Below are 535,000 nucleotides of genomic sequence, written 5' to 3'. Positions count from 1 at the left end.
ATTTGATTTGATTTGATTTGGTTATAGCTCACACCGAGAGAGAGGGTAACATAAATCCACATACCCTGTATGGAAGAAGATGGAGTGTGGTGAAAGTAAGGGTTTCAGTTAATAACCATTCCCTTTCCATTTGATGGAATTGATTCACCCAGGGGAATGGCCTGTATGGTAAAGCTGTTCATGAAGGCAGGGAAACCAGACAATGACAGTTGCATTGATCTGCATTATCTGTACCCATGTGCCTATTACATCCAGATTTCCCCTTTTCACAGTTACAGGAGGACATTATTATCGAATGACTCGCTACATCACACACGGATGTCCCATCGGGGAAGTAAGAACATGCCATAGGACAGAGAATGTCACAACCGACAAGACAATGAGGGATCTGACTGGCAGATGAAAAGGCTTAGAGTGTGGAGGTATGAAGCTGTGGCCTAACCGGCCTACCATTAGTTGTGCACTAGTGCAGCTAAGCATGCTCTTTACCCTTACCCAGAGCCAGGTAGAAGAGAGAGAAGGAGTGCTCCGTCAGGATCTTTTGACAATAGAGTTTATATTGATAGCATCAGAGTTCCAAGGGGGTTACCTGATGAGTTCTGGATTGGAATCAAGCATCTTATCGTGATAACGGCTGCAACTAGGTTGATGGGATGTCAGGATAGAATAGCCTTGGATATGTTACTGGCTGAAAAGGGTGGGGGTGTATGAGGTTTCATCCCAGAATGACACAACTCCAGACGGATCAGTGACCAAGGCCCTGGCAGAGAACTCTGGTGTAGATAATGCTCTAACAAATTGGTTTGATAGTGTGTTTGGGAAATGAATAAACGTCATGATCACTGTGTTTTGGGCAACCTTCACCTGTGTGACTGTGTTAGTTTTGTGCAGATGATGTGAGAAAGGTTCTCATTCCTAGGACTGGAGAAATCCATGACTGGAATAGATGGTGAGATACGGACCGATTCCGAGCTCTGACCAGTGGGATGAAGAATACAGACTTCTAGGCCTAGGAGAAGGCTCTGTGTCTTCTAATAATGAGGAGGCAATGTTGAATGAGACGGTTTTCAATGTTTAGTTAATGAACACATAAGAACTAAATTCATATAACACCCGACTTTCTCTATTTCCTATTTCTATCATGTTAAAAATGAGCCCCAATCATTATCGACAGTCAGTAGGCCTAATAACCACACATTCAACTGCCAATTTACTGTTAGTTCCTTTCAGTTGGTATAGCATACATTATCATTCCATTTAATTACATTGTTTCATTTACCTTTGTTTGCTTCTTCTGTAAACACAGTCACTGCCGTATGGTTGTTGCTGAGGATCATTAGTAACAGTAGATAATATATTTATTTTTTAAAACATGCAAAGCGCAGACCAAACCCTAAATGTTTGAACCCGACACATCCCACAGTTCCATTGTTAGTGCAGGCAATAGACTAGGGTATTGCCTACTATTGTACAATATTCTCCCTATAATAATTATATGTACACTTATCTTGCAACATTACCATGGGTTGAAGAACTGAATGTGGCAATTTTCAGAATGAATCAAACACCGTTTTCTTTCTTTTTGTGCGTAAAGACTCTGAAAGCTATTTTTTTATGATTCATAAATACTTTCCTAAAATTACATAAACTACATGGTTAGAGTATTTTTAAATCTACCAATTGGTGCTAAATGGAGACAAATATGCATATATTTAGATGGCTTTCTTTCATTGATCCCCCAATATTATGAACCCATTTTCTCAATATATTAATTAAAAGGTACACTGTATTTAAAGGGATGGCTTGAGATACATTTACTGAAAACCCTATTGGATGAAAACTCCATTAGAAAATCTGTTGGCCAGCAAGTGGGAGGGTATTCAGCGGTTGAATTAAATGTATTCAGAGTGCACAAGGTAGCCATACCTACAGAGCGTGTTACATGGCTGAATAAGGTAAGTCTGAGTACTGAGAAGTACGTAGAAAAGGCATGCTAGAAAAGGTGAGGTAAATCTGAATCCGCCTTTAACTGCAATGTACCCTGGGGCAACAAAAATAAAATACATGTTTTTCTAATAAAAACTAGAAATATGTTCAAAACCTATCAAATATGATTATTTTGGAGATTCCTACACAATAGCATATTTTTATTGTGAAGTTATCTATTTAAACATGCAAAATAATTCAATGCAAATCTTTTCTCACACCATTCACTCATGTCACTCTACTTCCTGAAAGAAGGACCCTTCCCTAATTGATACATCATACCAACTTCTGCACCTCATTAGATTGTTTATGGACATGTCATCACATGTTGTCATAGTGGTATATGACAATATATATAGGCGGGTGTGAGGGGCAAAAATATTTTCTGTTGCTGCCTGAGGGCAATGATGTGCAATAGAGGGCTAACATGCATACTTCATTTTTTTCTGAATTTGTGCATGGCTCTGCATGGTCAATCCGGGCATCTGCATTGGCAGTACAACATTTACTGTGATGGGGCCTCAGCAGATGTCAGCGCATTCATACTTCTTGCGTTTTGCGGAGCAGAGCTGTTGTGAAGGAAGTTCTTCTTCTTTGGGATTGAGTTGCCAGATCGCATCCAACTTTAAAGTGCATACACAGCCACCTAATGTACTGAAGTGTGAGGCCAGTCTCGGACTACCTACATTAAATTATCTTCATTATTCCTGTTCCTCAAAAAAATATTTAAAAAAATTGCACCACCAGCTAACCCTACACTTACACTACCGTTTGGGGTCACTTAGAAATGTCCTTGTTTTTGAAAGAAAAGCTGATGCTCCAGATACTCAACTAGTCTAAAGAATGACCGTTTTTTTGCCTCTTTTAACAGCACGACAGTTTTCAGCTGTGCTAACATAATTGTAAAAGGGTTTTCTAATGATCAATTAGCCTTTTAAAATGATAAACTTGAATTAGCTAACACAACGTGCCATTGGAACATATTTAAATATTCCATAAAAAATCTTCCGTTTCCAGCTATAATAGTCGCTGTATTTCTTTTTTTCTTTTATTTAATTTTACCCCCTGTTTCTCCCCAATTCCGTGGTATCCAAGTGTTAGTAGCTACTATCTTGTCTCATCGCTACAACTCCCCTACGGGCTCGGGAGAGACAAAGGTTGAAAGTCATGCGTCCTCCGATACACAACCCAACCAAGCTGCACTGCTTCTTAACACAGCGCGTATCCAACCCGGAAGCCAGCCACACCAATGTGTCGGAGGAAACACCGTGCACCTGGCAACCTTGGTTAGCGTGCACTGCACCCGGCACGCCACAGGAGTCGCTGGTGCGCGATGAGACAAGGATATCCCTACCGGCCAAACCCTCCCTAACCCGGACAACGCTATGCCAATTGTGCGTCGCCCCACGGACCTCCCGGTCGTGGCCGGTTACGACAGAACCTGGCGAACCCAGAGACTCTGGTGGCACAGCTGGCGCTGCAGTACAGCGCCCTTAACCACTGCGCCCTTAACCACTGCGCCACCCCGGAGGCAACACTGTATTTCTGATCAATTTGATGTTATTTTAATGGACCATTTTTTTTGCTTTTCTTTCAAAAACAAGGACATTTTTAAGTGACCCCAAACTTTTGAACTGTAGTGTATATACCACTATTTTATAAATCTCTCTTTGACCTATTCCTGTGTGCTGGCACAAATCTACTTCTCACTGGGAACCACTCAGGATCCCTCACCTTTGACCCATCCTCTGCTACTTTCTTCACTGCCTCAGCATACAACACCTTTTGCACTACCCTGGCCACTTCAACCTGCCTCTCTCTCACCGGACACTTACGATCCCCAGCAACATAAGCAACCAGACAGTTGACACACACAACTTTACCCACCAAAACTACACAATTCTCTGTCCCATGCCCTCCTGCACACTTCCCACATCTTGGAATCTCCCTCCTACATACTACTGCACATTACCATAAACATTGCACCTGAAATGGCACAGTGGATTCTGAACAAAAGTTCTAACTGTCACACCCTGACCATAGTTTGCTTTGTATGTTTCTATGTTTTGTTTGGTCAGGGTGTGATCTGAGTGGGCATTCTATGTTGTTTGTCTAGTTTGTCTGTTTCTGTGTTTGGCCTGATATGGTTCTCAATCAGAGGCAGGTGTTAGTCATTGTCTCTGATTGGGAACCATATTTAGGTAGCCTGTTTGGTGTTGGGTTTGTGGGTGATTGTCTCCTGTGTCCGTGTTTGTAACACACAGGACTGGTTTCGGGATTTCACATTTATTGTTTTGTAGTTTGTTCATGTATAGTTTTTCTTATTAAAAAACCATGAACTTCAACCACACTGCGTATTGGTCCGCCTCTCCTTCAACGGAAGAACCCCGTAACACTAACAGGATAACTGATACATCCTAACCTGACTTTGTCTGGTAGAGACTGACTCAAAACTCAAAAGTACTGACAGTCTGTTTCACCACACTCCAAGCCGGGTCTGCAACGCACCAAAGGGTGGGTGTCACAAACACCAGGAATTTTCAACATCAATTACTCCTCCACACTTAACGCTACCCCAGAAATCACTCATTTCAATGGTGCCCTGTTCCTAAGAGCAAAGCAAGAAATAGATCTTGACCCAAGTTGTGTGACACGGAGCACCTGCTCCCTGGGGTTGGAAAGAACACAAACAAATGTCACAAGTCCACTACAAGTTACCGTCACTGATTCAGATTCTTCTTTATCATGTCTGACGCCATTTCTCCAAAAGCCCACTTCGGTCCCTTAGCCCAATTTACAAGTCTGGCTATTTCTGACCTCCCATGCTTCCTTCTATGAAGGAAGTTGTCAAGGAAGTGAGTTTGTGTTTATACAGGACCTCCCGCCCCCACCTACCATCAACCAATCATGTCAATGCGGAGCTATACGTGGCAATATGGAGCCCTCCACATTGTAAAAAATGTGGGAGGTGCACAGGGAAGCGGTAAGGAGCTTTATTTTGCCTCTGCAAGCGGACGGAAGCTCCGAAATTGCGTCACACTCTCCATATGGAGCCTCCAGACCGCATTGCCAGAGTAAGCATACATTGGTTTAAGACGGAGGCTTGCACTGCTGGTGCTGGCACATGCACAGATCAAATACACTGCTGGATCTCCAATTAAAGATATGCTCCAGAACTTTGGCAACTACTAAATGTTTTTTAAACATCCCTCTTTGGGCTGGATGTGTCAATTATGTGTAGTTCATGCATAATCTATGAGCAGAGAGAGATAGCAATGATGTGGTGGACCATTTTTGGCCAGGGAGAGCTACTTTCAGAACTACTGGCTAAGTATACAAAATGACCATAGAATCTCTTTAAGCAGTCCTAATAATTGAAAAGATTGTTCAGAAACCAGGTGCTTTAAGTGGTGTATGCTTACAAGGCTGCCAAGAATAGAGAGAGATCATGAGCCGATGGGATCCTGCATTTTTAGCATGTTTTTACAAAAATATTTTTCCACAAGGACATATACAGGATACTACCCTCCACAACATAACCTTCACTCCAAATCAAAACTACAAACCTACAACCTGATTTGGACAAAAATCCCTGGAAGGAATCCTATTACCAAATATTTCTATTTCCAAGTAATATACAGGTAATACTCTGGCAAACCAATGACCAGCAAAATTATCAGAACAGAAACCTGTGTGTAATGTTTAGTCTGAAGCTACTTCTAAAGCCAATAAGAAAAATAAATTACACTGATATAAAGTAAAATATAAGGACTGAATGCTAATTTCAGGCTACCAAGCTTGCTAGGGCAACACAAATCCGGCTGTAACTTCAATTAGCACTGAGGTGTGAAGTGACAGGTGTCAAAGCCCTTGAGCCCAACAATTGCAAGGGGGTTTCACAGCCTCCTTCACCCAAATGCAGAGGCCATTGAAGCCCCCTCCCTCTGTGCAGAGGTCATTACAATACAGTACCCCTTGGATTAATCTATGTTTTGAACTGATATGCACTTCCATTGTAAATTACCTCAATAAGAAACAATATTGTTGCTTGGATCAAATCAGAAGATATCCTACTCGCAATCTACAAAATACAACAGCCACAGGACAACTTTGTTTGGATGTCGTAAAGGACCATTCGCCAAAACTGAAAAGAATAGCTAGCTAACAACCTCCTTTTGCACATGGAAAAAAAATGGTGGACAAAGACTTGCTAACTACGTTAGCTAGCTAGCTGGGATTTTCTACAAGGAATCTGCCTCCTGAAAAAAGCTTCTCCCAAGCGGGTGTGACACCTACTCCAGTTGCCTGCAGCACTGCTGCTTGGATTCCACCTGGCAATCTGTTGACTGTCTGCCCTGGCCTGTCTCTCCCTGTCTGGTACAAGTTCCCCTTCTCTTCTGAGCTTTCACTTGACTCCAGCACACACACACTTAAACACACACCGCAGACCTTGGACTGATCGGAATGTTAGGTAGGCTAATTAACTTGTGAAGCTAATTATGTGAGCTTACTCAGAAACACTTTAATTAACTAGTATAGGCCCACTATTTCTTTACTTGGTCTCATACATTTATAGCCTACTTGACTCATAGAGAGTTACTCACTCAAGTTATCTTGTTGGGGCGAGTGACTCTTTGAACTTACAATTTTTATTTATTTATAAATGTTTTATTTCACCTTTATTTAACCAGGTAGGCTAGTTGAGAACAAGTTCTCATTCACAACTGTGACCTGGTCAAGATAAAGCAAAGCAGTTCGACACATACAACAACACAGAGTTACACATGGAATAAACAAATATACAATCAATAATACAGTAGAAAAATGTATATACAGTGCCTTGCGAAAGTATTCGGCCCCTTTGAACTTTGCGACCTTTTGCCACATTTCAGGCTTCAAACATAAAGATATAAAACTGTATTTTTTTGTGAAGAATCAACAACAAGTGGGACACAATCATGAAGTGGAACGACATTTATTGGATATTTCAAACTTTTTTAACAAATCACAAACTGAAAAATTGGGTGTGCAAAATTATTCAGCCCCCTTAAGTTAATACTTTGTAGCGCCACCTTTTGCTGCGATTACAGCTGTAAGTCGCTTGGGGTATGTCTCTATCAGTTTTGCACATCGAGAGACTGAAATGTTTTCCCATTCCTCCTTGCAAAACAGCTCGAGCTCAGTGAGGTTGGATGGAGAGCATTTGTGAACAGCAGTTTTCAGTTCTTTCCACAGATTCTCGATTGGATTCAGGTCTGGACTTTGACTTGGCCATTCTAATACCTGGATATGTTTATTTTTGAACCATTCCATTGTAGATTTTGCTTTATGTTTTGGATCATTGTCTTGTTGGAAGACAAATCTCCGTCCCAGTCTCAGGTCTTTTGCAGACTCCATCAGGTTTTCTTCCAGAATGGTCCTGTATTTGGCTCCATCCATCTTCCCATCAATGTTAACCATCTTCCCTGTCCCTGCTGAAGAAAAGCAGGCCCAAACCATGATGCTGCCACCACCATGTTTGACAGTGGGGATGGTGTGTTCAGGGTGATAGGCTGTGTTGCTTTTACGCCAAACATAACGTTTTGCATTGTTGCCAAAAAGTTCAATTTTGGTTTCATCTGACCAGAGCACCTTCTTCCACATGTTTGGTGTGTCTCCCAGGTGGCTTGTGGCAAACTTTAAACAACACTTTTTATGGATATCTTTAAGAAATGGCTTTCTTCTTGCCACTCTTCCATAATGGCCAGATTTGTGCAATATACGACTGATTGTTGTCCTATGGACAGAGTCTCCCACCTCAGCTGTAGATCTCTGCAGTTCATCCAGAGTGATCATGGGCCTCTTGGCTGCATCTCTGATCAGTCTTCTCCTTGTATGAGCTGAAAGTTTAGAGGGACGGCCAGGTCTTGGTAGATTTGCAGTGGTCTGATACTCCTTCCATTTCAAAATTATCGCTTGCACAGTGCTCCTTGGGATGTTTAAAGCTTGGGAAATCTTTTTGTATCCAAATCCGGCTTTAAACTTCTTCACAACAGTATCTCGGACCTGCCTGGTGTGTTCCTTGTTCTTCATGATGCTCTCTGCGCTTTTAACGGACCTCTGAGACTATCACATTGCAGGTGCATTTATACAGAGACTTGATTACACACAGGTGGATTGTATTTATCATCATTAGTCATTTAGGTCAACATTGGATCATTCAGAGATCCTCACTGAACTTCTGGAGAGAGTTTGCTGCACTGAAAGTAAAGGGGCTGAATAATTTTGCACGCCCAATTTTTCAGTTTTTGATTTGTTAAAAAAGTTTGAAATATCCAATAAATGTCGTTCCACTTCATGATTGTGTCCCACTTGTTGTTGATTCTTCACAAAAAAATACAGTTTTATATCTTTATGTTTGAAGCCTGAAATGTGGCAAAAGGTCGCAAAGTTCAAGGGGGCCGAATACTTTCGCAAGGCACTGTATACATTGGGTGCAAATGAGGTAAGATAAGGGAGGTAGGGCAATAACAATGGCAATATTTTTTGTAAATTTTCTTCTGCTTTATGCTGTTTGCCTCATGACGCCTTTGTTGATGATGAACTTGCTTGTTTTCCCAACTGCGGGGCAGACTATGTTTGTTCCCACATCCTGGACTCTGACTCTCTATCGGTTACACAGACTCTTGGTCTCCCATCCTAGTCTAACCACCTCTCTCTGGCTTTGTATTCATGCAACCTGATGAAGTTGCTGTATAATATGATCTTGTTGCCATCTGATGCGCATTCAAATTTCATAAAAAATCAACACTGCAGAGCTCTCCCTGTCCTCTGCCATGCCCTGATTGTATTACTGCTGATGATATCTGGAAATGTGCATGTACAAAGAGTGTTTTGAACAGTGATGTTAACCTTTCTGGTTATAACCTTTTCGGCAAGACAGATAATCCTAAGGTGGTGGAGTGGCAATCTTTACCAAGGAACACCTTCAGTGCTCCGTTGTCTCCACCAAGTCTCTCCCCAAACAAATTGATTTGCTGGTTTTAAGCATTAAACTTTCAAATAGCTCTTTGTTGACTGTTGCAGGGTGTTATCGTCCTCCATCAGCACCAGCCTGTACCCTACCTAAACTCTCTCCTGGCCCCTTACACTAAGTCTGAATTTGTCCTGCTAGGTTACCTAAACTGGTACATGCTTAAACCACCTGACCGAGTCCTAAAGTAATGGGACTCCCTAAATCTTTCTCAGATTATTACCAATCCCATTTGGTATTACTCCAAACACCCACAAAAGGCTACTCTCGTTGATGTTCACAAACAATCCTGATAGGTATCAGTCTGGTGTTTTCTGTAATGACCTTAGTGATCACTGTTTTACAGCCTGTGTTCATAATTGCTGCTCAGTGAAATTACCTGTGCTGATTTGTCATAGACGCTTGCTAAAAAACTTTAATGAGCAAGCCTTCCTCCATGACCTGTTCTCTGTAAATTGGAATTGAATCTGCTTGATTCCCTTTGTCGAAGATGCTTAGACCTTCTTTTTAATATTTTCAGTGGTATTGTTCAATGCCACCCATATAGAAAATGAGAATTAAAAACAGGTTCAGCCCCTGGTTCGACCGTGATCTGGCAGAGTTACTCCACCTCAAGTATTCCATTAGGCGAAAGGCTCAGCACACGCATACTCAGGCTGACTGGGTCTCGTTCAGGCAAATGAGAAATAAGTGCACTCAGGCTATCCGGGAGGCCAAAGTTAGTTACTCTAAGGAGCAGTTCTCTCTCTGTGGGCCTAACACCAAGAAGTTCTGGAAAACGGTTAAAGACCTAGAGAATAAACCCTCCTCCTCACAACTGCCCATGTCCCTTAACGTTGATGATGTTGTTGTTACTGACAAGGAGCACATGGCTGATCTGTTTAATCACCACTTCATTAAGTCAGAATTACTATTTGATTCAGCCATGTCTCATTGCCCGTCCAACATTTCCTCATTTCCCACCCCTTCTAATGCGACTAGCCACGATGCTCCTCCCTCTTTTTCCCCTGCCCACTACAAAGTTTCTCCCTGCAGGCAGTCACTGAGACTTGACCCCCAAAAAACATCTAGGTCAGATGGTTTAGAGCCCTTCTTCTTTATGTTTGCTACCCCTATAATCGCCAAGCCTATCACTGACCTTTTTAACCTGTCTCTCCTCTCTGGGGAGGTTCCCATTGCTTGAAAGGCAGCCATGGTTCATCCTTTATTTAAAGGGGGAGACAAAGCTGATCTTAACTTTTATAGGACTATTTCTATTTTGCCCTGTTTATCAAAAGTGTTGGAAAAACGTTCAATATAAACTGACTGGCTTTGTTGAGGTCTATAGTATTCTCTCTGGTATGAAATCTGGTTTCTGCTCAGGTTAGAGATGTGTCACTGCAACCTTAAAGGTCTTAAATGATGTCATCTTTGCTCTTGATTCTAAGCAATGTTGTGCTGATATTTTTATTGACTTGGCCAAAGCTTTTGATACGGTAGACCATTCCAATCTTGTGGCCCAGCTAAGGAGTATTGGTGTCTCTGAGGGGTCTTTGGGCTGGTTTGCTAACTACCTCTCTCAAAGAGTGCAGTCTATAAAGTCAGAACATCTGTTGTCTCAGCCACTGCCTGTCACCAAGGGAATACCCAAGGCTCGATCCTAGACCTATCTGAGATACCTACTGCAGCCCTCATCCACATACAACACCCGTTCTGCCAGTCACATTCTGTTAAAGGTCCACAAAGCACACACATCCCTGGGGCACTCCTCTTTTCAGTTCGCTGCAGCTAGCGACTCAAACGAGCTGCAAAAAACACTCGAACTGGACAGTTTTATCTCCATCTCTTCAGTCAAAGACTCAATCATGGACACTCTTACTGACCGTTGTGGCTGCTTCGTGTGATGTATTGTTGTCTCTTCATTCTTGCCCTTGTGCTGTTGTCTGTGCCCAATAATGTTTGTTCCATGTTTTGTGCTGCAACCATGTTGTTGTCATGTCGTGTTGCTACTATGCTGTGTTGTCATGTGTTGCTGCCATGCTATGTTGTTGTCTTAGGTCTCTCTTTATGTAGTGTTGTGGTGTCTCTCTTGTCATGAGGTGTGTTTCATCCTATATTTTTATTTTTAATCCCAGCACATCGTCCCTGCAGGAGGCCTTTTGTCTTTTGGTAGGACATCATTGTAAATAAGAATTTGATTCGTCAAATTAAATAAATAAATAAAATGAAATGATTATGACTTCATGCCGACTGAGATAAGCACAGTAAGGTTTTTACATGACTAATGCCATAATCAGTTTAATATCAAATTATTAGTATGCATGTACTGTTGCCCCAATGAGTCAACTGTTGCACCATTGCCATCTAGAGGATACACCATGTAATGAAAGGCTTACTGTCCATACACACCCCTTCTCAGAACAGTCAGGATCTAGAAGACTTTGGTATACAAAGACAGGAGATTCCATGCGCTCACTAGTAGTTGGGACTATCCTGACAGTGTGCACTACATCAGAGCATTTAGTTACCAGGAGCAAGTAAAAAATAATGTCATATAAGGGACTTTTTCATTGCAGTTCAACTTTGTGGGAATGGCAGTGGAGATGAGTGGAGTAGAACTGTGAAAAGATGCCATGCTTTCTGATTCCTTGGAGTTCAGCAGGAAAAATAATCCTTGGCAGCAAGTGTCCTCTATGGGTGCGTGTGCATGTGTTCAGGCCTCTGGGTCCTTTACAGTACTATGCTCTGTGGGTTGAATACCTTTGTTAGATAACACACACACCATGGTAGTTAGAACACTTGATCAGGTTCACATGTCAATTATTAACTAGAGTTCCTCTCATGCCACACTGAAAAATACTTTCCCAGTCAGTATTTTCCTGGACTTATATACAGTATATAATAACTCAATTTCAAATGGTTATTCCCTATTCTCTATTCTCCATCTGGTTCCAGAAAACAAAGTATTACCAGTCAGTGAGTTCTAAACTGTTTCATCTCAGACTAAAAACAGATCCAAACTCAAGTTTACTGTAGCCATCTATGGCTCTGAAGTCCTCCTTTACATTAGTGGATGTACTGCCATCTGCTGGTAAAACAGTAAAGCATTGGAGGGTTTCAGCAGTGTGTCAGCAACAGCTCTAGATCAGTGGTTTCCTATCTTTTAGGGTGCTTGGACCCAACTAAATCTTCTGGTCTTTATCGTGACTCAAGTACCTTACCAAATTCATGTTTCCATGCATAACTCAGTATTGCACTGTGACCCAGGAGGACCCACTAATAGGGGTGGGCAATTCCAGTCCTCAAGGGCCTGATTGGTGTCACAGTTTAGCCCCAGCCCCAGCTAACACACCTGACTCCAATAATCACCTAATCAGTTTAGAATGCAATTTGATTAATCAGCTGTGTTTGCTAGGGATGGAGAAAAGTGTGACACCAATCAGGCCCTCAAGGACTGGAGTTGTCCACCTCTGCAGGGACCCAACCCATCATTTAGGCACCAGTGCCCAGAGGAATAATAGCCCACAGACTATACACTACAACAGTACTTTGGCCTGTGGGTGGGCGGTGTGTTCAATCTTACCTAGCCTCTATCAAAACACTTAACTAACTGTCTGTTATTTTCCAAGGCCTCGGTACTCCATCTGATAACACAATCATTACAGGAGGTAATTCAGAGGAAAGGACTGGGCCTGTTTGTATACTGGTCAAATGGATCCTTCCTTGAGGTCATCAATGGTCTGTAGGAGATTATATAAGTGATCAAGTGAAAGCAAAGTTACTATTCAGTTACCGGAAAGAAGGATGCCTTCCCCAAGTATTGAAGCAGACAAACAAAAAGGTGGGATGGGTCCGTAATCATATGTTGCATAAAGCTTACTTCAATTGTATTTATTTTTAGTGTTTTCACTGCATCACAGATAGTGTACACAGACATTTCAGCTTTGCAGCCTTTTTCAGTGTGTTGGTACAAATCTTTTTAATTCAAAACAGCATTTGTAGTGAACACAGGTGAGCACCAGGTGCTTCTAATCAGGGTTGTCACTCATCTGCCAAGCAGGGACGTGTCTTCTCTGGTCTACCTGTATACAAGTTAGTCACAAATAAATACTGAATTATAGGTTATGGGAGCAGGCATGAAGGGGCAATTGAGAGTATCAGGAGTGAACCATTCATGAATCAATTGCCTTACGTGTCTGCTCACTTGGATACATTACATCAATTCATGAGATTGCTTGATTTCCTTTGTGGTAAGCTCATGGATTCTCTTTGGAGTCATTTAACTAAGTATTGAAGCAGACCTGTATTGAACCAAGTTCAAAATGGCTTTCCAACTTCACCACCAAAAACACACACCCCACAGTGGTCATTACAAACGTGTGTTTATTGGGGTAGTAAGGCACTGTACAATGATACGGACATTAAAGCCCTGCTCCACAGAATAATTAATGAATGGATGCTTAGTCGAGATGTAAGTATTAGTGATTTTATTTTATTTTATTTGGATCTCTTTTTGTCCCCATTTGGACTAATCTTCCAAGAGTCCTTAAACATTAAAATACAATTTATAATACAAACACACTTTCCCATATAACACACTATTACAAATTGTCGATTGATGACCAACCAAGACTACTGCGCATGACTGCAACAGAAGAGCCATATCTCCCCCTTAAAACAATCCTTGCTTCTTTATTCTGTGCATTCTGCAGTCTCCTAACTTCACTTGATGATGCATTTCCCCAGACCACCGAACAGTAGTTCACCTGACTCTCAATTAATGCTTGTGTTATTTGCTGAATAATTTTTCCTGGTAAATATTTAGCTATCCTTCTGATTATGCATACTGTTTATTTTTTTTTATTTTTTTACATAGATTAGTTATTTGAGACGACCATGATAAGCAGTTGTCTAGCTGCACTCCCAATAGTTTGGTTTCTGCCACTTCTTCAATTTGTACTCCTCCCATACTTAATTGTATCCCATGCCTTTTGGCCTTTTCCTAGTTGAGCAGACCAACATAACTTTAGGTTTTCTTGGTGTTTAAAACAAGTTTGTTTTGGCAAACCCACTTCCCGATATTCCCCAAATCTCCTTGTAAAGCCTGCTGTACCTGTTGAACCGATTGTCTTGCTGCATAAATTGTAGTATCATCTGCAAATATAGTAAATTGAGTTTCAACCAAGGCATAGGGAAGGTCGTTGGTATATATTAAATAAAGAAGTGGTCCAAGGCAGCTGCCCTGTGGTATTCCACAGTTTAACACAAGAAAATGAACCATTGATATAGGTGGACTGTTTCCTGTCAGTTAGATATGACTGTACCCAATTCAATGCTACCTCCTTAAAACCATAATAGTGAGATAATTTGATTAGTGCAGTTCAGCGGCTTCGGCACCAGAAAGAGCGGGAATAACCATACACTTCTGACCAGGCTGAGCGCGACAGAAGGAGAAATATGAAGTAAAAACCCAAGATGGCACCTGTAAAGTTCACTTTAAAAAAATGTGTCATACCTTTTCAAGTTGACCAATATCGAAATGAGATCGAGTGTTTATCTTCCAGTCAACATGTGTACCTTCCAGTCAACAGGTGTGGCCAACGTCTCGAGAGCAGTGAGCTGCAGAGAGTCGATGACACGAAGCAGTTCGTCAAAGTTCCTACCAGTGGTGGCCGGGTACATGATGGACAGCTTCATCTTATCTGGACCAACCACAAACACCTGGGGGAGGGACCAAAGGGGAAGGGTCACAAACACCAATTGGACCTTAATTTTTTTCAGCAAAAATATGTTGCCCTTTACGTCTCATGGGTGTGTGTGTGTGACCTCACTTACACAGAGTACGGTGAGGGGCATGCCATCCTTGTCAATCTCATCAGGGTCCAGCATGCCCAGCTGAACAGAGCTCCCTCATCATCAGCGATGATGGGGAAGGGCAGGGGAGAGCACCCACTCTCACTGTTAAACGGCATCACATCCTACAGACAGAGAGAATTTAGAATTAAGGGGTCAGCAATGAGGGGGAAGGGCAGGGGACTGTATCACCTTTAGTGGCACCGATTTTGATAATTTAAATCTTTACAGACTACACCACTGCTAGTAGGGTAAAAGTGTCCTTTCTTTGCTCAGTAACTCACTCATGTAATCATGGTGTGAACAACAAACATAAACTGACTGTATCTGTAGTATAATCTAGAGAACTAGTCTGAAATGTAAACTATAGAACCTGACACTCTGCTCTTTCAGACACATCAACATTAGGGTGACTGGGTTAGAGCAGGTTGTTATTTTCAAGTGTTAAAATGGTGGAGAAAGTTCCTGTGTTCACAGCAGCAGTATAAATAGCAGTAGAATGGCTGGACTTCAGATGAAATTAATACTGTTCCTCATTGTGGGAAGGAAGGCTGCCATTAGTCACACGGTTACAGAAATGTATGTGTTGGTAGAGTGGGTTGGGGCAAGGTTTTCACAGGACAGATTTTCACTACGTAGTTAGTTAACTTTTCTTCCCAAAAACTTGTTGTTGCGAACTTTGGAAGATGGGGGCAGTGTTGCTGTAACCTAGCAACCTATCCATATGGCCCATCACCAATACCTCAGTGTAAGATTTGATAACTTGGCAGGCCAGAGGAACTCTTTCCCTGTTGGATCTGAGAGAGGCTTTGGCGGGAGGAGGTCAAATGTTTAGGACCTTGCAGATAGAAATGTAATGAATAGAGCTAACTTTTCTACATGACAGACACACATGTTCTACACAATATATTTTTGTAAAGAAATGGCCATCTGTGAATGCAGTTGAGCCAGAGTAACAGCTGTGCAGACTAAACCAGTCTTGGGGGATTACACATGTAATTTTGATTTAGACATGGCTGACAGTGTTACAATATGGTAGTAAATCTGTGAGAGAGTGGCTGCCCATATTGTAGTTAGGCAATGTGCTCTACATTTTAACCACTTAGGCAATGGATGCAGAGAGACAGGTTGAGGCAAACCTTGCTCCAGGCAAGATGGTCAGCCACGCTGTCTATGGACAGAGCGATCTTCTTGAAGTTGCGTTTCTTAAACTCAAAGTTGATCTTGGCAGCACAGGCCAGTTCTGTGGTACACACTGGAGTAAAGTCCTGGGTGTGGGAGAACAGGACTCCCCATCTGGAGGAGAGAAGCTATCAGTAGGTCTCAAGACAGAGTAGAGGAAATACCAGTCCAAATGCTCTGCAGCCAGAGAGCAACAAGTGGGTAGGGGTGGGAACAGACTCAGGCCTAAAACATTACACAGTGTTCGTGTTTCACTTTAGCCATTAACACGTCGAACTACGTAAAGGCAGGTGGATGGAAAGACTGAAAATTATGTGACCAGTCTTTGGAATATATGGTTGATCAAAGATGCAACAGTGTGTGGAGTGTGTAAGTGTCAAGAAAATAACAGGAAAACTTGTGGTACTGGTAACAGATGCTTCATAGAACCACACCTTTTTAGTATCATATTACATCAAAACAATAGACCGGGTCATGGGCTATTAAAGCAAGCTCTCTAAACATTGCTCTCCTCCCATCCCTTCACCACTCATTGTGTCAGACTGGGACAGTATGGAGGTTGGAAAAATTGTTCAAAGTAGTGTAACGGGTGTAATTTGGTAGGACAGGTCAAGACAGTAATTGTGACCACCGTCTGATGTTTTTACTGAAGTACCACAATTTACACATCATTCTGTATTCAGTGTTGGAGAGTAGTGAACTACATGTAGTTTAACTAGTAATTGAATTACATTTTGAGGTAACTCCCTCTGTTTGAGCCAAGTGTTTGAGTAACTAAACTAGCCAGCTGCATTTGCTAGCTAAGTAAGTGAAACTTTAAAAAACAAACAGAATATCTAGCTTCTCCTTCATTTTTTAAGAAATGAATTCGTTAAAAACGGTTGTCTTTCTCTCTTTGAGTCAACTACTCTGCACATGTTATGCACTGCAGTGCTAGATAGCTGTAGCTTATGCTTTCAGTAGTAGATTAATTCTCTGATCCTTTGATTTCATGTTCATGGTGTAAGATCTCTGATAGGTTGGAGGACGTCCTGTGTAAGTCTATGGAAGGGGGTGAGAACCAAGAGCCTCCTAGGTTTTGTATTGAAGTCAATGTACCAAGAGGATGGAAGCTAGCTGACCTCCGGCTACATCATGCTGCAGAGTGTTGTTGAGGCTACTGCAGACCTTCATTGCAAAACAGTGTCTTTTAATAAATTATTTGGTGAATATATTTAGTCTAGCTTTCAATGTTTAACCATTTTTTATTTTAAGAAATTCATTGAGGATGGTCCTCCCCTTCATCTGAGGAGCCTCCACTGGCCTGTATCTATCCTCAGTATAACATCAAAGATCCTGGAAAGAGTTGACATGAGCAAAAGTCTAATGTGTGATTTTCAGTCGGGTTTGTCTACTTTACGTGACTGACTTCATCAGGAAAGAGATTAATAAGGGACATATCTGTGGAATGGTACTGCTTGACCTGCAGAAGGTTAACCACTGTCTCCCAATCTCCAAACTGGAAAGGGAAAGGGGGATAGCAAGTGGTACAGGTTAATGGTTCACTGTCTAAGGCAACACCAATGAGTTGTGGCATTCCACAGGGGAGCGTGGTTGGGTCTCTTCTGTTTTTACTGTATAAAAAATGTGTGCTCTTGCCATCTTTTCCTTTATGCAGATGACTCTACTCTTCTGGTGTCTCACAAAAGTAAAACTATGTTGGAGAGCATACTTAGCACAGAGCTTACTAACATTAGCAAATGGCTTTGAGCTAATACGCCATCTCTGCACTTAGGTAAACCGGAGGCAATTATTTTTGGGTTCAGACCTAAATTGTGTAGGTTAGGAGGTGAGGTGCAGACTACTAAAACCTCTGTTAGCTACCTTGTATGTATCCTCTATGGAAACTTGGGAGGTGTGAGCATGGCCACTAAAGTGCTAGGGAAGGTTAATAACAGGACTAAGTTTTGGGCTAGAAAGTCCAAGCTGCATGACAAGAACTCCATGAGAGCGCCAGCCACTGCCCCAATTCAATGCCATTTTGACTACTCTAGTACTTCCTGGTTTGGGGCCTTATCTAAGTTTGGGGCCTTATCTAAGCTTCTGAAGGGGAAGCTCGAGCTAGCCCAGAATAAGCTGATCAGGGTAGTATTGAAGGTGAGTCTACGTACTCACATAGACAGGAGCAGCTTTCAGGAACTTAACTGGCTGCCTGTTGAGGGTGTCTTAGATCAGACTGGGTTAGGATTACAGGAGTATTTATGGTTCTGCACCGAGATATCTAAGTGATTACTTTCCCCATGCTAAAGATGCACACAATCACAGCACCTGATCAGGTGTTGCTAATGTGTGCTTATACAGGTTCAGGAGTAATGCTGGGAAGGTACTTTCTTGTATCCTGGAGCCTCAGAGTGGAATGAGTTGCCTCTGCCCACAAAAACGACATCCTCTCTGCGAAGCTTTAAAAAATAAAGTAAAAAAACTGTCCATATGAATGTACCCTACGATGTAACTGCAATGATAGATAGTTGTTCTTTGTTTTTATGTTTTATTATCTCGCTGTCATACTGTGTTCAACAGTGTTCAATCTTGACTAGCCATCTTGTTTCAAGAGGACCACATTGGAAATAAGTCCCAGACTTTGTCATATCGCTTTTTCAAGTTGTGTGTGCTTATTTTTTAGTTTTTTTAAATGGTTGGATTAATAAACTATACAAAAGAAAAATACTTTGGATGGTCACCTGGCTTGGAGACAAAAGCGAATTGAAGCACTGAGTCACACACTCCTGAACAATGGCAACCTTGTCTAGTCAGTCACACACTTCTAAACAATGGCAACCTTGTCTGGTCAGTCACACACTCTCAGTGCAGGCTGGTTTAACACACTGGTGCTATTGTGTTCCTCTAAACGATTGACTGACATTTTAATAGGGATTGAGGGACAACATCTTTTGCGTGACCTCTAGCCTCCACAGTTTTAGGATCTGATATGGGATCAGCGTTCTCCACTTTCCATATGACCCCGAACCACGGATTTACATGTTAAAAACTGAAATGGGTCCTGGGCCGGTGCTTAGCGTCTATGATTAGGCTACCATCATGATATGACACTTGCTTCCGTGTATTACCAATTTCACGCTGATGTTGTGGCAATGAGCATGCAGCCAAGTATATTTGTTAATTGTCTGTATGTCGAATGTTATACAAACACACCATCAGTGAACTGTTATACAAACACACCATCAGGCTACTGATTATGCAATTGATGACAGTCTGCTGCAGATACAAAATAACAGTTCAAATCAAATCAAATTTATTTTAAAATGTATTTATTTTATTTCAGCCTCCAGTATTTATGCTGCAGTAGTTTGTGTCGGGGGCTAGGGTCAGTTTGTTATATCTGGAGTACTTCTCCTGTCTTATCCGGTGTCCTGTGTGAATTTAAGTATGCTCTCTCTAATTCTCTCTTTCTCTTGGAGGACCTGAGCCCTAGGACCATGCCTCAGGACTACCTGACATGATGACTCCTTGCTGTCCCCAGTCCACCTGGCCGTGCTGCTGCTCCAGTTTCAACTGTTCTGCCTGCGGCTATGGAACCCTGACCTGTTCACCGGACGTGCTACCTGTCCCAGACCTGCTGTTTTCAACTCTCTAGAGACAGCAGGAGTGGTAGAGATACTCTTAATGATCGGCTATGAAAAGCCAACTGACATTTACTCCTGAGGTGCTGACTTGCTGCACCCTCGACAACTACTGTGATTATTATTATTTGACCATGCTGGTCATTTATGAACATTTGAACATCTTGGCCATATTCTGTTATAATCTCCACCCGGCACAGCCAGAAGAGGACTGGCCACCCCTCATTGCCTGGTTCCTCTCTAGGTTTCTTCCTAGGTTTTGGCCTTTCTAGGGAGTTTTTCTTAGCCATCGTGCTTCTACACCTGCATTGCTTGCTGTTTGGGGTTTTAGGCTGGGTTTCTGTACAGCACTTTGAGATATCAACTGATGTACGATGGGCTTTATAAATACATTTGATTTGACAAAATAACAGTTGAGGTACAGGTAGGCTACCGCAGATCATCACACCGACTTGTTTAGCCTACAACAGGTAGCACTATCTAGTTTCCTAGGAAGTCATGGAATTTGATCTTCCCGATGGTTGTCTCGGCTTCGAAGTTGGGGAATTAGTCTCCTAGCAGTATCCCAGGCATGGTCCTCTCTCAGCGGCGAGGAGATGTGATATAGATGTTATATGGTTTCCACTAGTTATAACAGCCACAAAGTCAAAATTGGCTGTATCGTAAAAACGTTAAAGGTCTTCATTTAAGGTTATGGCTAAGCTAATGTTAAAATAACATTTTAATAATATAAATTGCAGAAATAGTTGGGATAGGCTAGGTAACCTAATGTAGCAGACATAAATTAGGCTCTGGCTCATATCTGTGCCATTTATAGCATCAGTGACTGCATGGGCAGCGCCAGTGAGGTAATCTTTATTTTTAAGTAGTCCATTTTCTTCTTCACGATTGGTTGATCCCTCCTGATGACCCAGTTGGACATGACTCCAACCAGGTCACTAGAAAGGATCAGCTAATGAAGTTGGTAGTCCCACTCAGTTGACTACATAAAAATGGCGAAAGCCCTAAATGGCAATGCCGATGCAAATAGGCCTTTTGGCTCTATGTCTAGGCCAGGGTTTCCCAAACTCGGTCCTGGGGCTGCTCCTGGGAGCACGTTTTGTTTTTTGCCTGCGCACTACACAACTGATTCAAATAATGAAAGCTTGATTATGAGTTGGTTATTTGAATCAGCTGCGTAGTGCTAGGGCAAAAACCAAAATGTGCACCCAGGGGGATCCAGGACCGAGTTTGGGAAACCCTGGTCTATACACATTGCCCTGAATGAATGGACAACAGAAGAGAGATTTACATGTATGTAAAATCCCCCACCAATCAAAGCAGCGATCTCACTGAGGCAGAGGTGATTAGTGTAAAGTTTAAAATGCTTCCTTTTCATATATAAAGACATTTTGATTAAGATTACTAGCTAGCCCTAACAGAAAAAAGTATTGCCGTCAATGCACTCTAAGCCCTTTGGCATAGCCGTGGGAGGTAGGGGGGTTGCAGTACATCCTGAGAAATCATTTTTTGTATCTAATTATAGATAAGTTGACTAACAAATATTCTACCAAAATATTGGTAGAAAATACAGCAGAAACATATCTAAATTAAGTATTAAAAAAATGTATCCCGCACCACCTGTGCAGGATAATGTGTTGTCTCAGCATTTTCTATTGGCCTATTTGCAGGTTAGGGTTGGGTGCAGGACTCAGTTTCACTTCATCACATAGTCAGGTGGTTGCGGATGTGTTATTAACAAATGCGTATGAACAAATGTCTGACCCGCACATCACTAGTAAACACGCACACACACTCTTCAGATGCTGGTGCCAGATTCTTTCACACACACACTTACAACGCTGGTGCCAGATTCTCTCAAACACACATTTACAACGCTGGTGCCAGATTCTCTCACACACACACTTACAACGCTGGTGCCAGATTCTCTCAAACACACACTTACAACGCTGGTGCCAGATTATCTCACACACACACTTACAACGCTGGTGCCAGATTCTTTCACACACACACTTACAACGCTGGTGCCAGATTTTCTCACACACACACTTACAACGCTGGTGCCAGATTATCTCACACACACACTTACAATGCTGGTGCCAGATTCTTTCACACACACACTTACAACGCTGGTGCCAGATTATCTTACACACACACTTACAATGCTGGTGCCAGATTATCTCACACACACACTTACAATGCTGGTGCCAGATTATCTCACACACACACTTACAACGCTGGTGCCAGATTATCTCACACACACACTTACAATGCTGATGCTAGAAATACACATCCAGGGGGGATGAGGCAGAGTGTGCCATCTCTTGTCGTCTCAAGTCTTCCAACGCTATGAACAGTCAGACACTAGAAGAGATAGAGAATGTCCCCTGTTGGTGTGTAGTGGTGGTGTGGTCCTGGGGTGAAAGAGTGTCTGAATGTCTGCCTGTCTCACAGACAGAAAAATAAACAGACAGAGAGTTACAGAGAGCGAGGGGTCCTCTGTGCAGTTTAAGTATTCACAAGGTTCAGCCTGAGCTAGAATCTACAGTACAGTAGCAGTGTGTCGGTACCACTCAGTCGGCAGAAGTCTGTTGCTGTGTGACATAAGCAGACGGGAGAGGCGGTCCCTGTTGTGTGACTGTGTGATGTAGCCAGAAGGGCTGGAGGAGCCAATGACAGCTGCTCCTTTACAGCCCAGATAAGGAGGAAAAGACTGCAGCTCTATCTGTCTTTGTTTATTTCTCTTTCCTCACACATCTTCTCTCTTTCTCTCTCTGGCAAAAGGCCAAAGCTGTTACTGAGCGCGTGTGTGTTTGTGTGGAGGTTCGGCTCAAACAGGCGTAGAGTTTGTTGTCTCATATACTGTGATAACATTATACGTTTGTGTGGGTGCAATGTGTATTGCTCCTAATACTATATGCTGGATGTTAGTGTATTTGTTAGTGTGTGCATACATTTGTTACATTTGTTTGTTTGACTGGTCTGTTTGCCAACCATGTAATTGCTCTCATCTCTTTCCCCCTCTCTCTCATATCTCCCACCCCATTCTGCGTCTTCTCCCCTCAGCTCTCATTCTTGACCTGATCCTGGTTGGCATCGTGAAAGCGGTCGTCCATCGGCGCCGCCCATCCCACAACCGCATGGACATATTCGCCACCTTCTCCGTGGACCGCTACTCTTTCCCCCCGGGGCACGCCACCCGCGCAGCCATGTGTGCCCATTTCCTGCTGGTCCACTTGGTGCTGGCCACCCCCCTGCGGGTGCTTGTGTTCCTGTGGTCTGGTCTGGTGGGGCTGAGCCGGGTGCTGATGGGAAGACACAACATGACCGAGGTGTTGTTTGGCTTCCTGATGGGCTACTGCCAGTACAACCTGGTGGAGATGCTCTGAGTATCATCGCTGGGCATCCAGGGGTGAGAGGAGAGGAGGGGATGGGAGGGTGTGGTAGGTGGGAGACAGACGCCCTGTCCCAATATGTATGAAACATTGACCGATCCTGTCCCATACTGACATGGTGGTGTCATCATTGCCTGTTCAAGACAAACAACTACAACAAAGCCTACCACGCACCAACCATCCACCCATATGTAACTGCAATCAGAAGTACCTAGGAGCAGGGTGCTCTTCCATACTGCGATAAAAGAGAGAGGGAGTGAGAGAAAGTGTGTGTCTGTGTGCGTGTCTCAGAGAGATGTGTTCTCAAAGGAGAGAATGAATGCTATAGGTTAAAACTTATGAATTGATTATGGTGTCTGTGGGGCGCTCTGAAAAGAGCAATGTAATTTATGGAGGACACATCATGTATTGACTTATTTTAAACTTGTATGGTATAGAGCCTCACAGTGGAGTTGTCATAACAGCCATAGAACCTTACGGTCAAACAGGGACCAATCGTTTTTCCACCATTCATTTTTCCAATACGGAATTTTTAGAATCAAATCAAATCAAATCAAATTTATTTATATAGCCCTTCGTAACATCAGCTGATATCTCAAAGTGCTGTACAGAAACCCAGCCTAAAACACCAAACAGCAAGCAATGCAGGTGTAGAAGCACGGTGGCTAGGAAAAACTCCCTAGAAAGGCCAGAACCTAGGAAGAAACCTAGAGAGGAACCAGGCTATGTGGGGTGGCCAGTCCTCTTCTGGCTGTGCCGGGTGGAGATTATAACAGAACATGGCCAAGATGTTCAAATGTTCATAAATGACCAGCATGGTCGAATAATAATAAGGCAGAACAGTTTAAACTGGAGCAGCAGCACGGCCAGGTGGACTGGCGACAGCAAGGAGTCATCATGTCAGGTAGTCCTGGGGCATGGTCCTAGGGCTCAGGTCCTCCGAGAGAGAGAAAGAAAGAGAGAAGGAGAGAATTAGAGAACGCACACTTAGATTCACACAGGACACCGAATAGGACAGGAGAAGTACTCCAGATATAACAATCTGACCCCAGCCCCCCAACACATAAACTACTGCAGCATAAATACTGGAGGCCGAGACAGGAGGGGTCAGGAGACACTGTGGCCCCATCCGAGGACACCCCCGGACAGGGCCAAACAGGAAGGATATAACCCCACACACTTTGCCAAAGCACAGCCCCCACACCACTAGAGGGATATCTTCAACCACCAACTTACCATCCTGAGACAAGGCTGAGTATAGCCCACAAAGATCTCCGCCATGGCACAACCCAAGGGGGGGCGCCAACCCAGACAGGATGACCACATCAGTGAAACACTTCAAATAAGGGCTGTGTTTAAATCTCTCTAATTATTAACGTTTAAATTTTGGGGGCTAAATACAAGGTGACTTTTATCAATATATTCGGTACTATTTGAAAATTTGACAATGCTAATTAGCATCAAACTAGAACATCATGCAAGACTACAAATCCCTGTAAGCTCCAGCAAGTCATCTCTAGCTGACACCTTTGCTAACAGGTATCAAATCAAATCAAATTTATTTGTCACATACACATGGTTAGCAGATGTTAATGCGAGTGTAGTGAAATGCTTGTGCTTCTAGTTCCAACAATGCAGTAATAACCAACGAGTAATCTAACTAACAATTCAAAAACTACTACATTATACACATAAGTGTAAAGGGATAAAGAATATGTACATAAAGATATATGAATGAGTGATGGTACAGAGCGGCATAGGCAAGATGCAGTAGATGGTATCGAGTACAGTATATACATATGAGATGAGTATGTAAACAAAGTGGCATAGTTTAAAGTGGCTAGTGATACATGTATTACATAAAGATGCAGTAGATGATATAGAGTACAGTATATACGTATACATAAGTAGCATAAGTAGCATTGTGGCTAGTGATATATTTTACATCAATTCCCATCAATTCCCATTATTAAAGTGGCTGGAGTTGAGTCAGTGTGTTGCCAGCAGCCACTCAATGTTAGTGGTGGCTGTTTAACAGTCTGATGGCCTTGAGATAGAAGCTGTTTTTCAGTCTCTCGGTCCCAGCTTTGATGCACCTGTACTGACCTCGCCTTCTGGATGATAGCGGGGTGAACAAGCAGTGGCTCGGGTGGTTGTTGTCCTTGATGATATTTATGGCCTTCCTGGCCTTTATGGCCTTCCAATTTAAAACTTGCACAAGACCATTCACAGAATTGTCCATTTTAAAGAAATGTAGCCAATTTATTCATTACTATATTTAGCTAACATTAGATAGTTAGTTAATCTAGAGACTCTTACCTTTGCCTCGACTCGGCATTCTCGTCCACATCATCATGGCATTTGTAGTTCTTTAAGATAGTCACATTAGCAGCTAATTATTAACGTTTACATTTTGGGGCGTAAATACAGGCAAACATATTGATAAAAGTCACCTTGTCCTAGAGCGATTTACACGGTTATCAAAATGTCATGCCAAGGTAAGCCTACATGAAACACAGTGAAGTGTTTCTAAAATGAATGGTGGAAAAACGTTTGGAACAATTAACTTGGTTTTACGCGTATTATGACTCATACTGTGCTACTCTATGTAAAGTTCACAAAATGAAATGGTTTGTCTTTTTTATTTCTCACTGAAATATAGTCACCCTGGATGTGTCAGATCTTGAGGAATAATACCAGTTGTTTACAGATGGGTGAGTGCTAAAAAATAATTAACATTGATGATGTTTTAACCAGAGACAGGAGGCATGGTTTTCATTCCAAATTAGATTACCCAACAACTTTACAGCTACGCTGACATCAAACATGTAGTTCATTCATTTTATAACCTTTTAATGTGTTAAACGTGATCTCTCCTTATCTATGGCTCTGAGACCTGATCCTGAAGATGGTTCTCATCTTGTGTAGAGTTGATTCCTTATAGTAACTGTCTAAATAGTTTTGCAACAGGTTTGCAGTGGTTGCAGGGAAAACCGGAGAGGCCAGGGCAGGTTTTATTGTTCAGTCCCAGAGATGGTAGAAGTAGAATAGCTTTTTGTCTTTCTGATAGAAAGGGAAGGCACCTAGTCAGCTGTACAACTAAATGCCTTCAACTGAAATGTGTCTTCCGCATTTGAGATCACAAGACGGTGAATGTCCAAGACTGGTTGCTCATTCCTGCTGTACTGTTTTGTTACAGGTGTAACTGACACACACACACACACACACACACACACACACACACACACACACACACACACACACACACACACACACACACACACACACACACACACACACACACACACACACACATTGTAATGTCTGTGTGTAGGTGTAGACAAAGCACCCGTCTGAGGTGTATCATTTAATGTTTGTCCAGGTTAAACCCCTGTGTGACGCCTGCTGTAGTAGCGGTGTAACCTAATGTAGCAGGCGGGTCATTCCATGTCATTTCAGTGAGCCATGACACCCACCATCTCCGATTGTTCTGAAAATGTTTCTGTAGTTAGAAACTGATAAGATTTGCCTTATTGCAACATTATTTGGTTGAAATATAATTTGATCTCTGAGAAATTAAGATAATTGATTGCACCCAAATTGGCAATTTTTAAATTATAGGATTCTATAAATATACTACATAACATCTGATTTGGACCCCAAAAAATTCAAACATTGAGTTAGACATGAGGATTCCAAAGAAATGGTGAAAAGCCACCCACAGACCATCACACCCCACGCCACTCTCAACCCAACAAGTATACAGTACCAGTTTTATATGTTTGACAAGTGGTATGAAGCTGCGGCTCGGAGTATTGTTTCTTCATCCTATGTAATACATTCTCAGTGAATTTGGTGATGTTTTTTTCCCCCTGTTCAGAGAGATTAGTCTTTGAAGTTGTAATACATTCTGATATTACCAGGTTCTGACCACTAAATGGTGCTGTTCCTGCTCTTGGGTATAAAATACAAATCCCCCTTCAATGTTAAAGAGATACATCTGGTTGTTGGCATCTCCGCTAAGGGTGGTAATGGTGTAACCATGGTGCGTGCCTTAGCCACTAGTTAGCTGTGGGCCGGATCTAGTGGCCAAGTGCTTTCCACCGTGTCCTTAACTGCCCTACTGTTAAACTGCTCTCTGCTCTGACTACTCATGGCCTCCCCTCTATTTGAATGTACATTCTCTGGTGCATGTGAGGCAGGAGTGAGAGACTCAGTCAGAGAGTTCTCAGGTGTCCTGGGTGTTTACAGACAGTGGTCATTTGTGGTGGTCAGCTGAGTGGATTCTGCTGTAACTGAGAGAAACCTGGAAGAGGTGTGTGTGAGTGAGGAGGCCACCCACTCAAACACATTCACATTCTCTCTCTCTCTCTCTCTCTCTCTCTCTCTCTCTCTCTCTCTCTCTCTCTCTCTCTCTCTCTCTCTCTCTCTCTCTCTCTCTCTCTCTCTCTCTCTCTCTCTCTCTCTCTCTCTCTCTCTCTCTCTCTCTCTCTCTCTCTCTCTCTCTCTCTCTCTCTCTCTCTCTCTCTCTCGGCCCCCCGTGTCTACTTCTGCTCGGAGAGAAGAGTCAGACTCCCTTAGCGCTCCATTCCTCAGCTGCTCTTCGCCATGTATCTTGTATTCCCTCCAGCTGAATCACTACTTTCCCTTGACTCCCCCTCACTTATCTACTGTTATGTTGCATCCATGCTCAAGTATGACTCCAAACTAAACATTAAGTATTTTGGTGAGAAATAGTTTGATGGTGAAGATTTGGTATATGTTACAATGCAGTGAGTGCAGCTACACATGATGAGTTGATCTTGATTAGTCTTCATGTACTGTCCCCTGAGAGATGGTGTACATCAGTAGGGTCTTTGACTCTGACTGTTATAAACAACAGTTTCTCTCTCATAAATATATTCATACATGCATACATACAAGCTGTATTTCTTTAGCAATAATGCAGTAGTAGAGATTAGACCTAACCAGTGATTGGTCAAATTGTACCGATTCAAAAACCAATGACATGGCATCCTCAGAAACTGCCTTCTGTTATCTTCTGATGAGAAACAACCAACCAAAGCAGTCATGGTTCTCTTAACATTGCAATAAGGAAGAACGCATCTCATTCTGTTGTGTGTTGTCTATCTACTCACTAACGTATGTCTGAGAATATTATGCCCAATCAAATATTATTTGTCACATGCTTCGTAATCAACAGGTGTAGACTAACAGTGAAATGCTTCCTTATGGACCCTAACCAACAATGCAAAAAAATATATAATAACACAAGGAATAAATACACAATGAGTAACGATAACTTGGCAGTATATACTGGGCACCTGTACCGAGTTGATGTGCAGGGTACGAGGTAATTGAGGTAGATACAGTGCCTTCAGAAAGTATTCACACCCCTTGATTTTTTCCCCCACATTTTGTTACAAAGTTGGATTAAAATGGGTTTAATTGTATTTTTTTGTCAACAATCTACACAAAATACTCTGTCAAAGTGGAAGAAAAGTTCTAACATTTGTAAAAAAAAAAAAGAGTCATTAATTCAACACTAATATATTTTAATTTAGATATATATAGAGTCAATACATGTTAGAACCACCTTTCTGGGTAAGTCTCTTAAGGGCTTTCCACACCTAGATTGAGCAACATTTTATTATTTTGAAAAATTCTTTAAGCTCTGTCAAATTGGTTGTTGATCATTGCTAGACAACCATTTTCAGGTCTTGCTATATATTTTCAAGCAGGTTTAAATCAAAACTGTAACTTGGCCACTCTGGAACATTTCACCGCCTTCTTGGTAAACTATTCCAGTGTAGATTTGGCATTGTTTTAGGTTACTGTCCTGCTGAACGGTGAATTTATCTCCCAGTGTGTGTGGTGGAAAGCAGAATAAACCAGGTTTTCCTCTAGGATTTTGCCTGTGCTTAGCTCCAGAAACTACAATATTGTTGATCCATCCTCAGTTTTCTCCTATCACAGCCATTAAACTCTGTTTTAGTCACCACTGGCCTCATGGCCATGTGTTATTTCATAGTTTTGATGTCTTCACCATTATTCTACAATGTAGAAAATAGTACATATACAGGAAAATCCTGGAAAGAGTAAGTGTGTCCAATCTTTTGGAGTGGTTGGCTGAAACACAACCGGCTGTGATTGGGAGTCCTGTAGGGCAGTGCACAATTGGCCCAGCTTCGACCGGTTTTGGCCGGTGTAGGCCGTCATCGTAAAAAAGACTTTGTTCTTAACTGGCTTGCCTGGTTAAATAAAGGTTCAATTAAATAAATAAAAATACTGTAGTTAGGGATAAAGTGTCTAGGTGACAGGCTAGCTAAACAGTAGCAGCAGCGTATGTGATCAGTCAAAAGAGTTAGTCCGGGTAGCTATTTAACAAACTGTTCAGCAGTCTTATGGCTTGTGAGTAGGAGCTCCTTTTGGTTCCAGACTGCATTGATACTGCTTGCAGAGAGAACTGTCTATGACTTGTGTGACTGGAGTTTTTGACAACTTTTAGTCCCAAACTACTTTTGGCCAGAACCCTATAGGCCCCGGACTTGGAGCTAGTAGTCTGTTTGGAACTGTGCGTTACCAGTTTGTCCATCTCAGCCTCTGTACAGTCAAACAAAGTTTGCCGACACAAACATTGTTATTTTGGGTTGACTGTATACTGTAGCAAATTTGACTTTATTCTATGGATTTTGGAGGCGTACTCCAGAATGATTTCACTAATTCTGTATATATATTTTTTAAATAAATGTGTCAAATTGTGACATTGACTCACCATGTGGTTTATATTTAGATATCTGGGACAAAATTACATCCGTTTTATCTTTTGTGGCTAATAGAAGTAGCTGAAAACTAGAAATGACAAAGTGGAATTTTAAATGGAGCTTGATGCTATTCTGCAGAATTGTGTGTTTTAAATCTGATCTAGAATCAAATCAAATCAAATCAAATTTATTTATATAGCCCTTCGTACATCAGCTGATATCTCAAAGTGCTGTACAGAAACCCAGCCTAAAACCCCAAACAGCAAGCAATGCAGGTGGAGAAGCACGGTGGCTAGGAAAAACTCCCTAGAAAGGCCAATACCTAGGAAGAAACCTAGAGAGGAACCAGGCTATGTGGGGTGGCCAGTCCTCTTCTGGCTGTGCCGGGTGGAGATTATAACAGAACATGGTCAAGATGTTCAATGTTCATAAATGACCAGCATGGTCGAATAATAATAAGGCAGAACAGTTGAAACTAGAGCAGCAGCACAGTCAGGTGGAAGTTGAAACTGGAGCAGCAGCATGGCCAGGTAGACTGGGGACAGCAAGGAGTCATCATGTCAGGTAGTCCTGGGGCATGGTCCTAGGGCTCAGGTCAGTTGAAACTGGAACAGCAGCATGGCCAGGTGGACTGGGGACAGCAAGGAGTCATCATGTCAGGTAGTCCTGGGGCATGGTCCTAGGGCTCAGGTCCTCCGAGAGAGAGAAAGAAAGAGAGAAGGAGAATATGTAGTATGGTAGAAATCTGCGTCATGAAATGTACCAGATGTGGTGCAATGCCAGATATTTGTTTTGTCTGTAATATCTAACCTCCACCAATATAACCCAGGTCATTGCACTCCTGTCAATGTTAAACATGTTCCCTTTGATCCAGGTCTTATTTTGTGATGATTAAAAAAACGTCACTATGTTTGCTCGGCAATAAAGGCTGTGATGAGCTCTTCCCTTTTGACACACACACACACACAACCCTCACCTGCCGACACTCAACACAAAGGTAAGTCGCATTAGAGTAGACATTACAGCTTCACCATATGTAATTGTCTAGAATCTATGTAGAAATGCCATGTGCTCTGTACACTATTATGCAGAATGTATACTGCAATTACAGTGGAATAAAGAATTCTGTAGATGTTCTGTTATATTTAAGCCTAATGTCTTTATGCTGGAAAACCCTTTTGTCTCAATTGAAGTGTTAGAGGTAGGATTATCTTCACGAGGATTAGATTTCATGTTTGAATTAAACAATGAATGTCTGTTGAAATCAAAACGTGGGTAAAAAAAGAGCCTTCAATTCTGTGGTGCATTAAAGAGCGACTGCCCCTAAGAAGCAACTCATCCTTTTCCAAACAGCCTATGTAACATCATTTCATCGCCCCCAAATTGTGTTCAAAGGATCATGTGTCCTATAGCTACAGATTGACCATGCCTCCACAGCCAAAGTTCTATGGTTTGCATACCCTGCCAAAGGACCCTAGTATGGAGTTCGTCGGTCCTCAAGTCTGGGGCGGCAGGTAGCCTAGTGGTTAGAGCATTGGACCAGTAAACAAAAGGTTACTAGATCAAATCCTTGAGCTGACAAGGTAAAAATATGTTGTTCTGACCCTGAACAAGGCAGTTTACCCACTGTTCCTTGACTGTCTTTGTAAATAAGAATTTGTTCTTAACTGACTTGCCTAGTGAAATGAACAGTCCCTATGAAACCGATGCCTCACAAGTCCCCAACTGGCAGCTTCATTAAATAGTACCCGCAAAACACCGGTCTCAACACCAACAGTGAAGAGGTGACTTGGATGCTGGCCTAGGCGGAGTTCCTCTGTCCAGTGTGTGTTCTTTTGCCCATCTTAATATTTTATTTTTATTGGCCAGACTGAGATCGGTCTTTTTCTTTGCAACTCTGCCTTGAAGGCCAGCATTCCAGAGTCACCTGTTCACTGTTGACGTTGAGACTGGTGTTTTTTGCGAGTACTACTTAATGAAGCTGCCAGTTGAGGACTTGTGAGGCGTCGGTTTCTCAAACTAGACACTGTAATGTACTTGTCCTCTTTCTCAGTTGTGTACCGGGGCCTCCCACTCTTTCTATTCTGGTTACAGACAGGTTGCGCTGTTCTGTCAAGGGAGTAGTACACAGCGTTGTATGAGATCTTCAGTTTCTTGGCAATTTCTCACATGGAACAGCCTTCATATCTTAGAAAAATAATAGACTGACAAGTTTCAGAAGAAAGTGTTTGTTTCTGGCCATTTTGAGCCTGTAATCGAACCCACATGCTGATGCTCCACATACTCAACTCATCTAAAGAAGGACAGTTTTTTGCTTCTTTAATCAAAACAACAGTTTTCAGCTGTGCTAACAATTGTAAAAAGGTTTTCTAATGATCAATTAGCCTTTAAAATTATCAACTTGGATTAGCTAACACAACTTTCCATTGGAACACATGATGGTTGCTGATAATGGGCCTCTGTACGCCTATGTAGATATTCCATAAAAAATCTGCCGTTTCCAGCTATAATAGTCATTTACAACATTAACAATGTCTATGCTGTATTTATGATACATTTTATGCTATTTTAATGGAGAAATGTTTTGCTTTTCTTTCAAAAACACAGACATTTCTAAGTGACCCCAAACGTTTGAACGGTAGTGCGTATGAATATTTAAGATTCTTCAATATTCCACCTTCAGCCACCTTGGCATAACTCTCTCTAAAGAGAGACCGAAGGCCCCTCCACTCACCTCGAATTTCTCAGAATCATACTGGACAAAGTCTCCTTTCAGGCCTCCCGGCCTCTCTACAAACACATTTCCCTCCCGCTATCCAATTACTTATAATCTCCACACTGCACTAAAAGTCAGCCTGATCTCTGCCATCAGGATCACCCCTTAAGGCAGTTCCTTCCTATCCCACCTTCTCTCCCTGGCCAACTCCGTGCCTTTCCTGCTTCACGCCGTGGTCTTAGATCCCTCGTGCCTCTCGGAGCTCACCTTCTCCTCAGTCATTGGAACGGTATCACCTTTTTCTATGATGACTGTCTCTTCTCCTAAAGACTTACAGCTTTTCACTGCACTGCCTCTTCCATTGGGTACGGAGGTTTCTACAGAGGTCATTTGTTTGCTGCCGTAGCTGCTTTTCTCTGAGGAAATGAAGGGTCCAGAAGGGCCATCAGAAGGGCCGTTCTGACTCCCTCCCTGCATGAGTTTTCTAAGACAGTCAGGTTAGACGTCTGTCAATTCCTTCTCAGAGCTGGACAGGTACCCAGCCAATGTTATCTGTCCCGTCTCCAATTTCAGAGATTACGGCACTTGGCCACAAATGCAGAACCCCTACCAACCCCAGTCCCTCCTTATTCCATGATGACCTTAAAAAATACAGAAATGCCTTATTTGCTTTAGTATTCAGACCCTTTGCTATGAGACTCAAAATTGAGCTCAGGAGCATCCTTTTCCATTGATCATCCTTGAGATGTTTCTACAACTTCATTGGAGTCCACCTGTGGTAAATTCAATTGATTAGATATGATTTGGAAAGGCACACACCTGTCTATATAAGGTCCAATAGCTGACAATGCATGTCAGAGCAAAAACCAAGCCATGAGGTCAAAGGAATTGTCTGTAGAGCTCCGAGACAGGATTGTGTCGGGGGCACAGATCTTGGGAAGGGTACCAAAAAATGTCTGCAGCATTGTAGGTCCCCAGGAAAACAGTGGCTTCCATCATTCTTAAATGGAAGAAGTTTGAAACCACCAAGACTCTTCCTAGAGCTGGCCGCCTGGCCTAATTAAGCAATCGGGGGAGAAGGGCCTTGGTCAGGGAGGTGACCAAGAACTCGATGGTCACTCTGACAGAGCTCCAGAGTTCCTCTGTGGAGATGGGAGAAACTTCCGGAAGGACAACCATCTCTGCAGCACTTCACTAATCAGGCCTTTATGGTAGAGTGGCCAGACGGAAGCCACTTCTCAGTAAAATACACATGACAGCTCTCTTGCAGTTTGCAAAAGGCACCTAAAGGAATCTCAGACCATGAGAAACAAGATTCTCTGGTCTGATGAAACTAAGATTCAACTCTTTGGCCTAGTGTCCCATCTGGAGGAAACATGGCACCATCCCTACGGTGAGGCATGGTGGTGGCAGTATCATGCTGTGGGGATGTTTTTCAGTGGCAGGGCCTGGGGGACTAGTCTGGATAGAGGGAAAGATTAACGGTGCAAAGAGAGATCCTTAATGAAAACCTGCTCCAGAGCGCTCAGGACCTCAGACTGGGGCGAAGGTTCATCTTCCGACAGGAAAACGATCCTAATTACACAGCCAAAACAACGCAGGAGTGGCTTCGGGATAAGTCTCTGAATGTCCTTGAGGGGCCCAGCCAGAGCTTGGACTTGAACCCAATCAAACATCTCTGGAGAGACCCTGAAAATAGCTGTGCAGCGACGCTCCCCATCCAACCTGACACAGCTTAAGAAGATCTACAGAGAAGAATGTGAGAAACTCCCCAATAAAGGTGTGCCAAGCTTGTAGCGTCATACCCAAGAAGTCTCAAGGCTGTAATCGCTGTCAAAGGTGCTTCAACAAGTACTGAGTGAAGGGTCTGAATACTTATGTAAATGTAAATATTGGGCCTCCCGAGTGGCGCAGTGGTCTAAGGCACTGCATCACAGTGCTAGCTGTACCACTAGAGATTCTGGGTTCAAGTCCAGGCTCTGTCGCAGCCGGCCGTGACCGGGATACCCATGGGGCGGTGCACAATTGGCCCAGCATCGTCCGGGTTAGGCGAGGTTTTGGCCAGCAGGGATGTCCTTCTCCCATCGCGCACTAGCAACTCCTGTGGCGGGCCAGGTGCAGTGCACGCTGACACAGTCGCCAGGGGCACGGTGTTTCCTCTGACACATTAGTGCGGCTGGCTTCCAGGTTAAGTGGGCATTGTGTCAAGAAGCAGTGCAGCTTGGTTGGGTTTTGTTTCGGAGGACGCACGGCTCTCGACATTCGCCTCTCCCCAGTCTGTATGGGAGTTGCAGCGATGAGACAAGACTGTAACTACCAATTGGGGAGAATACGGGGGAAAAAAAAGTTAATTCAGTTTTTGTATTTGTATATTTTTTGCAAAAATTTCTGAAAAAACTATTTTTGCTTTGTCATTATGGGGTATTATGTGTAGATAGATGAGGGGGGAAATTATTTAGTCAATTGTAGAATAAGGCTGTAACGTAACAAAGTGGAAAATGTCAAGGGGTCTAAATACTTTCCGAATGCCCTCTATCACCTGCCTTTTTCCTCCAATGACTTGGTCACCATGTTTGCCTTCTTCCCCCATGCCAGCTCATCCCTCTTCATGCGGATATCATCCATCCGGATGTACCTGGCCAGGATCAACATCTTTCTCAAGTTGCTTACTGGGTCTTCATGTTCCTCCTCTCACCTGCATGTCTCCCTTCTCCTCAAGGGCTTCCAACGCACAGAAGTCCCCCCCTCGACACCAGTCCATAACACTCGACATCCTGTCTGCCTGCATCCAGACGCTGCGGTCTGGTTACATCTCCATCACAGTCTCTTCCACACTATAATCAATGTGTCTTTTGGCATTTTTTGGGATTCCTGTAATGTTCAGAGTTTACATCCTCATCTACTATCTACAACCCTTCTCGACATCCTAGTGTGTCAGACGTTCCCATCCTCAATCACTTTGGCAGGACCACACCAGTCTACCAGTTCCGGCTACTATCTACCCTCAGCCTCTGTGAACCACTTACCTACTTCCTGCAGCTCAGACAATCTCAACATGCCTCTCCATCCGACCCACTATTGAACACTGATTCTGCTTCCATCGCCTCTCGTCAATGATTCCATTCCCATCTGAGACAAATACTATCCCTGTCTGGTTATTTTGTTGACCAATTCTCTGGACACACCTGCCGCCTCCATGGCATCCCGACACAGCATCGCAGACCACACCGTACAACTCCTCGGCCACTGGTCCTCTCAAGTCTATCATTCCTACATCCGCTCTGACATAAACATCAGGACAGCCCACAACATGCTAATCTCACAGAACCTGCATTAACTCAGTCTCAGTCCTCCAGTCTCCGCCTCATTTCACAGACACCATCTACTTCACGCACTGTATCCTGCCCAACCTGGAAAAAGAGTATTTGTTCCCCAGCTGAGTCTGGTTCCTCAAGGTTTTTTTCATTCAAGGGAGTTTTTTCCTTTCCACGGTTACTTCTGCTTGCTCTCCTGGGGTCTATGGTTAGTTTTCTCCATGGGCACCTAGTCCGTGTGACTGTTCTACCTCCACTATATCGCCAATCATTCAGCACATGAAGTCCAGAACAGCTCACTTCCTATCCAGGGTCCAACTAACTTGGTGCTCTCTTATTGGGGATACTGCCTAACTACTGTACCACGACCTGACGGTGATGTTTACCTGAGGCTCCAAGCCAAACCCTACAGAGTCAACCCCTCCGGATTTTTGATCTGCAGCCCTTGGCTTCATCCGGTCCATTCTCATTTCCTTGCTGAATCCTCATTCTTGCATCCATTCCACCTCCTCAATAAATATTCTAAACCCATTTCATGTCTAGTCCTGACACTCGTGAAATGGCGTTAAGGATTAAACAAATTCAGGAGAAGGGACCAGACTTGAATATAACACTTAACTAGTTGCCTAGCAACTCAACAAGCACCAGCTGTTAACCATTGCAAATCAGCCTATTTTTTGCAACACTTTACTAGTTTGCCTTGACCGTAACTCCTCAAACAAGCTCCAGCTGCTACTAACTGCTAATCTCCACCCCTGTTTTCACTCTTCTTAATCACCACTACCCCCCTACTTAAACCTGACCAAACAGTAATTCCTCCTCTTTTTTTGTGTCACATGCCATTCCTTTAAAAAATATTCTAAACCCATTTCACGTCTGGTCATGTGAATTGAACTCAACCTGCAGGAAGTTTGTTTGTTGTGATTAGGTGGAGGGAAACGGATGCTGGCAAGGTTCTGACAGATGGGTGTGTCATGGCTGCCAGCATTACATGAGGAGCAAGCCAAAAGACCAGGCCAAATCAGTGGGAGGAGTTCCCCTTTAAGATCACCAGCATGCAGCAGTTTGTTTTCTAATCAGCATGCAGTTTTTTCTCCATGCACCTGGTATTACAATAGGCGTGCAAGTTTGGCCTGTGCTTTTTCTAATGTTTAGCCTAATTTCAAACTGGTCAATGTTTGCAGGGTGTGGCATAGTTATCACTCAAAAGTCTGATTGTTACATTTAAATGTAACTAAACGACCTGGAGAGAAGCCATTGCTGTGACCTTGTCTTCAGCATTCTATTTGTATCATAACACTAAATAACATCTCTCCACTCTCCTGCCTGATATCATCTACACAGAGTGTACACCTTCCTGATATTGAGCTGCGCCCCTTTTTGCCCTCAGAACAGCCTCAATTTGTCGGGGGCATGGACTGCACAATGTGTCGAAGGCATTCCACTGCTGGCCCATGTGAACTCCAATGCTTCCCACAAGTTGGTTAGATGTCCTTTGGGTGGTGGAACATTCTTGATACACACTGGAAACTATTGAGTGTGGAAAAACCCAGCAGCATTGCAGTTCTTGACACACTCAAACCTGTGCACCTGACACCTACTACCATACCCTGTTCAAAGGCACTTAAATCTTTTGTATTGGCCATTCACCCTCTCCTCCACCTTAATCTACACTGATTGACGTGGATTTAATAGGTGGCATCAATAAGGGATCCTAGCTTTCACCTGATCAGGATGTCATGGAAAGATCAGGCATTCCTAATGTTGTGTACACTCAGTGTATGTAAGTTATATTAGGGCAATTAAGGTTTGCACAACAAACTGCTTTTTAAAATGAGTTCTTCTACCTACAACCTCTGCTGTCTATCCTTCTCTCCTATATTCTCCCTCCCTCTCTTTCTCCTCTCCTACTCTTCCTCCCTCTCTCCTTTCCCTTGTCTGGGGGTAGGGGCTTGAAGTGTGTCTCTCCCTGTAGTGCCATACTAACCATCACTCTCCCTCCTCCTTGTAGTTCCAGCATGGTACTAACCTTCTCTCTCTCTCTCTCTGTAGTTCCATCATGGTGCGTACAGTAGCAGTGATTGGGGCGGGTCCCTCAGGTCTGACCAGCATCAAGAGCTGTCTGGACGAGGGTCTGGAGCCCACCTGCTTCGAGAGCAGTGATGACATCGGGGGGCTGTGGAAGTTCAAGGCAAGGCCTGGGACCAGGGACTGATGTACATTACATTTGGCAAACTTAGTTTGCATATTTATTCAGGACGTTATAATGGTCGCCATGTTGGCACCAACAGTCCAAAGGTGGACAAGGTATACAAAAGTATGTAGTCATCAAATTAGTGGATTCAACTATTTCAGCCACACCCATTTGCTGACGGGTGTATAAAATCGAGCACACCGCCATGCAAGCTCCATAGACAAACATTGGCAATAGAATGGTCTTACTGAATCGCTCAGTGACTTTCAACATGGCACCGTCATAGGATGCCACCTTTCCAACAAGTCAGTTCGTCAAAAATGCTGCCTTGCTAGAACTGCCCCGGTCAACTGTAAGTGCCGTTATTGTAAAGTGGAAAGGTCTAGGAGCAACAACAGCTCAGTTTGCGAAGTGGTAGGCCAACCAAGCTCACAGAATGGGACCGCCAAGTGCTGAAGCTCATAGTGCGTACAAATCGTCTGTCCTCGGTTGCAACACTCACTACCCAGTTCCAAACTGCCTCTGGAAGCAATGTTCGTCGGGAGCTTCATGAAATGGGTTTCCATGGCCGAGTAGCCACACACAAGCCTAAGATCACCATGCTCAATGCCAAGTGTCGGCTGGAGTGGGTTAAAGCTCGCCATCATTGGACTCTGGAGCAGTGGAAACGCGTTCTCTGGAGTGATGACCCACGCTTCACCATCTGGCAGTCCGACGGACGAATCTGGGTTTGGTCGATACTAGGAGAATGCTACAGTACCTGCCCCAATGCATAGTGCCAACTGTAAAGTTGGGTGGACAAGGAATAATGTCTTGGGCTGTTTTTTATGGTTCGGGCTAGGCCCCTTAGTTCTTGTGAAGCATATAATGCCATTCTAGAGGATTCTGTGCTTCTAACTTTGTGGCAATAGTTTAGGGAAGGCCCTTTCCTGTTTCAGCATGACAATGCCACCGTGCACAAAGCGAAGTCCATACAGAAATGGTTTGTCAAGATCATTGTAGAAGAACTTGACTGGCCTGAACAGAGCTCTGATCTCAATCCCATCGAACACCTATGGGATGAATTGGAACGTCAACTGCAAGCCAGGCCTAATCGCCCAACATCAGTGCCCGACTTCACTAATGCTCTTGTGGCTGAATGGAAGCAAGTCCCCGCGGCAATGTTCCAACATCTAGTGGAAAGCCTTTCCAGAAGAGTGGAGGGTGTTATAGAATCAAAGGGGAGGAGACCAAATCCATGTTATACAGTGCCTTGCGAAAGTATTCGGCCCCCTTGAACTTTGCGACCTTTTGCCACATTTCAGGCTTCAAACATAAAGATATAAAACTGTATTTTTTTGTGAAGAATCAACAACAAGTGGGACACAATCATGAAGTGGAACGACATTTATTGGATATTTCAAACTTTTTTAACAAATCAAAAACTGAAAAATTGGGCGTGCAAAATTATTCAGCCCCTTTACTTTCAGTGCAGCAAACTCTCTCCAGAAGTTCAGTGAGGATATCTGAATTATCCAATGTTGACCTAAATGACTAATGATGATAAATACAATCCACCTGTGTGTAATCAAGTCTCCGTATAAATGCACCTGCACTGTGATAGTCTCAGAGGTCCGTTAAAAGCGCAGAGAGCATCATGAAGAACAAGGAACACACCAGGCAGGTCCGAGATACTGTTGTGAAGAAGTTTAAAGCAGGATTTGGATACAAAAAGATTTCCCAAGCTTTAAACATCCCAAGGAGCACTGTGCAAGCGATAATATTGAAATGGAAGGAGTATCAGACCACTGCAAATCTACCAAGACCTGGCCGTCCCTCTAAACGTTCAGCTCATACAAGGAGAAGACTGATCAGAGATGCAGCCAAGAGGCCCATGATCACTCTGGATGAACTGCAGAGATCTACAGCTGAGGTGGGAGACTCTGTCCATAGGACAACAATCAGTCGTATATTGCACAAATCTGGCCTTTATGGAAGAGTGGCAAGAAGAAAGACATTTCTTAAAGATATCCATAAAAAGTGTCGTTTAAAGTTTGCCACAAGCCACCTGGGAGACACTCCAAACATGTGGAAGAAGGTGCTCTGATCAGATGAAACCAAAATTGAACTTTTTGGCAACAATGCAAAACGTTATGTTTGGCGTAAAAGCAACACAGCTCATCACCCTGACCACATCATCCCCACTGTCAAACATGGTGGTGGCAGCATCATGGTTTGGGTCTGCTTTTCTTCAGCAGGGACAGGGAAGATGGTTAAAATTGATGGGAAGATGGATGGAGCCAAATACAGGACCATTCTGGAAGAAAACCTGATGGAGTCTGCAAAAGACCTGAGACTGGGACGGAGATTTGTCTTCCAACAAGACAATGATCCAAAACATAAAGCAAAATCTACAATGGAATGGTTAAAAAATAAACATATCCAGGTGTTAGAATGGCCAAGTCAAAGTCCAGACCTGAATCCAATCGAGAATCTGTGGAAAGAACTGAAAACTGCTGTTCACAAATGATCTCCATCCAACCTCACTGAGCTCGAGCTGTTTTGCAAGGAGAAATGGGAAAAAATGTCAGTCTCTCGATGTGCAAAACTGATAGAGACATACCCCAAGCGACTTACAGCTGTAATCGCAGCAAAAGGTGGCGCTACAAAGTATTAACATTAAGGGGGCTGAATAATTTTGCACGCCCAATTTTTCAGTTTTTGATTTGTCAAAAAAGTTTGAAATATCCAATAAATGTCGTTCCACTTCATGATTGTGTCCCACTTGTTGTTGATTCTTCACAAAAAAATGCAGTTTTATATCTTTATGTTTGAAGCCTGAAATGTGGCAAAAGGTCGCAAAGTTCAAGGGGGCCGAATACTTTCGCAAGGCACTGTATATCTGTATGTATCAATCTACAGAATAGTTACCACACTGTTGTGCCTAGCGCAGCTAACATAATGTAATGATTATAAATGGGTGAAACAGTTCCACGTTTGAGTTGACCTAATATGCTCACAGAGTTAGATCTTATTTATTATGTAAGCACAAGGGAGCAGTCAGTTATCAGATGATAATATGGATATTGATGATCATAGCGCTATGGCTTAAACATGTCTGCCTCCTTCCAGGAAGTTTCTGAGCCCAACAGAGCCAGTATCTACCGTTCCCTCACCATCAATATCTCCAAGGAGATGATGTGTTTCAGCGACTTCCCCATCCCAGCTGACTACCCCAACTACATGCACCACTCCCGTATCCTGCAGTACTTCAGGCTCTATGCTGAACACTTCAAACTGCTGCAGCACATCCACTTCCAGGTGACAGCAGTGACTTTACAAACCCAATTAGAGGGAATAACGGGCTGGTTGGTGGGTTCAAGGTTGGTTAATTGTGTGTGTTTCAGACCAGTGTGCGGAGTGTGAGACAGAGGCCAGACTTCAGTCATTCAGGCCAGTGGGAGGTGGTGACAGAGAACAGGGAGGGACAGGAGGAGAGACACATGTTTGACTCTGTCATCGTCTGCTCTGGTCACTACTCCTACCCACACCTTCCACTTAAAGACTTCTCAGGTCAGCAGAATCAATCAACAAATAAAAATCATTTTTTTATCAAAAAGTGCTTTACAATAACCTGGCCCAGACCCCCAGAGTAAGCAGTTAGCACAATGGCAAGAAAAAACTCCTTGAACCATTATCAGAGCTGAGACTATCTTCTGACACACACATACTGTATATACTGTATATACACACACACACACACACACACACACACACACACACACAGTAGAGCATGCCAATCGAGTATTCTGTTGGTTTCAGGTATTGAGTCGTTTGAGGGGAAGTACTTCCACAGTTGGGATTATAAGGGTCCAGAGAACCTTCATGGGAAGAGGGTGGTGGTGATCGGCATCGGCAACTCTGGAGGAGACATCGCTGTGGAGTCCAGCCGGGTGGCCGAGCAGGTAACTAACAACTGATACAGGGTCAGATTCAGAGCAGGTAACCACTAATACAGGGTCCGATTTTCAATTGGCATAGTTTCTGTGTTTATTTGTATGGGATGTTTGTTTCTTATTCTCTGTTTTCTTGGTCTGTGAATGAAGTGTGAGCTGGGGGAAGAATGTTCTCTTATGTTCTCTCTTGATAAATGAAGTATCCCATCCCTCCTATCTCCCGTTCTGCAGGTGTATCTGAGCACGCGTCGCGGTGCGTGGGTTATACGTGTGCTGTCGGACAACGGCTTGCCCGTGGACATGAAGTATAACACACGCTTTGTCCACATCCTGTTCCAACTGCTGCCAGTTAACTGGCTCAGCTGGTTCGGAGAGAAGAAGCTCAACGCCATGTATGACCACACCATGTACGCCCTCAAACCCAAACACAGGTAGGTAGGTGTGTGTGTGTGTGTGTGTGTGTGTGTGTGTGTGTGTGTGTGTGTGTGTGTGTGTGTGTGTGTGTATACACACGATACATGTATACATCCTCTCTTTTCATCCCTTCCGCTCTCAACTAGGTTGTTCAGTACGATTCCAGTGATAAATGATGAGCTTCCCAATAAGATCTTGACTGGTGGAGTCATGGTCAAACCCAATGTCCAACAGATCAGAGGCTCCAGTGTGGTGTTTGAGGATGGGAGTGTGGTGGACAAGGTGGACACACAGCCAGACACAGATACACACACTGAAACATACATGCTCGCATTCACACACCCTATTAATGTTTAACATGGCTAAGTGTGTTTCGTTTTCTAGGTGGATGTGATTGTGTTCGCTACGGGTTACAACTACGACTTTCCCTTCCTGCCTCCCAACGTAATGCATAAGTCTGGCCACCGGTTGGGGCTGTACAAGCATGTGTTTCCCCCCACCCTGGAGCACCCCACCATGGCCGTAGTAGGCTTCATCCATGCCCTGGGTGCCATCATGCCCCAGGCAGAGATGCAGTCCCGCTGGGTCACACGTGTCTTTAAAGGTCAGACTGAGTGATAGCCAGTAGAGAGGTATCAGGATCCATTACTGCACATCATTTGCTTCTACCCCCACCTGCCTCATGTGTAGTTCTGATCAGAGGAGTGGTCTTAGTTCTGTCTCGTGTTTCTCAGGTCATAAGAAGCTACCGTCCAACCAGGCCATGCTGAAGGCTGTGGAGTGCGACACCAAGGACATGGACAAGAAGTGAGATGGCTGTCCATCCCAAAGCCATATAATATCTAAGCTTCATGCATACATGAATACAATGCATTCGGAAATTATTCAGACCCCTTGACTCTTTCCACATTTTGATACGTTACAGCTTTATTCTAAAATGGATTAAATGAAAAAAATAAAAGCTGGGTATTACTAATCAATATCCTGAATAATTAATAACTGATGACTGTTGCTCTGTCCTGTCCACAGCTACATCGTATCCAAGCTGGTGCCGCTGCAGGTGGACTTTGTGTCCTACATGGATGACATCGCTGGAGAGGTGGGGGTCAGACCCAGCCTGGCCTGGCTGTTCTTCACTGACTACCCCCTATTCAAGAGGGTTCTGTGGGGTCCCGTCACTGCCTACCAATACCGTATCACCGGCCCAGGGAAATGGTCCGGGGCACGCCGAGCCATCTTCACCCAGTTTGAACGCATGTTCCAGCCCTTCAAGACCAGACAGGTGACATATTTATTATATATTCATACTGAAGATGCATCTAAGATATTTGTATTTAAGATGAATGTACATTGGTATCAAATAGGTTATTATACTATGATGTGTTCTTCTGCCCATCCTTGTACCAGGTGGAGGAGAAACAGGGATGTTCTGTGGCGGGCCGTCTGCTAAAGCTCAGCCTCACAGCGATGGTGGGAGGAGCAGCAGCCTACTACTTCCACCTCCAACCACCCTCCTCCTTCACCTACCTTCTCTCCAAACTCACACCTCAGAGAGCCTGAACACCATTTTCCTCCACCTCCCTCCTCTCCACCCTCAACCCCCAGAGCCTGAACACCATCTTCCTCCACCTCCTTCCTCTCCACCCTCAACCCCCAGAGAGCCTGAACACCACCCTCTTTTCATCCTAAACCACCTCCCTCCTCTCTTTTCTGAACACCACCCTCCACTCCTCTCCTCATGTGATCTTCATGATTGTCAGAGCCATTCCTCTGCTGTGAAGTATATTATTAAATATTGTAACTGGACTGCTCTTTGTGTATAACTGGGTAGAACAAAAAACTTCTGTTAAATTTAATACCCCATATTAAATTTCATAAATATTGTTTTTCTTTCCAATTCAACCATTCATAGCAAATGTTTAACCGAACCGAATGCACATTTGCATTTGACATTTTCCAGTCAAAACTACTTCAGCTGAGAGAGAGCAAAGTATATCCCCCTGACTGCATGACTGACATACGACTGGTGTTACATAACAATCTGGGTTTTGACTGAGAGTTTAGAGGTTTTCCACACCAGCGAACACAGCAGGCAACACACAGGCTTCTGGGTCCACTCACTGGACCAGGTCAGTACAGTCTATGGGTAACAGATTTAGATGGGTTTGCATTGTTATTCAGGTTTACAATAGATACTAAATAACTTGGTGGGTGATTATATTTATCCTGTTTCACGTGTACACGTACAAGAATGTATTATACCCATGTGTTAAATGGAAATGTGTTTTTGCATATCCCAACTGCCCCTGAGACACCCTTGGTGAATGGGGTCACAGCCAGGGTCAGCCATTATCAATGGCGGCACAGTAGCAATTAAGGGTTAATCAACAGATTTTTCACCTTGTCAGAGGTCAAGGAGTGTCAAATTTAGTCAGCAATTTTTTGCATCGCTAATTTGCTATGTGAGGCTTATTTGATCTATTAGAAGTTTCATAATGGTTAGGTTGTTACGGACGCACTGATATAAGCCTTTACAGGTGGCATTTCGGCAACTTTGAAAAAAAATACAACTTTATATTGGACTTGCCTGATGTTCACACACATCTGCCCTCTCATTGGCTAGAATGGTCCCACACGATATCGCCTCCTGCCTTCCATCAAAGACAGTAGAGCGCTTCCATCTATGAGGACATGTATTTCTATTCTTAGAGCGGTCACTCCACTATCTTGTCAATATAATAGATTGTCTAATAGAGACTCTTTGTTTCCACCCCTGTGGGAGAATCTCAATTGCATACTCCTATCTCCTTGCCTCCTTCTCAAAACCCATTGGAGAAGGTCAGAAGGGAGAGACCTTTCTTTCTCATCCAACTGGTTTTGAGGAGGTGAGGAGGGAGGAAGCAAGGGGTAAACAATTGAGATTCTCCCTGTGTCCAATGGAATAGAGGTAAGCACAACTTCTTCAACATCAAAGTTTACTGTTTGACAAATGTATTTGTGTGGTTCCATGATGTTTTCATGATTTTGAAGAAAGGTAATCAAACCAAAGCAATGTGTGAGCAACTCTCCCTTTAAAGGTGCAGTAGACAGCTTTATGGGCGATCCAACCAAATCCAATAGAAACGGGAGTTATAGATAAGTAATTCTCAGTAACTAGAGTTTTCATCCAATTGGCGACAGATTTTCTTGCGAATATTCTACAATCTACAAAGAAAATATGCACATTTTCCCACCCATGGTGTTTCCACCAAATAGACTTGTTGGGTCTAAAAATCAGAGCGTGATGACAGTGCACAAAAAAAGTACTTTTCCGCTTAAATTTTCATGTACTGATTAAAAGTTGTTTCCATCACATTTTCAACTACCTCACACAAAAACGGTTGCATTGTGCCTCCCGGGTGGCGCAGTGGTTAAGGGCACTGTACTGCAGCAGCAGCTGTGCCATCAGAGACTCTGGGTTCGTGCCCAGGCTCTGTCGTAACCGGCCGCGACCAGGAGGTCCGTGGGGCGACGCACAATTGGCCTAGCGTCGTCCGGTTTAGGGAGGGTTTGGCCAGTAGGGATATCCTTGTCTCATTGCGCACCAGCAACTCCTGTGGCGTGTCGGGCGCAGTGCACGCTAACCAAGGTTGCCAGGTGCACGGTGTTTCCTTCGACACATTGGTGCGGCTGGCTTCTGGGTTGGATGCGCGCTGTGTTATGAAGCAGTGCGGCTTGGTTGGGTTGTGTATCGGAGGACGCATGACTTTCAACCTTCGTCTCTCCCGAGCCCATACGGGAGTTGTGGAGATGAGACAAGATAGTAGCTTCTAACAATTGGATACCATGAAATTGGGGAGAAAAATGGCTAAAAAAAATTACAAACTTGCATTAAATAGCATGTGCCTCTGGTCCTGGCACGTGCGCTCTAGTCAACAGCTCGAATAAACAGTGCGAGTAGGTTGTGCGGGTAGGCTGGTCTGCACAAGATTATTCATATTTTTATTTGTCAAGCATCAATAAGGCCCTCGATATGTATTGGAAATTAGCATCAATATTACTGTGCACTTTCACCACCCTGTGAAGTTTATATTAATTTATTCTATCTGTAGATAACTTCTGGCTTGAATCCCGCTAACGGGATCGATATGACAACGCCAGTGAAGGTGCAGGGCACCAAATTCAAAACAACAGAAATCGCATAATTAAAATTCCTCAAACATAGAAGTATTTTACACCATTTTAAATATAAACTTGTTGTTAATCCCACCGCAGTGTGCGATTTCAAAAAGGCTTTACGACAAAAGCACACCAAACAATTATGTTAGGTCTGCACCTAGTCACAGAAAAACACAGCCATTTTTCCAACCAAAGAGAGGACTCACAAAAAGCAGAAATAGAGAAAATTAATCACTAACCTTTGATGATCTTCATCAGATGACACTCATAGGACTTCATGTTACACAATACATGTATGTTTGGTTCGATAAAGTTCATATTTATATACAAACTATGGATGGAAACGTGGTCAATGAAAGCAAGCCTGAGAGGCCGTAGATTTGTTCAATGTGGGATAATTCTATACTTGCCGTTCTTGTTTAGTTTTTGCTAAAATTAGGCCAATAACATTTAGAATTTAAAGCAGCTATCCACAGGTCGTGGGCTACACTATGCCGCCCCTCTTCTTGTGTCATGTTTTCACTGAGCCGCCTTGGGCTGGCCTTCTGGGTAAACTGTGTCTTTGCGCCAATCCTGCCTACACGAATGACCCCTCTTCCCCAGAGCTGGAGAGGAAGTAAAATTAACTTGAAATGTAACATTACAGCTGCCAGAAACAATCAGAGCAGACGAAGTCAACATGCATCATCTCTGTTCTTGGATCTGAATCAATTCAAGTCAAAAGAGAAAAAGAAGCGAAAAAAAGATTGCTCATGACCAATCCAGGAACCGGATAAACATAGGAATTAATTTTGAAAGGTGGAAGAGAAATGGCCACCATTCTCATGGACTGGTAACCTTAGGTAAGTGTTGGGTTGCATTTTTAGCCTGCTAACCTTAGTGTGTTCAATGTTCAAGTTAGCTATCATCTTCTGTATTCGGGCTGTTTTGTACTCAAGGGAAATGAAATGATAGCATCAAGTAGCTACACTGCATAAACTCCACAAGATGCCAAATGCCTTTATTTCAACTAGCTGACATTAGCTAGCTAAAGCTAGATATACAGATTATTGACATGATAGTGTTTTGTTTAGATGGTAGTGCTAACTTAGTTAGCTAGGTGGTCAACATAATTTTGGGCCAAGGACCACCCCAAAAAATGCATCTAGCTATAACATTTGGCACAGTAACATTACACAAACATGTATTTCTCAGGGAGATACTGGTAGAGACCTTTTCGAGGTAACCCGAGGCTGTACAAGTTGTGGTTGTACAAACGCCAAAACTGAAAGGGAGATAAGAAATGCTGTATGCATTTTCTGTTATGTTTTGTAATTCGACCAAAATAGTTAGCTATGTTTGCCTGTTCAGCACATTGCCTGCCTATATACAGCATTGATTCCTACCGAGTGTGAACTACCCACCAGAATGACAATGAAAACCCACTGTGGTCAGTAAACAATGGCTCATTGTTTCAGTATGATATGTTGGATGAATTAATAAAGACAGACACCAATGTCAAGTTCAATAGCCTTGTTCAAGCATTGTACAAATCCCTACATGCGGAGTCTGGCAGACATTCAGACAACCAATCGAGGCAGAGTAATTCACCACGAACGGTGAACACAGAGAGCCCCATAGCATGTAAATACTGTGGGAATACACACACAAAGAGCACTGCCCTGCCTACAGAAAACCATGCAGAGCTTGTGGAACTAATAATCACTTTGCAAAAGTGTGTTTCAAAAGCAAATGAAGGGTGAGTGAGGGCAATATTCACTGTGTTGATGATGTCACTCAATGTTCAGAACAGTGAAAGTGACATTTACATGCATGAATCCATTGGAGTTGTACACTCAAGAGGGAAGAAATTGTTCATGACACTACGATTACACAACAAGCAACAACAATGTCAACTGGATTCCGGTGCTACATGCAACATAATGAGCTACAAAGACAAAAATCAATCTGGCATCTGACAAAATCAAATCAAATGTATTTATATAGCCCTTCGTACATCAGTTGATATCTCAAAGTGCTGTACAGAAACCCAGCCTAAAACCCCAAACAGCAAGCAATGCAGGTGTAGAAGCACGGTGGCTAGGAAAAACTCCCTAGAAAGGCCAAAACCTAGGAAGAAACCTAGAGAGGAACCAGGCTATGTGGGGTGGCCAGTCCTCTTCTGGCTGTGCCGGGTGGAGATTATAACAGAACATGGCCAAGATGTTCAAATGTTCATAAATGATCAGCATGGTTGAATAATAATAAGGCAGAACAGTTGAAACTGGTGCAGCAGCACGGCCAGGTGGACTGGGGACAGCAAGGAGTCATCATGTCAGGTAGTCCTGGACACACATCTATTGCCCAGCGACACTAGACTAAAGCTGTACTCAGGAGAACTAATGTGCTCTATGGGCATCTTTGAGACCAAATGTGTTATTCGGGGACGCAATCACAAGCTGGAGTTTGAGATTGTGAAAACCAGTCAACATCCTCTCCTCTCAGGCTCTACATGCGAACGCCTGGGACTGATGCAGTTCACCGTACCAAATGACCTGCACATTGTGGAGCATGTCCAGCATGGACCCCTGTCCAAAGAACAACTACTCAGCAGATATGACGATGTATTCAACAGGCCTGTTGAATCAGTGCCTGTGGAGGTACACTTTGAATTGGATGAGACAGTCACTCCAGTCCAGTGTGCTCCTCGCATTGTGCCCATTGCAATGAAAGTGGCTGTGAAGGCCCAGCTGAACAAGTATGAGGCCGATGGCCACATGACATCTGTGACTGAACCAGCAATATGGTCATAGTGACAGAGAAGCTGAGGGTCTGCATCTGAACCAAGCACTGAAACGATCCCACTACATCATGCCAACACTAGAGGATGTCCTCTATAAGCTTTCCAAGGCCAGGATTTTCACCTTGGTTGATGCCCGAGATGCATTCCTTCAATGCAAGCTGGACGATGCAAGCAGCTTCATGACTACCTTCTGGACCCCATGGGGTCGGAAACATTGGCTCAAGCTCCCGTTTGGTATCTGAGTGGCGCCTGAGGTATACCAACGCAAGCAGCACAAGTTACTGGCTGGGCTCAAGGGTATTGAACCCATCGCCGATGATGTCCTGATCGTAGGCTGTAGTAACACAGACGAAGAAGCAGAACGCGACCACGATGTGAAGCTCCTGGCACTGATGGAGCGCTGCCGATCAGTTAAGCTTTGTCTTGGCCTGAAGAAGCTGCAGTTCAAGGAATAAAGACAGACACCAAGTTCAATAGCCTTGATCAAGCATTGTACAAATCCCTACAAGCGGAGTCCGGAGAACAGTCCGGCTAGTCGATTACCTATCAACTAGACTCCGTAACACTCATCTGCACGACATATAGGTGGACTATGGGCCATCAAGTCATATGATGGTTATGTTCAAATTACACTGGTCATAGCACAACCCCAACTCCAATGTAACGTAACAGATACATAGAAAACGGTTGAAGCCCAAATGGCAACCTATTCCCTACATATTGAACTATGTTTGACACCCCCAGCCCCTGAGAAGCAGGGGGTCTCTATACGGTGACTTATGTTCATTTTAAAATACTGTAGAGACATTTCTAAAGTTGTCCTTTTGGAATCAATCCATTCTCTCTTCACACAACAGGATATCAAATAACTCTAATTACATAACTCTGAAAATCCAAAACACCCTAATAAATAAACTATTTTTTAAAGATGAACAACCATTTTTGTTTTTTTTGTCTGGCACATGGTAATCTTAAGGGAAAAAACATGCAGTTCTGCTCATTTCCCAATGTCAACCTATAATGCACAGGATAGCTTAGACCTGTTGGATGGAGGAAAATGTCAGCCATAGACAGTGGTATAAAGTACTTTAGTAAAAATACTCAGACACAAATACTCAACGGCTCAGACACGAGACGCATTAGGCAGGGTTTACTGGCAATCACAGACTACAAAAAGAAAACCACCCACGTCACGGACACCGTCGTCTTGCTTCCAGACAAACAAAACACCTTCTTTGCCCACTTTGAGGATAATAGAGTGCCACCGACACGGCCCGCTACCAAGGACTGCGAACCCTCTTTCTCTGTGGCCGACATGAGTAAGACATTTAAAAGTATTAAACCTTGCAAGGCTGCCGGCCAAGACGGTATCTGGAGCATCAGTATTTGTGGGTTTGATTAGAGACTTGGCCAGAAACAAAGAACTTTCTTCTGAAACTCGTCAGTCTATTTTTGTTCTGAGAAATTAAGGCTATTCCATGCGAGAAATTGCCAAGAAACTGAAGATCTCGTACAATGCTGTGTACTACTCCCGTCACAGAACAGCGCAAACTGGCTCTAACCAGAATAGAAAGAGGAGTGGGAGGCCCTAGTGCACAACTGTTGATTTTTACACAAAAGATTTGTGATTCGTTTTTAAATGTTTAATGTTAAATGCCGCAAGTAGTCCAAGTCATCCAAGGTTCTGTTACTCCGGCAGTGTTGATGCTGAAGAGGGAGAAATAATCACTGGAATGCATTGAAATCACAAATAAAGTATTGATTGTAACTCAATGTAATTGTATATTCATTTCTCAAGTTTCATCAGGAAAAGGTCAAATATTTGTAACAAGTGTAATATCTACCATTCTGTATGAACAAAAGTTTCTTACCAAGCCCTTTGCACTGATGTTCCTGGAGAAACTCTTGCTTGCTTGGTAGTGGGACGAGTCTGAGTTCATTAAACAAATTGTTACTTCAATAGTACACAGTACAATGCAATGTCATATTCCCGTATACACCCCACTGTATCCTGTGCATATACCAAATAAACATTGATACGAGTAAATTAGTGATAACATACGCACTGTTTATGAATTTAACCAATTCACCATCAATTAATTGATGGTTGGTAACATACTGGCCATGGTCTCACCTGAGATAGAGCAAAGAAGTAGGTAATTTACTGGCCATGGTCTCACCTGAGATAGAGCAAAGAAGTTGGTAATTTACTGGCTATGGTCTCACCTGAGATAGAGCAAAGAGGTAGGTAATTTACTGGCCATGGTCTCAGATGAGCGAGAAAAGCGAGGTAATATACTGGCCATGGTCTCACCTGAGAGAGAGTAAAGAGGTAGGTAATTTTCTGGCCATGGTCTCACCTGAGAGAGAGCAAAGAGGTAGGTCATTTTCTGGCCATGGTCTCACCTGAGAGAGAGCAAAGAGGTAGGTAATTTACTGGCCATGGTCTCAGATGAGCGAGAAAAGCGAGGTAATATACTGGCCTTGGACTCACCTGAGAGAGAGCAAAGAGGTAGTAATTTTCTGGCCATGATCTCACCTGAGAGAGAGCAAAGAGGTAGGTAATTTTCTGGCCATGGTCTCACCTGAGAGAGAGCAAAGAGAGAGGTAATTTTCTGGCCATGGTCTCACCTGAGAGAGCAAAGAGGTAGGTAATTTTCTGGCCATGATCTCACCCGAGAGAGCAAAGAGGTAGGTAATTTTCTGGCCATGGTCTCACCTGAGAGAGAGCAAAGAGGTAGGTAATTTTCTGGCCATGATCTCACCTGAGAGAGAGCAAAGAGGTAGGTAATTTTCTGGCCATGGTCTCACCTGAGAGAGCAAAGAGGTAGGTAATTTTCTGGCCATGGTCTCACCTGAGAGAGAGCAAAGAGGTAGGTAATTTACTGGCCATGGTCTCACCTGAGAGAGAGCAAAGAGGTAGGTAATTTTCTGGCCATGATCTCACCTGAGAGAGAGCAAAGAGTTAGGTAATTTTCTGGCCATGGTCTCACCTGAGAGAGCAAAGAGGTAGGTAATTTTCTGGCCATGGTCTCACCTGAGAGAGAGCAAAGAGGTAGGTAATTTACTGGCCATGGTCTCAACTGAGAGAGAGCAAAGAGGTAGGTAATTTTCTGGCCATGATCTCACCTGAGAGAGAGCAAAGAGGTAGGTAATTTTCTGGCCATGGTCTCACCTGAGAGAGCAAAGAGGTAGGTAATTTTCTGGCCATGGTCTCACCTGAGAGAGAGCAAAGAGGTAGGTAATTTACTGGCCATGGTCTCACCTGAGAGAGAGCAAAGAGGTAGGTAATTTACTGGCCATGGTCTCACCTGAGAGAGAGCAAAGAGGTAGGTAATTTTCTGGCCATGATCTCACCTGAGAGAGAGCAAACAGGTAGGTAATTTTCTGGCCATGGTCTCACCTGAGAGAGCAAAGAGGTAGGTAATTTTCTGGCCATGGTCTCACCTGAGAGAGAGCAAAGAGGTAGGTAATATACTGGCCATGGTCTCAGATGAGCGAGAAAAGCGAGGTAATATACGGGCCTTGGACTCACCTGAGAGAGCGAAGGTAGGTAATATTTTCTAAATGTAATTGTATATTAATTTCTCAAGTATACTCAAAATACTTGTAAAGAGCGTAACGTCTGCCACTGTGTATGCACATGTTTCTTACCAAGCCCTTTGCACTGATGTTCCTGGAGATACTCTTGCTTGGTTGGTTGTGAGAAAGGAGGGACGAGTCTGTGGGGGGTTGTTGGCACTGAGTTGACTACAGCTAAATGTAGAGGCAGTACCATCAAATAAGTTAGTGTTGGTCACAACAGTGTCCTTTTACATACAGTGCATTCGGAAAGTTTTCAGACCTTCACTTTTTCCACATTTTGTTACGTTACAACATTATTCTAAAGTGGATTAAATTAAATGTTTTCCCCATTAATCTACACACAATAATCCAAAATGACAAAGTGAAAATAGGTTTTTAGAAAAGTATAAAAAATAAAACACAGAAATGTTTTATGTATTCAGAAATTGAGCTCAGGTGCCTCCTGTTTCCATAGATCATCCTTGAAATGTTTCTACAACTTGATTGGAGTCCACCTGTGGTAAATTCAATTGATTGGACATGATTTGGAAAGGAAAACACCTGTCTATATAAGGTCCCACAGTTGAGAGTGCAAGTCAGAGCAAAAACCAAGCCACGAGGTCGAAGGAGTTGCCCGTAGAGCACAGAGACAAGATTGTATTGAGGCACAGCTCTGGGGAATGGTACCAACATATTTCTACAGCATTGAAGGTCTCCAAGAACACAGTGTTCTCCATCATTCTTAAATGGAAGAAGTTTGGAACCACAAAGACTCCTCCGAGAGCTGGCCGCCCAACCAGACTGAACAATCAGGGGAGAAGGGCCTTGGTCAGGGAGGTGACCAAGAACCCAATGTTCACTGACAGAGCTCCAGAGGTCCTCTGTGGAGATGGGAGAACCTTCCAGAAGGACAACCATCTCTGCAGCACTCCAACAAACAGGCGTTTATGGCCTTTATGGTAGGGTGGCCGGACGGATGCCACTCCTCGGTAAATGCACATGACAGCCCCCTTGGAGTTTGCCTAAACACTCTCTGACCATAAGAAACCAGATTGAACTCTTTGGCCTGAATGCCAAACTTCACATCTGGAGGAAACCTGGCACCATCTCTACAGTGAAGCATGGTGGTGGCAGCATCATGCTGTGGGGATGTTTTTCAGCGGCAGGGACATGGAGACTAGTCAGGATCGAGGGAAAGATTAATGGAGAAAAGTCCAGAGAGATCCTTGATGAAAACCTGCTCCAGAGCGATCAGGACCTCAGACAGGGGCAAAGATTCACCTTCCAACAGGACAACGATCCTAATTACACAGCCAAGACAATGCAGGAGTGGACTTGAACCCAATCAAACATCTCTGGAGAGACCCTGAAAATAGCTGTGCAGCGACACTCCCCATCCAACCTGACAGAGCTTAAGAGGATCTGCAGAGAAGAGTGTGAGAAACTCCCCAATAAAGGTGTGCCAAGCTTGTAGCATCATACCCAAGAAGACTCAAGGCTGTAATCGCTGCCAGAAGGTGCTTCAACAAAGTATTGAGTAAAGGATAAAGGATAAAATAATTTTATCAATTTTATCAATTGTATAATGAGGCTGTAACAGTCAAGGAGTCAGAATACTTTCCAAATTATAGGATGTGGTGGTGTAACATTTCATGCTAATTAAACCATCGAATGAGTCATGATTTTATGGCCCACCAATGTGTCATGTAGATTAGCAATTTTTTACTTGACTGGCCATGCTGGATATTCATTGTCTTTCTGGTAGGTAGTTCAGACTAGGTAGGAATCAATGCTGTATATACGCAGGCAATGTGATGTACAGGCAAATGTAGCCAACTATTTTGTTCGATGAACAACTAAATGATTATTGAATCAATAACCATAACAGAAAATGCATACAGCATTTCTTAGCTCTTACAGCGTTGGTTTGCAAAACAACAAATTGTACAGCCTTAGGTTGCCTCGAAATCAGACTGTGATTCATATTCCATTCACTCAGCTTAATGTAACATTGATTGATGTAGTAGGCTAAACCTTACTCAAATTTGCCCTATACCCATCATGAGGTTGTTAGAACCTAGCCTACAAATTCAAGTTTAGTGTAGGTCTAGAGACAAATTGGAGTAATCAAGTTGACAGACAGTGAAACATGCACACACTTGCCTGTATCTAGCTGATCTAGAGTTTAGTTGAACTAAAACGAGTTTCTATTGGACAAATTCAGTTAGGTCCATCCCCGTTTCTATCCATTTGCTTCCGTTTAAGAAACTTTTTGCAACAGAATTGGTGGAATGAATACACCCCTGATCACCCGCACACACAGTTCACTTTCATAGTCGCCATACAAACAGCATCTACGCGCTCCCCTCCTCTCACATTTTCCCTTCGCTTGTGGACTTCAGTGCACAACACAACAGCTGTCTGTGACCAGGCAAAAACAAACAAACATCATACCATAACCGATACACACAGCCTATATTGTTGTCACCATATTAGCTAACATCATAGTCAACATAGCTACTATAGTAAGACTTTAGTAAACCCACAATCCAATCCATGGTGTAGAGTCATGCAGTACAGTTTACAGCAAGCAGTTTAGCAGTTACATCAGCAGGTCCCGTTGGCAATAAATTAATAAAACCGAAAGCAAAGACTGTTGTATACATTTATGTTAGCCAGCTAGCTAACATAAATGTCCTTCCTCTCTGTTTGAGTCAGGTTGTTGAATAGGCTAAATTAACTGCATTAGCTAGCGTAAGTGAAAGTAAATTTTAAAAAATACTACAAAATGTCTCTATCTGCTGCTTCACCTTAATTTAAGAAATGTGTTAAAAAACGTTCACCTATTGTCTTTCTCTTTCATTGAGTCACCTACTCAACACATTTTATGCACTGCAGTGCTAGTTAGCTGTAGCTTATCCTTTCAGTACTAGATTCATTCTCTGATCCTTTGATTGGATTCACAACAATGTCAGTTCATGCTGCAAGAGCTCTGATAGGTTGGAGGACATCTTCCAGTAGTCGTCATAATTACTGTGTAAGTCTATGGAAGGGGGTGAGAACCATGATCCTCCTAGGTTTTGTGTTGAAGTCAATGTACCCAGAAGAGGATGGAAAATAAATGTCCTCCGACTACACCCTGGTGCTACCCTACAGAGTGCTGTTGAGGCTACTATAGCCCTTCATTGCAAAACAGTGTGTTTTAATCAGTTATTTGGTGACGTGAATTTATTTTGTATAGTTTTGTTTAAAAAGGATACTTTTTTGTATTTCACTATTTTTAAGAAGGTCCAGTTGTGTGTTTGCTAGGTGGATGTGATTGTGTTCACTACAGGCACAACTACGACTTTCAATTCCTGCCTCCCAACTTAATGCATAAGTCTGGCCACCGGGTGGGGCTGTACAAGCATGTGTTCCCACCACCCTGGCCATGGTGGGCTTCATCCATGCCCTGGTAGCCATCATGACCCAGGCAGACATGCAGTCCCGCTTGGTCAGACTGGGAGACTGATGGCCATGGGGGGCCGGGCATCAATTTGTTCTAGCCAAGCTCTGTTGCTCTGTTAATCTGTCCTGTCCACAGCTACATCATATCCAAGCTGGTGCCGCTGCAGGTGGACTTTGTGTCCTACATGGATGACAATACGGGGAGGTGGGGGTCGGGCCCAGCCTGGCCTGGCTGTTCTTCACTGACTACCCCCTGTTCAAGAGGGTACTGTGGGGTCCTGTCACCGCCTACCAGTACAGTATCACCAGCCCAGGGAACGCCGCGCCATCTTCACCCAGTTTGAATGCATGTTCTAGCCCTTCAAGACCACACAGGTGACATGTACTTCAGAAATATTCACACTAACCATGCAGGTAACTGACAAAATAAAAGAAACACTATCATAAAATGTATTAATAGGGTGTTGGGCCACCACAAGCCAGAACAGCTTTAATGCACTGTGACATAGATTCTACAAGTGTTTAGAACTCTATTGAAGGAATGCGACACCATTCTTCCACAAGAAATTCCATCATTTGGTGTTTTGTTGATGGTTTCTGTGTGAAAAGAAACATTTATAAATACGTTGTTATTCCTTGCTGTCAGTATTCTGGTCTAGACTTTATCTTACATGTCCACCCCTTCAAGAGGATTCTGTCAAAACAAGCTGAAGGTAAAATGGTGGATGGTGAGATGAGTTCATTATGTTTATGAGTTTCAGCTTCTTCCCATAGGTAGATGAAATAGAGTTATGTAGGCTAGTAGCAACCCTCAGGGTTATTTAAGTATGTCAGAAAAGGGTTAGCCTATAGCAGTGGTTCTCAAAACCTCTCCTCCGGGATCCCAGCTGTTCCTTGTATTTGATCTATTCCAAAGCTAGCACACCTGATTCAACTTGGCAACTAATCATCAAGCCGTTAAAATAGGTGAGCTAGTTCAGAGTTACAACAACATAGTGAAATGTCTGAGGGTCCCTGAGGAGAGGTTTGAGAACCACTGACCTATAGGACACTCCCATACTCTGCTTTTTGTTCACTTCCTGATTTGTGAAGTTTCTTTACTCTGCTAATATGCTGGTCAGAGTCTATGTGTGCAGGACAGGCCTCTTAGGGAAAAGTTAAAGTCCTCAAGGAATTAGAAAGTTTGACCTGAAAGAATGTCTCACTACAGCTTACAGATCCAGTTATTCCAAGAATGCATCCTGAAATCTAACATGGGGGAGCACCACAAGCACACTGTGGAGCGGCTCAGCCAGCCTCCCTTTCGGTTCTCAGCTGAAGGTATGGACCAGCTGGCTCCATGTGAACTTCTTTCCCGAGGCTGTTTTAACGTTTAGAAACATCAATGATACGGTTTTGGAAACCTTTGTATCTTAACTTTCATACCAGCAAGAAATAATCTTTCTCGTTCATATGAAAAGTTAAGTTGCAAATGTTTCCAGAACTGTCGTGTGAGAGGCATATTTGTGTCGGGACATTTCACTCACAAGGCTGCAGGGGACGTCCAATGACCCAATGTAATGGAATTGGAGTCATGATAAGGGCTATCTGTGGGGTACCAAACTATGACCTGCATCTGACAGAGTTTCAGTTAACAGGGAGCAAAGTCCTTCTCACTAACTCAGACTACATTACAGACTGGGGTTACACAAAAACCTGGGTTCTGGGAGTTTAGAAGTTTTCCACACCAGCTAGCACAGGTAATAAACAGGTAGTATATACAGGCAAGACACAGGTTTCTTGATCCACTCACTGGACCAGGTGAGTACAATCTATGGGTGACAGCCAACTGATTTTAGATTAGTTTGCATTGTTATTCAGGTTTATGAAATTATCTACATTTTCTGAGGTGTGATTCTGTTGGTAGAGTGAGTTGGACAGTTGTTGGTATAAGCTGCCAGTAGAGACAGAGGAATGATAACGGATCTGTGTGGTGATGCAATTGTGTCTCGGTAGGCTCAGTGGAAACTGAACTAGAGTGTCTGTCATCTGCCTTCTATAGTGTTGTCCTATGTCTCCCACCCTCTACAGACAGACGGACGGTATGTCTAAGCGTGTGTGTGATTGGGGCAGGTTCCTCAGGTCTGACCAGCATCAAGAGCTTTCTGACTGAGGGTCTAGAGACCACCTGTTTCAGTGCAGTTGTGACATCAGGGGGCTGTGGAACAGACTATCCACTCCCACAAAAATCAGCCTATGGCTGAATCTAGTTACTTACCCCTGGTCTAGACGATCCTCTCCGCCATTCAGGGCTGTGCGTGTAAATACTGTATACTACAATTTGTATCAACATGCCCACAGACTGAGCATTTCAAGGTCAAAAAGAGGCTCAGGGAAATAAATTTGTTTTAATGAAATAGGCCACAGTGATGTATTGGACATGCAGTGATTTAAAAATACAATTAGAAAGACTGCATGGGGGCTTTAACATGGTAAACATTGTGCCATGATTAGTTTTAAACGCCAAACCAACGTTAAATGTGCAGACTGACTCAACGTACAGTGCATTCTGAAAGTATTCAGACTGCTTGACTTTTTCCACAATGACAGGTTTTTAGACATTTTTGCAAATGTATTAAAAAATAAACTGATATTACAATTTACATAAGTATTCAGACCCTTTACTCAGTACTTTGTTGAAGCATCTTAGGCAGCGATTACAGCCTCGAGTCTTAGGTATGACGCTACAAGCTTGGCACACCTGTATTTGGGGAGTTTCTCCCATTCTTCTCTGCAGATCCTCTCAAGCTTTGTCAGGTTGAATGGGGAGCGTCACTGCACAGCTATTTTCAGGTCTCTCCAGAAATGTTCAAGTCCGGGCTCTGGCTGGGCCACTCAAGGACATTCAGAGACTTCTCTCGAAGCCATCAATTTTAGAATAAGGCTGTAACGCAACAAAATGTGGAAAAAGTAAAGGGGTCTGAATACTTTCCAAATGCATTGTACATTGCTTGTCAAAATGCTTTTGATACTATTGAAGGCTTAGGGGGGAGAATTCTGTGTTAAAGGCAACAATTCAGATGAGTCATCAAGTTTCTGAAAATGTATTTAATGTCCCAAAAGAGGCCTGATGCAATTTGCTAAGATGGCTGAGCCAAATGTCTCAAAGGCCCTATAGGCTCCAAGGAAAATGATTGTTCTGAGTCTCAGGGTTTATATAGTAATTTTGAATGACGTATACATGCAATATTACAGACTTTGGGTAATATGAGACTGATAAGTTTCAAAGGGAATATTCACAGAATGACATTGGATATAATGAGCTGGTGCCTGGAAGAGGCTCCATAAGCAACCACACAAAATTATAATTTTAAAAACAAGTGTGCATTACCTGGCTAGTGTCCAGCAGAGAAAGGCCAGCTAACTTTTATTTATTTATTTTATTTTATTTAACCTTTATTTAACCAGGTAGGCTAGTTGAGAACAGGTTCTCATTTGCAACTGCGACCTGGCCAAGATAAAGCATAGCAGTGTGAGCAGACAACAAAGAGTTACACATGGAGTAAACAATTAACAAGTCAATAACACAGTAGAAAACAAAGGGGGAGTCTATATACAATGTGTGCAAAAGGCATGAGGAGGTAGGCAAATAATTACAATTTTGCAGATTAACACTGGAGTGATGAATGATCAGATGGTCATGTACAGGTGGAGATATTGGTGTGCAAAAGAGCAGAAAAGTAAATAAATAAAACAGTATGGGGATGAGGTAGGTGAAAATGGGTGGGCTATTTACCAATAGACTATGTACAGCTGCAGCGATCGGTTAGCTGCTCAGATAGCTGATGTTTGAAGTTGGTGAGGGAGATAAAAGTCTCCAACTTCAGCGATTTTTGCAATTCGTTCAAGCCATTTTATTATCTCAGTGGAAAAATACAGCTTAAACAGAATGGAAAATTACAGGTTATACTGAACATGTCCTGATATGGCCTTATAAAGATCAATCAAGTGTGTCCTCAGCCAACCCTTCACTATCTATACATTTTGAACTATGACCATTACATTTGCATAAAAGCTCCATAGACTTCAAAGGCAACATTTGGATTTGCCACTGCTCTTGATCCGTTTCAGCCTACTTCAAGACTACAACGCAAAAGCACACACACTTCAGGAAATGTCATTTTCTAGTTTATAATTGTGTTTTGTATTTATAAAAAATGTGTGTTTCTTATTCTGCTCCCTTGATTGTAGTATCTGTGTCTAACATGTTTGTGTAATTGCTGCTGATCTTATCATGCAGGGCCCTCTTGAAAAAGAGACCTTGATCTCAATTGGACTCCCTGCTTAAATTGAATTAAACCATCCTTCATAACTGCCCACATGAAAAAATAGTAAAGTTTACTATAGAATATTTCAAGTACTTACTATAGAATTCTGTTGTAAACTGTAATATACTGTAGAATACTATAGTAAATACTACAGTATTATCCATACAAAAACACTGTAGTAAATACTACAAATGTCCAAAAATACACGTCAATATTTATTTTTATTTTTATGTAGCCTCTATCCTCTAGTTTGTACTCTTGTAGGCTATATCCAGCCTTTTTTCTCCTCTCTTGATTTGAGTCACTCAGTTGATTAATCAGCCACAGTTGACCAATCATAATTGTTCCACAGACACACGGCTAGTGAAATGAACCAATCAGCGCTGGTTTCAGTGACAAGGGCTGGAAGAATTGGGGGGAGGGGTGGAAGAGAGAAAGATCTCTGGGGTTTGTAGCTTGGGCTCATTTCAACCGGTGTCCACTGAAATAGCGAGGTAAGCACAACTTCCACATCATCATCAATGTTTACTGTTTGAAAACGTTTTTTTTTGTGTGTGTGTTGATCGATGACGTATCATAGCCTCGCGAATCCACCAGATCACACAAGCGGACATTTAACGGGAACAGGCTGCATGTTTCATGCTTTTTATGAAAAAAAATCTGACCAGAACAATGGGTGAGCAACTCTCCCTTTTACATTTTCTGGGGAAACAAAAGCACGGTATTTATATTGCAAATCTTCCTGAGACACTGATTACATGAAAGACTGATAAAACATGTTCATGGATCTCTGTGTTCCTTATTCACTGAAGAGGCAGATACTTTGTTTCTAGGGGTTCTTATTGTTCAGTTTGAAGTCAGGTATTTTTGAATACATGTATAATTTTTTATTTATTCCTTTCGGTGTTCTTCTGATCGAATCAAGCACTCTTAAATAGATGTAGGTCTCAAAGTGAATCATTGATTGACAATGGTGTATGGATTAAAACGCCTATTAGTTAAGTTCTAAAGAAACAGTGCCTTCGGAGACATGCAAATTACTATTTTTCAGTGAACATAGCCACTCCTGCAGGGTTAAAATAGGGTTTACATTCTCTCATCACCATCCCCCTATTCTGGGCCTATAGTCAAGGGGGCATAAACTTTTGCTCCTAGTTGGACATTTTGTGACCATCCCCTAGAAACAGTGGCACTAACCAATCAGGGGCACAGGTTTGGCTACGACCCTTAAAATTAACATATTTGCGTAGCTCTTCCTTTTGGCCGATTTTTTTTTGGTGTGTGTTTTTTGTTGTTTGTTTTTATTTTATTTAACTAGGCAAGTCAATTAAGAACAAATTCTTATTTACAATAAAGGCCTAACCCGGACGCTAGGCCAATTGTGTGCCGCCCTATGGGATTCACGGCCTGTTATGATACAGCCCGGGATCGAATCCGGGTCGGTAGGGATGCCTCTAGCACTGCGATGAAGTGCCTTAGACCACTGAGCCACTCAGGATTCTGATACCTCCCAAGTGGGAAACTCAGGAGTTTAGCAAGTCAGAAATGTCAGTTTCCTAGTTCCGACTAGCACGTGGCATTAGTCATAGGTATTTGTAATATACTGTATTATTTTATTTTATGTTTATACCCTTCTGTGGCCTCCTGATTGACTCACTCATATGGGTAGTATAATTTTGTACATTTTATTTAAAACTTTTTACATTGTCATAAAGAGCACATGCGCAACTTCATAACATGTTTTTCCATCTCCAGAGGCTAAATTACAAAAAATGACCTATAATGGGTGACAATTAAAGTAGCATTTTAAAATTAGCCATTCCTTCCCTTGTGACAGGGGGAATGGATGCTTGTTGTGTGCAAAAGGGAGGGGCAACAAAAACATTGTAAAAAAATGTCTAGCCTTTCTATGTATGGGTAACAGGGTAACACTAATATTATCATTTTTAACATGGTTAACCTGTCTTGGGCAGGTGGTATTTTCACCTCCGAATGAAAAGCGTGCCCAAATTAAACTGCCTGCTACTCAGGCCCATAAGCTAGGAGATGCATATAATTAGTAGATTTGGATAGAAAACACTAAAGTTTCCAAAACTGTTAAAATAATGTTTGTGAGTATAACAGAACTGATATGGCAGGTGAAAATCCAGCCAGGAGGTACTATTATTTTGAAAGGCTGTTTTTCCATTGAAAGCCTATCCACCATACAAAGACTTAGAACCCAGTTCATGATCTCTATGGCTTCCTCAACATGTGACCAGTCTTTAGGCATTGTTTCAGGCTTTTACTCTGAAAAATGAGGGAGGTACACCACTTTCAATGAGAGGACAGTGGAAATTTCCATCCATGAACCAAGCACGTGATCGGGAGCGCACATTTCTTGTTTACCCTTTCCATTGACAAAGCTTTTGTACGGTTGAAATATGATTAATTATTTATGACAAAAACACCCTGAGGATCGATTTTAAACATTGTTTGACATGTTTCTACTATCATTTATTGTACTTTTGACTTTTCGTCTTGGTGTTGAGAGCGCGCATTGTGCCTTTGGATTTCTGAACTAAACGCACCAACAAAACGGAGGTATTTGGACATAAAGAACTTTATCGAACAAAACGCACATTTGTGTAATATGAAGTCCTGTGAGTGCCATATGATGAAGATCAAAGTTTAGTGATTAATTTAATCGCTATTTCTGACTTTTGTGAGCCCTAGCCTTGGCTGGAAAATGGCTGTATGGTTTTTTTATGACTAGGTGCTGACCTAACATAATCGTTTGAGCTTTCGCGGTAAAGCCTATTTGAAATCGGACACTGTGGCTGGATTTACAAGAAGTGTATGTTTAAAATGGTGTAAAATACTTGTATGTTTAAGGAATTTTAATTATGGGCTTTCTGTTTTGAATTTGGCGCCCTGCAATTTCACTGGCTGTTGTCGAGGTGCTTGTACCAGAGAGGTTAAGTTAAAGCGTAGATGTATGTGATCCAGCTGTTAAATTGAGTGTAAAATAAAGGCACTCTATTCGTGGAACATCTCTTATCATGCTGTGTTACTGAGAGTTGAGCAGCTTTACAGCGATCGTTCCCATGCTCTATAGGATTTCCAGGAAATATGTGTTTTGGCTCTCTGCCATGTTCCGTTCTCTTTGGCTCACATCAACATTTTTGTTACCCTAGACCCTCCCTGTCCTTCTCTTCCCACTGGGAACAGACGTCAATTCAATGTCTATTCCAAGTTGTTTCAATTTCATTGAAATGACGTGGAAACATTTATTCAACCAGCGTGTGCCCAGTGGGTTTCTCTCTCTCGCACTCTTTATTTCCCATCTCTGTCTTGGCTATGTATGTATGTATGTATGTATGTATGTATGTATGTATGTACAGTGGGGAGAACAAGTATTTGATAACCTGCAAAATCAGCAGTGTTTCCTACTTCAAAGCATGTAGAGGTCTGTAATTTATATCATAGGTACACTTCAACTGTGAGAGTGACTGAATCTAAAACAAAAATCCAGAAAATCACATTGTATGATTTAAGTAATTTGCATGACATAAGTATTTGATACATCAGAAAAGCAGAACTTAATATTTGGTACAGTAATCTGTGTTTACAATTACAGAGATCATACGTTTCCTGTAGTTCTTGACCAGGTTTGCACACACTGCAGCAGGGATTTTGGCCCCCTTCTCCAGATCCTTCAGGTTTCGGGGCTGTCGCTGGGCAGTACGGACTTTCAGCTCCCTCCAAAGATTTTCTATTGGGTTCAGGTCTGGAGACTGGCTAGGCCACTCCAGGACCTTGAGATGCTTCTTACGGAGCCACTCCTTAGTTGCCCTGGCTGTGTGTTTCTGGTCGTTGTCATGCTGGAAGACCCAGCCACAACCCATCTTCAATGCTCTTACTGAGGGAAGGAGGTTGTTGGCCAATATCTCGCGATACATGGCCCCATCCATCCTCCCCTCAATACGGTGCAGTCGTCCTTTCACCTTTGCAGAAAAGCATCCCCAAAGAATGATGTTTCCACCTCCATGCTTCACGGTTGGGATGGTGTTCTTGGGGTTGTACTCATCCTTCTTCCTCCAAACACGGCGAGTGGAGTTTAGACCTAAAAGCTCTATTGTTGTCTCATCAGACCACATGACCTTCTCCCATTCCTCCCCTGGATCATCCAGATGGTCTTTGGCAAACTTCAGATGGGCCTGGACATGCACTGGCTTGAGCAGGGGGACTTTGCATGGAGCCCCAAACCGAGGGTGATTGACCATCATCTTGAACTTCTTCCATTTTCTAATAATTGCGCCAACAGTTGTTGCCTTCTCACCAAGCTGCTTGCCTATTGTCCTGTAGCCCACCCCAGCCTTGTGCAGGTCTACAATTTTATCCCTGATGTCCTTACACAGCTCTCTGGTCTTGGCCATTGTGGAGAGGTTGGAGTCTGTTTGATTGTGTGTGGACCGGTGTCTTTTATACAGGTAACGAGTTCAAACAGGTGCAGTTAATACGGGTAATGAGTGGAGAACAGGAGGACTTCTTAAAGAAAAATCGAACAGGTCTGTGAGAGCTGGAATTCTTACTGGTTGGTAGGTGATCAAATACTTATGTCATGCAATAAAATTAATTACTTTAAAATCATACAATGTGATTTTCTGGATTTTTGTTTTAGATTCCGTCTCTCACAGTTGAAGTGTACCTATGATATAAATTACAGACCTCTACATGCTTTGTAAGTAGGAAACACTGCCGATTTTGCAGGTTATCAAATACTTGTTCTCCCCACTGTATGTAGGTTAAGGGTTATAGGGCCCTTCTGAATCTTTCTTTTAAATAGTTCCTGAGCATGTGTTTACCTCAGCGTTGAATTTTTACATCAAGAGTTTGAGTAATTGTAAACTCAGCAAAAAAAGAAACGTTGTCTCACTGTCAACTGCGTTTATTTTCAACAAACTTAACATGTGTAAATATTTGTATGAACATAACAAGATTCAACAACTGAGACATAATCTGAACAAGTTCCACAGACATGTGACTAACAGAAATGGAATAATGTGTCCCTGAACAAAGAGGGGTCAAAAGTAACCGTCAGTATCTGGTGTGGCCGCCAGCTGCATTAAGTACTGCAGCGCATCTCCTCCTCATGGACTGCACCAGATTTGCCAGTTCTTGCTGTTAGATGTTACCCCACTCTTCCACCAGGCACTTGCAAGTTCCCGGGCATTTCTGGGGGGAATGGCCCTAGCCACAACAGGTCCCAAACGTGCTCAATGGGATTGAGATCCGGGCTCTTCGCAACTTGTCAGTGAAGAGCACTTTTTGCCAGTACTGTCTGGTCCAGCGACGGTGTGTTTGTGCCTATGGGCGACGTTGTTGCCGGTGATGTCTGGTGAGGACCTGCCGTACAACAGGCCTTATTACAAGCCCTCAGTCCAGCCTCTCTCAGCCCATTGTGGACAGTCTGCGCACTGATGGAGGGATTGTGTGTTCCTGGTTGTTGTTGCCATCCTGTACCTGTCCCGCAGGTGTGATGTTCGGCTGTACCAATCCTGTGCATGTGTTGTTAAACATGGTGTGCCACTACGGGGGCGATCAGCTGTCCATTCTGTCTCCCTGTAGCGCTGTCTTCGGCGTCTCACAGTACGGACATTGCAACTTGTTGCCCTGGCCACATCTGCAGTCCTCATGCCTCCTTGCAACATGCCTAACAGGCTGACTACACCGCTTGTGTCGTGTGCGTGAGTGTTGAAAAATAAATGTAGAAATCTATGTCATTCAGTTATTGCGCGCGCCAACGAGCGTCTGCGTTGCCTTGGGCTAAAATAGAAGTCAGTTCTATTTCTGACGCAGTTCATGCCACAATTCCTGCCTCTCCCATCTCCTCATTGGTTTATAGAAGCAGGTACCCACGTGGCATCTCCTCATTGGTTATACCCACGTGGGTGACTGAAGATGAAACAGGTCAGTGGCGGTAATGCACCTCATTTATGAAAGTTGCCAATTGCAATATAAAGTCAAGAGAAGAAAAAGCCTGGAAGGATGAGGGATGACTAGAAATGATTTGGTTGGCTGTTTTATGTGTGGATTAATTGGTGGAGTAGAGGACCTTGTGCATTTCAGGTAAAATAACAACTCCATGTTTATATCCCAGGACAAATTAGCTGGCAAGTGCAAGCTAAATTGCTATCAATGTTTAATGCTTTTCGACCTGTCCTCAAATTAATATAATTGGTTCAGAGTTTTTGATATTTTAACTTGCGTGTCCTGATCGCGTTTGGTGTGGGGGGACAAAATACATTTATGCATGATGGCGCACACGTGCAGCCGGTTTGGGCTCCGTGTAAGGCACGTTCACGCAGATGAGCAGGGACCCTGGGCATCTTTCTTTTGGTGTTTTTCAGAGTCAGTAGAAAGGCCTCTAGTGTCCTAAGTTTTCATAACTGCGACCTTAATTGCCTACTGTCTGTAAGCTGTTAGTGTCTTAACGACCGTTCCACAGGTGCATGTTCATTAATTGTTTATGGTTCATTGAACAAGCATGGTAAACAGTGTTTAAACCCTTTATAATGAAGATCTGTGAAGTTATTTGGATTTTTACGAAGTTTGTTTTTAAAGATGTGAGTGTTTAACTGTACCTACATGGGAATACAGTATTTGTACACAGCAAATTGGCAAGTGTTACCTAGTGATGACTTTTCAGTGTAACATTTCTAGAGTTGATTCAGGAGTTAAATTAAGTGGTGTAAAATAACCCCAGTGTTGGTGTTAATACCCAGAGTTGAGTGTGATTGGGTCATTGTTACTCTGTGTAGAGTAACACACTTAGAAATACTCAAACACACCCATTATCATATTTCTGGAGGTTGATTTTTGAATCATTTGTGCTTGACAGCTACATTGATGGATTCATCTTATGCTTCTCAAACAAACAATAACATGCATGTTTCTAAACTATTCCTATCTGTGAGTAGTTGGATTTATTGCACCCTGTTACTGAGATGGTTGTTCCAGTTTAGATGGTTTAAGTAGTCTCATTTCTAAATCCTCCCTACCTTTGCAGTCATTTCAACTGCAGGTTGTGTGGGGGTTAAACGTTCCAATTGTTGGGTATCCTTACTCTGGAATTCCAATAGCAAAAAAAACATAACTTGCAAGTGAGCATAATGTGACTTGCATGTCTGATGTGGCCTGCAAACCAGAAGTTTTGACCAGTGTGTTTGGGTAAAACTAGACTGTCAAAGTTAGGCATTTTGATATATGTAATGTATTATCATAAAGAGTTTAACTTCTTATGGCTGGGGGCAGTATTGAGTAGCTTGGCTGAATAAGGTGCCCAGAGTAAACTGCCTGCTACTCAGTCCCAGCTGCTAATATATGCATATTTGGATAGAAAACACTCTGAAGTTTCTAAAACGGTTTGAATGATGTCTGTGTATAACAGAACTCATGTGGCCGGCAAAAATCTGAGAAAAAATCCAACCAGGAAGTGGGAAATCCGAGGTTTGTAGTTTTTCAACTCTTTGCCTATCGAAGATACAGTGGGATATTGGTCGTGTTGCACTTCCTAAGGCTTCCACTAGATGTCAGTCTTTAGAACCTAGTTTGATGCTTCTACTGTAAAGTGGGGTGAATGAGAGGGGAATGAGTCAGGTCTGGCAGAATGCTTTGAGTTCGGGACGCTCGTTCACGTGAGCGGTAGCTCGCGTTCCATTGCATTTCTACAGTCAAAGGAATTCTCCGGTTGGAACATTATTGAAGATTTATGTTAACATCCTAAAGATTGATTCTATACATCATTTGACATGTTTCTAAGGACTGTAATGGAACGTTTTGATATTTTGTCTGCTCCTAGTGAACGCGCTTCGTGACTTAAGATTTGTTTACAAAATGCACTAACATAAGTAGCTATTTGGACATAAATGATGAACATTATCGAACAAAACAAACATTTATTGTGGAACTGGGATTCCTGGGAGTGCATTCTGATGAAGATCATCAAAGGTAACTGAATATTTACAATGCTATTTCTGACTAATGTTGACTGCACAATATGGCAGATATCTTTTTGGCTTGTTTGGTCTCTGAGCACCGTACTCAGATTATAGCATGGTTTGCTTTTCTGTAAATCTTTTTTTAAATCTGACACAGCAGTTGCATTAAGGAGAAGTGTATCTAAAGTTCCATGCATAACACTTCATCAACATTTATAATGAGTATTTCTGTAAATTGGTGTGGCTCTCTGCAAAATCACCAGATGCTTTTGGAACTACTGAACATCACGTGCCAAAATATGAACTTTATCGAACAAAACATACATGTATTGTGTAACATGAAGTCCTATGGGTGTCATCTGATGATCATCAAAGGTTAGTGATTATCTCTATTTCAGATTTTTGTGACTCCTCTCTTTGACTGGAAAAATTGCCGTTTTTTCTGTGACTTGGCTCTGACCTAACATAATCATTTGGTGCTTTCGCCGTAAAGCCTATTTGAAATTGGACACTGTGGTGGGATTAACAAGAAGTGCATCTTAAATGGTGTGAAATACTTCTATGTTTTTGAGGAATTTTAATTATGGGATTTCTGGTTTTGAATTTGGCGCCCTGCACTTTCACTGGCTGTTGTCATATCGATCCCGTTAGCGGGATCTCGGCCCTAAGAAGTTTTAATGACAATTCATTTAGGTTCTCACTTGGTGAAGGCCATTGAATGCAACAACCATGTCTCTGTCACCAACAAACACAGTAACTGTACAATTCACTCAAAGTTAAGTAAGTACCCTTGGCTTGTGCGAGCCCGGAACAGCTCATATGAGCAGGAGCCGATCTCCTGTTTCTGTAGCGTGATGTACACATACACCCCCTTGGCACAGGGCCTTATCCCCCCCCCAATCTATCTATAGCTAAGTGCCAAGCAGAGGGTCCCATTTTTACTGTCTTTGGTATGACTCAGTCAAGGATGGTACTCTGAACCTTCCAATCTCAGGGCGGACACTAACCACAAGGCCACCGAGATCACTCGAAAGGTACACTGGTAAACATGCAAATAAGGCTTTGCACCCTTCATAGAGAGTTCAAGGAAGAACCTTTTTAGAGGATTAAAGCAAAGATTCTGATAACTAACCCTGATAAATGGGTTCTTCATAGAAAATAGCCCTTTAAAGTATTCAGTAATATGTACTGAATTGCCCCTTACCATCCCCTGCTCTCCCACTGCCTCATGCCCTCAAGGAGTGGAGACCAGGCCAGGAGCTGTAAAAACGTTTAACTAGACCAAAGTTCACATCCACATAACTGCTGCTTCTCTCTGTAGATAGCATTTAGTTTGAGGTGTACATCCATTGATTAAAGGAAAGTATTCAGACACCTTGACTTTTTCCCCATTTTGTTATTTTACAGCCTTGTTCAAAAATGGATTTAATAGTTTTTTTCCCCCCCTCATCAATCTACACACAATACTCAATAATGACAATGCAAAAACAGGTTTTTAGAAATGTTTGCAAATTTCTATATCACATTTAAATAACTATTCAGACCCTTTACTCAGTACTTTGTTAAAGCACTTTTGACAGCGATTACAGCCGAGTATTCTTGGGTATGACGCTACAAGCTTGGCACCCCTGTATTTGGGGAGTTTCTACCATTTCTTCTCTGCAGATCCTCTCAAGCTCTGTCAGGTTGGATCGGGTTCAAGTCCGCGCTCTGGCTGGGCCATTCAGAGACTTGTCCCGAAGCCACTCCTGCGTTGTCTTGGCTGTGTGCTTAGTGTCGTTGTCCTGTTGGAAGGAGAACCTTTCCCAGTCTGAGATCCTGAGTGCTCTGGAGCAGGTTTTCATCAAGGATCTCTCTCTGTACTTTGTTCTGGTCATCTTTGCCTCGATCCTGACTATTTTCCCATCCCTGCTGCTGAAAAACATCCCGACAGCATGATGATGCTGCCACCACCATGCCTCACTGTAGGGATGGTGCCATCCTCCAGATGTGACGCTTGATATTCAGGCTAAAGAGTTCAATCATGGTTTCATCAGACCAGAGAATATTGTTTCTCATGGTCTGAGATTCCTCTAGGGGCCTTTTGTAAACTCCAAGCAGGCTGTCATGTGCCTTTTACTGAGGAGTGACTTCCGTCTGGCCACTCTATCATAAAGGCCTGATTGGTGGAGTGCTGCATAGATGGGAGAACCTTCCAGAAGGACAACCATCTCCACTGCAGAACTCTGGAGCTCTATCAGATTGACCATCGTGTTCTTGGTCACCTCCCTGATCGGGGCCCTTCTCCCCCGATTGCTCAGTTTGGCCGGGCGGACAGCTCTAGGAAGAGTCTTGGTGGTTCTAAATTCTTCCAATTAAGAATGATGAAGGCCACTGTGGAAACAGGATGCACCTGAGCTCAATTTCGAGTCTCCTAGCAACGGGTCTAAAATGTATAGAAATGTGATATTTCAGCGAAATGTATAAAAACCTGTTTTTGCTTTGTCATTATGGGGTATAATGTGCAGATTGAGGGGAAAAAAAACAATTCAATCCATTTTAGAATAAGGCTAATGTAACAATGTAGAAAAAAGAGAAGGGGTCTGAATACTTTCTGAATGCGCTGTAAATAGCTGTGAGTTGCTAAGCCAATCATTGATTGACAATGGTGTTTGGATTTTAAATCTAATCTGTGAAGTTCTAAGGAAATAGTGCTTTCAGAGAAATGCAAAACATGGTTAAAATAACACCAACACGGTTCAAATAAAACAAATGGGGAAAAAAGCCTTGAATTCCCCCATTTCACACCTCAGTCCACTTCCCATCCCCCCCACCAGAAGTCACTCCACTGCCCCACCAGGGCCTATGGTCAAGGGGTCATAAACTATGTCTCTTAGCTGGACATTATTCGTGACCAACCTCCAGAAACGGTGCCATTCCCACTCACCAATCAGGCACTGATCTGGTCTGGCAATGACCCTCTCCTGCATGTGCAGGGTTCCTAGTGTCCAGGAGTGTAGTGCTGCCGGAGCGTTGGCTAGTGGTGCTCCCTCACTTTTTCGGAGCTGGTTAAACTATTTTTTGAAAATTTATTTGGATAAATTCTAAATTATATTTAATTGCCAATAAAATCCCATGATGAATGGCAAACCAAATAAATATGTATAGCAGCCTAAAGGTAGGTAAGTGGCAGTGTCTTTTCTCTGACAGTGGCGAGACTTATGAAGAACTGTTGGCTATGTGTGTGTGTGTACTGCGGAGGCCCGTCAGGCTTGACAAGTTTGGCCAATAAGATTGTGGGGGAAAAATCTGCAGCTCAGTGGAGTGTGACGGGGTTTAAACAGATTAACTTTCTCACGCCAACGGTATCTATGATCCAAATTCACTGCGTCTGCATTGATGTTCATAAAACTCCACGGACCCCCTCTCGCGCAGTGGAACCCAGAATGATATGTGACACCATTCTGCCAAAGACCCCAAAACCAGAGTGGCCACTGAAAAGCCCAAGGAGCCTGACCGCCTCTGGAAGTTGTTGTAGCCCTGCTTAGGATATTTGCAGCAAAGTTAGTCACCAACGCTCTGGATAACATCAAAACAACAACCAGCTCTGCTAGGACAAGTAATGGTCAGAGTGGGGTGTTCTCTCATGTGTCTGGAAGTAGTTCGCAAGCTAGCCAATGTTGGCCAGTAAGCTTGGGTGTGGAAACAGAGCGAGAGGGGGGACTCAGAAGCACCAAGGAACAATGCGCTGAACCACAAACTGAACTGTATCCCTGATTGACGGACCTCCACGTCTACAGACAGAAATAATATGTTTGATATACTGAGATTTCTATGTAGACTTTGTTTATTACTGCCGTTGTGAGGCCAGAACATTTGGATCAACCCTACTCATCGGCCAGAGTGTCCGGAGTGCGCGTTGAACTTTCCGAAAGCCACACGTTTTGAATTACGATCTGACAGCACAGTTGCAGTCACCAACGCTCTAGATAACATAACAGCCTAACCAGCTTTGCTAGGGCGAGTAATGTTCTGTCATTTGTGTCTGGAAGTAGCTAGCAAGTTAGCTTGGGTGCTTGACTTCTGTTCGTACAGAACGCTCGGCTCAACCCTTAGAGGTGGGCGGTGATAAAGCTTAAGAGGGTGTGAACGATGCTGAATGATTGTAGAAGGCTCTTCAATAGTAGTACCAAAACATTCAAAGGCCTTTTTTTTTTTTTTTTAAGTTTACAAGTTTATCAACTTTCAAACCAAAATGACTTTCCCATTGTTCCTCAAACTGTAGTGTATGATATAGCATTTTGGAGCTCTGAATCTACTTTTATCCAATTTTTAAAAGACAGGTCCAAATGTTTCTACATAAGACCGGTTTGGAGCCGGTTGGTCACATATGCTTTGATTGAAACAAAATACAAGAAAGACTAATAGATTTTAATGCCATCTGCTCTAAATCGCTCACGAAAGAGTAATTCAAGAATAGCTAAATGCATATTCCCATCCATGAAACTGAGATCAAATGAATGGCATGCAGATGCAGTTTGGACGTGAAGAGTCATCATTCATGATAATGAATTTTGAAATGAAGTATGCCTAACTTGGTGTTTGAGGCTATTCAATAAGCTACATCTGTCGGTACAAACTTTGAGGAAATTATGACGTGATTTACACCACTGTCAGTCTTTCTCCAGGTGAGTGTGATATTGTAAATTAGTTGTAGTTATTCCAATGGTACAAACATCGCTCTCTGTCTCTCTTTCTCTCTGTCTGTAGTTCCATCATAATGGTGCGTACAGTAGCAGTGATCGGGGCAGGTCCCTCAGGTCTGACCAGCATCAAGAGCTGTCTGGATGAGGGTCTGGAGCCCACCTGCTTCGAGAGCAGTGAAGACATCGGAGGGCTGTGGAGGTTTAAGGTGAGTGGACTGGGTGAGGAACCTGATGCCTGATCAACACTAATCTACTCTGTGTGTGTGCATACGTACGTGTGTGTGTTGAGTGTGTACCTATATGGAGTTTTGGGATTGCCCACTACTGCTGGAGATTTCAATATCCAATATAAATGATATAAGTGTATGCATCATAGATTACCCAGGCTTTGTTCCAATATCTAATGCATTGGACACATTTATAAGGGGTCTATTCACCTTATGATGCCCCGCTCACTTGACCCAGTTCCTGGGTTTCCACTAGTTATCACACCCACAAAGAAAACATGAATGAAAACAAATGTGCTTTCTGGTCATAATTTAAGGTTACGTTTAGGCTAAAGGTTACGGTTAGGCTAAAGGTTAGCAGTGTGGTTAGTGTTACGGGGGTTAGGTTTAAAATACAACTTTAAGGAGAGATTGTAGAAATAGGCAGTGTTTATGACTTTGTCGTTGTGGTAACTAGTGATGACATGTTCCTGATCTAACATGGATTGTTTTTCTACTTCCAGCCCATTCACAAACAAGCAAAACTTCATTAAATATGAATTAAATTGGTCAAAACTTGCACAGAATTTTAAAGATGTGTTTATTCTTTGTTTGGGAAAATGATGGAAAAAATGTTCGTTTGTTTTAACGTAATATAAGCACTCGGAAGCTGTTAGTTAGCATTCTCATAGAGAATGATTGACGGTGATAGCTAGTTAGCATATTAGACTGTATCAAATGGTCGTTATACTTAAGAGGCTGTATCCTAATCAAAGATCAATGTTTGAATGGCAATGTTAGACACAGAATATCAATGAAGACTGAAACCGTGTTCAAAATGTTTTCTGTATAGATAACATTACGATATTTGCTATATTTTGTCACAAAGCTAGCTAGCTAACACCGCCAGTCATTCTCTGAGAATACTAATGCTAAATAATGTCAGCTTCCGAGTGCTTATACTATGTGAAAACAAAAGTTTATATTTAAAAAAAATTATAATTCCTTGACATATTAATGTTAATTCTTAATAGTTTTGACAAAGGTAATTCATATTTAACAAAGTTTTGTTTGTTTGTTAATGGGCCGTAAGGAGGATAACAGTCGTAACAATTTGGATGCGCCCTTCAAATCAAACTTTGTCACATGCGCAGAATACAAGTGTTGACCTTACCGTGAACTGCTTACTTACAAGCCCTTAACCAACAGTGCAGTTCAAGCCGAGTTAAGAAAATATTTACAAAATAAACTTGCCAGGTGTTATAAGTTGTGTGTCTATTGGAGCATATCCTTAGTCGGTGTCCTTGTCCTTTAGGAGCATCCAGACCCAGGCAGGGCCAACATCTACCAGTCAGTCATCATCAACAGCTCCAAGGAAATGATGTCATACAGCGACTTCCCTCCTCCAGCTCACCTGCCCAACAACATGCACCACTCCCAGCTGCTGATCTACCTACGACTTTACGCTGAGACCTTTGACCTCTTCAAGCACATCGTCTTCCAGGTCAGGGGGCATGAAGGAAGGAAGTTGATGTTTATTCAGTCATATGTTATGATCCCTTTCAATGGTAAATAATGATTCATTTTGCGGTGTGTGCGTGCATGTCTGCCTGTCTACCTGTGTGTGTCAGACCACTGTGGTGAGTGTGCGACAGAGGCCAGACTTCCCAGTGTCGGGCCAGTGGGAGGTGGAGACAGAGCGGACAGAAGGTCAGAGGGAGTCTCAGGTTTTTGATGCTGTGATGGTCTGCACCGGTCACTTTACACAACCACACCTGCCTCTCAAAGACTTCCCAGGTAACTGTCAACTCTGTCGCTATCATAGTCCCCGGTGACATTGTGTATTGTCCATTTTATATGCTACTATCACTGGAGATATAGACTCACATCCTTCTTACATACATCATCATGTGTATATCCCAGTCATAGCCCACACAACTTATAATTTGAATAATATGCTCGATTATCATCATTAATCAATTACCATGATAGTGTATCATTTATTTATTATTTGTTTTTCTTATCCACCCAGGTATAGAGGAGTTTGAGGGCAGGTACTTACATAGTTGGGAATATCGCAGTGCTGAGGGGCTGCAGGGGAAGAGGGTGGTGGTGGTCGGGATCGGGAATTCTGGAGGTGACATCGCTGTGGATGCCAGCAGAGTAGCGGAGCAGGTGAGTGGGAAATCATCTGATTCTTCTGGAAGTATTTCTCTGCAAAACTCCTAGCTATCATGAACAGGAAGAGACTAAGCAATCTCTAGCACCATTCGTTCTCGCTGTCGGTTTCCCACAGTTCCACCATCATTTGCAAATAAATTCATTAAAAATCCTACAATGTGATTTTCTGGATATTTTTTCTCATTTTGTCTGTCATAGTTGAAGTGTACCTATGATGAGTGGGAGAACTTGCACAATTGGTGGCTGACTAAATACTTTTTTGCCCCACTGTAGCTGATGCTTAAAGATAGTGAGGGAGATATGGGTCTCCAGCTTCAGTGATTTTTGCAATTTGTTCCAGTCATTGGCAGCAGAGAACTGGAAGGAAAGGCGGCCTAAGGAGGAATTGGTTTTGGGGGTGACCAGTGAAATATACCTGCTGAAGCGAGTGCTACGGGTGGGTGCTGCTATGGTGACCAGTGAGCTGAGATAAGGCGGGGCTTTACTTAGCAAAGAATTATAGATTACCTGGAGCCAGTGGGTTTGGCGAGGAATATGAACCGAGGGCCAGCCAACGAGAGCATACAGGTTGCAGTGGTGGGTAGTATATGGGGCGTTGGTGAGGAAACGGATGGCACTGTGATAGACTGCATCCAATTTGCTGAGTAGAGTGTTGGTGGCTATTTTGTAAATGACATCACCGAAGTCAAGGATCGGTAGGATAGTCAGCTTTACGAGGGTATGTTTGGATGCTTTGTTGCGCAACAGGAAGACTATTCTAGATTTAATATTGGATTGGAGATGCTTGAGTCTGGAAGGAGAGTTTAGTCCAACCAGACACCTAGGTATTTGTAGTTGTCCACATATTCTAAGTCCGAACCGTCCAGAGTAGTGATGCTAGGTGGGCGGGCAGGTAGCGATCAGTTGAAGAGCATGCATTTAGTTTTACTTGCATTTAAGAGCAGTTGGAGACCACGGAAGGAGAGTTGTAGGGTTAGTTAACATTGTCCAAATAAGGGCCAGAAGTATACAGAATGGTGTTGTCTGCGTAGACAGAGAGAGCCTCTGACACAGAGAAGAACAGTCTTGGTTGAGTGAACCGTCTGGTTAGGGTCAAGAACATTGCGAGGCATTGGAAAACCTCTGGTCTTTGTGATTGAATCTGTGGTTGAAATTCACTGCTTGACTGAGGGACCTTACAATTATTTGTATGTGTGGGGTACAAAGATGAGTTAGTCATTCAAAAATCATGTTAAACACTATTGCACACACAATGAGTTCATGCAACTTATGTGACTTGTTAAGCAACTCCTGAACTTATTTAAGCTTGCCATAACAAAGGGATTGAATACTTATTGACTCAAGAGACATTTCAGCTTTTTATTTAATTAGAATTTCCACTTTGACATTATGGGGTATTGTGTGTAGGCCAATGACAACCCCTCAATTTAATACATTTTAAATTCAGGCTGTAACACAACAAAATGTGGAAAAAGTCAGGGGGTGTGAATACTTTCTGAAGGCACTGCACAGAAATTCATCAGTGGCAATTAACACAACTGGGATGTTAGTCCATCTACTGAGGTTGTATTGACTTGATTGTTCTGTTGAAGTTTCTAGAAATGGTTTTATCTATGGAAGGAAATATATTTATTCCTAAATATTAAAATGGAAAACTATTGTGATTCCATAAGTAGAGATGGAGTCCTCCATCGGGGTCTTGAGCGGCAGTAGGGCAGATTTGGTTAGATTTATTTTATAACTTGAGATGGTGCTGAATCTGTCTGATCTTCAAAGCGTTTGGGAGGTATTGAGATACTTTATCTAAACAATGTAAGATATCGTCGGTGTATAATGAAACTAGGCCACCTCTGACAAAGATCATTAACCCTTCCTCTCCTGGTCTACAGGTGTACCTCAGCACACGGAAGGGGGCATGGGTGGTCAGCAGGGTGGGGGCAGGGGGCTTGCCAGGTGACCTGGTGGGCACTTCACGATTGGACAAGCTGCTGCAGAAGCTCTTCCCCTCCTGGATTACCTGGATGATGGAGAAGAATCTGAACCAGAGCTTTGACCACAGACTGTACGGCCTACAGCCAAAACACGGGTATGCTCTATACATATCAGACTGACTGGCTAGCTGGCTAGCTGGCTGGCTGGCTGACCGATCCATCTATTTCAGGTTCTTTGCCCAGATCCCGGTGGTGAATGATGACCTGCCTGGTCGAATCATCTCTGGTCGTGTTCTGATCAAACCTAACATCAGGGAGATCAGAGGCTCCAGTGTGGCGTTTGAGGACGGCAGTGTTGTGGACAAGGTATACACACACACACGTAACGGATGTGAAACAGCTAGCTTAGTTAGCGGTGGTGCTCGCTAAATAGCGTTTCAATCGGTGACGTCACTTGCTCTGAGACCTTGAAGTAGTAGTTCCCCTTGCTCTGCAAGAGCCGTGGCTTTTGTGGAGCGATGGGTAACGATGCTTCGTGGGTGACTGTTGTTGATGTGTGCAGAGGGTCCCTGGTTCGCGCCCGGGTATGGGCGAGGGGATGGTCTAAAGTTATACTGTTACACACACACACTCACCTCCTCCCTTCTCACCTCGCCTCTACCCTACCTTACCTCACCTTCCTAGGTGGATGTTGTGGTGTTTGCCACCGGCTACAACTATGACTTTCCCTTCCTGCCTTCGGGTCTGCTGGCTAATAGCAGTCACCGCCTGTCTCTGTACCGTAATGTGTTCCCCCCTGGGCTTGCCCGGCCCAGTCTGGCTGTAGTGGGCTTCGTCTGTAACCTGGGAGCCATCAACCCTCTGGCTGAGATGCAGGCCCGCTGGGCCACCCGGGTCTTTAAAGGTAAAAACTAACTCATTAACTCCCCTTTTCCTGAATTGTCCAGCTCTGTGTCTGAAGTTGTTTGGTAGACTAGTGTATTTGAATGCGAGTGATTGAAGCTTTGAGGTTGTTGTCATTATTAATGTGTGAATACATCATTTCTTGCTCCAGGGTTACTAACTCTGCCCTCTGAAGAAGCCATGCTGCAGGACATAAAGAGAGACACCAGCACCTTGCAAAACAGGTGGGACAACAACCATGTGTTATTACACTCCCATCATTATTTTGCTAATAGGTAACAAACTATTCACCTGTGTACGTCTCCCTCTCCCTCCAGGTTTGCCTGTTTGGAGCGTCACCCTCTCCAGGTGGACCATATCCCCTACCTGGACTCCATGGCAGAAGAGTTAGGGGTTCGACCCAACCTCCTAGGGCTGCTGCTGAGGGAGCCTGGTGTGGGGCTTCGTGTGCTGCTGGGGCCCTGCACTCCGTACCAGTACCGTCTGAGAGGGCCAGGGCAGTGGGACGGGGCCCGCCAGGCTATCCTCACCCAGTGGGAGCGAGTAGCCCAGCCATTCAGGACCAGGATGGCTGCACAACCAGAGAGCAAAACCAGAGCCTCCTGTAGTCTGAGACTGACATTGACCCTGTCTGGTGCTGTTCTCCTACTAACCCTCTATACTAGACACAGTCTCTCATCACTCCTCTCACATCCCACAGGCCTCCTCTATAAGCTGTACAGTCCATCTGAGACCATGTGGGGGTGGAAATGAACACTATGGGTCTATTGCAACCACTGTTGGCCACCATTTTATCTCCAGGTGATCTCTTGTTAAACCATCAATACACGTTAACATCACCCATACAGCTGATCTCAATTGCTTCCAAATTTGCCGCTCCCAAAAAGCAGAGCTACGTGTGAGGTTGGTGTTAAGTTCTCCCAACATGTTCACACTCTGCAGGGTATTATCTTTGGTAGAAATAAAACCTGGTAATCGGCTGACTACGGGGTGATTTAACTATTTGATAATCATTCAGTACAACTACAATAGTAATTTCTTGTTTAAGACCGCAATTATACTGTGACAATATAGGTTATATGAAGGGGAAACTCATGTTGGTGCACTCATTACTTATTAATTTACAAATGATGTAATTCATGAATTATTACTTGTGTAATTTAAGTACGGCTAAAATATCCCTAAACTGTCCACATCTAAAATGTGTAACAAAATCAAGCCAATCATGATTGAGTTAATATAATCTCTATTCAATTATAGTCTAATCAAGGTTTTTCAGATGACACAAATTTATATTCTAGTTATATTGGTATGTTTATATGTTTATATGAATATATAATACTTTATTCTTTAGGGCTGTAAGAGTTATTCAGTTAACTCAAATTACGTTTTTGTCATTTTAGTGATTACATTTATTTTTATCGTGGTTAATCGAATTGTCTAAAAGCGCACAAAATACACTGAAAACAATCTATACAGCTAAAAACAACAATGCGATGTCAAAAGAAGATGAAATTGAGGTTAAAGAAAGTGTGCTTTATCAATCTACCCGATTTTGCTAACCGTTACTTTTGAATAAAACATCTTAAATCACAGCTTAATTTGAGCAATTTCTGAGTTTTCCATTAATCGTGATTAATCACAGGAAATCTTGCGATTAACTCAATGACATGTTTTTATAGTTTGGCAGCCCTAATATTCTTACAATATGCATTTTACATTATTTACCAGCCTTCTGATTTGGAATGTTCCTTATAGTTTGATACTTCATTGGGGACGGGAGTAGATAGCCAAGATGCAGCTGTTTGGTATCAGACTTGTTTGACACGGTAACAACATGAGATCAACTGATCTGGGTTTATTCTTGTGGGTTTTTGGTTGAAAGCAAGTTTGTCTTAACACTTAGGTGCATGTAATTTCCCATTTAGTAGCATCAAGTGCTAACATACAACTGTGTGTTAAGTTCTGCCTGTTGGTTGCAATGGGCCCATAAGAGCAGGGGGTAGGCTAAGTGTGTGAAAGACAACTACTGTAGACTAAGACCATTGTGCTGTCTTATTAGAGAGAAATTACAAGAGAATGCAATAAAGCAAGGCTATCAAACCCTGTTTCTGGAGAGCTGCCCTCGTATGTTTTCGCACCAACCCCAGTTGTAACTAACCCGATGCTGCGTTCATGACCAAGTGGGAAGGCGGTAATATTTACCACAAACAACTGGGAAGAATCCAGTTGAATGGCCCTCACACTGGTAATTAGTAGTGGGAAACTTGTCTCATTACTGTGCTCTGAGTTTCCCACTTGCACCTCTAACATCACTGTCAACAAAAAGACTACAAGCCTGGCAGCATCTTCAGTAGTTGTTGTTCATGGTAAGAACTAAATACAAATTGTTGATACACAATTCTTTCTGTTATTTATTTTGATTTAGAAAGTGAAAGCAGCTCTGGATATACTTTTTATGGGCAGAAACTGACTGTTTTGCTCAATCACAAGCCTTCTAAAGATGTCCATATTTGTATTTCCCAGTTCAAAACGTAAATGTACCCACTTCATATTTACGACTTCACAACGGGTAATTACCACCTTCCCACTTGGTTATGAAAGCAGCATGGTTCAGTTTATCAACCAGCTAATTAAATCTGGTGTGCTACATTAAAAGTTGGAGTGAAAACCTACAGGATGGTAGCTCTCCATGAACAGGGATATGCCCTGCAATAGAGCTTGCCTTGGACCCTGCAAGTAAAGTAGGCCTGGCAGGAGTTGAAAATAAGTATTTGTCAATGAATGGAGATGATTTTATATGAATATTTTATAATCTATTAAATAGTTTGATTAATACAGTTATTGAAACGCATTGATTGGGGCAGTTTGTTGAATTAATTACCAAGACACATTACCCACCAGCTTTTATCAATTGGCCTACATTAAAATGTGTGTTACTACCGTATGTTACTGTAACTATAGACTTCCAGTCTTTGGCTAACGCTGGTTGGCATTGGCTTGTGAAACTACCTTTAACTTCCTTCACACTGCAGGCAGAGCTATAAAACATGGTATTTATAAGTTCATCTGACTCTTGAGTAGGTAGAAAAACAGCTTAAAGTGTGACTACCTTTTTAAAAAGCAACAAATCCCTTCAAAGCTTCTATGTGGCATCGATATGAGTCAAACATTTATTCTAGTGGCAAAATTGACTATAAAGTGTAAATAGGATAATTTTTCTAAGTCAATCATCTAAAATGGAGTTTGGAACATCTGTGTGTGTCAAATGAAGGTTGGGTTTTGATTTGACAATGTCCATTTGCCCACTAACATGGGGTGAACAGCTGCGGTGATTACTCTCTATGGAATAGCATAGACAGTGAGGAAAGACCTACCCAGCAGTTCCGACCAACAACACGTCACACATTTTTTACTTGAGAAATTCTGCACCAAACACCTTAAATGTAAAAGTATGCAACTAAAACATCCTCTACAAAAACATAAATTAATTACAGATTTCTTGAATCATCTTAGATTCATTCTGGGGATTTTGAGGAAGTGAAATAGGCTTCCATGTCTGTAGTGTCTCATGGGGGACAATCATTATTAACCAATGCGGAATCGGCCAGGAAACAACTCCAAGACTGAAATCTTGTTTTCCTAATGAGCAACAGAAAAACGCACATGCCAATCTGCGTGTTCAATGGCTCTTTCATTCCCAAAATCCCCGATTACAGTATCCCTTTCAATAAAGACAAGGCAAGTTCAAATAAAGTCAGACAGGCCGCCTCAGTCAGTTCACCCTATACGTGCCATGCAAGTGGTGTCTGGAGAAGTGGGTATACTGTAATTTTGCTTAACATTTCCCAAACAGCCTGCCCGGCAAAGAAAAGGAGCCCCGTGTGGAAAAATTATACGAGAAACAGTAACATGTACTCTGAATGACCTAAAATGATAAATATCATATTGGTTTTTCACAGTCAGGCCAACCCAAACTGTACTGTGCATGTAGGCTAATAGTAAGTAGGCCTATTGAACTAGATAAGAGTCATAAATTCACAGGTTTCTTTTTTTTCTTCAGGTTTTTGCTCTCAAAGTCACACACTAATAGAACATTCAATTAGTAGAACTATGCTTAAACCACATCAGGAGACCACTTTTAAGGTCTGGGATAAATATATATATATTTATGTAGTTACCCTTTAATTCAAGTGCACAGGCAGCTAGCACTGTTCTTTGGTTACCTCTATTTCTGTGAATCACATACACATGGTTAGCAGATGTTATTGCGAGGGTAGCGAAATGCTTGTACATTTTGTAAGAAATTTTACATTAAAAAACAATATACTGCAAAGTTTCCTAAGGACTAGAAGCGAGGCAGCTAAACAAACTTATATTTAGGGTTCTGATGGGGTAGGACAGTTGGCTTTATAAATGATATAATTCAAGAATCAATGGTTACATTGATACCTACATGTACATATTACCTTGAATAACCTGTGCCCCTGCACATTGACTCTGAACCGGTATCCCCTGTATATAGCCTAGTTACTGTTATTTTATTGTTGCTCTTTAATTATTTGTTATTTTTCTATTATTTCTGTATTTTTTACATCAGTTTATTTTAGTAAACACTTTCTTAATTATTTTTCTTATCTGCATTGTTTAAGGGCTTGTAAGTACACGTTTCACTGTAAGGTCTACTACACCTGTTGTATTCAGCGCATGTGACAAGACAAATAGAATTGTATTCGATTTGATATATATAATTAATTTATAAATCCAAAATTGATGTAGCAACTGCCGATTGTGCCTTTACCATGTTACATTTCAACTTCAATGTGGTAGGGACCTTTACACAAGTAAAGTTACACTCCGCCAATTAATTATATAAACGCCATTAGACTCTGCCTTCAACATTAGATATTGTAATGAAACAGCAGGGAGCAGGTCTTGAACCCTCGACCTTCGAGCCCGAGGTCCGGCGCCGCAAAAGCATGCTCGCGCGGCAGAATCGATTTCCGCGTTTATAACCCCAGGGTCGTTACATTACTCCCTCCTTTCAAAGAGTGCTCCTCGCGCTAGCTTGCGGCTCTACGTCTTACAGGAACGCGCTCACCGGCCAAGCACACGCACTGTCGTGGATGCAAGGTCCGATCACTTCTGACACCAATGTAATGAAACAGCAGGGAGCAGATCTCGAACCCTCGACCTTCGAGCCCGAGGTCCGGCGCGCTATCGACTGTGCGGCAGAATCGATTTCCGCGCTTATAAACCCAGGGTCGTCACACTATTGACGATTTGTGTTGCAACAAGCAAGTTTCCTGAACTTCTATTTGCAGATTTTTTTCGGGATAATACGAGGTAAGACCACGGTTTTATTCGAAGTCATACTTTAATAATAGAACAATGTACATATAACAGTGTCTTATTATGCGTTAAAACGTTAACGATAACTTTGCAAGGAGGTTCTAGCTATTCCAAAGATTTTTTATTATATTAACAAGATAGTCGAGTGACCGCTCTAACAATGGAAATACATGTCCTCAACTGTGAAAGGCAGGCAGGAGGCGAGATCAGGTGGGACCAGCGCTATGAATGCAAGAGTTGACCATCCATGATGTAAAAATGATAGTTTTACCATATTTTGAGGCTTTTACATGTTCTTTGTTTACAGAAATTGGAGTAATAGAAGCTTATATTTAGGGTTTTGATGTGGTAGGACAGTGAGGCATAAGTTATATTCTTCAAGAATCAATGGTTATATTGATACCTACATGTACATATTACCTCGACTAACTTGTGCCCCCGCACATTGACTGTGAACCGGTATCCCCTGTATATAGCCTCGCTACTGTTATTTTATTGTTGCTCTTTAATTATTTGTTATTTTTAGATTATTTCTTTATTTTTTTACATCAGATTATTTTAGTACACACTAACACTTATTTTTCTTAACTGCATTGTTGGTTAAGGGCTCGTAAGTACATGTTTCACTGTAAGGTCTACTACACCTGTTGTACTCAGCGCATGTGACAAATACAATTGTATTCGATTTGATACATTTAATTAATATAATAGTTCCAAAAATGGATGTAGCAACTGCTGACTGTCCCTTTAACCATGTTTCAACTTCAATGTGGTTTGGGACTTCCCAAGAATCCCGGAGAGCAAGGACCTTAACACAAGCAGACACCCCGCCAATGATTATATAAACGCCATTAGACTCTGCCCTCAACATTATACATTTGACGATTTGTGTTTCAACAAGCAAGTTACCTGATCTTTTATTTGCAGATTTTTTTCGGGATAATACGAGGTAAGACCACGGTTTTATTCGAAGTCATACTTTAATAATAGAACAATGTAAATATAACAGTGTCTTATTATGCGTTATAACTTTAACAATAACTTCACAAACAGGTTCTTGGAAAATAAACAGCAAAAACTAGCTATTCCAAAGATTATTTATTATATTGACAAGATAGTCGAGTGACCCCTCTAACAATGGAAATACATGTCCTCAACTATGGAAGGCGGGCAGGAGGCGAGATCAGGTGGGATATTCTAGCCAATGAGAGCGGGCGAATAAGCGTGTGAAGAACAGGCACAAACGACTAAAGCGAAAAACTGGTGGAGATCGTTTTGCATGGCCAGGTGCCTCGGGTAAGCGGAGTTTCGGGTTTTAGACCATTCCATTGGTCCTTAAGTGAATTTCCACCCAACCGATACACCGGGCCTTGCAACACGAACTCCACTCACCAGAAGCGGGCGGGCAAGCAGAGCAAGGCGGGTGGAAAGGACGAGACAGGCAGAGCAGTGGACTGTATGCTAGCAGGATAGTCCATATCTCAAAAAAGTAGATTGTGCTGATTTATTGAACCATAGTTTTAAAAGTCTGGATAGTGCTCAAACGATGACGTCATATCTTAATTGCACTATCTTTATGCATATTTGCCATTCAGCAGGCGAAGGTCCGCCCCCATTATTTTTCAACGTGTGCACACGGAGGAATGTGCAGGGGATTGTGGGAAGTGAACGGCGAGAACCTTGCTAGCGGAGCGATTTTCTTTTGATAATGCAAATTTCAAGTGAAGTGAAGCATGTCAAGAGTAGGCGCATCCTCTGGTCAAAAACTCTAGTGTAATAATTGAGAGGTGTCAACCTAGACAACCCGCCCGCCCAGCTTGCTTTGGTTGGGCCATTATAATTCAAAACAATGCCTTCTAAAATAAGTCACACGTTTTGCATGCTCGCCTTTGGAGTGGGATTTCTGACTTTCTCATCCAATGGGATTTGAGAAGGAAGCGAGGATGAGACATACATTTGACGCTCTTCTCTGAGCATCTGCGCCTGCAATGCTGTCATTTTATTTATTTCACCTTTATTTAACCAGGTAGGCTAGGTGAGAACAAGACTGCGACCTGGCCAAGATAAAGCCAAGCAGTGCGACACAAACAACAACAACAACAGAGTTACACATGGAATAAACAAACATACAGTCAATAATACAATAGAAAAAAAGTTTATTGTCCTGATCTTGCCACAGTACTGTGAACCTCTGCACATTGAAGCATGTGATTGGTCTAGTTATGTAAGGGATCAAGGGGATTGGGTGCATGTTTTAAAGACACGCCCCTCAAGATTAGAGCTGAGCAGAATGGAGTGAGAGAATGTTCTCTGCTGAGTTTAGAAAATGAAAAAGTGTAGCGCTGTTTTATTTATGCTTAGTGGCGACCCATCATTCAGGACAGGTGTTTTGAGCCCCACCTGTTTAGGCAACTCCAAAATGCAGCTGTTTCAGCCTAGCTCAGTGCTTTCTGTGGAGGAGGGGCAGCCAGCAGAAAATACAGAGTGTAGGCTTTGGTAATCTTCTCTATTTGAGCCGTGATTGGCTCAGTGTTCTGTCACCATAGCTTTGATTGGACTGATACATCATACTTTCAATCTTTCAATCTTAGCTAAAATATATATATGTATATTAAAAAAGCTAGACAAGCAGTCATCATCATGAATCACGTCGACAATCTACTGGCAAATCCTTCTCATATAAAGAGAAATTATAGATAAAACCAAGTAGGAAATTGCGAATTCAACAATGAGTGGTTTTGAATGAATCAGTGGCAAACTGCAAACGTTGCAAAGCAATCCCTGTTTTGCTTCCCCTGCCTGCGATTCGGTGGAGAGGGTGTGTGGTCCAAGTCTGGGTTCAAGGATTTAAAACACCTATCTGAAAGGGTCTCTTTTCCAAGCTTATAAGGATAAACATTAACATGCAACACCATGAGACAGAAAAGGTTGAATACATTGGCCTTGCTGTCATTCCAGCATGACTTCTGCCGTGTTCAAAATAACTGGAAACTTGGAACTGGGAAATCTCAGACTTCAGTGAGTTCAAGACAACTGGGAACTCTGGGGGGAAAAAACTAGCTCCGACTAGGAAAATAAGTTTTGAAAAGGTTGAATACTCAGAATTCCAAGTCGGGAACTTGGGCCTCTTTCTAGAGCCCCAACCTGAAGATCACTGATGTCATTCAACCTTGTTTTTTTTTGAGTTCCCAGTTGTCTTGAAAGCATCATACATCCAGAGAAGGCCAGACTTGACGAAGTTTGATGGCAAAATTTGCTCACAAGAAAGACCTCCACTCCATTTTCCTGTTCAAGTGAGCACAGCACAACAAGTCCAAAAATTTATTGTATGCTGCTGCATAAATTATGTAATATGCCAGGGAGATATGTATACTATAGCTAAGAAAGTAATAATAAGTATGTTGTGTAGTAAGCTGTTAATAGCCCATGTGCCTCACCCTAATCATTTGATCCATTTCCCCTCAGAACTTAGCCTTCTGCTTTGACTTGGTGGTGCACATGTAGCCTATAGCCTGAATTAGAGAAATGTCATTATCCAATATTGTAAGAGCTTTCTCTGTCTGCCTATATGCCCCCTTTATTTATCCTTTGGTTCTGACTTGGTGTACAGGGAGAATACTGTAAGAAGATCCCATGTTCTCAATTCTGTCGCTGTACATTTCAAAAGTGCTGAACAAATAGTTATATTGACCACGTCCATCTGATCTCATTCATTTTTGTCTTATTCAAAATTAGGGATAGCCTCTTATCCGCTCATCGTTCCCTTATGCCATAGTTTGTACATCTCACTTGTTATAGGCATATTGTTATATAGGTCTATTTCATTAGTGTCTTCCTGATTTTAGGCAAAGTTGGAAGGATTTCATAGTTTTGCTTACTTTGTGTATTATAATTAGCTTGTGCATTTCTTTATGAGGAGGAGATACTATATAATGTTGTTGGGTCTGTAGCCATGTTTGCCAGTGACAGTCTCTTCAAATTCAAATATTTGTTTTCAACAAAAAGTTCAGTAATAGACCCATATAATTCCAGTTGATATTGCGAGGGTTGTTTTGTTTGCGCAATGCGCTGTCTGTGCGTCGGTATATTGTATATAAAAGTGGATCCTCATGATTGTATTTTCCTTCCTAAAATACTTCAAATGGTAGGCTAACCAAGTCTCTCTCTCTCTATGTCTGTGTGTGTGGTGACTTAAAGAGGAGTCAAGGCCTCATGTTGCTGAATTTATCTGAACTAACAACTGTCTCAATTTCTGTCTGTGTCCATTTTGAAAGTGATGAATGAATAGGCCTACCTCGTCGCAGCTCGTGTTAATGATATAAGAATAAACATGAATTTACTGAACATACATGTAATAATGTTTGTGTATGGTTCAAAAGTCAAAACTCATTATGCTGTTTATTATTGAAGGAGAATGCGGTTCTTATCAACTTTGCGGTTCTTATCGACTTACTCAAATCCACAAGGAGTCCAGAGTAACCACATTTGTTTAAGCAAGTCAGCCATATCAGCAATGGCTTTTAAAAAGGCAGTAAATGAGGCTGAATGAACTATTTCGCTAACATACAAGACTCAGCTGATATCCAGGTGTAGCGGTGGTAAGGATTCACTCCATGGTGCTGAAAGGAAAGCTCTGCTGTTAGGACAGCTTTATGCAGCCCCTAATAGTTTGTGGCACCTTTTGTCACCGTTATAGTGCAATTAATGTATTCTATAGTGTTGTCTTGTGTAGTAGCTTTGCTGGCAACAAAAAAAAAAAAAGTTTGTTTGCCCCACCAAGATTAATATGCTAAACAAAAATATATACTGAACAAAAATATAAACAACATGCAACGATTTCAATGATTTTACTGCGTTAGAGTTCATATAAGGAAATCAGTCAATTGAAATAAATTCATTAGACCCTAAACTATGGATTTCACATGACTGGGCAGGGGTACAGCCATGGGTGGGCCTGGGAGGCATAGGCCCACCCACTTGGCAGCCAGGCCCATCCACTGGGGAACAAGACTTAGCCGATCAGAATTAGTTAAAAGGGCTTTATTACAGACAGAAATACTCTTCTGTTTCATCAGCTGTCCGGGTAACTGGTATCAGATGATTCCGCAGGTGAAGAAGACGGATGTGGATGTCCTGGGCTGGTGTGGTTACATGTGGTCTGTGGTTGTGAGGCTGGTTGGACGTACTACCAAATTCTTAAAAATGACGGAGGCAGCTTATGGTATAGAAATGAACATAACATTTTCCGGCAACAGCTCTAGTGGACATTCCTGCAGTCAGCATGCCAATTGCACGCTTCCTCAGAACTTGAGACATCTGTGGCATTGTGTCCTGTGACAAAACTGCATATTTAGTGGCCTTTTATTGTCCCCAGCACAAGGTGCACCTGCATAATGATCATGCTGTTTAATCAACTTCTTGATATGCCACACCTGTCAGGTGGATGGATTATCTTGGCAAAGGAGAAATGCTCACTAACAGGGATGTAAACAAATGTATGCACAGATTTAGAGAAAAATAAGCTTTTTGTGCATATGGAAAATTTCTGGGATTTTTAATTTCAGCTCATGAAATATGTGATCAACACTTTACATGTTGCGTTTATATTTTTGTTCAGTGTAAAATGTTGTCAACAATTTGGTTGCTGTTACTTCAGTCCCTTTTGCAGAATGCAGCCTTTTGACAGCATGTACTAAAGTTGATATAATCCACTTGCATTAGTCCCCTCATTTGGTGATTGGCATTTAGGCTGTGACAACGAAAAGGCAGCAGACAGACCTACATACAGCACGTTTTAGCAGGGAAATTTGGTAGAGTGACCTGATTGTAACTATGAACATTTTTGTCGAACTGATTGTGAACTGAAAAGTGTAAGTTTGATTCTAGAGGAGGGACAATTAATAGAAAAATAATTAAGGGCAGATTTGTAATTTTGTCTTCAAGAAATTTGATTATCTATTTACTTTATTTAGTCTGAGCAGTAGAACAATTCTCATTCTTAATTGGCTAAAATATAGGGAAATTACTGTTCTTGTCAGCAAGAACACTTATTTTATTATTCCATTTCTTCCCAATATTGCCAGTGTAATCACATATTTGAAATCTAATATGCCTACTTGTGTCTTTGAAAATTAATTATATGAAGCCATGAATTATTGCAGCCATTCATGGCCAGTTTTGAATATGTCATACAAATAAGCTTTGGATATTAAATGGTCCGGGAATCAAATATAATCGTTTACATTTCGTTAACACTCCTGGCACATGTCACATACAACATTCCACCCGAGAACAGGGATAAGTCCCTGCTTCCAACCTTCCCACTGTTTCTAGCATTTGCCTGTCTCCCTATCTCATTTGTCTGAATAAACTGTCAAACCACCTAAAAAAATATATTTAAAAAAATATTAGCATTCTTTAAATTTCATCCCCCCCCAAATCTCAAAGTAACAAAGTCATTGAATTGGGTGTTAATTTAATGCTCAAAAAACCCTGAGTACACCTGGCCTCTGTTTTAATAATAATAATACTTTTTTAAATTTCCACCATGTTCATACGCCTAGGCCATGTTAAAATACGTAGAATTGCAGGAAATTAGCTTTAAAACAGTCACATTTTCCATTTAGGGGTTGTACCAGCGGGCAATGAAATTCACATTGCAAATCTCAATCCAAGCTTTCTTCAAAAAGTTGGCAGCCATGCATCTGTTAGTGGATTTATCAAAGGCCTTTTGGGAAATAGGATGCAACCAGCAAAGTTACATCTATATGCAGATGATACAGTTATACACTGCTCAAAAAAATAAAGGGAACACTAAAATAACACATCCTAGATCTGAATGAATGAAATATTCTCATTAAATACTTTTTTCTTTACATAATTGAATGTGCTGACAACAAAATCACACAAATTATCAATGGAAATCAAATTTATCAACCCATGGATGTCTGGATTTAGAGTTACACTCAAAATTAAAGTGGAAAACCACACTACAGGCTGATCCAACTTTGATGTAATGTCCTTAAAACAAGTAAAAATGAGGCTCAGTAGTGTGTGTGGCCTCCACCTGCCTGTATGACCTCCCTACAACGCCTGGGCATGCTCCTGATGAGGTGGCGGATGGTCTCCTGAGGGATCTCCTCCCAGACCTGGACTAAAGCATCCGCCAACTCCTGGACAGTCTGTTGGTGGATGGAGCGAGACATGATGTTCCAGATGTGCTCAATTGGATTCAGGTCTGGGGAACGGGCGGGCCAGTCCATAGCATCAATGCCTTCCTCTTGCAGGAACTGCTGACACACTCCAGCCACATGAGGTCTAGCATTGTCTTGCATTAGGAGGAACCCAGGGCCAACCGCACCAGCATATGGTCTCACAAGGGGTCTGAGGACCTCATCTCGGTACACATGTGCATTTGTGGCCTGCTGGAGGTCATTTTGCAGGGCTCTGTCAGTGCCCCTCCCGCTCCTTCTTGCACAAAGGCGGAGGTAGCGGTCCTGCTGCTGGGCTGTTGCCCTCCTACAGCCTCCTCCACGTCTCCTGATGTACTGGCCTGTCTCCTGGTAGCACCTCCATGCTCTGGACACTACACTGACAGACACGGCAAACCTTATTGCCACAGCTCGCATTGATGTCCCATCCTGGATGAGCTGCACTACCTGAGCCACTTGTGTGGGTTGTAGACTCCGTCTCATGCTACCACTAGATTGAAAGCACCGCCAGCATTCAAAAGTGACCAAAACATCAGCCAGGAAGCATAGGAACTGAGAAGTGGTCTGTAGTCACCACCTGCAGAACCACTCCTTTATTGGGGGTGTCTTGCTAATTGCCTATAATTTCCACCTGTTGTCTATTCCATTTGCACAACAGCATGTGACATTTATTGTCAATCAGTGTTGCTTCCTAAGTGGACAGTTTGATTTCACAGAAGTGTGATTGACTTGGAGTTACATTGTGTTGTTTAAGTGGTCCCTTTATTTTTTTGAGCAGTGTATATTCATGTGCTCCTTCTCTGGTTCAGGCTGTTGAAGAGCTCCAGACTGCTTTTCAGTCACAGCCGGCCTACCTTTATGGTCTCAAACTGGTCTTGAATCTACAAAAAACTAAATTCCTGACCAGAGCTAGAACTCTGCCAGAGAATGTTAGCAGTGTCACATCTGGTGGCTTATCCATTGAAAAAAAGTGTCATCCTACAAATACCTAGGTATTTGGTTGGATGACAAGTTGTCCTTTAACGTTCATGTCGATAATCTTGTTACAAAGCTTAAATTGAAATTGGATTTGTATTTTTGTAACAAGGCTTGCTTCCTGCTTATGGCTAGAAAGAAGCTTGTTCAGGCCACTTTTCTCTCTGTAATTGATTATGGTGACTTGTTGTATATGCATGCAACCTCCTCCGTCTTACAGAGACTGGACTCTGTTTATCATGCATCCTTTCACTTTGTTACAAATGCCAAGTCACTCACCCACCATTGCACATTGTGCCAAATGGTAGTTTGGACCTCACTTTATATGTGCAGAAAAGATACAAATGTATGTGTTCATCTACAAAGCCCATTTGGGTAAACTCCCTCTTTACCTCTGTAGTCTGGTCTCCTTCACCACCAGCAGTTACCATACCCTGTCTGCTAGCTGGTTGCTACTTAAAGTCCCCAGGACATTCACAGTATTAGGCAAGACTGCCTTCTCTTCTTGTGCCCCAGACACATGGAATAATCTACAATCCATGCTTCATCTAGATATGTTAGTGCCACTGATTGAATTTAAAATATTGATGGGAGACTGTTACAGAGGAGTGTAAATGCTTTTTTAAAGGCTGGATCATGTTATTGTATTGTTATGTTTTAATTATGTAATGTATTGATTGTTGCTGCCTTCTTGGCCAGGTCTCCCTTGAAAGAGACTCTGGGTCTCAGTGGGCTTTTCCTGGTTAAATAAAGGTTACGTTTCAAATTGGCATTTGGATTGGAACCGGTACTATGGTCAGATCACATGAAAATAGCCATGCACACACCAGTGGTGGGTTAGTATAAAATATAATTTCCCCCCCAAAAATGTGCATCATAGCTCAGTATTTGTATTATATATAGTCTTTTTTGCTCATCTTTATCAAGGGTGCCAATAATTTGGTCTGTCAAATTGCACCCTGTAATTCACTGTTGCCAATGGAGTACGAAGTTACGACTTCAAATGTGCTCTACCACTTGATACTTTTATAAAAGTATCCATTCTTTAGTGCTTACTGTGTACCTGTGCTTGTCCTGATTGATATAGTGTTGTCAGTTGACATTGGAATCCCTCATTTTTGAATCTGCTGTGCAATGACAGGCTGCTCCTTCTTTGTTAACAAACAAAAAATATATACTTTTATAAAAAATGACATTTCAGCACCCTAAGAAAAGCTCAGAGTTACATAGGCATTCAATGATTGACATTTTTACAAGAAGGGCAATTCTACGATAACCGAATGATGCTGATGCCATGTTCACATCGTGATATAATTCTTTACCTCATCTTCAAGGAGTCTTGCCCCGCTACTGAACGGACAAGTGTAGTGTTTGTAACACAGAGCCAGTCTCTTGTCAGAGATTGCATTTATTTTGAGAGATTGCATTTATTTTGGGAGATTGCAAATTTTAATTCGAGACAGGATTGTGTTATGTGTTAATAACATTTAGACTACGTTACCCAGCAGGCTAGGCGGATGGTTAAAGAACGCCTTGCATGGCTAAACATGGAGTTTTCTAGCTGAAGTATATGTTCATTAAAAGTAGTTAAACCTACACCCCAGTTTGTCATTATATAAGGAACAAAAATAACATGGTGTCAGATTGGTAGTCACCATGATGAGACAGAGAAAAGAAAGGAGTAACTCTGCAAATTTCCGCGACGAAAATGAAACATTCTACCACAAGTCAAGTGACGTGAGTAGTCGAAGATGCTAGTGTGCAAGAGTGAGGACAATGAGCCGCAGCAGCGAGAGCGAGGTTGCATTGGAATCTTGACGAGCATGTTGATGAGCAACATACTGAAGTAAGAGAAATTGACACTGTTCCTATTCTCTGTCATGGATAGGCTTAGTCCTCCTACCCCTACCCCTATGCAGTTAACAGGCAATTTAGCTGACAATTGGAAACGTTTCAAGCAGAGATCCAATATCTACCTAGCAGCCAGTGGTGCAGGGTAGATGATGACAAATTGAAAGCGTCCATTTTTCTGCATGTTATTGGAGAGGATGCATTGGACATTTACAATAGCTTTCAGCAAGACGAGGCAAACTTGACATTAACTGTGCTAATGGCTAAATTTGAGGAGTACTTTGTACCAAGCCAGAACGTCACGTTTGAGAGAAGTTTTTCCTCTCATGATCAGAAACGGAGTCAGTTTTGACCAGTATTTGGCTGAGCTGAACACACTGAGCAAAACATGTGAAGACTCACTAGTGAAAGACAGGATAGTCTGTGGCATACTTGATAATGGACTCAAGGAGAGATTGCTGCGTGAGCAAGATATAACTTTTGATAAAGCAGTGAATGTGTCGAGCAGCTGAAACCACCAGAGCACAAGCTAAAGAGCTGTAGAGGGATGAGACGTCTGTACATGCAATAAAAAGAGAGGAGCAATACACAACGCCTTACAAAACAAAAACAAGCAAAAGAGAGAAATCGAAACACTACATGTGGAAAATGTGGATTTACACACAAGCCAAAAAAATGCCCTGCATATGGCAAATCATGTAACAACTATTAACCTCTTGAAGCTAGGGGGCAGTTTTTTATGTTTGGAAAAATAAACGTTCCCAAAGTAAACAGCCTATTTCTCAGGACCAGATGCAAAATATTGTCTGTGAGTATAACAGGACTGATATTGCAGGCGAAACCCTGAGGAAAATCCAATCAGGAAGTGCCTCTTATTTTGAAACCCTTCTCTTCCTATGCATGCCTATCCTCCATTTAAAGGGATATCAACCAGATTCCTTTTTCTCTGGCTTCCCTAAGGTGTCAGTCTTTAGACATAGTTTCAGGCTTTTATTTTGAAAAATTTGTGTGAAAGATCACATTGCGTAAGTGGATAGGTGGGGGCTCAGAGTGAGTTTTTGCTCTACAGAGCTGTTATTGAAAAACCTACACACTCGGTTGATATATTATCAAATATATATATTTAAACTACCTGAGGAATGATTATAAAAAACGTTTGACATGTTTCCGTGGACATTATGAAGACTATTTGGAATTTCCGTCTGCGTTGACCGCTCTTTCCTGTGGATTTCTGAACATAACGCGACAAACAAACGGAGGTATTTTGGATATAAAAATCATTTTTACGGAACAAAAGGAACATTTGTTGTGTAACTGGGAGTCTCGTGAGTGAAAACATCCAAAGATCAAAGGTAAACAGTTCATTTGATTGCTTTTCTGATTTGTGACCAAGCTTCCTGATGCTAAGTGTACATAATGCTATGCTATCGATAAACTTACACAAACGCTTGGATTGCTTTTGCTGTAAAGCATAATTTCAAAATCTGAGACGACATGTGGATTAACAAAAGGCTAAGCTGTGTTTTGCAATATTGCACTTGTGATTTCATGAATATTAATATTTTTTAGTAATATTATTTGACTGTTGCGCTATGCTATTCAGCGGTTGCTGACGAAAATGATCCCGCAACGGATGGGTAGCGTCAAGAAGTTAAGGGTTGCGTCAATCGAATCTGGTATCAGGATAAATATGACACAGTCACAGATTGTATACTATGTACTTTTTATTAGCTAAGCAATAAGTGGTAAATGCAATTTTCGTATATATGGGTTCGCTGTAACACCACGCAGGGTAGAACAGAGAACTGACTTGTTCCTGACAAAGTTATTATAATATACTCTGACAGAAGTAGTTCCTGCTTCCGAGCCGGCCTGTCACAGAGTAGAGACTGGGCATGGTTTAAACTCACCCAGCCTATCGTTGATTGTTGGCGCACGAACTGGTCCCAGCCCCCTAGGTGCTTCAGCGGACAGGCGTTGTTATGTAGAATATCTGTGTGCTCATACTCTCGATACAGTTATCACACACCTGGCTCCTGTTATCTAACAAAATACCATTTGTTCTCTACACTACGTTCTGTGTGTCTACGTTCTGTATGTGTCCCCCGCAACTCATTGCACAGTCCCTGTTTTTATGTTATTCTGTATTTTTCAATCACGTGAAAGGCCCATGGCCCTGAAACTAAACAATGTCTCAAGTCAGCTATGTTGCATAACACATACACCCACACAAGCCAACAGCAGATAATATTCAATCACATATGATATGGTAACAGGCTATAGTGCATAACACAGAACCTCACATAACTGTGGGAAAAATAATATTTTCTCAAAATGCTGCAAAGCTGAGGCTACAACGAATAAAGGTTCACACAGTCAAGGAGATGGAATAATTCTTTGTTGATTCTGTGGAAATATGCAATGCAGTAAATGCTGAATGGATTGTGCCATTGAAGGTGAATGAAACTATAATACCATTCAAGCTTGATACTGGAGCACAGTTAAACCTGTTATCGCTGGATGACTACAAAACACTGAAGGTGAAGAACAAAATACACCCAGTGAAAATGAAGGTTACTGGTTATACTGGGGAGAACGTACCAGTCAAAGATAGCTGCATAGTAACTTTACAGCACAAAGGAAAACAGTTCAGAGCACAGCTGCTGATTGTGGAAAAGAGTGTACAACCTATTCTAGGAATCAATGCATGTGAAAATCTCAATTTCTTGAAAAGAGTGTATGTAGTGACATCACAGACTGAAAATTACCAAGAATCAATACTGGCTGAGTATGAGGATGTGTTTGAGGGTCTTGGATGTTTACCAGGAGAACACAAAATATGTACTGGTGACAAAATTACTCCAGTTGTGCGTGCATGCATGCATGCAGCAAAGTTCCATTTGCACTGAAGAAAAAGCTCAGAGTAATTCTGACGCATGGAAAAGATGGACGTCATCACAAAAATGGATGAACTGGGTAAGCTCACTGTTTATTGTGGTGAAAAAGAACGGCGATCTCAGGATATGTCTAGACCCGAGAGATCTCAACAAAGCAATCAAGAGAGAGCATTTTAAGTTGCCAACCAGAGAAGGGATAATGTCGCAGTTTGCTGGAGCAAAGTGGTTCAGTAAGCTTGATGCCTCATCAGGATTCTGGCAAATGAAGCTAGATGATGCAAGCTCAAGGCTATGCACATTCAACACAGGGCAGGTACAGATTCCTTTGTCTACCATATGAGATTCTCTCAGTGCCAGAGGTCTACCACAAGACAATCCACATGATCTTCGAGCACATTCCAGGAATGGAGACTATGATGGATGACATCATCGTCTGGGGGTCCACAAAAGAAGAACACGACGCGAGAGTGAGACAAGTGCTGGACCTGACACGGAAAGTCAACCTAAAACTAAACAAGGACAAATGCGAGTTTGGTGTAAAAACACTTACCTTCGTGGGAGACGTACTTTCAGAGGACGGAGTCAAACCAGACCCGAGGAAAACATCAGCCATCAACAACATGGAGTGCCCGAAGAACAAGGACAATGTGAGACGCTTCATGGGCATGATCACCTACCTTGCAAAGTTCATACCTCAACTGTCAGCTCAGTCCGCTCCACTCAGATGTCTTCTGGAACAGAAAAGGGAATGGGAATGGTCCCATGAACAGGAAAACTGTTTCAAAAACCACAGAAAAATCACAGAAGAGCCAGTGCTCAGGTTCTATGATCCAGAGAAAAGCACAAGGATTTCTGCCGACGCGTCACAGTTTGGCCTGGGAGCAGTTCTTCTGCAACAGCATGACGACACATGGCAACACATGGCAACCTGTCGCATATGCGTCCAGAGCCTTGACAGGCGCAGAGACGAGGTATGCACAAATAGAGAAAGAACTACTGGCAAGCACATACGCTTGCGAAAGGTTTCACCAATACGTCTACGGACGAGACTTCGAAGTAGAAACCGACCACAAACCATTGGTGTCAATCATGTCTAAGCCACTGAATGACTGTCAAATGAGAATCAGGAGAATGTTGATCAGACTGCAAAAGTATGATGTGAAGATGATCTATTCCCCGGGAAAGTTTGTTCGCGGCTGACACTCTTTCTCGAGCAGTCGACAAGGAGAGCTTCGACACACAGAAAAATACTGAGATTCAGGCCTACGTCGACATGATTGTAGCATCACTTCCCCTGTCTTCTGAGAGAATGGAGCAGATCAAAAGAGAGACCGCAGCTGACCAAACAAACAATGACAGAGTAGAAAGAAACAACACTGATAGGATGGCCCGCACAGAAAAACAACTGTCCAAGGGGAATACCGGATTACTGGATGTGCAGAGCAGAGCTCACCGTTGTGGATGACAGTGTTCAAAGGCAACAAGATTGTCATTCCCATGACACTACGCAAAGAAATGCGACAGAAAATACACGAGGGCCACTTGGGTGAGAAAAAATGCAAACAACGAGCACAAGAAGTAATGTACTGGCCAAGAATGAACCAGGAAATCAGCCAGACCACTGCTTCATGTGAACTGTGTTTGACCTACAGGCCAAAGCAGCAAGCAGAGCCGCTAATGCCTCATCCAGTACCCAACAGACCCTACTACAAAATTTTCAAAGGTCTGATGAAAAAGGCACACGATGGAAAGGAGGATTTCCCAAAAAAAAAATCTGATCTACTGCAGCGCACCGCTGCAGAACGGACTTTCACCTGCACAAATGTTGATGGGACGTCGTGTCAGAACCAACCTACCCATCCATGAGGACTTGCTAACACCCAGAGGTGCTCACAAAGTCAAACTCGCAAAGAAAAAACAGAAAGACAAACAAACAGCAACACAAAAGTGCAAGACACTTACCTGAACTGAAACCTGGAGATCATGTACGACTCCGAGACGTCACTACAGGAACCTGGATGCAGCAAGGGTGTGTGCAGAGAGAAGTTTCACCGCGATCCTATGAGATCCAAACGGAGCATGGATCACAACTGAGACGAAGTGGATCTAAGGATCGAAGGCGTGGATTTAAGGAGTGGATCTAAGGCTTCAGCCATTCAGTCAAGGGACTGAGGATTATCAAGAGGATACTGCTGAAGCGTCAAATGCCTTTGGAAATGGACAATTCAGTCAGAACACCCTGACTGACAATGAACGCTGTCAAACTGTTTCAGGAAGCACTTCAGCAGAACGACCAAAAAGGACTGTCAGAGCCCCTGAAAGGCTTATTGAGAACTGCTAAAAAAATACAAAAAAGGGGCACCTGGACTGAATGTTTTGTTAACTTGAAAAGAAATAGAGCCACAATACAGTATTGTTGGACAGACTATATTTAAAAAATATTATATTTTTCAAGAAAAACCATTTGGGGAAAGAAAGGTGTTATTGAAAATTGCATGTTATGCAGGTTGAGTAAACAAATTTGATGTGACATGTGTAGTTACATAGAAAAGTAGTTTTCTTTTAAAGGAAAGAAGATATGTTGTTATGTGTTAACATTTAGACTACATTTACCCAACAGACTAAACAGATGGGTTATAGAACGCCTTGCTTGGCTAAACATGGAGTTTTCTAGCTGAAGTATATGTTCATTAAAAGTAGTTAAACCTACGCCCCAGTTTGTCATTATATAAGGAACAAACATAACAAGGATAAATATATTGTTTAGTTACTTTTTCCTCAAGTTGTTTCTCTAACTTTATTGCAAGCAAAGATTATGGATATACTGACAAGATACTTGTCTCTCCGACATTAATAAAAGGGAGTCGTCGTCGTCCACAAAGCGGCAGGGCGGGCTGTCTAGCTCCCCCTATCCTTTCTTTGGATTGGAGAATAAGTCTCATTATGTTGACATCAACCGTCTGTATTCAATGAAGAGAGATTCTATGCTACAAGCCTCATACCATGGACATGCATAGCCATCTTGAGACAACTATAAAGTGTTTTTTCTCAGTTTCCAGGATGTCACATGGCCTACTTATATCAGTACACTTGTAACAACCTAAGCATTATGAATCTTCTATTCGATCAAATAAACCTCACGTAGCAAATAAGCCATTCATTGTTTTGTTGACCAAGTTCGACATCCTCTTATTGATCTCTACACAAAAGCTCCTTGCTTGGTGGGCTAAACAATGAACAAACGCACTGCAGATTAACTATAGTTAGCAAGCTAAATCTAGGCTAGGTTGAAGATACCATTGTAGCTAGCGACCTCATCCTAACAGTTATTATTAAAAACAGACATCATTACCATCACAATAAAATTACACGGGCAACAGTCTCATAATATAATTGGCTTAACAGCCAATGTGTATTATTTAACATTACTATTAAAATAGTACTCGCATATAGGAATTGTTTACAAATGGTTAGCTATCCCATAAAGCCATCACCGAAAAACACGTTTTCATCTTCTCTGTTTTGGTAACTTCCTGTTCTTCGATGGACTCTGGCTGGACTGAAGACAAGGCAAAGTTTGAAAAATGTCAAGGTATGCGGTGTCCGTCTCGCAACGGAGCCTTGAACCACAAGGGGGAGTTGCGTTTTCACTCCGTTGTGGACGTCACCATTGAAATGCATGACTTTTGGCAGAACGTAACCAAGTGCTTAAAGGTAATGAGGCTTGAGAATGTATGTTAATCAAAAAACACTTTGAAATGTACCGTGCATTTAGAAAGAATTCAGACCCCTCCCTTTTCCCACATTTTGTAACAGACTTATTTTTAACTGGATTAAATAATTTTTTCCCCTCAATCTGCACATAATACCCCATAATGACAAAGCGAAAACAGGTTTTTAGAATTTTTAGCAAATGTATTAAAAATAAAAAAAACATACCTTATTTATATAAGTATTCAGACCCTTTGCTATGAAACTGATCATCCTTGATGAGATGTTTCTACAAATTGATTGGAGGCCACCTGTAGTAATTTCAATTGATTGGACATGATTTGAAAGGGCACACATCTGTCTATATAAAAGGTCCCACAGTTGACAATACATGTCAGAGCAAAAACCAAGCCATGAAGTCGAAGGAATTGTCCGTAGAGCTCAGAGACAGGATTCTGTCAAGGCACAGATCTGGGGAAGGATACCAAAAGATTTCTGCAGCATTGAAGGTCCCCAAGAACACAGTGGCCCCCATCATTCTTAAATGGAAGAAGTTTTGAACCACCAAGACTCTTCCTAGGGCTGGCCACCCGGCCAAACTGAGAAATCGGGGGAGAAGGGCCTTGGTCAGGGAGGTGACCAAGAACATGATGGTCACTCTGACAGAGCTCCAGAGTTCCTCTATGGAGATGGGAGAACCTCTGCAGCACTCCACCAATCAGGCCTTTATGGTAGCGTGGCCAGATGGAAGCCAGTCCTCAGTAAAAGACACATGACAGCCTGCTTGGAGTTTGCCAAAAGACACCTAAAGGACTTTCAGACCATGAGAAACAAGATTCTCTGGTCTGATGAAACCAAGATTGAACTCTTTGGCCTGAATGCCAAGCGTCACATCAGGAGGAAACAAGGCACCTTTCATCACCTGGCCAATACCATCCCTACAGTGAAGCAAGTTAGTGGCAACATCATACTTTTGGGGATTTTTTTTTTGTGTCAGGGACTGGGAGACAGACCTGAAACTAGCTGTGCAGCGACGCTCCCCATCCAACCTGACCGTGCTTCTACAAAGTACTGAGTAAAAGGTCTGAATACTTATGTATGAAATGACGTGGAAACAATATTGATTCAAGCAGTGTGTGCCCAGTTGGAAACCATACAACTTTATGCACAAGGACTACTTTGATCAATTTTCACAGAACATTTTACTTTAAGAACAGTGCAGATACAACATTTGGTAAAAGAATGACAGCAAACTGTAATTTTGTTACCAAGCTTGGCATCTGCACTGTTCTTCAAGTAAATGTGTACATAGTTACAAGTAGTCCTTGTGCATAGAGTTGTATGGTTTGTTTAACTTTTAAATCATTGGTTTTGTTTGTTGAAGTGAAAAGTCTCAGCATCATTCTGATTCCGTGGAATTGCCCAGTGTCGACTGATAGCGACTCCATGTAGTTGGTGGTAGACTCCGCCTACACAAATCGCAGCTCAACTCAGTATAGATGTATATATGGACCAGAGGAGGCTGGTGGAATGAGCTATAGGCGGATGGGCTCATTTTAATGGCTGGAATGTCAAAATGTGGTTTCCATATGTTTGATACCGTTCCATTGATTCCATTCTAGCCATTACAATGAGCCCGTCCTCCTATAGCTCCTGCCAGCAGCCTCTTTTGATATGGACGGAGTTGAGATCCTCAGCAATGGCTACAGTAGCCTGGGCTGCATGACGGGTAAACAAGCAGCTCTCCAGCGGCCACACCCACCCCACTGATTGGAGAGTTTGGATAGATTTAGATCTTGTCTGTATATAGTATCTACTTCCATTTATCTCCTCTCTACTTCTGTCCTTCCTGTGGAGACGGACAGCATGTATTTTTTTGTAGGCTACTAACCCTAATGTTTTGCGTTATACTGTGTCTTTCCCTGCCTCTGCAGACAGACGGTATGTCACGGCGCGTGTGTGTGATTGGAGGGGGAAGTTCAGGTCTGACCAGCATCAAGAGCTGTCTGGACGAGGGTCTGGAGCCCACCTGCTTCGAGAGCAGTGATGACATTGGGGGGCTGTGGAGGTTCAAGGTAAGACTGACTGCTGCATCTCAGTGTTAATTTCGTCAACATTGACTGACGAAAAATATTTGTAATCCTATTTTCCCTGACGAAAACTAATGATGACAATGAGACTGGATGCCATGAATAAAACGATGGCTGTATAACACATTAGTTTTCATTTTAGTTAACGGAAAAAAATTGTGACGATGAGAATTAAGTGTGACTAATGGACATTCAATATGACATCTGTTTTGTCCAGCCTTTGTAGAATATTTAATGTAATCCTCTCATTGGCAGAATGAATGTCTTTCAGTTGTGTGGTCTGTAAGTTGATCTGCCCTGACTCACACACAGCTCCTGGGCGGTCACTTCAGTCACTCGGCAATCTTTTGAACTGATGCGCAGTGAGGACAAGACACTTAAATTGTAACTAACCTAAACTAGAAACAATAATGTTTACTCTCTCTTACTTTCATGTAGGCTATCTTAGCTTTAATCACATCAGAAGCTCTATTTTCCCATATGCGCTGTTATTCGTCTGTTGCCGCTATCACGGTCCGCAAATGCGAGTGCAGTTGTTTTTTCATGCTATTTGCTGAATATTAGGATTATAGTCAGTGCTCTCAATTAACATTTTTAATTGGTAGCATTGCTGCTACTAACTTCAAAAAGAAAGGAGCACCAGACAAAATGTACTGCAAATGACTGTCCTATCATTCCTAATTGTTATCAGTTGTTACCTTGATGTTGTAGAACACATCACTAGAGTGGGAAAGACATTACAATATAAAAACACTTTAAATCATTTTATTCAAAAGTACATCTGCAAATATATTTGCATAGGTGACTAGTTTTGGACAAAGTAATATACAAAAACAAACATTGACAAACATTGACATTGATTCAAAAGTGCAACAGCAAAGAAATGTATATAGATGATTAAAAATCTTTATTGTATTTAAAAGTGCAACTGCAAACTGAACTGTTATCCATAACTGCGTTCAGCTAACAGAATAATAATAATACAAAACTATGTAGCTAATAATATTTATGTTGTTACAAAGCAACATGCTGACTATGAGCTGATACTTGGATAATGAAATAAATGTTTAGTCGCCTCTCACAATAACAAATCAATTTCTTTGATCGAGAATCTAGCTATTAAATCAACTTGCTTTTAGGGTTAAGGCTTAGGGTAGATACATCCCAAGGATCCCGGGTAATACTAACCCTCTTCCCGGATAGTGTTCTCGATGGTGCCAATAATATTTGAGCAGGACACCTCGTTTCCATATGTCGGGAAGATTTGTAATCCATTATTTTCTGGGAGAGTAACATGGGTCTGAATTTGGTAAAGGCCATCTCCTCTTTGGCAATGCAGTAAGCAGTGTTAAATTCAATCTCTAACTCAGTTAGTGATGTTGCGCTCTCCCCTGCCCCGATGCACTTGTCCCTGAACTTGATGTGCTTTTGACTTAAGTTATATTTTAGCAATGACTCGTGTTTTTGGTTGCTGGACTCCGTAGCAAAATAAGTCTTCCCTGCTACTATTAAAAGGTATTTTAGTCATAAAGGCTAACACTAAAACAATATCTAAAATAGCTGCCAAAATGAACACTGCTCTAGATACAGTGGCCTCATCTTCTCTCCATCTCCATAGGCTAAAGTGGTTTCATCTCCTTGTCTGAATCGCTCATAAAAAGTGTGGGAAAATCATTTTCTGACCTTTTACACCTATTCTTCTCTCCATCCTTAGGAGAACCCGGAGGCTGACAGGGCCAGTATCTACCACTCTGTCATCATCAACACCTCCAAGGAGATGATGTGTTTCTCTGACTTTCCCATCCCAGCCCACTTCCCCAACTACATGCACAACTCCCTCATCATGGACTACTTCCGCATGTACGCCGAACACTTCCAACTCACCAAGCACATACGCTTCCAGGTAGGAGCTCAGTTCCTGGTCACAGTAATCATTTATACAGTTTCAAGGTTGTACTCAGGGAGGTGAGGCATTTAGAACATTGCATATGTTACACAACACTGATACGTGTGTGTGTGTGTGAGATAGATCAGAGTCCTCCAGGTGAAGCCAAGACCCGACTTCTCTCGTTCGGGCCAGTGGGATGTGGAGACAGAGAACAAGAAGGGAGAGAAGGAGAAACATATCTTTGATGCTGTGATGATCTGCATAGGACACCACTGTCACCCCAACCTGCCTCTACACGATTTCCCAGGTAGCCTACAACACAGTGACCTCAGATACTGGGCCAATCTCAAATGACACCCACCCAAAGGTATGTCATTTTAGATGCAGCACCCCTAAGGAATAGGGTTTTATTTTAGACGCAGCACCCCTAAGGAATAGGGTTTTATTTTAGACGCAGCACCCCTAAGGAATAGGGTTTTATTTTAGACGCAGCACCCCTAAGGAATAGGGTTTTATTTTAGACGCAGCACCCCTAAGGAATAGGGTTTTATTTTAGACGCAGCACCCCTAAGGAATAGGGTTTTATTTTAGACGCAGCACCCCTAAGGAATAGGGTTTTATTTTAGACGCAGCACCCCTAAGGAATAGGGTTTTATTTTAGATGCAGCACCCCTAAGGAATAGGGTTTTATTTTAGACGTTGGTACAATACAGAGTGACCTTGAACTGTGTCCTGTAGATACAATACATGACCAAAAGTATTTATGAACATCTCATTCCAAAATCATGGCCATTAATATAGAGTTGGCCCCCCCTTTGCTGCTATTCCAGCCTCCACTCTTCAGGGAAGACTTTCCACTAGATGTTGGAACATTGCTGCAGGGATATGCTTCTATTCAGCCACAACAGCATTAGTGAGGTAGGTCGGGCACTGATGTTGGGCGATTAGGCCTGGCTCGGAGTCGGCGTTCCAATTCATCTCAAAGATGTTTGATGGGGTTGAGGTCAGGGCTCTGTGCAGGCCAGTCAAGTTCTTCCACACCGATCTTGACAAACCATTTCTGTATGGACTTTGCTTTTTGCACAGGGCATTGTCATGCGGAAACAGGAAAGGGCCTTCCCCAAACTGTTGCCACAAAGTTGTAAGCACAGAATTGTCTAGAACGTCATTGTATACTGAAGCATTAAGATGTCCCTTCACTAGAACTAAGGGACCTAACCTGGACCATGAAAAACAGCCCCAGACCATTATTCCTCCTCCACCAAACTTTACAGTTGGCACGATGCATTGGGGCAGGCAGCGTTCTCTTGGCATCTGCCAAACCCGTATTCGTCCGTTGGACTGCCAGATGGTGAAGTGTTATTCATCACTCCAGAGAACGCGTTTCCACTGCTCCAGAGTCCGATGGCGGCGAGCTTTACACAACTCCAGCAGACGCTTGACATTGCGTATCGTGATCTTACGCTTGTGTGCAGCTGCTTGGCCATAGAAAATAATTTCATGAAGTTCCCGACGAACAGTTCTTATGCTGGCACTGCTTCCAGAGGCAGCTTCGAACTCGCTAGTGAGTTTTGCAACTAAGATCAGACGATTTTTACGCGCTTCAGCACTTGGCTGTTCCATTCTGTGAGCTTGTATGGCCTAACACTTCAGCTGAGCCGTTGTTGCTCCTAGACGTTTATTCTTCACAATAACAGCACTTACAGTTGACCGGCGCAGCTCAACCAGGGCAGAAATTTGACTGACTTGTCTCATTTCAGCCACCGTCTTATATCTCTTACTGTGCTCTTACTACCCCTAGTAGTACTGTGCGGGGTAGTCAGTCAGTGACACAAACCTGTTTTCCAGGTATCGACAAATTCAAGGGCCAGTACTTCCACAGTCGGGACTATAAGACGGCAGAAGAGTGGCGGGGGAAGAGGGTGGTGGTGATCGGCATCGGCAACTCTGGAGGAGATATTGCTGTGGAACTCAGCAGGGTCACCAAACAGGTACAGTAGAACAGCGGGGAGTTAGAATCCTAACAGGTACAACGACCAAGCAAAAACAAACAGGGCATTTTGTAACAACTAGTTCATATTCATATCAAACGTCTTCCTAGAAATTATCAAAACCATTTGAACACACTCACAAAATGTAGCCCAATTTGCTGTGTGTAGTGAAGTGGGGCCAATATTGTCATATGCTCAGAGGTACTGAGATAAGATTGCAAACTTGGGCAGAAGTCTGAAACAGTAAAACAAGGCAAGTCCGTCTATCCAAGTACCATTTTATTATGTCAAAACATCCTCAGACCTCTCTGCCTGTCTTCGCCTTGTCCTCTTCCCTAATCTCTCCCATGCTCTTCCCCCCCACCTCTCTCTCCAGGTATTCCTCAGTACCAGGCGTGGGGCATGGATCCTCAACCGTGTGGGTCAACAAGGGGTGCCCATGGACTTTCAATTGAACAGGTAGATTGTCTGGAAATCACCTTTTTGCACCTTACACTTTAAAAACATTACAAATGCAAACGGTCTTCCTCCATCATTACTGATAAGAAATGATTGGACAGATGAAAGGAAGTGCTTGGTCGTAGATGTCACCTGTTTCAGAAACATGCCTGATCAATGGATTCCACTTGAAGGAGGTTGCGTTCCATCAGTAACGTACACTGAGTATACCAAACATTAGGAACACCTTCCTAATATTTTAGTTGCACCCCCCTTGCCCTCAGAACAGCCTCAATTTGTTGGGGCATGGACTCTACAAGGTGTCGAAAGCGTTCCACAGGGATGCTGGCCCATGTTGACTCCAACACTTCCCACAGTTGTCAAGTTGGCTGGATGTCCTTTGTGTGGTGGACTATTCTTGATACACAGGGGAAACTGTTGAGCGTGAAAAACACAGTAGTTTCGCAGTTCTTGACACAAACCAGTGCGTCTGGCACCTACTACCATACCCCATTCAAAGGCACTTACATTTTTTGTCTTACCCATTCACCCTCTGAATGGCACACATTCACAATCCATATCTCAATTGTCTCAAGGCTTAAAAGTCCTTCTTTAACCAGTCTCCTCCCTTTCACCTACACTGATTGAAGTGGATTTAACATGACATCTATAAGGGATCATAGCGTTTCCCTTTACTCACCTGGTCAGTCTACGTCATCGAAAGAGCAGGTGTTCTTCACGTTTTGTATACTCAGTGTAATCTAACATTGCGTTGGTTCTATTTAGAAGGGTGTTAAAGATGGCCCAGTCTGTACTGCCCTTTGGCCTGGTCTGCAGACTGGGAGAGAACAAAATCAACCAGAGATTCAACCACAGCCTCTACTCTCTACAGCCCAAACACAGGTAAGAACACACACACAAAGAAAGAAGAAAGAAAGAGAACGGAATATATTTGAAACCTGTTGTGTATGTCCCAGGCTGTTCAGCCAGCACCCTACAGTGAATGATGAGCTGCCCAACCGGATCCTGTCTGGCACAGTGCAGGTCAAACCCAACATCCGCAGGCTCCAGGGGTCCAGCATTGAGTTTGACGATGGAACCGTGGAGGACAACATAGACTTGGTGGTGCGTAACCAGACAGTCATATATACGCACACCCAAACGCACGCACAGTTTCCACCTTTCACCTGTCCATTACCTCATTTCCAGGTGTTTGCCACTGGCTACAACTTCTCCTTCCCCTTCCTACCGTCCAATATGCTGCCAGTTTCCGGGAACAAGGCCAATCTGTATAAGTACATGTTCCCTCCGGGGTTAGAGCGTCCCACACTGGTCGTTATAGGGCTGGTGCAGCCGCTTGGAGCCATCATGCCCATCTCTGAAATGCAGGCCCGATGGGCCACCAGGGTCTTCAAAGGTACGTCACTGTTATTTGACCAGACATTGGCCCACTTGTTTAACTTCCCGCTTTCTCTCTTTGTCTTGTTCCCACAAGCATACCTCTTTTCAGAAGGCACTTATAGTTCTTTAAAAAACAATCAAAATTACCCAATAGTCCCTTTGGTGCACTTATTTTGTCCAGAGCCATGCTGTATATCAGTTGGATTATCTGTTTCACCCACAGGGCTGAATAAGCTTCCCTCAATGGACTGCATGTTGAAGGACATTAAACACAAGGAGGAGACAATTGCCAAGAGGTACTGAGATTGATTTAGTAGATTTGAGGGGACAGGATAAGTTTAAGCAATATAATGATGGCTCCACCTACCTTTCTAATTGGATTTATGGAAGTTACCACCATATTGCTTGCACCTATTTAATAATGGCACCAGAGGGGATGGTTGCCGTTTTACTGGCTCCTAACCAACTGTGCTATTTCATCCCTTTTTTCTCCCCAATTTCATGGTATCCAATTGGTAGTAGTTACAGTCTTGTCTCCTCGCTGCAACTCCCGTAATGACTCGGGAGAGGCAAAGGTCGAGAGCCACACGTCCTCCGAAACACAACCCAACCAATCCCTAAATCCAATTAGAAACCGCACTGCTTCTTGACTCAATTGCCCATCCAACCCGGAAGCCAGCCGCACCAATGTGTCGGGGGAAACACCGTACACCTGGCGACCGTGTCAGCGCGCACTGTGCCTGGCTCTCCACAGGAGTCGCTAGTGCGCGATGAGACAAGGATATCCCTGCCGGCCAAACCCTCCCTTAACCCGGACGACACTGGGCCAATTGTGCGCCGCCGGCTGCGACAGAGCCTGGACTCGAACCCAGAATCTCTAGTGGCACGGATAGCACTGCGATGCAGTGCCTTAGACCACTGTGCCACTTGGGAGGCCCCAACTGTGCTATTTTGTTTGTTTTTTCGCATTGTTTAACTTATTTTGTACATAATGTTGCTGCTACCGTATCTTATGACCGAAAAGAGCTTCTGGACATCAGAACAGCAATTACTCACCTCGAACTGGACAAAGATTTTTTCTTTAACGAGTCTGACGCAAAGGATATACTGCTTTGTCAAGACAAGGCACAAATCCCAGTCATCAGCGTGAGGAAAAGACAGAGAAAAAAGGAGGAGGATGGCGGGGTGCATAGTAAGAATTTGCTGACGAGTAGGTAAACCACTACTACTCCCTGTATTATTGACCAACGTGCAATCATTGAAAAACAAACCGAACGATCTACGATTAAGACTATTCTACCAATGGGACATTAATAACTGTAATATCTTATGTTTCACTGAGAAGTGTCTGAACGACAACACGGATAATATAGTGCTGGCTGGCTTCTCCGTGCATCGGCAGGACAGAGCAGTTATGTCTGTGTGGGTGTGTGTCTATTTGTCAATAACTGCTGGTGCTCGATGTCTAATATTAAAGAAGTCTTGATGTATTGCTCGCCTGAGGTAGAATACCTCATGATAAGCTGTGGACCACAATATCTACCAAGAGTTCTCATCTATATTATTCATAGCCGTCTGTTTACCACCACAGACCGATGCTGGCACTAAGACAGGACTCAGCGAGCTGTATAAGGCCATAAGAAAACAAGAAAATGGTCATCCACAAGCGGCACTCCTAGTGGCAGCGGACTTTAATGCAGACAAACGTAAAACCATTTTACCTCATTTCTACCGGCATGTCACATGTGCAACCAGAGGGGGAAAAAAAACAACTTTAGACCACCTTTACTCCACACACAGAGATGCATACAATGCTCTCCTTCGCCCTCCATTTGGCAAATCTGACCATAATTCTATCCTCCTGCTTACAAGCAAAAACTAAAGCAGGAAGTACCAGTGACGAGCTCAATACGGAAGTGGTCAGATGCTACGCTACAGGACTGTTTTGCTAGCACAGACTGGAATATATTCAGGGATTCATCCCGCTATACCCTCCAACAAACAGGCAGTGTCAATACAAGACAAAGATTGAATCCTATTACACCGGCTCTAACGCTCGTCGGCTGTGGCAGGGTTTGAAATATCTTACGGAAAAACAAAGGGAAACCCAGCCGCGAGCTGCCCTGTGAAGCGAGCCTACCAGACAAGCTAAATGCCTTTTAGGCTCCGAGGCAAGCAACACTGAAGCATACATGAGAGCACCAGCTGTTCCGGACGATTGTGTGATCACTCTATATTTAAAATTTATTTTGCCTTTAGTTAACTAGGCAAGTCAGTTAAGAACAAATTCTTATTTTCAATGACGGCCTAGGAACAGTGGGTTAACTGCCTTGTTCAGGAGCAGAATAACATATTTTTACATTACCTTGTCAGTTCGGGGATTCAATCTTGCAACCAGAGGGATTACCAGGACGTGTACTCAAAGCATGCACCGGCCAACTGGCAAGTGTCTTCACTGACATTTTCAACCTCTCCCTGACTGAGTCTGTTCAAACAGACCACCATAGTCCCTATGCCCAAGAAAGCGAAGGTAACCTGCCTAAATGATTACCGCCCCGTAGCACTCACATCGGTAGCCATGAAGTGCTTTCAAAGGCTGGTCATGACTCACATCAACACCATCATGCCGGAAACCCTAGACCCACTTGTTCTGTCTGCTACTCTATGGCAAGCAGTACCGGAGCACCAAGTCTAGGACCAAAAAGCTCCTTAACAGCTTATATCCCCAAACCATAAGACAGTTAAAGTGAATCAAAGGGCCACCCTGACCATTTACATTGTTTTTACACTTCTGCTACTCGCTGTCTATCTAAAATTTGATTTGATTAGAAAGCCTGCTCCTTCAGATCTACAAAACACAGAGGGGGGCCTATGGGTTGTTTTTGGGCAGGGCCTAACTCTCCTGTCTCAGGTATGTGACCTCCCAGAGACACACCATCCAGGTGGATTACATTGACTACATGGACCAGATAGCTTACCAGGTGGGAGCGCGTCCCAGCCTCCTAGGGCTGTTGCTACGAGATCCTGGTGTGTGGCTGTGTGTGCTGCTGGGGCCATGCACCCCGTACCAGTACCGTCTGAGAGGGCCGGGACAGTGGGACGGGGCCCGACAGGTAGGGATGGGCCTACAGTGTATTAATACAAAAATATACTGCTGATAATGTTGTGTTTTCTGGTATTGATACAATCACTAAAATAAAGCTGAGCTTGAAATTCAGAACTAACTATTCATGTGTATTAATTTTCCCTATTTAAATGAATTTTCTTCGATACTGGCCTAAGTATTACTTGGGACATTAGAGAAACTGAAACATCTACCTCTCCCTCCAGGCCATCCTGACTACATGGGATCGGATGGCAGGAGCCCTGAAGACCAGGCCCTCGGACATCCCTGAGCCCAAGCAGAGTTCCTTACCCCTGACCCTAACCGTGGGGGCTGCTGCCCTGGCTCTGGGGTACTACTGGAACATACACAACCACCCATCCCTCCTCATCACCCTGGACCCCACCACCTGGCAGGACAAGATCAAACCATACCTGCCAGTGTTGTGGTAACCCACCAGGGATCAAACCCAGGCTGGGTGGCTAACACAGTCATGTTAGCCCACTATGCTAAAGCCTAGCCCTCAGCCATTCCACCTATTTATTCAATTCCAGTACAAGTACACAACCAGCTGTACTAGTGGTGGTATAGAACAAATATGTTTAAGGACTGAGAGTCCCAGAGTACTAGGTATTGTAAGACTGGTTTGGTTGACTAATGCCCATTAGCCCACTGAGCTAAAGCCAAGGAGGTCACCTCCGTTACACCAGGACAGTGACCTGAAACAAACTCATAATCCAGATGAGCTATTAACCAGAAATACAAAAATGCAATAGCAGGCAGCAATCACTAACCTTACTGTCTGTTAATTCATCTGCCAGGTCATCTTTGTGAAAGATGAGAGCTCTACCAACTAATCAGGGATCACCAATAATTCACAGAATGGATGCACAGAATTGGAAATAATACACTAATTTTGCACTATGCATTATCCACAGCCTGTTCTCATAATTGTTGAGATTCAATTTTACTTGATGCCACAGTGCCTTAGACTGATCAGATATATTATAATGTAATTTATTTTGTTCTATAATCTTATTTTCTAAATAGCAAAATGATTTTAGGAGAGTGTAGTGTAATACATTTTTGCCTTCATGTTTGGATTGGCTTTGAGTGTTACAAGTCTGTAATTCACTAATCTAGTCAAATGTATGCACACACTAACCTCTACCTTCTCCCTCCTTACGATGTACTGGTGACCATGATAAATGTCACCACTAAGTGCCTACTCCAGGAACATCTTTGCTATAAACCACTAAAGTGTGGCCCAGAGATGCATGGTGTCTGGATGTTTAAAGAGCCACTGAACACGCCGATTGGCACGTGTTCTTCTGATGCTCATTATAAAATGTTGATTTCTGGATCGATTGGGTGTTTGGTTAATTATGTTTGTCCCCCATGAGACACTGTAGATGCGGAAGCCTGTTTCACTTCCTCAAAATCCCCAGAATAAATAACGAAAGAAATCTGTAATTCATTTTGACATTTTTGATGAGGATGTTGCACAATTTTACATCTAATTAAAGGTGTTTGGTGCAGTAATTCTCAAGTAAAAAAAAATTGCAATGTGTTGTCTTATGTAAGCAAAGTTAGAGCTGCTGGGCAGGTCTGTCTCACTGTCAATGCTATTGGAGAGTGAGCAATCCACACAGCTGTTCACCCCATGTTAGTTGGCAAATGGACATCAAATCAAAACCCAAACTTTATTTACCCGTTGTGAAGCACAGATGGTCCAAACTCTGTTTTAGATGAGATGACTTTATGACAAATTATTTTACACTATATAGTCAATTTTGACACTAGATTAACTGTATCTTGCTAATTTGTTGTCACATAGGCTGTTTTCAAAGGGTTTTGTTGCTTTTTAAAGGCAGTCACACTTTAAAGCTAGAATCCTTAGTTGCTACATCCTATTTTTGACTAATTAAATGTACCCATTATATTCAAGAATAAATTTAGAAATGCCTCGCGCTTACTTCAAATGTCGTACCCAATCCAAACCCAAAATACAAGCAAATTTTACTCATTTTGTAAACAATGCATATTTAAACAAACACTGTGTAGCCTCAACATTTTTAAAACGTTCATTTTGATTTCATGGATGTTCAGTCTATGCATCCTCGGTCTATGATTTGAGAGCGGTTACATTTCTCTGGGCCCATCCCTCAGGTTTTTTCCAAAACTGAAGCAGGGTGCTGACTTTGCTATTGTTTCATTTAAGGATTCTAGGTTTAATATCTTTGTAATGTATGTTTTTTAGCCCAGCAACATTTACTTTGTTGGGCTTAATAACATTTTAATGTAATACTATGGGATGAAAACAAGTTATGAATTTGAAACATTGTAGAATAGATTCAAAAATAAAAAATGAATGACATTTGCCTTAGCCTCTCAGCCCACTATGTAAACAGTTATTGCTTTCGGGGATCCTTGGGACGGCCCTACCTTAAACAGTAACCTTCTCCCCTACCGTAGCCCTACCGTAACCATTTAAAAAGCCAACTTCAATGCACGTCAGAATTGGGACATCCCAAGGATGCCGGATAGCAAGGACCCAAAAGTGGTGGAAAAAGTACCCAATTGTCATACTTGAGTAAAAGTAAAGATACCTTCATAGAAAATGACTCAAGTAAAAGTGAGTCACCTGGTAAAATACTACTTGAGGAAAAGTATTTGGTTTTAAATATACTTAAGTATCAAAAGTAAAAGTATAAATAATTTCAAATTCCTTAAGTAAACCAGACTGCACAATGTTCTTGTTTTGTTTAATAAAAAGTACATTACTTTCTTTTGGAATGTAGTGAAGTAAAAGTAGTCAAGAATATACATAGTAAAGTCAAATACAGATACCCCCAAAAAACAACTTAAGTAGTATTTTTACTGAAGTACGTTATACCACTGGGGCACAATGTAAACCACAAGCCTCATCCCCAGACTGCAAACAATCTTTGGCTGTCTGTCTTAGAGAAACAACCACCCTAACTGTACATAGGGTGTTATCAGCTGTGGGGCTAATGATGCATAGCTGAGCTACAGTAGGGTTCCAAGACAAGCACTCCAAACAATTTGATCCAGCTAGAAGTTGCCCTTAAACACTGATCTAAAATCTGTTTCTTCTCACAACACCATCCTTACCCTTAATTCTTTGTGAGGGGAAATGCTAAACTGAACTGACATCAGTGGTTAAAAGGCCTGAATCTATCTGCTCACCTGTGGCGTCATCAAAAATGATCTATTATATTGACAAGATAGCCGAGTGACCGCTCTAACAAAATAAATGCATGTCCTCAATGATTGAAGTCAGACGAGATCAGGTAGGACAATTCTAGCCAATGAGAGGGCAGATATGCGTGGAAACTCCGAAATTAGGAGGTCAAATCATGACGTCGGTGATCTTCAGGTCAGAAAATCGGAGCTCTATGTATTTTTTATTATTTAACTAGGCAAGTCAGTTAAGAACAAATTCTTATTTACAACGAGTTCCCAGCGGTTTTGAACTTGGCATAATTCGTTTTTCTCAAAGTTGCCGGAATGCCACGTGTATCCACTTATCAGTACATTTGTAACAGGCTCAACATTACGAAACTTCTATTCGTTCAAATAAGCGTCGCGTAATTCGATACTCAGACCACCATACAAAAGAGCGTCTCTCTTAACAGATTTTGTACATAGTAAATTCACTCGATTCGCGTCTTTCTCTGGCTTCATCCTACTCCCAAAACTGTCGCTCTGCAGCCGCCGTCTTCTGTGCGTGATGACGTCAGACACCCGTGGACTGGCGGTCTGCCATCTTTGATTGTGAGACAGGCCGCGGCGCAAGCAGCACTCAACGAGAGCAGCACTGTCTCACACGAGATAACGGGTGGGCAAAGAAAAAGACAGAAACACAAATCGTGACCCTCTTAACGTCCAAACAACGGTGGAGACCCCGGGAAAGAAGAAAGGGCACCGTGTTGGCCCAGAATAGATTTGAGGCCCGTGCAAGTCGAGAGGAAATGGTTGGATGCTAGCTACTGTACCACGCTAGTTACCTAACTAGCTATCGTTAGCAAGCTAGACAGTTTTTGTAATCCGCCGGCCACACACTCGGCTTGGATACTAAAAAACAAGCCGAACCCAGACGACATACTAGAAGAAGAGAGACCGACGGTGACAGGTTGGTCGCCATGTCAAGAATTGTCTAGCTAGTTCGTGGTGAAAAGCAGGTTAGGAGGTGTGATGGTGTACGCTAGCTACGTTGGCCACTTAGCTAGCACTGTACGTCCACTGGGAAAAAGCCGAATGTGATGATGATGATTGCGATTTAAGAATTGAAACTGATCTTTGACTCTTCAACTACTTAACCCACCATGCTGCAGTATCGTGTAAATCTGAACGATTGCAGCCAAATAGTATTCTACTAGTTTAGAATCATGTTTGATATCGTTAATTTGTGTTCGATTGTTTTGGGCTAGAAAAGGCGCCGGGACGATGTGACCCATCATGTCTCAACCTAAATCTGAGCCATCAAACCATCGGCCTGCCCGTTACGGTGAACCAGTTAGGCTACAATTTGACCAGTTAGCTAGCTGCACCGATATTTTAATACAATCTCCAAGCCTTGAACTATTGCTAAAATAAAAAAGCACTGCTAGAGGTTTGAACACGTTACATCGACATTTCTTTGTGTTTTGGGCGTGACAGCGTCGGTGGTCCCCAGTTTAAAAATGTACAACAAAAAAAGATTAACCTATAAACATCCTCTCTAGACAACTCGGAATACATTTACCCAGACAGTTGGCAACCACAGTCCACAGGTCTTTAACATTTCCGGTTGACCGTGATCCTGTCTTCTGGACAAGGCCATTAGTAAATTATATGAACCAAAATCCGTGTTGATTACCTCTGCTACCATTGATTCCGATCACTGACAACGCAGGTATTTATTGTGTTCTCTGGTGTGACTGGTATGCAAATGACCAGGCATTTGACCTGGTCATGAGTGTGGTGAGGAGATGAGTGAGCATGTGCAGCGTGTCAGAGGAGATTGGCTTAGGAAACAGTCCAAAGTGAATCGACCTACCTGTCTTTCCGAATCCCCAGAGTGGGCCAGATGACGCCATTTCATAGGAACGTGAATTTATCCACTTAAATTGATATTGATTTTAAAAAGTCAGCACATGGGAGGAGATAGAGGGATAGTCTCATACTGATCCTGGTACCAAGTTCCAACCAAAAGCCACACCACCCTGCTGTGTGCCCGCAGTGTATAGTTCACCCGCAAGTCAAACTTTGATGTTAAATCCTCAAAAGGGGTCCATAGTCCAGCTTATTCCATATTCAAATCCATCTGTTTTGTATAAAAAACAGCAGGCTTTAGTCCCCAATGACTGGGAAAATATTTAGAAACCATCTAATTCCATCTACCTACAGACTGGACGATATTGATGTTCCCTCCTCCCAAGAGGCTGCAGCTCAATATAACTTATTATGGGATGAATTTCAATAGTCTAAAGTGGCTTCCTCGCTGCGTCTCCTGTCGCTCGTGTCCACTTATCTGAAAACAGGATGATAGAAGCAAAATGGCGGATTAATCCCATTTAGGGATTTCAGATAATTCTAGGTGTGTTGTGGCCCTCTGTTCCATGGCTATCTGTTGACTACTGTTGTATCTCTGTGAGAGGTGACTCAGCTGCTATCCACCTCAGGTGGCACAGTGCACACAATCTTGGGTCTGTATGTAGCTTCCTCCCATGGGGGCCATCTCGGTAGTCTAATGCTGCGTTTAGACGAGACATGCAAAACCCTTCATAACAGTCGGCATAGCGTGACAAGAAAGTAAGAAAATTGGTGAAGGAAAAAGCGAGCCAGGACGACATTATGCGTTGCTATTGTGATTTCGGTAAACAATCAGTGCAAATCAACCTCCAGGGGGAAAAATCGCTATGACGAAAGTGGAAATATTCCATAAGTCCCGTCTACCATGGCGGCTGACTGCATTCACCGCCAGCCTCAACGGCATTTACCTTTGTGCTCTCATTAAAAATGATGACATCCGGTTTGCCGTCTACCTCATACCAACTAACTGCAGCATAAAGCACAGGTGTCAAACTCATTCCTCGGAGGGCCGAGTGTCTGCGGCTTTTCGCACTTCCTTTGTACTTAATAGTTGAATTTAGGTCTCTAATTAATAATGAACTCACCTGCTTGTCTAGGTTTTAATTGAAAGGAAAACCCAAAACCCTGCAGACCCTAGGCCCTCAATGGAAGGATTATGACACCCCTGGTCTAAAGGTTTCCTTTCCTTGTTTTCTTTACCCTCATTTACAGAGATCTGAATGTACTTGAAGGCAAGGAACAAATCAGGATATCTTCTTTCTGCCTAGAGGTCACATCCCATTCCTGAGCCTTCTGCGCCTCTTTTTCATCTCCGCTCTCCCTGGAGGCAAAAGGCCATGGTTGGAGTTCTAAGGGATATATATATGTGTTAAGGACTTGACAGAGTAGGGGAACAATGTATGGCTGGAGACCTGGCAGATAGAGGTGAGGGCTAAACAAGGTATGACTTGGGGGCTGTTCAGGTTTATGGGGGGGGGGGGGGGTTATGACAATCAGAGGAGCAGAATGTCTGTTTAGGCTGCTTTGTCCTTGTGACTCACACTCTGTCCTTGATTGACTCTGTCCCTTTCTGGGGTCTCTCCCTTGTGGCTGTGGCACACGTAGGGGCTGGCCTTCCCTGTGGAGGAAGTGTCTCTGCTTATCTCTCACTCTTGCCTCCCCTCTCCCAGGCGGTCTGCGTTCTTTGCTAGCAGACGTGTGCCAGTTTAGTGTGGCTAGGAGGGTGTCAGCGCAGTGTGCCTGTTTGTGACTTTGCTTTTGCTCATACAATCAGTTTGCCCACTGCCTAGAGCAGGGGTATTCAACTGTTACCCTATGAGGTCCGGAGCCTGCTGTTTTTCTGTTCTACTTGATACTTAATTGCACCCAACTGGTGTCCCAGGTCTAAATCAGTCCCTGGTTAGAGGGGAAAAAAATCAAAAACACAATGGAACTACCGGAGTTTAGGAAATATCTATTACATTTCGGGTTGTTGAACTTTTACTGTAATCGTGAAAGCTTTTGAATTTTGAATGTAAGAGATCTGCAACAACAATTAGTGGGTCCTGCTCTACCATTTGGCCATTCATTTATATCAGAGTATCTTCCATCAGCATTATGTAGGAGTGATGCCACCCACCAGAAGTCATTGAGCATTTGGGAAACAGCACTGTTAGCCTCCGTGCTGTGCTGTTAGCTGCCCTGGCCCCCACCATGCTCAAACATCGCTCCTCCATCAATTATGAATGGCTCCCGGCCGTTAGGCAGCACAGCCGCATGGCTCAACAAAGGCTGCTCTCTTAGGGCCCGTCGGCATGGCAACACGACATGCCCCATTGAGTGGAGAGAAGCCATTGTGATGGAGAGGTGTAGAGTCTCTCCTTGTCAAGTCATTCCGTCACTCTGAAGAGCTGTGGAGTTACCTTCATTCTCTCTCCCCCCCTTTTCTCTCTCCCCCTACCCGCTCATTTCCCCCATAGCTACCTGATGATGACATCTATCTATATAGTTAGCTAGCTAACTATAGCTACTGAAACAGATTGTCATTTTGTTTTTGGGGAAGAACATTGTTTGCATCCATGAGCTAGATAGCTTTTTTTTATGACCAGCACTGTAGGTGCACGAGACAACTTTACCAGCATCATAGCATACGTATTGATGAATCATTGTGACATATGAAATACGAGTTTTACGTAATAATTACGTAAAACATCTATGAGCGCGTTAAATTGTGACTTGCAGTCACATTCAGGTCCTGATTGGTCAACAAACTTATTTGACAAGTCAAATAGTGTTAAATGGTATATTTTTTGACACATAAAGACCCAAACGGCGTTCCATAGAAATCCTGGTTGAGAATGAAACGACTGAACAAATGAACAGCACAGCAAGTAAATGAAAGAAATAGGTTTTGATTATGTTTCTACTGGTAATGGGGACATGTGTAAATGCCAACAAAATAACTATTTTGTGTGTGTAACCTTTATTTAACTAAGCAAGTTAGTAACAACACATTCTTATTTACAATGAGGGCTAAACCCGGACGACACTGGGCCAATTGTGCGTCGCCCTATGGGACTACCAATCACGGCCGGATGTGATGCAGCCTGGATTTGAACCAGGGACTGTAGTGATGCCTCTTGCACTGAGATGCAGTGCCTTAGACCGCTGCGTCCATGTGTGTGTTTAACTATTTAACTGTACTAGAATGCTTAAGGCTGCTGAAATGTTAAATATTGATTGACGGTATCAGTTTTTTTTTTTGTCAAGGAAAATATTGGATATCAGTATCGGCCAAAATGTCATATTGGTGCATCACTCATCTGAATACTTTCCGAATGCACTGTATATTATATACATTTTCTGTTACAATGTTACAATGTGAATGTCATTGTAAAAATTCTGTGTTGCACTTTTTTGAATAAAGTTTGATTTGTATTGCAGGAGGCTGGTTCTGGGGGTGAGACCAGAGGACCAGACTCAATGAGTTTCCAGCGAAATGTCAGAGAAGTCAGGGCAGAGCACCAAGGCAAAGGATGGCAAGACCAAGTATGCAACCCTTAGCCTCTTCAACACGTACAAGGGCAAGTCTCTGGAGACCCAGAAAACTGCAGGTACGTTCGTGCTTCCCAACACGCACACATTTTCTTTTCTTTTCAACATCTCATTGTAAAATGTTTGCCTCTCCTTGTGGCTAGAGGCCAGTTTGGGTTTGTCCATAATGCAGGGATGCGAACTCGTTGCTTTTCAGCAATATTTGCAGTTTTGATCTGAAAATAGACCATTCACGTGAATCGTGTAGATCTGAAGAAGAATTTTTTTAAAATCGTGGGAAATCCAAAACCTGGAGAAACGGAATTTGGGCTACAAAAATAAATAAAAAATCTCCCCTATGTATTCCTGTCCGGGGAGACTGAGATGATTATCATATCATGATAAACCTTAAACGCAGACCAAAGAACCCTACTCCCCACCCCAGGACACAATTTTCTGTCTATGGTGGTTTGGAAGTAAACAGTTTTGAGATTAATCAAATGTGTATTATATACATGACTTATTCTCAAAAAATAGGCCCCAAAAAAATCACACTGACTGGTCACACGTTTCCGCACAATTCATTTTCTGCCTTTTTGGGTCCTCATCATTTTCATCCCTGGAATTAATGTGATTATGTAAACTGCTCCTTGCTTAATGTCAATGTTTCATGCCCTCGTCCAGTGGCTGCCAGACATGGGCTCCAGAGTTTGGGTAAGGTTGCTGTCAGTCGGCGCATGCCCCCCCCTGCCAACCTGCCCAGCCTGAAGGCAGAGAACAAGGGCAACGACCCCAACGTTAACATTGTCCCCAAGGACGGCAGCGGCTGGGCCTCCAGACCTGAGGGAGGAGACGAGAGGTGAGATACCAGGGCTGTCCCTTACTGGGTCTCTACATACACTGTTACTAGGTCATAGTTATTTCTGCCTTTAGGTTGTTTCTCAGCCCTAATAATAAACAACTACTTTCCACGATCCCCCCCTTTGTGTTGTGTGTATCAGGCAGTCCGATACCCCCCCACCCCAGCCTAACCCAGGGCCCCCCCAACCCCCAGAGGTCTTGTCCTCTATAGGGTGCAGCAGATCCTGGGCCAACAGCAAGCCACCGCCACCACAGCTAGATGGAGGAGCCCCTCGTGTGAGCAGCCAGTTCCACCAGGAGTTCCCCAGTTTGCAGGCGGCTGGAGAGTCGGAGAAAGGGGAGGGGCAGGAGGAAGAGCCTTATGGACCTGGACCCAGCCTCCGACCTCAGAGTACGAACACACACTCACATAACCACACACACATTCCCCAGTCTGTCCTTAGAACATGAGCGTTGCACTCTTCTACCCGCTAACTGATGGACTAAATTACCGACCCAAAGATTGTTACCCTACCATAGAAATGACTGGCCTGTGTTGTCTTGTCTCCGCTCCCCTATAGATGTTGGTAGTTGGCGCGAGGGCGGGGGAAAGAATCTGACCACCTCAGCTAGCCCTTCTGAGATGGACAGCTGTGGGCCAGAGGAGGGAGGGGCAGCTCTCAGCACCCCCTCACCCCCTGGGGAGGTGGAGGAGAGAGGCAGGGTGCCCCCTAATGAGAAGAAAGAGGTCAGGGAGAGGCTGCCCCTGTCTGCCAAGCCTGCACCCCTCTCCTCTCAGCCCAAGCTACAACCCCCCTCTGTTCCAGCCCAGCCTAAACTCAATGGTGGCCAGCAGGCCCCTGCCGGTGTGCCTCCCCAGTTCCACCCCCAGTTCAGGGGCATGATGCCACCCTACGTAAGTAATGGACTGATTATTGATTTTTACTTGCTATTAATTTATAATGCCTGGCCACTTGATTCAGTTCCTGGTCGAACATGATTGTTTTCCTCCTTAACGGCCCATTCACAAACAAGGACATTTGTCAAAACTAACATAATGTGCACACAATTTGAATATATGTTAATTATATGTGAAGGAAAATGATAAACAAAGATTTACACTTTTTCTTTCACCTCGTATAAGCGGCCAAAAGCTGACGTTCGTTAGCATTCTCATTAGCTTGGACTGGGTGGGTATTGCTAGTTAGCATATTAGACTATCTGATGGTCGTTATCAATGCAGGCTCTACCCCTTTTCTGTTGAAGATCAGCACTTGAAATGGCAATGTTGTTAGACAAGGAATATCAATGACAAACAGTGCAAAAATGTTTTATGTAGATAACATTTGGATAATTGCAATCTGTTGTGACAAAGACCGAGGTAGATAACCCACCCAGTCAAAGCCTATGAGAATGCTAATGAATATTGGCTTCAGTGCTTATACTACATGAAATGCTTACTTACAAGCCCTTTCCCAACAAAGCAGAGTTAAAAAGTAAGAACTTGTTGCAAAAGGGAAATGGTAACACAACAACGAGACTATATACAAGGAGTACCTAGTCAATGTGCAGGGGTACGGGGTAATTGAGGCAGAATGTACATGTATGTAAGGGTAAAAGTGACTAGGCAATCAGGATAGAAAATAGAGTAGCAGCAGCATATGTAACGATTGTGAAGTGTGTCTCTGAGTGTGTGTGAGCATATGTGGTGTGTGTGTGTCTAAGGCGCTACAGAGGGTAGGGCACATTCACTGGAGTGTGCATAGAGCTGGTGCAAGAGAGTCAGTACATATTTAAAGGGGGTCGATGCAAATAGTCAGGGGAGCCATTTGATTAACTGTTCAGCAGTCTTATGGCTTTGTGGTAGAAGCTGTTCAGACGCCTTGTCGCTTCGGTACCACTTGCCGTGCGGTAGCGGAGAGAACAGTCTATGACACCGCCTGGTATAGATGTCCTGGATGGAAAGGAACTCGGCCCCAGTGATGTACTGGGCCGTACGCACTACCCTCTGTAGCGCCTTAGTCGGATGCCAAGCAGTTGCCATACCAGGCAGTGATGCAGGCAGTCAAGATGCTCTCAATGGTGCAGCAGTGGAACTTGTAAGGATCTGAAGGTCCATGCCAAGTCTTTTCAGCCTCCTAAAAGGGGGAAGAGGCGATGTTGTGCCCTCTTTACGACTGTGTTTGGGTGTTTGGACTATGATGGGTTCTTAATGATGTGACATTTAAACTGCCTTTTTATCGATAAAATTCCACGTCCATTCGCAGAATAATGGTCCTATTACGTATGTATGACCTCCAGGGCCGGGTAATTCATTTATATCTACCGCGGCCCTTCAGACACAGAACGCGGTACAGTAAGTAACATGTCTGTAATTGATACATTTTCAGACAATAAAAATAGAATTCAACAGTAGAATTCTGCTCCGGCATAAAGTTCTGTATTGTTTCCCCGACCACAGCAAACGTTGCTGATTGATGTGCTGCTGTGTTTATGCAGTTTTTTAGGTGTGCTTTCTATCGACTAAAAGTCTTGGTAAGTTACAATTTTTAACTTAAATTTAAATAACTTTTTTAGGAAATAGGGATCTGCGCGCATGCAGTCTAGGATTGACAGTTCTGGTTGCTTAGTGATGGAAGTTAGTCCTGCTTCAGCAGCGGCATTACTTTACAGACAAGAAAAATGTAGTTCATATCTCCAGAGAAAGTTTCGTGTCAGCATTTAAAAAGCCGTAGGGCTTTCCGAGTGGCGCAGTGGTCTAAGGCAATGCATCGCAATCATCTCTACGGACCCGGGTTCGATTCTGTGTTGTAGCTGGCCACGACCGGGAGACACATGAGGCGGTGGGCCTTGTCCCATTGCGCTCTGGCAACTCCTTGTGGTGGTCCGGGCACATGCATGCTGACATGCTCGCCAGTTGTACAGTGTTTCCTCCGACACGTTGGTACGGCTGGCTTCCGGGTTAAGCGAGCAGGGTGTCAAAAAGCAGTGCTTCCTGGCTGGGTCGTGTGTCGGAGGACGACCTTCGCCTCTCCCGAGTCCATACCATGGAACAAGACTGTAGCTACCAATTGATATCATAATATTGGGGAGAAAAATGGGTAAAAAGTTCATACACAAATATCCAGTAAAAATAAACGTAGTAGAACCTACCCTAACGGACAAACAAACATGCTGTAGCCCAGGTGTTTTTACTGTAAATTCATATTATAAGACAAAAACGCCCTCAGCTACGAAGAGTAGCCTACGCCATGCGCACAAGACTGGCCCGAAGATACTATACGACATCGATCCCGTGAATAAGCTAGGATATTCTACATGCAACAGACTGAAGACTGAACACATACTCCCATCACTAGTGAAGAGACCGAGCAGAAAGGCCATCGTCAGAGAGGAGGGGCAGGCAGAACCATACTCGCATGTCTTGGTAGTCTGCATCTCGCAATGTCTTAATTGTCTCGCATGCCTCGCAAATTCACAAGTATTCTTAAGTTCACCTCTTCCTCTGGTTTTATTTAAATTATGTAACTTTCCACAGGGCTTTAAAGCCATATTATCTAGTTAGGCTATAACACAGAAAATAATGTGTTGTGATAACTGCACTGGGGGCGTGCTTGGCCTTCTGTTTCCTGTAGTCCGCGATCAACTCTTTTGTCTTGGTGGTGTTGAGGGAGAGGTTGTCCTGGCACCACACTGCCAGGTCTCTGACCTCCCTATAAGCTGTCTCATCGGTGATTAAGCCTACCACCGTGTAGTTGTCAGCAAACTTAATGGTGGTCTTGGAGTCGTGGGTGAACAGGGAGTACAGGAGGGGATAAAGCACGCACCCCTGAGGTGCCCCCGTGTTGAGGGTCAGCGTGGTGGATGTGTTGTCTATCCTCACCACCTGGGGCCAGCCTGTCAGGAAGTTCAGGATCCAGATGGAGATATTCAGCTTAGTGATGAGCTTGTTGATCGCTGAGCTGTAGTCAATGAACCAACAGGTGTAGGTAGACCTTACAGTGAAATGCTTACTTACAGACTCTAACCAATGGTGCCAAAAACGAGGTGTGTGTGTATGTAAGTAAAGAAATGTAACAACCGTAAAAAGACATTTGATAACAGAGTAGCAAGGCTATATACAGACACATGTTAGTCAGGCTTATTGAGGTAGTATGTACATGTAGGTATCGTTAGTGACTATGCATATATGATGAACAGAGAGTAGCAGAAGTGTAAAAAGAGGGGTAGGCGGGTGGTGGGACACAATGCAGATAGCCCGGTTAGCCAATGTGCGGGAGCACTGGTTGGTCGGGCCAATTTGGGTAGTATGTACATGAATGTATAGTTAAAGTGACTATGCATATAAGATAAAGAGAGAGGGTGGGGCACACAATGCAAATAGTCCGGGTAACCATTTGGTTACCTGTTCAGGAGTCTTATGGCTTGGGGGTAAAAACTGTTGAAAAGCCTTTCTGTCCTAGACTTGGCACTCTGGTACCGCTTGCCATGCGGTAGTAGAGAGAAGAGTCTGTGGCTGGGGTCTTTGACAATTTTTAGGGCCTTTCTCTGACACCGCCTGGTGTCAAAGGAAGTGCCTTGCGGTCGGAGGCCGAGCAATGATGCGGAGGCCAGGCAGTGATGCAACCGGTCAGGATGCTCTCTGTTGCAGCTGTAGAACCTTCTGAGGATCTCAGGACCCATGCCAAATCTTTTTAGTTTCCTGAGGGGGAATAGGCTTTGTTGTGCCCTCTTCACGACTGTCTTGGTGTGTTTGGACCAATCTAGTTTGTTGTTTATGTGGACACCAAGGAATTTGAAGCTCTCAACCTGCTCCACTACAGCCCCGTCGATGAGAATGGGGACATGCTCGGTGCTCCTTTTCCTGTAGTCCACAATCATTTCCTTTGTCTTGGTTACATTGAGGGATAGGTTGTTATTCTGGCACCACCCAGCCAGGTCTCTGACCTCCTCCCTATAGGTTGTCTCGTCGTTGTCGGTGATCAGGCCTACCACTGTTGTCGTCAGCAAACTTAATGATGGTGTTGGAGTCGTGCCTGGCCATGCAGTCGTGGGTGAACAGAGTGTACAGGAGGGAACTGAGCACGCACCCCTGGAGAGCTCCAGTGTTGAGGATCAGCGTGGCAGGTGTTGCTCCCTACCCTCACCACCTGGGGGCGACCTGTCAGGAAGTCCAGGATCCAGTTGCAGCGGGAGGTGTTTAGTCCCAGGTTCCTTAGCTTGGTGATGAGCTTTGAGAGTACTATGGTGCTGAATGCTGAGCTTTAGTCAATGAACAGCATTCTCACATAAGTGTTCCTTTTGTCCAGGTGGGAAAGGGCAATGTGGAGTGCAATAGAGATTGCATCATCTGTGGATCTGTTTGGCTGGTATGCAAATTGGAGTGGGTCTAGGGATTCTGGGATAATGGTGTTGATGTGAGCCATTACCAGCCTTTCAAAGCACTTCATGGCTACGGGTCTGTAGTCATTTCGGCAGGTTGCCTTTGTGTTTTTGGGCACAGGGACTATGGTGGTCTGCTTGAAGCATGTTGGTATTACAGACTCAATCAGGGACATGTTGAAAATGTCAGTGAAGACACCTACCAGTTGGTCAGCACATGCCCGGAGCACACGTCCTGGTAAATCCGTCTGGCCCCGCAGCCTTGTGAATGTTGACGTGTTTAAAGGTCTTACTCACGTCGGCTAAGGAGAGCTTGATCACACAGTCACCCAGATAGCTGGTGCTCTCATGCATGCTTCAGTGTTGCTAGCCTCGAAGCGAACATAGAAGGCGTTTAGTTCGTCTGGTAGGCTTGCGTCACTGGGCAGCTCGCGGCTGGTTATCCCTTTGGAATCCGTGATGGTTTGCAATCCCGCCACATTCAACGAGTATCAGGGCCGGTGTAGTAGGATTCGATCATGGTCCTGTTTGATGGCTCGTTGGAGTCGGGATCTCCTTATAAATGTCTGATTAGTGTCCTGCTCCTTGAAAGAGGCAGCTTTTAAGTCAGTGGGGATGTTGCCTGTAATCCATGGCTTCTGGTTGGGTTATGTACGTACGGTCACTGTGGGGACGACGTTGTCGATGCGCTTATTAATGAAGCCTGCGGCTAAGGTGGTAAACTCCTCCAATGCCATCGGATGAACCCCGGAACATATTCAAGTCCGGTAGCATAGATAAAAAATGTTTAAATGTTTTCTATAATTTTACTCAACATAGTATTAACATATCTTTCTAATTCTGTAATAGTTTTGACATTGAATTTGTATTTAAGGATGTTTTGCTTGTGACTGGGCCGGAAGTAGGAAAACAATAAGGTGAATAAAAAGATCCCCTGATGCGGGATGTTTTCTTGACAATAGTTGCTAGTTTGCTAAACATTTCTTTAACCTTGCAGAGTAGGATTCTCCTAGTAATGGCTGGGTGTTGTGTGTTTCTGTGTCCTGTTCTAGATGTTCAATGCGTATCCCAGGATGCCCTTTACTCCAGTGCCAGGGAACATCAGATACCCTGTTCCACAGGATGGAGCCAGGTGAGTACACCCACATCTACATCCCAACACTCTTCATCATTATTACAACACAACTTCGTAGACCTCGCATCACCCATTCCTCGGTGTACTGACCCTCCTGTGTGTTGGCTCCCCAGGAGGGTCCGTCCCCAGCACGGGCCCCCCCAGGCCTGGATCAAGGACCCAGATAGACCCTCCATCATCAGCGCCACAGAGCTCAAAGAGCTTGACAACCTGGACACAGAGGCTGATGAGGGCTGGGCTGGTAAGACTCATCTGTATTTATACATAAGGATTCTTTACCTTCATTACGTTTTAGTGGCTTTTCACGCAAACACGATGTAACGGTAACCCTCAGCTTTCCCTATCTGTTCTCCAGGAGCTCAGATGGAGGTCGACTACACAGAGAAACTCAACTTCAGTGACGACGAGGAGAACCATGCCGCCAAAGAGAAAGGGGAAAACTGGTGAGTCTCACTGAAGAAGGTGCTTCCTTTTCTGCCTCACTACCTGGGTGTGAGAGACTGTTTTTGAACATTGGTTTTCGGTACACCTCAAGACTGTTAGCCTAGGCATTACCAAGACTCCTAACCATTGCACTCTCTCTCTCACTCACTCAGGGAGTGGATGGGTAAAGTGGAGCGGATGAGGGCACAGCGTCCGTCAGATGGCCAGGAGGGCAGCAAAGGCTCATGGGTAGATGGAAGGGACCCCAGGGTGCTTTCCCTAGGCAGTAAGGGGGTGTACAAGACCGGCCCGCCACAGGACCACCAGGTGAGGCTGAGGGTGGCTGGTTGACTCGGTTTGGGGTGTGTTTGACTGGATGGAGGGGTCCAGGACTAATGAGCCATCGAGCTTTACTATACAAGTTCATTTAGGCTTTGGAGGTTCTAAGGTAAAGTAGTAGTGTTAGATCATCTTTTTCACTCGCTCTCTCTCTCTAGGGTCAGCTAGGTGGGCGCTCGGTGGGCAGCGGAGCCCCTCGCGTAGCCAAAGCCCCCACCATTGCTCCCCCTGCTGGTGAGGAGGAGTGCGAGGCCTGGCGCCAGAAACACAAGAAGCAGGACCTGTCGGAAGCGGTAGAAAGAGCCAGGCGGAGGAGAGAAGAGGAGGAGAGGAGGATGGAAGAACAGAGACTCACCGCTTGCGCAGAGAAACTCAAACGCCTCAACGAGAAACTCCACCCGGCAACAGATGCCAAGCACGGCCCTGACGCCGAGACGACCAATGAAGAGACTGGAGCTGTGTGTGAAGACACACCTCCTTTGTCTGTTCTTCCCCCTGTCTCCAACCCTGCACCATCGCAGCCTGCCCCTTCCTCTCAGCCCCTGAACATATCAGCCCCTCTCCAAGACCGAGAGAGTGTGGAGAGGGAAAGGAATGAGAGAGAGAGTGTGGAGAGGGAAAGGATTGAGAGAGAGAGTGTGGAGAGGGAAAGGATTGAGAGAGAGAGTGTGGAGAAGGAAAGGATTGAGAGAGAGAGTGTGGAGAGGGAAAGGATTGAGAGAGAGCGTGTGGAGAGAGTAGAGCCTAGTGCGAAGGAAGAGAGTCAGTTTGTGCCTCGCCAGCCCAGCCCTCTGGTGGGGGACCCTCGGCTCGGAGAGGGTCCCCTGAGTGAGGTGAGCCCTCTGGTGGAGGAAAGCCAGACTGAGAGACTGACGCCCATGCCTATCAGAGACTACTTCAGCACCGATGAGAGCAGAGGTGAGCCCACTGGCAGAGCCCTGTGTTTCCACCAACATAAATTAACCAGCCACTTTACCTCCCACACTTTCACTCCAAGAATAGCCACTATTTGTTTATTTCAATTGTTTAATTTCAGTGTCTCTCTCTCTCTCTAGTGGAGGAACCTGTGCCGCTCACTCTGCCCCTTATGGACCCCCTCAGTGGAGAGGACGCCCCTGTGGCCCCCCTGGACCTTGAGGGAGAGGTGGGGGCTGCCATGCGCCCCTCTCTCACCTCTGGATACTCGAAACAGTTCCAGAAGTCTCTGCCCCCGCGCTTCCTCAGGCAGCAGGTATTGGACTTGTGTTGCTTAATTTTTTCCAAGAGGAATTTCAGATGTGAAATTAGATATAGAAAACCGTTACCAAATTCCATTCTATCTCTGGAGTCCTGATCTTTTTAATGTTGTCCATGTTATTTTGAAGAGAATCCTTGTATCGAACTCCTACTTTTTTCTCCTTGCAGGAGCAGATGAAGCAGCAGTGGCAGCAGCAGCAACAGCAGCAGGGGGGTGGTGGTGGGGCTGTGTCCCCATCGGGTGGAGGATGTGTAGCTGCCTCCCAGCAGCAGCACCGCTCCCTGTACCAGCCCGTCGGCCCCCCTCACCACCAGCATCAGCAGCACCTGGCTAACATTGGCTTTGACCCCCGCTGGCTCATGATGCAGTCATATATGGACCCCCGCATTATGTCTGGAAGACCACCGCTCGACATGCCAAACATGCACCCTGGACCTGGTACGACAATACTGACACACTGTGTCTCTTTTGACTGTTTAAGTTTGCATGTCTTCTGTGAGATTTGCTGCCCTGTATGTGTTTGGCACAAAAGCCATGAATTGTTAGAGAGAGAGATAGATATCTATCTAACATTTTGACTGTCCCTTCTCCTCGTCTCCAGGGCGGATTCCTCCTAAGCAGATAGTTCGTAGAGAGCCAGGGGACAGCTCCAGTTCTGACTCCTTCGACCACCTGACCAGGACCATACGGGACCACAGTCTCCCTTCTGAACCGCGCATAGTATGGGGATCTGACCCATACCCCCAATCTGAACCCCTTCCCTCTGTCACACCCCCTAAAGGACGGGAGGACGAGGACAGCAGGTGAGTAGACAACAACACTCAGGCTGCATCTTATTACACTAACCTGGCGGCAGGTAGCCTAGTGGTGAGAGCGTTGGGCCAGTAACCGAAAGGTTGCTAGATCGAAACCCAGAGCTGACAAGGTAAAAGTCTGTCGTTCTTCCCCTGAACAAGGCAGTTAACCCACAGTTCCTAGGGTGTCATTGTAGTTAGGAATTTGTTCTTAATTGACTTGCGTAGTTAAATAAAGGTTAAACAAAACTTCTTTTTTTTTTCATTTCTTGTCTCCACGGTAGATAGTAATAAGAGGATGCCACTTTATTTTATTAAAACATCTCTCCTTTTCCCAGACTGGACTCTGGGTTGGAGATGGAAAGGGGTCTCCCAGCCATGTACCCCAGCCAGGATCACAATCCCCTGGAACCCTGTGGCAAATCAGACCTTTTCAGAGACCCCACAAAGCCCCTGTCAGGATTCGGCCCAGGTCCAGAGGAGGCTCCAGAACCCCTGCAGACAGAAATAGGGCCTGGTGGGACTCCCTTTGAGCCAGTGGAGCCTAGCCTGCCCACTGCAGAGGTGGAGTCTCTGGGACAGGCCATGCTACAAAGAACCATCTCACAGGGCTCCAGCCACTCCCTCAAACTGGATGAGCCCAGGTTCGACAGCCTCCACCTGGGAACAAAGACACTTGAGCTCCAGGATCCGGAAGAGAGGCCAGGCGGGGAAGATATAAAGGCCAGTAAAGAGCCTTTCTCGCAGGCTGCTGTGACCGGGGACACCCCTCCAGCTGACGGCCTCCACAAGCTCGAGAAGCCGGCCCCCAGCAAGCAGAAGGCTGAGCTGCGCTGGGGAGGGAGGTCTGGGGCCGGCCGGAGGGATGGACCAGGGGGAGAGAGGCCTGTACGCAGGTCTGGACCCATTAAGAAACCTGTACTCAGAGACATGAAGGAAGAGCGAGAGCAGCGGGAGGAGAGAGAGCGACACCGTGAGAGAGGAGAAAAGGGGGAGAGACCCAAGAAGGAGGAGCGAGGAGGAGTGAAAGCTGCCTCCGCTGCTGCTGCGGTGTCTGAGGGCCCCAGGGACAGACCCCACGGAGAGAAGGAGAGGGACAGACCCCACGGAGAGAAGGAGAGGGACAGACCCCACGGAGAGAAGGAGAGGGACAGACCCCACGGAGGGAAGGAGAGGGACAGACCCCACGGAGAGAAGGAGAGGGACAGACCCCACGGAGAGAAGGAGAGGGACAGACCCCACGGAGAGAAGGAGAGGGACAGACCCCACATGGAGAGGGACAGGGACAGACCCCACATGGAGAGGGACAGACCCCACGGAGAGAAGGAGAGGGACAGACCCCACGGGGAGAGGGACAGGGACAGACCCCACGGGGAGAGGGACAGGGACAGACCCCACGGGGAGAGGGACAGGGACAGGCCCCACGGGGAGAGGGACAGGCCCCACGGGGAGAGGGACAGGCCCCACGGAGAGAGGGACAGGGACAGGCCCCACGGAGAGCGGGACAGGGACAGGCCCCACGGAGAGAGGGACAGGCCCTACGGAGACAGGGACAGACCCCACGGGGAGAGGGACAGAACCCAAGGGGAGAGGGATGGGAAGAGTGAGACCCCTGAGACAGAGGGGCCTGGGAAGGGCCTCCAGAGATCCAGAGATATACATGCCCCGATACCAGCCTCCCAGGACGACAAGACAGACCAACTACCAACCAATGACATAAACCCTGAACCTAAATTACCCTCTACGAAGGAGCCCAACCTGCCCCCACGGACCTACCGCCGTGAGGAGAGGGAAAGAGACCGGGAGAGAGAGATGGAAAGGGACAGAGAGCGAGACTGGCCGGCTGATGGTTTTAGAGGCCGAGGCAGAGGGGAGTACTACTCTCGAGGACGGAGTTTCCGGGGAACTTATATTGGTCGAAGTAGAGGTGGCCGGGGTCGTAGTCGATGGGAGTACCCTTATCAGGAGCCGCGCTCGCGCTCAGACTTTCCTGCCGTCAGTGGCGCTGCTGCCTTCCGCTGCCGTGAAGAGAGCGAGACGCGCAGCGAGAGCTCAGACTTCGAAGTGATGCCCAAACGCAGACGGCGTCGTGGTTCCGATACCGACTCGGAGAGCGAAGGAGGACGGGAGTCAGCTAGCGACACTGGGGCTTCAGACCGTGAGCCCAGTGCCAAACCACCCCGACCGCTCCGCAGGGAAATACCAGGAGAGCCCCGCTCCGGACCACACAAACCTGGCTTCGGACCCCATCACCTGGGGGAGAAAGGAGGGCCCAGGGGAGGAGATGAGGGAAGGCCCAAGCCAGGCTTCCTGCCCAGAGGAGATCCTTCACGGCGTGGGAGAGGGGGACTGTACAGCAGGCGAGGGGGAGCCAGGGAGAGAGGAGGTCCTAGGTCAGCTCCTCTCAGACGCCCAGGAACTAGAGAGTCATCCTCCCAGTGGCCCTCTAAACCCATGGAGACCTTCCGCCCTGAGGACACAGAACCCTCGTCATCACGCTATGACAACTGGGACCACCACTCTGACCGACGGCCTGTTCGAGGGGACAGAGACCGACAGTTCGAGGGGAAGAAGTTTGGGGAGGGGGGACCCCAGAGTAGCAGAGACAGAGAGAGGCCCCGTCGCCCTCGGCCAGCCCGACCCCCCAGACAGGACAAACCCCCCCGCTTCCGGAAGCTGAAGGAGAGAGAGGCTGCAGTCTTAGCTGGAGGAGACACAGGACCTGGACCCACCTCCACTGCCCCAGTCCCAGCCTTAGTGCCTGGCCCTGTCTCCCTGTCCCCTACTCTCTCAAGAGCTCCAGGGGCCCCCTTCACCCTGCCTGTAGATAAGGATCCCAAAGCCGCTGACCTAACCTCTGACCCAGCCCTGCCTGACGCCACCCCTCCCACCACCTCTGCCGTGGGCACCAAGTCACCTGACCTGTCCACGCAGAACTCTTCTGACCAGGCCAACGAGGAGTGGGAGACGGCGTCAGAGAGTAGCGACTTTAACGAGCGTAGAGAACGGGAGGAGAGGAGGGGAGCGCGGGAGGCTGCTAGCGGCACTGCTCAGCCCTCGACACCAGCCCCCCTACCCCCTCAGGGCTCAGCACCCCCCAGCAGGACTCCCACCGAGGGAGGGGTGACACCCAAACGCGAGGCAGCCGGGCCCGCCGGGGGCAGGAGGAGTTTCTCCAGTCAGCGTCCGGTGGAGAGACAGAACCGCTGGGGGAACAGCGGACCCAAACCAGGCCGCGGCTACGCAGGGGGGAAGGGAGAGAGGCGAGGAGGGGGCAAGGCTGGACGCAGAGGGTGAGTCATCCACCAATCTCACACCATGATTTGGTTTGGCCTTTTGTCTTGTTCACTGACTGTTTGCATGTTATATCTTCACTGTTAACATAATGAACAATATCTTATTAAACAACCAAACTCCAGTACTTTTCTGTTTTTGTTTGTGTGTGTGAATAAGAGCTGTAGATGCACTCTCTTCCTGAAGGACAAATGTTTCTCATCTCCTTTCGTATCCTGTTCTAGTTGCTGGCTGTGTGTTTTGGTATGGAGTTGACAGATATATATATATATATATATATTTAGTCTGCTACATCTCTGTGGCCCCTCACTCTGGAGGAGAATACACTGGGTACACATCACTTCCTCTCCCTTTCTGGCTGCATCTCAATAGTCTAAAGCGGTTTCCTTTCCTTGTTTCCTCACCTACACTGATGTGAAAGCAATGTCCTTTATTACACTACTATATTTTGTGTTATCAGAGAGGACTACTATAGATCCTGAAGTTTTTACACTATTGGGATGCCTGTCTTGTTTTTGTTTTTTTATCAATCTGCTGCTTCTCTGTACAGTGGCCTGTCCTCTTGTCTCCATCTCTCTCTCTTTCCCTAACATGTCTCTCTCTTCCCCTCCAGAGCGGCCCCTAACCCAGACTCAGCCCCGGGTGGGGGAGGGGTGCGTACTGGGGGTAAAGACCCTGCTGGACGCAGGAAGGACGAGACCAAACAGAAACCCAAGGAGAAGGAGAACGCTCTGTTGCAGTTTGACCTAAACAACTATGCCAGTGAGACAAATGCGCACACACACACAGATGTACACACCTGCTATCTAGTAGGGATGTAACGATTCACCCATACTCATCGGTCCCCGGTTCAAATTTTTAAGGTGTAAGTGTATCAGTCTGCGGGACCCCTGACTAATCCAAACGAAGCATGCATCAGTAAGAGAACCGATCCAAACGAAGCGTGCATCAGTAAGAGAACCGATCCAAACGAAGCGTGCATCAGTAAGAGAACCGATCCAAACGAAGCGTGCATCAGTAAGAGAACCGATCCAAACGAAGCGTGCATCAGTAAGAGAACCGATCCAAACGAAGCGTGCATCAGTAAGAGAACCGATCCAAACGAAGCGTGCATCAGTAAGAGAACCGATCCAAACGAAGCGTGCATCAGTAAGAGAACCGATCCAAACGAAGCGTGCATCAGTAAGAGAACCGATCCAAACGAAGCGTGCATCAGTAAGAGAACCGATCCAAACGAAGCGTGCATCAGTAAGAGAACCGATCCAAACGAAGCGTGCATCAGTAAGAGAACCGATCCAAACGAAGCGTGCATCAGTAAGAGAACCGATCCAAACGAAGCGTGCATCAGTAAGAGAACCGATCCAAACGAAGCGTGCATCAGTAAGAGAACCGATCCAAACGTTATGAATCGCCGGGTTCACAAGTTTTTTGTTTTTTTTGCCTCGTTCCAAAAATACCTGATCTGTTGACTGAGTTGATGCATCCTCTCCTTCAGCCTATCAAACTTTTATGCAAGTACAGTAACTGAGAATGACATTGATCTACAAGTCAGATAACTGTGTGCACAGTGCGGGAGACTCAGCTGCTCGCGCCAATGAGAGCGTAGTCCTACACTATCTCTGTTCTAATATTTGTAGGCTACACCTTCAGCATGTAACTATTTCCCCGGGCCTTGCTGTAAATGAGAATGTGTTCTCAGTTAACTTACCTGGTAAAATAAGGGTTAAATAAAATAAAGCATTCAGATGTTTGTAAAATGGCTTTTGCAATATTAATTGAGGGACAACCAATGTAATTGTTACCAAATGCGGTGTAGAAAATTGTGTTATACTCGTGGAGCTGTGTAGACGCCCGCTGACTGGGGCTTTTCATTGCCAGACTCACCTTACAAAATATTTTTGCTAATTCTGCTACAGTCAGTCAGTGCCTTTTGGTCATTTTTACATGAACTGGGTAATGGGGTAATTTTAACAATTTTCGAGCCACACTAGTCAGAATGGGAGAAGAGGGCAGCTCTCCTCCATAAAGTTCCAAACCATTTGCTTTTGAGACGGGGTGAAATCCAAAGCTGCATTTATATTAATTGGCTGTGTACATTTCATTGCACATTTTTAAAGATAAGTATTGACATATTACGAGCTCCAAATATTTTAATCTGCTATATGACAAGTTAATCAGTAGGTGATGAAGAAGTGGGGGGACAAGACATGAATAGCCTTAATCTGATAGTGGTAGATGCCCTATGTCTCAGCTCACCCAGTACATCATTCTCACACATACTCTCACACTCTGTCGGCTCAGACAGATCCAGCTCATGAGCTCCATCAGTATCAGATTCATTTAGAATGGAAAATGACTGTGTTCATGCAACAATTGTTAAAGCGATGAATCGACCTAAATCGCATCCATTCAGTCCATAAATCAAATTGCACCGAATCGTTTCAAACTAAACGTATTGTTCCTGTATCGTATCGGAACCCATTTATCTAGATTAGAAGTCGCCCGATTATGATTTTTAACGCCGAAGCCGATTATTGAAGGACCAAAAAATGCCGATACATAATAATCTGACTTTTAAAAATATACACTGCTCAAAAAAATAAAGGGAACACTAAAATAACACATCCTAGATCTGAATGAATGAAATATTTTTTATTAAATACTTTTTTCTTTACATAGTTGAATGTGCTGACAACAAAATCACACAAATTATCAATGGAAATCACATTTATCAACCCATGGAGGTCTGGATTTGGAGTCACACTCAAAATTAAATTGGAAAACCACACTACAGGCTGATCCAACTTTGATGTAATGTCCTTAAAACAAGTCAAAATGAGGCTCAGTAGTGTGTGTGGCCTCCACGTACCTGTATGACCTCCCTACAACGCCTGGGCATGCTCCTGATGAGGTGGCGGATGGTCTCCTGAGGGATCTCCTCCCAGACCTGGACTAAAGCATCCGCCAACTCCTGGACAGTCTGTTGTTAGATGGAGCGAGACATGATGTCCCAGATGTGCTCAATTGGATTCAGGTCTGGGGAACGGGCGGGCCAGTCCATTACATCAATGCCTTCCTCTTGCAGGAACTGCTGACACACTCCAGCCACATGAGTTCTAGCATTGTCTTGCATTAGGAGGAACCCATGGCCAACCGCACCAGCATATGGTCTCACAAGGGGTCTGAGGACCTCATCTCGGTACCTAATGGCAGTCAGGCTACCTCTGGCGAGCACATGGAGGGCTGTGCAGCCCCCCCAAAGAAATGCCACCACACACCATGACTGACCCACCGCCAAACCGGTCATGCTGGAGGATGTTGCAGGCAGCAGATTGTTCTCCACGGCGTCTCCAGACGGTCAAGTCTGTCACATGTGCTCAGTGTGAACCTGCTTTCATCTGTGAAGAGCACAGGGCGCCAGTGGCGAATTTGCCAATCTTGGTGTTCTCTGGCAAATGCCAAACGTCCTGCACGGTGTTGGGCTGTAAGCACAACCCCCACCTGTGGACGTCGGGCCCTCATACCACCCCCATGGAGTCTGTTTCTGACCGTTTGAGCAGACACATGCACATTTGTGGCCTGCTGGAGGTCATTTGGCAGGGCTCTGGCAGTGCACAAAGGCGGAGGTAGCGGTCCTGCTGCTGGGTTGTTGCCCTCCTATGGCCTCCTCCACGTCTCCTGATGTACTGGCCTGTCTCCTGGTAGCGCCTCCATGCTCTGGACACTACGCTGACAGACACAGCAAACCTTCTTGCCACAGCTCGCATTGATGTGCCATCCTGGATGAGCTGCACTACCTGAGCCACTTGTGTGGATTGTAGATTCCGTCTCATGCTACCACTAGAGTGAAAGCACCGCCAGCATTCAAAAGTGACCAAAACATCAGCCAGGAAGCATAGGAACTGAGAAGTGGTCTGTGGTTATCACCTGCAGAACCACTCCTTTATTGGGGGTGTCTTGCTAATTGCCTATAATTTCCACCTGTCTATTCCATTTGCACAACAGCATGTGAAATGTATTGTCAATCAGTGTTGCTTCCTAAGTGGACAGTTTGATTTCACAGAAGTGTGATTGACTTGGAGTTACATTGTACAAGTGTACAAGTGTTCCCTTTATTTTTTTGAGCAGTGTTTGAGTTTGAGTTTATTTTTATTTTTACAGGGACAGTGCACATTAATCAACATTTCAGTAAAAGTGCCGGTTTTAGCCAACCGGCTAATTTTCAACCGCAGTCCCTGGGCAGGTTGTTAAAAACAATTACAATATAGACAATAGCAACATAGAACAAGCAAGACATAGCAACATAGGACAAGCAAGACATAGCATACAGACAGAGCAACATAGGACAAGCAAGACGTAGCATACAGACAGAGCAGCATAAAACAAAAAGCAGCAAGACAAAATTCATAAAAGCAACAAAGTGTTTCCACACCTCACAAGCAACAGACAACATGGAGAGTGGCAACACACTGCTAGGGACCATGTTCACAAATCTGATTGACCTTTAGCCATGTCTTCAAGCATTTTGTGAAAGTGTGATATGTGGTGCAGTTATGTGTGTCTGATGGCAGTGTATTCCAGACATGGGAAGCTCTCACAGAGAATGCAGATTTACTAAAGGTGCTTTTCCTTAGGGGAACTATACAGTCACCTCTCATGGCAGACCTTGTGGATCTGCTGCCATATGTCTGGGTTTTCTGTTTAACAAAAATATTGAGTGGAGTGGGAGCCAGGCCATTGAGGATCTTGAATACAAGACATGCGTCGGTGTATTGCACAAGATTTTCCCAACTCAAGAGCTCATGCTTTCTAAGGATGTGACAATGATGATGGCTATTGGGCTTCCTATCAAGCACTTTGAGAGCCTGTTTGTAGACAGACTGAATAGGTTTTAATGTTGTACAGCAAGCTTGGGCCCAACTAGTCAAGCAGTATGTTAAGTGGGGGAGCATCATAGATTTGAAGTACAGTTTTGCTACCTCTGTAGTCAAACAATTTCGTATAAATCGGAAATTAGCTAGGTTGAATTTGGTTATTTGAATTACCTTTTTCACATGCTTTTTAAAAGAGAGGTTGGAATCAAGTATGATGCCATGGTACTTAAAATCGGATACCACCTGGAGCTTCTCCCCTGACACATAGACATCTGGCTCAGTAGCATCTGTTGCCCTCTTTGTGAAGAACATTTTTTTTCACATTGAGATGCAAACACGAGTCACTGAGCCACTTTGTAACCTGGACCATTACAGTAGTGAGTTCTTGTGCAGCTTGTTGTTTGCTCTTTGCATGCACATATATCACTGTCATCTGCATACTTTTTTTTTTCTTCTATTTTTTATTTTTTTTCCACCTTTATTTAACCAGGTAGGCTAGTTGAGAACAAGTTCTCATTTGCAACTGCGACCTGGCCAAGATAAAGCATAGCAGTGTGAGCAGACAACAAAGAGTTACACATGGAGTAAACAATTAACAAGTCAATAACACAGTAGAAACCAAAGGGGGAGTCTATATACAATGTGTGCAAAAGGCATGAGGAGGTAGGCAAATAATTACAATTTTGCAGATTAACACTGGAGTGATGAATGATCAGATGGTCATGTACAGGTAGAGATATTGGTGTGCAAAAGAGCAGAAAAGTAAATAAATAAAAACAGTATGGGGATGAGGTAGGTGAAAAGGGGTGGGCTATTTACCAATAGACTATGTACAGCTGCAGCGATCGGTTAGCTGCTCAGATAGCTGATGTTTGAAGTTGGTGAGGGAGATAAAAGTCTCCAACTTCAGCGATTTTTGCAATTCGTTCCAGTCACAGGCAGCAGAGTACTGGAACGAAAGGCGGCCAAATGAGGTGTTGGCTTTAGGGATGATCAGTGAGATACACCTGCTGGAGCGCGTGCTACGGATGGGTGTTGCCATCGTGACCAGTGAGCTGAGATAAGGCGGAGCTTTACCTAGCATGGACTTGTAGATGACCTGGAGCCAGTGGGTCTGGCGACGAATATGTAGCGAGGGCCAGCCGACTAGGGCATACAAGTCGCAGTGGTGGGTGGTATAAGGTGCTTTAGTGACAAAACGGATGGCACTGTGATAGACTGCATCCAGTTTGCTGAGTAGAGTGTTGGAAGCCATTTTGTAGATGACATCGCCGAAGTCGAGGATCGGTAGGATAGTCAGTTTTACTAGGGTAAGCTTGGCGGCGTGAGTGAAGGAGGCTTTGTTGCGGAATAGAAAGCCGACTCTTGATTTGATTTTCGATTGGAGATGTTTGATATGAGTCTGGAAGGAGAGTTTGCAGTCTAGCCAGACACCTAGGTACTTATAGACGTCCACATATTCTAGTTCGGAACCATCCAGGGTGGTGATGCTAGTCGGGCATGCAGGTGCAGGCAGTGACCGGTTGAAAAGCATGCATTTGGTTTTACTAGCGTTTAAGAGCAGTTGGAGGCCACGGAAGGAGTGTTGTATGGCATTGAAGCTTGTTTGGAGGTTAGATAGCACAGTGTCCAAAGACGGGCCGAAAGTATATAGAATGGTGTCGTCTGCGTAGAGGTGGATCAGGGAATCGCCCGCAGCAAGAGCAACATCATTGATATACACAGAGAAAAGAGTCGGCCCGAGAATTGAACCCTGTGGCACCCCCATAGAGACTGCCAGAGGACCAGACAGCATGCCCTCCGATTTGACGCACTGAACTCTGTCTGCAAAGTAATTGGTGAACCAGGCAAGGCAGTCATCCGAAAAACCGAGGCTCCTGAGTCTGCCGATAAGAATATGGTGATTGACAGAGTCGAAAGCCTTGGCAAGGTCGATGAAGACGGCTGCACAGTACTGTCTTTTATCGATGGCGGTTATGATATCGTTGAGTACCTTGAGTGTGGCTGAGGTGCACCCATGACCGGCTCGGAAACCAGATTGCACAGCGGAGAAGGTGCGGTGGGATTCGAGATGGTCAGTGACCTGTTTGTTGACTTGGCTTTCAAAGACCTTAGATAGGCAGGGCAGGATGGATATAGGTCTGTAACAGTTTGGGTCCAGGGTGTCTCCCCCTTTGAAGAGGGGGATGACTGCGGCAGCTTTCCATTCCTTGGGGATGTCAGACGATATGAAAGAGAGGTTGAACAGGCTGGTAATAGGGGTTGCGACAATGGTGGCAGATAGTTTCAGAAATAGAGGGTCCAGATTGTCAAGCCCAGCTGATTGGTACGGGTCCAGGTTTTGCAGCTCTTTCAGAGCTATCTGGATTTGGTTAAAGGAGAACCTGGAGAGGCTTGGGCGAGGAGCTGCGGGGGGGGCGGAGCTGTTGGCCGAGGTTGAAGTAGCCAGGCGGAAGGCATGGCCAGCCGTTGAGAAATGCTTATTGAAGTTTTCGATAATCATGGATTTATCAGTGGTGACCGTGTTACCTAGCCTTAGTGCAGTGGGCAGCTGGGAGGAGGTGCTCTTGTTCTCCATGGACTTCACGGTGTCCCAGAACTTTTTGGAGTTGGAGCTACAGGATGCAAACTTCTGCCTGAAGAAGCTGGCCTTAGCTTTCCTGACTGACTGCGTGTATTGGTTCCGGACTTCCCTGAACAGTTGCATATCACGGGGACTATTCGATGCTATTGCAGTCCGCCACAGGATGTTTTTGTGCTGGTCGAGGGCAGTCAGGTCTGGGGTGAACCAAGGGCTGTATCTGTTCTTAGTTCTGCATTTTTTGAACGGAGCATGCTTATCTAAAATGGTGAGGAAGTTACTTTTAAAGAATGACCAGGCATCCTCAACTGACGGGATGAGGTCAATGTCCTTCCAGGATACCCGGGCCAGGTCGATTAGAAAGGCCTGCTCACAGAAGTGTTTTAGGGAGCGTTTGACAGTGATGAGGGGTGGTCGTTTGACTGCGGCTCCGTAGCGGATACAGGCAATGAGGCAGTGATCGCTGAGATCCTGGTTGAAGACAGCGGAGGTGTATTTGGAGGGCCAGTTGGTCAGGATGACGTCTATGAGGGTGCCCTTGTTTACAGAGTTAGGGTTGTACCTGGTGGGTTCCTTGATGATTTGTGTGAGATTGAGGGCATCTAGCTTAGATTGTAGGACTGGTTAAGCATATCCCAGTTTAGGTCCCCTAACAGAACAAACTCTGAAGCTAGATGGGGGGCGATCAATTCACAAATGGTGTCCAGGGCACAGCTGGGAGCTGAGGGGGGTCGTTAGCAGGCGGCAACCGTGAGAGACTTATTTCTGGAGAGAGTAATTTTCAAAATTATTAGTTCGAACTGTTTGGGTATGGACCTGGAAAGTATGAAATTACTTTGCAGGCTATCTCTGCAGTAAACTGCAACTCCTCCCCCTTTGGCAGTTCTATCTTGACGGAAGATGTTATAGTTGGGTATGGAAATCTCTGAATTTTTGGTGGCCTTCCTGAGCCAGGATTCAGACACAGCAAGGACATCAGGGTTAGCAGAGTGTGCTAAAGCAGTGAGTAAAACAAACTTAGGGAGGAGGCTTCTGATGTTGACATGCATGAAACCAAGGCTTTTTCGATCACAGAAGTCAACAAATGAGGGTGCCTGGGGACATGCAGGGCCTGGGTTTACCTCCACATCACCCGCGGAACAGAGAAGGAGTAGTATGAGGGTGCGGCTAAAGGCTATCAAAACTGGTCGCCTAGAGCGTTGGGGACAGAGAATAAGAGGAGCAGGTTTCTGGGCATGGTAGAATATATTCAGGGCATAATGCGCAGACAGGGGTATGGTGGGGTGCGGGTACAGCGGAGGTAAGCCCAGGCACTGGGTGATGATGAGAGAGGTTGTATCTCTGGACATGCTGGTAGTAATGGGTGAGGTCACCGCATGTGTGGGAGGTGGGACAAAGGAGTTATCAGGGGCATGAAGAGTGGAACTAGGGGCTCCATTGTGAACTAAAACAATGATAACTAACCTGAACAACAGTATACAAGGCATATTGACATTTGAGAGAGACATACAGCGAGGCATACAGTAATCACAGGTGTTGAATTGGGAAAGCTAGCTAAAACAGTAGGTGAGACAACAGCTAATCAGCTAGCACAACAACAGCAGGTAAAATGGCGTAGACTAGGCAACGGGGCCAACAGATAAAACAAACAAGCAGAATGGAGTACTGTGATTAATGGACAGTCCAGCGTGCATCAGCTATGTAGCCAAGAGATCAGTGTCCAGGGGGCAGCGGTGGATGGGGCAGGGAAGCTGGACTGGCGAGTGTTATCCAGGTTAAAAAAAACTAACAATGACTAAATAGCTTGTAGCTAGTTAGCTGGTTAGCTTCTGGAGGTTCTTGAGTGTGTTCTAAAAATTAAAAAAATGATAGCGATTCCGTATCACATTGGGTGAGGCAGGTTTCCGGAAGGTATAAACAAATTAAAAGTCAAAAGAGATAGAAAGTAAATATGGGTCCGGTGAGCGTTTGGGACGCGGCGATTCAGGCGGTTAGCAGGCCTGTGCTAACAAGCTAACATTTGAACTTCAGACCCAGTACAGACAGAAGGCAGATCATTAATGTACAGGCTGAACAGGAGGGGCCCCAGTATTGACCCTTGGGGCACGCCCACATCATAGCTACGAGTGGGCGACAGCTCATTGCTCACTCTGACACACTGAGTTCTGCCTTCAAGGTATGATTTCATCCATCTCAAGGCATCAGGGGAAAAGTTGAACTTGGACAATTTTGTGATGAGAATCTCATGGTTAACAGTATCAAAAGCCTTCCTTAGGTCCAGAAACACAGCCCCAACAGCACCCCCTTTGTCCATCTTGGACTTCACATTTTCCAGAAGAAAGCAGTTGGCTGTTTCTGTGGAGTGTTTCGCTCTGAAGCCAGTGTGTATATATAGTAATGACAATTACAACAATACTGAATGAACAATGAACACTTATTTTTAACTTAATATAATACATAAATAAAATCTATTTAGTCTCACATTCTAAATAAACCTACTCTGTGTCTCAAAGACACAGCGGTTGGAACCCACACTCTGAAATTTGGACTCGTCAGACTAAAGGACAGATTTCCACCCATATAATGTCTATTGCTCGTGTTTCTTGGCCCAAGCAAGTCTCTTCTTCTTATTGGTGTTCTTTAGTAGTGGTTTCTTTGCAGCAATTGGACCATGAAGGCCTGATGCACACGGTCTCCTCTGAATAGTTGATGTTGACATATGTCTGTTACTTGAACTCTGAAGCTTTTATTTTATTTGGGAATCAGGTCTTCGTGGTCAATATGCTGCAAAGAAACCACTTCTAAAGGATACCAATAAGAAGGCAAAGGGTGGCTACTTTGAGAATCTCAAATATAAAATATACTTTGATTTGTTTAACACTTTTTGGTTTACTACATGATTCCATATGTGTTATTTAATCATTTTAATGTCTTCACTATTTATTCTACAGTGTAGAAAAGAGTAAAAAGAAAAAACCTTTGAATGAGTAGGTGTCAACTTTTGACCTGTACTGTATATTTTTCAATATGCTATGGGTACTGTAAGGCTTTATTGGCTCAGTACTAGGGCTGGGACGATACTGGTATTGCAATGCTCGTTAGTGTTATGGCAAAGAAACGGAACACGAAGTGAATTTAACTTCTTTAGGAAAACAGACGTAATGTTGGAAACAAACACTGTTGTATTTATTTTCCAAGCTATAGCACACAAATATTGCGTTACTGGTATCGTCACAGCCATACTTAATACTGAATTTGACAGAGCTCTTGTTCTAGAACTTGTACCTAGTCCATGGAACTAATTTCACTTTGTGCTGTCCTGTAGGTGTGGTGATCATAGATGACCATCCAGAGGTGACAACCTTAGAGGACCCCCAGTCTAACACTACAGATGACGGGTTCACTGAGGTGGTCTCACGCAAACAACAGAAACGACTACAGGACGAGGAGAGGAGGAAGAAAGAGGAGCAGACTACACAGGTGAGAGAGGCAGAGTGTGCAATTCACCACTGGGAGGCAGTTATTCCTGTATTGACTAAACACAAGATTTTTATTCACACTGAGGACCATAGGACCCTAACATCTGACATCCCTAACGTGTATCTCGTTGCCTTGTCGGTTTATAGCACTATGGAAAGAAAGGATCAGGGGAAAAGGGGAGAGGAGGAAGCAAGCTGCCACCAAGATTCGCCAAAAAACAGCAGCAGCATCAACAACAAGCATCACAACAACCACAGCAAGCCTCACAGCCGCAGCCTCAACAGCCCTCACCTCCCCCTCAACAACCCCTCCTATCTGCCTCACAGCTCCCCTCCCCCTCCCAGCCTGCTGCCTCTCCCCAGACTCTGGAAGGCTCTGTGGCCACCCTACCCCCCGCCCCTACCCCCACCACTGTGGACTTCACCTCCAAGACTCCCCTTCCCCCTGTGGCGCTGCTCACGCAGACCCACAGCACTCTCGGTACGGAACTCTGGGAGAACAAGGTGGCCGGATCCACCATACTCCCTGACGTCAAGAAACGTGAGTCACACAACATCAGGACATTCATTTTTCACAACGAGATGACGTTTTGTTAGTTAAAACATGTACATCTCCTGAGTGACGCAGCGGTCTCAGGCACTGCATCGCAGCGTCGTCCGGGATAGGGGAGGGTTTGGCCGGCCGGGATTTCCTTGTCCCATCGCACTCTAGCAATGCCTTGTGGCGGCCCAGTGCATGCATGCTGACTTCGGTCGCCAGCTGTACAGTGTTTCCTCCGACTCATTGGTGCGGATGGCTTCTGGGTTAAGCAAGCAGTGTGTCAAGAAGCAGTGCGGCTTGTCAGGGTCATGTTTCGGTGGGCACATGACTTTCAACCTTCGCCTCTCCTGAGTCCATAGGGGAGTTGCAGTGATGGGACAAGACTGTAACTACCAATTGGATATCATGAAATTGGGGAGAAAAGGGGTAAAAAAATATATTTAAAAAATGATACATGCGCTAGGGTTTTCATATGCTTGGTCTCATCTGATGTGTGTGTTTCAGTTGGACCCATCAGCCCTCCTCAGCCTCCTTCAGTCAGTGCCTGGAACAAACCTCTCACCTCCTTCACTGGGACTGTCACTCTTGAGGTACGCACCTCCTCTCTTGCTCTCAATATCTCTCGTTTCACAACCCGTATTGTACAACAGGCTGAGTTGCTATGGATTCGTTCTGTTTTATTGTGGCTCCAAATAAATGGGGAAAGTGCCTTTGTGTTGTAGGGTGTGAAGCCTGGCTCAGAAGGCAGTGTGGATCTAGGGATGGACAGTATCCAGTTTGGAGCCCCGTCCTCAGCTGGCAGTACAGACAGCGATGGTGTTCCAGCCATGCTAGAGCCTGGACCTGACAACAAACTACCTGCTCCTAAAGAACAGAGACAGAAACAGCCCCGTGCTGGACCTATCAAAACACAGAAGGTAGGGTACTAAACACACACACTGACTGACACAAATACTCAGAAAATCCATAGTGACTGATACGTTTGTGCAAAGAATTACATTGACATGATTCTTCATCTTTTCTCAACTTGAACTGTATCTCTTCTCTCTACTTCCAGCTCCCTGACATGGAGCCAGTAGAGCCTAAGGAGTACAAGCCTGGCCCTATTGGTAAAGAACGCTCCCTGCGTAACCGCAAGGCTAAGGACGTCCGTGTGGGGGGGGAAGAATGTCTTGATGGGGGGATAGTACCAGGTGGAGGGACCAACAGAGCAGTAGATTCCAGCCCCCCCAACACAGACGCCTCTGTTCCTGAGCTAGGGGGCGATATCGAGGGGATGATCACCATACCCTCGGCAGAGTACGCCAGCAGCTCCAAGGTGAGAGGGGATGGTTGGTATGGTATACCCAATATGGCCACCAGTCTATCCACCACATTCATGAATGCTCCATTCATTCCAGTTCTATTGACTTAAACTTGTCTGACCCTAACCCTCCCCCTGCCAGGAGTCAGTGACCGACTACACCACCCCCTCTTCCTCTCTGGCGGACAGCGTTCCTACTGGAGGGAGTAAGATGGAGGAGAGCCTGGTGGCCAACGTGGCCCTGCCTCACCCTCTCCCTCGTAGAGAGGCCTTACAGCAGAGCTCCAGCCTCAGTACTGTCTCTCCTGCTTCTGTTGACCTCACACTGAAGGTACACACACACAACACACCCTTCTATGCATACTGTGTCTATCTGCTTCTAATACGTTATCTTATTTCTTTGGTAAGATGGAGTCAGCCCGTAAAGCTTGGGAGAACTCCCCCAGCCTGGTAGAAAAGAGTTCTCCTGTCACCTCCTCTTCTCCTATCACCTCCTCCTCCTACTCCTCCTTCTCCTCTGCCTCCATGCCTCAGATACCAGTAGCCTCCGTCACACCAAGCACTTCTCTGACAGGTACAGTCTTTCTTTGGAAGTCAATAATGTTTTTACACTAATGCTAAATGGATTGACGGTTGGGCAACATCACCCACATAAACAGCAACTGGGTGTAGTGACATCTAGCTTCCTCCATTTCCTGTCACGTCCCCCCAGGTGCTGGGACATACACCACGTCCGCTCTGAGCACTAAGACCACCACGGCCTCTGACCCCCCCAACATCTGCAAGGTGAAACCCCAGCAGCTGCAGACTGGATCCATGGGTGGGACCAGCTTCTCCCAGCTGGGCTGTGTGGCACCCCTGCTTCCCCAGCAGCAACAGACTCCACAGGTCTACGTCTCTCAGTCTGCAGCAGGTGAGTCCTCAAACACATCTGACTTGTGTGCACTTAGCGGTATGACTAGGGCCAGGAGTTTTTCCTTAACTACATGACCTCACCAGGAAATGACTTGGCCCTACTTAGACTTAGTCTACTTCTACTTGGCCCTACTTAGACTTAGTCTATCATATACTACTAAACCTGAATGAAAACAGTTCTGTTAAATGGGCATGGAGGTGTAACGCTTTTGATGAGACAGCTATTTAGTGTTGTGCTCCTCTCTCGTGTCGTATCAGTGACTGCTGAGTGAGCCTCTCATTGGGATGCTAGCTATAGAGCTTACTACAGTGCAGTAGGCCCCATAGGAAGGTCAGGTATCATCTTCAATCAGAGAGTGCTGAGCCCACAGGAACAGCCATCACAGCTCATAAACAACATAATTACCTCATGTCTCATAGAGGACACTTATTTAGAGAAAGGTCAATGTATTCACAAACCTTATGTGATCTGAGATGGAGACAGCTGTAATGTTACTGTGAAGGTGATGCTAGTGATTTAAAATGCCCTCAGGACACACAATAGTCATGCATTTGTCAGAATTGTGGTGAGTTTGTGAATTCAGTAGTTTTCATCTTCTCCTCGCGGCGTGTGTGTGTGTGTGTGTGTGTGTGTGTGTGTAGGCTCTGCAGCCCAGATTCCAGCGTTCTACATGGACACCAGTCACCTGTTCAGCAACCCACACTCCCGCCTGGCACCTCCCCCTCTGACACAGCACCAGCAGCAGGGCTACCAGCCTAGACTCTCACAGGTACACACTACAAGGATCTCTTTAACACGACTTCAAGCTTAAACTGGCTTTTAATGTAGCCTTATTCTCTCCATATGTAGCCTTATTCTCTCCATATGTAGCCTTATTCTCTCCATATGTAGCCTTATTCTCTCCATATGTAGCCTTATTCTCTCCATATGTAGCCTTATTCTCTCCATATGTAGCCTTATTCTCTCCATATGTAGCCTTATTCTCTCCATATGTAGCCTTATAAGGCCTTATTTTCTCCCCTCCAGCAGCAGGCGGCAGTGCAGCAGATTCCTATCCCAATCTATGCTCCCCTACAGGGGCAGCACCAACACACACACACACACTCTCACCAGGCCCAGCTAAGCCTCAGCACCGGACCTCCCGTCTCCCAGCCACAGGACCTCTTCAGCTCCTCACTGCAGCCTTATAGGTAACAAACACACACACAATGATATGTATTTATCAAACAATGCTGTTTGGCTCAAATTTTGTGTCATTCTGACTGGTAAGAGGTGTGTTTGATCACACAATATTTTAACTCTCTTCTCTCATCTCCCTTCCTCTGTCCTTCAGATCACAGCAGGCCTTTATGCAGAGCAGTCTGTCCCAGCCCAGTCCCATGATGTTATCAGGGCCATCTCTCCACAGCTACCCTGGTGTTGGGGGCCATGACCTGGGTAAGCCCCAGTCCAGCTTGGCCTACCAGCAGCCCTCCAACACACACACACAGCACATCCCCATCCTGTTTGAACCACAGCTCAACCAGCCCTCTGGCATGGGAGGATCCCAGCTGATAGATACACACCTACTGCAGGTATGGAATAAGGTACATACAACGTAGTTCCAACTCTCTTAGAATTTATTGAACTGTTGAGAACTCATGATATCTTTGTCAATGCTGAAGCAAGCTTATATGTATGTGGTCATACAAGAGCTTTGTAAGAAGTGGTCATGAATGTTATTGCCCTAACCCTCTCTCGCTCTCCTCTCTCTCGCTCCAGCGTCAGGGGATGAGTCCACATTCTAACCTGTACTCAGGACAGGTGCAACAACACGGACAGAGCAGTTACTATAGTAACACACAGTCTCCAAGCTCTGCCATGCAGCAGGTATACACATCATTTACACACTTTCTGTTCCTGCAAAAGGAACAGATTGTCAAAACAGACAGTCGTGACATTGCAACTAACTCACCCCTCCCAATCTCCTCCTCTTGCTCTCTCGCCCTCCCTCTCCCTCTAGGTGCAAGTCCCTATGCCAGGCTCTCAGCTCGGTCTTCCTAACTATGGTTCCGTGGGCAGCCAGCCCCTCCTGGCTCTGCCCCCCACCCCTCCCCAGGCGCAGCCCCCTAGCCTCAGCCGCCAGCCCCCAGTCTCCCAGCCCTATAGGGGACCCTTCGGACACACACACAGCGTGATGCACCCCCCCTCCAGCAAGGTACTCACCAGGGAATGATACAAAGTTCTGCATGTGTGAGAGACAGACTTGTGTGTATCAAAGCCCTTTCATGGCCTATAGCTACCTGTATTATGTCTTCTGCGTGTGTGTGTAAGCATTGTGTTGGTGAGATGCTAGCAGTACATGACGTAATGTGTGTCTGCTCTGTGTGTTTCTATCCAGATGTGTGAGATGGACCTGAAACTGTTTAGCAGTGGGATGGACATGAAGCCTGGGACAACTCCTCACAGCGCTAGGAGCACTACGCCTACATCTAGTCCTTACAGGTAACACACACTACCCCTACATCTAGTCCTTACAGGTAACACACACTACCCCTACACCTAGTCCTTACAGGTAACACACACTACCCCTACATCTAGTCCTTACAGGTAACACACACTACCCCTACACCTAGTCCTTACAGGTAACACACACTACCCCTACATCTAGTCCTTACAGGTAACACACACTACCCCTACATCTAGTCCTTACAGGTAACACACACTACCCTACATCTAGTCCTTACAGGTAACACACACTACCCCTACATCTAGTCCTTACAGGTAACACACACTACCCCTACATCTAGTCCTTACAGGTAACACACACACACACAATACCCCTACATCTAGTCCTTACAGGTAACACACACTACCCCTACATCTAGTCCTTACAGGTAACACACACTACCCCTACATCTAGTCCTTACAGGTAACACACACACACAATACCCCTACATCTAGTCCTTACAGGTAACACACACACACAATACCCCTACACCTAGTCCTTACAGGTAACACACACACACAATACCCCTACATCTAGTCCTTACAGGTAACACACACACACACAATACCCCTACATCTAGTCCTTACAGGTAACACACACACACACACACTACACCTAGTCCTTACAGGTAACACACACTACCCCTACACCTAGTCCTTACAGGTAACACACACTACCCCTACACCTAGTCCTTACAGGTAACACACACTACACCTAGTCCTTACAGGTAACACACACTACCCCTACACCTAGTCCTTACAGGTAACACACACTACCCTACACCTAGTCCTTACAGGTAACACACACTACCCCTACACCTAGTCCTTACAGGTAACACACACTACCCCTACACCTAGTCCTTACAGGTAACACACACTACCCCTACACCTAGTCCTTACAGGTACACACACTACCCCTACACCTAGTCCTTACAGGTAACACACACACACTACCCCTACCACCTAGTCCTTACAGGTAACACACCACACTACCCCTACACCTAGTCCTTACAGGTAACACACACTACCCCTACACCTAGTCCCTTACAGGTAACACACACACACTACCCCTACACCTAGTCCTTACAGGTAACACACACACACTACCCCTACACCTAGTCCTTACAGGTAACACACACACACAATACCCTACAACCTAGTCCTACAGGTAACACACACACACAATACCCCTACACCTAGTCCTTACAGGTAACACACACACACAATACCCCTACACCTAGTCCTTACAGGTAAACACACACACACAATACCCTACACCTAGTCCTTACAGGTAACACACACACACATACCCCTACACCTAGTCCTTACAGGTAACACACCACACACAATACCCCTACACCTAGTCCTTACAGGTAACACACACCACAATACCCCTACACCTAGTCCTTACAGGTAACACACACACACAATACCCCTACACCGAGTCCTTACAGGTAACACAACACACACACAATACCCCTACAACCTGTCCTTACAGGTAACACACACACACACTACCCTACACCTAGTCCTACAGGAACACACACACACACTACCCCTACACCTAGTCCTTACAGGTAACACACACACACTACCCCTACACCTGTCCTTACAGGTAACACACACACACTACCCCTACAACTAGTCCCTTACTAGGTAACACACACACACTACCCCTACACCTAGTCCTTACAGGTAACACACACACACTACCCCCTACACTAGTCCTTACAGGTAACACACACACACTACCCCTACACCTAGTCCTTACAGGTAACACACACACACTACCCCTACACCTAGTCCTTACAGGTAAACACACACACACAATACCCCTACACCTAGTCCTTACAGGTAACACACACACACAATACCCCTACACCTAGTCCTTACAGGTAACACACACACACACAATACCCCTACACCTAGTCCTTACAGGTAACACACACACACAATACCCCTAGTCCTTACAGGTAACACACACACACAATACCCCTAGTCCTTACAGGTAACCACACACTACCCCTACACCTAGTCCTTACAGGTAACACACACTACCCCCTACACCTAGTCCTTACAGGTAACACACACTACCCCTACAACTAGCCTTACAGGTAACACACACTACCCCCTACACCTAGTCCTTACAGGTAACACACACTACCCCTACACCTAGTCCTTACAGGTAACACACACTACCCCTACACCTAGTCCTTACAGGTAACACACACTACCCCTACACCTAGTCCTTACAGGTAACACACACACACTACCCCTACACCTAGTCCTTACAGGTAACACACACACACTACCCCTAACCAGTCCTTACAGGTAACACACACACACTACCCCTACACCTAGTCCTTACAGGTAACACACACACACAATACCCCTACACCTAGTCCTTACAGGTAACACACCACACAATACCCCTACACCTAGTCTTACAGGAACACACACACACAATACCCCTACACCTAGTCCTTACAGGTAACACACACACACAATACCCCTACACCTAGTCCTTACAGGTAACACACACACACAATACCCCTACACCTAGTCCTTACAGGTAACACACACACAACAAACCCTACACCTAGTCCTTACAGGTAACACACAACAACAATACCCTACACCTAGTCCTTACAGGTAACACACACACACAATACCCCTACACCTAGTCCTTACAGGTAACACACACACACAATACCCCTACACCTAGTCCTTACAGGTAACACACACACACAATACCCCTACCTAGTCCTTACAGGTAACACACCCACACTACAATACCCCTACACCTAGTCCTTACAGGTAACACACACACACAATACCCCTACACCTAGTCCTTACAGGTAACACACACACACAATACCAACCCTACACCTAGTCCTTACAGGTAACACACACACACACAATACCCTACACCTAGTCCTTACAGGTAACACACACACACAATACCCCTACACCTAGTCCTTACAGGTAACACACACACACAATACCCCCTACACCTAGTCCTTACAGGTAACACACACACACACAATACCCCTACACCTAGTCCTTACAGGTAACACACACACACACAATACCCCTAGTCCTTACAGGTAACACACACACACATACCCCTAGTCCTTACAGGTAACACACAACAACCCCTCCTAGCTCCTTACAGGTAAACAACCCACAATTACCCCTAGTCCTTACAGGGTAACACACACACACAATACACCTACCCTAGTCCTTACAGGAACACACACACACAATACCCATACATCTAGTCCTTAACAGGTAACAAACACCCACACAATAATACCCTTACACCTAGTCCTTACAAGGTGACACACCACACACATTACCCCTACAATCTAGTCCTTACAGGTAACACACCACACAACACTAACAACCTAGTCCTTACAGGTAACATCACACTACCCCCTACACCTAGTCTATACAGGTAACCACACTAACCCTACACCTAGTCCTTACAGGTAACACAACAACTAGCCCTACAGCCTAACACCTAGCTCCTGACAGGTAACACAACACTAACCCTACACCTAGTCTTACAGGTAACACACACTAACCCTACACCTAGTCCTTACAGGTAACACACACTAACCCTACACCTAGTCCTTACAGGTAACACACACTACCCCTACACCTAGTCCTTACAGGTAACACACACTACCCCTACACCTAGTCCTTAAAGGTAACACACACTACCCCTACACCTAGTCCTTACAGGTAACCAACCACACACACCAATACCCCTAGTCTTACAGGTGTAACACACACACACAATTACCCCCCTACACCTAGTCCTTACAGGGTAACACACACACACACAATACCCCTACATCTAGTCCTTACAGGTAAACACCACACACACCAATACCCCTACACCTAGTCCTTACAGGTAACACACACACACAATACCCCTACATCTAGTCCTTACAGGTAACACACACACACTACACCTAGTCCTTACAGGTAACACACACTACCCCTACACCTAGTCCTTACAGGTAACACACACTAACCCTACACCTAGTCCTTACAGGTAACACACACTAACCCTACACCTCGTCCTTACAGGTAACACACACTAACCCTACACCTAGTCCTTACAGGTAACACACACACACCAATACCCCTACACCTAGTCCTTACAGGTAACACACACACACAATACCCCTACACCTAGTCCTTACAGGGTAACACACACACACAATACCCCTACACTAGTCCTTACAGGTAACACACACACACAAGACCCCTACACCTAGTCCTTACAGGTAACACACACACACAATACCCCTACACCTAGTCCTTACAGGTAACACACACACACACACAATACCCCTACACCTAGTCCTTACAGGTAACACACACACACAATACCCCTACACCTAGTCCTTACAGGTAACACACACACACAATACCCCTACACCTAGTCCTTACAGGTAACACACACACACAATACCCCTACACCTAGTCCTTACAGTGTAAACACACACACAATACCCCTACTACACTAGTCCTTACAGGTAACACACACACCACAATACCCCTACCACCTAGTCCTTACAGGTAACACACACACACACAATACCCCTACACCTAGTCTTACAGGTAACCACACACACACTACCCCTACACCTAGTCCTTACAGGTAACACAACACACACACTACCCCCTACACCTAGTTCCTTACAGGACCACACACACACTACCCCCTACACCTACTACTTACAGGTAACACACACACACTACCCCTACACCTAGTCCTTACAGGTAACACACACACACTACCCCTACACACCTAGTCCTTACAGGTAACACACACACACTACCCCTACACCTAGTCCTTACAGGTAAACACACACACTACCCCTACACCTAGTCCTTACAGGTAACACACACACACAATACCCCTACACCTAGTCCTTACAGGTAACACACACACACAATACCCCTACACCTAGTCCTTACAGGTAACACACACACACACAATACCCCTACACCTAGTCCTTACAGGTAACACACACACACAATACCCCTAGTCCTTACAGGTAACACACACACACAATACCCCTAGTCCTTACAGGTAACACACACTACCCCTACACCTAGTCCTTACAGGTAACACACACTACCCCTACACCTAGTCCTTACAGGTAACACACACTACCCCTACACCTAGTCCTTACAGGTAACACACACTACCCCTACACCTAGTCCTTACAGGTAACACACACTACCCCTACACCTAGTCCTTACAGGTAACACACACTACCCCTACACCTAGTCCTTACAGGTAACACACACTACCCCTACACCTAGTCCTTACAGGTAACACACACACACTACCCCTACACCTAGTCCTTACAGGTAACACACACACACTACCCCTACACCTAGTCCTTACAGGTAACACACACACACTACCCCTACACCTAGTCCTTACAGGTAACACACACACACTACCCCTACACCTAGTCCTTACAGGTAACACACACTACCCCTACACCTAGTCCTTACAGGTAACACACACACACAATACCCCTACACCTAGTCCTTACAGGGTAACACACACACACAATACCCCTACACCTAGTCCTTACAGGTAAACACACACACACAATACCCCTACACCTAGTCCTTACAGGTAACACACACACAATACCCCTACACCTAGTCCTTACAGGTAACACACACACAATACCCCCCTACACTAGTCCTTACAGGTAACACACACACACAATACCCCTACACCTAGTCCTTACAGGTAACACACACACACAATACCCCTACACCTAGTCCTTACAGGTAACACACACACACAATACCCTACACCTAGTCCTTACAGGTAACACACACACACAATACCCCTACACCTAGTCCTTACAGGTAACACACACACACACACAATACCCCTACACCTAGTCCTTACAGGTAACACACACACACATACCCCTACACCTAGTCCTTACAGGTAACACACACACACAATACCCCTACACCTAGTCCTTACAGGTAACACACACACACAATACCCCTACACCTAGTCCTTACAGGTAACACACACACACAATACCCCTACACCTAGTCCTTACAGGTAACACACACACACACAATACCCCTACACCTAGTCCTTACAGGTAACACACACACACACTACCCCTACACCTAGTCCTTACAGGTAACACACACACACACTACCCCTACACCTAGTCCTTACAGGTAACACACACACACTACCCCTACACCTAGTCCTTACAGGTAACACACACACACTACCCCTACACCTAGTCCTTAAGGTAACACACACACCTAGCTAACCACCTACACCTAGTCCTTACAGGTAACACACACACACTACCCCTACACCTAGTCCTTACAGGTAACACACACACACAATACCCCTACACCTAGTCCTTACAGGTAACACACACACACAATACCCCTACACCTAGTCCTTACAGGTAACACACACACACACACAATACCCCTACACCTAGTCCTTACAGGTAACACACACACACAATACCCCTAGTCCTTACAGGTAACACACACACACAATACCCCTAGTCCTTACAGGTAACACACACTACCCCTACACCTAGTCCTTACAGGTACACCACCTACCCCTACACCTAGTCCTTACAGGTAACACACACTACCCCTACACCTAGTCCTTACAGGTAACACACACTACCCCTACACCTAGTCCTTACAGGTAACACACACTACCCCTAACCTAGTCCTTACAGGGTAACACACACTACCCCTACACCTAGTCCTTACAGGTAACACACACTACCCCTACACCTAGTCCTTACAGGTAAACACACACACACTACCCCTACCTACAACCTAGTCCTTACAGGTAACCACACACACACTACCCCTACACCTAGTCCTTACAGGTAACACACACACACTACCCCTACACCTAGTCCTTACAGGTAACACACACTACCCTACACCTAGTCCTTACAGGTAACACACACACACATTACCCCTACACCTAGTCCTTACAGGTACCACACACACAATAACCCCTACACCTAGTCCTTACAGGTAACACAACACACACAATAACCCCTACACCTAGTCCTTACAGGTAACACACACACACAATACCCCTACACCTAGTCCTTACAGGTAACACACACACACAATACCCCTACACCTAGTCCTTACAGGTAACACACACACACAATACCCCTACACCTAGTCCTTACAGGTAACACACACACACAATACCCCTACACCTAGTCCTTACAGGTAACACACACACACAATACCCCTACACCTAGTCCTTACAGGTAACACACACACACAATACCCCTACACCTAGTCCTTACAGGTAACACACACACACACAATACCCCTACACCTAGTCCTTACAGGTAACACACACACACACAATACCCCTACACCTAGTCCTTACAGGTAACACACACACACAATACCCCTACACCTAGTCCTTACAGGTAACACACACACACAATACCCCTACACCTAGTCCTTACAGGTAACACACACACACAATACCCCTACACCTAGTCCTTACAGGGTAACACACACACACACAATACCCCTACACCTAGTCCTTACAGGTAACACACACACACACAATACCCCTACACTAGTCCTTACAGGTAACACACCACCACACAATACCCCTAGTCCTTACAGGTAACACACACACACAATACCCCTAGTCCTTACAGTAACACACACACACAATACCCCCTAGTCCTTACAGGTAACACACACACACAATACCCCTACACCTAGTCCTTCAGGTAACACACACACACAATACCCTACATCTAGTCCTTACAGGTAACACACACACACAATACCTTACACCTAGTCCTTACAGGTAACACACACACACAATACCCCTACATCTAGTCCTTACAGGTAACACACACACACACACTACACCTAGTCCTTACAGGTAACACACACTACCCCTACACCTAGTCCTTACAGGTAACACACACTAACCCTACACCTAGTCCTTACAGGTAACACACACTAACCCTACACCTAGTCCTTACAGTAACACACACTAACCTACACCTAGTCCTTACAGGTAACACACCACTAACCCTACACCTAGTCCTTACAGGTAACACACACTAACCCTACACCTAGTCCTTACAGGTAACACCACACTTACCCCTACACCTAGTCCTTACAGGTAACACACACTACCCCTACACCTAGTCCTTACAGGTAACACACACTACCCCTACACCTAGTCCTTACAGGTAACACACACTACCCCTACACCTAGTCCTTACAGGTAACACACACTACCCCTACACCTAGTCCTTACAGGTAACACACACACAATACCCCTAGTCCTTACAGGTAACACACACACACAATACCCCTACACCTAGTCCTTACAGGTAACACACACACACAATACCCCTACATCTAGTCCTTACAGGTAACACACACACACAATACCCCTACACCTAGTCCTTACAGGTAACACACACACACAATACCCCTACATCTAGTCCTTACAGGTAACACACACACACTACACCTAGTCCTTACAGGTAACACACACTACCCCTACACCTAGTCCTTACAGGTAACACACACAACCCTACACCTAGTCCTTACAGGTAACACACACTAACCCTACACCTAGTCCTTACAGGTAACACACACTAACCCTACACCTAGTCCTTACAGGTAACACACACTACCCCTACACCTAGTCCTTACAGGTAACACACACTACCCCTACACCCTAGTCCTTACAGGTAACACACACTACCCCTACACCTAGTCCTTACAGGTAACACACACTACCCCTACACCTAGTCCTTACAGGTAACACACACTACCCCTACAACCTAGTCCTTACAGGTAACACACACTACCCTACACCTAGTCCTTACAGGTAACACACACTACCCCTACACCTAGTCCTTACAGGTAACACACACTACCCCTACACCTAGTCCTTACAGGTAACACACACTACCCCTACACCTAGTCCTTACAGGTAACACACACACACAATACCCCTACACCTAGTCCTTACAGGTAACACACACACACAATACCCCTACACCTAGTCCTTACAGGTAACACACACACACAATACCCTACACCTAGTCCTTACAGGTAACACAACACACACAATACCCCTACACCTAGTCCTTACAGGTAACACACACACACAATACCCCTACACCTAGTCCTTACAGGTAACACACACACACAATACCCCTACACCTAGTCCTTACAGGTAACACACACACACAATACCCCTACACCTAGTCCTTACAGGTAACACACACACACAATACCCCTAACACCTAGTCCTTACAGTAACACACACACAACAATACCCCTACACCTAGTCCTTACAGGAACACACACACACAATACCCCTACACCTAGTCCTTACAGGTAACACACACACACAATACCCCTACAACCTAGTCCTTACAGGTAACACACACACACAATACCCCTACACCTAGTCCTTACAGGTAACACACACACACATACCCCTACACCTAGTCCTTACAGGTAACACACACACAATGACCCCTACACTATCCTTACAGTAACACCACACACAATACCCCACACCTAGTCCTTACAGGTAACACACACACACAATACCCCTACACCTAGTCCTTACAGGTAACACACACACACAATACCCCTACCACCTAGTCCTTACAGGTAACACACACACACAATACCCCTACACCTAGTCCTTACAGGTAACACACACACACAATACCCCCTACACCTAGTCCTTACAGGTAACACACACACAATACCCCTAGTCCTTACAGGTAACACACACACAATACCCCTAGTCCTTACAGGTAACACACACACACAATACCCCTACACCCTAGTCCTTACAGGTAAACACACACTACCCCTACACCTAGTCCTTACAGGTAAACACACACACCACTACCCCTACACCTAGTCCTTACAGGTAACACACACACACTACCCCTACAACATAGTCCTTACAGGTAACACACACACACAATACCCCTACACCTAGTCCTTACAGGTAACACACACACAATACCCCTACACCTAGTCCTTACAGGTAACACAACACACACAATACCCCTACACCTAGTCCTACAGGTAACACACACACACACAATACCCCTACACCTAGTCCTTACAGGTAACACACACACACACAATACCCCTACACCTAGTCCTTACAGGTAACACACACACACAATACCCCTAGTCCTTACAGGTAACACACACACACAATACCCCTAGTCCTTACAGGTAACACACACACAATACCCCTAGTCCTTACAGGTAACACACACTACCCCTACACCTAGTCCTTACAGGTAACACACACACAATACCCCTACACCTAGTCCTTACAGGTAACACACACACACACAATACCCCTACACCTAGTCCTTACAGGTAACACACACACACAATACCCCTAGTCCTTACAGGTAACACACACACACAATACCCCTAGTCCTTACAGGTAACACACACACAATACCCCTAGTCCTTACAGGTAACACACACTACCCCTACACCTAGTCCTTACAGGTAAACACACACACAATACCCCTACACCTAGTCCTTACAGGTAACACACACACAATACCCTAGTCCTTACAGGTAACACACACACACAATACCCCTACACCTAGTCCTTACAGGTAACACACACACACACACACAATACCCCTACATCTAGTCCTTACAGGTAACACACACACACAATACCCCTACACCTAGTCCTTACAGGTAACACACACACACAATACCCCTACATCTAGTCCTTACAGGTAACACACACACACACACTACACCTAGTCCTTACAGGTAACACACACTACCCCTACACCTAGTCCTTACAGGTAACACACACTAACCCTACACCTAGTTCCTTACAGGTAACACACACGTAACCCTACACCTAGTCCTTACAGGTAACACACACTACCCCTACACCTAGTCCTTACAGGTAACACACACTACCCCTACACCTAGTCCTTACAGGTAACACACACTACCCCTACACCTAGTCCTTACAGGTAACACACACTACCCCTACACCTAGTCCTTACAGGTAACACACACTACCCCTACACCTAGTCCTTACAGGTAACACACACTACCCCTACACCTAGTCCTTACAGGTAACACACACTACCCCTACACCTAGTCCTTACAGGTAACACACACTACCCCTACACCTAGTCCTTACAGGTAACACACACACAATACCCCTAGTCCTTACAGGTAACACACACACACAATACCCCCTACACCTAGTCCTTACAGGTAACACACACACACACACACACAATACCCCTACATCTAGTCCTTACAGGTAACACACACACACAATACCCCTACACCTAGTCCTTACAGGTAACACACCACACACAATACCCCGTACATCTAGTCCTTACAGGTAACACACACACACACACTACACCTAGTCCTTACAGGTAACACACACTACCCCTACACCTAGTCCTTACAGGTAACACACACTAACCCTACACCTAGTCCTTACAGGTAACACACACTAACCCTACACCTAGTCCTTACAGGTAACACACACTACCCCTACACCTAGTCCTTACAGGTAACACACACTACCCCTACACCTAGTCCTTACAGGTAACACACCACTACCCCTACACCTAGTCCTTACAGGTAACACACCACTACCCCTACACCTAGTCCTTACAGGTAACACACACTACCCCTACACCTAGTCCTTACAGGTAACACACACACAATACCCCTAGTCCTTACAGGTAACACACACACACAATACCCTACACCTAGTCCTTACAGGTAACACACACACACACACACAATACCCCTACATCTAGTCCTTACAGGTAACACACACACACAATACCCCTACATCTAGTCCTTACAGGTAACACACACACACAATACCCCTACACCTAGTCCTTACAGGTAACACACACACACAATACCCCTACATCTAGTCCTTACAGGTAACACACCACACACACACTACACCTAGTCCTTACAGGTAACACACACTACCCCTACACCTAGTCCTTACAGGTAACACACACTAACCCTACACCTAGTCCTTACAGGTAACACACACTAACCCTACACCTAGTCCTTACAGGTAACACACACTACCCCTACACCTAGTCCTTACAGGTAACACACACTACCCCTACACCTAGTCCTTACAGGTAACACACACTACCCCTACACCTCGTCCTTACAGGTAACACACACTACCCCTACACCTAGTCCTTACAGGTAACACACACTACCCCTACACCTAGTCCTTACAGGTAACACACACTACCCCTACACCTAGTCCTTACAGGTAACACACACTACCCCTACACCTAGTCCTTACAGGTAACACACACTACCCCTACACCTAGTCCTTACAGGTAACACACACTACCCCTACACCTAGTCCTTACAGGTAACACACACACACACTACCCCTACACCTAGTCCTTACAGGTAACACACACACACTACCCCTACACCTAGTCCTTACAGGTAACACACACACACACACAATACCCCTACACCTAGTCCTTACAGGTAACACACACACACAATACCCCTACACCTAGTCCTTACAGGTAACACACACACACAATACCCCTACACCTAGTCCTTACAGGTAACACACACACACAATACCCCTAGTCCTTACAGGTAACACACACACAATACCCCTAGTCCTTACAGGTAACACACACACAATACCCTAGTCCTTACAGGTAACACACACACACAATACCCCTAGTCCTTACAGGTAACACACACACACAATACCCCTAGTCCTTACAGGTAACACACACACACAATACCCCTACACCTAGTCCTTACAGGTAACACACACACACACACAATACCCCTACACCTAGTCCTTACAGGTAACACACACACACACACACAATACCCCTACACCTAGTCCTTACAGGTAACACACACACACAATACCCCTAGTCCTTACAGGTAACACACACACACAATACCCCTAGTCCTTACAGGTAACACACACACAATACCCCTAGTCCTTACAGGTAACACACACACAATACCCCTAGTCCTTACAGGTAACACACACACAATACCCCTAGTCCTTACAGGTAACACACACACAATACCCCTAGTCCTTACAGGTAACACACACACAATACCCCTAGTCCTTACAGGTAACACACACACACAATACCCCTACACCTAGTCCTTACAGGTAACACACACCCTACACTACTACAGTAACACACACAACTACACCTAGTCCTTACAGGTAACACACACTAACCCTACACCTAGTCCTTACAGGTAACACACACTACCCCTACACCTAGTCCTTACAGGTAACACACACTACCCCTACACCTAGTCCTTACAGGTAACACACACTACCCCTACACCTAGTCCTTACAGGTAACACACACTACCCCTACACCTAGTCCTTACAGGTAACACACACTACCCCTACACCTAGTCCTTACAGGTAACACACACTACCCTACACCTAGTCCTTACAGGTAACACACACTACCCCTACACCTAGTCCTTACAGGTAACACACACTACCCCTACACCTAGTCCTTACAGGTAACACACACACAATACCCCTAGTCCTTACAGGTAACACACACACACAATACCCCTACACCTAGTCCTTACAGGTAACACACACACACACACACAATACCCCTACATCTAGTCCTTACAGGTAACACACACACACAATACCCCTACATCTAGTCCCTTACAGGTAACACACACACACAATACCCCTACACCTAGTCCTTACAGGTAACACACACACACAATACCCCTACATCTAGTCCTTACAGGTAACCACACACACACACACTACACCTAGTCCTTACAGGTAACACACACTACCCCTACACCTAGTCCTTACAGGTAACACACACTAACCCTACACCTAGTCCTTACAGGTAACACACACTAACCCTACACCTAGTCCTTACAGGTAACACACACTACCCCTACACCTAGTCCTTACAGGTAACACACACTACCCCTACACCTAGTCCTTACAGGTAACACACACTACCCCTACACCTAGTCCTTACAGGTAACACACACTACCCTACACCTAGTCCTTACAGGTAACACACACTACCCCTACACCTAGTCCTTACAGGTAACACACACTACCCCTACACCTAGTCCTTACAGGTAACACACACTACCCCTACACCTAGTCCTTACAGGTAACACACACTACCCCTACACCTAGTCCTTACAGGTAACACACACTACCCTACACCTAGTCCTTACAGGTAACACACACACACACTACCCCTACACCTAGTCCTTACAGGTAACACACACACACTACCCCTACACCTAGTCCTTACAGGTAACACACACACACAATACCCCTACACCTAGTCCTTACAGGTAACACACACACACAATACCCCTACACCTAGTCCTTACAGGTAACACACACACACAATACCCCTACACCTAGTCCTTACAGGTAACACACACACACAATACCCCTAGTCCTAGTCCTTACAGGTAACACACACACACAATACCCCTAGTCCTTACAGGTAACACACACACAATACCCCTAGTCCTTACAGGTAACACACACACAATACCCCTAGTCCTTACAGGTAACACACACACACAATACCCCTAGTCCTTACAGGTAACACACACACACAATACCCCTAGTCCTTACAGGTAACACACACACACAATACCCCTACACCTAGTCCTTACAGGTAACACACACACACACACAATACCCCTACACCTAGTCCTTACAGGTAACACACACACACACACAATACCCCTACACCTAGTCCTTACAGGTAACACACACACACACACACAATACCCCTACACCTAGTCCTTACAGGTAACACACACACACAATACCCCTAGTCCTTACAGGTAACACACACACACAATACCCCTAGTCCTTACAGGTAACACACACACAATACCCCTAGTCCTTACAGGTAACACACACACAATACCCCTAGTCCTTACAGGTAACACACACACAATACCCCTAGTCCTACAGGTAACACACACCACAATACCCCTAGTCCTTACAGGTAACCACACACAATACCCCTACAGGTACACACACACATACCTAGTCCTTACAGGTAACACACACACACAATACCCCTAGTCCCTTACAGGTAACACACACACACAATACCCCTACACCTAGTCCTTACAGGTAACACACACACACATACCCCTACACCTAGTCCTTACAGGTAACACACACACAATACCCCTAGTCCTTACAGGTAACACCACACACACACACCACACACACACAATACCCCTACACCTAGTCCTTACAGGTAACACACACACACACAATACCCTACACCTAGTCCTACAGGTACACACACACACACACACACACAATACCCCTACACCTAGTCCTTACAGGTAACACACACACACACAATACCCCTACACCTAGTCCTTACAGGTAACACACACACACACAATACCCCTACACCTAGTCCTTACAGGTAACACACACACACACAATACCCCCTACACCTAGTCCCTTACAGGTAACACACACACACACACAATACCCCTACACCTAGTCCTTACAGGTAACACACACACAAACACAATACCCCTACACCTAGTCCTTACAGGTAACACACACACAACACAATACCCCTACACCTAGTCCTTACAGGTAACACACACACACACACAATACCCCTACACCTAGTCCTTACAGGTAACACCACACACACCACACACAACACAATACCCCTACACCTAGTCCTTACAGGTAACACACACACACAATACCCCTAGTCCTTACAGGTAACACACACACAATACCCCTAGTCCTTACAGGTAACACACACACACACACCTAGTCCTTACAGGTAACACACACACACACACCTAGTCCTTACAGGTAACACACACACACACACACACAATACCCCTACACCTAGTCCTTACAGGTAACACACACACACAATACCCCTAGTCCTTACAGGTAACACACACACACAATACCCCTAGTCCTTACAGGTAACACACACACACACACACCTAGTCCTTACAGGTAACACACACACACTACCCCTACACCTAGTCCTTACAGGTAAAACACACACACACACAATACCCCTACACCTAGTTCTTACAGGTAACACACACACACACACACAATACCCCTACACCTAGTCCTTACAGGTAAAACACACACACACAATACCCCTACACCTAGTCCTTACAGGTAAAACACACACACACAATACCCCTACACCTAGTCCTTACAGGTAACACACACACACACACAATACCCCTACACCTAGTCCTTACAGGTAACACACACACACACACACAATACCCCTACACCTAGTCCTTACAGGTAACACACACACACACACAATACCCCTACACCTAGTCCTTACAGGTAACACACACACACACAATACCCCTAGTCCTTACAGGTAACACACACACACACACCTAGTCCTTACAGGTAACACACACACCTAGTCCTTACAGGTAACACACACACCTAGTCCTTACAGGTAACACACACACCTAGTCCTTACAGGTAACACACACACACTACCCCTACACCTAGTCCTTACAGGTAACACACACACACACACAATACCCCTACACCTAGTCCTTCCAGGTAAAACACACACACACAATACCCCTACACCTAGTCCTTACAGGTAAAACACACACACACAATACCCCTACACCTAGTCCTTACAGGTAACACACACACACACAATACCCCTACACCTAGTCCTTACAGGTAACACACACACACACACACACACACAATACCCCTACACCTAGTCCTTACAGGTAACACACACACACACACACACACAATACCCCTACACCTAGTCCTTACAGGTAACACACACACACAATACCCCTACACCTAGTCCTTACAGGTAACACACACACACAATACCCCTAGTCCTTACAGGTAACACACACACAATACCCCTAGTCCTTACAGGTAACACACACACACACACCTAGTCCTTACAGGTAACACACACACACACACCTAGTCCTTACAGGTAACACACACACACTACCCCTACACCTAGTCCTTACAGGTAACACACACACACACAATACCCCTACACCTAGTCCTTACAGGTAACACACACACACACAATACCCCTACACCTAGTCCTTACAGGTAAAACACACACACACAATACCCCTACACCTAGTCCTTACAGGTAACACACACACACACACAATACCCCTACACCTAGTCCTTACAGGTAACACACCCACACACAATACCCCTACACCTAGTCCTTACAGGTAACACACCCACACACAATACCCCTACACCTAGTCCTTACAGGTAACACACACACACACAATACCCCTACACCTAGTCCTTACAGGTAACACACACACACACACACACAATACCCCTACACCTAGTCCTTACAGGTAACACATTCTCACACAGAACCTGTCCCACCTTCTACCGGTTTTATGAGTATACCAAGAGCTGATGTATTTGTCTGGTCAGGGCCAGCTCTACATCTCCCAGCAGCCAGTCCAGTAAGATGAACAGCATGCTGTATCAGAAACAGTTCCAGCCCAGCTCTGCTGCCATGAGGATCACACAGCACTTCCCTGGACAGTTCAACCCACAGGTAAAGCACACACACACACTGGGGCGCCACAGTGTCTCTACTTCCTAAGGCGGCTGAAGAAACTGCATGCTGCCCCGGGTCCTCTCCAAATACTACCGCCGCACCATCGAGAGCGTCCTGACCGGTTGCATCACGGGCTGGTACAGGAATTGCTCTGTCCACGACCTCAAGGCCCTCCAGCGGGTGGTGAAGACGGCCCAGTACATCACTGGGACCATGCTCCCATCCATCCAGGACATCTACTTTAAACGCTGGCTGGGGAAGGCCTGCAGCATCAAGGATCCCACACACCTCAGCCACACGATATCAGAGCATGAGATCTTATACCAACCGGCTCAGAGGCAGTTTCCATCTACAAGCCATCATACTGCTGAACACTTGAACTGGACTGACCACCTGCACTGATTCTCCACACCTTACCACACTCACTCATGTACCCACACACATCATTATGACGAACATTTGACACTTGTGATAGAGGCCAGCTTAACACCACCTTTTCCTTGGATTTCTAATATAAAGAGTTAATGATGTTAACAATCCTCTCCCTCCTTTCAGATTCTGTCCCAGCCCAACCTGGTCTCTCCTCTGGTGCGCCCTCCCTCCCACACCCAGCATGCTAACTCATTTTGTGGAGGGATGCAGCGTTCGCCTATGGGCCCACCCCCCATGTCTCCCTCTTTGGGAGGGGGTTTGATGCCTCACCCCCGGCCACCACCGCAGCAGCAGCAGTTCCCCCAGATGCACCCGTCCCACCCCCCTAGAGGGCCTCTTCCCCCCCTCGCACCTAGAGGCCCTACAGGTCCCCGAGGCAACCAGGCAGAGCAGGACCTCAAGGTATAGTACTGCTTGCTGATTAGTTGACTGGTTGACCTAGAATGTGCCTGGTGTTGAAATCCTGATGTCTCCCAAATGAACCCAGCATGTGGTTGAGTGATTCATTTGATTGCTGTCCCCAGGCGAAGCAGCGAGCCGAGGTGCTCCAATCGACTCATAAGTTCTTCTCAGAGCAGCTCAAGGCTCCGTCAGTCTCCAAACCCTCTCGTCTCGACCAGGGGGGTGGCAAACCGCCCCTCGACATCCTGCCCCCCAACCACCAGACGGTGGGAGTCGTGGAGCGCCCTGAGCCCGACAAACCCTCCCTGTCAGCGTGCAAACCCATCCGCACCGGCCCCATCAAGCCCCAGGCCATCAAACAAGAGGAGGGGAAGTAAAGCCTCACACATCTCCACAGATGGATGGATGGGAGAGGGATGATCCAGCTGCTCCACATATTCATGCAATCACTCGCTCACACATCACCCTCTCTGGTGTTAGAGGCGGAGAAAGAGAGGAGAGGTGGGGGTGTATTAGTCCATGGTTACTGAGGGGGCTACTGTGTGTGTGCGCTCCAACCTCATCTCTCTCTCCCCTTCTCCTCTCTTGTCCTCCACTATTGGGGGTCTGTGTGTGATTTTTTTTTTTAAAGCCCCGCCTCTTGTAATTTGGGCGGGGCGGAAGACGGCAAGCTGTACTTGAAATGTCTACTAGGATGGTAAAAAATGATTAAATGGAGAAAAAAGGTTTGCCATTTTTATAGCCCTATGATTTCTGTTCCTTTCTTTTTCACAATAGAATCCCGTTATTAGGAGGACAGGGCTGTTCTTTTTGTTAACAGGAGAATCAAGCAATCTTGTTTTTGTAGTTGGATGAAACAATCTTAGTTAAAGATGTATTTTAGTGAAGCACAGACGTGTTCTATTCCTCTGCCAGTCTTCCATCTATCATTGCTAACACACAGCTGTGTGACTGTATACAAGCTTGTATGATCACCACACACACAGCTGTGTGACTGTATACAAGCTTGTACGATCACCACACACAGCTGTGTGACTGTATACAAGCTTGTACGATCACCACACACACAAACGCTCAACGCTTTCACCAATATTCACTAAAGAGTGAAACTATGAAATGATGGTTTGTCTCGAAAGGAAATGTAAGATGCAGCAGTTTAATTGATTAGTCTGCCTTTTCTCTTGCTTGCATCTCTTTGAGCGGAATGATAAAGGTGGTGTGTGTGTGTTTGCGTGGGGCACATGGGAGGCCACTGCCCGGTTTTCTCCTGTATCTTTAGCCAAAGGTTAAGCGTGCAAAGATGATTTCACAGAGCCTTGAGAATCCCTGTTGCTATGGCAGCAGAGTGGAAGGGGATTTATTATGGGCTGTCTGTAAATGGACAGACAGACCCTGAATTCAGTCTGGGAGCTTTCCTCCTCCCCCTTGAGAGAGGAGGATAGAATACCTCTTCACCACTGTTCACCCACTCACTTGCCTGTAGGGAAACCAACCCTGCTGCTACTAACAGAAAGGGAGAGTGAGTACGAGTTCAAAACTGTAGAAACAAAACAGTTCAGTGTGGCTTTCTGTTAACCCTCACCAAGAGGGAAAGGGAGACGGAAGGGGGAGAAATAAAACAAAATTAGAAATAGCTTTGTGTTTGACTGCAGACTGCAGTTCTGCTGCATTTCAGGGCAGAAGGACAGGTGTTAGTGTTGAGGAGAGATTATTCCTGTCTCATCTCACTTCCACTCACTCAAACCTACACCACTCTCATCGCAGGTTTACCATGGTGACAAGGGTCCTTCAGAAATGTACAGTAGTGTGCTCCACTAGTGGGGAGGGGTATACCCCTAACCAGAACACAGGATGAGGAACCTTGTGTAGGAGGACAGAGTGGGGGGTAATTGGTTTGTTTTTTTCTTTTACTTGTACAGGGGGTACATCGCTGTATTAAAATATGTACGGTCTTACATTCTTGGTTTTAGTTAAGAAACTAATAAAATAATATGCTGTTTAAAAAGTGGCCCTGTGTCTGGGGTAGTTTGAGTCTTTTAACTCATGATTCTGTTTGAAGAACCAACATGTAGTTACAGATGGCACGACTAGATGGGAATTTCAAGACCAATACCGTAGGAGGGAAAACTCAACATTTACTTAAGATCACAGTGGAAATGACACTGCTCGCACGCTTTGCACACACGTCCAGTTAAGGTGGAAATCCAGAGGCCAGGATTTAGGAGGAATGTGGAAGATCAACTTTTGACCATTCAGTCCTACCACAGCCTCATGCTGAAGTGATTCTCCAACAGTTTTAACCTTGGACCCACTTCATTTAGGATTCCCCTGTATTTATGAGACTATGAGAAGTGGGCTGTTAATCATCACAACCACTTTGAAGCTGTCAACTGAAACCAATTTGGAAATATGGAGTCAGTCACAGAATCTCTGGAGTTCATTCCATTATGATTCATGTCATGATTTGTGGACAGATTCTGTTGAAGAACCTGGGGTTACACAAAGGGCTCTGGTCAGAAGTAGTGTACTACATGGGCAATAGGTAACTTGAGAAAGTCTGGTGAAGTGAGGTATGTTTGGCCAACCTCAGAGGGAAGTATTTAGGAGGCTAGGACAGACTCCCCTCTATAGCACATCAAACCCTCTGCCCCTTGGAGGGTTAACAATGGAGAGAACTCATAAAAGCAGGGGTGGGGTTGCTCTCTACCTTCCTCAAATTAAACAACATTCCTCTTTTCCTAATCCAGTGGAAATACCTCTGTCCTGTCTACCGTCCACCCACATCGCATGTATGTGTGGAGAGAGGTACCGTGTTATTGATGTGTTGAGTCTGCTTCTGAAGACTGCGGTATGAGAACATCCTGCTTCTGAAGACTGTGGTATAAGAACATCCTGCTTCTGAAGACTGCGGTATGAGAACATCCTGCTTCTGAAGACTGCGGTATGAGAACATCCTGCTTCTGAAGACTGTGGTATGAGAACATCCTGCTTCTGAAGACTGGTATGGGATCATCCTGCTTCTGAAGACTGCGGTATGAGAACATCCTGCTTCTCCTTGATGAGGAACCAGCCATCAGATACACCATACCAGGAATGACTGACAAAGGGACTTTCACACTACTTCCTATTGCTGTTTAAACATCTATTACAAAGCTGACAAACGTGATGATATAATAAAACGTATAACACTAAGCATGCAGCCCTCAGTCAAAAATGCTCCAGTCAAGTTACACATCTATCCTGCCCAACTGAGAACTGCTGCATGGAGACAATATTCTAGGAATAGTAGAACAATGGCTTATATGGAACTCTGAACATTGAGCCTCAGCCCCACTTGTCACTCTCCTATTTCCACACAATGCAGAGCCAAAGAGTCTTTAAACCACTACTGATTTCACACCTGATAGGGTGGTGTTTAATCACCCTAAGCACCTGCAGGGTCGAAAGGCTGCGTGATAATGTGTGTTTTAATGTGTTCTCCATGAAGACCCTAGTAAAGGTAGAGTCCTGTTGAACACATCCTAATCACTGGCCTTTTATTAGTCGGGACACAGACACATCCAGTCTACGTAAACGTGTGTGTGTGTTTGCGCACGTGCATATCACATCTGTCTGTCATCAGAAATACACGGTATTGACGGTTGTTTAGTGTGTGTTTACAGGTTGTTTAGTTATGTGTGGGTTTTTGCATAGCCTCTCCATAGAGTGGAATATATGACTACTTCTCCCATCGGGGGACAATCTGTTAACAGCCATGTTGTGACTGGAAAAACACAGCACCGGATAAATAAATGATTGCCATGTTAAACTGCTGTTCACTAGAAGACAGAGACCTGTGATGAAAACAGTCAAATGGAAAGTGTTGTTTCCCTCAACACCTTCTGCTTACTGTTAGTGATTATAATTAACACACTTTTTTCAGATTTAGAATCTGGCATGTGTTTTGGTACATGGCAGTGTTAAGTGAGGACATCATTTCCCCTTGGCTACCAGTATCTTACTCGGAGCAACTAGGCTGGGATTGAGAGTCCGTGTGTGCTCTAGCATCGGTCATGACCTCACACACTGGGAGTACAACAGGGCTGGTGTGAGATAGGGGAAATAGGGATATAACCGCTGGGCTAGGGAAAGGGGACTAGGAAGTCTTGAGGTTTTTCTCAGTACCTTATGATAAGCTGTAGACCACAATATAAGAGGGTTTTCATCTATATTCTTATCTGTCTATCATCACAAACCAACGCTGGTACTATGACGGCACTCAACGAGCTGTTTTAAGACCATAAGCAAAAAAATAAAATGCTCATCCAGATGCAGCGCTCCTAGTGGCTGGGGACTTTAATGCAGGAAAACTAATCTGTTTGACCTAATTTCTACCAGCATGTCACATGTGCAATTAGAGAAGGGAAAAAAGGTTTTAGATCACCGTTACTCCACATAGCATATAAAGCTCTCCCTCGCCCTCCATTTGGCAAATCTGACAATAACTCTATCCTCCTGATTCATGCTTAAAGCAAAAACAGGAAGTACCAGTGATGAGCTCAATACGGAAGAGGTCCGATGAAGTGGATGCTAAGCTACAAGCACAGACTGGAATATGTTCCAGGATTCATCCGATGGCATTGAGGAGAATACAACATCAGTCACCGGCTTCATTAATAAGTGCTTTTTCTGCATTTTGTTACGTAACAGCCTTATTCTAAAATGTATTAAATTGTTTCCCCCCCCGATCAATCTACACACAGTGCTTCTTACACAGGCCTAGAGTTCAAGACACAATCTACACACAATACCCCATAAAGACAAAGCAAAAACAGGTTTTTCTAATTGTTTGCAATTTTCCACAAAAAACATCTCAAATATGACATGTATTCATACCCTTTACTCAGTACTTTGTTGAAGCAGCCTCATGTCTTCTTGGGTATGAAGCTACAAGCTTGGCACACCTGTATTTGGGGAGTTTCTCCCATTCTTCTCTGCAGATCCTCTCAAGCTCTGTCAGGTTGGATGGGGAGCATCGCTGCACAGCTATTTTCAGGTCTCCAGAGATGGTTTTTATTGTTGCATTTTCACCCCTGAAGCCAAGGCTTCACATAATGGACAAATCACTTGCCACATTTGTGCTGGGATACAGACACAGAGTTGTCTACTTTATAAGATGCAAGAGAAAGTTTCCCAAAGTAGATACAATAAACTAAACTAACTATGAGCTGACTCAGACTTTCCTCAACAAAGCATTTACTGTTGAGTCCCAATCTAAACTTAATGATTATTTTAGACTGATTAGTTTGACTCTGAATGGTTTAATAAGATAAACAGTTGATCATGAGGGAAACGTGATGGCCCATTAGTGTAAACTGTAACTGTTAAATGTGGACAAATCCAGCTTCAGCTGACGAGTGTGTGTGTGTTTTGACATACCTGTATGTGTGTGAGATAAATTATCTGGTGTTAGTCTGGGCTAAGCTCTGGGGACGGTTGTGTGTGTGTGTATATGTGTGTTCTGTCGGCACATCTGGGAGGCATCACTCACAAGTTTGAGCTCAGTTCCTGTTCTAGGGTAGTTTATAACCTAAACTCCCCTGATGCTGCTGTTGTGTGTGCGTGAGTGTGTGCATGTGTGTATGCATGCGTGTGTTTGTGCGTACTGAATGACCTCCGTCTTCCTCTCAACAAGCACCCTCCCCTCCTTCCTCCTCTCCTCATTCACTTCTATCGTTCGATCCAACTCAGCTCCCTCATCCTCTCTCCAGCCCAAGATCCCCTCTCAGGCGCTAGTCTGTTACTCTCATTAGGACCTCTGGTGCTCCATTCTACAAATTCTCTTGGTCTTTCATTGATTCTCTGCCAGGGTTACACACACCAGAACAGACTATTCTATGGCTGTTACTAGTAGATCTGGACACTAGACAGAGCCCCTTAAAAATGCTGGCTGAGTTGAAGGCTGGGACCTGGGTGGCAAGACCTCATCTGAGGCATGGCATAAAAGTGTAATACGTGTAGGCATGTCTGAGCCATGGTCACCCTCTTATAAATAAATACAAGGCCTGGTCACACCTATGAAGGTTCCCAAGCTTAGCCATTTCTCTCTCTTTCTCAATAAAGAATACTCAAAATTAGAGATAATGTATATTTTCAGTATTTATCAGTCATCCAGCAATTGTATTGACTTTCAAATCAATTAATTTGAATCTTCTAATTGATGCTGCTTCACATCTGGGAGAAACTGGGCACTGGGCAGGCAGTGATTCTAGGGACTACAGCTACAACTGGAAGTTACTTTTCGAAGCAAGTTAGGTGTCACGACTTCTACTGAAGTTGGTCCCTCTCCTTGTTCGGGGCGTTCGGTGGTCGACGTCACCGGTTTTCTAGTCGCCACCGATCCACGTTTCATTTTCCATTCATTGTGCACACCTGTGTCCTGCGCCTGTCTCCGCCTTACCTGCATCACCTAGACTTTTGACATTAGCATTATTTACGCAGCAGGTTAGGATAATTAAGGTGGCAGTGTAGGAGACTTAGGTTAAGGTTAGGCAAAGGGTTAGGGTTAGCTAAAATGTTCTCCTAACCTGCTACAAAAAGTAACTCCTGGTCATAGCTGTACTCCCTGGAAGAAGAGGAATGTAGGAAGTGGACAAACACAGTTTGCCACAATTGACCAGAATTTACTTTTCGTAGCAGGTTAGGAGATCTTGCTCAGCAGGTTATGAGAATTAACAAAGAAGGTTAGGATAATTCGATTGAGGTTAGGAAAAGGATTAGGGTTACATATGAAAGAAATATCTACTTTAGATGTAATTTAACATAAGATGTATCCCAGGAGTGTGAGAGAGCGTTGGAGGTTAGAAATGAAAGTGACGTGTGCGGACGAAATTGAGAAAAAAGTTGGTGAAGCAAACAGCTGTGCTGGAATGCAAACATTATGGCTTTCAGTCTGATGGTATGGAGCTGGAGGATGAGGTTCAAGGACCGGAGTGGTTGGTAGTGGAATGACATAGGAAGAAGAGAGATGATGATATAGAAAGCAGTGGAGCGTCTAGTAAAGAAAGCATAAATAGGGCCACGGTAGGAAGCAAGAGCAGTGATGTGTTGGAGTGGAAAGTGGTGATAGTGTTTGATGAGACCACAGGGCCTTACATATACCCTATCAAATCAAATTTTATTGGCCACATACACGTTTAGCAGATGTTAATGCGAGTGTAGCGAAATGCTTGTGGTTCTAGTTCCGACCATGCAGTAATATCTAACAAGTAATCTAACAATTTCACAACAACTACCTTATACAAGTGTAAAGGAATGAATAAGAATATGTACACATAAATATATGGATGAGCGATGGCCGACCGGGATAGGCAGGATGCAGTAGATGGTATAGAGTACAGAATATACATATGAGATATATAATATAGGGTATGTAAACAATATATAAAGTGGCATTGTTTAAAGTGACTAGTGATACATTTATTACATCCCATTTTTAATTATTAAAGTGGCTAGAGATTTGAGTCAGTATGTTGGCAGCAGCCACTCAATGTTAGTGATGGCTGTTTAACAGTCTGATGGCCTTGAGATAGAAGCTGTTTTTCAGTCTCTCAGACTAAATAATGCTGTAAAGATAGAGGTTGGTGAAGTGAAATTTGCTTGGTTCATTCGAAAGGATAGATTGTTAATATTGTGTGCTAGCCAGGCTCAGCAAGAGAAGATCCTGAAAAACATTAATAGCCATGAGAACACAGTGCAGCATTGGGTGGATGCCAGGCACAGGGAGAGGCTCAGAGATATAGGATCAGTCATGGGGACCATTTCCCTAGAAGTTCGGGATCTATTTGGTTTTGAATTTTATTTCATGGTAGTACAGAATTAATTCATTTGCATATTTCCGATAGGGAACGCCTACTCTGAAGTGCACATGTGCAATAACTCAATTAGCCTTTGCACTCCTTCTAAAGAACGCATTTTTGAAATTTTATTTTACTTTGGAAAAGTGTAAAGTCTGTGTAAAGTGTCCACTCTGTTCGTAACAGGTTATAGTTTTGGGTACAGAAAAGTGTATTGAGAGTAAATGTTCCATCGATGGGAAAATTAACCGAATCTCGGCCAAAATCCATATCGTTTCATAGTCTCCCACGGTCGGTCAATGGGCTTTGATAGTGAGTGGAAATGACAAGCGGATGTTTCACCTTTATACATCCTGTAAAATATGTCTAATTGTTCTATCTGTGGCTCTATTCCGTCTAGTAACTGTCGAAATTGGATTTAAGCCAATTAAATACTCCACTAACAAAAAAGCTGTTAGAATAATAAGTGTATCTATGTCCCTTAAGGTCCTTGTGTAATGTGATATTGTACCCCCTAGCCCGATTGTCCTTTGAATATTATTTGTATATACTTGTGTTCCCACATGTACTTGTTGTTAATATAAAAATAAAAATAAATTAAACAGTCGCAATTGCTCTGCCCCAGCTTCCTGGTCTGTGGTCAGCTGATCAGAGAGAGCAGGGAGGATTGGAAAAGCATCTCTGTAGCAACCATCCTCAGTTGGATTTTTTTGTTGTTGTAACATTTCTTTTAGAACGCGAAATAGTACATTGTGAGCCTGTATTTATTAACGAAGATAAACTAAGTTTGTTTGGTCGTCTGTATGCAAGATTGCGAATCTAGCAGGTAACGTTAGCATTAGTTTGCTAGCTAATGTTTTTTTCTACAGTGTGACTATGAAAGTCGTTACCTGCGGTCTGTGTCAGTATCTGGATAATAATCTTAGCGAACGGTAGGCATAATAACCAAACAGATTTGATTCGATTAATAGCTTCATACAATTAGGTTGTATTTGTTGAATTCAAGTATTAATGATATTGCTAGCCAGCTAACTAACGTTACGCTGTTCCCAGCTGGTTGTCATCCAAGTTAGGTAACTAGCTACAGTTACCATTCACAGAAGACATATGTCTGTCTGGCTTTCTCGATATTTCGGGTTTAGCAAGCTAGGTACCGGGACTGCAAGATGGCATGGCTCACTCTATTCTTGATGACGAATTGCTGAGGATCGCTAACGTTAGCTAGTTGGCTGGTGTTGCACAATCAGTGTTGTTGATGATAAGGATTACATTGAACCAGTATGTATCTGTGCTTAAGAGGTTCTCTAACGCAAGGATACTGGTTCAGGATTACATGGTTATGTCATCAGAGGAGCTGTGTCAGTGTGGAAACTAGATTTTATTTAGTGCTAGCTAGATAATGTAATCCATTCAATACTGTGAGCATCAAATGGTAAACTGCAGTTTAGCTGTGCTACAGGGCCAGGTCCTGCTTCATGTCTTAGTGCCAGTCTCTTCCTCCTGTCCATAGACTAGGCTGTGAACTGTGCTTTCAGCCAAATATAATATCAGTTCCACTTCCCTCAACAACAAAAACAACTTTGATCATGGCTGCCTGAACCAGTTGTTTTAGGCTCTGTCATTTCCTCATTCCCCTTGTAGCTGATGAGCTTCTGCCATTTAGTCTAGATACTTGGCCTAGGCTATACCTTTTCCAGCTGATTCCTGTTTTTTCCAAGCTTGATTTTAAATGCACAATCTGTTTCACTGTCCATAGGGCAATTCCATGCCAGCGTGAGCAGATTATTATTTTTTAAATCTCAGCTTGTTCTGTCAATTCTCACATATAAACTTCATTAGGAGGAAGGATGTTTGAACTGCGTTTTACATTTCTATCACAAACCATTTTTAATAAAATTATGATGAGTGGCCATTTTAGATCTATACATGCCTCCTCCTGTAAGACCCTATAATCTGTGACACGTACATGATACGGACAACATCTTGGTGTCATTATACTCTATATTCGAGAGTACACTATAAGTAGTCTGTCGATATTTCATATTCATTTATTCAACATCAAAAATATCTCAAAACTATTAGATTAGATTTAGTTCATTTTAAGACGTATTGTTTGGAACAATATACTCTTCGGGTAAATAATATGTCCATAGTGGGCTCTCTGCTAATTCTGAAGGTATGATTAACGTAATTGGCACCACCAACACAGTGAATGGGAAAATGGATTCCCATTCAAAAAATGTGAATGGAAAAATGGATTCACCCTTTGCTGATGACTTGCTGAATGTGCAATCCTAAAGGAGGGCTGTGATTGATTAATAACCTTATAATGTCGATTTCTATATTTTAAAATGGGTCGTATCAATAAAAGTACCAGAAGGCTCTGGAAATTTGACGGTTGAAGAGTTTTGAAAAAATTTCAAAATAGGCATAATCAGAAAGGGTGGTTTTGAGATTCATATTTTATATATTTTTTGTATTTCAGAATCTATACAAACTCCATATTTGAGTGAACACTATAGAGCCCTCTAACTCAACTCTGGACCTCGAAGCCAGCCAGTTCCGCTGCCTTTTTTTCCATTCTTCCCCTCTAATCAGGGACTGATTTAGACCTGGGACACCAGCTGTGTGCAATTAATTACAGGAAACCAGCACGCTCTGGACCCTGTAGGGTTAGAGTTGAGTACTTCTGCAATAGAGTTTAATGACACCAAAATGTTGTCTGTATCGTGTACAGTTCACAGTGTATCATCATGTACAGGTCATAGGGTCTTACAGGAGGCATGTATAGGTCTAAAAAGGGCCTAAAATGTTTAATTTCATCATGATTTTCCCCAAAATGGTTTGTGATACAAATGTTAAAAGCATGTTAAACATCCTTCCTCCCAATTAAATTCTGATAAGAGAATTGCTGGAACAATCTGAGTAACCACAAATATTTTCCCTGGTGTGGAATCGCCCCAATACAATCAAGAAACTAAACAAACACCCCACTCTACAACTCGCTCCTCTCATCCCACTCTTCTTCATTGATTTTTGGATGAACAAAACATCTTACCTGAAGTAGATGTTACAGATTGTGCCTTTTTTAAAGTGCTTCTTTCAAAGCTGCCTACTTGTATATCTGCAACCCAGATTTGCTAGCTTGGCCTTTTCTTTCCTCTTCTTTCCTTTTCTGTGCATCTCTCTCTCTTTTCTGTAGTTGCCTGAGATAGAGCTCTGACCCCTGCCACTCTCTCCTCTATTTACCGGAACGTTCCGCTCCTGGCCATGGAACGTCCCTTTACCAACTGCCCTGCCAGAAGGAGACGCTGAGATAAGCAACAGTTTCAGTCTGAGCTGGATTCAATGGTACATAAGGGGCAGGAGAGATGGGCTAGGTGTAGAAGCTGTGAGGAGAGATGGGCTAGGTGTAGAAGCTGTGAGAAGAGATGGGCTAGGTGTAGAAGCTGTGAGGAGAGATGGGCTAGGTGTAGAAGCTGTGAGGAGAGATGGGCTAGGTGTAGAAGCTGTGAGGAGAGATGGGTTAGTTGTAGAAGCTGTGAGGAGAGATGGGTTAGGTGTAGAAGCTGTGAGGAGAGATGGGCTAGGTGTAGAAGCTGTGAGGAGAGATGGGCTAGGTGTAGAAGCTGTGAGGAGAGATGGGCTAGGTGTAGAAGCTGTGAGGAGAGATGGGCTAGGTGTAGAAGCTGTGAGGAGAGATGGGCTAGGTGTAGAAGCTGTGAGGAGAGATGGGCTAGGTGTAGAAGCTGTGAGGAGAGATGGGCTAGGTGTAGAAGCTGTGAGGAGAGATGGGCTAGGTGTAGAAGCTGTGAGGAGAGATGGGCTAGGTGTAGAAGCTGTGAGGAGAGATGGGCTAGGTGTAGAAGCTGTGAGGAGAGATGGGCTAGGTGTAGAAGCTGTGAGGAGAGATGGGCTAGGTGTAGAAGCTGTGAGGAGAGATGGGGTGTGTTTAGACAAATTTGTCTAAAATTATGCCCTGAATTTATTCAATTAAATTCATTAAATCTTTATTCCCCTATGGGCAATTCATGTGCAGCATAAAATAATGAAACAAGCGATGGGTTTGGGGTGCGGAAGTATTTCCTTTCCTTTGACTTCTGTGAGGTGGAGCCTTGCCTAGCTCTCTCTTCTCATCGAAAAGCATTTGGTTTCAGTGAAACCATTTGATGTAGGCTGTATAACTCACAGGCTGTACAGGAGGCCTTTGTGCCCCACCTAAAACCACTGAACAGCAGGGGTTGTGTTGTATGTTACTGGGGCTGAGTTTGATGCACAGCCAATCAACTGGTTGAGGAAGAGGGATGGTTGAGGCTAAATGGAGGAACAGCATGTTTTCTACTCCGGGCCTCCAAGACAGGAATGAGGGAATAGAGATGGAGCAGTGAGCGGACACAGGAGCCCTCCCCTGAGTAAGCTGGGTTCCACAGCATAGCCAGCCAGCAGAGTTAAATCAAACTCTGCTGCCCATTAAAACTGCTCCCATGTTCCACCCCTCAAAAGGGAACAGGCAGGAGAGGAGAAACCTTGAATAACAACCAGGCCGCTCTGCTGAGATGGAACATTTAGTCCAACGCCACCACCCACGCATAAGTAGGCCTAACTCTCACAATTACATCCTGGCAAGCCTGACATAATCCCTACAGTCTTAGGGGTTAGGGGAAATGGTTTAAAAACCATGCTTGTTTAAAAACTCTATCCTAAATGAGTTCTACATGTTTTGAAGATTTAGGTGAAGTGTTTAGTTCCTCTCTGCTCTCACACTCTTCATGGTGAGGCCAAGGCTGCAGTTATCGTTATCAGCCTGCAGCACTCACACACACCTCCCAACATGAGCGCGAGGGTCCCGTCTTCACTGCTCTGTTTGCTAAGTGACATATAGGCTGATACTGTAAGTAGGCTAGTTGTTTCTGTTTGGTCAGTCCAGTCACAGAACACTTCACAACCCCAGGACCTAAACCCTTATTAGAGAGCAATACCTGAGTCTGCAGTGGCTTGGAGAAACTTACAGAGGAACCAGGACCAGTCATAACTTTGAACCAAAGTTTTTTTTAAAGTGTGTAAAAGAGTCAAGCATTCAGACCAGCTTTGTCATACTATATATTTTATGTGATAACCAAGCTGGTATTGAGGCCCACCCCAGTGTGTGCTTTGCTTGTTTGGTAATTGTCGGCAATTGGTATAATGACTGTAGCAGCAGTGGTCATCCGGAGGGCTTGCTGCAGGCTTTCATTTCCAGCCCATCACTTACACGCCTGATTCTACTAATAAAGACTTATCCTTGATTAGTTTAAACAATGTTAGTGCTGGGCTGGAGAAAAAGCTTGCACCCCAGTAGGACCAGGGTTTCTGCTGAACTGTATCATTAATATGTGTGTGAGGTTTGTAACAGGTGTGTTCCTCCTCCTGTCCTACAGAGGGAGCCAGAGCGGGAGGAGCAACCTGAAGACGCCATCATGCCTCCCAAATTCAAACGACACCTCAATGATGAAGAGGTCACGGGATCCATATGCAGCGAGAGGGTGAGATACGGGTGGAGGGAGGGATGGAGCAAGGTTCAAGGGTTTTTATTATTTACATTTACAAAAACATTTCCCAAGTGCAAACTTATTTAAGACTGGGTGGAGAGAGCGGTTGAGAGTGGGACATTGCAGGGAGACAGAGAGGGGAAGGCATCCACGTCCGGCAAGTGGACATCCACGTCCGGCAAGTGGAAATGATCCTAGATATAGGAGACGCAGATGGGTCATGAAAGGAGGGGAACATTGGAAACACAAGGGACAGAGGGGTTAAAGAGAGCAAGAGATGGAGGGATGACACTCCAGAGCCCTTTAGCCAAACGTATGTTCTCCATCATAGTTCCTCTATCCCTTTGCTTCTCTGAGGTTCAGAGAAGACTCCCTCCTCTGTCTCAGGATTGTGTTGTTGTGTTCAGCTGAATTCAAAGAGAAACAGACTTGCTTCTTACATACAGATCTGGCATCTTAATTTAAGTTTTCCTCCTCCACAGGAAAAAGCAAATGGTCGCAAATGGGCTTTGTGTTTAACATAAATGCAACAGAAACCCAAATAAACCCTTTCTCTTCATGCAGGGACAGTTAAGTCATTAGTTCAGATTCAAGTTATAGAATTTGCATTAAAAGGGAGGCTATCCGTTTCCTGTAGGAACGGTCAGCCAGTCAGATTCTGGTGCTACAGGAATCATTTGGGTCACATTAAGATGCCACATCTGTAACACACACACACCCCTCTCCATTCTCCTCCCTCCATCCCCCTTCTCTGATATTAGCTCTCAGTCCTCTCCTGGCTCCTGGGATCAGACATCCAGGAGTTGGACAGAGCTGAGCAGTGACATGCAGTCAGATGGCTGGGATGGAACATGGGTAGAGGAGAGGAAGAAGGGGGGTTTGGACCACTCATCAGATAAAGGCTTGTCCTTATGATCATATGGATCACATTTAGTTTGTACAACGCGATTCAAACCAGAGCATACCGGACCTATTTTCTCTCCATAACCCCGGATTCCTACCGCAAGCTCTGAACCTTCTCACCCTGATCATCGCAGCTAGCTAGCTGCAATCCGAGTGAGTACTCCTGGCTAACGTCTCTGTCCCGTAGCAAGCACCAATTAGCCTGGAGCTAACCCATGCTAGGCCTATCTCCTGGCTAGCTGAAGAGGTCCATCAGCCACTCCTGGGCTACAATACCTGTTTTGCCAACTGGCCTGCACCCCTTTTACTGCCAATACAGGGTACGGAACCCCGCCAATTCTTCACGACTGGACTACCCACGTAATCTGTTCGAGGGGGTTACTCAACTGGCTCCTACGTAGCGACGTCCCCTGAATGCCCATCTGCTAGCCGCGGCCCGCTAGCTGTCTACAGCATATCAGACTGTTAGCTAATAGGTCCATCGGCCAATTTCTCGTGCCACTATTCCTATTTTGCCAATCGGCCTGGGCCCCTTTTACTACACAAAGCTCTGGTTATCCATCACGACTAGACTACCGACGTAATCTGCCCGAGGTTTTTTTTCCAACAGGCCCCTCCGTCACGACATCCCCTGAATGCCCATCTGTCTAGAGTATATTTGACTGTTAGCTGAATAGATCCATTTGCCAATAGGACTAGACCCCCCTGCTACACTGACCTCTACAAATCCATCACGACTGGTCTATCGACGGTAACGCACAAGGAGGCTAAAACAGACTTTCGTCCGTCGCTACGTCCCTCTAAGGCCCGCTGCTAGCTTGCTAGCCCCGGCCTGCTAGCTCTCTGAATCGCCGTGTCCCCAGCCAGCCCAACCATTCACATGACCTTTATGATCACTCTGCTACGCATGCTTCTCCCTAATGTCAATATGCCTTGTCCATTACTGTTCTGGTTAGTGATTATTGTTTTATTTCACTGTAGAGCCTCTAACCCTTCTAAGTATTCCTTAACCAACCATTTAGTTCCATCTCCCACATATGCAATGACATCACCTGGTTTAAAATGTTTCTAGAGACAATATCTCTCATCATCACTCAATGCCTAGGTTTACCTCCAATGTACTCATGCCTGCATCTGCCTCATTGCCTGCATCCGTAATGGGTCTGCTGTCAAACGACCACCCCTCATCACTGTCAAACGCTCCCTAAAACACTTCAGCGAGCAGGCCTTTCTAATCGACCTGGCCAGGGTATCCTGGAATTATATTGACCTCATCCCGTCAGTAGAGGATGCTTGGTTATTCTTTAAAAGTGCCTTTCTCGCCATCTTTTAAAAAAGCATGCTCCATTCAAAAAATGTAGAACCAGGAACAGATTTAGTCCTTGGTTCACTCCAGACCTGACTGTCCTTGACCAGCACAAAAACATCATGTGGCGTACTGCAGTAGCATCAAATAGCCCCCGTGATATGCAATTTTTCAGGGAAGTTAGGAACCAATATACACAGGCAGTTAGGAAGGCTAGCTTTTTCAAACAGAAATTTGCATCCTGTAGTACAAACTCAAAAAAAGTTCTGGGACCCTGTAAAGTCCATGGAGAATATGAGCACCTCCTCCCAGCTGCCCACTGCACTGAGGCTAGGAAACACTCACCACTGATAAATCCACTATAATTGAGAATTTCAATAAGCATTTTTCTACGACTGGCCATGCTTTCCACCTGGCGACCCCTACCCCGGTCAACTGCCTCGGCACCCCCCTTCAGCAACTCGCCCAAGCCTCCCTATTTCTCCTTCACCCAAATCCAGATAGCTGATGTTCTGAAAGAGCTGCAAAATCTGGACCCCAACAAATCACCTGGGCTAGACAATCTGGACCCTCTCTTTATAAAATTATCCACCGCAATTGTTGCTTCCGCTATTACTAGCCTGTTCAACCTCTTTTGTATCGTCTGAGATTCCCAAAGATTGTAAAGCTGCCGCGATCATTCCCCTCTTCAAAGGGGGAGACACTCTAGACCCAAACTGCTACATACAGTGCCTTGCGAAAGTATTCGGCCCCCTTGAACTTTGCGACCTTTTGCCACATTTCAGGCTTCAAACATAAAGATATAAAACTGTATTTTTTTTGTGAAGAATCAACAACAAGTGGGACACAATCATGAAGTGGAACGACATTTTGGATATTTCTAACTTTTTTAACAAATCAAAAACTGAAAAATTGGGCGTGCAAAATTATTCAGCCCCCTTAAGTTAATACTTTGTAGCGCCACCTTTTGCTGCGATTACAGCTGTAAGTCGCTTGGGGTATGTCTCTATCAGTTTTGCACATCGAGAGACTGACATTTTTTCCAATTCCTCCTTGCAAAACAGCTCGAGCTCAGTGAGGTTGGATGGAGAGCATTTGTGAACAGCAGTTTTCAGTTCTTTCCACAGATTCTCGATTGGATTCAGGTCTGGACTTTGACTTGGCCATTCTAACACCTGGATATGTTTATTTTTGAACCATTCCATTGTAGATTTTGCTTTATGTTTTGGATCATTGTCTTGTTGGAAGACAAATCTCCGTCCCAGTCTCAGGTCTTTTGCAGACTCCATCAGGTTTTCTTCCAGAATGGTCCTGTATTTGGCTCCATCCACCTTCCCATCAATTTTAACCATCTTCCCTGTCCCTGCTGAAGAAAAGCAGACCCAAACCATGATGCTGCCACCACCATGTTTGACAGTGGGGATGGTGTGTTCAGGCTTGCCCGTCCAGCATCACTACTCTGGACAGTTCTGAATATGTGGACATCTACAAATACCTAGGTGTCTGGTTAGACTGTAAACTCTCCTTCCAGACTCACATTAAGCAACACCAATCCAGAATTAAGTCTAGAATCTGCTTCCTATTTCACAACAAAGCATCCTTCACTCATGCTGCCAAACATACCCTCGTATAACTGACCATCCTACCGATCCTCGACTTCGGCGATTTCATTTACAAAATAGCCTCCAACACTCTACTCAACAAACTGGATGCAGTCTATCACAGTGCCATCTGTTTTGTCACCAAAGCCCCATATACTACCCACCATTGCGACCTGTACACTCTCATTGGCTGGCCCTCGCTTCATATTCGTCGCCAAACCCACTGGCTCCAGGTCATCTACAAGTCTCTGCTAGGTAAATCCCCGCCTTATCTCAGCTCACTGGTCACCATAGCAGCACCCACCCGTAGCACGCACACCAGCAGGTATACCTCACTAGTCACCCCCAAGGCCAATTCCTCCTTTGGCTGCCTTTCCTTCCAGTTCTCTGCTGCCAATGACTGGAACGAACTGTAAAAATCACTGAAGCCTCATATCTCCCTCACTAGCTTTAACCAGTCTAGGACTAGGGTTCCGCTAGCTGAACCCCGTTCCGCTAGCGGAACACCCTCCGCTACAGCCAGTGAAAGTGCAGGGCGCCAAATTTAAACAAAAATCTAATAATTAAAATTCCTCAAGCATACAAGCATTTTACACCATTTTAAAGATAAAATTGTCGTTAATCCAGCCACAGTGTCTGATTTCAAAAAGGATTTACAGCGAAAGCACCACAAACGATTATGTTAGGTCACCACCAACTCACAGAAAAACACAGCCATTTTTCCAGCCAAAGAGAGGAGTCACAAAAAGCACAAATAGAGATCAAATTAATCACTAACCTTTGATCTTCATCAGATGACACTCATAGGACTTCATGTTATACAATACATGTATGTTTTGTTTGATAAAGTTCATATAAAAAAATCTGAGTTTACATTGGCGCGTTACTTTCAGTAGTTCTAAAAAATGAAGTGATATTGCAGAGAGCCACATCAATTTACAGTAATACTCATAATAAACATTGATAAAGATACGACTATTATACATGGAACTTTAGCTCAACTTTACGGAGAAAGCAAACCATGCAATAATCGTAGTACAGCCTTTAGACAACCAAGCAGATAGGGTGTTTGGTAAACAAATCCAAAAGCGAGGTTCAGGTCGCGCCGAATGTCGGACGAAAAGTTTAAAAAGAGTTCCGTTACAGCCCGTAGAAACATGCCAAACTAACTATGGAATCAATCTTTAGGATGTTTTTAACATAAAACTTCATTATGGTCCAACCGGACAATTCCTTTGTCTGTACAAATGAAGTGGAACATAGCTACCTTTCTCGTGAGCGCGCCAGACCGAGACTGTGACACTCTGCCAGACCACTCACTCATAGAGCCCTTATGAGCCCCTCCTTTAGAGTGGAATACTCAAAACCGGCTCTAAATACTGTTGACATCTAGTGGAAGCCTTGGGAAGTGAAACATACAGTAACTAATATCACCCTGTATCTTCAATGGGGGCTGAGTTGAAAAACTACAAACCTCAGATTTCCCACTTCCTGGTTGGATTTCTTCTCAGGTTTTTGCCTGCCATATGAGTTCTGTTATACTCACTGATATCGTTCAAACAGTTTTAGAAACTTCAGAGTGTTTTCTATCCAAATTTACTAATTATATGCATATTCTAGCTTTTACGGCTGAGTAGCAGGCAGCTTAATTTGGTCACGTTTTTCATCCAAGCTACCCAATACTGCCCCCTACCCCAAAGAAGTTAAGCACCAGCTGTCAGAGCAGCTCACAGATCACTGCACCTGTACCTATCCCATCTGTAATATAACCCATCCAACTACCTTATCCCCATACTGTATTTATTTTGCTCCTTTGCACCCCAGTATCTCTACTTGCACATTCATCTTCTGCACATCTTCTGCACTTCGCCACCCTAATCTTACTTCATTTGCACACACTGTATATAGACTTTTTCTACTATATTATTGACTGTATGTTTGTTTGTTCCATGTGTAACTCTGTGTTGTTGTATGTGTCGAACTGCTTTGCTTTATCTAGGCCAGGTCGCAGTTGTAAATGAGAACTTGTTCTCAACTGGCCTACCTGGTTAAATAAAGGTGAAATAAAATAAATTCATCTTGTTATCTGAGATATATTTATATACAGCCAGATATATACCACATATACAAAAGGATGTCGACACCCCTTCAAATGAGTGGATTCGGCTATTTCAGCCATACCCGTTGCTGACAGGTGTATTAATAAATGGAGCACACAGTCATGCAATCTCCATAGAAACATTGGCAGTAAAATGGCCTTACTAAACAGCTCTGTGACTTTCAATGTGGCTCCGAAATTTCAACAAGTTAGTTCATCAAATATCTGCCCTGCTAGAGCTGCCCCTGTAAACTGTAAGCGCTGTGTTTATGAAGTGGAAACGTCTAGGAGCAACAACGGCTCAGCCGCGAAGTGGTAGGCCACACAAGCTCACAGAATGGGAATGCCAAGTGCTGAATCGCATAGCACGTAAAAATTGTCTGTCCTCGGTTACGACACTCACTAGCGAGTTCCAAACTACTCCTGGAAGCAACATCAGTACAATAACTGTTCGTCGGGAGCTTAATTAAATGGGTTTCCGAGTAGCCGCACACAAGCCTAAGGTCACCATGCGGTTGGAGTGGTGTAAAGCTTGCCGCCTTTGGACTCTGGAGCAGTGGACACGTGATCTCTGGCATGATGAATTACGCTTCACCATTTGGCAGTCCGACAGACGAATCTGGGTTTGGTGGAAGCCATGAGAACGCTACATGCCCCAATGCATAGTGCCTTCTGTAAAGTTTGGTGGAGGGGGGAAAGAGGAGGAACTAAACACTTTACCTAAATCTTTAACACTACAACATTAAAATGACATTCTAGACAATTTTATGCTTCCAATTTTGTGGCAACAGTTTCCTGTTTCAGCATGACATTGCCCCCATGCGCAAAGCGAGGTCCATACAGAAATGGTTTGTCAAGATTGTTGTGGAAGAACATGACTGGCCTGTACAGAGTCCTGACCTCAAACCCATCTAACACTTTTGAGATGAATTGGAATGCCGACTGCGACCCAGGCCTAATCGCCCAACATCAGTGCCCGACTTCATTAATGCTCTTGTGGCTGAATAGAAGCAAGTCCCCGCAGAATTGTTCCAACGTCTAGTGGAAAGGCTGTTATAGCTGCAAAGGGGGGACTAACTCCATATTCAAATAAAAATACTACTCAGCTACTCTTAATAGACTCCATGCTCTAATACACTGTGAAAGGCAAAACAAACAACATTCTCTCTCAAGTAATGTTTATAGCAACAAGACACACAGGAGACCAGCACAACAGAGCAGAAATATATATTTTTTATTAGCTTATGTAAGCAAAACAGAAAATAGATTAGATGTTGCATGGTTTCTCAATGATCATATAATTGATTTGATTTGCCTCCATGTCATTGTATTCCGTATCAGTGGTGGTGTGTCTGACCCCTGACATCTAACCTTTGCCCCCTCACAGAGGAACCTGCTGGAGGAAGACTCTGATGAAGAGGAGGACTTTTTCCTGTGAGTAAAACATTAGTGTGTTTGACTGAATTGACCGCCTATTTCTTATACAGTGCTGTGTATGTGGAGGTACAGATTCTTTGTATGTTTCTTTCAGGAGGGGACCAACTGGACCCAGATTTGGAGCTGGAAGTGACAAAATCAGACAGTAAGTGTGTATGCACATGACGTTTGTGTGTGTTTGGGATGGGGGTCACGAGTCTACACTCTTATATTTGAAATTATGAACGAAAGATGTCATTCTGTTTTTTGTTAATATTCTCTACTTTTCTGAACCATCAACAAATCTGACAAAAAAAGTGTATGAGTTCTTTGATTCATTATTTTATTGAAGAACTCCATATGTTTCTGTGGAACTGCTGAACACAGTTGATTTAGATGGTTCTGAATATATTGCCTCTTAGTAGTACTGCCTCTTATTGGAACCCTCGCTGTTACCAAGTTAGAGGTAATCTTTTGGGCAACAGCTGTTCTAGCGTTTGGTCTGATGTCACCGCCAATGCCCATAGCACATCTGTTCTAGAATCCCAACCCCGCTGCTCTTCCGGTCTGTCTCCGGTCTGTCTGTTCAGTAAAAAATACAAAAGAGTGGTGATTTCCAGACAGACCCTTGGTGCATCACACCACGTATTGCTTGACATAGTCGGTGCCCTTGAGCCGGTGTTTGGTGGAGTCAAAGACCTCCTCATCTGGAGCTCTTGGAGGACAGCTTGACACAGACCTCGCTGTGTTTCTCCAGGCGGCTGGGATGAAAGCACCGGCCGCAGTGCTCCCATGTCTTCAGCTTGGAGCTGGCCGCACTTATCCCAAATCGATGTTTCGTCTCCACCTGAATGAAGTAATTATCCTCATTTGTTTATTACTTTGACAAATGTCAAATACATTGAGTTTCCTCAGTCATTATGAATACAACACTACACACATTTAAAATGGTCAATAAAACATAATTATTTCCATTGTGGTCCTTCTCGTTATCAGAGGGGCAAGCGAATGCACAGCTCAGGCACTCTAAAGGCACTTTACACACAATTAAATTGAATAAATGCATACAAAATACAGTATGTATTTCAAATAGGCCTACATGTGATCACAACAATAAATTAGAAAAATAAATCCATGAAGGAAAATGTGACTTGCTTCATTCAGCTCTCAGTATTTTTGTGGCCGTGGGTAGGATTGCCTGAACATGTGAACATTAGTTTGGTGTCTGTCTCTAGCTTGAACGGTTCAAGAGTTATTACTGTGGGAGGTTCTTTTATGCAAATTTATGAACGTTTATTTAGTTATAGTTGATAAACGTTTTATAGAATTTGAAGTTGGGATAGCCTGAACATGTGAAAGTTAGTTTGGTTTCTCTAACTTGAACAGTTCAATATTTTACTGTTGGTAAGTTGTTTTATGTAAATTTCTAAAGTTATAGTTGATAAACATTTTAAAGAATTTGATGTTCGGATGGCCTGCCCATTTTAAAGTTGGTTTGGTGTCTCTAGCTTGAACAGATCAAGAGTTACTGTTGGTGAGTTATTATTTTTTATGCTAATTTATGCAAATGTATATACTTGATAAAGATTCAAAAGAATTTGAAGTTAGGATAGCCTGAATGTTTTAAAGTTGGTCTTGTTTTTTAATTGGCTAAGGAGCAGGACCATTTTGAATAGCTACCTCTGTATTCCTATGGTTCTCATTCAAACTCATGTTTATTTATTTTAAATGGTTGTAGTTCAAAAGGTGTAAATACTATAAAAACTATTTTGACAGGCAATCTAAGTAGGGTTAGTCTGAACATGTCAGCGCTGGTTTGGAGTTGATAGCTTAAATGGTGAAAGAGGAGATGGGTCTAGAATTTTAGATTTCTTTACCATTCTAGTCTATGGCCCTTTTTTTGCTATTGAAATGCATTGGAATCAATAACAATGAGCTATTAGCTGATATTAGCTAGTTACTTTTCAACACCAACAAACAGTTGTAACTTTCTATTGGTAGCAGATAGGGCTGTGGCGGTCATTCATGAAATGTGTCAGACGGTTATTGTCAAGCAAAATGTTGCCCGTCTCACACGTTTAGCATCTTCAGGCCTCCACACGTACATGCTGCTGCGTGCCTTTGGAACATCTGCATTTTAACAAGTCTAATAAATTCATTTTAATATAAACCATAACAATAAATCCATTAATTTAGGTAGGTAAAGAAACATTGTAATATGAAAAACATTTATTTCAGATTAATTGAATATGAGTTGGCCTGTTACTGTATGTTATCTGGCTATGTGCCATGCCATAGGCTGTAGGCTTGTTCATTTAGCAGACAAGATATGCTTAAGTCCCGTGTCATTACTTTATATGATTTGATAGGAAGAAGAATATAATTGAACTTAGCTGAATAAAATCGAAAGGCCCCATTCTGCAGCGCGTGCGCATATGAAGGCTATGTTGAGCGTAAAAGTGATCATTTGAAACCGGTCCTATAGGCTACGCTAGATTTAGTTATTTAGCAACTTTAGTTGTTAATGATACAAACCTTTTATATGTTTTGATTTCTAAGACATTCTATGTGCTGCATGATTCAACTATAGGCTATTGATGATTTGAGAAAGTCTCAAATAAAAAAGCTTAGGCTCTGTTCCTTGCATCAGGCTGCACACAATGTTCTCTCATCAAGTGACCATATCACCATCAGACTATTCTTAATATTGTCTTCACTGGTATGTTAAATTAGTTTAGATTTAGAATGGCCCATTATCAAATGGGCAGGGGGAAAAATACATGTCAAATGCTTATGCAGTCGAATAGCGAATGGACGCTGCTTTCCCATCTGTTCGTTAGTGGAGGATACTCCGGGTGTTTCACTCCATGCAGCAAACATTGTTTGAGGAGCATGCAACCTATCACTGCACGACAGGTGATATTCCGACAAAACTCTCAATGCCAGGCTCTGTCGTAACCGGCCGCGACCGGGAGGTCCGTGGGGCGACGCACAATTGGCCTAGTGTCGTCCGGGTTAGGGAGGGCTTGGTCGGTAGGGATGTCCTTGTCTCATCGCGCACCAGCGACTCCTGTGGCAGGCCGGGCGCAGTGCACGCTAACCAAGGTTACCAGGTGTACCCTCCGACACATTGGTGCGGCTGGCTTCCGGGTTGGATGCGAGCTGTGTTAAGAAGCAGTACGGCTGGTTGGGTTGTGTATCGGAGGACGCATGACTTTCAACCTTCATCTCTCCCGAGCCCGTACGGGAGTTGTAGCGATGAGACAAGATAGTAGCTACTACAACAATTGGATACCACGAAATTGGGGAGAAAAAGGGGTAAAAAAATTAAATAAAAAAACCTCTCAATGCCATGGGCTCCCCAACCTTGTTCCTGCAGCTGCCAATTGCTTAATTTGGGAAACCAAGTGAAATCTGTCGGGAACGTCGAAAGTAACATGTTTTCACAACGAAACATATTTCATTAAACTTTTGACAGCTACTCTCTCTGCTTGCTTGAGAAAGTAATGGGGGAGATGCAAAAGCACAGTGGTGATATATTCTGCAGCTAAAGGTAGCCAAATGTGTCACCCTATTAATTATTAAATTATTTGTGAAAGTCCTATTACTAGGCCATTCAAAATCAAATATAAATGCACTATTGTAGGCTAACTCTGTAAGCCACCCTGCATAATCAATGAACCAACAGCATCACCTAGGCCTATATGTTCTCTCTCAGACTCATGAATAGAAACTTTAAAGTGTAGCATAAGGTAACCAGTTCATCTAGTATTCATAATAATACAGTCCACACTCAAAGGTGATTACTAGAATTTGAATAATTTTGGAGTATAGGCTAGACCAATTAAACATATTCAATCATTTATTTAAATTTCTATATATATATGTTTTTGTGCTGCATAATATGCATAGGCTATGTGTATAAGGAACTGCACATTCATCATTGTAATATTTTTTCAGTCTTGGGCACATATATAGGTCAATGTGTATGTATAAGCTCTAATATGTGTATGGGTGTCTTGAATGAACCATTACCTTTTGAAAGTGCTGTCTATTTCGTTGTTAGGCTTTGAGTTGGATACTACCAACACATGTCCTGAGTGCATAAAAGGAGATTACGGTGAATGGTCACGTGGAAATTTACTGTGGTCATGACTGCCGGCGTGGCGGTAATACGGTCACCGCAACAACCCTAGTATCAGATCATTCTGATCTGATTCCGGATTTGAATAGCAGAGAAGTAGATCAAGATGTCACACACTTAATGTTTTGTCTAAAGTGCTATGAAAGTGGTGAAAAATGTCAGTTTGTAAAAAGTTAGAGAATGTTGTTTATGCGGCTACTAAAACAGCTGTATCGTTAGATTGGTAGAAGATATTTTTGAACTGATTTCAGATTTGAATAGCAGAGAAATATAGGTATATCTCATATGCTCTAATTTGTGGATAAAGTAGCTGATTTGTGTCATGTTGCATTCACAGTGACTGGAATGTTGGAAGTCATGTTGTCACAATGGAAGCTTTAGAATGTTGAAGAAACCCCATAGAAATGGATGAAGTTTAATAAGTTTTAAAAGTATAGATAGTATCAGAAAGTTGTATACATACACACTATTCCAGACTAGTCTGCAAGTTTTATGGTTTCTATCATAAACGGTGTAAGAGGCATAGCACTGTGAAGAACTAGGTCAGAAAGTGGTACAATATTTAAAGTGGAACTGACAGCATTTTAACTACTTTGTAGATATGAAACAACCAGACATATCAGTAAAAAATATAAAATTCCTAGTTTATGCTTCAAAACCAACTTTATAAGAGATTTTAAAAATAGGTTATATTTTCCTCAAACTTCCATGACCCACACTAAGGCATTGTTGGCAGACTGTATTGATGCAGTTCAATGCATGATTCATATAATTCAACAAAACATTTCTTGGTAGTCCAAAAAATATTACTATCAGGTTGTAAATCACAGCTGGTCTGACACATTGTTTGCTGCCTCAATGACTCAATATTTTAAACAAAAATGGGAGGCTATAACGAAGGCTGGGAATGTCAATACAATCAAACTAGCAAGCGCAATGATCACAAGTCGGTCATAATGTGTTTAATAGGCTACGTGTCAAACACGTGTCAAACACAAGGCCCGCGGTCCGAATAGGACAAACAAGTGAGTATAAATGAGTCATCTACTAGTTACAGCCTGATGTACTCGCATGGGTGAATTCAACTTCAGCTGCACTGCTTTCATGTGTCAGATTTACAGCGGAGGGAAAGTGTACAGACACATGCCACAGTCCTAGCTACTAAAATGGCGCAGTCTGGCTTTGGTTTTTAGAGCTTGACAATGAATAACCATAAAACTAAACCTGCAACAAAACACCATACAGCAATGCTGCATTCAACTGCACCGGTGATCCATGCAGTGCAAATGTTTAAATGTTACAACAACCTATGTTTTTGTTATTTAGAGTTATTAAATACTCTTTGATTTGGGTCACAGCATATTATGCAGATCTGCAAGTATAGCAGCAAAGGCTGGACAAATATGATTTCTCTGTTTTTGTTTTAATATGTTAATGCTATATACAGCATCTTTATATACGTAAGTGGACAGGGACATAGCAGGCAAGTTCCCATTCAGTTGTGGGTTGGGACAAGCATTCATTGGCAGGCAAGCTGTAGAAGAACGAGCAGGCTACTATTCCCCATCTTTTATCAGTGCAGTTTTGACGGCAAACGAACTAAAAAGTTTGATAGTGTTAATCTAATGTTCCCTCGTTAGATTTTTACCTAATCTCGCTCTGGCTAGCATTAGTTGTTGATCTTGTTGATGTGTATAAGCAACTGAGGTTGTTTGATCAATAGGACTGTGACGTTTCTAAATGTAGGAGGACTCCCGAGGTATTTACAGAAGTCCATTCAGGTGTATTTTGTGGCTTTTGGCGAATGTGTTCTAATGCTCTAAAGTCGCGCTGTTGCTATGCCTGTAAACACAGTCCAGTTAAAAGTGAATGATGGCAGGCCTGTAGGTCAGAATCCACCTTCATCAGGAAAATCTCCTGGATGTACTTCTCTACCTTTGCCTTGAACTGTTCCTTTGCTTTCTTCTCCTCCAAAACCTGAGTGTCCATCTTGGCCCCACTCTTCATCAGGTTCAATTCCTGGGTGACACTGATCAGATTGGCCTTCAGATATGCCATCAACTGGTCAGCCTCATAATAAAAGACTTTCAATACCATCTTATGTCAGTAGATCCTGTATAGTTAGGGTCTGAGTCTTGATCTGAATATGTTTCTTCACGACCTGCCTTCTGAACTTTAAAGTAGGACGCGGGTTGCCTTCTGGTGTGACTGGCCGGAATATCTCCTTCTTGGGACCATTGTTAGGCACAGTGACTCTGGATCTAATGGAAGGCAATGGCGTCTTGGTGGCCATTTTGGCTCCATGGACTTCCTTCAGTGGCTTGGCACTATGGAGGAAGATGTCTTCCACTACACATTGGTCTCGATGGGTCGCAGTGGCTCCCGAATGTGAGGAAAACTATCCTTCCCTGTCTGCTGATATGTTGGAGCTGCATGCAGTCCTCGACGAATCCCATTGTAGATAGCACTCTTCTGCACAACTGGGATTCTGGAAGGAGGATGTGGCTTATTGTCTGTCACAATCTTTCCCACTGCCTTCAAACTGGCAATTTGTTGCAGAGCACACTTTCTTCTGTCAACTCCAGTACTGGGATTCTGTAGGAAGGATGCGAGGTGTGATGAACCTTCTGGTTGAGCTCAGGAAGCTTCTCGGTGGCCCTGGGTTGAGGTGGTGGGGCAGGATGAAGGGAGTTGGTACTGGCAGCACCAAGGTTCCCTATTGAAGCATTATCTTCTTGTATCGGCTGCAGTATTCTCCTCAGCATCAATGATATGGACAGTCATCTTTCACACCTCGTTCTGCAACCTCAACTTTTCGTCTAGTAACACGTTCTATATTTTATGGTGGGCTGCTGTAATAACTATGTCTCAGGTGGAATCTGAGATTGTCTTCTTGATACTGGTGTTCTATGTTCAGTATTCAGTCACCAGAATGTTCAAAGGGAATGTTTGGAATGTATTGATCAGTTGTGACATGGCTGGCTCACTTAGAATTACAATGACATTCTGTGCTTATGTAGTTGTGATGTCATAATGTACCAATACTTCTGAAAATGGTGAATAATATGACTTACCTGTGTTGAACTGCTTGCCCTCATATCTAAACATGGCACCTTTCATTGAGGGGGAAAAGTATTACTGTACTCACTGAAATCATATAACAGATTGTATATCAAATTATTTTGTAATCTGACAATGGAGTGTGTCTCTGTGTGCAGGTGATCGTATGTGTGCTCCCCACACACACCCCAGTACTGGCAGAGTTCAGACAGGGAGCCCAGCCCACAGACTGTGTTGGAATTAATTAACAGAGTCTAACATTGTTTACCAGTGTTCTGATTATTATGTAACACTACCTTTTTAGTGTTGTTTACATCATTGGGTAGTAAGGCTGCTAGTCTTTGAAGACGTGTAGTGTGTTTTTCCATATTCGCGACAGCAGCACAGAGCAATAGAGAACAACAACGCAGGTCATTGTTAAGACGGATTGGCACCAGACTCTCCTGTTCCCCTCTCTGGTCACACTGTGATGCTGTTATAAATAATTAGGCCTAATTAGATCATAACTCAGGTTCCTGGAAATGTTTGTTTGTTTGGTGGGGAGCTAACCCCTGCCCTGCGCCCTGCACCCCTCACCCCTGCCCCAGGTCAGATTGTAACTTGTGTTTGTGTGTTCTGGTGGTGTTGTAATGGTTATATTCTCCATAGGGACACAGCAGCACATTGAACTCCAGTTATGTGAGGATCTTACATAATCATCAGCCCAGTTTTAACTTTTCCAAAAGTTAAATTCTTCTGCAACACATACTCTTTCTTTCCCTCTCCCTCATTCTGTGTGTGTGTGTGTGTGTGTGTGTGTGTGTGTGTGTGTGTGTGTGTGTGTGTGTGTGTGTGTGTGTGTGTGTGTGTGTGTGTGTGTGTGTGTGTGTGTGCGTGTACGCACGCCATGGCAGGATCAGCTGGGCACAGGTGAGGGTAGTGGTCAGTCTAAGTGTGGTCCAGGACTGTGGGAGAGAGGACATCTACTCTAATTTTATTGGTCAGATGAAGCCGAAATGCTTGTGGTCCTAGCTCCAACAGTGCAGTAATATCTACCAGTATACACAACTAAAAGTAAAATAATGGAAATAAGAATTATTTAACTATTATGATGAGCATTGTCTGAGTGGTATTGATTAGAATAGAGTAAAACCGGTTCAGCCCCTGGTACAACCGTGATCTGGCAGAGTTGCTCCACCTCAAGAACACCATTTGGTTAAAGGTTCAGCACACGCATACTCAGGCTGACTGGCTCTCGTTCAGGCAAATGAGAAATAAGTGCACTCGGTATCTGGAAGGCCAAAGTAAGTTACTTTAAGTAGCAGTTCTCTCTCTGGGTCTAACCCCAAGAAGTTCTGGAGAATAAACCCTTCTCCTCACAGCTGCCCATGTCCCTTACTGTTTGTGATGTGGTTGTTACTGGCTGAGCTCTTTAATCACCACAAAACATTGTCAGGATTCCTATTTGACTCCACCATGCCTTCTTGCCTGTCCAACACTTCCTAATCCCTCAGCCCTTCTAATGCAACTATCCCTGATGCTCCTCCCTCTCTTTCCCCTGCCCCGCTACACGGTTTCTCCCTGCAGGCAGTCACTCAGTCTAAGGTGCTATAAGAACTCCTTAACCTTGACCCCCCCCCAAAAAAAATATTTGGGTCAGATGGTTTACATCCTTTCTTCTATAAGGTTGCAGCCTCTATCATCCCCGAGCCTATCTCTCACCTTTTATAACCTGTCTCTGGGGAGGTTCCCAGTTCTTGGAAGGCAGCCACGGTGCATCCTATATTTAAAGGGGGAGATCAAGCTGATCCTAACTGTTATAGGCCAATTTCTATCTTGCCCTGTTTATCTTAGTGGAAAAACGTGTCAATAATCAACTGACTGGCTTCAAATCAAATCAAATTTTATTTGTCACATACACATGGTTAGCAGATGTTAATGCGAGTGTAGCGAAATGCTTGTGCTTCTAGTTCCGACAATGCAGTAATAACGAACAAGTAATCTAACTAACAATTCCAAAAAAACTACTGTCTTATACACAGTGTAAGGGGATAAGGAATATGTACATAAGGATATATGAATGAGTGATGGTACAGAGCAGCATAGGCAAGATACAGTAGATGATTACGAGTACAGTATAACATATGAGATGAGTATGTAAACAAAGTGGCATAGTTAAAGTGGCTAGTGATACATGTATTACATAAGGATGCAGTCGATGATATAGAGTACAGTATATACGTATGCATATGAGATGAATAATGTAGGGTAAGTAACATTATATAAGGTAGCATTGTTTAAAGTGGCTAGTGATATATTTACATCATTTCCCATCAATTCCCATTATTAAAGTGGCTGGAGTTGAGTCAGTGTCATTGACAGTGTGTTGGCAGCAGCCACTCAATGTTAGTGGTGGCTGTTTAACAGTCTGATGGCCTTGAGATAGAAGCTGTTTTTCAGTCTCTCGGTCCCAGCTTTGATGCACCTGTACTGAACTCGCCTTCTGGATGACAGCGGGATGAACAGGCAGTGGCTCGGGTGGTTGATGTCCTTGATGATCTTTATGGCCTTCCTGTAGCATCGGGTGGTGTAGGTGTCCTGGAGGGCAGGTAGTTTGCCCCCGGTGATGCGTTGTGCAGACCTCACTACCCTCTGGAGAGCCTTACGGTTGAGGGCGGTGCAGTTGCCATACCAGGCGGTGATACAGCCCGCCAGGATGCTCTCGATTGTGCATCTGTAGAAGTTTGTGAGTGCTTTTGGTGACAAGCCGAATTTCTTCAGCCTCCTGAGGTTGAAGAGGCGCTGCTGCGCCTTCTTCACGATGCTGTCTGTGTGAGTGGACCAATTCAGTTTGTCTGTGATGTGTATGCCAAGGAACTTAACTTGCTACCCTCTCCACTACTGTTCCATCGATGTGGATAGGGGGGTGTTCCCTCTGCTGTTTCCTGAAGTCCACAATCATCTCCTTAGTTTTGTTGACGTTGAGTGTGAGGTTATTTCCCTGACACCACACTCCGAGGGCCCTCACCTCCTCCCTGTAGGCCGTCTCGTCGTTGTTGGTAATCAAGCCTACCACTGTTGTGTCGTCCGCAAACTTGATGATTGAGTTGGAGGCGTGCGTGGCCACGCAGTCGTGGGTAAACAGGGAGTACAGGAGAGGGCTCAGAACGCACCCTTGTGGGGCCCCAGTGTTGAGGATCAGCGGGGAGGAGATGTCAGGAAGTCCAGTACCCAGTTGCACAGGGCGGGGTCGAGACCCAGGGTCTCGAGCTTGATGACGAGCTTGGAGGGTACTATGGTGTTGAATGCCGAGCTGTAGTCGATGAACAGCATTCTCACATAGGTATTCCTCTTGTTCAGATGGGTTAGGGCAGTGTGCAGTGTGGTTGAGATTGCATCGTCTGTGGACCTATTTGGGCGGTAAGCAAATTGGAGTGGGTCTAGGGTGTCAGGTAGTGTGGAGGTGATATGGTCCTTGACTAGTCTCTCAAAGCACTTCATGATGACGGATGTGAGTGCTACGGGGCGGTAGTCGTTTAGCTCAGTTACCTTAGCTTTCTTGGGAACAGGAACAATGGTGGCCCTCTTGAAGCATGTGGGAACAGCAGACTGGTATAGGGATTGATTGAATATGTCCGTAAACACACCGGCCAGCTGGTCTGCGCATGCTCTGAGGGCGCGGCTGGGGATGCCGTCTGGGCCTGCAGCCTTGCGAGGGTTAACACGTTTAAATGTCTTACTCACCTCGGCTGCAGTGAAGGAGAGACCGCATGTTTTCGTTGCAGGCCGTGTCAGTGGCACAGTATTGTCCTCAAAGCGGGCAAAAAAGTTATTTAGTCTGCCTGGGAGCAAGACATCCTGGTCCGTGACTGGGCTGGATTTCTTCCTGTAGTCCGTGATTGACTGTAGACCCTGCCACATGCCTCTTGTGTCTGAGCCGTTGAATTGAGATTCTACTTTGTCTCTGTACTGGCGCTTAGCTTGTTTGATAGCCTTGCGGAGGGAATAGCTGCACTGTTTGTATTCGGTCATGTTACCAGACACCTTGCCCTGATTAAAAGCAGTGGTTCGCGCTTTCAGTTTCACACAAATGCTGCCATCAATCCACGGTTTCTGGTTAGGGAATGTTTTAATCGTTGCTATGGGAATGACATCTTCAACGCACGTTCTAATGAGCTCGCACACCGAATCAGCGTATTCGTCAATGTTGTTATCTGACGCAATACGAAACATCTCCCAGTCCACGTGATGGAAGCAGTCTTGGAGTGTGGAGTCAGCTTGTCCCTATGCACATCGGTGGGACCGTAGTGGAGGAGGTGGAAAGCTTCAAGTTGCTCGGCGTACATATCACTGACAATCTGAAATTGTCCACCCACACACAGTGTTGTGAAGGTGCAACAGCACCTCATCAACCTCAGGAAGCTGAAGAAATTTGGCTTGGCCAATAAAACCCTCACTAACTTTTACAGATGCACAATTGAGAGCATCCTGTTGGGCTGTATCACCATCTGGTACGGAAACTGCACCGCCCACAACCGCAAGGCTCTCCAGATGGTGGTGCGGTCTGCACAACGCATCCCCAGGGACAAACTACCTGCTCTCCAGGATACCTACAGCACCCGATTTCACAGGAAGGCCAAAAAGATCATCAAGGACAACAACCACCCGAGCCACTGCCTGTTCACCCCACTATCATCCAGAAGGCGTGGTCAGTACAGGTGCATTGAAGCTGGGACCGAGAGACTGAAAAACAGCTTCTATGTCAAGGCCATCAGACTGTTAAACAGCCATCACTAGCTGGCTTCCACCAGGTTACGCAACCCTGCACCTTAGAGGCTGCTGCCCTATATACTTAGACTTGGAATCACTGGCCACTTTAATAATGGAACATTAGTCACTTTAAATAATGTTTACATACTGCTTTACTCATCTCGTATATACTGTATTCTATTCAAATGTATTTTAGTCAATGCCACTCCGACATTGCTCAATTAATTCCATAATTTTTATTTTAGATTTGTGTGTATTGTTGTGAATTGTTAGATATTACTGCACTGTTGGAGCTAGGAACACAAGCATTTCGCTACACACGCAATAACATCTGCTAAATATGTATATGTGACCAGTAAGATTTGATTTTGATTTGATACAGTTACAATAAAAATGTTTGATTCCATTCCGGCAGTTATGAGCCATCCTCCCCCCAGCAGCCTCCCTGGTGTGCATTTATTTGAACGTCCCTGTGTGTGTGTGTGGTTTTGTGAATGTGTCAGTAAGAACACCTGTACCAACTAACTCCTCCACCTTCAACACTGTTCACAACTTGTTATTTCTGTGTGTTGACATTCAAGTTTGTTTCTCTCCCCAGAGTGCAGTCGCAGGTTGATGAGGTCATTGATGTGATGCAGGAGAACATCTCCAAGGTGATCGACAGAGGAGAGCGACTTGAGGACCTGCAGGACAAGTCAGGTGAGACTCAAATCCTATTCAGATCAAGTTAATATCTTTAAAATGATAAGTACAGAATCTGAGACTAACATAAAACCACGGTAGACTCCTGTCTTACATAAACAGTTCAGATAGGAAGGGAAAGAGACTGTATATGTGATCCTATGAGTGTACCCTGCCAGAAGTTTGTACAAGCAAGAGAACATTGCTGTTGGAGATGACCTGGGATTCTGACAGGTCCATTAGTCATCCTCTACAGGAGCTAATTTCCCACTGAGAATTCCACTCAGTCACTCCGGAATGGGAATGTGGGGGGAGATATGACAAGGCTAGCTCTCACTCTTGACTGCTCTTCTTTGGTTATCATGGATCAGAGCTAGAGGTCGACCGATTAATTGGCATGGTCGATTTAATTAGGGACGATTTCATAACAATCGGTAATCAGCCTTTTTGGTTGCCGATTACATTGCAATCCACGAGGAGACTGCGTGGCAGGCTGACCACCTGTTACGCGAGTGCAGCATCAAATGGACCTTGTGGCTGCAAGGAGCCAAGGTAAGTTGCTAGCTAGCATTAAACTTATCTTATAATAAACAATCAATCTTCACATAATCACTAATTAACTCCACATGGTTGATGATATTACTAGGTTAACTAGCTTGTCCTGTATTGCATATAATCAGAGCGGTGCCTGTTAATTTATCATCGAATCACAGCCTACTTCAACTTCGCTAAAAAGAGTGATGAATTAACAAAAGCGCATTTGCGAAAAAAGCACAATCGTTGTACAAATGTACTGAACCATAAACATCAATGCCTTTCTTAAAATCAATACACAGAAGTGTATATTTTTTTTTTTTACCTGCATATTTAGTTAAAGGAAATGCATGTTAGCAGGCAATATTAACTAGGGAAATTGTGTCACTTCTCTTGCGTTCAGCGCAAGCAGAGTCGGGGTATATGCAGAAGTTTTCACCGCCTGGCTCGTTACAAACTGTGTGAAGACCATTTCTTTCTAACAAAGACCGTAATTAATTTGCCAGAATTTTACATAATTACGACATAACATTGAAGGTTGTGCAATGTAACAGCAATATTTAGACTTAGGGTTGCCACCCGTTTGATAAAATACGGAACGGTTCCGTATTTCACTGAAAGAATAACATTTTGTTCTCGAAATGAAATGATTTCACCATTATTAATGACCAAAGGCTCATATTTCTGTGTGTTTATTATAATTAAGTCTATGATTTGATATTTGATAGAGCAATCTGACTGAGCAGTGGTAGGCAGCAGCAGGCTCGTAAGCATTCATTCAAACAGCGCTTTACTGCGTTTGCCAGCAGCTCTTAGCAATGCTTGAAGCACAGCGCTGTTTATGACTTCAAGCCTAACAACTTCCGAGATTATACTAAAGTGCCTATAAGAACATCCAATAATCAAAGGTATATGAAATACAAATGGTATAGAGAGAAATACCTAAAACTTCTTAACTGGGAATATTGAAGACTCATGTAAAAGGAACCACCAGCTTTCATATGTTCTCATGTTCTGAGCAAGGAACTTAAATGTTAGCTTTTTTACATGGCACATATTGCACTTTTACTTCTCCAACACAGTTTTTACATTATTTAAACCAAATTGAACGTTTCATTATTTATTTGAGACTAAATTGACTTATGTATTATATTAAGTTAAAATAAGTGTTCATTCAGTATGGTTGTAATTGTCATTATTACAAATATATATATGTAATATATAGAAAAATCGTCCGATTGAATCGGTATCTTCTTTTTTTGGTCCTCCAATAATTGGTCGATCAGAGCCAAATGTGGCGATGACATACAGAGCATACACACACACAAAATGCAAGGCTTAGATGGGCAGGTGTGGTAACTGTGTAAAATAAGTTTTATTTTATTTTACCTTTATTTAACTCGGCAAGTCAGTTAAGAACAAATTCTTATTTTCAATGACGGCCTAGAAGCAGTGGGTTAACCTTGTTCGGGGCGGAACGACAGATTTTTACCTTGTCAGCTCGGGGATTCGATCTTGCAACCTTTCGGTTATTAGTCCAACTCTCTAACCACTAGGCTACCTGCTGCCCCAAGTAAATGGAGTCCAGTCTGTACGATCGTAATAATGATTAGAGTACTCCCGGTTGGCGCAGTGGTCTAAGGCTGTGCCACCAGAGATTCTGGGTTCGAGCCCAGGCTCTGTCGCAGGTGACCGCAACCGGGGGGTCCATGGGGCGACGCACAATTGGCCTAGCGTCGCCCGGGTTAGGGAGGGTTTTACCAGCAGGGATATCCTTGTCTCATCGCACACTAGGGACTCCAGTGGCGGGCCGGGCGCAGTGCACACTGACCAGGTCGCCAGGTGTACAGTGTTTCCTCCGACACATTGGTGCGGCTGGCTTCCGGGTTGGATGTGCATTGTGTCAAGAAGCAGTGCGGCTTGGTTGGATTGTGTTTCAGAGGGCGCATGGCTGTCGACCTTCGCCTCTTCCGAGTCCGTATGGGAGTTGCAGCGATGAGACAAGACTGTAAATACTACCAATTGGATACCACGAAATTGGGGAGAAAAAAATATTAGAGCTGTAATTAGTAAGGATGTTTTTCATCTGGGGCAGTAAGGAGCTGTTAGAGGATGTAGGAAACTGAACACATCCAGGTGTTCTGCACATTCTATGTGAATTATATGATCTCTATGTTCAGTACACTCTACATGTGTTCATGATCTCTACAGGTTGAATGTATTAACAGGCTAGCTCTCACTTGCGCTCGCTCTCTCTCTCTCTCTCTCTCTCTCTCTCACACACACGCTCACACGCCTTCCTGCTTTCTCTGTTGGGATGAACAGATGAAATGGGCTTTCTCCAGCCGTCCTGTGTACTCCAGGTCCATCATGACATACACAGATGTTGTCTCTGTCATGTCCACCAGCACAATATCCACATTTGGAACACAGTGGTGTGTGTTTAGGAAGGAACCCTAAAACAGTTTTGGTGTATTGGGACTAGAGGTCGACCGATTAATCGGAATGGCCGATTAATTAGGGCCGATTTCAAATTTTCGTAACAGCCGTAAATCGGTATTTTGGGGCGCCGATTTATTTTTATTTTATTGATAAAAAAAATAAAAAATTATTATTATATTTTTGTATACCTTTATTTAACTAGGCAAGTCAGTTAAGAACACATTCTTATTTTCAATGACGGCCTAGGAACAGTGGTCAACTGCCTTGTTCAGGGGCAGAACGACAGATTTTCACCTTGTCAGCTCAGGGGATCCAATCTTGCAACCTTACAGTTAACTAGTCCAACGCAATAACGACCTGCCTCTCTCTCGTTGCACTCCACAAGGAGACTGCCTGTTACGCGAATTCAGTAAAGCAAGGCATGGTAAGTTGCTAGCTAGCATTAAACTTATCTTATAAAAAACAATCAATCATAATCACTAGTTAACTACACATGGTTTGTTGATATTACTAGATATTATCTAGCCTGTCCTGCGTTGCATATAATCTAACTGAGCATACAAGTATCTAAGTATCTGACTGAGCGGTGGTAGGCAGAAGCAGGCCCGTAAACCTTCATTCAAACAGCACTTTCGTGCGTTTTGCCAGTTCGTGCGTTTTGCCAGCAGCTCTTCGTTGTGCGTCAAGCATTGCGCTGTTTATGACTTCAAGCCTATCAACTCCCGAGATGAGGCTGGTGTAGCCGAAGTGAAATGGCTAGCTAGTTAGCGCGCGCTAATAGTGTTTCAAACGTCACTCGCTCTGAGCCTTCTAGTAGTTGTTCCCCTTGCTCTGCATGGGTAACGCTGCTTCGATGGTGGGTGTTGTCATTGTGTTGCTAGTTCAAGCCCAGGGAGGAGCGAGGAGAGGGACGGAAGCTATACTGTTACACTGGCAATACTAAAGTGCCTATAAGAACATCCAATAGTCAAAGGTTAATGAGAGGGAAATAGTCCTATAATAACTACAACCTAAAACCTCTTACCTGGGAATATTGAAGACTCGTGTTAAGAGGAACCACCAACTTTCATATGTTCTCATGTTCTGAGCAAGGAACTGAAACATTCGCTTTCGTACATAGCACATATTGCACTTTTACTTTCTTCTCCAACACTTTGTTTTTGCATTATTTAAACCAAATTGAACATGTTTCATTATTTACTTGAGGCTAAATAGATTTTATTGATGTATTATATTAAGTTAAAATAAGTGTTCATTCAGTATTGTTGTAATTGTCATTATTACAAATACATTTTAATAATCGTCCGATTAATCTGCTTTTTTGGTCCTCCAATAATCGGTCTCGGCGTTGAAAAATCATTTTTGGTCGACTTCTAATTGGGACAGTGTCACATTTTATTGTTTTGCTGTACTCCAGCACTTTGGATTTGAAATGATACAATGACTGAGTTTTAATGGGAAAACTGTCAGCTTTAAATGGAGTTTTTTAAAAACCATATCAGGTTAACTGATTTAGAAATTAAAGCACTTCTTGTACATAGTCCCCCCATTTTAGGGGACCAAAAGTATTTGGACAAATTTACTGAAGTGTATTAAAGTAGTCAACATTTTAGTATTTGGTCCTGTATTCCTAGCACGCAATGATTACATCAAGCTTGTGACTCTACAAACTTGTTGGATGCATTTGTTTGTTTTGGTTGTTTCAGATTCATTTCTTTTGGGCACAAAATAATGGTAAATAGTGTATTGTGTCATTTTGGAGACTCTTTATTGTGAATAGAAATGTTTCTATACACTTCTACATTAATGTGGATGCTACCATGATTACGGATAATCCTGAATGAATCGTGACTAAGTGAGAAAGTAAACATCGATAACGTCATCAATGCACTTATTGATGAAGCCAATGACTGATGTGGTGTACTCCTCAAAGCCATCGGAGGAACCCCGGAACATATTCCAGTCAGTGCTAGCAAAACAGTCCTGTAGCATAGAATCTGCTTCATCTGACCTCTTTTTACAACATTAATAATGTCTACACTGTATTTCTGATCAATTTTATGTTTTTTTCAATGGGGGAAAAATATGTGTGTGTGTATATATTTAATGTTTATTTAACTAGGCAAGTCAGTTAAGAACAAATTCTTATTTACAATGACACCCTAACCCGGACAACGCTGGGCCAATCGTGCACCGCCCTATGGGACGCTTGATCACAGCCGGTTGTGATACAGCCTGGAATTGAACCAAGGTCTATAGTGACACCCCTAGCACTGAGAAGCAGTGCCTTAGACCGCGGAAGCCCTTGTGGCAGGGCTTGCAAACTATTACGGACTACAAAGGGAAGCACAGCCGCGAGCTGCCCAGTGACACGAGCCTACCAGACGAACTAAATAACTTCTATGCTTGCTCCGAGGCAAGTAACACTGAAGCATGCATGAGAGCATCAGCTGTTCCTGATGACTGTGATCATGCTCTCCGCAGCCGATGTAAGACCTTTTAAACAGGTCAACATTCACAAGGCCGCAGGGACAGGCGGATTACCAGGACGTGTACTCCGACCATGTGCTGACCTACTGGCAAGTGTCGTCACTGACGACATCAACCTCTCCCTGACCGAGTCTGTAATACCAACATGTTTCAAGCAGACCACCATAGTCCTTGTGACCAAGAACACTAAGAGAACCTGCCTAAATGACTACTGACCCATAGCTGGTCATGGCTCACATCAACACCATTATCCCAGAAACCCTAGACCCACTCCAATTTACATACTGCCCCAACAGATCCACAGATGATACAATCTCTATTGCACTCCACTCTGCCCTTTCCCACATGGACAAAAGGAACACCTACGTGAGAATGCTATTTATTGACTACAGCTCAGCATTCAACACCGTAGTGCGCCTCCAACACCATCGTTAAGTTTGCCGACGACACAACAGAGGTAGGCCTGATCACTGGCAACGATGAGACAGCCTATAAGGTGGAGGTCAGATACCTGGCAGTCTGGTGCCAGGATGACAACCTCTCCCTCAACGTGATCAAAACAAAGGAGATAATTGTGGACTACAGAAAAAGGAAGACTGAGCACGCCCCCATTCTCATCGACGGGGCTGCAGTAGAGCAGGTTGAGAGCTTCAAGTTCCTTGGTGTCCACATCACCAACACACTATCATGGTCCAAACACACCAAGACAATTAGGAAGAGGGCACGACAATGCCTATTCCCTCTCAGGAGACTGAAAAGATTTGGCAAACTGTTTTACAGCTGCACCATCGAGAGAATCCTGACTGCTTGCATCCCCGCCTGGTATGGCAACTGCTTGGCCTCCGACCGCAGGGCACTACAGCGGGCAGTGCTAATGGCCCAGTACATCACTGAGGCCAAGCTTCCTGCCATCCAGGAGCTCTATACCATTGCCAAGGGCTCCAGCCACCCTAGTCATGGACTGTTCTCTCTGCTATCGCACGGCAAGCGGTACCGGATCGTCAAGTCTAGGTCAAAAAGGCTTCTACCCCCAAGCCATAAGATTCTTGAATGGTTAATGAAATGGCTACTGGGACTATTTGCATTGTCCCGACCTCCCCATTTTTACGCTGCTGCTACTCTCTCTGTTTATTATCTATGCATAGTCACTTTATCTCTACCTACATGTACATATTACCTCGACTAACCGATGCCCCCGCACATTGACTCTGTGCCGTATAACCCCCTTTATATAGCCTTGCTACTGTTATTTTAATAACTAATCATTTGTTCTGTGTATTTTTTATATTTTTTATTCTTAACTGCACTGTGAGTTAAGGGCTTGTAAGTAAGCATTTGACTGTCAGGTTGTTGAATTTGGCGCATGTGACAAATACAATTAGATTTTTAGATGGTGCATGATTACAATGTTCTTATTATCCCTGTCTGTAGGTAGTCTGCTAGTTATTGGCTGGAGCAAGTTCAGCTCTGTTAACAAGCACAGGAGATGACATGAGAGGAGAGGTGTTCACCATGAGAACAGGAGATCTCTGCATGCTCAGTTCAGCAGCTTTCATGTCCCTACCAACACACATAATGTCAAACAACTGTCTGACTCCAAACAGAGAGATCAAATCAAACTTTATTTATATCTCCAGGTCATCTACAAGACCCTGCTAGGTAAAGTCCCCCCTTATCTCAGCTCGCTGGTCACCATAGCATCTCCCACCTGTAGCACACGCTCCAGCAGGTATATCTCTCTGGTCACCCCCAAAACCAATTCTTCCTTTGGCCGCCTCTCCTTCCAGTTCTCTGCTGCCAATGACTGGAACGAACTACAAAAATCTCTGAAACTGGAAACACTTATCTCCCTCACTAGCTTTAAGCACCAGCTGTCAGAGCAGCTCACAGATTACTGCACCTGTACATAGCCCATCTATAATTTAGCCCAAACAACTACCTCTCCCCCTACTGTATTTATTTATTTTGCTGCACCCCATTATTTCTATCTCTACTTTGCACATTCTTCCACTGCAAATCTACCATTCCAGTGTTTACTTGCTATATTGTCTTTTTTTTGTTGCCTTTAACTCCCTTATCTCACCTCATTTGCTCACATTGTATATAGACTTATTTTTCTACTGTATTATTGACTGTATGTTTGTTTTACTCCATGTGTAACTCTGTGTTGTATGTGTCGAACTGCTTTGCTTTATCTTGGCTAGGTCGCAATTGTAAATGAGAACTTGTTCTCAACTTGCCTACCTGGTTAAATAAAGGTGAAATTAACAAATCTAAATATGGAGAGGCAGAAGGAACAAGTTGTGTGTTTTGCTTTGGCAACATGAGGTTGTCCCTGTCATACCAGAGTATGAGGTGAGGTAGTTCTTAGTCATAGAAACAGAGAATACAACAGACAGCTCCTATCACATGCTGTTTACACCTTTCTGTTTTCTTCTATGTGTCTCCCTGTCCCCCTCTTCCCTGTCTGTCCCCATATTCTCTCCCTGCACGTGTCCCCTTTGGTCATATGACCTTCCAGAGAGCCTATCAGACAACGCTTCAGCCTTTAGCACCAGAGCCAAGCAGCTGCACAGGAGGATGTGGTGGAGAGATATGAAGGTGAGTCAACGTGTGTGTGTGTCCGTGTATGTATCCATGTCTTTGTGTAATGCTTGGTTCTGTCTTCTACAGATGAAGGCCATCATAGCTCTGGTGGTGGTCGTTCTGCTACTTATCATCATCAGTGAGTGTCAGCCTGAACAACACACATTGTATTAATCAAGAATATTATCACACTGATTCAACGTATAGCACTGAATACACACTTAACTCTCTCTCTCTCTCTCAGTTCCAGTGATATTGCGGTATCGCTAGTGTCGCCAGGAGGAGGAAGAATATCTCCTCATCTTACTCCCATTCTCCTGCACACAGTCCTCCACATCAGCCAGGGGGCACCACCCAGCCTCCCAGACCCCTGCTGTGCCAGCCTGTGTGGCTCTGGGTAGAAGTTGCTCTTAACTACAGATCTAGGATCAGCTCACCCTCTCCCAATGCTAACCTTTACCGTTAGGTCAGTTTTGTGTTTTCAATCTTAGGGTCAGTGTCTACTAGAGACCACTTCATCCTACTCTGTGAGTCCGGGCCAAGGGTGACATAGGTAGCATTACGTCGCCGTTACATAAGGGTTGGGTTTGCTTGGCAAATGACACCTTATTTAGGGAAAAGGTTGTCATTTGACATGCTGCCTGTGTCTCAGCCCCCTCATCAAACTTAAGGAGAACTCCGTTTAATACATAATACATTTCAGCTAGTCCGGTGGTCACCAAACTGTTCTGAGTCAAGATCTCTTTTACAGTCAAAAAGCAAGCCGAGATCTACCACTTAGATTTTTTTTACATTACTTAAAAAATGATACATTAACTCAATAGTTGTGTAGGAATGAGGTTCTGGCAGCAGGTCTAATACATTCTCACAGCATATTGGCTATATGCTTGGACTGCCAATATTGTTCTTCTCAGACCATATTATTTTTCACAACTTGAGCTTTGATAACAAAATAGATCAGTTGATGTAGCACTTGCAAAGCACAGCTAGGGCTGTGGTGGTCATGACATTTCGTCAGCTGTGATTGTCAAGCAAATAACTGTCGGCCTCATGGTAGTTGACCAGTGAATTAACAAACACATTTAACATCTCCTGACTTCCACACACAGCCTACAAGCCATTTAAAATGTCTAATAAATCCATGTAATATAGCCTACACCTCCACAATGAATCCATTATTTATTTTAGACAGATCTAAAGAAGCATGATATGAAGAAATTGTATTCTATTTCAGAATAAAAGAATAGCATACTCCTGATGTGTCTGACAAATAGCTGTTGGCTACACTAGTTCATTTAGCAGACAAGATTCGCTTATAATTCCGTGGTGTTATATTATTTTATAGTATGAAGAATACAATTTAACAAAACTGAATAAAATTATACATATTTTCTCCAAATGATTTGAGGGAGTGTGCACATGCGGCTGTTCTGTGTTGAGCGTTAACAAAGAAATAGGTAGTCCTATATGCTTAATTTAAAGTTATTAATGTAACTTGTTCTACAAACATTGGGCTGGCTTTATGTTTAGATTTTTAATACATGGTAAGGCCGCATGATGCAACTTTAAATCTCTGCTTTGTTTTTTTGCGCAGGCTGAACACAGTCTCTCATTCACAATTTGACAATCAATTTGACAATGCCTAGAAGTTCATGGCGGCATCCCCTTTGTTGCCGTAATGCATCCTATAAAAACCCATGCCTTTTGCGGCCCGGAGTGCTGCATTGTGCCCTTCTCCCTGAGTCTGCTGCGCAATCCGAAACGTCTCTCACTCACACGGCTCTGACACACCAGGGACGCAATTGTGCGTGTCCTTATCCAATTACGAAGTGCATATTGAAGATATTGGAAGAACTGTCCACATTTACTTTTCATCAGCCAACAAGATGAGTAAGCCTAACGAAAAGCACTAGCATATGTCAATGTACTATCCCCCATAGTACAAAAGCCGACCTATTCTGTGCGAGAAATGAATATTCCAAACATAGTCTGGGACAGTTGTGGGATGGGATAGATCCCAATTTAATATAACCACTAGGATCAAAAAAACGTTTCTATGCAATGTGGCTGACGCAACAGATCAGAACATATAGCTTAAAATGTTAATAAAATATTAGGCTATTTTTTTCACATTATAACTGCAGCAATGCGCACATGGTAATAGGCAATAAGCGCAAATGTTCCATTAGCGGAAAACAATATTATCAAAAGTGACTGCAAATGCAAATATGCATGTAATGCTTTTACTATAAAGGTGCATTTTAATGGTGAAAATTATCTTCCCCAAACTGGAAACTCACGCGCTGCTTGTAAATGCCAGTTAGGCTCTACACCCCTTGTAAAGGTGATTAATATGTTTAATTTTAAGTTATTTGACCACTTTAGTTGTGATACAAACCGTATTAAAACATATAGGCCTATGGGCTAGACTACACAAGGTGTGCGAATATGATTGAACAAGTCGCAACAAAAAAATTTATTTGTTTCTTATGCTGGGCATCATTCACAAGTGATAATATATAATTCACACATGATAAGCTAATATTGTCACCCATCAGACTATTCTTGATTTAATCTTGTCTTTACATACACTAAATAATATATGTGACATTTGTTTTGATTTAGAATGGACCATTATCATGCACCTGTATTGAAACGGGGCAGCAGGGAAAAATACGTGTCATCTCACGCAATTGCATTGCCTATAGAAATGTTGCACAAGATGAGCTCATTGGCTCTCATGAAGTGTTTGATTAGATCTTCGAATATATTTGCATTGATGTCAGAGTGATTAGAGGGACAATAGAGTACGGAGTTATCAAGTTTGGTAGGCTACTTAATGGCCAGCAGCAGCATCAGAGCTTGGAGAAGCCTAATTACCGTGACTGGAATTTGACTGCCTTCATGACATACGGTCACCGCAACAGCCCTAGGCACAGTTGAGCATATATTTTAGAATTTGCTTTATTATTTTACTGGACGTATGGTATCTGCATCTGATGGTCATGGTTATTTCACGACAACTGGGAACTCGGAAAAATCGAGGTCAAATCATGTCAGTGAATTTCAGGTCGGAATGTCGGAGCACTGAAAGATGCCAGAGTTACAGAGTTGGATTACCGTTCAAAACGATTTTCCCCAGTTGGATCTCGTTTTTTTCCGAGTTCCGACTTCAGTGCTTTCAAGACGACTGGGAAGTCTGAGATTTCAGTTCTTTTGAAAAACGGTATTAGTCTCAAGGGAGGGAGAGAGCAGCAGGTCCCTGATCTCTCCTTTCCCCCAGTGAGACTGACCAGAGAGAGGGGACATAAATCTTTCAACTGTAGGCGCAACTCAAGTTGCACCGCATCTGCCTCAGGCACAAATTCTTGTTGTTCCTATGACCAAAGAAAGTTAAATACTCCTCTATTAAAATATACACTATGAGCTGCTAATAATAATAATAAAACGCAGGGCTATCGATACACTTGACTACTCATTCATTGCAGCTGCAGTGTGAGTAGAAGAGGAGAGAAGAGCGTTTTATGTTTTGTAATAGTTTTGAATTAAAACAGTGTTGACAGTTCTGGATAAAACTTAGACATGAAGTCACTCATAAAAACAGCAGTTCTTTGCTGTATTCTTTGACAGTCTCTCTCTGGACATGGTTGTAAAAGTTATGAAATCTAGGGCTTCTCGAGTAACGCAGCGGTCTAAGGCACCGCATCGCAGTGCTAGAGGCATCACTACAGATCCGGGTTTGATCACAACCGGCTGTGATTGGGAGTCACATAGGGCGGCGCACATTTGTCCCAGCTTCGTCCTGGTTAGGGGAGGGTTTGACTGGGAGGCGCTTTACTTGGCTCATCGCGCTCTAAGGACTCCTTGTGGCAGACCGGGTGCCTGCAGGCTGACCTCAGTCATCAGGTGAACGGTGTTTCCTCCAACACATTGGTGCGGCTGGCTTTCGGGTTAAGCGGGCGGGTGTCAAGAAGCGTGGTTTGGCGGGTCATGTTTGGGAGGACGCATGACTCGACCTTCGCCTCCCGAGCCCGTTGGGGAGTTGCAGCGATGAGACAAGATCGAAATTGGGGAGAAGAAAGGGGGTAAAATAAACACAAAAAAAAGTATGAAATCTCACATAGGCTAGTATCAAACTTTGCTGTGGGCGGGGTCCTGAAAGCTGTAGGTAGGCACGGTGATTTGAGCTATCTGATTGGCCAGCACAGTAGGCACGCTCTATTTAACCACATATCTCCCGGTCCACCAGGTAGGCAGAGTTTGTATTTTCAGACCAACAAGACAAGGCTTCTGTATGAAGTGCATCTACCACCAACAGCGCAACACAGGGGAAAAAAGGAGTGCAAGTGATTTGCCTTTATCGTTGGCTTTTCTACAGAAATGTTGGTGATCGTCTAGGAATGCCTTGAAGATCGACCAGCGATCGACCGATTGGTGACCATTGCCAGTAAGGTTACATTTCGTATCATATACTGTAGTCAGACGTATTATTATTATTATTATTATTATTATTATAATAGTCAACTTATTATAATGATTTATTATTATAGTCGGATGTAGTAGTATTATTATAGTCGGATGTAGTATTATTATTATAGTCAGATGTAGTAGTATTATTATAGTCGGATGTAGTAGTATTATTATAGTCGGATGTAGTTGTATTATTATAGTCGGATGTAGTAGTATTATTATAGTCGGATGTAGTAGTATTATTATAGTCGGATGTAGTAGTATTATGATAGTCGGATGTAGTAGTATTATGATAGTCGGATGTAGTAGTATTATGATAGTCGGATGTAGTAGTATTATTATAGTCGGATGTAGTAGTATTATTATAGTCGGATGTAGTAGTATTATTATAGTCGGATGTAGTAGTATTATTATAGTCGGATGTAGTAGTATTATTATAGTCGGATGTAGTAGTATTATTATAGTCGGATGTAGTAGTATTATTATAGTCGGATGTAGTAGTATTATTATAGTCGGATGTAGTAGTATTATTATAGTCGGATGTAGTAGTATTATTATAGTCGGATGTAGTAGTATTATTATAGTCGGATGTAGTAGTATTATTATAGTCGGATGTAGTAGTATTATTATAGTCGGATGTAGTAGTATTATTATAGTCGGATGTATTATTGTTAGTCAGACTTTTAGTCAATCTGTCTGCGGTTGTCTATCAACAGCTTAGAAACATGTTATACAGGACTTGTAGCACACCAAAATATTTGAAGATAAAGAAAGTAACCCCCACTACCACCCCCTCGTCCCTTCTCACACGTTTAAAATGCTTTCAAGCCAGAACTGAAAATGAAGTAATGGATGTATCTCAATACTCTACAGTGGCCTCCTTTACTTGTCTCCTGCTTTCCTTTTCTACACCCAGCTTGATCCGACACTAGTAGGATAGGTTCTAGCCAGTGAGAGGAAGCCACTGTGAAGTATTGAACTAGGCTTGGGCGGTATCCAGATTGTCCTACCTTCATACAAACCTTAAGCCATACCAGGATATTCGATAATACCGCCACCCAAGGAGCGCTATTTTCAAACCCAACTCTGCCTCTGTAATCCGAAGGTTAGCAATGCTAGCAAGTACATGTAAAAACCCATATAGAATGCTAACTAAATACTAAAGTTATACAAATAACTAAAAAATGCTAGTCACAGTTTGTTGCACGCACAAAACAAATCTTAGCAAGGATCTTGATCCAGGAAGGGATTTTCTGCTGTTACCAAGCAAAGCTTTATTTTGGAAGAAGTTAACCACTTAGCTCACTAACTAGCTACTAAATTAGCAAACCAAAGCATTTGCCACATTTTAGACTGTTAACTTAATAGTTATAAGATATCTCGCTGGCAAACATTTAGTTGTAAATGACATGCTGTAACTAGATCACCTGGCTTGTGCTGAACAACAGTGAGTGACTCACAAGGCTCTGTTCTCTCGTCATTGTGTCACCATGTGGCTAGGGACGACCGAAAAGCATCATAATGAAAAATATTATGTGACAGGTGAAATGAAGATCACATTTGTCCTTATCTCTTAACGTATTTCACAAGTTGACTTGAGGGATTTACTTAAAAAGTAGCTACAGATATTCACATTTATTTAAAAAAATATTATAATAATAATAATAATTAATAGAAATAGTATTGAAAAACCATCCCGTGGCTATTTCCAAATAACACATTATACGGTATACCAGGCCTAACTGGGACACAGTGTGTCCTACTGACCTAGTACGGCACACTAGGTCATAAATGCGGAATACACATTTTGGTTGAATGCATTGAGTTGTGCAACTGACTAGATATCCCCTTTCCCTGTGGTACTGCTTGGCCACTTGATCTAATTTCCCATTGGTAATGCTAGGTTAGTTGTCTATCTCTAGATGGTTGAATTCTATTGTGTATGATTTTCTGTGATATTGAGTTCTGCTGGAAGGTCGTCATGAAGCTTCTGCATGTCTGCTGCTATTCCCATTAACCCGGAGGAGCTACGGGACAGACACTGTTCATTCCACTATTCCCATTAACCCTGAGGAGCTAAGGGACAGACACTGTTCATTCCACTATTCCCATTAACCCTGAGGAGCTAAGGGACAGATACTGTTCATTCCACTATTCCCATTAACCCTGAGGAGCTAAGGGACAGACACTGTTCATTCCACTATTCCCATTAACCCTGAGGAGCTAAGGGACAGACACTGTTCATTCCACTGCATCTGCTGGAGGTCATGAGCTGTCTAGTACCACTGTGTGTGTGTGTGTCGTCTGTGTCTGTGTCTGTCTGTGTGTGTGGGAGAGATTTGGGTGACCCATACATTCTGAGGGGGTTGGGACTTGGGTGGCATAATTAGTTTTAATTTGAATGGTATTAGTTTGTATTGTTATGTGTCTGGAAGAGTGCTGGTTAATGAGTTACAATGACTCTATGGGCTGTGAACACACACAGACTGGGGTGTAACACTGCCTAGTGTGATGACACCACAGCGTCTTGCATATCTGTACAATACAATAACCCCTACATCTTCATTCCTTTGGTTTTTTAATGTAATTTATTTGAGGTGTAAATATTCATCTGTAATGATGTACTATACTCTGGCATTGACAAACGGAACTACTGTAATGTTTCTCTGAGCTAATAAAATTATTTTAAAGGATATCTGTATTCAACTGGTTTGGTCTTGTTTATGTGACACGGAGTAGTGGGGAGGAGAGGAGGAGTGGTTGGAAGAGAGAGGTGATCATTGGGACAGAGAGGTGGTTCCTGTGCCATCTTGCCACTTTGGGCTGGCATGGGACTTGTGTGTGTGGAGACAGTGCTGCTGGTATTTCTCTCATGTCATTATCTGCCCTTTTTATTAGTGACTTTCAAAGCTCTCTGTAGTTAAAGCCCAGACTGACTGTTATATTAGTGTTCCTGCTGTGCCTCTCATCTCACTACTACTGTACCTGGGACCCACTTGTAAATGTGGAATCAATGACACAGTGGAAAGTTGTACGTACGGTCATATAGCTGACTACTGGTTCTAGCTTCCAGCTCTGTGACACCAGGCTTTCATCTTCTTTATACCTCTTCAGAGAGAGTGATTCTTCTTATGGGTTACCAACACACACACACCTTTGTTATGGGTTACCAACACACACACACCTTGTTATGGGTTACCAACACACACATCTTGGCAGGTGTCATGACGTTGGCCTGGGGAATAGGTTTATGACAGTCATAAATACCTCTTTCCCAGTTTTTCCTCTCTTTACCCTACTGATGTTACATTTGCAAACCCTTGGTTAACATAGAGATTTTGGGAACATCAGAACGTGGGGGGAAATGAACTATATTCTGGTAATCTGACCAATTGAACATATGCGGTGGTACTTAATGAATATGATGTCAGTTCGGTTGTCATCTGAGACATTCTCATCAATGATAAGATGATATAAACTCTACAGTGGAAAGTCTACACATCAGAGTTATCGGATTCACATGGAATTGTTGTTCAATTTAAATGCTTGAATATGAAATTATTTGTGATGGGATGAAATGTGATTTTGGGTGTTCATAAGATAGGGCTCTGCTCAATCAGTGGCCCGCCCCTGTGAAGGGACATGGGCTATAAAACTTTTCAAACACGCCCTCCTCTCCCTTCCTATATAAGCCCTTGACGACAATATAACCTCCTGTTCCGAGGACGTGAGGACGAAGGTCCTATGTCAGAATGGTTCAGATAACTACAGAACGAAGCCAACATCAGGGTGAGCTTTGGTTGCGAATGGTATGAACTTTGAACTCTTATTCACTACAGAAGTGATACCTCCTAGCCATTGAGTTAGCAACAGCAGATGCAAACGAGGGTTAGGAAGGAACAGACAGAGTATCCCGTCTACCACACAACGACGTTACTACAACGTATCTAATTGACAACCAGAGACATTCTTCAAAGGACTCGGTTGGGCAACACGTCCTTCCATCTACCACCGACCTACAGAAGCGCAGCTCAGAGTAAATATCTATTGCATTTTCCTTTTCCAAATGGGTGGTAATTTAGAATGCATAAGTGACTGTATTTACGATAGCACAGCTTCTTCCCTTTGTTCCTCAGTCTTCCTGCTCTTTCACTCAAACCCAGTCCCTTTTCTTTTGTGTAACAAGCTGTCATATCTGTTCCGCCCGCTAGGGACGTTTTCCTTTATGACGTAATTTGTAATCAAGTTATGATTTAATTATGTGTATTTGTAATTCTGTGTGATTTAGTTATTTAGTAATGATTTAGGTATTTAGTAAATAAATAATTAAACCCAATTTTGTATTGCTGATTCAACTTGTGAGCCAGGGTTCGTGCAGATAACCAAGAATTTACAACTTTCAGATGAGACTGAATTAAGATGACGATTAATATTGACTGCTATTGATGTAAAATATTACTAGGTCTTTAAGAGTTTATTCGGAAGATAACAGCTCCATAAATATAATTTTGTGGTGCCCGACTCTAGTTAATTACATTTACATGATTAGCTCAATCAGGTAATATTAATTACGGATAAATTATTTTATAGATTAGCATGTCATATCACTTAATCCGGCATAGCCAAAGACACGACACAGGACAGCGTGTATTGGTACAGTTGGGGCTGGATGATGTCATAATCCAGACAAAGCAGCAGTCATATACCGGTAAAGAGATAAACATTTGAGAAATAGTAGCTGGGTAAGACTCTGCTCTGCCAACCTCCTGCTTTTCACTACAGGACAAATGAGCCTATTGAGGGACTGGGGAATCAGACACACACTACCAGACACTGAAGGACGGGGCAGACAGCAGGAGGAGGGAGATGGCTGTGGCTACCTGGAGGAAGTAGTAGAGAATAAATCAGCATCACAACAACCCAGTCTGACACTCACCACTCCTGTTGGCTACAGCAGCAGTACTACGTACATATTCAGCAGCGTGACACCATGGAGGGAACACCAGCCAGGACTTGCACAGACGAGTAAAGAGACTTGTGGTTTAACTACTCCCTACATTATCTCTCATCTCTTTCATCCCCTTGACCCTTTGAAATGGGTTCTGGAAAGATGTGTCCATGCTAATAATACTGACCCCAAATCACTGGCTTCCTTAATCAAACACATACCAAATCCATCTAGCTAATGAAATGCATACCTGACCAATTAGGGGTTGAGGCTAACAAACATCCTGTCAGTAGAAACAAAGCTGGCCTGTACCAACCTGCTTGAGATGCAGAGAGCTTTGTGGAAGATAGTATTTCAACGCCAGCCTTCTGACTGATGTACCAATTGAGCTATATGACCCCTGACCCCATTTCTCAGACTCCTTCAGGGTGTGCATGTATATGTGTGTTCTAGTCTTGAGTTCAATTTGAAAATGAACAAGGGATCATAAAAAATGCATCACATGAGGGTGAGGAGGGAGTGTGTGTCTGTTATTCTGTGAAAGATGGATTGACAGGGAGAGGGATATAGAGAAGGAGAGAGAGATTAAAAGGTCTAGAGCAGGTGTGTGACTCATGTTATATTAAACTACATTGAAAAGTTATGAGTGGAAAAGCATCTGGTGAAGACACACAGACCCATTCATGCACATGCACACACATGCTCACACACACAAGTAATCCAGCTATCAGTTGACTCATAAATCTAGCCCTTCAAACTAGCGATTGGAATCTGGACAGCATGGGTCAGGAGTCCTGTAGTGATCAGTCTCTTTTATGACAAACCAATTGTCTGCTTACATCACATTTTGGCACCCTATGGGGGCTCTCCGTCTTTATGGGATGGTAACTTAATCCCCCAAGGCCCAGCTACCCCTCCCATCCCCGTGGAGACTCCCCTGCCATGCCCCCCTATCCCTGGGACCAAACACCGCACGTAGCTACAGATAGCCCAGCTCTGTTATAGCTGACAGGGAGTGCAACTGGATATAGAAAGTGAGAGCGAGCCTGTAGTCTCTCCTTGCTTACCCTCTCTGCAAGTGCACATGCACACCCAGGCATGCATGCATACACCAGCATGCATGTGAAAACACACAAACAGTCCTCACCCCTCCCATCTCTCCCGCCTTTTCTTCCTTCCCCCTCTCTCTCTTTCCTCTTCTCTCCTTACTCACCTCCTCTCTTTCCTCTCCCTCCTTCCCAGATTGTATAAATATCCCTGAGTTGTTGAGAGGGACTCAGAGACCTGAGGACCCTGACCTGAGAAACAAACAGACCAGAACAGAAAGAAGAGAGACAGACAGGCAGCAGCAAGAAAACAGACAGACTAATCAGAGAACAAGAACAATAATCTGCTGTAACACATTGAGAAAAACAAGGAAAAGGAAGACAGTTGGGTAAGAACTAGGTGAAAAGATAGAAGGGGAAATTACCACAGCTAGAGAAAAAGGAGAAGGGTTGAAACACAGAGTGGTGGAAGAGAGACCCTGAAGACAGAGAGTGTGAGAGAGCAGAAGAACCACGTCTAGTCTACATCTGTGTGTGTAGCTGTTTGTATCCACCATGTGGCTGCTGCTTAGCGTGTGTGTGTTCTGTCTGCTGGGGTGCAGTGAGGGGCAGGACCGTGCCACTCTCTGGAGGGGGAACGACCACAGCGGGCGCTGCCAGTACACCTTCACCGTGCCCAGCCCCAGCGAGACCAGCTGCTCCCCTACAGTCTCCGGAGGACCAGAGATGGAGGGGCTCAAGGCTAGACTCAGCCTGCTGGAGGTATTGGTGGCCAGGCTGACTGGAGGGGAGATAGGGGGTCCTGGGGCTGGGTCCCAGTCCCAGGCTGGTCTCCAGGAGGCTCTGACCCAGGCTATGGGAGAGAGGATCCTGCTGCAGGGAGAGAAAGAGCGTCTGGAGAGAGATGTGGAGGGGCTTCAGAGGAGGATGGAGGAGATGAGGAGAGAGACGGAGAGACTGCAGAGCAGACCTTGTTACCCACAACCCCCTCTGTTGCCACCCAGCATCCCACTACAGGACAGTGGTCTGCGACCTGCCGGAGGTGAGTAACAACATTCTCTCTGTCTGTTCTCTCTTCTGCTAGGGTCGGAAGTTCATAAGATTCCTGATTAAGTGGTGCAAACATTATAGACAGACTGTGTTGTAGACAGACTGTGTTGTAGACAGACTGTGTTGTAGATAGACTGTGTTGTAGACAGACTGTGTTGTAGACAGACTGTGTTGTAGACAGACTGTGTTGTAACTGTAAGTGTTCTCCATTCCCTCTATGAGACCTATTTTTGCTGCAGATCCTGTGTCTTGTGGTTTTATAGTGAGTCAGGAGATTCTGAGTTAACTGAAAGAGCTGAGTAAAAACATGACGCCACAGACCTGTGTGTGCATATGGGTGGGCGTGTGTGTGTACATGTCTGTGTTTGGGCGACACAAGCAAGGATGCAGAAGTAAGGTCAGGTCTCTCAGCTATCGGTCTGTTTTAAAGAGCAGAGGGAGGGAGAAGGTTCTAGAAGACAACCAGCGACAGACAGGATTAGTCTGGTATTTACGACCAGAACCTTCTCTATGATGGTGCTTCCCTGAACTTCCTACATTACACGGGGAGGGGGGTTCAGTCTCACCTCCATCTCACCTTAGGTTTGATGACGCTCAACTCTGTGTGTGTCTTGTAAAACCGAGATAGCCTTAAACCGTAAATCCTCCTTTGCTAAGATCCTATACACCACCTCCATATCCCAGAGCAGCCCTATTGGAGCAGCCCTATTGGAGCAGCCCTATTGGAGCAGCCCTAAAAGGAGTTCATATATTTCATATAACATCTTGGCCATGTTCTGTTATAATCTCCACCCGGCACAGCCAGAAAGGGACTGGCCACCCCACATAGCCTGGTTCCTCTCTAGGTTTCTTCCTAGGTTTGGCCTTTCTAGGGAGTTTTTCCTAGCCACCGTGCTTCTACACCTGCATTGCTTGCTGTTTGGGGTTTTAGGCTGGGCTTCTGTACAGCACTTTGAGATATCAGCTGATGTACGAAGGGCTATATAAATCAATTTGATTTGATTTGATATATTTCCCTGCATGGTTCTGTGGCATCTGGTTAGATCCTCATGTAAGCACCTGCAGGCTGAAACATACAGATTGAATGCTGGGGGAGCACCATACAGCTCCACACAAATACACACACCCAGGGGACAGGCATATGGAAAACAAATCACAGCCAGAGAGAAGGAAACATGAAAAGGGAAGAGAAGAGTGAAAAGTAAAACAATTACAGTGTTTCCTCTATATTCATATTCCGCCACTCCCAAAATATGACAAAATAAAATACACGTTCAATATTTCTGCCAAGACAAGCTTTTTTGCACAATTTTGGCCAGATTCAGATGAACTCATGAATACCAAGCTTGCGAGCTGTTCCCATAGACTTCCAGTCATTGCGCTAACGATATTTAGCAATGGCTTGCGAAACTACCTTCAACTTGTGTGCATGTGTGTGTGCTCGCATATGTGTGGTGAGGTATGGTAACGGGGTCCTTGGTTTTAACAGCCATCCGCTCAACAAACACAACATAAATCCCCAGCTGACCTTGGCTGATAGAGCCCAGTTTTACTGGACCAGTTGAAATACTGTGGGCTCTACTGGGTAAGATTAGAACACCTCTCTGGCCCTGTATCAGGCCGTGCTTTATTCATGTCTCCTTTTATTGTTTAACTCAATGGGACTTCCTGGTTATATAGTGGGTAGCTAGGGCTGGTCAGTCAGAATTAGGCATATAGAAGATGAGGTTGATGGTTAACCAGGTGAACTGAAATATGAAGTGGGTTTCATATTGGTTCTAAAAACATCTGTAGCGACTGACTCACCTCTCCCTAAATATATTTTGTTACATTCATTTTCTAATGGGTTTTGAAGAGACCTTTGTTGTAGAATAGATTTTATCAACAGCAGCCAAGGCAAGCGACCCATTGTGAGCATGTCTGCATCCAAGAACAGCTCTGCTACACAGCAACATTGAGGTGGACCGACGCGTGCTGAGAGACTGACACTGAGGGAGACAGAGCAGAGCAGCCTTCAACCAAATTAGAGCCTTTTATTCCCTCTTAGCTCTAATAACTCTAATAGCACATGGTTAGGGCTGATTAGGCCGTTGTCAGAGAGTGTGCATGTGTGCGTGTTCATATGTTTTGGTTTTTCAGTCTGGGGGTCTTGATGTTCTGCCGGATATGCCCTGATATCCAACACACACACACACACACACACACACACACACACACACACACACACACACACACACACACACACACACACACACACACACACACACACACACACACAGACACAGACACACAGACACACACACACACACACACAGACACAGACACAGACACAGACACACAGACACAGACACAGACACACAGACACACAGACACACAGACACACACAGCCAGAGGAACAATATGCTCTTTCTTGTTTACTTCAGATGCTGAATGACCTGGCCCTCTGGGAACACTTATGTAGTTCAGGGAAGCAAGACTCTTCCCCTCACCCTCCCTTAGCCCTTTCACCCCACCACCCCCCTCTCCCCATACTCATCCACACAAACACTCACACACAGAGAGAAACAATATGCTCTTGTTTACCTCAGATGATGAATGACCTGGCCCTCTGGAAACACTTATGTAGTTCAGGGAAGCAAGACTCTTCCCCTTACCCCTTTCACCCCACCACCCCCCTCTCCCCACACTCATCCACCCAGAAAGCATCCATTGACTCTGGCCATATAAGGCATGAACAGAAGCAAACAATAATGGACCTTCTCATTGTGTAAGGTCAGGCTGTACTCCCTCCATTTCAAAACCCCTTTCTTCTGTTTTGTGCCTGTTGAACTTAGCCCTGGTCTCCCCCCTTCAAACCCCACACCTCTCCTTCTCCTCCAACTTTACCCCAACCTCACCCACTCTCTCCATCAAAAGAGGAAATCAACATCGGTTTCCAGATGCTAAGGCTAACACGTTCTGCATCATTATCGCTCTTTAGGAGCCTGTAAACCCTTCACACACATGCCTGTACCATTACAAGGTCGTAAACACATTAGCATCCATCACTGTTGTAGACCAGTCACGGCTGTTGTTTATCAACACTTCTGAAGCATTAAAAAACGATCAATTGTAATGGTTGTCTGAGGGGCTGAAAGACTGAAGGGAGCAGGAGAGGGTATGGTGCAGAGGGGATGGGGATTGATGGGTGAGGCTTGGGCTAGTGTTTGGAGTTGTTCTAGTTGAACTAAACTGGTATGAGGAATCGCTATCTGTGGCAGCAGGGCAGATGGCGGGGGCTCCATGACTGAAGGTTGTGTGTGTATCCTACAGCCCGGCAGACTCCACTGTAGCTGGGAATCCACTCAGGAGTGTTTTTTTCTTCCTCTTACATGACCTGCTGTCAGTAGTATTGCCACAGACCCCCTCCCAACACACAAACACAGAGATACCCCATGGCTGGCTGATGTGGGCTGCTCTGGCCTCAATGGTCATTGCATGGTCGGTGTTGGTGCCGTCAGTGTGACCATTGTGTGTGATACTAAATCCAGTATGTGTTTGCAGGTGCTGGTGTTCTCTCTCACCTGGTTTCCAGACCTGGAAGACAATGGGACACTGGCAGCCTGAGAGGTATGGCGTCTTCTGTAATACCACTGAGTGTGTGTTTGCATGTGTACATATCTTATTTCAACAGAATGAATATAGCTTAATAAAAAAGTAAAAAGTACACAATGAAGACAGTGTCCAGTGTCCAGTGTCCAGTGTCCAGTGTCCAGTGTCCAGTGTCCAGTGTCCAGTGTCCAGTGTCATGGACAGGTGCTAGGAGATTGTCTTTTAATGATTGTTGGTTTGATGCAATCATCACGCCTGCAGCTGGAATGTGTCAATGTGTCGCAGGTATCCATCAGGGGTAGATTGTGGTAGTCCCCCACAAGCCGCTTTACCTTCTCCAGGCTAGTGCAGACTCTCTCTGGTGATGGTAGGTTGCCAGCGATGTACTGGTCCAGTTGAGGTTCAGTCAGAGCCTGTTGTTGTTGCAGGGCATCGATGAACTCCAAAAACCGTGGGGTGTGTGGCACCAACAAGAGCCTCCGAAGGCCTGATGCTAGTCCTGGTCTCCCCCCTTCAAGGGGAGAAAATGTTGGTTCAACCACTGTGTGCCCAGTGGGTTGTTGGTCTTCACAAAGTCTTGCTGCTTGACAACATCATAGTAGTTCCACATTTCTGAAATATACATAGAGACATTAGACACCATGCAATGCTTTAATACTGTCATAATAATAAATATTAGGTCTATAGGTCCTCCTGTTCAAAAGGCCACGGCTTACTCAACACAAACACAACCGCCGAACAGGCATTCACACGTCTGGGTCTCCAGTTCCTCCTTCAAAACCAGCCAACCCTCGACAATCTCTGATACGCACTTGGCATTGTTGTGTTCTCCCGCTATCTTAGTGATACGCCTGGCAGTGAGGTTGATGTGACCATTACACTTGTACTGATCATAACTGGTAACATAACCCCCCCTCACTCCAGACCCAGCATGGCAGTATGGTGGTAATCCAGTGCTCCAGGAGTTGAAGGCTGAAGTGACTGAGATTCCTGCTCCTAGTCCTGAGGGCCCAGAGGACAGCACAGGTGAGACACACACCTGAACACACAGCTGTCCTGAACACCCACCTGGAGTATCAAATAGTTCATTAACCTGACGCGGTCCCAACAGACCCATTATTATTACACAGTAACCCCGTCTCCCCCATACAGCTGACCCACAGAATACCAGGGCAATATTAGGGCATATATTAGGGCAAATACCAACACCAGAGCATGAGACTGCATGTGTTTGTATATTTAGTGCCTGACAGGGAATGAGATCCATTGAAGCTCTCAGAGCGCATTGAATGGCACATCTATGATAAGATTATCTCCATCATGCGTGTTACCTTGGCACATTTCTGTTGCCGTTTCTGTCACATCTCGAAAACGACTGAAACGTCAACAAAATAAACATGCTGAAATGAATGTGTGTGCTGGAATAATCCATATCAGTGATGGCTGTGCCTGTAACACCTTTATATTTAACCTTACATCCAGAGTTACACCCCCCCCCCCTTCTCTGCCTCACACACACCATTCTGTCTTGAATATTCTGAATGTATTTTAGGAATTGGTAAATTTACAGCAGCCTGATCATTCTCTGAGAGACTTGAAGTGGTGAAGGATTCCTTCCTGCATCTGATCAGCTGCTGCCTTACTAACTCTGTACTACACACACACTCATCGGGTATCCCAACCCGCTGTAGACCTACTAGGTCTCTACTGACTGATGATCATCTCTCATATCTTTCAGAAGCCATGACTTCTTCCCTCCATCCCCCTATCCAACAACATGATTTACTACAGATCATCTCTCATATCTTTCAGAAGCCATGACTTCTTCCCTCCATCCCCCGATCCAGCAACATGATTTACTACAGATCATCTCTCATATCTTTCAGAAGCCATGACTTCTTCCCTCCATCCCCCGATCCAACAACATGATTTACTACAGATCATCTCTCATATCTTTCAGAAGCCATGACTTCTTCCCTCCATCCCCCTATCCAACAATATGATTTACTACAGATCATCTCTACACACTCCTCTTCCTCTCTCACTCACTCTCTCACTTCAATTTAAATTTGAATTTTACGGGGCTTTATTGGCATGGGAAACATATGTTTACATTGCCAATGCAAGTGAAATAGATCATAAACAAAAGTGAAGTAAACAAAAAAAATGTACAGTAAACATTACACTCACAAAAGAATAAAGACATTTCAAATGTCACTCTCTCTTACAGGGTGCATCTCAATAGTCTAAAATAGACACCTCTAACAACTGCCCCCCTCCCCCTCCCCATCTCTCACTTAATGTCTCTAACACTCCCCTCCTCTCTCACAGGCTGTGGAGAGTTGATATCAATAGGTGAGCCAGTGTCCCATCGTAAGGCTGACAGTATAGCTGGTAAGTACGGGGTGTGGATGCAGGACCCAGAGGCTGTGGCGCCCTATGGAGGGAAGATGGTGTGGCGCATTGATACAGTGGGGTCAGAGGTCAGACAGCTCTTTGGTTACGAAGACATGGATCAGCTCTCTAAAGGCTTCCCCTCCAAGGTGACTGACTGGCATGGGATAGTCCTAGAGGCTAACCTTAACCACAGATCTAGGATCAGATTACCTTCCCCCTAACCAACCTTTACCTTAACCATGATAACATATTGAGGTATAATGTAAAGTGTGACCATTGACCAGACTGTATTATCATTATCTATCACAAGGTGTTGCTGTTACCGGAGCCAGTGGAGAGTACTGGAGCGACTCTGTACCGCGGCTCTCTGTACTACCAGCGCCGCCGCAGCCGCACCCTGCTGAGGTACGACCTGGTGTCTGAGAGCATCGCCGCCCGCCGAGACCTGCCCCACGCTGGCTTCCACGGCCAGTTCCCCTATTCCTGGGGGGGCTACACCGATGTGGACCTGGGGGTGGACGAGCAGGGCCTGTGGGCTGTCTACAGCACCAACAAGGCTAAAGGAGCCATAGTGGTGTCCCAGTTGGACCCACACAGCCTGGCGGTGAAGAGGAGCTGGGAGACCAGCATCAGGAAGACCAGCGTGGCTAACGCCTTTGTCATCTGTGGTCGTCTGTACACAGTGGCCAGCTACACGGCTCCCAACACCACCATCAACTTTATGTTTGACACAGCTACTGGCCAGGGGAAGGAGGTGGCGCTACCCTTCAGGAATAAGTACCGCTACAACAGCATGGTGGACTACAACCATGCCCAGAGGAAGCTCTTCGCCTGGGACAACTTCCACATCGTGTCCTACGATGTCAGGCTGGGCCGCCAGTAGAGCTGAGGAGGCCTCTTCATACAACCCAAAGACTTTCTATGTCTGTCCTTCAAAGACTGACAGCTTTAGAGCAGCTAATGTGGTGGTAAGTTGTTAGTGTTATTCACCACCTTCATCAATGCATAGGCCTAGTAGTTACCATAACTGGCCACTATAGTGATTGAGATTTAAAATTATTCTAGCAAATTGCATTATGAATGGAACCCCCTGCAGGTATCTTGTTTCTGTGGAAAGGCAATTGCTGTGGCAACGTCCACAAATATGTTTATAGAGGAATTATTTTTCTACTGTTTGGTCATCAGAGTAGTGCTTTTATTGTATTTCATGTATAGTTTTGAGAAGGGGATTGGGGGCAAAGCCAACATTATCAAGTCTACTGCTCTCACACATCAGTGATCATACAAGGTCTAATGTGTGTACTGTGTATGAAACTCATTCGATCCTGTACATAGTGCCTCTCCCCCCCAGTAGGAAACATTTTCAGAGACAAACTTGCTGCTCTCTAGCTCAGCATGTATTGAAATATTGCATGTTCCTGTGCATTGTACTTCTGTATATTAAATGATGTACAAATTCATACCAATGTCTAATAAAGATGATCTATTCTAAATAAGAGTTATCTGTAAAAATCAATAACTTCTAGATTCTAGGAGGATGGTAACTCAGTCGCATACCCTTTCACTATCATAAGAAGGGGAAGAAATGGAATCAGTCACCAAATAGCCCCTATCCATCCACTGCTTCCATCCATTCAACTTTCAGGTCTGTGAACACAGAAGGAAGGCCTTGGACCAAAGAGGTCAATTATGAAGAGCATTCCTTCACAGGTCAATATTGACTGAAGACTCCATTTTAGTGGAGGTTGATGTGTTAGTGCAGTTGTTTTCCCCATCAGCTGCATTCATGAATGTTTTCCACAATAAAACACACGTCAACTCATGGGACCTTCACCAGAGAAGGGGAGACAAGACGAGGAGAGGTGATGAGGGGAAACGAGTGGAGAGGAGGGAATTGAAGTGTGAGAAACAGAAGAGAAAACATTCACTGTGTTCCTTCCGTAAAGAGAAATAAAACTAAGGATGGCAGAATGTTTATGGTTTATTATACACTTCTCTTGGGGCACTCCATACACACCCACAGAACCTGCCTCAGTAACACATCACACATACAGTATGAGTATAGTCCTGGTTTGGAGTCTGCACTTTAGAAAGCAAAAGTCTTGGTTCTAAACCCACATAATCCAGGTTGGACAAAGGACACAATACATCTTGAGTTCTTCCAGTTTAAGGAAAGCATATAGAGTGCCTTCAGAAAGTATTCAAACCCCTTCACTTTCCCCCACATTTTGTTGTGTTACAGCCTGAATTTAAAATCGATTCAATTTAGATTTTGTGTCAGTGGCCTACACACAAGACTCCATAATGTCAAAGTGGAATTAGATTATTTTGAAATTTGTACAAATTAAAAGCTGAAATGTCTTGAGTCAATATTGTATTCCACCCCTTTGTTATGGCAAGCCTAAATAAGTTCAAGAGTAAAAAATATGCTTAACAAGTCACATAAGTTGCACAGATGCAATAATTGTATTTAACATGACTGACTAACTCATCTCTGCACACCACACATCAAGATAATTTTAAGGTCTCTCAGTCAAGCAGTGAATTTCAAAAACAGATTGAAACACAAAGACCAGCAAGGTTTTCCAATGCCTCGCAAAGGGCACCTATTGGTAGGTGGGTACATATTAAAAAGTAGATATTTAACATCCCTTTGAGCATGGAGAAGTTATTAATTACACTTTGGATGGTGTATCAATCACCCAATCACTACAAAAATACAGGCGTCCTTCCTAACTCAGTTGCCTGAGAGGAAGGAAACTGCTCAGGGATTTCACAATGAGGCTGTGATAGCAGAAAACTGAGGATGGATCAAAGAAATTGTAGTTACTTCACAATACTAAACTAAATGACAGAGTGAAAAGAAGAAAGCCAGTCCAATTTTTTTTATTCCTAAACATGCATCCTTTTTGCAATAAGGCACTAACGTAAAACTGCAAAAAAATGTACCAAAGAAATTAACTTTATGTCCTGAAAACAAAGTGTTGTTTGGGGCAAATCCAACACAACAGCACCATTCTACATATTTTCAGGACAATAATCTAAAACACAAGGCCAATTATATGCTGGAGTTGCTTACCAAGACAACATTTAATGAGTGACCTAGTTACAGTTTTGACTTAAAACTATGGCAAGACTTAAATGGCTGTGTTGTAATGATCAACTAACAACTTGACAGAGCTTGATTTTTTTGATATACTAATTTGCATATATTGTACAATCCAGGTGTGCAAAGCTCTTCGAAACATACCCAGAAAGACTCACAGTTGTAATCACTGCCAAAGGTGATTATAACATGTATTGACTCAGGGGGTTGAATACTTATCGAATCAAGATAGTGTTTTGTGTTTTAGAAATAGATTTTTTTTTAAATTCAACTTAGACATTGTAGAGTATTTTGTGTAGATCGTTGACAATTCTTTTTCAATTTTAATCCCATGTGTAACACATCAAACTGTGGAAAAAGTCAAGGGGTGTGAATACTTTTTGAAGGCACTGTATCAAAAGCACCACTATCTCAATTCAACATCAGAACTGTTTGATTGGCTCAGACTCTGATACCCATAAGTCAGAGTAGGTAGAAGTTGCCCCACCACTGATACAGGGTCAGATTTTGTATCCCTCTAATGGTTATGTGATCTGATCAGGGGTTAATAGCCATATCTTCTTCTTGCTGTCTGGTGTGCCATTGTCCTGAGAGGAGAAGTGTTCAGACATGGCTGCCAGAGCTTGATACCGATGGGAAATGGTGTTCTTCACCTCCTTGGGTAGCTCAGCATAACTACAGGGATGAGAGAGAGAGAGAACTTACAAATCATCAGTGAAACTGGGAATAATCACTATCATTAGTTTCCGTCAATTGGTTCAATAAAAGTCTGCCTGGAAACAGGGGTCCCATCCAAAGTCTCTGGGCCTCTACAATGTAACAGTTCAGATAAAAGACATGTACAGTACCAGTCAAAAGTATGGACACACCTACTCATTCAAGGATTTTTCTTTACTTTGACTATTTTCTACATTGTAGAATAATAGTGATGACATTAAAACAACACCTACGGAATCATGTAGTAACCAAAAAAAGTGTTCAACAAATCAAAATATATTTTATATTTGAGATTCGTCAAAATAGTGTCATGATGTGGCCCTTTCTGGGTGTAGATTGTGGCTCCCTGTACATTTCCCAGCTGTCAGGTTTACATCTAAATATTGTGAAACATGTGATTACTCATTAAACTATTTGTGAAAAGATTTATTTTCACAATTTATTCATATAGCCCTTTGTACCTCAGCTGATATCTAAAAGTGCTGTACAGAAACCCAGCCTAAAACCCCAAACAGCAAGCAATGCAGGTGTAGAAGCACGGTGGCTAGGTAAAACTCCCTAGAAAGGCCAAAACCTAGGAAGAAACCTAGAGAGGAACCAGGCTATGAGGGGTGGCCAGTCCTCTTCTGGCTGTGCCGGGTGGAGATTATAACAGAACATGGCCAAGATGTTCAAATGTTCATAAATGACCAGCATGGTCAAATAATAATAATCACAGCAGTTGTCGAGGGTGCAGCAAGTCAGCACCTCAGGAGTAAATGTCAGTTGGCCTTTCATAGCCGATCATTAAGAGTATTTCTACCACTCCTGCTGTCTCTAGAGAGTTGAAAACAGCAGGTCTGGGACAGGTAGCACGTCCGGTGAACAGGTCAGGATTCCATAGCCGCAGGCAGAACAGTTAAAACTGGAGCAGCAGCACGGCCAGGTGGGCTGGGGACAGCAAGGAGTCATCATGCCAGGTAGTCCTGAGGCATGGTCCTAGGGCTCAGGTCCTCCGAGAGAAAGAGAGAATTAGAGAGAGCATACTTAAATTCACACAGGACACCGGATAAGACAGGAGAAGTACTCCAGATATAACAAACTGACCCTAGCCCCCCGACACAAACTACTGCAGCATAAATACTGGAGGCTGAGACAGGAGGCGTCAGGAGACACTGTGGCCCCATCCGATGATACCCCCGGACAGGGCCAAACAGGAAGGGTATAACCCCACCCACTTTGCCAAAGCACAGCCCCCACACCACTAGAGGGATATCTTCAACCAACAACTTACCATCCTGGAGACAAGGCCGAGTATAGCCCACAAAGATCTGCGCCATGGCACAACCCAAGGGGGGGCACCAACCCAGACAGGAAGATCACATCAGTGACTCAACCCACTCAAGTGACTCACCCCTCCTAGGTACGGCATGAAAGAGCACCAGTAAGCCAGTGTCTCAGCCCCTGTAATAAGGTTAGAGGCAGAGAATCCCAGTGGAAAGAGGGGAACCGGCCAGGCAGAGACAGCAAGGGCAGTTCGTTGCTCCAGAGCCTTTCCGTTCACCTTCACACTCCTGCGCCAGACTACACGCAATCATATGACCCACTGAAGAGATGAGTCTTCAATAAAGACTTAAAGGTTGAGATCAAGTCTGCGTCTCTCACATGGGTAGGCAGACCATTCCATCAAAATTGAGCTCTATAGGAGAAAGCCTATAGGAGTTTGCTAAGAAATTCTAGGGACAATTAGGAGGCCTGCGTCTTGTGACCTGTAGGTATGTACGGCAGGACCAAATCAGAGAGATAGGTAGGAGCAAGCCCATGTAATGCTTTGTAGGTTAGCAGTAAAACCTTGAAATCAGCCCTTGCCTTAACAGGAAGCCAGTGTAGGGAGGCTAGCACTGGAGTAATATGATCAAATTTTTGGGTTCTCGTCAGGATTCTAGCAGTTGTATTTAGCACTAATTGAAGTTTATTTAGTGCTTTAGTGACAAAAGATGTCATGTGATGTTAACCTTTAAATGAGAGTATGGGTTTTTCATATGAAGTTAACCAAATCAATGGCCACACCCACGTGAGCATAGACATTACGTCGGTGTCATGGAACCGCCCTTTTCTACTAAAACGTATAAAATCCACTCCTGATGAAATTCACACCAGACCACGCAAACCCCGGTGTAAGCTAACAGTCTGACTATGTTATTAAATTATTGCGCGCTAACGAGCGTCTGCGTTGCCAAGGGCTAAAATAGAAGTCAGTTCTATTTCTGACGCAGTTCGTGCTGCAAGTCATACCTCGCCCATCTCCTCATTGGTTATACCCACATGGGTGACTAAAAGACGAATGAGGTCAGTGGCGGTAATGCACCTAAATTATGAAAGTTGCCAATCGCATTATAATGTCAAGAGAAGGAAAAGCCTGGAAGGATGAGATGACTAGAAATGATTCGGTTGACCGTTGGCTGATTTTCCTTCACTCTGTGGTCCAACTCATCCCAAACTATCGCAATTGAGTTGAGGTCAGGTGATTGTGTAGGCCAGGTCATCTGATGCAGCACTCCATGGCTCTCCTTCTTAGTCAAATAGCCCTTACACAGCCTGGAGGTGTGTTGTCATTGTCCTGTTTAAAAAGTAATGATAGTCCCGCTAAGCACAAACCAGATGGGATGGCGTATCGCTGCAGAATGCTGTGGTAGCCATGCTGGTTAAGTGTGCCTTGAATTCTAAATAAATCACTGACTGTGTCACCAGCAAAGCACCCACACATCACCTCATCCTCCATGCTTCACGGTGGGAACCACACATGCGGGGATCATCTGTTCACCTACTTTGTGTCTCACAAAGACACAGCGGTTGAAACCAAAAATCTCACATTTGGACTCATCAGACCAAAGGACAGATTTCCACCGGTCTAATGTTCATTGCTCGTGTTTCTTGGCCCAAGCTAGTCTCTTCTTATTATTGGTGTCCTTTAGTAGAAGTTTCTTTGCAGCAATTCTTCCATGAAGGCCTGATTCACAGAGTCAAAAAAGTTTTATTTGTCACATGGGCCGAAAACAACAAGTACAGTGGAATGCTTACTTACAAGCCCTTAAACAATAATGCAGTTAAGAAAATATCTAAAAAAGTAAGAGATAAAAGTAACAAATAATTAAAGAGCAGCAGTAAAATAACAATAGCGAGGCAATATACAGGGGGTACCGGTGTTGAGGTATTTAAACTGCTTCACTAATCACTCCTCTCTCTCTCTCTGCTCCTCCAGGTATGATCCTGTTTTGTTTGTTCCTTTGTAGTTTTGCATAGTTTTCACTCAGTCATTCACACACACAGATCCATGCATCCCTGTACTTTACATACACCTTACATTATGATACTTTCACACCTCATTCCTTTTTCTTTGTTTAAAGTTAATAGTTCTGGTTTATAATAAAGAACCTTTTTGATTGGCCTATACCCGTTGTTCGCGTCCCCTCATTTTTGCCACAGGCTATGAGCCGGCCTGTGACACTATGCATAGATAACAGAGAGTAGCAGCAGTGTAGAATGGGGGGGCAATGCAAATAGTCTGAGTAGCCATTTGATTAGCTGATGGAAATTAGGTAAAAACTGATTTAAGTCCCAGGCCACTAGGAGCGCCGCCTCTGGATAAGCGTTTTCCTGTTTGCTTATGGTGGTATTCAGCTCATTGAGTGCGATCTTAGTGCCAGCATCGGTCTGTGATGGTATGTAGACAGCTATGAAAAATACTGATGAAAACTCTATAGGTAGATTGTGTGGTCTACAGCTTATCATGAGATACTCTATCTCAGGCGAGAACAACCTTGAGACTTCCTTCGATATCGTGCACTAGCTGTTGTTTACAAAAATACATAGGCCACCACCCCGTGTCTTACCAGAGGCTGCTGTTCTATCCTGCCGATAGTGTGTATAACCCGCCAGCTGTATGTTATTAATGTTGTTGTTCAACCATGACTCTGTGAAACACAAGATATTACAGTTTGTAATGTTCTGTTGGTAGGATGTACGTGCTTTTAGTTTGTCCCATTTATTTTCCAGCGATTGAACGTTGGCTAACAGTATGGATGGAAAAGGCAGATTAGCCTCTCGTCGCCTGATCCTCACAAGGCACCCCGATCTCGTTCCACAAAATCTGTTTCTTTCACCTATGAATGACAGGGATGCTGGCCTGTTTGGGTGTTTGGATTATATCCTTCCAGTCCAACTCATTAAAGAAAAATCTTTGTCCAATTCGAGGTGAGTAATCACTGTTCAGATGTCCAGAAGCTCTGATGTCTAGTGGCTGCTACCGTCATAAGAGACGATAGCAGCAACATTATGTACAAAATAGGTTAAACAATGCGAAAAATCTAACAAAATAGCACGGTTGGTTAAGAGCCCATAAAACAGCAGCCTTCCTCCCCAGGACCATCATCAATATTCAGTCTCCTCTGAACAGTTAATGTTGAGATGTATCTGTTACTTGAACTCTGAAGCATTTATTTGGGCTGCAATTTCTGAGGCTGGTAACACTAATGAACTTATCCTCTGCAGCAGAGGTAACTCTGGGTCTTCCTTTCATGAGAGCCTGTTTAATCATAGCCCTTGATGGTTTTTACAACTGCACTTGAAGAAACTTGAAAAGTTCTTGAAATTTTCCTGATTGACTGACCATCTTAAAGTAATGATGGACGGTCATTTCTCTTTGCTTATTTGACCTGTCCTTGCCATTATACGGACTTAGTCTTTTACCAAATAGGGCTATCTTCTGTATACCACCCCTACCTTGTCACAACACAACTGATTGTCTCAAACGCATTGAAGTAAAGAAATTCCACAAATGAACTTTTAACAAGGCACCGCAGTTAATTGAAATGCATTCCAGGTGACTACCTCATGAAGCTGGTTGAGAGGACGCAAAGAGTGTGCAAAGCTGTCATCAAGGCATTGATTTGTTTAACACTTTTTTTGGTTACTACAAGATATCATGTGTTATTTCATAGTTTTAGATGTCTTCACTATTATTCTACAATGAAGGAAATATTAAAAATAAAGAAAAACCCTGGAATGGGTAGGTGTGTCCAAACCTTTGACTGGTACTGTATATTAGAGCAAGCATGCAGAGATCTTCAGTGTGGTGGGTGTGTGTGATATTCTTACCTCAGTTATCCCTCTGAAGAGTTGTACCGGTTCCTCTTTTCCTGGACAGAAGGCAAAGGTACACAGAGCCCAGGCCGACTTATCCTCAAACCCAGCCAGCATCTTAAACTGACCTGGGCCGATGCCCAAAGGCATCTTAAGGCTGTTCATCATGAGAACCAGATGATCCTATATAATAAAAAAAAGCATCTTATGGCTAAGTTCATCATTAGAACCAAACCGGGTCCTTAACAGTTCACACACGCTTACATAATAATTGGTAACTTTACATTTACTGTAAGTAACTATTCATGTATACATAACATAGGCTTTGTAGCTTATATGAGTCATTGATTACCTTCTGGCTTCAATTTATTCAGGAACCATTGATAAGGTGTACTCACAGTCAATCTTCTTGGACACTAGTTTGTAGGGAAACTTGTCCCCCAGGATCTGAATCCCCTGTTGGTCAGAAAACAGAGCAGTATTTTAAATAGCATGGACTTTTAGTCAGACTGCAAAACTTCTGTAACTCAGTTAATGTTATCTTTGTACAACACATATCTCCATCTATTTATTGTCTTTATTTAACTAGGCAAGTCAGTTAAGAACAAAATTGTATTTTATGTTTTACAATGACGGCCTATCAAAAGGCCTCTTGCTGGGACGGGGGCTGGGATTTTTAAAATGTAGAAATATAGGACAAAACACACATCACAAGAGCCAACACTACATAAAAGACAGAACTAAGACAGCATAGCAAGGCAGAAACACAACATGGTAGAAACAAAAAACATTGTACAAACATTATTAGGCACAAACAACAGCACAAAGGGCAAGAAGGTAGAGACAACAATACATCACGCAAATCAGTCACAACGGGTGGGTATAATTTGTGGAACGTTCCAACAGGAATCTGTTCCAAAAACTTCGTTAATAACAAGGATGCCAACAAACAACGCATACAAAGTAGCATGATCAACTCACCACGTAGCTTATTCTTAATGTTTGTCCATAGGCTACCAGAGTGAGGACAGACATTTTTCGGAATAAACCTGGTGAGTGGAAAAACGTAACAAAATTGCCCACTCCCTACCTGGTATCCTGTTCTGCCGCTATACAACTGTGTATGCGTTGTTTGTTGGCATCCTTGTTATTTACGAAGTTTTTGGAACAGATTCCTGTTGGAACGTTCCCCAAATTATACCCACCCGTCACAACTGTCAGTAAGTGTCCAAGATTGAGTCTTTGAATTTAGAGATTGAGAGGAAACAGTCCAGTTTGAGTGTTTGTTGCAGCGAACTGAAGAGACGAGCGACCCAGGGATCTGTGTGCTTTCAGGACCTTAAATATAATGTGACATGCAGAACGGGTGTTGTATGTGGAGGATCAGTGCTGCAGTAGATATCTCAGATAGGGGGGAGTGAGGCCTAAAATTGTTTTATAAATAAGAATCGATCAGTGGGTCTTGCGAGGGGTATACAGAGATGACCAGTTTACAGAGGAGTATAGAATGCAGTGATGTGTCCTATAAGGAGCATTGGTGGCAAATCTGATGGCCGAATGGTAAAGAACATCTAGCCGGTCGCTGGTCGAGAGAACCCTTACCTGTCGATCTATAAATGATGTCTCCGTAATCTAGGTGGTGAACCGTAATCTATTTTATCGGCTAATAACAGCTATCAAACCATTTGATCTGTGCAAGTGTAATCTAAAACCACCATCACATTCCCCGTCAGTCATTTCCATGCATTCACATGGGTTGGCTGCCATGGCTAGAGCCAAAGTAAAGCCTCTAATAAACAGCACACGCTGCAACGTTTAATGTTCACAATGGAATGTCGGTTCTTGTGAACCATTCTGCTACCTCTTCTAGTTTATTTGCGTTTCCAGTCACGGAGACCACAGATCTCCCGGTTGGGACAGCCATGTTGATGCCTCTTGTTGTCCGGAAGATAATCACCAACGGACCAGAACTCGCCGGGTCGCAAAGGCATCCGATTCCACATCAGACAATGACAGGCTTCTGTCAAGAATCTCAGCAAATCAGCATTAGACTAGGAACTCCGCCTATTCAGAGCTATCCAATCGAAATGTAGTTGTGTACAGCTCAGAATAATGTCCGGGTGAACATGCCATGTGGGAAAGATAGGGAGCTGAAAATCCAAGCTTGGTAATACGTTTTTCGACCAATTGACAATCTACCAATTGCTACCGTTACACATGTATAATGTCCTGCATGTTCCTGAATCTTAGCTAGCTTGTTCAAAGCTAATCGAAAGTATTCTAACGTTAGTTTGTTTACAAGTAGCTAGCTAGCTACTGATATAGACCTAGCAAGTGTTAAAGATGAGTCTTCTACCTCGCACTGCCGAGGAGTTCAGTTCTGCAGAGTACTGGGAACGTTTCTTCAAGAAGAGAGGAGAGAAGGCTTTTGAGTGGTATGGAGACTACAACAAACTCTGTGGCGTGCTGCACAAATACATCAAACCGCGGGATAAGGTGAGCAGATACACTGACACCCTGACATGTAGGAAAATGTTCAGACTCCACAGTCAATTTGTCTTCTGCTGAATTTCTTTCTACTGAAGAGCCATGTACGTCTTGTATTATATGACGCACAGAAGAATTCCTATCCAAATGACAGGGTCCTTTAACAGACTCTTTTATCCAACGCGACTTACAGTCATGCGTATCTTGTCTCGTCTGTCCCAGGTCTTGGTGGTGGGCTGTGGTAACTCTGAGCTGAGTGAGCAGCTGTATGACGTTGGCTACAGACATCTGACCAACATTGACATTAGTGAGACGGTGGTGAATCACATGAACCAGAAGAATGCCAAGCAGCGCCCAGACCTGACCTTCCAGACAGTGGATGCCACCCAGACACCCTACGAGGACGGAAGCTACCAGGCTGTACTGGACAAGGGGACACTGGACGCCATGGCCTCCCAGGAGGGGGCTCTAGCTGGGAGGATGCTGGCTGAGGTGTGCTGGTGTGGAGTAGCTTGACAGGGATTATAAAATAGTTTAACAAAGCCAGAATCCCTGCACAGAGTAGCACTCCAGGAGTGTTGGCCACCTACCAGTTAGTAAAATGTGTCTTAAAGTTTATTCACATGCAATAAACCCTTTATGCCTTGTGTTTGTGTAGGTGGGCCGTGTCCTGGGTATAGGAGGCCGCTACGTCTGTGTGACCCTGGCCCAGGAGAGTGTCATCAAGCTGGCGGTGGAGCACTTCATCCAGGTAAAAGGCTTAGGTTAGATGCATTGATAGTGATAGATGGTTGCCTTACCTACTTTAATTCAATTCACTCAGGATAAGAGCATTTTCAAAATTATTGAAATGTAGGTGGGCTGGGCTGTGAGACTTCATTGTCTGGGTGACCCAGAGAGCCAGGAGGTCTCTTCCTTCGCTCTGCCTGTCTTCGTATTGGTTTGCACAAAGTTCCGCCAGCCAATGCCCATGCCCATCCTGGAGATGTGCCAAGGGGAGGATGGTGACCCCGTGAGGCTTCCCGTGGTGGCAGACCTGCTGTCTGTGGTGAGAGAGCGCCAGGCGTATGCCATGCTGAGACAGAGGCTCCGTACAGGTACAGACGCGACCTCTACCCCCTCGTTGACCCTCTGCCACGCCCCCACTGGGCGACCCCGCTACACCCTCACCGTACAGGACTGCCCCCCTGGTGCCAAGGTTCCCCGTGCAAACCACTTTGCCATCTTCATAGGTGAGGGATAGGATTTGTCGTATATCGGCACACCTGGGTGGAAAAACATGGGTATGTTTGTCTTTCCTTTCTGCTCTTGGCTGCATTCTAAACCTGGCTCTTCCTGTCTCAACCCTGACAGTGCCTCAGGGCAGAGAGACTGATTGGCTGTACGGCTTGGCCGAGGGGCGGGGCCAACTAGCGGCTAGCGCAAACTTCAGACGTCTGGTTGTCGTGGCCATGCACAGAGAACAGGAGTATACCGACATGCAGGCTGTCCAATCAGAGCTCTCCCCCATGGTGATGGAACTCGCCCCCCCTGGGATGCCAGCCAATCAGAAAGTAGGGAAGTTGTGATTATTCTATTTTGGGTTGTAGTTAAAAAACATGTTTCCTAATTTCTCTATCATCTGGCCCACTTCACTCATTTTCCCCGTCTCCCTCTCCCCATCCCTGTCCCTCCCCCTGTAGGTTCCATTCCTGTCGGTGGGAGGTGAGCTGGGTTGGAGGGAGGTGGTGAGTCATGGTACCAGTGATCTGAGTGGTCAGTACTCTGTAGAGGATGTGAGAGGAGAGGATGGTCAGCTCTACCGTAGACTGGTTTTCCTGGGTAATGACGGACTGGTCCAGTCAGAGAGCCGCCTCACTAATCCAGCAGCAGGTGAGAACAAACACACACAGTTTTTATTACTTGGTGAGTTCAGTAGCTAACCGTCTCTTTAACTTTAGCAGCAGCCTCATCTCAGAAGAATAAAAAGAGCAGAAGGAAAGCCAAGCCCTCTGCCCCTCCCCCCATGACAACCCCATCCCAGACACCAGGTGGCGCCCTGGAGGTGGACAAAGGCTATCTATGCTGTGCCCACCACAGGGTCATGGTGGCTGGCCTCGCCATGCTAGGAGTGGGCACCGACCACAACAAAGGTAGGTGTATTTGCCAGCATTGTCTGCAAGTCAGTCGCCCTGTGCCCACATACCTGCCAAATAGCAGTCTGTGTTTGACACTTTTTCTCAAATCCACTATTTTTGCCCACAGGATGTTTGGTCACTTGACACGACAGATCTGATGAATCAGCCAAATGTCTCCTGTCTGTCATGTCTCCTATAACTTCTCTGTAGATGTGTCAGTGCTCCTGGTAGGACTGGGTGGAGGAGGGTTGCCCCAGTTCCTGCGGGACTTTGTACCTGGAGCCAGGGTGGAGGTGGTGGAGCTGGATCCAGCAGTACTGGAGGTGGCTCAGGGATGGTTCGGCTTCACACCTGATGACAGGCTCACTGTCACACTGGGAGATGGACTGGAACACATTAACAACATTGAGAGAGAAGGTGAGAGTGCTGGGAGGGAGGGGGACGAGAGAGGGAGATGAGGAAGTGATACCGGATACACATTTAAGGTGGGAGGGGGAAAGTAAAAGGTTGCTTCAAGAGCACATTTGTAACCTCGAGCATGCACACGATTAACATTATTCTCTTACCTGTCTAGGTGGTCATCAGTATGATGTCATCATGTTTGATGTGGACAGTAAGGACCCCAGTTTGGGCATGAGCTGTCCTCCTCCTGCCTTTGTAGAAACAGCCTTCCTGGAGAGAGTTGGCAATCTGCTGACATCTCGAGGTACAGTACGTTTTTTTAATAACTTTCAAGGAGATAGCCTGCTTTATTTTCCAAATCTAAAATGTTACATTTTTCAAAGCCTGGAGACCTAGGTCTTATCGAGGTGTGTCTTGTATCTCACCATATTACACCCTCCCTCCTCTGTCCGTCTCTGTCACCCCCTCCCCACCAGGTGTGTTCATGTTGAACCTGGTGTGTCGTGACTCTGCATTGAAGAAGAGTGTGTTGGGTCGTGTGCGGGGTGTGTTCCCGCGTGTGCTCTCCCGGGGCATCGAGGGGGAGGTCAACGAGGTGCTGCTGTGCTCCAGGGGAACGGGGGAGACAGGGGTCCCGCCCAGCCTGCTGAAGGCAGGGAAGACTCTACAGGTAGCACTGGGCATGAACAGCAGTAGAGCAGCAACCTGCATCCCTCAGATAGACATCACTGAGCTGCTAGAGGACCTGAACGTGGCATGAGGGAGAGGGGGATGAGGAGAAGAGGACAATGTGAAAAAGTATCATTTTAATTCTCAAAATGCTACATGCAATGTATGAAATAAAAATGTTCAGATGTATACTGAACAAAAATATAAATGCTACATGTGATAATTTCAGAGTTGCAGTTCATATTAGGAAATCATTTGATTTAAATAAAATAATTAGGCCCTAACCTATAGGATTTCACGACTGGGAATACAGATGAATCTGTAGAGCGTGGATCAGGAAACCAGTCAGTATCTGGTGTGTCACATCTCCTTCGCATAGAGTTTATCAGGCTGTTGATTGTGGCCAATGGACTGTTGTCCCACTCTTCAATGGATTTGTGAAGTTGCTGGATATTGGCGGGAACTGGAACACACTGTCGTACACGTCGATCCAGATCATCCCAAACATGCTCATTGGTTGACATATCTGGTGAGCATGCAAGCTATGGAAGAAGTGGGACATTTTCACCTTCCAGGAAATGTATACAGATCCTTACAACATCGGGTCTTGCATTATCATGCTGAAACATGAGGTGATGGCAGCGGATGAGTGGCACAACAATGGGCCTCAGGATCTCGTTGCGGTTTCTCTGTGCATTCAAGTTGCCATCGATAAAATGCAGTTGTGTTCGTTGTCTGTAGGTTATGCCTGCCCTTACCATAACCCCACCGCTACCATGGGGCACTCTGTTCACAACGTTGACATCACCAAACCGCTCACCCACACAATGCCATGTCTGCCATCTGCCCGGTACAGTTGGAACTGGGATTCATCTATGAAGACCACACTTCTCCTCCAGCTGGTGGCCATCCAAGGTGAGCATTTGCTCACAGAAGTCTGTTACGGTGCTGAACTGCAGTCAGGTCAAGACCCTGGTGAGGATGACGAGTAAACAGATGAACTTCTCAGATATGGTTTCTAACAGTTTGTGCAGAAATGATTTGGTTATGCAAACCCACGATCCCGCAGGCGAAGAAGCCGGTTGTGGAGGTCCTGGTCTGGTGTGGTTACATGTGGTCTGCAGGTGTGAGGCCGGTTGGAAGTACTGCCAAATTATCTAAAATGACGTTAGAGGTGGCTTATAGTAGAGAAATTAACATTAAATTCTCTGGCAACGTCTCTGGTGGACATTCCTGCAGTCAACATGCCAATTGCACGCTCCCTTAAAACTTGAGACATCTGTGGCATTGCATTGTGTGACAACTGCACATTTTAGAGTGGCCATTTTTTGTCCCCAGCACAAGGTGGACCTGTGTAATGATCCTGCTGTTTAATCAGCTTCTTGATATACCACACCTGTCAGGTGGATGGATTATCCTGGCAAAGGAAAAATACTCACTAACTGGGATGTAAACAAATGCACAATTTTAGATAAATATTTTTTTGTGCTATGGAAAAATCCCCTGATCTTTTATTTCAGCTCATGAAACATGGGACCAACACATAACATGTTGGGTTTATATTTTTGTTCTGTATACTTGGTCCCAACAGAATAAATAAACGTTTTATTCTCAAACTTTTCTCTGGTGTTTATTGATGATGAACCCTGGAGTGATTTTCTTATGCTATTTTTTTCTGGCAGATTTGAATCTGAAATCTTTTGCATAAAGATCCCCCTACCCACAGCTGATTTGATACAGCACTGCCTCTCACTCACACATACTCTCTCTCACTGCCAAAGAATGCAGCCGTGTTATTTACAGTAGATGAATCGTGTGGTATGGTTACAGTCTCCAGACTACATGGTCAAGAGAGACAGTTACTGCGAGGTGGGTGTGATTTAAATAGCCCTGGGCTGGAGGCGGGAATATTACCTGTCTGTCAAGCAAAATCAATATTTTAACTGGCCATCTGTTCTGTTAACAGCCATGAATGGGCGTGCAGACTTTCTGGCAACTGCTGCACATATTTGTACGCATGCGCAGAGAGAGACCCGTTAACTGTCAAATTGATCAAATTGTCATCGAGTTGTTTCACTGGCTTAACCGTGTCGAATGAGATTCAAAGTCCACCGGAGGAAATGTTACCTACACGATTCTCTCTTTGACTTTTTGGGATCGTCTTTTCCAACAGGAAGTAAATATTAAACACAGGGTGTAACTTGCGTTTGGGTTAGGCTTGCTCGCACAGGGTGTCTGGACCACGGCGGTGCCAAGTTGGATTTGACAGTACCATTGCTAACGTTAACAGCAAGACAAGAGAGAGAACTGATTTTTAGACCGACTACCAGGTATCCAGACAGCCGCTAGCTAAAAAACTATAAATAATGAATACATATACAAACTTACTATTTTTTTTAGTGGCATGCCGATTCAATAAATATCAACCAGGGCCAGCACTCACTTGAAGTTGTTGTTAGCCCTGCGATAGCTACAATAGCTTGCTCACTGGTTGTTGTCAGCTCAGCTATCAAAATATCCCAAATAACATTATTTTTGAATGCTTAAATTTATTCGTGTAAATTTGGCAAATTTGCTTGTCCACAATTATGTCATTCTTCCCAGGTTAACCGAACCAGAAAGTTCGGTCCGGATGGTGTTGTCTGTACAAATTCAGGTGGTTGACAGTCGGACGGACACTGTCGCCATGGGCAACCGGGGGATGGAGGAGCTGATCCCCTTGGTGAATAGGCTCCAGGACGCCTTCAGCACCATTGGCCAGAGCTGCAACCTAGACCTGCCGCAGATAGCGGTCGTTGGCGGTCAGAGCGCAGGCAAGAGCTCTGTGTTGGAGAACTTTGTGGGCAGGTATGGTCGTCAGACCTAGCTAGTGATCATCAACCATAAGACATCAGCTAATGCACCAGAACCATTCATGTGCAGGAAACCATTCATGATGTTATTCAATAATGGGTTATTCAGATGCTGGCTGTTTTGAGTTTGGTAGAGATTCATGGTTCCCAACAGTTGACCTCTCCAAATGAATGCACACTGCAGACAGACGTCCTCTCCTATTCAGTGAGAGCTAGCATGGGTTGTTTACTAAACCCTCTGCCAAGGGTAGTTATGTTTGAAGCAGCTGATCCTTCTCCATTGTTACAAATTAGTTAAGTTATGTGACAATAGGCATGATGTGTAAACAAGTGTTTTCAGATCATAGCAGATGGAGAGAGGAGACAATAAGATTATCTCCTTCTCTTTCTCAGAATGGTTGGCATGAAGTGGGGGCTCAGGAGGAAGGGGAGGATCATCCTACTCAGTGAATTCCATAAAAATAAAAACCGTGAAATGTTAGGTTATCCTTTTTAGATTAAACTAGACTAAATATTTTCACGTCACAAAATAACTGATTGAAACACTGTTTTGCAATGAAGGTCTGCAGTAGCAGCAACAGCAGTCTCCACCAGTGTAACTGCTAACCTGCTTGCTGTCAGAGCATGTGAGGGCAGTTGGAAATCCCGCTCATTTATCATGGAGCAGTGATTGTGCACGGCTCCTGTGCTCCATGTCCTTTCCAACGCTCCACTGAAAACCGCCCCGCTCTCCGAGGAAAAAAAACTGACACTCCAAATTCGCGCCATTCATAAAAATCCCAATTTAACCAACAGCCATCTATTTTTGTGACTACCTGGACCTACCATTTGGTTTTGAAGTATTGAAACCAAAGCATATGGATTTGAATGAAAAGTAGCTATTTTAATTAACATGAAAAGGTGAATGTAAGAAGCGCTTATCATTTCAAATAGACTACATGCCATATTAAACAGCATATAAACACTCTAAATAGGTCAGGAGCCAGACAGGGAGCCTAAGAAGTGTATATTATTATTATTATTAGTCTATATTATTTCAATTATTTCAAGGCTATAGCTTATAAAGAAATACATTGTGAAGCTTTTGCAAGTGCGATACAATAGACTGGTAGGGACATAAAGCGCTCAGCATTTAAACAATATTTAGTTGGATTAAATCATCTATAAATTGCGCATATAGGCTGTGACTTACTTAGAATGAAATACAAATTAAACGAAAGTGTCTTTTTAATTCATTTTTAGAAACACCAGTTTGGCCAGTCTGTGGATTCAGGCTCGCCTGGAGAGCAGGCCAGCAGCGGAGAATATCCTCCCCGCGGTTGCAGAGCCACTGGGGATCCTAAACACCCTTTAGGCCTCTCTTGCCAGGCTGGGCAGAGATGCAGAGTTTTTTATATATTTTTTTATAGGCAGGCCTAAAGGTTTCTAGGCTAAATAACCCAATCAAAACGGAACGTACGAATATCCCAGGTCTATAGGGCCAAAATCAACTATGGCCTATTGTATAGATAATAGAACAACATTAACATTGTTTAAGAGATCTGATTTAAAATAAAATACTTTGCTACAATTACACACTTAGTTATCTACCCAACTCTTTCCTTACTTTTAGCATGTGCACGTAGTAAGTACACCATCAGGCCTTTCGGGATCGGTAGGATAGTCAGTTTTACTAGGGTAAGTTTGGCGGCGTGAGTGAAGGAGGCTTTGTTACGAAATAGAAAGCCGACTCTAGATTTGATTTAGGATTGGAGATGTTTGATATAAGTCTGGAAGGAGAGTTTACAGTCTAGCCAGACACCTAGGTACTTATAGATGTCCACATATTCTAGGTCGGAACCATCCAGGGTGGTGATGCTAGTCGGGTGTGCAGGTGCAGGCAGCGAACGGTTGAAAAGCATGCATTTGGTTTTACTAGCGTTTAAGAGCAGTTGGAGGCCACGGAAGGAGTGTTGTATGGCATTGAAGCTCGTTTGGAGGTTAGATAGCACAGTGTCCAAGGAAGGGCCAGAAGTATACAGAATGGTGTCGTCTGCGTAGAGGTGGATCAGGGAAACGCCCGCAGCAAGAGCAACATCATTGATATATACAGAGAAAAGAGTCGGCCGGTGTAGGCCGTCATTGTAAATAAGAATTTGTTCTTAACTGACTTGCGTTGTTAAATATACAGTAGCAATAAAAAGTATGTGGACCCTTTGGAATTACCTGGATTTCTGCATAAATTGGTCATCAAATTTGATCTGATCTTCATCTAACAACAGACAAACAGTGTGCTTAAACTAATAACACAAATTATTGTATTTTTCTTTTCTATATTGAATACATCATTTAAACATTCACAGTGTAGGTTGGGAAAAGTATGTGAACCCCTATGCAAATTACTTCTCCAAAAGCTAATTGTAGTCAGGAGTCAGCTTGGAGATTGGAGATGTTGGTTAGAGCTGCCTTGCCCAATAAAAAACACTCACAAAATGTGAGTTTGCTATTCACAAGAAGCATTGCCTGATGTGAACTATGCCTCGAACAAAAGAGATCTCAGAAGACCTAAGATTAAGAATTGTTAACTTGCATAAGGCTGGAAAGGGTTACAACATAATCTCTAAAAGCCTTGATGTTCATCAGTCCATGGTAACACAAATTGTCTATAAATGGAGAAAGTTCAGCACTGTTGCTACTCTCCCTACGAGTGGCCATCCTGCAAAGATGTCTGCAAGTGCACAGCGCAGAATGCTCAATAAGGTTAGGAAGAATCCTAGAGTGCCAGCTAAAGACTTACAGAAATCTCTGGAATATGCTAACATCTCTGTTGACGAGTCTACGATACATAAAACACTAAACAAGAATGCACGGAAGGAGCCACTGCTGTCCAAAAAAACATTGCTGCGCATCTGACGTTTGCAAAAGTGCACCTGGGTGTTCCACAGAGCTACTGGCAAAATATTCTGTAGACTGATGAAACTACAGTTGAGTTGTTTGGAAGGAACACACAACACTAGGTGTGGAGAAAAAAGGCACAGCACACCAACATCTCAACCTCATCCCAACTGTAAAGTATGGTGGAGGGAGCATCGTGGTTTGGTGTTGCTTTGCTGCCTCAGGGCCTGGACAGCTTGCTATCATTGACGGAACAATGAATTCCCAAGTTTATCAAGACATTTTGCAGGAGAATGTTAGGCTGTCTGTCTGCCAATTGAAGCTCAAAAGATGTTGGGTGATGCAACAGGACAACGACCCAAAACACAGATGTAAATCAACAACAGAATGGCTTCAACAGAAGACAATACGCCTTCTGGATTGGCCCAGTCAGAGTCCTGATCTCAACTCGATTGAGATGCTGTGGCATGACCTCAAGAGAGCAGTTTACACCAGACATCCCATGAATATTGCTGAACTGAAACAGTTTTGTAAAGAGGAATGGTCCAAAATTTCTCCTGACCGTCGTGCAGGTCTGATCCGCAACTACAGAAAATGTTTGGTTGAGGTTATTGCTGCCAAAGGAGGGTCAACCAGTTATTAGATCCAAGCGTTCACATACTTTTGCCACCCTGCACTGTGAATGTTTACACGGTGTGTTCAAAAAAGACATGAAAACGATTAATTGTTTGTGTTTATTAGTTTCAGCAGACTGTGTTTGTCTATTGTTGTGACCTAGATGAAGATCTGATCAAATCTTATGACCAATTTATGCAGAAAATTAGATATTACGAAGGGTTCACATAATTTTTCTTGCCACTGTATATACACTACCGTTCAAAAGTTTGGGGACATTTTGAGCCTGTAATCGAACCCACAAATGCTGATTTTATTAAAAATAAAAAATAAATCACCTTTATTTAACCAGGTAAGCTAGTCGAACAAGTTCTCATTTACAACTGCGACCTGGCCAAGATAAAGCAAAGTAGTGCGACACAAACAACAACACAGAGTTACACATGGAATAAACAAGCGTACAGTCAATAACACAATAGAAAAAAAAGAAAATACAGTGTGTGCAAATGGCGTGAGGAGGTAAGGCAATAAATAGGCCACAGTAGCGAAGTAATTACAATTTAGCAAATGAACACTGGAGTGATAGATGAGCAGATGGTGATGTGCAAATAGAAGTACTGGTGTGCAAAAGAGCAGAAAAGTAAATAAAAACAATATGGGGATGGGGTAGGTAGATTGGGTGGGCTATTTACAGATGGGCTATATACAGCTGCAGCGATTGGTTAGCTGCTCAGATAGCTGATGTTTAAAGTTAGTGAGGGAAATATAAGTCCCCAGCTTCAGCGATTTTTGCAATTCGTTCCAGTCGTTGGCAGCAGAGAACTGGAAGGAAAGGCGGCCAAAGGGGGTGTTGGCTTTGGGGATGACCAGTGAGATATACCTGCTGGAGCGAGTGCTACAGGTGGGTGTTGTTATTGTGACCAGTGAGCTGAGATAAGGCAGAGCTTTACCTAGCATAGACTTATAGATGACCTGGAGCCTGGCGACAAATATGTAGTGAGGGCCAGCTGACTAGAGCATACAGGTCGCAGTGGTGGATGGTATAAGGGGCTTTGGTGACAAAACGGATGGCACTGTGATAGACTGCATCCAGTTTGCTGAGTAGAGTATTGGAAGCTATTTTGTAAATGACATCGCCGAAGTCGAGGATTGGTAGGATAGTCAGTTTTACGAGGGTATGTTTGGCGGCGTGAGTGAAGGAGGCTTTGTTGCTCCAGATACGCAACAAGTCTAAAGAAGGCCAGTTGTATTGCTTCTTTAATCAAAACAACAGTTTTCAGCTGTGCTAACATAATTGCAAAAGGGTTTTCTAATGATCAATTAGCCTTTTAAAATGATAAACTTGGATTAGCTAACACAATGTGCCATTGGAACACAGGAGTGATGGTTGCTGATAATGGGCCTCTGTACGCCTATGTAGATATTCCATAAAAAGTCAGCCGTTTCCAGCTACAATAGTCATTTACAACATTAACAATGTCTACACTGTATTTCTGATCAATTTGATGTTATTTTAATGAACAAAAAATATGCATTTCTTTCAAAAACAAGGACATTTCTAAGTGACTCCAAACTTTTGAACGGTAGTGTATATATTTTTATTTAAACAGTATTAACCGCCAATGTTGGCATTTGAGAGTGAAGTGGTTACTGGCTGCCTGATATGGCTGTGTGAGAGTGATGGCTGTGTGAGAGTGATGGCTGTGTGACAGTGACCAGCACTTGGTGGCTTATCTAGCAGGCTCCCTGCTGAGGACTGGGTCTGTGCTGAAGGACTGGAATCAGAGAGAGGTCAGGGAACAGAGTATGCCTTAGAGCACGTGCAGTCAGTCATTGAGCTAACAGAGCTGAACTGAAGAGGGCATTGTGTTGCTTTCTTCCCTCTCTCTGTGTGCTGATGCTTGATGTCTCCTCCTTACTGACTGACATATAAGCAGGACCTCTTTCAGACAGGCATGACGCAGCCTCTACTTCATTTCCTATCAACTGACCCTGGAGGAGAGCTGTTGACCTGGTGAGAACTCTCTCTGCTGCCGTACGACACACAGACACACGTCCACAGTAACAGGCTAACAACAACACTGAAGCGTGTCCTTGGCAGAATGTGTCCCCTTTATCAGTGTTTTCTGTCTCTGACTCACTGACTTCATGTCTGAAGGCTGAATCCAGCTGTATCTCCTGCCCTGAGTGTCAGTCCTTCCTCTCTCCAGGGATGTTGTGTTGTCACAGCTGAATTATAAATGGAGGTAGGATGCTGTAAAATAAATACAAAACGGGACAACAGGAAAAAGGTGGCACTCTGAAGTTGGAATGAAAGACAATAAATACGTCATCGTGTTTTCCACACATTATTGCTTTGTACTTGATACTGTAGCCTGAGTGGGGGCTTGTTTTGACATTGAGATGTAGAGCTATTGTATGTAGAGCTATTGTAATACGTTAGAGATGCTTCAGGTTCCAATGGTGTGCTTGATATCATCTTTCTCTTGTCTTTTAAAAGTAAAACAAACCTCCACTAGCTGTGTCCTAGTCGTCACACATAAATGAACATGCCCCTGCCTGCACTGGAAAAACCTAGACCGGTATGTAAGCCCTCCACAAATAAGTGTTGTAGTAGTAAAGATGGTGAGGTTGAGAGAGCCGGTCTAGTATTTCAGACTCTGATAAAATGTGCTGGCTCGACTTGGCCAAGTGTGCATTGGCTCTGAGCCTCTGACTGCCCTGGCATTGTGCCTTAGAGTGGAGCTTCCTCTATAGAGCTAATACACAGACGCACTGTGTATCTGTTGTTTGGCAGTGAGAGAGATGCCAAAGGGGGTCAGTCTTTAATCTCCTGACTCTTCTATTCCTCTATCCCATTTCTCTTCCTCTCCTCTCAGGGACTTCCTCCCCCGGGGTTCTGGCATTGTCACCCGCAGACCCTTGGTCCTCCAGCTCATCTCTGCCAGCACAGGTAACACACACACACACACACACACACACACACACACACACACACACACACACACACACACACACACACACACACACACGTGATGTAGGATACATCACATTAGACTTCTGTCACTCTGTCTATATGTGACTATCTGTCTGTCTGTCTGTCTTCAGGGACAATTATGGAACGCTGTTAATTGTACACAACTAGGAGGCACATCGTACTGCTCTGTTCCCCTAAGCTCCAGGGTTTGTTATCTGTGTAGTGCAGATACAGCAATGATGTCATATATACAAACGAGACTAGATATCTGACGCCTGACGTATGTGTCCGAAGATTGGTATAATATATTTATATTTGATGTCTGTGTGAAATGGGCATTGATCCCCTGCATCTCTCTCTCTCCCACCCCTCTATCTCTGTAGAGTATGCAGAGTTTCTCCACTGTAAGGGGAAGATGTTTTCAGACTTTCAGGAAGTTCGCCAGGAGATCGAAGCAGAGACAGTGAGACTCACTGGAACCAATAAGGGCGTCTCTCCTGTCCCCATCAACCTACGAGTTTATTCCCCTCACGGTACACACACCACAGTGTACTACTCTTACACACTCCCCACATGGTAGCACACCCTGCATCTCAACCTAAACCGGATGCTTCAATGCATAAATATGTGTGTCTGTTTGTCCTCAGTGTTGAACCTGACCCTGGTGGATCTGCCTGGCATTACCAAAGTGCCTGTAGGAGACCAGCCGGCTGATATAGAGTACCAGGTCAGACACATCAGTACAATTCAACAATATTATAAGACAATTTCTCCCACCCTTCTTCTCCTTTCATAAATAAAGTTGTATTGTATTTGTTCCCCAGGTGAGGGACATGATCATGCAGTTTATCTGTAAAGACAACTGTCTGGTCTTGGCTGTGACTCCAGCTAACATGGACCTGGCCAACTCTGACGCTCTCAAACTGGCCAAGGATGTGGACCCTCAGGGTGAGACCAGAAGGACAGAACATCTCCCCCAGCACCTTTTCACATAGTCCAAATCATAGATATAGCATTCTTTCTTCATTCTTTTTTCAATGGTGAAAATATTCAGTACATTGGAAGTGAATATAACATGGGTACTGTTTGACTTTCTTTTTCATTGTTTTCCACCAGGCCTGCGGACCATAGGGGTGATCACTAAGTTGGATCTGATGGACGAGGGAACGGATGCCCGGCACATACTGGAGAACAGGTTACTGCCTCTACGCAGAGGTACATGGGCTTTTATTACCATAATGTTCCCCATAATGTTCCAATAATGTTCCCATAACATCACCCGTGACCAGGCTGAGGTAAGTGTTGAAATGGAGGCTTGATGTCCTCCTGCCATGCTGAGCTCACGGGTGGAGTTACAGTATTACAATCAGTGCCAGCCTGCCCTGGGAGTGTGTGTGTGGGGAGGGGGGTCAGGGTCTAGGCTGGCTGGCTGGGTAAATCTGTGCCAGGTGCAGGGTCATGCTTGATCCTTCAGGTAATACATTATACATGGAGCCTACTGTTAGTACTGCTGTTACAGTAGAGAGATTAGAGTTGAACTGCCTTGAACCTCTGCTGGCCTGCTGAACTTAGATGACCTTCTGAATCCTGCATCCACAGATGTAGTGATGTGTAATGCATGGAGACAGCTTACTCTCTCCTCTCCAGGTTATATCGGGGTGGTGAATCGTAGTCAGAAGGACATTGATGGGAGAAAGGACATTAAGGCAGCTCTGGCTGCAGAGAGGAAGTTCTTCCTGTCTCACCCTGCATACAGACACATGGCTGACATCATGGGTACCCCCTACCTACAGAGAGTCCTGAACCAGGTACACAAGAACATACACTGATACGTTTTGACCAGATAACTGTTCAAATCAGCTTTTTCTTTATTGTTTGTGTGTGTGTCTCTAACTCTCTCTACAGCAACTGACCAATCACATCCGAGACTGTCTGCCAGTGTTCCGCAGTTGTCTCCAGAGCCAGCTCCTAGCCCTGGATAAAGAGGCTGAGGAGTACAAACACTACAGAGCTGACGACCCAGCACGCAAGACAAAGGCCCTACTACTGTTAGTACACACACACGCACGCACGCACACCCGCACGCACCCACGCACGCACGCGGACGCACGCACGCACGCATGCACGCACGCACGCACGCACACACACACACACACACACACAACTAACATAATACACTAATGCTCTATTGATGTGTGTGCAGGCTGATGCAGCAGTTTGCAGCCGACTTTGAGAAGCGTATTGAGGGCTCAGGAGACCAGGTGGACACTATAGAACTGTCAGGAGGAGCCAAGATCAACCGCATATTCCACGAACGCTTCCCCTTCGAACTGGTCAAGGTCAGCCTGGGTGTGGGTGTGTGTGTGTGTGTGTCTCACCAGCTTTCGCTCAGTGTGTATCACGTCTTACCTTGGGTGTGTGCGTGTTTGTATCTTCAGATGGAATTTGATGAGAGGGAACTGCGGCGGGAGATCAGCTATGCCATCAAGAACATCCACGGCATCAGGTGTGTGTGTCAGAGGGGATACATGCTTTGTTGGGCTCAATGGTCTCTGTCACCACTCCTATTTCACCACTCCTATTTCTGTCTGGCTCTCTGTATCTAGGACAGGTTTGTTTACTCCAGACCAGGCGTTTGAGGCCATAGTGAGGAGACAGATAATCAAGCTGAAGGGTCCCTGTATTAAATGTGTGGACATGGTCATCCAGGAGCTGATCAACACTGTACGCCAATGCACCACCAAGGTAACTACTGCTGTGTGTGTGTGTGTGTGTGAGACAGTAACACCATCATATCTCTTGTTATTTCTTGTCTCTAGTTGGGCTCCTATCCAAGACTGCGAGAGGAGACGGAGAGAATCGTTACCACAAACATCCGGGACAGAGAGAGTCGAGCTAAAGACCAGGTCTCTCTCTCTCTCACACACACACACACACACACACACACACACACACACACACACACACACACACACACACACACACACACACACACACACACACACACACACACACACACACAAACCATAAAATATAGAGACGGTGTGTGTGTTCTCTGTACAGGTCCTGCTGCTAATCGATGTACAGGTGGCCTACATCAACACTAACCACGAGGACTTCATTGGCTTCGCTAAGTGAGTTCTCCCTGTCTATGTTTTCTGGTCATCATCATATGTGGGTTGGACATGATGATGATTAAATGAGGAAAAATTGTCTGATGGGAGAGTGACTGTGTGTGTGTGTGTGTCCCAGTGCGCAGCAGAGGAGCGCTCAGACTAATAAGAAGAGCATTGCAGGAAACCAGGTGAGTTTCACATAGCTTAGTTACTGTATCTCAGGTAATGAATGTCTTAGGTTTTATTCTCTGATGCTAATACGTGTGTTATGAGAAGTTAACAAATGTACATCTGGAATGGCAGCTGATGTGGAGGTTTACTGTATGTAGGAAGAGCAGGTGAACCTGCCTGGGCACACAGTGTCTGCTCCATTCTAACCTCCCTGTTCTCTCCTCTCTCCTGTTACAGGGTGTGCAACCAGTCTCCAGTCTAATAGTATGAGTAGTCCAGTCTCTGTAAGGCTAAACCCTCACTGCTGACTCATGGCTGCCTCCTACTGAGACACTGTTTGTACCTCTCACTGGTTGTCTCCTGTTCACCAACCTCTCTAACCCACAGCTCCACTGCTCTCTTTTCCACCATCTTTCCACAGACTGCACTCTGGCCCTACTCCCTCTGCCTGCTCCCCTCTCTCTCTGTGTGTGTGAGCAGCACAAAATGGCGCTGAGTTGTAAACTTGGCTCGGGTTTCTCAGATCCAAGCGCAGCTGTCTGGTCACTCACTAAACACAAACACTAGGGACAGCTACATCAGTTTTTGTGTATGTGTGTCACTGCCTCATCCCCCTTTCTCTCACTTCCTCCTCTCTTTCATCCTCTGTCCAAATCGGTCGGCTTTTAGCCGTCAGCTCTTTTTCTTCCTTCCTGTCCTCTTCACTGCTCTCTCACTCAGTCTCATCACTGAGCTCACAGTTTCTCTCTCCCACAGTTCTTCAACAGTTTTTTTCTCTGGGACTATTTCTTGGTATTATTTTACCATAGCGTACCGTCAATGTCTTTATCATTTCTAATGTTTATTAACCTCATACTCTTTGTGTAGCTTTGTATTGGTCAGAGAAATGTGGTAAAGGACTTGGCAGAAATGACCACTAGTGATGTAATGACTGGGTGAGGGGACATTTCAATTTTCTAACTGATCCTCTGTCTCAACAGCTGATCCTCTGTGCACCCATTACATATCTCTCTCAATCTATGTGCATGTATATGGATCTCTGTTTATGCATGTAGCATGCAGTATATCTGCTCTCTCGCACACTGTGACCCATATGTAAGATACATCATCCCACCATCTCGCTCGTTCTCAAGCTAAGCTCCACAGCACCTGCCTCTCTCTCTCTAAACCTCCCAGCTCAGAGGGATAGTTCACCCAGACCACATATTGACTCTTCTATTTACAACTTGCTAACAGGACTCGTGACACACATTGTTTTACCTGAACAATTCTAATGCTGGGCTGTAGCTAAGTAGACATATAGTACAATCCCAGATCTTAGCTAGTTGACATACTGTAAGGGCTTCATAGCCTACTGTCTTTTGTACCCATGAGCTGAGGTAACTTTGTAATCTGAGTGAACTATCCTTTTAATCCCTCCCAATTTAACCTCTTCTCAGTCCCTCCCCTGACATCACCCCTGACCTCAGATCTCTTCACAGGTCATCCGTAAGGGCTGGCTGACCGTCAACAACATCAGTATCATCAAGGGCGGTGCGAAGGAGTACTGGTTCGTCCTGACCGCTGAGAGCCTGTCCTGGTTCAAGGATGATGAGGTGAGCACAAAGTCACTGATCTGGTCTGATGATGAGACGACTGAAGCTGCTAAAGCTTTACTATTGATGCTTACTAGTAGAGTAGTGACGGGGGGGTCGACACAGTTACATATCGGGATATTATTTTTGATGATATCGTTTTGACAATATCGCAATATTATTTTTGCACTAGTTGGCTGTACTTGTACCATAAAACTCCAGTACTTTTCCTTCATAGGTGGTTTTCCATCTTCTTTTTAAATAGGGAGCCAATTTATTTTTCAACACTAATTTCTATGACTGATGAAAAGTAGTTCTCATGGCTCTCTTGTCCCTCTGCAGTAGACATACAGGGCCTTCAGAAAGTATTCACACCCCTTGACTTATTACACTTTGTTGTGTCAAAGCCTGACATTAAAATTGATAACATTTAGATTTTGTGTCACTGATAAACACACAATGCCCCATAATGTCAAAGTGGAATTATGTTTTAGAAATGTGTACAAATTATTTCAAAATAAAAAGCTGAAATGTCTTGTTATTTCAAGCCTAAATAAGTTCAGGAGTAAGAATTTGCTTAACAAGTAACATAATAAGTTGCATGGACTCACTCTGTGTGCAATAATAGTGTTTAACATGATTTACCTGATCTCTGTACCCCACACATACAATCAGTGAATTTCAAACACAAATTCAACCACAAGTCCAGGGAGGTTTTCCAATGTCTCACAAAGAAGGAAACCTATTGGTAGATGGGTAAAGAAAAAAACAGACATTGAATAACCCTTTGAGCATGGTGAAATTATTAATTACACTTTGGATGGTGTATCAGTACACCCAGTCACTACGAAGATACAAGCATCCTTCCTAACTCTGTTGCCGGAGAGGAAGGAAACCATGAGGAGTTTAATGGTAGTGATAGGAAAAAGCTAAGGATTGATCAACAACATTGTAGTTATTCCACAATACGAACCTAAATGACAGTGAAAAAAGGAAGCCTGAATGGAATAAAAAATATTCCAAAACATGCATCCTGTTTGCAATAAGGCACTAAAGTAAAAATGCAAAAAAATGTGGCAAAGATATGAACTATATGTCCTGAATACAAAGTGTTATGTTGGGGGCAAATCCAACACAACACATCACTGAGTACTACTCTTTATATTTTCAAGCATGGTGGTGGCTGAATCATGTTATGGGTATGCTTGTCATCGGCAAGGGCCTTTTCAGAAGTACAATAACCTGAAGCACAAGGCCAAATATACGCTGGAGTCGTTCAATAAGACAACATTGAATGTTGCTGAGTGTCCTTGTTACAGTTTTGACTTAAATTGTCTTGAAAATCTATGGCAAGACTTAAATGGCTGTCTAGCAACAATCAACAACCAACTTTGCATAGCTTGAAGAATTTTTTTATAATAATGTGCAAATATTGTACAATCCAGGTGTGAAAAGTTCATAGAGACTTACCCAAAAAGACTCACAGCGATTCTAACATGTATTGATTCAGGGGGTTGAATACTTATATAAATTAGATATTTCTGTATTTAATTTGCCCAAAATTCTAAAAACATGTTTTCACTTTGTCATTGTGGGGTATTGTGTGTAGATGGGTGAGAAAAAAAAAACATATTTAATCAAGTTTGAATTCCGGCTGTAACACAACAATGTGAAATAAGTCAATGAATACTTTCTGAAGGTACTGTGAGCAATATGTTTGGAACATCGAATCATAATAAAATCACAGTATCGAATCGCAATACATACAGAACCGTGAGAATCGCAATACCGTATCGGCACTATTGTAATAATATCTTATGAGGTTCCTGGCGATTCCCAGCCCTATAGTAGAGACTGGACAAAATACACACCTGAGCACCCCAGACCAACACACACACATTTATTACACATACATTTCTGTTAGCTACAAAATAACTCCAAATACTACTGTCTTCTGCAGTAGGGGAAGGGAGAGTGTCATACAGGGAATGTAGGAAAGACATGGGCAGCTAGAGTTCGAGTTATCATCATTATCAAGCAGGAAGTCTGGGGTATACTGGCTAGGATTGGCTCTGGGAGCTGTCCGTCAAGCTGTAGGTGCGATGTGGTTTGTCCGTGGGTCAGCGGGGCTGCCATCTGTCTGCCTGTCTGTGCCTGCTGTACAGGATAGGAAGGTCTGCACAGCAAGTGTAGACAGGCAGACACACCACAACACACTCTCTCAGCCTAGCACAGCACTGCTCGCTCATGAGGTCCACAGACTGTGTTTGTTGGTGTATGTGTGTCAGTGTGTTTTGTGATGGGCTGGCCTGTAACTTAGGTAACTCAAATGAACACATGTAAGTACAGAGCTGGTCCAATACTACTTCAACTAAGCCCCACTCTTCCCCTGCTCCCCCTCTTCCTCCTCTGGGAGTTGAGGCATTTGGAGCAGTTCACTCTGACACAGCTGGAGCTGCCCCAAGCCAAACCAACACACACATCTCCTTAATCATTCATTTATTGTCACTCATCACGTTCCTTTCACAGGGGTATAATGGCAACAATGATCTAAATAACACAGTCTCTTCTAACAGCAGTGTCTCTGACAACACTACTGATAGGAGAACTACTACTAGCCTGGCTGGTACAGGAGGTTCTAGTGCCCCTTTGCTCTGCCTTCTATTTCACAATATTACACATGACAATATTAGACTTTACTACACAGACTGTACTTCAGTGTAGTTACAGGTATGCTGGGAAAGAGGTAATAATCTATGGTGAAATAGTAATCATAACTCTTATCTAAAGGGCAACAGGGTTGACTACTGTTGGAGCCCTGTACTCTCTCCATGCACCGACAGTATCTGTGTTTGTCTCAGTGAGGGGGATGTCCACTGTAATAAATGATCCTTACTATCACAGCTACATCAGCATGCTGCCCCAACACCACTGTAGGCCTCAGACACACTCCTCGAGTTAGGCCCAGGCCAAGCTTCTCTCTCGTAGTCTCCTCTATTTGAACCCACTTTCTCCACCTCCCAAAAATGTTATCTTTTTCTTTCCCCATTCCTATCTCTCCCTTTTCCCTCTCTTTTTCTTTCTTTCTCTGGCCCTTCTTCTCTGATTCCCTCCATCTGTCCTTCTCTTTCCTGCTCTCTCCCTCCTATTCCCCCTCTTGCTGGGTCTCTCTCCTTTTCCCTTTCCCTCTCTCCCTCACTCTCTCTGATTGGCAGTCTCTTTGGGCCTGTACACATTCCTGGCTGGAGAACTCAAGGTTTAGTCCAAACAGCCGCTTAGCTTCCAACATCTAGCTAGAGAAATCCCACATGGCCGCTTCTTCACTTCAACCCCCCCCCCTTCCATGTCCCCCTTCTCCCCCTCAGACTCCCCCACTCACAACTCTTCCACACATCCAGATCACCTAGCCAGACCACCAGACTTCAGACACCCTTTCTCTCTCACTCTCCCTTATGATCTCTTACTTTTTCTTCAGCTCATTCAATCATGTCTCATGACAGTGTGGTCACCGTTACTTATTTTCCTTACATAAACACACATGCTGTACCCAGTCACACACAAACACAAACTCCCTCCCATATTTGCTGCTCACACTCTTCTCAAGTATAGATACCCATCCATACGTTTAATCTAAACAATGTATACACACTAATCTCCACACACTAAACAGTGTATAATCTCTATATAACATTAAACAGACAGACATTCCTCCTTCCCTCTCTCCCTGCCTGACGGGCAGCCTGAGGAAATACAGAAGACCTGCGCCCATACTCACCTTATACACATTCCCATACAGCACCCATACACTCACATTACACTGTACATACACATTCCCATACACTCACATTACACTGTACATACACATTCCCATACACTCACATTACACTGTACATACACATTCCCATACACTCACATTACACTGTACATACACATTCCCATACAGCATCCAACCATTATAATCTACAGACTCACCTGCAGCTTTTTACCACAGCACAGTAGGGTGTCTGTCTGTGTCCGGTCTGCTTGCTATATCACACAGTCAGTCTGCAGAGAGACCCAGTTTCAGATAGAGCATCTTTGATATATGATCCACCATTAGCAGCCTGACACACACACACACACACACACACACACACACACACACACACACACACACACACACACACACACACACACACACACACACACACACACACACACACACACACTGACCGCTTACTTACAAATATAACAGGCCTCTAGGCTTTCGAAACACAAACAGAACAACAACGTACTGTAGCAGCAGACAGCAAAAGGCAAACCAACAAAGACCAACTCATACATCTAGTCCCAGTGTGAATGTGCATATATGTGTGTGTGTGTATATGCTCGTGTGTGTGTGTTTTGAGAGAGAGTGGTGGAAGCCATTCCTTGCCCAGTCTAACCAATGTGCAGACTACTGTACACCAGTAAGACCCTGAACAGGTAGTCTGAACACTGGGATGACGGAACAGGACTCACTCTCTCCTCTCCCTCTTCTCTCCTTCTATTTCTTTCTCTCCGTTCCTTTCTCTTTGCTTTTCATCTCTGAAGTGTTGTAGGAGTAGAAAGATTCTTCATGTCTCCTCTCTCTCTGTTTTATCTTCTCTCATTCCTTTCTTTTATCTTGTTTTTCACCCATCCAAAGGTTTCATTGACAAACTGGTTAAAGGATTCTCAATGTCTCCTCTCCTTTCTCGTCCTGAGTGAAGGGTGAGGGGTCGCACACACACTGGCTGTCCTCTTCTATTGGTCTGGGTCCTGTTCTGGTCGCGGCCCGGCCCGGTCCAGTGTGTGCCGGGGATGTGAGGGACTGCGTCCGAGCGAACGAGTATCCAGCCTTGACGTGGCACATTCACTCTCACCACTGGGGATCTGCCAGTGCACTTAGTGAAGGCATAACGAAAAAAGGGGGGAAAGGGATGGAAGAAGGGAGGGACTGAGGCGCCATATATGGGTTGTTGGGACCCTTGGGAATCAACTTTGGAGTGGTCTGCAGTTTCTCTCTCTCTCTCTTTCTCAAGCGGTACCAGATGTCTGTCGTCTGTCGGAGCGCCAGCCTCTCTCTCTCTCTATTTTTTTTTCTTCCTTTCTAACAGGAAGTGGGCCCCTCTGTAAAAAAATAGAGCGGAATGAAGGAAGAGTTGCAGGGTTCAGGAGAGACCAACACACACACACTGGCGTGTGTGAGACAGACCTACACCTTTCAGTCTCTTTTTTTTCATCTTTACCTTTCCTGGACAATGGGGCGCTCCTTTTTAGGCCATATCTTCATCCCTTTCTCCATCTCTTCCTTTCCTCTCTCTTTCTCCATCTTCCCCCTTCTCTCCAACCATCCTCCCTCTCCACTTTTTACTGTAGTGGTTTCCTGAGAATAGCCCCTCTGGAAGGGGGAGTAGAGTGGAGGAGAGGATAAGCGAGAGGGGAGGAGAAGGGTGGATGAGAAGAGAGAAGGGAGCAGGGTGGCGAGAGAAATGTGGAGAAGAGCGAGGGGAGAAGGGTGGAGAAGAACGAGGGGAGAAGGGTGGAGAAGAGGGGGATGGAGAAATGTGTTTTAGAGCTTCACTTTGAGTAATGACTTTCACATGTAGGATGGCTTCTTTCTCTCCCTATCTTGTTCTCTTTCCTCCTCATCTCTCACTCACTTTTCCTTCCCTGTTTTATTCTCTCTTTTTTCTCTCACTCACTCCATTATTTTCCACTATGTAATGTAGAGTAGTCCAGTCCCTTTATGCATCCTAGCTAGCTCTGTTTCTCTGCTGTTTCCACCACAGAGAAGAATGTTAACAAACCAATAAGACACCTCCCTCCATGCTATACTTAAGCAATACGGGTATATGGTCAATATACCACGGCTAAGGGCTGTTCTTAAGCACAAAGCAGATTGCCTGGACCAGTGGTGTAAAAGTACTTTAAAGTACTAAAGTAGTTTTTGAGGGTCTCTTTACTTTACTATTTATGTTTTTGCCAACTTTTACTTCACTACATTCATAAATAAAATAATGTCATTTTTACTTCACTACATTCCTAAATAAAATAATGTCATTTTTACTTCACTACATTCCTAAATAAAATAATGTCATTTTTACTTCACTACATTCCTAAATAAAATAATGTCATTTTTACTTCACTACATTCCTAAAGAAAATAATGTCATTTTTACTTCACTACATTCCTAAAGAAAATAATGTCATTTTTACTTCATACATTTTCTCTGACACCCAAAAGTACTCGTTACATTTTGACAGGAAAGTGGTTCAATTCACACACTTATCAAGAGAACATCCCACGTCATCCCTACTGCCTCTGATCTGGCGGATTCACTAAACACAAATGCTTAGTTTGAAAATGTTATCTGAGTTGGAGTGTGCCCCTGGCTATCCGTCAATAAAAAAATAACAAAAAAATTGTGCCATCTGGTTTGCTTAGTATAAGGAATTTTAAATTATTTATTTTACTTTTGATACTTAAGTATATTTTAGCAATTCCATTTACCTTGATACTTAAAACCAAATACTTATAGTATATTTATTTTACTGGGTGACATTCAGTTTTACTTGAGTCATTTTCTATGAAGGTATCTTTACTTTTACTCAAGTATGACAATTGAGTACTTTTTCCACCACTTGCCTGGACACAGCCCTCAGCCGTGGTATATTGGCCATATACTACAAACCCCTGAGGTGCCTTATTGATATTATAAACCGGTTACCAATGTAATTACAGCAGTAAAAATAGATTGATATACCACAGCTGTCAGCCAATGGGGCTCGAACCATCCAGTTTATAATAGAGCATATTTTCTCTGCATGCTGTTTCTGCTTTGACCAGAACAGTAGACCTATCAATACCATCACATCTCTCTCTCTCTCTCTCTCTCCCTCCGTCTCCCTGCCTCCATCCCTCCCTCGTCTCTCCCCCTCCATCCCTCCCCCTGTCTCTCTCCTTCCATCCCTGCCCAGGAGAAAGAGAAGAAGTACATGTTACCATTGGACAACCTGAAGCTGAGAGACGTGGAGAAGAGCTTCATGTCCAGTAAACATGCCTACGCCATCTTCAACACCGAACAGAGGTGTGTGTGTGTGTGTGTGTGTGGTTAAAGTGGTGTTTTATGAGACAAGGTTATGACAGACATATCTGAAAGAGATGGAGGGTGAGGTTCAGGACTTTGACACCCTAACTTTGTGACTTCCTCAATGACAGAGAGAAGCAGTGGGTTACTGGACTGAGCAGGCTAGGGCTGAGCTGGGTTGGACCTGGCTGGGTAGGGCGTGTGGACCATAGTATACCAAGGGCAGGCTCATTAAGCAGCTATTCAATGTCAGAGTTCTGGACCAGAGACGAGGCTGTTCTTGTTAGGAAACTATTTCTCAGATCGCCACAAGGAGGGAAAGAAAAGAGAAAGAGGGCTGGGTGGGGTGAGAGTGGAGGAGAGGGAGCGATCAGCCAGGAATGTGTCAAATCGTGTCCTACTGCGCCCCCTTCTCTGTCTCTGTGTGTGTGTGTGTGTGTGTGTGTGTGTGTGTGTGTGTGTGTGTGTGTGTCTTTGTGTCCAGAGTGCTGATGCCGTATGTCTGTCTGACATTTATCAGAACCTCAGGAAAGTCCCTGATCTGAAGGCAGGGGGAGAGAGAGTGTGGAAGGGTAAAGGGAGAAAGATGCTAAAATTCCTCAAGAGGAGAGAAGAGGAGAAAAACTCCCTGGACACAGCGGAACTGAGCGAGGAAAAAGGAGAGGAAAAAGTGGGATTTGGGAACTGGTTACAATCCAGCCATTGTAACGCATTGAGTGAGTTAGTGAGTGGAAGTGAGAGAGCCCCTTTCTGGCCATCTGACCAGCAACATCTCCAGCAGCATCTGGTCTACCATCAACGGATCAACCAGCCTGGCATACAGACACTTGAGATGTCATGGGATACTGTATGTGGTGAGGCTGCTCTCCATAACACTCAGCCTTCGTTTGGAGACAGACAAATATACACACCACCAACATCGGCAGCTTAGAAAACACGAGAGAGGGAGAAACAAAAGGAAAGGAACAACAGAGTGATCAATAGAATATTTAACAGATGAGTGTGTGTTTTAACAGATGGGCTTTAGACAGCTCCAGATTCCTGCCACTGTCAGACGCAGCGGCGTCTCCCTGACTGGGGGGGGGGAGAAGTAGAACGGGGAAGATGAGAGAGCGAAAGATTCATTGTGTGTGAATAGGTGTGTTCCAGTACTCATAGCATGCCCTGTGTGAGACCTATGTTGTAGTCATGTGTATGCATATGGAATGCAACCTCAAACCTGGAAATGAAGGTGACTATTTGACTGTATCTATTATAATTGTTAGAACATAGAGTACCAGTCAAAAGATTGGACACACCTACTCATTCAAGGGTTTTTCTTTATTTTTCTCTATAGCAAGTCTCTTCTTCTTATTGGTGTTCTTTAGTAGTGGTTTCTTTGCAGCAATTCGACCATGAAGGCCTGATGCACGCAGTCTCTCCTCAACAGCTGACGTTGATGTGTCTGTTACTTGAACTCTGTGAAGCATTTATTTTGGCTGCAATTTCTGAGGCTGGTAACTGTAATGACCTTATCCTCTGCAGCAGAGGTAACTCTGGGTCTTCCTTTCCTGCGGTGGTCCTCATGAAAGCCAGTTTCGTCATAGCGCTTGATGGTTTTTATGACTGTACTTGAAGAAACTTTCAAAGTTCGTGAAATTTTCCGCATGTCGCAAAGTAATGGACTGTTGTTTCTCGTTGCTTATTCAGTCTGTTCTTACCATACTTTAGACTTGGTCTTTTACCAAATAGGGCTATCTTCTGTATACCTTGTCACAACACAACTGATTGGTTCAAAAGCATTAAGAAGGAAAGAAATTCCACAAATTAACTTAACAAGGCACACCTGTTAATTGAAATGCATTCCAGGTGACTAGTGTGCAAAGCTGTCATCAATGCAAAGGGTGGCTACTTTGAAAAATCTCAAATATAAAATATATTTAGAATTGTTTAACACTTTTTTGGTTACTACATGATTCCATATGTTATTTCATAGTTTTTGATGTCTTCACTATTATTCTACAGTGTAGAAAATAGTAAACATAAAGAAAAGCTCTTGAATGAGTAGGTGTGTCCAAACTTTGACTGGTACTGTATATAAGAACTATAGGAACCTGGAGCGGGGTATAGGTGTTTTTAAGCTGCTGGCTGGGAAATGTAGTTTGATGACGTAGCTGACCGTATGTAATGTTATTGTAGGAATGTGTATAAGGACTACAAGTTCCTGGAGCTGGCGTGTAGCTCTCAGGAGGAGCAAGACAGCTGGAAGGCTTCTCTGCTGAGGGCCGGAGTCTATCCTGAGAAAGTCACTGTGAGTACCCTAGTCATATCCCCTGACCTCTAAATCTGACCCTTAACCTCTAACCATAAACCATGATCTATAAAGTAACTGAATATTGTTACCCTGACCCCTAACTTTTCACCCTGACAATATCCTACACCTGCCCTAAATGTCCTCTGCCTGGCTACCCTGCCCCTCCTCTCTCCTATCTTGTTCCCTCTACAAGCTCTCCCCTCCTGTTGTTGGCTGCTCATAGCAGCATTCCTGGGCTGTGATGTCATTGTGTGTGTGTGTGTGTGTGTGTGTGTGTGTGTGTGTAGACTCAGAGAAATGGCAGATCTGTTTCTAATCAGCACTACTCCCCTTCCCTTGTCTCCTTTCCCCTTCCCTCTTCTCTAACCCCCTCCCCTCCTTGCTCCTTCTCTCTTCTCTAACCCCCTACCCTTGTCTCCTTTCCCCTTCCCTCTTCTCTAACCCCTCCCCTTGTCTCCTTTCCCCTTCTCTCTTCTCTAACCCCCTCCCCTTGTCTCCTTTCCCCTTCTCTCTTCTCTAACCCCCTCCCATTGTCTCCTTTCCCCTTCACTAACCCCCTCCCCTTGTCTCCTTTCCCCTTCTCTAACCCCCTCCTCTTGTCTCCTTTCCCCTTATCTCTTCTCTAACCCCCTCCCCTTGTCTCCTTTCCCCTTCTCTCTTCTCTAACCCCCTCCCATTGTCTCCTTTCCCCTTCTCTAACCCACTCCCCTTGTCTTCTTTCTCCTTTCCCCTTCTCTAACCCCCTCCCCTTGTCTCCTTTCCCCTTCTCTAACCCCCTCCCCTTGTCTCCTTTCCCCTTTTCTAAACCCCTCCACTTGTCTCCTTTCCCCTTTTCTAACCCCCTCCCCTTGTCTCCTTTCCCCTTCTCTAAACCCCTCCACTTGTCTCCTTTCCCCTTTTCTAACCCCCTCCCCTTGTCTTCTTTCCCCTTCTCTCTTCTCTAACCCCCTCCCCTTGTCTCTTTTCCCCTTCTCTCTTCTCTAACCCCCTCCCATTGTCTCCTTTCCCCTTCTCTAACCCCCTCCCCTTGTCTTCTTTCCCCTTCTCTCTTCTCTAACCCCTCCCCTTGTCTCCTTTCCCCTTCTCTAACCCCCTCCCCTTGTCTCCTTTCCCCTTCTCTAACCCCCTCCCCTTGTCTCCTTTCCCCTTTTCTAAACCCCTCCCCTTGTCTCCTTTCCGCTTCTCTAACCCCCTCCCCTTGTCTCCTTTCCCCTTCTCTAAACCCCTCCACTTGTCTCCTTTCCCCTTTCCTAACCCCCTCCCCTTGTCTCCTTTCCCCTTTTCTAACCCCCTCCCCTTGTCTCCTTTCCCCTTGTCTCTTCTCTAACCCCCTCCCCTTGTCTCCTTCCCCTTCTCTAACCCCCTCCCCTTGTCTCCTTTCCCCTTCTCTAACCCCTCCCCTTGTCACCTTTCCCCTTCCCTCTTCTCTAACTCCTCCCCTTGTCTCCTTTCCCCTTCTCTAACCCCCTCCTCTTGTCTCCTTTCCCCTTCTCTAACCCCCTCCCCTTGTCTCCTTTCCTCTTCTCTACCCCCTCCCATTGTCTCCTTTCCCCTTCTCTAACCCCCTCCCCTTGTCTCCTTTCCCCTTCTCTAACTCCTCCCCTTGTCTCCTTTCCCCTTCTCTAACCCCCTCCCCTTGTCTCCTTTCCCCTTCTCTAACCCCCTCCCCTTGTCTCCTTTCCCCTTCTCTAACCCCCCCCTTGTCTCCTTTCCCCTTCTCTAACCACCTCCCCTTGTCTCCTTTCCCCTTCTCTATTCGCTAACCCCCTCCCCTTGTCTCCTTTCCCCTTCTCAATGTCTCCTTTCCCCTTCTCTAACCCCCTCCCCTTGTCTCCTTCCCCTTCTCTAACCCCTTCCCAATGTCTCCTTTCCCCTTCTCTCTTCTCTAACCCTTTCCCCTTCTCTAACCCCTCCCCTTGTCTCCTTGCCCCTTCTCTCTTCTCTAACCCCCTCCCATTGTCTCCTTTCTCCTTCTCTCTTCTCTAACCCCCCTTCCCCTTCTCTCTTCTCTAACCCCCTCCCCTTGTCTCCTTGCCCCTTCTCTCTTCTCTAACCCCCTCCCCTTGTCTCCTTTCCCCTTCTCTAACCCCCTCCCCTTGTCTCATTGCCCCTTCTCTCTTCTCTAACCCCCTCCCCTTGTCTCCTTGCCCCTTATCTCTTCTCTAACCCCCTACCCTTGTCTCCTTGCCCCTTCTCTCTTCTAACCCCCTCCCCTTGTCTCCTTTCCCCTTCTCTAACCCCCTCCCCTTGTCTCCTTGCCTCTTCTCTAACCCCCTACCCTTGTCTCCTTGCCCCTTCTCTCTTCTCTAACCCCCTCCCCTTGTCTCCTTTCCCCTTCTCTAACCCCCTCCCCTTGTCTCCTTGCCTCTTCTCTAACCCCCTCCCCTTGTCTCCTTTCCCCTTCTCTAACCCCCTCCCCTTGTCTCCTTGCCTCTTCTCTAACCCCCTCCCCTTGTCTCCTTTCCCCTTCTCTAACCCCCTCCCCTTGTCTCCTTTCCCCTTCTCTAAACCCCCTCCCTTGTCTCCTTTCCCCTTGTCTCTACTCTAACCCCCTCCCCTTGTCTTCTTTCCCCATCTCTAACCCCTCCCCTTGTCTCCTTCCCCATCTCTAACCCCCTCCCCTTGTCTCATTGCCCCTTCTCTCTTCTCTAACCCCCTCCCCTTGTCTCATTGCCCCTTCTCTCTTCTCTAACCCCCTCCCCTTGTCTCCTTTCCCCTTCTCTCTTCTCTAACCCCCTCCCTTGTCTCCTTTCCCCTTCTCTAACCCCCTCCCCTTGTCTCCTTGCCCCTTCTCTCTTCTCTAACCCCCTCCCCTTGTCTCCTTTCCCCTTCTCTAACCCCCTCCCCTTGTCTCATTGCCCCTTCTCTCTTCTCTAACCCCTCCCCTTGTCTCCTTGCCCCTTATCTCTCCTCTAACCCCCTACCCTTGTCTCCTTGCCCCTTCTCTCTTCTAACCCCCTCCCCTTGTCTCCTTTCCCCTTCTCTAACCCCCTCCCCTTGTCTCCTTGCCTCTTCTCTAACCCCCTACCCTTGTCTCCTTGCCCCTTCTCTCTTCTCTAACCCCCTCCCCTTGTCTCCTTTCCCCTTCTCTAACCCCCTCCCCTTGTCTCCTTGCCTCTTCTCTAACCCCCTCCCCTTGTCTCCTTTCCCTTCTCTAACACCCTCCCCTTGTCTCCTTTCCCCTTCTCTAACTCCCTCCCCTTGTCTCCTTGCCCCTTCTCTCTTCTCTAACCCCCTCCCCTTGTCTCCTTTCCCCTTCTCTAACCCCCTCCCCTTGTCTCCTTGCCTCTTCTCTAACCCCCTACCCTTGTCTCCTTGCCCCTTCTCTCTTCTCTAACCCCCTCCCCTTGTCTCCTTTCCCCTTCTCTAACCCCCTTGTCTCCTTGCCTCTTCTCTAACCCCCTCCCCTTGTCTCCTTTCCCTTCTCTAACACCCTCCCCTTGTCTCCTTTCCCTTCTCTAACTCCCTCCCCTTGTCTCCTTGCCCCTTCCCTCTTCTCTAACTCCTCCCCTTGTCTCCTTTCCCCTTCTCTAACTCCTCCCCTTGTCTCCTTCCCCTTCCCTCTTCTCTAACTCCTCCCCTTGTCTCCTTTCCCCTTCTCTAACCCCCTCCTCTTGTCTCCTTTCCCCTTCTCTAACCCCCTCCTCTTGTCTCCTTTCCCCTTCTCTAACCCCCTACCCTTGTCTCCTTTCCCCTTCTCTAACCCCCTCCCCTTGTCTCCTTTCCCCTTCTCTAACCCCCTCCCCTTGTCTCCTTTCCCCTTCTCTAACCCCCTCCCCTTGTCTCCTTTCCATCATCTCCCCTGTCTTTTCTCTTCTCTAACCCCCTCCCCTTGTCTCCTTGCCCCTTCTCTCTTCTCTAACCCCTCCCCTTGTCTCCTTGCCCTTCTCTCTTCTCTAACCCCCTCCCCTTGTCTCCTTTCCCCTTCTCTAACCCCTCCCCTTGTCTCCTTTCCCCTTCTCTAACCCCCTCCCCTTGTCTCCTTGCCCCTTCTCTCTTCTCTAACCCCCTCCCTTGTCTCCTTGCCCCTTCTCTCTTCTCTAACCCCCTCCCTTGTCTCCTTGCCCCTTCTCTCTTCTCTAACCCCCTCCCCTTGTCTCCTTTCCCCTTCTCTAACCCCCTCCCCTTGTCTCCTTTCCCCTTCTCTAACCCCTCCCCTTGTCTCCTTTCCCCTTCTCTAACCCCTCCCCTTGTCTCCTTGCCCCTTCTCTCTTCTCTAACCCCCTCCCCTTGTCTCCTTGCCTCTTCTCTAACCCCCTCCCCTTGTCTCCTTTCCCCTTCTCTAACCCCCTCCCCTTGTCTCCTTGCCCCTTCTCTCTTCTCTAACCCCCTCCCCTTGTCTCCTTGCCCCTTCTCTCTTCTCTAACCCCCTCCCCTTGTCTCCTTGCCCCTTCTCTCTTCTATAACCCCCTCCCCTTGTCTCCTTTCCATCATCTCCCCTGTCTTTTCTCTTCTCCCACTCATTTTTGTCCATCAATTCAATTCAAAAAAGCTTTATTAGGTTAAGGAACTTTCCATGTTGCCAATGCAATATACTGTACCTTACAGCAGCCATGACAAATTACACCACTAATAGCCACCTCTCTCCCCCACTCTTTTCCCTCCCTCTCTCCCTCTTCTCTCTCCAACCATCCATCCCTCCCTCCCTCTCACCAGGTGGATGGGGAGTGTAGTGGTTCTAGTGATAGTTTCTCTATGGACCCTCAGTTGGAGCGTCAGGTAGAGACCATACGGAACCTGGTGGACTCCTACATGAACATCGTTTACAAAGCCATCAGAGACCTCATGCCCAAGACGATCATGCACCTCATGATCAATAACGTAAGACTGTCTGTCTTTCCGGGGGTATTCCAGACCATCTTTATCACATCTCATAACACCTGGACAGAACCACATTGTTATCCTAGCAATCTGATCTATAAGACTAGTACACTCTCAGGTTGTACAACTGATGTACAACATATGACACAACGGTTGTGATACAGATATACAAACATGTTTAGACAACCATGGCTCTGTGTGGTGCCTCCATCTCTCTCTCCTCCTTTTCCCTCTCTCCTCCCCAGGTGAAGTTGTATATTGGTAGTGATCTCCTGGTGCAGCTCTACTCTCTAGCAGAGAAGTGTGTGTTGATGGATGAGTCTCCAGAACAGGAGCAGAGGAGGGAGGAGGTGCTGAGGACTCACTCTGCCCTGAAAGAGGCTCTGGCCATCATAGGAGACATCTCTACCTCCACCTCCTCTACTCCTCTACCTCCTCCTGTCGACTCCTCCTGGCTGCATGGAGCCCCTGGGACCAGCTGCAGGTAACACACACACGCACACGTGTACATATGAATGCATGCACACACACGCGCACACACCATAACTCTAACCCCATTCTCCTCCAGGTCTCCCAGTCCTACAGCTATAGCTTCTAAGCATATAGCCGCTGCTCCTAGAGCCTTGCCCTCCACCAGAGGCCCCGCCCCCATGGCCCCACCAGTCCCCTCCCGCGCCGCACCCCATGGACCAATCAGCAATCACGCTGATACCACCCAGTCTCCACCCACCGGACTCATCAGACCCCCCCCTAATGTACCCAGGTAACCATGGTGATGATGTTATTTTATTCATTAGCTATTTGTTGGAATTCTCTGCGCGTGCAGAGCCAAACATTGGGCTGCAGAGGTTATTTGAACTGGATGGGGGTCAGCTGGAAAATGTGTTTCTCATCTCTTTCCCATCAACCCCAGTATACATTCGTTCTCTCTCACAACTTCACTTCTCTTGGCATGGATTTGTTTTACTGCTTTCCATTTTTCCGCATGCAATATCTCTCTCCCCTCTCCTCCACTTCTTTCCCTGCACTCATTCCTCCCCTGCTTTTGGCCCGGCTCTTTTTCTTTCTGCCTCATTTCCTCTCCACAGTTATTTTGGGCCTCACCCATCATCCCTCTCAAGCCCCTCCCTTAACTCACTCTATAACTCTCCCTCTCTTTTTCTCTACCTCTATCCCAGGAAAATTACAAGCCCTTTTCTCCTATTTCACATCACAGGAACACTCTACCAGTACACACACACACACACACCAAAAGATTCCTTTGTCTCCACAGGGATCTTTCCTGGTCAGCACTAGCAGGAATGCTCACTGATTTCTCAACAGGACTTTCCTCCTGAGGGCACACTGTTTGCTTTAGGAGATCTATAGTGTATTATTTTGTTTTAATACTAAAATAAAAACTTTGTATGAATTGTAGAGTACTCTAATACTTTAAATGCGTACTACATGTGTATGATGTATGTACTGTCGTGTGTGTCCTGCAGTAGGCGTAGAAATGCCTGAAACAAGATCCCCCTACATACGGGTCTTGATGGAAAAAAATGTAATAAAAAAATTGTTGGGAGGTTCTCTTCTGTACTGTTCAACCAATCCAGTAAATGTGGAGGAGGAGTTAAGATGGAGTGTCGCCTTGTTAACGTCCAAAAGCGGCAGTCACGCTGAACATTTGGTTGTTGGGGCACAGGCCAGTCCAGTAATGGTCTCTCTTCTCTGTCCCTTTCCAGGAGGCACCCCCCAGCTGTCCCCACGAAACCATTGCACTGACCCCTCCCCACAACACAACAATGCCTCTTATAGGACAACTACATCATACAGTCTGTCAATCAGATGGATTATATTACTATTTTTTTTGTAATGCCTTTTTTAAACTTCTTTGCCAAATCCCAAATGCACCCATATCCCACAATCCTATCCCCTACCTCCCGGACACTTGCAAAGATCTGAAATGATTGGATAGGTGTAATCAATGTGGTGACTATTTCTACTAGTCTATTAGAGGGCAAGTTGAATCCATTGCCATATTGATCATTTCTACCCATTCTAAATTCATATCAATCTACCATTTTGCTGGAGACTCTTATCCAGAACTTGTCAATGAGCTGTCTAATCTGTAATACAGTGTGCTGGCTCTCCTTCCCCTCTTTCCTTCCTTCTCTCCCTCCCTCCCTCCCTCCCCTCTTTCTTTCCTTCTCTCCTTCCTTCCATCCTTCCTTCCTTCCCTCCCTCCGCTCTCTCCTTCCCGTCTCCTTCCCTCCCCTCTCCCTTTCCTTCCACCTCCCTCCCTGGGGAATCCTCTGTAGTCACTCCCACAATCTACCATTTTGGAGACTCTTGTCAATGAGCTGTCTAATCTGTAATACAGTGTGCTGGCTCTCTCTCTATCCCTCCCCTCTTTCTCCTCCCTTCCGTCCCTCCCCTCTTTCTCCTTCCTTCCTTCCGTCCCTCCCCTCTTTCTCCTTCCTCCCGTCTCCCTCCCCTCTTTCTCCTTCCTCCCGTCCCTCCCCTCTTTCTCCTTCCGTCCCTCCCCTCTTTCTCCTTCCTTCCGTCCCTCCCCTCTTTCTCCTTCCTTCCGTCCCTCCCCTCTTTTTCCTTCCGTCCCTCCCCTCTTTCCTTCCGTCCCTCCCCTCTTTTTCCTTCCTTCCTTCCTTCCTTCCCCTCCCCTCTTTCTCCTTCCTTCCGTCCCTCCCCTCTTTCTCCTTCCTTCCGTCCCTCCCCTCTTTCTCCTTCCTTCTGTCCCTCCCCTCTTTCTCCTTCCTTCTGTCCCTCCCCTCTTTCTCCTTCACTCCCTTCCCCTCCTCTTTCTCCTTCACTCCCTTCCCCTCCTCTTTCTCCTTCACTCCCTTCCCCTCCTCTCTCTCCTTCACTCCCTTCCCCTCCTCTCTCTCCTTCACTCCCTTCCCCTCCTCTCTCTCCTTCACTCCCTTCCCCTCCTCTCTCTCCTTCACTCCCTTCCCCTCCTCTCTCTCCTTCACTCCCTTCCCCTCCTCTCTCTCCTTCACTCCCTTCCCCTCCTCTCTCCTTCACTCCCTTCCCCTCCTCTCTCTCCTTCACTCCCTTCCCCTCCTCTTTCTCCTTCACTCCCTTCCCCTCCTCTTTCTCCTTCACTCCCTTCCCCTCCTCTCTCTCCTTCACTCCCTTCCCCTCCTCTCTCTCCTTCACTCCCTTCCCCTCCTCTCTCTCCTTCACTCCCTTCCCCTCCTCTCTCTCCTTCACTCCCTTCCCCTCCTCTCTCTCCTTCACTCCCTTCCCCTCCTCTCTCTCCTTCACTCCCTTCCCCTCCTCTCTCTCCTTCACTCCCTTCCCCTCCTCTCTCTCCTTCACTCCCTTCCCCTCCCCTCTCTCCTTCACTCCCTTCCCCTCCCCTTTTGTACATATGGTCTACAAATGCTGGAATGTGTGTTACCATGTGTGAGCTTTGTGTAAATACACAAAAACAATACACCACTGTTTCTATGGTTTTAAATAAACAGGGTTTTAATTTCCTACAATGTTGTGGACATTTTACTTGAAGATTTGTATTATTTGATAGATCCATAAATATTAACAGATTGGATAATTCCAATCAGCGCGTCAAAGAGAGGGACAGACTCCCAGCCACGCTTCTATTAGTATAATAAGCCATACAGAAATTATATGTCACCCTTTAATTAGGCAAATAGTGTTTTCTACACGTTATTACATTGCCTTATGTCTAGGTTGAAGATAATTTTATAGTATTAGTATTTTTTTCGACCTAGTTTTATGTGCCTGGTGGTCGTGTTGAATTCGATGTCGTCGGTGCGCGAATGTAGCATCATTAACTTCTATTGTTACGACATTCGTGTGAAAACCAGACAAAACCATTCTGGCCTTGTCTCAGTGGTCTCGTGGGGGGTTGAGAGACACTATCCACGGCTGAACTCAGTCGAGGATCAAACAACTCACCATGGAGCCACAGGAACGACCACAGCCCGGGACAAAACCGAGAACCAACCGCGTCAGGCCCGGGAAAGGCGATGTGAAGGTAGGCCTACGGCTGACATCAAGTGGATTTAGTACGGTACTCCATACACGTAGTTTAGTGTACCCGACTAATACACTAACAGTACATATTTTTGGTTGTGGCACCAGACAAGCACACCTGATTCTACTTGTCAACTAATCAGCAAGCCATTGACTAGTTGAATCAGGTGTTTTTGTCCAGGGCGCAACATGTGCTGTTGGGGGTATTCAAGGACCGGAGTTGGGAAACTGCTCTTGTCTACAGGCAGTATCAGGTCTCTCCTTTCTAGTATCAGGTCTCTCCTTTCCAATCTAGTCTAACCACAGTCAACAGTAACACTATCCACTGAATAAATTCATCACACATACTCACGTTTTTATGAGTTCATGAAACCTTTGAAAGTTTGCCCTATTCTGAAGAATTAATTGTCACTAACCTATATGATGTATAATAAAAACAACTTTTATTATAACAAAGCTGCATTTAAAAAAAACTGACAGTACTACAAAAATGTTAATCATTACAGGTTGAATATTTCCTACTTAATTCAACATGTTTGCAATCGATCATGCTTCAGAGCCCTTGGTTACTAGACACACATGTTTAGACATTTTTGTACAATGAATAAATGAACAACAATGTCCTTTCCTAGTGCTGGAATCTGAGCAAAGAACATTATTAGTTCTAGATGAGAAACCCTCCTTGTTCTGCTAAAATAGGAGCAACATTTCTCTCTGAAGTGTTTTCAGGATGCCAATCATGCTACCAGTCTGGTATTTGAGGATGACAACATTGGCTAACCCTCCTCAGTGGATTAGGGGGTGTGTGTGGCTTGCCCCACCAGTCCTCTCCCCCTGGTCTTTCCCCATCAGTGTAGAAAGTGTGTCAGGTCCTCTCGTATCTCGGCCTCATCCCAGTGTCCCTGTATGTTATCCTTGTCACTCTGCAGTTTGATCAACTGGGCCCAGCAGAGCATGCTGAAGGTATGAAGGGAGGAGGGAGAGGAGTCCAGGCCCCACGAGGTGGGGAAGGGAGAGGCCAGGCAGATTGAGGCGAACAGGGCAGCATTGAGAGAGGGGGAGTGGGCTGGGTGTAGGGGAAGGCCACCAGCATCAAGGCTGTCATGGCGTAACCGTGTCTGTATTGACAGACTCTTAATGACCTGAGGACAGGAGAGAACCCGAAGGTGAAGATGGAGGCACTCTTCACGTCAGACCAACGTGTACACTGGTGGCAGTCTGAATTCTCCCGTGGAGCCAGTGCTTGGTAGAGTCAGTAGCCAAGCAGGGCACAGAGCAGGCCGCTCCACAGCAGGGTGGAGAGCAAAAAGATAGGGTTTAGACTTGAGACATGTCCTAATGTGGTAGAGGAGTCTAAAAGTAAATCACAACAGATTTCCTATTCTAGTGCACAACTTTTGACTACAACCCTAGATATGTGACTTACACTATATTGTTCTGGTCACGTTAGTGCGCTATGTGGAGAATAGGTTGTCATTAGAGCTGTAAGGTGTGTACAGTACCTGCTCCATGTACAACCAGCAAGTGAGGAACAGAGCCACAAAGGAGATGTTGTGCCACCAGTCCTGCCTCCCGCACCACAGCCCAGCAGCGATATAGGTGGAAACCCTCGTTCCCTCTGAGCTCCTCCATGAAGCGGCGGTCCACGTAGTTATCAGGGAAAGACTGGAGATCTTCCTCCAGGACACTGCCTGGGGCCACCCCCGACCCACTGTCTGCCCCATACTGGACAAACACATAACCTTGTGTTATGTGTCTGTCGTTCTGCCCCTGAACAAGGCAGTTAACCTCGGCCGTCATTGAAAATAAGAATTTATTCTTCACTGACTTGCCTAGTTAAATAAAAAGGTACAAAAAAATTCTAATAATAAATAACCATAGGCAAAAGATGAATCCCATAGATCACAACTAGTATATTCCCTATACTGCCCCACCCAGCACCACATCCTTCTCACACACATCATACAGAGACATGGGTAGTCAAATTGGTACTATAGTTTCAGAGCACAACAAGCACTGCCAGGTTTGTCTTGAAAGCTGATTATGGTTGTTAGCTCTATTATTCCTCAGTAATCATTCGACAACAGAACCATCCTGAAAAGATCCCAGAGACCATGTTACATTTCTGTTATAACTACACATTATTTCAGTAAAAAGGGATTTCCAGATTCGACCTGCGAAGGACTGGTGCCTCGAACAAAACTGGGAACTTAGATATTTCTGACTTCAGTGCATTCAAGACAACAGGGAAATCTTTCTAGAGCAGTGTTTCCCAAACTCAGTCCTGGGCCCCGGGCCCCCTGGGTGCATGTTTTTGTCCTAGCACTACACATTCAAATAATCAAAGCTTGATGAGTTATTTGAATCAGTGCTAGGGCAAAAAACAAAATGTGCTCTGGGGGAGGGGGGCAGGACTGAGTTTGGGAAAACCTGATCTACAGAAACCCCCCCCCCCAGCAGAAACTTCTCCAGTAGAAATCCATCCCACTTGTAGGCGATAATAACATCCATATTGTTAACCTTATCAATCACCATTATTCACCACACCCTTTTGGGGCTTGTCTAATGTCTTACCTCGGGGGCTGTGTTTCAAGCGGGGCTCCTCGGAACCTTTTTTCAACCTTGATTTTATTTACATACTGTACGGTCTTTGACCATGAGCTGGATTGTCACTCGTTGAGCTGTAACAAGAACGCTGTCGCTCCTAAAATCTCATCCTTCCACTACCCGGAAGTGAGGTCCTGAAAATGTTAAATATTAAACAAGCTTGAAGGGGTTTTATATTTTGTAGATTCAGTCCAGTTAAAACTCCTGAAAAATCATTAACTGGTTTCATAACTATTGAGGTCTGTGTACAGGTGTCTATGGTGAACATGTGTGGTCCCTCCTCCACCATTCTGGGGAAGATCTACCAGCAGACTGCCCTGTCTATCAACAGGTAATAACACACACGTCCTAGAGATGCCTGTACCTGTCCATAGTCAATACCCAGTCCAGAGGAGTAAACCCTGGCCCTACGCTCCCCACCTGATGGGCCTGGCTCCTGTACTAATAACCCAGACCTCTCCTCTGCAGCACCCGGACAAGCAGAGGGACAGAACCAACCACACCGACCACGGTAAGCATAGGATGAGGGGATTAGGGCTAGTTAAATTCATTGTTTGGATTACAGAGTTAGGGACTACAGACAGGCTTTAATGTTAAGTCCTATGAACAGGGGTTAAATTAGGAATTGGAAAGCCTTTTGGGTGGGGGGTGGGGGGGGTACAGTTAGGATTATGGTTGAGGTTATCCTAAAACTAGCTTCATGTCCACATTCCAGTTCAACCCAAACCCTAAATACATCTCCAATCCTAGCCTAATGTTCAATCCAAACCCTAAATACATCTCTAATCCTAGCCTAATGTTCAATCCAAACCCTAAATACATCTCTAATCCTAGCCTAATGTTCAATCCAAACCCTAAATACATCTCTAATCCTAGCCTAATGTTCAATCCAAACCCTAAATACATCTCTAATCCTAGCCTAATGTTCAATCCAAACCCTAAATACATCTCTAATCCTAGCCTAATGTTAAATCCAAACCCTAAATACATCTCTAATCCTAGCCTAATGTTCAATCCAAACCCTAAATACATCTCTAATCCTAGCCTAATGTTCAATCCAAACCCTAAATACATCTCTAATCCTAGCCTAATGTTCAATCCAAACCCTAAATACATCTCTAATCCTAGCCTAATGTTCAATCCAAACCCTAAATACATCTCTAATCCTAGCCTAATGTTAAATCCAAACCCTAAATACATCTCTAATCCTAGCCTAATGTTAAATCCAAACCCTAAATACATCTCTAATCCTAGCCTAATGTTCAATCCAAACCCTAAATACATCTCTAATCCTAGCCTAATGTTCAATCCAAACCCTAAATACATCTCTAATCCTAGCCTAATGTTCAATCCAAACCCTAAATACATCTCTAATCCTAGCCTAATGTTCAATCCAAACCCTAAATACATCTCTAATCCTAGCCTAATGTTCAATCCAAACCCTAAATACATCTCTAATCCTAGCCTCATGTTCAATCCAAACCCTAACCTTGGTTTGTCATACTTTTCTCTTTGGACCTATAAACTGCAGGAGCTTGGCCCCGGCTCAATGTGACAATGTCTGTTGACTATCTCTGACCCTAGCTGCAGGCAGGGACCCCTCATAGCTCAGCCAGAGAGAGGCAGGACCGGAGCAGGGTGTGGCTGTGTAGACAGAGACTGAGTGAGCGGTAGGGACACACACTATACTGACACACAGAGTTAAGGAAGATGTGGTTTTAGCATGTCTTTTCCCCGCTCTCCCTCTTGCACTCTGCTCACATCCCCAATCTCAGGTTGCGTCCTCTGTGTATAGCGGAGGTCTCCAGTCCGACGGTGGAACAGTGTCGAGGGATACAACCGCTCTGTCAGCCCCTCAGAACAAAAAAAAATACACCAGTCAGCTCATGAAGGTTAGTATTGGCCCAGAACCAAAGAATACCAGGGAAAAGTAGGATTGTTTCATTTACATACCAAAAAGCCTTTTCTATTTGTAAAAGCAAGAGTTGGTTAACATCTGAACAGGTCATGTGTTTTGCAGTGTGTGCTGTTCTACCATAAGATGGTGATGCGGAGCTTTTCAACACAGCAGGAATCTGTAGAGAATAAATAAACCTCCACTGATCCTAGATCTGTGCAACCTTTACCTGGAGCAATGTCACAAACGCATACAGACTCCAACCAGTCAAGTGAAAGACAAAATGTTTTATTTAGAAATTCACAGTTTCTAATGGTACTACATCTTTGTAGTTACTGTCGCTCCTGTTCCACAATACTGTGCAGCTCTTTCCCAGAATACTCAGAAAGAGAGAAGCAAAGCAGTTGACAGACAGCGTTTAGTGTAGAAAAACAAAAGGCATGAAGGTAGTAATAACAAAGTGCACACTGAGACCTGGGGGTCATGAGTACCAATCTCTAGTCAGTGTGTTAAATTAGGGCTTCGCTGAGTCTCTCACAAACACACATCAAGAGAACAAAGAAACACTCTTGCATGCATACACATAATATCATACACATAATATCATACACATTCAAAAAGGGTAGAAAAACAAAGTCGGTCATGATTCACTGGGTGTGGAACACTTGTAATCAGATAAAACATTGTGTTCCAAACCCTTTCCCAACATTCCCTTTATTAAGTTCACAGGTTCCTTCAGACTCCTCTGAAAACCACTACCTTATTGGAGGTGGGGTGAATGAATGACAAGCTAGTAAGGATAGCAGGTGGCCAGTTAAAGGTGCTGTTCTTGGTAATGGGAACAGAAGTGGTTCAATTAAAACAGATGCACTAAAAGAGAGCTCTTCACACTTTCTGAACCCTGAACTGTGTAGGGGTCAGAGGTCAGTGTGTGGAGTAGGGGACCTGGGTGGTTGGTCAGTAGAGGGAGTGTGGTGTGTGTAGTTTGTAGAATACAGTGGGCCCAATCTCTTTCTCAGTCAGTCAACAACCAACCCAACATAGCTCAGAGGCCATCTAACCACTGGCACAGATATATAGTACACTGAGATGATTTTTCACACCTGCAACTTATTCAAATTAACTTTTGCCATTCCAATCACATCCTTGCACAGACATCTAGAAAGAGACAAACAAATCGACTTCAAACATTTGTTTTAACTTCATCTTCCCATAACAGTAAGTCGTGAGGTGAAGCTGGTTCGTATACGACCCCAGCAGTTATTGGGACTGTTACAGCCCTCTGTTCCCTGGTAGGGTTCTAATTAACACGATGGTGTGTGTGCAGGTGACAGTGGAGGCATCTCTGCAAACACCAAATGATCAAACCACTTTTACAGAGACAAAAGGTGGATGATACCTTGTTGTCCGTATAGCTTTGAAAACCCAAAACAAATATTGGTCACAAGAGGTGAACTAGTGTCGGGCAGCCAGTGACAATCATACAGTATGCAACAGTAAAATGCATCTACCTTTGTTTTAATTGCAATCATTATTATTCTATGTAACATGTACCATGCGTTTCCCCTGGGCTACATGATAGGGTTGTTTTGAGGCCAGAACATAAATAACTAGATAAATAAAAGTGGCCTCACAGCATCCCCTACAGGACCTCAGGGGATCTGCTCGCAAGACTGACATTACCCTGTGTCACTGATCGAAAGGTCAGTGTTGCATTACACTGTTGATATGAATGGTTAATATTAGGAATTGGGGGAAGGAAAGCAGATCCTAGAGGCAACTTCTACCAACAGTGGGTGTTTGTGTGCTCGAACACACCGACATCTTCAGACTAAACTGTTCCTAACAACAACTATATCACACAACATTCAGCTCTCAGCATGGCTCATATACAGCTCAATATAAAAACCTAACTGACTGGGTTCTGTTGACCTGTCACAATGTGCAAAAACAACCATACAGTACAATATCCCTTTCCTCTTGGCTGGCTCTCTGTGTGAACGAACGAACACACACAGGAAGTCTGACTGGAGAATAGCTAGGTTAACGAGTTCAAGAGGTATAGAGCCTGTTCCTTTGTATCAGAGCTAGATAAACATGGGCTAGAGACAGGAAGGCTTGCATGCTCACGCACACATTGGGTGTGTATCTTCATTCAGCTCTGCTAGTTGCATGGCGTTAGGTTAGACTGCCTGAGAAAGGGGAGACAGAGGGCCTGTTGTGTGTGAAGGGTTAACACCCTGGTCCCATACGAACAACTGCAGTAGTGTTAGCTAGCACTGAACAATGCACAGAAAATAAACAGAATGTGGAAATGGAGGACAGGAGGAAAGAGGGAGAAGAAGCTAATCCTGCTGCAGTTCTCTCACTGCGACACATTTCATCCTTACAGCTTCATACTGTACTTTCACAAGGTACCGGGTAAGAGCTCCACTCAGCCATCTCCTCTGGGCACAGGGCTGGAGTACAAGCCCCTGATGCCCAGGTCTGATGTGCTTGTCCAGTAGAAACAGCTGAATGAATGTCTGTTTTCTAGTAACACTCCCCACCATTATTCTCGCTCCGAACATAAAAAGAACAATCCTTTCAGTGTTTTTTATATCAGTGAAAGCTTTAGAGTGGACACAAAGGCACATGACCGTGGAGGTCTCTGAATGGCTGTTGCTAGGTGACTAATACCATGGTGTTCGAGTTCCACTGTGGGCAGGGTGCTCATGGGAGATGTGGTTCAGAGATGTGGTCATTTTGGGGCAAGACCACACCCTTTCACACATCCCTAACCAAGTCTGCTACCAGGGTGTGTGTATATGAGTCAATCTGAAGTGTGCGTGATGTGTGATCAGACGTGTCCTGTGACTGCCGTGGCTCTTATGGTCCCCACACTGATCTCCTTGTTTCCCTTGATCAGCTGCTGCAGGCTGTGCAGAGCGTTCACAGCAGCGCCTCCTGTCTGTCTGGAGGAGAACTGCAGATCTCCCTGACGAGACCGCCGACGCTTCACTGACCTCTTAGAGGGAAGAGAGAGGGGGAGGGAGGGGAGAGGGAGGGAGGGAAGGGAGGAGGGAAGGGAGGAGGGGAGAGAGAGGGAGGGAAGGTTGGATGGGAGGAGCACGGCAGCGTGGCCATTACACAGGCCTGGGGGGGAGGAGAGGGGATGGCCTCGGCTGATGTAGGACTCTTCAGAGTGGCTGGAGGAGCTACAGCTGCTACTCTCTGATGGGAAGGGGAGCTCCTTACAGGACATGTCTTCTAGAGGAGGAGGGGGATTCAGGGAGTGGGGGAGACCATTGCATTTGAGTCCCCCGTTAGCCATCGGAGAAGAGGGGGCTGATAATGCTGCCTTCAGTTTACATCGTTTCTTCTGGAGAGAGAGAGAGAGAGAGAGGATGGAGAGATTGATAGAGTACAGGGCTAACTTTAGAGATGTATAAATATGTTAAGTCATGTTAACCACATCTATACCAGACACACTGCACGGTTACCACCAAACTGGACAGATACCAAGCTCTCAAAGATAGAGAACAGGAGACATTTTGATTCAGTACGAGGTTACAGACAGGACTGGGAAGGGCAGGGACTGTGGGTAGAATGGCATTACAATAATAATGTTTTGTTGTCACACACTGGATAGGTCCAGTAATGTTTGTGTTGTTTCACAGGGTCAGCCATAATAGCATGCCTGAAGAAAATAATAGTTAAGTGCCAAACCTTAGCATCTCTACATGAGTGGAGCAAAGCCATGTTATGGGTCGCAGCTTATTGCCATCTATTGGTGGGTTACAACTTCCAAACCACTGCCCAAGCCTGCCCTGTGCCTGCTCATACATCGTCCCCCTAACAATGGGCTTCTAGTCTGTGTCAACAGAGAAGTGGTTAACCTAACAAGTTCGTAAATCGCCCATAACCAGAGATCCAGGATCAGTTTAACTCTCCCCAGACCCTACAGTATTCTTAACCATTAGGATGTGAGGATGCTAAACTGACCTTAGTCTGGGGGCAAGTTCACCCCACTCCACTGAAACCATAAGCAAACAAAGATGGCCGCTGGGGCCACCATACAACAGCAGGCGGACAGGAGACACTGTACCTTTTTCTCTGGTGAGAACCTTAAAGGTTCAACAATGTAAAGGTCGTCAGGGCCTACTGAACAGGGAGAGAACAGGGCCATGTTAATGATGGGATGGCAGGCACACAGGAACACACGTTACAAGCATGACGCCACCTTGCAAGTAGTACTACTGATTTACTATTAAAATAGTATTACACACCCTGACATACTACAGCCCAGAATAAAGGTTATAGCTCCTCTGAAGAGGCTATAGCTAGTAGGTACACTGGGTGACGTAGGGTTCTCTAGTTGTTACTACTTGCAGTGGTGTAACAGGAGCCAGCCAAAAGCATTGTGTTCTATTTATAGTCTCCTTCAGTTCAGCCTCTATATGGACACGCACTCTGGCCCAAGGACACGCACTCTGGCCCAAGGACACGCACTCTGGCCCAAGGACACGCACTCTGGCCCAAGGACACGTGATAAATAGAATGGGAAAGAGGAAAGAGGAGAATTATGTTACACAGCTGTCTGAATTAAGGTCTTTATTCCTCCATGGTGGGGTGTGGCTCCAGTACCCTTACAGCAGACATACTGTTCAGCAGCATGGACACAGATGGGAGAGCATCTAGTCATGCGGTCGATAATGAAGCTGGCCTCTATACAGGGAGGACATGTCAGGCTTTCTGAGTCTTAGTCCTGCTTCAGCTCCTATGGGTGTGATAGGGCAGCAACAGGATGGACAGAACAGCGATGTAGAAGACAGGAAGGGTAGAGGAAAAGGGGGAGGGTGTGTTTAAGTGAGAGGCCACATGAGCAGGCCTCTTGTCCTTCTTAGGAAGCTGTAGAGTGACTTGGTGTGTGTACACACTCACCTTCTGAAGTAGGAAAGGTGAAGGACTTGGAGCGTAGGAGAGGACACGATACCCTCCGCTTCAGACTCAAATCATCATAGGAGGAGAAACACCTGGCACATACAGGATATATGATAGTGCAGTAACGTTAGTAAGGGTTCAACTAAACAACATGGAAGACATCCACTGTTCAATATGAAACATTAACTGGACTAAGAGGAACATTATATCAGACCTACAAAAGCAACAACAATACTCTTATAAATAATGTGGGGAGATCAGACAACGGTGTGTGTTGCTGTGTTTACCTCTTGGGGCTGGGGTAGTGGTTGACTGCAGTGTGTGTGTTGCTGTGTTTACCTCTTGGGGCTGGGGTAGTGGTTGACTGCAGTGTGTGTGTTGCTGTGTTTACCTCTTGGGGCTGGGGTAGTGGTTGCCTGCGGTGTGTGTGTTGCTGTGTTTACCTCTTGGGGCTGGGGTAGTGGTTGACTGCAGTGTGTGTTGCTGTGTTTACCTCTTGGGGCTGGGGTAGTGGTTGACTGCAGTGTGTGTGTTGCTGTGTTTACCTCTTGGGGCTGGGGTAGTGGTTGACTGCAGTGTGTGTGTTGCTGTGTTTACCTCTTGGGGCTGGGGTAGTGGTTGACTGCAGTGTGTGTGTTGCTGTGTTTATCTCTTGGGGCTGGGGTAGTGGTTGACTGCAGTGTGTGTGTTGCTGTGTTTACCTCTTGGGGCTGGGGTAGTGGTTGACTGCAGTGTGTGTGTTGCTGTGTTTATCTCTTGGGGCTGGGGTAGTGGTTGACTGCAGTGTGTGTGTTGCTGTGTTTACCTCTTGGGGCTGGGGTAGTGGTTGACTGCAGTGTGTGTGTTGCTGTGTTTACCTCTTGGGGCTGGGGTAGTGGTTGACTGCAGTGTGTGTGTTGCTGTGTTTATCTCTTGGGGCTGGGGTAGTGGTTGACTGCAGTGTGTGTGTTGCTGTGTTTACCTCTTGGGGCTGGGGTAGTGGTTGCCTGCAGTGTGTGTGTTGCTGTGTTTACCTCTTGGGGCTGGGGTAGTGGTTGACTGCAGTGTGTGTGTTGCTGTGTTTACCTCTTGGGGCTGGGGTAGTGGTTGCCTGCAGTGTGTGTGTTGCTGTGTTTACCTCTTGGGGCTGGGGTAGTGGTTGCCTGCAGTGTGTGTGTTGCTGTGTTTACCTCTTGGGGCTGGGGTAGTGGTTGACTGCAGTGTGTGTGTTGCTGTGTTTACCTCTTGGGGCTGGGGTAGTGGTTGACTGCAGTGTGTGTGTTGATGTGTTTACCTCTTGGGGCTGGGATAGTGGTTGCCTGCAGTGTGTGTGTTGCTGTGTTTACCTCTTGGGGCTGGGGTAGTGGTTGACTGCAGTGTGTGTGTTGCTGTGTTTACCTCTTGGGGCTGGGGTAGTGGTTGACTGCAGTGTGTGTGTTGCTGTGTTTACCTCTTGGGGCTGGGGTAGTGGTTGACTGCAGTGTGTGTGTTGCTGTGTTTATCTCTTGGGGCTGGGGTAGTGGTTGACTGCAGTGTGTGTGTTGCTGTGTTTACCTCTTGGGGCTGGGGTAGTGGTTGACTGCAGTGTGTGTGTTGCTGTGTTTATCTCTTGGGGCTGGGGTAGTGGTTGACTGCAGTGTGTGTGTTGCTGTGTTTACCTCTTGGGGCTGGGGTAGTGGTTGACTGCAGTGTGTGTGTTGCTGTGTTTACCTCTTGGGGCTGGGGTAGTGGTTGACTGCAGTGTGTGTGTTGCTGTGTTTATCTCTTGGGGCTGGGGTAGTGGTTGACTGCAGTGTGTGTGTTGCTGTGTTTACCTCTTGGGGCTGGGGTAGTGGTTGCCTGCAGTGTGTGTGTTGCTGTGTTTACCTCTTGGGGCTGGGGTAGTGGTTGACTGCAGTGTGTGTGTTGCTGTGTTTACCTCTTGGGGCTGGGGTAGTGGTTGCCTGCAGTGTGTGTGTTGCTGTGTTTACCTCTTGGGGCTGGGGTAGTGGTTGCCTGCAGTGTGTGTGTTGCTGTGTTTACCTCTTGGGGCTGGGGTAGTGGTTGACTGCAGTGTGTGTGTTGCTGTGTTTACCTCTTGGGGCTGGGGTAGTGGTTGACTGCAGTGTGTGTGTTGATGTGTTTACCTCTTGGGGCTGGGATAGTGGTTGCCTGCAGTGTGTGTGTTGCTGTGTTTACCTCTTGGGGCTGGGGTAGTGGTTGACTGCAGTGTGTGTTGCTGTGTTTACCTCTTGGGGCTGGGGTAGTGGTTGCCTGCAGTGTGTGTGTGTTGCTGTGTTTACCTCTTGGGGCTGGGGTAGTGGTTGACTGCAGTGTGTGTGTTGCTGTGTTTACCTCTTGGGGCTGGGGTAGTGGTTGGCTGCAGTGTGTGTGTTGCTGTGTTTACCTCTTGGGGCTGGGGTAGTGGTTGACTGCAGTGTGTGTGTTGCTGTGTTTACCTCTTGGGGCTGGGGTAGTGGTTGACTGCAGTGTGTGTGTTGCTGTGTTTACCTCTTGGGGCTGGGGTAGTGGTTGCCTGCGGTGTGTGTGTTGCTGTGTTTACCTCTTGGGGCTGGGGTAGTGGTTGACTGCAGTGTGTGTGTTGCTGTGTTTACCTCTTGGGGCTGGGGTAGTGGTTGACTGCAGTGTGTGTGTTGCTGTGTTTACCTCTTGGGGCTGGGATAGTGGTTGCCTGCAGTGTGTGTGTTGCTGTGTTTACCTCTTGGGGCTGGGGTAGTGGTTGACTGCAGTGTGTGTTGCTGTGTTTACCTCTTGGGGCTGGGGTAGTGGTTGCCTGCAGTGTGTGTGTGTTGCTGTGTTTACCTCTTGGGGCTGGGGTAGTGGTTGACTGCAGTGTGTGTGTTGCTGTGTTTACCTCTTGGGGCTGGGGTAGTGGTTGGCTGCAGTGTGTGTGTTGCTGTGTTTACCTCTTGGGGCTGGGGTAGTGGTTGACTGCAGTGTGTGTGTTGCTGTGTTTACCTCTTGGGGCTGGGGTAGTGGTTGGCTGCAGTGTGTGTGTTGCTGTGTTTACCTCTTGGGGCTGGGGTAGTGGTTGCCTGCGGTGTGTGTGTTGCTGTGTTTATCTCTTGGGGCTGGGGTAGTGGTTGACTGCAGTGTGTGTGTTGCTGTGTTTACCTCTTGGGGCTGGGGTAGTGGTTGCCTGCGGTGTGTGTGTTGATGTGTTTACCTCTTGGGGCTGGGGTAGTGGTTGACTGCAGTGTGTGTGTTGCTGTGTTTACCTCTTGGGGCTGGGGTAGTGGTTGACTGCAGTGTGTGTGTTGCTGTGTTTACCTCTTGGGGCTGGGGTAGTGGTTGACTGCAGTGTGTGTGTTGCTGTGTTTACCTCTTGGGGCTGGGGTAGTGGTTGACTGCAGTGTGTGTGTTGCTGTGTTTACCTCTTGGGGCTGGGGTAGTGGTTGACTGCAGTGTGTGTGTTGCTGTGTTTACCTCTTGGGGCTGGGGTAGTGGTTGACTGCAGTGTGTGTGTTGCTGTGTTTACCTCTTGGGGCTGGGGTAGTGGTTGCCTGCAGTGTGTGTGTGTTGCTGTGTTTACCTCTTGGGGCTGGGGTAGTGGTTGACTGCAGTGTGTGTGTTGCTGTGTTTACCTCTTGGGGCTGGGGTAGTGGTTGCCTGCGGTGTGTGTGTTGCTGTGTTTACCTCTTGGGGCTGGGGTAGTGGTTGCCTGCGGTGTGTGTGTTGCTGTGTTTACCTCTTGGGGCTGGGGTAGTGGTTGCCTGCGGTGTGTGTGTTGCTGTGTTTACCTCTTGGGGCTGGGGTAGTGGTTGCCTGCAGTGTGTGTGTTGCTGTGTTTACCTCTTGGGGCTGGGGTAGTGGTTGACTGCAGTGTGTGTGTTGATGTGTTTACCTCTTGGGGCTGGGGTAGTGGTTGACTGCAGTGTGTGTGTTGCTGTGTTTACCTCTTGGGGCTGGGGTAGTGGTTGCCTGCAGTGTGTGTTGCTGTGTTTACCTCTTGGGGCTGGGGTAGTGGTTGACTGCAGTGTGTGTGTTGCTGTGTTTACCTCTTGGGGCTGGGGTAGTGGTTGACTGCAGTGTGTGTGTTGCTGTGTTTACCTCTTGGGGCTGGGGTAGTGGTTGACTGCAGTGTGTGTGTTGCTGTGTTTACCTCTTGGGGCTGGGGTAGTGGTTGCCTGCAGTGTGTGTGTTGATGTGTTTACCTCTTGGGGCTGGGGTAGTGGTTGCCTGCAGTGTGTGTGTTGCTGTGTTTACCTCTTGGGGCTGGGGTAGTGGTTGCCTGCAGTGTGTGTGTTGCTGTGTTTACCTCTTGGGGCTGGGGTAGTGGTTGACTGCAGTGTGTGTGTTGCTGTGTTTACCTCTTGGGGCTGGGGTAGTGGTTGCCTGCAGTGTGTGTGTTGCTGTGTTTACCTCTTGGGGCTGGGGTAGTGGTTGACTGCAGTGTGTGTGTTGCTGTGTTTACCTCTTGGGGCTGGGGTAGTGGTTGACTGCAGTGTGTGTGTTGCTGTGTTTACCTCTTGGGGCTGGGGTAGTGGTTGACTGCAGTGTGTGTGTTGCTGTGTTTACCTCTTGGGGCTGGGGTAGTGGTTGACTGCAGTGTGTGTGTTGCTGTGTTTACCTCTTGGGGCTGGGGTAGTGGTTGACTGCAGTGTGTGTTGATGTGTTTACCTCTTGGGGCTGGGGTAGTGGTTGCCTGCGGTGTGTGTGTTGCTGTGTTTACCTCTTGGGGCTGGGGTAGTGGTTGACTGCAGTGTGTGTGTTGCTGTGTTTACCTCTTGGGGCTGGGGTAGTGGTTGACTGCAGTGTGTGTGTTGCTGTGTTTACCTCTTGGGGCTGGGGTAGTGGTTGCCTGCAGTGTGTGTGTTGCTGTGTTTACCTCTTGGGGCTGGGGTAGTGGTTGACTGCAGTGTGTGTGTTGCTGTGTTTACCTCTTGGGGCTGGGGTAGTGGTTGACTGCAGTGTGTGTGTTGCTGTGTTTACCTCTTGGGGCTGGGGTAGTGGTTGACTGCAGTGTGTGTGTTGCTGTGTTTACCTCTTGGGGCTGGGGTAGTGGTTGACTGCAGTGTGTGTGTTGCTGTGTTTACCTCTTGGGGCTGGGGTAGTGGTTGACTGCAGTGTGTGTGTTGCTGTGTTTACCTCTTGGGGCTGGGGTAGTGGTTGACTGCGGTGTGTGTGTTGATGTGTTTGCCTCTTGGGGCTGGGGTAGTGGTTGACTGCAGTGTGTGTTGCTGTGTTTACCTCTTGGGGCTGGGGTAGTGGTTGCCTGCAGTGTGTGTGTTGCTGTGTTTACCTCTTGGGGCTGGGGTAGTGGTTGCCTGCGGTGTGTGTGTTGATGTGTTTACCTCTTGGGGCTGGGGTAGTGGTTGACTGCAGTGTGTGTGTTGCTGTGTTTACCTCTTGGGGCTGGGGTAGTGGTTGACTGCAGTGTGTGTGTTGCTGTGTTTACCTCTTGGGGCTGGGGTAGTGGTTGACTGCAGTGTGTGTGTTGCTGTGTTTACCTCTTGGGGCTGGGGTAGTGGTTGACTGCAGTGTGTGTGTTGCTGTGTTTACCTCTTGGGGCTGGGGTAGTGGTTGACTGCAGTGTGTGTGTTGCTGTGTTTACCTCTTGGGGCTGGGGTAGTGGTTGACTGCAGTGTGTGTGTTGCTGTGTTTACCTCTTGGGGCTGGGGTAGTGGTTGACTGCAGTGTGTGTGTTGCTGTGTTTACCTCTTGGGGCTGGGGTAGTGGTTGACTGCAGTGTGTGTGTTGCTGTGTTTACCTCTTGGGGCTGGGGTAGTGGTTGACTGCAGTGTGTGTGTTGCTGTGTTTACCTCTTGGGGCTGGGGTAGTGGTTGACTGCAGTGTGTGTGTTGCTGTGTTTACCTCTTGGGGCTGGGGTAGTGGTTGACTGCAGTGTGTGTTGCTGTGTTTACCTCTTGGGTCTGGGGTAGTGGTTGACTGCAGTGTGTGTGTTGCTGTGTTTATCTCTTGGGGCTGGGGTAGTGGTTGACTGCAGTGTGTGTGTTGCTGTGTTTACCTCTTGGGGCTGGGGTAGTGGTTGACTGCGGTGTGTGTGTTGATGTGTTTACCTCTTGGGGCTGGGGTAGTGGTTGACTGCAGTGTGTGTGTGTTGCTGTGTTTACCTCTTGGGGCTGGGGTAGTGGTTGACTGCAGTGTGTGTTGCTGTGTTTACCTCTTGGGGCTGGGGTAGTGGTTGCCTGCGGTGTGTGTGTTGATGTGTTTACCTCTTGGGGCTGGGGTAGTGGTTGACTGCAGTGTGTGTGTTGCTGTGTTTACCTCTTGGGGCTGGGGTAGTGGTTGACTGCAGTGTGTGTGTTGCTGTGTTTACCTCTTGGGGCTGGGGTAGTGGTTGACTGCAGTGTGTGTGTTGCTGTGTTTACCTCTTGGGGCTGGGGTAGTGGTTGACTGCAGTGTGTGTGTTGCTGTGTTTACCTCTTGGGGCTGGGGTAGTGGTTGACTGCAGTGTGTGTGTTGCTGTGTTTACCTCTTGGGGCTGGGGTAGTGGTTGACTGCAGTGTGTGTGTTGCTGTGTTTACCTCTTGGGGCTGGGGTAGTGGTTGACTGCAGTGTGTGTGTGTTGCTGTGTTACCTCTTGGGGCTGGGGTAGTGGTTGACTGCAGTGTGTGTTGCTGTGTTTACCTCTTGGGGCTGGGGTAGTGGTTGCCTGCGGTGTGTGTGTTGATGTGTTTACCTCTTGGGGCTGGGGTAGTGGTTGACTGCAGTGTGTGTGTTGCTGTGTTTACCTCTTGGGGCTGGGGTAGTGGTTGACTGCAGTGTGTGTGTTGCTGTGTTTACCTCTTGGGGCTGGGGTAGTGGTTGACTGCAGTGTGTGTGTTGCTGTGTTTACCTCTTGGGGCTGGGGTAGTGGTTGACTGCAGTGTGTGTGTTGCTGTGTTTACCTCTTGGGGCTGGGGTAGTGGTTGACTGCAGTGTGTGTGTTGCTGTGTTTACCTCTTGGGGCTGGGGTAGTGGTTGACTGCAGTGTGTGTGTTGCTGTGTTTACCTCTTGGGGCTGGGGTAGTGGTTGACTGCAGTGTGTGTGTTGCTGTGTTTACCTCTTGGGGCTGGGGTAGTGGTTGACTGCAGTGTGTGTGTTGCTGTGTTTACCTCTTGGGGCTGGGGTAGTGGTTGACTGCAGTGTGTGTGTTGCTGTGTTTACCTCTTGGGGCTGGGGTAGTGGTTGACTGCAGTGTGTGTGTTGCTGTGTTTACCTCTTGGGGCTGGGGTAGTGGTTGACTGCGGTGTGTGTGTTGATGTGTTTGCCTCTTGGGGCTGGGGTAGTGGTTGACTGCAGTGTGTGTTGCTGTGTTTACCTCTTGGGGCTGGGGTAGTGGTTGCCTGCAGTGTGTGTGTTGCTGTGTTTACCTCTTGGGGCTGGGGTAGTGGTTGCCTGCGGTGTGTGTGTTGATGTGTTTACCTCTTGGGGCTGGGGTAGTGGTTGACTGCAGTGTGTGTGTTGCTGTGTTTACCTCTTGGGGCTGGGGTAGTGGTTGACTGCAGTGTGTGTGTTGCTGTGTTTACCTCTTGGGGCTGGGGTAGTGGTTGACTGCAGTGTGTGTGTTGCTGTGTTTACCTCTTGGGGCTGGGGTAGTGGTTGACTGCAGTGTGTGTGTTGCTGTGTTTACCTCTTGGGGCTGGGGTAGTGGTTGACTGCAGTGTGTGTGTTGCTGTGTTTACCTCTTGGGGCTGGGGTAGTGGTTGACTGCAGTGTGTGTGTTGCTGTGTTTACCTCTTGGGGCTGGGGTAGTGGTTGACTGCAGTGTGTGTGTTGCTGTGTTTACCTCTTGGGGCTGGGGTAGTGGTTGACTGCAGTGTGTGTGTTGCTGTGTTTACCTCTTGGGGCTGGGGTAGTGGTTGACTGCAGTGTGTGTGTTGCTGTGTTTACCTCTTGGGGCTGGGGTAGTGGTTGACTGCAGTGTGTGTGTTGCTGTGTTTACCTCTTGGGGCTGGGGTAGTGGTTGACTGCAGTGTGTGTTGCTGTGTTTACCTCTTGGGTCTGGGGTAGTGGTTGACTGCAGTGTGTGTTGCTGTGTTTACCTCTTGGGTCTGGGGTAGTGGTTGACTGCAGTGTGTGTGTTGCTGTGTTTATCTCTTGGGGCTGGGGTAGTGGTTGACTGCAGTGTGTGTGTTGCTGTGTTTACCTCTTGGGGCTGGGGTAGTGGTTGACTGCGGTGTGTGTGTTGATGTGTTTACCTCTTGGGGCTGGGGTAGTGGTTGACTGCAGTGTGTGTGTGTTGCTGTGTTTACCTCTTGGGGCTGGGGTAGTGGTTGACTGCAGTGTGTGTTGCTGTGTTTACCTCTTGGGGCTGGGGTAGTGGTTGCCTGCGGTGTGTGTGTTGATGTGTTTACCTCTTGGGGCTGGGGTAGTGGTTGACTGCAGTGTGTGTGTTGCTGTGTTTACCTCTTGGGGCTGGGGTAGTGGTTGACTGCAGTGTGTGTGTTGCTGTGTTTACCTCTTGGGGCTGGGGTAGTGGTTGACTGCAGTGTGTGTGTTGCTGTGTTTACCTCTTGGGGCTGGGGTAGTGGTTGACTGCAGTGTGTGTGTTGCTGTGTTTACCTCTTGGGGCTGGGGTAGTGGTTGACTGCAGTGTGTGTGTTGCTGTGTTTACCTCTTGGGGCTGGGGTAGTGGTTGACTGCAGTGTGTGTGTTGCTGTGTTTACCTCTTGGGGCTGGGGTAGTGGTTGACTGCAGTGTGTGTGTTGCTGTGTTTATCTCTTGGGGCTGGGGTAGTGGTTGACTGCAGTGTGTGTGTTGCTGTGTTTACCTCTTGGGGCTGGGGTAGTGGTTGACTGCAGTGTGTGTGTTGCTGTGTTTACCTCTTGGGGCTGGGATAGTGGTTGCCTGCAGTGTGTGTGTTGCTGTGTTTACCTCTTGGGGCTGGGGTAGTGGTTGACTGCAGTGTGTGTGTTGCTGTGTTTACCTCTTGGGGCTGGGGTAGTGGTTGACTGCAGTGTGTGTGTTGCTGTGTTTACCTCTTGGGGCTGGGATAGTGGTTGACTGCAGTGTGTGTGTTGCTGTGTTTACCTCTTGGGGCTGGGATAGTGGTTGACTGCAGTGTGTGTGTTGCTGTGTTTACCTCTTGGGGCTGGGGTAGTGGTTGACTGCAGTGTGTGTGTTGCTGTGTTTACCTCTTGGGGCTGGGATAGTGGTTGACTGCAGTGTGTGTGTTGCTGTGTTTACCTCTTGGGGCTGGGGTAGTGGTTGCCTGCAGTGTGTGTGTTGATGTGTTTACCTCTTGGGGCTGGGGTAGTGGTTGCCTGCAGTGTGTGTGTTGCTGTGTTTACCTCTTGGGGCTGGGGTAGTGGTTGCCTGCGGTGTGTGTGACGGTGTGTGTGTTGCTGTGTTTACCTCTTGGGGCTGGGGTAGTGGTTGCCTGCAGTGTGTGTGTTGATGTGTTTACCTCTTGGGGCTGGGGTAGTGGTTGACTGCAGTGTGTGTGTTGCTGTGTTTACCTCTTGGGGCTGGGGTAGTGGTTGCCTGCAGTGTGTGTGTTGATGTGTTTACCTCTTGGGGCTGGGGTAGTGGTTGCCTGCGGTGTGTGTGACGGTGTGTGTGTTGCTGTGTTTACCTCTTGGGGCTGGGGTAGTGGTTGCCTGCGGTGTGTGTGTTGCTGTGTTTACCTCTTGGGGCTGGGGTAGTGGTTGCCTGCGGTGTGTGTGACGGTGTGTGTGTTGCTGTGTTTACCTCTTGGGGCTGGGGTAGTGGTTGCCTGCGGTGTGTGTGTTGCTGTGTTTACCTCTTGGGGCTGGGGTAGTGGTTGCCTGCGGTGTGTGTGTTGCTGTGTTTACCTCTTGGGGCTGGGGTAGTGGTTGCCTGCGGTGTGTGTGACGGTGTGTGTGTTGCTGTGTTTACCTCTTGGGGCTGGGGTAGTGGTTGCCTGCGGTGTGTGTGACGGTGTGTGTGTTGCTGTGTTTACCTCTTGGGGCTGGGGTAGTGGTTGCCTGCAGTGTGTGTGTTGATGTGTTTACCTCTTGGGGCTGGGGTAGTGGTTGACTGCAGTGTGTGTGTTGCTGTGTTTACCTCTTGGGGCTGGGGTAGTGGTTGCCTGCAGTGTGTGTGTTGCTGTGTTTACCTCTTGGGGCTGGGGTAGTGGTTGCCTGCGGTGTGTGTGACGGTGTGTGTGTTGCTGTGTTTACCTCTTGGGGCTGGGGTAGTGGTTGCCTGCAGTGTGTGTGTTGATGTGTTTACCTCTTGGGGCTGGGGTAGTGGTTGCCTGCAGTGTGTGTGTTGATGTGTTTACCTCTTGGGGCTGGGATAGTGGTTGCCTGCGGTGTGTGTGTTGATGTGTTTACCTCTTGGGGCTGGGGTAGTGGTTGACTGCAGTGTGTGTGTTGCTGTGTTTACCTCTTGGGGGCTGGGGTAGTGGTTGACTGCAGTGTGTGTGTTGATGTGTTTACCTCTTGGGGCTGGGGTAGTGGTTGCCTGCAGTGTGTGTGTTGATGTGTTTACCTCTTGGGGCTGGGGTAGTGGTTGCCTGCGGTGTGTGTGACGGTGTGTGTGTTGCTGTGTTTACCTCTTGGGGCTGGGGTAGTGGCTGCCTGCAGTGTGTGTGTGTTGCTGTGTTTACCTCTTGGGGCTGGGGTAGTGGTTGCCTGCGGTGTGTGTGTTGATGTGTTTACCTCTTGGGGCTGGGGTAGTGGTTGCCTGCGGTGTGTGTGACGGTGTGTGTGTTGCTGTGTTTACCTCTTGGGGCTGGGGTAGTGGTTGCCTGCGGTGTGTGTGTTGCTGTGTTTACCTCTTGGGGCTGGGGTAGTGGTTGCCTGCGGTGTGTGTGACGGTGTGTGTGTTGCTGTGTTTACCTCTTGGGGCTGGGGTAGTGGTTGCCTGCGGTGTGTGTGTTGCTGTGTTTACCTCTTGGGGCTGGGGTAGTGGTTGCCTGCGGTGTGTGTGTTGCTGTGTTTACCTCTTGGGGCTGGGGTAGTGGTTGCCTGCGGTGTGTGTGACGGTGTGTGTGTTGCTGTGTTTACCTCTTGGGGCTGGGGTAGTGGTTGCCTGCAGTGTGTGTGTTGATGTGTTTACCTCTTGGGGCTGGGGTAGTGGTTGACTGCAGTGGTGTGTGTTGCTGTGTTTACCTCTTGGGGCTGGGGTAGTGGTTGCCTGCAGTGTGTGTGTTGATGTGTTTACCTCTTGGGGCTGGGATAGTGGTTGCCTGCGGTGTGTGTGTTGATGTGTTTACCTCTTGGGGCTGGGGTAGTGGTTGACTGCAGTGTGTGTGTTGCTGTGTTTACCTCTTGGGGCTGGGGTAGTGGTTGACTGCAGTGTGTGTGTTGATGTGTTTACCTCTTGGGGCTGGGGTAGTGGTTGCCTGCAGTGTGTGTGTTGATGTGTTTACCTCTTGGGGCTGGGGTAGTGGTTGCCTGCGGTGTGTGTGACGGTGTGTGTGTTGCTGTGTTTACCTCTTGGGGCTGGGGTAGTGGCTGCCTGCAGTGTGTGTGTGTTGCTGTGTTTACCTCTTGGGGCTGGGGTAGTGGTTGCCTGCGGTGTGTGTGTTGATGTGTTTACCTCTTGGGGCTGGGGTAGTGGTTGCCTGCGGTGTGTGTGACGGTGTGTGTGTTGCTGTGTTTACCTCTTGGGGCTGGGGTAGTGGTTGCCTGCGGTGTGTGTGTTGCTGTGTTTACCTCTTGGGGCTGGGGTAGTGGTTGCCTGCGGTGTGTGTGACGGTGTGTGTGTTGCTGTGTTTACCTCTTGGGGCTGGGGTAGTGGTTGCCTGCGGTGTGTGTGTTGCTGTGTTTACCTCTTGGGGCTGGGGTAGTGGTTGCCTGCGGTGTGTGTGTTGCTGTGTTTACCTCTTGGGGCTGGGGTAGTGGTTGCCTGCGGTGTGTGTGACGGTGTGTGTGTTGATGTGTTTACCTCTTGGGGCTGGGGTAGTGGTTGCCTGCGGTGTGTGTGACGGTGTGTGTGTTGCTGTGTTTACCTCTTGGGGCTGGGGTAGTGGTTGCCTGCGGTGTGTGTGTTGCTGTGTTTACCTCTTGGGGCTGGGGTAGTGGTTGACTGCAGTGTGTGTGTTGCTGTGTTTACCTCTTGGGGCTGGGGTAGTGGTTGACTGCAGTGTGTGTGTTGATGTGTTTACCTCTTGGGGCTGGGGTAGTGGTTGCCTGCAGTGTGTGTGTTGATGTGTTTACCTCTTGGGGCTGGGGTAGTGGTTGCCTGCGGTGTGTGTGACGGTGTGTGTGTTGCTGTGTTTACCTCTTGGGGCTGGGGTAGTGGTTGCCTGCGGTGTGTGTGTTGCTGTGTTTACCTCTTGGGGCTGGGGTAGTGGTTGCCTGCGGTGTGTGGTGTTGCTGTGTTTACCTCTTGGGGCTGGGGTAGTGGTTGCCTGCGGTGTGTGTGACGGTGTGTGTGTTGCTGTGTTTACCTCTTGGGGCTGGGGTAGTGGTTGCCTGCGGTGTGTGTGTTGCTGTGTTTACCTCTTGGGGCTGGGGTAGTGGTTGCCTGCGGTGTGTGTGACGGTGTGTGTGTTGCTGTGTTTACCTCTTGGGGCTGGGGTAGTGGTTGCCTGCGGTGTGTGTGTTGCTGTGTTTACCTCTTGGGGCTGGGGTAGTGGTTGCCTGCGGTGTGTGTGACGGTGTGTGTGTTGCTGTGTTTACCTCTTGGGGCTGGGGTAGTGGTTGCCTGCGGTGTGTGTGACGGTGTGTGTGTTGCTGTGTTTACCTCTTGGGGCTGGGGTAGTGGTTGCCTGCAGTGTGTGTGTTGATGTGTTTACCTCTTGGGGCTGGGGTAGTGGTTGACTGCAGTGTGTGTGTTGCTGTGTTTACCTCTTGGGGCTGGGGTAGTGGTTGCCTGCAGTGTGTGTGTTGCTGTGTTTACCTCTTGGGGCTGGGGTAGTGGTTGCCTGCAGTGTGTGTGTTGCTGTGTTTACCTCTTGGGGCTGGGGTAGTGGTTGCCTGCGGTGTGTGTGACGGTGTGTGTGTTGCTGTGTTTACCTCTTGGGGCTGGGGTAGTGGTTGCCTGCAGTGTGTGTGTTGATGTGTTTACCTCTTGGGGCTGGGGTAGTGGTTGACTGCAGTGTGTGTGTTGCTGTGTTTACCTCTTGGGGCTGGGGTAGTGGTTGCCTGCAGTGTGTGTGTTGATGTGTTTACCCTCTTGGGGGCTGGGATAGTGGTTGCCTGCGGTGTGTGTGTTGATGTGTTTACCCTCTTGGGGCTGGGGGTAGTGGTTGACTGCAGTGTGTGTGTTGCTGTGTTTACCTCTTGGGGCTGGGGTAGTGGTTGACTGCAGTGTGTGTGTTGATGTGTTTACCCTCTTGGGGCTGGGGTAGTGGTTGCCTGCAGTGTGTGTGTTGATGTGTTTACCTCTTGGGGCTGGGGTAGTGGTTGCCTGCGGTGTGTGTGACGGTGTGTGTGTTGCTGTGTTTACCTCTTGGGGCTGGGGTAGTGGCTGCCTGCAGTGTGTGTGTGTTGCTGTGTTTACCTCTTGGGGCTGGGGTAGTGGTTGCCTGCGGTGTGTGTGTTGATGTGTTTACCTCTTGGGGCTGGGGTAGTGGTTGCCTGCGGTGTGTGTGACGGTGTGTGTGTTGCTGTGTTTACCTCTTGGGGCTGGGGTAGTGGTTGCCTGCGGTGTGTGTGTTGCTGTGTTTACCTCTTGGGGCTGGGGGTAGTGGTTGCCTGCGGTGTGTGTGACGGTGTGTGTGTTGCTGTGTTTACCTCTTGGGGCTGGGGTAGTGGTTGCCTGCGGTGTGTGTGTTGCTGTGTTTACCTCTTGGGGCTGGGGTAGTGGTTGCCTGCGGTGTGTGTGTTGCTGTGTTTACCTCTTGGGGCTGGGGTAGTGGTTGCCTGCGGTGTGTGTGACGGTGTGTGTGTTGATGTGTTTACCTCTTGGGGCTGGGGTAGTGGTTGCCTGCGGTGTGTGTGACGGTGTGTGTGTTGCTGTGTTTACCTCTTGGGGCTGGGGTAGTGGTTGCCTGCGGTGTGTGTGTTGCTGTGTTTACCTCTTGGGGCTGGGGTAGTGGTTGCCTGCGGTGTGTGTGACGGTGTGTGTGTTGCTGTGTTTACCTCTTGGGGCTGGGGTAGTGGTTGCCTGCGGTGTGTGTGTTGCTGTGTTTACCTCTTGGGGCTGGGGTAGTGGTTGCCTGCGGTGTGTGTGTTGCTGTGTTTACCTCTTGGGGCTGGGGTAGTGGTTGACTGCAGTGTGTGTGTGTTGCTGTGTTTACCTCTTGGGGCTGGGGTAGTGGTTGCCTGCAGTGTGTGTGTTGCTGTGTTTACCTCTTGGGGCTGGGGTAGTGGTTGCCTGCGGTGTGTGTGACGGTGTGTGTGTTGCTGTGTTTACCTCTTGGGGCTGGGGTAGTGGTTGCCTGCGGTGTGTGTGTTGCTGTGTTTACCTCTTGGGGCTGGGGTAGTGGTTGCCTGCGGTGTGTGTGACGGTGTGTGTGTTGCTGTGTTTACCTCTTGGGGCTGGGGTAGTGGTTGCCTGCGGTGTGTGTGTTGCTGTGTTTACCTCTTGGGGCTGGGGTAGTGGTTGCCTGCGGTGTGTGTGTTGCTGTGTTTACCTCTTGGGGGCTGGGGTAGTGGTTGCCTGCGGGTGTGTGTGACGGTGTGTGTGTTGCTGTGTTTACCTCTTTGGGGCTGGGGTAGTGGTTGCCTGCGGGTTTTTTTGTGTGTAGTGGTTGCCGAGTGTGTGGGTTTGCTGTGTTTACCTCTTGGGGCTGGGGTAGTGGTTGCCTGCAGTGTGTGTGTTGCTGTGTTTACCTCTTGGGGCTGGGTAGTGGTTGCCTGCAGTGTGTGTGTGGTTGCTGTGTTTACCTCTTGGGGCTGGGGTAGTGGTTGCCTGCAGTGTGGTGTGTTGCTGTGTTTACCTCTTGGGGCTGGGGTAGTGGTTGGCCTGCGGTGTGTGTGACGGTGTGTGTGTTGCTGTGTTTACCTCTTGGGCTGGGGTAGTGGTTGCCTGCAGTGTGTGTGTTGCTGTGTTTACCTCTTGGGGGCTGGGGTAGTGGTTGCCTGCAGTGTGTGTGTTGTTGCGGTGTTTACCTCTTGGGGCTGGGGTAGTGGTTGCCTGCGGTGTGTGTGTTGCTGTGTTTACCTCTTGGGGCTGGGGTAGTGGTTGCCTGCGGTGTGTGTGTTGCTGTGTTTACCCTCTTGGGGCTGGGGTAGTGGTTGCCTGCGGTGTGTGTGACGGTGTGTGTGTTGCTGTGTTTACCTCTTGGGGCTGGGGTAGTGGTTGCCTGCGGTGTGGTGTGTTGCTGTGTTTACCTCTTGGGGCTGGGGTAGTGGTTGCCTGCGGTGTGTGTGTTGCTGTGTTTACCTCTTGGGGCTGGGGTAGTGGTTGCTGCGGTGTGTGTGACGGTGTGTGTGTTGATGTGTTTACCTCTTGGGGCTGGGGTAGTGGTTGCCTGCGGTGTGTGTGACGGTGTGTGTGTTGCTGTGTTTACCTCTTGGGGCTGGGGTAGTGGTTGCCTGCGGTGTGTGTGTTGCTGTGTTACCTCTTGGGGCTGGGGTAGTGGTTGCCTGCGGTGTGTGTGACGGTGTGTGTGTTGCTGTGTTTACCTCTTGGGGCTGGGGTAGTGGTTGCCTGCGGTGTGTGTGTTGCTGTGTTTACCTCTTGGGGCTGGGGTAGTGGTTGCCTGCGGTGTGTGTGTTGCTGTGTTTACCTCTTGGGGCTGGGGTAGTGGTTGACTGCAGTGTGTGTGTGTTGCTGTGTTTACCTCTTGGGGCTGGGGGTAGTGGTTGCCTGCAGTGTGTGTGTTGCTGTGTTTACCTCTTGGGGCTGGGGGTAGTGGTTGCCTGCGGTGTGTGTGACGGTGTGTGTGTTGCTGTGTTTACCTCTTGGGGCTGGGGTAGTGGTTGCCTGCGGTGTGTGTGTTGCTGTGTTTACCTCTTGGGGCTGGGGTAGTGGTTGCCTGGCGGTGTGTGTGACGGTGTGTGTGTTGCTGTGTTTACCTCTTGGGGCTGGGGTAGTGGTTGCCTGCGGTGTGTGTGTTGCTGTGTTTACCTCTTGGGGCTGGGGTAGTGGTTGCCTGCGGTGTGTGTGTTGCTGTGTTTACCTCTTGGGGCTGGGGTAGTGGTTGCCTGCGGTGTGTGTGACGGTGTGTGTGTTGCTGTGTTTACCTCTTGGGGCTGGGGTAGTGGTTGCCTGCGGTGTGTGTGTTGCTGTGTTTACCTCTTGGGGCTGGGGTAGTGGTTGCCTGCAGTGTGTGTGTTGCTGTGTTTACCTCTTGGGGCTGGGGTAGTGGTTGCCTGCAGTGTGTGTGTGTTGCTGTGTTTACCTCTTGGGGCTGGGGTAGTGGTTGCCTGCAGTGTGTGTGTTGCTGTGTTTACCTCTTGGGGCTGGGGTAGTGGTTGCCTGCGGTGTGTGTGACGGTGTGTGTGTTGCTGTGTTTACCTCTTGGGGCTGGGGTAGTGGTTGCCTGCAGTGTGTGTGTTGCTGTGTTTACCTCTTGGGGCTGGGGTAGTGGTTGCCTGCAGTGTGTGTGTGTTGCGGTGTTTACCTCTTGGGGCTGGGGTAGTGGTTGCCTGCGGTGTGTGTGTTGCTGTGTTTACCTCTTGGGGCTGGGGTAGTGGTTGACTGCAGTGTGTGTGTTGCTGTGTTTACCTCTTGGGGCTGGGATAGTGGTTGACTGCAGTGTGTGTGTTGCTGTGTTTACCTCTTGGGGCTGGGATAGTGGTTGACTGCAGTGTGTGTGTTGCTGTGTTTACCTCTTGGGGCTGGGATAGTGGTTGACTGCAGTGTGTGTGTTGCTGTGTTTACCTCTTGGGGCTGGGGTAGTGGTTGACTGCAGTGTGTGTGTTGCTGTGTTTACCTCTTGGGGCTGGGATAGTGGTTGACTGCAGTGTGTGTGTTGCTGTGTTTACCTCTTGGGGCTGGGGTAGTGGTTGCCTGCAGTGTGTGTGTTGATGTGTTTACCTCTTGGGGCTGGGGTAGTGGTTGACTGCAGTGTGTGTGTTGCTGTGTTTACCTCTTGGGGCTGGGGTAGTGGTTGCCTGCAGTGTGTGTGTTGCTGTGTTTACCTCTTGGGGCTGGGGTAGTGGTTGCCTGCGGTGTGTGTGACGGTGTGTGTGTTGCTGTGTTTACCTCTTGGGGCTGGGGTAGTGGTTGCCTGCAGTGTGTGTGTTGATGTGTTTACCTCTTGGGGCTGGGGTAGTGGTTGACTGCAGTGTGTGTGTTGCTGTGTTTACCTCTTGGGGCTGGGGTAGTGGTTGCCTGCAGTGTGTGTGTGTTGCTGTGTTTACCTCTTGGGGCTGGGGTAGTGGTTGCCTGCAGTGTGTGTGTTGCTGTGTTTACCTCTTGGGGCTGGGGTAGTGGTTGCCTGCGGTGTGTGTGACGGTGTGTGTGTTGCTGTGTTTACCTCTTGGGGCTGGGGTAGTGGTTGCCTGCAGTGTGTGTGTTGCTGTGTTTACCTCTTGGGGCTGGGGTAGTGGTTGCCTGCAGTGTGTGTGTGTTGCGGTGTTTACCTCTTGGGGCTGGGGTAGTGGTTGCCTGCGGTGTGTGTGTTGCTGTGTTTACCTCTTGGGCTGGGGTAGTGGTTGACTGCAGTGTGTGTGTTGCTGTGTTTACCTCTTGGGGCTGGGATAGTGGTTGACTGCAGTGTGTGTGTTGCTGTGTTTACCTCTTGGGGCTGGGATAGTGGTTGACTGCAGTGTGTGTGTTGCTGTGTTTACCTCTTGGGGCTGGGATAGTGGTTGACTGCAGTGTGTGTGTTGCTGTGTTTACCTCTTGGGGCTGGGGTAGTGGTTGACTGCAGTGTGTGTGTTGCTGTGTTTACCTCTTGGGGCTGGGATAGTGGTTGACTGCAGTGTGTGTGTTGCTGTGTTTACCTCTTGGGGCTGGGGTAGTGGTTGCCTGCAGTGTGTGTGTTGATGTGTTTACCTCTTGGGGCTGGGGTAGTGGTTGACTGCAGTGTGTGTGTTGCTGTGTTTACCTCTTGGGGCTGGGGTAGTGGTTGCCTGCAGTGTGTGTGTTGCTGTGTTTACCTCTTGGGGCTGGGGTAGTGGTTGCCTGCGGTGTGTGTGACGGTGTGTGTGTTGCTGTGTTTACCTCTTGGGGCTGGGGTAGTGGTTGCCTGCAGTGTGTGTGTTGATGTGTTTACCTCTTGGGGCTGGGGTAGTGGTTGACTGCAGTGTGTGTGTTGCTGTGTTTACCTCTTGGGGCTGGGGTAGTGGTTGCCTGCAGTGTGTGTGTTGATGTGTTTACCTCTTGGGGCTGGGATAGTGGTTGCCTGCGGTGTGTGTGTTGATGTGTTTACCTCTTGGGGCTGGGGTAGTGGTTGACTGCAGTGTGTGTGTTGCTGTGTTTACCTCTTGGGGCTGGGGTAGTGGTTGACTGCAGTGTGTGTGTTGATGTGTTTACCTCTTGGGGCTGGGGTAGTGGTTGCCTGCAGTGTGTGTGTTGATGTGTTTACCTCTTGGGGCTGGGGTAGTGGTTGCCTGCGGTGTGTGTGACGGTGTGTGTGTTGCTGTGTTTACCTCTTGGGGCTGGGGTAGTGGTTGCCTGCGGTGTGTGTGTTGCTGTGTTTACCTCTTGGGGCTGGGGGTAGTGGTTGCCTGCGGTGTGTGTGTTGCTGTGTTTACCTCTTGGGGCTGGGGTAGTGGTTGCCTGCGGTGTGTGTGACGGTGTGTGTGTTGCTGTGTTTACCTCTTGGGGCTGGGGTAGTGGTTGCCTGCGGTGTGTGTGTTGCTGTGTTTACCTCTTGGGGCTGGGGTAGTGGTTGCCTGCAGTGTGTGTGTTGCTGTGTTTACCTCTTGGGGCTGGGGTAGTGGTTGCCTGCAGTGTGTGTGTGTTGCTGTGTTTACCTCTTGGGGCTGGGGTAGTGGTTGCCTGCAGTGTGTGTGTTGCTGTGTTTACCTCTTGGGGCTGGGGTAGTGGTTGCCTGCGGTTTGTGTGACGGTGTGTGTGTTGCTGTGTTTACCTCTTGGGGCTGGGGTAGTGGTTGCCTGCAGTGTGTGTGTGTTGCGGTGTTTACCTCTTGGGGCTGGGGTAGTGGTTGCCTGCGGTGTGTGTGTTGCTGTGTTTACCTCTTGGGGCTGGGGTAGTGGTTGACTGCAGTGTGTGTGTTGCTGTGTTTACCTCTTGGGGCTGGGGTAGTGGTTGACTGCAGTGTGTGTGTTGCTGTGTTTACCTCTTGGGGCTGGGATAGTGGTTGACTGCAGTGTGTGTGTTGCTGTGTTTACCTCTTGGGGCTGGGATAGTGGTTGACTGCAGTGTGTGTGTTGCTGTGTTTACCTCTTGGGGCTGGGATAGTGGTTGACTGCAGTGTGTGTGTTGCTGTGTTTACCTCTTGGGGCTGGGGTAGTGGTTGACTGCAGTGTGTGTGTTGCTGTGTTTACCTCTTGGGGCTGGGATAGTGGTTGACTGCAGTGTGTGTGTTGCTGTGTTTACCTCTTGGGGCTGGGGTAGTGGTTGCCTGCAGTGTGTGTGTTGATGTGTTTACCTCTTGGGGCTGGGGTAGTGGTTGACTGCAGTGTGTGTGTTGCTGTGTTTACCTCTTGGGGCTGGGGTAGTGGTTGCCTGCAGTGTGTGTGTTGCTGTGTTTACCTCTTGGGGCTGGGGTAGTGGTTGCCTGCGGTGTGTGTGACGGTGTGTGTGTTGCTGTGTTTACCTCTTGGGGCTGGGGTAGTGGTTGCCTGCAGTGTGTGTGTTGATGTGTTTACCTCTTGGGGCTGGGGTAGTGGTTGCCTGCAGTGTGTGTGTTGATGTGTTTACCTCTTGGGGCTGGGATAGTGGTTGCCTGCGGTGTGTGTGTTGATGTGTTTACCTCTTGGGGCTGGGGTAGTGGTTGACTGCAGTGTGTGTGTTGCTGTGTTTACCTCTTGGGGCTGGGGTAGTGGTTGACTGCAGTGTGTGTGTTGATGTGTTTACCTCTTGGGGCTGGGGTAGTGGTTGCCTGCAGTGTGTGTGTTGATGTGTTTACCTCTTGGGGCTGGGGTAGTGGTTGCCTGCGGTGTGTGTGACGGTGTGTGTGTTGCTGTGTTTACCTCTTGGGGCTGGGGTAGTGGCTGCCTGCAGTGTGTGTGTGTTGCTGTGTTTACCTCTTGGGGCTGGGGTAGTGGTTGCCTGCGGTGTGTGTGTTGATGTGTTTACCTCTTGGAGCTGGGGTAGTGGTTGCCTGCGGTGTGTGTGACGGTGTGTGTGTTGCTGTGTTACCTCTTGGGGCTGGGGTAGTGGTTGCCTGCGGTGTGTGTGTTGCTGTGTTTACCTCTTGGGGCTGGGGTAGTGGTTGCCTGCGGTGTGTGTGACGGTGTGTGTGTTGCTGTGTTTACCTCTTGGGGCTGGGGTAGTGGTTGCCTGCGGTGTGTGTGTTGCTGTGTTTACCTCTTGGGGCTGGGGTAGTGGTTGCCTGCGGTGTGTGTGTTGCTGTGTTTACCTCTTGGGGCTGGGGTAGTGGTTGCCTGCGGTGTGTGTGACGGTGTGTGTGTTGCTGTGTTTACCTCTTGGGGCTGGGGTAGTGGTTGCCTGCGGTGTGTGTGACGGTGTGTGTGTTGCTGTGTTACCTCTTGGGGCTGGGGTAGTGGTTGCCTGCGGTGTGTGTGTTGCTGTGTTTACCTCTTGGGGCTGGGGGTAGTGGTTGCCTGCGGTGTGTGTGTTGCTGTGTTTACCTCTTGGGGCTGGGTAGTGGTTGCCTGCGGTGTGTGTGACGGTGTGTGTGTTGCTGTGTTTACCTCTTGGGGCTGGGGTAGTGGTTGCCTGCGGTGTGTGTGACGGTGTGTGTGTTGCTGTGTTTACCTCTTGGGGCTGGGGTAGTGGTTGACTGCAGTGTGTGTGTTGATGTGTTTACCTCTTGGGGCTGGGGTAGTGGTTGACTGCAGTGTGTGTGTTGCTGTGTTTACCTCTTGGGGCTGGGGTAGTGGTTGACTGCAGTGTGTGTGTTGCTGTGTTTACCTCTTGGGGCTGGGGTAGTGGTTGACTGCAGTGTGTGTGTTGCTGTGTTTACCTCTTGGGGCTGGGGTAGTGGTTGACTGCAGTGTGTGTTGCTGTGTTTACCTCTTGGGGCTGGGGTAGTGGTTGCCTGCAGTGTGTGTGTTGCTGTGTTACCTCTTGGGGCTGGGGTAGTGGTTGACTGCAGTGTGTGTGTTGCTGTGTTTACCTCTTGGGGCTGGGGTAGTGGTTGACTGCAGTGTGTGTTGCTGTGTTTACCTCTTGGGGCTGGGGGTAGTGGTTGCCTGCAGTGTGTGTGTTGCTGTGTTTACCTCTTGGGGCTGGGGTAGTGGTTGACTGCAGTGTGTGTGTTGCTGTGTTTACCTCTTGGGGCTGGGGTAGTGGTTGCCTGCGGTGTGTGTGTTGATGTGTTTACCTCTTGGGGCTGGGGTAGTGGTTGACTGCAGTGTGTGTGTTGCTGTGTTTACCTCTTGGGGCTGGGGTAGTGGTTGACTGCAGTGTGTGTGTTGATGTGTTTACCTCTTGGGGCTGGGGTAGTGGTTGACTGCAGTGTGTGTGTTGATGTGTTTACCTCTTGGGGCTGGGGTAGTGGTTGACTGCAGTGTGTGTGTTGCTGTGTTTACCTCTTGGGGCTGGGGTAGTGGTTGCCTGCAGTGTGTGTGTTGCTGTGTTTACCTCTTGGGGCTGGGGTAGTGGTTGACTGCAGTGTGTGTGTTGCTGTGTTTACCTCTTGGGGCTGGGGTAGTGGTTGACTGCAGTGTGTGTGTTGCTGTGTTTACCTCTTGGGGCTGGGGTAGTGGTTGCCTGCAGTGTGTGTGTTGATGTGTTTACCTCTTGGGGCTGGGGTAGTGGTTGACTGCAGTGTGTGTGTTGCTGTGTTTACCTCTTGGGGCTGGGGTAGTGGTTGCCTGCAGTGTGTGTGTTGCTGTGTTTACCTCTTGGGGCTGGGGTAGTGGTTGCCTGCGGTGTGTGTGACGGTGTGTGTGTTGCTGTGTTTACCTCTTGGGGCTGGGGTAGTGGTTGCCTGCAGTGTGTGTGTTGATGTGTTTACCTCTTGGGGCTGGGGTAGTGGTTGACTGCAGTGTGTGTGTTGCTGTGTTTACCTCTTGGGGCTGGGGTAGTGGTTGCCTGCAGTGTGTGTGTTGATGTGTTTACCTCTTGGGGCTGGGATAGTGGTTGCCTGCGGTGTGTGTGTTGATGTGTTTACCTCTTGGGGCTGGGGTAGTGGTTGACTGCAGTGTGTGTGTTGCTGTGTTTACCTCTTGGGGCTGGGGTAGTGGTTGACTGCAGTGTGTGTGTTGATGTGTTTACCTCTTGGGGCTGGGGTAGTGGTTGCCTGCAGTGTGTGTGTTGATGTGTTTACCTCTTGGGGCTGGGGTAGTGGTTGCCTGCGGTGTGTGTGACGGTGTGTGTGTTGCTGTGTTTACCTCTTGGGGCTGGGGTAGTGGCTGCCTGCAGTGTGTGTGTGTTGCTGTGTTTACCTCTTGGGGCTGGGGTAGTGGTTGCCTGCGGTGTGTGTGTTGATGTGTTTACCTCTTGGGGCTGGGGTAGTGGTTGCCTGCGGTGTGTGTGACGGTGTGTGTGTTGCTGTGTTTACCTCTTGGGGCTGGGGTAGTGGTTGCCTGCGGTGTGTGTGTTGCTGTGTTTACCTCTTGGGGCTGGGGTAGTGGTTGCCTGCGGTGTGTGTGACGGTGTGTGTGTTGCTGTGTTTACCTCTTGGGGCTGGGGTAGTGGTTGCCTGCGGTGTGTGTGTTGCTGTGTTTACCTCTTGGGGCTGGGGTAGTGGTTGCCTGCGGTGTGTGTGTTGCTGTGTTTACCTCTTGGGGCTGGGGTAGTGGTTGCCTGCGGTGTGTGTGACGGTGTGTGTGTTGCTGTGTTTACCTCTTGGGGCTGGGGTAGTGGTTGCCTGCGGTGTGTGTGTTGCTGTGTTTACCTCTTGGGGCTGGGGTAGTGGTTGCCTGCGGTGTGTGTGTTGCTGTGTTTACCTCTTGGGGCTGGGGTAGTGGTTGCCTGCGGTGTGTGTGACGGTGTGTGTGTTGCTGTGTTTACCTCTTGGGGCTGGGGTAGTGGTTGCCTGCGGTGTGTGTGACGGTGTGTGTGTTGCTGTGTTTACCTCTTGGGGCTGGGGTAGTGGTTGCCTGCGGTGTGTGTGTTGCTGTGTTTACCTCTTGGGGCTGGGGTAGTGGTTGCCTGCGGTGTGTGTGTTGCTGTGTTTACCTCTTGGGGCTGGGGTAGTGGTTGCCTGCGGTGTGTGTGACGGTGTGTGTGTTGCTGTGTTTACCTCTTGGGGCTGGGGTAGTGGTTGCCTGCGGTGTGTGTGACGGTGTGTGTGTTGCTGTGTTTACCTCTTGGGGCTGGGGTAGTGGTTGCCTGCGGTGTGTGTGTTGCTGTGTTTACCTCTTGGGGCTGGGGTAGTGGTTGCCTGCGGTGTGTGTGTTGCTGTGTTTACCTCTTGGGGCTGGGGTAGTGGTTGCCTGCGGTGTGTGTGACGGTGTGTGTGTTGCTGTGTTTACCTCTTGGGGCTGGGGTAGTGGTTGCCTGCGGTGTGTGTGACGGTGTGTGTGTTGCTGTGTTTACCTCTTGGGGCTGGGGTAGTGGTTGACTGCAGTGTGTGTGTTGATGTGTTTACCTCTTGGGGCTGGGGTAGTGGTTGACTGCAGTGTGTGTGTTGCTGTGTTTACCTCTTGGGGCTGGGGTAGTGGTTGACTGCAGTGTGTGTGTTGCTGTGTTTACCTCTTGGGGCTGGGGTAGTGGTTGACTGCAGTGTGTGTGTTGCTGTGTTTACCTCTTGGGGCTGGGGTAGTGGTTGACTGCAGTGTGTGTTGCTGTGTTTACCTCTTGGGGCTGGGGTAGTGGTTGCCTGCAGTGTGTGTGTTGCTGTGTTTACCTCTTGGGGCTGGGGTAGTGGTTGACTGCAGTGTGTGTGTTGCTGTGTTTACCTCTTGGGGCTGGGGTAGTGGTTGACTGCAGTGTGTGTTGCTGTGTTTACCTCTTGGGGCTGGGGTAGTGGTTGCCTGCAGTGTGTGTGTTGCTGTGTTTACCTCTTGGGGCTGGGGTAGTGGTTGACTGCAGTGTGTGTGTTGCTGTGTTTACCTCTTGGGGCTGGGGTAGTGGTTGCCTGCGGTGTGTGTGTTGATGTGTTTACCTCTTGGGGCTGGGGTAGTGGTTGACTGCGGTGTGTGTGTTGCTGTGTTTACCTCTTGGGGCTGGGGTAGTGGTTGACTGCAGTGTGTGTGTTGATGTGTTTACCTCTTGGGGCTGGGGTAGTGGTTGACTGCAGTGTGTGTGTTGATGTGTTTACCTCTTGGGGCTGGGGTAGTGGTTGACTGCAGTGTGTGTGTTGCTGTGTTTACCTCTTGGGGCTGGGGTAGTGGTTGCCTGCAGTGTGTGTGTTGCTGTGTTTACCTCTTGGGGCTGGGGTAGTGGTTGACTGCAGTGTGTGTGTTGCTGTGTTTACCTCTTGGGGCTGGGGTAGTGGTTGACTGCAGTGTGTGTGTTGCTGTGTTTACCTCTTGGGGCTGGGGTAGTGGTTGCCTGCAGTGTGTGTGTTGATGTGTTTACCTCTTGGGGCTGGGGTAGTGGTTGACTGCAGTGTGTGTGTTGCTGTGTTTACCTCTTGGGGGCTGGGGTAGTGGTTGCCTGCAGTGTGTGTGTTGCTGTGTTTACCTCTTGGGGCTGGGGTAGTGGTTGCCTGCGGTGTGTGTGACGGTGTGTGTGTTGCTGTGTTTACCTCTTGGGGCTGGGGTAGTGGTTGCCTGCAGTGTGTGTGTTGATGTGTTTACCTCTTGGGGCTGGGGTAGTGGTTGACTGCAGTGTGTGTGTTGCTGTGTTTACCTCTTGGGGCTGGGGTAGTGGTTGCCTGCAGTGTGTGTGTTGATGTGTTTACCTCTTGGGGCTGGGATAGTGGTTGCCTGCGGTGTGTGTGTTGATGTGTTTACCTCTTGGGGCTGGGGTAGTGGTTGACTGCAGTGTGTGTGTTGCTGTGTTTACCTCTTGGGGCTGGGGTAGTGGTTGACTGCAGTGTGTGTGTTGATGTGTTTACCTCTTGGGGCTGGGGTAGTGGTTGCCTGCAGTGTGTGTGTTGATGTGTTTACCTCTTGGGGCTGGGGTAGTGGTTGCCTGCGGTGTGTGTGACGGTGTGTGTGTTGCTGTGTTTACCTCTTGGGGCTGGGGTAGTGGCTGCCTGCAGTGTGTGTGTGTTGCTGTGTTTACCTCTTGGGGCTGGGGTAGTGGTTGCCTGCGGTGTGTGTGTTGATGTGTTTACCTCTTGGGGCTGGGGTAGTGGTTGCCTGCGGTGTGTGTGACGGTGTGTGTGTTGCTGTGTTTACCTCTTGGGGCTGGGGTAGTGGTTGCCTGCGGTGTGTGTGTTGCTGTGTTTACCTCTTGGGGCTGGGGTAGTGGTTGCCTGCGGTGTGTGTGACGGTGTGTGTGTTGCTGTGTTTACCTCTTGGGGCTGGGGTAGTGGTTGCCTGCGGTGTGTGTGTTGCTGTGTTTACCTCTTGGGGCTGGGGTAGTGGTTGCCTGCGGTGTGTGTGTTGCTGTGTTTACCTCTTGGGGCTGGGGTAGTGGTTGCCTGCGGTGTGTGTGACGGTGTGTGTGTTGCTGTGTTTACCTCTTGGGGCTGGGGTAGTGGTTGCCTGCGGTGTGTGTGACGGTGTGTGTGTTGCTGTGTTTACCTCTTGGGGCTGGGGTAGTGGTTGCCTGCGGTGTGTGTGTTGCTGTGTTTACCTCTTGGGGCTGGGGTAGTGGTTGCCTGCGGTGTGTGTGTTGCTGTGTTTACCTCTTGGGGCTGGGGTAGTGGTTGCCTGCGGTGTGTGTGACGGTGTGTGTGTTGCTGTGTTTACCTCTTGGGGCTGGGGTAGTGGTTGCCTGCGGTGTGTGTGACGGTGTGTGTGTTGCTGTGTTTACCTCTTGGGGCTGGGGTAGTGGTTGACTGCAGTGTGTGTGTTGATGTGTTTACCTCTTGGGGCTGGGGTAGTGGTTGACTGCAGTGTGTGTGTTGCTGTGTTTACCTCTTGGGGCTGGGGTAGTGGTTGACTGCAGTGTGTGTGTTGCTGTGTTTACCTCTTGGGGCTGGGGTAGTGGTTGACTGCAGTGTGTGTGTTGCTGTGTTTACCTCTTGGGGCTGGGGTAGTGGTTGACTGCAGTGTGTGTTGCTGTGTTTACCTCTTGGGGCTGGGGTAGTGGTTGCCTGCAGTGTGTGTGTTGCTGTGTTTACCTCTTGGGGCTGGGGTAGTGGTTGACTGCAGTGTGTGTGTTGCTGTGTTTACCTCTTGGGGCTGGGGTAGTGGTTGACTGCAGTGTGTGTTGCTGTGTTTACCTCTTGGGGCTGGGGTAGTGGTTGACTGCAGTGTGTGTGTTGCTGTGTTTACCTCTTGGGGCTGGGATAGTGGTTGACTGCAGTGTGTGTGTTGCTGTGTTTACCTCTTGGGGCTGGGATAGTGGTTGACTGCAGTGTGTGTTTTGCTGTGTTTACCTCTTGGGGCTGGGATAGTGGTTGACTGCAGTGTGTGTGTTGCTGTGTTTACCTCTTGGGGCTGGGGTAGTGGTTGACTGCAGTGTGTGTGTTGCTGTGTTTACCTCTTGGGGCTGGGATAGTGGTTGACTGCAGTGTGTGTGTTGCTGTGTTTACCTCTTGGGGCTGGGGTAGTGGTTGCCTGCAGTGTGTGTGTTGATGTGTTTACCTCTTGGGGCTGGGGTAGTGGTTGACTGCAGTGTGTGTGTTGCTGTGTTTACCTCTTGGGGCTGGGGTAGTGGTTGCCTGCAGTGTGTGTGTTGCTGTGTTTACCTCTTGGGGCTGGGGTAGTGGTTGCCTGCGGTGTGTGTGACGGTGTGTGTGTTGCTGTGTTTACCTCTTGGGGCTGGGGTAGTGGTTGCCTGCAGTGTGTGTGTTGATGTGTTTACCTCTTGGGGCTGGGGTAGTGGTTGACTGCAGTGTGTGTGTTGCTGTGTTTACCTCTTGGGGCTGGGGTAGTGGTTGCCTGCAGTGTGTGTGTTGATGTGTTTACCTCTTGGGGCTGGGATAGTGGTTGCCTGCGGTGTGTGTGTTGATGTGTTTACCTCTTGGGGCTGGGGTAGTGGTTGACTGCAGTGTGTGTGTTGCTGTGTTTACCTCTTGGGGCTGGGGTAGTGGTTGACTGCAGTGTGTGTGTTGATGTGTTTACCTCTTGGGGCTGGGGTAGTGGTTGCCTGCGGTGTGTGTGTTGCTGTGTTTACCTCTTGGGGCTGGGGTAGTGGTTGCCTGCGGTGTGTGTGTTGCTGTGTTTACCTCTTGGGGCTGGGGTAGTGGTTGCCTGCGGTGTGTGTGTTGCTGTGTTTACCTCTTGGGGCTGGGGTAGTGGTTGCCTGCGGTGTGTGTGACGGTGTGTGTGTTGATGTGTTTACCTCTTGGGGCTGGGGTAGTGGTTGCCTGCGGTGTGTGTGACGGTGTGTGTGTTGCTGTGTTTACCTCTTGGGGCTGGGGTAGTGGTTGACTGCAGTGTGTGTGTTGATGTGTTTACCTCTTGGGGCTGGGGTAGTGGTTGACTGCAGTGTGTGTGTTGCTGTGTTTACCTCTTGGGGCTGGGGTAGTGGTTGACTGCAGTGTGTGTGTTGCTGTGTTTACCTCTTGGGGCTGGGGTAGTGGTTGACTGCAGTGTGTGTTGCTGTGTTTACCTCTTGGGGCTGGGGTAGTGGTTGCCTGCAGTGTGTGTGTTGCTGTGTTTACCTCTTGGGGCTGGGGTAGTGGTTGACTGCAGTGTGTGTGTTGCTGTGTTTACCTCTTGGGGCTGGGGTAGTGGTTGACTGCAGTGTGTGTTGCTGTGTTTACCTCTTGGGGCTGGGGTAGTGGTTGCCTGCAGTGTGTGTGTTGCTGTGTTTACCTCTTGGGGCTGGGGTAGTGGTTGACTGCAGTGTGTGTGTTTGCTGTGTTTACCTCTTGGGGCTGGGATAGTGGTTGACTGCAGTGTGTGTGTTGCTGTGTTTACCTCTTGGGGCTGGGATAGTGGTTGACTGCAGTGTGTGTGTTGCTGTGTTTACCTCTTGGGGCTGGGATAGTGGTTGACTGCAGTGTGTGTGTTGCTGTGTTTACCTCTTGGGGCTGGGGTAGTGGTTGACTGCAGTGTGTGTGTTGCTGTGTTTACCTCTTGGGGCTGGGATAGTGGTTGACTGCAGTGTGTGTGTTGCTGTGTTTACCTCTTGGGGCTGGGGTAGTGGTTGCCTGCAGTGTGTGTGTTGATGTGTTTACCTCTTGGGGCTGGGGTAGTGGTTGACTGCAGTGTGTGTGTTGCTGTGTTTACCTCTTGGGGCTGGGGTAGTGGTTGCCTGCAGTGTGTGTGTTGCTGTGTTTACCTCTTGGGGCTGGGGTAGTGGTTGCCTGCGGTGTGTGTGACGGTGTGTGTGTTGCTGTGTTTACCTCTTGGGGCTGGGGTAGTGGTTGCCTGCAGTGTGTGTGTTGATGTGTTTACCTCTTGGGGCTGGGGTAGTGGTTGACTGCAGTGTGTGTGTTGCTGTGTTTACCTCTTGGGGCTGGGGTAGTGGTTGCCTGCAGTGTGTGTGTTGATGTGTTTACCTCTTGGGGCTGGGATAGTGGTTGCCTGCGGTGTGTGTGTTGATGTGTTTACCTCTTGGGGCTGGGGTAGTGGTTGACTGCAGTGTGTGTGTTGCTGTGTTTACCTCTTGGGGCTGGGGTAGTGGTTGACTGCAGTGTGTGTGTTGATGTGTTTACCTCTTGGGGCTGGGGTAGTGGTTGCCTGCAGTGTGTGTGTTGATGTGTTTACCTCTTGGGGCTGGGGTAGTGGTTGCCTGCGGTGTGTGTGACGGTGTGTGTGTTGCTGTGTTTACCTCTTGGGGCTGGGGTAGTGGCTGCCTGCAGTGTGTGTGTGTTGCTGTGTTTACCTCTTGGGGCTGGGGTAGTGGTTGCCTGCGGTGTGTGTGTTGATGTGTTTACCTCTTGGGGCTGGGGTAGTGGTTGCCTGCGGTGTGTGTGACGGTGTGTGTGTTGCTGTGTTTACCTCTTGGGGCTGGGGTAGTGGTTGCCTGCGGTGTGTGTGTTGCTGTGTTTACCTCTTGGGGCTGGGGTAGTGGTTGCCTGCGGTGTGTGTGACGGTGTGTGTGTTGCTGTGTTTACCTCTTGGGGCTGGGGTAGTGGTTGCCTGCGGTGTGTGTGTTGCTGTGTTTACCTCTTGGGGCTGGGGTAGTGGTTGCCTGCGGTGTGTGTGTTGCTGTGTTTACCTCTTGGGGCTGGGGTAGTGGTTGCCTGCGGTGTGTGTGACGGTGTGTGTGTTGATGTGTTTACCTCTTGGGGCTGGGGTAGTGGTTGCCTGCGGTGTGTGTGACGGTGTGTGTGTTGCTGTGTTTACCTCTTGGGGCTGGGGTAGTGGTTGCCTGCGGTGTGTGTGTTGCTGTGTTTACCTCTTGGGGCTGGGGTAGTGGTTGCCTGCGGTGTGTGTGACGGTGTGTGGGTTGCTGTGTTTACCTCTTGGGGCTGGGGTAGTGGTTGCCTGCGGTGTGTGTGTTGCTGTGTTTACCTCTTGGGGCTGGGGTAGTGGTTGCCTGCGGTGTGTGTGTTGCTGTGTTTACCTCTTGGGGCTGGGGTAGTGGTTGCCTGCGGTGTGTGTGACGGTGTGTGTGTTGCTGTGTTTACCTCTTGGGGCTGGGGTAGTGGTTGCCTGCGGTGTGTGTGTTGCTGTGTTTACCTCTTGGGGCTGGGGTAGTGGTTGCCTGCGGTGTGTGTGACGGTGTGTGTGTTGCTGTGTTTACCTCTTGGGGCTGGGGTAGTGGTTGCCTGCGGTGTGTGTGTTGCTGTGTTTACCTCTTGGGGCTGGGGTAGTGGTTGCCTGCGGTGTGTGTGACGGTGTGTGTGTTGCTGTGTTTACCTCTTGGGGCTGGGGTAGTGGTTGCCTGCGGTGTGTGTGTTGCTGTGTTTACCTCTTGGGGCTGGGGTAGTGGTTGCCTGCAGTGTGTGTGTTGCTGTGTTTACCTCTTGGGGCTGGGGTAGTGGTTGCCTGCAGTGTGTGTGTGTTGCTGTGTTTACCTCTTGGGGCTGGGGTAGTGGTTGCCTGCAGTGTGTGTGTTGCTGTGTTTACCTCTTGGGGCTGGGGTAGTGGTTGCCTGCGGTGTGTGTGACGGTGTGTGTGTTGCTGTGTTTACCTCTTGGGGCTGGGGTAGTGGTTGCCTGCAGTGTGTGTGTTGCTGTGTTTACCTCTTGGGGCTGGGGTAGTGGTTGCCTGCAGTGTGTGTGTGTTGCTGTGTTTACCTCTTGGGGCTGGGGTAGTGGTTGCCTGCGGTGTGTGTGTTGCTGTGTTTACCTCTTGGGGCTGGGGTAGTGGTTGACTGCAGTGTGTGTGTTGCTGTGTTTACCTCTTGGGGCTGGGGTAGTGGTTGACTGCAGTGTGTGTGTTGCTGTGTTTACCTCTTGGGGCTGGGGTAGTGGTTGACTGCAGTGTGTGTGTTGCTGTGTTTACCTCTTGGGGCTGGGGTAGTGGTTGACTGCAGTGTGTGTGTTGCTGTGTTTACCTCTTGGGGCTGGGGTAGTGGTTGCCTGCGGTGTGTGTGTTGCTGTGTTTACCTCTTGGGGCTGGGGTAGTGGTTGCCTGCAGTGTGTGTGTTGCTGTGTTTACCTCTTGGGGCTGGGGTAGTGGTTGACTGCAGTGTGTGTGTTGCTGTGTTTATCTCTTGGGGCTGGGGTAGTGGTTGACTGCAGTGTGTGTGTTGCTGTGTTTACCTCTTGGGGCTGGGGTAGTGGTTGCCTGCAGTGTGTGTGTTGCTGTGTTTACCTCTTGGGGCTGGGGTAGTGGTTGCCTGCAGTGTGTGTGTTGCTGTGTTTACCTCTTGGGGCTGGGGTAGTGGTTGCCTGCAGTGTGTGTGTTGCTGTGTTTACCTCTTGGGGCTTGGGTAGTGGTTGACTGCAGTGTGTGTTGCTGTGTTTACCTCTTGGGGCTGGGGTAGTGGTTGACTGCGGTGTGTGTGACGGTGTGTGTGTTGCTGTGTTTACCTCTTGGGGCTGGGGTAGTGGTTGCCTGCAGTGTGTGTGTGTTGCTGTGTTTACCTCTTGGGGCTGGGGTAGTGGTTGACTGCAGTGTGTGTTGCTGTGTTTACCTCTTGGGGCTGGGGTAGTGGTTGACTGCAGTGTGTGTGTTGCTGTGTTTACCTCTTGGGGCTGGGGTAGTGGTTGACTGCAATGTGTGTGTTGCTGTGTTTACCTCTTGGGGCTGGGGTAGTGGTTGACTGCAGTGTGTGTGTTGCTGTGTTTACCTCTTGGGGCTGGGGTAGTGGTTGCCTGCGGTGTGTGTGACGGTGTGTGTGTTGCTGTGTTTACCTCTTGGGGCTGGGGTAGTGGTTGCCTGCAGTGTGTGTGACAGTGTGTGTGTTGGCACTCCAGCAGCACTGCAGGCAGAGCACCAGGCCCAGACAGAGACAGAGGACTAGAGACACCACCAGGTAACTCTGTCGGTCAGACACCTAGAAAACACAAACACAGAAACAACATTTAGACATCAGAAGAAACAAACTCCAAACATCCAATCATGACATTTTGCAAGTTCTGATTTAAATAGACCAACATTGAATCTGATATTCAATACGTGTAGTTAGTAAGGGCAGAAGGCATCATGGTCTTCAGCTGTGTGTACCTCTCTCTGTAGCTGTGAGACAGTCATGGTGAGGTTGATCATCAGCTTGGTGACGTTCTCCAGCTGGCCCTGTAACATCTGGATAGACTCTGTCTGCCGCTGGTCCTGAGGGATCACACAACCAAAATACAACATTAATACAACCCATCCCAGAACCATCAGACACAACCTACACCAAACAATGACTCAACCATCACTGAACTACACAATAACAATCATGTAACACAATTGCAACAACCATCCCAGAATAAGCATCCGGCCAACCCAAACCCAATCAAGAAGCAACTGTCTAACAGACCTGTTCTTCAGCGATGCGGGAGGTGTTCTCCAGTTTGACTATGGTCTTGTTGAATGCTCTCTGCATCTCCTCCATCTGCTTACGATACCTAGAACACACAACAAGCCAATCAGAGCCTGAACAGGACAAGTGATAGAGGAAACTACTATGTTAAAGACAGACAGACACACACAGCTTACCTCTGGCTGAGTTCCTCCAGGTATCTGCTGCTGAGGGACATGTTCATCTCCAGGGCTTTGATCCTGTTGTTCAACCTCATGAACACACTCTCCTTCTGACTGGAGCCATACACGTTCACTCCTCCGTTCACCCCTCCATTCCCTCCAATGTACTCCCCCGCGTTCTGCAGCTCAGCGTAGAAGTCTGTAGCCGTCCGGTGTAAATGTCCGTTAGCGGTCACCGGGACGCTAAGCAGTAGGTCTTCCACGGATTCTTCCCCATGCAGGTGTTCTGCTGGCTGGGCAGAGGCATCTCCCTGCTCCCCCTGACCCTGGATGTCTCCACTCTCTGCCCCAGCCCTGGGTGTGTGTGGCTCTGTGTTTGTGTCAGGCTGAGGGGGGACAGGGAGGTCAGTGGGAGGGGGGAGGTCTGCAGGTCTAGATGCTGTGGGAAGGGGCTGGACTGGTTGCTCCTTCAAGGGGGGGGGAGGGATGTCCAGGGAGGCTGTCTCAGAGGTTGGTAGGTGTAGGGGAGCGGTGGAGCTGGGAGTAGGGGTGGGGGTGCTGGCCTGTTGAGTCTCCGGGACGGGGGCTCCCTGCAGGGCTGGAGGGGGGACAGGGTCTTCTTGGCTGGGGTGCTGGGGAGCTTCATCCTGGGTAGGGGTGGGTTTGCAGAGGGAGGTTTGAGAGAAGCTGTGGGGGGGCAGGGTAAAGGTCCGGCTAGGCTCCAGCAAAATGATAGGGTCCACGGGGGGCGTGTCGATGTGAAGGGTATGATTTTGAGAGTCTAAAGTGGGTAGCCCCTCATTTTGGGCTTGGGGGGCAGTCTCAGGCTCAGGAACCGTCTCTGTGTGTGTTGGGGCTTCCTGTGTGTGTGTGGGGGTAGGGACAGGGACCTGTATAGGGGTGTGTGTGTCTTGCTGCCTCTCTCTGGTGAGGTGAGCGTCACACCAGCGCTGTAGCAACTCTGGCAGTGTGGCCACACAAGAAAGAGAAGAGACAGAAGAGAGTGGACAGTACAGCTGGCTCTCCCTCTCCCACTGTTCCTCTCTCTCCTCCTGCTCATCATCATCCCCCTCTTCCTCCATCAGAGTCACAGTGGACTGTGGGGGCTCCTCCTCCATCAGAGTCACGATCTGTCCATTCTCCGGGGAGGGGGGAAGCAGGGGGGAGTCAGGGTCCTCCTGGGGACCAGGGTCATCTGGCTCCACCGTCTCCACACTGAGAGAAGGGGGGAAGTTAGACTCTTACTGCAAGGTGAATGAGGGCGAGAGTGAGTGAGAGCGAGTGACTCACGCTGGAGGAGGAGTGGTGGGGGTTGGAGTTGGGGTGAGCTGCACATCTTTGTTTCCCTCAGTCTCGTTCTGGGCTTCTGATGATGCGTTGGCTGGAAGAGATGCACAGACACACAGCAGGCTTTAGATAAAGTCATCAACTACCACAGAATCATATCTATGTCAACTACTACATTTAACCCTTCACAGGATAACAAACTATCACTGGACATGGCATGGCAGAGATCTCCAACCCTAGTCCAGCTAGGGCCAGTCTGCTCCACTCTACTGTATGTTGCCACTGCCAGCAGGTTAAAATTGGGAACAGAAACAGCTTTGTTTTGGCCAACATCTATGCTTGGTGTAACAACCACAAGAGTGGTCTGAACTAAAGCAGAAACAAGTCAGGCTGGTCCAGTTAGAACTGGTCTCAAACCTCAGCAACCTTATGGGTTGAAAAAAGATAAAACACCATCAGCTGCCTCACTGCAGCCCAGTGAAGGGTGTGTGTCTATAACGATGAAGGGGTTATTCAAGTTTAAAACAGAGTTTAGATTCCAGTATATTCTGAGGGCAAGATGGTGTCCTGAGGTAGTTGGTTCTGCGTCATGGACCCCCTAGTCCTAATAGACAGAGCTCGCCTCCTGCTGCTGTTATATAACACAGAACTATTGTTCCTCTGATAACCTCCTGCCAACAGTCAACTCAACATCTGAAGCTCCAGGCAGACACACATACACATGGACACACACCGCAAACCTGAGCTACAGTTGAAGTCGGTAGTTTACATACACCTTAGCCAAATACATTTAACCTCAGTTTTTCACAATCCCTGACATTTAATCATAGTAAAAATTCCCTGTCTTAGGTCAGTTAGGATCACCACTTTATTTTAAGAATGTGAAATGTCAGAATAATAGTTGAGAGTGATTTATTTCAGCTTTTATTTCTTTCATCACATTCCCAGTGGGTCAGAAGTTTACATACACTCAATTAGTATTTGGTAGCATTGCCTTTAAATTGTTTAACTGGGTCAAACGTTTCAGGTAGCCTTCCACAGTAAGTTGGGTGGATTTCTCCTGACAGAGAAGGTGTAATTGAGTCAGGTTTGTAGGCCTCCTTGCTTGCACATGCTTTTTCAGTTCTGCCCACACATTTTCTACAGGATTGAGGTCAGGGCTTTGTGATGGCCACTCCAATACCTTGACTTTGTTGTCCTTAAGCCATTTTGCCACAACTTTGGAAGTATGCTTGGGGTCGTTGTCCATTTGGAAGACCCATTTGCGGCCAAGCTTTAACTTCCTGACTGATGTCTTGAGATGTTGCTTCAATATATCCACATAATTTTACTTCCTCATGATGCCTTCTATTTTGTGAAGTGCACCAGTCCCTCCTGCAGTAAAGCATCCACACAACATGATGCTGCCACCGCCGTGCTTCACGTTTGGGATGGTGTTCTTCGGTTTGCAAGCCTCCCCCTTTTTCCTCCAAACATAATAATGGTCATTATGGCAAAATAAATCTATTCTTGTTTCATCAGACCAGAGGACATTTCTCCAAAAAGTACGATCTTTGTCCCCATGTGCAGTTGCAAACCATAGTCTGGCTTGGAAAATTACTTGTGTCATGCACAAAGTAGATGTCCTAAACGACTTGCCAAAACTATAGTTTGTTAACAAGAAATGCGTGGTTGTTTGTGGAGTTTTAATGACTCCAACCTAAGTGTATGTAAATTTCCAACTTCAACTGTATATACCCCTTGTATATGGCCCAGTTATTGTTATTTTATTGTGTTACTCTTCTTTACTTTATTTAGCAAATTGTTCTTACTTTTTTAAACTCTGCATTGTTGGTTAAGGACTCGTAAGTAAGCGTATCACAGTAAGGTCCACAACTGTTCTGTTCGGCTCATGTGACAAATATAATTTGATATGACCCAGTTTCGGAACAGCTTAATCTAAGCAAGATGGAGGGGCTCAGACTCTCCAGCAGTACAGTGAAGGAGGAAGAGAGGGAATAGACTTGTAAAATAGGAAAGTTGGGCAAGAGAAAGGAGGATGAGACTAGCGTGATTGTCTGGGAAGGAAGCAGAACCAAAACGGACAGTCAGAATGAATAAACACATTAGATTGGAGCTGACTTGGCATGTACTGTGTGTGGGGCCTCTCTCAACACAAGCAACCCATATGCAAGTACACATCCGAAGTTCTATCACAATTTGTTGGCTTTGGACCAGCATTGCCAACTCACATTTGACTGAACATACAAAGACCTGCTGAGCTCCGAGTAGAATATGAAACTCATTTATTGTTGTGTGGATGAATAAGTTGGTTCTGCTTGATAGTTTCCATTGGCCGTGTGTGGTTACTAAACAAGCAGGGTTGAATAACAGTGCTTGTTCGGAAAAGAGAGGGCGAAGGACAGATCCGTACTAGATGGTTGAACTTCTCTTCTGTGAAGTAAATTGAAGGGGCAATAGCCTGGGTCTGAGACTCATAAAACCCTGCTGCTATATTTAAGACCTTTATTATGTATAGAATACCTCTAATGACACAATCCCCTGGGCAGCACAGTGCTTTAGTTAGCACGAGACAAACATTCCACCACAAGCTTCATAAGCAAACCTCATGCCTCTCGCTCCAAGAAATGGTGACCACAGCAAGTTATTTACAGTATCTAACACATAGCATTTCCTTTAAAGGAATGTATACGATGGGGGGAGTGAGAGGAGAAGAGTGGAGTATAGGAGAGGAAAGAGACGAGAGGAGGAGAGTAGAGACAGAAGAAGAGGGGGAGAAAGAAGGGGAGGGGAGAGAAGGGAATGACAGCCTTTTGGTAGGCCGTCATTGTAAATAAGAGTTTGTTCTTAACTGACTTGCCTAGTTAAATAAAAATGTAAAAGGGGGAGAAGAACCCATACCTTCTATCTGTGCTCCTCCCTCAGGCTTGCCTCCCAGAACATTGGCTGCCAAGTTGTTGACCATGTTGAGAATGGCATCTGTAGGGAGTACACACACACACACACACACACACACACGAGAGTGCATCATGAATATTGTCCTTCACTGGTAGTATAGTAAAATAGGTGAAGGCCCCACAGGAATCTGTAAAACCACAGGCCTTTGGCATTCCCATCAGCCTCACTCTCCATTCCCTTACCCAAACACTTCTCTCAAGACCCTGCCCGTCTCTGCTTGGCTACAGAAGACCCTGCCCGTCTCTGCTTGGCTACAGAAGACCCTGCCCGTCTCTGCTTGGCTACAGAAGACCCTGCCCGTCTCTGCTTGGCTACAGAAGACCCTGCCCGTCTCTGCTTGGCTACAGAAGACCCTGCCCGTCTCTGCTTGGCTACAGAAGACCCTGCCCGTCTCTGCTTGGCTACAGAAGACCCTGCCCGTCTCTGCTTGGCTACAGAAGACCCTGCCCGTCTCTGCTTGGCTACAGAAGACCCTGCCCGTCTCTGCTTGGCTACAGTAGACCCTGCCCGTCTCTGCTTGGCTACAGTAGACCCTGCCCGTCTCTGCTTGGCTACAGAAGACCCTGCCCGTCTCTGCTTGGCTACAGAAGACCCTGCCCGTCTCTGCTTGGCTACAGAAGACCCTGCCCGTCTCTGCTTGGCTACAGAAGACCCTGCCCGTCTCTGCTTGGCTACAGAAGACCCTGCCCGTCTCTGCTTGGCTACAGAAGACCCTGCCAGTCTCTGCTTGGCTACAGAAGACCCTGCCAGTCTCTGCTTGGCTACAGAAGACCCTGCCAGTCTCTGCTTGGCTACAGAAGACCCTGCCAGTCTCTGCTTGGCTACAGAAGACCCTGCCAGTCTCTGCTTGGCTACAGAAGACCCTGCCAGTCTCTGCTTGGCTACAGAAGACCCTGCCAGTCTCTGCTTGGCTACAGAAGACCCTGCCAGTCTCTGCTTGGCTACAGAAGACCCTGCCAGTCTCTGCTTGGCTACAGAAGACCCTGCCAGTCTCTGCTTGGCTACAGAAGACCCTGCCGGTCTCTGCTTGGCTACAGAAGACCCTGCCGGTCTCTGCTTGGCTACAGAAGACCCTGCCGGTCTCTGCTTGGCTACAGAAGACCCTGCCGGTCTCTGCTTGGCTACAGAAGACCCTGCCGGTCTCTGCTTGGCTACAGAAGACCCTGCCGGTCTCTGCTTGGCTACAGAAGACCCTGCCAGTCTCTGCTTGGCTACAGAAGACCCTGCCAGTCTCTGCTTGGCTACAGAAGACCCTGCCAGTCTCTGCTTGGCTACAGAAGACCCTGCCAGTCTCTGCTTGGCTACAGAAGACCCTGCCAGTCTCTGCTTGGCTACAGAAGACCCTGCCAGTCTCTGCTTGGCTACAGAAGACCCTGCCAGTCTCTGCTTGGCTACAGAAGACCCTGCCAGTCTCTGCTTGGCTACAGAAGACCCTGCCAGTCTCTGCTTGGCTACAGAAGACCCTGCCAGTCTCTGCTTGGCTACAGAAGACCCTGCCAGTCTCTGCTTGGCTACAGAAGACCCTGCCAGTCTCTGCTTGGCTACAGAAGACCCTGCCAGTCTCTGCTTGGCTACAGAAGACCCTGCCAGTCTCTGCTTGGCTACAGAAGACCCTGCCAGTCTCTGCTTGGCTACAGAAGACCCTGCCAGTCTCTGCTTGGCTACAGAAGACCCTGCCAGTCTCTGCTTGGCTACAGAAGACCCTGCCAGTCTCTGCTTGGCTACAGAAGACCCTGCCAGTCTCTGCTTGGCTACAGAAGACCCTGCCAGTCTCTGCTTGGCTACAGAAGACCCTGCCAGTCTCTGCTTGGCTACAGAAGACCCTGCCAGTCTCTGCTTGGCTACAGAAGACCCTGCCAGTCTCTGCTTGGCTACAGAAGACCCTGCCAGTCTCTGCTTGGCTACAGAAGACCCTGCCAGTCTCTGCTTGGCTACAGAAGACCCTGCCAGTCTCTGCTTGGCTACAGAAGACCCTGCCAGTCTCTGCTTGGCTACAGAAGACCCTGCCAGTCTCTGCTTGGCTACAGAAGACCCTGCCAGTCTCTGCTTGGCTACAGAAGACCCTGCCAGTCTCTGCTTGGCTACAGAAGACCCTGCCAGTCTCTGCTTGGCTACAGAAGACCCTGCCAGTCTCTGCTTGGCTACAGAAGACCCTGCCAGTCTCTGCTTGGCTACAGAAGACCTTGGCTACAGAAGACCCTGCCAGTCTCTGCTTGGCTACAGAAGACCCTGCCAGTCTCTGCTTGGCTACAGAAGACCCTGCCAGTCTCTGCTTGGCTACAGAAGACCCTGCCAGTCTCTGCTTGGCTACAGAAGACCCTGCCAGTCTCTGCTTGGCTACAGAAGACCCTGCCAGTCTCTGCTTGGCTACAGAAGACCCTGCCAGTCTCTGCTTGGCTACAGAAGACCCTGCCAGTCTCTGCTTGTTTTCTCTCACCGAGTTGGTGTGGGGGTCGTGTAGGAATGGGTCAGTCTGTTTTCTCAATGTTGAACGTGTGTGTGTGTGGGGGGTCTTAGCCAATCTGATTAGAGCCTCATTGCAGTACCAGTCCCTCCCCCATAGAGGCAGGGAGAAACAGGAGCTCCAGTGTGTGTAGCAGAGTTATATACGTCAGTCGCTAATCTGCTCTGTGTGTGTGTGAATGTGTGTGTGAGTGGGAATACAGCAACTGATGGAACATTCAGGACTTCATGTATTCAAGGAAAGCAGCTTCTAGTCTCTCCCTTCTCCAAGAAACACAACCTGTTTAGAGCCAATTCTGGAGATCAATTATATGATGTGATTAGATACAATAGAGAACTGACGCTCAGCCAGGATATCAAGTTACCCATGTTAATGCAATCATGTGCCATGTGAATCTACAGTTCCTTCAGAAATGATTCATATCCCTTGACTTATTCCACATTGTGTTACAGCCTGAATTCAAAATGGATTCTTTCTTACCCATCTACACACAATAACCCATAACGACAAAGTGAATAAATATTTTTTGAAATTTGAGCAAATACAGAAATACCTAAATGACATACAGTGCCTTGCGAAAGTATTCTGCCCCCTTGAACTTTGCGACCTTTTGCCACATTTCAGGCTTCAAACATAAAGATATAAAACTGTATTTTTTTGTGAAGAATCAACAAGTGGGACACAATCATGAAATGGAACGACATTTATTGGATATTTCAAACTTTTTTAACAAATCAAAAACTGAAAAATTGGGCGTGCAAAATTAATCAGCCCCCTTAGGTTAATACTTTGTAGCGTCACCTTTTGCTGCGATTACAGCTGTAAGTCGCTTGGGGTATGTCTCTATCAGTTTTGCACATCGAGAGACTGACATTTTTTCCCATTCCTCCTTGCAAAACAGCTCGAGCTCAGTGAGGTTGGATGGAGAGCATTTGTGAACAGCAGTTTTCAGTTCTTTCCACAGATTCTCGATTGGATTCAGGTCTGGACTTTGACTTGGCCATTCTAACACCTGGATATGTTTATTTTTTAACCATTCCATTGTAGATTTTGCTTTATGTTTAGGATCATTGTCTTGTTTGGAAGACAAATCTCCGTCCCAGTCTCAGGTCTTTTGCAGACTCCATCAGGTTTTCTTCCAGAATGGTCCTGTATTTGGCTCCATCCATCTTCCCATCAATTTTAACCATCTTCCCTGTCCCTGCTGAAGAAAAGCAGGCCCAAACCATGATGCTGCCACCACCATGTTTGACAGTGGGGATGTTGTGTTCAGGGTGATGCGCTGTGTTGCTTTTACGCCAAACATAACGTTTTGCATTGTTGCCAAAAAGTTCAATTTTGGTTTCATCTGACCAGAGCACCTTCTTCCACATGTTTGGTGTGTCTCCCAGGTGGCTTGTGGCAAACATTAAACAACACTTTTTATGGATATCTTTAAGAAATGTTTTTCTTCTTGCCACTCTTCCATAAAGGCCAGATTTGTGCAATATACGACTGATTGTTGTCCTATGGACAGAGTCTCCCACCTCAGCTGTAGATCTCTGCAGTTCATCCAGAGTGATCATGGGCCTCTTGGCTGCATCTCTGATCAGTCTTCTCCTTGTATGAGCTGAAAGTTTAGAGGGACGGCCAGGTCTTGGTAGATTTGCAGTGGTCTGATACTCCTTCCATTTCAATATTATCGCTTGCACAGTGCTCCTTGGGATGTTTAAAGCTTGGGAAATCTTTTTGTATCCAAATCCGGCTTTAAACTTCTTCACAACAGTATCTCGGACCTGCCTGGTGTGTTCCTTGTTCTTCATGATGCTCTCTGCGCTTTTAACGGACCTCTGAGACTATCACAGTGCAGGTGCATTTATACGGAGACTTGATTACACACAGGTGGATTGTATTTATCATCATTAGTCATTTAGGTCAACATTGGATCATTCAGAGATCCTCACTGAACTTCTGGAGAGAGTTTGCTGCACTGAAAGTAAAGGGGCTGAATAATTTTGCATGCCCAATTTTTCAGTTTTTGATATGTTAAAAAAGTTTGAAATATCCAATAAATGTCGTTCCACTTCATGATTGTGTCCCACTTGTTGTTGATTCTTCACAAAAAAATACAGTTTTATATCTTTATGTTTGAAGCCTGAAATGTGGCAAAAGGTCGCAAAGTTCAAGGGGGCCGAATACTTTCGCAAGGCACTGTAAGTATTCACACACCCGAGTCAATACTTCGTGGTGGCGATGACAGCTGTGAGTCTTTCTGGGTAAGTCTCGAAGAGCTTTCCACACCTGGACTGTGCAACATTTGCCCATTATTATTTTCAAAATTCTTCAAGCTCTGTCATATTGTTTGTTGAGCATTCCCAGTCAACCATTTTCAGGTCTTGCCATAGATTTTCAAGTAGATTTAAGTCAAAACTGTAACTCGGCTGCTCACGAACATTCTCTATCTTCTTGGTAAGCGACTCCAGTGTAGATGTGGCCTTGTGTTTTAGGTTATTGCCCTGATGAAAGGTGAAGTCATCTCCCAGTGTAGAAAGCAGACTGAACCAGGTTTTCCTCTAGGAATTTGCCTGTGCTTAGCTCCATTCTGTGTTTGAAATTCACTGCTCAACTGAAGGACCTTACAGATTATTGTATGTGTGGGGTAGAGATGAGGTAGTCAATCAAACATCACGTTAAACACTATTACTGCACACAGAGTCCATGCAATTTATTACATGACTTGTTAAACACATTTTTACTCCTGAACTTATTTAGGTTTGAAGAGGTTGAATACTTTTATTTCAGTTTTGAATTAATCTCAAAAAAACATAATTCCACTTTCACATGATGGGGTATTTGTGTATAGGCCAGTGATAAACTAATCTCAGCGTAATCCCTTTTCAATTCAGGCTGTAACAACAAAATGTGGAAAAGGTCAAGGGGTGTGAAAACCTTTCAGGCACTGTAGGCTCAAAACAATCTGACGTGATTGTGTGTCTGTGTGTACGTACGTACTTGTGGCAGAGCCCAGCAGATTTTTGGACCCCTTGTCCTCAGAGTGGAGGTACCCAGGAGGGTAGTCTGTAGGTAAGGGGAAAAAAATCTAAAGATTATTTAAATCAAATAAAATGTTATTGGTCACATACACATGGTAGGCAGATGTTATTGCAAGTGTAGTGAAATGCTTGTGCTTCTAGTTCCGACAGTGCAGGAATATCTAACAATTTCCAATAACTACCTAATACACACAAATCCAAGTAAAGGAATGGATTAAGAATATATACACATATACATATATGCATGAGCAATGACAGAGGAGCATAGGCAAAATGCAATAGATGGTATAAAATGCAGTATATACACTACCTTTCAAACGTTTGGGGTCACTTAGAAATGTCCCTGCTTTTGAAAGAAAAGCACATTTTTTGTCCATTAAAATAACATCAAATTGATCAGAAATACAGTCTCCACGTCAACAGTGAATAGGCGACTCCGGGATGCTGGCCTTCTAGGCAGAGTTCCTCTGTCCAGTGTCTGTGTTCTTTTGTCCATCTTAATCTTTTCTTTTTATTGGCCAGTCTGAGATATGGCTTTTTCTTTGAAACTCTGCCTAGAAGGCCAGTATCCATTATTTGCCTCTTCACTGTTGACGTTGAGGCTGGTGTTTTGCGGGTACTATTTAATGAAGCTGCCAGTTGAGGACTTGTGAGGTGTCAGTTTCTCAAACTAGACACACTAATGTACTTGTCCTCCTGCTCAGTTGTGCACCGGGGCCTCCCAATCCTTTATATTCTGGTAGAGCCAGTTTGCGCTGTTCTGTGAAGTGAGTAGTACACAGCGTTGTACAAGATTTTCAGTTTCTTGGCAATTTCTCGCAACAAGAAAAGACTGACGAGTTTCAGAAGAAAGTTATTTGTTTCTGGCCATTTTGAGCCTGTAATCAAACCCACAAATGTTGATGCTCCAGATACTCAACTAGTCTACAGGCCAATTTGATTGCTTCTTCAATCAGAACAACAGTTTTCAGCTGTGCTAACAACTGCAAAAGGGTTTTCTAATGATCAATTAGCCTTTTAAAGGGATCAACTTGGATTAGCTAACACAACGTGCCATTGGAACACAGGAGTGATGGTTGCCGATAATGGGCCTCTGTACGCCTATGTAGATATTCCATTAAAAATCAGCCGTTTCCAGCTACAATAGTCATTTACAAAATTAACAAAGTCTACACTATTTCAATGGACCCAAAAAATGTGCGTTTCTTTCAAAAACAAGGACATTTCTAAGTGACCCCAAACTTTTGAACTGTAGTGTACATGGGTGATCCAAGATATATAAACACGATTAAAGTGACTAGTGATCCATGTATTAAAGTAGCCAATGATTTCAAGTCTGTATGTAGGCAGCAGCCTCTCTGTGTTAGTGATTGCTGTCTAACAGTTGATGGCCTTGAGATCGAAGCTGTTTTTCAGTCTCTCGGTCCCTGCTTTGATGCACCTAATCAGGTACTTTATTGAGAACACAATCTCTTTCATAACCGATTATCAAACACAGTGTACCATCTCACCATAATCCTCATCAAGGTACTCCAGCCTCTCTGAGGGGTACTGAGAATCTGCAATCTCTTCATATTCCTCCACCATACTGGTACCAAACACCCTGTAAACACACACTGTTATAGAACACACACACAAACTAACATCTGGTTACATTTATCATATACAGCTGAAAGAGAGGAATTATGCTTAGGCTAACATGAAATTTGTCAGAAAACTGACAGGTGGGTTGACATGTTGCTGAGAGTACACTGTTCCCTATAGTATTCTCTAACTCAAACACCAGCCCTGAGGGGATGTGGGTTTGAGTGAGAGGTTCAACATCAGGGACATATCTGTACTGTAACTGCACATTCATATATACATCAACCCTTTAACCTTATCGACTGAGAGAATGTACACCTTAACATGTAGTTTATCTACAGAGTAGCAGCAGTTAAGTGGATGTGAACTTAGTTCCAGTTAAAAGGGGACAGAAAAGGGTGTTTTTCTTTTGTTTTCAGATCTTCAATCAAAACCTAATATTAGATCAAGGGAACCTGAATGAACAAATAACAATAACTACATACTTATTTAATTCATTTCTTAAACAATGTTAAGCAACACCCAATGCCCTGGTGTGAAAAAGTAATTGCCCCCTTACACTAACTGGTTGTGCCACCTTTGGCTACATTGACTCCAATCAAACACTTCCTGTAGTTGTTGATCAATCTCTCACGTCGCTGTGGAGGAATTCTGGCCCACTCTTCCATAAAGAGCTGCTGTAACAGCAACATGTGTTTTTTTTAACAATGAACTGCTTGTTTGAAGTCCTGCCACAACATGTCAAAATCGGGACTAGGTCTGGACTTTGCCTAGGCCATTCCCATGTAGACTTGATTGTGTGTTTTAGATCATTGTCTTGCTGCATGACATAGCTGCGTTTCAGCTTCAGCTCACAGACGGATGGCCTGACATTCTCCTGTAGAATTCTCTGATACAGATTAGAATTCATGGTTCCTTCTAATAAGGCAAGTCGTCTAGGTCCTGTTGCAACAAAGCATCGTCAAACATTACTACCAACACCATGCTTGACTCATCTGTCCATAGTACGTTATGGATCATCCAGAGTCTGGATGATCACCCAGGTGCTTTTTGGACTACATGGGTCCCATTATGCCTGGTGAAAACCAATCACTGCATTCCACAGTAAGAGCCTCATACCAACTATCAAACATGGTGGTAGTGTGATGCTTTGCTGCCTCAGGACCTGGATGACTTGCCTTAGCTTCTTTGGGATAGGGGGCAGCATTTTCACTTTTGGATGAATAGCGTGCCCAGAGTGAACTGCCTCCTACTCTGTCCCAGATGCTAATATATGCATATTATTATTAGTATTGGATAGAAAACACTCTGAAGTTTCTAAAACTGTTTGAATGACATCTGGGAGTATAACAGAACTCATATGGCAGGCAAAAACCTGAGAAAAAATCCAAACAGGAAGTGGGAAATCTGAGGTTTGTAGTTTTTGAACTCACCCCTATCGAATACACAGTGGGATATGGGTTATTTTGTACTTCCCAAGGCTTCCACTAGATGTCAACCGTCTTTAGAATGTTGTTTAAGGCTTCTCATGTGATGTGGGACCGGATGGGAGCTCTTTGAATCAGTGGTCTGCCTACAGCCTCATTCTCAGTCACGCGCTTTCACTTGAGAGGTAGCTGTCGTTTCATTGCTTTTCAACAGACAATGGAATTCTCCGGTTGGAACATTATTGAACATTTATGATAAAATCATCCTAAAGATAGAAACTTGTCAAACTAAGTATAGAATCTTCGATCTGTAATATAACTTTTTGAACGTTTCGTCCGAATGGACCAGATCACACATTTGGATTTGTTTACCAAATGCCCTAACAAAAGAAGCTATTGGACATAAATGATGGACATTATCGAACAAAATAAGCATTTACTGTGGAACTGCGATTCCTGGGAGTGCATTCTGATGGAGATCAAAGGTAAGTGAATATTCCGCTAGCGGAACCCCAGTCCGAGACCGGTTGATAGATGGAACCATGAATTCTGCTCTGTATCAGAGAATTCTACAGGAGAATGCAGTTCATGCGTGAAAACCCACAAATGTCACTGAGTTAAAGCAGTTCTGCATGCAAGATTGGGCCAAACTCCCTCCAAGCAATGGTAGACTGATCAACAACTACAGGAAGCATTTGGTTGCAGTCTTTGTAGCTATGTGGCACAACCAGTTAGAGTTTAAGGAGGCAAATCATTTTCCCACAGGGTAATTGGGTGCTGGATAACTGTTAATTAAATAAATAATATAAGCATACTTTTTGGGGGGTTATTTGTAACCTCAGGTTCCCTTTATCTAATATTAGGTTTCAGTTGAAGATCTGATCAAAGACATGCAAAAATAGAGAAGGGGGCAAATACTTTTTCATAGCACTGCATCTGTAAAAAGTGAAATGACAGTCTCTCTACCACTCCTTCCTTCCCTCCCTCTATACATCTCTAACCTGATGAGGCTGAGGGGACAGAAGTGTTCTGATCCAAAGTGGGAGATGAGCTCCACCTGGAGGGAAGGGGAGAGGAAGGGTTAAACCACTGGTAAAACACTCACACCAGGTTAATTAAACCACCCAGCAACACTAACATTCTAGTCATCCAATAACGTCTATACTAAATCAAATCAAAGGTGATGTCGTAGAACTTGCCAAGCTGACGATATGTTTTTATTAATGTGTGTTTTGTTTTAGTTGGTTTTGGTCATGCATTACAGTATCTGTGCACTGCCACCAAAGCTCCCCATTATGGTACATTATAGAACGCATCATTGCATATTTACAACCTCTAAAAGAGAAGAATGCTAACCTTTATGTACTTGATGAACATCTGATGCAAGAGGTCGAGACAGAGAGAGAGAGAGAGAGAGGGGAAAAGGAGAGAAATCAGGAAAAGGCTGATTCATGCCACAAGCAAGTCAAGCAACTGGTCCTTTTTTTGGCATTTTCGTAAAATGATTTCCTGACAACATAACAGTGTTGACTGAATGCTTGCTCTACAAGAGACTACAAGGATAAAGCAATAAAGGACAGGGTAAGGTATACGAAGCAAAATAAGGTACAAATAGCATTAAAAGGGAAATGTATTATACAGTGCATTCGGAAAGTTGTCAGACCCCTAGACTTTTCCCACATTTTGTTACATTACAGCCTTATTCTATAATGGATTAAATTGTTTTCCCCCCTCAATCTTCCCAGAATACCCCATAATGACAAAGAAAAACACATTTATAGAAATTTGGGAATTTATTAAAATAAAAAAACAGGTAGTATTCAGACACTTTACTCAGTACTTTGTTGAAGCACCTTTGGCAGAAATTACAGCCTTGAGTCTTAGGTATGACGCTACAATCTTGGTATACCTGTATTTGGGAGATCCTCCCATTATTCTCTGCAGATCCTCTCAAGCTCTGTCAGGTTGGATGGGGAGCGTTGCTGCACAGCTATTTTCAGTTCTCTTCAGAGATGTTAGATTGGGTTCAAGTCTGGGCTCTGACTGGGCCACTCAAGGACATTCAGAGACTTGTCTCGAAGCCTCTTCTGCATTGTCTTGGCTATGTGGGTCATTGTCCTGTTGGAAGGTGAATCTTCACCCCAGTCTGAGGTCCTGAGCACTCTGGAGCAGGTTTTCATGAAGGATCTCTCTGTACTTTGCACCCTTCATCTTTGCCTCGATCCTGACTAGCCTGCCAGTCCCAACCGCTGAAAAACATCCCCACAGCATGATACTGCCACCACCAAACTTCATCATAGTGATGGTGCCAGGTTTCCTCCAGACGTGACACTTGGCATTCAGACCAAAGAGTTTAGTCTTTGTTTCATCAGACCAGAGAATCTTGTTTCTGACAGTCTGTAGGTGCCTTTTGGCAAACTCTAAGCGGGCTGTTATGTGGTTTTTACTTTAGAGTGGTTCCGTCTGGCCACACCATAAAGGCCTGATTGGTGGAGTGCTGCAGTGATGGTTGTCCTTCTGGAAGGTTCTCCCATCTCCACAGGGAAACTCTAGAGCTCTGTCAGAGTGACCATCGGGTTCTTAGTCACCTCCCTGACCAAGGCCCTTCTCCCTCGATTGCACAGTTTGGCCGGACGGCCAGCTCTTGGAATAGTCTTGGTGGTTCCAAACATCATCCATTTAAGAATGATGGGGGCCACTTAGGGACCTTAGGGTCCTTCGACCTCATGGCTTGGTTTTTGCTCTGACATGTACCGTCAACTGTGGGATCTTATATAGACAGGTGTGTGCCTTTCTAAATCATGGCCAATCAATTGAATTTACTACAGGTGGACTCCAATCAAGTTGTAGAAACATCTCAAGGATGATCAATGGAAACAGGATTTCATCTGCGCTCAATTTTGAGTCTGAATAGTTATGTAAATAAGGTATGTTTTTTATTTGTAATAAATTTGCAAACATGTCTAAAAACCTGTTTTCGCTTTGTCATTATGGGGTATAATGTATAGATTGCTGAGGATTTATTTGTATTTAATCAATTTTAGAATAAGGCTGTAACATAACAAAATGTGGAAAAAGTAAAGGGTTCCGAATAGTTTCAGAATGCACTGTAAGTATTCATAGCAGTTACTTTAGAGGAGTAGGGAAGAGGTAGCCACACACACACAGACAACCTAGACAGACACACAGACAACCTAGACACACACACAGACAACCTAGACAGACACACAGACAACCTAGACAGACACACTGACAACCTAGACAGACACACAGACAACCTAGACAGACACACAGACAACCTAGACAGACACACAGACAACCTAGACAGACACACAGACAACCTAGACAGACACACACAACCTAGACAGACACACACAACCTAGACAGACACATATCAGGTTGATATCAGCTTCAGTTCTTCTTGAAACTAAATCAACTTTGGACCTATTCACACAGTAGTTTGTGAAATTACAATTCATCATTTGGTAACAGTGGCATATTCATATTAACCCAACAACACAAACAAATCTCCCCCAAAATATTATTTTAAACTACACACAGAATTAAATAAATAAATGCAATAACACTTAAAGCGTTAGATAAGAGAAGATGGCGAGGAGGAGCAGAGTTGAAAGACTACAATATAGTAGGCACTTTCCAATACTTCTTTACTGTATTTATTACATAGAAGTAGGGAGGAAAGGTAGCTGAAATACATCAACACCCTCAGAATATTTCCTTCCACATTTTCACCCTCACAATCACATATATGATGTGAGGTTTCAGTAGGGAGCCAGTCTCATGTTGATGACATAGGAAACCTATTGTGAAGTGATGAGGAATTTACCTGGGCTTAGAACATAGAATTCAAATGGTGTGTGTGTCTGCAGTTTGTCTGTGTATGGGTGTTTGCAGTGTGTGTGTGTGTGTGTGTGTGTGTAGGTGTGACTGTGTAAGTATGTACCTTGATGTATTTGGCGTAGAGCTGTTCATCCAATGGGAAGCTCTGGACAGTGCGCTCGTCACGGGCGTGGAACGTTCCCAACTTCAACCACTTGTTGGTGGGATACCTGAGAGAGAGCAAGAGAACGAGAGGGGTGGTCAGAGGGGCGTGTGTGTGTGTCCTGAGAGAAACAGGAAGGGTGTGCATGTACCTGTCGCTGATGGAGACCAGGAAGTCTTTAGGTGTGGAGGAGAAGAGTTCAAAGTTAGCGATGTCCAACTGTTTCACCTGGATGGGCTCACACAGCTCTATCACAAACCTAGAGAGAGAAAAGGGGAAGAGGAATATAGAGGTAGATGAGGAATGGTAATGTGAGATCATTTCTAGCTGCCTGCTCTCCCCTTGACCTCTGCCTGGGCAGATGGTTGGCAGTTGGGGTCACACGTGCTGAGGGGACAATGTGTGCGTGTGTGTTTCTGGAGGAAACAGCAAAGCAGAACACTGAGTAACCCATTGTCACGCTGCAGCTCCACAGAGAGCAGCCAGGACCAGGAGAGAGAGGTGGAATGTCTCCTGCATCAGCAAGTATAGACACGCCCCTCGAATGTGTGTGTGACTCACCAGATCTTGATGCTGCAGGGGTTCAGCATGTACAGGTCCATATTCTCCATGAGGATAGCAGATGTACTCTGGAAACCAGAGAGGATAGAGAGAACAAAATGGCAAATATGAGACACATAATGAGTCAATGGACGGATTCTTACGGTTCTAAGAACATAAAGACTTGTGTGTTACCTTGGCCTCTGTGTTAGCTGACAGTATCTTAGCGCCACACTCCACAGAAGCATAGTTGTTTTTAAAGTTCTTCTGTACCTTCTTCACAGGGGGGCTTCCACTTGAAGAGGTATGGAGGGACAGAGCTGAAGAAGACAGGGGGGTTAAGAGGTGTGTGTGTGGGTTGGTTCTTCTATCCTTGAGGGGACCTAAAATCCCCCAAAAGTCCCCACAAGGATAGTAAAAAAAAGGAAAATTCTCCCGTGGGGAAATTTCCCATGTCAACAAAGGCTATTTTAAGCTTCGGGGTTAAGTTTAGGGTTACTATTAGGGTTAGGGTAAAACCCTATTTATGCTCGATCCAAAAATGTGGTCGGAAACTTCATATGTGTGACGCAATTGCCGAGCTTCTGGAGGCATGCAGAGGCCAAATCAAGCTCCGTACCGCATTGCTGTGCTCCTCTCAAATGTTTTAACTATGTGGAGGGCTCCGTAAAACTCCACATTGACATGATTGGTTGACGGCAGGTGGGGATGCTATATCTTGTATAAACACAAACGCACTTCCTTGACAACAGCTCTGTTCAGCGCAATAAGGATGAAACCCTGACGTCTGTGGAGGCTGCATGGCAGTAAATGCTGTAAGGCCTCGTCAGAAGTCAGATTGACCATGCAGAGCCTTTAAGGGGTTAGTGGTTAGAGGTTTAGGAGTTAGGTTAGGGAAAATAGGATTTTAGGTCCCCACGAGGATAGAACAAAACGTGTGTGTGTGAGAAAGATGCAGTCCGGGACCTTAAACACTTCCAAATCCATAACATAGTGTACAAATTACAAAAAAATAAAAACATATGAAATGGATGACGTAGTACACAATTACCACCGTCACGCCATCTGTTTATAAATGTGTCTGTCTGGTCTGTGATGGTGACGCTGAGGACAGGAGATCTACACAAGGTCCAGTTTCTAGCTCAGCGGATAATAACACAATGGGTTAACTGACCCTGCCACGCTGTCTATGATCTAAGAGTGTGAGGGTACTGTACGCAATCTGGAAGTATTTTTGTGTGTGTGTGTGTGTGTGTGTGTGTGTGTGTTTGTGTGTGTGTGTGTGTGTGTGTGTGTGTGCAGTGCATGTGGCGTGCAGTTTGAGAGTGTGTGTGAACTCATGCATGTCTGTTGGTCTGTGTCCTTCTGCTCCAGTAGACCGGGCCATTCATGACGGTGGAGAAAGAGTGCTGCCTCAGAAGAGGAGGGTGAGAGGTTGACAACACACACACACATGGTCCAGTACCCATACTGCCCTCATTCAGAGGGAAGAGATTCAAGAATGAAAGGCAAGAGGGGAGAAACTATGAGGGATAGAGAGAAAGAATAGAGGGAAGGAGGAAGATGGAGGGAAGAGAGAAAGAGATCGAGTGAGTTGAAAGGAGGAAAGACATTTGTGAGGTCTCTGAAAAATGACTGTTGCGACCATCATGCCTTCTTCATGGTCACTGAGCCTCTCCTGAACATGATATTAATGATGGGAACTGTGTCCCTGTGTGTTTCTTACTCTTCTCTTTCTCCACCTCCATTACTTGTTTCTTCCACTCGTCGAAGGTTGGGATGTCCTCCTTACTGGGCACTGAGGGGTCCGTCTCAATAGCGCTGGCATCACTGGCATCCACTGCCTGATCCACTGCCTTGACAGGTATAGAGACACACGTCATACAGACACGTCATACAGACACGTCATACAGACACGTCATACAGACACGTCATACAGACACGTCATACAGACACGTCATACAGACACGTCATACAGACACGTCCAGTGAGCTGTAATTTATATATTACACAATCACTTGATAAGACCCCAGAACGGTCGACAAAGCCACCAAATGGCAAAGCATGTTCATTAACACACAGATACGGGCTCTGTACCAATACTGGACAGGGCTTTTAATTCATCACCATCTACAAACAAAGGCTGACCCTCTTCTTCTCTAATTCCCACCCTCTTCTTCCATTCTCTCGCTCACTCCCTCCCTTCCATCCCTCCTCCCAGTAACAGAAAGGCAGAGGGAGCAGAGGGTTCATTTACTGAATGAAGGATTTAGCAGGATTGGCTGCCAAGCTGTGTGTAGCTCCTCCCCCCAATGCTCACACGTAAACCTCTACACTCACATTACATTTACAGTCAGTGGCATAAATAACGGTCTACTCTCTAACACTGAGGAATAGGTTGTAGGACTCTCTCTCACCTGCTGGTCTTGGTCGGTGTCTTGGTGCCTGTGGGAGGTGTTTCCCCCCAGGTCCAGCTCTGGTAGACCTTGGTCCTGGTCTGGGTCCTCTGGGCTGACAGATGCTTGGACATCAGAATCAGAACCAGCCTGAATTTGATCCTGCTCTGACTGGCTCTCCACTAGGTCAGCATCACCACTATGGGGGAGAGAAGGCGAGTGGAGGACAGAAGAGCGGGTTAGAGGGGATGAAAGGAGAAACAATCTGGATCCACAGTATTTTATTTCAATAACATTCCTACCGTGTATAAAGGGGCATTTTAATTTTTTAAATTATAATTACATGAAAAACTCGACAACAAAAAAACTATTTCAGTTAAATAGCAATGTACATCAGAGGTTGACTAGTGACACCACCTCTTACGATACGATAAATACTTTATACCAAAGAGGAAGCTGTCGTGGACCCATAATTCTGCTATATTAACAGAAATAACATCTCATATACATCATACGTACAATACACATTTCTCATTTTAGTCATTGAGCAGTGCAGTCATCTTAAGATAGATAGTGGGACAACCACATAGAGTTAGTAAGCTACTTTATTGAAGAAAAATGTACTCTCAGCAAAGTCAGAGCTAGTAAAGGGGAAAAGAGTCAAGTGTTCATTCACTAAAGGCTTTTTGAGGAGAGGGTGCAAGGGGATTATTTAAGGTATTCTTTGAAGAGGTAGTGTTTCAGATGTTTTCAGAAGATGGGCAGGCACTCTGCTGTCCTAGCTTCAGGGAGACACTGTTTCCAACATTGGGGTGCCAGGACAGAGAAGAGCTTGTACTGGGTTGAGTGTGAGCTGCCCTCCTGTAGGGGTGGGAGGGCCAAGAGACCAGAGGTGGCAGAACGGAGTGCTCGGGTTGGGGTGTAGGGTTTGAGCAGAGCCTGATGGTAGGGAGGTGCAGTTCCCCTTGCTGCTCTGTAGGTAAGTACCATGGTCTTGTAGTGGATGTGAGCTTCTACTGGAAGCCAGTGGAGTGTGAGGAAGGAGCGGGGTGACATGGGAGGAGCAGGGTGACATGGGAGGAGCAGGGTGACATGGGAGAACTTGGGAAGGTAGAACACCAGGCGGGCTGCAGTCTTCTTGATACGTTGCATGGTTTTGATGGCACAATCGGGGACCCTGTATGAGGAAGGGTTGTACTCTACGGATGTTGTAGAGCATGAACCTGCAGGAGCGGGTCATTGCTTTGATGAGGACACCGTGGAGTTGTCAAAAGTGATGGAGAGTTCTTGGAGCAGGCAGCCCTTCCCCGGGAGGAAGAGCAGCTACGTCTTTTCAAGGTGGAGCTTAGGGTGGTGGACCGACATCCAAGCGGAGATAACTGCCAGGCTTGCAGAGATGCATGTTGCCTTCTGGGTGTCAGAAGGGGGAAGCCGAAAAGTAGGTGAGTGTCATCCGCATAGCAATGATAGGAGAGACCATGTGAGGATATGACAGAGCCGAGGGACTTGGTGTAGAGAGAGAAGAGGAAAGGACCAAGAGAGCTGGGGGACACCAGTAGTGAGGAGACTGGTGCAGACACAGATCCTCTCCATGTCACCTGGTAGGAGCAACCTGCCCGGTAGGATGCAATTCAAGAGTGTGCAGAGCCTGAAACACCTAGCCCTGAGGGTGGAGAGGAGGATCTGATGGTTCACAGTGTCGAAGGCAGGAGATCTAGGAGGACGAGAACAACCGTAAGGCTCTCCAGAGGGTAGGGAGGTCTGCACAACGCATCACCGGGGGCAAACTACCTGCCCTCCAGGACACCTACACCACCCGATGCTACAGGAAGGCCATAAAGATCATCAAGGACATCAACCACCCGAGCCGCTGCCTGTTCACCCCGCTGTCATCCAGAAGGCGAGGTCAGTACAGGTGCATCAAAGCTGGGACCGAGAGACTGAAAAACAGCTTCTATCTCAAGGCCATCAGACTGTTAAACAGCCACCACTAACATTGAGTGGCTACTGCCAACACACTGTCAATGACACTGACTCTACTCCAGCCACTTTAATAATGGGAATTGATGGGAAATGATGTAAATATATCACTAGCCACTTTAAACAATGCTACCTTATATAATGTTACTTACCCTACATTATTCATCTCATATGCATACGTAGATACTGTACTCTATATCATCGACTGCATCCTTATGTAATACATGTATCACTAGCCACTTTAACTATGCCACTTGGTTTACATACTCATCTCATATGTATATACTGTACTCGATATCACCTACTGTATCTTGCCTATGCTGCTCTGTACCATCACTCATTCATATATCCTTATGTACATATTCTTTATCCCCTTACACTGTGTATAAGACAGTAGTTTTTTGGAATTGTTAGTAAGATTACTTGTTCGTTATTACTGCATTGTCGGAACTAGAAGCACAAGCATTTCGCTACACTCGCATTAACATCTGCTAACCATGTGTATGTGACAAATAAAATTTGATTTGATTTGAGAGAGTCAGCTTTGGCAGTGAGGAGAGCCTTTGTCACAGAGAAGAGCAGTCTCGGTTGAGTGACCCGTCTTGAAGCTGGTTAGGGTCAAGAAGATCATTTTGAGAGAGATAGTGAAAGAGAATCATGAAGTGATACCGGTCTGTAGGATTTGATGTTAAAGTGTGTTTGTTTCTTGAGGAGGGAAGCGACTCAGGCCATTTTGAAGTCAGGGAAATGCAGCCAGTGGTCAGGGATGAGTTGACGAGGGAAGTGAGGAATGGGAGAAGGTCTCCAGAGATGGTCTGGAGAAGGGGATGGGGTTGAGTAGGAACGTTGCCGGGTGGCCGGACCTCACTAATCACAAGATTTCCTCTGCAGAGAGAGGGGAGAATGTGATCAAGGCGTAGGGGAGTGGGACCAGTGGACTTAATAAGCTGAGTGAATGAGCAGCAAATGTCGTCAACCTTTTCAAAGTGGTTGACAAAGTCATCCGCAGAGAGGGAGGAGGGAGGGGGATTAAGGAGGGAGGAGAAGGCAGAAGCTTGACATTTAGAGTGATAGAAAGTGGCTTTAGCAGTAGACAGGAGAAGAGAAGGTAGAGAGGAGGGAGTGAAAGGACAATAGGTCCTCCGAAAGTTTTCACTCAGCTGGCCACAGCCCTGTAAGCTCGCAATGAGTTACTCAGCCACGGAGCAGGAGGGGAGAGCATGGCGGGGGGAAAAGAGGACAATACAAGTTATAAGAAGCAGAAAGGGAGGATAGTAGGGTCAAAGAGGCAGAGTCAGGAGACAGGAGGGAGAAGGAATTATCAGAAGGGAGAGATGATAGGAGAGAAGAGGAGAGAGCCCCTACCATCTGGGTAGGGGCTGAGTGGTTAAGGTTGGAGGAAAGGGAGACAGAAAAGGAAACAGTGTAGTGATCAGAGACCTGGAGAGGTTACAGTGACATTAGAAGGAAAGCAGCCTCTAATAAAGATGAGGTCAAGCGTATTGCCTGCCTTGTGAGTAAGAGGGGACTGGGAAAGTGTGAGGTCAAAACAGGCAAGAAGGGGAATGAAAGAGTTGTAAAGAAGTGAATCAAAGGCAGACGTCAGGAGGTTGAAGTCACGAAGAGCGGTGAGCCATCGTCGGGCAATGAGCTTGTCAAGGTGTCAAACTCATTGAAGAACTCCCTAACGGCACCTGGCAGGTGATAGATGACAATGTTAAGCTTGAGTGGACAAGTGACAGTGACAGCATGGAATTCAAATGAGGAGATGGACAGGTGAGTGAGGGAGAAAATAGCCCTGTGCCACCACCGCGACGACCAGATGCTCTTGGACTATGAGAGAAAACGTAGTCAGATGGAGAGCAGCTGGAGTAGCAGTGTTCTCTGGGGTAATCCATGTATTCGTCTGGGTCTTCGTCAGGGCAGCATAGGCTGAGATGAACTTGGAAGTTCCAAAACGCTGCCGGAGACCAGGAATTCCACATGGTTCTCGCAGGGTACACTAAATGAGTTGGGTTGCAGCCAAGGTTTGGGGAGCGTCTTTAAAGCCTACATGGAGAGGAGCGAACTGAGAGAACACACACATAGTTGCCAAAGCTACAAAAGAGCTAAATTAGATCTGAAAAGTAACTAGGGAAGATATTCAAGTGAGCGAGTGATATGGACCCTTCCTGCCCCTTAATCCTGGTTGATGTGTCAATAACTATCTTCAAGTTATGAGCAGTCAGCAGTTCACACACACCAAGTGGGCTATTAGGAAGACCGGGAGCACTTGAAGTAGGTGGCCCTAGCTAGCAAAAAGAAAGTACTAGACAATTATAGTCCTCACTCCTGGAGATATCAGGAGTCACCTAGCTATAGAATGAAGCAGTATTACCTGGCTGGGGCTGGAGCAGGGGTGTAAGAGGTAGAGGTAGGTGTGTGTTGGGGGTCTTCTGTGGCCGGGGCTGGGCTGGGATCTGCCAGGGCATCACTGCGGGTCTCGGCCGGGGCGTCTATGGAGGCTTGGTCCTGGGCTAGGTCATCGCTGGGCGATGGGGTGGAGGAGGGTGGAGTTGCCTGGTCCTGGAGGGGAGGGAGTTGTGTATCGGGCTCTGGGTGGGTGTGTGTGTGAGGCTGTGTCATTTGTGTGCTTGGCTCAGCAGCAGCAGCGGGGGGTTCAGGATCAGCATGTGGTTCTGGGGCTGACCAGACCTCTACCATTACAGGCTCCTCCTGATTCACAGTCTGGAAAACACACACATCAGTTCAATTCGCTCCGTCGATGTGTGTGTGTGTGTGTGGTGTGTGTGTGTGTGTGTGTGTGTGTGTGTGTGTGTGTGTGTGTGTGTGTGTGTGTGTGTGTGTGTGTGTGTGTGTGTGTGTGTGTGTGTGTGTGTGTGTGTGTGCGCGCCTGTTACCTGTTCAGTGTTGTGTGTGTTGGGCTCCTCTAGTGCAGCCCTCTCTGTCTCCAGTCCCACGTCGTAGGAGGAGTGTGTGTGTGTCCTCGGCGACTCCATCTGGGGAACAGGCCCACGCGCCGTTAGAACATGGCGCACACACAGACACACTTCGAATAGGAAGTTTTAATTCTACAGACATTATGGTAAACTGAAGTAGGCTAGCCTCTTCCGCCAGAAGACATGACAGAATGATAGAAGAACACCAAAAAACAGGAGAATGAGTGAGTGTCTCAGGCTGAGAAACAGTTCTTTGTTAGACTGAGGGACAGAACAAAAGGCTATAAGGGACTGACAGCACGGCTCCGACAGTACAGGCAGGCCTGTTTGCCATGTGTACATTGACAGTATGCCAGCATGCAGCAGGCTTGTACTTACATGCCCGGAGGACAAAATATGTGTTGACATAGCAGCCCCCCACCCATCTCCCTCAGGCCCCCAGTTCAGAGTTGTGTGTGAATATGGGCTGAGACATTTTAAGAGGGATTAGTCTTTATTTGGCTAATACAGTCAAAACAAAGTCTGAGTGAGGCCTAGTGGGGTCTGGGGGAAAGCTGAGTGAACTGTGGCCTGCCCCTGGTCTGACTTGGCCAGGGCATAGATACATTACCTTTATCATAGTGTCTGGGCAAGCAGACCTGCTCTCAGCCTAGGGGCCAGAAATAGGGGCTGGGAGGAGGTCTAGTCAACAATCTAATGCACAACAACCACCAATGTTAAGTATTGCATAACTCTTCAGCCAAATACCACCCCCACTCACCTCTAGCCAGAGGTCAGGAACACATACACACAAACACCTCTCCTCCACTTCCCAGGCCAAATCCCAAACTCATTACGGCCTTACCTCCTCTGTCTTTCACCGGAGGTCAAGCATGACCCCACATATAGGACTACACAACCCTCTCCACCTCCCTTAACATATTCACACTCATGGCTTTGTTGAACTGGTAGGTCAGAGGAAAATAAACGCTTTAGGTGGGTCACCGTGCAAACAATTAGTTAACTCAGGTCTGATCATGATCCTTTCTGGCTGAAACCCCATAGTAAGTAACTGATTCTAGGTGTCGTAGTGGATTATTAGCCTGGTGGTCCAGTCCGTTTGTGCTTTAGACAACTCCTCACCTTGAGGTCCGTCCTGTGGTACTGCGCATGCTCATGGTCGTGAAGATGCTCTGGGGGGCTGCTGTCTCCACTAGACACACCTGGACCTGACGAGTTGTGCTCTGAACAACACACATGACTTCTGGGGTACCTGGAAGACAGAGACAGGCTCAGTAACACACAATGAACAATACAGCTGGGGTACCAACGCTGTCGTGCGTGGAAAAATAATTATGCATGCATCCAGCACCAGTCAAAAGTTTGGACACTTACTCATTCCAGGGTTTTTCTTTATTTTTACTATTTTCTACATTATAGAATAATAGTGAAGACATCAGAACTATTAAATAACACAGAAGGAATAGTGTAGTAACCAAATTTTTAAAAGTGTAGCCACCCTTGATGACAGCTTTACAAAGTCCCCCACCCCCATGCAAATTTAGCCACCGCTGCCTTACAGGAACAGGACTGGGCTTGCTGAACACTGAACCAAACTACTGTAGAACTGCCCTGCCAATGCCATCTCTACCTTACAGGAACAGGACTGGGCTTGCTGAACACTGAACCAAACTACTGTAGAACTGCCCTGCCAATGCCATCTCTACCTTACAGGAACAGGACTGGGCTTGCTGAACACTGAACCAAACTACTGTAGAACTGCCCTGCCAATGCCATCCCTGCCACCGCTGCCTTACAGGAACAGGACTGGGCTTGCTGAACACTGAACCAAACTACTGTAGAACTGCCCTGCCAATGCCATCCCTGCCACTGGATTCCTTTTGGTCTTAGTACTAGAGAGAAAGTCTGGAAAGGTCTAATATTACATAAGAGCACAACATCGAGAAAAACAGGTCAACAAAAAGAGAAGTAGTTTTTTTTGTGTTTATCTGATCAGAGGGGTAAAGGCCGAGGTGATGTGGCAGGAAAGGGAGGGAGGGTCCCTGGGGTGTGTGTGTGTGTGTGTGTGTGTGTGTGTGTGTGTGTGTATGTATGTATTAGGGCTCAATGAGCGTGGGGCCTGCCTGAACATGTCCACAATGTTCAGCTTCACACACACTTTAATTAAATGGTTTTTACACAATGTACTTTTCCCTCGGGCCTGGTCTTTGAAGCTCAGTATGCATCTAAACAACAGCTAGACGCTGCAATTGTCACCTCACACAGACACCCCTTGCTCTGAAACCTGAGAGCTTCACCTTAACCACTCAGACATCACTGTCAGGCCAGACACAATCTGGACTATGTTTTAGCCTATTAGTTTGATGGCAGGACTTGAGAGGATCCTGAGAAAGGTGAATGTGTGTTGTTTACCATGGTGAAGTTAAGGACTCTGATCTTCTAGACCAGTGGTTCCCAAACTTTTTATAGTCCCGTACACCTTCAAACATTCAACCTCCAGCTGCGTACCCATCATTGTAAGCCTGCCACACACACAATACATTTAGTATTGTGTGTGTAAGTGTTTGTCACAAACCTGCTCGTGGGAAGTGACAAAGCGCTCTTATAGGACCAGGGCACAAATAATAATAATAATCAATAAGGTTGCTCTTTATTTAATCATCGTACATATAAAACCTTATTTGTTCATCAAAAAACTGAATAACTCACAGGTTAATGAGAAGAGTGTGCTTGAAACCAGGCACAGCCAGAAGAGGACTGGCCACCACTCATAGCCTGGTTCCTCTAAGTTTCTTCCTAGGGTTTGGCCTTTCTAGTGAGTTTTTCCTAGCCACCGTGCTTCTACACCTGCATTGCTTGCTGTTTGGGGTTTTAGGCTGGTTTTCTGTACAGCACTTTGAGATATCGGCTGATGTACTAAGGGCTATATAAATAAATTTGATTTGACATAACTCTGCAATGTTGAGTTGTATTGGAGAGTCTCAGTCTTAAATCTTTTTCCACACAGTCTGTGCCTGTATTTAGTTTTCATGCTTGTGAGGGCCAAGAATCCACTCTTACATAGGTTCATAGTAGCAAAGGGCCTCAGTGTCTTAACAGCGCGATTTGCCAAGGCAGGATACTCGGAGTGCAGCCCAATCCAGAAATCTGGCAGTGGCTTCTGATTAAATTAAATTTTCACAGAACCGCTTGTTGCAATTTCGATGAGGCTCTCTTGTTCAGATATCGGCAAGTGGACTGAAGGCAGGGCATGAAAGGAATAATCCAGTTTGTGTTGTCATGATGTTGGCCAGTGGGTAAGGTTTAGGATCCCCCATAAATACCTTTCTCCCTTTCCTCTCTTGACTCTACAGAAGGACTCTTGAATAGCCTTTGTAAACATAGAGAGTCTGGGAACATCAAAAGGTGGGGGGAAAGGAACTATATTTCGGTAATCCAACCAGTTGAAAATATGCGTTGGTACTCAATGAATACGATGCCAGATCAGTTGGAATATGAGACATTATGACTGATGACAGGACGACATAAACTGTATCTTGGAAAGTCTACACATTCTAGTTATCAGATTCACATGGAATTGTTGTGCAATTTAAAACTATTTGTGAAAAGATTAAATGTAATTTTAGCTTCCAAATGAGAAGATAAGGTTAAAGCTCTGCTCACTCAGTGGCCCGCTCTTGTGAAGAGACATTGGTTCTTAACTATGAAACACACCCTTCTCTCCCCTCCTATATAAAGCCCTTGACAAAAATGTCACTTTCAGTTCTGACGACGGTCCATACGTTAAAAGGACTAATATGTGAACTACAGAACTTAGACAAACTCAGCGTGAGCTTTGGTTGCGAATAGTATGAACTTTGAACTCTTATTCACTAAAGAAGTGAGACATCCTAGCCGTTGAGTTAGCAACAGCAGCTGTAAACGTGGGCTAGGAAAGGACGGACGACATATCCAATCTACCACACAACGACGATATTACAACATTACCAGTTTACCACCAGAGACACTCTTCAAAGGACAAGGAAGATCTCTGTTGGGCAACACGGCCTTCCACCTACAATCAACCTATTGAAGCGCAGCTCAGAGTTTTCTTTATGACATAATTTGCATTCTGTGTATATGTAATTGTGTGATTAGTTAGGTATTTAGTAAATAAATAATTAAACCAAATGTTGTATTGCTGATTCAACTTGTTAGCCAGGGTTCATGAAGATAACAAAGAATTGACAACTTTCAGATGAGACTGAAACAAGGTGACAATTGAATATTGACTGCTATTGATGTAAAAGATTAAGAGTTTATTTGGAAGATAACAGCCCTGACTTTCTAGTTAATTATTTACCTGATTAGCTTAAAATCAGGTAATATTAATTACAGAGAAATTATTTGATTGAATAGCATGTCATATCACTTAATCCGGTATAGCCAGACACGACAGTGTCATCCGCTTTGGCTGCCTGCATAATTGCACACCCAACTCACTCAGGTGCGTCGCTATATCACATTTGACATTGTCCGTAAGCTTGGGTTCATTTTCACACAAAAAATAATAAAATGGAAAGACCTGTGTGTTGTTCTTGTTAATGCAGACAGAGAAGAGCTCCAACTTCTTAAATAAAAGCCTCAGTTTTTCCCGCACATTGAATATAGTTGCAGAAAGTCCATGTAATCCTAGATTCAGATCATTCAGGAGAGAAAAAACATCCCCCAGACAGGCCAGTTGTGTGAGAAACTAGTCATCATGCAAGTGGTCAGACAAGTAAAAATTATGGTCAGTAAAGAAAACTTTAAATTGGTCTCAATTAAAAAAAACAGGTCAATACTTTGCCCCTTGATAACCAGCATAAAAGCCTTACATGGTCGCTGTCCACATCATTGCATAATGCAGAAAATACACGAGAGTTCAGGGGCCTTGCTTTAACAAAGTTAACCATTTTCACTGTAGTGTCAAGAACATCTTTCAATCTGTCAGGCATTCCCTTGGCAGCAAGAGCCTCTCGGTGGATTCTGCAGTATACCCAAGTGGCATCGGGAGCAACTGCTTGCACACGCGTTACCACTCCACTATGTCTCCCTGTCATGGCTTTTGCGCCATCAGTTGATACCAACATGAGCAGCAGCTACTTTTGGCTACATATGGACCGGTAGTGGAATTTCCCACGAGAGAGTAATGTTTGATGTGATTGGATGTTAATTATTTGACTAGGCTACCTGTATTTGACATTGTGTTATTTTGCTGAACACTAGATGGTCTCATTTTATTTTTGGCAGTGAAACGAGGCTACTCAGTCGAGAGAGAAAAAACTCACCCAAATGTATAGCCTGTTAGAAAATAAAAATGGACGGTTTGAAAATGTGAATAAAAAAATATTTACAAATGTGAATTGCATTTTTAATTGCGCGTACCCCAGTTTGGGAATAGATGCTCTAGGCTAATCAATATAGAGCATAACATAAGTCTGTACATTCTTTAACTTTAAACACGGACAGAGATGCTAGTTTTAGGTCCCAAGAAACAAAGAGATCTTCTGTTGGATCTGACAATTAATCTTGGTTGTACAATCGTCTCAAAAAAACACAAAAAAAACTGAAGGACCTCGGCATTAATCTGGACCCTGATCTCTCTTTTGACCAACTCAAAAATATTTTCATGGACAGCTTTTCCATTTTCGTAACATTGCAAAAATCAAAAGCGTTTAGACCAAAAACTATGCAGAAAAGCTAATCCATGCTTTTGTCACTTCTAGATTAGACGACTGCAATGCTTTTCGGCTACCAGGATAAAGCACTAAATAAGCTTCAGTTAGTGCTAAATATGACTGCTAGAATCTTGGCTAGAACCAGCATTTTTTATCATATTACTCCAGTGCTAGCCTCTCTACACTGGATTCCGGTTAAGGCTAGGGCTGATTTCAAGGTTTTACTGCTAACCTACAAAACATTACATGGGCTTGCGCCTACCTATCTCTCTACGATTTGGTCTTGTCGTACATACGGTCACAAGACGCAGGCCTCCTTATTGCCCCTGGAATGTCTAAGCAAACAACTGGAGGCAGGGCTTTCTCCTATAGAGCTACATTTTTATGGAATGGTCTGCCTATCCATGTGAGAGACGCAGACTCGTTCTCAACCCTTAAGTCTCTACTGAAGACTCATCTCTTCAGTAGGTCCTATGATTGAGTGTAGTCTTGCCCAGGGGTGCGAAGGTGAACAGAAAGGCACTGGAGCGACGAACCGACCTTCGTGTCTGCCTGGCTGGTTCCCCTCTTAGTCACTGGCTTGGGTCACTTGAATGGGTTGAGTCACTGACAGGATTCTTCCTGTCCGGGTTGGCGCCCCCTCGGGTTCGTGCCGTGGGGGAGGAGATCTTCATGGGCTGTACTTAGCCTCGTCTCAGGGTAGTAAGTTGGTGGTTTGCAGATATCCCTATAGTGGTGTGGGGGCTGTGCTTTAGCAAAGTGGGTGGGGTTATATCCTGCCTGGTTGGCCCTGTCCGGGGGTATCATCGGACGGGGCCACAGTGTCTTCCGACACCTCGTCTCAGCCTCCAGCATCTATACTGCAGTAGTTTGTGTCGGGGACCTAGGGCCAGTCTGTTATATCTGATGTAATTATCCTTTCTTATCCGGTGTCCTGTGTGAATTTAAGTATTCTCCGTCTAATTCTCTTTCCCCAAGGACCAGAGCCCTGGGACCATGCCTCAGGACTACCTGGCCTGATGACTCCTTGCTGTCCCCATTCCACCTGGTCATGCTGCTGCTCCAGTTTCAATTGTTCTGCCTGCGGCTATGGAACCCTCACCTGTTCACCGGACATTCTACCTTGTCCTGGACCTGCTGTTTGAGACTCTCTCTCTCCACCGCACCTGCTGTCTAACTCTGAATGATCGGCATGAAAAGCCAATTGACATTTACTGCTGCGGTGCTGACCTGTTGCACCCTCTACAACCACTGTGATTATTATTTTTATTTGACCCTGCTGTTCATCTGTGAATGTTTGAACATCTTGGCCATGTATTGTTATAATATCCACACGGCACAGCCATAAGAGGACTGACCACCCCTCAGAGCCTAGTTTCTTCCAAGGTTCCTGCCTTTCTAAAAACCAAATCTAATCTAGCCACTGTGCTTCTACAGCTGCATTGCTTGCTGTTTTGGGTTTTAGGCTGGGTTTCTGTATAGCACTATGTGACATGGGCTGATGTAAAAAGGGATTTATAAATACTTTTGATTATTTCACTCTTTATCTTGACTGACGCACACCATACATGTCCCTTTCCTCATCATCCTTATCTACAGAGCACATGATCCATGCATCTAATCATCTAATCATCCAGTGCTGACGATGTTGCAATGAGGGCCTAATCACAAAGCATCACCACTTTGTACAAACATCCAGCTCTAACCTGACGGCCCCACAGTTGAATTCGGAAGTTTACATACACTTAGGGTGGAGTCATTAAAACTCGTTTTTCAACCACTCCACAAGTTTCTTGTTAACAAACTATAGTTTTGGCAAGTCGGTTAGGACATGTACTTTGTGCATGACACAAGTAATTTTCCCAACAATTGTATAATTCACTGAATCACAATTCCAGTGGGCCAGAAGTTTCCATACACAAGTTGAATGTGCCTTTAAACGGCTTGGAAATTCCAGAAAATGATGCCATGGCTTTAGAAGCTTCTGATAGGCTAATTGACATCATTTGAGTCAATTGGAGGTGTACCTGTGGATGTATTTCAAGGGCCTACCTTCAAACTCAGTGCCTCTCTGCTTGACATCATGGGAAAATCAAAAGAAATCAGCCAAGACTTCAGAAAAAAAATTGTAGACCTCCACAAGTCTGGTTCGTCCTTGGGAGCAATTACCAAACGTCTGAAGGTACCACGTTCATCTGTACAAACAATAGTACGCAAGTATAAACACCATGGGACCACGCAGCCGTCATACCGCTCAGGAAGTAGACGCATTCTGTCTCTTAGAGATTCATGTATTTTGGTGCGAAAAGTGCAAATCATTGCCAGAACAACAGCAAAGGACCTTGTGAAGATGCTGGAGGAAACCGGTACAAAAGTATCTATATCCACAGTAAAACAATATGTCCTATATGGACATAACCTGAAAGGCCGCTTAGCAAGGAAGAAGCCACTGCTCCAAAACCGAAATAAAAAAAGCCAGAATATGGTTTGCAACTGCACATGGGGACAAAGATCGTACTTTTTGGAGAAATGTCCTCTGGTCTGATAAAACAAAAAGAGAACAGTTTGGCCATAATGACCATCGTTATGTTTGGAGGAAAAAGGGGGAGGCTTGCAAGCCGAAGATCACCATCCCAACCGTGAAGCACGGGGGTGGCAGCAACATGTTGTGGGGGTGCTTTGCTGCAGGAGGGACTGGTGCACTTCACAAAATAGATGGCATCACGATGCAGAAAAATTATGAGGATGTATTGAAGCAACATCTCAAGACATCAGTCAGGAAGTTAAAGCTTGGTCGCAAATGGGTCTTCCAAATGGACAATGACCCCGATCGTACTTCCAAAGTTGTGGCAAAATGGCTTAAGGACAACAAAGTCAAGGTATTGGAGTGGCCATCACAAAGCCCTGACCTCAATCCTGTAGAAAATGTGTGGGCAGAACTGAAAAGGCGTGTGCGAGCAAGGAGGCCTACAAACCTGACTCAGTTACACCAGCTCTGTCAGGAGGAACGGGCCAAAATCCACCCAACTTACTGTGGAAGGCTACCCGAAATGTTTGACCCAGTTTAACAATTTAAAAGGCAATGCTACCAAATACTAATTGAGTGTATGTAAACTTCTGACCCACTGGGAATGTGATGAAATAAATCAAAGCTGGGGGGAAAAAAGACAGGACATTTTTTTTAAAAAGAAGAAAAAAAAAAGGAAAAAAAAAGACAGGACATTTTTACTGAGTTTAAATGTATTTGGCTACGGTATGTAAACTTCAACTGTATATGGCAGTGTGGGTAGGTAAATGTAAGAGGCAGCATACAAAAATCAGACCATAATGAGCCGTAGGGTGGATACTGCCACAGCTAAACTTAGCGCCATAGCTTTGAACTATGTACTGCTTCAAATGTCACATATGCAAGGGTGGGAGAATGGTTGATGTGCGACCAGGGGTGGTGAGGGTAAACTGTATGTTGACAGGCCTATGGGTTAGAGCAGGGGTGTCAAACTCATTCCACAGAGGGCCTAGTGTCTGCGGGCTTTTGTTTTTTTCTGTTCAATTAAGACCTAGACAACCAGGTGACAGGAGTTCCTTACGACACTTAACAAAAAAAAAAACTTGAACATTCAGCAATTTCAAAGAATTTAAATGAGTTACTAAAGATAGTGTTTTTAGTGTAACAGCCACGTGTGCTATTATATTTGGTTCAGTTACGTAGAACACTAAATGAATCATTGTGTGATCTTCAAGACATTACTTCAGCTTTGATCTAACTTTACTAAATGAAGTGGTAGAGCGACTCCGGAGTACTCTGGCAGCATTACACCCCCAGAGTAGCTCTTATAACCACAGGTAGCCTACACTTTTGCCTCTTGCAAAATGTGCTAAAGTTTGTGATGCAGAAACGAGGTAACACATGTTTGATGAAAATCTGGGAATATTTGGCCATGAAAACCTCTGTTTAACAATAGGCCTACGTCTCGTGTTGCACTGAGCAGAATATCAGATCTCAACGACTGGAGAAGTGTTTAATGTCACCAGTACCACATCCTTACGATATACATTTTCAGAAGCGCAACGTGACTGCAAGAGATAGGTTTAAATGTCTGACTGAAATACGGGACAAATCTCCCTTTTTTCCCCTAAATTAGTAGAGATTGATATTTGTTGATAAAATGCGGGAAATTATTGTTTAGTTGCGGGACAAAGGGCAAAAATGCAGGACTTTCCCACTCAATCTGCTACAATTGTTTACCCTTGTGTGTGCATGAGTGTGCCAGTGGGTGTTGAAGTCTGATCATCCACTGCAGCATACAGCACTAGTGTGGACACAGCTCTTCTCTACACAATGTGTGAATCATAGTGTTGAACAAAGTCCAGTTTTACAGGGAGGCTGACTGACTAATGAAGAGGCCAGGTGTGTAGAACTGAGATGAGCCTAACAGCTTCTAGTCTGGTAACATTCCTTCCCTTAAAGGAAGAGAAGCAAAAAGAGGGGCAGAAAAGTTACCTCTGCTAGAAGGAGCAGCTTTCGGGGAGGAATGTGACCTAGTTCTGGTCATTATTTAACAAGTGGAGAGGAGGACCCTGCAGACAAGAGAGTGGGAAGGGGGGAATGAGAGGTGTGTGTTGAAGTTGCCCCTATAGAGACACTGATCTCGGGTCAGTTTTGCATTTTCCCCACTAATGGTTAAGTTTAGGATTGGAGAGATGATCCTATCTAGCGGAAACGACACCATGGAGCAGGAGCAGGGAAAGAGAGACTAGAGAGGAACGCGATTGAGACTAGAGAGGGGGAGAGGAACACGATTGAGACTAGAGAGGGGGAGAGAAATGCGATTGAGACTAGAGAGGGGGAGAGGAACGCGATTGAGACTAGAGAGGGGGAGAGGAACACGATTGAGACTAGAGAGGGGGAGAGAAATGCGATTGAGACTAGAGAGGGGGAGAGAAACGCGATTGAGACTAGAGAGGGGGAGAAAAACGCGATTGAGACTAGAGAGGGGAGAGGAACGCGATTAAAGAAGACTAGAGAAGGGAGAGGAACATGATTAATAGAGAGACTAGAGGGGGAGGGAGATGAAAATAGTGTTCCTGTAGTCAGTCAATGTCGGTAAAGAGGAAGAGCCTCAGGCATTCCACTGACTCAGCACATTGACAGTTCAAGCCTCCTGCCCTTTTTTCCCTCTCCATCTCTGTCTGTTTTCTACTCTTCACAGGGGGCCTAGTCAACAGGTAGACAGAAAACCTGCTCATACAGTCATAGCTTATGGTGGAAAACACACACAGTGGGGGTCTGGAACTACTGCAAAGCAAACCCTGAATTGATCTGAAACTACAGGACAGATATGTCGAATGCCTCGTGGGATCTGTTCAATTTGTCCAATTCACACAGTTCAGTGTAGATGAAGGAAAGGAGACGGAAGAGGAAGCATCAAGCTACTTCAGAGTATTGGGATGCAATAAGAGGTGATTTGTGATTGGACCCCACATTCGGACAAATGACAGACATCGTTTAGAAAGGGTTTGGCATTGTGGTTGAGCAGACAGATCAGATCCAGAACCACGTCAGGGGTGTTTCCCTCCGCCTCAGAGACGAGAGTGGGTGCATTAACACACAAACACCAGTTATGGCCAGCCAAATCCCTTGATATTTCCTGTTGGGTTTAAGGACATACAAAGGGAGAGAGAGAGAGCGAGAGAGAGAGCGCGAGAGAGAGAGAGCGAGAGAGATGGGACTACAGGGCATAGCCCATTGTACCAACAGACTGCATTCAAAACACACACACAAAGCCTGTGTCCGGTCCACCATAACAATAGAGATCCATTAGAATGTGGAGGGAAGATGAATCTCCCTGCATTAAGATAACAATCCATGCTTTACCTAACCTTACCCTGACATTCCCACCCAACACCAGCCACATCTCTCTGACCCAGTCCAGTCTGATCTAGTCAATTGTTCAGAGAAAGTCCTGATGTGGTTCTGATAGATCAGGGAGGGTGTTTGTCCTGACACACAGCGTTGTGTGTGAGCTCACAGTTGTGCCAGACATGAGTAACACAGTTCCCTTTATGAATACTAACCGAAGACCTGTATTCCCAGCTCCAACCTCCCCAGATAACCCTACCAGCGTTTCTGATGAAGGTATAGGACCACCACACTGATCTTCCTCCCTCCCTCTGTACACACACACCTCACTGCATGACAACACTCATACAAGCACAGGTGCCCAAACCCAAGGACAGTTTATTGCATTCCACTTCGTTACTGGTTTTTCCTTTCTTTGTTCATGTATTTTTTGTAATGTATTGAATGTGTCCGTTTTGTTTAAATGCATGTTACTGTTGGGAGGTCACAATTCTGTTTGAACACTAACATCGATATACTTCTTAATAAAACATACTTGAAACAAGCCATTAAACATCACCCATGGGCTTTTATTATTTTGGCTTTATAAATATGAATCTACAAATTAAGAAATTCCAGGTTGGAGAGGATTCGTCACATTTTCTGTATGACACATTATTAAAATTATTATTAAATAAAGATATGCCTACATTGTCCTTGTCTGTTGGCTTTTCTGCATATAATTATTATTATTTTTTAAATATGGATCCTATTTCGACGCACAAAACCATTCACAAAGTCCAAATGGGTTTTCTCCCACTTTTCCTGAAATAGTCACATAATGTCAGAAACCCTACTGCTGTGGTCATTCGATGGCTTTGGCATATGTTCTTCAAACAGAGGACGCCGTGTTGAGATAAATAATTACGCCTAAGCTACTGAAAAATAGGCCTTTTACAATACTAAAACATGACAGGGGTATTTATTAAAGTGATGGAATCTAGACAGGCTACCAGCATATGTCAGACAACAGCAAATTTATCCTTTCCTTATTTGAATACCTAGGCCTACTTTCATAAAGCCTATGAGATAATGAATTGACAAGGACAAAATTAAGAGCAGAGACAGCTATGCTATAGTATGAAGATGAAATTGAAAGTAATTCAAATAGAAACAAATACACCCAACATGTCCACATCCTATTGATCAACGTTGATTACTCTATAAATTAACAAAAGATTCTGTATCCAATTATACCATGCCAGGTTGGAGGAACAAAGCATTAGGCATTACAGGCCTCAGAGACAAAACAACCATGACGATTGATGTTGAAGAATTAAATGAAGTCACATCCAACCCTTTTTTAAAAGACAGATTTATTTATTTACTTACAAGCAAGTAATGAACCCCCCCCCCCCTGTATAAAATAAAGTCCACATAATGTTTTTACTGAAGTGCCTATAGGCTACTGCTTCAACACCTACGTGTCGAGTGGATTAGCTGCTCCAGCATCAAACGACAGAAAGAGGATGAAATGTTGACAGCTCAACACAGACTAAGTTATCAAAACAATTGCTTATAAACATATTGTAGACAAACAACCGCTCTTAGGTTAAGTTTATCTCCATACATAACCTAGTTAAACGGTTTAGAAGGTTATTTTATTTTCACGACGGTCTTTATCCATAACCATCGGTTACACGGTTATTCAATTACCGTCACAGCCCTACCGGTAACTCATTCTGTCTGCCATCACAGCAGGTGCTGCTGACGTTGATGTGAGGCAGTCCCAGTAGCCTGGTGTAGCTCTGTGCAGGCCCTGAATGGCCTACTAGCTGCTACTAAATACCTTCATCTGATAACTCTTAATTAACAGTGTCAGCTAACTATAGCATGAGATACAGTAGGGTTGCACAGCAGGCTTATTTACTCACAGCTAAGCTCTTTACTGATACAGACACTCCTATTCTCATTTGACAGGGTCTGCATAGGAAGAGAGAGAAGGGAGCCACCAGCTAGCAGGTAGATGGAGGGAGAGATAGCTAATATAAAATGGAGAGAGGGATAGGGATAATAGAGCATCCATTAGCTGGCAGTGAGGGAGTTATTTCAGGGTGTGTGGATGGAGAATATCTATCCCTGGGGGCGGCTGGTAGAACACTCTTTGGGCCGGATTGGGTAATGGGTTGGGTTATGTAGTGGGTTAATTTTTGATGCTGCTGTAGAGGTTTGAATGGAATCTAATGGCTGTGTTTAGGTTAGCTAATAGAAAAAGCAGAGCAGCAGAATCTTTAGGCCTCCAAAGCACTCCTGACATGTAGTTCAGCCATTGTTAGCTAACATTTCTATGAATACCATTTTAGAGAAATACAGTTACTATAGTTGGAAGTCATACATATTGAATAGCATAGTTACTAATCTGGGGTCTGACATCATTTGGAACTGCTCTGTTAATATTCACGTGTGTGTGTGTGTGGCCCTGAAGCTGGAGAGGAGTCTTGTGATGTTGGACCTAGACCTAGATTAGATATGGCTGACTCTGGGTTCAGTGGGTTGTGAGAGGCAGAGTGGTGCATCAGAGGCAGTAGGGAACAATACTACAATGTCGATGGCTTTTCAATAAACAAACCATATTTTTCCACTCCAGCATTGGAGTTCCTTAATGGACAACAAAATAAGATGACAAAGGACCTTACCTCGGTCATTGCCAAGTCTCCAAAGCCTAGAGATACCAAAAGCCTGGAAACTTGGAGAGGCCAGAAAGAGAAGTGCAAAGTGTCATGAGCTGTCTGTTTCTCCCTGAGCTCAGCCACTTATTAAAGATCAACACAAAACTCTACTACTCCATGTAGCACATCTACTAACCCAACAACAGCCGAAGACTAACAGGATTACCGATTATAGAAGGGAACTAAAGGGCTGACCGAGGGATGGAGAGTGGGGGTGAGAGTCCAAGAGAGACAGAAAATTTGAGGTAGAGGCATATAATCGATATATAAAGATCGAAATGTAGACAGAGAGAGATAGACAGAGAGAGCAAGAGAGGGAGGGAGAGAGCCACATGTGCAGGGCAGGGTGAGTGCAGGGCAGGCGGTATGCCAGCAGGGCTGCTAAAGTAGGGCAGCCTCGGCCAAGCAGACAAAGTCATTCCGTCAGCGCATAGGGGGGTCCGAGCTCTTAACGGACCAGACTCTCTGTGTGTGTTGTGTGCGTACACTATAGTGTGTGTATACTGTATGGTTGTGTGTTTATTTTTTTAACCAGACTGCTTTGGTGTGTATGTGTGTGTTCTGTGCTATGTCCTGTCTGCATGCAGTAACAGGACAGCATTACCAAAGCCTGTGGATCGCAAATAATCACCATAACTGGGCTGGAGGCTGAGCAAGAGGGCAGGATGTCAATACCAAAATATGGGGCATCATGGATCTTTTGTGTTTTGGCTGTCGGTCCAGCATGGCCAGAGGAGTGCCAGGGGGTCTGAGACATCATGTACAGGCTGTAGCAGCAGAACTGAATACAGTAGCTACATAGTGTGTGCTCTAGCCATACAGAACGGTGGTAGAACTGAATACAGTAGCTACATAGTGTGTGCTCTAGCCATACAGAACGGTGGTAGAACTGAATACAGTAGCTACATAGTGTGTGCTCTAGCCATACAGAACGGTGGTAGAACTGAGTACAGTAGCTACATAGTGTGTGCTCTAGCCATACAGAACGGTGGTAGAACTGAATACAGTAGCTACATAGTGTGTGCTCTAGCCATACAGAACGGTGGTAGAACTGAATACAGTAGCTACATAGTGTGTGCTCTAGCCATACAGAACGGTGGTATAACTGAATACAGTAGCTACATAGTGTGTGCTCTAGCAATACAGAACGGTGGTAGAGTCACCAATCTCCTTCAAATCAAATTTTATTGGTCACATATAAATGGTTAGCAGATGTCAATGTGAGTGTAGCAAAATGCTTGTGCTTCTTGTTCCAACAGTGCAGGAATATCTCACAAATAATCTAACAATTCCCAACAACTACCTAATACACAGAAATCTAAAAAGGGGTGAATGAGAATATGTACAAAAAGTACATGACTGAGCGATGGCCCAGCGGCATAGGCAAGGTGCAATACTAGTGTCCAGTTGATCACTGTGTTCTATCAGTGATTCAACTCTGCTACTGTGGTACAAATCCATCCATCAATGACTACAGTTGAACAACAAGAGCTGCTGTGGTGTGTGTGCCTGCATGTGCGTGTATGGGTATCAAGCATGTTAGGAAACAGTTCTGGGTCTTGAATCATGTCAGAGACAGAGAGGTTAACAACAAAACTCACATTGCAGACTTCTGTTCAGTGACAAAGGAGGAGATCACAGAGCAGTCTCTACCAAAACGGTTATTTTGTGGTTTAGGGAGAATAAGCCTTTCCGACATCTGTAATTAAAGGCAACCACATTATTGTCCAGTCAACAACATTTATTCTCTACTCCTACAGACTTCTGTATACCTCAAGAGTATAAAACACAGAGGTACTGCCAACCCTACAGCACAACCCAAGGGAGGGAATGAGAAGAAAACTAGACTCAGGGACAGCCTTGAATGCACAAGAGACAGCCATATCTCTGTCAGACGATGCCATCACATGCTACTGGAGCACAGGCCCGCGCACCCTCACCCTGTCATGCCCTACTGGGATAGGTATTGCCAGAGTATCAACATGAGAGGAAACAAACCAGTGACTGCCACAGTCTTATCAACATCAACAGCTCTTATCAGCTCTGATACTATATTGTAAACACCCTAGTGGCAGGAGGGTAGCCTAGTGGTTAGAGCGTTGGACTAGTAACCGGAAGGTTGCAAGTTCAAACCCCCAAGCTGACAAGGTACAAATCTGTCGTTCTGCCCCTGAACAGGCAGTTAACCCACTGTTCCCAGGCCGTCATTGAAAATAAGAATTTGTTCTTAACTGACTTGCCTAGTAAAATAAAAGGTAAAAAAAAAATAAACATACCATAGCCAAATACATTTAAACTCAGTTTTTCACCATTCCTGACATTTACTCCTAGTAAAAATCCCTGTCTTAGGTCAGTTAGGATCACCACTTTATTTTAAGAATGTGAAATGTCAGAATAGAGAGAATGATTCATTTCAGCTTTTATTTCTTTAATCACATTCCCAGCGGATCAGAAGTTTACATACATTCAATTCGTATTTGGTAGCATTGCCTTTAAATTGTTTAACTTGGATCCAACGTTTCGGGTCGCCTTCCACAAGCTCCCCACAGTAAGTTGGGTGAATTTTGGCCCATTCCTCCTGAGAGAGCTGGTGTAACATTCAGGTTTGTAGGCCTCCTTACACGCTTTTTCAGTTCTGCCTACAAATGTTCTATAGGATTGAGGTCAGGGCTTTGTGATGGCCACTCCAATACCTTGACTTTGTTGTCCTTAAGCCATTTTGCCACAACTTTGGAAGTATGCTTGGGGTCATTGTCCATTTGGAAGACCCATTTGCGACCAAGCTTTAACTTCTTGACTGATGTCTTGAGATGTTGCTTCAATATATCCACATAATTGTCCTACCTCATGATGCCATCTATTTTGTGAAGTGCACCAGTCCCTCCTGCAGCAAAGCGCCCCCACAACATGATGCTGCCACCCCCGTGCTTCACGGTTGGGATGGTGTTCTTTGGCTTGCAAGCCTCCCCTTTTCCCTCCAAACATAACGATGGTCATTATGGCCAAACAGTTCTATTTTTGTTTCATCAGACCAGAGGACATTTCCCCAAGAAGTACAATCTTTGTCCCCACGTGCAGTTGCAAACCGTAGTCTGGCTTTTTTATGGCGGTTTTGGAGCAGTAGCTTCTTCCTTGCTAAGTGGCCTTTCAGGTTTTGTTGATATAGGACTCGTTTTACTCTGGATGTAGATACTTTTGTACCGGTTTCCTCCAGCATCTTCACAAGGTCCTTTGCTGTTGTTCTGGGATTGATTTGCACTCTACGAGATAGAACGCGTCTTCTTCCTGAGCGGTATGACGGCTGCGTGGTCCCATGGTGTTTATACTGGCATACTATTGTTTGTACAGATGAACGTGGTACCTTCAGGCGTTTGGAAATTGCTCCCCAGGATGAACCAGACTTGGAGGTCTACAAGTTATTTTCTGAGGTCTTGGCTGATTTCTTTTGATTTCCCATGATGTCAAGCAAAGAGGCACTGAGTTTGAAGGTAGGCCTTGAAATACATCCACAGGTACACTTCCAAATGATGTCAATTAGCCTATCGGAGGCTTCTAAAGCCATGACATCATTTTCTAGAATTTTCCAAGCTGTTTCAAGGCACAGTCAACTTGTGCATGTAAACTTTTGACAAACTGGAATTGTGATACCGTGAATTAAGTTAAATAATCTGTAAACAATTTTTGAAAAATTACTTGTGCCGTGCACAAAGTACATGTCCTAACTGACTTGCCAAAACCAGTTTGTTAACAAGACATTTGTGGAGTGGTTGAAAAACGAGTTTTAAATGACTCCAACCTAAGTGTATGCAAACTTCAACTGTATGTATTAGGTTAGGATCGTCAGCGTTCATGTACAGTGGGGCACATATTTTCCACCATAATTTGCAAATAAATTCATTAAAAAATCCTACAATGTGATTTTCTGGATTTTTTTTCTCATTTTGTCTGTCACTACAAACATTTGAGCTGAGGCCGCCAATTCCTATTTCTAGGAAGGCACTCTTCCCATCAATGAATTAGGGACAAGAGTCTTCCTGACCACATGGCCAGAACAAGACAAAACACTGGGACCTATTTGAAGGGATTGGGAAAGTATTGAGCTGACAAGACAGGCTAGTCAGGTAGGAGGTTTAACTTGGTGTTAAGCCCTTTGTCCTGGCTCAAGCCCTCCCTGTCATGGTCACCTATTCGGTAATGAATTGATTGGCTTAAACGTTTTTCCTCTATCCCCCATTCTTCTCTTGCCAAGTTTCATAGAGAACAATGTGTTCTCAGTCAGACAACTTGCTAGGCACATTGGAACTAATGAAATACACTGAAGACTCTGAAAGCCAGGCAAGCTCCATCACGCACAAGCTGTACGCACCCGAAATATTTACCTTTTTAGAAACTTATTCACCCCAACAGTTAGTCAGTGAATAGGAGTCAGACAATAGCCCACCCATAACCAAAAGTATGCGGACACCTGCTCGTCGAACATCTCATTCCAAAATGGCCACCTCTTAACAAACCATGCTGCACTACAGCGGGTAGAGCACAAGGTCCAGTACATCACCAGGGTCAAGCATCCTGCCATCCAGGACCTCAATATCAGGCGGTGTCAGAGGAAGGCCCTAAAAATTGCCAAAGACTCCAGCCACCCTGGTCATAGAGTGTTCTCTCTGCTAGTGCACGGCAAGCAGTAACAGAGTGTCAAGTCTAGGACCAAGAAGCTTCTAAACAGCTTCTACCCCCAAGCCAATGAGACTCCTGAACAGCTAATCAAATGGCTACCCAGACTATTTGCATTGCCCCCCCCGAGAATGTAACGACGTGTGGTCCTTCTTACTGAATTCATATGTGCATAACTGTCCACATGTACTTTTCCTCAGCCAACAAGACAAGTGCCGAACAGCAAAATCACTAGCCTGTCAATTGCCAAATATACCCCATAGTAGAAAAGTTTACTTATTCCATTGGTCAGCTTGTCGAGAAAGAAATAGCCTATTCCAAACAGACGGGGACAGTTGTGGGATGATAGCTTCCAAATTCATACAACCAGTAGGCCTAGGCTACATATAGAAAACATTTACAAAGCAATGATGCAACAGATCTGAACATTTAGCTTAAAATGTTGATAAACTATTTATTCACATTATAAGCACAACAATGCGAACAGGGCAGTAGGCTACGCGCGAATGTTCGTTCCATAATGCCATTAACGGAAAACATTGCTGTCAAAAGGGCACTGCACATACGAGCGGTTTAATGTGACAGACGAAAATATCTAATAGGCTACTTTGAAGCAAGGTAAGACATGTCTCATAATATGTATTCAAACTTTCAGGTTTCCAACAAGTATGTATATGTTTTAAAAATGTATAGCCTTCTGCCTCCAGCTCACTGCAAAGAGGTGGTGCTGATGAAGCCTGCCTTTCATTGCAGTTTGAGATGCTGCAGCAGCTCTTGCGCTGTCTGACAGATTTTCCCCACAAAAGCTGTTCGCGGTACAGGTGTGATAAATAAGATGCATACCAAGTATACTGTAGCCTACGGACACTGCAATTTAATTGCGAATTAACCTTAAGTCTGATAAGCATGACCAGTCAAATGCATTTCTATAGACCGGTATTTCAAATCAATGAATATAGGCTAAAACGCATTATTTCTCAATTGGATTTTACCTTATTGTTTCTTCACCTGGACAACTGGCTGGCGCAAATTGTATTTATCAGCTTTTCCATTTTTAATAGGCCAAAAGCCAGCTACTACCAGCTAACGGAAACCCTGTACCTAAGTATCGTGATAATATCGTACTGTATAATGAGGACCCTGGCAATTCCACAATTCCAAGCCCTTCCCGTACTACACACAGACTCTTCTACTGTAGAGCGCCTATACACACTATAATAGGGCTGGGCATTGCTAGGGACATCACGATAGCACTGTTTGGGTGCCGATACAATATGTATTGCGATACCATACTGCAATTTAGTTGCGATGATGTTCCAAACATATTGCTCACTATATGTCTGCTGCAGAGATACAAGAGAGAGCATGAGAAAACGAGTTTTGATCAATTAGGGAAATAAAAGAACTGAAAACATGTTGGCTCATTATTTTGGCGGAGGAACAGCCGACTTGCTCTAGCTAATGCTACATACAGTAGCAATTACTGATGCACCGATATGACATTTTGGGCCTATACCGATATTTTCCTTGCATTTTTTTAAACCTATATTTCATTTTAGCGGCCTTAAGCATTCTAGTACAGTTAAATAGTTAACACACACACTGACACAGCGGTCTAAGGCACTGCATCTCAGTGCAAGAGGCGTCATTACAGTCCCTGGTTCGAATCCAGGCTGTATCACAGCCGGCTGTGATTTTCAGTCCCACAAGGCAGCGCACAATTGGCCCAGCGTCGTCCGGGTTTGGCCGACATTGATAAATATTTCCCTATGACAGAAAAAAACACTTTCCATTGATCGTTAGTTCTCGTCCTCTTGACCTCTCGTACTCTTTCTCTGCGTTGTGCATTTATCACACACATATATATCCCCTTTTAAGGACTCACTTCTTCTAGAACACAAATTGTCTCTGTAGGGCCTGGCTACCCATAAAACATATGTTCACTTCAAAAAGATTGAAGAGTTACATTAACCACACTGGAAAAAATGCTACTCAACTAGCAACTCACTTTTATGCAAAAAGGTTTCACAAAAAGAGAAAGGACCCTAACCTTTTAGTAGAGGACTTAAACCCCTATAATAGAGAACAAAGACAAAGGCCTCAAACCTTTTCATAGAGAACTAAGGAAGTCTTATAGTAGAACAAAGGACTTGAATCCTTATACAGTGCCTTGCGAAAGTATTCGGCCCCCTTGAACTTTGCGACCTTTTGCCACATTTCAGGCTTCAAACATAAAGATATAAAACTGTATTTTTTTGTGAAGAATCAACAACAAGTGGGACACAATCATGAAGTGGAACGACATTTATTGGATATTTCAAACTTTTTTAACAAATCAAAAACTGAAAAATTGGGCGTGCAAAATTATTCAGCCCCTTTACTTTCAGTGCAGCAAACTCTCTCCAGAAGTTCAGTGCGGATCTCTGAATGATCCAATGTTGACCTAAATGACTAATGATGATAAATACAATCCACCTGTGTGTAATCAAGTCTCCGTATAAATGCACCTGCAATGTGATAGTCTCAGAGGTCCGTTAAAAGCGCAGAGAGCATCATGAAGAACAAAGAACACACAAGGCAGGTCCGAGATACTGTTGTGAAGAAGTTTAAAGCCGGATTTGGATACAAAAAGATTTCCCAAGCTTTAAACATCCCAAGGAGCACTGTGCAAGCGATAATATTGAAATGGAAGGCGTATCAGACCACTGCAAATCTACCAAGACCTGGCCGTCCCTCTAAACGTTCAGCTCATACAAGGAGAAGACTGATCAGAGATGCAGCCAAGAGGCCCATGATCACTCTGGATGAACTGCAGAGATCTACAGCTGAGGTGGGAGACTCTGTCCATAGGACAACAATCAGTCGTATATTGCACAAAATTGGCCTTTATGGAAGAGTGGCAAGAAGAAAGCCATTTCTTAAAGATATCCATAAAAAGTGTAGTTTAAAGTTTGCCACAAGCCACCTGTGAGACACACCAAACATGTGGAAGAAGGTGCTCTGGTCAGATGAAACCAAAATAGAAATTTTTGGCAACAATGCAAAACGTTATGTTTGGCGTAAAAGCAACACAGCCCATCACCCTGAACACACCATCCCCACTGTCAAACATGGTGGTGGCAGCATCATGGTTTGGGCCTGCTTTTCTTCAGCAGGGACAGGGAAGATGGTTGAAATTGATGGGAAGATGGATGGAGCCAAATACAGGACCATTCTGGAAGAAAACCTGATGGAGTCTGCAAAAGACCTGAGACTGGGACGGAGATTTGTCTTCCAACAAGACAATGATCCAAAACATAAAGCAAAATCTACAATGGAATGGTTCAAAAATAAACATATCCAGGTGTTAGAATGGCCAAGTCAAAGTCCAGACCTGAATCCAATCGAGAATATGTGGAAAGAACTGAAAACTGCTGTTCACAAATGCTCTCCATCCAACCTCACTGAGCTCGAGCTGTTTTACAAGGACGAATGGGAAAAAATGTCGGTCTCTCAATATGCAAAACTGATAGAGGCATACCCCAAGTGACTTACAGCTGTAATCGCAGCAAAAGGTGGCGCTACAAAGTATTAACTTAAGGGGGCTGAATAATTTTGCACGCCCAATTTTACAGTTTTTGATTTGTAAAAAAGTTTGAAATATCCAATAAATGTCGTTCCACTTCATGATTGTGTCCCACTTGTTGTTGATTCTTCACAAAAAAATACAGTTTTATATCTTTATGTTTGAAGCCTGAAATGTGGCAAAAGGTCGCAAAGTTCAAGGGGGCCGAATACTTTCGCAAGGCACTGTACATATCACTCAATGCATGTCCTGTTTAAACCTGATTTGGTTCTTTTAAAATTATATTAGTCTTGACTCACCCAGCAATTATGCCATCAATGAGCAAATTAAGAGTTGACTCTCCCAAAGTGTGTTGCGCTCAGCCTCTTTCTTCTGAATCAACACAGTTGAGTTGTTGTTCAGACCAATTAATCCGGGTCACGGCACCAAATGTTATCAATTTATGTTATTCTTCAATAACAAACTCCAAAGCAAATCAGGAGGAGGAAAACAGGTTTATTCAAAGAGGACAAATCATACTGGGAGGTAGATGGCCATTCTCCCCTGTCCTCAGTGATGCTCTCCAGTGTTTCTCTCCCCAGAACAAAGGGAGAGCATGTAGTTTTATAACCCAGCCCTAGCCTGTGGTTGACTAATTAGAATTCCTTGCAATAAAACTTGTCAAATAACAAGTATCCTATTTCAGAAGACATATTCCACCCATGTCTATGAACCTGTTGATCAATATTTCCCTATTACAGAAAAAAAATAACTTTCCATTGATCGTTAGTTCGAGTCCTCTTGACCTCTCGTACTTTGTGTCTGTTGTGTATTTATCGTCGACATAGTTACAACGTCACATAACAATTGAACGCATACATTTATTTTATGTAGTTATTACACATTGATTACACCGTCACTCGTATTTCATATATCACAACGATACATATGCTATGATGCTGGTAATAATCTGTTTCAGTAGCTATAGTTAGCTAGCTAACTATATAGCTTGGTGTCATCTAAAATATCCCTAATTTAAAAGAGAGTTCTTATTTGATTAATGGTGGTTGGACCCATCTATGTGAAGCTAGCCACAATAGGAATTAGCCACAGTAGAGGACTTTGCGGTTAGCATTCAAAATAAAAGTGTCATTGACAGTGATGCAAATGAATACAAATAGCAGAATTATGCCATAATTGAATAGATCATGCTAAAAAGAGGTTGGAATATAGGATAAAAATCAACAAAAGACTTTGTTAATTTGACAAAAATCTGTTGAAATCCCACTGGATGTATTGTACTTTAGAATTGCATTGGGGGTATACTTATTTCACTGTACAGCCTTACCTATGTATTGTGGATCAATGACATGGGGTATCAGTCTACTCGTTGACACCCAGAGAATATTAACGTCGTAGCTCTTACTGCGGGACTCTGAAACAACTGATTTGAGCAACATTTATTGTCAACACATGTGTATTCAACACTATTCCTGAGGAAAAACAATACTGCGTGGATGTTTTGGAGTCTGATAATTCTGAGGAGGATGTTGGAAAAAAATATATTGGGTATTGAGTAGACTGACACCCCATTTCATTGATACCTAAACCTAAGGTAAAGCTTGGAGTTAATGGATTTCACCTTGGAGTTGTCTCGCTGACATTTTTTTACTCTTTCAAATGAATGTTCGACTTGTTGACTGTCCGATCCACACAGCAGACAGTGTGGGCCAAGTTAGGAATGCTGTGTTGCACGTGTAGTGCAAAATTTGACATAGCGTCATTACGTCATGTACCTACGTTATAAAGGTATTGCACGTCAGCTTTGACATTAGTTTAACAACGGTGTGCAAAAAAAGATATCGGGCCGATACCAATGTTGGCATTTTTACCGAACAATTGTCCAAATCCGATATGTTTACCGCTATATAGTGCATCCCTAGTAGCAACCAATAAATAAGATACTTGGAGTCAAAAAAACGATAACAATATTGTCCAAAAATAATATAAAAAATATGTAACTATTGATTTTCCTACTGTACATACAAGAGGCCCCAATAACAATATACATTATTTAGGGCTGTGACGGTAATTGAATAACTGTAATTGACAATTATGAAGACCGTCATGAAAAAAAAAACTCAAAACTGTTTAAATAAGCCTCTTTTCATTTTTTTATGTTTAATTAACTTGTAGATAAACTATAGTGTTTACTAATGATTATAAGAAATTGTTTTGCTAATTTTAGTCTGTCAATTAAACCTTCTACATCTCCTCCTCTTTCCAACTGTCCTCTGATGCCTGAGCAGCGGTGTAGAATTGATGAGTACTTTCGTTTAAGCAATGCACGTTTTCATTGCTTGCCAGTAAATAAATAAGTTGTCGATGACTGTGTACATCGGCCTGGCCAATTACCATAACCTCAAATTCCAAGGCCGTCACAGCCCTACATATGTTTGCAATATGTTTATGTACAGCTTCACATACATACAGCAAGTCAGAGCAAGAGGCTTGCGGTTGTCTGTTTAAACTCTACATAGGCTACAGACATCTATGTAGAGATAAACAGGTTGTTTCCTGTTACAAGCTGAAAGCCGGTTGGACGGGTTGAGGTTCTTTCTGTATAGTCTCCATATAACGTTAACCTTTAGATATGTAGAGCTGTGTAGTTCCAAGACGGTACTTTAGTTGCAATAGAAAAGCAGGGTGGGGAGAAGGTCTTCGTAAATCAACCATACAGTACCAGTCAAAAGTTGGGACACTCCTACTCATTTTTTTCTTAAATTTAACTACTTTCTACATTGTAGAATAATTGTAATGACATCAAAACTATGAAATAACACATTATGGAATCATGTAACCAAAAAAACATTTCATATTGAAATTATTCAAAGTAGCTACCCTTAGCCTTGATGACAGATTTGCACACATTGCATTCTCTCAACCAGCTTCACCTGTACTGGTTTTCCAACAGTTTTGAAAGAGCTCCGACATTTGCTGAGCACTTGTTGGCTGATTTTCCTTCACTCTGCGGTCCAACTCATCCCAAACTATCTCAAATTGGGGTGAGGTCGAGTGATTGTGGAGGCCAGGTCACCTGATGCAGCACTCCTTCACTCTCCTTCTTGGTCAAATAGCTCTTACACAACCTGGAGGTGTGTTGGGTCATTGTCCTGTTGAAAAACAAATGATAGTCCCACTAAGTGCAAACCAGATGGGATGGTGTATTGCTGCAGAATACAGTGGTAGCCATGCTGCTTAAGTGTGCCTTGGATTCTAAACAAATCACTGACAGTGCCACCAGCAAAGCACTCCCACGGTGTGGGAGGGTAGCCTAGTGGTTAGAGCGTTGGACTAGCAGCCGGAAGGTTGCAAGTTCAAATCCCCGAGCTGACAAGGTACAAATCTGTCGTTCTGCCCCTGAACAGGCAGTTCAAAACCCACTGTTCCTAGGCCTTCGTTGAAAATAAGAATTTGTTCTTAACTGACTTGCCTAGTTAAATAAAGGTAAACATTAAAAAATATATATAATCATAACACCTCCTCCTCCATGCTTCACGGTGGGAACCACACATGCGGAGATCATCCATTCACCTACTCTGCGTCTCACAAAGACACGGCGGTTGGAACTAAAAAAACTTCCAATTTGGAGTCAGACAAAAAGGACAGATTTCATCCGGTATAATGTCTATTACTCATGTGTCTTGGCCCAAGCAAGTCTCTTCTTCTTATTGGTGTCATTTATTAGTGGTTTCTTTGTAGCAATTCGACCATGAAGGCCTGATGCACACAGTCTCTACTGAAAAGTTAATGTTGAGGTGTCTGTTACTTGAACTCTGAAGCATTTATTTGTGCTGCAATTTCTGAGGCTGGTAACTCTAATAAACATATCCTCTGCAGCAGAGGTAACTCCTTTCCTGTGGCGGTCCTCATGAGAGCCAAGCTTCATCATATCGCTTGATGGTTTTTGCAACTGCACTTGAAGAAACTTTCAAAGTTCTTTAAAATGTTCAGGATTGACTGACCTTCATGTCTTAAAGTAATGATGTACTGTCATTTCTCTTTGCTTATTTGAGCTGTTCTTGCCATAATATGGACTTGGTCTTTTACAAAATCTTCTGTATACCACCCCTACCTTGTCAAAACACAACTGATTGGCTCAAACGCATTAAGGAAATAAATGCAACACTGTCATCAAGGCAAAGGGTGGCTACTTTGAAGAATCTCAAATATAAATTATATATAAATATATAAATATATATATATATTATTATTATTATTATTATTATATTATATATATTATTATTATTATATTCTATATATTATTATATTATTATTATTATTATATCATATATATTATTATATTATTATTATATTATATATATTATTATTATTATTATTATTATTATATTCTATATATTATTATTATTATTATTATATTATATATATTATTATATTATTATTATTATTATTATTATATATATTATTATATTATTATTATATATATTATTATTTGTTCACTGCATGAGTCCATATGTGTTATTTCATAGTTTTGATGTCTTCACTATTATTCTATAATGTAGAAAACAGTAAAAATATAGAAAACCCCTGGAATGATTAGGTGTGTCCAAACTTTTGACTGGTACCGTACATCTCTACAAGCTATAGGGAAGCAGGATGAGATGACTCGACGGATCTTTGTGTATGCATTTCCTCTAAGCAATGCCTTAATTTATTATAGGGCGGCTCACAATTAGCCCAGCATGGTCCGGGTTTGGCTGGGGTAGGCCGTCAATGTAAATAAGAATTTGTCTTAACTGACTTGCTTAGTTAAATAAAAGGTTACATTTAAAAATATATATAATAATAATAATAATAATAATAATAATAATTAGCTGAAAGTACACAATGTACAGAAAGAACATGGATACTGCACAGCTGTTGGAGAGCTCCCTCCTACACACACACATAAAGATGTACAGATACAGGGAGAGACATGGAGGTGAGTGGCTGGTTTAGAGCTAGCTGTGGTAAACAGTTGGTGCTGAAAAGAGTGGGGGAGGGGCAACATGAAACTGCAGAGTTTCTACAGAGGGAAAGAGGAGAAGAAACAGCGTTTGCTGGGAGAAATGAGGGATGACAGGAGCAAATCAGTCCCTCAAAACGTCCACGTGATATTCATTCACCCACACACCTTCATCCCTCGCCTCACCAGAAAAACTACTGTTCGTCACCATCTTCTTTACCAAAGATATTACAAAGATATTACAAACTCAACCCAAACCCTCCCTATAAACTGTACACAGCCACCAAGTACAGTAGGAAAAAAAAGTGCCCTATAAAAGCCAGTACAGTGCTTACAGTCCCACCTTATAAAACTAACAATCCACACCTAGAATTACTGCTATAAAACCACAGAATTACTGCTATCAATCTACAGAACTACTAACTGCCAGAGGCAAAAGGATAACATTACAGTGTGCATGACGGACCTCAAACTCAAGAAAGCAAGATCATGTTTGCTTACGGTACTGAATTAGAATGGTACACACGAAAACAGAGTTAATTTAGTATTTTGAAAACTATACTTTCAGAAAACAGACTTCAGACAGCCACATGGTTCACAAAAACAAGTATTGCTGTACTGTCACTAGTACTGCCTGTGGACCCCCAGCTCCAGACGACTTGGTACTTCTGGCATAGTGTTGCTGAATGCTTATAACGTACAAAAACAACGAGGGGGAGGGAGAGAACGAAAAACATTGTCCAAGAAACTCAGCTCCCGGACCAGTCCTTGTCACCCCCACCTACTCAGATAGAATGGACTCTGGGACTGAATGACGGGTAGACTAATATGTCATTATATAGCAGGGGGCTTTGGCCAGAATGGGCACCCTTGCCCCGTCTCACCCTCACCCAGACAGAGGTAACTATCGATTTTTCCCACACCACTAATAATAACAGGCAATGGATGGAATGAAGAAAAGCATTATCAGAGTTGAATTCAGAGTCATAGATGAGTTTATCACGACTCTTTTGAATGAGTTAAAGCTTTTCCCAGACGCTTGTTGAAACCAGCATTCACATTCATGATTAATATTATCCTTATCAATATTATCCTCTGTGGCCAGTTTATTAGGAACACCATCCTGTTCACAAAAATGGTTCGCTCCTACAGACAGTGAGTCACGTGGCCGTGGCTTGCTAAATAAAGCCGGCAAACGGGCAGAGGCATTTAGTTTCTGTTACTTTCAACAGAATGGGTAAAACAACTGAGCGTGGTATGATAGTCGATGCCAGGTGCGCCGGTTCCAGTATTCCAGAAAAAGCCAGTCTACTGGGATTTCCACACACTACAGTAAAAAACAACATTAAATTGTTGAGAGATCGAAGGACAATGGCAAGAATCGTGCAAGCCAACAGGCAGACCACTGCGCAGTACAATAGTAGTGTGAAGAACAGCATCCCGGAATGCACAACTCGTCGGTCCTTGTCACGGATGGGCTATTGCAGCAGACAACCACACTGGGTTCCTATCAGCTAAAAACAAGAAGAGGTGGCTCCAGGGGGCAGACGATCACCAACACTGGACAATTGAGGAGTGGAAAAACATTGCCTGGTATGATAAATCCGGGTTCCTGTTGCGTCACGCTGATGGCAGAGTCAGGATTTCACGTAAGCAGCAAGAGTTCATGGCCCCATCCTAACTGGTGTCAACAGCACAGGCTGGTGGCGGTGATGTAATGGTGTGGGGAATGTTTCCCTGGCACATGTTGGGTCCCTTAATATCAGTTGAGCAACATTTCCATGTCTCGAAGACTTAAGGCTGTTCTGGAGGGCACTAGATGGCCACTGAGTGTAGTTGTTCCTCCGTTTCGATTAACTGTACCAAAATCGGATTTGGTCAAACCCCACATTACGTAAACAAACAAGCAGGGATGAGTACAAGGGGCCTGAGAACAAATACAACAATGAGTTCAATGAATGATTGTTGCCATTGATAACTAACTAGATGGAAACAGACCAAGCCTTCTGCTGTACCTTCCATCAGAAAGATGGGTGGGGAGAGAACACGGATGCCACAGAGAACAGTGGAAAAGGAAGAGAAGCATGTCTGCATGACTAATGCCATTTCAGTAGCAGCAACCTTTAAAACAACTTTCCAACGGGAATTCCCTTTAAACCAGACCAAACTCTCCCTTCTGAGTCTCAATTCTCTATACTCCAAACAAGGAAATCGCATTTTACAGCTAAAATATGACTTCACACACTGGTATTACCTAATGACAATAACAAAGTGATTAGGATATCATACAGGAGATTATGCTTCTCTACACAGCACTGTCAAAACTGCTACGAGATGGAGAGGGTTGGGCACAGCTGGCTCACCGCATATGCATTTGATGACGCAAATTCTGAGCCATGCTTTGGGACATTACCTGTACACTGGTGTGTGTGCGTTCCCTGCACTAATGTGAGTCAACACTCTTTCTGCAGCAGTATGTCAGACAATTAAGACTGTGCCATGATGACATAGCCTCATTCAGACATCTGCAGTTCATTAGTTATGTCATCATCATGGCCAACATGTTCTTTGGGCTCCAATACTTCATCTTCAGACAACGGCTGAAATATCACTTCAACACTTCAAAATGTGTTAAGCTTCCAAGCCATACATTTTGGGGTGGAATGGTCTTTATTTTCACAGATTCCATAGCAATTAGGGATGCACCAATATCACATTTTTGGCCACTACCGATGTCCAATATTTTCCTTGCCCAAAAAACTGGTACCTAACATTTTAGCGCCATTCTAAGCATTCTAGTACAGATAAATAGTTACACACACACACACATCGCTTTAAGGAACTGCATCTCAGTGCAAGAGGCATCACTATGGTCCTTGGTTTGAATCCAGGCTGTATCACATCCGGCTGTGATTGAGAGTCCCATAGGGCGGCACACAATTGGCCCAGCGACCGGATTTGGTCGGCATTAAGAATGTGTAAATAAGAATGTGTTCTCAACTGACTTGCCCAGTTAAATAAAGGTTACACACACACAAAACATTATTTTGTTGGCATTTACGCATGTCCCCATTACCAGTAAAACATAATCAAAACCTATTTCTTTCACTTACTTGCTGTTTCGTTGTTCAGTCGTTTCATTCTCAACCAGAATTTCATCATACAAGTCAAGCAGTGAAGTTTCAGCTGTTTGTCCGTGGCCTCTCTTCTTCGGTGCGCACTGTCACGGTGTCCGTTTCCACCATGTCCAGCTGTGTATGTAACATTTCACGTGAACCCAGTTTGTCTGCATCAAAGTAGCGGTCATTGTACCTAGCATCGAGCATGGTGGCGACATAGTAAAGAGGCACAGAGAATGCCACCGAATTGCTTGTTCACAGCCTCCTACTTTTGTAAGTTAACCCCACGGTCTGTCAGCAGTTTTGTTGAGCAGGTGTTTCAATGCCATGTCAGAGGGTATCACGTCTGCTGCAGACGCAGTTGATGAGCTTATTTTCTGAGTCAGTTGTTCGAATGGTGCTAGGAGTGTGTTCATGTTTCCAAGTTTCAAACATGTTCATTGAAATGGCAGCAGCGGTATGACAACCAGCACATTCATGAGCATGAAATGCGACTTTCCCCAGTACAAAATCCTTGTCAACCCACTGTGCTGTCAGACTCAGCATGCTCATAGGGCTGATATCGCTGGCCCAAATGTCAGTTGTGAATCTAGTAGGAGTGACGCCATAGCAAGTAGCTCATGGTTGTGCGTTTCAACAAAACTGTGCAACTCCGTGGGGCAACATCTGAAAAATAGCGCCTACTTGGTAGTGTGTACGGGTGCTCGACCAACGAAAGAACGGTTTATTGTCAAGGGCAATGAAATCCATTATCTTGGCGTTAATGGATTTGGTCTTTGAGTTGTCTCGCTGAATTGTTCTTACTCTTTCAAATGCTTGACTAGAACTTGTTTAGTTGTTGTGTGTGCTTAGTATTTTTCTGCTTTTGTTTTGTGAAGCACTATTTTTCGTGGCGTCATTACGTCATCTACCTACGTTATATAGGCATGCATGTCAGCTTTGACATCGGGCCGATGCTGGAATTTTTAACTAATATCGTCCGATTCCGAAATGCTCACCGATATATCGTGCATCCCTAATAGCAAGTGATAAAACCATGTGACACAGCAATGTGACATAGCAAAGACACCACAGGGGGAAAATACCAGCATTATCCCTCCTGCTCTCTTATTTCACTCCATCTCTGACACCAGTCATCACACGGCCAGGGAGACACAGAAAGACTCCTCTGTAAGCTTATAGAAGGGCCACAAGACAAACACACAGACAGAGCGAGACACAGAGAGAGATTCCAAACCAGTCACTGTGTACCCCCCCCCCCCCCGACCCACAACATAGAGGACCTACATCCAGACCACATCCACATTCCCCCAAGTCAACCATGCCCACAACCCCATTTAGGCCCCCACAGATCAGAACTATGCCCTTCCTGCCCACCCCAATGCCCCCACTCCTGCAAAGAGGGCCTCAACATTGATGTCAGATACGCCCAGGCCACGAGCAGGCAAACAGGCCCAACCCCCACTCTTACACTAGCCCAAGCCAATGGCATGTACCAGATGCTCAGCAGGCTCTGCTCACACTTACTGGCCTGAGGACAAACCACACGACCAACAGACACTGAATTGAGCACAAAGCCTTCCCTATCTCATCCTGGAATATCCCAGGCCTGAGGTCATCTGCCTCTGGCCTAAAGAGCAGGAACCTGGACCTCACCAAATAAATCAGAAATACAGACATTGTCATCCTCCAAGAAAGATGGTATAGAGGAGATGGACCCACTGGTTTCCCTCTAGGTTACAGAGAACTGGTAGTCCCATCCACGAAACTACCAGGAATAAAAACAGGGAAGGGACTCAGGGGGTGTGCAAATTTAATAGAGTGAGTCAGCAGACCTGACTCACTCTATTAAATGAATCAAAACAGGAAAAATGTGGCTAGCAATTTAAAAGGAAATCTCAACAGACCTAGCTATATTCCCCCACTAGAATCCCCATAATTTATTGAAGACAGCTTCTCCATCATGGAGGGGGAAATTAATCATTTCCAGGCCCAGGGACATGAACTAGTCTTTGACCTAAATGACCTAAATGCCAGAACTGGACAAGAACCTGACACCCTCAACACACAGGGGGACAAACACCTACCTGGAGATGACAGCATTCCCTCCCCCATATGCCCCCCTAGGCACAACTACAACAACATAAACGGGTCACAACTCCTGCAGCTCTGTCGCACGCTGTGTATGCATAGAGTCAATGGTAGGCTTCGAAGGGAATCCTACGGTAGGTACGCCTAAAGCTCATCTCTTGGCAGTAGTACTGTAGACTACTACATCACTGATCTCAACTCAGTCTCAGAGCATTCACAGTCAGCCCACTTACACCCTATCAGATCACATCAAAATCACAGTCTACTTGAACAGAGCAATACTCAATCCTGGAACTGAATAATATTAAGAAATGCTATAGATGGAAGGAATGTCGTTGTGGAAACCTACCAAAAAACAATTAGGAAACAAATTCAATCCGTTTTAAGCAACTTCCTGGATAAAATGTTCCACTGTAATAGTGAAGGTGTAAACTTGGCAGTAGACAATCTTAACAGTATATTTGATCTCTCAGCTTCCCTATCAAATCTCAAAATTTCAAACAGAAAAACTAAGAAAATTAACAACAATGACAAAATGGTTTGATGAAGAATGCAAAAACCTAAGAAAGAAATTGAGAAACCTATCCAACCAAAAACATAGAGACCCAGAAAACCTGAGCATACGCCTTCACTACGGAAAAAGAAGGAACAACGCGTCAGAAATCAGCTCAATGTAATTGAAGAATCCATAGACTCTAATCACTTCTGGGAACATTGTAAAACACTGAACAACAGAGTTATCTATCCAATCTTTTTGGCTCTATAAACAAAGCACAAACAGGAAAAGCATATACATGATCAAATACAAATCTTAGAATCAACTACTAAAGACTACCAGAACCCACTGGGTTATCCAAGAACCTTGAATGAACTACATGACTAAATACAAACCCTCCAACCCCAAAAAGGCCTGTGGTGTTGATGGTATCCTAAATTAAATGATAAAATATACAGACCACAAATTACAATTGGCTATACTTAAACTCTTTAACATCATCCTTAGCTCTGGCATCTTCCCCAATATTTGGAACAAAGACTGATCACCCCAATCCACAAAAGTGAAGATAACTAGCTTCTCATGCTTTGTTGATTTAAAAAAAGCCTTAATCAATTTGACATGAGGGTCTGCTATACAAATTGATGGGAAGTGGTGTTGGGGGAAAAATATACAATAATGTAAAATTTACAGTTGTGAGGTCTGGGATTCGCTCACCAACCAAGAATTCACAAAATGGGGAAAACACCAAATTGAGAGACTGCATGCAGAATTCTACAAACATATCCTCCGTGTACAACGTAAAACACCAAATAATGTATGCAGAGCAGAATTAGGCCGATACTGCTAATTATCAAAATCCAGAAAAGAGCAATTCAATTCTACAACCACCGAAAAGGAAGCGATTCCCAAACCTTCCATAACAAAGCCATCACCTACAGAGAGATGAACCTGGAGAAGAGTCCCCTAAGCAAGCTGGTCCTGGTGCTCGGTTCAAACACAAACAGACCCCCAGGTCAGCAACACAATTAGACCCAACCAAATCATGACAAAACAAAAGGATAATGCTTACCAATGTGTCAAGTAATTAACAAAAAAACTGAGCAAACTAGAATGCTATTTGGCCCTAAACAGAGAGTACATAGTGCCAGAATACCTGACCACACTGACTGACCCAAATTGAAGGAAAACATTGACTATGTACAGACTCAGTGAGCATAGCCTTGCTATTGAGAAAGGCGGCCATAGCCTGTCTTCTCTTGAGAGCCAGGTCTGCCTATTTGCACACTGCCCACAAAATGGAGGTGGAAACTGAACTGCACTTCCTAACCTCATGCCAAATGTATGACCATATTAGAGACACATATTTCCCTCGGATTACACAGATCCACAAAGAATTAGAAAACAAAACCGATTTTGATAAAAACCCATATCTACTGGGTGAAATACCAGTGTGCCATCACAACAGCAAGATTTGTAACCTGTTGCCACAAGAAAAGGGCAACCAGTCAACAAACACCATTGTAAATACAACCCATATTTATGTTTATTTATTTTCCCTTTTTTACTTTAACTATTCGCACATTGTTACAATGCTGTATATAGACATATGACATTTGAAATCTATTATTTTGGAACTTCTGTGAGTGTAATGTTTGCTGTTAATTTTTTTGTTTTATTATCTACTTCACTTGCTTTGGCAATGTTAACATACGTTTCCCCATGCCAATAAAGCCCTTGAATTGAATTGAATTGAGAGGCTCAGGTGTACCGACACATGGATCATAAATCACCATACTTATTGGGACTAGACAGGATAATAAAGACAAGCAAGCTTAGTGAGAGGGAGCTGGTGGTGAGCTAATGGCAAGGATCCGTCTAACACACAGCTAGCTAGGCCCATGGGATCCGTGGCCTTCCCTTCCCTTTCCATCCCCATGGCTAGAAGAGCTGCATGGTCAACTAAGGCCATTCTGGCTCCATGTCTCCCCAACAGCTGCCTGTGTACTGGTCTGAAACGCCAGACCACTGCTACGGGTCATTATATGAGGAGCAGCTTATGGAACAGGACTACCTGCCAAACTGGCTCTCCAATTATTATTCATTATTTACAAGGAGCATATGTGCACCTAAGTTGAAAAATGTAGGCACACAAATACATTTAGGAGCACTATGAAAAACACAGAATCCTTACATTTTTCTAGATGCACTGGTGCTTTTAAAATGTACATTTTAGGTTGCACAGCTAAACATTTTGGTGCATATGCGAGTGAAATGGTCGCTCTGTAAAGCACTGCACATACACATCTTTCACGAAGGCCCTCTACTCACACATTGCTGGTCTAAACTTACTGTTGTGCTGCTCGTGTGCGCGCGTATAAGGAAGGGAGGCGCCCTATAGGCCCTTGAACAGTAAAGAGTTGTGCTTAGCTTGGGTCAGCTCTGCTGCTCTTCAGAAAGCATGGAATCCCCTCAGCAATGTGTCACTGATAAGTTCTAGGCCCAAGGCTATAGCCTGTGACACGGATATACCTGGGGGCAAAGTCATATTCCTTCTAAAGGTTAGGCCTATCTAATCAAATGTATTTATATATCCCTTCTTACATCAGCTGATATCTCAAAGTGCTGTACAGAAACCCAGCCTAAAACCCCAAACAGCAAGCAATGCAGGTGTTGAAGCACAGTGGCTAGGAAAAACACCCTAGAAAGGCCAAAACCTAGGAAGAAACCAGGCTGAGGGGTGGCCAGTCCTCTTCTGGCTGTGCCGGGTGGAGATTATGGACAAGATGTTCATAAATGACCAGCATGGTCAAATAATAGTAATCACAGTGAACAGGTCAGGGTATCTGAACTATATATTTGCTAAACCTGTGGATATGATCAGTTGGTTTAGTAACTATTAATTGAAGTATTGACTGAAAACTCCACCATATAGATACGACAAGGCAGGTGTTCCAACACCAAGGGGCATAGAGGGTAAACCTGATATAGGAGGCGGCCACGAGGATGGAAACAGCCATACAGCACAGCAGAGCTCAGCCCATAGATAAGAAATTAAACTGGTTGGCTGAGCCGGCCTGGGATGAGTTGGCTGAGCCGGCCACAACTTTGCCTGAAGGGTCATTTTAGGTTTTATCCAGCAAATGTGTGAGGTTCAGTTGTGTTTGTGTGGCCAGTGCGGAAATCACATCCACAACCAAGGTTGCATCTTGCATAAGCCTACCACATGTTCCAATCAATTGAGCTGGAGGTTCTTTTGTATTAAGACCCCAGGTTCCCACCTGGAACCAAAGGTTGAACTGGTCATTATCTTATTAGTGATGATAGTCTACATGATCATCTGAAAAATTGAGGAGAACGAGATTCTCTCCCTCACACACGGTTCACTGCGTCTGCCCAAATGAGATATATCACAATGTGTAGGAATCTAAAGTGAAAGAACAGAATAGAAAGAAGAAAAAAAGAATAAGCCAAGAATAGACTGCAGGGTGTTCACTCACTGCCATACAAGTAGAGAAAATCAAGAGGGTGCTACGGTATTCAAATCAAATCACATTTTCACATGGGTTGAATACAACAGGTGTAGTAGACCTTACCGTGAAATGCTTACTTACAAGCACTTAACCAACAATACAGTTCAAGAAAGAGTTAAGAAAATATTTACTAAATAAACTTAAGTTTAAAAAACATCTAATAAAAAGTTAAAGAATATCAATAACAAGTCCACGCAGCCATTTCAGGTCTTGATTTACCATTCATGAAAACATAGCCATAGAAGCATTAGTAGAAATGTAAAACAGCACAGTGTGTGAGTAACGATGCAAAGTCAATAAGATGGAGGGTGAATGAGCTGACTCACAGCTCCAGGAAGCATTTCCACGGTGACTTGATGGTGGGGCCTTACTGGTTTGTTAGGTGAAATGTGACGAGAATCCCCACGGGAGACAGGCCTTCACATATAGAAACACACTTCACCATTACATATAGAAACACACTTCACCACTACCAGGCCCCCTAGCTCCAACACAAACTCACTTGAGGTAAGCACAACTCCTACAAACTCCCTGCTATGGTAAAAACTTTCTGGCCATTGGATTCTTCCCTCATCTGTTGTGCTGCCTGTTCTTTCCATGCCAGAGGTGTGAGAATTGGCACAGAGGGGTGACAAGCCAATAGTCGCACGCTAAAGGGTTTGCATTAGTAATCATGCCAGCAAGAATGTGTGTAATTAGGTTTACTGTGGGATAGTGAAAGCAGGCACCCACCAAACTGGGAACCCAATCTGCCTTGGAAGAGTATTCTTCTCCTGGTATTACTAGTGTATGTCTAAATAAGAGAAATTCAAACAACAAAACACATGTAGTGTGCATGCGGGGATCACAATATACTGCAAATAATGATCTCCCTTCTTATAGTCCTATCTTGAGCAGAGGGCCAATGTGCAGAAAACAGGATGTACGACCAGAGCAGCGCCCAGTCTGCCTCTTAAAGAAGTTACAAGTCTGTGAGAGCCAGAAATCTTGCTTGTTTGTAGGTGACCAAATACTTATTTTCCACCATAATTTGCAAATTAATTAATTAAAAATCCTACTATGTGATTTTCTAGATTTTTTTCTCTCATTTTGTCTGTCATAGTTGAAGTGTACCTATGATGAAAATTACAGGCCTCTCATCTTTTTAAGTGGGAGAACTTGCACAATTGGTGGTTGACTAAATACTTTTTTGCCCCACTGTATATGAAATGGTCTGAATAACAATGCATTTGTAGGGCAATTCAAGCAAAGGCAATACAGGGCTTGAGTATACTTTCTAAGCCACTTTTGGACGAGTAGGACTGATGTTTCTCTTGTCTGAACCCCCCCCTCATGCAACAAAAAACATCGTAGAGGTAGATCTCGGCTTGCATTTTGACTTAGAACGTGATCTTGACTCAGAAAAGGTTGGTGCACACTGCATTAGGCCTACTGCTGCCTTTATGTTGCACTCTCCCTTCTTGTCTCTGTGTTCAGGCAGGCCAGTGCAGAGGGCTGGAAACAGTTAACCCCTTCACATCCCTCTGGGCTGACTGACATTGGCAACGACATGCCTGCTCCTCCTCGCCACAGACATTCAGTACAGAGAGGATTGGGTAGGACATGGTAGAACAGAAAGAGTGGAGCCAAATATAACAAAAACATAGCCTCTATTGCTCTCACATCCTATTTCACACAAACTCAAAACTCCCCAGGCTTTACCAGAACACACCATTATCACTAACAAATGAAGAAATTCAGATGAATGTAAGTAAATGTAAGTAAATTGTGTATGCCTAATGGATATGACCTACTGTATGGGAGGGAGATGATCGTGAATATTTGCATCAAACTCACCTGGAAAGATGATTAAAATCCATAAAATTCTAATATACCCCCTCATTTAATGATTATTTGTCCATAACATGATTAGGATACTCAGGGGTCTTAAAATGCACTGTAATGTGAGAGACCAGAGCTGTGTACCAAAATAGACCACAGGCTCAAAACACAAGTTAGGTTGGAATCAGGATAACAGAATAAGAAACTAGCTTAACTAACCAATTAGTTTATTACTACATTCAATCTAGGAACCTAAGGCTTCTCAGAAGTCATCACACTTGGCTGAAAACTCAGCAGCAGATTTCTGTGTTTTATTTATTAATGAACAAACTGTGTCAGCTATGTCATGATAAATAAAACATCAGCAGTTAAAACTCAACGGCCTTAAACTAATCCGCTGAAGCTTGAAAGGCTCACGACAATACATGGGACAAAGGAATGGCACATGATTTCATACAAATGATTCAATTCTTCTTACCAATAGGTGCTTGAGCTGGTATGAAGACAGGTAGAGATGGAAAGACTAAGTCAATCTTCTGAGACAGTACAGTGTAAAGGCAGCTCTCTAGCAATAGTGTGGGCTGTAATTTCCAAAATAAAACAGTAGAAGTTCAACTCTACAAGAACAGGACTAGAGGTTCCTAGAGGTCCACCGATTAAATTGGCTTGGCCGATTAATTGGGGCCGATTTCAAGTTTGCATAACAATCGGTAATCGGGTAAACCGATTATGGCCGATTACATTGCATTCCACGAGGAAACTGTGTGGCAGGCTGACCACCTGTTACGCGAGTGCAGCAAGGAGCCAAGGTAAGTTGCTAGCTAGCATTAAACTTCTTATTAAAAACTATCAATCTTCACAATCACTAGTTAGCTACAAATGGTTGATGATATTACTAGGTTAACTAGCTTGTCCTGCGTTGCATATAATCAATGCGGTGCCTGTTAATTTAATCATCGAATCACAGCCTACATCGCCAAACGGGTGATGATTTAACAAAGGCGCATTTACGAAACAAGCACAATCGTTGCACGAATGTACCTAACCATAAACATCTTTTGCCTTTCTTAAATCAATACACAAGTATACATTTTTTAAACCTAGATATTTAGTTTAAAGAAATTCATGTTAGCAGGCAATATTAACTAGGGAAATTGTGTCACTTCTCTTGCATTGCACGCAGAGTCAGGGTATATGCAACAGTTGGCCCGCCTGGCTCATAGCAAATTAATTTGCCAGAATTTTACATAATTAATGACATAAGATTGAAGGTTGTGCAATGTAACAGCAATATTTAGACTTCGGGTTGCCACCCGTTAGATAAAATACGAAACGGTTCCGTATTTCACTGAAAGAATATGGGTTTTGTTTTCGAAATGATAGTTTCCGGATTTTACCATTTTAATGACCAAAGGATCGGATTTCTGTGATAATTATATTATAATTAAGTCTATGACTTGAAATTTGATAGAGCAGTCTACTGAGAGGTGGTAGGCAGCAGCAGGCTCGTAAGCATTCATTCAAACTTTACTGCGTTTGCCAATGCTTGATTCACAGCGCTGTTTATGACTTCAAGCCTGTCAACTCCTGAGATTAGGCTGGCGATACTAAAGTGCCTATAAGAACATCCAATAGTCAAAGGTATACGAAATACTAATGGTATAGAGAGAAATAGTCGACACGTCATAATTCCTATAATAACTGCAACCTAATATTTCTTTACTGGGAATATTGTTCTCATGTTCTGAGCAAGTAACTTAAATGTTAGCTTTTTTACATGGCACATTGCACTTTTACCTTCAACACTGTTCTTGCATTATTTAAACCAAATTGAGCAGGTTTCATTATTTATTTATTATATTAGGTTCAAATAAAAAAGTGTATATTCAGTATTGTTGAAATTGTCGTTATTACAAATAAATAAATATATATATAGAAGAATTGGTCGATTAATCGGTATCGGCTTTTATTTGATTTGTTTTACCATTATTTAACCAGGTAGGCTAGTTGAGAACAAGTTCTCATTTGCAACTGCGCCCTGGCCAAGATAAAGCATAGCAGTGTGAACAGACAACACAGAGTTACACATGGAGTAAACAATTAACAAGTCAATAACACAGTAGAAAAAAAAGAGAGTCTATATACATTGTGTGCAAAAGGCATGAGGAGGTAGGCGAATAATTACAATTTTGCAGATTAACACTGGAGTGATAAATGATCAGATGGTCATGTACAGGTAGAGATATTGGTGTGTAAAAGAGCAGAAAAGTAAATAAATAAAAACAGTATGGGGATGAGGTAGGTAAAATTGGGTGGGCTATTTACCGATAGACCACGTACAGCTGCAGCGATCGGTTAGCTGCTCAGATAGCAGATGGTTGAAGTTGGTGAGGGAGGTAAGTCTCCAACTTCAGTGATTTTTGCAATTCGTTCCAGTCACAGGCAGCAGAGAACTGGAACGAAAGGCGGCCAAATGAGGTGTTGGCTTTAGGGATCATCAGTGAGATACACCTGCTGGAGCGCGTGCTACGGGTGGGTGTTGCCATCGTGACCAGTGAACTGACATAAGGCGGAGCTTTACCTAGCATGGACTTGTAGATGACCTGGAGCCAGTGGGTCTGGCGACGAATATGTAGCGAGGGCCAGCCGACTAGAGCATACAGGTCGCAGTGGTGGGTGGTATAAGGTGCTTTAGTAACAAAACGGATGGCACTGTGATAAACTGCATCCAGTTTGCTGAGTAGAGTATTGGAAGCTATTTTGTAGATGACATCTCCGAATTCGAGTATCGGTGGGATAGTCAGTTTTACTAGGGTAAGTTTGGCGGCGTGAGTGAAGGAGGCTTTGTTGCGAATAGAAAGCCGGCTCTAAATTTGATTTTAGATTGGAGACGTTTGATATGAGTCTGGAAGGAGAGTTTACAGTCTAGCCAGACACCTAGGTACATATAAATGTCCACATATTTTAGGTCGGAACCATCCAGGGTGGTGATGCTAGTCGGGCGTGCAGGTGCAGGCAGCGAACGGTTGAAAAGCATGCATTTGGTTTTACTAGCATTTAAGAGCAGTTGGAGGCCACGGAAGGAGTGTTGTATGGCATTGAAGCTCGTTTGGAGGTTAGATAGCACAGTGTCCAAGGAAGCACAGTGTCCAAGGAAGGGCCAGAAGTATACAGAATGGTGTCGTCTGCGTAGAGGTGCATCAGGGAATCGCCCGCAGCAAGAGCAACATCATTGATATATACAGAGAAAAAAGTCAGCCCGAGAATTGAACCCTGTGGCACCCCCATAGAGACTGCCAGAGGACCGGACAGCATGCCCTCCGATTTGACACACTGAACTCTGTCTGCAAAGTAGTTGGTGAACCAGGCAAGGCAGTTGTCAGAAAAACCGAGGCTACTGAGTCTGCCGATAAGAATATGGTGATTGACAGAGTCGAAAGCCTTGGCCAGGTCGATGAAGACGGCTGCACAGTACTGTCTTTTATCGATGGCGGTTATGATATCGTTTAGTACCTTGAGCGTGGCTGAGGTGCACCCGTGACCGGCTCGGAAACCAGATTGGACAGCGGAGAAGGTACGGTGGGATTCGAGATGGTCAGTGACCTGTTTGTTGACTTGGCTTTCGAAGCTGTTGGCCGAGGTTGGAGTAGCCAGGAGGAAGGCATGGCCAGCCGTTGAGAAATGCTTGAAGTTTTCGATAATCATGGATTTATTGGTGGTGACCGTGTTACCTAGCCTCAGTGCAGTGGGCAGCTGGGAGGAGGTGCTCTTGTTCTCCATGGACTTCACAGTGTCCCAGAACTTTTTGGAGTTAGAGCTACAGGATGCAAATTTCTGCCTGAAGAAGCTGGCCTTTGCTTTCCTGACAAATTCCACATTCCACATGACCAATTCAGTCACCTTAATTAGGCTTTTCCAAGCTCTGATGCAGCTGATGGTCATTAGTAGAATACCAAACATGCTAACTGTCTGGTACTCACTCTGCACTCTATTGTCCCTCTAATCACTGACATCAATGCAAATGTATTTTAAAATCTAATCAAACACTTAATGAGAGCCCATCAGATCATGCTGCACAACATTTCTATAGACTAGAAAACAGTGATGGCCGCTAATAAAAAATAAAAAAAATAGGATCCCATCAGCTTTCTATAGACTAGGCCTACTATATTTATTTCTCAACTTTCATAATATTAAGCACATGAATTATATTTACAACAGGAGTATAGCCTACCTGGCTGGTATGAAAATAAACCACAGGCATAAGAAGAAGAAAAAATCCTCCATTCGCTATTTAAGTGAATAGATGTACTTTTCCCCGCTGCCCCGTTTCAATACAGGTACATGAAAATGGTCCAATCTAAATAAAATGTCACAGACTAAATAATATATGTAAAGACAAGACAAAATCAAGAATAGTCTGATGGGTAACAATATTATATATTATCACTTGTGTATAATGCCCAGCATAAGATTCATAGCCGCACACCTCAAGGTTTGTATGACAACTAAAGTGGCCAAAAAACGTCTTTAAATCAAGCACATTAATCTGCTTTACAACGGGTGTAGAGCCGAACAGGCTAACATGCATACACAGTGGAGTGAGTTAAGTTTGGGGAAGATAATTTTCACAATAAAAATGCACCTTTATAATAAAAGCATTACATACATAATTGCATTTGCAGTCAATTTTGATAGTGGTGTTTTCCGCTAATGGAACATTCGCACTTATAACCGACAACCATGTGCACATTGCTGCGCTTACAATCTGAAGAAATAAAATACTGATAAACTATTAGGCTAAGCTAAACGTTCTCACCTGTTGCGTCAGGCTCATTGCTTAAATCAGGTTTTTGATGCTTGTGGTTATATTAATTTGGGATCTATCGCATCCCACAACTGTCTCAGACTATGTTTGGAATATTTAGTAAAAATATAAACATATAGCCCTACGTTTGTAGAACAACTAAAGTTAAACTTTAAATTAAGCATATAGGAGTACCTATTTCTTTGTTAACTGCTCAACACAGAACAGCCGCATGTGCACACCGACTGACACAAATCGTTCTGAGAAAATATTTATATTTCATTCAGCTTTGTTCAATTGTTTTCTTCATACTATAAAATAATGCCATGGAATTATAAGCAAATCTTGTCTGCTAAATGAACTAGTGTAGCCCACAGCCATTTGGCATAAACAAATAAGAACAACTCAAGGTATGCTATTCTTTTCTTCTGAAATAGACCACATTTTCTTCATATCATGCTGGTTTAGACCTGTCTAAATAATGGATTTATTGTGAAGGTGTAGGCTACAGTTGAAGTCGGAAGATTACATACACTTAGGTTGGAGTCATTAACTCGTTTTTCAACCACTCCACACATTTCTTGTTAACATCTTGGTGACAAGGGGCAGTATTGAGTAGCTTGTATGAATAAGGTGCCCAGAGTAAACTGCCTGCTACTCCGTCCCAGAAGCTAATATATGCATATTATTAGCAGTATTGGATAGAAAACACTCTGATGTTTCTAAAACTGTTTGAATGGTGTCTGAGTATAACAGAACTCATATGGCAGGCGAAAACCTGAGACAAATCCAACCAGGAAGTGGGAAATCTGAGGTTCGTAGTTTCATTTAAGTGATTGCCTATCCAATATGCTGTGTCTATGGGGCAAGATTGCACTTCCCAAGGCTTCCAGCAGATGTCAACAGTCTTTAGAAAGTTGTTTGATGCCTCTATTTTGGAAGGGTGTTGAATAAGAGCTGTTTCAACAAGTGGACTTGGCTGTGGCCAATCAGTGCAAGGTCACGCGGGCGCGCCGTTCCTTCTTTTTCCTCTGTAATGAATACGCTAATGTCGGGTTGGAATATTATTGAAGATTTATTATAAAAGGACCCTAAGGATTGATTGTAAACATCGTTTGACATGTTTCTACAAACTGTAATGGAACTCGACTTTGTCTGGATTTTGCACTCGTGCATTGTGCCTTTGGAATAGTGAACTAAACGCGAACAAAACGTAGGTATTTGGACATAAATATGGACGTAATCGAACAAAACAAAAATTTATTGTGGAAGTGGGAATCCTGGGAGTGCATTCCGACAAAGATCAGCAAAGGTAAGTGAGGATTTATAATGCTATTTATGACTTTTGTTGACTCCACAATTTGGCGGGCTTGCTTTTGTGGCTGAACGCTGTTCTCAGATTATAAAATATTGTGATTTTGCCGTAAAACCTTTTTGAAATCTGACACAGCGGTTGCATTAAGAACAAGTTTATCTTTCATCAAAGTTTATGATGAGTATTTATGTTATTTGATGTGGCTCTCTACAATTTTTCTGGATGTTTTGGAGGCATTTCTGAACATGGCGCCAATGTCAACTGAGGTTTTTGGATATAAATATGAACTTGATCGAACAAAACATACATCTATTGCGTAACATTGCGTCCTGGGTGTCATCTGATGAAGATCGTCAAAGGTTAGTGATTAATTTTATCTATATTTCTGCTTTTTGTGACACCTCTCTTTGGTTGGAAAATGGCTGAATGCTTTCTGTGACTAGTTGCTGAGCTAACATAATGATATGTTCTGCTTTCGCCGAAAAGCCTTTTTGAAATCGGACACTGTGGTTGGATTAATGAGAAGTTTCACTGGCTGTTGGCGAGGTGGGACGCTAGCGTCCCGAACGATCCCAGAGGTTAACAAACTATAGTTTTAGCAAGTCAGTTAGGACATCTACTTTGTGCATGACACAATTTTTCCAACAATTGATTACAGACCGATTATTTCACTTATAATTCACTGTATCACAATTCCAGTGGGTCAGAAGTTTACATGCACTAAGTTGACTGTGCCTTCAAACAGCTTGGAAAAGTCCAGAAAATTGTGTCATGGCTTTAGAAGCTTCTGATAGGCTAATTTACATAATTTGAGTCAATTGGAAGTGAACCTGTGGATGTATTTCAAGGCCTATCTTAAACTCAGTGCCTCTTTGCTTGACATCATGGGAAAATCAAAAGAAAATCAGCCAAGACCTCAGAAGAAAAAAAATGTGGACCTCTACAAGTCTGGTTCATCCATGGGAGCAATTTTCAAATGCCTGAAGGTACCACATTCATCTGTACAAACAATTGTATAAACACCATGGGACCACGCAGCCGTTGTACCGCTCAGGAAGGAGACGTGTTCTGTCTCCTGGAGATGAACGTACGTTGGTCCGAAAAGTGCAAATCAATCCCAGAACAGCAGCAAAGGACCTTGTGAAGATACTTTTGTACAGGTTTCCTCCAGTATCTATATCCACAGTAAAACGAGTCCTGTATCGACATAATCTGAAAGACTGCTCAGCTCCAAACCTGCCATAAACCTACGGCTATGACTACGGTTTGCAACTGCACATGGGGACAAAGATCATACTTTTTGGAGATATGTCCTCTGGTCTGATGAAACAAAAATAGAACTGTTTTGCCATAATGACCATCGTTATGTTTGGAGGAAAAAGGGAGAGGCTTGCAAGCTGAAAAACACCATCCCAACAGTGAAGCATGGAGGTGGCAGCATCATGTAGTGGGGGTGCTTTACTGCAGAAGGGACTGGTGCACTTCACAAAATAGATGGCATCATGAGGAATAAAAATTATGTGGCTATATTGAAGCAACAAAGTCAATCCGTCAGGAAGTTAAAGCTTGGTCGCAAATGGGTCTTCCAAATGGACAATGACCTCAAGCATACTTCCAAAGTTGTGGAAAAATGGCTTAAGGACAACAAAGTCAAGGTATTGGAGTGGCCATCAAAGCCCTGACCTCAATCCCATAGAACATGTGTGGGCAGAACTGAAAAAGCATGTGCGAGTAAGGAGGCCTACAAACCTGAATGTTACACCAGCTCTGTCAGGAGGAAAGGGCCAAAATTCATCCAACTTATTGTGAGAAGCTTGTGGAAGGCTACCTGAACCATTTGACCCAAGTTAAACAATTTAAAGGCATTGCTACCAAATAATAATTGAGTGTATGTAAACTTCTGACCCACTGGGAATGTGATGAAATAAATAAAAGCTGAAATAAATCACGGTACTATTATTCTGACATGTCACATTCTTAAAATAAAGTTGTGATCTGAACTGACCTAAGACAGGAAATTCTTACTAGGATTAAATGTCAGGAATTCTGAAAAATGTAGTTAAAATGTATTTGGCTAAAGTGTATGTAAACTTCCATCTTCAACTGTATATTACATGGATTCATTAGACTTTTTAAAACTGGCTTGTAGGCCAGGAGATGCTAAATGTGTTTCCTAATTAAGGGTCAATTACCATGAGACCGACAGTTATTTGCTTGACAATCACTAGCTGATGAAATTTCGGGACTGCCACAGCCCAACATACATCTCGTCTGTCTGTTTACAATTCAAAGGCATGTTTGAGAACATTAAAGCCATTTATTTAACTACATGCAATCAATCTCACAGCACTAATACTCAAATCAACACTTTACTGATAGGAGGCATACTGCAGTCACATATTTACATTATAGAAAACCATAATGGACCTTTCTATAGTGTAAAGAAATGTACTGCTGGACTGCTAAAAATGTGCACAGTATAGATTCACAGTGAGGCTCGGACCCAGAATCTCTGGTGGCACAGCTAGCACTGTGATGCAGTTCCACTGCGCCACCCGGGAGGCCGCTGTGGTCTCTTTCAAGCTGTATAGTTAGGGTTATCACGACACCAGTATGACGATACTCAGTGGTATCGTGGAAATGAAACAAAAAAATAAACAGACTTAATTACCTGAGAGAAAACAGTCCTTAATGTTGGAAACATGCAGCCTTATGTTGCCACCCAGAATCAGATGTTTCTTTTCCGAGCTCTAGCACACAATATTGTACATACAGTATGTTTTTTTAAAGGACCAAAGAGTTTAGTGTGCTTTGCATTTTCCTTTTTGCCATGGGAAATCAGGTATTGTGATACTGGTATTGTGACAACCCTAGCTAGTTGTCTAATGCTAGTCACTCAGCCTATCTGGTAGCTACAGATTGCACACCAGATAATGTGATAGAACTAAAATGTTGGTGTCCATTACTGGGAATTACAGGAAAGCCCCATACAAACCACTGCCATAGATTTTTAAACTAACCTGTTCTTGTCAATAGTTTCTTCGTTCTCGATTCAGTGAAAATTGTATCTCAAATGTCAGTTTCCAGTTGCATGTGGGTTTACAACAACTATAGATAATTCAGAAAGATAAATGTAATGTTTTGTATCCAGTGAAACATGCCACCCATGTGTGTAGGTCTTTGTTTTGGTCGCACTGTGACGTGCTATCATCTATTTCTACACATGGCCACAAACAAACGAATGGTTCCGGCAAAGACACTGCGAAATGCTAGATGTGTGGCAAAACAAGAATTTAATAGCTTTCTTTTCACTGGTTTTCATAGAACCACCTGCAACTGTAAACTGACATTTGAGATACAATTTTCCCCCGAAACGAGAATGAAGAAAGCGTCGACAAGAACAGGTTAGTTCAAATCTATGGCGGCTGTTTGTATGATGGTTTTCTGTAATGCCCAGTAAGGAACACAAAATCATTGGTTATATCACATTATTTGGCATCCAATATGTAGCTACCCATCTTAAGAAACTTGGCATGCTACTGACCATCTAATCACCTGTAACCAGTCCTGTGTATTGTTAGCTGCTGCGTCAGTGGCTCTTATAAGTTGCTGGACCACGACCAGTGATAATCCACCACCTGTCAGTGTTACCTCTGTGCATTGGTAAGAACTCAAGACAAGCAACTGGCTAGAAAGTTTTACAGCTAGATAGCTGATTTATAGATGTTAGTCAAGTACTGCACCAGGACCACCTATGAAAAATAGTAAATACTAGTAGATGTCCTCCTTCTAAAATAACTAGCTGATATATATAATTAGAAGGAAAGCATAATGTTCAGTAACTGTTAGTCAAACCAACTAGAAGAAACGTGTATTATCGGTGTGCCCGACAAGCCATGGACGACAGTTGAGAAAACAGATTTGCTAGTTAGCCAGTAGGGTAGAACATCAGCTATCTTCGCTTAACATGTGAGAGGATTGAATAATATATATCGAGTTAGAAACATCTGTCAGTGTTCTTTTTAAGAAACAATGATTTTCAACAACACGGCGTTATCCAACGTCACCTGTTTGTGTTACCGTTAGCTAGCCAGTCACACCCCCTTGACGATGTGAGCTAGCCAACATATGCGTTACCTTAAAATGTCTCGAGGGACAAAAAAAAGCATCCCTCACCAAGAAAGGACAAGGTCATAATATCAGTATAACAGCTTCCAATGCTGCTTTCGAGTTCTGTCATTTGTTCGACGTAACGTGACAGTCTAAAGCTAGCTTTACTACCACAATGAAAAGCATTTAAGAAGGGCTTACCAGCAAAGGACAGCTACAATGAGGCACACGAACAAAACGCGCAACCGCTTCATTATCTTCCCGCGGGGACCAACATCCTCGCTATTTTAGGATTTTACTAGCAAGATATGTTTTAAATATAACGTTTGTTGATTATACAATAGGAAATATTTAAGGGAGGGTGGCACTTTCCTAAAACTACAGTCGATGTAGCTAGGCGAATTTTCATTCAGTCATCCCCTCGCCGCTCCTTGCTGTCTTCTGTTGCGCTGTTACCCTGCTCGATTTTGCTAAGCTTTCCGGAGGTTCTCCTCTCGGCCAATAGCATTAGGGCAGTACTGCGGTACACCAATAGGATCAGGTAGCGACCAAGAAGTAGTGACGTCTAAGGGCCATTTCCTCTGCTTGAGCTGAGTTGGAAGTTCTGACATGGAACGCGTGTCCATTACGATAAGCAAAATATCCAAACCAGAAATAGTCCACCCGATTAGACTACAATCAACCCACTAATAACCTATTTTTGGATGACACCAACGTTTCCATCCAACTTTTTTTTAAACGCGAGTAATGCCGTGTTCAAATGGTAGTCGGACTAGGAAACTTGGAAATAGCTGATTCGTTGAACACAGTACATGTATAACTACAACCAGATACCATGTCGGACATTACGGAGTTTTCTAGTTCCGACTAGTATGTGAACGCGTCATACATTACATATCAGATTTTTAAAATCGTGACAGGCCTACATTTTCCTGTCCACATGTCGACAAAACAAAATACGGTGTGATATTTTTTGTGTCACTAAATGAATAATGCGAGACATGTCAGTGGAAAAGCTTTTATGCACACATATTGATATAATAACCATCATATTCAAGTGAATTTTGAGTCACGCGATGACATGTTGTGTGGTCCTACCACTACGACTCGTTGGGAAAGCATGCAGTTTAGGCTACAGATTAAATAAATTATGATGAATTTTACAGGGTGGTAAAAGTGCAAGGTGATGAACTTTTTTTATTTTATATTTATTTTTATTTCACCTTTATTTAACCAGGTAGGCTAGTTGAGAACAAGTTCTCATTTGCAACTGCGACCTGGCCAAGATAAAGCATAGCAGTGTGAGCAGACAACAAAGAGTTACACATGGAGTAAACAATTAACAAGTCAATAACACAGTAGAAAACAAAGGGGGAGTCTATATACAATATACAACTTGATGCACCATACCAATAAATATCGAGGATTTTATTCTGATGACATAATTTATACTTGGCTGCCATTTGACAAAACTTTATCTGCTTTGAAATGGCCAATAATTATTATTATTATTATTTCGCCATGTAGGCTATAGAACCCCACAGTGGGATGTCATAATACCCATAAAACCTAGCGGTCAACAGGTAAATGGTTCCAATCGTTATTCCACCATTCATTTTTCCCCATAGGGAATTTTAGAAAGACTTAAAATAAGGACTGTTTTGTATAGGCTTACCCCTGCGTGACGTTCTGATAATCATGTAAATCTCTCTCGGGCAAATTTACTTTTATCAATATATTCAGCCCTATTTACTCTCTGATTTGAAATGGTAATTAGCATCAAAGTAGACGTGCAAAACTATAAATCCCTGCAAGGTGTTGCACATCATCCCTAGCTGACACCTTCGCTGACTGGTATTGTGTACATTTAAAACTTGCACAAGGCAGTTCACAGAATTGGCCATTTTAAGAAATGTAGCTAATTTATGAATTACTACATTTAGCTGACATTAGATAGTTAACCCATAGATTCTTACCTTTGCCTCGATTTGGCACTCTTGTCCAGATCATCATGGCATTTGTAGTTCTCTATGATAGCCACATTAGCAGCTAATAGAGGAAAATATATTGATAAATCACCTTGTCCTAGCGAGATTTACATGGCTATAAAAACATCACGCCACTGTAAATTTACACAAAACACAGCACTTATTTTTAATGAACCATTTCCATGTTTGACCGCTAGGTGTAATAGGTATTATAACGGTCCTGATGTTGTCAAGGCGAGTGCGCTCTTGGAGCAGTGTTGGATGCCGTCTTTTGTTCTTAAACACTACATTGCCCATCATACAACGGATACGTGCGTCTTCTGAGATCTGCCTGTGTAAACGTTTTTGTTAAATGTAACATAATACACGTAGAATGTGTCCCAAATATATTTTATGCACCAATAAATACATTCAATTGAATAAGAAAAGGTTTGAGATTAACCCAGCATTTAGAATGTGAGGCACTGTGGCTCAGATCCTCACATTCTAAATGCTGGGTTGAAATCTCAAACATCAAAACTCGTTGAGCGAAAACGATTTCCATTCTGAAAAGGCAGGGTCCTCATATAGTGATTGCCATCGAACGGTGAGCTGGTCATCATAAATTACGTTTTGACGAACTGAACTAGCACTCATCGAGAGCTTGTCTCTTTACGGAGTCAAAATCAAGAGTTAAAGGCAGCGGGAGACCATGGACGTGGCCCGGATGTTACTGTGCCTGTTCTCGGTGCTGGTGTCTGAGAAGTTCCTGGTGGCTGCGTTCTCCCAGAGCCTGGTCAGCGACTTCACATTCACACTCCCCGCAGGGCGGAAGGAGTGCTTCTTCCAGACCATGAAGAAGGACGCGTCGCTAGAGATAGAATATCAGGTGCCAGGGGTTTATATGATTGGTTTTACATGGGGAAAGGGTGAACACATAATTGTAAATGAGCACACTTGATATAACTCATGTGGGTAGCTTTGGAGACTGTCTCTACTCTGCTAGAACTACTCGCATGACTTCACAAGAAGTCCAATGTTATGTGCATATCCCATCATTGATTGTGGTTAGCGCTGTCGTATCCAGTGGTGGAAAAGGTACCCAATTATCAAACGAGTAAAAGTAAAGATACCTTAATAGAAAATGACTCAAGTGAAATTCACCCAGTAAAATCCTACTTGAATAAAAGTCTAGAAGTATTTTGTTTTAAATATACTTAAGTATCAAAAGTAAATGTAATTGCTAAAATATACTTACGTATTAAAAGTATACACAATAAAACATTCATTATATTAAGCAGACCAGACGGCAGCATTTCATAATTATTATATATATATATTTTTACATTTGCGGATAGCCAAGGGCAAGCTCCAACACTGACATCATTTACAAACAAAGCACGTATTTAATGAGTCCGCCAGATCAGAGGCTGTAGGGATGACCACTTCCCTTGATAAGTTTGTGAATTAGACCATTCTCCTGCCCTGTTAAGCATTCAAAATGTAACAAGTACTTTTGGATGTCAGGGAAAATGTATGGAGTAAAAAGTACATAATTGTCTTCAGTAATGTAATAATGTTAAAGTAAAAATACAAATAGTGAAGTACAGATACCCCAAAAACTACTTAAGAAGTACTTTCAAGTATTTTTACTTAAGTACTTTACACCACTGGTCGTATCTGAATCCAGAACCTAGGAACTACTTGTGGAATAGGTTGAGTAAATTAAATGTATTGTAAATGTATTAAACACTTACTATAGGCCTATATGATTTTGAAATGATGCCATCATACTAGTTTAGAAACTCGTTTTTCCCAGAACTGGCTATAAGTTCCTTTCTAATAATGACATTCCATCCTAGGCTGTGGTTCCTCTTACTCCTATTTCATTGGCCCACAAGATTGTGCTCTGCTGATGTGTTTAAAATGTTTCCAATTGAGTTGTGGCCCTGAATCACAAATCTCAACACAGAAGTCTGGTAAAACCTCTATTTTCTATGAAATATTTTAACATTTCTGACATAACGGATTGTCATACCATCACAGTAGGATAGTCTAGCTGTAGCATGCTACCACCATAGACAAGCTATTTCTGTGGCATGCTGTAGCCCACCACTCTGCCATCGGAGTGTGAACAAAACTGACAATGTCCTTAGTTTGTGGAGACTAATTTCTAAGTACTTCATGGTATCTGCTCAATGTCTGTGTTTGGAAATCCTCAAATAACTAGACATTAAAGTTAGGAAACCCTGTCATTCTTTGCTCCTGAGTAACAGAGGAGGCAGAGATCTGTGGAAATAGTAAACAAGTAATGCAACTGTAGAGAAACAGGCACCAGGGACTGGCCTGTTCACTTATTGTCTTGAATGGACTCAATCCAACCGTATTTCACTACTGAAAATAGGCTGTGTTCTTGGACTGGACATTGTGAAGCACCTCTGCTTGTTTTTCAGCACCAGCTCTCCTCAACCTCTCTCTCTGTCTGAGTGCGAATTACACTGTGACATTCGGGGTGGTCTCTTGGGTGATTTTTTTTAAAGGGGATAATAATGATAATAAAGATGTCATTTAATGGTAAAAATGGATTACCTTTTAATGTGGCATGCACACAGCCAGTCATGGTTTTCATCTGATTGTCAAACAAATCACTTAAAGTAGGCTACCTGTGCATGTTCGTCCACAAAATAATTCTAGCATCACAACAGTACACTGCATGTACACTTGTGCCATTTGATGAATGGAAATGGACATCTGTTACAAAACACCAATAAGTGTGCCTAATGACATTCAGTGATTGTCATTGATTAGGCCTCCATTGATTAGGCCTCCATTGATTGGGCCTGCATTGATTGATGTGTCTTGCTGACAAATTAACATTATTTGTTGCCTGAAAAGTCGGGACACCTAAATTGGGGCTGAAACTGTCCCGTGAAATAACAGGATGGTCACCCTAACACACACAGTCAATTTACTAGACTAGTCTACAATGTGTTTTACCATGAACTTCAAATGGGTCTACCGGTAGCCAGTGACGTAGTGGTAAAAAAGATAGGTGGGTAAACTCTAATTGCCGGTTGTGGTGAAAAAAGTAACGCGCCCTATACTTTCAATGCATTTTTCTGAAAAAGGTGGGCCAACACCACTGGCAGTAACCTACCCTCTCAGTCGAGGCAATTTTACACACATGAATACACGCAGAACAGGTAGCCTACATTCAATATAATAGGCCTACATGAGATGAATCAAAACATGTTTACATCCTAGTTCATGAGTTGTCCATAATTCATTGGTTGAATGCTTGGAGTGTTCACAGATCATGTGACATAAAACACTACCATTCTTTCCTTACATGAATGACATTTGTGACAGTGTTATTTGCCATTATTAAGCATTTAACCATTTAGTTAGAACTTTAACCTGTATGAATCCTGGATCTTGGAGATCTCAGAAAGTGCACTAAGTGTAACTATGCCTACATAACATTTCATTATCTTTTGCCGTGAAAACAGTTCTCATGGGCACAGAAATCCAAAATAAAGTAGGCCTATGCAAATACAAAATCTAATGGTTGTGACCGAAAAAGCCAACTATAGGCCTGCTGTCATTAACGTATACTGAGTGTACGATTTCCATGACAGACTGACCAGGTGAAAGCTTATTGATGTGACCTGTTCAATCCACTTCAGTCAGTGTAGATGAAGGGGAGGAGACAGGTTAAATAAAGATTATTTTAGCCTTGAGACAATTGAGACATGGATTATGTATATGTGTCTTTTAGATGGTGAATTGGCAAGACAAAATGTAAGTGATTTTGAATGGGGTATGGTAGTAGGTGCCAGGCGCAACGGTTTAAGTGTGTCACAAACTGCAACCCTGCTGGGTTTTTCACGCTCAAGTTTCCCGTGTGTCTCAAGAATGGTCCACCACCCAAAGGACATCCAGCCAACTTGACACAAATGTGGGAAGCATTGGAGTCCATATGGGCCAGCATCCCTGTGGAATGATTTTCGACAACTTTTAGAGTCCATTCCCTAACGAATTGAGGGTGTTCTGAGGGCAAAAGGGGGTGCAACTCAATATTAGGAGCTGTCCCCAATGTTTTGTACACTGTGTATACTTGTTGGATGGATTGGAAGCATATTGGTGTCTGTGTAGGCTAGTTGTAGTGATATTGTCTACCATCAGCTGAAAACAAATATTGATAGAAAACAATCAAGCTAAATAAATGGTCTACTTCTTCTGGCCACAGACGCACAGAGAAGACCAATACCCGCACACACCTGGAAAAACAAAGCAGTGAGCACAGCTGACTGACAAAAGCAAACGGTAATAAATCAACGGATGAATCTAATGCATTGGAATAAAGGCTATTTCTATAAAGGACACATGGCAAACAAATTGTGAAAATTAGGATGTACAAAGGAAAATCAATGCTTTTAAAAGAGCTCAGCTTAGGCCGAAATTCAGCACTACTGAGTGGACAGCGCCGCTGTCTAACTAGCTATAGAATTCTACAGTACCATTCGTGGACAGGAAGACAGTTTGTGTAATCATATAGAAATAAATGGTTTGAGGCCTCATGAGTGGCGCAGTGGTCTAAGGCATTGCACTGCAGTGCTTGAGGCGTCACTACAGACCCGGGTTCGATCCCAGGCTGTGTCATAGCCCGACCATGACTGGGAGACCCATAAGGCGGCGCACAATTTGACCAGCGTCGTCCGGGCGAGGGGAGGGTTTGACCGGCCGGGGCTTCCTTGTTCCATCGTGATCTAGCGTCTCCTTGTGGTGGGCTGGGCGCCTGCAAGCTGACAATGGTCGCCAACTGGGGCTGGCTTCTGGGTCAAGAAGCAGTGCAGCTTGGCAGGGTCGTATTTCGGAGGATGCATGTCTCTCGACCTTCGCCTCTTTTGGGTCCGTAGGGGAGTTGCAACGATGGGACAAGATATCCAATTAGATATCCAAATAGTAGTTACAGTCTTGTCCCATCGTTGCAACTCCCCTACGGATTACATTGGTGTGTTCGATTCATTTGGAAGCTTTTATTTTCATAATTACCACTGCATGGTTAAATTAGCATAATTTAGAGGGCCCCATGAAAGTTGGACTTTTCTTGCATTTAGGGGAGCTAATGTCTCATTCAGGGAAGCCGACAAAAGCATACTTTGGAAATGGAATGATTCATTAACAATATCAGTAACAACATCAATTATAAATCATCAAGAATTAGTTTGCCATGGTATACTGTCGATTTAGGGCCACATAGCACTGCATTTTGCTCTGTGCTTGTTTCCCAATGTATTTTTTTATTTAACTTTTTATTTGACGAGGCAAGCCAATAGGTGATGTAGTTTTGTTTTGACTCTGTGTGTCTCTCTCTCGCTCTCCTTTTATCATTCTGTCTCATCTGTCTCTCACCCATCCTACTTGTCTGTGTGTGTCCTCAGGTGTTGGACGGAGCAGGTCTGGATGTTGACTTCTCCCTGTCGTCTCCTACTGGAAACGTTCTGTACAGCGAACACCGCAAATCAGACGGAGTATACACGTAAGACACACACACCACGCAAGTGTGAAATACACACTCACATGGAGTTGGGCTTGCTCTCTCTCACTCTCTCTCACGGTGTGTTTCCATTAGTGTAGAGACGGAGGATGGAGACTACATGTTTTGTTTTGACAACTCGTTTTCTGCTGTGTCGGAAAAGATCATCTTCTTCGAGCTTCTCATGGACAACATGGAACAGGAAGGGGAGGAGCCAGAGGACTGGAAGGAGTACGTCCATGGGACCGACATGTTGGACATGAAGCTGGAGGACATCATGGTGAGGGGGTGTGCTTATATTACATCTAGGCTACATGCTGATTCTTCACCCTTCTCCTGAAGTGTGTACTTAAACTTTCTCACATGGATTTTACAATGGTGGAAACCCTACAACCAATGCTTACACCAATCCTATGCTTTGAAATCCATGACACGGAGTGTGCAAGTGCGTAACTTCTAGAAAAGGATGGAGTTGTAGTCCTAGCTAGGACTGGAAGCATGCTTTGCTTTTACACACACTATAGATGTATGGCATCATGGAGGGTGCGTTTTATTCACGCAGCATCTGTATTACATCATGCGAGGGGGTGCGAATTCGCACATAACATTTCACAGAATTCACACATGTTTTTTTTAAATCTTGGAAAGTGATACTTGATTGTCAAAAAGGAAAACCTGTGTGTATCCATTGGGAAAAAATCCATTTGTTAGTCAGATTAGGGCAATTCCACGGTAACAGAATTAGACAGACTCACATTTTTTACTTAAAATATATGTCAAACAAAAACCATTGATTTCAGAGTTTAACAGAGTTTAACAAACCATACAACTCTATGCACAATGACTACTTTTAGCAATTTACACTGTGAACATTTTACAAAAACACATTTACTGGAAGAGCTGTGCAGATGCAAAATTTGGTTACATAATTTGTGTATAATCTACCTCAGTTTTTTGTGTCCACATTTTCCAAAAACTCTTAAATATCTGCTCCCAATTAAGATTGAACGATGTCTGCAAAAATAATGGAGTGTCAACTATGACATGACACATTGACTTTGAAAAAATATGAACTACAGTAAGTGAAGTGGATTTACACCCGGTAACGGAATTTCACCATCGGTCCCTGATCTGTACTACACAGAAATGCATAATTATGGATATATATAAATACTTTTTTTGGGGGGGGGGGGGGGGGGGGGGGGGGCATGCCTAATTTACATGTTATTTTGACATTAATACATGTCACATATACGTTTGCAAACAATAAAAAAAAATATATATAGTAAGTTAATAAAGCTGCATACAAACATGGTCTCTTTTTTTGTTTTCTTGAGTGATGCAGCTCCAACATGCAGGGGTTTCAGCTCAGTGCTTTCTGTGGTGGTGGGGCGAGCCAGCAGAAAATAGGGGCATTGCGCCGTGATTGGCTCAGTGTTCTGTCACTCATGGGGACACGACGTCATTGCTCAATTAACTTTTTCGCTGTCAGACAAGGCTCCGCTGAAAGCCAGGTGTAGCAGTGGTAAAGTGTTGGGACTGCTGTTGGGACATCTTTATGTAGACCCTAACAGTTTGTGGGCACCGTTTGTCACCGGTATAGTGCAATGAATGTATTGTTTAGTGTTGTGTAGTGGCTTTGCTGGCATGCATCCCAATTGATTTTGTTGTTGTTGCCCCGTCAAGATTTACAAGCTAAAATCGCCACTGCTTGGAGGTGACGCACTGTCCCGATGAGTGACAGGACACTGAGCTAATCATGGTGCAACTAGAGGACATACACTGTGTATATTCCACTGGCTGCCCCACCACCACAGGAAGCACTGGGCTAGGCTAAAACACCTGTATTTTGGAGCTGCCTTACTCAAGACAGCAAAAAAGAGACCATGTTTGTATGCGGCTTTATTAAATCAATTATGTTTTTTGTTGTTGTTTTTTTACATTGTTTGCAAACTGATATGTGACACATATTAATGCCAAAATAGCTAAAAATGTGTGGCTCAAAACAGGTGGGGCTCTGCCTGAATGACTGGTCGCCACTGGTCCTTTTACATGGAAATTACCATTAGTAATGGTAGAGTGGTTTGTGTGACCAGCAGGGCAGAAGAATCTGGGTCTTGTCTGAAGCCTGTTGACATCAGTGTCTGTCCTGTCTTTCTGGGCCAGTGTTGCACAGTATACTGAAATATTGTACTTTCTCAGTGCTAGAACCCAAACAACGGTTCAGTACTACAATGTTTTTTACTTTGGGTACTTCTGCCAAATGTTTCTCATGTCGTCTACTGATTGAGAGAGGATCATGTCGCAACCAATGTCCCCTTTCTGCGCGAGAGCACCGTGCCTATGGCTGTTGCGGTGACCGTATTGCTGCCACACCAGCAGTCATGAGTCATGACCGTTGAGCCATGGTAATCTCTTCTTATGCACTCTGGACATGTGTTGGTGGTACACAACTTGCTAACGACCATTCGGTCGCTAATGGCCTGGTACTCAGGGCTGTAATGTCCGTTTAACCACTGAGTGTAAAACATGGGCTTCGTGGATGTTGTTTCAAAGCCAAACACAATGAAATGGGCAGTGCTTTCTAAGGAGATGATTCTTTCAAAACACCCATCAGCATATTAGAGTTTATGTATATGCATAGGTTTAGGCCTATATATGAAGCCAAGCCTGAAGAATTATGATTGTGCTGTTATACAATATTATGCATGGCAGAAAAACATTAAAAAATAATACAAAATATTTAATATGTCTTTAGTGATTGGCCAAACCTATACTCCAAAATGTGTAATATTTTTCCCAAATGAAGCACTGGGTATCTGCAAGGAACAGGGTTGGAGAGCCCACGGCATACAGAGTTTGGGCGGAATATCACACGTAGCGCAGCGATCATACTCCTCAAACAGTGCTTAACGGGTGGAGTGAAAAAAGTGTTCTTTATTTATTTCTCAGCTGCTCATATTAAGCACATGCTCCGCTATAAAACCGGAGTAGCCTACCCAGCATAATTGAAAGCGCGCGGCAGCTATTCGAGTGCATACAAATGACTTATTTTTCCCCTGCGCCTGTTCCTGCCTATTAGATAATGAGGCATTCTAAATCGAAAATAATTTTACGTATTAATAAAGACAAGATTCAATTGAGAATAGTTTGATGGGTGAAAATATGGTCACTTGATGAGAGAACAGCTGTGTCGCCTCAGGCAAGGAACACAGCGCAAGCTTTTTCTGCGACTTTCCCAAATCATCAATAGTCTATAGTCGCATCATGCAGCTCATATATGTTTTGATTTTTAAGACATTCTGAGATTTGTATCATTAACCAACTAAAGTTGCCAAATAACTAAATATACCGTACAGGACCTGTTTCAAATGAGCACTTATACGCTCAACATAGTCACTTCATATGCGCAATCGCTCCGGAATGGGAAAAATATAATTTATATTTTATTCAGCTAAGTTCAGTTATATTCTTATTACTATAAAATCCTATAATATAAAATAATGGCACTTGACTTATGCATATCTTGTCAGCTAAATGAACAAGCCTATGGCATGGAGCATAGCCAGATAACATTTTCTTCTGAAATACATTGTCATCATATCATCATATTTCTTTAGACCTGACTTAAATAAATAATGGATTTGATGTGATGGTGTATATTAAGTTGAATGTAGATGTTCTGAAGCGTGTATTAGCAGCTTGTATTAGTGGAGGCCTGGAGATGCTAAACTTGTTTATGTTAATTATTGTTAAATCATCATGAGACCAGCAGTATTTTGCACGGCACTAACCGGATGACAAAATGTAATGACTGCCACAGCCCTAACCGTGCCTGCTCCACTTACCCATTGCTAGCTGAGGAACCACTGTACTCACTGGGAGAATGGGCTACATCACCACTTATGCTGCACAGAAGTTTTAATGCAAAACGGCATGTAGAGATGTTGAAACTGTTAATAACTGTTATCAAAACAATGTTCATTACAGGCTAGAACATTTTACAATGCAAGATCCCGGTAGCTTCCAGTTTTGTAGGCTAACTTTCCTTGCTAGCTTACAGCTCAAGCTAACATCAATTCACTACCCTAGTTCCTTTTTTTTGTGATAATATGTGACCATAATGCAAAATATTGTTTTGCCGATTGTCACCAAAAAGTGTATTCATTCACTTCATCTCCCCGCCTCACATCTCTCCCAGTCAAGATGGTCATTTAGAATACATTTTCGAAACAATAATACAACACGGGGAACACAAGTATACATAAATAATATACAAAGGACAGTTGGAATAGAGGGTACAATAACACATTACACAAGGACCTTAAGGGATATACATACACTTATAATTTTACAGCTTTTTTGTTGGTAGAGTATTGCATTGTGTTAAAATATTGTTCAATTTCCTTTTGTAAGGTTAAAAAAAGGTCCCACTGTAGCCATTTGATTTACACTGAACAAAAATATAAACACAACATGTAAAGTGTTGGTCCCATGCTTCATGAGCTGAAATAAAAGATCCCAGACATTTTCCATACTCACAAATTTGTTTAGCATTTCCCCTTTGCCAAGATAATCCATCCACCTGATCGGTGTGGCATATCAAGAAGCTGATTAAAGAGCATGGTCATTACACAGGTGCACCTTGTGCTAGGGACAATAAAAGTCCACTCTAAAATGTGAAGTTTTGTCACACAACACAATGCAACGGATGTCTCAAGTTTTGAGGGAGTGTGCAATTGGCATGCTGACTCCAGGATTGTCCACTAGAGCTGTTACCAGATAATTGAATGTTCATTTCTCTACCATAAGCCGCCTACAACATCGTTTTAAAGAATTTGGAGGCATGTCCAACCGGCCTCACAACCGCAGACCATGTGTAACCACACCAGCCCAGGATCTCCAGATCTGGCTTCTTCAACTGCGGGATCGTCTGTGGGTTTCCACAACCAAATCATTTCTGCGCAAACTGTCAGAAACCGTGTCAGGTAAGCTCATCTGTGTGCTCATTGTCCTCACCAGGGTCTTGACCTGACTAGTTCAGCGTCGTAACTAACTTAAGTGTGCAAATGCTTACCTTGGGTGGCCACTGGCAGAAGTGTGCTCTTCAAGGATGAATCCCGGTTTCAACTGTACCGGGCAGATGGCAGACATTGTGTATGGCATCATGTGAGTGAGCAGTTTGCTGATGTCAACATTGTGAACAGAGTGACCCATGGTGGTGGGGTTATTGTATGGGCAGGCAAGCTAAGGACAACGAACACAATTGCATTTTATTGATGGTAATTTCAATGCACAGAGATACCGTGACGAGATCCTGAGGCCTATTGTCGTGCCATTAATCCATCGTCATCACCTCAATGTTTCAGCATGATAATGCACGGCCCCAAGTCACAAGGATCTGTACACAATTCCTGGAAGCTGAAAATGTCCCAGTTCTTCCATGGCCTGCATACTCACCAGATATGTCACCCATTGACCATGTTTGGGATGCTCTGGATTGACGAGTACGATAGCGGGTTCCAGTTCCCACGTATATCCAGCCACTTCGCGCAGCCATTAAAGTAGTGGGACCACATTCCACAGGTCACAATCAATAGCCTGATCAACTCTATGTGAAGGAAATGTGTTGTGCTGCATGAGGCAAATAGTGGTCACACCAGATCTGACTGGTTTTCTGATCCATGCCTCTACATTATTTTAATTGTATTTTTATCTGTGGCCAGCAGATGCATAACTGTATTCCCAGTCATGTGTAATCCACAGATTAGGGCCTAATGAATTTATTTCAATTGACTGATTTCCTTATATGAACTGTAACTCAGTCAAATCTTTGAAATTAGTGCATGTTGTGTTTTATATTTTTGTTCAGTGTAGCATCTGCTGGGTTTTTGAATAACAGGGTTAAGATTTAGGAAGCGTCTCGACTTCTGATCCTTAGTAATGGTTATTCCTAAAATGTAAGTTCTTATTTCACTGGAATACCTATGAATTCACCTGTATTGTGTATACAGTGGGGCAAAAAAAGTATTTAGTCAGACACCAATTGTGCAAGTTCTCCCACTTAAAAAGATGAGAGGCCTGTAATTTTCATCATAGGTACACTTCAACTATGACAGACAAAATGAGAAAATAATTTTGGTATCGATAATTTTGGTATCGAGAATTGTGATGGAATCGAGTATCATGATACTAAACCTGGTATTGGTGTCAAAGTTCTGGTATCGTGAAATCACTACTCTGAGGTAGAAATGCCTGGAATTACTACACGTCATCTTAGAGTACACAACCACAAAGGTGGTGTCACTTTGACCCAGCTCACACACGCTGCCAACACAACAGCAGAAGGTCAGAGAGACTGAGCACCACAGCCATCAATGTCACAACAACACACACGTACCTGAGAGCAGAATGGTTTGATCTTTCTTCCAGACCCCCCCCCCCCCCCCCCCCCCCCCAGTATCAGTACACAGACACAGTCAGAGGCAGGAAGTGTAAAGTACAGCTGTGGCCCCTTGAGAGGACTCACTGACTTGTCAGCCTTGTTTACATGCCCCCACCACTTCTCCACCCTGTCCTGTTGCCTTGGTCCCTTAGGACCTCTCTAGGTAACATCTATAATCTGCTTGGTCCTGAAGTCCAGTCTACTTTCTCTACTCAGTATATTGCTTAATACTAGTTCCAGGATGGTTCTATGACTATTACAATAACCCAAACTACTATCTCTCTCTACTCTCCAGGACACCATCAACAGTGTTAAAGCCCGGCTGGGGAAGAGCCTTCAAATACAGACTGTGCTCAAAGCGTTCGAGGCTCGCGATCGCAACCTCCAGGAGTCCAACTACGACCGGGTCAACATGTGGTCCATGACCAACATGCTGGTGATGATGCTGGTGACGGGAGTGCAGGTCTACCTCATCCGTGCCCTGTTTGAGGACAAGAGACACGTGCGCACGTAACACCCCGCCCACTGGGAAGGGCCAGGGAGAGACGGACAGCTCTGTCTACACCTGCCAGCCAATAGCGAGCAGGACTGTTGGTGAAGATGAGATTGTAACTCATCAGATTTTTATGTACAACACTCACACTCACACACTCATACGTTACATCACACATCCTTACAGACACAAATGCCATACCTGTCCAGTCTCTTCCTCTGCTCTGTTCTCCTCTGTCTAGCTGCTGTTGGTCAGAGGGTCTGTGTTGGTATCTGCTCTATCTATCTAATAATCAGTGGCGGGTGAAACACCAGCCAGACCTTCAGTTATTGGTGTTTAAAAGCGAGCGTAAATGAACAAGTATTTCTAATTTAATATGTTAATGTGACCTCTAAACTTTTTCTTCCAGACACTGAGGTGTGTGACGGTCCTGTCTCTGTGTCACGTCTTTCGAGGTCTTCCAGTATGTGACCTGTGAGTCATGTTGTGAAACACTTTATTGTAGAGTAGGTTATTGATACGGCCTTTCACCCTCTCACTCTCTTTCAAAAACACACTCATTCTCACACACACACAATCTCTTACTCACACACGCTCAAACCCACACACTTCTTCATTGAAACCGCTGCTGTCTGCCAGTTCCAGCGAATGGAGAAGTGGAGTAGGGGAAAGGGAATGGTTCCATATGTAACTCTCTAAATCACGGCTGTTCTCTTCTACTCCCTCCATTTCATCCTCCTATAACTCTGTCCTGATGGTCTGTCAGACTTAGTGCTGACAGGAGAGTCGGGTTTCAGTCATACAGGCAGAAGCGAAATGGAACCTGCCCTGCCCCTTTCGCTTTCTTTTTCTCTTGTGACAGAAATAGAATGCTATCTAACACACAGCTGTGTCATCACAGCAATCACACGCTGCACCTGGGGGGTAAAAGAGGCAGGGAAGGTTGTGGGAAAAGGGTTGCGGGTGACTGAAGGAGGTGGGAGTGGTTGGGAAATCAACTAATTGACTGTTATTTGGCTTTATTTTATTGTTTTGTAGCTCTGTTATATACGCACTTGGACAAACATACAGATGTGATTGATGCACTGAGATATGTGCCAACATTTTGGAGCTGCTGACAAATTTTTGTCTGATTTCTCTCTCTAACTGCTATGTCACAATAGTTTTTCTATAAATACGCAATGCGCTGCTGTGTTGATGAGTAACACCCCACCGCCATCTTGTGGCTGGACACCAAACTGCTCATGCAAAACAACGTGACTTTTTTCACCTCTCGGACTGAAGGGTATACTACAAAGCATGCTCAATGAAATAGCCAGGTAACTTTGATAAATAATCAGATAGTTATTGGTTTTCTGGTTAATTTAAGAATGCTAAACGTATATATGCTTGAAATGGGCATATCTAAATGTCAGCTAGATAATTCATTGAACCTGCTTTGTAGTAAACCCTTCTGGCTTTCAGCCTATCCCTGCTTTGAGATATTAAATAAGCAATAATACAGTGCAGCAGTATCCACTCTTTCTCCACTTTTACAATGGGAGAGTAACTTACTATACAATAACAAAGTGATGTTCAAAGGGTCTTGCATTGTGCCATTATGAGCCCCCTCCGTCTCAGTTACAGCTTCTCTAAGCCAATTACAATGGGTTGTATTGCCACTGTCTGTCTCTACCCACCATTTTGTGTCAAAGTATTTTAGCTGATGCTCAGGCAAGCATCACCATGGGAGATTAATCAATCAAATTAATATTTTTAATTTATAGAATGTCATTGATGCTCTTCTCCAACCTTTTTTGTTCCTTTCTGCACAAGACAATGATGGCCTCTAATGAACAAAAAACTCAATGCTTTGAACCTACAGACAAGATGTTTAGGAGAAGGTGTCTATTTTACTAACCTTATGATGGAACGAGGAGAGTATATTTTAGCAATAAGGCCTGAGGGGTTGTGGTATATGGCCATTATACCACGGCTAAGGGATGTTCTTAAGCACGACGCAACACAGAGTGCCTGGATACAGCCTTTAGCCGTGGTATATTGGCCATTTACCACAAATCCCTGAGGTGCCTTATTAGAAATTGGTTACCAACGTAGTAATTAGACCAGTAAAAATTAAGGTTTTGTCATACCTGTGGTATATGGTCTGATGTACCATGGCTGTCAGCCAACAAGCATTCAGGGCTTGGACCACCCAGTTTATAATCTGAGATATACAGACTAATGTTCTGTATATGTAAATGTGTCAAATTAAAAAAGTATACTTTTCTGAATGTGGTGTCCTGTTGTGTCCTTTGACTTCAAATGAGTGGTAGGAAATGAGAAGCCACTTCAGACTGCAGACAGCACTGTTTAATTTATCAGTGGTAATGAAGGAGAAGATGTTAGGAAAGCAAAATATTTTAAAAGTATTGAGTCTCAACACTCCTTGTAAATATATTCTCCACCGCTTGCATTGCCCAATGTGGAAAAGTGACTGTATCACACTCCCACCACTTGGTGTCGATGAATCCTGTCATTGTTGTGAATGAGTACACTTAGCCCGTTGTTTGAAATTTGTCTGTAGCCAACATGGCGGACGACCTGGACGTTGATATCGAAGGAGACGAATATGATGCTAAATTGGGGTAAGAGCGTTTTTAAAATGTTTTATTGATGGGCTAAAAGTAATTAATATAACGTTCAAACGATATTTGGGCGATTCAGAGAACCAAAGCCAGTTAAATAAAAAAAGAACCCGTTGGACACGCAAAAGACATGGCTAGCACGGTAACTAGCTGCTAACGTTAGCTGATGACAACAGGTCGCTTGATCAGTAGATTATTCTAGCTACTTAATTTAACATGTAATGGTCGCTCCCGTTGACTACCAAAACACGTCGTAGAGACAAATTTCAAAGAGATTGATGTGGCCCTAGTCATCTATCTGCCTCAGCCACGTTAAACCTGACACTCATGACACGCCCACTCCACTGTCTGCTGCAGCAGTTCTTTTTTGATAGAACAGGGATGCTTTTTCCCCAATTAAGCAGGAATTTCTGCTTTTCTGACATTTATGAAGGTTAAAAATAACCTGTTACTGAAGCAGCATCTATTTTTCCTGGTGTCCACATAAAATATGACAGAATACAGTACATCTATGCTGTGTTCATGTGCTAGTCAGGAACTAGGAAAGTCTGACATTTCTCGACTTGACAACTGGGTGTAGTTATTACACACGTGCGTTTTGCAAGCAAATAAAAAGAACATCCAATAGTCAAAGTTATATGAAATACAAATGGTATAGAGAGAAATAGTCCTATAAATCCTATAATAACTACAACCTAAAAACTTCTTACCTGGGAATATTGAAGACTCATGTTAAAAGGAACCACCATTTTTCATATGTTCTCATGTTCTGAGCAAGGATCTTAAACGTTAGCTTTCTTACATGGCACATATTGCACTTTTACTTTCTTCTCCAACACTTTGTTTTTGCATTATTTAAACCAAATTGAACACGTTTCATTATTTATTTGAGGCTATATTGATTTTATTGATGTATTATATTAAGTTAAAATAAGTGTTCATTCAATATTGTTGTAATTGTCATTATTACATATAAATGAATCAAATCGTCCGATTAATCGGTATCTACTTCTTTTGGTCCTCCAATTATCGATATCGGCGTTGAAAAATCATAATCGGTTGACCTCTAGTTGAGATTTGTTACTTGAACTCTGTGACGCATTTATTTGGGCTGCAATTTCTGGTAACCCGAATGAACTTATCCTCTGCAGCAGAGGTAACTTTGGGCCTTCCTTTCCTGTGGCGGTCCTCATGAGAGCCAGTTTCATCATAGCGCTTGATTGTTTTTGCGACTGCACTTGAAGACTCCTTCAAAGTTCTGGAAATGTTCCTGATTGACTGACCTTCAAGTCTTAAATGAATGATGGACTGTCGTTTCTCTTTGCTTATTTGAGCTGTTCTTGCCATAATATGGACTTGGTCTTTTACCAAATAGGGCTATCTTCTGTACACCAACCCTACCTTGTCACAACACACCTGATCGGCTCATTCGCATTAAGAAGGAACGAAATTCCACAAATTAACTTTTAACAAGGCACCGCAGTTAATTGAAATGCATTCCAGGTGACTACCTCATGAAGCTGGTCGAGAGAATGCCAAGAGTGTGCAAAGCTGTCATAAAGGCAAAGGGTGGCTACTTTGAAGAATCTAAAATGTTTTTTTTTTAACACTTTTTGGTTAGTACATCTGGTTGACATCTAGTGGAAGCCGTAGGAAGTGCAATTTGAGTCCTAAGTCAATGGAATCTGTAAATGCAGTCAATAGAAAACTACAAACATAGAAAAATCCCACTTCCTGGATGGGTTTTTCTCAGGTTTTTGCCTGTCATTCAGTTCTGTTATACTCAGACAGTTTTTTAGAAACTTTGGAGTGTTTTCTATCCAAATCTACTAATTATATGTATATCCTAGCTTCTGGGCCTGAGTAGCAGGCAGTTTACTTTGGGCAAGCTTTTCATCTGGAGGGGAAAATAGTGCCCCCTACCCTAGTGAGGTTAACTTGGGTCAAACGTTTCGGGTTGCCTTCCACAAGCTTCCCACAATAAGTTGGGTGAATTTGGTCCTATTCCTCCTTACAGAGCTGGTGTAACTGAGTCAGGTTTGTAGGCCTACTTGCTCACACACACTTTTTCAGTTCTGCCCACACATTTGCTATAGGATTGAGGTCAGGTCTTTGTGATTGTCACTCCAATACCTTGACTTTGTTGTCCTTAAGCCATTTTGCCACAACTTTGGAAGTATACTTAGGGTCATTGTCCATTTGGAAGACCCATTTGCGACCAAGCTTTAACTTCTTGAGATGTTTCTTCAATAGATCCACATAATTTTCCTGCCTCATGACGCCATCTATTTTGTCAAGTGCACCTGTCCATCCTTCAGAAAATCGCCCCCACTACATCAAATCAAAATCAAATCAAATTTATTTATATAGCCCTTCGTACATCAGCTGATATCTCAAAGTGCTGTACAGAAACCCAGCCTAAAACCCCAAACAGCAAGCAATGCAGGTGTAGAAGCACGGTGGCTAGGAAAAACTCCCTAGAAAGGCCAATACCTAGGAAGAAACCTAGAGAGGAACCAGGCTATGTGGGGTGGCCAGTCCTCTTTTGGCTGTGCCGGGTGGAGATTATAACAGAACATGGCCAAGATGTTCAAATGTTCATAAATGACCAGCATGGTCGAATAATAATAAGGCAGAACAGTTGAAACTGGAGCAGCAGCATGGCCAGGTGGACTGGGGACAGCAAGGAGTCATCATGTCAGGTAGTCCTGGGGCATGGTCCTAGGGCTCAGGTCCTCCGAGAGAGAGAAAGAAAGAGAGAGAGAAGGAGAGAATTAGAGAACGCACACTTAGATTCACACAGGACACCGAATAGGACAGGAGAAGTATTCCAGATATAACAAACTGACCCCAGCCCCCCGACACATAAACTACTGCAGCATAAATACTGGAGGCTGAGACAGGAGGGGTCACCTCCGTGCTTCCCGTGCTTCCCGGTTGGGATGGTGTTATTCGGCTTGCAAGCATCCCCCCTTTTCCTCCAAACATAACGATGGTCATTATGGCCAAAGAGATCTATTTTTGTTTCATCAGACCAGAGGACATTTTTCCAAAAAGTGCGATCTTTGTCCCCATGTGCAGTTGCAAACTGTAGTCTATCTTTTTTTACGGTGGTTTTGGAGCAGTTGCTTCTTCCTTCTTTCAGATTATGTTGATATAGGACTCGTTTTTACTGTGGATATAGATATTTTTGTACCTGTTTCCTCCAGCATCTTCAGAAGGTCCTTTGCTGTTGTTCTGGGATCGATTTGCACTTTTCGCTCCAAAGTACGTTCATCTCTAGGAAACAGAACGCATCTCCTTCCTGAGCGGTATGACGGCTGCTTGGTCCCATGGTGTTTATACCTGTGTACTGTTGTTTGTACAGATGAACGTGGTACCTTCAGGCTTTTGGAAATTGCTCCCAATGATGAACCAAACTGTGGAGCTCTACAATTTTTTTCTGAGGTCTTTTGATTTTCCCATGATGTCAAGCAAAGAGGCACTGAGTTTGAAGGTAGGCCTTGAAATACAGACACAGGTACACCTCCAATTGACTCAAATTATGTCAATTCGCCTATCAGAAGCTTCTAACGCCATGACATCGTTTTCTGGCATTTTTCAAGCTGTTTAAAGGCGATCTTAGTGTTTGTAAACTTCTGATCCACTGGAATTGTGATGCAGTGAAATAATCTGTAAACAATTGTTGGAAAAATGACTTGTCATGCACAAAGTAGATGTCCTAACCCAACATGACATGAATTTTGTGGAGTGGTTGAAAAATGTGTTTTAATGACTCCAACCTAAGTGTATGTAAACTTCTGACTTCAACTGTATATGTAAAGGTGTGTATGGACTGTATATGAATAGAAAAGGTGTGTACATCATTATCACATTCCTGCTAGAGTGAGAGATAATAGCTGTATCACTTCTATGTCAGTGGCTTTGGTGAGGGAGCAGCGCTACTCCAGAACCAGCACCCGCAGTCAGCATGGAAGAACAATACTGGAGACTTGGTAAGAGGTGTTGCTGCCAAATCAATATGCCATGATGGAAGTACTGTGTGATGGTCTTTGTGTGTGTTGACTCTCTCTCTCCCCTGTAGCCATGGGGACTAGACAGCTCCATCAGTGCAGAGAACATGCTGCTGGAGGAACAGTATCCTTCTTATAGACCACACACACCCCTGGGATAGATTTGGATGTGTTTGTGTGTCTGCCTTTCTTCATATAATATATGTGTTTTAGTCCTTATTAAGCACCTTTCTAGGTATTATTTGACAGGTAAAGAGATGTCCAAGAGTGTGTGGGCCAACTCGGCTAACTGCAAGCCTAAACCCAAAGTGAAGAAGTGAGTCAGTTGTCCCATTTTGTCCTTGTGTTGCTCTAAACCTCTTGTGAAAACGTTCACTTCCCACCCCTCTGATGTGTTGTGTTGTTGCCTCTGACATGATACTGTTACTGCTGTGTTTTCACCCAGGTCTCCTGCTAAGCCTTCAAGTTCAGGCTCCTCCACAGCCACTCGCTGGTCTCAGCAGGAGAAGGAGCTGTTTGAGACAGGACTGGTACGACCCTCTCTTCTCCTCTCTCCTCTCCTCACTGATTTCAGATGACACCCTACTTTTTATACCCCCAGGCTCAGTTTGGCCGTAGGTGGACTAAGATCTCCAAGCTGGTAGGCAGTCGGACCATTCTACAGGTGAAGAGCTACGCCAGACAGTACTTCAAACACAAGGTAACACTGTCCTCTAGTCGACGTCTCTCCCAGCTCAGCCAACCAGGATATATTAGAGATATCCTACAGTCTCTGTCCTCTTTCACCATGTCACTCTCCCTGTCCTCTCTGCCTGCAGGCTAAATCAGAGTGCAATACTACTGCAGTGGCAACCCCTGCAGCCCCCCTGGTTTTAGGCCAGGTCCCAGAAGCAGGGTCAACAGTGTTCACCTCTGGCCTGTCTGTCCCCACCCACCTGTCAGCTCTGACCAACACTGTCCGGATAGAGAGACTGGGAGACGAAGAGGAAGAGGAGGTGGACATAACTGATGACTTCAGCGATGAGGGAAGTAGTGGAGGAGGAAATGGAGGAGAAAGAAATATTGAGGGAAATGTTGAGGACCTCCAGGCTGGAGTTAGGACTGAGACACATGAGCCTGGAGGGCCAGAGGAGCTGGACAACCATGGAGAGATCCACCAGGTGCAACCCTACCAGACACACCCCAGGCTGGAAGAGACGGATCAGGAGCAGCCTAACTGTAGCCCTCCATCTCCCCTCACAGCTCCATGCCCAGCAGAGCAGGCCCCCAGCGGACAGTGTGAGGGGGGAACTGCTGAGCCCCTGAGGGACCCAGTGGAGTCTGGAGAGGAGACAGGGGGGTCTGGGTGGCAAGAGGCAGGGGAGGAGTTTGAAGAGGAGGAGCTTACAGCCCCCGAGCAGGAAGCGGAGCTGGACCTGGCGAATATCACTGAGGAGGAGAAACAAGCTATCCCAGAATTCTTTGAGGGACGGCCATCCAAAACCCCAGAGAGATACCTGAAGATCAGGAACTACATGCTGGACCAATGGTACACAATCACAACCAATCAGAGACCTCAAGGTTTCACTTTCAACATGCTTTTTGTGTTTGTTTGTCTCAGGTTGAAGAGTAAGCCCAAGTACTTGAACAAGACGTCAGTGCGTCCTGGTCTGAAGAACTGTGGAGATGTCAACTGTATTGGCAGAATACACACCTACCTGGAGCTGATAGGAGGCATCAACTTCAACTGTGGTAACTAGGACTCACTACTAGTGTGATTCTCTCATTCTTTTTCTCAGTCTATCTTTCTTGGTTATGCAAATCTTTCTGATTTGTCTGATCTACCTGTCTATTCTCTCCACTCTTCCCCTCCAGATCAGGCAGTGTATAACCGTCCCAGGTTGGTGGATCGTTCTAAACCCAGAGAGAGCCGAGACACTCTGGAATACCAGCTGGCCCAAAGACTACAGAGCATGGTGAGTCAACCTCTGACCCCTATAACCTCTGACCCCCTACTGTATCCCAGACCCCTCTAGCTGGTCCAGACAATAGAGCATTGTGAGAGAACGCCTAGGTTTGTCATTTTATATTTGGTTTATTAAAGATTGAATCTACATTTAGGGAAACAGCGGCAGTTTGCCTCAGCACATTTTTTTATTGTTTTGTTGATGAATTGGAGGAGAGGAGCGTCCGGCAGCGTGGGAAAAATATTGTGCTGTTCTATCCATAGACATTAAAACCAGTAGATAGTAATAGCGCTGACGTCATCCACGTATCCATATGGAAAACTTCCAATGGCGCATGCAGCCGGAAGTATTTGAATTTGAAGCGTGCCGTATTGCTGAAGGGGGCTGAATGGCATCAACAAGTCGCTAAGGATCATGGTGAAAGTGGCCGTAACTAGCAAAGGATTATGGTCGATTTTAGGCGTTTTCATCCTGCCTGAGAGTCGACTCTATGCTGCCGGCCCGTGATCGATCTGTGTCAGCACGTGGTCCTGTGTGAGCTCCACACCCAGCAATGCAGTAATCAGTATAGCACAAAAAGTAACACAAGGTAGAATAAAAACACAAAAAATGTAAATCAGAAGAACTCGAGAAAGTAAGAAGCTATATACAGTTCCAATAATATATTTACAGTGTGCAGGGATACTGGAGTGATGGAGGTGGATACACCATATATACAGAATTATGTAGACACCCCTTCAAATGAGTGTATTCGGCTATTTCAGACAGACCTATTGCTGACTGCTGTGTGCTCGATTTAATACACCTATCTCCATAGAGTACATTGGCAGTAGAATGACCTTACTGAAGAGCTCAGTGACTTTCAACGTGGCACCGTCATAGGATGCCACCTTTCCAAGTCTGTTCGTCAGATTTCTGCCCTCCTAGAGCTGCGCCTGTCAACTGTAAGTGCTGTTATTGTGAAGTGGAAATGTATAGGATCATCAACTGCTCAGCCGTGACGTGGTAGGCCACACAAGCTCACATTACAGGACCGGCGAGTGCAGAAGCGTGCAGCGCATAATAATCAGTTGCATCACTCCCTACAGAGTTCCAAACTGCCTCTGGAAGCAACATTAGGACAAGAACTGTTCGTCTAGAGTGGGTTTCCATGGCCGAGCAGCTGCACACAAGCCTAAGATCACCATGCACAATGCCGAGCGTCGGCTGGAGTTGTGTAAAGTTCGCCTTCATTGGATTATGGAGCAGTGGCGAAACGCGTTCTCTGGAGTGATGAATCACGCTTCACCATCTGGCAGTCTGACGGACGAATCTGGGTTTGGCTGATGCCCGTAGAACGCTACCTGTCCCAATGCATAGTGCCAACTTTAAAGTTTGTTTTTCATGCTTCGGGCCCCTTAGTTCCAGTGCAAGTAAACATTAACGCTACAGCATAGAATGACTGTCTAGAAAATTCTATGCTTCCAACATTGTGGCAAAGGTCTGGGGAAGGCCCTTTCCTGTTTCAGCATGACAACGCCCCCGTGCACAAAGCGAGGTCCATACAGAAATGGTTTGTCGAGATCGGTATGGAAGAACTTGTCAGGGCTCTGTGCAGGCCAGTCCTCAACCCCATTGAACACATTTGGGATGAATTGGAACGCCGATTTTGAGTCGGACCTAATCGCCCAACATCAGTGCCTGACCTCACTAATTCTCTTGTGGCTGAATGGAAGCAATGTTCCACCATCTAGTGGAAAGCCTCCCCCAGAAGAGTGAGGCTGTTATAGCAGCAAAGAGGGGACCAACTCCATATTAATGCCCATGATTTTGGAATGAGATGTTCGACGATCAGGTGTCCACATACTTTTGGTCATGTAGTGTATGGAAAAGGGTATGGTAACTAGGTATCAGGATATTTGATAAACAGAGCAGCAGCATGAATTTATATTTTATTTGAGTGTTTGTGTGCATTTGTATAGTCAGTATAAATGTGTGTGCATGCTATGTGTGTTGGAATGTGTAGAGCCCTGTGAGTGTGCATAGAGACAGTATAAAATACAATGGTCAACACAGATAGTCCATGTAGCCATTCTGTTAGCTATTTAGCAGTCTCATGGGATAGAAGCTGTTCGGGAGCCTGCTGGTGTCAGACTTGCACCGGTACCGCTTGCCTTGAGGAACCAGAGAGAACAGCCTATGGCTTGATGGGGGCCTTCCTTTCACACTGCCTGATATAGAGGTCCTGGATGGCAGGGAGAGCACCCCAATGATGTACTGGGCTGTCCGCACCACCTTCTGTAGCTCCATGTGATCGAGGGCGGTGCTGTTGCCATACCAAGCAGTGATGCAGCCGGTTAAGATGTTCTCAATGGTGCAGCTGTACAACATTTTGAGGGCCTATGCCACACCTTTTCAATGCCCCGAGGGAAGAGGCGCTGTCACTCCCTCTTCACTACTCTGCGCGTGTGAGTGCATCATTTTAAGTCCTTAGTGATTTGGACACCCAGGATCTTGAAGTTCTCGACCCGCTCCACTGTAGCCCCGTTGATGTGGATGAGGGCGTGCTTCCTCCCCCATTTCCTGTAGTCCACGATCATCTCCTTGGTCTTACTGACATTGAGGGAGAGGTTGTTGTCCTGACTGTCGCATCGTCGCCGGGGCTCAGGCCTACAACCGTTGTGATGTCAGCAAACTTGATGATGGTGTTTGAGTCGTGCGTGGCCACGCAGTCTGGAGTGCAGGGGGGGACTGAGCACACACCCCTGTGGGGTCCCCGTGTTGATGGAGGTGATGTTGCCTACCCAAACCACCTGGTGTCGGCCTGTCAGGAAATCCAGGATCCAGTTGCAGAGGGAGGTCTTCAGTCCCAGGATCCAAAGCTTGGTGACGAGCTTGGAGGGGACAGTGGTGTTGAACCTTGCTCTGTCATCAATGAACAGCATTCTCACATAGGTATTTCTCTTATCTAGGTGGGTTAGGGACGTATGGAGTGCAATTGTGATTGCGCCATCTATGTATCTGTTGAGCGCTATGCAAATTGGAGTGGGTCCAGGGTGTCTGGGATGATGGAGTTGATGTGTGCCATAACCAGCCTTTCAAAGCACTTCATTATTACAGATGTAAGTGCTACAGGGTGGTAGTCATTGTGGTGTGAAGCCTTGAGTGTTGACCTGATTTAAGGACCTAACTCATGTCGGCCTCGGAGAGCGAAATCGCCCAGTCCTCTGGGTCGATGGGGGCCCTTACGCACGGTTCGGTGTTATTGTCGAAGCGTCCATAAAATGAGGCGTCTGTGACCTGTTATAGCTCTATAACATGTTGATTGGTTGTGTGTCGTAGCGGACCAGGAAGCGTCGTGTGAGGGACATGTGGGGGAACTGGCGTGACGCTAAAGACCTGGAGGGACAGACATACGAGCACCTGAGTGCAGAGGAGCTAGCCCTGAGGAGAGAGATGAGGAGACCGCATAAACCCTGTAAGGTCTCCAGGCACAGAGGGTGAGTGGGTGGTGTATACCACCAATAATGTCTGTGTGTGTTGTCAACACTGGATCCTTAGAAATGTGTACTGTACATTACATGCAGTAAAAGTCTCTTTCTCCATTATCAGGTTGCTGGATCCGTTCCAGCTGATTCCGTGTCGTGTGTTTGGAAAGGAAAGGCAGGAGCCCTTTCAGGTGATAGTGTGTGCCGAGGCTCTCCTCATCATGGACATGGTAGGTACACACATCTACACGTATTTAATAAAGTAATGTTCACACATAAACACACAGACAGAGCTATCAATGTGGGTTGTTTACCAAGGTCTTCGGGCTCAGTGTCTTTGTGTTGTATTTTTACCCAGCATGCCCATGTGTCGATGGGTGAAGTCATCGGGCTACTGGGAGGATCCTACAGCGAGGAAGACAACATCCTGAAGGTGAGACGACCACCTCATGATGATGATGATGTTGATAAAGAAAATGCTAATCACACTAGTCTATCCTGTGTGTATCTGCAGTGCATTCGGCCAGTATTCGGACCCCTTGACTTTTTCCACATTTTGTTATGTTACAGCCTTATTCTAAAATGGATTAAAAAATAATAATAATCCTCAATCTACTCAAAACACAGCATAATGACAAAGTGAAAACACGTTTTTAGAAATGTTTGCAAATGTGTATATACAGTTGAAGTCTGAAGTTTCATACGGTTTTTCACAATTCCTGACATTTAAAAAATTCCCTGCATTAGGTCAGGTAGGATCACCACTTTATTTTTAGAATGTGAAATGTCAGAATAATAGTAGAGAGAATGATTTATTTCATATTTTATTTCTTTCATCACATTCCCAGTGGGTCAGAAGTTTACATACACTCAATTAGTATTTGGTAGCATTGCCTTTAAATTGTTTAACTTGGGTCAAAAGTTTCGGGTAGCCTTCCACAAGCTTCCTACAATAAGTTGGGTGAATTTTGGCCCATTCCTGCTGACAGAGCTGGTGTAACTGAGTCAGGTTTGTAGGCCTCATTGCTCCCACGCGCTTTTCAGTTCTGCCCACAAATTTTCTATAGGTTTGAGGTCAGGTCTTTGTGATGGCCACTCCAATACCTTGACTTTGTTGTCCTTAAGCCATTTTGCCACAACTTTGGAAGTATGCTTGGGGTCAGTGTCCATTTGGAAGACCCATTTGCGACCGAGCTTTAACTTCCTGACTGATGTCTTGAGATGTTGCTTCAATATATCCACATAATTGTCCCTCCTCATGGTGCCATATATTTTGTGAAGTGCACCAGTCCCTCCTGCAGCAAATCACCCCCACATCATGATGCTGCCACCCCCGTGCTTCACAGTTGGGATGGTGTTCTTCAGCTTGCAAGCATCCCCCTTTTCCTCCAAACATAACGATGGTCATAACGATGGTCATTTTGGTGGTCATTTTATTTTTGTTTCATCAGACCAGAGGCTGTTTCTCCAAAAACTACGATCTTTGTCCCAACGTGGAGTGGTTGAAAAATGAGTTTTAATAACTCCAACCTAAGTGTATGTAAACTTCCGACTTCAGCTGTATGTGTGTGTGTATGTATGTGTGTATATATATATATATATATAATCTCTTATTTACATAAGTATTCAGACCCTTTGCTATGAGATTTGAAATTGAGCACAGGTGCATCCTGTTTCCATTGATCATCCTTGAGATGTTTCTACAATTTGATTGGAGTCCACCTGTGGTAAATTCAATTGATTGGACATGATTTGGAAAGGCACACACCTGAAGGTTTAACAGTTGACAGTGCATGTTAGAGGAAAAACCAAGCCATGAGGTTGAAGGAATTGAGACAGGATTGTGTCAAGGCACAGGTCTGGGGAAGGATACCAAAGAATGTCTGCAGCATTGAAGGTCCCCCAGAACACAGTGGCCTTCATCATTCTTAAATGGAAGAAGTTTGGAACCACCAAGACTCTTCCTAGAGCTGGCCGCCCGGTCAAACTGAGCAATCGGGGGAGACGGGCCTTGGTCAGGGAGGTGACTAAGAACTCTGTCACTCTGACAGAGATCCGGAGTTCCTCTGTGGAGATGGGAGAACCTTCCAGAAGGACAATCATCTCTGCAGCACTCCACCAATCAGGCCTTTATGGTAGTGGCCAGATGGCAGATGACAGCCAACTTGGAGTTTGCCAAAATGCACTTAAAGGACTCTGACCATGAGAAACAAGATTCTCTTGTCTGATGAAACCAAGATTGAACTCTTTGGCCTGAATGCCAAGCGTCACGTCTGGAGGAAACCTGGCACCGCTTATCACCTGGCCAATACCATCCCTACGGTAAAGCATGGTGGCGGCGGCATCATGCTGTGGGTATGTTTTTCAGCGGCAGGGACTGGGAGACTACTCAGGATCAAGGGAAAGATGAACGGAGCAAAGTATAGAGAGATCCTTTTTGAAAACCTGCCCCAGAGTGCTCAGGACCTCAGACTGGGGTGAAGGTTCACCTTCCAACAGGAAAACGACCATAAGCACACAGCCAAGACAACGCAGGAGTGGCTTTGGGACAAGTCTCTGAATGTCCTTGAGTGGCCCAGCCAGAGCCCAGACTTGAACCCGATCGATCATCTCCGGAATTAACTGAAAATAGCTGTGCAGCAACGCTCCCAATTCAACCTTACAGAGCTTGAGAGGATCTGCAGAGAAGAATGGGAGGAACTGCCTAAATACAGGTGTGCCAAGCTTGTAGCGTCATACCCAAGAAGACCCGAGGCTGTAATTTCTGCCAAAGGTGCTTCAACAAAGTACTGAGTAAAGGGTCTGAATATTTATGTTTAAAAGTTATTTAATTTTTCTTATTTGCAAACATTTCTTAACCTGTTTTTGCTTTGTCATTATGGTGTATTGTGTGTAAATTGGTAAGGACAAAAACAATTTAATACATTTTAGAATAAGGCTGTAACGTAACAAAATGTGGAAAAAGTCAAGGTCTGAATAATTTCCAAATGCACTGTGTGTGTCGTCTATGTGCTAGATTGTTGCAGCGGAGCCGTGTAACAGTGTGAGTACAGGTCTGCAGTGTGAGATGGACCCTTTGTCTCAGACTCAGGCCTGTGAGCTGTTGTCTAGCCTGTGCTTGGCTGTAGTGGGATGGTACCACTCTCACCCCACCTTCCACCCAAACCCCTCTATACGGGATATACACACACAGGACCAGTTCCAGGTGCGTGTGTGTGTGTGTGTGTGTGTGTGTGTGTGTGTGTGTGTGTGAGTGAAACTGTTCTGACTCTCTCTTTCTCTCAGAGTTATTTCTCTCGAGGCGGAGCCCCGTTTATTGGGATGATTGTGAGTCCGTTTGACCCTGCTAACCCCTCCCCCCGCTCCCAAACCACCTGCCTGATGGTCAGAGAGGACCAAGGACCAGGACCACAGAGTATGACACACACCTCTTAACATGACCCCTTTCACAACCTCTAATCAACTTGGTAGAAAAATATAACTAAAAGATAGTCTGAGTGTGCATATTTATCCTCTACCTCTCTCCTTCTGTCTCAGAGCTGCCCTACAGGTTTGACTACCAGTGTTCACAGCAGCAGCCTGACTGGAGCCAGCTGATGAGGAGGGCAGAGTGGATTATCCACAAGTATAAACACGCCCACGGCAGTGTCCAGATGGACAGGCCGTTCCGCAGGGACTCTCATCTAACCTGTCTGGAGAAGGTAGGTCACCTTGTCTCTATTCACTCTCTTACCCTGTTTCATATTGCTGTGTCACCCCTCTCTGCTGACTGAGTTTTATTTTCTTTCTCTATCATCCCTGCCTCACTTCCATCTCTCAACATCTTGCTCTCTTTCTCCTCCCTGTCACACCCTCTGTCTCTATCTAGATGATGTCATCTTTAGGGAGGTATCTGGAGCCCCTGCTAGAGGAGGAGGGAGACCACTTCCTCTCCCAGATCCACACTCTGTTCCTGTCACACTTTGTTGCTGAGAAACCAAGAGGCGAGGATGAGGGCGAAACCGCTGACTGCTCAGATCCAATCAACACCCATGCCTTCCCCTTCACTCAGCCAATCAACATCAGAGGAACAGATGACACAGGAACAAAGGAAAACTGGGAGAATGAATCGGTCTCGCCCATTGATAGTATAGAAATGCCTAATATAGAAACCACTAACTCACACACAGCTAACCAAGATAACTTACATCCAATGCAGTTTGGTTCTGTGTTGTTAACTGGTCATGATTATCTATTCTGAATCTAATAGATTTCTCTATATATCCAGTTTGTAATGCAGTTGAAACAATAACAAATCGTTTTCCCTGCCCCTGTTTTGGTAAAAAGCTGGGGGATGGGGCTGGAGATATGTAACCCCTCACAGACAGAGCTATAGATACAAGGACTGACCATCCATGATATAAAAATGATTGTTTCAACCATGTTTTGGAGCTATATAGTGTTTGTTTAAAAACATTGTAGTAAAACAAGTGTATATTTTGGGTTCTGATGGGATACAACAGTTCAAGAATCAATGGGTACATTAAATCATTTATCGTTCCAAAAATGAATGAACCTCCAGATTGCCCTTTTAACCCCTTGTGTGGTGTTCATGTTTTTGTTATTCACCCAATGTTCACCGGTCTGATGGACCCACAACATTACTGGGTTTTTAAAACAATTCAGCCATAACAATTTATGTAAAAATACTTACTACTTTGATGTTGACTTAAATTACAAGCAATATAGACAGCATACATGGTTCATATTTGCCATTTACCTCTGCCTGATCACATTTATCAATAAATCAAGCATTTTATTTTCTTTTTTTTTACCAAAATAAATGATCAAGACATGGGTGAAATAAATTATGTTTATCTTGAACAAATATAAATGAAACAGGGTGGTTTTCATCACTATTGATGTTTATGGCTTTGAACTGAACAAATTGGAAGGACAAATTTTACGGAAATGTTAAATGAGCCCAATTGAACACAAATGAAGGCTGGTCTACACACCACATGAGGGGCAGTTTTACATGTGTAATGTGTATTTCTGTCCTCCTTGTTGCTATCATATGCAGTCTAGAAATTGACTAACATCTCACTCACACACATATATAGGTACAGCAGGCCAAGGTAGGAGAGTCACACACACACACACATGCAACATCACTCACACTTCTGGTATTGGAGTTGTTGGTTCTGTGGGTCGGGTTCTGTGGGGTACCAGCATCCACCTCACGATGGCTGCAGAAGCTGGGGTTCTTGGAATATGTTGCCACCACTAGATTTGAGGTCTTACCAATCAATACCTTGCCCAGCTCCTTGAGAAAGAGCTGTCTCCTCTGGAGTATCTCTGTTCCAATCTGGGTTCAACGCCATCCAGATGACAAACGCGTTGTACGCCGAGATGTCCAAGATGTTGAAGAATATCACAAGTGACCAGTGTAAGGTTATTATTCTGCAGCTGTAGCCAATCACCAGCTTGTCTAAATTGTTCTCCCCTCCTTTTGTGGCATTGTAATCCAATATGATTTCTATTTTTGATGTTCCTGGCCACAGATTCTCCCATCCCTATGCAGCATACTCACGAGTACCACATTTTTGCCTTTCTTTGGCACGTAGGACACTAGGGACGTGTCAGCTGTCAACACAAATTTAGAGGAATTGATTGGCCTGTTCTGTGTATTCAACTGCTGAGGTGGCTTGTTTTTTCCCCAAACTTCCTACCATTGTCGGCTTCCTCTTGAGGAGCTCCTATCCCAGCTTGTGCTTCGTAAAAAAGTAATTGCATGTGATGTTGTGGCCACGGAGTCTCTGTCACGCCCAGGACAACCTCCATCCCTTGGTTCTTCTCAGGGACTCCTCCATCTGGCTTCCCCGTATACATTTGCTAGTTCCACACATATGATGAAGCAGCATCACAGGTCTAGTTGGTATGTACTGCCTGAAGGGGCAGCGACCCCTAAATGGTTTAAGCTGCTCATCAACAGTAACATTGAGCCCATGGTTGTAGTACGGGGGAAGGCGGTCCACCCACTTGTTCCACACTGACCTGATTGCAGCTAGCTTGTCTCTGCTGCCGAGCTGGTCTGGTGTCTCGGTTATCGAAGCGGATAATCCTGGAAAGAATGTGGAATTTTTCCAGAGACATTGTTGCACGGAAAAGTTCTCTGCCAGTTTGTGCATCCCACAGGGATTATGGGAATTCTCCAGTAGTACTGCATGGTGTTTTTAGTGTCCCCGTCTGCAGTAGTACTACATGGTGTTTCTAGTGTCCCCGTCTCCAGTAGTACTGCATGGTGTTTCTAGTGTCCCCGTCTCCAGTAGTACTACATGGTGTTTCTAGTGTCCCCGTCTCCAGTAGTACTGCATGGTGTTTCTAGTGTCCCAGTCTCCAGTAGTACTGCATGGTGTTTCTAGTGTCCCTGTCTCCAGTAGTACTGCATGGTGTTTCTAGTGTCCCTGTCTCCAGTAGTACTACATGGTGTTTCTGGTGTCCCCGTCTCCAGTAGTACTACATGGTGTTTCTGGTGTCCCCGTCTCCAGTAGTACTGCATGGTGTTTTTAGTGTCCCCGTCTCCAGTAGTACTGCATGGTGTTTCTAGTGTCCCCGTCTCCAGTAGTACTGCATGGTGTTTTTAGTGTCCCCGTCTCCAGTAGTACTACATGGTGTTTTTGGTGTCCACGTCTCCAGTAGTACTGCATGGTGTTTTTAGTGTCCCCGTTTCCAGTAGTACTACATGGTGTTTTTAGTGTCCCCGTCTCCAGTAGTACTGCATGGTGTTTCTAGTGTCCCTGTCTCCAGTAGTACTACATGGTGTTTCTAGTGTCCCCATCTCCAGTAGTACTACATGGTGTTTTTAGTGTCCCCGTCTCCAGTAGTACTACATGGTGTTTTTAGTGTCCCCGTCTCCAGTAGTACTACATGGTGTTTCTAGTGTCCCCGTCTCCAGTAGTACTGCATGGTGTTTTTAGTGTCCCCGTCTCCAGTAGTACTACATGGTGTTTCTAGTGTCCCCGTCTCCAGTAGTACTGCATGGTGTTTCTAGTGTCCTCGTCTCCAGTAGTACTGCATGGTGTTTCTAGTGTCCCCGTCTCCAGTAGTACTGCATGGTGTTTCTAGTGTCCCCGTCTCCAGTAGTACTGCATGGTGTTTCTGGTGTCCCCGTCTCCAGTAGTACTACATGGTGTTTCTAGTGTGCCTGTCTCCAGTAGTACTACATGGTGTTTCTGGTGTCCCCGTCTACAGTAGTACTACATGGTGTTTTTAGTGTCCCTGTCTCCAGTAGTACTACATGGTGTTTCTAGTGTCCCCATCTCCAGTAGTACTACATGGTGTTTTTAGTGTACCCGTCTCCAGTAGTACTACATGGTGTTTTTAGTGTCCCCGTCTCCAGTAGTACTACATGGTGTTTCTAGTGTCCCCGTCTCCAGTAGTACTGCATGGTGTTTTTAGTGTCCCCGTCTCCAGTAGTACTACATGGTGTTTCTAGTGTCCCCATCTCCAGTAGTACTACATGGTGTTTTTAGTGTACCCGTCTCCAGTAGTACTACATGGTGTTTTTAGTGTCCCCGTCTCCAGTAGTACTACATGGTGTTTCTAGTGTCCCCGTCTCCAGTAGTACTGCATGGTGTTTCTAGTGTCCCAGTCTCCAGTAGTACTGCATGGTGTTTCTAGTGTCCCTGTCTCCAGTAGTACTGCATGGTGTTTCTAGTGTCCCTGTCTCCAGTAGTACTACATGGTGTTTCTGGTGTCCCCGTCTCCAGTAGTACTACATGGTGTTTCTGGTGTCCCCGTCTCCAGTAGTACTGCATGGTGTTTTTAGTGTCCCCGTCTCCAGTAGTACTGCATGGTGTTTCTAGTGTCCCCGTCTCCAGTAGTACTGCATGGTGTTTTTAGTGTCCCCGTCTCCAGTAGTACTACATGGTGTTTTTGGTGTCCACGTCTCCAGTAGTACTGCATGGTGTTTTTAGTGTCCCCGTTTCCAGTAGTACTACATGGTGTTTTTAGTGTCCCCGTCTCCAGTAGTACTGCATGGTGTTTCTAGTGTCCCTGTCTCCAGTAGTACTACATGGTGTTTCTAGTGTCCCCATCTCCAGTAGTACTACATGGTGTTTTTAGTGTCCCCGTCTCCAGTAGTACTACATGGTGTTTTTAGTGTCCCCGTCTCCAGTAGTACTACATGGTGTTTCTAGTGTCCCCGTCTCCAGTAGTACTGCATGGTGTTTTTAGTGTCCCCGTCTCCAGTAGTACTACATGGTGTTTCTAGTGTCCCCGTCTCCAGTAGTACTGCATGGTGTTTCTAGTGTCCTCGTCTCCAGTAGTACTGCATGGTGTTTCTAGTGTCCCCGTCTCCAGTAGTACTGCATGGTGTTTCTAGTGTCCCCGTCTCCAGTAGTACTGCATGGTGTTTCTGGTGTCCCCGTCTCCAGTAGTACTACATGGTGTTTCTAGTGTGCCTGTCTCCAGTAGTACTACATGGTGTTTCTGGTGTCCCCGTCTACAGTAGTACTACATGGTGTTTTTAGTGTCCCTGTCTCCAGTAGTACTACATGGTGTTTCTAGTGTCCCCATCTCCAGTAGTACTACATGGTGTTTTTAGTGTACCCGTCTCCAGTAGTACTACATGGTGTTTTTAGTGTCCCCGTCTCCAGTAGTACTACATGGTGTTTCTAGTGTCCCCGTCTCCAGTAGTACTGCATGGTGTTTTTAGTGTCCCCGTCTCCAGTAGTACTACATGGTGTTTCTAGTGTCCCCGTCTCCAGTAGTACTGCATGGTGTTTCTAGTGTCCTCGTCTCCAGTAGTACTGCATGGTGTTTCTAGTGTCCCCGTCTCCAGTAGTACTGCATGGTGTTTCTGGTGTCCCCGTCTGCAGTAGTACTGCATGGTGTTTCTAGTGTCCCCGTCTCCAGTAGTACTACATGGTGTTTCTAGTGTCCCCGTCTCCAGTAGTACTGCATGGTGTTTCTAGTGTCCCAGTCTCCAGTAGTACTGCATGGTGTTTCTAGTGTCCCTGTCTCCAGTAGTACTGCATGGTGTTTCTAGTGTCCCTGTCTCCAGTAGTACTACATGGTGTTTCTAGTGTCCCCGTCTCCAGTAGTACTGCATGGTGTTTCTAGTGTCCTCGTCTCCAGTAGTACTGCATGGTGTTTCTAGTGTCCCCGTCTCCAGTAGTACTGCATGGTGTTTCTAGTGTCCCCGTCTCCAGTAGTACTGCATGGTGTTTCTGGTGTCCCCGTCTGCAGTAGTACTGCATGGTGTTTCTAGTGTCCCCGTCTCCAGTAGTACTGCATGGTGTTTCTGGTGTCCCCGTCTCCAGTAGTACTACATGGTGTTTCTAGTGTGCCTGTCTCCAGTAGTACTACATGGTGTTTCTGGTGTCCCCGTCTACAGTAGTACTACATGGTGTTTTTAGTGTCCCTGTCTCCAGTAGTACTACATGGTGTTTCTAGTGTCCCCATCTCCAGTAGTACTACATGGTGTTTTTAGTGTACCCGTCTCCAGTAGTACTACATGGTGTTTTTAGTGTCCCCGTCTCCAGTAGTACTACATGGTGTTTCTAGTGTCCCCGTCTCCAGTAGTACTGCATGGTGTTTTTAGTGTCCCCGTCTCCAGTAGTACTACATGGTGTTTCTAGTGTCCCCGTCTCCAGTAGTACTGCATGGTGTTTCTAGTGTCCTCGTCTCCAGTAGTACTGCATGGTGTTTCTAGTGTCCCCGTCTCCAGTAGTACTGCATGGTGTTTCTGGTGTCCCCGTCTGCAGTAGTACTGCATGGTGTTTCTAGTGTCCCCGTCTCCAGTAGTACTACATGGTGTTTCTAGTGTCCCCGTCTCCAGTAGTACTGCATGGTGTTTCTAGTGTCCCAGTCTCCAGTAGTACTGCATGGTGTTTCTAGTGTCCCTGTCTCCAGTAGTACTGCATGGTGTTTCTAGTGTCCCTGTCTCCAGTAGTACTACATGGTGTTTCTAGTGTCCCCGTCTCCAGTAGTACTGCATGGTGTTTCTAGTGTCCTCGTCTCCAGTAGTACTGCATGGTGTTTCTAGTGTCCCCGTCTCCAGTAGTACTGCATGGTGTTTCTAGTGTCCCCGTCTCCAGTAGTACTGCATGGTGTTTCTGGTGTCCCCGTCTCCAGTAGTACTACATGGTGTTTCTAGTGTCCCTGTCTCCAGTAGTACTACATGGTGTTTCTGGTGTCCCCGTCTACAGTAGTACTACATGGTGTTTTTAGTGTCCCTGTCTCCAGTAGTACTACATGGTGTTTCTAGTGTCCCCATCTCCAGTAGTACTACATGGTGTTTTTAGTGTCCCCGTCTCCAGTAGTACTACATGGTGTTTTTAGTGTCCCCGTCTCCAGTAGTACTACATGGTGTTTCTAGTGTCCCCGTCTCCAGTAGTACTGCATGGTGTTTTTAGTGTCCCCGTCTCCAGTAGTACTACATGGTGTTTCTAGTGTCCCCGTCTCCAGTAGTACTGCATGGTGTTTCTAGTGTCCTCGTCTCCAGTAGTACTGCATGGTGTTTCTAGTGTCCCCGTCTCCAGTAGTACTGCATGGTGTTTCTGGTGTCCCCGTCTCCAGTAGTACTACATGGTGTTTCTAGTGTCCCCGTCTCCAGTAGTACTGCATGGTGTTTTTAGTGTCCCCGTCTCCAGTAGTACTACATGGTGTTTCTAGTGTCCCCGTCTCCAGTAGTACTGAATGGTGTTTCTAGTGTCCCCGTCTCCAGTAGTACTGCATGGTGTTTCTAGTGTCCCCGTCTCCAGTAGTACTGCATGGTGTTTCTGGTGTCCCTGTCTCTAGTAGTACTGCATGGTGTTTTTAGTGTCCCCGTCTCCAGTAGTACTGCATGGTGTTTCTAGTGTCCCCGTCTCCAGTAGTACTACATGGTGTTTCTAGTGTCCCCGTCTCCAGTAGTACTGCATGGTGTTTTTAGTGTCCCCGTCTCCAGTAGTACTGCATGGTGTTTTTAGTGTCCCCATCTCCAGTAGTACTACATGGTGTTTTTAGTGTTCCCGTCTCCAGTAGTACTACATGGTGTATCTAGTGTCCCTGTCTCCAGTAGTACTACGTGGTGTTTTTAGTGTCCCTGTCTCAAAATTCACAAAAGTGATGTTAGCTGATGAAGATTATCTCATAGAATAAAATGTATAATATCTCCTGTGTTTACCACAGACCTTACTTTCGGCATTTATCATTAAAAAAAACATCAATTTCCCCATAGGCTTTGACTAACAAAGGCATCCCAAAGGTCTCATCTCTTCCATGGAGTGTCCATGTGACGACAGCCCTACCATCAACACCTTTGTACTGCCTGTGAGTAGTGTGTGTGTGTGTGTGTGTGTGTGTGAGAGACACGTGTTTCTTTTATTCCCAGTCCAGATCAATTCAAAACAGTAGGATAAAGGTCGATCACTTCAGCTACAGCAAAAGTTAAGTTGTTTGTATGATACCTGCCTCTCTCCTCCATAATGGGACAGTGATTATGTTCACTGGGATGTTAGAGGTTGGAGTAGACGTTCATCAGCTCACCCTTTATCCTTGGACATTAGATGGCCCACGCAGTGATGGGACACTGTGTATACACCCAGGCCGTTGTCTGTCTGTCTCCCTCTACTGATGGGACACTGTATATACACCCAGGCCTTTGTCTGTCTCTAGTGATGGGACACTGTGTATACACCTAGGCCTTTGTCTGTCTGTCTGTATCTAGTGATGGGACACTGTGTATACACCCAGGCCGTTGTCTGTCTGTCTCCCTCTACTGATGGGACACTGTATATACACCCAGGCCTTTGTCTGTCTCTAGTGATGGGACACTGTGTATACACCCAGGCCTTTGTCTGTCTGTCTGTCTGTCTCTAGTGATGGGACACTGTGTATACACCCAGGCCTTTGTCAGTCTCTAGTGATGGGACACTGTGTATACACCCAGGCCTTTGTCTGTCTGTCTGTCTGTATCTAGTGATGGGACACTGTGTATACACCCAGGCCTTTGTCTGTCTGTCTCTCTCTAGTGATGGGACACTGTGTATACACCCAGGCCTTTGTCTGTCTGTCTCTCTCTAGTGATGGGACACTGTGTATACACCCAGGCCTTTGTCTGTCTCTCTCTAGTGATGGGACACTGTGTATACACCGAGGCCTTTGTCTGTCTGTCTCTAGTGATGGGACACTGTGTATACACCCAGGACTTTGTCTGTCTGTCTCTAGTGATGGGACACTGTGTATACACCCAGGACTTTGTCTGTCTGTCTCCCTCTAGTGATGGGACACTGTGTATACACCCAGGACTTTGTCTGTCTGTCTCTAGTGATGGGACACTGTGTATACACCCAGGCCTTTGTCAGTCTGTCTCTAGTGATGGGACACTGTGTATACACCCAGGCCTTTGTCTGTCTGTATCTAGTGATGGGACACTGTGTATACACCCAGGCCGTTGTCTGTCTGTCTCCCTCTACTGATGGGACACTGTATATACACCCAGGCCTTTGTCTGTCTCTAGTGATGGGACACTGTGTATACACCCAGGCCTTTGTCTGTGTCTGTCTGTCTGTCTGTCTGTCTGTCTGTCTGTCTGTCTGTCTGTCTGTCTGTCTGTCTGTCTGTCTGTCTGTCTGTCTGTCTGTCTGTCTGTCTGTATCTAGTGATGGGACACTGTGTATACACCCAGGCCTTTGTCAGTCTGTCTCTAGTGATGGGACACTGTGTATACACCCAGGCCTTTGTCTGTCTGTCTGTCTCTAGTGATGGGACACTGTGTATACACCCAGGCCTTTGTCTGTCTGTCTCTCTCTAGTGATGGGACACTGTGTATACACCCAGGCCTTTGTCTGTCTGTCTCTCTCTAGTGATGGGACACTGTGTATACACCCAGGCCTTTGTCTGTCTCTCTCTATTGATGGGACACTGTATATACACCCAGGCCTTTGTCTGTCTGTCTCTAGTGATGGGACACTGTGTATACACCCAGGACTTTGTCTGTCTGTCTCTAGTGATGGGACACTGTGTATACACCCAGGACTTTGTCTGTCTCTCTCTAGTAATGGGACTCTGTGTATACACCCAGGACTTTGTCTGTCTGTCTCTAGTGATGGGACACTGTGTATACACCCAGGCCTTTGTCTGTCTGTCTCTAGTGATTGGACACTGTGTATACACCCAGGCCTTTGTCTGTCTGTCTCTAGTGATGGGACACTGTGTATACACCCAGGACTTTGTCTGTCTGTCTCTAGTGATGGGACACTGTGTATACACCCAGGACTTTGTCTGTCTGTCTCTCTCTAGTGATGGGACACTGTGTATACACCCAGGCCTTTGTCTGTCTGTCTCTAGTGATGGGACACTGTGTATACACCCAGGCCTTTGTCTGTCTGTCTCTCTCTAGTGATGGGACACTGTGTATACACCCAGGCCTTTGTCTGCCTGTCTCTAGTGATGGGACACTGTGTATACACCCAGGACTTTGTCTGTCTGTCTCTAGTGATGGGACACTGTGTATACACCCAGGACTTTGTCTGTCTGTCTCTCTCTAGTGATGGGACACTGTGTATACACCCAGGCCTTTGTCTGTCTGTCTCTCTCTAGTGATGGGACACTGTGTATACACCCAGGCCTTTGTCTGTCTGTCTCTCTCTAGTGATGGGACACTGTGTATACACCCAGGCCTTTGTCTGTCTGTCTCTCTCTAGTGATGGGACACTGTGTATACACCCAGGCCTTTGTCTGTCTGTCTCTAGTGATGGGACACTGTGTATACACCCAGGACTTTGTCTGTCTGTCTCTAGTGATGGGACACTGTGTATACACCCAGGCCTTTGTCTGTCTGTCTCTAGTGATGGGACACTGTGTATACACCCAGGCCTTTGTCTGTCTGTCTCTAGTGATGGGACACTGTGTATACACCCAGGCCTTTGTCTGACAGGCTCTAGTGATGGGACACTGTGTATACACCCAGGCCTTTGTCTGTCTGTCTCTAGTGATGGGACACTGTGTATACATCCAGGACTTTGTCTGTCTGTCTCTCTCTAGTGATGGGACACTGTGTATACACCCAGGCCTTTGTCTGTCTGTCTCTAGTGATGGGACACTGTGTATACACCCAGGCCTTTGTCTGTCTGTCTCTCTCTAGTGATGGGACACTGTGTATACACCCAGGCCTTTGTCTGTCTGTCTCTCTCTAGTGATGGGACACTGTGTATACACCCAGGCCTTTGTCTGTCTCTAGTGATGGGACACTGTGTATACACCCAGGCCTTTGTCTGTCTGTCTCTAGTGATGGGACACTGTGTATACACCCAGGCCTTTGTCTGTCTCTCTCTAGGGATGGGACACTGTGTATACACCCAGGCCTTTGTCTGTCTCTCTCTAGTGATGGGACACTGTGTATACACCCAGGACTACACCCAGAAATGCTTACTTACAAGCCCTTAACCAACAATGCAGTTCAGAAAATAGAGTTAAGAAAATATTTAGTAAATAAACTAAAGTAAAACATTTTAAGTAACCAAATAAAATAACAATAACAAGGCCATATACAGGGGGTACCCGGTACTGAGTCAATGTGAGGGGGTACAGGTTAATCGAGGTAGGTAGGGGTAAAGTGACTATGCATAGATAATAAACAGCAAGTAGCAGCAGTGCAAATAGTCCTGGTGGCCATTTGATTAATTGTTCAGTGGTCTTATGGCTTGGGGTTGAAGCTGTTAAGGAGCGTTTTGGACCTCGACTGACAATTTTTGGGCCTCCCTCACACCACCTGGTACAGTATAGAGGTCCTGGATGGCAGGAAGCTTGGCCCCAGTGATGTACTGGGCCGTACGCATTACCCTCTGTAATGACTTAGGGTCGGATGCCGAGCAGTTGCCGTACCAGGCATTGATGTAACCGGTCAGGATGCTCTCGATGGTGCAGCTGTAGAACTTTTTGAGGATCTGGGGACCCATGCCAAATCTTTTCAGTCTCCTGATGTGTTGTTGTGCCCTCTTGGTAATGTGGATACCAAGGAACTTGAAACTCTAGACCCGCTCCACTACAGCCCCGTCGATGTTAATGGGGGCCTGTTCGGCCCGCCTTTTCCTGTAGTCCACGATCAACTCTCTTGTCTTGCTCACGTTGAGGGAGAGGTTGTTGTCCTGGTAACACATTGCTGTTATCTCTTGTTTTTCAGTTATTTTGCCACTGTGTGTGTGTGTGTGTGTGTGTGTGCGCGCGCTTGGGGGCTACACAGAGTAATGTCCTGTTCTGTGCAGGGTGACTAATCAGTCTTAGTAATGCTACGCTAGTACTGCTCTCCTCACTTTCATCCACATCACCTGACCTAAAGCTCAGATCTGCTGCAGGTCTACAGAGAGGATGTCATTATTAGCAGTGGGGTTGCGTCATCAGCCATAGTTATGAGAAGCTCACAGGCAGACAGACAGTACTTTAGAAGTCTGAGACACTAATGTTGTTTCTGGACCGATGACACAGCTGTTTAAGTAGCAGAGAGACTCTAGTCTCAGCCCTGTTCAATTAAATCAGAATCACTGAGTGTTCTAATCAAATATTCTTCTTGATCTGAGAGAAATGTTTGGAGATAGTTTCTGATATTTTTTTCTGAGAACTTCATACCCTCCAACACAGAGGAGAGTTTAATTAGATGAAGAAAATGTATATGGATTAATCAGGTCCAAACTCGCCCTGGGTGTCTTCATTTAGATTCACTGTTCAAATGTAATCTCCACATTAGGTCCGAATTAAAAAGTTCAGATGAAATAGGTGGGAACAATCAATACATTTACAGAGAATAATTTATTTATTGCCTTTCCTCCCTCTCTCTCTCTCTCGCTCTTTCTCTCGCTCGCTCCATTCCGTCCACTCCCTCTCTCTATCCCTTCACTTCCCTCCCTTCCTCTTCCCTCTCTCTCTCCCCCCTCACTATCTTCCTTCCCTCTCTCCCTTCCATCCCTATCTCTTTCTCTTCCCTCTCTCTCTTCCCTCCCTCCCTCTCTTCCTTCCCTTGTCCCGTCCCTCCCTCCCTCGCTCTCTCTCTTCCCTTCCTTCCTCCTTATCTCTTCCCTTCCATTCCCTCACTATCTCTTCCATTCCCTCACTCTCTCTTCCATTCCCTCACTCTCTTCCCTTCCTCTCTCTCACTCTCTCCTTCCCTCCCTTGTCCCTTCCCTCCCTCCCTCTCTCTCTTCCCTTCCTCCCTCCCTCTCTCTTCCATTCCCTCACTCTCTTCCCTTCCTCTCTCTCACTCTCTCCTTCCCTCCCTTGTCCCTTCCCTCCCTCCCTTCTCTCTTCCCTTCCCTCCCTTCTCTCTTCCCTCTCTCCCTCCCTTCTCTCTTCCCTTCCCTCCCCTCTTCCCTCCCTCTCTCTATTCCCTTCCCTCTCTCCCTCCCTTCTCTCTTCCCTTCTCTCTTCCCTTCCCTCCCTCTCTTCCCTCCCTCCCTCTCTCCCCCCCCCTCTCTCTCTTCCCTTCCTTGTCCCTTCCCTCACTCCCTACTTCCCTCCCCTGCTCTCCCTTCCCTTCCCCCACCTCTCTCTTCCATTCCTCCCTCTCTCTTCCCTTCCTCCCTCTCTCTTCCCTTCCTCCCTCTCTCTTCCCTTCCCTTCCTCTCTCTCCTTCCTCCCTCTCTCTTGCTCTCTTCCCTTCCTCCCTCTCTCTTGCCTCTCTTCCCTTCCTCCCTCTCTCTTCCCTTCCTCCCTCTCTCTCTCTTCCCTTCCTCCCTCTCTCTCTCTTCCTTCCCTTGTCCCATCCCTTCCCTTCCCATCCCTCCCTCCCCCACACTATCTTCCTTCCCTCTCCTCCCTTCCATCCCTCTCTCTCTCTTCCTTCCCTTGTCCCGTCCCTCCCTCTCTTCCCTTCCTTCTTCCTTCTCTCTTCCCTTCCTTCCTCCTTCTCTCTTCCCTTCCTCCCTCCCTCTCTTCCATTCGCCCACTCACTCTTCCATTCCCTCACTCTCTCTTCCACTTCCCTCACTCTCTTCCCTTCCTCTCTCTCACACTCTCCTTCCCTCCCTTGTCCCTTCCCTCCCTTCTCTCTTCCCTTCCCTCCCTCTCTTCCCTCCCTCTCTCTTCCCTTCCCTCCCTCTCTTCCCTCCCTCTCTCTTCCCTTCCCTCCCTCTCTTCCCTCCCTCTCTCTCCCCTTCCCTCCCTCTTTCTCCCCCCCCCTCTCTCTCCCCTTCCCTCCCTCTTTCTCCCCCCCCTCTCTCTCCCTCTCTCTCTTCCCTTCCTTGTTCCTTCCCTCCCTCCCCTGCTCTCCCTTCCCTTCCCTTCCCCCACCTCTCTCTTCCATTCCTCCCCCTCTCTTCCCTTCCTCCCTCTCTCTTCCCTTCCACCCTCTCTCTCCCCTTCCCTCCCTCTTTCTCCCCCCCCTCTCTCTCCCTCTCTCTCTTCCCTTCCTTGTTCCTTCCCTCCCTCCCCTGCTCTCCCTTCCCTTCCCTTCCCCCACCTCTCTCTTCCATTCCTCCCCCTCTCTTCCCTTCCTCCCTTCTCTCTTCCCTTCCCTCCCTTCTCTCTTCCCTCTCTCCCTCCCTTCTCTCTTCCCTTCCCTCCCCTCTTCCCTCCCTCTCTCTATTCCCTTCCCTCTCTCCCTCCCTTCTCTCTTCCCTTCTCTCTTCCCTTCCCTCCCTCTCTTCCCTCCCTCCTCTCTCCTCCCCCCCCCCTCTCTCTCTTCCCTTCCTTGTCCCTTCCCTCACTCCCTACTTCCCTCCCCTGCTCTCCCTTCCCTTCCCCCACCTCTCTCTTCCATTCCTCCCTCTCTCTTCCCTTCCTCCCTCTCTCTTCCCTTCCTCCCTCTCTCTTCCCTTCCCTTCCTCTCTCTCCTTCCTCCCTCTCTCTTGCTCTCTTCCCTTCCTCCCTCTCTCTTGCTCTCTTCCCTTCCTCCCTCTCTCTTCCCTTCCTCCCTCTCTCTCTCTTCCCTTCCTCCCTCTCTCTCTCTTCCTTCCCTTGTCCCATCCCTTCCCTTCCCATCCCTCCCTCCCCCACACTATCTTCCTTCCCTCTCTCCCTTCCATCCCTCTCTCTCTCTTCCTTCCCTTGTCCCGTCCCTCCCTCTCTTCCCTTCCTTCTTCCTTCTCTCTTCCCTTCCTTCCTCCTTCTCTCTTCCCTTCCTCCCTCCCTCTCTTCCATTCGCCCACTCACTCTTCCATTCCCTCACTCTCTCTTCCACTTCCCTCACTCTCTTCCCTTCCTCTCTCTCACACTCTCCTTCCCTCCCTTGTCCCTTCCCTCCCTTCTCTCTTCCCTTCCCTCCCTCTCTTCCCTCCCTCTCTCTTCCCTTCCTCCCTCCCTCTCTTCCCTCCCTCTCTCTTCCCTTCCCTCCCTCTCTTCCCTCCCTCTCTCTCCCCTTCCCTCCCTCTTTCTCCCCCCCCTCTCTCTCCCCTTCCCTCCCTCTTTCTCCCCCCCCTCTCTCTCCCTCTCTCTCTTCCCTTCCTTGTTCCTTCCCTCCCTCCCCTGCTCTCCCTTCCCTTCCCTTCCCCCACCTCTCTCTTCCATTCCTCCCCCTCTCTTCCCTTCCTCCCTCTCTCTTCCCTTCCACCCTCTCTCTTCCCTTCCTTCCCCTCTCTTCCCTTCCTCCCTCTCTCTTCCCTTCCTCCCCCTCTCTTCCCTTCCTCCCCCTCTCTTGCTCTCTTCAGTTCCTCCCTCCCTTTCTCCCCCTTCCCTCCCTCTACCTCTCTCGCTTCCTTCCCTCTCTCCCTTCCATCCCTCTCTCTCCCTTCCCTCCTCCTCTCTCTCCATTCCGTCCCCTCCCTCTCTCTCTCTTCCCTCCCTCTCTTCCCTCCCTCTCTTCCCTCCCCCTCTCTCTTCCCTCCCTCCCTCTCTCTCTGTCTCTTCCCTCCCTCCCTCCCTCTCTCCCCTTCCATTTTCTCTATCTTCCTTCCCTTGTCCCTTCCCTCCCTCCCTCTCGCTCTTCCCTTCCTTCCTCCCTCTCCCTCTTGCTCTTCCCTTCCTCCCTCTTGCTCTTCCCTTCCTCCCTCTCGCTCTTCCCTTCCTCCCCCTCGCTCTCTTTCTCTTCCCTTCCTTCCTCTCTCTCTTCCTTCCCTTTTTCCATCCCTTCCCTCCCTCTCTTCCCTTCCTTGCTACCTCTCGCTCTTCCCTTCCTCTCCCTCGCTCTCCTTCCTTCCTCTCTCTCTCTTCCCTTTCTCCCTCTCTCCCTCTCACTTCCTTCCCTTGTCCCATCCCTTCCCTCACTCCCTCTCTCTCCTTCCCTCCCTTCCTCCCTCTCGCTCTCTCGCGCGCTCTCTCTCTCTTCCCTCCATCTCTCTCCCCTTCCTCACTCTCTCTCTCTCTCTCTTCCCTTCCTTTCTCCCTCTCTCCTTCCTCTTTCCTCCTTCTTGCTCCCTTCCCTCTCTCGATCCCTTCCCTTTCTCGCTCCCTTCCCTCTCTCGATCCCTTCCCTTTCTCACTCCCTTCCCTCTCTCGCTCCCTTCCTTCCCTCTCTCTCCCCTTCCTCTTTTTGCTCCCTCTCTCGCTCCCTTCCCTCTCTTGCTCCCTTCCCTTCCCCCTCTTCCCTTCCCCCTCTCTCTCCCTTCCCTTTCCTTCCCTCTCTACCTCTCTCCCTCCTTCCCTCCCTACCTCTCTCCCCTTCCCTCCCTCCCTCTCCTTCTCTCCCCTTCCCTCTCTATCCCTTTTCTTCCCTCTCTCTCCCATCCCTCTCCAGAACAGGACTCTACAGGATAGGACTGTAACTCAGCCTCACTCTAATTCTGACCCTGCTGTATATGGTGACTAACCGGTCATCTGCCTACAGTGCACTAGATGGCGATGTTGTCAATACAGTTTCTCTCTCTCCTGTAACCTTCTGCCTGTTCAGAACGCAATAGTAATGACAACAATGTGCGTGCAGGGCCAGTGTTCTGGCAGCAGATGGACAGGCTGATCCCACAGGTAACCGGTAAAACACACACCTGAGATCATGGCTGGTCATGGCTCACATCAACACCATCATCCCAGAAACCCTGGACCCACTACAATTTGCATACCGCCCCAACAGATGACACAATCTCTATTGCACTCTACACTGCCCTCTCCCACCTGGACAAGGTGAACACCTACAGTTGAAGTCAGAAGTTTACATACACCTTAGCCAAAAACAGTTAAACTCAATTCCTGACATTTAATCCCAGGAAAAATTCCCTGTTTTAGGTCAGTTAGGATCACCACTTTATTTTAAGAATGTGAAATGTCAGAATAATAGTAGAGAGCATTATTTATTTCAGCTTTTATTTATTTCATCATATTCCCAGTGGGTCAGAAGTTTACATACACTCAATTTGTTTTTGGTAGCGTTGTCTATAAATTGTTTAACTTGGGTCAAACGTGAATTGTAGCCTTCCTCAAGCTTCCCACAATAAGTTGGGTGAATTTTGTCCCATTCCTTCTGACAGAGCTTGTGGAACTGAGTCAGGTTTGTAGGCCTCCTTGCTCACACATGCTTTTTTTAGTTCTGCCCACAAATCTTTTATAAGATTGAGGTCAGGGCTTTGTGATGGCCACTCCAATACCTTGACTTTGTTGTCCTTAAGCCATTTTGCCACAACTTTGGAAGTATGCTTGGGGTCATTGTCCATTTGGAAGACCCATTTGCGACCAAGCTTTAACTTCCTGACTGATGTTAGTTATTCCGCGTAGCTATTGAGTAACAGTTTAACTACCCTTTTTGCACCAACTCTTTTGATTCATCACATACACTGATGCTACTGTTTTATCTTTCCTGTTAACTAGTCACTTTATACCTTCCTCAAAAGTTTGGACACACCTTCTCACCTACTCAGTGTTATAACCTATTTTTTGTACTATTGTCTACATTGTAGAATAATGGTTGTGGTTGAGATAGCTGAATCCACAAATTTAAAGGGGTGTCCACATACTTTTGTGTATAGAGTACCAGTCAACAGTTTGGACACACACTCATTCAAGGGTTTTTCTTTATTTTTATTATTGTCTACATTGTAGAATAATAGTGAAGACATCAAAACTATGTAATAACACATATGGAATCATGTAGTAACCAAAAAAGTGTTAAACAAATCTAAATATATTTAATATTCTTCAAAGTAGCCATCCTTTGCCTTGATGACAGCTTTGCACACTCTTGGCATTCTCTCAACCAGCTTCACCTGGAATCCTTTTCCAACAGTTTTGAACGAGTTCCCACATATACTGAGCACTTGTTGGCTGCTTTTCTTTCACTCTGCAGCCCAACTGATCCAAAACCATCTCAATTGGGTTGAGGTCAGGTGATTGTGGAGGCCAGGTCATCTGAGGCAGCCCTCCATCACTCTCCTTCTTGGTCAAATAGCCCTTGCACAGCCTGGAGGTGTGTTTTGGGTCATTGTCCTGTTGGAAAATAAATGATAGTCCCACTAAGCGCAAACCAGATGGGACGTATCGCTGCAGAATTCTGTGGTAGCCATGCTGGTTAAGTGTGCCTTGAATTCTAAATAAATCACAGACAGTGTCACCAGCAAAGCATCCCCACACCACCTCCTCCTCCATGCTTCACGGTGGGAACCGCACATGCAGAGATCACCTCCTCTCCATCTCACAAAGACACGGTGGTTGGAACCAAAAATCTCAAATTTGGACTTGTCAGACCAAAGGACAGATTTCCACCGGTCTAATGTCCATTGCTCTTGTTTCTAGACCCAAGCAAGTCTCTTCTTGGGGTGGCAGGTAGCCTAGTGGTTAGAGCATTGTGCTAGTAACCAAAAGGTTGCTGGATCAAATCCCCGAGCTGATGTAATGGATGTGAAATGGCTAGCTAGTTAGCGGTGGTGCGCGCTAATAGCGTTTCAATCGGTGACGTCACTTGCTCTGAGATCTTATTGGTGTCCTTTATTAGTGGTATCTTCGCAGCAATTCGACCATGAAGGCCTGATTCACGCGGTCTCCTCTGAACAGTTGATGTTGAAATGTGTCTGTTACTTGAACTCTGTGAATAATTTATTTGGGCTGCAATCTGAGGTGCAGTTAACTCTAATGAACCTCGGCCTCCCGGCACTTTTCGCACCAAAGTATGTTCATCTCTATGTTCATCTCTAGGAGACAGAACGATCTCCTTCCTGAGCGGTATGATGGCTGCGTGTTCCCATGGTGTTTATACTTGCGTACTACTGTTTGTACAGATGAACATGGTAACTTCAGGCATTTGGAAATTGCTCCCAAGGATGAACCAGACTTGTGGAGGTCTACAATTTTTTTCTGAGGTCTTGGCTGATTTCTTTTGATTTTCCCATGATGTCAAGCAAAGAGGCACTGAGGTTGAATGTAGGCCTTGAAATACATCCACAGGTACACCTCCAATTGACTCAAATTATGTCAATTAGCCTATCAGATGCTTGTAAAGCCATGACATCATTTTCAGGAATTTTCCAAGCTGATTAAAGGCACAGTCAACTTAGTGTATGTAAACATAACTTGAAATATTTGCAAATAATTAGCTTTTTATTTTATTGGACTGATGGTACCTGGATCTGATGGTCATGGTGCTTTCAAGAGCTCAGATGTCCAAGTTGTTTTGAATGCAGCAAGTCCCAGTTGTTTTGAATACGGCATTATGGCGCGTTCAAACAAACTGGGAACTCGGAAATCTCCAGATTCAGTCCATTCAAAACAACTGGGAACTCTAGGGGATAAAAAACTACATCTGACTGGGAAAGATTGATTTGAACGGTTGTCCAACTCGGAAACTCGGGCCCCTTTCTAGAGCTCTGATTTTCCGACCTGAAGATCAATGACGTCTAAGTTCCCAGTTGTTTTGAACGCAGCATTAGTCTCAGCGGCGGCAAGGAGAGAGAGAAGCAGAGGGTCCGCCTCTCACGGTTCCTGCCATCTCCTTCCTTTCCTCTGGTGAGACTGACCAGAGAGAGGGGGGTCTTCCACCTGATGGAAGACCCCATCAGAACTCGAGTCGCACCGCATCTGCCTCAGGCACAAATTCATGTTGTTCCTATGACCAAAGAAAGTGAAATAGCCTACGCCTCAATATTAAAATATACACAATGAGCTACTCATTTATTTAACGAGGCAAGCCAGTTAAGAACAAATACTTATTTACAATGACGGCCTATCAGGGAACAGTGGGTTAACTGCCTTGTTCAGAACGACAGATTTTTATCTAAGGTATTTGGTCTAGCAACCTTTAGGTTACAGGCCCAACGCTCTAACCACTAGGCTACCTGCCACCCCGAATAACTTATACTAATAAAATGCAGGGCTATCGATACACTTGACTACTCATTCATTGCAGCTGCAGTGTGAGTAGAAGAGGAGAGAAGAGCGTTTTATGTTTTGTAATAGTTTTGAATTAAAACAGTGTTGACAGTTCTGGATAAAACTTAGACATGAAGTCACTCATAAAAACAGCAGTTCTTTGCTGTATTCTTTGACAGTCTCTCTCTGGACATGGTTGTAAAAGTTATGAAATCTCACATAGCCTAATATAAACTTTGCTGTGGCCAGGTTTGTGGAAACTGTAGGTAGGCACCAGTGGAGGCTCCTCAGGAGAAGGAAGGGGAGGACCATCCTCAGTGAATTTCATAAAAATAAAAATGTTAAACATTTAAAAAGTTATCATTTTCATATAAAAAAAACAATACTAAATAATTGATTAAAACATACTTTTTTTGCAATGAAGGTCTACAGTAACCTCAACAGAACTCTGTTGGGTCGCACCATGGTGTAGCCGGAAGACAGCTAGCTTCTATCCTCTTTTGGGTACAATGACTTCAATACAATACTTCGGAGGCTCGTCAAATCAAATTTTATTGGTCACATACACATTTTTAGCAGATGTTATTGGGGGTGTAGTGAAATGCTTGTGTTTCTAGCTCCAACAGTGCAGTAATATCTAACAATTCACAGCAATACACACATCTAAAAGTAAAATAATGGAATTAAGAAATCTATAAATATTAGGACGAGCAATGCCGGAGTGGCATTGACTAAGTACAGTAGAATAGAATACAGAATATAAATATGAGATGAGTAAAGCAGTATGTAAACAGTAAAGTGACTAGTGTTCCAATATTAAAGTGGCCAGGGATTCCATGTCTATTTACATAGGGCAGCAGCCTCTAAGGAGCAAGATTGAGTAGCCGGGTGGTAGCCGGCTAGTGATGGCTATTTAACAGTCTGATGGCTTTGAGATTGAAGCTGTTTTTCATTCTCTCGGCCCCAGCTTAGATGCACCTGTACTGATCTCACCTTCTGGATGGTAGCTGGGTGAACAGGCAGTGGCTCAGGTGGTTCATGTCCTTGATGATCTTTTTGGCCTTCCTGTGACATCGGGTGCAGTAGGTGTCCTGGAGGGCAGGCAATGTGTCCCCGATGATGCGTTGGGCAGACCGTACCACCCTCTGGAGAGCCCTGCGGTTGTGGGAAGTGCAGTTGCCATAGCAGGCGGTGATACAGCCCGACAGGATGCTCTCAATTGTGCATCTGTAAAAGTTTCTGAGGCTCTTTGGGGCCAAGCCAAATTTCTTGAGCCTCCTGCGGTTGAAGAGGTGCTGTTTCCCCTTCTTCACCACACTGTTTGTGTGGCTGGACCTTTTCAGATTGTCAGTGATGCCAGCAGCAATCCACCCTGCATCCCACTACTGGCTTGCTTCTGAAGCTAAGCAGGGTTGGTCCTGGTCAGTCCCTGGATGGGAAACCAGATGTGGCTGGAAGTGGTGTTGGAGGGCCAGTAGGAGGCTCCCTTTCCTCTGATCTTAAAAAATATCCCAATGCCCTGTGTAGAGTGCTGTCTTTCAGATGGGATGTTAAACTCTCTGTGGTCCCTAAAAGATCCCATGGCACTTATTGTAAGAGTAGGGGTGTTAACCCTGGTATCCTGGCTAAATTCCCAATCTGGTTCTCATAATATCACGGTCAACTAATCATCCCCAACTTACAATTGGCTCATTCATCCCCCTCCTCTCCCCTGTAACTATTCCCCAGGTTGTTGCTGTAAATGAGAATGTGTTCTCAGTCAACTTACCTGGTAAAATAATAATAACACAGAGGAACTTGAAGCTTTCCACCTTCTCCACTGCTGTCCCGTGGATAGAGGCGTGCTGTCTCTGCTGTTTCCTGAAGTCCATGATCAGCGGGGTGCCTGTGTTGAGGATAGCGAAGTGGAGGTATTGTTTCCTACCTTCACCACCTAGGGATGGCCCGTTAGGAAGTCCAGGACCCAGTTGCACAGGGCGGGGTTCAGACCCAGGGTCCTGAGCTTAATGATGAGCTTGGAGGGTACTATGGTGTTGAAGGCTGAGCTATAGTAAATGAACAGCATTCTGATGTAGGTATTCCTCTTGTTCAGATGGGACAGGGCAGTGTGCAGTGCGATTGGGATTGAATTGTCTGTGGATCTATTGGAGCGGTAAGCATATTGAAGTGGGCCTAGGGTGACAGGTAAGGTAGAGGTGGTATGATCCTTACTAGACGCTCACAGCACTTCATGATAACAGAAGTGAGTGCAACAGGGCGATAGTTATTTAGTTCAGTTACCTTTTGCTTTTTTTGGTACAGGAACAATGGTGGAATCTTGAAGTACAGTTGAAGTTGGAAGTTTACATACACTTAGGTTGGAGTCATTAAAACTAGTTTTTCAACCACTCCACAAATTTCTTGATAACAAACTATAGTTTTTGCAAGTCGGTTAGGACATCTACTTTGTGCATGACAGTAATTTTTCCAACAATTGTTTACATACCAGATTATTTTACTTATAATTCACTGTATCACAATTCCAGTGGGTCAGAATCTGTTATATCTGAAGTATTTCTCCTGACTTATCCAGTGTCCTGTGTGAATTTAAGTATGCCTTCTCTCTCTTTCTTTCCCTCTTTCTCTCTTTCTTTCGTTCTCTCTCTAGGAGGACCTGAGCCCCAGGACCATGCCCCCGGACTAGCTGGCCTGATGCCACCTTGCTGTCTCCAGTCCACCTGGTTGTGCTGCTGCTCCAGTTTCAACTGTTCTGCCCGCGGCTATGGAACCCTGACCTGTTCACCAGACGTGCTACCTGTCTCAGACCTGCTGTTTTCTACTCTCTAGAGACGGCAGGAGTGGTAGAGATCCTCTGAATGATCTGCATGAAAAGCCAACTAACATTTACTCCTGAGGTGCTGACCTGTTGCACCCTCTACGACCACTGTGATTATTATTATTTGACCCTGCTGGTCATCTATGAACATTTGAACATCTTGACCATGTTCTGTTATACCCAGCACAGCCAGAAGAGGACTGGCCACCCCTCATAGCCTGGTTCCTCTCTAGGTTTCTTCCTAGGTTCTGACCTTTCTAGGGAGTTTTTCCTAGCCACCGTGCTTCTACACCTGCATTGCTTGCTGCTTGGAGTTGTAGGCTGGGTTTCTGTACAGCACTTTGTGACATCAGCTGATGTAAGAAGGGCTTTATAAATACATTTGATTGATTGGTGTAGTTCCTTAATGGCCGCCGTGGTATCTGTGTGAGGGGGGAATATACACGGCTATGACTATACCCGAAGAGAATTCTCTTGGGAGGTAATACGGTCGGCATTTGGTTGTGAGGTTTTCTAGGTCGGGTGAACAAAAGGACTTGAGTTTCTGTATGTTATCACAATCACATCATGAGTACTTAATCATGAAGCATACACCCCCGCCTTTCTTCTTTCCGGAGAATTCTTTATTCCTGTCTGCCCTATGAACTGAGAACCCAGCTGGCTGTATGGATGGGGAAAGTATATCCCAAGAGAGCCATGATTCTGTGAAACAGAGTATGTTACAGTCCCTGATGTCTCTCCGGAAGGAGATCCTCGCCCTGAGCTCCTCTACTTTATTGTCTAGAGATTAAACATTAGTGAGTAATACACTCTGAAGCGGTGGATGGTGGCCCGACTCCTGAGTTAAACTAGAAGTCCACTCTGAATACCTCTTCTCTGCCGGTGGTGACTTGGAGTAGCCTCTGGGATAAGTTCATTGCCCTGGGGGCTACGAACAAAGGATCCAATTCGGGAAAGTCGTATTCCTGGTCATGATGCTGGTGAGTTATCGCCGCTCTGATATCCAAAAGTTCTTTCTGGTTGTATAACACAAAAAACGTTCTGGACAAAAAATGTAAGAGATAACACACGAATTATGGCAACTAACCTATACAATGTTGGCTGTGTGTAGCGATTATGATATAGTTTGGCTTGGAAAGGTTTTTTCGCCTGGCCACATACAGCTGATGTGTTGTGCACAAGCGAAGGGAAAAGGTGAGAGGAGGAGAGCACATAGATGCGATAAGGAATACATCGTGGCTGCTATGAAAGTGAACTGCTTTTACACATGATCAGGGGTGTGTTCATTCCGCTGATTCTGTTGAAAAAGTTTCTTAAAATGAACAAAATGGGGATAAATATTCCTGAATTTGTCCAATATAATCTCTCATTTGCAACTGTTGGACTAATGATTACACCCTAGATCAGCTGGATGCAGGCAAGAGTGTGCAGGGCAGTATTGAATGTGTCACTGTCTGTCCATGTGTTACAGTCTGTCACCTAATTTTTTTGTCTCTCGACCTGTGTGCACCTACATTGTAAACATTTATTCGTAGGCTAGGTTGTAGCAACCTCATGGTGGGTATAGGGAAAATGTGAGTATCATGTAGTAGCCTAAACCTATCACTGTTACATTGAACTGGATGATGGAATATGAATGACAGTCATCCAGTATGCTGTAATAGAAATAAGGCAATGTTCATGAATAAAAAAAAAAATCACCCTCCCTCATCTTAAATGTCACTGACCGCCACTGGCAGGCATGGGGATTTGACCTATCCGATTGGCCAGGCAGTAAGTGCCCTTTTTTCTTTCTTTGTATTTTTTATTAACCCCCCCCCCTCTTCAGGGAACAAATATATTTTAGGTTGTTTGTTTTTTACAGCTTTTCTGCTACATATACATACATTTGACATACATGGTAGTTTTATATAAAGCAGTCACATAACAATACATTACCAAACACAAGCTCTTTAAGTCGACTGTGAGCAGCTCACCCTGCACTAACATTAAGAACACGAACACATCTATTGCTGCTAAGCTTCCCAGTAAAGCAATGAACGCAATTAAGCATCCCAGAAGAAAAGTGCTCAAAATAGCCTACGTTAAGCTACATATGTTAAGACAAGGTTCATGAAATCAATAATTTGCTAGTAACAGATGACATTCATATTCTGACTATCTCTGAAACTCACTTAGATAATACCTTTGATGATACAGTGGTAGCAATACAAGGTTATACAATTTACAGAAAATATAGAAATACTAATGGTGGAGGTGTTGCTGTTTATATTCAGAACCACATTCCTGTAAAGATGAGAGAGGATCTCATGTTAAATACTGTTGAAGTAATATGGCTACCGGTTCATCTGCCTCACCTACAGCCCATTAAAAAAGTTTGAAATATCCAATAAATGTCGTTCCACTTCATGATTGTGTCCCACTTGTTGTTGATTCTTCACAAAAAAATACAGTTTTATATCTTTATGTTTGAAGCCTGAAATGTGGCAAAAGGTCGCAAAGTTCAAGGGGGCCGAATACTTTCGCAAGGCACTGTAGTAGCCATATCTAGGAAAAAACGAAGTTACAAAGGCTGGGTCTAATATAGTGTATAAGCGGTCATACAATACGTTTTATAGTGATTTCTATGTTATTGATGTGAAGAATATTTGTTGGTCCGTGGTGTGTAATGACGAGCAAACAGACACTGCACTTGGCACATTTATGAAATTGCTTATTCCAGTTTCTAATAAGCATGTACCCATTAAGAAAATGACTGTAAAAACTGTTAAATCCCTGTGGATTGATGAGGAATTGAAAAATGGTATGGTTGAGAGGGATGAGGCAAAATGAATGGTAAATAAGTCTGGCTGCACAAACGATTGGCAAACGTATTGCAAATTGAGAAATAATTTGACTAAACTGAATAAAAAGAAGAAGAAACTACATTATGAAACAAAGATAAATGAAATAAAGAATGATAGTAAAAGGCTTTGGAGCACCTTAAATGAAATTCTGAGGAAAAAGGCAAACTCAGCTCCATCATTCATTGAATCAGATGGCTCATTCATAACAAAATCAACTGATATTGCAAACTACTTTAATGATTATCACATTTAGGCATGACATGCCAGCAATAAATGCTGATACTACACATCCAAGTATATCTGACCAAATTATGAAAGACAAGCATTGTAATTTTAAATTCTGTAAAGTTAGTGTGGAAGAGGTGAAAAAATTATTGTTGTCCATCAACAATGATAAGCCACCGGGGTCTGACAACTTGGATGGAAAATTACTGAGGATAATAGCGGACAATATTGCCAGATCTTCAATTTAAGCCTACTAGAGAGTGTGTGCCCTCAGGCCTGGAGGGAAGCAAAAGTCATTCCGCTACCTAAGAACTGTAAAGCCCCCTTTATTGGCTCAAATAGCCGACCAATCAGCCTGTTACCAACCCTTAGTAAACGTTTGGAAGAAATGGTGTTTGACCAGATACAATGCTATTTTACAGTAAACAAATTGACAACAAACTTTCAGCATGCTTATAGAGAAGGACATTGAACAAGCACAGCACTTACTCTTTACTAATGAATTGCCACTGGCTTTGAGGAAAGCCAGCGTGTCAATGTATGCGGACGACTCAACACTATACATGTCAGCTACTACAGGACAGCGACTGAAATGACTGCAACATTTAACAAATAGTTGCAGTTCGTTTCAGGGCCTGTAGGACCTATAATAACACTTTTGGGAAAAAAAGTAAATCACTTTTGGATATTTATTTTGAACATAACAGTTATCTTAATGTAAATGAAGGAACTTTTAAAAATAACACATTCTGAACTAGTACACCCCTTAACCCTGGGGTATATTCTGAACTAGTACACCCTTAACCCTGGGGTATATTCTGAACTAGTACACCCCTTAACCCTGGGGTATATTCTGAACTAGTACACCCCTTAACCCTGGGGTATATTCTGAACTAGTACACCCCTTAACCCTGGGGTATATTCTGAACTAGTACACCCTTAACCCTGGGGTATATTCTGAACTAGTACACCCCTTAACCCTGGGGTATATTCTGAACTAGTACACCCTTAACCCTGGGGTATATTCTGAACTAGTACACCCCTTAACCCTGGGGTATATTCTGAACTAGTACACCCCTTAACCCTGGGGTATATTCTGAACTAGTACACCCCTTAACCCTGGGGTATATTCTGAACTAGTACACCCCTTAACCCTGGGGTATATTCTGAACTAGTACACCCCTTAACCCTGGGGTATATTCTGAACTAGTACACCCCTTAACCCTGGGGTATATTCTGAACTAGTACACCCCTTAACCCTGGGGTATATTCTGAACTAGTACACCCCTTAACCCTGGGGTATATTCTGAACTAGTACACCCCTTAACCCTGGGGTATATTCTGAACTAGTACACCCCTTAACCCTGGGGTATATTCTGAACTAGTACACCCCTTAACCCTGGGGTATATTCTGAACTAGTACACCCCTTAACCCTGGGGTATATTCTGAACTAGTACACCCCTTAACCCTGGGGTATATTCTGAACTAGTACACCCCTTAACCCTGGGGTATATTCTGAACTAGTACACCCCTTAACCCTGAGGTGTATTCTGAACTAGTACACCCCTTAACCCTGAGGTGTATTCTGAACTAGTACACCCCTTAACCCTGAGGTGTATTCTGAACTAGTACACCCCTTAACCCTGAGGTGTATTCTGAACTAGTAAACCCCTTAACCCTGAGGTGTATTCTGAACTAGTACACCCCTTAACCCTGGGCTGCATTCTGAACTAGTACATCCCTTAACCCTGAGCTTTATTCTGAACTAGTACACCCCTTAACCCTGGGGTGTATTCTGAACTAGTACACCCCTTAACCCTGAGGCGTATTCTGAACTAGTATACCCCTTAACCCCGGGCTGTATTCTGAACTAGTACACCCCTTAACCCTGGGGTGTATTCTGAATTAGTACACCCCTTAACCCTGGGGTGTATTCTGCCCCATAATCAGAGGTTAGTCTGACCTAAATATTCAACCTTTCAGGGGGTTGTCTTTCTCTTGCAGGGTAATGACGACGTACAGGTGAGTCTACAGTCACATTGTCTCGGAGTCTGAGTGGTGATGGTGTATGCCCAGACTGGGGTGCAACAGTACCCTGAGTAGGCACTCTGGCTGGTTCAGGTGAGTCTGGAGCACTTTCCACATTTGTAGGTTGCTGCAGTGGATGTTCAGGTTATGGCTCGTCGTCATGGTAGGTCTCCAGCAGCTGATCTTGGTTTGTCACTTGACAGGAGTAATCTCTGAGGTTGGTTCCTGGCAACAGTTGATCCACGTGTCCCCTCTAGATTATGTTCTTCGTTGTGTGAACTGTGTAGGACACAGGGCCTGTTTGTGCGACCACTGTGGCTGGTGTCCACTTCGAACCTTTGCGGTCGTTCCAAGCAACAACTCTCTCCAGCTCTGAAGCTTCTGTCTTTTGCTTTGCTCCGTCTCTCCACCTGTGCTCTCTGTTGTGTCTCTACGACTTGTTTAGTCTTTGGAGGTTGAGTCGTGTGCAAAGCTGTCTTTCATCATGGCTGACTCGGGTGCTACTTTGGTTGTAGCATGGGGGGTGTTTCTGTAGGTCAACAGGAAGGAGTTTAGGCGCCTATTGGGGGACCCGTTCCCTTGTGATGATTTTAAAGCTTCATCGTCTGGACAAATCTTTCACCGAGACTGTTCATTGTAGGGTGATATGGTGCTGACTTGATGTGCTGAATTCCATTTGCTTCCATGAATGACCTCTTCAGACACCAGTTGTGGGCCATTATCACTAACGAGTTGCGTTGGCAATCCAAAGTGACTGAAGATTGACCGTAGCTCTTCGATGGTTCTCTCCGTTGAGGTGCTCTTCATCACTGTGACCTCAGGCCATTTTCTGTGTGCGTCGACTACGACTAAGAACATACGATTCTCCAGTGGGCCTGTATAGTCTATGTGGACTCACTGCCAAGGCTCCTCTGGGAAGTCCCATGGGTGTAGTGGTGCTATCTGAGGCATGTTCCTCATCTTTTGACATGCAGAACATGACTTGGCCTTGCCTTCGATCGCTGCGTTCAAACCTGGCCTCCAAAAGTAGCTGTGTGCAATCTCCTTCATTCGCACCATGCCACAGTGCCCTGAATGGAGTTCTTCAAGCACCTGCCTTCTCAATGGCAGCGGTATGATGACTCGAATCCCCCATTGTAAGCATCCAGACTGAACTGTGAGCTTGTTCCTCCGCACCAGGTAAATCTTTAGGCCGTCCGACAGCTATCCTCCTTTCCCACAAGTGACAATGTCCACGACCTCAGACATCACTGGATCAGTGTGGGTGAACTTTTTCACTTGGACAGATGTAACTGGGGCGTTCGACACCTCTTTGAAGTAGAAGATTTCAGCCTGGGAGTGCTCAGTGTGTGCGACAGGTAAGGTAAGCCTTGAGAGGGCATCTGCATTGCAGTTCTGTTCAGACCTTCTGTACTTGATATCGTACTGGTGAGCAGATAACAGCAATGACCATCGCTGCATGTGGCTGGCTGCGAGTGACGGAATGCCAGTGTGGGGACCAAAGATGGGGGTGAGGGGTCTATGATCAGTCAGCAGTGTGAATCGTTGGCCAAACAGAAACTGATTACATTTCTTAACTCCGAACACGATGGCCAGTGCTTCACGCTCTATCTGCATAATTGCTCTACTTAATGTCCATGATGCGAAAGCAATTGGCCTGCCTTCTCCTGATGGCATGATGTGTGAAACCACAGCACCAACGCCATAAGGCAAAGCATCATATGACAACTGTAATGGCAAGTTGGGGTTGAAGTGGGTGAGGGCCTCTGACTGAGCTAAGGAGGTTTTCCATTTCTTGAAGGCCTCCTCACATCTGTCCACTTCCACTGTTTGGTTTTGTTCAAAAGTTCACGCAGTGGCTTTAACATGTTAGCTAGGTTTGGCACAAACATTGCGTAGTATGTCAGTAGTCCTAAGAATGATCTCAGCTGACTCACGTTCTGTGTGGATGAAGCTTCCGCGACGGCCTTCACCTTTGATGGTGCCTTGTGGAGCCCCGAAATGTCGATGACATGGCCCAGGTACGCATTTGTCCTTCCGGAACCTCAGGCTGTACTCCTCCAGTCTCTGTTGTGTAGTGTCCAGGTTTCTCAGGTGCTCTTGCTCGTCTTTGCCGGCGATGAGTAGATCATCGAGGTAACATTGGACCCCAGTGAGCCCGCTCAGTATCTGGTCCATAGCTCTCTGAAACAAGGCCGGAGCTGAGGTGATTCCAAAAGGAAGCCTCCGGTACCTGTACAGTCCTTTGTGAGTCACTATGGTCAACAGTTCTTGTGACTCTTGGTCCACATGCATCTGTATATAGACTTATGTCAGGCCTATCTTACATAATTGCTGCCCTCCCGCTAAATCAGACAAGAGGTTGTCAATGAGGGGTAGTGTATATTTTTCAGCAGTCAACACAGGGTTAACAGTGTTATTGAAATCACCAAAGTATTTATTTTCCACCATAATTTGCAAATAAATTCATGAAAAACCCTACAATGTGATTTTCGGGATTTTTTTTCTTCTCATTTTGTCTGTCATAGTTGTAAGTGTACCTATGATGAAAATTACAGGCCTCTCTCGTCTTTTTAAGTGGGAGAACTTGCACAATTGGTGGCTGACTAAATACTTTTTTGCCCCACTGTAACTGTTTCAATACAGCCACAAACTGTGAGATTGACTCCCCCTCCTCTTGAATTCTCCTTTGAAACCTAATCTCTCCAAAATTATCAATGGTTTGGGAGAATGTCCTTTTAAGGTCGCCACAATTTCATAATTTGATTTATCCCCAGGTTTTCAGGCGTTACTAGGCTGCGCAGTAGATTTGAATGTTTTTTCTCCCATAAGTCAAAAACTACTTCTGCTTTAATTCCATTTGCCAACACAACGTACTCAAAACGTTCTGCGCAAGAACTCCATGTTTTGCCTCGTTAAATAAAGGTTCATTAAAATAACTCCATTGTTCCACAGATTCATCAAATGTTCCTATATTTCCAACAGGTGCAGACATTTTCAGTTAATTCTTTTACTTTCTCACACTTTTTAGACAGTCCCTTGCTCCCAGCCCCCTTTTTTAAAATATAAATAACTCACAGTGATTCCACTTTCTCCTGCAGCAAAAATCTTCCTCGAGGCTCTCGTTGCTGTGACATCAGAAGCTAGCTAGCATTGCTGGACTTCCTTTTCTTTGCATCTTTCTACAGTGAAAAAACAAATTATACTCAAGACTACCGAAAATAATGAACACGTGAGAATGTTTCTTCTTCGTCGCCAGTTATAGTATACCACAATGTATTACTTATACAACTAATATAAGGACAATACATGAGACGGGAGAATAAACTAACGTGGGCATTGTTTAATTAGTTTCACAGGACAAAATGTTCCAAGTTTTCCAATGTACGTAAGCAGGGGGTGTTATAGGTGTTCTCGAGACAAATTAGAATTTGGGTTAAAAGCAGTTAACAGTTGAGTTAAAAGCGGAAGCTTTGAGACTGTCTACTGCTTGCTTATTCTCCTTTGAGAAAATATTATCCTTTGAGTCCCTTCTTGGTACTGTAGCTCACATGAAAACCTCCTCCTGCCCCTTGGGTGTGATCCCTACCAGACTACTTAAAGAGGTTATGCCTACTCCAGTGGAGGCTCCTCAGAGGAGGAAGGGGAGGACCATTCTCTTCAGTTATTTTTATAAAAATATAAATTGTGAAACATTAAGTATCCTTTTTAGATAATACTAAATATAGTCACGTCACCAAATAATTGATTAAAAAACACAAATTTGCAGGTCTACAGAGGCCTCAGCAGCACTCTGTAGGGTGTAGCCGGAAGACAACTACAGTTGATGTCGGCGTTTACATATACTTAGGTTAAAACTTGTTTTTCAACCGCTCCACAAATGTCTTGTTAACAAACTATAGTTTTGGCAAGTCGGTTAGGACATCTACTTTTTGCATGACACAAGTCATTTCCAACAACTGTTTACAGACAGATTATTTCACTATCACAATTCCAGTGGTTTAGATGGTTACATACACTAAATTGACTGTGTCTTTAAACATCTTGGAAACTTATAGTCATTACTGTCATTAGAAGCTTCTGATAGGCTAGTTGACATAATTTGAGTCAATTGGAGGTGTACCTGTGGCTGTATTGCAAGGCCTACTTTCAAACGCAGTGCCTCTTTGCTTGACATTGTAGGAAAATCATAAGAAATAAGCCAAGACATCAGAAAAGAAATTGTAGACCTTCACAAGTCTGGTTCATCCTTGGGAGCAATTTCCAAATGCCTGAAGGTACCACGTTCATCTGTATACGCAAGTATAAACACCAGAGGACCACGCAACATACCGCTCGGGAAGGAGATGAGTTCTGTCTCCTAGAGATTAACATACTTTGGTGCGAAAAGTGCAAATCAATCCCAGAACAACAGTAAAGTACCTTGTGAAGAAGCTAGAAGAAACAGGTACAAATGATCTATATCCACATAGAGTCCTATGTAAACATAACCTGAAAGGCTGCTCAGCAAGGAAGAAGCCACTGCTCCAAAACCGCCATAAAAAAGCCAGACTACGGTTTGCAACTGCACATTTGGACAAAGATCGTAGCTTTTGGAGAAATATCCTCTGGTCTGATGAAACAAATATTGAGCTGTTTGGCCATAATGACCACCGTTATGTTTCGAGGAAAAAGGGTGAGGCTTGCAAGCCGCAGAACACCATCCCAAACCGTGAAGCATGGGGGTGGCAGCATCATGTTATGGGGATGCTTTGCTGCAGGAGGGACTGGTGCACTTCACAAAATAGATGGCATCATGAGGAAGACAATTATGTGAATATATTGAAGCAACATCTGAAGACATCAGTCAGGAAGTTAATGCTTGGTCGCAAATGGGTCTTCCAAATGGGCAATGACCCCAAGCATACTTCCAAAGTTGTGGCAAAATGGCTTAAGGACAACAAAGTCAAGGTATTGGAGTGGCCATCACAAAGGCCTGACCTCAATCCTTTTGAACATTTGTGGGCAGAACTGAAAAAGCATGTGTGAGCAAGGAGGCCTACAAACCTGCCTCAGTTACACCAGCTCTGTCAGGAGGAATGGCCCAAAATTCACTAAACTTATTGTGGGAAGCTTGTGGAAGGCTCCCTGACACTTTTGACCCAAGTTAAACAATTTAAAGGCAATGCTACCAAATACTAATTGAGTGTATGTAAACCTCTGACCCACTGGGAATGTGATGAAATAAATAAAAGCTGAAATAAATCACTCTATTATTCTGACATTTCATATTCTTAAAATAAAGTGGTGATCCTAACTGACCTAAGACAGGGAATTTTTACTCTGATTAAATGTCAGGAATTGTGAAAAGCTGAGTTTAAATGTATTTGGCTAAGGTGTATGTAAACTTATGACTTCAACTGTAGCTTCTGTCTTGCTCCGGGTACATTGACTTCAGTACAAAACCTAGGAGGCTCATGGTTCTCACCCAGTCCCTTACATCACCACCTGTTACGATGTAATTGTGGAAATGTGGCCATCATCAAGGTAATTTAAAATACTTCTATGTGTCGTCCTGAAGGGATGACAATGTGTTTTGTTTTAGTGTCAAATATCTATTTTAAGATGCTTGTGAGCCCATAGAAATGTGTAGTTTTGTAAAAGAAAAACATGTATGGAACATGCCAGAGGTCATGTATTTTCTATACTAGAATGAATTCTGACAATTCTAAAATGAAACTGCTCTAATTGTGGTTTGTCTTTGTAACATAAGTGTGAATGTCTGGGTTCTAACCTTGGTTGACTGTGTTAGCCCACTGACTTAAAGCCTAGGCATTTGCTCATGGGGCTTGCACAAGTCTATACTGTCCTTTCTTTTCTTGTCGAAGGGAATCGTGTGAGGCAGAGTCACACACACACAAATACACATACAGGAGGGTGTGAGAGCGTGGTCCCAGGGGAAGGAAGCAGAAGAAACTAATTATATTGAGAGAGAAGCTGCTTCCTAACACACACACTACCCAGTGACATGCACACACACAAACTACCCATTACTAACAGATAGCGGTGGAAGAATTAACAGAGGGAAGAGCAAACAAGAGCAGTGGTCGAAGTAAAGGATGCAGAGGAGTACAGGTCCCTCAACAACTGTGGAATGAAAAGAGAGGGTGTGTATGCATACACTGTATTCAGACCCCTTGAATCTTTCCACATTTTGTTATGTTGCAGCCTTATTCTAAAATTGATTAAATACATTTTTCCCTCAATCCACACACAACACACCATAATGACAAAGCAAAAACAGGTTTTTAGAATGTTTTGGGAAATGTATTAAAAGTAAAAAAACAGAAATACCTTATTTCCATCAGTATTCAGACCCTTTGCTATGAGACCCCAAATTGAGCTCAGGTACATCATGTTTCCGTTGATCATCCTTGAGAGATGTTCCTACAACTTGGTTGTAGTCCACTTGTGGTAAATTCAATTGATTGGACATGATTTGAAAAGTCACACGCCTGTCTATATAAGGTCCCACAGTTGACAGTTCATGTCAGAGCAAAAATTAAGCCGAGAGGTCAAAGGAATTGTCCGTAGAGCTCCGAGACAGGATTGTGTCGAGGATCTGGGGAAGGGTACCCAAAAATGTCTGCAGCATTGAATGTCCACAAGAACACAGTGGCCTCCATCATTCTTAAATGGAAGAAGTTTGGAACCACCAAGACTCTTCCTAGAGCTGGCCGCCTGACCAAAGAGAGCAATCAGGGGAGAAGGGCCTTGGTCAGGGAGGTGACCAAGAACCCGATGTTTACTCTGACAGAGTTCCTCTGTGGAGATGAAAGAACCTTCCAGAAGGACGTCCATCTTTGTAGCACTCCACCAATCAGGCCTTTATGGTAGAGTGGCCAGACGGAAGCCACTCCTCAGTAAAATGCACGACAGTCCACTTGGAGTTTGCCGAAAGGCACCGAAAGGACTCTCAGACCATGAGAAATAAGATTCTCTTATCTGAAGAAACCAAGATTGTACACTTTTGCCTGAATGTCAAGCGTCACGTCTGGAGGAAACCTGGCACTCAAAGGAAGAGCCCAGTCAGACTTGTCCCAGTGTCCATATAGACATGGAGTAATGCAGAGTACTGAGAACAAGTGAAACATCTCTTGTCCTGTTCACTCAACCACCACACAGAGACACATCTGACCAGGCAGCTTTTCTGCACTGAGCATAATTGAACATGAATGCGTTCAAAGTAGACAATACACACGCTAGATAATTGTAACTAACACACGAGGTAATTGTAAGTCTAAACAAGTCTGCTCCAGACTGAGCCTCCTCAGGAACAATTAGGAGAGAGGGAGCAGACAGAAAGAGAGAAGGAGGAATAGAACCATAGAGCAAGGGAAGAGGGAAAATAATGGTGAGAGCGTGAGGCCGAGATGGAAAGATAGACATGCTGAGAAAGGCAGAGGGGGCTAGAGAAAGGAGATATGTTGAGCTGTCTTAGGCTGCTGTCAGAAAGAGGACTAAAATCTCTGGCTGTGTTTACCTGACAAGGTTGGAGAGAAGAGCCAGTGAAAGAAGGAGGGGAAGATAGACATGCGTTGGGGGTTGGGAGGGTACTGAAGAGAGAGATGGAGAAAGAGGAACACAAAAAGAGAGAGAGGGTATGGAGGGAGAGACATGGAGAACTCTCTATTTTAATCCAGATACAAAGTGCAGCCCTAAACTCCGTGTCACCCACATTGTAAGGTTCTTATAGAGGCGTGAATGTATATTTTTCCCTCCATCTCCCCCTCTCTCGGTCCCTCCCTCTCTATCACCCTCTCTCACCTTTTGTTAGGTTGTTACTGGGTCCTTCAACTTTAATCCCACCCTTTAATAACTCTCCAGATCAGGGCTCGGCCAGGGCTCCCAGTTCCGACTAATCTCACACAGAAATAGATCTTCTCTCTTCCTCTCTCTCGCATGTGTGTGTGTGCTGTAGCCATATGCAGGTATTACTGTTTGGCTGAGTATTGCTGGCTCTCTGCTCTCTCTGATGCCAATGCGAATTCCCCAAAGTATGGAAACAGCACAGACAGCTAATTAGCATGTAGCATTACAATTTGTTCCCAGACCAGTCGAGACCAGCGGAGTAAAAACTCATAATTATAAGCTTACATTCAGTCAGCCCATAAAATCGCTTCTACAAAAATATACACAAATATCTTGAAACATGATCTTAACAGCCTTTATATCTACAGTATAAGCATTTCACTACACCTGCAATAACATCTGCTAAACACGTGTGTAATAACATTTGATTTGATTTATAATAGACATGTTTGCGCAGTGGCGAACCTGTAGGCTTTCTGTGTGTGACATGTTAAAGGATAAGCCGTCCATAAACTCAGACATAATAAGCCAGTAGGTCCCAATCAAAAGAATACAAAAACACAACTATTAAGCATTTTCCAATCAAAATGTACAACTATTACTTCCCATTGCAAAAAAACATTTCATATTTAGCACAAAGTAACCAGTGGCCTAAAGGTTAAAGTGGACTGACAGCGTTTTAACTACTTTGCAAATATGAAACAAACAGACAATCATAATATCAGAAATTCCCACTTTATGCTACTTAACCTACTTTAAAAGAGGTTTTTATAAAGAGGTTCTATTTGACTCAACGTTACATGATGTACACTAAGGCATTGTTGGCAGAATAGATGGATGAAGTTCAATGGTGATTAATATAATTGATCAATGTATTTCTTGGTAGTCAAAAAATATTGCTATCAGGTTGTAAATCACAGCTGGCCTCGTACATCGTTTGCTGACTCCATTCGGGATGCACTGTTTTTCAGTTTCAATGACTCAATATTCTGAACAAAAACGGACGAATGTAACCGGGAATGTCAATACAATCAAATTAGCAAGGGCAATAATCACAAGTCTGCCATGACGTGGCTAATAGTCTAACATATCTATCTATTTATGTAGCAAGCTAAAAACACAGTGGTAACATTAGCTAGATAATTAGCAATCTAGCTGCTAGGAAGATGTCATGCCATTGGAGGAGTGAGTAAGTGACTGACTTTTTCCCCTCATATTGTTTTTCGGTGTCTATACACAGCTAGAGATGCAGGTGTCATTTGGTTAGCTAGCAAGAACTTCAACAACTGTTATCTCTTGCATTCCAAATTCACTCTGAGCACTCTCATCTAAGTGTGCCAGAGCGCAGAACAACTGATGAATTTACAAATGCACAACACCTGCTGAATATGGCCCGTGTCAGTAAAGATAGGTAAAAAAAGAAATAGTTAGTCAAGAACACTCTAGATAACCAGCTCTGCTATGATGAGTAAAATGGTCAGAGTGAGGTGTTCTTCCATTTGCATCTGGAAGTAGCTAGCTAGCAAGCTAGCCAACTTTAGCCAGTTAGCGTGTGTGCTTCGTTGGGACAAGCATGCATTGGCAGGCAAGCTGCAGAAGGACGAGGCGGCTATTCCCCATCGTTTATCAGTGAAGTTTTGGCGGCCAACTAGCTGAAAAAGTTTGAGAGGGTTTATCTAGTTCCTTAGTTATATTGCTCTGGCTAGCATTAGTTGTTGATCTTGTTGTTGTTGACGTGCATCACTGAGGGAGAGAGAGACTACTTTTCATGGTTGCTTGATCAACAGGTTTGTAAAGTTCCCAAATGTAAGAGGACTCCTGTTTTAAATACAGTATTTGCAGAAATCCATTCAGGTGTATTTTGTGACTTTTGGCGAATGCGTTCTAATTATCTGAAGTTGCGTGGTTGCAACTACCTGTAAACACACAGTCCAGTTCAACATGAATGATGGCAGGACCAACTACCTGTAAACACACAGTCCAGTTCAAAGTGAATGATGGCAGGTCCAACTACCTGTAAACACACAGTCCAGTTCAAAGTAAATGATGGCAGGTCCAACTACCTGTAAACACACAGTCCAGTTCAACATGAATGATGGCAGGTCCAACTACCTGTAAACGCACAGTCCAGTTCAAAGTGAATGATGACAGGCCCTACTGCCTGTAAACACACAGTCCAGTTCAACATGAATGATGGCAGGACCAACTACCTGTAAACACACGGTCCAGTTCAAAGTGAATGATGGCAGGTCCAACTACCTGTAAACACACAGTCCAGTTCAACATGAATGATGGCAGGTCCAACTACCTGTAAACACACAGTCCAGTTCAACGTGAATGATGGCAGGTCCAACTACCTGTAAACACACAGTCCAGTTCAACGTGAATGATGGTAGGTCCAACTACCTGTAAACACACAGTCCAGTTCAACGTGAATGATGGCAGGTCCAACTACCTGTAAACACACAGTCCAGTTCAACGTGAATGATGGCAGGTCCAACTATCTGTAAACACACAGTCCAGTTCAACGTGAATGATGGCAGGTCCAACTACCTGTAAACACACAGTCCAGTTCAACGTGAATGATGGCAGGTCCAACTACCTGTAAACACACAGTCCAGTTCAACGTGAATGATGGCAGGACCAGCTACCTGTAAACACACAGTCCAGTTCAACGTGAATGATGGCAGGTCCAACTACCTGTAAACACACAGTCCAGTTCAACGTGAATGATGGCAGGACCAGCTACCTGTAAACACACAGTCCAGTTCAACGTGAATGATGGCAGGACCAGCTACCTGTAAACACACAGTCCAGTTCAACGTGAATGATGACAGGCCCTACTACCTGTAAACACACAGTCCAGTTCAACGTGAATGATGGCAGGACCAGCTACCTGTAAACACACAGTCCAATTCAACGTGAATGATGGCAGGTCCAACTACCTGTAAACACACAGTCCAGTTCAACGTGAATGATGGCAGGACCAGCTACCTGTAAACACACAGTCCAGTTCAACGTGAATGATGGCAGGTCCAACTACCTGTAAACACACAGTCCAGTTCAACGTGAATGATGGCAGGTCCAACTACCTGTAAACACACAGTCCAGTTCAACGTGAATGATGGCAGGTCCAACTACCTGTAAACACACAGTCCAGTTCAACGTGAATGATGGCAGGTCCAACTACCTGTAAACACACAGTCCAGTTCAACGTGAATGATGGCAGGTCAAACTACTTGTAAACACACAGTCCAGTTCAACGTGAATGATGGCAGGTCCAACTACCTGTAAACACACAGTCCAGTTCAACGTGAATGATGGCAGGTCCAACTACCTGTAAACACACAGTCCAGTTCAACGTGAATGATGGCAGGACCAGCTACCTGTAAACACACAGTCCAGTTCAACGTGAATGATGACAGGCCCTACTACCTGTAAACACACAGTCCAGTTCAACGTGAATGATGGCAGGACCAGCTACCTGTAAACACACAGTCCAGTTCAACGTGAATGATGGCAGGACCAGCTACCTGTAAACACACAGTCCAGTTCAACGTGAATGATGACAGGCCCTACTACCTGTAAACACACAGTCCAGTTCAACGTGAATGATGGCAGGACCAACTACCTGTAAACACACAGTCCAGTTCAACGTGAATGATGGCAGGACCAGCTACCTGTAAACACACAGTCCAGTTCAACGTGAATGATGGCAGGTCCAACTACCTGTAAACACACAGTCCAGTTCAACGTGAATGATGGCAGGTCCAACTACCTGTAAACACACAGTCCAGTTCAATGTGAATGATGGCAGGTCCAACTACCTGTAAACACACAGTCCAGTTCAACGTGAATGATGGCAGGTCCAACTACCTGTAAACACACAGTCCAGTTCAACGTGAATGATGGAAGGTCCAACTACCTGTAAACACACAGTCCAGTTCAACGTGAATGATGGCAGGTCCAACTATCTGTAAACACACAGTCCAGTTCAACGTGAATGATGGCAGGTCCAACTACCTGTAAACACACAGTCCAGTTCAACGTGAATGATGGCAGGTCCAACTACCTGTAAACACACAGTCCAGTTCAACGTGAATGATGGCAGGTCCAACTACCTGTAAACACACAGTCCAGTTCAACGTGAATGATGGCAGGACCAGCTACCTGTAAACACACAGTCCAGTTCAACGTGAATGATGGCAGGTCCAACTACCTGTAAACACACAGTCCAGTTCAACGTGAATGATGGCAGGTCCAACTACCTGTAAACACACAGTCCAGTTCAACGTGAATGATGGCAGGACCAGCTACCTGTAAACACACAGTCCAGTTCAACGTGAATGATGGCAGGTCCAACTACCTGTAAACACACAGTCCAGTTCAACGTGAATGATGGCAGGACCAGCTACCTGTAAACACACAGTCCAGTTCAACGTGAATGATGGCAGGACCAGCTACCTGTAAACACACAGTCCAGTTCAACGTGAATGATGACAGGCCCTACTACCTGTAAACACACAGTCCAGTTCAACGTGAATGATGGCAGGACCAGCTACCTGTAAACACACAGTCCAGTTCAACGTGAATGATGGCAGGTCCAACTACCTGTAAACACACAGTCCAGTTCAACGTGAATGATGGCAGGACCAGCTACCTGTAAACACACAGTCCAGTTCAACTTGAATGATGGCAGGTCCAACTACCTGTAAACACACAGTCCAGTTCAACGTGAATGATGGCAGGACCAGCTACCTGTAAACACACAGTCCAGTTCAATGTGAATGATGACAGGCCCTACTACCTGTAAACACACAGTCCAGTTCAACGTGAATGATGGCAGGACCAACTACCTGTAAACACACAGTCCAGTTCAACGTGAATGATGGCAGGACCAGCTACCTGTAAACACACAGTCCAGTTCAACGTGAATGATGGCAGGTCCAACTACCTGTAAACACACAGTCCAGTTCAACGTGAATGATGGCAGGTCCAACTACCTGTAAACACACAGTCCAGTTCAATGTGAATGATGGCAGGTCCAACTACCTGTAAACACACAGTCCAGTTCAACGTGAATGATGGCAGGTCCAACTACCTGTAAACACACAGTCCAGTTCAACGTGAATGATGGCAGGTCCAACTACCTGTAAACACACAGTCCAGTTCAACGTGAATGATGGCAGGTCCAACTACCTGTAAACACACAGTCCAGTTCAACGTGAATGATGGCAGGTCCAACTACCTGTAAACACACAGTCCAGTTCAACGTGAATGATGGCAGGTCCAACTACCTGTAAACACACAGTCCAGTTCAACGTGAATGATGGCAGGACCAGCTACCTGTAAACACACAGTCCAGTTCAACGTGAATGATGGCAGGACCAGCTACCTGTAAACACACAGTCCAGTTCAACGTGAATGATGGCAGGTCCAACTACCTGTAAACACACAGTCCAGTTCAACGTGAATGATGGCAGGTCCAACTACCTGTAAACACACAGTCCAGTTCAACGTGAATGATAGCAGGTCCAACTACCTGTAAACACACAGTCCAGTTCAACGTGAATGATGGCAGGTCCAACTACCTGTAAACACACAGTCCAGTTCAATGTGAATGATGGCAGGTCCAACTACCTGTAAACACACAGTCCAGTTCAACGTGAATGATGGCAGGTCCAACTACCTGTAAACACACTGTCCAGTTCAACGTGAATGATGGCAGGTCCAACTACCTGTAAACACACAGTCCAGTTCAACGTGAATGATGGCAGGTCCAACTACCTGTAAACACACAGTCCAGTTCAACGTGAATGATGGCAGGTCCAACTACCTGTAAACACACAGTCCAGTTCAACGTGAATGATGGCAGGTCCAACTACCTGTAAACACACAGTCCAGTTCAACGTGAATGATGGCAGGTCCAACTACCTGTAAACACACAGTCCAGTTCAACGTGAATGATGGCAGGACCAGCTACCTGTAAACACACAGTCCAGTTCAACGTGAATGATGGCAGGTCCAACTACCTGTAAACACACAGTCCAGTTCAACGTGAATGATGGCAGGTCCAACTACCTGTAAACACACAGTCCAGTTCAATGTGAATGATGGCAGGTCCAACTACCTGTAAACACACAGTCCAGTTCAATGTGAATGATGGCAGGTCCAACTACCTGTAAACACACAGTCCAGTTCAACGTGAATGATGGCAGGTCCAACTACCTGTAAACACACAGTCCAGTTCAACGTGAATGATGGCAGGTCCAACTACCTGTAAACACACAGTCCAGTTCAACGTGAATGATGGCAGGTCCAACTACCTGTAAACACACAGTCCAGTTCAACGTGAATGATGGCAGGTCCAACTACCTGTAAACACACAGTCCAGTTCAACGTGAATGATGGCAGGTCCAACTACCTGTAAACACACAGTCCAGTTCAACGTGAATGATGGCAGGACCAGCTACCTGTAAACACACAGTCCAGTTCAACGTGAATGATGGCAGGACCAGCTACCTGTAAACACACAGTCCAGTTCAACGTGAATGATGGCAGGTCCAACTACCTGTAAACACACAGTCCAGTTCAACGTGAATGATGGCAGGTCCAACTACCTGTAAACACACAGTCCAGTTCAACGTGAATGATGGCAGGTCCAACTACCTGTAAACACACAGTCCAGTTCAACGTGAATGATGGCAGGTCCAACTACCTGTAAACACACAGTCCAGTTCAATGTGAATGATGGCAGGTCCAACTACCTGTAAACACACAGTCCAGTTCAACGTGAATGATGGCAGGTCCAACTACCTGTAAACACACAGTCCAGTTCAACGTGAATGATGGCAGGACCAGCTACCTGTAAACACACAGTCCAGTTCAACGTGAATGATGGCAGGACCAGCTACCTGTAAACACACAGTCCAGTTCAACGTGAATGATGGCAGGTCCAACTACCTGTAAACACACAGTCCAGTTCAACGTGAATGATGGCAGGTCCAACTACCTGTAAACACACAGTCCAGTTCAACGTGAATGATGGCAGGTCCAACTACCTGTAAACACACAGTCCAGTTCAACGTGAATGATGGCAGGTCCAACTACCTGTAAACACACAGTCCAGTTCAATGTGAATGATGGCAGGTCCAACTACCTGTAAACACACAGTCCAGTTCAACGTGAATGATGGCAGGTCCAACTACCTGTAAACACACAGTCCAGTTCAACGTGAATGATGGCAGGTCCAACTACCTGTAAACACACAGTCCAGTTCAACGTGAATGATGGCAGGTCCAACTACCTGTAAACACACAGTCCAGTTCAACGTGAATGATGGCAGGTCCAACTACCTGTAAACACACAGTCCAGTTCAACGTGAATGATGGCAGGTCCAACTACCTGTAAACACACAGTCCAGTTCAACGTGAATGATGGCAGGTCCAACTACCTGTAAACACACAGTCCAGTTCAACGTGAATGATGGCAGGACCAGCTACCTGTAAACACACAGTCCAGTTCAACGTGAATGATGGCAGGTCCAACTACCTGTAAACACACAGTCCAGTTCAACGTGAATGATGGCAGGACCAGCTACCTGTAAACACACAGTCCAGTTCAACGTGAATGATGGCAGGACCAGCTACCTGTAAACACACAGTCCAGTTCAACGTGAATGATGACAGGCCCTACTACCTGTAAACACACAGTCCAGTTCAACGTGAATGATGGCAGGACCAGCTACCTGTAAACACACAGTCCAGTTCAACGTGAATGATGGCAGGTCCAACTACCTGTAAACACACAGTCCAGTTCAACGTGAATGATGACAGGACCAGCTACCTGTAAACACACAGTCCAGTTCAACGTGAATGATGGCAGGACCAGCTACCTGTAAACACACAGTCCAGTTCAACGTGAATGATGGCAGGTCCAACTACCTGTAAACACACAGTCCAGTTCAACGTGAATGATGGCAGGTCCAACTACCTGTAAACACACAGTCCAGTTCAACATGAATGATGGCAGGACCAGCTACCTGTAAACACAGAGTCCAGTTCAACGTGAATGATGGCAGGTCCAACTACCTGTAAACACACAGTCCAGTTCAACGTGAATGATGGCAGGTCCAACTACCTGTAAACACACAGTCCAGTTCAACGTGAATGATGGCAGGACCAGCTACCTGTAAACACACAGTCCAGTTCAACGTGAATGATGGCAGGTCCAACTACCTGTAAACACACAGTCCAGTTCAACATGAATGATGGCAGGTCCAACTACCTGTAAACACACAGTCCAGTTCAACATGAATGATGGCAGGCCCATGTGGCAAACGGCTTGCCGTATAAAGGCCTACAGTACTGTAGCTCTGATTGGCTATAGCTCAACGGTCTGTGTAGACTCCATTACTGGACAAGACCGATGTTTTTATTTGGTTTTATTTACTGCACTGCCTATTAATTGTCCAAACGCACAGCCGCTTTCCCACTCTATATTTCTATAGAATTTTCACAAATGCTTTTAGTATACTTAATTCCCAAACACTATGAATTTAGGAAAATGTGAAAATGACCATATCTAAGTGGTCGCTTGTCAGAAAATGTTTAAAAAGTGTGATTCTTCATGGGGATGTATATGAACAGATTGTAATCACATTTCATATTACTAAAATGCTTTCAGTTCCACTTAAAATGTAACAATGTTTCATACACAAGTTATTTCAAAGAGATGGCTAACAACAGCAAGCACACTGCAATAAAACACAGTTCCACTTACCGGATGATGATCATTTGAAACTTAAATTCTTGTTGACAGTTATTCTTGAAACGGGAGAAGCTATCCTCTTTGATAACACCTGCTACAGCAAAAACTACTGCTCACTATTGTACAGTGACCTGTTGGCCTTCAAGAAGACAGAAGTTTCCATACCTTTTTGTAAAAACAGTCCCACCCATTAAGTCAAAATGTGATTGGTTGATTCCTCTGTCACTCCAAAATGTTGCCCTAATACAGTTGTCTAGCTTTATCTATCTTCTGATGGCCAGGACATGGCAAACATAGCTAGCTAGATTTATCTCCCCAGAATCCAGCAGTGTTAACCCTTTTCTTTTCAACAAAAACCATAAACATTCAATCAGAACATCATTGAAAATACTATTACAGTTATCAGTATTCTAATCATTCTTTTAAAATCCTTAGTCCTTCTCTGAAGGCATAGAAAGCACATTGTTTCCCACTGTGTTTGAGTTAATAATCATCTGTAGAGTGGCTCTATTTTCCATTTGTTCACTATTCCGAATGTCTAAAGAATCCATATGTTCTGAAATATGAACACAGAAATACTGGACATTTTTAACTCGTATGTGGTGATTTGACACAATTGCAATCATGGTCTTGAATTGGACTCGATTTTCTCCGGTCTTGAATCGTTCTCGCTTTAGGTGGTCTCGAACACAGAACTGCCACAGAGCAAGCCACACATGCTCACATAGCTTACTAAACGCCCACACACACAAGCTGACGGACACTTACTAAGGCTTTTACCAAACAGAACTTCTCTCATACTCAGCCACCACCGCCCGTTGTCACGCTTGTGTATGTGTGTTAACGAGAGGTTGCCAAGGACACACACACAGATGAGACAAGGTGTCAGAGCAACTGTGATCTGGTAAATGTCATCTGACTATTTAATTTAGTGTTGAGCGTACCCATGCTTGTGTGTGTGTGATACATTCGTTTGTCTCCTTGGCCTACATAGGCCTGTTGTATGTAGCACAGTGAGCAGCTCCTTCCCCAGTAGACCCAGCTGAATAATACATTCCCTCTCTCCCCCTCCCTCCTACCCTGAATAATAGAGCAGTGTTGGGGCTGCTGGGTAATAAGATACACTGGCTCTGGAATAACTTGCTGGACAATGTGACGGTGTGTGAGAGAGAGATCATCTTGGTAATGACTGCTATTATTCTGCGGCTTTGGGAACAAATATACACAGGCACAGCCTGTTATATGACTGCGTGTGTGTCCGTTTGTGTGTGTCTGTTTGTGTGTGCGTGCGTCTGCTATTATTCCAGGCATTAGAGACCAGGCACATGCATGGTCTTATGTTAGCCTATGGGCCAATGGAGAGCTGCTCAGAATAACATTATACATATCTCTTTTTCTCTTTCTTTCTTTTTGTGTTTGTGTTTCAGTGTGTGTGTGTCAGGGGGTTGACTGGAGATTGACAGGAGTGCTCCATATCATAGCCCAGACTCTGAAGTGTATGTGTCTCTTAGTATGCTGTCCTATCCCTGTCCTTCTCTCCACTCTTTCTTTCTCCTGTTATCCCACCCCTCCTCCACTTTAAGCAATAGTCTAATCTTCTCAACCCTCTCTCTCCTCCAGCATAATTTAAATCCAATGAATACTTAATGACCCAGAATCCGACCTGAAACCCACTTCCCTCAACTCACCTCCTACTCCTCTCACCTCTCTCATCATTTTCTCTGAAACGTGAATTAAGGATTGTGGCTTTTATACAGTTTACCAAATGCATTTCACATAATGCTAGGCTATTCACTGTTAAATAACATTTTCAAAAGGTTGACGTTCATAATCTCACTGGATTATCCTATCATTAGCCTACCTGTGTTGGCTATTAAGACTTGTTATTGTAAGAATTTAAAGGCCCAAAAATATTGCCGTACCTTTCTACTGTGTCAACCATCCAGCCAAATCCAATAATTCCATGCCATGTGTCCTTATAAACGTGCACACAGGTATTCCATGATATGTGGTAATAATCCGGTAATATCGTCATTCATCACATACACAAATGCAATATATAATCATTACACGACTTTCAATGAGTAGTACATTTGAGACAAGTAGGCTATAACTTTTCCATTGTATAAAATTACATCCTCACAATTGCTTGCTTGCCATACTAGTCTGTTCAGCAAGAAATTAGCCAGCCACAACTGACCGTTGAGGGATAATGTTGATTGTAAGGTCTACACCTGTTGTATTCGGTGCACGTGACAAATACACTTTGATTTTATTTGATTGGCGGTTGGAATGATGGCCAATGAGGTTGCAAGTTTAAAGCAGGGGGCGGCATCATATCTGCACAGCATTGTCCAAGGAGGTTGTGGGGTGAGCCCAAGCATGTGCATGTTTTGTGCACAGCTGCAAGGGCTTAAGAGCAATTACTGTCGTAGTACACAACTTTCAGGGACCCTATTTGGCTCTTGGGCGCTGCTTTCAGTGGCTGGTAGTCAAGTCTATATGATATAAGAATATTGCCGCTGTCATTCCCTGCTGGCTGGTTCAATTATTAATCCAGCAATTCTGTCTCTGAGACCAGACCAGTGTCTGTACCGGGATAACATCCCCACTCCCTTCACAGTTTGAGAGAGAGGGAGGATGTATGGATAGACAGATAAATAAAGTGCTACAGGCAATGGTGGAAGTTGAATCACATCTGTGACATCACCTTGTGTGTCATCACTCCCCAGGCGTCCTTGCTAGGTGCTAAGTCACTGTGATGCTGTTCTCAAATCTCTTACCTTGGAGATTAGGTTCTGCTGTTCTGTTGCTGCGCTCCTGAAGAAACCCTGCCAAGCTGCCCTGCAGAGGGACTCCAACACACAACCGTGCAGGACTAAACTGACTGAAAATAGAAAATAGATTGCAAGGCCACTGAGTCGTCTGCCCACTGCGCGCGCACACACACACACACACACACCTGTCCACGATCCACAGTCTCGGGGCTGACCTTAAGGGTGCCTGGCACAAATTTCAAACAAGCAAGTGTGTGTGTGTGTGTGTGTGCGCATGCGCAAGCTTGCGTAAGCATTACTCCTGTGGGAGTAGGTTATAAATCAGGTATAGTTCCACAGGGAATGTTCACTCTGTTGAACAATAGATGGGTAGGTGTGTGTCTCTGTAGGCAGAGAGGGGACGACTGGCAGTGACAGTTTGGTCAGAAACTATTCTTTTGGAGCTGATGTTGAGTGGTCTGCAACTACGGACTGGTCTGTAACTACTCTACTCTGTGTGTGTGTGTGTGTGTGCGAGAGAGAGAGTGACTGGTCTGTAAATACTCTACTGTGGTTCTCTGCTAAATGAGCACTTTTCTCTGGGACATGGATCACACTAGGAGAGAGTGAGTGCGCTGGCGTAGAGCTCCCTCATCAGAGCTGCAACGTTTGGTCCTCGGGCTCTACTGGAGCTCAGCCAGAATTACACGGCAACACCACCACTAACCTCTCTCTCTCTTTCCTTCTCTGAGTACCTTTCACTAACTTCATACATTCTGACTGTGACTTTACGTGTGTTCCAGACCAAATAGATATGTTGATATGAATGCCAGTGGTGCTGCAGGCAGGGAAACTTAGATGGGTCATTCACTACAGTAAAGACACATTGTAGACCTGACGTTTATGAATCCATTCCTTTAGTAATTTCTCTCCATCTGAGCAAGAGAGCGAGGGCGAGCGAGAACAGGATTTAAGGGGAAGAAAAGGTTTGTTGTCATGAAGCTGCTTTGTTGGTTGTGTGAAGTAAGGAGGAGAGTGAGGGTTGTTACAGTGCGTCCTTGCAGAACCTCTGTTATTATTACTGCAATGAACCCTGCTAGCAATTCTGTTACTGTTGACGAAACCAACAACAATACGTTTATTTCTGGAGTAATATGATTACATTATTTCTGGAGTAATATGATTACATTATTTCTGGAGTAATATGATTACATTATTTCTGGAGTAATATGATTACATTATTTCTGGAGTAATATGATTACATTATTTCTGGAGTAATATGATTACATTATTTCTGGAGTAATATGATTACATTATTTCTGGAGTAATGTGATTACATTATTTCTGGAGTAATATGATTACATTATTTCTGGAGTAATATGATTACATTATTTCTGGAGTAATATGATTACATTTGCATGAAAATAAACAGTGGGTTGCTCAAAGGGCACCAATATCAAGACTGTGTTTTATAAATGGATTTTATAACAAATGGAAACAACATTGTTCCTTGCGATACCTTTTCACATGATGAAGATAAAATAATTGGGACCCTGAATTAAGTGTGTGTGTGTTTTGTTCTAGGTGAGGGCAGAGTAAGAGTGTACTGAAAAGGGCAAGCTCAAGTGATAAGATGGCCGTGTCACCACACGTGTGTGTCACCCCATGTGACCCTCACGTTGTCGTGGTAATTAACAGATAACCTTTAACAAGATGTGGGCGTCGCTGGCCTTAATGAGGAAAATGTCACGCTTAAAGAGAGGGAGACAAGGACACACACACACAGTGAGACAAGATGTGACAAGGTGTCAGAGTAACTGTGATCTGGTAAATGTCATCTGACAATTTCATTTATTGTATGTTTCAACTTGATCAGTTGGGATGTAACCTAAATGATATGAGTGTTGGGAGATAACTGGCAGGGAAAATCTCCAATAACACCAAATAAGAACGAAGCAATAAGACAAGCATTTGGGGGATTCAGGCGAAGCTATGTCCATCTCTCGACGCTCTCCTCCACCCCCCCCTCCATCCTCTTCCTCTCCGCTCTTTGTCTGTCTGACTCTGAGTCTAGAGGTTTGACAACCCATTTATGGAGAGCGAGATTGTGTGTGTTGTCCGACTGTGAAAACACGCAGAGTTATCCAGGTGGCACTCAGAGGAGCTGTTCGTTGTAATGAGTGTAGAGTAGAACTAGACTCTCAGCACCTGCTTGGTAGTTAATTATCTGCGCTGTGAATTGTTGTTGAGAGCTAGTTGGATCAGGTGTACTAGAAATAAACCAATATGTAGAATGGCTCAGGGGGGAGGGGCGAGGTCATACTGTGTTGAGAAACACTGATATGGTGCTGCTGGACAGTAGACTAAAGCACTCCCAGTGATATGTGAAACCTGTACCTCTTGCTGTCTGGGAAAAATAACATGTAGTTGAAGTCGGAAGTTTACAAACACCTTAGCCAAATACATTTAAACTCAGTTTCACAATTCCTGACATTTAATCCTAGTAAAAAGTCCCTGTCTTAGGTCACCACTTTTATTTTAAGAATATATAATAGTAGAGTGATTTATTTCAGCTTTAATTTATTTCATCATATTCCCAGTGGGTCAGAAGTTAACGTACACTAGTATTTGGTAGCATTGCCTTTAAATTGTTTAACTTGGGTCAAACGTTTCGGGTAGCCTTCCACAAGCTTCCAACAATAAGTTGGGTGAATTTTGGCCCATTCCTCCTGACAGAGCTGGTGTAACTGAGTCAGGTTTGTAGGCCTCCTTGCTCGAACACCCTTTTTCAGTTCTACCCGCAAATGTTCTATGGGATTGATGTCAGGGCTTTGTGATGGCCACTCCAATACCTTGACTTTGTTGTCCTTAAGCCATTTTGCCACAACTTTGGAAGAATGCTTGGGGTCAATGCCCATTTGGAAGACCACTTTGTGACCAAGCTTTAACTTCCTGACTGATGTTTTGAGATGTTGCTTCAATATATCCACATAATTTCCCCCCTCATGATGCCATCTATTTTGTGAAGTGCACCAGTCCCTCCTGCAGCAAAGCACCCCCACAACATGATTCTGCAACCCCCGTGCTTCACTGTTGGGATGGTGTTCTTCGGCTTGCATGCCTCCCCTGATCATTATGGCCAAACATTTCTATTTTTGTTTCATCAGACCAGAGGACATTTCTCCAAAAAGTACAATCTTTGTCCCCATGTGCAGTTGAAACTGTAGTCTTTCTTTTTTATGGCGGTTTTGGAGCAGTGACTTCTTGAACCGCTTTTCAGGTTATCTCGATATAGAACTCGTTTTACTGTGGATATAGATACTTTTGTACCCGTTTCCTCCAGCATCTCCACAAGGTCCTTTGCTGTTGTTCTGGGATTGATTTGCACTTTTCGCAACAAAGTATGTTCATCTCTAGGAGACAGAACGCATCTCCTTCCAGAGCGGTATGACGGCTTGTACAAATGAACGTGGTACCTTCAGGCGCTTGGAAATTGCTCCCAAGGATGAACCAGACTTGTCTACAATTTCTCTCCTGAGGTCTTGGCTGATTTCTTTTGATTTTCTCATGATGTCAAGCAAAGAGGCCCTGAGTTTGAAGGTTGGCCTTGAAATACATCCACACCTCCAATTTTTATTTATTTTACCTTTATTTAACTAGGCAAGTCAGTTAAGAACAAATTCTTATTTTCAATGACGGCCTAGGAACAGTGGGTTAACTGCCTGTTCAGGGGCAGAACAACAGATTTGTACCTTGTCAGCTCAGGGTTTGAACTTGCAACCTTCACCGGAAGGTTGCGAGTTCAAACCCCCGAGCTGACAAGGTACAAATCTAGTCCAACGCTCTAACCACTAGGCTACCCTGCCGCCCCAATTGACTCAAATTATGTCAATTATCCTATCAGAAGCTTCTAAAGCCATGACATTATTTTCTGTAATTTTCCAAGCTGTTTAAAGGCACAGTCAACTTAGTGTACGTAAACTTCTGATCCACTGGAATTGTGATCTGTCTGTAAAGAATTGTTGGAAAAATTACTTGTGTCATGCACAACGTAGATGTCCTAACCAACTTGCCAAAACTATAGTTTGTTAACAAGACATTTGTGGAGGTGTTGAAAAACAAGTTTTAATGACTCCAACCTCAGTGTATGTAAACTTCTGACAACTGTATGTGGTTAGTGTCTGAGAATTCATAGCTGCAGTCTTATGAATGGAAGAGGCCCAGACACAGACAGGCATCACATACAGATATAGGATCTTAATCTGATCACTCTTTTGTTGCAGTGAATTTTCCTGCACTGTGGGAATTCAGTAAAAACCCACGCTAACACACTGTTATGTTAAGAGTATTGCACTTTTACTGTAGCCTACTTTGGGGCAGCTAATAGTCTAACCACCGATCATGCAACATTATTGACTAAACGTTCAAATCCGGTTGCCACAGCATTATTTTGATGTGACAATAAAGGTCAAATTAAGATCCAATATCTGTACACATGTACACCCAGTTGTCTGCACACACAAAATCAAATATATATTCTCCCTGCATCTCTACTCTCGTTACGCCTCTCTGACCCTGTCATTGTCTGAACCAACACACACACACACCACAAAAAAGTATACCAGACACACAATAGCATTCTCATTTTGGTGGGAGGATAATTTGTTCAGCATCTGTGAAATTAGACAAGGTTTTACAATGTAGTGCTTTCGTTATTGATCACTGTCATACACAGTGTTTGTGTGTGTGTGTGATGAAGCTCCTTTGTATGTGGTTCTTTTGTGGGCTGTGAAATACATGCTCCAGCTGTTTAACTTGTATTCAGGCAGTAGCCCTTTACACAGTCATGAAAGTATTTGTGTATGTACAGTGCACATGTAGCTGTTACAGACTGAATTCAAAATGTATTTAATATTAGTTTTTCTCTCTCCCATCTACCCACAATACCCGATGACACAGTGAAAACATGTTTTTAGAATGTTTGCTAATATATTGAAAATGTTAATGCAATATTTCTATATTGGATGTAGCCACACCCCTGTCAATACATGTTAGAATCACCTTATGCAGTGCTTACAGCTGTGAGTCTCTAAGAGCGTTGCACACCTGGATTGTACAATCAAGCTCTGTCAAATTGATTGTTGATAATGGCTAGACAGCCATTTTCAAGTCTTGCCATAGATTTTCAAAACGATTTAAGTCAACTATAACTAGGCCACTCAGGAACATTCAATGTTGTCTTGGTAAACGACAACTGTTTTAGGTTATTGTCCTTCTGAAAGGTGAATTTGTTTCCCAGTATCAAGCTTTTCCTCTTGGATGTGCCTGTACTTAGCTCTATTCTGTTTTTTATTTTCATCCTAAAAAACTCCCTAGTCCTTGCCGATGACAAGCATATCCACAACTTCATACAGCCGCCACCATGTTTGAAAATATTGTGACGGCCCCTCCCTGTTCTGTCTACTGGGTTTTGCTGTGCTTACATCCTGCAGGAGATTGGTGGGTGGAGTAGGAGAGGTGGGCGGAGCTGGGAGGGTCGTCAGTGCTGATGGGGCACACCTGTGAAAGCTCAGCTGTCTTAAAGCCACTGTTTCCCCATTCAGCAAGAGATTCCTCTCTCCATGCATACCTTTGGTTGTTTTGTTGTGGCTTTGGAAGTTGACATGTAATTTACTCACCTTCATGCCTCATCTGATTATTGTTGTGAGTGTTTACTTTATTTATGGAATAAATGAATTTTGTTATTCCTTTACTCAGTGTGTGGTTTCCAATTGCTTGTTACAATCTTGAGCAAGGTTATAACAATATGAAGAGTGGTACTCAGTCGTGTTGAATTTGCCCCAAACCTAGCGCTTTGTATTCAGGACAAAGACCATTTCTTTGCTGCATTTTTTGCAATTTTACTTCTTTTTGCAAAGAGGATGCATGTTTTGGAATTGTGGTACTCTGTACAGGCTTCTTTCTTTTCACTCTGTAGTTACTCCACAATATTAACCTGACAATGTTGTTGATCTATCCTCCATCCATCCTGTCACAGCCATTAAACTCTTACTGTTTTAAAGTCCCCATTGACCTCTTGGTGAAATCCCAGAGTGGTTTCCTTCCTCTCAGGAAGTTAGGAAGGATGCCTGTATCTTTGTAGTGACGGTGTATAGATACACCATCCAAAGTGTAATGAATAACTTCCTAATGTTCAATGTTTTAGTTTTACCCATCTACCAATAGGTGCCCTTTGCGAGGCATTGGAAAACCTCCCTAGTCTTTTTGGTTGATATCTTTGTCTGATATGGAGTGTGTACTACCCCCCCCCCCCCCCCCCCCCCCCTCCACCGGTGAATTGGTACATTGCTGCACGGACTTGCTTCCATTCAGCCACTAGCATTAGTGAGATTGGTACTAATGTTGTGCGATTAGGCCTGGCTCGCAGTCGGCATTCCAATTCATCCCAAAGTTGTTCGATGGGGTTGAGGTCATGGCTCTGTGCAGGCCAGTCAAGTTATTCCCTACCGATCTCGACAAACCATTTATGTATGGACCTCACTTTTTGCACGGGGGCATTGTCATGCTGAAACAGGAAAGGCCCTTCCCCAAACTGTTGCCACAAAGTTGGAGCACAGAATTATCTCGAATGTCATTGTATGCTGTAGCTTTAAGATTGCCCTTCACTGTGACTAAGGGGCCTAGCCTGAACCATGAAAAACAGCCCACTCCAGCCAACGCTTGGTGTTGCAAATGGTGATCTTAAGCTTGTCTGCGGCTGCTCGGCCATGGAAACCCATTTCACGAGGCTCTCCACGAACATTTCCTGTGACAACTTTGCCTCCAGAGGCAGTTTGGAACTCTGTAGTGAGTGTCGCAACCGACTCTTTTTATGAGCTACGCGCTTCAGCACTCGGTGGTCCCGAGTCTTGTCTGGCCTACAACTTCGTGGCAGAGCTGTTGTTGCTCCTAGACGTTTCCACTTCACAATAACAGCATTTACAGTTTACCAGGGCAGCTCTGGCAGGGCAGAATGTCTTAGAGCTGACTTGTTGGAAAGGTGGCATCCTATGACAGTGCCATGTTGAAAGTCACTGAGCTCTTCGGTAAGGGCCATGCTACAGCCAATGTTTATCTATGGAGATTGAATGGCTCTGCGCATGGTTTTATACACTTGTCAGCAACGGGTGTGACTGAAATAACCAAATCCACAAATTTGAGGGGTGTCCACATACTGCTAGACAGAGTGTACTTACTGACTCGAGACATTTCAGCTTTTTGTTAATTTGTAAATGTTTAAAAAAAAAACACAATTCCACTGACAGTGTGGGGCCAGTGACACAAAATCCAAATGTAAAAATCTGGCTGTAACACAACAAAATGTGTCTAAAGTCAAGGGATGTGAATACTTTCTGAAGGCACTGTATCTGTTTATTGTATGCACATGTGTTTGGAGCTAAAACATAGTCATTCTAATATAAGTACACTACATGAAATGTATGTTTAGAGCTGGATTGGATTTCTCTGCAGTGGGTGACTTCTTCTAACACTGCTGTATGCACAAGGAACTGAGCTGTTCGTAGTTGTGACGGGGGTGAAGATGTATATGGAGACAGGGAAGCTGCACACTGTTATTAAATGAAGCCCAATTACATACTTGATCCTCAGTGTGTCTTTAAGCAGTCCCGTGTCCCCCACTCCATGCCCCATCTATCTCTCCATTATAATGAGGTCTATTAGCAGATGTAAACATTTACCTCTAAGTGACGTCTGAGATTTATAGCACACACTTCACTATGCTCTTTAAAACAATATTTCAACTGCTACGCTGTGTGTGTACTAAGATCAGATCATTAGGGCCTCCTGTAGTGTGAGATCGTCAGAGAACAGAGAGAAAAAACAACCATTTAGAGCGTGGGAGAATCAAACATCACACACGGTGCTACTCACTGCTTGGAGGTTTACACGCACAACACAGACAGTGTAGCCGTTGAAATATTGTTTTAAAGAGCACAGTGAAGTGTGTTTATATGTCATTGTCACCTAGAGGTAAATATTTACATCTGCTAATAGACCTCATTATGATGGGGGGGGGGGGGGGGGGGGGCGTGTGACTTAAATACATACTGAGGGTCAGGTATCTAATTGAGCTTAATTTAATAAGTGTGCAGTTTCCCTGTCTCCATATACATTTACAACCCCCTGTCACAAACACCGTGCAGCCCTCTCGCCTGTCTCTCTCTAACTGCCACACACATAATTCAGTGCTATTGTTAGTGATGGAGAGAGTGTAACAGTATAACTTAGACCGTCCCCTCGCGCGAACCAGGGACACTCTGCACACATCAACAACAGTCACCCACGAAGCATCGTTACCCATCGCTCCACAAAAGCCGCGGCCCTTGCAGAGCAAGGGGAACCACTACTTCAAGGTCTCAGAGCAAGTGACGTCACCGATTGAAAAGCTATTTAGCGAGCACCACCGCTGACTAGCTAGCCGTTTCACATCCGTTACAAGAGCCACTGTCAGTCTTTACATCTCTCCTCTTCCTCCGTTGTGTTCCCTTTCAGTCTCCATCAGTTTTTCAGAAACTTGAGATTGATTAGTGTTTTCTATGAATTCTATAATATTGTACTGCAATAATTACCATTGTAACCACTCACCCAGATGGTGTACATCTGAATTGAGTGTGTGAGAAAGAGCTCCAAAATAAGATGAATAACAAATCAAATAGTGTGCTTCTGGGTCTCTCTACAGACCAGTGGTTGAGACTTATGTCGGAGTCTCTCTGCAGTCTCTCTGCATGTCGTGTGTGTGTGTGTGTGTGTGTGTGTGTGTGTGTGTGTGTGTGTGTGTGTGTGTGTGTGTGTGTGTGTGTGTGTGTGTGTGTGTGTGTGTGTGTGTGTGTGTGTGAGTAGCAGTTGGAATGGAAGGGGAAAGGGAGATACCTAGTCAGTTGTACAACTGAATGCATTCAACCAAAGTGTCTTCTGCATTTAACCCAACCCCTCTGAATCAGAGAGGTGCAGGAGGCTGCCTTAATCGACGCCCACATCAGCGCCAGGGGAGCAGTTGTTGGAGTTAACTACCTTGCTCAAGGGAAGAACGGAGAAAACAAATCTGCCTTTTTCCACCTTTGGCCAGTAACAACCTTTTTTGGTTACTGGGCCAACGCTCTTAACAGCTAGGCTACCTGCCGCCCCATGAGGAGCAGGGGAGAGTAGGGAACAGGAGAGGTTATTTGTATAGATTTTGATGGGCTACTGGTTGTTGGGGTGTGTGTGAGAGAGAGTTGGTTGATGTTTGATCATGATGCAGAAAGAATTTAAACAGGGTATTTCTCTGAAAATCCCATTGCTCACTCACACGTATGCAAACACGCAGACATGCACACACATCTAACCAGTGTGTGAGTTACGGGGAGGCTCAGACCCATGAATGAGACATGAGCTGAGCTCCCCTAAATCCAACAAGTCAAACTTTGGGGGGCATCTTTAATTGAACCGTTCTCCTATTTGTTTAAAATGCGATTTTGTGCTGATACAGTGGTAAGTATGAAAATAAAAGCTTATTCCAAATTAAACAAACACCCCCACCTCTCATGTTTTAAACCAGTGAATTGGTTCAGGTTCTTTCAATCGTGTTCATCATACTGTTCTTCTGGTAGCAGGATATTTAGGCAGGTCACCCAGGATACAAATCAATATTCAACATCCATCCCATGTCTGAGGACGTTGGGAGATGACGTGGAAACTGGCCCCTATGGGCAACAGTGATGGATGAGGAATGGCAGATGGGCATAAGCATCTGCCTCTGGTTCCAGAGGTTGAGAGTTTGAATCCAATAATACATTTAAAATAAAAATGTCAAAACACTATCCATAACACTATAAAACACTATCCATAACACTATAAAACACTATCCATAACACTATAAAACACTATCCATAACACTATAAAACACTATCCATAACACTATAAAACACTATCCATAACACTATAAAACACTATCCATAACACTATAAAACACTATCCATAACACTATAAAACACTATCCATAACACTATAAAACACTATCCATAACACTATAAAACACTATCCATAACACTATAAAACACTATCCATAACACTATAAAACACTATCCATAACACTATAAAACACTATCCATAACACTATAAAACACTATCCATAACACTATAAAACACTATCCATAACACTATAAAACACTATCCATAACACTATAAAACACTATCCATAACACTATAAAACACTATCCATAACACTATAAAACACTATCCATAACACTATAAAACACTATCCATAACACTATAAAACACTATCCATAACACTATAAAACACTATCCATAACACTATAAAACTTTAGCCATTAACCTAATCAAATATATTTATAAATCCCTTTTTACATCAGCCGATGTCACAGTGCTGTACAGAAACCCAGCCTAAAACTCCAAACAGCAAGCAATACAGGTGTAGAAGCATGGTGGCTAGGAAAAACTCCCTAGAAAGGCAGGAACCTAGAAAGAAACCTAGAGCGGAACCAGGCTATCAGGGGTGGCCGGTCCTCTTCTGGCTGTGCAGGGTGGAGATTATAACAATACATGGCCAAGATGTTTAAACGTTCATAGATGACCAGCAGGGTCAAATGATAATCACAGTGGTTGTAGAGGGTGCAACAGGTCAGCACCGCAGCAGTAAATGTCAATTGGCTTTTCATGCCGATCATTCAGAGTTAGAGACAGCAGGTGCGGTGGAGAGAGAGAGTCTCAAACAGCAGGTCCAGGACAAGGTAGAATGTCCGTTGAACAGGTGAGGGTTCCATAGCCGCAGGCAGAACAGTGTGTGTGTGAGTGAGAGATTTCATTCACACTGGATAAGACAGGAGAAATAGTCCAGATATAACAGACTGACCCTAGCCCCCCCGACACGTAAACTATTGCAGCATAAATACTGGAGGCTGAGACAGGAGGGGTCGGGAGACACGGTGGCACTGTCTGACTATACCATTACCTTAACCATTCAGAGTTAATGCCTAACCTTAAGCATTCAGCGTTCATGCCTACATTTAACTTGGGAACAATACAGAGAAGTAACCAAACACTTTGAAATGTTACATGAGAAACATGGATGAACTCTAATTCTGACGTGAGACTGTGAGAGCTGGTTGGGATATTATGTTGGCAGCAGGATCGCAGTTTTTTTCATTCCCCCTACAAAGACCTGCTAAACTTTGGAAATAAATATATTATTTTTTGCAGTACAACTGCCTTTCACAGTTAAAAAAACAAATGAATAATTTGACGTAGTTTTATTTTTAATATTCTATCTATACCATCTTCAGAAAGTTTACACCAGTACTGGTATGTTGAATTTGGTTGTATAGGCTATTTGTAAAGAAATACACACAATAAAATACAGATATATGTAATTGGAACTACTCTATAGTCTACAAAACTTAAATTGATCTATTGTGCTGGACAATGGGTTTAATACAGAGCGCTTGTAACTCCTTACTCCTTTCACTGCAAGGCAGTAAGTACACTGCAAAAGGGGTGGCAGGGTAGCAGGGTAGCCTAGTGGTTAGAGCATTGGACTAGTAACCCCAAGGTACAAATCTGTCGTTCTGGCCCTGAACAGGCAGTTAATCCACTGTTCCTAGGCTGTCATTGAAAATAAGAATTTGTTCTTAACTGACTTGCCTAGTTAAATAAAGGTAAAAAAAAAAAATGAAGTACATATTAGCTTATAGAGAACAAACTGTGGTGATGTAGAAGTGAGGCTGGGATTATTTAGTTGGCTCTGTAGAATCTATAGTGCTTTCAGAAAGTATTCAGAACCCTTGACTTTTCTCACATTTTGTTATATTACAGCCTTATTCTAAAAAGCAACAGACCCTTTGCTCAAAATTGAGCTCAGGTGCATCTTGTTTCCATTCATCATCCTTGAGATGTTTCTACAACTTGATTGGAGTCCACCTGTGGTAAATTCAATTGATTGGACATGATATGGAAAGGCACACCTGCTTATATAAGGTCCCACAGTTGACAGTGCATGTCAGAGCACAAACCAATCCATGAGGTTGAAGGAATTGTCCATAGAGCTCCGAGACAGGATTGTGTATTGGCACAGATCTGGGGAAGGGTACCAAAACATTTCTTCAGCATTGAAGGTCCCCAAGAACACAGTGGCCTCCATCATTCTTAAATGGAAGAAGTTTGGAACCACCAAGAGTCTTCCTAGAGTCCGGCCAAACTGAGCAAGCCGTGGAGAAGGGCCTTGGTCAGGGAGGTGACCAAGAAAATCCACCTTTCCAGAAACAAGTCTCTCACCGTTGCCGCTTGCTATAGACCACCCTCTGCCCCCAGCTGTGACCTGGACACCATATGTGAATTGATTGCACCCCATCTATCTTCAGAGCTCGTGCTGCTAGGTGACATAAACTGGGACATGCTTAACACCCCGGCCATCCTACAATCTAAGCTTGATGCCCTCAATCTCACAAAAATGATCAATGAATCTACCAGGTACAACCCCAAATCTATGAAGGCACCCTCATAGATATCATCATAACCAACCTGCCCTCCACAAACACATCTGCTGTATTCAAGCAAGATCTCAGCGATCACTGCCTCATTGCCTGCATCCGTAATGGATTTGCGGTCAAACGACCACCCCTCATCACTGTCAAACGCTCCCTAAAAATCTTCAGCAAGCAGGCCTTTCTAATCGACCTGGCCGGGGTATCCTGGAATGATATTGACCTCACCCCGTCAGTAAAGGATGCCTGGTTATTCATTAAAATAAATAAGCATGCTCCATTCAAAAAATGTAGAACCAGGAGCAGATATAGCCCTTGGTTCACTCCAGACCTGACTGCCCTTGACCAGCACAAAAACATCCCGTGGCGTACTGCATTAGCATCGAATAGCCCCCGTGATATGCAACTTTTCAGGGAAGTTAGGAACCAATATACACAGGCAGTTAGGAAAGCTAAGGCTAGCTTTTTCAAACAGAAATTTTCATCCTGTAACACAAACTCAAAAAAGATCTGAGACACTGTAAAGTCCATGGAGAATAAGACCACCTCCTCCCAGCTGCCCACTGCACTGAGGCTAGGAAACACTGTCACCACCGATAAAACCACTATAATTGAGAATTTCAATAAGCATTTTTCTACGGCTGGCCATGCTTTCCACCTGGTTACCCCCACCCTTGTTAACTGCCCAGCACTCCCTGCAGTAACTCGCCCAAGCCTCACCATTTCTCCTTCACCCAAATCCAGATAGCTGATGTTCTGAAAGAGCTGAAAAATCTGGACCCGTACAAATCAGCCGGGCTAGACAATCTGGACCCTCTCTTTCTAAAATTATCTGCCGAAATTGTTACTATTACTAGCCTGTTCAACCTCTCTTTCATATCGTCTCAGATTCCCAAAGATTGGAAAGCTGCCGCGATCATCCCCCTCTTCAAAGGGGGAAACACTCTAGACCCAAACTGCTACAGACCTATATCTATTCTACCCTGCCTTTCTAAGGTCTTTAAAAGCCAAGTTAACAAACAGATCACCAACCGTTTCGAATCCCACCTTACCTTCTCCGCTAGGCAATCTGGTTTCGGGGCTGGTCATGGGTGCATCTTAGCCACGCTCAAGGTCCTAAATGATATCATAACCGCTATCAATAAGAGACATTACTGTGCAGCCGTATTCATCGGCCTGGATAAGGCTTTCGACTCTGTTAATCACCACATTCTTATCGGCAGACTTACCAGCCTTGGTTTGTATCCGGCGCCGACAGAGATGGCCGCCTCGCTTCGCGTTCCTAGGAAACTATGCAGTTTTTTGTTTTTTTACGTGTTATTTCTTACACTAGTACCCCAGGTCATCTTAGGTTTCATCACATACAGCCGAGAAGAACTACTGAATATAAGATCAGCGTCAACTCACCATCAGTACGACCAAGAATATGTTTTTCGCGATGCGGATCCTGTGTTCTGCCTTACAACCAGTGCCACGGGATGGTTCCCATGCAGCGACCCAAAAAAACGACTCAGAAAAAGAGGGAAACGAAGCGGTCTTCTGGTCAGACTCCGGAGACGGGCACATCGTGCACCACTCCCTAGCATTCTTCTTGCCAATGTCCAGTCTCTTGACAACAAGGTTGATGAAATCCGAGCAAGGGTAGCATTCCAGAGGGACATCAGAGACTAACGTTCTCTGCTTCACGGAAACATGGCTAACTGGAGAGACGCAATCCGAAGCGGTGCAGCCAGCGGGTTTCTCCACGCATCGCGCCGACAGAAACGAACATCTTTCTGGTAAGAAGAGGGGCGGGGGCGTATGCCTTATGGCCAACGTGACATGGTGTGATGAAAGAAACATACAGGAACTCAAATCCTTCTGTTCACCTGATTTAGAATTCCTCACAATCAAATGTAGACCGCATTATCTACCAAGAGAATTCTCTTCGATTATAATCACAGCCGTATATATCCCCCCCCAAGCAGACACATCGATGGCTCTGAACGAACTTTATTTAACTCTCTGCAAACTGGAAACGATTTATCCGGAGGCTGCATTCATTGTAGCTGGGGATTGTAACAAGGCTAATCTGAAAACAAGACTCCCTAAATTTTATCAGCATATCGATTGCGCAACCAGGGGTGGAAAGACCCTGGATCATTGTTACTCTAACTTCCGCGACGCATGTAAGGCCCTGCCCCGCCCCCCTTTCGGAAAAGCTGACCACGACTCCATTTTGTTGATCCCTGCCTACAGACAGAAACTAAAACAAGAAGCTCCCACGCTGAGGTCTGTCCAACGCTGGTCCGACCAAGCTGACTCCACACTCCAAGACTGCTTCCATCACGCGGACTGGGAGATGTTTCGTATTGCGTCAGCCAACAACATTGACGAATACGCTGATTCGGTGTGCGAGTTCATTAGAACGTGCGTTGAAGATGTCGTTCCCATAGCAACCATTAAAACATTCCCCAACCAGAAACCGTGGATTGATGGCAGCATTCGTGTGGAACTGAAGGCGCGAACCACTGCTTTTAATCAGGGCAAGGTGTCTGGTAACATGACTGAATACAAACAGTGCAGCTATTCCCTCCGCAAGGCTATCAAACAAGCTAAGCGCCAGTACAGAGACAAAGTAGAATCTCAATTCAACGGCTCAGACACAAGAGGCATGTGGCAGGGTCTACAGTCAATCACGGACTACAGGAAGAAACCCAGCCCAGTCACGGACCAGGATGTCTTGCTCCCAGGCAGACTAAACAACTTTTTTGCCCGCTTTGAGGACAATACAGTGCCACTGACACGGCCTGCAACGAAAACATGCGGTCTCTCCTTCACTGCAGCCGAAGTGAGTAAGACATTTAAACGTGTTAACCCTCGCAAGGCTGCAGGCCCAGACGGCATCCCCAGCCGCGCCCTCAGAGCATGCGCAGACCAGCTGGCCGGTGTGTTTACGGACATATTCAACCAATCCCTATACCAGTCTGCTGTTCCCACATGCTTCAAGAGGGCCACCATTGTTCCTGTTCCCAAGAAAGCTAAGGTAACTGAGCTAAACGACTACCGCCCCGTAGCACTCACATCCGTCATCATGAAGTGCTTTGAGAGACTAGTCAAGGACCATATCACCTCCACCCTACCTGACACCCTTGACCCACTCCAATTTGCTTACCGCCCAAATAGGTCCACAGACGATGCAATCTCAACCACACTGCACACTGCCCTAACCCATCTGGACAAGAGGAATACCTATGTGAGAATGCTGTTCATTGACTACAGCTCGGCATTCAACACCATAGTACCCTCCAAGCTCGTCATCAAGCTCGAGACCCTGGGTCTCGACCCCGCCCTGTTCAACTGGGTACTGGACTTCCTGACGGGCCGCCCCCAGGTGGTGAGGGTAGGCAACAACATCTCCTCCCCGCTGATCCTCAACACTGGGGCCCCACAAGGGTGCGTTCTGAGCCCTCTCCTGTACTCCCTGTTCACCCACGACTGCGTGGCCACGCACGCCTCCAACTCAATCATCAAGTTTGCGGACGACACATCAGTGGTAGGCTTGATTACCAACAACGACGAGACGGCCTACAGGGAGGAGGTGAGGGCCCTCGGAGTGTGGTGTCAGGAAAATAACCTCACACTCAACGTCAACAAAACTAAGGAGATGATTGTGGACTTCAGGAAACAGCAGAGGGAACACCCCCCCATCCACATCGATGGAACAGTAGTGGAGAGGGTAGCAAGTTTTAAGTTCCTCGGCATACACATCACAGACAAACTGAATTGGTCCACTCACACAGACAGCATCGTGAGGAAGGCGCAGCAGCGCCTCTTCAACCTCAGGAGGCTGAAGAAATTCGGCTTGTCACCAAAAGCACTCACAAACTTCTACAGATGCACAATCGAGAGCATCCTGGCGGGCTGTATCACCGCCTGGTATGGCAACTGCACCGCCCTCAACCGTAAGGCTCTCCAGAGGGTAGTGAGGTCTGCACAACGCATCACCGGGGGCAAACTACCTGCCCTCCAGGACACCTACACCACCCGATGCTACAGGAAGGCCATAAAGATCATCAAGGACATCAACCACCCGAGCCACTGCCTGTTCACCCCGCTGTCATCCAGAAGGCGAGGTCAGTACAGGTGCATCAAAGCTGGGACCGAGAGACTGAAAAACAGCTTCTATCTCAAGGCCATCAGACTGTTAAACAGCCACCACTAACATTGAGTGGCTACTGCCAACACACTGTCAATGACACTGACTCTACTCCAGCCACTTTAATCATGGGAATTGATGGGAAATGATGTAAATATATCACTAGCCACTTTAAACAATGCTACCTTATATAATGTTACTTACCCTACATTATTCATCTCATATGCATACGTAGATACTGTACTCTACATCATCGATTGCATCCTTATGTAATACATGTATCACTAGCCACTTTAACTATGCCACTTGGTTTACATACTCATCTCATATGTATATACTGTACTCGATATCATCTACTGTATCTTGCTTATGCTGCTCTGTACCATCACTCATTCATATATCCTTATGTACATATTCTTTATCCCCTTACACTGTGTAGTTTTTTTTTGAATTGTTAGTTAGATTACTTGTTCGTTATTACTGCATTGTCGGAACTAGAAGCACAAGCATTTCGCTACGCTCGCATTAACATCTGCTAATCATGTGTATGTGACAAATAAATTTGATTTGATTTGATTTGATTTAAAATGATTGCCTTGCCTGGTTCGCCTGGTTCACCAACTACTTCTCAGATAGAGTTCAGTGTGTCAAATCGGAGGGCCTGTTGTCTCTATGGGGGTGCCACAGAGTTCAATTCTTGAGCCGACTCTCTTCTCTGTATACATCAATGTCGTCGCTTGTGTTGCTGGTGATTCTCTGATCCACCTCTACGCAGACGACACCATTCTGTATACTTCTGGTCCTTTTTTGGACACCGTGTTAACTAACCTCCAGACAAGCTTCAATGCCATACAACTCACCTTCCGTTGCCTCTAACTGCTCTTAAATGCAAGTAAAACTAAATGCATGCTCTTCAACCGATCGCTGCCCACACCTGCCTGCCCGTCCAGCATCACTACTCTGAATATGTACTTAGAATATGTGGACAACTACAAATGCCTAGGTGTCTGGTTAGACTGTAAACTCTCCTTCCAGACTCACATCAAGCATCTCCAATCCAAAATTAAGTCTAGAATCTGCTTCCTATTTCGCAACCAAGCATCCTTCACTCATGCTGCCAAACATACCCTCGTAAAACTGACCATCCTACTGTCGTGTCTTTGGCCCTGCCAGATTAAGTGATATGACATGCTATTCTATAAAATAATTTCTACGTAATTAATATTACCTGATTGAGCTAATCATGTAAATGTAATTAACTAGAGAGTCGGGGCACCACGAAATAATATTTATAGAGCTGTTATCTTCCGAATAAACTCTTAAAGACCTAGTAATATTTTACATCAATAGCAGTCAATATTAATCGTCACCTTAATTCAGTCTCATCTGAAAGTTGTAAACATTTACATGATTTGCTTTCATCACATTCCCAGTGGGTCAGAAGTTAACATACACTAAATTTGTATTTGGTAGCATTGCCTTTAAATTGTTTAACCTGTGTCAAATGTTTCAGGTAGCCTTCCACAAGCTTCCCACAATAAGTTGGGTGAATTTTGGCCCATTCCTCCTGACAGAGCTGGTGTAACTGAGTCAGGTTTGTAGACCTCCTTTCTCACACATGCTTTCTCAGTTCTGCCCACACATTTTCTATAAGATTGTGGTCAGGGATTTGTGATGGCTACTCCAATACCTTGACTTTGCTGTCCTTAAGCTATTTTTCCACAACTTTGGAAGTATGCTTGGGGTCATTGTCCATTTGGAAGACCCATTTGCGACCGAGCTTTAACTTCCTGACTGATGTCTTGAGATGTTGCTTCAATATATCCACATAATTTTCCTGCCTCATGATGCCTTCTATTTTGTGAAGTGCACCGTTCCCTCCTGCAGCAAAGCACCCCCACAACAAGATGCTGCCACCCCCGTTTCATCAGACCAGAGGACATTTCTCCAGAAAGTACGATATTTGTCCCCATGTGGAGTTGCAAACTGTAGTCTGGCTTTTTTATGGCGATTTTGGAGCAGTGGCTTCTTCCTTGCTGAGTGGCCTTTCAGGTTATGTCATTATATGACTCGTTTTACTGTGGATATAGATACTTTTGTACCTGTTTCCTCCAGCATTTTCACAAGGTCTATTGGAATTCCCCCTGGAATTGTGATACAGTGAATTATAAGTGAAATAATCTGTCTGTAAACAATTGTTTGAAAAATTACGTGTGTCATTGTCAGATGTGTGCGTACTGGTAGCGAAGTCAGGTGCAGGAGAGCAGAGATTTGTGAACAGGCGCACACTTTATTTAGACAAAAGCGCAAAACAGTCACAAGAATTATGTTTAATAATAAACATCTTTGTGAAAAATAACACGGAAAAAACAAGCCTGTCTGGCGCGTCAACAATACACACGTAACACAAACAATGTTACACAAAGACATGATGGGGAACAGAGGAATAAATACATGTAGATTGAATGGGGAATGAAAACCAGGTGTGCAGGGAACAAGACAAAACAAATGGATACATGAAAAATGGAGCGGCGATGGCTAGAAAGCCGGTGACAAGGAGAGGAGCCGACTTCGGCGGAAGTCGTGACAGTCATGCACAAAGTAGATGTCCTAACCAACTTGCCAAAACTATAGTTTGTTAACAAGACAGTTGTGGAGTGGTTGAAAAACAAGAAAAGGTTTTAATGACTCCAACCTAAGTGTATGTAAACTTCAGACTTCAACTGTAGCCTTGTTATTGTTATTGTTATTCTGTACTTTTTATTATTTTAGCCTACTGGTAAATATGTTATTCTTCTTGAACTGCACTGTTGGTTAAGGGCTTGTAAGTAAGCATTTCACTGTAAAGTCTACACCTGTTGTATTCGGCGCATGTGGCAAGTAAAGTTTGATTTGATTTTGCCTTGATGACAGCTTGGCACACTCTTGGCATTCTCTCAACCAGCTTCATGGGGTAGCCACCTGGAATGTATTTCACTTAATAGGTGTGCCTTGTTAAAAGTTCATTTGTGGAATTTCTTTCCTTAATGCGTTTTAGGCAATCAGTTGTGTTGTGACAGGGTAGGGGTGGTATAACCCTATTTGGTAAAACACCATGTCCATATTATTGCAAGAACAGCTCAAATAAGCAAAGAGAAACGACAGTCCATCATTACTTTAAGACATGAAGGTCAGTCAATCTGGAAAAATAAGACATTTGAAAGTTTCTTCGTACAGTTGCAAAACCTTTCAAACGCTACCATGAAACTGGCTCTTATGAGGACCGCCACAGGAAAGGAAGACCCAGAGTTACCTCTGCCGCAGAGGATAAGTTCATTAGAGTTAACTGCACGTCAGATTGTAGCCCAAATAAATGCTTCACCGAGTTCAAGTAACAGACACTTCTCAACATCAACTGTTCAGAAGAGACTGCGTGAATCAGTTCTTCATGGTCGAATCGTTGAAACGAAACCACTACTAAAGGACACCAATTAAAAACCTAGAGACTTGCTTAGGCCAAGAAACACGAGCAATGGACATTAGACCGGTGGAAATATGTCCTTTGGTCTGATGAGTCCAAATTTGAGATTTTTGGTTCAACCGCTGTGTTTTTGTGAGAGGCTGAGTAGGTGAACGAATGATCTCTGCATGTGTGGTTCCACCGTGAAGCATGGAGGAGGAGGTGTGTTGGTGCTTTGCTGGTGACACTGTCTGTGATTTATTTAGAATTCAAGGCACACTAACCAGCATGGCTACCACATTATGCTGCAGCGATACACCATTCTACCTGGTTTTGGCTTAGTGGGACTATCATTTGTTTTTCAACAGGACAATGACCCAACACACCTCCAGGCTGTGTAAGGGCTATTTGACCAAGAATTAGAGTGAAGGAGTGCTGCATCAGATGACCTGGCCTCCACAATCACCTGACCCTTTTGTTTATTTTACCTTTATTTAACTAGGCAAGTCAGTTAAGAACAAATTCTTATTTTCAATAAATGCCTAGGAACAGTGGGTTAACTGCCTTGTTCAGTGGCAGAATGACAGATTTTTACCTTGTCAGCTCGGGGATTCAATCTTGCAACCTTTCGGTTACTAGTCCAACGCTCTAAACAGTAGGCTACCTGCTGCCCCACTAGGCTACCTGCCGCCTCCTCAACCCAATTGAGAGGGTCTGAGAAGTTGGACTGCAGAGGGAAGGAAAAGAAGCCAAAAGTGCTCAGCATATGTGGGCAGTCCTTCTAAACTGTTGGAAATGTATTCCAGGTGAAGCTGGTTACCGAGACCTCTTGGTATACATGCCTATTGAATATTTATCTGTTTAATGGTGATTCGGTCATTATAGAGCAACTCTTGAACCCCATTGAGTGTTTGGCAGTCTGCTATAGTGTAAGATAAGTGAGCGTGTTAACAGAGTAGAGGAGATAGACTAATGAGGAATTGATAGCTGAGCAATGTTTAGTAAAATAACCCTGAGTTGCACCTCTGCCACACTGGAGCTGAAAAACTCTAAAGCATATCATTTAAAGATATTTCATTATCAGAGTTTCAGACCCTGAATAACAGCAACAGAATACCGTCTCTGTCTCTCTGTCTCTCTCTCTCTCTCTCTCTCTCTCTCATTATAATTAGTGTAGAGAAGAGTGAAATTATTTAAATGAACTCCTGTTTACTGATGAATGCAGGCGGCTACTTTGTGTGTGTGTTTGCAGGTTATTATATTTCCAGGCAGTGTAGGTGTGTGTGAATTCTATTCTTCTTGTCAGACGTGTCCAATCCTGAGGCTTATCAGATCACAATGTAAAAACCAAATTAATTACATACCGTGACCACTGCCAACACACTGGGAGAGGAGGGGAAGAGGGAGGGAGGTGGAGGGGGAAGAAGAAATGGAATATCAGCGATGTTAGCGATGAGTGGTAATTGAAAAGGTTTCCGTGTGTGTGTGTGTGTGTGTGTGTGTGTGTACGCATAGTGAGAGCATTAGGGATGAGCCTGTCAGCAAACAGAGGTTTGGGGGTTAAAGGGTAAATGCCGCAGCCTACCTATGTTGATGAAGGCTAACACAGTGTCTCACACACATACACACACAGTGTCGGGTGAATGTGTGCAGCCAGGTTTATTGCTGTGACCATATTGATTATTGTAAAAGTGTTTGTAGGGATTTTAACCTAATGAATCCCAAACTTTCTCAAAGTTTCACCATCATTGTAAAGCCCTAGTTATTTTTTTGCTTTGACAAAGTCATTTTGAAATAATTATGATTTATTTCATGGGATTAGTGTTTTTATTTTTTATTTGCCATTTCAGATGTGATCTTAGTGTTGTGAATACAGTGTTATATTCCTTCCTCTCTGCAGGCTCACAGCTTTTGTCACGCCCTGGCCATAGAGAGGCTTTTTATTCTCTATTTTGGTTAGGCCAGGGTGTTTTTTTGTTGTTGTTGTTGTTGTTGTTCTTCTTCTGTCTGTCTGTCTGTCTGTCTGTCTGTCTGTCTGTCTGTCTGTCTGTCTGTCTGTCTGTCTGTCTGTCTGTCTGTCTGTCTGTCTGTCTGTCTGTCTGTCTGTCTGTCTGTCTGTCTGTCTGTCTGTCTGTCTGTCTGTCTGTCTGTCTGTCTGTCTGTCTGTCTGTCTGTCTGTCTGTCTGTCTGTCTGTCTGTCTGTCTGTCTGTCTGTCTGTCTGTCGTCTGTCTGTCTGTCTGTCTGTCTGTCTGTCTGTCTGTCTGTCTGTCTGTCTGTCTGAAGGTATTATGAATACTTACCACCCTGCACCTTGGTCTTCTCCCGACAACAGACGTTACAGCTTTAGCCTGTTGTAGGGTAAATTATGTTCCTGTCCCATGTATTCTCCTGTCTGTCTGCAAATACTATGTCTGAGCTAATAGCTATATTACCTAGGGGAAACTAAGCCTGTCTTTGTCAAGGCATTAGACGTGTAGAGGTGTGTGTGTGTGTTAGACACCACTCTCAATGTGTGTGCATTACGCATAGAGAATGAATACATTAAAGTGCTTGGATTAGGCTTAATCTACCCCTCCACTCCTCCTTTTCTCCTCCTTCTCTTCTTCTGAGGTGAATTAGGGGGGATGACTTGTCAGAGAAGAGGAGAGAGGGATGCTGCTATTAGGAGGAATGTGGTAGTGGTGAGAGAAGAGCAGGGGGGAGAGGGAAGCTTAATGCTGAATACGTGCTGCTTAGCTACCCTCTGTGCTGCTGTAGTCTATAGCTGCGTCTAGCTTGACCGGCTAGCGCTGTAGAGCTCTAGTAGTACACTAGTGTGGCGTCACTCTGCCAATCCTTTGCTCTCCCTGCATTAGCATTAGCCATCACTGCAGGTGGAGCCTCTGCACCAGGCAGCATCAGCCCTTCTAGTGTCATGCAGAGTAGAGCTGATGTTAGTCAGTAGTGTCTCATACAATTGTAGTACAGTGAGCTGTTGTGGTCTTGTGCCTGTCTGTCTGCCTTCCTGTCTGTCTGCCTGCCTGTCTGTCTGCTGAGGATTTCCATCTCCTTCCGGGATACCCTCTTTACCGGGGACCCAGGAGGAGAGAGGAAGAGAGGGAAGAGCGTGCCTTGTTCGACCTTCGAAGCGGTTTCAGAGCGAGGAAGAAGGAGAGGAACAGGCGAGAAAAGCAGAATCCATCAGGTGTGTACGCCGCAGAGGAGGGAGAGAGGAGAAAGGAAGGAGAGAAGGAGAGAGAATGGATGAGTGGGGTCTGGGGTGAGTGTGTGTACATGGGGAGGGGGAGTTGTAATTCAGGTATGGTGTGATGTCCTCTCTTTTGAAATCTTTTAGCTGGCAAAATGTTATTTCTGTGATGTTGGTTTGCTATTTTTATGACAAGCATGCATGGACATTGATATATTTTACAGGTGGATAGGTGGAGAGAAGGGACAAAGTTGAAATGGAGAGTTCTTACAGAGAAAGATATTTAGAGATGGATAGAAAGGGGTACAGATTGATAGAGAGAGCTAGGGATGGATGGATACGGCTACAAAGAACAAGGTGTGTGTTCTGGGCCGCTGTGACTGCTGTGTGTAGCAGGGTATCAATCACCATGGCTGGGCGCTGCCTCAAGGCTGCTCCATACCACTGTTCTTTCTATCTTGTGTGTGTGTGTGTGTGTGTACCAATTTTATATGGTAGATGTATTGTGGTGTGTCAATGCATGGATAATTCATTTCTGAAGGGATTTATAAAGTATTGTGATGTATTGCATTATGTTTTGTGTATAAGCTGTACATGTCTGCTCTATAAGTGATCTGATAAACTCAGACTGCCTGTCTTCCCCTCTGTCTGTCTCTCTATCTCACACGCACACACACACGCACACCAGGCTAAGGCCTCACACACCATCACACATGCAGGCAAGTACTCGGAGCAGTACTAGCAGGGATGATGACTAGAATGTGAAATGGGGAAAGCAATTAAATCCACTGAGAAGGAAAAAGACACAAGTCATTCCATCTGCACAGAGCCAGCCCAGAGGGTGTGTGTGACTGACTCTCTTTCTCAATCCCTTTTCTCTCCCTCCCCCTTCTCTGTCTCCCAGACACACACTAAGACATCCACCCACAGTTGTAGTCAGTGTACCACAGGTATGAATGCTAAATCAGCCTCATGCTGGTTCTCAGCCTACCAACAGCCACGGTCTGTCTGAGTCTGAGGGTTACAACATGGCCATGGCAGCAGTCTATCTACTGCAATAGTGGTGGTCTCTGTCTCTATTTGCAAAACTGTGTGTGTGTCACCATTTTTGGGGGGTGAACACAATTACTTTGGAGGTGACTATTTGAATACACATCACACATTTCTTTGGTACTTTGGAGGTGACTATAACTATTTGAATACAGATCTCAGGAAGTGACTACTTTTCATTCAACTATTGGATGTCGTCAACTAAAGGCCGGGCTGTATCAAGAACTGCATGTTGCAGATATAAATACATTGGAATAGAGCAAACACATTTTCCGATACTATTCCAACCTATCTGACAGAAGAGCATATTTGATGTACACAATACATTTACAGTACCAGTCAAAAGTTTGGACACCTACTCATTCAAGGGTTTCTTTATTTCTACCTTTTTCTGCATTGTAGAATAATAGTGAAGACATCAAAACTATGAAATAACACATGGAATCATGTAGTAACCAAAAAGTGTTAAACAAATCAAAATGTATTTTCTATTCTTCAAAGTAGCCACCCTTTGCCTTGATGACAGCTTTGCACACTCTTGGCATTCTCTCAACCAGCTTCATGAGGAATGTTTTTCCAACAGTCTTGAAGGAGTTCCCATATATGCTGAGCACTTGTTGGCTGCCTTTCCTTTACTCTGCGGTCCAACTCATCCCAAACCATCTCAATTGGGTTGAGGTCAGGTTATTGTGGACGCCAGGTCATCTGATGCAGCACTCCATCACACTCCTTCTTGGTCAAATAGCCCTTACACACCCTGGAGGTGTGTTCAGTCGGCTCCTCTCCTTGTTCGGGTGGCGTTCGGCGATCGGCGTCACTGGCTTTCTAGCCATCGCCGCTCCATTTTTCATATATCCATTTGTCTTGTCTTGTTTTCATACACACCTGGTTTTCATTTCCCCAATCAATCTACTTGTATTTAACCCTCTGATTCCCATCATGTTTTGTGTGTAATTGTTTTCATGTCTAGTGATGTTCTTTAAGCGCTTTACTCTATTTGTTCTGTTTTTGGAGCGTGTTTGTTTTGTTGTTCTCCCGGTTTGGAACTATAATAAAGTGCGCTTTATTTAATCATACTCTGCTCTACTGCACCTACTTCGCCTTCATACACATCTTGACATTTGGGTCATTGTCCTGTTGAAAATATAATTCTAGTCCCACTAAGCACAAACCAGGTGGGATGGCGTATTGCTACAGAATGCTGTGGTAGCCATGCTGGTTAAGCGTGCCTGGAATTCTAAATAAATCACAGACAGTGTCATCAGCAGGGTACACCCACACCGTAACACCTCCTCCTCCATGCTTCACGGTGGGGAACACACATGCACAGATCATCCGTTCACCTACTCTGCGTCTCACAAAGACACTTCGGTTGGAACCAAAAATCTCAAATTTGGACTCATCAGACCAAAGGACAGATTTCCACCGGTCTAATGTCCATTGCTCGTGTTTCTTGGCCCAAGCAAGTCTTTTCTTCTTGTTGGTCCCCTTTTAGTAGTGGTTTCTTTGTAGCAATTTGTAGCAAGGCCTGATTCACACAGTCTCCTTAGAACAGTTGATGTTGAGATGTGTCTGGCACTTGAACTCTGTGAAGCATTTATTTGGGCTACAATCTGAGGTGCAGTTAACTCTAATGAACTTATCCTCTGCAGCAGAGGTAACTCTGGGTCTTCTTTTCCTGTGGCGGTCCTCATGAGAGCCAGTTTCATCATTCTGCTTGATAGTTTTTGCAAATGCACTTGAAGAAACTTTCAAAGTTCATAATTTTCCAGATTGACTGACCTTCATAAAATCAAGTAATGATGGACTGTCATTTCTCTTTGCTTATTTGAGCTGTTCTTGCCATAATATGGACATGGTGTTTTACCAAATAGGGTTATACCACCCCTACCTTGTCACAACACAACTGATTGGTTCAAATGCATTAAGAAGGAAAGAAATTCCACAAATTAACTTTAAGAAGGCCCACCTGTTTAATTTAGATGCATTCCAGGTGACTACAGTACCTCATGAAGCTGGTTGAGAGAATGCCAAGAGTGTGCAAAGCTGTCAAGGCAAAGAGTGGCTACTTTGAAAATATAAAATATATTTTGATTGGACACTTTTTTTGGTTACTACATGATTCCATATGTATTATTTCATAGTTTGATGTCTTCACTATTATTCTACAATGTAGAAAATAGTAAAAATAAAGAAAAACCCTGGAATTAGGTGTGTCCAAACTGTTGACTGGTACTGTACATCTATATTTACATTTTGTAAATATCCATTCTCCTGAACAGTCTCCAGGTGTAGATAATTAAGTCAAACCAAGCAACTAATGAAATTTTGTACAGGTACGTATAAATAAGTTGTGAGACTCAACTACTGTTTGATTCGTGTCTTTCAACATGCAACTGAAAAGGTCAAATAAAGGCTATTTATGTTCAGAACAACTCAGGGTATGATACCTAGCAGTGGCGACTTGTCATTCAGGGCAGGTGGGCTCTGTATTTTTAACTTAAGTATTTTAGGTTATTTTGCCCTTTTTAATACGTGTCACAAATCAGTTTGCAAACAATGTAAAAAATGAATCAAGTTAATAAAGCCACATACAAACATGGTCTCTATTTTTTGTTTTCTTGAGTAAGGCAGCTCCAAAATGCAGGTGTTTCAGCCTAGCTCAGTGCTTTCTATGGTGGTGGGGCAGCCATCGGATAATACAGAGTGTAGGGGTTGGTAATGTTCTCTAGTTGTGTTGTGATTGGCATAGTGTTCTGTCACTCATGGGGACACTACTGTACATCACCGCAAAATCTATGGTTAGAGCTCGAAAATGTAGGCCCCTTGGGTGCTGCCATAGAGTTACATTAGACGTAACCATCCAAGAAGGCTCAAGGTCATTGGCCACAGATAAAATAACGTAAAATCACGTTATAACTATCGTAGCTTTGATTGGACTAGTCATGTCAACATCATACTTTCAAAATCTTAGCTAGCAAACTAGCAGTTATCATGAATCAAGTTGACAATCTACTGGCAAATAATTTTCAATCTTTGTCATATGAAGAAATATTATAGATAAAACGTATCGGTGCTCATCGGTCATTTGGCATAAACATTACACAAGTTGGAAATTGCAAATTCATCATTGAGGGGTTTGGAAGGAATCAGTGGCTAACTGCAATCATTGAAAAGCAATCGTTGAAAAGCCATCACTATTCAGTGGAGTGCGTGTGTGGTTCAAGTCAAGGTGAGTCCAAAAATGTATTGTATGCTGCTGCATAAACGATGTTATATGCCAGGGAGATATGTATACTGTAGCTAAGAAAGTAATACTAAGTGTATATTTTGTAGTAAGCTGTTAGTAGCCCATGTGCCTCACCCTAATAATTTGGTCCCTTTCCACTGCATAATTTAGCCTACTGTTCTGACTTGGTGGTGCACATGTGGTCTATAGCCTGTTTTAGAATATTGTAAGAGCTTTCATTGTCTGCTTGTATACCCCCTTTGTTTATCCTACGGTTCTGACTTGGTATACAGGGAGAATACTATAAGAACGGACCATGTTCCAAATTCTGTCGCTGTACAGTACACTTCAGAAGTGCTGAACAAATTGACTACATCTGTTCTAGCTCGCTCATTAATGTCTTAATCGAAATTACGGATTGCCTCTTATACGCTTGTCGTCCCCTTATGACATAGTTTGTACATCTCAATTGTCAGTAGAAACCACATTTGTTTAAGCAAGTCAGCCATACCAGCTACAATTCCGGTCGAAAGTGTTAGAACACCTACTCATTCAAGGGTTTTTCTTTATTTTTACTATTTTCTACATTGTAGAATAATATTGACGACATCAACACTATGAAATAACACATGGAATCATGTACTAATCAAAATATATTTTAGATTTGAGATTCTTCAAATAGACACCCTTTGCCTTGATGGCAGCTTTGCACACTCTTGGCATTCTCTCAACCAGCTTCATGAGGCATTCACCGGGAATACATTTCAATTAACAGGTGTGCCTTCTTAAAAGTTAATTTGTGGAATGTCTTTCCTTAATGCATTTGAGCCAGTCAGTTGTGTTGTGACAAGGTAGGGGGGGTATACAGAAGAAACCCATATTTGGTAAAAGACCAAGTCCATATTTTATTTTTTAAATTCACTTTTATTTAACCAGGTAGGCTAGTTGAGAACAAGTTCTCATTTGCAACCTGGCCAAGATAACGCAAAGCAGTGTGACACAGACAACAGAGTTACACATGGAGTAAACAATAAACAAGCCAATAACACAATAAACAAGTCAATGACACAGTAGAAAAAATAAAGTCTATAGACAGTGTGTGCAAAAGGCATGAGGAGGTAGGCAATAAATAGGCCATAGGAGCGAATAATTACAATTTAGCATATTGTTCCGGTTTTCTTCCGTCGAAAGAGAGTCGGACCAAAATGCAGCGTGGTTGATAATATACATCTTTAATGAAGATGAAGACGAACAATAAAAAACAACAAACGGAACGTGAAAACCTATACAGCCTAACTGGTGAATACAAAACACTGAGACAGGAACAATCACCCACGAAACACTCAAAGAATATGGCTGCCTAAATATGGTTCCCAATCAGAGACAACGAGAATCACCTGCCTCTGATTGAGAACCGCCTCAGGCAACCATAGACTTTGCTAGAACACCCCACTAAGCCACAATCCCAAAACCTACGAAAAACCCCCATACATAAACACAACACAAAATAAACTCATGTCACACCCTGGCCTGGCCAAATAAATAAAGAAAACACCAAATTCTAAGACCAGGGCGTGACACATATTAACACTGGAGTGATAAATGAGCAGATGATGATGTGCAACTAGAGATACTGGTGTGCAAAAGAGCTGAAAAGTAAATAAAATAAAAACAGTATGGGGATGAGGTAGGTAGATTGGGTGGGCTATTTACAGATGGACTATGTACAGCTGCAGCGATCGGTTAGCTGCTCAGATAGTTGATGGTTAAAGTTGGTGAGGGAAATAAGTCTCCAACTTCAGCGATTTTTGCCATTCTAGATTTGATTTAGGATTGGGGATGTTTAATATGAGTCTGGAAGGAGAGTTTACAGTCTAGCCAGACACCTAGGTATTTATAGTTGTCCACATATTTTAGATCGGAACCGTCCAGGTTGGTGATGTTAGTCATGCGGGCGGGTGCGGGCAGCGAATGGTTGAAAAGCATGCATTTGGTTTTACTAGCGTTTAAGAGCAGTTGGAGGCCACGGAAGGAGGGTTGTATGGCATTGAAGCTCGTTTGGAGGTTAGTTAGCACAGTGTCCAAGGAAGGGCCAGAAGTATACAGAATGGTGTCATCTGCGTAGAGGTGGATCAGGGAATCGCCCGCAGCAAGAGCGATATCATTGATATATACAGAGAAAAGAGTCCGCCTGAGAATTGAACCCTGTGGTACCCCCATAGAGTCTGCCAGAGGTCCGGACAACATGCCCTCCGATTTGACCCACTGAACTCTGTCTGCAAAGTAGTTGGTGAACCAGGCGAGGCAGTCATTAGAAAAACCAAGGCTATTGAGTCTGCCGATAAGAATACGGTGATTGACAGAGTCGAAAGCCTTGGCCAGGTCGATGAAGACGGCTGCAGAGTACTGTCATTTATCGATGGCGGTTAGGATATAATTTAGTACCTTGAGCGTGGCTGAGGTGCACCCGTGACCAGCTCGGAAACCGGATTGCACAGCGGAGAAGGTACGGTGGGATTCGAAATGGTCAGTGATCTGTTTATTAACTTGGCTTTCGAAGACTTTAGATAGGCAGGGCAGGATGGATATAGGTCTGTAACAGTTTGGGTCTAGGGTGTCACCACCTTTGAAGAGGGGGATGACCGCGGCAGCTTTCCAATCTTTAGGGATCTCGGACGATACAAAAGAGAGGTTGAACAGGCTGGTAATAGGGGTTGCAACAATGGCGGCGGATAGTTTTAGAAAGAGAGGGTCCAGATTGTCTAGCCCAGCTGATTTGTACTGGTCCAGGTTTTGCAGCTCTTTCAGAACATCTGTTGTCTGGATTTAGGTGAAGGAGAAGCTGGGGAGGCTTGGGCGAGTAGCTTATGGCAAGAACATCTCAAATTAGCAAAGAGAAATGACGTTCCATCATTACTTTAAGATATGAAGGTCAGTCAGTCTGGAAAATGTCAAGAACTTTGAAAGCTTTGTAAAGTGCAGTCGCAAAAACTATCAAGCGCTATGATGAAACTGGCTCTCATGAGGACCGCCACAGGAAAGGAAGACCCAGAGTTACTTCTGCTGCAGAGGATGAGTTCATTAGAGTTACCAGCCTCAGAAATTACAGCCTAAATAAATGCTTCACAGAGTTCAAGTAACAGACACAGTTCAACATCATATACCAGCCAACCTAGGCATAGACTGTCCTCTCTGCTACCACACGGCAAGCGGTACTGGAGCACCAAGTCTAGGTCTAAGAAGCTTCTTAACAGCTTCTACCTCTAAGCCATGACTCCTGAACATCTAGTTAAATGGCTACACAGACTATTCACATTCCCCCCCCCCCCCCACCCTCCCTCTCTACATCACTGCCACTCTCTGTTGTCATCTGTGCATAGTCACTTTAACTCTACCTCAACTAACCGGTGCCCCCGCACATTAAGTCCGGCTCCCCCTGTATATGTTGTTATTTTTTTACTGCTCCTCTTTAATTACTTGTTACTTTTCTCTCTTATTTGTATCTGTATTTTTTAAAACTGCACTGTCGGTTAGGGGCTCATGAATAAGGATTTCACTGTAAGGTCTACTACACCTGTTGTATTCGGCACATGTGACTAATACAATTTTATTTGAAACCTGGAGAATATCGGAACTGTCTGAAAGGAAAATGGATGGTCTTCCCTTCAGTAAAATATATTTTACCCAACTCTCCCTGAATGCTTGAAAAAAAGCAAGTGACCCTCCCCTATACCCAAAATAATAATTTAAATATAAACTGGATAGCAATGAACATGCCTACCATTTGTCTCCTAGGACAGACCAGAGCCTTAGATATGCAGTTTTAGAAACTGTTCTTGTTTTGCAAGAACTACATGGTAAAGTAGCCAGAAGGTTGTGGATTCGCAGACCACAGCTGACAAGGGTAGGGGTGAAAATATCTCCATTAGATTCATGTAGTGCTTTTATTTTAGAAACTTTTTTGTGGTCCGAGACAAATATCCTTTTATCAACGCATTTCAAGCAATTCTATGTCATTTTACATGACTGGAGACAAGCAACATCTTTTTTTAATACCACAACAGAACATGACAACGAATGAGTGCATGCTGCAGCACCGGAGACATTTAGATTTTCTTTATAGGCTATTGTTAAGAAAGAGGATAACATAAGTTAGATACATTTAGCACGGTTTCAATCAACTGTAACAGAACCAGTTACAACTGAAGTATCTGATCATCACTGAATTTGAGAAAAAGCTATTTGTTTTTTAACACAGCAGGTTAGGCCTACAGTATATGCACTTGTAACTTTTTCAATTTAGGAAACTATCATTTACTCTATTTAATTCCATGATATTGTTATTACAAAATAGATTTGTGTTGACTGTGATAAAAGCATCTGCTAGGCTAAATAAACAAACTAGGCATGCATAGTTCACCAAATGATGCTCAAATAGGGCTGTGGTGGTCATGAAATTTTGTCAGCGAGTGATTGTCAAGCAAATAACTTCCAGTCTCATGGTAATTTACTGTTTAATTAACATAAACAGGTGTAGCATCTCCTGGCTTCTACGCAGAGCCCACAAGCCACTGATGCAGACCTTTTGGAACTTCTACATTTGAAGTCTAATAAATCATTGTAATATAGCCTACACCATCACAACAAATCCCTTATTTATTTTAGACAGGTCTAAAGAAACATGATATGAAGAAATGTAATCTATTTCAGAAGAACAGAATAGCATATTCTGAGTTGTCCTTATGTTAGGCCCTAATATGGCTAGGCCATATGGCTGTGGGCTACACTAGTTCATGTAGTAGACAAGATTATCTTAGAATTCCGTGGCATTATTTGTTATTATTTTATAGTATGAGGAATACAATGGAACATAAAATATAGAAAGGATATTTTCTCCAAATGATTTCAAAGGAAGTTCACATGCTATTCTGTGTTGAGCGGTTAACAAAGTAACTGGTCCTCCTAAATGCTTAATTTAGAGTTATTTATGCAACTTTAGTTGTGATGTGAACGTTGGGCTGTATGTTTAGATTTTTAATACATTCTAAGGCTGCATGATGGGACTCTAATGATGATTTGATAAAAGTTGCATTCACAATTTGACAAGCACTTAAATATTCTCACCAGGCCTCGAATTTCACAGCAGCATCCCCCTTGTGTGACCGTAATGCCCCCTAAAAAAATCTATGCCTTCTGCGGCCGTTGTGCCCTTGGGCTGAATATAATAATTATAATTCCCTTGTCCAGGCTGCTGTGCTCCGAAGCACCTCACTCACATAGAGCTCTCAGATGTAGCCAATGCCTGTCAAGTGATCAGATCCTTCTCACAGGCATTTCAGCTAAGTAGGCTTCAAGTGAAAGAAGACAGACACATCCAGGACGCATCCCTCTTATCGAATTCTGAGGCCCATATAAAAGATGTTAGAACTGTCCACATTTACCTTTCATCAACCAACAAGAATAATCCCCAGTTTACAATTGGCTCATTCATCACCCTCCTCTCCTCTGTAACTATTCCCCAGGTCGTTGCTGTAAATGAGAATGTGTTCTCAGTCAACTTACCTGGTAAAATAACAGATAAATAAAATAAAAATGAGTAGGCCTAACAAACATCAAAAGACTAGCCTATGTCAATCTACTGTCCACCATAGTACACAAGTTGACCTATTCTATTGGTCAATTCTTCCTTCTGTGCAATAAATAAATATTCTAAACAGACTCTTGGACTGTTGAGGGATGCAATAGATCTCATTCTGGGATGCAATAGATCCCAAATGAATACAACCATTTGCATCCACATTTGTTTTTAAAGCAATACGGCTGATGCAGCAGATCAGAACTTTTAGTTTCAAATGTTGATAAACTAGGCTATTTCTTCACATTATAAGTGCAGCAATGCACGCATGGTAGTAAGCTATGAACACAAATGTTCCAAAATGCAATCAATTTGCAAGAAACACTTTATTATAAAGATGCATTTTTGTGGTGAAAATGATCTTCTCCAAACATGAAACTCAAGCAGCCTATGCATGTCAGTTAGGCTCTACAATGGTTATTAAGCAGATGGATGTGCTTAATTTTAAGAAGTTATTTGGCCACTTTAGTTGTGATACAAATGCTATCAAAACATATAGGCCTATGGGCTAGGCTACATGAGGTGTGATACTAACCTTATAGGCCTATGGGCTAGGCTACATGAGGTTGTTCGACAACTACAAAAACATACATGTTTTTTTTTTTGCCTTACTACACAAGCTGGGCATCATTCACAAGTGATGGGTAATATTGTCACCCATCAGACTATTCTTAATTTAATCTTGTCTTTACATACACTAAATAATATATGTGTGACATTTGTTTTGATTTAGAATGGACCATTATCATGCACCTGTATTGAAACGGGGCAGCAGGGAAAAATATACATGTCATTTATGCACTTAATTAGCGATTGGAGGACGCTTTCACGTGATTCATTTTCATGCTAGCCAGGTAGGCTATACACCGGTTGTAAAGTGAAACAATGTGCTTAAAATATTAGGAACGTTGATAAATAATAGCAGAGATTTTAATAGAGGCCATCAACTCTGTTTTCTCACTCTCATGCAATTGCATAGCCTATCAAAATGTTGCACAACATGAGCTCATGGGCTCTCATGATGTGTTTGATTAGATTTCGATACATTTGCATTGATGTCAGAGTGATTAGAGGGACAATAGAGTGCTGAGTACCAGGCAGTTAACACATTTGGTAGGCTACTAATGACTGTCAGCAGCATCAGAGCTTGGAGAAGCCTCATCACTGTGACAATTTACCTACCTCATCCCCATACTGTTTATATTTATTTACTTTTCTGCTCTTTTGCACACCAGTATCTCTACCTGTACATGACCATCTGATCATTTATCACTCCAGTGTTAATCTGCAAAATTGTAATTATTCACCTACCTCCTCATGCCTTTTGCACACATTGTATATAGACTATTTTTTTTTCTTTTTTTCTACTGTGTTATTGACTTGTTAATTGTTTACTCCATGTGTAACTCTGTGTTGTCTGTTCACACTGCTATGCTTTATCTTGGCCAGGTCGCAGTTCTAAATGAGAACTAGTTCTCAACTAGCCTACCTGGTTAAATAAAGGTGAAATACAAAAATATATATTTAAAAAAAAAAGGTTAATTTCTTCTTAGGCTACCTGGTATGCCCCTGACTGATTTAGAGTTAGTATGTTGTTTAACAGCCTGTTGAAATGTTGAAGGTCAATTGATAGTGACAGAATCACACATTACCTCCCAAGCAAAGTAAATTCTTTGTTTCCAACCTCTGAATGTCAGAGACAATCTAAAGATATTCCATCTATCGGAGCCACGTCTCCACAGCATTTTACAGCTTGTTTCTAGCATAAAGCATTGCTGACTAAAGCGTTATTATAGATCGCTTTATATAATCAGGTCCATTTAATTTTCTCCCCGGGTCTGGAGTGCATGTGTGTGTGGTGCTGAGTCATGGTGGCTGCTATGGTAACGGGTTGATATTCTAGTCTGGTTGTCCAGAATGTAGCAGACAGAAACAGAATATTGACGTCTGTTTGCAAGCTGGCAGGTAGCCAGCTGACGTAATGTTATAGGGCAGAGATGGAAGTAATATCTAAAAGTGTGCTTCAATAGTGTGTCTGTCAGGTGTGTGTGTGTGTCATTGCCAATTGTGTGTCTGTGTAGGTGCTTTGTGATTCTTGGAACATCCTTTGCCTCTCTGTACCAGTTGAGAAAAATCCAATAACGTCTTCATGGCACACACACACACACTGAGTGCAACAAGGTATGACAGCAGCAGCCTTTTCATATCTCTGATTTTACAAATGTCTTTCATTCATGAAATGGTCAGAATGCACATGAATTGGTATCCATTTGCCTTTTCCATTCATACTATCACAGTTGCAGTGAAATGCTTGTGTTTCTAGCTCCAATGGTGAAATGCTTGTGTTTCTAACTCCAACGGTGAAATGCTTGTGTTTCTAGCTCCAACGGTGAAATGCTTGTGTTTCTAGCTCCAACGGTGAAATGCTTGTGTTTCTAGCTCCAACGGTGAAATGCTTGTGTTTCTAGCTCCAACGGTGAAATGCTTGTGTTTCTAGCTCCAACGGTGAAATGCTTGTGTTTCTAGCTCTAACGGTGAAATGCTTGTGTTTCTAGCTCCAACAGTGAAATGCTTGTGTTTCTAGCTCCAACGGTGAAATGCCTGTGTTTCTAGCTCCAACGGTGAAATGCCTGTGTTTCTAGCTCCAACGGTGAAATGCCTGTGTTTCTAGCTCCAACTGAGAAATGCCTGTGTTTCTAGCTCCAACGGTGCAGTAATGCCCCAAATAATGTCAGAGTCTGGAATATAAATATACATGTACAGTGGGGCCACCAATTGTGCAAGTTCTCCCACTTAAAAAAAATGAGAGGCCTGTAATTTTCATCATAGGTACACTTCAACTATGACAGACAAAATGAGAAAAAAAAATCCAGAAAATCACATTGTAGCAATTTTTATGAATTTATTTGCAAATTATGGTGGAAAATAAGTATTTGGTCAATAACAAAAGTTTATCTCAATACTTTGTTATATACGTCCTTTGACAGCTCTTTGGTCTTGGCCATATTGGAGTTTGGAGTGTGACTGTTTGAGGTTGTGGACAGGTGTCTTTTATACTGATAACAAGTTCAAACAGGTGCCATTAATACAGGTAACGAGTGGAGGACAGAGGAGCCTCTTAAAGAAGACGTTACAGGTCTGTGAGAGCCAGAAATCTTGCTTGTTTGTAGGTGACCAAATACTTATTTTCCACCATAATTTGCAAATAAATTCATTAAAAATCCTACAATGTGATTATCTGGATTTTTTTTCTCATTTTGTCTGTCATAGTTGAAGTGTACCTATGATGAAAATACAAATACATTTAAACTCAGTTTTCACAATTCCTGACATTTAATCCAAGTAACAATTCCCTGTTTCAGGTAAATTAGGATCTCCAATTTATATTAAGAATGTGAAATGTCAGAATAATAGTAGAGAGAATGATTTATTTCATATTTTATTTCTTTCATCATATTCCCAGTGGGTCAGAAGTTTACATACACTCAATTAGTATTTGGTAGCATTGCCTTTAAATTGTTTAACTTGGGTCAAACGTTTTGGGTAGCCTTCCACAAGCTTCCCACAATAAGTTGGGTGAATTTTGGCCCATTCCTCCTGACAGAGCTGGTGTAACTGAGTCAGGTTTGTAGGCCTCCTTGCTCACATACGCTTTTTCAGTTCTGCCCACAAATGTTCTATGGGATTGAGGTCAGGGCTTTGTGATGGCCACTCCAATACCTTGACTTTGTTGTCCTTAAGCCATTTTGCCACAACTTTGGAAGTAGGCTTGGGGTCATTGTCCATTTGGAAGACCCATTTGCGACCAAGCTTTAACTTCCTGACTGATATCTGGAGATGTTGTTTCAATATATCCACATCATTTCCCTTCCTCATGATGCCATATATTTTGTGAAGTGCACCAGTCCCTCCTGCAGCAAAATCACCCCCAAAACATGTTGCTGCCACCCCCGTGCTTCACGGTTTGGGATGGTGTTCTTCGGCTTGCAAGTCTCCCCCTTTTTCTCCAAACATAACGTTGGTCATAATGGACAATCAGTTCTATTTTTGTTTCATCAGACCAGAGTACATTTCTCCAAAAAGTATGATCTTTGTTCAAATGTGCAGTTGCAAACCGTAGTCTGGCTTTTTTATGGCGGTTTTGGAGCAGTGGCTTCTTCCTTGCCGAGCAGCCTTTCAGGTTACGTCAATATAGGACACGTTTTACTGTGGAAATATATACTTTTGTACCTGTTTCCTTCTGCATCTTCACAAGATCCTTTGCTGTTGTTCTGGGGTTGATTTGCACTTTTCGCGCCAAAGTACGTTCATCTCTAGGAGACAGAAAGCGTCTCCTTCCTGAGCGGTATGATGGCTGAGTGGTCCCATGGTGTTTATACTATTGTTTGTACAGATGAACGTGGTACCTTCAGGCACTTGGAAATTGCTCCCAAGGATGAACCAGACTTGTGGAGGTCTACAATTTTTCTTCTGAGGTCTTAACTGATTTCTTTAGATTTTCCCATGATGTCAAGCAAAGAGGCACTGAGTTTGAAGGTAGGCATTGAAATACATCCACAGGTACACCTTCAATTGACTCAATGATGTCAATCAGCCTTTTCGAAGCTTCTAACGCCATTACATAATTTTCAGGAAATTTCCAAGCTTTTTAAAGGCACAGTCAACTTAGTGTATGTCAACTTCTGACCCACTGGAATTGTGATACAGTGAGTTATAAGTGAAAGAATCTGTCTGAAAAGTTTGTTAACAAGAAATAGTTTGTTAACAAGAAATTTGTGTGGTTGAAAAACGAGTTTTAATGACTCCAACCTAAGTGTAACTTCTGACTTAAACTGTACTGTCACGCCCTGGCCATAGAGAGGCTTTTATTCTCTATTTTGGTTAGGCCAGGGCGTGACTAGGGTGGGCATTCTAGTTTCTTTATTTCTATGTTTTGGCCGGGTATGGTTCTTACTCATGGACAGCTGTCTATCGTTGTCTCTGATTGGGAATCATACTTAGGCAGCCTTTTTCCCAACTGTGTTTTGTGGGTAGTTATTTTTTGTTTAGCTGTTTCGTTGCCTGACAGAACTGTGCTCTTTCGTTTTTCTACTTTGTTATTTTGTTGCGGTGGTCAGTTTAATAAATATCATGAACGCCTACCACGCTGTACTTTGGTCTCCTTCTTCAACACACGAGTCGTGACATGTATATAGGATGAGCCTTGACTAGAATGCAGTATATACATACAGTATGAAGTGGGTAAAATAGTATCTAAACATTATTGAAGTGACCAGTCTCCAATGACTATGTGCATAGGGCAGCAGTCTCTAAGGAGCAGGGTTGAGTACCAGGTGGTAGCCGTCTAGTAACAGGGACTACAGTGATAGAGCACTTTAATGACTGTAATTTTCTGTAGGGCTGCAGCGCACACACATACACACACACACACACACACACACACACACACACAGAATTCCATGCAGGTTGAGAGTTTCAAGTTCCTTGGTGTCCACATCACTTTAATGATTTACGCTGAGTTGTGAAGCAAGTTCAGGGAGTGAATACATTTAATAAATAAACAAACATAACCAAAATAAGAAACACGAACAGCGCACCAACATGAAACCGATACATAAACAATGACGCCTGGGGAAGAAACCAAAGGGAGTGGCATAAATAGGGTGGGTAATTAAGGAGGTGAGGAGGTCCAGGTGAGTGTCAATAAGCACTGGTGCGCGTGACGATGGTTACAGGTGTGTGTAATAATCAGCGGTCTGGTGACCTAGAGGCCACCAACCGAGTTCCGGCAGTGGAACCCAGACCCGATTTCACCTCCAACACAAAAACCAAAACACTCCCTGATGCTTCCCTTTGGTGAGACGTTATTATGTAACGATGTACGCTGAGAGTCGGGAAGCAAGTTCAGGGAGCGAATACATTTAATTAATAAATAAACATGAACAAACCAAGAAACACGAACAGCGCACCGACATGAACCAGATACAGAAGAAATAACGCTTGGGGAAGGAACCAAAGGAAGTGACATAAATAGGGCGGGTGAGTGTCAATAAGCTACTGGTGTCACATCGGCTGGTGCGTGTGACGATGGTGACAGGTGTGCGTAATAATCAGCAGTCTGGTGACCTAGAGTCCAGAGAGGGATTATACGTGACAATCATCGACAAACTATCATGGACAGTCGTGAAAAGGGCACAACAACGCCCCCTCAGGAAACTGAAAAGATTTGGAATGGGTCCTCAAAAGGCTCCACAGCTGGTTGCATCACTGCCTGGTATGGTAATTGCTCGGCCTCTGACCGCAATTCGCTACAGTGGGTAGTGCGTACGGCCCAGTACATCACTGAGGCCAAGCTTCCATCCAGGCCCTAAAAATTGTCAGACTCCAGCCACCCAAGCCATAGACTGTTCTCTCTGCTACCTCACTGCAAACGGTACCGGAGCACCAAGTCTGGGACCAAAAGGCTTCTTAACAGTTTCTACCCCCAAGCCATAAGACTACTGAACAGCTAATCAAATGGATATTCATGCTGCTGCTCCTCGCTGTTTATTTTCTGTGCATAGTCAATTTATTGTAAACAGCCTCGTTATTTTATTGTTGCTCGTTTATTTTTTACTTTAGTTTATTTAGTAAATATTTTCTTAACTCTTATTTTTCTTAAATGCATTGTTGGTTAAGGGCTTATAAGTAAGCATTTCACGGTAAGCTCTACACCTGTTGTATTCGGCGCATGCGACAGATACATTTTGATTGGATGCCTCCTGTCCTCAATGGCATATCGTGTGTGAGAGAGGGAGAATAGCGAGGGATACAAAGAGGAGAACATGTAAGAATGGAGGTGTAAGAGAAGCAATGTTTACTGTAGATGAGAATGCCCACCTCTCTCTCTCTCTCTGTGTTGTGGGTCTCAGAGCTGTGATTAAGTCACATTTATCTTCATCCCTCTAATAGCATTCGCTCCTGGCAGCTCCTACCATGGCCTGAATGGAGCAGGGTGGTCTACTCTGTGGGTGTACATTGGAGTGTGGCTGTGCGTTTGTTTTCTGCAGTCTATTCACCCCACAAACAAAGCAGGGACATAGTAGTAGCTATAGGCTGAGCTGAAGCACCTGTTGACATAGATCACCACTTACAGAGAGAGGGATGGAGTCTTGAGTAGTGATGGAGATAAAGCACCTGAAGAACAGGGGAAAGAGGTACAGAAGGAAAAGAGAGGAGAAAAGGATCTGTCAGAGAGGAGAAGAGTGAGAGGAGAGAGCAGAAGAGGAGAGAGCAGAGGAGAGGAGAGGGGGATCTGTAAAAAGAGATAAAGGGTGAATAATGACATCAGTCCTTATCCTGCAGTTCTGATTAAGTGTCTCTCTGAGGGCTCCCAGACGCTGCACAGCGATAGGCCAAGGTCACAGCGAATCACAACGCTGTGCATCAGAATGATGCTGAACTCAGACAGGAAGCCCCAAGCATACACACACACACACCCACATGCATACAGAGGAAGTGCTGGAATCTAATTTGGCCAATGGGCTTCCTCTCCACTCCAGATGAAGAGGACGATTCCCCTACTCCCTCAGGGTGTTGAGTGTCTGGCTGTTCGTGTGTGAGAGTCTGTCTGTTCCAGTGTGTCTGGGACATGTCGTACATTTGTTACAGGGCGGTTAAGGAAGCGCTGTGTGGGTGAATGACAGCTTGTGATATTAGTTTGGTAATAATGTGAGAGTAATAACTTGGTTGAGTCTGCCTCCAGAGAGAGTCCCAGGTAATCACTTGAACACTGTGTCATAAACATAAACCAACACACACATTCACCCACCGCCACAAGCTCTTCTTCATTTCCTTTTATTCATGTTATGAGCTGTGATATAAGTGTGTGTGTGTGTGTGTGTTTGTGTGCACTGGACAGATGGAGTGCATTGCATAGAACATAGAGAAAAGAACAGGAGATGGAGAGGAGAGAAAAAGGAGAGAGAGGTGGAAAGAATTGAGGGCATTCCAATAGGACGTTTCACATGACTGACCTCACAATGCTGCAGAGAGGGAGAGGAGAGAAGATAGAGGGAGAGAGAGAGGGAGGGAGCGAAGATAGAGGGAGAGAGAGAGGGAGAGAGAGAGGGAGAGAGAGAGGGAGGGAGAGAGGGAGGGAGAGAGGGAGGGAGAAGATAGAGAGAGAGAGAGAGGGAGGGAGCGAAGATAGAGGGAGAAGATAGAGAGAGAGAGAGGGAGCGAAGATAGAGGGAGAGGAGAGAGAGAGGGAGGGAGCGAAGATAGAGGGAGAGGAGAGAGAGAGGGAGGGAGCGAAGATAGAGGGAGAAGATAGAGGGAGAGAGGGAGGGAGAAGATAGAGGGAGAGAGAGAGGGAGGGAGAGAGGGAGGGAGAAGATAGAGGGAGAAGATAGAGGGAGAGAGGGAGGGAGAAGATAGAGGGAGAGAGAGAGGGAGGGAGCGAAGATAGAGGGAGAAGATAGAGAAGATAGAGGGAGAAGATAGAGAGAGAGGGAGGGAGAAGATAGAGGGAGAGAGAGAGGGAGGGAGAGAGGGAGGGAGAAGATAGATGGAGAGAGAGAGGGAGGGAGAGAGGGAGGGAGAAGATAGAGGGAGAGAAGATAGAGGGAGGGAGCGAGGACTGCATGCTGTTGGATCAATAGACTTTCTGATCCAGAACATATTAATAGGTGAGAATGCATTATTACTGCTAAGAGATGTCAGGGAACACACACACACTCGCGCACATACACAAACACACACTTCTGAGTGCTGGGGAATTTAGCTCTGAGCAAAGGTGAGGGACACAACGCTGCAACTGGGCACACTGCCAGAGAACAGTTCTCAGCTTTCCTCTCCTCCTTCCCTTCTCCGCCTCTCCCCCCCTTTCCCCTCTTCTCATTCCCATCCATAAAGCCGACTCTCCTCTCCTCTGCTCCCCCTCTCTTCATTTCCTCCTCTCCCTCTCTCCATTCCATTTGCCATGTTCATGTGGTGATTGAATTCAGCACCTCTTATTGTGCTGGTTAACCAGCTGATGAACCACTCATTAAGGAGAGATGGCCTGCCTGATGACCACACACTGCACACATTTCCTCACACACATTCACACTAACACACAGACACACCTGGAAACATGCTAAACAACTGGTTGTATGAAATTTGCAAAGCACCCTGCGCAGGATGATAGTCAGTGATGCAGGAAATGTGTGCTGCTCTCTCTGGGCTGCAGTGAATCACAGCATGTTGTTCCGCAAACATCTGCTGTAGCTAAGCTTCACATCCAGGCAGATCACTCAAGACTGACTTCAAAATTTTACATCTTTCCATGTCCTTAGGACATTGAGAAATGTATTCAAAACTGGTGACTAGGGGAAACTGTGAGCTCTTTTACCATCAACTAGGCTTGGGTTTTACTAGGGTGATGTGGATGAGTGTAGTGATGTGGGTGAGTGGGGTGATGTGGGTAAGCACAGTGTCCTAAGAAGGGCCAGATGTATACAAATTGGTGTCGTCTGCGTAAGGGTGGATCAGAGAATCACCAGCAGCAAAAGCGACATCATTGATATATACAGAGAAGAGAGTCGGCCCGAGAATTGAACTCTGTGGCATCCCCATAAAGACTGCCAGAGGTTCAGGCAACAGGCCCTTCAATTTGACACACTGAACTCTGTTTGAGAAGTAGTTGGTGAACCAGGCGAGACAGTCATTTGAGAAGCCAAGACTATTGAGTCTGCCGATAAGAATGATGTGATTGACAGAGTCGAAATCTTTGGCCAGGTTGATGAAGACGGCTGCACAGTACTGTCTTTTATCGATGGCGGTTGTGATGTCGTTTAGGAGCTTGAGCATGGCTGAGGTGCAGCCATGACCAGCTCGGAAACCATATTGCATATTGGAGAAGGTACGGTGGGATTCGAAATGGTCGGTGATCTGTTTAACTTGGCTTTCGAAGATTTTAGAAAAGCAGGGCAGGATGGATATAGGTCTTTGAAAAGGGGGATGACCGCGGCTGCTTTCCAATCTTTGGGGATATCAGACGATACGAAAGAGGTTGAATAGGCTAGTAATAGTGGTTGCAACAACTTTAGATATAGAGGGTCCAGATTGTCTATCCCAGTTGATTCTGAGGGATCCAGATTTTGCAGTTCTTTCAGAACATCAACTGTCTGGATTTGGGTGAAGGAGAAGCAGGGGGGGGGGCATGGCCATCTGTGGAAAAATGCTTATTGAAATGATCGATTATCGTAGATTTATCGGTGGTGACAGTCTTTCCTATCATCAGCTGGGAGGAGGTGCTCCTTTTCTCCATGGACTTTACAGTGTCCCAAAACATTTTGTGATTAGTGCTACACGAAGCAACTTTCTGTTTGACAAAGCTAGCCTTAGCTTTCCTAACTGACTGAGTGTATTGGTTCCTGACTTCCCTGAACAGTCACATATTGTGGGGACTATTCGATGCTATTGCAGTCCACCACAGGGTGTTTTTGTACTGGTCAAAGGCAGTCAAGTCTGGGGTGAACCAAGGGCTATATCTGTTCTTAGTTCTACATTTTTTTGAATGGGGCATGCTTATTTAGGATGGAGAGGAAAGCACTTTTGAAGATCAACCAGGCATCCTCTACTGACGGGATGAGGTCAATATCATTCCAGGATACCCGGGCCAGCTCGATTAGAAAGGCCTGCTCGCTCGCTGTAGTGTTTTAGGGAGCGTTTGACAGTGATGAGGGGTGGTCGTTTGACTGCGGACCCAGTACGCACGCAGGCAATGAGGCAATGATCGCCGAGATCCTGGTTGAAGACAGCAGAGGTGTATTTAGAGGGCAGTTTGGTCAGGATGATATCTAAGAGGGTGCCCATGGTTACGGATTTGGGGTTGTACCTGGTAGTTTCCTTGATGATTTGTATGAGATTGAGGGCATCTAGCTTAGATTGTAGGATGGCCGGGGTGTTAAGCATGTCCCAGTTTAGATCACCTAACAGTACGAACTCTGAAGATAGATAGGGGGCGATAAATTCACATATGGTGTCCAGGGCACAACTGGGGGGCCGAGGTGGGTCTATAACAAGCGGCAACGGTGAGAGACTTGTTTCTGGAAAGGTGGATAAAAGTAGAAGTTCGAATTGTTTGGGCGCAGACCTGGATAGTATGACAGAACTCTGCAGGCTAGCTCTGCAGTAGATTGCAACTCCGCCCCTTTGGCAGTTCTATCTTGTTGGAAAATGTTACAGTTAGGGATGGAAATGTCAGGATTTTTGGTGGCCTTCCTAAGCCAGGATTCAGACACGGCTAGGACATCAGGGTTGGCGGAGTGTGCTAAAGCAGTGAATAAAACAATCTTAGGCAGGAGGCTTCTAATGTTAACATGCATTAAACCAATGCTTTAACGGTTACAGAAGTCAACAAATGAGAGCGCCTGGAGAATGTGTCGGCAGCAAAGGATCCAGGCCAATTGGCAAAAGAGGTAATTGAAGCCCAGGGATTGCTTGATGGATCTCAATTGGCTAGCTGGGAGATGGGCCTAGTTCGAGTGCTAGCTCCAGGCTAACTGGTGCTTGCTTCGGGACAGAGATGTTAGACAGGAGTAGCCACTCGGATAGCAGTTAGCTAGCTGCGATGATCCGGTGTAAAGGATCAGAGCTTGCGGTAGGAATCCGGAGATGTGGTAGAGAAAGTCCAATATGCTCTGGGAAGATATCACGCTGTGCAGGCTGGCAGTCCGAGTTAACGGTGATGACCGCTAGCAGTGGCTGACTACTAGCTAGTAGCTAGTTAGCTGGCTAGCTTCTGAAGGGGGTTCTGGTTCAAAAGTGTAAAAATAGCAGATCCATACCACATTGGGTGAGGCGGGTTACAGGAGAGTTCAGTCTGTAGAAGGAAAATTAGGTTAAAAATAATACAAATATACAGTGCCTTGCGAAAGTATTCGGCCCCTTTGAACTTTGCGACCTTTTGCCACATTTCAGGCTTCAAACATAAAGATATAAAGCTGTATTTTTTTGTGAAGAATCAACAACAAGTGGGACACAATCATGAAGTGGAACGACATTTATTGGATATTTCAAACTTTTTTAAGAAATCAAAAACTGAAGAATTGGGCGTGCTAAATTATTCAGCCCCTTTACTTTCAGTGCAGCAAACTCTCTCCAGAAGTTCAGTGAGGATCTCTGAATGATCCAATGTTGACCTAAATGACTAATGATGATAAATACAATCCATCTGTGTGTAATCAAGTCTCTGTATAAATGCACCTGCACTGTGATAGTCTCAGAGGTCTGTTAAAAGCGCAGAGAGCATCATGAAGAACAAGGAACACACCAGGCAGGTCCGAGATACTGTTGTGAAGAAGTTTAAAGCTGGATAGGGATACAAAAAGATTTCCCAAGCTTTAAACATCCCAAGGAGCACTGTGCAAGCGATAATATTGAAATGGAAGGAGTATCAGACCACTGCAAATCTACCAAGACCTGGCCGTCCCTCTAAACTTTCAGCTCATACAAGGAGAAGACTGATCAGAGATGCAGCCAAGAGGCCCATGATCACTCTGGATGAACTGCAGAGATCTACAGCTGAGGTGGGAGACTCTGTCCATAGGACAACAATCAGTCGTATATTGCACAAATCTGGCTTTTATGGAAGAGTGGCAAGAAGAAAGCCATTTCTTAAAGATATCCATAAAAAGTGTTGTTTAATGTTTGCCACAAGCCACCTGGGAGACACACCAAACATGTGGAAGAAGGTGCTCTGCTCAGATGAAACCAAAATTGAACTTTTTGGCAACAATGCAAAACGTTATGTTTGGCGTAAAAGCAACACAGCTCATCACCCTGAACACACCATCCCCACTGTCAAACATGGTGGTGGCAGCATCATGGTTTGGGCCTGCTTTTCTTCAGCAGGGACAGGGAAGATGGTTAAAATTGATGGGAAGATGGATGGAGCCAAATACAGGACCATTCTGGAAGAAAACCTGATGGAGTCTGCAAAAGACCTGAGACTGGGACGGAGATTTGTCTTCCAACAAGACAATGATCCAAAACATAAAGCAAAATCTACAATGGAATGGTTAAAAAATAAACATATCCAGGTGTTAGAATGGCCAAGTCAAAGTCCAGACCTGAATCCAATCGAGAATATGTGGAAAGAACTGAAAACTGCTGTTCACAAATGCTCTCCATCCAACATCCATGAGTTTTTTCCTCACTGAGCTCGAGCTGTTTTGCAAGGAGGAATGGGAAAAAATGTCAGTCTCTCGATGTGCAAAACTGATAGAGACATACCCCAAGCAACATACAGCTGTAATCGCAGAAAAAGGTGGCGCTACAAAGTATTAACTTAAGCGGGCTGAATAATTTTGCACGCCCAATTTTCCAGTTTTTGATTTGTTAAAAAAGTTTGAAATATCCAATAAATGTCGTTCCACTTCATGATTGTGTCCCACTTGTTGTTGATTCTTCACAAAAAAATACCGTTTTATATCTTTATGTTTGAAGCCTGAAATGTGGCAAAAGGTTGCAAAGTTCAAGGGGGCCGAATACTTTCGCAAGGCACTGTATACAAAGAAAAACTATATATACAAATGATGGGACAAGACAATCAAAACAGACAACCCACTTCTATGCCATCTTGGAATTGTAAGGGGCTGTAGTGAAGTGGGTCGAGAGCTTCATGTTCCTCTGTGTTCTCATCACTAAGGATCTATCATGGTCCACGCACACCAACACTGTCACGTTCTGACCATCGTTCCTATGTGTTTTCCTTGTTTTAGTGTTGGTCAGGACATGAGCTGGGTGGGCATTCTATGTTGTGTGTCTGGTTTGTCTATTTCTATGTTTGGCCTGATATGGTTCTCAATCAGAGGCAGGTGTTAGTCATTGTCTCTGATTGGGAACCATATTTAGGTAGCCTGTTTTGTGTTGGGTTTTGTGGGTGATTGTTCCTGTCTCTGTGTTTGTACCAGATAGGACTGTTTAGGTTTTCACATTTCATTATTTTGTAGTTTATTCATGTATAGTTTTTTCCTTTATTAAACAAACATGAATCATCACAACGCTGCATTTTGGTCCTCTCTTTCACCAGAAGAAAACCCTTACAAACACAGTCGTGAAGAGGGCACGACAAATCCTCTTCCCCATCAAGAGGCTGAAAAGATCCTCAAAAAGTTATACAGCTGCAACATTGAGACCATCTTGAATGGCTGCTTCACCACTTGGTATGGCAACTACCTGGCATCCGACCGCAAGGCGCTACAGAGGGTAGTGTGTACAGCCCAGTACATCACTGGGGCCGATCTCCCTGCCATCCAGGACTTCCCATCCAGGAGATATATATATATATATGAAGAGGACCCAGTCTTTGCCTCGCCACCTCTGACACATACAGACCTGCCTGTATACACTGAAACTAATTTACAAACTGCTGCAGAGAGGCAGGGGTGTGTGTGTACACAGCAGAGCAGGGTAGAGCTGGAGAGAGCAGTAAATTACAGACAGTTTCACCAGTGATGTCAGGTAAGCAGATTGCTGCGGTCTTTTTCTCTCTCTCTCTCTCGCTCTCTCTCTCTCTCTCCCTCTTCACACTGCGGTTTGTGAGCGAGGGAAGATGGGGTTGTTTGTCAGACGGAGTTCGGCAGAAAAGGAGGGTAAGGTTTACTTCTTTCTGAAAGGTGTATTTTTCTCTTGTCAACAGCCATGCTACCAGCTTCTCCTCTCGGTAATATCTCACTTCCTCTCTCCTTTATTTTTATTCCCTGGTTCTCACTATCTCAGCCTATGCCCTCCCTCCCTCTCTTTCTCTCTCTCTCTCTCTGTAGGACAACTCAACAGCTGTGATATTATAGTATAGTTATCAAGGCACAAGGCGAGACCCAGATGCAGACACAGGAGGCAGATGTTTGGAGTCTTACAATGTTTATTCATCCAAAGGGGTAGGCAAGAGAATGGTCGTGGACAGGCAAAAAGGTCAAAACCAGATCAGATTCCAGGAGGTACAGAGTGGCAGACAGGAAGAAACAGGTAAGGGTCAAACCCGGGAGGACTAGAAAAAGGAGAATGCAAAAAGCAGGAGAAAAGGTAAAACGCTGGTTGACTTTGAAACATACAAGACGAATTGGCACAGAGAGACAGGAAACACAGGGATAAATACACTGGGGAAAATCAGCGACACCTGGAGGGGGTGGAGACAATAACAGGAACAGGTGAAACAGATCAGGGCATGACGATAGTAGTCAGTGTATTACAGTGAGTTATATTACAGTGGTATTACATGCTTAGAGAACTATTTAATCGAACTCTGGAACTAGATCAAAACATTTGCCTGATGTAATGAACAAAACGATAGACCATCACACAGACACATTCAGACGCTAGTCTCAAGGCGTTGGTTCTCTTCAGAATGCTGACATCAGACAGCTTCCCCATGGCTGGCCACACCCCAGGCCTGGATTTGCATCTCATTTGCATCTCATTACAGATTAAATCATGGAACCCTGTCTGTAGTGAAGACGAAGATGGGAGGATAAAGACTTTAGGGAACAGCAATTACATCTGAGTTTCTGTGTGTATGCAGACACATACAAACCATCATATTTTAATTCCTCCTGTTGTGTCTCTCCCCTCTGCTGCCTGCTGCATTATAGCTGAAAGGAATAAACTTTTCAATTAAGCTTCGATCCCTCTTCTGAGCTCCGTAAGCCTTTATTCTGGTGTGTGTGTGTGTGTGTGTGTGTGTGCTTATTTTGTAACCTTTCTAATTTCACACTTGTTAGGTTTCCATGTAAGAGGCAGCCTTTAAAGAAGAGTCCTGGGGATGGGTGTATGTCATTAATAGCGCAGGGCGTGTGTGTGTGTGTCGCCAGTGTGTGTGTGTGTGTTGCCAGGTGTGTGTGTGTGTGTGTGTGTGTGTGTGTTGCCAGGTGTGTGTGTGTGTGTGTGTGTGGGTGTATGGGTGGAGAAGATGGGAGCATGATGGCTGGGGGAGGAGGTTTTGAGAGATGAAGGGAATTACTATTCATGATTTAAGAGAGTGGAGGGGTGCCATGTGTTTGAGTTTTGGGGCAATAGTAAGGTGGAGGTTGAAGTTGAGGTTTGTGTGCATGCGTGTATGTGTTATAAGGTGGTTGTGGGGTGTTATCGTGCATTAAGATGAGTGTGTTATTATAAGGTGGTTGTGGGGTGTTATCGTGCATTAAGATGAGTGTGTTATTATAAGGTGGTTGTGGGGTGTAATCGTGCATTAAGATGAGTGTGTTATTATAAGGTGGTTGTGGGGTGTTATCGTGCATTAAGATGAGTGTGTTATTATAAGGTGGTTGTGGGGTGTAATCGTGCATTTAGATGAGTGTGTTATTATAAGGTGGTTGTGGGGTGTTATCGTGCATTAAGATGAGTGTGTTATTATAAGGTGGTTGTGGGGTGTTATCGTGCATTTAGATGAGTGTGTTATTATAAGGTGGTTGTGGGGTGTTATCGTGCATTTAGATGAGTGTGTTATTATAAGGTGGTTGTGGGGTGTTATGGTGCATTTAGATGAGTGTGTTATTATAAGGTGGTTGTGGGGTGTTATCGTGCATTTAGATGAGTGTGTTATTATAAGGTGGTTGTGGGGTGTTATCGTGCATTAAGATGAGTGTGTTATTATAAGGTGGTTGTGGGGTGTTATCGTGCATTAAGATGAGTGTGTTATTATAAGGTGGTTGTGGGGTGTTATCGTGCATTAAGATGAGTGTGTTATTATAAGGTGGTTGTGGGGTGTTATCGTGCATTAAGATGAGTGTGTTATTATAAGGTGGTTGTGGGGTGTTATCGTGCATTAAGATGAGTGTGTTATTATAAGGTGGTTGTGGGGTGTTATCGTGCATTAAGATGAGTGTGTTATTATAAGGTGGTTGCGAGGTGTTATCGTGCATTAAGATGAGTGTGTTATTATAAGGTGGTTGCGGGGTGTTATCGTGCATTAAGATGAGTGTGTTATTATAAGGTGGTTGTGGGGTGTAATCGTGCATTAAGATGAGTGTGTTGCCAGTGGTAGTAAGTCATCAGTTGAATCTCCTCAGGTTCTAGTCCCAACCTAATTATCACAGCCGCCAACACTCTCATCTCACAACCAAATGAGAAAGCCACACATCTCTATGATAACTCATTCTAGACCCCCTGTGGACCCAGCATGTTTCCTATAGTGATGAATCTACTGATCATACTTCGACTTGGTTTTCTCATCTGTCTGGTCTATGAATATATTGGTGTGGCACCGTCAGGAACGCCAGGTGTGTAGTCAGTGAGGTGAAACGTGGCAGATAAAAGTGTTGTAAATAGGGTTGACATGATTCAGTTTTCTACGTGACAATCATATCTGTTCCATACAAGGCATTTCTATGTGCGTTGCTCCTTCCTGAACAGACCCTTGCTGATAGGCCCACACATGATGTTGATAGCATGAGTGTGTGTGGGATGCTGATAGGCCCACACATGATGTTGATAGCGTGAGTGTGTGTGGGATGCTGATAGTCCCAGAGATGACATTTAGCTAAAGAGCAGCAGGGCTGTTAGCCTCTCCTCTCATCTAATCAATCTCACTAATGAAACTACTGTCCTCTCTGCTCCCTCTCTCACTCTCTCTTACCCCCTTGCTCTTTCTTTCTCCCCCCTCCCTCTGCCTCTCGCTCTTCCCCCTAGGTCTCTCTCTCTGCAGCCTCTCCCTGGCCCTGTTTTGTGGTGTCAAATATCTTAGAGGGTTTCATGTATCCAATCACAAACACATCAGCTGTTAACCCAAGGAAAGAATGCAGGAATGAGGCAAGGAAGGGAGGTTGGAAGGAAGGAAAGGAGGGAGGGGTGTGTAGCTCCAACCCTGTCAAACAACCGTACGATGGTAGAAAGGAGCTGTCGTAGTGGTATTTCAGCTCCATGGCCAGATCCTCCATTTCAGCAGCATCAGCCCCCTCTCCTCAGAATAGACATGGGATTGACCCAGTTAGGTTGAGAATGGGTATTATACTGGGAATGCATGTGGGTGTGTGTGTGTGTGTGTGTGTGTGTCTTTTTTTATGACGAGAATGGGTATTATTATATTACTTATCAGTGGCGAATTTAGCATGTATCTAAAAAATTATATACTGTACCGGATTGTTTGTATGTTTATAATATAGGTATATTGCAAGATTGCTTTAGTGTGGATATTAAGAAGTGCAATGTGTTGCCACTTGATTCAACAGCTAAATCCTAAGACCTGGTGTGAGTGAGTGAATGAGTGAGTGAGTGAGAGTTTTGAGTTTTAAATTATCTTTATTGGGTCTGGGAGCCCACCACACAATAAATACTCATACAAAACCACAGTTACACATCAATTAAAAACACAACTCCAATTCCTCCTCCACAGTAACTAAACACAACAGCCTCTGAATACCCCATATACTCAAAAACAGATCAATATTGTTGACAAGTTTATAATAGGCAAACTCAACCCTTAGTCTCGCTGCCAACATTCCCTCCAGCATTCCCACCACATCCACAGACCCCTGTCCCCTGAATACTGTTCTTTCGGGTCTTCCATACCACAAATGCTGCTGCCCCTAACACAAAATTAAGCAACATAACTACACCCTTTTGACTGAACCTGTACTTTGGCCCAAATATATACAGTTGGGAAGAGAAAACCTCTCCCAACGTTGAGAACCAATCAGTGATCAGTTCAATCATCCCGACCAACCTGGGACACAGTAAAAACAGATGTGCCAGAGTTTCAGACTCAGCACAGAATGGACACCCCTCCCCAACAGTAGGTTCCAGGTGTACCAGATGCATGTTGGTGGCAAAAGCTCCATGTATTATCCTCCATTGGAGGTCAGCTGTCCTCTTATCAATAGGCAGTTTGTATAATGATCGCCAACAGCCTTTTGGAGAGGCACCTGGACCAAGCACACCCGCCCACCTCGTTATTTTTACCCCTTCCAGGGAAGAGGCATGGGACACCTTTACACATATTCTGTACATGGCCTTCTTTCCCACCTCCTTGAACTCCCCCAGCTCCGGGGTATGGAAGGAAAGCAGCATCCCCACGTCCTCTTCAAATGCCCCCATCGCAGCACTAACAATCAGTGCAGGTATCACATAATCCAGACCCTCCTTCCACCGATCAGAATTGGAAGTGTCAGTCACATACTGCAGATGAAGCACTGGCAAGGAGTCGCAGACCTCAGCGACGACCTTCCTCAGTAGGCGAGATGATCGGATCCCTGCTCTTTCTCCCAGCTCCTCCAACGATCTGCTCCTGCTCCGCATCAGATGACCCAGCTTGGTACACCCCACGCCTAACAGGCATGAACGTAGGCTAGCTGAACCCAAAACACGGGACTGGATGGCAGTGTTGTGAAAAAGAGGCTCTTCAAAAAGCCACATCCCTGGTGGCGTGCAAGCCTTACGGGACTTGACAAGAACCCTCCAAGCCTGCATAACTGACTCATAAAATAGAGTCAGGCCAGGCAAATCACCTCCCTCCAGCTTTAAGAGGAAAAGGTGCTTGTCTAAGCCCAAACAGCCCGCTCTCCTCATCAATGTGTAGGCTGTTTTGACCCAGCTAGAACCGTCTCTGTACAACAATCTCTGGGCTGCTTGAAGCCGGAAAGCCATGATTCTAGAGGAAATGTCCACCCTCGTGCAGTGGCAGGTACAGGGCTGCAGTTTAAATCCAGTGTTGTCCAGACCAGAAGAAATTGACAAGGGTCCTCTGAAGCTCTTGTATCAAACCCTTTGGTGGCTGCAAAATCATTAGTCTGTGCCACAGGGTAGAGACAGCAAGATTATTAGCTACCAGGACCCTTCCCCTATAAGACAGCTGGGGCAGCACCCATTTCCATCTTGACAGTCTGGCACACACTTTCTCCAATACACCCTCCCAGTTCTTTTTCTGAAAGACATCGGAGCCTAGAAAAACCCCCAGAGCCTTCATCCCATCGCTGCCCCACTGAAGCCCCCCTGGTAACCGTGGAGTGGACCCCATCTGAAGCTGACCTGCCCACAGCGCTTCACTCTTTTCCCAATTGACTCTAGCTGAGGAGGCCCCTCATACACCTTTAAAGCATTTGAGAGAACCATAACATCCTCACCCCCTGTAATAAAAACTGTCACGTCATCTGAATACACAGACAGTGCTATTGTGGGACCCTTCATTACACCTGGCACAGAGAAACCAGTAAGCTTCGCTCTTAAAAAACAAAGCATTGGTTCAATCGCCAGACTATATAACTGCCCTGAAACTGGGCATCCCTGCCTGATGCCCCTTTGGACAGGGATGGGGCAACTCAAACCACCCCCCACCTTCACCATACACGAGGCCCCAGCATACAGTACATTCATCCAAGACAAAAAAACATCCCCAAACCCAAAGGCTTTCATTGTTTTAAACAAGTAATGGTGGTCCACACGATCACAATCATTCTCCTGATACAAAGAAAGTAAACCCACATTTACATCAAACATCTCTTATCAGAAACAAGTTGTCAACAATAGAGTGATCAGGTACACAGTAGAACTGGTCCTTGTGGACCAACTATCCCAGATACTCTTTCAACTTGTTTGAGAGACATTTAGAAACAATTTTGTATTCAGCGCACAGCAAAGCAACAGGTCTCCAATTTTTTACGAGAGCCAAATCCCCCTTTTTTGGCAACAGTGAAAGCACCGCACCTTGACAGGATACAGGAAGAGAACCCTCATGAAAAGATTCACACACCACTTCATAAAAATACTTCCCAATAGACCCCCAAAAGTGCTTATAAAACTCAGATGGTAAACCATCGATGCCAGGGGCTCGGCCTGTTGAGAGCTGCATAACTGCTGTGGACAGCTCTTGCAGTGTAATGTCAGAGTCCAATGCGACTCTCTGCTCAGGTCCAAATTGAGGAAGACCGTGTAACAACTGTTCAGTACAAAGAGAGTCACAATCCTCCGCCTTATAGAGTGCCGAGTAGAAATCTACGGCATTTTTTTTGTTGACGCATTTCACTGTCATCCGTGGTCACCTTCCCACCTGGGAGACGAAGGCACATCATCTGTTTACGTTACAATGCACTTTTTAAGCACTAGGAGCATCCATATCCTTGAGGGAAGCGAAACGAGACCTAATCAAGGCACCCTTCACTCTTTCATGCAGAAACAACCTCAGTTCATGTCTCTTATCCTGTAAGTTCATGACTATTCCAGGGTCGTTCTGAGTGAGCAGCTTCAATTCAATAAACTTGATGTCCTGTTCAAGGGCCTTGATAGTCTCTTTAACTTCAATTTGAGACAGAGTAATATACTGTTGACAAAATACTTGCATGTGGGCCTTCCCAACCTCCCACCATCGTCTCAAGGACTCAAAATTCCCTTTTGTAACCCTCCATTGTTCCCAAAACAACAAAAACCTGTCACAAAACATGACATCATGTAACAATTTAACATTAAAATACCAGTAAGGTGATGACCTTCGTGGGCAGGACAAGTGAATATCAACAGTAACAATATGATGATCAGAGAAACCCACAGGAGTAATGTCACACCTTCCAACCCTACTACAGTATTGCTCAGATACATACACGCTGTCTAACCTTGCTGCACTGACACGACCTTCATTAACTTTTAGCCATGTGTACTGCCTAACTTTCGCATTCCTTACTCTCCACACATCAGAAAGCTCAAACTCAGTTAATAGGCCAGACAGGCAAGTGGCTGACCGCAGGTGAGGTTCTTCAGCGGTGCGATCAACAGTAAAATCCACTGTACAGTTCCAGTCCCCCCCTAAAACCATACACCCCTCTTGGTCACACTGTCTTAAGGTTTCCTTTATTTGATCAAATACAGCAATACGCTCTGTACCCTCATTAGGAGCATAAACATGAAAAATATATATTTTTTAAACATAACATCCACCTTGGCCAATAAAACCCGACCCATGACAATCTCTGTTGTAGATACCACAGTCACCCCTAAACCTGAGGAAAACAAGATTGCCACCCCATTGCTGAAATTAGTACCGTGACTGAGTATATGCTGCCCCTCCCACCACATACCCCAGTCAACCTCATTTTTCTCATCACTATGTGTCTCCTGTAGGAAAACTACATTAAGCCTTTTCTGTTTTATTACTTCTAATACCCAAGCCCTCTTATTCCTGTCCCTTCCCCCATTCATACTGAGAGAACCTACCCTTAGTACCTCCATGTAGAAAAGAGAAAAGAAAAGCAGAAGAAACCACAGAGAAACCAAAGATTAAAAAAGACACCCTATGAAGCATGATCATCATCATTGTTTTAATCTTCTCTTATTAACCTGAACACGTTTCCGACCACCTTTTGCTGCTGCAATAGCAGTAACAAATTTCCTCAAGCGAAACCGCTTCTTCTCACTCAATTGGTCTAACCCCACCGTCTTCTGTAACATCACAACTGACCTCACAAACTTATCAACATCAAAATAATCTGCCAATTTGACAGATTTCCCAAAAGTCTGATCCAGAAATCTGGATCAGATAACTCTGAAGTCTGCTCCGGTGAGTCCAAAAACATAAACACCTGTTGCCGAAACGACATAACCTGTTTCAACGCCGGGTGTTTGCAACCCAACGGGACAACCTTAATTGAACTGGCGAACTTCCCAAAGCGCAATAACTCGCGCTCAAGACGCTCTTCTTTAAGAAGTACACCAGGCTCAACCATACGATCAACAAGGCACTCTTCTTTAAGAAGTACACCATGCTCAACCATACGATCAACAAGGCACTCTTCTTTAAGAAGTACACCATGCTCAACCATACGATCAACAAGGCACTCTTCTTTAAGAAGTACACCATGCTCAACCATACGATCAACAAGGCACTCTTCTTTAAGAAGTACACCATGCTCAACCATACGATCAACAAGGCACTCTTCTTTAAGAAGTACCACCACCGCTTTATTCATCCGGGATGCATAAGCAACATTCTCGTATCCTACGGCGACCAGAAACTCACCTAAAGCCGTGCCGAAGTGACAGGGACGGCATCCCCATTCAGGCTGCCATCCCCGCCAAAATCAGGGTAATTTCCATACGAAAAACAAAATACTTAATTCTACCACAACAAAAATAACTTTAATCATACACAGAAGAAAACCAAAAAGAGAGAGAGAGAGTCTGTGCATTGCACAAGAGCATTTAACAACATACAACAGAATCTGTATGATTTTGAAACTGGTTCTGAATTCGGGCAAAACAAAAGCATGGTATTTTCAAACGCCATGCATTATGTTACTAATCATCTCATTGCTACATTGGAGGGACATACTATAGAGTAATTGCTGTACTGTATGTGTATCTATAGTTTTGTTTAATGTTGTGTTAGTGAATGTAAGTTGTTTTGTCTGAAACATTGTTCTTCCTGCTGCTAATGGACCAGATCTCTCTTGAAAAAGACATGTTATCTCAATGAAGAAAACCTGTATAAATCAAGGTTAAAATGTTATTTCATTTTTTTTATGGGGTTCTCTCTGTGTGTCTATAGGCCTGAGGGTGTTCAGGTGTGTTGGACAGAGACCCTGCAGAGAGGCTTTGTCAAAAACACTGTTCGCCACAGCAAGGTCTCTATCACTCTCTCCCTCACTTTCTCTTTCACTCTCACTTTCTCTCTTTCTTTCTCTTTTTGTAGATGTTCAACCTCCCTCCCTCCCTCCAGCTCCTGTGTGTTTAGTTGTCCAACATTCTTTGGCGCTGCCTGTCAGGCATGAAGCTGGTTGCTCTGCATTCAGAATCTAAAGTAGAACACATATCTGACATCTGTGTGTGTGTGTGTGTCCACTGGGTGATGGGGCTGATTATAATACACAGGAGTAATATCTCCCTGCAGCAGACAAACGGTACATGTCGTGTCATGTGTATAGAATCTAGATGGAACATTAAGTTACTCTGGTGTACAGGCGTTCCCAAACCTCTCTTCCACTACCCACAGCCGTTCATCTATTGTAGTGCCAGAACACCTGATTCAACTGGTCAAGGTCTTGACGGTTAGTTAGAACTGAAATAAAGTTGAAAGGTTGGTACACAAGGACAGGTTTAGAACACATACTTTATTTCATACACCTACGTGTGATGCGTAGGGTACAGAGAGAATGTGATCGTGTCCTAGAATGTTTGATGTAAACCCAGGCCCCTGTGGCTTGGTTAGGTATGGTGACAGGAACTGTGTGTGTGTGTGTGACAGTGATACAGTAATATCCAGCTTTTCTTCTCTGAAAGCACAAAGGATCCTGTCTCTGCAGTTCAGCCTTACAGCCTCCACATCAGTCAAACAGCAGACTTACTTGTTGTGTGTGTGTGTGCACGCCAGCTCGACCATACACCCGTCTGAGAGTAAGACCCCAATCAGGGGTGACATATTTCCCTGCCTGCACTGTGGTCAGAACATTCTCTTGAGGAGGAAGATAAACAGACAGAGACACTGTAGAACAGCATAACACAGATAACACATTAATAGCAATTCATGTTAAAGGGAAAGTCCACTCAAAATACACCATCACAAACTCATAAACTCAACGATTTGGCCTTTCAAAGTGACAGACTGATGTTGTAGTGTGTACCAAATAATTCAGTCTAGAAATTTGATTTGATTTTATTAGGATCTCCTTTAGTGGTCATTTGGACTAATCGTTCAATAGTCCCTAAACATTAAAATACAATTTATAATACAATCCCATTTTCACATACAGTTTAACACACTGTTACAAAAATAGATAGCTCTTTACTGTGTAGAACACATCCCGTTCTGAAAATCCACTGTAGCACTTGAGACAAATAAACAAAGAAAATTCATTATTCGGTCGAGGAATTGAGCCCAAGGCAGAGAGAGAGAAAAGAGGAGAGATGAAAGAGAGACGGAGGGAGGGAGGGAATGTGAAGAGTCTCCATAAACACAGGGACAATAAGAACCCTGTGACTGATCCACCCTGTAGAGAGAGAGAGAGGAGAGGAGGAGGGATGGAGGAGAGAGGGGTATGTATATGTCAGAGAGGGGATTTGACCAAATAAGCCCCATAACATACGCACACACACTCACACCAGGTAGCCTGTGAGTCACAAGACAGTGTTAGCCCGCTTAACTAATGCCTAGTCTTTAGATCTCAAGCAGAGTATAGGTCATCCCTCTAGTGTGGTTCAGCACACAACCTCCTCTCAGCTTCCATAATGCTAGATCCTATCTGCTGATTCAGAGGGCTAGAACACTGACCGTAGCAGACCATGGCATCCCAAATGGTCCCATATTCCCTTTATAGTGCACTAGTTTTGACGATGGCTCATAAGGTTCACTACAGGGAATATGGTGCTATTTGGGACACAGCCCAAACCCTCAGTCCTGTCTGTCAAAATGTCAGCTGTGCTGGTGCTGCTGCCTGCCTGCTTGGGGCTAGACACTCAGACACACTCCACTTAATATCTCCACTATAGGATCAGCCAGGGAGAGAGGGAATGACTGAAAGAGAGAGAGGAGGAGGGTAGGCGGGGAGAAATGAAATGACAGGGGGAAAATGTAATCTAATTCAGTCCCCTAAATGAAGTGTGCTGTCAGCTTTATCTCTGAGCACCTCTCCATCTCCCTCTCTCTCTCTTCTCTCCCCTCTCTCTTACCTCTCTATCTCATCTCTCTCTCCCCCTCTCTCCATCTCTCTCCCCCCTCTCTCTACATCTCTCTCTCCCCTCTCTCTACATCTCTCTCTCCCCTTCTCCCATTCCCCTTTCTATTTCTTCCTCCCCTCTCTCTCTCTCCCCTCTCTCCCCCTCACTCTCTCCCCCTCTCCCCCTCTCTCTCTCTCTCTCCATCTCTCGCTCCCCCCCCCTCTCTCTCTCTCCATCTCTCGCTCCCCCCCCCCTCTCTCTCTCTCCATCTCTCGCTCCCCCTCTCTCCTCCCCCTCTCCCTCCCCTCTGCCATTCCCCTTTCTATTTCTCTTCTCCACCTCTCCCTCTCCCCTTCTCTCTCTCCCTCTCCCCTTCTCTCTCCCCCTCTCCCCTTCTCTCTCCCCCTCTCCCCTTCTCTCTCTCTCCCTCTCCCCTTCCCTTCTCTCTCTCTCTCTCCCTCTCCCCTTCTCTCTCCCTCTCCCCCCTCCCCCTTCCCTCTCCCCTTCTCTCTCCCTCTCCCCCTCCCCCTTCTCTCTCCCCTTCTCTCTCTCTCTCCCCTTCTCTCTCTCTCCCCTTCTCTCTCCCCCTCCCCCCTTCTCTCTCCCTTCTCTCTCTCTCTCCCCCTCTCTCTCTCCCCTTCTCTCTCCCCTTCTTTCTCCCCTTCTCTCTCTCTCTCTCTTTCTCTCTCTCTCCCCTTCTCTCTCACTTCTCCCCTTCTCTCTCCCCCTCCCCCCTTCTCCCTCCCTTCTCTCTCGCTCCCCCCCTCTCTCTCTCTCCCCTTCTCTCTCCCCTCCCCCTTCTCTCTCTCACCCCTTCTCTCTCCCTCTCCTCTTCTCTCTCTCCTCCCCATATACTTATATGTAGATGATTAGGGTTCAGAAGGTGATACAGATTACCTGATATTTCCCCTGCAACAGGTTCTCTCTCTCTCTGCTGACTGAATAGACATCCGCTTCATAAAGAGTGGTGGAATATCTGTGTCAGTAACAGAACTAACAGTGGGATCTGTGTCAGTAACAGAACTAACAGTGGGATCTGTGTCAGTAACAGAACTAACAGTGGGATCTGTGTCAGTAACAGAACTAACAGTGGGATCTGTGTCAGTAACAGAACTAACAGTGGGATCTGTGACAGTAACAGAACTAACAGTGGGATCTGTGACAGTAACAGAACTAACAGTGGGATCTGTGTCAGTAACAGAACTAACAGTGGGATCTGTGTCAGTAACAGAACTTACAGTGGGATCTGTGTCAGTAACAGAACTAACAGTGGGATCTGTGTCAGTAACAGAACTAACAGTGGGATCTGTGACAGTAACAGAACTAACAGTGGGATCTGTGACAGTAACAGAACTAACAGTGGGATCTGTGTCAGTAACAGAACTAAAAGTGGGATCTGTGTCAGTAACAGAACTAACAGTGGGATCTGTGTCAGTAACAGAACTAACAGTGGGATCTGTGTCAGTAACAGAACTAACAGTGGGATCTGTGTCAGTAACAGAACTAACAGTGGGATCTGTGTCAGTAACAGAACTAACAGTGGGATCTGTGTCAGTAACAGAACTAACAGTGGGATCTGTGTCAGTAACAGAACTAACAGTGGGATCTGTGTCAGTAACAGAACTAACAGTGGGATCTGTGTCAGTAACAGAACTAACAGTGGGATCTGTGACAGTAACAGAACTAACAGTGGGATCTGTGACAGTAACAGAACTAACAGTGGGATCTGTGACAGTAACAGAACTAACAGTGGGATCTGTGTCAGTAACAGAACTAACAGTGGGATCTGTGTCAGTAACAGAACTAACAGTGGGATCTGTGTCAGTAACAGAACTAACAGTGGGATCTGTGTCAGTAACAGAACTAACAGTGGGATCTGTGTCAGTAACATAACTAACAGTGGGATCTGTGTCAGTAACAGAACTAACAGTGGGATCTGTGTCAGTAACAGAACTAACAGTGGGATCTGTGTCAGTAACAGAACTAACAGTGGGATCTGTGTCAGTAACAGAACTAACAGTGGGATCTGTGTCAGTAACAGAACTAACAGTGGGATCTGTGTCAGTAACAGAACTAACAGTGGGATCTGTGTCAGTAACAGAACTAACAGTGGGATCTGTGTCAGTAACAGAACTGTGTATACGCTACATGGATTAACTCTAAGGTGACAAGGATAACTATGTTTGATCAACATATTCTGCTACAAGCGTTTCTAGCTATCGTTATACACTGAGTATATCAAACATTAGGAACACCTTTCAGTCTGCAGGGTGGGGGGTTTCTGTTTCACAGCAGCAGTGAGCTTGGCTCCACACGACAGTCACTAAGGCCTGCCTGTCCCTCCAGGCCAGGGGAACGCTGGGCGCTAGCCAACACAGGGTGGACCCTCCCTCTCACACACACACACACTTTTAATTAGCCGTTGCTGGGTCAGGGATGAGCCTGGCAGGCGTGTGTGTGTGGTCGCCTCTCTGCAGGCCCAGACTATTACACTCACAAACAGGAGGTGCTAATGGCCCTGGTCCCAACTGTGCTGTTAGGACAACACACACACACACACACACACACACACACACACACACACACACACACACATAGAATCCAACGGCTGGACTACGTAGATCTCAGTCTCACCTTGCCAATTACTGTGTGTTTGTTTGTTGTGGCTTTTCTGAGATTAATTAATCTTTCTGCTCTTTAATAAGGCTCTGTCACACCCCTGCTGGTGCTCTGAGAGATGGACGGACACACACACACACACACACACACACACACACACACACACACACACACACACACACACACACACACACACACACACACACACACACACACACACACATCACTTACACCTCTAGTTAATTGCTTTCCCCTTAACCCATCCTCTCTCCTGCTGTCCTTTCTATGTCTCTCTCTTTTCCATCTCCCCCTCCCTCTCAGTGTGCTGTGTATGTTTCTCAGCAGTCATCTCACGTAGTCTCAATTCTGTTCCACAAATAGATTTCTCCAATCTGATTAAGCCCATGTACACACACACACACACATGTACACACACATGTACACACATGTACACACACACACACACACACTCACTCGCTCACTCGCACTCGCACACTCGCACACTCACTCACTCGCACTCACTCACTCACTCACTCACTCACTCACTCACTCACTCACTCACTCACTCACTCACTCACTCACTCGCACTCACTCACTCACGAAGGCACATGCACAAACACATGCACAGGTACACACACGTACACAGTGTTGCAGTATTTAGCAGAATGTAAGTGTATAGGAGCTGTCCGTGGTTCTGACTCCCTGGTGCTGAATAGACAACACAGGAACCTCCTCTACCATATACACTACAAAATACTCTCAGAACCAGTTGCCAGCAGTGGACAAGATCCTAACTAGATGTTTCCCCCTTAACTCCAACTGTCTGTCCCTCCCTCCCTCCCTCCCTCCCTCCCTCCCTCCCTCCCTCCCTCCCTCCCTCCCTCCCTCCCTCCCTCCCTCCCTCCCTCCCTCCCTCCCTCCCTCCCTCCCTCCCTCCCTCCCTCCCTCCCTCCCTTAATCCTAATGAATAGAGAGAGAGAGGCAAATGTTCTCTCTCTCTCTCTCTCTCTCTCTCTCTCCTAACACAGCACTGTCAACCTAGCCCTCATCACAGTGTGTGTGTGTGCAGTCATTAGTTCAGCGTCATGACTACCTCAGTGTCAGTCCCCCTCCCCCCCACTATTCCTCTTCTCTCTCTCCTCTCTAATCTGAAGAAGCCATTTGATATCTCTGTCTCTCTGCAGCTTGTGGCTTTGTGGGTTTGTTCTGATTTCCTGCAGTTACATACAGCACCATAACATACCACCCCTTATAATATCATATTAGAATAATAGTCCTTCCCCCTTCACCACAGCCATTAATTCATATTCCCATGACTGACAGTAAGCCTTGTGGTGTGTGTGTGTGTGTGTGTGTGTGTGTGTGTGTGTGGGGTTAATGAACAATGTGTAACCTGCCTGTTCTGTGAAATCCTCTTAACTCTGCCAGGCTGTAAAAGACCTCAGAGGTAGTTAATGAAAGAGAGGAGAAGGAGGGATGAACACTCGTTTAATCCTAACGTCTCTTTCTCCCCTTACCTCTTTCACAATCTCTCTCTCCCTCTCTCTCTACAGAAATAGTATTGTCTTGGCTACAAATTAAAACACTAATTCATTCAGTGTTGTGAGGCAAATGATGTGGTGAACTTTCAGGAAAGTACGTTGTGTGGCTGGAAGGCATATTTAGATTGAATTCCACAGAATGCCAACTTTACACACACACACACACACAGAGATGAACATGCATCACTTACACCTCTATCTAAATGCTTACCCTTTAATCTGTCCTCCTTAACACAGACACTAGACACCAACTGCTCTGCTTCAATAGGCCCACACTCACTACCAGCACCCCGGTGTGTTTAAGTATTCTGGTGTTCCTGACCTTTGTTTTCCAGGCATTGTTGGATGGAGGCATTCTAGCAGCTGAGGGAGTGAGGGAGTGAGGGAGTGAGGGAGTGAGGGAGTGAGGGAGTGAGAGAGTGAGAGAGTGAGAGAGTGAGAGAGTGAGAGAGTGAGAGAGTGAGGGAGTGAGGGAGTGAGAGAGGGAGACTATGTGTGTGCTGTGGGGGCAGGTTTAGATTTAATGGTTGGACTGGGGCTAAATGAGCTGAATTAATAGGCTCTGCTCCCCATAGTTACATGTCCCCTAAACATGCACTGACGTGTGTGTTCATTAATGAGCTTGTCTGCCCACCATTTCATGCTCCCTGAACCTAGCCTGACGTGGGCGTCTGTAATGATTTTATTCATGAACATTTTCAGTGCCTTAAACTATTCACACCCCTTGAATTGTTCCACATTTTGTTGTGTTGCAGTCTGAATTGAAAATGGATTAAATTGAGATTGTTTTTGGTCACTGACCTACACACAATACCCCATCATGTCAAAGTGGAATTATTTGTATTTGTATTTTTACACATTAATAAAAAATGAAAAGCTGAAATGTCTTGAATCAATAACTATTCAACCCATTTGTTATGGCAGACTAAATACACGTGGAAGTTAAAATATATTGTATGGACTCATTCTGTGTGGAATAATAGTGTTTAACAGGATTTCTGAATGATTTCTGAGTAGCTGTACTACACACAGTAGAGCAGTGGATTTCAAACAGGTTCAACCACAAAGACCAGGTTCAACCACAAAGACCAGGTTCAACCACAAAGACCAGGTTCAACCACAAAGACCAGGCTCAACCACAAAGACCAGGCTCAACCACAAAGACCAGGCTCAACCACAAAGACCAGGCTCAACCACAAAGACCAGGTTCAACCACAAAGACCAGGGAGGTTTTCCAATGCCTTGCAAAGAAAGGCACCTATTGGTAGATGGGTAAAAATATAAAAAATTGGACATTGCATACCCATTTGAGCATGGCTAAGTTGTTAAGGACACTTTGGATGGTTTATCAATACACAAGGTCACTAAAAAGATACAGCAGTCCTTCCTTACTCAGTTGCCAGAGGGGAAGGAAACCTCTCAGGTATTTCACCATGAGGCCAAAGGTGACTTTAAAACAGTTACAGAGTTTAATGGCTGTGACAGGAGAAAACTGAGGATGGATCAACAACATTGTATTTACTCCACAATAATAACCTAAATGACAAGAGTGAAAAGAAGGAAGCCTGAACAGAATAAAAACATTCCAAAACATGTATCCTGTTTGCAACACGGCACTAAAATAATACTGCAAAGAATGTGGCAAAGCAATTCACTTTTTGTCCTGAATACAAAATGTTTTGTTTGGGGCAAATCCAATACAACACATCACTGATTACCCCTCTCCATATTCTCAAACATAGTGGTAGATGCGTCATGTTATGGGTATGCTTGTAATCGTTAAGGACTGGGGAGTTTTTCATGGAATGGAGCCAAGCACAGGCAGGAGTTAAGCACAGGCAGAATCCTAGATGAAAACCTGGTTCAGTCTGCATTCAGCCAGACACTGGGAGATGAATTCCCCTTTCAGCAGGACAATAACCTAAAACACAAGACCAAATCTACACTGGAGTTGCTTACCAAGAAGACATTGAAGGCTCCTGAGTGTCCGAGTTACAGTTTTGACTTAAATCTGCTGGAAAACATATGGCAACACCTGAAATGGTTGTCTAGCAATAATCAACAACCAATTTGACAGAGCTTGAAACATTTTGAAAAGAATAATGGGCAAATGTTGAACAATCCAGGTGTGGAAAACTCTTAGAGACTTATTAACCAGAAAGACTAACAGCTGTAGTCGCTGACAAAGGTGGATCTAACATGTATTGACTCAGGGGGTTGAATACTTATCTAATCAAGATATATTATTATTATAATATAGTATTTTGTGTAGATCGTTGATGAAAAATGACAATTAAAACCATTTGAATCCCACTTTAACACAACAAAACGTGTAAAAAGTCAAGTCAAGTGGTGCGAATACTTTCGGAATCCACTGTAAAGACATTGGGAATACAATTTGACTCCCCAAAAAGTTCTGAAGATTCACAAAAACAACGCTGTGTGTAGCTAGGTTTTGGCTCAGTGGTAAAAGCTTATTCCCAGGTGACCACATTGATCCTGTGTTCTGTATGAGAGGGGAACTCTGCTATCATTTACAATACCCTCTATCCCTCCTGCCTCACCGAGTCTTTTTCTCTTGGGTGGGTGAAGCTCTCTACAACAAAGGCTTTTGGGCCAGGCTGTGTGTGTGTGTGCGTTTACCAGAGGGTCTGTGGCTCTGAGCAGATCACCAGAACAATGCATTTTGGGGTTCTTTGTCAGAGGGCTTACACATTGGAGACCCAGGAGGAGAGCGAGCGAGAGGACAGAAGAAGATGACAGAAGAAGGGGTAGAGAGAGAGATTGAGGGTGACGAAATGGTAGTGCACTACATGTAGGGGATAGGGCTCTGGTCAAAAGTCTCCTGTGCTTCTGAGAGGAAACCTGCGGGAAATCTCTGCTTCTGCAGGGAATGGACACACACACAGGATATGGTGTGATATGGTGTGATATGGTGTGATATGGTGTGATATGGTGTGATATGGTGTTTCCTCAGCATGTTTCCTCTGCTGTTATATTACTGTCTGATTAAACTGGAATTAATGAGACCCACAGGAATGATACATCACCTCCTTTATATCTCTCCCTCTAGTTATCACTCCATCCCTTCCTCCCCGAACCGCTCCCTTACATCCCTCACTCCAGTCTTCACACCAACCCTGCCTGTGCCTCTTCTCCTTTCCCCCTCTCCATCAGACCTGAACTTGGGTAGACGTAACATAGTAAATGTAAATCTGTCTCCCTCCATTTAGTATGATTCAAATGGTATGAACTCATTTGTGGATCTCCATCCTCAATTTGGTATTATACTGTATGTTACGTTTCAAATGGTATGAACTCATTTGTGGATCTCCATCCTCAATTTGGTATTATACTGTATGTTACGTTTCAAATGGTATGTCTTTTTTTGTGGATCTCCAGCGTCCATTTTGTTACAAATTTCAATTTGTACAATATGTTCTGAATTTGCAATATGTATGATATTGAATTCCTGGTTGTTGTGGCTAACGTTAGCTAGGCAAGGGGTTAGGGTTAAAATGAGGGTTAAGGTTAAGTTTGGGGTTGGGTAAGGGGAAGTGTTATTTAACATGCTAAGTAAACTCAGCAAAAAAAGAAACGTCCTCTCACTGTCAACTGCGTTTATTTTCAGCAACGTGTAAATATTTGTCTGAACATAAGATTCAACAACTGAGAAACTGAACAAGTTCCACAGACATGTGACTAACAGAAATTGAATAATGTGTCTGTGAACAAAGGGGGGGGGGGGGGGTAAAATCAAAAGTAACAGTCAGTATCTGGTGTGGCCACCAGCTGCATTAAGTACTGCAGTGCATCTCCTCCTCATGGACTGCACCAGATTTGCCCGTTCTTGCTGAGTTGTTACCCCACTCTTCCACCAAGGCACCTGCAAGTTCCCGGACATTTCTGGTGGGAATGGCCCTAACCCTCTGATCCAACAGGTCCCAGACGTGCTCAATGAGATTGAGATCCGGGCTCTTTGCTGGCCATGGCAGAACACTGACATTCCTGTCTTGCAGGAAATCACGCACAGAATGAGCAGTATGGCTGGTGGCATTGTCATGCTGGAGGGTCATGTCAGGATGAGCCTGCAGGAAGGGTACCACATGAGGGAGGAGGATGTCTTCCCTGTAACGCACAGCGTTGAGATTGCCCATAATGACAACAAGCTCAGACCGATGATGCTATGACACACCGCCCCAGACCATGACGTACCCTCCACCTCCAAATCGATCCTGCTCCAGAGTACAGGCATCAGTGTAACGCTCATTCCTTCGACGATGAACTCAAATCCGACCATCACCCCTGTTGAGACAAAACTGCGACTCGTCAGTGAAGAGCACTTTGCCAGTCCTGTCTGGTCCAGTGACGGTGGGTTTGTGCCCATAGGGAACCTTGTTGCCGGTGATGTCTGGTGAGGACCTGCCTTACAACAGGCCTACAAGCCCTCAGTCCAGTCTCTCTCAGCCTACTGCAGACAGTCTGAGCACCGATGGAGGGATTGTGCATTCCTGTACCTGTCCCGCAGGTGTGATGTTCAGATGTACCTATCCTGTGCAGGTGGTGTTACACGTGGCCTGCCACTGCGAGGACAATCAGCTGTCCGTCCTGTCTCCCTGTAGCGCAGTCTTAGGCATATCACAGTACGGACACTGCAATTTATTGCCCTGGCCACATCTGCAGTCCTCATGCCTCCTTGCAGCATGCCTAAGGCACATTCACGCAGATGAGCAGGGACCCTGGGAAATCTTTATTTTGTTGTTTTTCAGAGTCCGTAGAAAGGCCTCTTTAGTGTCCTAAATTTTCATAACTGTGACCTTAATTGCCTACCGTCTGTAAGCTGTTAGTGTCTTAATGACCTTCCACAGGTGCATGTTCATTAATTGTTTATGGTTCATTGAACACGCATGGGAAACAGTGTTTAAACCCTTTACAATGAAGATATGTGAAGTTATTTGGATTTTTACTAATTGTCTTTGAAAGACAGGGTCCTGAAAAAGGGACATTTATGTTTTGCTGAGTTAAGTTGCAAAGTTGCTAAAATGCTGAAGTTGTCCATAATGTGATTTGAACATGCAACCTTGGGGTTTGAGTTATATGGCCAACCAACCTCCCTCCTTTCGGGTTTTGGCTTAACGTATCTTCTGTCTAACCACACCAAACGTACCATGTCATACTAATTTGAGTGTCACAGATTTACATTTACTATGTTAAGTGTACTCTTTGAGGCCAGGCTGCTCCATCACCCATACCCCTCTCTCTAACCTCTCTGTCCCCCTTCCTTTTCTCCTTTACTCTGTCAACCTCAGGCTCTCCTCTCCACCTCCTCTCCTCTCCATCTCTCACGTTCTTCATCTCTCATGTTCTCCATCTCTCATGTTCTCCATCTATCGCTCCAAACCTCCATATTTCCACCCAATGCTGCACTGCATCTTTCCTCACTGTGTGTGTGTGAGAGAGAGTTTGTGTGTTATTTGTGTGGTTGGCCTCTGTTTCTACATCCAGTGGAGGAAGAAGATTTTGACGAATCAGCAGGCGTCACGCTGGAGAGCTCATAAATATTTAATCAGGGGCATCACAGACTTATACAACACACAGACACACGCACACGGACGCACACGCACACGCACACGCACACACACACACACACACACACACACACACACACACACACACACACACACACACACACACACACACACACACACACACACACACACACACACACAGACACACACTTATACTGTGCAATGTAAGTTAGAGGACACAACTGACTGTTCCATGTCCTCCCTTTGCAGAAACTCTCAGTGTGTCTGTCTGTCTGTCTGTTTACATGTGTGCTTCTCTCTTCACAGTCTCAGTATAAGTATGTCTCCAGTGGTCCAGGACTTGTTTATTCATTCATACAAAATATACTTCATTATAACTGACACTGACACCGAGAACATAAAGAGAAAATGTGTCTGTGTGTGTAGCTGTGAGGCTGCATCTTCTGCTGTGTTAATGCGGTGTTCCATGCCACTTCTCATTAGAGTGATAAGTCGTGTGTGTGTTCCTGTTTCGCCACAGGGTAATTGAGGATAAGGCCTGCATGGTGATGGTGTGTCTCTCTTTTCGCTCTCATCCTGCAGGTTGTTGCACTTGTTTCAACACCTATGTTTAGTGTTGTCAATGTGTGAGACTGTAAACATGTTTGTGTGAGACAGTGTATAAATGTGTGCGACCGTGTCTGATGCATTATTGAAGAACAATCGCTTTGCCTTCTCTCTCCTCTCTCACTTTCTCTCGCTCT

The 535,000-nt window shown here is 44.7% G+C and overlaps 11 protein-coding genes, 1 long non-coding RNA gene and 3 pseudogenes across 40 annotated transcripts; 11 read left to right on the top strand and 4 right to left on the bottom strand.

Annotated features, from left to right (window-relative positions):
• Window positions 1-13,925: 13,925 nt before the first annotated feature.
• On the bottom strand, window positions 13,926-16,460 carry LOC109901578 (peroxiredoxin-6-like; annotated as a pseudogene).
• Window positions 16,461-21,071: 4,611 nt separating this feature from the next.
• LOC109902994 (phospholipid phosphatase 6-like) lies at window positions 21,072-23,048 on the top strand (annotated as a pseudogene).
• Window positions 23,049-30,695: 7,647 nt separating this feature from the next.
• LOC109902678 (dimethylaniline monooxygenase [N-oxide-forming] 5) lies at window positions 30,696-44,248 on the top strand. Its single transcript, XM_020499247.2, has 11 exons — window positions 30,696-30,788; window positions 37,874-38,012; window positions 41,127-41,315; window positions 41,402-41,567; window positions 41,817-41,959; window positions 42,182-42,381; window positions 42,511-42,646; window positions 42,749-42,968; window positions 43,099-43,171; window positions 43,394-43,646; window positions 43,772-44,248. The coding sequence occupies exons 2-11, from the start codon at window positions 37,881-37,883 to the stop codon at window positions 43,922-43,924; spliced, it is 1,665 nt and encodes a 554-aa protein (XP_020354836.1). The 5' UTR covers window positions 30,696-30,788; window positions 37,874-37,880; the 3' UTR covers window positions 43,925-44,248.
• Window positions 44,249-57,965: 13,717 nt separating this feature from the next.
• Window positions 57,966-81,351, top strand: LOC109902679 (dimethylaniline monooxygenase [N-oxide-forming] 5). Of its 5 annotated transcripts, none has more exons than XM_020499252.2 (10): window positions 57,966-58,054; window positions 73,354-73,495; window positions 74,811-74,999; window positions 75,127-75,292; window positions 75,528-75,670; window positions 77,566-77,762; window positions 77,838-77,973; window positions 78,292-78,511; window positions 78,662-78,734; window positions 78,828-81,351. In XM_020499252.2, exons 2-10 carry the CDS (start codon window positions 73,364-73,366, stop codon window positions 79,261-79,263), a joined length of 1,692 nt encoding a protein of 563 aa, XP_020354841.1. In that variant the 5' UTR covers window positions 57,966-58,054; window positions 73,354-73,363; the 3' UTR covers window positions 79,264-81,351. The 5 variants fall into 5 exon arrangements, with proteins under 5 accessions (XP_020354841.1, XP_020354840.1, XP_020354838.1 ...); XM_020499251.2 differs by having other exon boundaries at window positions 57,995-58,115; XM_020499249.2 differs by lacking the exon at window positions 57,966-58,054 and adding an exon at window positions 60,993-61,116.
• Window positions 81,352-83,526: 2,175 nt separating this feature from the next.
• LOC109902681 (dimethylaniline monooxygenase [N-oxide-forming] 5) lies at window positions 83,527-113,799 on the top strand. 4 transcript variants are annotated; one of them, XM_020499256.2, is made up of 12 exons: window positions 83,527-83,856; window positions 102,442-102,582; window positions 104,312-104,500; window positions 104,627-104,792; window positions 106,334-106,476; window positions 106,853-106,935; window positions 107,701-107,817; window positions 107,892-108,039; window positions 108,124-108,331; window positions 108,539-108,611; window positions 111,227-111,428; window positions 111,646-113,799. In XM_020499256.2, exons 2-12 carry the CDS (start codon window positions 102,451-102,453, stop codon window positions 111,868-111,870), a joined length of 1,686 nt encoding a protein of 561 aa, XP_020354845.1. In that variant the 5' UTR covers window positions 83,527-83,856; window positions 102,442-102,450; the 3' UTR covers window positions 111,871-113,799. The 4 variants fall into 4 exon arrangements, with proteins under 4 accessions (XP_020354845.1, XP_020354846.1, XP_031641783.1 ...); XM_020499257.2 differs by lacking the exon at window positions 83,527-83,856 and adding an exon at window positions 84,663-84,811; XM_031785923.1 differs by lacking the exon at window positions 83,527-83,856 and adding an exon at window positions 93,590-93,894.
• Window positions 113,800-115,211: 1,412 nt separating this feature from the next.
• Window positions 115,212-170,248, top strand: LOC109902996 (protein PRRC2C). 2 transcript variants are annotated; one of them, XM_031785921.1, is made up of 32 exons: window positions 115,212-115,574; window positions 119,939-120,108; window positions 120,713-120,887; window positions 121,030-121,280; window positions 121,450-121,784; window positions 127,303-127,382; window positions 127,499-127,626; window positions 127,741-127,828; window positions 127,982-128,135; window positions 128,306-129,065; window positions 129,203-129,378; window positions 129,552-129,822; window positions 129,986-130,187; window positions 130,517-133,471; window positions 134,086-134,234; window positions 144,253-144,407; window positions 144,554-144,947; window positions 145,452-145,537; window positions 145,670-145,864; window positions 146,005-146,265; window positions 146,393-146,581; window positions 146,659-146,824; window positions 146,963-147,163; window positions 147,808-147,935; window positions 148,193-148,356; window positions 148,500-148,740; window positions 148,928-149,035; window positions 149,169-149,363; window positions 149,547-149,650; window positions 167,277-167,403; window positions 167,962-168,240; window positions 168,363-170,248. In XM_031785921.1, the coding sequence occupies exons 2-32, from the start codon at window positions 119,994-119,996 to the stop codon at window positions 168,615-168,617; spliced, it is 9,087 nt and encodes a 3,028-aa protein (XP_031641781.1). In that variant the 5' UTR covers window positions 115,212-115,574; window positions 119,939-119,993; the 3' UTR covers window positions 168,618-170,248. The 2 variants fall into 2 exon arrangements, with proteins under 2 accessions (XP_031641781.1, XP_031641782.1); XM_031785922.1 differs by lacking the exon at window positions 115,212-115,574 and adding an exon at window positions 117,748-117,940 and having other exon boundaries at window positions 168,363-170,070.
• Window positions 170,249-176,706: 6,458 nt separating this feature from the next.
• Window positions 176,707-216,789, top strand: LOC109901579 (vesicle-associated membrane protein 4-like). 5 transcript variants are annotated; one of them, XM_020497575.2, is made up of 9 exons: window positions 176,707-176,901; window positions 179,278-179,426; window positions 181,493-181,597; window positions 188,899-188,945; window positions 189,043-189,093; window positions 201,479-201,579; window positions 209,549-209,628; window positions 209,701-209,752; window positions 209,858-216,789. In XM_020497575.2, exons 2-9 carry the CDS (start codon window positions 179,424-179,426, stop codon window positions 209,881-209,883), a joined length of 465 nt encoding a protein of 154 aa, XP_020353164.1. In that variant the 5' UTR covers window positions 176,707-176,901; window positions 179,278-179,423; the 3' UTR covers window positions 209,884-216,789. The 5 variants fall into 5 exon arrangements, with proteins under 5 accessions (XP_020353164.1, XP_031641780.1, XP_020353165.1 ...); XM_020497576.2 differs by lacking the exon at window positions 179,278-179,426 and having other exon boundaries at window positions 176,721-176,901; XM_031785919.1 differs by having other exon boundaries at window positions 176,721-176,901; window positions 209,549-209,752.
• A 3,488-nt stretch (window positions 216,790-220,277) lies between these two features.
• myoc (myocilin) lies at window positions 220,278-228,613 on the top strand. Of its 2 annotated transcripts, XM_020499259.2 has the most exons (5): window positions 220,278-221,119; window positions 224,671-224,736; window positions 225,643-225,744; window positions 227,050-227,261; window positions 227,426-228,613. In XM_020499259.2, the coding sequence occupies exons 1-5, from the start codon at window positions 220,633-220,635 to the stop codon at window positions 227,996-227,998; spliced, it is 1,440 nt and encodes a 479-aa protein (XP_020354848.1). In that variant the 5' UTR covers window positions 220,278-220,632; the 3' UTR covers window positions 227,999-228,613. The 2 variants fall into 2 exon arrangements, with proteins under 2 accessions (XP_020354848.1, XP_020354850.1); XM_020499261.2 differs by lacking the exon at window positions 224,671-224,736 and having other exon boundaries at window positions 220,300-221,119.
• A 465-nt stretch (window positions 228,614-229,078) lies between these two features.
• LOC109902684 (uncharacterized) lies at window positions 229,079-238,025 on the bottom strand. 4 transcript variants are annotated; one of them, XR_002256919.2, is made up of 4 exons: window positions 237,921-238,025; window positions 236,458-236,515; window positions 236,075-236,242; window positions 229,079-230,896 (listed from the first exon to the last, which is right to left on the bottom strand). It is a non-coding gene; the product is annotated as an uncharacterized LOC109902684 (long non-coding RNA). The 4 variants fall into 4 exon arrangements; XR_002256918.2 differs by having other exon boundaries at window positions 237,662-238,007; XR_004202357.1 differs by lacking the exon at window positions 237,921-238,025 and adding an exon at window positions 237,150-237,271.
• Window positions 237,374-241,938, top strand: mettl13 (methyltransferase 13, eEF1A lysine and N-terminal methyltransferase). Of its 2 annotated transcripts, none has more exons than XM_020499262.2 (10): window positions 237,374-238,555; window positions 238,769-239,038; window positions 239,205-239,297; window positions 239,403-239,778; window positions 239,900-240,099; window positions 240,229-240,418; window positions 240,487-240,678; window positions 240,874-241,080; window positions 241,238-241,369; window positions 241,542-241,938. In XM_020499262.2, exons 1-10 carry the CDS (start codon window positions 238,403-238,405, stop codon window positions 241,823-241,825), a joined length of 2,097 nt encoding a protein of 698 aa, XP_020354851.1. In that variant the 5' UTR covers window positions 237,374-238,402; the 3' UTR covers window positions 241,826-241,938. The 2 variants fall into 2 exon arrangements, with proteins under 2 accessions (XP_020354851.1, XP_020354852.1); XM_020499263.2 differs by having other exon boundaries at window positions 238,128-238,555; window positions 240,490-240,678.
• Window positions 241,939-243,762: 1,824 nt separating this feature from the next.
• LOC109902685 (dynamin-2) lies at window positions 243,763-272,586 on the top strand. Of its 4 annotated transcripts, none has more exons than XM_020499265.2 (23): window positions 243,763-244,064; window positions 244,339-244,581; window positions 250,955-251,028; window positions 251,436-251,585; window positions 251,700-251,779; window positions 251,877-252,000; window positions 252,169-252,267; window positions 252,700-252,860; window positions 252,958-253,100; window positions 253,256-253,391; window positions 253,491-253,558; window positions 253,659-253,776; window positions 253,872-253,958; window positions 254,116-254,186; window positions 254,305-254,356; window positions 254,577-254,603; window positions 255,821-255,934; window positions 262,894-263,003; window positions 265,182-265,293; window positions 269,953-270,117; window positions 270,363-270,601; window positions 270,686-270,880; window positions 271,842-272,586. In XM_020499265.2, the coding sequence occupies exons 2-23, from the start codon at window positions 244,367-244,369 to the stop codon at window positions 271,879-271,881; spliced, it is 2,580 nt and encodes an 859-aa protein (XP_020354854.1). In that variant the 5' UTR covers window positions 243,763-244,064; window positions 244,339-244,366; the 3' UTR covers window positions 271,882-272,586. The 4 variants fall into 4 exon arrangements, with proteins under 4 accessions (XP_020354854.1, XP_020354853.1, XP_020354855.1 ...); XM_020499264.2 differs by having other exon boundaries at window positions 253,659-253,797; XM_020499266.2 differs by lacking the exon at window positions 254,577-254,603 and having other exon boundaries at window positions 253,659-253,797.
• A 2,012-nt stretch (window positions 272,587-274,598) lies between these two features.
• LOC109902997 (uncharacterized) lies at window positions 274,599-276,093 on the bottom strand (annotated as a pseudogene).
• Window positions 276,094-278,890: 2,797 nt separating this feature from the next.
• On the bottom strand, window positions 278,891-389,418 carry LOC109902687 (SUN domain-containing ossification factor). 5 transcript variants are annotated; one of them, XM_020499268.2, is made up of 23 exons: window positions 388,967-389,415; window positions 341,088-341,217; window positions 339,927-340,025; window positions 339,404-339,753; window positions 335,068-335,245; window positions 334,377-334,506; window positions 332,846-332,970; window positions 332,672-332,739; window positions 332,262-332,369; window positions 332,072-332,177; window positions 329,464-329,484; window positions 329,109-329,164; window positions 326,608-326,699; window positions 325,056-325,121; window positions 319,544-319,621; window positions 316,646-316,736; window positions 315,371-316,570; window positions 315,192-315,279; window positions 314,894-314,998; window positions 314,581-314,723; window positions 283,547-283,638; window positions 282,711-282,763; window positions 278,891-281,984 (listed from the first exon to the last, which is right to left on the bottom strand). In XM_020499268.2, exons 1-23 carry the CDS (start codon window positions 389,017-389,019, stop codon window positions 281,463-281,465), a joined length of 3,954 nt encoding a protein of 1,317 aa, XP_020354857.2. In that variant the 5' UTR covers window positions 389,020-389,415; the 3' UTR covers window positions 278,891-281,462. The 5 variants fall into 5 exon arrangements, with proteins under 5 accessions (XP_020354857.2, XP_031641773.1, XP_031641774.1 ...); XM_031785913.1 differs by having other exon boundaries at window positions 282,711-282,766; window positions 388,967-389,414; XM_031785914.1 differs by lacking the exon at window positions 329,464-329,484 and having other exon boundaries at window positions 282,711-282,766.
• Window positions 389,419-391,234: 1,816 nt separating this feature from the next.
• LOC109902689 (transmembrane emp24 domain-containing protein 5-like) lies at window positions 391,235-405,482 on the top strand. The gene is made up of 4 exons (XM_020499269.2): window positions 391,235-391,621; window positions 396,177-396,274; window positions 396,368-396,551; window positions 403,012-405,482. The coding sequence occupies exons 1-4, from the start codon at window positions 391,445-391,447 to the stop codon at window positions 403,228-403,230; spliced, it is 678 nt and encodes a 225-aa protein (XP_020354858.1). The 5' UTR covers window positions 391,235-391,444; the 3' UTR covers window positions 403,231-405,482.
• A 226-nt stretch (window positions 405,483-405,708) lies between these two features.
• Window positions 405,709-419,836, top strand: LOC109902690 (histone H2A deubiquitinase MYSM1). 5 transcript variants are annotated; one of them, XM_020499271.2, is made up of 16 exons: window positions 405,709-405,836; window positions 409,756-409,831; window positions 409,921-409,973; window positions 410,085-410,165; window positions 410,295-410,379; window positions 410,451-410,549; window positions 410,668-411,377; window positions 411,450-411,580; window positions 411,704-411,804; window positions 415,117-415,274; window positions 415,387-415,492; window positions 415,621-415,695; window positions 418,279-418,467; window positions 418,548-418,677; window positions 418,800-418,963; window positions 419,131-419,836. In XM_020499271.2, the coding sequence occupies exons 1-16, from the start codon at window positions 405,781-405,783 to the stop codon at window positions 419,500-419,502; spliced, it is 2,586 nt and encodes an 861-aa protein (XP_020354860.1). In that variant the 5' UTR covers window positions 405,709-405,780; the 3' UTR covers window positions 419,503-419,836. The 5 variants fall into 5 exon arrangements, with proteins under 5 accessions (XP_020354860.1, XP_020354859.1, XP_031641771.1 ...); XM_031785911.1 differs by lacking the exon at window positions 405,709-405,836 and adding an exon at window positions 409,204-409,332; XM_020499270.2 differs by having other exon boundaries at window positions 410,668-411,580.
• Window positions 419,837-535,000: the final 115,164 nt, after the last annotated feature.

The sequence above is a fragment of the Oncorhynchus kisutch genome, linkage group LG13 (assembly GCF_002021735.2).
Source record: "Oncorhynchus kisutch isolate 150728-3 linkage group LG13, Okis_V2, whole genome shotgun sequence".
Lineage (NCBI taxonomy): Eukaryota > Metazoa > Chordata > Actinopteri > Salmoniformes > Salmonidae > Oncorhynchus > Oncorhynchus kisutch.
The sequence above is the reverse complement of the archived record's forward strand: the minus strand, read 5'-3'. Positions and strand labels throughout refer to the sequence as shown.

What these genes read in the sequence shown, in the direction of transcription:
- LOC109902678 (XM_020499247.2), top strand. Translation starts at nt 37,881, where the DNA reads ATGGTGCGTACAGTAGCAGTGATTGGGGCGGGTCCCTCAGGTCTGACC. An exon ending in TCCACTTAAAGACTTCTCAG is followed by an intron (nt 41,568 to 41,816) that starts GTCAGCAGAATC and finishes TGTTGGTTTCAG; the next exon opens with GTATTGAGTCGTTTGAGGGG. An exon ending in GCCCTCAAACCCAAACACAG is followed by an intron (nt 42,382 to 42,510) that starts GTAGGTAGGTGT and finishes GCTCTCAACTAG; the next exon opens with GTTGTTCAGTACGATTCCAG.
- LOC109902679 (XM_020499248.2), top strand. Translation starts at nt 61,189, where the DNA reads ATGACGTATCATAGCCTCGCGAATCCACCAGATCACACAAGCGGACAT. An exon ending in GAGGGCTGTGGAGGTTTAAG is followed by an intron (nt 73,496 to 74,810) that starts GTGAGTGGACTG and finishes CTTGTCCTTTAG; the next exon opens with GAGCATCCAGACCCAGGCAG. An exon ending in TCAAGCACATCGTCTTCCAG is followed by an intron (nt 75,000 to 75,126) that starts GTCAGGGGGCAT and finishes TGTGTGTGTCAG; the next exon opens with ACCACTGTGGTGAGTGTGCG.
- LOC109902681 (XM_020499254.2), top strand. Translation starts at nt 100,391, where the DNA reads ATGCGGTGTCCGTCTCGCAACGGAGCCTTGAACCACAAGGGGGAGTTG. An exon ending in TCTCTACAGCCCAAACACAG is followed by an intron (nt 107,818 to 107,891) that starts GTAAGAACACAC and finishes TGTATGTCCCAG; the next exon opens with GCTGTTCAGCCAGCACCCTA. An exon ending in GAGGAGACAATTGCCAAGAG is followed by an intron (nt 108,612 to 111,226) that starts GTACTGAGATTG and finishes CTCCTGTCTCAG; the next exon opens with GTATGTGACCTCCCAGAGAC.
- LOC109902996 (XM_031785921.1), top strand. Translation starts at nt 119,994, where the DNA reads ATGTCAGAGAAGTCAGGGCAGAGCACCAAGGCAAAGGATGGCAAGACC. An exon ending in GGCTGATGAGGGCTGGGCTG is followed by an intron (nt 127,627 to 127,740) that starts GTAAGACTCATC and finishes TCTGTTCTCCAG; the next exon opens with GAGCTCAGATGGAGGTCGAC. An exon ending in GACCTATCAAAACACAGAAG is followed by an intron (nt 145,865 to 146,004) that starts GTAGGGTACTAA and finishes CTCTACTTCCAG; the next exon opens with CTCCCTGACATGGAGCCAGT.
- LOC109901579 (XM_031785919.1), top strand. An exon ending in GGAAGTGACAAAATCAGACA is followed by an intron (nt 189,094 to 201,478) that starts GTAAGTGTGTAT and finishes TTCTCTCCCCAG; the next exon opens with AGTGCAGTCGCAGGTTGATG. An exon ending in GGACCTGCAGGACAAGTCAG is followed by an intron (nt 201,580 to 209,548) that starts GTGAGACTCAAA and finishes ATGACCTTCCAG; the next exon opens with AGAGCCTATCAGACAACGCT.
- myoc (XM_020499259.2), top strand. Translation starts at nt 220,633, where the DNA reads ATGTGGCTGCTGCTTAGCGTGTGTGTGTTCTGTCTGCTGGGGTGCAGT. An exon ending in GGACACTGGCAGCCTGAGAG is followed by an intron (nt 224,737 to 225,642) that starts GTATGGCGTCTT and finishes CCCTCACTCCAG; the next exon opens with ACCCAGCATGGCAGTATGGT. An exon ending in GGGCCCAGAGGACAGCACAG is followed by an intron (nt 225,745 to 227,049) that starts GTGAGACACACA and finishes CCTCTCTCACAG; the next exon opens with GCTGTGGAGAGTTGATATCA.
- mettl13 (XM_020499262.2), top strand. Translation starts at nt 238,403, where the DNA reads ATGAGTCTTCTACCTCGCACTGCCGAGGAGTTCAGTTCTGCAGAGTAC. An exon ending in CGGTGGAGCACTTCATCCAG is followed by an intron (nt 239,298 to 239,402) that starts GTAAAAGGCTTA and finishes ATTGAAATGTAG; the next exon opens with GTGGGCTGGGCTGTGAGACT. An exon ending in CCACTTTGCCATCTTCATAG is followed by an intron (nt 239,779 to 239,899) that starts GTGAGGGATAGG and finishes CAACCCTGACAG; the next exon opens with TGCCTCAGGGCAGAGAGACT.
- LOC109902685 (XM_020499264.2), top strand. Translation starts at nt 244,367, where the DNA reads ATGGTGTTGTCTGTACAAATTCAGGTGGTTGACAGTCGGACGGACACT. An exon ending in AGAGTCGAGCTAAAGACCAG is followed by an intron (nt 253,959 to 254,115) that starts GTCTCTCTCTCT and finishes TTCTCTGTACAG; the next exon opens with GTCCTGCTGCTAATCGATGT. An exon ending in AACCAGTCTCCAGTCTAATA is followed by an intron (nt 254,604 to 255,820) that starts GTATGAGTAGTC and finishes ATCTCTTCACAG; the next exon opens with GTCATCCGTAAGGGCTGGCT.
- LOC109902687 (XM_031785913.1), bottom strand. Translation starts at nt 389,019, where the DNA reads ATGAAGCGGTTGCGCGTTTTGTTCGTGTGCCTCATTGTAGCTGTCCTT. An exon ending in GGAGGTGGAGAAAGAGAAGA is followed by an intron (nt 332,971 to 334,376) that starts GTAAGAAACACA and finishes TGTCTTCTTCAG; the next exon opens with CTCTGTCCCTCCATACCTCT. An exon ending in TGTTCATCAAGTACATAAAG is followed by an intron (nt 329,165 to 329,463) that starts GTTAGCATTCTT and finishes CCTTCCCTCCAG; the next exon opens with GTGGAGCTCATCTCCCACTT.
- LOC109902689 (XM_020499269.2), top strand. Translation starts at nt 391,445, where the DNA reads ATGGACGTGGCCCGGATGTTACTGTGCCTGTTCTCGGTGCTGGTGTCT. An exon ending in AAATCAGACGGAGTATACAC is followed by an intron (nt 396,275 to 396,367) that starts GTAAGACACACA and finishes TGTTTCCATTAG; the next exon opens with TGTAGAGACGGAGGATGGAG. An exon ending in TGAAGCTGGAGGACATCATG is followed by an intron (nt 396,552 to 403,011) that starts GTGAGGGGGTGT and finishes TCTACTCTCCAG; the next exon opens with GACACCATCAACAGTGTTAA.
- LOC109902690 (XM_020499270.2), top strand. Translation starts at nt 405,781, where the DNA reads ATGGCGGACGACCTGGACGTTGATATCGAAGGAGACGAATATGATGCT. An exon ending in CCTAAACCCAAAGTGAAGAA is followed by an intron (nt 410,166 to 410,294) that starts GTGAGTCAGTTG and finishes GTTTTCACCCAG; the next exon opens with GTCTCCTGCTAAGCCTTCAA. An exon ending in CTCTCCTCATCATGGACATG is followed by an intron (nt 415,493 to 415,620) that starts GTAGGTACACAC and finishes ATTTTTACCCAG; the next exon opens with CATGCCCATGTGTCGATGGG.